The 576,716-nt window shown below is 47.1% G+C and overlaps 5 protein-coding genes and 1 long non-coding RNA gene across 20 annotated transcripts; 3 read left to right on the forward strand and 3 right to left on the reverse strand.

Annotated features, from left to right (window-relative positions):
- The first annotated feature begins 30,237 nt into the window (after positions 1-30,237).
- EMILIN3 (elastin microfibril interfacer 3) lies at positions 30,238-36,856 on the forward strand. Of its 2 annotated transcripts, XM_019458486.2 has the most exons (4): positions 30,238-30,834; positions 32,124-32,246; positions 33,405-33,628; positions 33,900-36,856. In XM_019458486.2, exons 1-4 carry the CDS (start codon positions 30,671-30,673, stop codon positions 35,651-35,653), a joined length of 2,265 nt encoding a protein of 754 aa, XP_019314031.2. In that variant the 5' UTR covers positions 30,238-30,670; the 3' UTR covers positions 35,654-36,856. The 2 variants fall into 2 exon arrangements, with proteins under 2 accessions (XP_019314031.2, XP_053746217.1); XM_053890242.1 differs by lacking the exon at positions 32,124-32,246.
- Positions 32,724-53,132, reverse strand: LPIN3 (lipin 3). Of its 4 annotated transcripts, none has more exons than XR_002082465.2 (21): positions 52,952-53,131; positions 48,929-49,374; positions 47,624-47,719; positions 46,336-46,601; positions 46,046-46,129; positions 45,581-45,704; positions 45,080-45,422; positions 44,188-44,287; positions 43,898-44,049; positions 43,396-43,489; positions 43,228-43,297; positions 41,482-41,574; positions 41,363-41,406; positions 40,501-40,639; positions 39,406-39,554; positions 39,139-39,225; positions 38,502-38,654; positions 38,229-38,343; positions 38,040-38,143; positions 37,593-37,864; positions 32,724-36,211 (listed from the first exon to the last, which is right to left on the reverse strand). XR_002082465.2 is itself a non-coding variant. In XM_019458484.2 (21 exons), exons 3-21 carry the CDS (start codon positions 49,118-49,120, stop codon positions 37,720-37,722), a joined length of 2,550 nt encoding a protein of 849 aa, XP_019314029.2. In that variant the 5' UTR covers positions 49,121-49,128; positions 49,222-49,374; positions 52,952-53,131; the 3' UTR covers positions 37,448-37,719. The 4 variants fall into 4 exon arrangements, 3 of the variants coding, with proteins under 3 accessions (XP_019314029.2, XP_019314028.2, XP_019314030.2); XM_019458484.2 differs by lacking the exon at positions 32,724-36,211 and having other exon boundaries at positions 37,448-37,864; positions 48,929-49,128; positions 49,222-49,374; XM_019458483.2 differs by lacking the exon at positions 32,724-36,211 and having other exon boundaries at positions 37,448-37,864; positions 48,929-49,147; positions 49,222-49,374.
- Positions 53,133-53,280: 148 nt separating this feature from the next.
- ZHX3 (zinc fingers and homeoboxes 3) lies at positions 53,281-176,685 on the forward strand. 10 transcript variants are annotated; one of them, XM_053890248.1, is made up of 5 exons: positions 58,951-59,057; positions 61,681-61,924; positions 114,679-114,795; positions 171,877-174,916; positions 176,314-176,685. In XM_053890248.1, exons 4-5 carry the CDS (start codon positions 172,057-172,059, stop codon positions 176,322-176,324), a joined length of 2,871 nt encoding a protein of 956 aa, XP_053746223.1. In that variant the 5' UTR covers positions 58,951-59,057; positions 61,681-61,924; positions 114,679-114,795; positions 171,877-172,056; the 3' UTR covers positions 176,325-176,685. The 10 variants fall into 10 exon arrangements, with proteins under 10 accessions (XP_053746226.1, XP_053746230.1, XP_053746227.1 ...); XM_053890246.1 differs by lacking the exons at positions 58,951-59,057; positions 61,681-61,924 and adding exons at positions 74,550-74,777; positions 156,660-156,842; XM_053890251.1 differs by lacking the exons at positions 58,951-59,057; positions 61,681-61,924 and adding an exon at positions 53,281-53,392.
- Positions 176,686-187,105: 10,420 nt separating this feature from the next.
- Positions 187,106-224,070, reverse strand: PLCG1 (phospholipase C gamma 1). 2 transcript variants are annotated; one of them, XM_053890244.1, is made up of 33 exons: positions 223,977-224,070; positions 223,168-223,516; positions 202,696-202,848; positions 202,487-202,580; positions 202,281-202,328; positions 199,697-199,781; positions 199,517-199,600; positions 199,249-199,283; positions 198,974-199,046; positions 198,769-198,870; positions 198,404-198,522; positions 198,232-198,317; positions 198,037-198,157; positions 197,126-197,294; positions 196,889-197,011; positions 196,705-196,806; positions 196,438-196,625; positions 196,001-196,201; positions 195,807-195,926; positions 195,537-195,717; positions 194,572-194,649; positions 193,692-193,795; positions 193,369-193,465; positions 193,015-193,084; positions 192,380-192,537; positions 190,941-191,037; positions 190,576-190,800; positions 190,356-190,504; positions 189,425-189,539; positions 189,177-189,338; positions 188,969-189,057; positions 188,686-188,870; positions 187,106-188,485 (listed from the first exon to the last, which is right to left on the reverse strand). In XM_053890244.1, the coding sequence occupies exons 2-33, from the start codon at positions 223,382-223,384 to the stop codon at positions 188,443-188,445; spliced, it is 3,873 nt and encodes a 1,290-aa protein (XP_053746219.1). In that variant the 5' UTR covers positions 223,385-223,516; positions 223,977-224,070; the 3' UTR covers positions 187,106-188,442. The 2 variants fall into 2 exon arrangements, with proteins under 2 accessions (XP_053746219.1, XP_053746218.1); XM_053890243.1 differs by having other exon boundaries at positions 188,686-188,873.
- Positions 224,071-224,246: 176 nt separating this feature from the next.
- On the forward strand, positions 224,247-227,972 carry LOC109272439 (uncharacterized). The gene is made up of 3 exons (XR_002082466.2): positions 224,247-225,298; positions 226,568-226,699; positions 227,146-227,972. It is a non-coding gene; the product is annotated as an uncharacterized LOC109272439 (long non-coding RNA).
- Positions 227,973-233,872: 5,900 nt separating this feature from the next.
- Positions 233,873-328,615, reverse strand: TOP1 (DNA topoisomerase I). Its single transcript, XM_019458497.2, has 21 exons — positions 328,321-328,615; positions 327,963-327,987; positions 296,809-296,911; positions 282,931-283,054; positions 281,920-281,975; positions 278,678-278,773; positions 277,590-277,665; positions 274,047-274,153; positions 265,992-266,107; positions 261,980-262,101; positions 260,944-261,066; positions 258,560-258,747; positions 258,135-258,279; positions 244,688-244,831; positions 242,923-243,108; positions 241,847-241,915; positions 241,182-241,296; positions 240,101-240,228; positions 236,542-236,636; positions 236,165-236,314; positions 233,873-235,176 (listed from the first exon to the last, which is right to left on the reverse strand). Exons 1-21 carry the CDS (start codon positions 328,351-328,353, stop codon positions 235,074-235,076), a joined length of 2,304 nt encoding a protein of 767 aa, XP_019314042.1. The 5' UTR covers positions 328,354-328,615; the 3' UTR covers positions 233,873-235,073.
- Positions 328,616-576,716: the final 248,101 nt, after the last annotated feature.

Below are 576,716 nucleotides of genomic sequence, written 5' to 3' on the forward strand. Positions count from 1 at the left end.
AAGTCAGGGTGTATTCCAGTCTTTGCAGCCCTCCAGTCCAGACGTGGGGAGCCCTCCTTCTGGGAAGAGGAATAATTTATGCAGAATAAGTAATAAATAGTCTTGGTTTCACTCTTAACCCCCGAGGCTGCCCCAGTAGAGTCTGCTTCTGTGAGGGCAGAGGAGTGCAATTAGTTTAGTACGTTGGGCTAGTGTTGCAGTGTTTTGTGTGTGTTTGCCATAAGTGACCTCATTTGTCTTCAGAGCGTCTTGGTTACTGGGTAGAGGGCGCTGGCATCCAGTGTGCCTAATGAAAGCCACTGGAAGACAGCAAAGCTGTGTCATCAATCACAGCAGAGCTGGGGCTAACCTCTCCGTCCCTCCAGCCTGCGGTTGGAACAGGCCAGCCTTTGTGATGCCAGCCTGGGACCCCCTCCGCCTCAGAGACCAGATCTGACTGAGTGACTCTCAGGAAAAATTGGCACCGAGGAAAACGGAACAGTTGTGGCCACACCCTCTGGAAAACTTTATGCTTGATTCATTTATAGTGAATTCCTTAAAATGGTTTCTTGCGAGAATTGCTGTTCATTTGTCTGGTCTGGAAACCACAGAAGGATGGTCTCTTAGGTCAGTAGTGGGGTTCACCCAGCCCAGTGACCAGCACCTTGGGTTCCAGACCGTGGCTTCTCAAAACCCAGTCTCTGAGGTACAGAAGCATGAGGGCAGGTGCTCAGGACCTTGGTGCATGCTGCCTGGGTGGCCAGCTCTGGGGCCACCCTCATGATCCAGACTCGAGGGGGTATGTGGGGTGAGCCGAGTACAGCTCCTGCGAGGAAGGTGTTCGTGGGATCAGTTTGGATGTGCCTGAAGCTAACGCTGCTGAGACAGTCCTGTTGTCGGATTTCTGGCTCTGCCCTTGCCCGAGGCCCAAGGACAAAGGAATGAACTAGGATGGAGAGAGGGGGGCAGAGGGAAGAGAGATGGGGCTTCTGGGGTCAGGGGGAGGGGCACATCCCTACCTTCTCCAAGCCTCCGTTTCCTCATCTGTAGAACAGGGCTAATTGTACCTCGCAACCTAAAGGATTGATCAAAATGACCAGTGTCGGGTGCTGAAAAGTATGCTTGCATATGAGTCATGTATCTTTACTGCTTTTGAGTAGCCGGTGAGGGGAGGAGCACCAGTCTCCTGTCCCCTGGAAGGAGGGTAATCAAATCAGGGATGAGGAAGGTCTTGCTCTAAGTCCCAAGATCCTCCTGGATCTCTGGGGCCTCCTTCAGTATAGACTTGCCAGATGGAGGGGAGAAAATGACACCCAGTTAGTTTTAATTTCAGATAAACTAATTCTCTTGGTATAAGTATATTCCAAGCAGTATTTGGTACATAATTATACAAAAAAACTTTTATATGGCATTCAACTTTAAATTTTTTTTTTTTCAACGTTTTTTATTTATTTTTGGGACAGAGAGAGACAGAGCATGAACAGGGGAGGGGCAGAGAGAGAGGGAGACACAGAATCGGAAACAGGCTCCAGGCTCCGAGCCATCAGCCCAGAGCCTGACGTGGGGCTCGAACTCACAGACCGCGAGATCGTGACCCGGCTGAAGTCGGACGCTCAACCGACTGCGCCACCCAGGTGCCCCTATGGCATTCAACTTTAACTAGGCATCCTGTATCTTCTCTGATAACCTCACTCAATGTAACAGTGCACATTTATTTAGCAGGCACCTCCTCTAGTTAGAGCTTGTTCTAAGTGCTTTATGGCCATCCCCTCCATCCCTCAGTCACTCAAAAGTCCCCATTTTACAGATGAGAGAACTGAGGCCCAGAGAGGTGAAATAACTTGTCCAGGCACCCAACCTGTAAACGACAAGAGCTGGGATTTGGGGACCCAGAAAGACAGATTGCAGAGCCATTAGCCAACCAGGGGATAAGCATGGGCATCTAGTCTGGGCATGAAGCAAACTGCCTTCTGGTGCAGCTTTGGGAAATAGGGTGATAGGAATGGTGAGCAGGGGAAGGGGCTGGGGGGCCAGCTGCCATGAGCGGGGTAACTGGTGGGGGGGTGGGGAGGTGTTTCCTTCCCATCCTGCTGTGCTAGCCTAGGGTCATTCTTGGAGTCTCATTCTTGGTGCTCAGACACACCAGGCCCAGGCCTAAGGGGCCACGCGAGAAGCAGCGTCCAGTCTTAGAAAGAAGTGGCAGGGGTCTGTGTAACTTCTCAGCCAGAAGGGCCAGAGGGAAGTTGGCCGGGACCGAGAGGAGGGGGATCTCGCAAATGACAGGGAAACCAGCCTCCCAGACAGCAGACCATCTCTAAAGGCTGGAGCCTAATTTCTGCTCCAAGGTTTGAGTAAGCAGGACCAGCAACCCAACTGGGAGAGCTTTGATCCAGCTTTCTGGTGTGCTCCCCCCTCGCCCCAGGGTGTTCAACGATCGCCCACCACTCGTGTGCTGGGTGCAGCACGAGCCGCCTGGGAAGGGGAGCAGCACCGCTCCTTCCATGCCCACCAGGCCCTGGCCGTGACCTTCCCCCCAGGGCGGCTCCGGCACGGGCCCCTGGGTGCCCATTTCCTCTGCTCTGCCCACTGTGCCAGGCCTTGACGTGCAGGAGCTCATCCCCAAACGTGTCCTCCACATGAAGACAGGGCTCAGGGAGGCTGCCACCTGCCTTCAGCTGGAATTTAGAGGTGGGTCTGATGGCAGCGTGGAGTCCACAGAGCACAGCCCCCGTCCGTTTTTGTATAGCCCACGAGCCAAGAGTGGACATTACGTTTTAAATAATGGAAAAACCAAAAGAAGAAGAATATTTCCTGACATGTGAAAATCATACCCAATCCAAATTTCAGAGACCGTAAATTAAGTTTTATTGGAGCGTAGCCACACCTGCTCCTGAACGTACCATCTGTGGCTGCTTGTGCACCACACGATCAGAGTTGAGCGCTGTCACGGGACCACGTGGTCTGCAACACCGAAAATATTTATTATCTGGCCCTTCACAGAAATAGTTCGCAGACCCCTGGCCTAGAGCATCGGTTTTATTCATAGATTCAGTGCAGAAAGGAAGTCATTTAAAGTCTTCTTATATTTATTTGACCGTGTTTTTGCACGCACATTAGAAGAGTGACACCTGTGAAGATAAACCAGAGGCTTCAAAGTAGCCCTGGACCGAGGGCCTGCCTCCTGAGGGGCCACCTCCAAACCCCCAGGGCGCACTGTCACTTTGGAGGAAAAGTTGGGACTGCCCTGCCCCCACGCTCAGGAGAGCCCGAGGACGGATTAGACGCTGTGGGAGAAGAGGCAGTGTTTACAGAGAGGACCCAGAAAAGGCAGGAGGGCACAGCCCGAGTGAAACACAGGACGTGGGTTTAAGGACCAGGAAGCAACACCGTCTGTGTCTGGGGAAGGGGCCGGCAACCCGGGTCCGGTCCGTGGCTGGTGGCGGTGCGCTGTCTACCTGCAGAGTGGCTGGAAGGGAGGCCTCCCAGGAAGACAGGCCGGGGGGTGGGGGTGGGGGTGGGGGTGGGGGTGGGGGTGGGGGTGAGCCTGCACTGGCCTCACTCCCACCCGGAGCCAGGCGACGGGAAGGCCAGACGTGGGAGCGCAGAGCGCAGGGCAGCAATAGCAGCCCTGGCAGCCGGGGTGGGGGGGGGTGGGGGGGGGGGTGGGGGGTGGGGGCCCTGGCCCAGGCTGACTGCAGCCACATCCTGGAAGCAGAGTTCAGAGGAACCCAGGAAAGAGCGGCGGAGACCCGGTCTATGCAGCTATGAGTTTCCATCCCTCCCCCTCCCACACCTGCAGCTCAGGGCAGCAGGCCCCTCCCTCCTCGGGCCCCAACCGCGGCCAGCTCCACCCTCATTTGATTGACAGCCGGTGGGCCCTCGGCCACTGCCTGGGGACTTCCAGCCTCTCCTGCTGTGCACCAAGTGAGGCTGGGCTTGGGGGGGAGGCAGATCAGACACCATTCTGCTGTTGGGGACCTCCTTTTGGGAGGACAGGACGGACTGAAGGAACAGCTACATCTGCTAGACATCTCCTGCCGGCCAGTGGTGGGATTATGCACGCACGGGAGCCAAAAGGATCTGTAATGGGATGGCCGTCGCTGCATCCCAGCAGTCGTGGGTGGCGGCAGAGGTGTGGGAGACAAGAGGGAGGAAGTGCTGACATTTTCAGGAAAGGAAGGTGGGCGATCCAGGAACTACAGCCTAGTCAATGTGACACCTATCCTAGTGGGCAAAATTATAGAAAGGATTTTTTTTTTAAGATCTTTTTTTAAGATTTGTTTATTTTTGAGAGAGAGAGGTAGAGAGCAAGTAGGGGAGGGGCAGAGAGAGACAGGGAGACAGAATCCCAAGCAGGCCCCGCACTGTCAGCCAGAGCCTAATGCAGAGCTCAAACTCACAAACCATGAGATCATGACCTGAGCCGAAACCAAGAGTCAGAAGCTTACCTGACTGAGCCACCCAGGTGCCCCTGTAGAAAGGATTTTTAAAGATGTGCCAAGGGTGCATCAAGAACAGGTCAAGCCACAGTCACCTCCATCCCCTTTGGGTGACCAGAGCAGCTCAGTGTGGTTTTCATTGTGACAGGCAAAATGCAGAGCTGCGGGCTTTGCCCCTGCCTGGACAGCCGTGCCCGAACACAACTAAACAATGGTCTGTGTCCATCTGGGGAGGCATCAGTGGCCCGTGCGCTCGCTTCTCAAAGTCTGACAGTGTTTGTAGACTCCCACACCTTCCGGGCAAGGCAGACGACACACGTGAGGGACAGGGGCCAGATATAAGGCAATAGGAAATGGAGGGGATCATGCCCGACTAAAAGGGACAGCTTCAACCGGCGACAGCCAGTGATGCCATGCGGGAAGGCGGGCTCTGTGTTCCCCCATACCCTGAGTGTTTTTTTCAATAGAAGATGGACTTTTCAACGTATGCGGTAAGTTCAGTTTTCAAAAAAACGAAATCCACTGAGCAAGTATCTGTCTGCAGATTGGATCCAGGATGCACAGAGCACATAGTTTGCTTCTTGAGTGGTTGCAGAGCCGTGGGCGTTGGCAGGTTCCTACACAACCAGCAGGTGACCTGGGAGAATACAGAATCGGGATGCGTTTTAAGGGAGGGGACTGTCCTGTCTCCCACTGGAGAGTCCCGCCGGCTCTCAGGACACAAGGAAAAGCTCGGGAGTGCAGGTCAGTGCAATCCTGGCAGCTAGCATCTCCCTCCCAGAGGGGCTCTCCACCTGTGGGGGGGGGGGGGTCCAGGGAGACGCTGCGGCCCCACATGGGGGAGGTGCTGGGCACTTGCCGGGAGCAGACAAGAGGCCGGGTTGAAGCAGCTTGGCAAAACCTCCTTAGGCAAATTATTAGGCCCCTTGACTCTGGTCTTGTGGGGTGTATGTGCCTGTTGTATCACCCACTCAAGATGACACTTGGGCCCCACGTTTCTCTATCCCCAGCACATTGGGGGTCCCCAAGAATCCTCAGGGACTTCCCAAGAGTGGGGGATACCACCAAGGGCCACCTTGCAGGTGTGAGTCGGGGGAGGCTAACAGGAAGGCGGGGGCTGGGGGGGCCCAGGTTGAGCAGGGCAGGCAGTGACTCAGGGCTGCTGAGGTGTTAAGCCTCTTTCCTGGCTCTGACCAAGAGGAGGCCAGACTAGGAAAACTCTAGACACCACTCCCACCCACCCCCCTCACTCCCATCCCCACTCCAGCTCTGATCCGGGCTTTTCCATTCACAGATCCCAAACTTTCCAGGCCAGCAAAGAGCCAGAGGGGCTGCCAAGGCCCCGGTGAATGCCTTTGGGGAGTGGCGAGGGGGCACGTGCAGTCCTGTCAGGTAGGTCACAGGGGCCTGAGGAAGGCCCTGACCCCAGCCCCCGGGGCCCCTGGGCTCCCCAGGTTGGAGGACCCTCCTACTCTGACTCAGTCCCTTGTCAAATGTCCCCATCAGGAAGCAGAGTATATGCATTTAAGGAACAAGGCCTTGACTCCAGGAGTCCTAGTGTTGGTGTGCATCTGAGAGAAACAGAGACAGAGGGGTGGAGGACAGTGACGGTGGCCCTGGAGCAGGCAGTCTTGCCGACTGAGCCCCTGCAGCCACTTCCTTCCCTTCCCCAGACGAGTAGGAGGTAGGTAGCCTCCCCTGCAGGAAGGACATGGAGAGGCAGGCCGAGCGCTCTCAGTGCACAACCCAGCACCCCAAAACAAGCCCAAGGGACAGGGGCCATGTTCCACTGCCTAGACCCCACCGACCCAGCCACCCCAGCAGGACTAAAAAGGAGCAGGTCTGAAAAGACATAAAACATCCACCCAAAGTGGTACTTCCTCTGCAGAGTCAACAGTGGGTACACAATGTTCTCAAAACCCTGACCTTGTTTTTATTAGTTACCCCTGTATCCTTGGTGCCACCCTCCCTTTGGCAATAAGCCAGTCAGCCCGTCTGTGCTCAGTTCTCAGGGACGAGACTCTGCCTGGCTTCTGAGTTCCCAAAGCAGACCCTGGCCTGGAAGAGTGACAGGTAAGAGAAGGTGGACTGCTGGGGGCTGGGGGGCGTGGGGACAGGACAAAAGGACCAGCCTCCTCAAGTGCGCCCTGTCCAACTCCAGGACCCAGGAGCCTCCTGGAGCCGAATCTACACCGCACGCTTCTGGGAGCTCTTCTGGGTGGCCCAGGCCTGCCCTTCCCCCTGTGACTATGGTCCCTCTTTCAGCACCAGCTCACGTGTCCCCTCCCCCCCATCCCCCCCAACCCCCCCAGACAGACAGGGAGAGCGGCTGCTACCTGTGTCCTAAACTTCACTGGGGATCAGATCTTACCCCATTGAGCAACCCTCCTTCCAACACCCTAGGGCCTCCAGGACCCCCGTGCTATTAGAGGGTGGTGCCCCCCATATCAGTGTAGGGAGAGCAGGGCAGAAGCTCCCACCCCTGTGCTTTGGTGGGGCTGGGAGAAACCAGCCCGAGCCAGGTGGCTGTCGGGTAAAACCCACCCTAAGACACCAGCACTGTGCAAAGACTGACTTTGTGATTGGGTCCAGAGGCTCTGTGGGCCAGGAGCAAGGGGTGGGCAGGCCTCAGACCTCCCTCTGAGGCCGCGAGAGACTGGCAGCAGCACCCACCTCCCTGAAGGCGGGCAGACCCTGGGATGCCCACAGAAGGGTCCCTAGGGACATGGCCAGCAGGATGCCTGGGAGGGGCTCAGCTCCCTAAATGGCCTGGGGCACCTCTGTGGGCCTCGCCTTCCCTGTGCCCAGTCCCTCCCTGCTCTGCCAGCCTGGGCATGGGAGCCTGAGTTGCTGTGTCCCTCCCTTGAGAGTGGAGTGTCCTCAGACCAAGCTCACCCTCAGGACCTAGGGCCCCCTCTCTAGCTGAGGCTCAGCTGACTGATGCTCCCATTTCATCTTGGGGGTAGGAGCGGGGTTCCTGAGCCCCCTCGTGAGTCCCCACCTTCCTGTTAGGCGATTCCCCGTGAGCCTTTTTATAAAGAATCGGCTGGGAGCCAGGGAACTTTTGGAAAGTGTATGGGCCAAGCCAAGCTGCACAAACCTGTCTTCCTCCCAGAGCTGAAAGGGGCCAGGTTGTTCCCAGACGAATGCAGAGGCAGGGTGGGGGCGAGGGGAGGGGAGAAGGAAGAGGGCTACCTCAGGAGGCCTCGCACACTGTGGAGCCACAGCCAGGGAAGGGGGAGGATGAGGAGGCACAGCCAGAGGCAGGGGCGGGAGGAGGTCCGGTCCCAGGTGTCTTATGTAGACTCACATGCGAGACATACACGCCCTCCAAAGTGCTTGGGTGCAGACTCGGTCACACAGATACGTGGGCATGCAAGCACGTAGAGAGGCACGTTGGCGTGCACAGGCATTTGCACAGGTACATACACCGAGGCGGTCACGCACACAGCTGCAGAGACGTGCTCAAACATGCTCACACATACGGCCCCACCCCACACGTATGAACATGGAATACACAGCGAAAGACGTGTGCAAAGGATGCGTATGGAGAAATACCAAGCCAGACCCAGGAGGCAGGGAGAGGGCTTGACCACCCTGACAACCCAGCTCCCTTGGGCCCAGCACACCCGTACACCCATGTACACACACACACACACACACACATACACACACACACACACACACACACCCTGGCCGGGAACCACTTACTTCATAGGAACTTTTGGATCCAGGGCAACACGCAATCAAGACCTTGTGCTGGGAAAGAAAGCGCCTTTGTCTGCTGGGACCGGGGCTTTGGGAGCAGCTGCAGCCTTCCCCAGGACCGGGGCCAGGCCAGTTCCTCGCTTCTGGGTAGGAAGGTCAGGCGGGGCCCGGGCTGAGGGCGAGGGCGCGGGGGCCCGGCAGGCCCTGCCATAACCCCCAGATGCTGTCTTCTGCCGGCTGCACGGAGCCCAGGAAGGCAGTGGTTCCCCGCCCTCGCCTGGGCCTGGCCCCAGGGTGACCCATGGTTCTAAGCCTGGCCCTGGTGCTACACTAACCCAGACTGAGGCCCGGCTCCGGCCCCGGGGCTCCATGGCTGCCTTGTGCCAGTGGCCTCGCTTTTTTTAGCAGAGTGAAAGAAAGGTCAGGCTCTGGAATTAGAAAGATGTGACATTAGAAAGATGGTTCTGTCGCTAGCTGGGTGGCTTTGAGAACAGACCTTCCTGAGCCCTGTGTTCATTGGAGCCCCTGTGACAGTGCTCCAAGCCCAGACGGAGGCACACCTCCTCCTGGAGTCCACAGCCGCCTCTGTTCTGCACGAGCTGTCTCTGGGCCTGGTGGAGCCGGGGGAGCACCTGCTGCTCTGGCCACAGGGAGGAGGGTGGAGCCCACACCCAATCCATCTGATGCTTCTGTGACTCCCCTCCTCCCTTTGGTCCCTTTCCTCCCTCATGGTCCTGGCCCTGCTGCCCGGTGCCCCACTCTCTCCCTCCACCTCAGAGCCACGTCTTCTGCTGGCGAACCCCCAGTGAGGACAGTCCCGTTTTCTAACTCAAGAGGATTCAGTCTAGGGACACCCTCCGGAGGTGGGTCCCGACAGTCCCAGGACCCTTCTGCTGGGGGCTCTTCCCCGCATCTGCAACCTGCAAACACTTCCTTCACGGTGTCACCACAAAGCCGGGAATGTCATTCTCGTAGCTCTTCCTCCTCCCTTGGGTATCTCAAGGCCAGGGCATGCCTGGCACCGAGCCTGGTATGAGGCCGTCGCTGTCAGACTCAGCAGTGGCTTTCAGAAGTTCAGGTGCATTCAGCTACCACTGCCCCTTGGTGGGTTTCTAGCTTTTTCTCTTACTGTAACTTGGTGCCTCTCTTCTCACATATCTCTCATAATTGCATGGCAGTCAAATACCTTGTATCCTTACTGTTAATAGAATTGTACTGTTTTAGAAAATAACGAAGTTCAGCCAGCCAAGTGTGGGGAGTGGCAGTTCAAGTGCTCTGCCCTGTCACTCGCGGTACAATTCATTTGTGCATTGTTGATGGGTTGAATGCCGGCTCCCTGCCAGACTTGGAGCGGCCCAGAGGGAGCCCACCGAGAGCCCACCGAGAGCCCTGTCTAGAAAGACCCAGAAGAAGAGCCCAGCGGGGGAAGAGGACAGGTAGGCAGAAAGTGTGGTTGGGCAGACAGAGGACTGGGCAGGCCCTGCGGGAGCCTGAGGGGGGTTCCTTGGGGCACAGGTGGCTCCAAGATGGTTTTGCAGAACAAGGGACATTTGAGCTGAGCTTTCAAAGAGCAGTTGGATTTTTTTTTTTCTGGTTAAGGATGAGAGAGGGTGAACCAGGCAGGAGACGAGCATTTACACAAGTCATGGGAATGGGAAGCGCCTGATGTGTGTGAAGGAATGGGAAGTATTGGATGCGCCGGGGGCGGGGCGTGTGTCAGGCTGGGCTGGAGAAGCTGGCACCAGATGGGCCTGTGGATGCCAGGGAGACTGGGGAACCCCTGCCACATGGAGGGCACCCAGCCCTGGCCCTGGAGCTGCCCCATGGAGCTATTCGCTCCCATTCTGAACCCTCTGGCTCAGCCCCACCCGCCCCACCTGCAGCTTGTGCTAGGAAACTCAGCTTGCACTGTGGTCAAATTCCCTTCTCTTCTTGGCTTGGAAGAAAAAAAGTTATGGGCAGGAATTTTTGTAGGAGGTCTTTATATATTGAAATTCTTGATTCTTTGTTACATAGGTATCTTGTCTGTCATTACCCTCCCTCCCTCCTTCTCTCTCTCTCTCTCTCTCTCTCTCTGCAGTTTGACCTTAATTTTATTTTGCTTTGATGGAAAGGAGCCTTATATATTTTTGTTGTCCAATCCACCAATCTGTTCATTTGACATTTTCTTAGAAAAACGTTTCTTATTGTAAAATTGTACAGGTATTAGGATTTTTATTAAGTTTATTATTTCATAGAGAGAAAGAAAGAGGGAGCACAAACAGGGGAGGGGCAGAGAGAGAGGGAGACACAGAATCCCAAACAGGCTCCAGGCTCTGAGCTGTCAGCACAGAGCCTGATGTGGGGCTTGAACCCACAAACCATGAGATCATGGCCTGAGCCAAAGTCAGACACTTAACCAATGAGCCACCAGGTGCCTCTAGGCATTAGGATTCTTTGTGGTTTAACTTCTAGCGCGTAAATCTGTAAGCCATCTAGGTTTACTCTGGTGTATGGCAGGAATCTAACTTTACTTTTTCCAAATTGTTAGCCAGTTGTCCAGTCCCATTCAGTGAGTAATCCATCATTCCTGCACTGGTTTGTTTATTTTGTTCAAAATTCCTCATCTTTTCAGTTTTTAAAGTCATACTTGCAACCTAAACAAAAAAGAGAGACAGAAAAGGAGAAGTAGGAGGGGGAAGAGGAAGAGGACAAGAAGATGAGGCGAGGAGGATGAGAAGAAGTAATCCGAAGGTCCTAGAAAGATCTGACTCAGAAGGTAAAGCCCTCTCCTGAACCCACCTCCCCGAGATAATGACCACCAGCAGCTTATTATATATCCTTTTATTGTTAGTGTGGTAACATTTATTAGGTTTCGCTTAAATACAGAGATGTACAAAGAAAAATACCGAAAGGAATCAAGAGCTCTAGAAAACACGTAACTGACATAAAAATATGTTGACCTTAAACAAAAGGTAATACACGTCTAGTGTTGGAGAAGTCACAGTCCTGAAAGAGACAACGTGAAAACCAAGCCCTTCTCTCTCACTCTCCACACTGCCCCAGGCAAGTCCTTTTCCCTGAAGAGAACCAGCCAACACTTCCCATTGGCTTTGGTTTGAAATGCGTTGTTTGGTTTTTTTTAATGTTTATCTATTTACTTTGAGAGAGAGGGTGCAAAAGAGTGGGGCAGAGAAAGAGAGGGAGAGAGAGATTCCCAAGCACGGGGCTCGAACCCACAAACTGCGAGGTCACGACCTGGGCAAAAATCAAGAGAAGGCTGCTTAACCGACTGAGCCACCCAGGCACCCCCTGAAATGCATTTTCTTCCCACATCCCACACCGTCCTCTGTGGACGGGTCTGTCTCCAGACTTCCGGTTTGGGTGTGCCATTTCTCTCTCTGCTATGCAAGTGCTGGCACCACGGGTCCCGGGGCGCAAACTGTGTGAAGCCCTGGAGTTTTACCACGTGCTTGAACAGCTGGCAGGGTCGGTGCCCCCCTTACTGGTCTTCACTGGCAGAGGTACCGCGACCGTCTCCGTTCGGCCTGCTGTAACCAAGTACCACAGACCGGATGGTGTATAAACACCAGCACTGTGTTTCTCACAGTCTGAGATCAGGATGCCAGCACGGTTGGGTTCTAGACAAGGCCCTCTTCCAGGTGGCGGACCGCCGGCTTCCCGCTGTGTCCTCACATGGCAGAAGTGGGGTGAGCGAGCTCTCTGGGTCCCTTCCACGAGGGCTCTAATCCCGTGCCAGCGGGCTCTGCCCCCGGATCCAGTCACCTCCCAAAGGCTTCCCCTCCTGATACCATCACATTGGGGGTTAGGATGCCAACATATGAATTCGGGGGACACAGACATTCAGTCCACAGCAATTATTATTCTATACTCATTTTCCATTTCTGTTCTATATTATCCCCCCCCCCGTTTGATTGGAATTTTATTGGAATCGCATTATTTGCATGGATTAATTTGGGGGTGATTGTCTTTCACTGTAGTGAGGTTTTCTGTTGTGGATAAAGGCGTGTGCGCTTCTTATGACTACATCAAGGTTCTGTGATCTTTCTTGTCAGGGGTCTGGGTCACCCCTTCTTGGGGCACTCAAACCTCAATCCCTCAAATGTTATAGCTGCAGCCACCCAAGAGCAGAAGGTTTGGGAGACAGGGTTGCTGTCTTCTGGCACTCAAGGGCCATCATGTACAGGAGGGAGTGACGGGCTCAGCAAGGCTCCAGAGGGCCAAACTTACACCTCTGGACGTCACCCCGCGGCAAAAAAAAGAATAACTGTAAGGCCATGAAACAAGCCCCGGGGCGGGGGTGGGGAGGGGGGGCGCGGTGGTGACTGCTCCACGAATGGCACTTCTCCAGCGTTCCAGGGAAAATGTCACCGGTGCCGTCCAGGGGCTTCCCGGCTTGGTGGGAAAGCCGGGGCAGGGGGACACGGGATGCTGGATTACAAGGGCCTGGTCCTTCCACTCTGAGGAAAGGCCCAAGGCTTCCCAGTATCTCCTCTGTGCCCCTCACCTCACCTTGTCCTCCCCCGTGACCCTGAGGGTGCAGTGGTGCTGACCCACTTTATGTCTGAGGACGGAGAGGCTCCGCAAAGCCAAGGGACCCAACCAGGATCACCCAGCAGCTCTGGTGCACCCCGGATCCCAAGGCACACACCCCTCAGGCTGTCTTTCCGTGATTGTCCTCCGGGAGGCCCTGTTCAGGGACAGGGCTGGACCACCCTACCCAGTCCCCCCGCGGGGGCAGCCACTGGGCAGGTGAGTGGCCCAGTAGGCGGGAAGGCACCCCCAGCTCTTCTCTCGTGCCTGGTTCTGCACGTACGTCTGCCTCTCCCCCCCTCCCCGGGCAGCTCTCAGCTTGGCCCGTGGTGTCCTCAGGGGGCCAATGGGCTTCTTGATTCCAGGCTGCACATCTGGAAGTTGACGCTATTAAAACAAACCCCATTATATAACAAATGGACATCTGGAACATGTTAGCACTGAGTTTTTAGAAAAAGAAATTGTTTTGGATGTGCTCTCTCCTAAGAATGTGGCAAAGCGCCCTCACCCAGGCTGTCCAGGAACCCAGAGACCAGGCCGCCTCTCCTGGGTCCATTTCTCGAGGTAACTCAGGCCAGGCCAGAGGTGGGCCAGGGCAGAGGCAGGGACAGACTCCCTTCCACCAGACAGGCGACTTCACTATCTCCTGAGGGCCACGTGCTTAGAAGGCTACTTTCCAATTTCATTCAGATATTTATTCAGCACTTGTGAGCCTACTGTGTGCTACCAACTCGTTATCATTCATATGCCACCCCCCCCCCCAACATCCACCACAGCTAATTACTCCATCGTGGCTTAAGAAAACAGATCATGGTCTGCCCTGGATTCTAAACAACAAAGCTTAAACAACGCTGCGCCTCAGTTTCCTCTGACACCTTAGCCAGTCCCTGGAATTTCCTAGCATCCTCAAGCTTCTCTCTGAATTGTCTTCCTCCCCTTCCCTCCAGACACCGGCATATAGGGGCTAAAAACACCAATGACCTACCAGTGACGCGGCATGGGGTTGTGGTGGTTCTCTCTATGGGTGGACTTGATCTAGCACCGAAGAGGCTTTAAGAGAAATGTCTGACTGACATTTTGCAATGGAAATGTTATTTTTAAAAATATTTCTGCCCAACGTCCTATGATGAAAAACTTCAGGCATACAGAAATGTTCAGAGAATTGTACCGTGAATACCCATATAAACCCACTGCCTAGATACTACAGTTGTTAACATGCCGCTGTATCTATCCATCTCTTCACCCATCAATCAGTTCAAAAGCAATTTGCAGACATCACTATATTTCACCCCTAAACACTGTGCATGCAAATCGCTCACTAGAGTCTGGTACTTGTTCCTGACTTTCTTCCAGGTGAAATTGACATACAATGAAATGTGGAAGTCTTAAGTGGACAGTAAGACCCCCAGACCACAGGATGTGACTGTATTTGGAGACAGGTCTTCTGAAGAGGTAATTAAGTTAAAACGCGGGCACATGGGTGGGCCCTAATCCAGTATGACTGGTGTCCTTCTAAGAAGAGATTAGGAGAGGCTCATGGGTGGCTCAGTCCATTGAACATCCGACTCTTGATTTCGGCTCAGGTCATGATCTCACAGTTTGTGAGTTCGAGCCCTGAGTCCAGCTCTGCACTGAGAGTGTGGAGCCTGCTTGGGATTCTCTCTCTCTCCCTTTCTCTCTGCCCCTACCCTGCTTGTGCTCTCTCTCTCTCTCTCTCTTTCTCTCTCTCTCATGCGTGCTGTCAATAAATAAACAAATAAACAAGCAAATAAATAAATAAACATTTTAAAATATTTTTTAAAAAGAAGAGATTAGGGCACAGATATGCACACACATGGGAGGAAAGACCATGTGAAGACACAGGGAGAAGACAGCCATCTCCAAGGGAGGGAGAGAGACCTCAGAAGAAACCAGCCCTCCCCAAAACTTGATCTCTGACTTCTGGCCTCCAGCACTGTAAGAAAGTAAGCTTCTGTTGTTTCAGCCACTTTGTGGCAGCTGCAGCAAAAGAATACACCAGGTTTACCTTTTCTAGAATTGCATGTAAATAAAAATCGTACACTATGTCCTCTTTTGTGTCTGGCTTAATTTGCCCAGCATAAGGCGTTTGGGACTCATCCATGCTGCTACACGAATCCATACTTTTCATTGTGGAGTAGTATTCCATTGTATAAATATCCCACAGTTTGTTTAGCAAAGGAAATGTATTTATTTGTTTGTTTGTTTGTTTGTTTACATTTATTGAGAGAGAGAGAGCAGGGGAGGGGCAGAAAGAGAGGAGAGAGAGAGAATCTCAAGCCGGCTCCACACTCTCAGCACAGAGCCCGATGCGGGGCTCTATCCCACGAGCCGTGAGATCATGACCTGAGCCGAAATCAGAGTCGGATGCTTTAACGGGCTGAGCCACCCAGGCGTCCTGGGAAATTTACTTTTTTTTTTTTTATTTTTTTTTTATTTTTTTTTTCAACGTTTTTTTATTTATTTTTGGGACAGAGAGAGACAGAGCATGAACGGGGGAGGGGCAGAGAGAGAGGGAGACACAGAATCGGAAACAGGCTCCAGGCTCCGAGCCATCAGCCCAGAGCCTGACGCGGGGCTCGAACTCACGGACCGCGAGATCGTGACCTGGCTGAAGTCGGACGCTTAACCGACTGCGCCACCCAGGCGCCCCGGGAAATTTACTTTTTAATGAGGAATTGTTTCATAATATTTCCCTCTCATGTTTGTCTTTTGTGTCATCCCACCAACGGAGAGGACAGTCAGCCCTACTCAGCAGGGAGCTTCAGAACTGTACTTGAATGTGTAATCATCCTAAAATGTATATAAAACACAGCATACTTCCTGAAATGGCCTAAATATGAGATTAGAGTAGTACTGCATTTTTTTTAATCCCAATGGATGCAGACAAATCCATGGTGTCCCAGGGACTTCATCCCTTTGGTTACAAATAACATAGTGATTACACTGTCTTTGGTGTCAAGGGCCCTGGATTTGAGTCTTCCTTGCTGTGTGATCTTGGGCAAGTCACTATACCTCTCTGAGCCTCGTTTTCTTCACCCAGGAAGTGAGGCTAATAATCCCTTCCCTAAGGGTTGCTTGAAGACCGAATGAGCTAATGTACTCAGGTTGTTTCCGAGGCTGGAAGTAGTGAGGACTCGGGAAACCTTTGCTGCTGTGATTTGTCCCAGTCAGCAGCCATCAAAGCCAGAACCTCTCTCCTGAGAGGGCAGAAAAAGTGGATTTCTAGGCCACTAAGAGTAGAAGATCAGCTTTCTGCACTGCCCTACATGGTAGCTGGGACCAAGGAGCAGGGCGGTCAAGACCATGTCAAATCAACAAGCCGCCAAGATCAATCAGCCCGATGCAATCCCAACAGAACGGGGGGGTTTGGAGGAATGAGGGCTCCAGGGTGCTCCCAGTCTCCACAAGCCTTGCACACGTTTGACCTTTTCTTTTTGTTATTTTGTTCCATCTGAACAGGGCAGTTCAGAAATTTGTTTCACTTTGTCATGATCGCTTCTAGGAAAGTATAAATTTAAATCGGATAAACTAGGAACCTATCCCTTAGAACAGATACTAATTTAATACTTTTCCTCTAACAAAGCCGAAGAAATGCATAATCTGAATCGCCGCCATTTACTTTATTTCAGAATTTCCTTTCTTCTGAAAGAAATACTTTTCAACTTTGAAGTCCTTAGGAATTGGTTTTTGGCATAATTTATCCACTGTGTCCCAGGCGGCTTTGAAATGTTCCTAATTTCTCTCAGATGATGATCTTTTTTTGGATTTTCAAGACAAAGAAAGAAAGCATCTATAGTTTCACTTTGAAGCTCTTCAGAAAAATATTCCTATGACACTTACCATGTGGTAAAGAAACTTAAAATGCAAGAGAAGTTCAAATTTGGACACAGGGCCGTCCATCCCACTGAATGCCGCCTTCACTACAAGGGGCCGTGGCCCAACGGCGTCTGAACCCTGCTCCTCACAGCTCCAGGCGTTTCGGAGAAATCACCTTGCCTCCCACACGCTTCATCTGCACCCCACTTCCAAAAGTTTGGGGAAATTCTTGCAGGAGATATGTTGTGTTGTGCCAAGAACATCACTGAGGGCATTTGAGGTCTTTCCTTTCCTCTCAGAACTTCATTATTACCAGAACCAAACGATGTGCAGAACTCTTCAAACTGCCTCCGTGCCACTCAGCGTTCTATACCTTCCAGATGCGTTGTCATGGATCTCGTAGCACGTTCAAGTCGATTTCACTCGGCTGCCATTTTTCTTCGCGGGTATATTTTTATAACCCTGCAAGAGATAGATGATCCACCTCGGTCACTGCGTCAACATTCATGAGACCCAAGAACCTCTCTTTTATTAAACGTCCTGGAGGAGAGCTGCCCTGCTTCCCAACCCTAAATGTGCTGCTATAGCGGGCTCCCAGGTAGCCCGCAGCCAGGCGTGGCCAATGCGCAGCGCCCTAGACTAAGGGTGCTGGGTCCCTCCAGCCGCACAGTAGGGGCCAACAGCGGAGAGCCTCTCGGGTGAGAATCAGGGCCGCCCAGTTCCAGGAGAGAGCGTGGTGCAGGGAGGTGCAAGGAGCCGCCAGAGAGCTGGGGCCAGCAGACTTGGGTGGTCTGGGAGGACCTGCAGAATCCTTCCCTGTCCCTGGGAGACGGGCACACAGGGCACACCCTCCTGGGGCACCTCCATGCACAGCCAGCCTGTCAGCTGGACCTGAGGCTTGGGGCAGTTAGAGGTACAAGAATGCACAGGGACCGATTTCCCTCTTAGCACAGATTTGCTGCATCCCGTTAAGTTTTTGGTATGTTATGTATGTTGGTCTGTTTGTATGTTTGGCATGTTGTTTTCAGTTGTCTCAGGATGTTCTTAAATTTCCCTGCTGATTTCCTGTTTCACCCGATGATTGTTCAAGAGCATACTGTTTAGTCCCCAAGTATTTGTGAATTTTCTCATTTTCTTTCTTTTTTTTTTTTTATTTAAATTCAAGTTAGTAACAGACAGTGTACTCGTGGCTTCAGGAGTAGAACCCAGTGATTCATCTCTTACATATGACACCCAGTGCTCAACCCAAAGAGTGCCCTCCTTAATGCCCGTCATCTATTTAGCCCATCCCCCCCCCACCTCCCCTCCAGCAACCCTCAGTTTGTTCTCTGTATTTAAGAGTCTCTTATGGTTTGCCTCCCTCTCTGTTTTTATCTTATTTTTCCTTCCCTTCCCCTATGTTCAACTGTTGAGTTTCTCGAATTCCACACAGGAGTGCAATCATATGATATCTGTCTTTCTCTGACTGCCTTATTTCGCTTAGCCTAATACCCCCTAGTTCCATCCGTATTGTTGCCAATGTGAATTTTCTCATTTTCTTCCTGATTTCTAGTTGCATTCCATTGTGGTTAGAAAAGCTACTTGGAATGATTTCCGTGAATGGGTAAAGAAAACATGATACACACATATACAATGGAATATTATTCAGGCACGAGAAAGAAGGAAACCTTGTCATTTGCAACAACATGGATGAGCCCAGAAAGCAATATGCTAAGTGAAATAAGCAAGACAGAGAAAGGCAATACTACACGATGTCACTTCTGCGTGGAATCTAAAAACATCAAGTTCATCAAGGCCGGGAGTAGAGTGGTGGGGGGGCCTGCAGGGGGAGAGGTTGGTCAAAGGGCACAAAGCTTTGGTTATGCAGGATGACCTGGCATGTGGCATGGTGGAAATCATTAACAAAACTGTACCGTGTATCCTGAGTGTTCTCACACACACAAAAACAAAAACAACTGTGAAGAGACAGATGTGTTAATCAGCTTGATTGTGGCTCTCACTCCACAATGCATGCTGCTACCAGATTACCACCTTGTGCACCTTAAATATATGCAATTTTTACCAGGAAAGCTGAGAAAAAGTGAACTTAATACGATTTATATTGACGTTCTGGGGGGGTGGGGAAGGCAAAGAAAAGACAGTGAACACCCAAGGGAACCAACAGTCAGGAGAAAGCCCGCGATTCACTCAGAGGCACGGGAGGAGACAGACCACAGCCTGCCCAACCATGGCACAAAGAAAACAAAACGATAAGAATATTTTTTTAAATCAATTGCAAAAGAAAATATTTTGTTTTGAACTAGGAAGCATGTTTTTAAATTTAACATGAACCGGAGGAGAGGAAATGGGACCAAGTGGAAGATATCATGCAAAACCGAAAGCAAAAATGGAAGAAGACAGAACATGTACAGAGGAAGACAAGAGCCTAGGAAGAGACAGACCCAGAGGACATAACATGTGAATAATAAAAAGCCTAGAAGGGGAGACGAATCCAGGAAATGGAGGAGAAGCAATAACTTTAAAACAAGAAAGAAAATTTTCCGTGGTGCAAAGAAAGACTTTGGTTCGAAAGGGCTTGTTGAGTTCCAGGCAGGAGCGATGGAAAAAAGCAGACATCTAGGCACGGCCTGGGAAGATTCCTGAATTCCATGATTAAAGGGAAAACTCTTACAAGCTTCCCGAATGAGGGAACAAGTTACATGGGAGGAAAAGAGCACCAGACTGAAAACGCACATCTCCTTTGCCAAGCGAGAAAAGACAAAAGCATCCTATGCCCGCCAAGGTGCCATTCGCCTACCCGGGATAGATAAGATGTCAGGCTCTGGGGAGGCTCCCTGGACAGGGGAAAACACCAGAGAAAGGAGTGGAATCAGGCAATGAACCAATCTGATTGCACACAGGGCAGATGAAGAGAAGAGGAAGCCATCCATAGGGAGCCAAGATCCTACCAATTCATGTGTAGTTAGTTCCAAGTGGGTAATGATCAGTGAGACTGAGTTTGTAATATAAGCACCAAATAAGCTTAAACAAAACAGAAGAGAAATATAATAATACCTACTGGTAGCCTGCAGCTAAAAGCACTAAATGATGCTGGTAAGGGGTGGGAGATGAACATGGGAAAGGGGCCGATGAAAGCATTGTAATACCTCTTATTGGCTGTGGGGGAAGGGAGATGGGAAGAGAAACCCTCAGTGGGAGGAATGAACTGGTACCTGGCTGACTTGTAACAGAACTTGTTTAAGTTCCAAAAACCAGAAAAGGGAAGGTCAGTGCTAGTGAAGGCAACATACCGTGGAGCTTCCAAATGGGAAGGGAAAAGAGGAGTGACCAGCATCTATGGTCGCTTGTTCCATCCTTTCCTTTTTTTTTAATTTAAAAAAAAAACACTTTTATTATGGAAACTACTAAACACACACTGCAAGAGAGGGAACACCACAAGGAATCTCTGTGGACCCAAAGCTAAGGTTCGTTACTCATTTTCCCCCCCCAAAAAAGCCAGGGAAAACTTGATGGTCTCAAAACTCTGCAACATTTCGGTTTTTACGTTTCCTAGCAATTTCTTTAGAATTTGCACACTTACATAGAACTCAGCACTTGTCCTCATTGATGAAGAGTTCTTCCCTTATTTCTTCTTCCGATATCCAACAACTCCGGAAATATGCCTTCACGAAAGGACTGACGAGGCACGCCCTTTTCCTGATAAACTTTTTAGCTTTCCCCACAGCTCACTTTTTGGTAGTCGACAAACTGGCAAAAGTCACAAGATGCGAAACCTCTCTAGTTATCAAGACTCTTAAAAATCCTGTAATTTGCACAAAACTTGTGGGGTTTTTTTTTAGTTTATTTATTTATTTTGAGAAAGAGTCAGCAAGCAAGTGGGGGAGGGGCAGAGAGAGAGAGAGGGAGATGGAGAATCCCAAGCAGGCTCCCACTGTCAGCGCAGAGACTGATGCAGGGCTCAAAGTCACAAACCGTGAGATCACGACCTGAGCTGAAAGGAAGAGTCGGACGCTTAACCAACTGAGCCACCCAGGCACCCCAAACCTTGTGTTTTTTGATGGGCTGCCTTCACTCAAGAAGTGACACCTGTCTTGGAATGGTACCACACACACTCTTTTGGTGCCAGGTATTAGTGATTCTGGAAAAGTGCATGCCATCACTTAATTCCCTGGACAGCCTCTAGATTCTTGGTGGAAAATGACAACAGGCTGCATTTAAACACTCACAATTCCTAAGAAAGAAACCACAGCCAGCTTTGGTCAAGACGTTGAAAACTGCAGCATAGGAGATGTTTGCCAGCACAGCGATAAACAGGCCAGCTGGATGGGCACACTGGTGACACAGGGCAGAAAGGGCACAGGGAAACACCAGCACCAGTCGAGTTGTTCCCACTCATGTTTTCTTCTGTTGTTGCTTTTCTTTCTCATGAAAATGGGTGGTTGCATTTTTGCTTTTTGGTTTTTTTTTTTTTACAGAATAGACCCATGTTTTATAATGTACACAACGGGGTGAGGTAGTTTTAGAAGGCATTGTCATGCTTCTACTGATCCTAAATTTTTCCCTGGGAGCCTAGATCGGGGAGCACCCAATCCCTACTCTGCCAGGGCCTCCCCTCCCTCCCCAGATGTGCACCTACAGCCCTGGAGATGCGCTACAAGCCACATTTTTGCCCCCACCTTCAAACAAGGGTGGCCCTGCCGTGCACACTGTGATGGAGCCTCTGCATTCTCCTTGGCCCCATCTATTTTTTTTTTTAATGTTTATTTATTTGTCTGAGAGAGAGAACGTGAGCGGGGCGGCAGGGTGGTGGTGGGGGGGGAGGTGGCAGGCAGAGAGAGAGGTGGACAGAGGGTTTGCACTGACAGCAGCAAGCCCGATGCGGGTCGAACTCATGAACTACAAATCATGACCTGAGCTGAAGTCTGAAATTCATCAACTGAGCCACCCAGGTGCCCCTATCCTTGGCCCCATCTAAATATCCTTCTGTCCCCACCCCAGATCTCAACCTCACCTGCTATGTAGCACAAGAAGCCAGACCATCAAGTGAAGCGCTTTCTGCTTCCTGCTCCCCACTCAGCCCCCTGTCCCTCCTGCAGGTACTCAGCTTCCCACGCCTTCCTGGCCATCTCCCTCCTCCCATCCCTCCTCCCTCTGGCCTGAGTCCCATCCCCTTAAGGCCTTGCCTCCCTCTCTCTGGCTTCTTCCCCCAGCTCTTCCCTCCCAGATCCCCAGTCCTCTTTGGAACTCATGCCTTCCCTTCCTGTGTTTTCTCCCCGCCCCCACTCCACCTTGCTTGCCCTTTTTTGGCCCAGCCTGGCCCACATAAAGGGCCTCCCACCTTCTCTCTGGGTCAGGAAAGCCAAGGTCTCACCTATGGCTTCCCTGCATCTTGTGGAAACTTCCTCTCCCTTGTCTGGACTGGCATCTCTCTCTCTCTCCCTCCCCACAGCCCTTTGGCCCAGCTGGCTTACTCCTCTGACCACATCTTTCTGTTCTCCTTCACTAACTCTTCTTCCTTCGTTTTCCCCTTAAATGTCCCAGCTTCCCTTTTACATCACACAAACTCCTTGGGATGCCTCTTTGTTCCCACGGCTTTAGCTTTTGACAATGAATTAACATCTCTCTGAAACCAGATAAATCAGATAGGGCTTTGAACCTTCCATTTATTTTCGTTAGGAAAACATTTTTTTGGTCTTTATCTCCCCCTGAATGAAGAGTCATTCAGCCCATTCTGGGGAGGGTGACCCTCCCCAGGGCAGAATGTAGACCTCTCCCACCTCTTCCTGGGAGCAAGCGAAATGTGCCTGGCCCCGGAATGTCTGAAGTCGAGCTCTCAAGGTGGGGAAAATGACTTTTTCTCTTGCTGCCAGTTTGAGCCCCAGATACATTGGGGCCATCAAGGTTCGTCCGAATTACGGGGAAAGGAGAAGAAGGAGGTTTGGGGGAGTAGAGAGGGAGGGCACCTGGGCAGGAAGCCTGGAGAATCCAGGGAGAGAGGAGGAAGGATGAGGACACACCAGGGACCCAAAGCTAAGAGTGGCGTTGGTGGTGGAGCAGTTGCCTGGGAGGTGTCAGGCCAGGCGACCAGGGGCAGCAGAGGTGCTCAGGGCCTCCGCCACCTGCCCAGACAGAACTCAGGCCTCTGGGAGGAATGAGGTGACCAGGACCACTGGTCGGGCACTTCCCTGTGGCTCCAGTAGGAACCCGAGATACCAGCAGGGTATGTGTGGGGCAGACATCCTGACCTTGCACCAGAGGGCTCGCTGAGCACCCTCCAGCCCCCCAAACTGGGAAGGGGCAGCGGACACCTGGGACGCCCCAAGTACCTGCCTATCGTGGACCTCCCTCTCCTCCTGGGTGTCTGCAGGCACCTCCAGTTCAGCATGGCTTCCCTCCAAACTTGTGCCTCCCCTCTTGCCTTGTCTCGGCAAAAGGGCCCCCACACTGGAAGCCTGGAGGCACCCTGTAGCCCCTCAGAAATCACCAGGGCTTCCTCGTTCTCCTGATGTTTCTGGACGCTTTCCACTCCCTTCTGTCCCCAACTCCACGGTAGCAGTTCTGACCCCAGGCACCAGCACAGCCTCTGAACCAGCACCAAGGCTCTTTTCCTCACCCCGCCCTCCCTACCACAGCTCTACAAGGTGGCTGAAGGCACAATGGGGCCCTTCACCAGACAGACGGAAGAGGAGGTGGGAGGGGAGGAGGACAGATGCAGTCTAGTGGCGGGGTGATAGGCACAGGGATGACACAGCGGGGGAGAGGCTGTCCTCATCCCAGTGCAGCCCTGGGGCGGGGGAGAGAAGGGAGGGATAACGCCCCACCCCCACCGTGGGAGCCTCCTGCCTGCCCTTTCCCAAAGGAACTGAGGCCAATACCAGCGTAGCCAGGAATGCGGGAGTCCCTGGCTACAAGAGGCTCAGGCTGGGGAGGACCCTGCTGGTCACATGGTAGAAGGCAAGAGCAGGTGGGTGGGCTGCTCTGGGGAGTCGCAGCCGTCAGGCTATGGCAGGGAGCCCCCTGAATAGATGCCAAATGTATGATCTAGGGCCAAGTGGGAGACGGGCGGGAGACAGGCCCAGGACGCCGCCGGGGTGTTGAGTCCATAATTGTGACCTTGGCCCTGACCCATCTTTCCAGCCAGTCCACGAAAGCCCCACGACCCTCCTCCCAGGTTCCTGCCCTCCCATCACCAGCATCTCTTGCCTTGTTTCCTGCACCAGCCTCCCCAGTGCATCCTCCTCATGGCTACAGAGGGACTGTCTACAACCTACAGTTCACCATTCCACAAACACAGACAGCAGGTGGCCCCTGCATCTGGGAACTGCCAGTCAGGAAGAGACCTCTATGCAGTAACAGTGACAGTAGCATGCAGGAATTGGCAGGTGAGTGGATTCACAGGGGCTGACGCCCAGGCATCTCTGTGCACACCTCTCCAGTCCTCAGCCTGTATACTGAAGAACCCCACAAACACCCCTCCTATGCCACCTCACTCTCATTGCCCCCTCCCCTCCCCAGACCCCTCCCCGGTCCCCTCCTGGGACTCCTACCAACTCTCAGCCACCTCTGCCCCCCCAAGTCTCAGGTGCCCTAAGCACAGCCTGGCGCCCACCTGCCTGTGCTTCTAGCATGGAGGGGATGCCCAGCAAATGTCCTGGAGAGTTAAGGAATTAAGGCAGAGCAGGTCTGAGATAAGGGCATTGTCTGGGTGGAGGTCAGGTTCTGCCCATCCAAGCATGAGTTTGCCATGGCAACGACCTGCCTCCCCCATCCTGGCCCCTGCTCCAGTGGAGGGTCACCCCCCCTTCCCCTCCCCCACCCAGGCCCCTGCCCTCAGGGGAGGGTCGCCCCCTTCCCCCCTCCCATCACATGCCTGCATCCTCTGTTACCAGCTGGTAATCCTGTGTGGTTTTTATTCCTGTGCTTATGAATAGAAGAGCTAGAGGAGAGCAGGCATGAGCCCAGGCCCTGTGCCCACCCCCACACCCCCACCACCCGCTTGCAGGGAGCAGCCCTGGGCCCTCTCCCTCCCCACCCCGGAATGCCGGCTGTGCCAGCCACGCATGTGAACACCCACCATCACTGTCAAGGCCTCCCCATCAAGGCTCCCTGGCCTGTGGCTGCCTTGCAGCAGGCGTGGGGAATGCAGACCCCTGGCCTGGACAGCTCATTAAACGCTTCCCTCTCCCCACACTTGACCACACAGGGTCACTCCCACCCCAGGCCTGACACTGTGTCTCCCCTCTGCCTGGCACCTTCCAAACCCTTCCCATACTCACAGCCCCCAGACCAGCCACCAGGGCCTGTCAGCTTTCTCTCCTGACAGCGTCTGGAATCCACCCCCTGTCATCCCCACCAGAGCCTTGTCAGCCTTGCGGCCGACTGTTGCAGCCGCTGCCTCCCTGGCACCCTGTCTCCAGCACCTGCTCTCTGTAATGGTGACCAAGGGACATTTTTCACAACTATTCTATATGTGTTGTTACCTGGGTGTTAAGTCCAGACTCTTCACTGGAGTATTCAAGGCTCCTCTTGTATGGCCCCTGCCAACCTCTTGTGGAACCTAGCCTCCCCACGCCCACCCCACCCCCCCCCCCACACACACAGAGCTCTTGGTATTCCCCAAACATACCAGGCTGTCTCCTGCCTCTGTGCCCCACACAGCCTGCGCCTATCACTTGAGATGCTTTCTCTCCACAGATGAGTTGTGGTATTGCTTGTCTGGGGAGATATCTCTGACCCTTCCTCTCCACCCCAGACACATCTCCCTGGGCCTCAAGAGCCCATGCCTCCTGAGGGTCCTTGACTGCAATGGTATCATGTGTATTGTCCTTCTCTGTTTGCAGGTCTGTCTCCTGTCTTGAATCAGGTTCCCCAGAAGCAGAGCTGGAGGCAGGGATTCAGGAACATGCAGTTTACTAGGGAGGGCTCTCAGGAGACACACGAGGGAGGGGGCGTGCAGAGCAAGAATGGGATTTCAGGTAGCCTCTAGATGTGGCCTGATCCAGAGGGCTCTAGACCCTGACTACGCTGCTGAGCTGTCCCCCTGAGGGGAGGAGACCAACCTTTTGTAACCCTGAAGCAGCCAGTCATTGGCTACAGGTGGGAGGGTTTGTAACTTCCGGGGAGAGGCTCTCATCAGCCAGGGACTGTTTGCAATAGGAGGCCATGAGTATTAACAGCCAGCACTCCCACCGTGGGGGGATGATGGGTGCACAGGCCGGGGAAAAGGGGTCTGGCAGGGTACCAACAGCATCTGCCACACCCCACAGTCAAGTGGGACCTCGGACAGATTTCTGAAGAAATGAAGGATATGTGGGTTCTGGGCCCGTCCAGCACTGGCCTTCCCTGAACCCACAGCTGTGCTGCTGCCCGTGGAGAAGGTGCTGCCCGTGGCAGTCTCCATTTCAAGGAGTGGAAAGAAGCCCAGACATCCACCCGCCTCCCAGGGAAGGGGAGACCCTCACTGAGGTCTCGTAGCTGCCTGACCTTGCAGATGGGAGCTTGAGCCAGTGTTCTCTGGCTCCCTCATTTCATAGACAGGAAGACAGAGGCTCAAAGGGGTGAAGTGACTCCATGAAGGTCAAGCAACTTGTGAAGGGAGGAGCTGGCATTCAAACCTGGATCAGAGCCACCCACCCCCGCCCTGGTTCCTTCTCCCAGGGTGTGAATGGCCCTGGAGCTAAGACCTTCCTGCCCACTGTAAGAGACTGGCAAGCCCAGGGTCATCTCTCTGCCCCACAACAAGACTCAGCTGAAGTCAGGATCCCCAGGGGCTGCATCTGGCATTCGCAAGAGTTGGGAGGCCCATGCATGTGTTTTGCATATTATTTGCATAATTATTACATCTGGTTTGCATGTGTCCACAATGAAGCCCCGTCAGTACAATTTGTAAGTTGCTTTTTAAGGAACTCTCACTCAATAGAAGTCCACCCGGGCTTTATAGAGTCCAGTTTCCATGATTTCTGGAGTCTCTCCCAGGCCCTCACCTTGCGTATGCACATCTACCCACCCTGGGGGGGGGCCTGGAGAAGCCCTGCTTCTGCCCTAGCTGGAAGGGGTCACTCCAAACCCCTGCCCCAGAAATGCATGTGGACTTGACAGTAACTGGTTTTGATGGTGTGGGTGTAATCAAAATGCTCACTGGGCTTTGAGCATGCTGATGTTTATGTTGGGGAGAGAGTGAGCCCCAGGGAAAGAGCCTTGCTACACAGAACTTCCAAAGGTGGCCCCTTTTAGGGAGGCCGAGCTGTGCACTCAGGAGAAAGGAGATGGGGCAGGGTGGTGGGCAGGGACAGAGCGCCTGTGCATTCAGCCCGTATCCTAAGGCTGGTGTCATCACTGGTTGCCTGGGGGGTGGGGGATATGCTTCCCTTGGTCGCAGGGGGCTCATCTGTATCGAGAAGGGCTTATGCCAGAGAGCTGGTCATTCCAGTGCTTTCCATTCCTTCTCTTTTCAGGGAACTACATTCCATCAAACTTGGTGAAGCTCTCAATGATCTCACATGGAAGGCCTCTATAAAGCTGGGGGAACCTCCTGGGTAAGGTGGAAGAAGCCTGGAGAGGGGGGATGCAACTCCTTGGGTTCTGAGAAATGCATGGAGGTAGGGAAGGTGGGTGGGTTGCCAAACACCAGAGTCCCTCATTAACTTACCACCAGGCAAGCCTGCCTCTCTGCAGCTTCCAGGGATCCATTCTCTCATCCTCTCTGCCCCCAGAGACCAGTTCTTTCCCTCTGCCCCAGGAAGCCCACAGAGGAGGTGGGGAAAGTGGCAGTGTCTGGCAGGGGCCCCCACTCCTGTTCCCCCACTGCGCCACTCCCTGATGGACCCGAAATGCAAGGCTACACTTCTCCCTGCCCAGGGTTATCTTGTCTTCCTGATGGCATCCTCCATTCTTCCTGAAGGGATAGGTGGCACATCTGTCACCAAGGGCTAGTAAAGGTTGGGAACGTATGCTTCTTTCTGGGTGTGTGTGTATATGGAAGTGGGGTGTGTGTGTGAGAGAGAGACAGAGACAGAGACAGAATGTGTCTGGGTATGGGCGTGCATGCCCCTGTGAACAGAAATCGTGATCCTGTCTGTGGCCCCTTAGCCTACCTCGATCCAGGTGTAGAGACTCCAGGCTGAGTGGGGGGAGGACACGACTGCCTCCCTCCCCTGCCTCTGGCTTCCCTCAATTTCCTGTCTGGCAGATGTAAAGTGTCCTCATCATCTGTGGGGGAGACCCAGACTCTGGCCGGATCCCACCAAGAACCTGAGCATCTATCTCCTCTGCCGACGTCCTCCTCTCCACCCCAGGATGGGGCCCCAGGGCTGGCTCCCGAATTGTTCCAGTTAAAGAGGGTGTTTGATGTCAGCCACCTGGGAAAAGGGGAAGTGGGGTCCAACTGTTCTTTCAGCCCCTTGTTATGTGGCCTTTTCCAAGTTCAGACAGGGTCCAGCCTCCTCCCTCTGAGTTGTGGGCCCCACATCTGGGCTGGGAAGGGAGTGAGAGGCAGGGCTGGGGCCCCTTAGTAAAGGATCACAACTTCTGTAGCATGCAGGGGTGGGGGTGGGGGAGTTCTTCCAGAGCCACCAGGGCTGTGCTGCCAGGCATCAGAACCCACTCAGGAGCCCAGCTCTGTTCATGTCCCACCCAGATGTCTCTCACTTTCTGAGAAGTGGAAATTCAGTGCTTGCAAGATCAAGAGCATGTTATGGATACCGTGTAACTTGCCCCCAGCAGATGGACATCTCTGTTAAAGAGAATATAATAGCACGTTTGGTGGATTTGGGTCAGAGGATAAAAGGCTGTCTTAGGCATCATTTGCAGGGATCAGAAACCCATTCAAGCTAGCTCAAGTGAGGTGGGTTATGGGAAGCAGACAGGGAAAGCCAGTTACCAAATGGCTCCTCCCACACCTCTCCCTGGGTGAGCACCATAGACTCGACCAACTTTCTTCATTTGTTTTTAATTTTTAAAATATTTATTTATTTTTGAGAGAGGGAGAGAAACAGTGTGAGCGGGGGAGGGGCAGAGAGCGAGGAAGACACAGAATCGGAAGCAGGCTCCAGGCTCTGAGCTGTCCGCACAGAGCCCAATGCAAGGCTTGAACTCACGAACCCTGCGATCATGACCTGAGCCAAAGTTGGACACCCAACCAACAGAGCTACCCAGGGGCCCCATCAACCTCTCTTCTGGCAAACTCTCTTCCTTAGCTTCCCTGTAAGTCCCACACAGCTATGGCCACAGCATGCCACGGGCTGTCCTTTCACCACCCCTCAGGGGCCCTGGAGTGCACTGAATAGCATTGCCCCAAATTCTTGTCTACCTTGAACCTTAGAATGCGGCCTTGCTTGGAGACAGGGTCTTTGCAGATGTAATTAGTTAAGATGAGGTCATACTGCATTAGACTGGGCCCTAAATTCAATGACCAGTGTCCTTATAAGAAGAGGAGAGGACACAGAGACACAGAGAAAAAGGCCCTGTAGAGACACATGGGAGAAGAACACATGAAGACAGCGGATGATGCAGTGAGTGATACAGCTCCAAGCCCAGGAGTGCCTGGAGCCAGTGAGGCTGGAAGAGGCAGAGAATTCCTCCCTAGAGTCTGGAGGGACTGTGGCCTTGCTACACCTGATTTCACACTTCTAGCCTTCAGGATTGTGGGGGAGTAAATTTCTGTTGTTTCAAGCCACCAAGTTTGTGGCAATTTGTTATGGCAGCCCTAGGAATCAGAGACCAGGAAACTCCCGCCTGAAGGCTGGATCCCCCTGCACCTGTGTACCAAAGCCTAGGAGAGGGGACAGTTGGCCCATTTCGGTCAGGTATCTGCTTCCCCCACCAGGGACCCACATACTATGGCTGGGAATGGGCAGAGGGCATACATGTGACTCTCAGAGCTGTCCCCATTTTGCACCCTCGTATCATCGCTTTAATCAAAGGGTGTGGATTCACATCTCAGGTTGCAGGAAGGTCTCTCCCGGGATGCCTCAGAGTTCTATGCCTGCCACACACCTATCAGCTACTTGGGTAAAGACAGAAGGCTGCAGTCACCTGTGTGGATGAGACAGGCAGGAAGAAATGCCACCCTGCTGGATGACAGAAGCAGGATTCAAGAAGCTCTTTGCAGGTTAGAAGGCCATCGAGATGATGGTGAATGAGAATGACAGTAAAGGCCAGTTCTTGAGTTCCAAGGGACCATTTCACAAGGGGAATAAGGTGGAGCAGGCCTTAACAGCAGCGAGAAGGACCCAAAGGTTTTCTTTGACCAGTTGCGAATAGTAAACCAGTGCCGGGGTCCAGCTGGTTAAGAGCTTTAGTTGCACAAAGAGAAGCAGAGCATCCACTGCTGGACTGGAGAGGCGAGGGGTGTTTGGGTCTCCTTGCACCCCATACCTAAGACAGAGGAAGCACGGACCCCACCAGGGAACCACAGGAACGACCTAGTCACCCACTGGGCTGCAGGGAGAGGTTAAGATGCCCCAGGTAGGGGCAGCACAGCTATCAGTTGTCCTGGCCACCTGGAGACGGAGACGGTGCAGAGTAGGCGCAGCTAGCCAACAGGGACCTTCTGGAACCTATTCCAAGGAGGTGGCTGCGGAGATGTTGCTGGTGCGCCCCCAGACAGGGTCATCTCCGCTCCAGAGCTGAGGCACGCAAGGGTTTTTAAGACCCGTGTGCCCCGCCGGTGGGCGCCGTTCCTGGAGGGAGGGGGCGGCCCGCGCCAGGGCGGGCCCCAGGGGTCCGGCTCTGCTTCCCTGTCTTGCACGCGGGCGACGGTGGTGGACGGGTGCGTTCGGGGGCCTCCCCAGGGCGCGACTGCCCGCGCCCCTGCCACCCCGGGGCTGCTCCCTTCTTAACCTCTCGCTTGCAGGCGGCCCCTCGGGCGTCAGCTCGGAGCCAGGGCGGGGGGCTGGCGGCGGAGAGGGGGCCGGCGGAGGCGAGCGACGCGGCCCCAAGTTTATGCTAATCTGCGCAGAGCCCGCCTCCCGCCTCCCCTCCGCGGCCCCAGCCGCGAGCAGCGCCGGCCACTCGGCGGGACGCAGCCGCTGCGCAGCGCCAGGCGGCCGGGCCAGCGAGCTCCGGGGGCCGCGGGCGGCGGCGGCGGGAGCCGGGCGGGCGGGCGAGCGGCGGGGCGGCGGGCGGACGCCGGGCGGGGGCCCCGCGCGGGGCCAGGTGGAGAGCCGCGGGCCGCGATGGGCCGCCGCCTGCCGGTGTGGCTGTGCGCCGTCGCGGCGCTGCTCTCGGGGGCGCAGGCCAAGGGCACCCCGCTCCTCGCGCGGCCCGCGCCGCCCGGTGCCCCCCGCTACAGCCTCTACACGACGGGATGGCGCCCGCGGCTGCGCCCGGGGCCGCACAAGTAAGCGCGGGCCGCGGCCGGGCGGGAAGCGGGAGGGATGGGGCCCCGGCGGCGCTCCCACCTGCCCGGACCGCGCGCGGGAGAGGGGGGCTCCGGGCTGCCGAGGCCGAGCCCCTGCCCCGGCGGGCGCCCCCACGCTCCGGGAGGCTGCGGGGCTGGCGAAGAAAAATAAGCCGAGGGGGCCTGGCGCGGCGGCTGGGACCTGGCAGTGCCCGCGGAAACCTTTCCAGCGAAGTAACATTTTCCAGCTGCGCTGTGTGCAAACTCCCGGCGCAAGCGGACCAGGTGGAGGGAGCGGAGGGAGGACGGTGGGCGCGAGGCATACGCGGGAATCCCCCACGCCCCCACCCGCGCCGCGCCCCCCTTCTCTCCCCTGCCCCGCCAGGTGGGAGATGGAGCCCAGCGCCCTGCAGCCCGCCCCCTCCGGCGGTTAGCCTGACCCCGGGCACCCCTTGGGAACCCCCAGTGTGTTTGACCACAGAACTGATGGGGGCGCGTGGGTCCCGGGCCTGTGTTGTGGCTCCAGAGGCCAATAGCAGTGCACGGGTGGTTGGCTTAGCCAGGCAGCCACTCCCCACCCCTTGTAACCTGTGAGGCTGGCTCCTGCCTCACCCCTGCCTCAGCTTCTGGTCTTCAGTAGCCAGTGGCTTGGGAACTGGCCCCAGTCAGGTGAGTTAGGGGCTCTACCTGGGATGCTGGCTGAATTGTATTGTAGGAGAGTGCTCAGCCCATAGCTCAGTGGGCCTGGCACATCAGAGCCGGCTTCCTGGAGGAGGCAGTACCAGAAGTGATCAGAGACTGAGAAACCCGGAGCAAAGGCAGGGGCTAGAAATTACGAGGTGGCATGTATTTCCCCAGGAGTCAGGGAAGGAAGGAGGAGAAGTGTGGTCTCAAAGGCACAGAGGCACTAAGTTGAGATCTCAGAAGGATGGAATGCCAAGATAAGGAGTTGAGAGCCAGTGAAGGAGTTGGAGGAGGGTGAGAATACAGCAAGGCTCTTGTTGGGGAATCCAGGTAAGGAGGGCAGAGGCCAGACCACAGGAAAGGCAGCCCCTGGTTCACTACAGTGCTTACCCCAGTGACCAACCCACTGGGAAGTCTGGGATCTGACTGACCAGCAGTGGGTCCAGACCCCAGGCCAGGGCCCTGGCCTCCAGGAACAAAGAACAGAGACAGAAGAGAGATGGGAATCTAGTCCCCTGGGGAGACCTACAGATAGGGAGGGGGGTCTAGGAGCCTCAGTGCGCCTGGCTCAGGCCAGATATTGCAAGGATGCTGTTCCCTTACAGGGCCCTCTGCGCCTACGTGGTGCACAGGAACGTGACCTGTATCCTACAGGAGGGAGCAGACAGCTATGTGAAGGCTGAGTACCGGCAGTGTGGATGGGGGCCCAAGTGCCCCGGGACAGTCATGTGAGTGCACCCCCGTGCCACCCACTCAGGACTGCTGGGCACAAGCCCCAGGCCTGCCTTCCCCCCAAGAGCAGCAGCCAGCTCCACAAGGGGCTGTACCTCCTTGGACTGCAAAGAGCCCATTACCCCAGCTCCCACACGGGCTGGCTAGGGGACGGGGGGCGGGGAGGAGACATAGGCAGGGTCAGGTTAGGGCCCACAGAGGGACCAAGGGAGGATTCCTAAAAGAGACACAGAACTAGGCAAGGAAGAAGCCGCAGAGACAAAGAGAGTTGGAGGTGAACAGAAAAGGCAGAGGCTCACACTGACAATGGTTGATGCCAAAGCGGCCCCAGGAAGACCCAGGAAGGGCCGTGGTGACTGTAGAAAAGGAAGGCCAAGGGTGAGGGGATGGAGGCCAGGTTGCCAGGGCCTGGGCCGGACAGGCGGGGTTGTGTGAGCATATGTAGGACGGTGCACAGGTGTGATGCACAGGTCTATACTTGGAGAGGTTTAAGTGCATGTCTGAAAACAAACCCACTTGCTCCAGTGTGTCAGTGGGTAGACAGGCACGTGGCTGAGCAGGCGAGGGAGGGGCCCTGGCGAGCCCTGCCCTGCACCCCTGGGCCTTCCCTTCTGTGCTCAGAATCCAAGGTGCCATCCACCAGCCTGGGTGGCCAGAGCTGAGTTCCCAGAACAGGCTACAGAGGAGCAGACAGAACTGAGGGGACAGATGGGAGCCGAGAGCTGCCCCTGCACACTGGGAAGGGCTGTGCACCCCGGCTCCAGGGCAATACCCATCCCACCCCACCCCACGGGGGAGGGGCTGAGATTGTGCCAGAATTCTTCCAGGTATCGCCAAAGCCAGAGTGGAATCTCTCATGGCAGCATGAGCTCAAGGGGATCCAAAATGGTCTTGGGGACACTGGGGCTAAGTCCCTGCTAGTGTTCTCCCCAAGCAAACAGGATGGGATGGGACTTCACCTGCACCTGCTCCTTAACCCTTCTCTGAAGCCCTGAAAGGCCCGCCTCCACCCCAACTGCCCTGTCACCGAATACACAGAAAAGGGAGGCTTTGATGGTGGTGTAGAGGTGGGGAGATAATTAGATCTTATGCCAGGAGGCAGGAGCCTCAGCCCACAGGTACAGGGCAGCGCCCTCTCCCCCTGTCTGGCCCAGGTACCGCACAGTGCTCAGACCCAGATACAAGGTCGGCTACAAGACAGTGACGGACCTCACCTGGCGGTGCTGCCCTGGCCTCACTGGAGAAGGCTGCCCCGAGCACCTCACCGACCATGGGGCCTCCCCAGCCCAGCCAGAGCCTCAGCCCCAGATTCCCTCGGGGCAGCTGGGCCCAGGGCCCCAGCCCCCTTCTTCTAGCAGAGCGGTCCCCAGCCCCTATGGTGAGTCTGCCTGGAGGAGACCCTACCAGGTGATCAGGTTTTTTTGGAGCGGTGGGGAGGGGATTGAGCCAGGTAGGCTGAGCTCTGGCAGGGCTGGGGAGGGTGCATCTCATGCTGGGCTTGAGGGAGAGCTCCCAGAGCCCCTCCCAAAGCTGAGAGAGCTATGCCCAGTGGGAAGGTGCGCTTAGAACAGAAAATCTCTCAGGTGGCCTGGCCACAGGACAAGCTGAGGGAGGCAGGCCAGCGATGCCCCTGGGGTTCTCTCTTCCAGGAAGAAAAGGTCCAGGGCTGTTTGGTGAGCGGCTAGAACGACTGGAGGGTGATGTCCAGCGCCTGGCACAAGCATATGGTACCCTCAGTGGCCTGGTGGCCAGCCATGAAGACCCCAACAGGATGACAAGTGGTCCCAGGGCTCCTGCCACCCCTGTGGGCTTCGGGATCGTCTCTGAGGGGTTTGTGAAGCCCAGAGACAGAGCTGGAGGGCCACTCACACCCCCCCTGGATGAGATCTTGAGCAAGGTGACGGAGGTGAGCAACACGCTCCGGACCAAGGTGCAGCTGCTGGACGAGGTGCATGGGCTGGCCCTGGGTCACGAGGCTCACCTACAGCGGCTGCGGGAGGCCCCTCCGTCTCCACTCACCTCCCTGACGCTTCTGGACGAGTACGTGGACCGACGGCTGCACCGACTCTGGGGGAGCCTACTGGATGGCTTCGAGCAGAAGCTGCAAGGTGTCCAGAGTTCCTGCGACCTGCGGGTGCAGGAGGTGCGGCAGCAGTGTGAGGAGGGTCAGGCAGCCAGCCAGCGGCTGCACCAGAGCCTGGATGGCCGGGAGCTGGCCCTGCGCCGGGAACTGTCACAGCTCGGGTCGAGGCTGCAGGGGCTGAGCATGGCCGGAGGGGGCGGCTGCTGCGGCCGGCTGGCTTTGATCAGTGCCCGTGTGGACAACCTCGAGAGGAACCTACAGGCTGTCACTGAGGCCCAGAGGGGCCATGGCCCCCTCACCAGGGATGAGCTGGAGCGGCTCTCTGCTGCCATGCTCGAGGGGGGTGCGGACCGGCTGCTGGAGGGCCTGGAGACCCTCAATGGGACGGAAGGCGGAGCGAGAGGCTGCTGCCTGGGGGGGGAGGAGGGGGGATGGGACGTGGGCAGCTTCAGGACCCTGCTGGAAGAGCGAGTGCAGAGCCTAGAGGAGCGCCTGGTGACGCTGGCTGGGGAGCTGAGCCATGACAGCGACCCACCGGGCAGGTCGGCCCGGCCCCGGGTGCAGACGGAGCTGGCAGTGCTGGAACAGCGGCTGGTTTCACTGGAGTCCTCGTGCACTCCCAGCACCACCTCGGCCATCCTGGACACCCTCGCGGCAGAGGTGAAGGCCTGGCAGAGCCGGAGCGAGGCCCTCCTACACCAGGTGGCCAGCCACGCAGCCCTGCTCCGGCAGCTCAACGGCACCGTGGCCGAGGTCCAGGAGCAGCTGGCAGAAGCAACGGGCAGCTCACTCCAAGGCGAGATCACCCTGCTCAAGGTCAATCTGAACTCTGTGAGCAAGTCGCTCACGGGCCTCAGCGACTCCGTCAGCCGGTACTCCGATGCCTTCCTGGAGGCCAACTCCTCCCTGGACGAGCGAGAGCGCAAGGTGGAGGCTGAGGTGCACGCCATCCAGGAACAGGTCAGCAGCCAGGGCTCTCGGCTTCAGGCCGGCCACAGGCAGGTCCTGAGCCTGCGGGGGGAGCTGGAGCGACTCAAGGCCGGCGTGGCCGATGTGGCGGGCGGGCTGAGCCGCTGCCAGCACACAGCCCAGGACCTGCGGCACGTGCTGGGCCGCTTCGACCAGAGGGTGGCGCAGGTGGAAGGTGCCTGCGGGAGGCTGGGCCTACTGGCTGCCCACAGGGAGGGCCTGTGGGGCTACGTGGACCAGCTGAATCGCACACTGGCTCAGCATGCGCAGGACATCGCCCGCCTCCGGGATGACCTCCTGTACTGCCGGGCCCAGCTGGCCGAGCAGGCGCGGCCCCGGCAAGCTGACTAGGCAGGCCAGACAGGACCCGCCCCTGGACCCCGCTGACCCTGGGGATGTCCCTCCAGAGCCCAGCCTTGCCCAGCAGTGCCTCCCAGCCCCCCCTGGCCAGCATGGATGCCACTTCAGAGGCCACAGAAGGAATAGCCTTGGTCCAGCTCCATATGACTGTCCCAGCCACCAAAATCCACACTCAGTGCTGTACCAACTGGACAATTCAACATCGTGGTCAAGGCAAGGACATCATGCCTGAAGGCCAGGGTGGACCTAATTGACCTCACAATCCAGTCTGCAAATTGTCCCTCTTCAGACACACCAGGGTCAGCACCTGTACAAAGACCCGCAGGTCTGGTCACAGACAGTGACCTGTCCACATCTCCCTTTGTCCCCAGGCCATAGCCCCCAGCCTGTGGGGGCTTCTGGTTCCCTTGTCCCCTTGGCTTTTCTCCCTTGCTGTCTGGGCTCAGTTTCTGCAGGAAGATGGTGCCCACTGGCACTGTCCTCATACCCGGCAGCTTCGTGGATACGGTTTCTGAAACCAAGGACCAGAGGTTTCCATCGGCCCTGGTCCTTCGGAGCAGAACAGAAACACAAAGACTCAGTTCTCTTTATTTCTTTTGACCCTCCCCTCAGGTGAGGGCTTAGGCAGCTGTAGATTCCCTGAGAAAAAGGACAGGGTCCAGGCTCTGTTTAGAGACCCCACCCCAATTTATCCTTTTCCTTTTCTTTCCCAAAAATGCTTCAGGGCCTCTGGTCCCCACACCCTCCCCTCCTTTCCATATGGGAGAATAACCTGCCCACCCCCCACCCGCCCAGGTTAGAGCCTCTCTTCAGAGAATAGCCCTCATATATGTCATGGCCTGAATGAGGCCAGACTCTGAACAGGAGGCCACAGGAGAGGAAGGCCTCCAAGCCCTGTTTCCAGCATCCCGGCGAAACCCCAGCCTCTCCTGGATGTTCACTAAGTGGTGAGAAATTCAGGTAGGACACCATCACGGGACAACCTGAAAACACAGTGTTCATCCAGCCTGCAGAGTTCCCAGAGACCCTGATGCCCATCTCTGCTGAGGTTCCTGGCCTCAGTTCCCCCACAGCAGCCCAGGGCTTTCTGTGCTGTGTTGCAGGTCCCTATAGCCCTGCCTTCTGGTTTCTTCCTTCCACTGTGGTGCTGTTGGGGGGGGGGGGGGACAGGCCTGGATTAAAGCTTTTAACCCATCTAAAGGTATTTTCTTCCCCAAGGACAGCAGGCTGGAAGGCTGCACTGCTGGGGAGCCAGCCCCACTTCCTAAAGTTCCTCATCCCCGTACAAGCTTGCTCGGCAGCTCTGTGGGCACTGAGTTGACCAGCAAAGTCTAGGGAGGGTTGGCAGGTCACTGCCATTGGCCCTGGCAGGTTTGGGGGCTGTGTCCTTAGGGGAGGTACTCAGGGGAACAAGGGCAGCAGCTGGGTACGGGCCAGGCCAAGTGGGAGTCACACTCCCTCAGCCCTCGAACTGCCTGGGAATCCTCGTTCCTTGATGTCTGAGCATCCTGGCTTGGGGTGTGCTGAGATATCGGCGTGCCAGGGAGAGTGGGGAGGTCTGGCTCAAGAGCTGTGGGAAGGGGCCGGGGTTATGGAGGAATCGGGCTTCAGAGGGTATGATCAATGCTGTGCAGACGGTACTCAACCCCTCCCCACTGCTGCCGCCAGCCATTTCCGTGCCTACAGGTCTCAAGCCTCCTGGGACCTCCCTCTTCTCCCTGTCCTATCAGGAGTTGGGACAACATACCAGGGTGACAGGGACAGAGATGTCAAGGGCATGGAGAATCCTGTGAGGGCCCGGGTGACAGTCATTTCATTGCTACAGGCCAGGGCTGTGCTGAGGCCTGGAGCAGCTGCCCCCCACCTCCTGCAGCTCAGCTGGCAAAGGCAGGAGACAGGATGGGGGGGGGGGGTCTCTGTGGCTACTAACCAGCCTTCAGCCCCCTCCTCCCGTTCAGTGGACTGGCCCCGTGGTACCCAGCTTCCAGTGTCCCGATCCCTGGGACACCCATTCCCTGGAACACCTGGCCAGGGAGGAGGGGGTAGCCGGGGCAGGGTCAGGCCAGGGCATCAAAGTCCACAGCAACCAGGGGCTTCCGCCAGTAGCAGAAGTTGCTGTATTCAGGGTGGGCCAGGTCTGTGCTGGGGCCACGGGCCACGGGCGGGAAGAGGAGCTCGACCACCTCGCCGAGCCGTTCGTACCTGTGGGCAGAGCAGGGTCAGTGCCGAGAGCCTGAGCTGCCACCAGGCCCCAGCCCCCATCATGTCGGGCAAACACTGCATCCTGCCTGGGAGCCCTGGGTGGAACCGGGGCCCAGGGAGAAGCTAGGGAATGGGGACTTGCGGCATGGGGGTGCATGGCAGGGTTTGGCCTCACGTGGATTTGTGGTTCTTCATGAGCTCCTGGATGAGCTCTCCCCGGGGGTTGACTGTGAAGATTCGAGATGTAGGTAGGCCCACCTGCCGGTAGGCGATGACATCCTGTGGGGGACAAAGGAGGGGCCTGTGGGCTGGGAGATAAGATAGGGAGAAGGTGGCCATGCTCCTGGGGAGATGACACACTCACGTTGGGCCTGTTCCCAAAGGCAGCATAGAAGGGCTGTCCGTGGGGCAGGAACAGCTGCTGGATATCACTCAGGCAGGCGATTTTGAACACCTCTGGTTTCTTCTCAATCACCTCCCTGGGGCAGCCAGGGCCATGAGCAGGAAGGGGAGCCAAGGCAGGGCAGCAATCGGAGGATGGCAGGGTCAGGTGCCGCGAGGTCTGACTCAACCGACACCCGAGACTGCCCCCCCCGCCGACAAGAGCCTGTGGGCTTGTGTCCTATAGGGTGGTTACCTGTGGAGGGCGGAGAAGAGGCTGCTGGGAGACAGCAGAAGGGGGCCCTCAGGGAGGCCGCAGCCCCGCTCGCTCACCCACTGCAGGTAGCCCTTGGTGAGGCCCGCCATGCCGATAGCCCGTGCCGAGCAGTACAGGAACTTGTACCCATTTCTGGGGTGGGGGACAGGAGAGGCACAGAGTCGTCAGAGACCAGCCATTCCCTGCCCCACCCTCTTGGCTTTGGCCAGCTCAGCTCAACCCTGGGGCTCTGGCCTTCAGACCCAAAGGCCTTTGTAGGGAGGGGACTTAGGAAGAACGGCTGACAGAGGTGGCCTCAGCTGCTGTCCCACATAGGAGGGGCACGGACAGCATCCTGAGGCCCAGGTGGAGTGGGATGAACAAAGGTTTGAGCAAGTCTGTAGGCTTCTCTACAGCACAAAGACCAGCAGTTAGACTCAGACGCCAGGAGACCGGTCTTTCACAGGAGAATGGGAGGCCAGCCAGTAGGTTGCTGTGCTCCAGGGACATGCCTGGGGCTTATTCCCTCATGGGCCCTCCTGGTCCCCAAGCCTGGCTTCCTGGGGCAAAGGCCATAGTGGCCTAAGACATCCTGTCATTCCCTCCCTAGGGCCCTTCCCCAGCCCAGGGCACTCACAGGTGGATTTTGTGGTAGAGACTGGTGATGCCCTGGTGTGTCCAGTCTTTGCCTAGCTGGGGCAGAATGTGACCCAGAGCGTCCGACCTAGAGCCACAGAAGAAGGGTCACTCCAAGGCAGCCCCATGTAGCCCTCGTGTGCCACAGCCCCCAGTGCCCAGGATGGTGCACTGCAGGTAGAGGGCCTTTCTTGATGTCCCCCTTCCCCCGGCACAGAGGAGGCCAGTCCCAGGCCCTCCCTCTCTCCCCTGGCCAACCAGGCCTCACTTGGTAATGGTCCCATCGATGTCCGAGATGACCACCTTGTCGTCCCATTTCCACAGGTAGATGGTGGCCCTGCAGCGGCAGGTGCCCTGGTACTGGGTGGTCACACTGAAGACCACATCATTGGCACCTTCTTGCAGGTTCAGGCGCCGCTGGGGCCGGGCAAAGGGAGGAAGCTGTGATGTGCCCCAGCCTGGTGTGTCCCCTTTCCCCACCCCAAACCGTGCCCTGTGAACCCCACAGGCCTCTCATGCTCCTCTTCCTCCCAGCTCAGAGAACCTGCCTGAATTCATCAGACACAGCCACACGCACACACGTGCACACGGGCAGAGGGTAACCTTGGGCAGTTAGGCGGTACGAGGGTGCTGGTTGGGGTCTGCACCGGCAGGCACAGGAGCCCTAACCTCCCTTCCTGCCCCTTTGGGATGAAGCTCACAGATAAAGCCTGGCCCGTGGCTCCCACCCAGGTTTCTCAGGTCGGCCCTAAGGCTGGCATTGCTCCTGGTGGGGAGATACCCCACTCCATAGAAGGGACCTCCTGGGGATCCTCACAGGTACTTGTGACATCCCCCCAAAGAGAGATCTAGCCCTGTGCTTGGTCCCCAGGGCAGCTCTCAGCCATAGCCGGTGACCAAGGCTATTGGGCCCTGGCTGACCCCAAGGTGGGTGTCACACAGGGGTACCACACAGATGGTAGCTGCTCTGTACCAGGTTGGCCCTCCTGGGCCCCTCCCTGACAGAGCCACACTCAGGGGCCAGTTACTGAGCTCAGAGGCAGGACTCAGGGGCAAGGACTGCCAAAATCTGAGGGGCTGTCATCAGCCTTCGATTCCTTCAGAGTGGCCTCTAAGAGAGACCCACAACCCACCGCAGGTAGATATTTTAAGATGACATAGAGAACACTTTTCCAATGAGGGCATCCAGCAAAGACATGGGTTGGCACATGAAGAAGTGAGCCCCCTGACCCTGAAGGTATTCAAGCAGAGGCTCTTAGGGAGGCTGCCAAGAGGATGGATTCTGGGCTTTTAAATTCCTTGGAGCCTAATTATCTCAGCCCCACCCACCCCCACCTGGACACACCAACGCGCGCCCACTCACGATCTGGCTGGAGGAGAGGCGGAGGGACTTCCTGTAGGTAGGAGGGTAGGCTGGAGGCGAGGGTGGCAGGGAAGGGACCTCGAGGATCACAGGGCTCTCTGGGGCATCATCCTCACTACTCGGCACATCAGTCTTCGCCCTGCAGGCAGCCCGGCTCTCAGGCCTCTGTCCTCCACCAAGGCCCTGCACTCCCAGCAGATGCTTACCCCTTGGCCCAGGCCACAAGGAACCTGGGGCTTGTCGCTGCCCCTCCAGAGACCACTCAGGGGATCAGAAACCTCTCCTTCTAGGTGCCACCCATTTGGAGAGGGGTAGCAGAATTAAGGGTGCAGGTCGGCAGTATATGCCCAGAAAGGGGTCAGGGCTCCTGGCCCTTAGTGCATGGCCAAGCTAGCCTTGGAGATGTTTACCTGAAAGACCCAGGTGTGCGTCTTAGAGTTTATTCCCAATCCCACCTGCTTTGGCTTCAGCAGACCCGCCCCTGGTCATCACTCATACCCAAGCTGAGGCGTTGTGGTCACTTGTGAAGAAGACAAGGTCAGCCGGCCCCTGGCAAAGAGGGGAAGGCCCCACCCCTCCCACCCTTCCTTAAGACGGTAATCCTTGTCTGGGCCAGGAGTCTGGGCACCCATTCCAGCTCCACCGGTACCCAGCTGTGGAACTTTTGGTGCAGCTCTAGGCCTCAGTTTTCCCATGTGTGAAATGGGGCTATTTCTCAAGAAAAAGAAAGGGTGTAGAAGCGACTGGGTAATGACAAACAACCATCACTGGCGGAGGGCTGCTGGCGCCACCGCTGCCCCCACAGGGATCGTCCCCAGGCTCAGCTCCAGCTGCAGAGTGCCAGCTAAGAGATCCAACTCACCCCTGCTGCTCCCTGGCTGTGCTTTTCTCCGCCTGGGCACTGCGCTGTGGGAAGAACATACATCTAGTAAACCCCGCCTCCACCCTGTGCCGACCACCCCCTTGGCCATGATCACTCACCTCCTCGGCCGGGAAGTCCCTGCGTCGCCAGGAAAACCACCACCGTCCACCTTTCCGGGGCATCTTCTCCTTCTCCAGTTTGTCCACAGTGCTCTGTGGGCAGATAAAGGCCATGGCATTTTTTTTTTCCTGCACCACCAAACCTACTTTTCATTGCCCTTGGGGCCCCCATGAACCCAGAGTCTAGGGCTGACCCTAGAGCAAGGTGCTGTCAACATCTGGAGGCTGTGGAAGCATCCTCACCTCCATCCTTGGCTTCCAAACAGTGACTCATGTACCTGAGCACAGGAGACCAAGGGCCACTCCTGCCAATCCCCACTCTACTCCAGCCCTGACCCCCTAGCTCTTGCCCAGGCTCGGCCTGGCCTCCAGATCCTATGGGCCAGTACTGCTACTAGAGTAGCTGAAGGCAGTGCTTTGACATTTCTCAGGATCTAGTACTCTCTGCATGACGCCACCAAGTGACAGCTGGAAGAACAATCCATAGCCAGTACTCCCCTCAACCTCCAAGACCAACATAGGCAACCCCAAAGGTCAGTGACTCTATCCCATGGATGGCCCCCAGCCACGATTGTCTGGTGGGAGAACATGACCTTGGGAAGATGCTCATTAGATGTGTGCTAGGTAGCCCCAGGGAGAGGCCAGGAGAGCCAGGGCCAAGACCCTCCCAGGAGACTTATCAGCTTCCTACAAACAGAATGGTGAACCCAAGTCAGGAGGACATGACCTGGAGGTGGGCCAGCCAGGGTACCCCCTTGAGCTGGAAACAGACTGGGGTTGTCTCCCAGAGGCCTCAGGTGGTGGGTCTGTCTGAGGACAGTGAGGAGAACCAAGCAGGAGAGTGGCCCTCCTCCTTCCCATAGGCTCTGGTCCTAGCTCAGACCCAGAGCCAGCCAAAGGGTGGAGCCGAGTGTCACGAAAGGGAGGCACCTGCAGTCAACATCTGGTTAGTGATGTTCTCGGGCAAGTCTAACTGATCTGGGAACCATGGGCCAGATTAGGGCAGGGCCCTGTACCACTCCCAGTGGCATAGGAGAGGCAGGGGCAGGTCAGAGAGTGGAAGTTCTGGGAGGGACTGAAGAGACTGGGTTCCTTCCCACCTCTGAGCATCACCACATGCTGTTCCCCTCCCCTCGTCTGCTTACAGATTACTCATCCTTCAGATCTCTACCCAGGAGGCACTCACTCAGCAAACTCCCACTTTAGCCTCTCAAAGCACCCCAGCCTCACTCCCAATACTCACGGTTGAATTTTACATTCATCTGGCTGAGTCTTTGACTACTGTCTTTCTGGGAGGGCATGACTGGCTCCGGCCTGTGCCTGGCACACAGTACGTGCTCAAAAAACGCGCAGAGTAGGTGCTCAACAAATGCATGCCAATAAAGCAAGCAAGTGCCCACAGTCCAGCCTGGAGACATTGCCAGGGCAAGGTAAGGAGTGGGCCCTCTGTCTGCCAAGCCTCATCTCTTATATCTAAAAGCCTCCTGTTGAAGGTTATCATCCCCCTCTGGTTTGCCCTGAGCTCTTTTGGAGTAAAGTGTCCCCTTGCCAGGATTCAGCCATGCCAGGAAGCCAGGGAAGGGTGGGGCTCTGTCCACACGTCATGAGGTGAGGCTTCGGGGAACTCGGTATCCCCTCTCAGAGTGGTCTTGTAGTCGGTCAGCCCCAGACCCATCTCTGCCCACTGTCCGCTTCTTGGCCATAACCCTCTACCCTCAGCAGGCCCGCTGGTGCCCTAACCATTACCTTGGGCAAGTTCTTCTGGAAGGCTTGCAGGGAGAGGATCATGGGGGCAGCTACAGCCCAGTTATAATGTCTGGAGAGACAGAAGGAGGAGTCAGGGCTGCAGCAGCCACAGGGTGGTGGTGGGCAGGGGGGCTCCAGGGCTGCCAGGGTCTCAGCCTTGGTACTCACTTCTCATTGATTTTCACCACCAGGTTCGGGTGCTCAAGGAGGCCAGGGTTTTGGACGAGGTCCTCGTAGGAGACTATGTGCTGGTTGAATTTCTCTGGGCACAGAGGCAGAGAGTAAGGAATGAGGCTGACACATTTGAACGGGACCATCAGGCCCCGTTCTACCATCTACACTCTACCATCAGGTCTCCTGCATTTTGGGTGTGATACTTAGCAGGGCTTCTCCCTACCTGTGGTTTTTGCATCTGCTGTGCCCACCCCAGGTATTTGCCATCCTGGATTCACAGGATAAGTCACAGCTTAGCCTTAAGTGTTTGCTTCACAGGGTCTTGGGAACGCCCTGCCCTCGCTGGCCTCATGGGGCTCCACAGGGCAGAGAACAGCAAGGCCTCAGCCTAGCCTCACACCATGGCTGCCTGCTACTCTGGGGGCCTCCCTGCCCTCCCCCATCCCCTGGGCTCAGTGCCAATCCTTGGAAGGGTTCAGGCCATGGTCAGACATACCCCGGGAGATGTCCCGGCTGTCAGCTAGTCCACCACAGAGGGAAAGCACTATCATGTCCAAAGTGGGTTCTGGCTCCTGTTCAGGGTTGGGGTCCCCCAGAGGCTTCTGGCTGTTGGGTTCACTCCACCTTCTGGGCCCCAGTCCACAGTCACTGGGGGCAAAGAAGCCAATAGTGATGTAAATACAAGGAGGCTGTGAGGAGGGGCCCACCCCTCCAGGCCCTTGCTGGCCAACCCCTGGGCTCATGGGCCCCAATCCCAAGACACCCTGGAACCCAGAACGCAGGCACCTCTGGGGGAAGTAAAGGGCTGCATTCTCAGAATCCAGAGAGGGCAAGTCGTCCAGATAGATGTCACTGGGGCCCAGGTGCTGGCTTCTCTTCACGGAGCCTGAGGGCAGAGGGGACACCTATAGACTTGACATGTGCTTAGTAGCATGAGCAATGTGTGTCCCCTGGTCTCTGAACGCCCTGAAGCAGCGCCGTCTGGTAGGACTTTTGGGGATGATAGAAATGTCTCGCGTCTACGGGTCCAATACGGTAACTGCTAGCCACATCCCTGTATTAGCACACTGAAAATGTGGTGTGACGGAGAAACGGAATTTTAAATGCGATTTAATTGTAATTAAATTTTACAGAGCCACAGATAGCCAGCAACTACTGATCTGGCGGTGAGTCCTAGTGCCTTCCCACACTTGTAGGATAAACCCCAGCTCCTGCGCCAAGGATCCAGCATCTGCTCCTTCCTTCCCCACCCCCGCCTTGCTCAAGACATACCAGCTGCCTCCGTTCCTGGCCGCACAGCCTCCCTCCCACTTCATGGCCTTGACACATGCTCTTTCCTCTGCCTAGAATTCTCTTCCCTTGATCCTTATTTGGCTGGGTCTTTATTGTTGGAGTCTCCGCTCACGCATCACCCACTCAGAGAGGCCTTCCCCAACCACATGATTTAAACAGCCTCTGTCCCAACCAATGATTCTGTCCTGCGTCACCCACGACGTGCTCTTCCTGTTCACGCATGCTTTGTCTATCTGCCTCGCTGGGCTGTGAGCCCATGAGCGCTGGTGCCAAGCACAGTGCCTGGCACACAGCAGTTGCTCAAAACATGCTTGAAGTACCAGAGTCCAGCCAGTGGGTAACATGAGGCCAGGAAAAGCCTGGGAGAGGTCCAGCCATTACTCACCTTTCCTGCTAGAGACCCCCTCGGGCTGCCTGGTGGGAAGTGGGCCCTCCAGGGCGGCCCAGCTCCATGATTTCGAGGGAGGAGGGAGGCCTGGATCCCTTCGGCTCTGAGTCTCGGTCTTCTTTCTCTCAGGGGTGGGGAGAGGGGGACCCACCAGAGCAGGAGGCTCCGTGTCAGTAGGAGGAAGGTTAGCACCAGCCCCTGTCTGCAGGATTAGGGGCCCCGAAGGGTCCACACCAGCCACAGGAGCAGAGGGGGTGCCGGGCTCTCCCTGAAGAGGTGGAGCTGCCCTGACACCACCATCAGCGATCTTCGAGCACTCGGGCCATTCTGCTTTGGCCACCTTCAATCAAACAAACGGGGGCGGGGGGTGTAAACCAGTGCAGGCCCGGCCTCCCACACCCCAAAAGGCCTTGAGGGTCCCGGGTATCAGTCACTCCACTTCTGACCCACAGGGACCGCAGAAAGGCAGGCTCAGGAGGCTGACGCGGAGGAACTCACCTTGGGCAGCCTCCCCCAGGCCCACTGTATGTGGGACTCAGCTCGCAGGGGGCTGGGCTCGGGGGTCCGCAGCTCCAGCTCTGAGTCGCTCTTTGGGGATGTCATTAGCACACCCGGCAAGAGGCTGCCAGAAACAAGAACTTAGAGACCCTCGAGCCAGCCTACCGCCCACCGCTGCCCACCCAGCCTGGGGAAAAAAAAATATTTGTGATACGTATTCATGCCTATGTTTGGATCCAGAATGTACAAATATATGAAAAACTCCTACAAACCAACAATAATGAGGCAGTCTAGTAAAAAAAAAAAAATGGGCAAAGACTTGAATAAAGGCTTAACAAAGGAGATTCAGAAATGGCTGATGAACACATTCAATGTGTTCTATATCATTCATTAGGAAAATGTAAATGAAAGCCACTCTAAGACCTTGGCCTTGAGTCCCTGCCTGCAGGCCTCCTGGACTCTCACCTGGCCTGGGGGCACCACTCGCCATCAGAGTAGGGGTAGAAGTCTTTGGCTTGCGGTGAGGACTCCCCTTCGGATTCGACACTGCTGAGGGGTCACAAGGAAATAAATGGTCACTGACAAGGACAGGGTACCCACGGAAGGGCATGGGAGCCTGGGTGTCAGGGGTTTGGGGAGGTAAAGCCCAGAGAAATCAAGGCCCTTGCCCAGGGTCACACAGCATCAGCAAAGGAAAAGGTGCCTGAACCCTGGTTGGTATCCCCACACCCTTGGCCACCCTGGTCCCCACACACCCTGGGGGCTCCGGCCTTGGCTTTTCCAGTAGAGACAGTTCACTCTCAGCGCCTGTCTCCAGCTCCTCAGAACTGGAATTGGCTGCCACCGTGTCCTCCTTCCGCCTGGGTTTCCTCCTGCGACGCCTCTTCTTCCGCCCCGTGGAGGCCACCCCCTCAATGATGGCTTCAGGCTCACTGTCTGTGCTCAGCTGGGAGTCTGAGGGGAACCCAGACAGGCCCCCACAAGGGATGGGTGATGTGCATAGGCGGGGAGGCACGTGTTCCTGTGGAGCAGACCAGGGGCTATAGCCTGGGGGGCCACCCTCACCACTCAATCATTCTGAGCCCTGCCTGACTCCCAAGGCCCTGGAGTGAGCTCATTTGGGGTCAGGAAAACAGGTATGGAGGCTGGCCAGAGGCAGCAGCAGCAAGGCCTTGCAAACACCACTGGCATCCGAGCTCCCTGACAGAGACAGAGAGCAGCCCCAATCCCAGGGGCTGCATGTACCCCAGAAGTTCATGGCGGGCCAGGTGCTACATGAACCACACTGTCCAGCTAGAAACCTGGACACTGGCTACTCATTCTCTGACCACACCTGCTTTCCCTTTAAGACTCAGCCAGGCATCACCTCCTCCAGGAAGTTTACCCTGACTACCCCCAGCCCCTGTTCCAACTCCCTTCATTATAATGACCATGTAGTTCCATCATCTGTTGTTTATACATCTGTCTCCTAGGCTAGTCTGGGAAGCTTCTTTGGAGACAGGGATCACCCCTCATCCGAGTCCACTGAACAGTGTCCGGCATAGAGTAGGGGCTCAGTTGAAGTTTGTGAAGCTCACACTGTTTAAACACCTCCGCTGGCTTGTGTTGGGCTCTGTCCCCCTTCTGCAAACACGCCTCTGCTCAGCTCTCACCCACACACTTCTATGTTCTAACTGCATCGAGCCAGCACCAGATCCAGAACCACGCATCTCATGCTCACCAGCCCCCCAGCCAGTTCCTCAGCACTCCCTTCCTTTCCAAGCTTCCCTGGGAAGCCCTCCTTTCCACCCTCCAGGGGCCCAGCTCAGGTGTCCTCTTCTGAGAAACCTCCCCCAACTTTCCCCGGGAAGGAAATCAACCCTTGCTGCCCCCCTCCCAATTCTACCCAGGCTCCAACAGCATGCCTCGAGTGCCAGCCCTAACCAGTCCCCCTGCATCAGGCTCTTGCTGCTGGGGTATTCCCAGGGGTGGGGTCGGTGACCGGTCCCAAGGGCCCAGCCAGAGGGGGCACTAGTGAAGGTGCAGGTGCCACGAGGCGCTTACATCATCGCTCTCCAGCTCCTGGACAAAGAAGGCCTCCCCGCTGTCTCCCAGCTTCATGTGCAAGTCCACGGGCTCCCCGTTGATCTCAATGTCTACCTGTAACGAGGCATGATAGCACACAGTCCCCACCATTGTCCCTTACCCCCACCTTCTAGTCTACTGTCCTGCCTGCCTCCATGGAGCACTGCACTCGCTGGAACTTCAGCCCCACCCCACCCCAAACCCTGGCTGCTCCCCACCCTGAGGGTCTCTGCTCAAGTTCCCCTTCTCAGAGAGGCTGTGCTGAACTCTCCATGCCCCTCCCCCACCATTTCCCCGTTCTCTGGGCTTTGTTGCACATATAACCGTCTCAGTATTCTTGTGTCTGCCGTGGTTTCTAACTCTTCTCTCTGCCACACCCCATTAGAACAAGACATGACCCATCCTGTCGCTGCTGCTGCTGTTTCCCCAACCCCCAGGATAGTGCCAGAGCACTTGCTGACTACATACACGTACCATAGTCCAAATGACCATTTTCTAAGCGCTGAATGGAGAGTTTTATCGGGCCTCTCCCATTTAACCTTCCAGCAACCCTGTGCAGTAGCTCCTATCACTACCCCTACATTATAGATGAGGAAACTGAGGCTCGGGGGTGTTAAGTAATATACTGGGAAGTGGCCGAGGGAGGCTGAATGTGAGCCAGGAAGGCTGAGTCCACAACCCAAGCTCTTAACCACCTCGCTACCTACTGTCCCCTATAAGCTTACACTTTTCTGTTAGGATTCTGGCAAGTCCCCAGTGGCTCCAATGCAAAAGGGATTTGGACCCCCCAAACCTCTTTTCATATTCCCGACCTCAGTGCTAACTAAAAATCTGTCATGTTCGCCAGGGCCCAGAGAAGACAGCACAGCTTTCCTAAGAGAGAGAAGCTAACCTTTGAGTGCCACCCTCGACAGTGTCATCAGCTCCTATGTCATGCTCCAAAATCACCCCTTCAGCACCAGGTAGAGCAGAGTGTGTTCATTTGCACGGGTGAAAAGACTTACCAAGAAAACCCACGTAAGTTCTCAGTGAGCTAGAGCCAGGTGTGATGCCCCCAGTACCAGGGACTGCCCCGGTGTGCTACCTCCACAGGAAAACGGGAACCCTCTTGGACCCAAATCCCCAGACTGACCCAAAACTTTCAAAGAAAATCCAAAAGAACGGAAGCTTGTCCCGTGGACAGATCCCCACCTGAGGGAGGCCTCAGTCCTCTCCTGGGGCCGCAGCGGCTGTCCTGGCTTTAAGAGCCCACCCTACAGTGGCCCCTGGCCGGCCAGCACTCACCACCTTCTCTCGTGACCGCAGGACACCCAGCTTGCCGAACCGCACGTGGAAGGGCGAACATCGGAAGGAGCCGTCCACCTGCTTCACCACCAGCACATCGATGCCACCACTCAGTGTGGCCGGGTTCAGGCCCCGGTATATCTCCTTCACTGTCCCAAACACCGTCTCTGCCAGCTGCCCCACGTAGTTCATGGCTGGTGCTGGCAAAGGGAGAGGGTGCTGGGGCAAAGGTCAGGTCCACCTCCCTCCGCAGGGAGTCTCTGCAGCCTGACCCCCCAGGTCCCCAGACTTACAGTGCGTTGCCCTTGGAGTGCCTTTGCAGATGGGCAACAGTTGTGGGACGGGAGGTATGTCTGTAAGTGTGGGCTCTAGTCCTGGCTTGCCCACCACCTGCTTGTGAGACCCTTGGGCAGCTGCCTTCCTTCTCCAAGTGCCAATCTCCACATCTGTCAAATGAGAGCACCAGGTAAGGCGATCTGGGGAGGCTTGCGTCTCGAAATGCCATGAGTAATGATAATGACCATGGTCTTCAGTGGTAGGGCTCATTTCAACTTCACAACAACCTGCGAGGCTGGCCAAGCGGGTGTCATTACTGCTGTTTACAGACAAGCCACCTGAGGCTCAGAGGTGGAGTGATTTGCCCAGGACCTCACAACTAGTAAGGAGAGGAGCCAGGACTCAAACCCAGGCCTGTTTGGCTGCAGAACCCTCAGTGTGAACCACTGGGTTGGCCCAACTGTGGGAATAGGGGGAGGCAGCCTCATGATATATCAGGCCCAGGGCCCTGCTGGGTAATGGGTGACAGCCCTAAAGACTGATATCTTCCCAGGAAGTAAGGAGGAGAGAGTCTTTGTTCTTCCATCTGGGAAATGGGTTCATCTGTCTTGCTGCCTCCTGGTCTTAGGAGTTGGAAGAGGCCTTGCTGGGCCATCAGGGCTGACTTGTGGAGAACCAGGGATTCTCCCAGGGGTATCCCTCCCAGGGGTAGGGTACAGCAGGTACCTAAGGCTCTGCCCAGCTCTATTCCTGGGGTCAGAGGCTTGAAGGAGGGCATCCCCTATAGCTGGGGGTAGAGTAAGCTCTCGGTTTATGGCCTCAAATACCAAACTCCTTCCCAGTTTCCCTGGAACGGGTCCACAGTCTGATCCCAGTGTCTCTAGGCCATAGGTATCAAGCCTGACCCCCATTTCTGAGACCCTCATTTAGCTGGTCAGGCCCTGAGACCCACATTCAGGCCTTGGGCTCGTCCCTGAACCCATCAAAGCTGCCCCTCCTTCCCCCAGCCAGACCGGTCCCTCCAGCTTTCCCACACCAGGCAGAGCTGGGTAAGCCAGAAGCAGAAGGCTGTGGCAGCCGTGGAGAAGAGCCAGGGCCATAATGAGAGCTGCTGCCAAGCTGGCATGGTGCCCGCCCTGCCAGCATCAGCTCATTGCCCCTTCCCTGCTGGCCAGGTCAGTGGCCTAGTGCCCCTCTGGCTGCCAGGATCCAGGCCATCCCACCTCCACAGGGCACTCCCATCTCTCAGACCCTGCGTCAGAACCCCTGGCGGATGACCCGCCATGCAAGACCACTCCTCAAAGAAGTTAAGTGACTTATCCAAACTCTATTCAGCTAACAGCCCATAGATGGGGGGAAGGGAGTAATGCTTTGTGTCCTGGTTTCCTGACTCCATACCATGGTTCCTTCCACTCCACAGTCCTCAAACCACAGCCACAGCTGTCTGCAGGGGGTGCAGCCCCGCCCCAGCCCACCTCTGCACAACCCTGCAATGCCTTGCCACTCAAAATGTGGCTCATGGCCCAACAGCGTCACCATCACCTGGGGGGTGGGGTGCTTGTTAGAAACACAGAGCTTCACAAACATAAGATACAATTAGAATTGCTAAAATGAAAACCTGGGACAAAATGAAGATTTTTGATCCCAAAAACGGCACTCAAATTTAATAAATATTTTATCTGCAAAGCACCTACTATGTGCTAGGTGAAAATTCCCACTTTGGTTCCTCCCTACCACATCAAATTCTGTGAATAAAAGGTCTAGGAAGACAGACAAGGACAAACATGTGATGGGCAGGGCTCTAGGCCACTGTGCCCAAGAAAAGCAGAGAGGACTTCAGAAGTTTCCAGGAATAAGGCAGCAAGCATGGGAGGGGCAGACTAGGAGTGGGGGCAAAGGTCTGCCCAGGTGGAGGCTCAGGCCTGAGCTATCTGTCCTGCTAGGGGCAAAGGAGCTGGGCTGGAGAAATAATGATAGGTCCAGCTTACCTATCACAGAGTTTCTCAACTTCAGCACGACTGCCATTAAGGGCTGAATAATTCTTTGCTTTGGGGGGATTGTAGGATGTTTAGCAACACTCCTGGTCTCTACCCACAGATACTAGTATCACCCCACCTCCAGTTGTGACAACCGAATTGTCTCCAAACATTGTCACACGTCCTCTGGGGAACAGAATTGCCCCTGGTAGAGAGACACTGATGTAGGAGAAAGAGCTTAATAGCAGAAATGGCACCCAAGGGGCACTGGGTCCTACTCTGATCCTGCCACAGGGTATCCTCACGCAAGTGACTTGCTAGCCTGTTTCCCCTTTATGAAACAAGGCCTCAATTTTTCAAACCCTTCTCAGCCAACAATTCATTCCTCCCACTGTCCACACCCCCCCCCACACACACACACAGATGCCCCCTGCATTTGTCTGCTCAGTATCTGGGGGGACTCCTGTGAGCCAAGCCCTACACCCATCTCTGAAGGCATCTCCGTTCCCCCAGGACCCAGCTCTGCCTCCTTGGTCTTCTCCATATGAAGAGCTCTGCTCAGCTCCCTTATACCTCCCTTCACCCCAAACTAGTATGTCTATAATCAAACACTTCACTTCCCCCCAGGGACCCAGGCCAGCTGAATTCCTCTCAGGACTTATGCGAGTCCGTTCCTCCCGAGCCCTCTGAATTCTATTCCCCAATCTCCTGCTCCTCCTGCTGTCCTTGGTCAAGGCTTTACTACCAGATGCCCAGATCCTGGGTGGCAACAGGACGTTGTGGGTAAGGTGCCAGACTGTTTGGGTTCTAATTCCCTCCCTGACATTTACTAGCTGCGACCTTAGGCAAATCTTCACTTCTCCGAGCTTTGGTTTCAGCCTCTGAAATGGGCATAAGGGATGTGTGAGTAATTAATGAGATAATTCAGGTAAAGCACTAGCATGCAATAAATGCCCATATGTGTCACCTATCAACAGTAGTATCTTTTCTGGCATCATGACAGCCCCAGTCACCAGGCTGGTCCTTAGGGCACACTACAGGTCAGACTCCAATGCCCTGCCCTGCTCATCCTTGAGAGGTTAGACTTCTTTGCATAGCATTCGAGGCCCTGAATGTTGGTGGCCCACCAATTGCAAAGTGAGCAGGTGGGCTCTGGGCAGTCTTCGCAGGATGCCCAAGCTTCAGAGTCCACTCTGGGAACACCCACAGGCCTCCCAGGCCAGCACACAACTCCACCACAGGGAAGCCAAAACAAACTGCCCTGGGGCTGAGCTCTCGGCCTTTCTAGACTCCCAGATTTGGGAAGGGTTGGGAGACAGTTCTTCACCCAGGACCAGAAGAAGCAGAAGGATAAGTGTTCCTATAGTCCTAGAAGGGAGAAAGCTGCACCCCTGGATCCCCAACAGCCTTCACAGCTACGCCAGCTGACTCGCCCAGTCTGCAGGCACGGGACACTCAGTACCAGAGAGGGTGGGCGATCTCCCCAAGGTCACACAGTCAGGCTGGGGTGGAGCTGCGCCAGCCTCCTCTGAGAGGTTTTGGCATCTTATCTCCTGATCCCACATTCTGGATGTCCGGGGTCCCGCAACGGCTGGGCCAGGGAGACAGACGAAGTGAGAGCGGCTCCTCCACGCCTGAGCTACCCTCTGAAGACTGGAGATGGACTCAGGCCCGCGGACAGGAAGGAACGAGGGTCAGATGGCAGGACAGAAGGGCGGGGCAGAGCAAGGGTGGGGGGGGTACTTCTTCTCAGGCCGGGGTCAGGCCCTACCTGGGGAGCTGCCCACTGGACCTCCGGGACCCCGAACCGCAGTCTCTGCCCGAGTGCACAGGGTAAGTGTCTTCGGCCCCGCACTCAGTTGGAGCTTCCGTCTCCTCTAGGACCGGGTGAGATCCCGGCTCCGCCCCTTCCACGAGCCAAGGCCAGTGTCTGCAGGCCCCAGTCCGTCCAGGCTCCACCCCGCAAAAAGACCCCGCCTCCGCCCAGTCCCCACGCCCAAGGGCGCCCTTTCACCTATAGAGGCTGGGCGGGCCGGACCTCAGGCCCCGCCCCGCGCAGGCTCCACCCCGGCCCCGCCCCGCTCCCTAAAGCGGCTGGATGGGAAGTCCCGGTGGCCCCCACCTGCCCCACCGCCAGGAGCAGCGGAAAAGCGGGGACTTTCGAATCCGGCGGACTTAGGCCCTCCTGGCTTTGCTTGGTGTATGACCTTGGGTAAGTTTTCCCCAATCTGAGCCTGTTTTCTGTTTGGCAAAGCGGATAGCCACCTCGTGTGATTTCCGAGATTACATGAAACGACTTTGTGGGGCACTTGGCCCTCACACGTTCCCTCTTCAGGGGCAGCTTTCCCTGACCGTCCCGACACATCCCGTAGACTGGACAGGAGCCTCGCATCATAAGCTCACATAGCCCACGGCTGTAACTTCATATTTGTTTGAATGACTGTTTGATTTTTGTCCGTCTCCTCATTTGAAGCTGAACTTTGTGAGAGCAGGTCGCGTTCATCCTTACACCCCAGCGCCCAGTTCAGTGCCTGACATACAGCGGGAGCTCAATAGATGCCCGCTCTCCTTCATGCCACCCATCTGACGCACCGGTGGAGCGTCAATACTGCTATCGGCCAGCAGAGGGCAGGCGGTGACCAGCCTTTTCGCCCTGCTGCCCTTCCTCTCAGCCGGCAGGCCGGGCGGGAGCGGGACAAGTGAGCCCAGGTGCGCGCACGTCTGAAGAATCGGCGGGCCCGCGAGCCACGGGCGAGGAGTCGGGCTAGGACACGGGTTTTCTTTCCCCTCGGATCTGTGGCCTGTCCTCGATCAAAGGCCTTTCTGACAACCCGTGTGGATGTACGGCTCCTGCAAAAAAGATGCGCTAGGAATCAGGAGGTGAGGGAGTTTGCTGTGAAGAGCGAGGGCACCGAGACGCTTGGAGGAGTGGGGTGCATTGTAAAGAGCCAGGCTTAGAGGGTCCCGGGTGGTGGGGAGTGAGAGGTGGCCGCCATTGTTCTGTGACCCAAGATGACGGGACCTGGGTGGGGTGACTGTCTCCAGTTGTCCTCACTATAGCAAAGCCATTTAGTGTCAGTCCTAAACCCAAACCATGTCTGGTTTGTATCTCAAAAGAGCCCTGTTGGGAGCAGAGCTATCTCAAGCTGGCCAGAGGGCAGCACTGCCTCCAACATATCTATGGAAGCATTATATATAACTATTATATTTAACAGTGAAACCGTGGAAACATAAGAATCCCACAAGGGAGCCTGGGAGGAAAGGAGAGGTCCAAGGTGATGGCTACTGATGCCATAGTTACTGTACCTCTTTGAGCCTCAATTCCTCATCTGCGAAATGGAGATAAAACCTACCTTGCAGGATTGTGTTGAGGATTAAGCAGGACGAGTTCAGCCAGTGGTTCTCAACTTTGGCTGTGCATTGAGAGCACCATACCCCGGGTAAAATACTGATGCCTGGGGTACTGGGATCACCTGGGAAATCTTCAGGTGATGGCACTGTGCAGCCAAGGCTGAGAACGCCTGAGCTTTAGCACAAAGGGCACACACTAGGTATTCAAAAATGTGTATCACGTTAAAAAAAAAAAATGGAGCACATATTGTTTTCATTATTTCTCTTTAGTGAAGAAATAAATTGACATAAAGGTTGTTGCAGTAATTGGATTTCCAACAGGCTTGTTTCCGGAACTATGAATCATCGGGATTTGGTGATTATGGGGGTGGGGGAGACAGAGGCAGCCGCTGGTAATATGACTTATCCCAACGTCCAACAGAACTGAATGAGGCAGGGACCACCCTGTTCTAGCTTGCAGTTTATAGAACTATTTCCAAGGCACACTCTGAGCATGCAAGCACCCTGGGCTCTTGTGTTTGTTCATGTCTGGGGTTGAGGATAGGGGCTGTTTTCTCCTCTCCCCGGGTACCCTCACCAGGCAGGCCTATACCAGTGGCAACTGTTTGACTTTTAAGTAACCCACAAGTGCACGTGGCACCTCCCTCTTTATGGGACTTGGTAACTTTAGGTGCTTCAATAAATTATAGACCCAATGATTATTTACTGTGCCTCACGACTTTTTTGCTGAGTGAACCCGGCGTGAAGTGGGAGGACCTGTTCACCTAGGCCTGTGGCTGTGACCACTTGTTATGGCAGCCAGACTGAGCCTGGAACAGCTCCTCAGTCACTCCTGGTGGCCTGGTGGCCTCATTGAAAATGGGGAGGGAGGCAGAGGAACGTGTGGCTGGCTCCCTCCAGCATGGAGGCCTGGGGCTTGGGGGCTAGGGAGTTGATGTCTCGCTAGGATTATTTGATTTAGCAAATAAGAATAAAGAACACCCAGTTAAATTTGAAGCTCAGATAAATAACAAAAGTTTTTTTAGTGTAAGTATGTCCCATGCAATTTGGGACATACTTATAGTAAAAAAAAAAAAGAAAAATCATTATTTATCTGAACTTCAAATTTAACTGGATAGCCTTCATTTTTATTTGCTAAATCTAGCAGCTCTATGCCTGGCCAAACAGCCAAGGAAAAGCCAGCACAGGGAATTTGCTGCTGCCCCTCCTGCTCAATGTTGCCACATTCATCTTCCACCTGTCACTGCCCTGCTCCAGAACTGTGCATGGTTCCCAGCTGCTTCCCTGCTTCCATAGCACAACCTTGACTCCCTGGCTGCTGTGCTGGGCCTTGCTCTTCTGCCAGCCCAGCTACCCTGCTTGGACCCTTACCCACCTCTTCTGCTCATGTTTCCCCTGATGGCATGTGTCCTTCCCACTCCCAGTAGCAATTGCAAACACTTAGTGACTACCTCCTGGGTACAGGTCCCATGCTTAGTTCTTCATCTGCATAATCTCATTTCGTTCTCATAAAACCTCATACGGCATATGGACAGTAGTTATCCTATTTTACTGATGAAGAAACTGATGCCCTAACAGTGATTCTTTTTTGTTTTTTAATGTTTATTTATTTTGAAAGAGAGAGAAAGAGCACATGCACACGTGCGGGGGATGGGCAGAGAGAGAGAGAGAAATCCCAAGTAGGCTCAGCCCCACATGGGGCTCAATCTCATGAACCGTAAAATCATGACCTGAGCAGAAATCAAGAGTTGGTTAAGGCAGCTTAACCAACTGAGCCACCCAGGCACCCCAGCCCTAACAGTGATTCTTAAACCTGGTTCCTGTGTCAGCAGCAGCAGCCCCTGAGAGATGTTTAGAAATGCAAACTCTCAGCCTCTGCTGCACATTTATGAATCAAAATCTCTGGGGGTGGGGCCCAGTCACCTGTATTTTAATAAGACACCCCTCCCCCGCTTCAGTGTTTCTGATTCACACTCTAGTTTGAGACCTACTGCTCTAACAGGTGAAGTGACTACAGGAGTTTGTCACCAGGCAGAGGTCTAGTGGATCGCAGAGGACTTCCAGGCAGGATGTTTATGATCTCACTGAGCACCATACCTAGGCCAGGCACTAGAGATGCTGCAGCGACCCCACAGTCTTGGGGGGGGGGGGGGCGGGGTAGAAGAGAAAGAATAGACAGGTAGTCCGGCAGAGGCAGTTGCGATTTAAGATGACCAAGCTTAGGCAGACCAAGCCCTGAAACCCATAGCAATATGGGACAGGTCAAGGAGGGCTTTGAAAAGCTTGAAAAATAAGTTGAAATTAGTTAGATGAAGTAGGGTGCGAATGTTTTGGGTGTAGGGACTAGTTAGTACAAAGGCCCTGCAGAGCTACCTGGGGGTAGTTCAGTCTTGAAGATGAAGGTGAGGAGAGCGGGGGGCCGGGGGAAGTATCAGATTGGGGGGGTGGGGGGAGGGTCCTCTGCCCCCAGAGCAAAGGAAAAAGCTTTAATGGGTGTTGAGATGGCACTAGGGAAGATGGGGGTGGGGACTGGGATGCAGGGGGTTCCAGGCCTTCCTCCGCCCCTAGGTCTGCCCCCGCCACTCCCCAAGCGGTCGCGGAGACTCGACCCCCAATGGCAGCAGCGGGCAGGTGCTCAGTTTCAGGACTAGCAGAGCCTAAGACCAGCTCCTTCCGGGACTGAGAGGCGGGACTGGGAAAGCAGGGCGGGTCACCGCTCCCCTCCGCCGGCCCCACCCATCCGCCGACCCCGCCTCTGCTTCCAGCTCCGCCCCCTGCCTCCGGCTCCGCCCTCCACCTCCGGCTGGAGGCAGCCAGGCTCTGGGCTACTGGCCTAAGTCGCTTTTGCCTCCCATGTTGCCTTTTCCTGCTGATGTGGCAACGGCCGTGGGGCTACTGGGGCCTCTTCTCTCAGCTTTTCAAGGACAGGCCCTGGATGTGGTCAGGGATTCCTGGGCTGGAGCGCAGGACACTTCCGTAGCTATCTCCTCTTTCTGCCAACGAAGCCTCTGTTGCCAGCAGAGGACTGACCCAGCCTGGCCAGGTTGCCTGGCAGTGTGGGCTGAGGCTGGGCAGTTCCCGATTCCAGCTGTCCTTCCCGGAAAAACGTCAGTTTGGCTGAACCTTAGGATCCGTTTGCGATTTCTAGCCCGGGGAGGATTACTGGAAGACCATTAACCACCGTAGGAAGCGGCACTTTCTGTGTGTCCAAAATCTCTGCAGGACTTACCAGCTGCCCCATGGGCTTGACCTTCGGCAAGGGACTTCCGTTCCTCCTCTTTTTATTTGGGTATACCTTCTGCCCCGACCTGCTGACATCCAGGACCATGTTTCACTAGGCTTTGCAATTCAAGAAGGGTCTTGCGTGGTGCCCTCCACTTAAATAGGTATTCAAAAATATTGTTTAGGGAAGATCAATTTCTTCTGGGCCCTGAATTATATATAGATGGAGTGTATATAGTAGGGCAAGGGCAGTCTAAGTGGGTGGAAGTAGTGAGTAAAGGCACAGATGATGGAGAGAGAAAGTAAGTGCCCAGGAGATGACCTGTCTGGCCTTCAGTGTTGGGCAAAACCATGGGCACTGAGGAGCCATGGATGGTTGTTGAGCAGGAGAGAGATAATATTGTTGGTCATTGTACTAGATCCTTTGTGAATGTTATTGCACTGTCTGCCCACATTGTTCTTCCCCTGCCCCCTATCTATACAGTTCATGCCAAGTCAGTTTTTAGATCCCAGATCCATTGTCACTTACTCTGGGAAACCCTCAATGGCAGACAGACTCTAAGGTGACCCCCTGTCTCCCCACCTCCTGGTGTTCATGCCTTCATGTAATCCTTTCCTCGAGTGGGGGTAGGACCTGTGACTTGCTTTTAGAATATGGCAAAGGTGATGGGGTGTCACTCCCATGATTATGTAACATAGAGTCTTGCTAACAGACTAGTTCTGACACTCTCCTTGCTGACTTGAGGAAGGGAACAGCCATATTGAGGAAGCCTGAGTGGCAAGGAGCTATGGGTGGTCCCTAGGCCATCCTGCTGACAGCCAGCAAGAAGTCAGCGTTCTCAGTCCTGCAGCCACCAGGAAATGAATCCTGCCAGCAATCTGAGGGAGCTTGAGCCCCCAAGTGAGAATGTAGTCCCACCATCACCTTGAGCACAGCCTTAGGAGTCCCCGAGTAGAAGACCCAGCTAAGCCATGCCCAGACTCCTGACTCACAGAAACTGAGATAATAAATCTCTGTTGTTGAGAATCCCTAGGTCGGTAGTGATTTATTACAGAGCAGTAACTAACTGATGCACCTTCTGGCTAGGGTAACCCCTTTACATAGGCTCTCATAGCATTATGTGCCTTTTCTTTCCTTTTTAAAGTGCTTTTTCATCCTTTTATGTGACACTTTGTATATACCATTTGATGAACGCTATGTCTTCATGAGGACACATTTGCTCATCACTTTACCCCCAGAGTCTCTCTCGGTGCCTGACACGTGGAAGAAGACCTACAATAAGTATTAGTTCATGTGTTAGTGAGTGAGTGCTCTTTTTTAATCTTGACTACAATGTGGCTAAGTGGGAACCATTGTTACATAGGAAGAATAGGAAACAAGGTATTTTTTTTCAAAGTCTACTATTTTGAGAGAGAGAGAGAGAGAGCGAGCACGTGTGTGTGGGGTAGGGGCAGAGAGAATCCCAAGCAGGATCCACACTGCCAGTGCAGAGCCCAGTGAGGGGCTCAAACCCAAGAACCACAAGACCATGACCTGAGCCGAAGTCCAATGCTCAACCGACTGAGCCACCCAAGAAACCAGTTATTAACATAAACTTAAAGGTATACTGAACAAAATCTTATTATCTTCTAAGTAAACATTTTGGTTTATATATGCCACCATATCCTAATTTTTAGTATGACTACAGAATGAATGATTTGGGAGCAGGGTATAGATTGCATGGTATGACCTCCTTCGTGGAGCATTGTATTTTCTAAAAAGTACAACCATCCAAAAATACTTTGGGGCTCCTTTGGTTTTCCCAAAGACTTACCTCTTACTTAAATCATTCTTTGGAAACTCCTCCCCTGTCACTGTCCTTTTCTGACCTGACCCAAACAGGCCCTCATCTGCTAATGCTTTGTGTGATTCCCACAGTTTGCCAACACCATTCTCATCGGCTTCATAAATTCTACATCTCTGGCAAGATTTGTAGTTTCATTTTGTACTCCATTTGCGCCATACTCCCAGAGGTCAAAGCCATCTGACTGCGGGATGCCGTTAAAACCAAACTCTGTCCTGCTTGGAGAGCCCTCCCCACCGCCCACTGCCTCCTTCCTGTCCCACTCTGCCCCCTTCACCCATTCTGCAGCGGCCATATTCATCTCCTCGTGGATCCCGATCCATGAGCACACCAGAGACACTTCCCCCTTTGCCCTGGAGGTCCCTACAGTGATTTCCCCAGACACCTTCATGGCTCACTCCCTCACCCACGCCAAGATTAGTCAGATTCAGATGTCACCTTTCTACCCTGACCACTCCCATCCAACCTTTCCTGGTTCTAATCTTTCCCAGGAACATGAACCACCTTCTCACATGCCATATGTTTTGCTTATTTATGATATTTGGCATTTGTCTCCCCCTCCACGAGAATGTAAGCCCCTGTGAGGACAAGACCTGTCTTCACTGATATATCCCAAGGGTGGCGTCTGGCACATAGTAGGTCTCCAGGAGAGGTGAGCGTCCACATCTTTGATGATCTTGCCCATGACTCAAAGTCTCCATCCTCTGCTGCTGGCCCACCTCCTTCTGGCCCCTCTCTCCGGTACTCCAGCCCCTGTCTAGGTGATATGAATTGTCAGGCAGTCATCTGCCTGACTCCAGAGGGCCTTCCTAGGGTGCGGGTGTTTTGACCTCACTGTGTCCCCCGTCACGTCTCCAGCAGGCGTGAAATACTAAATTCCTGTTTTTGTTCTGTGTAACAGCAAGAGGATTAGAGAGGAAGGAGGAAGGAGGAAGGAGATGATCGGGGAAGCAATGGCCAGAGTGGAGAGGGAGGAGAAAGAAGATGGTCACAGGTTTTCTCGGGGTCCCGACCCACTCAGCTTTCTAAGCAGCTCAGAGAAGCGGCCGGCAGTGGGTGAAGGCTGTGTGCCACATATCCTGAGCTGGGTGCCACGTGGCAGAAACAGTCCCGTTGAGTCATGGGACACACAGCCACGCTGCTTTGTAGAGTTTGGTGTGTGGAGTATTTTTGTTTTTTACAGCCCAGCTGCCTGTGTAATGACTTCCTTCCCTCGGCCTTGTTCACAGAGGTGTCCCTGAGCGACCAGCTGAGTCACCACATTCCTTGCAGCTTAAAACACTGGCCCCAGCACCAAGGCCCAGTTCCTTCATGTAGATGGGACCTTTCAAGGCGGCCAGGGAATGCCCAGAAAGACAGGCTACACAACTCCCATTTCTAACATGCACCCCTTCCCCAAAACATGATTATAAACCAAGTAAAGATGGAGAGAAATTCCATCTCCTAAGGATTAGGGAATGGCCACAGCCGTGTGCCATGGTCTGACGAATTACTTGTCAGCAACCATGAAAAGGCACCTGGGTGGCTCAGTCAGTTGAGTGCCCGACTCTTGATTTCAGCTCAGGTCATGATTCCAGGGTCATGTGATCGAGCCCCATGTGGGGCTTTGCGCTGCGTAGAACCTGCTTAAGATTCTCTCCCTCTCTCTCTCTCTCCCTCTCTCTTTCTCTCTCCCCCTCCTCTATCCCTCTCTCCCCCCCTCCTCTTTTCTCCCTCACTCCCTCCTCTGCTCCCTCTCCCCCTCTGCCCCTCTTACCCACTCTCTCCCTCTCTCTCAAAAATAATAATAAAAAAGAGGCTCTTGAAGTGGTATATAAACCAAAAGAGCCTAAAGATTTGTCAGTAACCATGAAGTCAATACTACACGAGGGAGAGGGGAGGGATGAAGAACCAACATCCATGCAGCATGAAGAGTCAGAAACCCAAGCGAAGACTGGGAACTCTCCATGGCCAGCTGGCAGGAAAGGAAACTTGCTTAGCCCTCCTGGAAAATAAGCACATAGTTCTCGGTAACATTAAGTACGCATAGGGCACAGAGGTTAGCAATTTAACACCTTGAAATGTATTTTGAAAATTTGCTCAGATACATGAGAACACAAGGAGGAGGATATTTAGAAGAGCAATGTTCATGGCATAGGTGAACGGGAGGCAAGGGAAGTGCCGAAGGAAGGAGCTAGTAAACCACGGATACCTGCCGGGAGATTCTGCACGGCATTGCGAAGAGATGGGATAGATGTACACACAGCAAAATGGATGGGGCTTACAGCGTCAGGCGGGGAAAGCGGCCGAAGAGCGTGAAGGCACAACAGTTCTCCGGTTTTACTGAGGTATGACTGATGTACAGTCACACACACTTAAGGATTTGAGTTTCAACATGTTTCATTACCCATGAAACCACCACCACAATCAAGATAATGGGTATACCCATCACCCCCAAGTAAGAAGTAGGTCTACATGTATTCAAACGGACAGATGTCTAGCACCTGTTGTTAAGTATTTTTAAAAGTTCAACAGTCTGTAATATAATCCCGTAGTTATAATAATAAAAAAAAATGTTCAGATATCCTGAAGACATCTGGAAGAACATGCACAAAACAAAATTATGTTCGCTGTTGGGAATCTTGTGAAAACTCCTTGGCCTTATTTGGCTGGTGTACCTTGCATTTCAGAAACTGCCCGTGCCGCTTGTCCCACCTCGTGGTCTCCAGTGAAGGTTAACACACTAGCAATGTGTCAGTATGGCCCCCTAACTTTGAGTGACTTTATTAAAATGTCACTGAGGTTGTCATAAGGAACTCCAACATGAGGGGTGCCTGACTGTTGTTCTCCATCCCCACGTCAGACAGCTGTGTCAACAATTTCCTTCAGCTCACCCCCAGGACCATTTTCTCTTCTCATCCCTTCCGACTGGAGACAATCTAGCAGAGGGGCAGTTGTGGCTGGGACAAAAGAGTGATTCCCCAACTTGTTTGCAAATCCATCTTTTTTTTTTTTAAAGTAATCTCTACACCCAATGTGGGGCTCGAACTCATGACCCCGAGGTCAAGAGTCGCACGCTCCTGAGCCAGCCAGGCACCCCGCAAATCCATCTTTTATTACCCTTCTTCATGTATTCGTAGGTACAGGGAGGGATGGAAGATTGTGGGGGCAGGGGCATGTTGCGTTTTGTCTGGTTATGGGCTTTATACAAAAGCAGTCCTTGTTCTCTTATGTCTGGCTTCTTTTACTCCACGTTTTTTATAACAGTTCCATGTTGCTGTGTGCAGCTGTAGTTCATTCATGTTTTGTGCAGTATAAAGCATTCCATCAAGTGAATATACCACAATTTATCTGTCCCTTCTACTGATTGACATACGGGTTGTTACCAGCCTGGGGCTATTGCAAAGAATGCTGCTGTGAACATTCTTCTACATGTCCACCTGTTCCACCTGGGCATGTATTTCTCCTAGGTATATACTCTGGAGCAGAATTGCTGGGTTATAGGTATTCCCATGCTTAACTTAAAAAAATAATGCCAAACTGTTTCCCAAAATGATTATACAAGTACACGCCCTCCAGCAATATATGAGAGTTCCCCTTGTACATTTACCAACGGTTCTTCCCAGCAACTGGTACTATCAGACTTTGTACTTTAGCCATCTGGTGGGTCTGTAGTACCTCTTCTCTCTGGTTCATTTCCCTGATTACTAATGAGGCTGCACACCTTTCATATGTTTATTGGCCATGTGGATTTTTTTGTGTGCAGACCCTGCTCTTCCCCATTTTTCCATTGCTCTATATTTTCATCATTTATAGTAGTTTTTATATATTCTGGTTATAAATCCTTTGCCACCTATGTGCATTGCAAATCTTTCTCTTCTGTGGCTAATGATGTTTCTTGATGCACGAAAGGTCTTAACTATAAAGAAGTCCAATTTATCGGTCTTTCACTTGTGGTTAGTGCTTTTACTGTCTTAAGAAAACTTTTCCTCCTTTGATGTCATAAAGATATTGTATGTTATCTTCTAAAGCTTTACTGGCTTACCTTTCATATTTTAGTCCATAATGTGTAGAAATTGGCTTTTGAGGATGGTGTGCAATGGGGTTCCAATGTCATTTTTCCCATGTGGACATTCAATCGACTTAACACTATTCAAAAGATCATTTCCCCACACTGTTCTGCAATGCTATCTCTAAAATTAATATGGTTGGGGGGGGGTCTCCTGTCCATTGGTTTTTGTAAACTCTTATAATAATACCATACTGTCTTAATTATTAGAGCTTTATGATAAGTTTTGTCAGCTGATAGACTAAATCCCCTCTACCTTGTACTTCTTCAAGTGTACCTTAGCCATTGTTGGCCTTCTGCAGTTTCATATAAACTATAAAGTTTAATGTAAGTTAATATAAATTAGAATGACCATGTCAAGTGCCATATGAAAATCAACTGGGATTGCTTTGAATCTATAGACCAATTGAAGAGAATGACAGCTTTGCAATATTGAGCCTTCTAATCTATTAACATGGTATCTCTCTCCATTATTCATTTATTCTCTAATATCTATTAAAATGTTCATGGTTTCCTCCATAGAGGTCGTACATGTCTTTTGTTAGATCCATTTGTAGGTACTTGGTATATTTTTGCTATTTCAAAACTGTTTTGACTATTTAACACTATTTTCTGACATTTGCTGGAAGACAGAAGTTGACTTTGGCATATTGATTATGCACCTGGAGAAGGACCTTCATCAGAACCTGACCATGAACCTGACCATGGTGCCACCCTGACCTCAGACTTCCAGACTCCAAAACAGGGGAAATAAGTCCTATTTTTTATAAGCTACCCAGTTTATAATACTTTGTTACAGCAGCCAGACTAAGACAATAATTTATTTGAGATTCCTTAGGATTTTCTACCTGCACAATCATGTCATTTTTTAATTTATTATTAAAAATTTTTTTAAATGTTTATTCATTTTTGAGAGAGAGCAAGCTGGGGAGGGATAGAGAGAAAGGGAGACACAGAATCCGAACCAGGTTCCAGGTTGAGCTGAGCTGGACACGGGGCTCGAACCCATGAACGGGGAGATCATGACCCAAGCTGAAGTCAGATGTTCAACCAACTGAGCCACTCAGGGGCCCCTACCATTATGTCATTTTTGAAGACAGCTTTATTTCTTTCTTTCTTAGCTTTTTAATTTTTTTTTTTTCTTTTTCCTGCCTTATTGCCCTGGCTAGGACAGCCCATAAAATGTTGATTAGAAGTGGTGATAACTGATATTCTTGTCAGTTCCTGAGCTTAGAGAGGAAAATGCTCACTATTTTACCATTAAGAATGGTGTTAGCTCTAGTTGATCCCCCCTGTATCTCCTGTATCAGAATGAGGAAACTATCTTCCATCTTTAGGTTGCTAAGAGTTTTTACTGTGAATAAGTGTTGAATTTGTCAAATGCTTTTTTTTAAGCATCTATTCAGATAGCCAAATTATTTTTCCTTTTTATTCTGTTAATGTGGTTGGTTGATTTTTTTTTTAACGTTTATTTATTTTTGAGACAGAGAGAGAGACAGAGCATGAACGGGGGAGGAGCAGAGAGAGAGGGAGACACAGAATCGGAAGCAGGCTCCAGGCTCTGAGCCATCAGCCCAGAGCCCGATGCGGGGCTCGAACTCACGGACCGCGAGATCGCGAGATCGTGACCTGAGCTGAAGTCGGAGGCTCAACTGACTGAGCCACCCAGGCGCCCCGGTTGGTTGATTTTTAAATATTAAACAAGTTTGCAATCCTGAGATAACCTCTACTTTGTTATGACTTATTATCCTTTTAATTTGCTGCTGTATTTGATTTGCTAACATTTTGTTTTGGATTTTTGTATTGATGTCATGAGAGATAGTGATATTTTCTCTTGTCATGTTCTTGCCAGGTTTTGGTAGTATGATTATGCTGACCTTATAAAATAAGTTGGTAAGTGTTCCCTCTGTTTTCTAAGGGAATTTGTTTAAAATAGGTATTCTTATTTAAAATTTTAGTGAGAATATTTTCATTATCTTTTAACCGATATGTCCTCATACTAAAGTATGTCATAAACATCATATAGTTGAATCTTATATTTTGTTTAAATTTGCCCTATTGGGGCACCTGGGTGGCTCAGTCTGTTGAGCGTCCAATTTCGGCTCAGGTCATGATCTCACAGCTCGTGAGTTCGAGCCCCGCGTCGGGCTCTGTGCTGACAGCTCGGAACCTGGAGCCTGCTTCAGATTCTGTGCCTCCCTCTCTGTCTGCCCGAACCCACTTGCATTCTGTCTCTCTCGAGAAAAAAAAAAAAAAAAAAAAAAAAAAAAAAAATTAAAAAAATTTCTAAAAATTTGCCCTGACAATATTTTTCTATTTGTTAGAATACTTAGTCCACTTATATTTGACATAATTACAGATACGGTTCCAAACCATTTACATCCATAATCTTGTCTTCTTTTTGTTCTACCTGGTTTTTGTTCCCGTTTTCCTCTTTTTCTTCCTTCTTTTGTTTCAGCCAAGCATTGTTTATTACCTGATTTTACCCTCTTCGTTAGATTTTTTAACATTGTGGTAAAAAAAACACAACATAACACCATGATAACTATTTTTAAGTGTACAGTTTACTAGTCTTAATTACATTCACATTTCTGTGCAACCAATTTCCAGAATTCTTTCACCTTGCAACACTGAAACATTTTTAAATGTTATTAAACAACAACTTTCCATCCTTTCCTCCTCCCAATCTGTGGCAATCACCATTCTGCTTTATGTCTCTATGAATTTGACTATTATAGACACCTGATATAAATAGAATCATACAGTATTTGTCCTTTTGTGACTGGCTTGTTTTGCTCAGCATCATGTCCTCAAGGTTCATCTAGGTTGTGGCATATGTCAGAATTTTCTCCTTTTTAAAGGCTGAATAATATTCTATTGTGTATAGAGACCACATTTTGTTTTTCCATTCATCTTCATTGATGGAGATTTCGGTTGCTTCCACCTTTGGGCTATTGTGAATGCTGTTGCTCTGAACAAGGGTATAGAAATGTCTGTTTGAGTTCCTGCCTTCAGTTCTTTCTGATATGTTACCTAGAAGTAGAATTTCTGGATAATATGGTAATTCTATGTTTAACTTTTTTGAGGAACCATCATACTGTTTTCCAGGGCAGCTGCACTCTTGTATGTTCCCATGAATAGCACAAAAGTGTTCCAATTTCTCTGCATCAACTACAACATCTGGTTTTTTCTTTTTCTTTTCTCTTTTGGATAATAACCATCCTAATGGTTGTGAAGTGATATCTCATGATTTTTCCTTGTCTAAGCTTGGCTTTTATCTCCATGAATATAGTGCCTTTGGCTGTTTTTTAGTCTCTGCCTGACAATTTCCTGTATATGGGGTCATCATGAGTCTGTTTCTTTGTTGCTTTACTTGTTTTCTCTTATGGTGTCTTGTCTTCTTATATGTCTGGCTGTATTTGTGCATTAGCATTGTAGTGCATGAAAAAAATTGTTAGTAGAAACTATTTTAAGGTTAGGATGATGTAAACTTCTCCCAAAGAGATTTTTTTTTCTAGCCCGTAGGAGTGCTAACAGTTTAGGATCCTTTCACTCTGTATTGAGCTTGACATTATCTAGTCCACTCAGATGACTTGAAACCAGGATACATCTGTGCAAGGAATGGATCACTTCCAGTTCACATCTTCTCTTAAATTAAAGCTCTTCAAGATCCTACATTAACGTGTGAAGAGTTTTGTTTGCTCGGAGCTTGAATGTCACACGGAAGAGTCTGGGGAAGGGATGGGCAGTTGCTAGTCAATCTACTTGGTCAGGGGGCGGCATGATGCATCTTCGTTCTGTGGTCCAGTATGAGAAAAGGAGGAAGGCAAGCTGGGCTAGACTGGGCTAGGGAAACAGAGCTATTCAGAGAGATGGTCTGTCCTGACTGAGGTGATATAAGGCATGGGGTCTACCAGGTGGAGTATATATAGCAGGAGAGAAGCCAAGACTGCAGAGGAGTTGCAACTCATAGTTCACCTGGGCTAGAAACTGGTTGTCTTCCTTGGCCCTGGGCAATCTTTCTGGCCAGCGTCTCCTCCAGGCTAGCCAATGACCACTTGTATAGTCTTGGCTGAGCCTCGATACGCTGGACAACTTCATTATTGTTCTCTCTGTGTCCATTCTAAACCCTGCCTTCTAGTCTCCACCCAGCATGTTGCCCCTATTCAGATCACTTCAGTAAAGCCTTCTTGCTCTTAGGATATGACTCAAATTATTACCATGACTTTCAAGGCTATGCATGATCTGGCCACTGTCCACCTCTCTAGCTTTATCTTCTCCAATTATCTGCCTCATTGTACAATTTTCTTCTTCCTCTTGTATCCTTGTATCCTTGACCACCGTGTATCCTTGACCACCAAAGGGCCTATGCATGTGCTGTTCCCTCTATAGGAAGTACTCTTCTTTCCGCTATTTGCCGAGTATTATGGATTAAATGCATGTATTCCCCCCCAAATTCTTATGTTGAAGCCCTAACTCCCCAGTGTGGTTATATTTGGAGTAAGGCAGTAATTAAGGTTAAATGAGGTCATAAGTGTAGGGCCCTGATCCAGTAGGATTAGTGTCCTTGTAAGAAGAGACACCAGAGAGCTTACTCCCCTTCTCTCCCTGTGCACAAATAATAAGAAAAGTTCATATGAGGACATAGCAAGAAAGCAGCCATCTCCAAGCCAGGAAGATAATTCTCACCAAAAACCAAATTGGCTGGGACTTTGATCTTGGACCTTTAACGTCAAGAACTATGAGAAAATAAATTTCTGTTATTTAAGCTACCTGGTCTATAATATTTTGTTATGGTAGCCTGAGCAGACTAATACATTTAATTTAATCCCTATTTTTCCCTTTAGATCTCACAGCAACTATTTCCCCAAACATCTTTGAGACAAAGCCACCTATTCGTGGATCTCATGGTACCGTGCACCTTGTAAGATTTATGTTTTTAATTATTTGACCAATGTACGCCTTATTTACTAGACTGTAAGCTACATGAAGGTCTCTGCTTTTATTTGGGGCTGCATTATCAAAACCTAAGTAGGTACACAGTAGGCGCACGATACCTAATTTTGGGGGAAGGAGAGTGGTTGGTGGGGACAGACAATGCCTTGAGCTGGGATGGTTTCATGGACATTCAAGCTCATCTCTGGTCCAACAGAAACTGTGTATTCATAATCAAGATGTAACTCTAGGCTCCACCCTGTGATAGGGCTCAGGATCCCGCCCATCATGTTTGGCTCAGGACCTGAGCTGGGTTGGATCAGCCAAACCCCAGTTGCAAGGGCCAGCTGAAGACCGTCTCTGACATCAGGCCTCACTATTGTATTTTTCTTATAGTGTTCTCTTGAAGATGAAGTCATGACTTGATAAATACTGTTACACACACAATTGTACTCCCTTCACCTGCCCCCACAAACCAGTCCCTTTTTAATCCCAGAAACTCATCTAATGGCGGTCAGGGCCACTGTGTATAAGATAGGGCCCACTCAGGAGACAGAAGCCACACCAGTAACTTGAACAAGAAACATTTAATATGAAGAATTATTAACCAGTGAAAGGTTGTTGGTGACTAAAAAGGTCAAAAGAGAGCTCCAAAGAATACAGGCACAGTAGCTATAGACAGCAGCTATTATCTTTAGGGCTGAGACAGAGTGGCCAAGGAGAGAACAAACTTGCAAGCACCTCTTCCCCAACCCCAGGGTGAGATTTGGGCCTTGTTGGAGAGAGCAGGAATTCAGCCCATTGCACAGTGGAGAACTTTGCTGGAAGTCCACAGGCAATAGGTCAGAAGCTGGCCATCCAGGTGGCAGAAAAGCTCACTGGAGGGTGAGCATCACCGGGTCTCCCATAGACCCCTGGCAACCATGCACTGTAGGAGCAGTAAGAGCAGACTGGAAATAGGAAGCCTCTGAATCAGGAAGCCCCTTATGCTTCCATTTTTTTTTTGCATTTTTCCAGTCCTCTCTACTGACAAAGCCTGGCAAAAGGGGAATGTTTACAGAATTCAGCTTCAGTATCACGGGGCAAGGCAAAGAAGTGTGCTTTAGAGCTGACAGGCAATAAGTTGGCACAACTGGATTCAGAACCTTTCTTAAGAAAACTGGTGGGACGGGGAGCCTGGGTGGTTCAGTTGGTTGAGCGTCCAACTTTGGCTCAGGTCATGATCTTGTGGTCTGTGAATTTGAGCCCCACGTCAGGCTCTGTGCTGTCAGCTCAGAGCCTGGCGTCTGCTTCAGATTCTGTGTGTGTCTCTCTGCCCCTCCCCTGCTCGAGCTCTGTCTCTCTCTCTCTCTCAAAAAGTAAATACACATTAAAAAAAAAAAAGCTGATGGGACATCCTTTTTAACCTTTGAATCTTTATAATGCATCATACACCATGTTAATAGTAACACGTGGAGTATCTCATTCAATTCTCTTAACTACATTAGGGCGCTAAGTTACTCAAGTTCACACAGCAAGTAAGTGGGGGAGACAGGATTCAAACCCAGGAGTTTCAAATTTAATCTTACTTCCATACTGCATTAAACTTCCTCCTGGATCCTTTCACCCCAGACTTCATAAATGCAACAGAAAGTTTCATGGAGAATGATAGAACCTTCTCTATGAAATGAACTACGTACTTCTGATCAAGCTAGGGGCTCTGTCACTATCCTAGTACTGTAGGGTTCTTCTTCGAATCCTTGGTTCTCAGCTGGTTACTGTTCCTTTTCTGTGCTCTGCCTGTGTTGTGATACCTTATTCTAGAAAAGGAGCTGGCATATAAATCACGGAATTTTCAGCTTCTCTTCCTGTGATTGTTCAAAATTCAGACATTTTGCCCCTTGAGATTCTATAGCACTGGCTACTCTTCAGAGCTATGCAGTGGATATGGTAGAATAGCCATAGTTGGAATGCTTTTGGTTTCAGATAATAGAAAACCCAACTCAAATTACAGTCAACAATACAGGGAATTTATTGACTTACATGACTTTATTGGTTCAGGCAAGCCTTGATCAGCACTCCCAACTGTTTCTTTTTTGTTCTTTCTGCTTTTCCCCGTTCCATGTGTTGGCTTCATCTTTAGGCTGGCTCTCTTTATGGTCACAAAATAGTTACCAGCCACACATGGTTCCTCACTGACATCCAGGGAAGCAATGATGACTTTATTCAGTTATTGTGAAGGGGCAAATATTAGATACTGATAGTTGTAGTCCTGGGTAATAGGTCTATTCTTGAAGCAATCAATACAAAGTAGAAGGGATTACTCCAATTGACTTAGTACAGCCGGAGTCCATACTCACATGTGGAAAATGGGGCCTATCCCAGCCGAATAGCCTCAATGTTGTGCAATGGGGAGTGGGATACACTGGATGTTAGAAGGTGCATCTGTCAGGAAAGGTTAGGTTTTGCTGTGGTGATGAACAAGCCCCAATCGTTTTATAACAGCAGGTATCTTTCTTGCTCATACTACATGTGCACGGTGAGTGCACTGGGGGGCATTATTTAATGTTTTCTCCCTTCAGGACCCAGACTGATGGAGCTATCACCATCTCAAGCACTGTCTATTGTTGTTTCTGAGGGAAAGAGAGTATACAAAATTGCCTACCAGCTCTTAAAGTTTGGACCCAGGAGTATATCCACTTACACATTATTGACCAAAGCAAGTGGCATGGACACTCCTGACTCCAAGCCGTAAGGAAGTACAACCACATCATGTGCCTGGGAAACAAACCAGAAATGTTTGGTGGCTAGCATTAATGTCAACTACCACAAGAGGCCATCAGAATACCCACAAGAGAGGGCTTACAGAGACCACCCCAGTTTTTGCCCACTTTTTGTTGGGAAAAGAATAACTTCCTGTTTTGATTGCTACATAAAAAGAGGCCTCCCTACTCTGCAGAAATCAGGAACTCAATACTCATTTTCTGTGTGACTATCAAATATCTTCCAGGTGTTTTGCCTTTAAGTGGAATCAATGGTTCTGCAAGGCACTTCTATTAAGATATCTCAACTCAAAACAACTCCCTTTTTCATGGCCTTGATCCACAGAGGTGGATTCCTGATGAACTTCCATGAACTGTAAACTGGCCATAATTGTCCTTGGGAATGGGGGCACCTGACTGAAGTTGGGTCACTTACAGCCTCTTTCCATTCCTTGATTCAGAGGCAGGTTCCTGGTGAACTACATGACCTGTATTGTTCTGGGGGAGGGGGACACCTGACTCAAGTTGAGTCAGAGCTCTTCTCTGAGATTTTGGCATTGGAATGACTAGGAATTTCTAGTCTATGTGTACCTGGTAGACATATTTCCCATTGTGTTACCTGGAAGCACAGAAAAACAAGTTTGTGGGGGGAATCTTACTGGCAAAACCTGCTCTGTTTCCAATCCATCCAGCAGTCCATCTGGGTTCTTGTTGGCCTGAGGAACCCATCCCGTTGACCACTAAAAAGCCATAAGGTAAATTCCCCTTTATTTTATGTTTTAAACTGGCTGAGGGGTTACGGGTACTTGCAGCTAGCAAACTCCTAACTGATACATATTCTTTGCCTCTGGACCCCGACCCAAAAAGGTTGTAGGTGTAGCCCGTTCCAGTAAAGTAGAGGTCAGGTGGCAATTCTACTTCATCCATTATACTTCTGGCAGTTTCTTTTCTGCTTGAGAAAGCTCATCAGAATGTGAGTGAGTTCAGGTGACATTATTATAGGGATCACCTGGAATCTGCTTAAGTTATTTTTTTTTTAAAGGAAAATAACTTGTCTCCTTGGGTAAATACTATTTTCGACCCACTTCCCAACACTGGTATTGAGTGCATGCTGTTTCCTCTGCCTGGAGTCCTCTCCTTATCAAGTCTTTAGACCCAGCTCCAATGTCACCTCCTGTGGGGAGACTTTCTACACTCTCCTATATTGTATTAATTACGTCCTTCTCGCTGCTTCCCAAAGCAGGTGGCACATATATTTTCCTCCAGAAATACTTCTTTATACGTCTGTCTCATTTGAAATTCTGAGTTCCTCAGTGGTTGGGAGAATGCCTTGTTTGCCTCCACATTCCACAGTGCCTGGACTGGAATAGATGCTCAGAAAAGTTTGTTGAGTAAATGAAGTTAAATTAGAGCAACATATCCCGTATCTACTCTTATTCAAGAAATATATAGTGGCTACCCAACCATCCCAGGCCATGTTCCAGATACTGCAGATGAGCAACACGAGTCCTTGCCCTCAGAACATTACAGATGATATTCAGGTCATAAGGGCTATAAGGAAAAGTAAAGCAGGGTTAGGGGAGAAGAGAATGATGAGGGGGGTGGGACTTGATATTTTAGTAGAGTGGTGTAGATAACTTTCTGAGGAGATGACTTTTGAAAATTTTGAAATTTGTAGTAAGAGTACATGCCTTTCTGGTATCTGGGAGGTAAGAAACACTATGTGCAAAGGTCTTGAGGTAGGAGTGAGGCTTCATGTTCCAGAAGCAGGAAGGAGGCGAGTGTGGCTGGAATGGAGTGAGGGGGCAGAGTGCAAGGAGATGCAGTTAGAAGGGGAGGCGTGTTAGGTGGGGCAGAGGGGGGCTCACACTTAGGTTCTTGGAGGTCCTTGGTGAAAAGATTTTGATCTTTGCCCTGAGTGGGATGGAAAGACATTGGAGGCTTTAGAGAAGTGGAGAAATATGTTTTGACTTAGTTTTTAATAGAATCTCTCTGGCTGCTTGAGAAGAAGCTGAGAGCAGAGTGGAATTGAGGAGAGCAGATAGGAGGTTATTGCAATATTTTAGGTAAAAGGAGGGCTCAAATAGGGGTATTTCAAAGGCATTTGCTCCTGGATTACAGGTGGGATGTGATGACAGGAAAAGAGGAGTCAAGGATGACTTCAAGGTTTGGCCACAGCCAGCAGAAGGATGGAATTCACCTTTACTGTGGTGGGGGAGACTGAAAGGAGCAAATTGAAGGGCAAGTTCCAGAGTCTGGCTTTGAATACGTCAAGCTTGACATACTGCTCAATATTTATGTATAGATATGCTGTTTTTCAGAATCTGAAGGTTAAAACACAACCTGAAGTTAAAGTCAGCTTTATTTATTGAACACCAGGCACTGTGCGGAAAGCCCCATGTGTGCTGTCATTTAAATCTTCCCATTATTTCTACTGGCTTAATTACTAATATTTTCAATGCTCTTTCATGGATTAAAGATGAAATGCCATGTCCAAAGTCACTCAGCCAATCATTAATCTGCCAATATAATGCAGGGCCGGGATTCCAACCTAGGTGTGGTCAGACTGCAGAGCTCTTGCCAGATTCTAAAGGTGGGGATCACTTTCTGAGCATATCTGCCACAGCCTTGGGCTCCATAACAAAACAGGTACCTGGGCTGTGTGATAAAAAATCAGAAAAGGGTCCAACCCCATCCTAGGTGTTACAGGTTCCACAGTAGAAGCTGTAAACAAAGGACAACATTATTGTACCTGAGGGGACTGATGCTTGCAAGTTCTCAAGTACCTGAAGATTTAATGTTAAAAAGCCATCAGAAGTTGTCGTTTAGAAATAGAAGAGGTTAAAAATTGCAGTGGAGCATTGATGGGATGAAAGAAAAAGCAACTCCCAGGCGATGCTTGCTGGAAAACACCAGGATCCCTGCCCTACATCCTTTCGAAAGGGTAGCCTAGTGTGACCTTCCTTAGGTGGTCCTCTAGAAAGACCAGGATATAGAGTACAAAAGCCGGGAACCTCTAGGGTCGCAGCATCCGCTCCCCTGTGCCCTCCTTCTCCGCCCCTTTCAGTCTCCACGCGGGGAAAAGCGGGACGACGCCTGCGCATGCGTCCGGGGCAAGGTCCGCTCCCCGCGACGTCAGGGGGCTCGCGCCCGCACTAAAGCCCCGCCCCCCGGGCGCAAGAGGCGACCTGGGCGGGGGGCCTCGGGCCCCGCCCCCAGCCGAGCCGAGCGGGGCCGAGCCGAGCCGAGCACCTCCGAGCGCGGCCGAGCCGAGCCGAGCGGCCCGGAGTCGGTTGGTGCAGCTGCGTCCCCGCCGCCCAGCAGTCCGAGGCTCCGGCGTCGCCGCCGCCTCCGCGGGGCCTGCGCCGGCCGCCCGACCGCCCGCCGGGAGGGAGGTCCGGAGCGCGGGGAGAGCGGCCCGGCCGCGGGCGCCGCCGCCACCGCCGCCGCTGCCAGGTGAGCTCCCGCCGCGGCCCGCCGGCCCCGTGTGCCCCCGCGACTGTCAGTCTCCGTGTCTGTGTGTCTCTCTGCCTGTCAGCTCCCCCGCGTCTGCGCGAGCTCCCTCCCGCCACGCCTGACCCCCGGCCCTGCCCGCGGCGGCCGCCAGCCCCTCCCGCCCGCTGCCCCGGGTCTTTCTGTCAGCAGCCAGCACCCCCATGCGCGCAGGCTCCGCCCCTTCCCCCCGAAGCCCCGCCTTCGCCCCATCTGTCAGCACCCCCCACCCAGCCCGGGCGTCCTGGGGCTCGGTTGTAGCCCCCGCGGGCCGCAGCCGCGACGCGAGCAACAGGGGGTGCGGAGGGGAGGGGGGAGCCCGCAGACGCCCGCCTGTCCCGGCGAGGGTGCGTGTCCGAGCGCGCGGGTGCGGGACCGCGTGGGCGCCCGGGAGCCGGCATGGGCACTCGGGGGGCGGCCTGACCTGCGCGGGGCGGAGATGCCGGGCGGCCCCAAGCCGGTCGCTCCGACTCGCGCGGCCCCTGCCCCTGGTGTAAAGAGCCTCCGCTCCGCCAAGGAGGCAGCCGAGCCGGGACTCCCGCCGCTTGGGGTACAGTAGAGCCCTGAACCCCGGGACCCTCGTTTGGGCCCCGGCTCCCCGGATGCCCAGAGCGGCGTGTGAGCGGAGTTTGGGGCTTGGTAATCCCAGTTTGGGATTTCCATTCAGAGAAGCCTGTCGGAAGTGCCTGAGGAGTGGGTGGGATGTGGAGCTTGGGTGGGAAGTGTTTGAGAGCTTGAGTCACTTTGAGTTGCGCGGTTGGCATTTCTGAGCAGTGATTGCCTTGGGCTCGCGCCCTGTGAGAAACTGTTATGTGATGGGGAGGGGAGGTTAGATGGAGGAGTGGGGGGCACACTCCTTTCTGTTTTCATCTGTGTCATGTGAACACGTAGTATTATTCATGAGACTCCACACAGCTTCAGTTTTAAAAAGGATTACAGTAGTTTCCATTTATACATGCTCTTGTACGTTGTGATGTTGATGTGCTTTATTTGTAGTAAACTTAGCATTGCAGTATTTCAAAACGAAGAGAAAATGCGTCCTAAAACAATTGGTATTTTGCCGGATAGTTCTCAACCACGGGGAAAGAGCCAAAAGCGCACTTCATTAGCTGGAACAACTTATTCGGGCTTAATTTGTTTCTAAGAGACATACAGTGGAAAAATCCAGAAGCAGCACAGTAGTATCAAAGACTCCTAGGAAATTAATGAAAGGGCCCTTCTCTTGCTGCCTTGGAAAGATGGTATCAAAGTTGCTGTAGAGGACCGAGCTCACATGTAATGATAAACATATTAACCAAGTTGGTTTTGTGACCTTGATACATTGAACAGCGTTTGATTTGCACAGTGCTTCGGCAACAGGTAAACATTGCACGGGGAGTGGGGTAACTTTTGGAGAAAATGTTCCCCATGTTTTGTTTTGTTTCCATATTTAAGTAAGCTTTCAGGGTAGGTGAGACTAGGGTAGTCTCACCATAGGAGTGTGTGTGTGTGTGTGTGTGTGTGTGTGTGTGTGTGTGTGTTCGTGTGTTCGCGCGCGCGTGTTTTAAGATAACATTAAAAATTACAAAAGTAGGGGCACCTGGGTGGCTCGGTTGAGCTTCCGACTCTTGATTTCGGCTTAGGGTCATGATCCCCAGGGTGGTGGGATCGAGCCCCATGTCGGGCTCCTCAGAGCCTGCTTGAGATTCTCTCTTTCTCCCTCCTTCTGCCCCTTTCCCCACACTCACGCTTTTTTCCTGCTTACAGATTATGTACAGTCTTACACGTAGATTATGTATGTATGCCTCCTACATGAAGGCATGAGAGGATGGTTGACATAGGGATTCAGTGGTGTGATTATATATAATTCTTTGCTTAATCTGATTTGCAACTTTACTCTGCAGCTGGAGGTATTGTCTCCTCTATAGGTATATTTAATCTATTCATTACCCATAATACTTTTGTATGGGTAAGAACCTGTCTTCCCTTTGTGATAGTTTTAAAAAGTAAATTGGAGCCTCTGCTTAGAGCATGCCAAAAAACTTTCCTTCTTAAAGTAAAACCTGAAGTCCTTGCTGTGGCTGAGTAGACTACCTCCCTGTCTTCACTTCCAGTTTTGCCAAACAACTTAAAAACTTCAAGCATATACTAGCCTCAGTGCCTTTGCATTTGCTGTTCCCTCTGCCTAGAACTCTGTTCTCTGGATATCATGGTTCTTGCCTCAGGTCTCTGCTCAGATGTAACCTTATCAGGCTTTCCCTGACCCCTCTGTGTAAAATACACCCCACTTTCCTGTCCTCCTTGACCCACCTTGCTTTTCTTCATAGCATTTACTACCACTTAGTAAGTGCATATTAAAATGTTGGTTTATGTCTCTTTCCCTCCATTAACCCAAGAGTGTGAGATTTTTTTCACTGATGAATCCTCGGGGCTCAGAACAGCACCTGACACATTATAGGTGCTTTATATTTGTTCAATGAATGAGTAAATGAATGTTCATTATACATCCATTCCTGTAACCTTCCTGTAGCCTCCTAGTTTTTAGATAGGTCTATTATGAATTGGGGGACCAATCCCTTAGAAGTCAGGATAAGTCCTCTCCTTTACATATCTGAGAAGAAGAATTTTCCAAGTGAGGCTTATAATCTTAGAAAGAATTACAGTCTTGATTTAACTTAAACAATTGAGGGAAGAAACATTTTTGGCAGATGTTACTGGCTTTTTTATGCATTATCCCTTGTGTCACTTTGGAAATCTTTGAAAAGTATAAAGTATCCCTGTTATGTTTACAGCTGTGATTTCAATTTGGTAGTTCTTAGTGATAGTATAAGCCTCAAGAGCATAGTGAGTTTTTTGTGTCAACAGATACCCAGAGATATAATTACAGCTTTAATGTGTTTTCATTTGAGGAGTAGCTGGTATATTTACTTATTTTCCTGGCAACTCTATCCTTTTCAGCTCCTTGCTTATCAGGTTTTGGATGGCCTCACAGGTACACTTAATTTTTTTTTTTAACATTTTAAAATAAATCCTTGATCTCTTGAGCATTTTACATCTCTTGTGTGACTCTTGAACTGTTTTGAAAGTACCAGTTTCATCTTTCAGGATGAATTGATATCTGTAGTAAAACATATAATTGCATTTTCCTTATAGGGATGGGACAAATTGTATCGTGGGGTAGAATTTTTACAGAAAGAATATAATGTGGGTGCAAGCTTTTTAAAGGTTTGGATTTCAAGTTAGAGTACTTTAAAAAAATATTTATTTATTTTTTGAGAGAAAGAGACAGAGTATGAGCTGGGGAGGGGCAGAGAGAGAGGGAGACACAGAATCCGAGGCAGATTCCAGGCTCTGAGCTGTCAGCACAGAGCCTGACATGGAGCATGAACTTGGAAACGGCAAGGTCATGACCTAGGCCAAAGTCGGACGCTTGACCGACTGAGCCACCCAGGTGCCCCCAAGTTAGAGTACTTTTTTAAAAGTTTATTTATTTTGAGAGAGAGAGGGGGCAAGAGAGAATCCCAAGCAGGCTCTGCACTGTCAGCGCAGAGCCCGATGTGGGGCTCATACTCAACAAACCTCAAGATCATGACCCAAGCCGAGACCGAGAGCCAGACGCTTAACCAACCAAGCTACCCAGGTGCCCCAGGGTACTTTTAATTTTAATGAGTTTTTGAAAAAAAATCATTTTTTCTCATAAGGAAAAGGATTCCTTTGAACACAATCCAAACAGAGACCTTCAAAAACGTTTTTTTCTTATGCCTCAAATATGCAAGAACTTAGGGGGAAAATTCTAAATGAAAATTTTCTTTTAAAGGCCTAAAGGCAATGTCTTAAGAATTTATTTTTATTCCATAGACATTTATTGAGCACATAGTTGGGGGGGGGGGGAAGTTCTGTGTGTTTTTCAACGTTTTTTTTTTTTTATTTATTTTTGGGACAGAGAGAGACAGAGCATGAACGGGGGAGGGGCAGAGAGAGAGGGAGACACAGAATCGGAAACAGGCTCCAGGCTCCGAGCCATCAGCCCAGAGCCTGACGCGGGGCTCGAACCCACGGACCGCGAGATCGTGACCTGGCTGAAGTCGGACGCTTAACCGACTGCGCCACCCAGGCACCCCTTATTTTTAAAATTTTTTTTTCAACGTTTTTTTTTTTTTTATTTATTTTTGGGACAGAGAGAGACAGAGCATGAACGGGGGAGGGGCAGAGAGAGAGGGAGACACAGAATCGGAAACAGGCAATTCTGTGTGTTTTTGCATGGGCTACATGACCATGTTCCATTTTAGATTACCAACCTGATTTCTTATTATTTCTTCTCTTTTGTCACTTGGCTGCCTCCCTTCTGTCATCATATTTTCTCCCTAAATGATCTCATCTATTCCCAGGACTTTAATACCCTTTAAATGCTGATGCCTTCCTCAGTTACATCTCCCTCCTGGACCTTTCTCTGGTTCTAGTCTTGCATTTTTACCCACCACCTTCCTGCTATCTCTACTTGCTGCCCCACTGGAATCCCAATCTTCATATGTCCAAAATAATCTCCCTCTCAGACTTCCAGATTTATGTTCCTCATTCCTGACTCCTGCCTTCACTCTCTGCCAGCTTTCCCTGGCCCCTGCCTTCCCTATCGCAGTGTCCTTAATTGTCCTCTCGTTGGTCAGGCCAAACACATGAAAGTTGTCTTTGATTCTTCCTGATTCCTCATCCCACATCCAACTCATCAGCACAGACTGTTGTCCTAGATGCCAGAATACCTCAGATCCTCCCTTCTCCATCCTCATAATCCAGCTGCCGTCCTTTCAGCTGGATGACTGTCCCAGCCTATACCTGGTCTCCCAGCTTCCAGCCTTGCCTTCTTCTAACCCACATACCCATTGCAGCCAGAGTGATGCTGCTAAAAAGCAATCCAGATTGCATCACCCCACTGCAGTGGCTTCCCACAGCACTTAGACCCAAACCCACACTTCTTAATCAGAGGTGCTCGGCCTCTGTCTCTGTCTCCAGCCTCTGACCCTTGCTCATCCATTCTTCTGTCAGGTTGGAACTGTCAGTTCCGCAAATGTGCCAGTTCTCCTCCTCTTCTGTACAGGCCCTTCTCTCTGCCTGGCACCCCTCCCCCTGCTCTCCTCATGGAAAAATCCCTCTCAGACATTTGCTCTCAGCTAAAATGTTCCTCCTCAGAGGGGCCTTTCCTGGTCACCCCGTTCCACGGTAGCTTCTTCCCCCATACCTGCGTTGTACCCCCTTAGTATATGTGCATTTCCTGCTTAGTACTTCGCCAGAATCCCAGGTGTCTCATTTATATCTTTCCTTCTTTTTTTCAAAAATTTTTTTCAAGTTTATTTATTTATTTTGAGAGAGAGAGCACATGTGCACAAGCATAGTAGGGGCAGAGAGAGAGGGAGAGAGAATCTCAAACAGGCTCCGCACTGCCAGCGCAGAGCCCGACGTGGTGCTTGACTCACAAACCGTGAGTTCATGACCTGAGCCAAAACTGAGAGTCGGATGCTCAACTGACTGAGCCACCCAGGCACCCCAAAAAACAGTAGTTCCTATCTCATAGGGTCATTGTGAGTGGCATAAGTACACAAGAACAATGACTGTGGCTATTAATATTATAAGGAGGGAAAAGAAACCTCAGGAAAAGACCTTTAGCCCCATCAACAAATTAGAGTTTGGGTACGAGTGAAAGACAATACCTAACAGTATTGTTTCATTGACTCAGGTTTTGAACTTATAAAAATGATCAGGGAATTAACTATTTGGCTTGTGATTTATAGTCATTCTGCTGATGTATGGAAACATTGTTTGGATTCAAAGTTGTAAAATGCTTGAGGTAAGACAGTTTTCTTCTTTTTAATCTCTCCATCTTAAGAAAGATTCTTAGGGTGGAGAGATCTTTTGAGAGGCTGGTCATTTTGAGTGTCTAGTTAGTTTTTTCTCTTTCATTAGAAAGGTACTCACCATTACTGTTTACTTCAGTAGTGAATATCTTACATCAAACAGCCAAGCAAACAGTAGGCCTGGTACAGGCATGGTGGGCTGGGCAGCCCTCACAATGAAATATCTCGGCATAGTTGAATTTTCTGATGGGATGGCTTATGATCAAGTGCTCGTTTGGTGACTTCCATCAACTTTATGAAGTAGAGGGTGAGGATGTTTGCTAAGACTAAGTGGGAAGAGGTCAGAGTGAAAACAAAGAGATTTGACATATAATTGAGGTCAGGAAGGGTGAACTTGGGACAACGTCCATGATTTCCTGACAGGATGCAGGACTCTGTTGAGGTAGGAGACGAGACTATGGATGGATTGGGGTATCAGTCGTGTTCAGCTTCCTGGATTTAGGAGCGTATGGTTGGATTCAGCCAGGGTTGAGGTTTGGTGGCAGGAAGACAGTGGAACAGAGGATCTGCGGGTATTGTCCAGGGAGTCATTAACATGCCAGATAAGGGTTTTTAGGCTGGATGAGGGGGAGAAAAGGAGCAGAGTTGTCGATGAAGGCAAGGACTGCATATATTGGAGTGATGGAGTAGTAGGAAGACGTGGTTAGGTAGGGGACATGTGAGTGGAAGATTTCAGAGCTGGAGCAGTTAATTACTGGACATGACAAGCTCCTGAAGTGAACCCAGTGAAGATGAATGAAGTCAAGGAGGTCAATTAACCAAGAGGCTGGAGAGTTGTTTGGGTCATTCCCGTAGTCAGAAAACCAATCACAAGGATGTCAGGATATTAGGGTGGAGAGAAGGAAGGCTGTGAAGTCTGCAGTGAATGAAGTACTAGCAAGAGAAGAGGTGTTAATGACCAGCCTGCAGGCACCTCAGAAGATCAGGGGGTTTTGCCTGAGGGCAGTGGAAGAGCAATGACCTGGAAGCTTTAGTGGTTGCAAGGTCTCTCTGGAAGGAGTTGGCCTTGGCCCAGATCCTGTATGCTTCGGAAGGAATCCCAATTGAAGTGGGCAGCATCGATGGCATGTTGTATTGTGTTTCTAAACTTGGTCATGAAAATCATCTGAGGGTGTGTGTTAAAAATACAGATTCCAGGGTCCCATTCCAGACCAACTGGATTAGGATTTATAGGAGAGGAGACTGAGAATGTACATTTTAAAATGCCCCCACCCCACCACCACACACGTACCTGGTAATTCTTTATAATTAGGCAAGTTTTGGAAATGTAGCTGTAGTGTTTAAGATCATGGGGTCTGGAAGCTGACAGCCAGGGTGTGAAAGAGGTGTGGCGGGTAGGAGTGAGCCTTAGCCTATGACTCTTAATAGCTTAGCTCTCCAGGTCTGTCTGGTAGCAGAAGCAGTGAATTAAGGGACCCTCCATTAGAGGCAAACACACTGACCACAGCAAGAAGAGACAGCCAGTGATGACAGAGATGAAAACACTGTATAAGATAATTCAAAGTCTAGCAGTTTGGAAGACATTCATTGTAGAAGAGAGTTCTGTTTGCCTCAGTAGCCCCTGAATACATTAATCGTAATTGTTGTTCTCAACAGGAATAGGTCAAGTTATGGTTTGGTTAGTTCTGGAGGCCGAGAAGGAAGTAATGCAACTTAGAAAGCTTTCTAGCATAAACTAGCATGTTTTAGTGCTTCAGTTATCCATAAAATTAACTTGTGTGATACATTTCTATCTCTGAAGATATGGAACTAAAACATTTACTCAATGACCTGCTGAAGATAAGAGCAGTATGATCCCCAAGGGGCTTTATACATGATTAGAGGCTTAATATCATGATGGCAGCGGCTCTACCACCCCATTCTCTGTATTTTGGCCAAGAAAATTCAGTTCCTTTTCATGGGAAAGAAGAGGAATCCTGCAAAAGAATAGCTACTGGGAGGAAATTTGGAGTTAGCCATTCTTGGCTGACCATTTGGAGCTCCCTATTGCTAGTAAGGAGGTTTGGGTTTGTTCAGAATATTTCAACTATACTTCCAACCCGGTTTGTCCTACCCAAACACCAAAGCTGTGGGAAAATCATGTCAGCCCTGCTAAAAGTGGTTGCTATGGACCTTGAGCCTAAAACTTTATTTGCTCTATCATGTGTTCCATTTCTTCTTTCCTTTTAGCACAGCTGGTACTGAGAAGCCTGGCTTTCAGACTGCCACACTGGGTGCCAAACATGGCATAGCATCTTGGTTATATTCCTGTCACTCACCACATCCTTCCACTTACTGCCTCATCTCCTTGGTGAACTACAGGGAGCCACTTGAATGCACATCTTGAGACCTAGAAAATGTGGCAATGGAGGTTTAGTAATGCCAACCCAACCCGAACTTTCCATTTGCAAGTTAAGATTTTTTTTAAAGTAATGCCGTTTAGAGAAAAAATGGGAATTCAGATTATTTTTCCCTTTTAGAAAAACATCTTCTAAAGCTAACAAATACTAAACAGAGGCCCATGAGTATTTTAACAGTAATAACATGCTCTTTATTATCACACTTATCTGCCCTATGGGGCCCAGGAACCCCTGAACTCTGTTGTATTCTGTATTAATGAAGGCTCTACTATATTGTGATGCTCTTATAACGTTTGAATCACTACGTGTACTCAATTTGTGAAGTGTTTCTATGCCTACTGCGAACTAGGCACCTTGGGGGTTAAAAAAGAAGGTCTTTGTTCTCAGATATTTTTAAAAGTTCGACAATGTGCATTTAAATCTCTAACCTCAAGCAGACGACCCTGTGTGCTGTGAAGGAGGTGTAATCAAAATGTAGGCTCACGGATGAAGGAGGTTATTTCTGGTGGTGGGCGGACATGGCGAGAGGGGATGGTGTGCTTTCACGGAGGGTTTGTATTCAGACAGGACCTTGAATTGGGTAGAATTTGGAACTGTTATATTTGATATTCTGTTTACTGAGGCATCATTTATTTTAGCAAGACTACAGAGATACTTTGGTGCTTAATGAATTAGCTTTCACTCATCCAGAATGCCTCACTCCTTAATTATTTTGGATAATTTTTCTTTGTAATTAAGTATGAAGTATTAAGGAATGTGTGGTGGAGAAGAGCTTTTATGGGAGCCCTTAAATAATCTTGGGATCATAGTAGATGTCTCAAATTCTAAAAGAATTGGAAATATAGTGCTATGGTAGTGAATAGAAAACCAGAGTGATAATGGAAGGTATGTGTTTGGGTATATGGTTTAGGAATTGGGGGAAGAAGGAGCTGTAAGTGAGATGGTGAGGCCTTTGTAGGAAAGAAACGTCTTCCCAGTTAGGGGACCTCTTAAATACTCACTGTCTTGTTTCTGAGTGTCTTTTCCAGGAATTGTTGGCAATGAGGGCAGGAGAGCCCTGTGGGCTGGGGCCATAATAAACTTCTCCCTTGTTCTAGTATGGCCAAGCACAGAGGGTTTTACAGAATGGGTCTACCTGCTCTAGGTCTGTGTGTGCCTTATTTCTGGGCGTGGCCTGCTTCAAAGCTATATATTTCTGACAGAGTGGATGCTTTTTGGCTGACACGTGTCCCTCTGGGTGAGTCCTCACTCCTTTGGCAGGCCCATTTCTTGCCATGGTAGGTTAGCTACAACTGGACACCATGTCATCCTTGCAGTTGGTTATTATTAGGTCTGAGACCTTGCAGCCAGTTTTTCCTTTCCCATGTAAGACTGAATTTTCACTCTTGTCCTTGCCCTGTCATTTCAACACTTAATTTTCCAGGCAGTTGAAAACATACCATTTGCTACCTTTTATGCTGAAATGGGGCCCTGGCTCAGAATTCTGATTTTTTTGGGGAATCAGCATACACGGTTTTGAAACAAATACTATTTTCCTTGTTTATTCCTGATAATGCCAATAGCATTTTAAAAGCTGAGATATTTGGTAATGCTGTCTATCCCATGTTACCATGCAGGTGACTGAAGCAACTCTTAAGAAAATGAATTCAGTCACTCACCAATAATGTACTTATTTTATATCAGTGGTGTGTCAGATGCTATGCTAGACACCAGTGGGGAACAGTCAGACATGGTCTTTCTCTGGCCTCGTGCCACTTATAGTCTGGTGGATCTATGGATCTATCCGTGATAGATTTGTAGATAACTATAGGCCTGGAGACAGAAAGGCCTGGTGCATAGTCCTGCTTTTGCCATTTACCAATTATATGACCTTAGGCATTTGACTCTGTGTTCAGAATAACACAGACTCTGTGTCAACGTGAATAAAAACCTCTTTTAACAAGGTTTATAAGAGTTTCATAATAGTTACATGACACTACATAGAAAAGAGCTTTGAGAAGGTCAAGTCACTGTATATGCAGATACAGGTGGGGGTCATCAGCCCCTGCTCTGTTTAATAGGAGTGGCTAACAGAGGGTTTCCACTAGTGTGTGGGTTCAGAGAATGCCATGTACTTCAGAGAATCCCCAAATATAATACTAGGACTAAATACTATTAATATTTCATGAATTCTAATGCTTTTAAATAATAAGAAAACCAGCTATTTTTGGTGCCTGGGGTTAATGTAGGCTACTTAGTCATCCCTAGCAAGCTGTAGATTTAATACATACTGGCATTATTTCAGCAAACAATGCTTCTGGATATTTACTCTCTAACTGGAAATTTATTACTACAAGAATGGATGTATATGATAATAGTAGCAGTCTAATACATACTTTTATTACGGAGTAGACATACACAAGTTTATCTGAAGAGTAATTATAATAAAATAAAAGGTATCCTTGGTAAGAAGTAGGAGGTATCTTTAGTTTTTTACAGATTTAGGTAGATAAGGAGTTTTGAGCTGCGAGATTCCTTTTTGGTTCTAACCTTCTTTTGTTTTTATGGTCAGTCTTCCTGCGTATCCCTGAAGGACCTTTCATGTAGATATTTTCTGTAGTAACCTAGACAAGACCCTTAGTCTTTCGGAACTTCAATGTAGTCATAAAATGTGGCCTTTGCTTTGCCATGCCTGCTTCACAGAATTGAGACATTCAGACCATACAAAGGATTGGAAAGGATGTGCTTCTATCTGTGATGGTTCTCATTAGTCCACAGGTGTAGTGGTCAGATAGTTCTGGCAAATGAATGCCTCAGAAGGGCTGTGTCTTGATTTGTAGTACAGCCTTGTTCAGGTTTCCTGATTCTTTCTCGTTAGGATTTTTTTTTTAAGTTTGTTTTATTTTGAGAGAGAGAAAGAGTGGGGCAGGGGCAGAGAGAGGGAGGGAGAGAGAGACAGAATCCCAAGCAGGCTCAGTACCATTCACGCAGAGTTTGGCGTGGAGCTCAAACTCACGATCTGTGAGATCATGACCTGAGCTGAAATCAAGAGTCAGATGCTTAACCAACTGAGCCACCCAGGTGCCCCTGATTCTTTCTCATTAAAATTCAGTGCCTTCCACATCTTTTGGTCTCATTCTCATTAAATAGCTTTTCACTTTATGCTTGGTTAGCCATTCACCAACATTTATTGAGCTTTTGCTATGTGTTAGGCATTGTGTGGGGTGCTGGGGATATAAAGGGGAGAGGGCCAGACACTCTTGGCTGTTTGGTGGGGAAGGAGCCCAAGGCTACAGCATCAATTCTTGCCTGAATTTCCAGCCTGCTGGGCTTCCCTATGTATTTCAGACTTGCCAGTTGCCACAATTGTGTGAGCCAGTTGCTTAAAATCTCTTAATGTCTGTCTGTCTGTCTGTCTCTGTGTGTGTGTTTGTGTGTGTGTGTGTGTGTGTGTGTGTACGTACTTACATATATCCTATTGGTTCTGTTTCTCTGGAGAACCCAGACTGATACATTACTTAACAAATGTTGTCATCCTCAGTGCAGAATGAGTAAGAACAAATGTAAACAAAATGCTTAGTGTGGTTTTTAGCCATGTTGAGTTTGAGGTGTCCGTGTAATCCACATGGAGATATCAGCAGACAAATGTAGTCAGGTCAAGGAGAACTCACACAAGTGGTCTGGACTGCGGATAGAGAAGTTTGGAACCCCAGGAAACACGAACATTTAGGGGAGAGGCAGAGGAAGAGGAGCCGGTAAAGGAAACCAAGAAGGAGTAGATAGAGAGGAGGAAGCGCAGGAGAGAGTGGGGTTGTGGAAATCCGGGCAGGGGAGAATTTCACGGAGGGAGTGCAGCACTGTCCAGCATCTCAAGGTCAAGAGAAATGTTGGTATATGTCCATTGAACTTAACTCCTGGGAGGTGTCATCGAGGTGACTGTTTCAGTGTCGTCATGCATTACAGTGGGTGGAACAGAGTCCATGGCGATGACATGAAGATGCGTGTTTGCTTCTCCTGTTTCCTCAAGGAGCTCACTTATGCAGTGTGAGGACAAGAAGGGGCTGTGGGAAGGGATGATCTTAGGATGGGAGGGGCTGCAGCATGTTCAGAAGTGAAGAGACGGAGCTAGAAGACAGGAAGAAGGCAGAGGTGCAAGGGAGAGAAAGGACAAAGGGTGGCTCACGTGCTCCCCGGGGTGTAAGGACCTGCACAAGGGATGGCCAGAGGTGTTGCCAGAGGCAGAATGCCTGTTTCACTTTGTATGGAAAGAGAAAAGGTATTGGGGATACAGGTAAGTTATAGATGGGAGGAGACTAGACGTTTTGCCCTCGTCAAAGCTTCTATTTTCTTTGTGAAATGGACCTTCGGCAGCAACTGATAGCCAGGGTGAGCTGGTGCAGTAAGGTCTCTGAGACAGGAGTGAAGGTATAACCTTATTGCTGCGGGGCTTGAAGTGGAGCCTGGTTATCACTCCCCATTGTCTGTTGAATGAAAGTTTTGCTCCGCAGTCTGATGTTTGTACAGTCTTCCACAGTCTCCCTTTAACTAGTTCTGCCAGGCCACCTATCTTTTCTGTTTCCTTCCAGCACCCTTGGACTTGAACTTCAGCCAGGAGTGTCTGCTGTAGCGCTGGAGTGTGGCCTGGAGAGACTGGGCGTTGTAGGGAGGATGCCATCAGACTCAGAGCCAGCAGTCCTGTGGTCCGATCTCGGCCCCTCCATTTACTAGCTATGGGCCTTGGACATAGCTTAGCTTCTCTGGGTCTGTTTCTTCATTTGTAAACTGTTAATTATAACAACAATAATGAAGGATGGTGGTGATGGTTGTGTCAGAGGAGAAAACATATTTTAAAGTACTTTGAAGAGGATAAGTAGTATATAAATGGAGCTGGTGTCATGAGGCCATGAGTAACCCTAGCTCCAGGCTTTTGTATAAATGCTCTTTACCACTAGGGCTCTCCACCTTCTCTCTGTCTAAATTCAGCCTGTATTACGTAGAGACATGCTAGCTCCTGTAACAGATGAACCCAGCCGAAATCACAGTGGCTTAAAACAGTAGACATGTTCATGCCCATTTCAAATCCAGTCACCTGTGGGGGTGAAAGGGGCCCAGACAGATGGATGTGCTGCCATCTTCAAACCGTTGTTGCCAAGATTGCTCTGGGTGTCCATGTCCTGCCAGCGGAGTGGGGGAAGAGAAAGTATGGATGACTGTCTGGGAGGCTTTTATGCACCAGGCTTAGGATGGGAGCTGGTGACCAAGGCCAAAAGAGAGATGGCTGAGGGAGGCATTTACTGGGTGGGAGGCAAATTTGGGGCATGTATGTTTTCATGTGCGCAGAATGGTGGCAGGGGCTCTGAGAAGCATCGGGCTGGCCCTGTGCATCCCTACGACAGGACAGACAGGCCACTCCTGCCTTGGCAGACAGGGCACGGGAAGGCCAAGGGGCCTGGGGCTGGTTCCTGGTGAAGGCAAGCATTGCAGTGGTGGGAGAGAAGCCCTCCAGCTCAGGGGAGAGAGGTGGATGAGAACTGGGGTATTTACACACCTTCTAAAAGCTGGGGAGGCAGACACTGTTTACCTTTCCCAAGATGAGAACACTGATGAGGTGTGGCCTTGACAAAAGCCACACAACAAATCAGAGAAATGAGCTAGGACTTGAGTCTTCTGACATCAAAGCCCCTGGAGAGGGAGCCAGGAAGTACCCCACCCAGAGAGCTGGAAGAACTGGGCTCTGAGGTTGGTTGGAGGTGAACCCCTGGGCACAGGGTAGAGGAGGACCTCCATGGTGGCTGCACCTTTTATGAGTGACTCACCTTTTGGCTGCTTCAGTTGGAGGAGGCCAGGCAGGACAGGAGCATTCCAGGCAGAGGCAAAGACCCTGAGGTTGAACTGTGCTTAGAGGGTTTGGGTACTGAAAGGGGACTGGGTTGGTCACGGTGAGCGGCAGGGGGAGGTGCATGAGAAGATGCTCGAGAGGGAGGCAGGGCCCAGATCACACAAGGGTGTAAGGCCATGGCAAGGAGCTAAGATTTTATTCGAAGGACAGTGGGAAACCATTGTACGTTTTGAGTGGAGGGTAAAGCGTAGTCCAGTTTATAGTTTAAAAAAGACAACTCTGAGGGGCGCCTGGGTGACTCAGTCAGTTAAGCAGTTGACTCTTGGTTTTGGTTCAGATCATGATCTCGCGGCCATGGGTTTGAGCCCTGCATCAGGCTCTGCAGTCATAGCATGGATCCTGCTTCAGGTCTCTGTCTCCCTCTCTCTGCCCCTCCCCTGCTCATGCGTGTGCGCGGGCTCTCTCAGTCTCTTTCTCTCTCAGTCTCTCTCTCTCTCAGTCTCTCTCTCTCTCTCAAAAATAAAAACGTTAAAAAAAAAATGGACTACTCTGGCTGTTGTGGAGAATGAGTGGAGGGGAGGCCATGGTATATATTGGACACAGTGGGGGTGGGAAAAGGAGGAATTGAGTAGAAGTGGGTCTGGAGCTCCAGGCAGAGGTTCAGGCTGGTAAAGAAAATTGGATCCTGTATTTCCTGTTAGCTCACTCCCTGTTCTTAGCCAAACTTCCTGTGAGTAGCCTTATCCACAGTATCTACTTCCTCACCTCCTCGGCTCAGCCCTTTGCGCTCTGGCCTCTGTCACTGCCGCTTTCCTGAGATGTCTTGGGGAAAGGGCACAGCCCTTTGTGGTTAGCCAAGTCTGAGTCTTTAGCTCTCGAAGGCTTGATTTGCATCCAGTAACACTGTGAGCTGTTCCTGCTTTGGAATGTTCTCACTTAGTCCCTTGTCTCTCTGGTTCCTCATCCTGTGGCCCCTTTGCTGTCTCCCAACTTCTCAGCCAGGCCCTGAAATGATAGTATTCCCCCAGCCTTCTGGCCTTGGTCCTCCTGGGTTCTCTCTGTGCCTCTTTGAACAAAAGAGTCCTCCCCACTTTCATCATGCCAATGTCTACTTGCCTTTCCAGCCTCATCTCAGGCGCCCTCTCCTCCAGGAAGCCTTCCCGACCCCTCAGGCTGGGTTAGGTGCCCCTTCTCCTTTTTCATTTCTCCTGGAGCATGAAGTGGATATGATAGCACTTAGCACCCTGCTTACTTATTTGTCTCTCCAGTCTAATAGTGCTTGAGGGATAGGATTACAACGAAAAGCCCTGTGATCTAGGACAAAGATTGCTTTCTGTAGTTTAGGTGAAAGCCACACTTTGTAATGAAGGTATCTACACCTGATTGTATGTCCTTTAGTAGAGCAGTCATTTCTCACTTGGTCTGAGGACTGGGATTCTGGTATAATGTCTTCTGTGAACAGAAGGAATTACCTCAAAAGAATTAGTAATTGTCTCCATCTTCTGAAAGGAAAAGAAATCTGAGAATTTAAGAATATGAATTGGCTTCAGAAGAGCTTCCAAAGACCTGCCATGCCTGGTAATTTCATTCTCCACACCCTTGTTCCCACTTCAAAAATGTGTTCTATGTGCCTCGTATTTTGTGATTCCACAGTTGTGGGTTCGCCGTTACAGTTGCCTCTGTGTTGATGAGCACTGAAGTTCTCCTGGACTGAATTGTGATAGCCTTTGAAGGCAGCAAACAGGGTGAATGAAAGACCAGCTTCTGCCTTTATACCCTGCCTCCTGCTAACCGGCTCACTGTGTGAGTGAAAAACTAGAGACAGCACAGTATCCTCTTAGGCATGCAAGTCACAACCCTGCACTTTCAGCAAGGTGGCCAAGGCCACTAAGCTCTCTTCTCCTTCAAATGTCTTCTTCTACCCCTTTTTTTAAAGTTTAAATTTTAGTTAACATACAGTGCAATATTGGTTTCAGGAGTAGAATTCAGTGATTCATCACTTACATTCAACACCCAGTGCTCATCACCAGTGCCCTTTTTAATGCCCATCATCCATCTAGCCCATCTCCTACCCACCTCCCTCCATCAACCCTCAGTTTGTTCTCTATTAAGAGTCTCTTGTGGTTTATTTCTCTCTCTCCTCCCCCACTTCCCATATGTTCATCTGTTTAATTTCTTAAATTCCACATGAGTGAAATCACATGGTATTTGTCTTTGATTGACTTACTTCACTTAGCATAATACATTCTAGCTCCATCCATGTAGTTGCAAAAGGCAAGATTTCATCCTTTTTGGTGACTAAGTAATATTCTTTGTATGTACACACACACACACACACACACACACACACACACACACCACACGTCATCTTTATCCATTCATCAGTTGATGGACATTTGGGCTCTCTCCATAGTTTGGCTTTTGTTGATAATGCTGCTATAAACATTGGGATGCATGTACCCCTTCAAATCTGTATTTTTGTGTCCTTTGGGTAAATACCTAACAGTGCAATTGCTGGATCATATGGTAGTTCTATTTTTAGTTTTTTGAGGAACCTCCATACTGTTCTCCAGAGTGCACGCACGAGTTTGTGTTCCCACCAACAGTGCAAGACGGTTCCCCTTTCTCCACATCCTTGCGAACACCTGTTGTTTCTTGTGTTGTTAATTTTAGCCATTCTGACAGGTGTGATGTGGTATCCCATTGTGGTTTTGACTTGTATTTCCTTGATTATGAGTGATGTTGAGCATCTTTTCATGTGTCAGCCATCTGGATGTCTTCTTTGGAAAAGTGTCTATTCACGTCTTCTGCCCATTTCGTAACTGGATTGTTTGTTTTTTGGGTGTTGAGTTTGAGAAGTTCTTCATAGATTTTGGATACTAACCTTTTATCAGATATGTCATTTTCAAATATATTCTCCCATTCTGTAGGCTGTCTTTTAGTTTTGTTGATTGTTTCCTTCACTGTGCAGAAGCTTTTTATCTTGAAGTCCCAATAGTTGACGATTGCTTTTGTTTCCCTTGCCTCTGGTGACCTGTCTAGTAAGAAGTTGCTCCCACTGAGGTCAGAGAGGTTGCTGCCTGTGTTCTCCTCTAGGACTTTGATGGTTTCCTGTCTCACATTTAGGTCTTTCATTCATTGTGAATTTATTTTTGTGTGTATGGTGTAAGAAAGTGGTCCAGTTTCATTCTTCTGCATGTTGCTGTCCAGTTTTCCCAACACCATTTGTTGGATAACAAATGGATATTCTTTCCTGCTTTGTCAAAGATAAGTTGACCATGTAGTTATGAGCCCATTTCTGGGTTTTCTGTTCCATTGATTTGTGTGTCTGTTTTTGTGCCAGTACCATACTGTCTTGATGATTACAGCTTTGTAATACAGCTTGAAATCCAGAATCATGATGCCTCCAGTTTTGTTTCTCTTTTTCAGGATTGTTTGACTATTTGGGGTCTTTTGTGGTTCCATACTTCTTCTACCCTTTTGAGTTCTTTCTGTCTTCTCCAGGTTCCAAACCCACTTTATCCTTTTTTTTTTTTTTTTTTTTTTTTTGCAGGTGGAACAAAGAAAATAAAATATTGAATCCCTTTTTCCCAGTGGCTTGAGTTTTAGAAACTTTCTTGCTTTTTTCAGTGTTCAGTGTTCTGAGCCTGACTGAGTAAAAATCAGAGATACCTTTTACTAAGTGCAACACTTAGTTTGATTACTCAAAATAATGCTACAGTTTGTCCTTGTGCCTTTTTGGTATAGTGTGGAGCTGATTATTTTTTAGGAAAAAAACACTGAGGTTGTTATTTGTTTTAACTATAGACATCTCTCAAATAAAATGAGACTGCCTGAGTATATAGAACAGTGGCCTGACTTTGAGCCCCCATCTTACTTTCTCAGGCGTTTCTTGTTATTAGGGTGAGCAGTGCTCACGCATGAGCCACTCTCTATTGATTCTGCTTACGTTTACTTCTGGTGTCCAAACAAGACATTAGGATTGCAGACTCTCAGATAGGAAGTGACATAGGGTTTTCCAGTATACCCACTGGTGAGACACCAACTCCCCTTCTCATGTGGGGGAACCTCTCTGTTAGCCCAAGAACATTCTTCCTCACAGGAACCTGTAATCTGTCTTGTGACCTTTGACCCATTTACTTTACTTAGTTTCCCCCACCATATACAACGTATACCACCCTTCAAGTACGTGAAGGCAGCTATCATCGCTTTCATCCCTCAGGCCCTTTGTTCTAGAGGATGGATAGCTGGTGTTTTCGGATGTTCCTTATTCTACATATTGCGATTCTCATAGATCATCCCAAGGTTTTGTTAACTTTTTCAGGTGGCTCAATCTCTTGTTAAATTTACTCTCAGCTGAAACCCGCCTCTGAGTGAGGTTCTAAAATGTCTATTTAATGGACTCCTTTTATCTCAGGGTCTTAAAAGTAAAGTACTTTGTTATATTTGGTAATATTATAATATGTTTCTCCTTAAAGAAAACACAGGCTTTTAAGTCCTGGGGTGCTGGTGCAATGCCAGTAAGGCCATAGAGGTTGATTGCTAGCCACAGAAGAGGTAAGCAACTTCATTTGGGTTTGATAATAAAAGCTAGCATTGACTGAGCCCTCATAGCATGACGGCCGCTGTGCCAAGGACTGTTATGCATATCATTTAGTTTAATACAGCAGTGCTGGTTAATAAAGATACCTCTAATACTGGATGCTGTTATTGACCTCATTTTGATGGTGAAGAAACTGAGACTTAGACAGGTTGAGACTTACCCAATTTTCACGTTTCAGTGTGATCCAGACCTTGAACTCTTAATACACGATTATACTGCTTCTTTAGCACCTTTTTGCTGGGTAAAGCTCTATGTACAATGCCCTTCTCTTGTGTTTCGTAGTTAGCTCTCTGATTTTCTTAAAGTGTAAATTTTGAGGGGTTCCTGGGTGGCTCAGCCGGTTAGGCATCCGACTCTTGATTTCAGCTCAGGTCATGATCTCGCAGTTCGTGGGTTCGAGCCCCGCGTCAGTCTCCGTGCTGCCAGCACAGAGCCTGCTTGGGATTCCCTCTCTTCCTTTCTCTGCCCCTCCCCCGCTCATGTGAGTATGTGCTCTCTCTAAATAAATAAACTTTAAAAATATATAAATTTTGAGGGGTGCCTGGGTGGTTCAGTCGGTTAAGCATCCAACTTCGGCTCAGGTCATGATCTTGTGGTCTGTGAGTTTGAGCCCTGTGTCAGGCTTTGTGCTGACAGCTCAGAGCGTGGAGCGTGTTTCAGATTCTGTGTCTCCCTCTCTCTCTGACCCTCCCCCGTTCATGCTCTGTCTCTCTCTGTCTCAAAAATAAATAAACGTTAAAATATATATATATATAAATTTTGAAAAGAAAGAATTAGATTGTTCTTTGCAACTCACCAGGGCACTAGAAGAGTGCCCTGCACGTGGTAGGTACTTACAGTAGAACTGAGGTCCTTCTAGGTCTCTAGACCCAATAAAAAGAGACTAAACCTCTAAGAGTTCTTTAGACTTAAGTTGTTCTCTGGTGCCCCTCCAGACCCCACATGACCATCTTAAGCCAATAAAATTCTAATGCCATCATGGTGGGCTGGGCTAAACTTTTGATTCGCCTTTGGGCAGCTTGTAGCACGGATCAAATGGGAGAGAGGGGTGGCGGTGGTAGTTAAAGTTAGACTGGCAGGCAGATAGCTGTACTCAGTCCTGGCTTTGCCGTACATACTCTCTAGGGACCTCAGTGTCCTCATTTCCTGGGAGTTGGGGGGGAGAGAGAAAGGCAGGAGGATGGGGGTGGGTGTTGGTTACTCCACATTCTTTCCCACTCTTTCAGAGGTTAAAATAGCTCTTTTGGTATTGGAGATTAAGTTTTTGTGCCCTGTTGCCCAACTCCGCACTTGAAACAGTGGCACAGTTGGAAGGATGGGTCTTTGGGAGGCTGCTCTTTCCCCCAGCCCCCAAGAGATTGGTGACTTGGATACCATTATTAACTTGGGATAAAACTGGACTCATTAACTATGCTTGGACTGAGGAATTAAAATACGGGTCTGCTTTGGGGTGCCTGGGTGGCTTAGTTGGTTAAGCGTCCGACTTTGGCTTGGGTCATGATCTCTCAGTTCATGAGTTTGAGCCTTGCATCGGGCTCTGTGCTGACAGCTCAGAACCTGGAGCCTGCTTCGGATTCTGTGTCTCCCTCTCTCTGCCCCTCCCCTGCTCTCTCTTTCTCTCTCTGTCTCTCTCTCTCTCTCTCTCTCTCTCTCCCTCCCTCTCAAACTTAAGTAAACATTAAAAATTTTTTTTTAAATACGGGTCTGCCTAGGACGTCTCCCCCAATTCACAGGGCCCCAAGGGTTTAGGGACTGACAGTCTGTAGTCTATATGTATATAGTGGAAGGTGGGGAAAAAAGTACGAGGTAGGCATTTCTTGAGCATCACCATGTGCTAGGGATTTTCTCCTGGTACAATCACCTTTTGGGGTGAATAGTAGTATTTCTGTTATATATGTGGAAAATTTGAACCCAAATCTCTTGGCCCTAAGTCAGCCCAGTCCTGGTGATCTCTGTGGTGACAGATGGTAGCCAGATATCCCTCACATCTGATTTTGTCTGCAGTCACAGAAATCCACAGTTGATGGCATTGCTGGGAGAACAGGGAAGGACTGTAAAAGAAGGGCTGTATATTTTTTTTTCCTTCACATCTGTGAACTTGAAGAGACGGGGAAAGAGGAGGAAAAAAACCCAACTTGGCATGGATGATGTTAAGTGAGATCAAATAAGGTGAAAAGCAAAATAGAATCCAGAAATTTAGTTTTGCTTTTACCCAAAGTTCACGGGCGGCTGCTGTACAAAGTCCTTTTTACTTTTCACAAATGTTAAGCACTTTTCATAACATGAATCTCATTATCTTTTACTTTGTTTATGAACTTAAATAGCTTTATAAAAGACAAAGAACCAATTCAACACAAACTGTGTGTCACCTTTGTTATTTTATTTCTTGCTAATGTACAAATTATTACACTTATGAGTTAAAATTATTTTAGCTCCTCATGCATTCATTGTGAAAGTATTTTTTGAATAGTCAACAGTGAAGTAGAAATTTTAAATAAAAAAGAATCCTAACACCCTAGAAAGTAAACTTTTAAAGTTTTTTTTCCTACTTTTGGTTGCATGCATGCATGAATTTTATATAGCTGGAAATGTACCAGTTTATATTGTGTTCTTGTCTTTATGAATGTGTTTCCATGTTGCTATCTAACCTTCATAATTAATAATTTATCACTTTACCTTAAGCATTCTCCTACTTGTTGAATATTATTACTTATTTACCTTGCTTCATGTCATGAAACAGATTGGCAGTTTTGTTGGACATTGAAGTGGTTTATTTATTATTTTTCTTTATAAACATTATTTATTTGAGTCTTTGTACACTAGTTGCCCATCCTTCCCTCGTTTGTTCTTTCTGGCAGAGGGAAAGGAATTGTTATTTTTTTAGGATAATTTCTTAGAAGTGAGATGAGCAACCTGAAGGTATATCAAAGAACATAAATATGGTAGTTTTAGGGGTTATTGAGAGAAGCAAGATAACAATTAAAGTGAGTCATTAAGCAGGGTTGTCACTTAAAATGTTAATGTGGATTTTTATTAAATCCTAGTTTTTTTATTTTATTTTATTTTTTTAATTTATATCCAAGTTAGTTAGCATATAGTGCAACAGTGATTTCAGGAATAGGTTCCTTAATGCCCCTTACCCGTTTAGCCCATCTACCCTCCCACAACCCCTCGAGTAACCCTCTGTTTGTTCTCCATATTTAAGAGTCTCTTATATTTTGTCCCCCTACCGTTTTTATATTATTTTTGCTTCCCTTCCCTTGTGTTTATCTGTTCTGTGTCTTAAAGTCCTCATATGAATGAAGTCCTATGATATTTGTCTTTCTCTGACTAATTTCGCTTAGCATAATACCCTCTAGTTCCAGCCACGTAGTTGCAAGTGGCAAGATTTCGTTCTTTTTGATTGCCGAGTAATACTCCACTTTATATGTATACCATATCTTCTTTATCCATTCATCTGTCAATGGAGATTTGGGCTCTTTCCATACTTTGGCTATTATTGATAGTGCTGCCATCAATGTTGTTGAATCCTAGTTTTAAAAATTATTACTAAAAGAGAAATTAGACATTGACATTTACATACAAAGTTTAACTGAAACTCTAAGTTGTGATTAAGCTTTAAAAATAATTTGTTTTTGGCTAAATTGAATGCAGTATAATTTGGAACAAATCTTGTATTTGATTAATAGTATTGGTCCAAGTTATCCTGCATCCCTGAAATATTAGCATTGGCCCGGCAGTCCCCTGGGCTCTTCCCTGGAAGGTGATCATCCCCTTCCTAACCCATTCTGTTCAGCCCTGGGGAGCCTGGCCACTTCTGTGTGTCCACTCCTTTTTAACCTGGGGCTCTGGCCAGAAGGGCTTCTTTGTATGGTGCCGTTGTCCTTCCACTCGCCTTCCATGGACCGTAATTCTGCTTTCTGGAGCAACAGTCATGTTTATTCCCCTGGTCAGGAAACTTGAGAAAATCAGAGATCTGTTCTGGTTTTTGCTTTCTGCGTCCTTAGCTCTTGGCACAGCTCCTGGCACTTAGGAGGTGCTCAAAAACACATTTGTAGAATGAAATTATCTTGAGACAGTCTTTCAAATATATGAATACAACCATGATGTCCCAACTTAGTCACCTCATCTTCAGGTTTAATATCCTCCAGTCCAGCTGTTCCTCATGAAAGAATTTCCAGAGCCTTCTCCCTCTTAATCAGTTTCTCACCATTGTCTGTGGCTGCCGTTGGCCGTCAGTCATTCTGTTATAATATGTGGCCAGATTGGCACCCAATTCTCCATAAGTGGTCTGATTTGCAGTCATACATTCAAGTGGGCATTACTTTCCCCCTTCCTTAGCAAATCCCTAGTTGCTTATATCTTTTCATGTGATCTGCTGTTAAGCCTGGTTTCTTCTAAGAGGTGCTTGTACTGTTGAGTGTTTTCTTCTAGATTAGTGTCACTTGGGATTTGATGAGGGCTCTTCAATATCCTCATGTGAGTCCTCAGTAAAAATGAGGAACAAGGGTGGCCCACAAAAAGCTCTGTGGAAGCCTCCCTTCAAATTGACAGTAATCCCCTAATCCCATGTTTTTCAAACTGTGGTGTGCCTACAGATTATCTGGGAATTTGGTTAAAATGAAGATTCTGGTTCAATAGGTCTGTGTGCAATGTGAGATTCCAGTTTTCTAATCAGTTCCAAGGTGATGCTGATGTTGTGGGTCTATCCAGTCATGCTTGAGTAGGGAGGCACAGTTTTTAGAGTTGTTCATGAAAACAAATCCTTTGGTGTCTGGATAGCCGTACCCGTCAGAGCCCCCAGTGAGGTGCTTGACCCCATTCCCAGAGGTTCATCTCCTTCCACACTAAGTAAATGAGGAAAACAAGAGTGGTGCTATTTCTACCATCTTCCAAATGATTGTGTATCTCTCCATGCATATTTAATTGGACCCTTTTTCCCAGCCCGGCAAGCTGTTATCAAACATATTTAGTATCTTTTCAGGTTTCTCGTTATGTGGACGTTTGATAATGTGACCAGCTATACTGAACACTTATTTTTTTATTATTAATCTAGCATACTTTTGTATACCAGAAAGTTACCCAAAGAGAAACTAAAGAGACAGTTTTTAAAAACATTGGTTAGAAAGTATAGTGTTACTGATAAAATTCTTTTATAAGAAATGCTATGGAGCATCCAATTTTTTTTTTTTTTTTTTTTTACTCAGTTGGAATTTGGAGAAAATGGATGCATTGTTGAAATTACATTCCTCAACTGAAAGATACTCCTGCAGCTGCCCGCCTTTCAGTAATAGATTAGCAAGTGAGTTTTGTAGAACTCAGGTTGGGGAGGTCATGAGCATCTGATCCCCCTTTTCTGCAAGCTTTCAATCTTTTAGCTTAGGAGACAGGTGCTTTTATACAAAGCAGATAACACTATGTCCAGGACTTTTTTAGGGTGTTTTAAAGGATGATTATTATGTCAAAATTTGACGACAAAGGCATTTACACTTATTTTGTAGAGCTCAATGTGATCTGCTTAGTAGACTGTTGTCTCTGTATTAGGGATTCCCTATCTCTTTTTTTTTTTTTTTTTTTTCAATGTTATATTGATTTATTTTATATTTTATGTTTACTTTGTATATTTTCTTTTTTTTTTATTTTTTTTAATTTTTTTTTATTTTTTAATATATGAAATTTACTGTCAAATTGGTTTCCATACAACACCCAGTGCTCATCCCAAAAGGTGCCCTCCTCAATACCCATCACCCACCCTGCCCTCCCTCCCACCCTGCCCTCCCTCCCACCCCCCATCAACCCTCAGTTTGTTCTCAGTTTTTAACAGTCTCTTATGCTTTGGTTCTCTCCCACTCTAACCTCTTTTTTTTTTTTTTTTTCCTTCCCCTCCCCCATGGGTTTCTGTTATGTTTCTCAGGATCCACATAAGAGTGAAACCATATGGTATCTGTCTTTCTCTGTATGGCTTATTTCACTTAGCATCACACTCTCCAGTTCCATCCATGTTGCTACAAAAGGCCATATTTCATTTTTTCTCATTGCCACGTAGTATTCCATTGTGTATATAAACCACAATTTCTTTATCCATTCATCAGTTGATGGACATTTAGGCTCTTTCCATAATTTGGCTATTGTTGAGAGTGCCGCTATAAACATTGGGGTACAGGTGCCCCTATGCATCAGTACTCCTGTAAGGGATTCCCTATCTCTTGGTGAGATAGGCTCTTATTTCCTCAAAGCTGTAGGATTAATAGAACAAGTATTCTGCTAAAGGTCTTAAAAGAGAAGTTTTGCTTTGAATCATTCTGTAGGTTAAGCACCTTCTGAGCTCAAAGGTTGTGCTTAGAAATTGACTAGTGTTCTCTTTTTATGAGCAGGCCTTTCGGATGTAGTGTTCTTGAGGGGAGAGGATATCAGAGTCACTTTCAAAGTGCATTCCACCCAGTGCCCTAGTCATGGCAATTTATAGCTTGATTGTTGGAATTATCACAACCTGCGTGTGTGCACACACATTCACAGAGTTATATAGTCCCTTAAATTTTGCTTGTGTAGACCTGTAGACCATCTTTTCCTTTTGTTTTGAATACAGTAGGTGTGGCCACACCCTGGAAAGTATTCTCCCCACTGAATATCAAAAAAACCCCTCCCCCTGCACTCTCAAAGCCCGTGAGCCCCAAATTCATCATTTGAGCATCTGAGGGACAGGTTGACATGTTGCTCTTGTAGTTTATGCATTAATTTCCTCCCTTTCCATGATGATGGTTTTCCATGGTCGACTAGATCTTTCGTTGTTCTTTCAGCTGCTCACGTGCAAGCACAGTTGCAGTAATAATCATGCCTTCCCTTTAACAATTTTCTTCATTATAATAATTTTCAAAAATGTATTAATAAACCTCCATGAACCCATCACATAATCTTGACAATATCGACATCTTTATGATCTAGTTTCATTTATTTTCTATTTTTCTTTATCCTTCCTACCACCACACATGGTCTTCTGCCCACCTCCCTCCCCCATCTTCTAGTCTTTTAAACCAAATTTCAGATATCTTATCATCTCATCTGTGATATTTCAGTTTGTAACCTAACAGATGAATATTTTTTGCCACCTTTTTGTTGAAGTAATATACATAGGGGGAAATGAGCATAAGTGTAGAGGCTCGTGACTTTTCACAAGCTGAATGGATCTGTATAACCAGCACCAGATCAAGAAGCACAACATTTCCAGCACTAAGCAGTGGATTTTTCTGGGTGAATTTAATGTTAATCTCCAATTTGTTCTTTACTAAATATTCTGAACCTATGCTGGTGCATAATTGAAGCTTTTATGGTATGTCCACAATTTAACTAGGCAAATGTAATTAAGTTTTCATTCCAAATACTGTATATGAAACACAGTTTGAGTCTGGCTCTGTCAAAACAAACCAAAAACCCAAGTATTGCTAGTCTCAATGAGTTGATCACTTAGGCACTGTTGATTAGTATGTTTAGATAATTATGACTCCTAAATAGTAAAGACAGCATCTTCCAAATATGTCATGAAAGTTGAGTACTGTAACTAGATGTTAAATTAGGAGAATCCCACTCAGAGGATTCTTATCTGATTGATAAGAAACTTTGACTCTGTTAGCATAGCCAAGTGGTTGAGAACAATACTCTGGGTTGAAATCCTTGCCTTGCCACTGTGTAGCCTGAGGCAGGTCCCTTTGCCTCTCTGTGTCTGATTGCTTATCAGTAACATGGAGATGAAACAAACATCTGTTTCATAGGGTATTTGTGAGGATTAGAAGAAATAAGCATGTAAGGTGCCAAGCACAGTACCTGGTACATAACCATTCAACAAAGCAAACTGTTTTTATCCTTTACTTCTTTTTAGATTTCACAGTCTTTTTTAAAGGAAGGCTGTGGAGTTTTAGTAGCTTAATAACATTCAAAGTTGTGACCACAGATTTATCAAATTTTCCAACAACCATAGCAGAACTTTGTCAAACATGAGTACTTTTCTTTCAAATCGGTCATCTTGAAACCCTCTTATTCAAATGTTGCCTTTGCTCAAAATGTATTTGGACTTCTTATTACTAGTTGTTAGTCTACAGATGTCCTTTTTGCTGAAATTACAACTAGGATAGAGGTGAATATGTGCATAATGAAATTTTGTTATTTATTTGATTCGGCAAACTTTTATTGACCACCTAGTATTTGTCAGACATACTAGGCACCAGAAATATAGCAGTGAACAGGTAAGACAGGGTCATTGCCCTATGGCATTTGCAATTTAGGGGACAAAAAGCTTTCACCAGTACCCTGGATCATGTCAACAATGTGACTACTAAATAACATTGTCAAAACTGCGGGAAGGAAAATGCAAAATTTTGGATGTTTTGTAGATATATCCAGTACTTTTATTGGTACAACAAAATCTCATCCTTGATATATTACCTGAAAGAAGACAGATAACTTCATTAATAAAATGATATGTACTGAGGCACACTCTGATCTGTAACAGTGCAATGATGTAACCAGCCCTTTAAATTCAAATTTGAAATAAAACAAGGAGCTCCTTTATTTCCTCTCTGTTTGACTGTGACTTGGGAGCCACTCACTCATGAACTTGAAATCGGAAGCACAGTTACATTAAACAACACGACTAAAACTAAATTATTCACCAATGGCCTGGTGATGATCAAAAATGGTTATACATTCAAGAACATTTGTTAGGTTCCATTATTTAGCATATCTAAAAAATGAACATGCTAACTAATTGATTTCTTCTTAAAATTTTCCAAATATTTATATCTATTCGATTTAACACCTTAATGTTAAATAATTACAAAGTGCATATAGTTAAATAAACAAAATTATAGAGTCCCAAAATTCAAAGGGGCTTTAAAGATAGTTTAGGATAGTCACCCTTTCAGTGCAAAAATGCCCTCAGCCTGTGCCCAACACCTCTGGTGATGGAGATGTTTAACTATAGACTAGAGGGTCAAGGGCATATAATATAAATGTAGCAACTTATCTGTTATAGGAGTGGGTAGTTACCTTACGGGGAACTTTTGGGCCCTCTCTGGAAGTACAGGTTGGTTGGTTGGCTGGTTGTTTTTTTCCAGGTAACATTCTGGCCAGCTGTACATTGTCTTTTGCAGTCTAGTTTCTGTCTGTGGACCTCCATTGTGTCACCTTTCCAGTAAACTTTGGCATTGGGTAGGGAAACATCCCAAGATCTTTTTAGTTTTCTAAGTTTGTAATTAATATTATAGCATACAATTTTAACCATTTATTCATTTAACAAATATTTATCATCTATTGTGTGCCGGTCACTGTTCTAGGCAGAAGGGATGATAGCACTGGGTAAAACGTCACTACCATCATGGAGATTTCAGGTTCGTGAATGAGTGGCTCTAAAGTTGCAATCAAACATGAAATAAAGGAAATGGATCAGGTCTTGAAGGAGATGATGATTCTGGTTTGGGACATGGTGAGCTTGTGAGGCAGTGGGCCATCCAAGAGCAGATATCTGGTAGGCAGCCAGCTCTGTGGTTGAGAGAAAACTGGCTTTGAGAATTCTTGGCATGTAAGGTGGGACTTGAGGCTATTGGAACAGAGGAAGTCAGCAAGGGAAGCAAGTGGTCTGAAAGTGGGAGGTAGTCTAGGATGGCATGGTGCCTTGTAAGTACCACATAGAAGTTTTTGAATTCATTTATTTGATCAACAACTGTAATCCTTTTTAAGTAATTATGTAATAAGCATTACTTATTCAGTAATTGTAACATGAAGCAAGTACAGGTTTCTCATTACTTTGGAGAAACTCTTTTCTACTACAAAAATTTGGGAAGTGGAGGTTTTGTGTAATAACCTTTCCCTTTTTTTCTTTTTAAGAATTATGTGAGTAGCACATAGCCAAACTTTTAATAGCCAAAAATATGCAAGTGTGAAGAGTAAAGTTTGCCCCTTTACCCCTCTCCTTACCCTTTTCCCACCTAAGACTTTTTTCTATGGCTTTCCACATACTGTTCCTAGAGAAGCTATGTTCTGAACAGAGTCTGTTTGGAGACTGAAGAATGTAATTCCTCATGTTTGTGTTTGATTCACAAAGACCACAGATAAGTTATATTAATTTTTCATGGTGGCCTCCCCAGGGGATGTTCTTGCCCTTGCCCTTAGTGGTGGGTAATCTTTTATAGGAAGTCCTTCAACTGCATAGTTAGTGGGTAGCTGAAGCTCCATTATGGACTTTGGGAAGCACAGCTGGACAGATGCAGGGTGAGGTGAGATCTCATTTCCAGGATACTAGAAAATTACACACACACACACACACACACACACACACACACACACACACAGATGGGACATGTAAAGAGTTCTGAAATCTCTTTTATGGTGCACTGAATTTTGGGTGTTACTTTTACCAGTCAAGAGTTGATCAAAATAATTCTCATGTGAAAAGTAGTCACAAGACATTGTACATTTTGTTAGGATTCTTGTTTCCTTAGTTTTACTGAATGTAATGGACCTAGGTTTCTAGAGTTGATGTTTGGCTGTCATTTATAGGTGGACCTCATTAAAAGCACTGAGAGCCTAATTGTGTCTAATGACTTCTGAGGCATTGATTGCACAGTATTAAAAATGCGTAACCATTTGTGCCTGAGGAAGATTGTTACTTGGTAGGGAAGAGGAGAGAGAAATTATGTGATTGCCCTTGGTGTTTGCAGCATATTATAGGATCTAGAATTTAAATGAAAAATTAGTCCAGAGCAAAAGCACTGCTTTCGTATTTGGTATTTTTTGACAACTTGCTGATCTCTGGTCTTCCCCATCTTGGTAAAATGGTACTTTCAAGAACTTAGTTGTTGAAGTCCTAAACCTGGAAGTCATCCTTAACAACTCTGTCCTGCACGTTCAGTCTACCAGAAGACCTGCGGATCCTACCTCCAACATAGAAAACCCATCTCCAGGGGTGCCTGGTTGGCTCAGTTGGTTAAGCGTCCAGCTTTTGATTTTGGTCAGGTCATGAACCCATGGTTCATGGGTTCAAGCCCCCCATTGGGCTCTGCACTGACAGTGCAGAGTCTGCTTGGGATTCTCTCTCTCTGCCCCTCTCTCTCCTGCTCACACACACACTCTCTCTTTCAAAATAAATAAAATAAATATTCATACTTTTTAACCCAGGGATTTAAAAATAGTCTATCTCAAAGAAATAATCATAGGTTAAGACACTAATTTATATAGAGATATTTATCTCCACATTATAAAGTAAGTAAACAGTAAACCAAAATGAACATGTTCAAGTGCCTGACACTGAGCAATTGTTAAATTATGTACATCTATGAAGCTAACAAAATTCTATGAACAAAATGAAGCTAACAAAAATAGACTTTAAAGACATAGGGAAAATGTTTATGTGGTTTTTAGGGATGCTAAGTGAAAAAAATATATACTCCAAAACAGATTTATCCAGAATATCAATTCTATAAGAAGGTATATGCAAAGGAAAGTAAAAATTAATAGTAATTGTTTTTATAACTTGGATTGTGTGAGGGTTTCCCCCTGTATTCATATACTCTTCTGTATTTTCTAGATTTTTACAGTAAGTATACTATAATCAGGAAAAAAAATATTTTTTAAATTGCCAAGTTGTCTCACAGAGAAATAAGAATGGCCAGTGATCACATGAAAATATTTAACTTCAGTAGTAATAAAAAATGGGAATAATGCTCAGTGAGATGGAGAATGCCTATTCCATATATTTAAGTGGGGGGAAAAAAGTAATATGTATACTGTAATCCCAGTTTGGTTAAAATTATATGTATCAACATGTTGACAGTGCTTATCTCTGGATAGTTGATATTTTTTCAGATGACTTTTAATTTTCTTCTTTATGCTTATGATTTGGATTATGTGAGTTTTCTGCCCCTGTAGTCTTATCTATTTTGTATTTTCTAGTTTTCCTATATTAAATGCATGTTGCTCTTATAATCAGGAAATTTTTTCACACATTAAAAAATATCAAATTAGCCTTTCCATCCTCTAAAGCATACTTTCTGCTCTTAAAATATGCTTAAAATATTTAACTTGGAGGGGCGCCTGGGTGGCGTAGTCGGTTAAGCGTCCGACTTCAGCCAGGTCACGATCTCGCGGTCCGTGAGTTCGAGCCCCGCGTCAGGCTCTGGGCTGATGGCTCCGAGCCTGGAGCCTGTTTCCGATTCTGTGTCTCCCTCTCTCTCTGCCCCTCCCCCGTTCATGCTCTGTCTCTCTCTGTCCCAAAAATAAATAAAAAACGTTGGAAAAAAAAATTAAAAAAAAAAAAAATTTAACTTGGATGTTAGAATGAGAGAAATTTGAGGGAACTCTTTTATGTAATTCAGTATTTTTAAAAAATGTTCATTTATTTTGAGAGAGAAGGAGAGAAAATCCCAAGCAGGCTCCACAGTGTCAGCGTGGAGCCCAGCTCGGGGCTTGATCTAACAAATAGTGAGATCATGACCTGAGCTGAAATCGAGAGTCAGATGCTTAACTGACTGAGCCAACCAGGCGCCCCTGTAATTCAGTCTTAAGAGCTAAATGTATACAATGATATAAATTTCTACATTACTTTAAAGAGATGTATCTTTGTCTAAGGTATATTTGTGTACCTCAAATTATCTCCTTATACGGTCAGCCACATAAGGGCAATATGATGGAAAACTGTCTTTTTGCCATTTTTTATGAAGACTTTTGAGCCTTTTTAAAACGTTTTTTTTAAAATGTATATTTATTTTGAGAGAGAGAGAGCATGTGAGTGCATGAGCAAATGGAGGAAGGGCAGAGAGAGAGAGGGAGAGAGGGAATCTCAGGCTCCACACTCAGTGCAAGCCCCACACAGGGCTCGATTCCATGAACAGTGAGATCATGACCTGAGTTGAAATCAAGAGTCAGATGCTTAACCAACTGAGCCACCCAGGCACCCCTGAGCCTTTTTATTTCTAAAAATTGAGATATCATTGACATACAGCACAATGTGCAGATTTTAAATGTATGGTCCAATAAGTTTTAACAAATATTTGTACCCATGTGAATACCACCCCAGTCACTATGTAGATCTTTTTTTTTTAACTACAGAAAACTTCCCTCATGCTTCCTTCTTGTCAGTCTTCACCATTCAAAGGTAATCTTTATTCTGATTTTTACCACCATAGATTAATTTCACTTTTTCCAGAACTCCATATGAACAAAATCATATAATCTCTTTTATGTCTAGCTTCTTTTGCTTAACATGATTTTGAGATTCATCCATAGTATGCATATCAGCAACCGATTCTTTCTTTTTAATTGCTGAGTAGTATTCTGTTGTGTGAATAGCAAGGTTTGTTTCCCCATCCTCATGTTGATGGACATGTAAGCTATGTCCAGGTCTGGGTTATTTTATTTTTATTTTATTTTATTTTATTTATTTAAATTTATTTATTTTGAGTGGGGGGACAGGGGCAGAGAGAGAAAGAGAGAGAGGGACAGGGGCAGAGAGAGGGAGAGAGAGAGGGACAGGGCAGAGAGAGAGGGAGAGAAAGAATCCCAAGCAGGCTCCTCATGGTCAGTGCAGAGCCTGATACAGGGCTCGAACCCACGAACTGTGAGATCATGATCTCAGCCAAAATCAGGAGTCAGACATGCAACCAGCTGAGCCACCCACATGCCCCCCAGGCTTGGGCTATTTTAAAATCAGGAATGGTTAGCTTGTAGCTGTGTTATAAAGCCCAGTGTGCACGCTGCTTCTCTTTTCCTATGTAGGCATTTGTCCTGCAGTTCAGGGCTTGTTTCTAGGAGCCTGTCACCAAGACCACCACAAAGAGAGCAGAGAATAAAACTAAAGCGGCTGGCCAAGTTCAGGGCAGATGCCTCAGGAGTTCAGTTCCTGGGCACAGAATGGCAGGCCTGAAGATGAACTGAAAGCTCCTTTCACAGAAAGAAAGAAGAAAGACAAAGCTCAGCAGCGAAAGAGCTCAGGGCATCCAGTCAGGGACCAAGACAGCCACTACCACATTGAGACCAAATCACAGCAGCTGTGTCAGGTTCCTCAGAGTGCTGAGCGTTGACCACCCGGAGAGAGGGTGGGGGGGTCCTTCCTCACCCCAGCCGGCCCTGCGGCAAGTGTTGCCTGAGTGCCCATCTGGGCTCCCTTCTGCTGGGGCTTCTGGGGTAAGGAGCTCCAGCAGGACTTGAAGCACTGGCTATGCAGCCTGTGACTGCTCTTCCGATACGAGTCAAGTGAAAAAAACCCATGACCTCTTGGAGATACACCATCTGATAACTGGAAGCAACACTTCCCCGCCCCCCAGACTCAAGTGCTTACCATACATGTGTTATTATCCATACAGTGTAAATTACTCAAGAACAGGAATTGTAAGTTCTAGATTTGAGAGGTCCAGGATGTGTATCTCTGTGACAGAACAGGACACAGCACCTCGTCACCTAGCCTCATTCCTTGTAGAGTTCGTTTCCCTCTGTGCCATCACCAACCAAGGGGAATGTGGCCTTTATCCCATCTCCTTGGGCACTGCCCCTTTATCCCATCTGTCTCCTGAATCTTGACACACAGTTCAGGTTAACTGAGTGTAAACAGAGCTGAGGAAATGGGGAGGAAGAAGTACTTACTCAGTTAGTTTGTTGAAAACACTCTTAGAGGAAGGGATACTGTGGGGGCCCTCATTAGGCAGTGGCAGGACCAAAGAAGAGGGTGCCCCCCACCTGTCATGTTATGGAAGAATTTATGGCAACACTCATCCCGTGAAGAGGGAGTTGACCATGGATATTACACTGACCAGCTTTGCTGGAAACTGCTGAAGGGATCCTTGGATGCTTGGCAGCAGACTCAGCCAGCACGGAGTTCACTCTCTGTACCCCCTAGGCAGCTTTCCCCCTCCCTGGACTGTTGTCTGTCTGCTACCTCACTGTGTCAGAATCTTATCTGATTATCTTTTTGCCCTCATTTCTTGTCCAGGTCTATTTTTTTCTTTGCCTCTTTTTTCCTTGACCTCTTCAACTTAAACTTTCTGGTTAAAAAACAAAACAAATATCAGACTTTCTAACTTTGCGTTAGCTAACATTCCCTGCCCAGGCACTGACCCTGAGCACCTGCCAAAAGATATTTTTATTGCCTTTGGTTTCATTATAGATGACAAAACACATGGAATTGAATGTCTTTTCCCCAGGATTGAGTTGCTAGTTGTTTATTTCAAAACCAGATAGTATTTTCTGATTGAAGTTATTTATAAGCAGTTTGATTCTTTTTTTTTTTTTAATTTTTGTTTAGTGTTTATTCTTGAGAGAGAGACACAGAGTGTGAGTGGGGGTGGGGGGAGCAGAGAGAGAGAGGGAGACACAGAATCTGAAACAGGCTCCGGGCTCCGAGCTGTCAGCACAGAGCCTGACGTGGGGCTCGAACCCACGAACCGTGAGATCATGACCTGAGCCGAAGTTGGACGCTTAACCGACTGAGCCACCCAGGCGCCCCAGCAGTTTGATTCTTAAAACCCTTTTTGATATTACTGGATCAGTGTGGACTATTAGTCCCATGTGACACATGTGTTGAGAGGACATATAAATTAAAGCATTGATAAGTTGACACCAAACATGGGAACTGAAGCAATCTCTGCCCATCAGATAAATAATCTACTGGTTTTAAGGTGACTTTTACTTTTGAGGGATATATAATTTCCTTGAAATTACTAGTTTTAGGAAAAGCCACAGTTATTTTTCCTGGGTTACTATGTTATTTTCAGTTATAATTTTGATACAAGAGCAAAGAGCAGATTTTGTCTAGCCCATTACCTTTTGTAACTTCAAACAATTATACTCTCTTAGACTTTAGCAAAGAAATTTTAGAGAAAAGACTTTTAAAGTCTTTCACCTCTCCCTACCAAGTACAGTTGACATTTTTAGGTCTAAATAACCAAGGATGTTTGAGCACATTCTTTAGCAAAGTAGTTAATATTTCATAATCAATTTTTTGGGATTGAACTATATGAAAGAAAATTTGTGATACCATTCTATGAAGTCTGTTAAACAACTTATTCTCATCAGTGAACATACAAGGTTCCTGTATCAATTCCTCTAGTAGGAACTGAGAATGATGAAAGTTAATTTTAAATAAGGGAAATGAACATCTTTGAGTTCTGACCTTTTCCGTAGACAAAAGCAAACAATAAGACCCTGAATAATTGACATTCCTTCTCTGGAATATGAATATTGGGTTCTCCATGGCAAGTGTAAACTTCATATTTGTAAATTACTCTAGGGTGTTAGATTATCATAGAGATAGAGACAACTAAAGGAAATCATTGCATTACCTTATCAAGGACGTTTTAAGATAAGGTAAAATTATGTCTTTGAACGGAAAGATATCCCATCTTCATGAATTGGAAGACTTGATATTATAAAGGTGGCAATACTACCCAAAGTAATCTTCAGGTTCAGTGCAATCTCTACCAAAATCCTGGAGGCCTTTTTTGCAGAAATGAAAAAGTCGATCCTAAAATTCATATGGAATTGCAAGGGACTCTGAATAGTCAAAACAATCTTGCAAAAGAAAGTAAAGTTGGAAGAATCATACTTTCCAATTTTATTTATTTATTTATTTGTTTGTTTGTTTGTTTGTTTTTATTTTAGGGCATGAGCAGGGGAGAGAGGCAGAGGGACACAGAGAGAGAATCCCAAGCAGCCTCCATGCTTAGCATGGAGCCCAGTGTGGAGCTCAGTCCCACGACACTGGGATCATGACTTGAGCTGAAATCAAGAGTTGGACACTCAACTGACTGAGCCACCCAGGCTCTTCACCCTTTCCAATTTTAGAAAAGCTACAATAATCAAAAGTGTGGTACTGGCATAAGGCTAGACATATAGATCAATGGAATGGACCTAAAAATCCAGAAATAAACCCATATATCTATAGTTATTTGAGTTTTGACAAGGGTGCAAAGACTATATAATGGTGGAAAGGACAATCTCTTCAGCAAAGGGTGCTGGGACAACTGGACATTGACATGCAAAATAATGAAGTTGAATCCCAACCTCACACTATATAATACAAGTGACTCAAAATGGCTCAAGGACCTAATTGTAAGAGCTAAAACTCTTAGAAGAAAACATAAGGGTAAATCTTCATGACCTTGGATTTGGTAATGGATTCTTAGAAATGACACCAAATGTATAAGCAGCAAAAGAAAAAAAAAAAGAGCTAAATTGGACTCCCTCAAAATTTAAAGCTCTTTGCATCAAAGGACACTATTAAGAAAGTGGCAAGGGGCGCCTGGGTGGCTCAGTCCGTTGAGTGTCCGACTTTGGCTCAGGTCATGATCTCGCGGTCCGTGGGTTCGAGCCCCGCGTCGGGCTCTGTGCTGACAGCTCAGAGCCTGGAGCCTGTTTCAGATTCTGTGTCTCCCTCTCTCTGACCCTCCCCTGTTCATGCTCTGTCTCTCTCTGTCTCAAAAATAAATAAACATTAAAAAAAAAAATTTTTTTTAAAAAGAAAGTGGCAAGAAAATCTAGAGAATTGGATAGGACATTTGCTAATTTGATAAGGGCCCTAGTGTCCACAATGTATTAAAAACTCTTAACAACTCAACAACAAAAAGACAACCCAATTAAAATATGGGCAAAGGCTTGATTGGACATTTCTCCAAAGAAGATATAAGAATGGCTAGCACACTTCTGAAAAGATGTTCAACATGCATTAGTCATTAAGGAAATGCAAATAAAAAATCATAATGAGGTACTACTTCATGCCTACAAGAATGGCTATCATCAAAGCAAACAAACAGAAAAGAAGTGTTGGTGAGGATGTGGAAAAATTGGAACTCTCCTGCTTCACTGGTGAGAATGTAAAATGATGTAGCTACTGTGAAAAACAGTTTGGTGATTCCTTAAAAAGTTGAATATAGAATTACCATATGACCCAGTGATTCTGCTTCTAGGTATATACCGCAAATAATTGAAGATATATAGTCAAACGAATACTTGTACACAAGTGTTCATCACAGCAATATTCACAGTAGGTAGAAGGTGAAAACAATTCAAATGTCCATCAATGGATGAATGAACAAAATGTGATCTATCCATACAATGGGATATTTTTCAGTCATAAAAGGAATGAAGTAATGATATTTGCTACAACATGGAAGAACCTCAAAACATCATGCTAAGTAAAAGAAGGCAGACACAAAAGGTCACATACCCAGAATAGGTAAATCCATAGAGACATAAGGCCTGTTAGTGGTTGGCCAGCCTGGAGCAGGGGGATGGTAGTGACTATTTAATGAGTACGAGGTTTCATATTGGGGTGACTAACAAGGTTTGGAACTAGGTAGAGGTGAAAGTTGCACGATATTGTGAATATACTAAATGTCACTGAATTGTACACTTTAAAATGGTTGATTTCATGTTATGTGAATTTTTAAAAATTATGTCATATAGTTTTTATGATCTCATAAATAACTGTGGCTTTGCTGTCATAGTTACCTTGTGACTGTTGGAACCCATGTGCTTTGCAGCATTTGTATGTTGGGAAAGTTCTTTCCAACTGTGGGCAAGAAAACTCAAAGATGGATGATCCCAAGTGGGTTTCTTTCTAAAATAACAATTGAGAAATATAATTTTGTTTTCAAATTTTTATTCATAGAAGGTGGTAAAACTACCTTGAATAGGCCCTGGGTTGTTTTAAAATGTGATATGAACTAATGTTTGTTAGTTTCTTTATTTAACTTAAAAAAAACTATGTTTAAAATAACTGTATATTATTTGGTTTTTTGAAAATTAAGAGTAATTTTAAAGAATCTACTATATATATATATATGTATATATATATATATACATATATATATATGCAATTGGAATTTTCTGATGGTTTGTTGTCCTGCACTGCTAGTGATTTTTGTGACAGTTTCTAAAATCATCACATGTGCTTTGTATTGTCAGCGGAATTGGTGTCAGATATAAGAAGGTTCTGTTTTCAGATCAGTCAAGGTGGGCTTGTGTGATAAAAATCTTAGTAGTTTTTTTTTTTTTTTCAAATCTTACACCTGTTTTGTTTTTGAAGGAAGGACTTTAGGTTAGATTTGGCAAAATATCTGGCATTGAAAAAGCTTCTCGTTCAGAAACGTAGAAATGCTATACCAGTGATCATAAAGCTTTTCTTTATGATGAAATTGATGCTTTTGTCTCATAGTTCTGCTTCTGGCCCTGTGTTATTTGTGGACCTGTTTCTCTAGCAGATATGTTCTAGTTGTGTTGCACACTCCTACCTAATTCCTTATAGGACTCAAAATATGCCATCCAGGCTTAGAGTTTGTAGATGTGAAGCAAACAAAGCTAACTGGTCTGCAGTGGATTGAATCCACAGCTTTTGGCATCATCATCATCATCATGTTCCAATAACTGAACTAGAGTGTAAGAGAATAAATGCCTTACTTGAGCAAAGGCTTTGCGATTTCAAACTTAGAGGGGATCTGGCAAAAGCGTAGCAAAGTGTCTGGAATAAATATTATAAGCTGAAGTTGTGCGTAAGTGTGAATAGTCAGCTTAAAATAATTGCTTCTGACTTCCACAAAATTAGGAAGATCTCCTTTTTGTTATGTTCATTGGATAATGTTTTAAAATAAGGGGTCAGTTTTTAAGTTGTGGAGAATTCAAAGTTAAGTTTTTCAATAAATTATTAATTAGGAAGAATTTCCAACAAGAGCTAGTGTAACTAGACATGGTACTGCTGAACCATGACAGCCACAGGAGAAAACAAGGTATGTAGATGAGGCTGCCACTTACTGGGGGTGTCTGTTTGCTCCAGGACCCTGCCTTTGAACAGGAGCTTAGTGCATTTCCTTGTACAGTTTACTCAAACTTTCTGTGCCTTAGTTTCCTCACCTTGGCAATTAGAATAATAGAATCCATCACATATGGGTGTTACCAAGAACGAATTAGTTAATGTAGTTAAAGCTCTTAGAACAGTGCCTGACACAGAGTAAAAGCTTGATGTGAACATTAGAGACCTAAGAATCACGGTGAAAGGTAGCTAGGAGCTACTTTGGTGAAGGGTGCTTTTATGTGTTTACATTCACAGATCCCTATAGTTCCCACCCTCTGTCATGTGCCTGTGCACCGTTCTATCTGAGGTTCTGAGGGCCTCTGGTATACTCACTTTAGGGCCATTTTATTGGTAATGGGCATCTCAACCAAAGAGAATGCTTTGGGGAAAAAAAAAAAAAACGAACTCAAAAGCAGTGGTTTTTCAGCTGCTTCCTGAGAAATTTGAAGATTGCATGAAGCGTCTCTAGTGGTTTGTTGAAAACACATAGTTACCGTCTCATTCATTTGCTGAGAGATACTGTGTGCCCATCATTGGCCCTGGGCAGAGTGGGACAACTTCGGTGTTAAGGGTCAGAGACACAGATGATGATAATATGGTTCCTTGGTCTGGAACTCACAGGGTAGACCATTTTTTGGTACCACTACAATCCATGCCAGGAAAGCCCCAGGGCTTTGAATGGCAGAGCATCAGAAAAGAGCATATCCTTAATGGTGTGCATTCTTGAAGTTGTAAGGCCCACATCCGTTGATTTTTTCCTCTCTGTTAAGCCATCTCAAACTTAACCAGAAGAGGGACAGGGAAACTCATTGGTGGAAAGAGTATTAAAATTACTGATTTTATGAATCACCTAAAATTACAGATTTTAGAAATCATCTTGTTCTGATCTATTATCAGAGAAAATTGAGTTTGTTTTATTTCCGTTTATATTTTTTTCATTTCTGCTAGAATTTTAATAGTTTTAAATTGCTAGTTTGTATTTTTTTTCTTTTTAAATTTTTTTTTTAACGTTTATTTATTTTGGGGACAGAGAGAGACAGAGCACGAACAGGGGAGGGGCAGAGAGAGAGGGAGACACAGAATCGGAAGCAGGCTCCAGGCTCTGAGCCATCAGCCCAGAGCCCGACGCGGGGCTCGAACTCACGAACCATGAGATCGTGACCTGAGCTGAAGTTGGACGCTTAACCAACTGAGCCACCCAGGCGCCCCTAGTTTGTATTTTTACAACCACATTTTACTCTCCTTCCTCCCTGCCTCCAGCCCTGGTTTTTCTGTTTGTGTATAGTTTTGATGGAAATGAATTAGGAAAGGAGATTGATGAGATTGGGTTACTCAGCTTCCTAAAAGGTACTTTATCTCTCCTCACAAAGTGATGAGATGCTGCTTTTTTCACAGGGCTGAATTGCAGCTGCCCAAGCAACAAGTGGACCTTTAAAGATGCATACAGGGCTGCAAGAGATGAAGGGAGAAAGTGGAGAGACCAATGAAGGGAGGAAAAAGCATGTTTCCTGGGTAAATAGTATGCTTCTGAATTTTAACAAGTTTCTTGCCATACTTTGTAACTCCTAAGTCTTTAAAGCTATATTTAGTCTTTGTGTTATTGTTAAACATTCTTTATTTTCTCCTCCCTTGGTTTTTATTGCTGAGCTCTTTGATCAAATGATTTTTTTTTAATTAATCTAAAAATATTTATTGAATATATAATTTAGGTGAAATCCTAGATGCCTTGATAGGAACTTCTTCTACCTTAAGCTGGTTATTGGATATAATAAAAGTTGAGCTGTGTATTGTGTCTCTCTGATGTGCAAGTTTAGTCTGAGGTCAGCTTTTAGTTTGAGTGCAAGACTTATACTTCTGCTTCATTAAATAACTGACTTGAAAAACTAGAACACTTGTTTGAATGCCACTTACCCAAACCATACTCTCAGGCTGCCCTCAGGAATAGGAAACACTTTTCAATGCTAAATATAATACTAAAGACAAAGCAGATGAGCAAACAATTAATGTAAGCCTTCATTTGCTGAAGTAGATGTGACTTACTTACGGTTTTGGGGTGGTTTTTTTTTTTTTGGTCATTTATTTATCAAGTTGTGAACTCAATTTATTCTGTTTCTAAGCCACTGACAAGCTTTAGACTTTCGCATTTTGTTGTTGTTGGCTGTTGTTGTTAAACTTATTAAATAAAGGAAATCTATTGTATTAGTCTTCATTATAAAGTTAAGAACTTCAGTGTGCTGAATAGAAGTTTTTGGAAAGAAAGGGGAGGAAATGGAGTCAGAGTCAGTGATGGTATATAATGCTGGAAGTTCTGTGTTCAGCGTCCTGACGTAGACAACTGCACAGCAACATCACTCCTCCGCAGGTTTGGGGCTACCCAGTCCATGGGAATGTTTCTACTGTTGGAGCTTCTGGAACTTCCTGCCTTATGGCGGACTGCAGCAGGACTACTGTTTAGATATAGGACACATTCCAGCTTGCTCATTCTTTAAATTTGAGGTGTAGATTGAGTAAAAACTACTTCGTGGCCTTGCATGTCAATCCTCTAAATTAAAAAGAGCATAAGATAAGTTTTTTCACATGTGAACTTTTATATACATTTTCTAATGCTCACCTTCACGCCAACTGTTCCAGTCATCCTGGTCTCCTTGCTGTCTGCAATCAATCCAGAGTCAACCCAGAAATGTTCCTGCCTCAAATCTTGTCCTTTCAGATAGCTACATGACTCCTGCCCTCTTTCACCTTCAGGTGTCTGCTGTGGGGACAGAGTTAATAGGAAAGGCAAAGCCAAAATTGGACTCATGAGGAATTCTCTGTTATTTCAGTCTGTTTACCTACTACCTGGCGACACTGAGCCATCTTGCCTCGCTCCAGCCTAGCTCATTGTCCTGCTCCACTCGTACCTATCAAGTACGATGTTTTGTTTACGCTATACATCATGCTTTTTCTATGTTCCCTTTAAGAGCTTTCAAAATTGATCTTTGACTCTTAAAGGCACATACCATTTGACCCAGCAATTGCATTTCTAGGAATTTATCTCACATTTAACCTCATGCAGGTATGCAGGTAGCCCTGTTCCCCTTCGGCCTCTGTTGAATCCTCATGCGTACTTCCTATCCCAACGGCACTTGCACCGAGACTCGTTAGCTCTTGCTACCGTTATTTTGTTGTGGCCATGTGTCATGTCCCCCTCTAATAACTTGGGCAACTGCCTGCTTATTTGCCTAAATTGCAGTGGACTGGAGACATTTGCACAGTAGCTGATTATATCCCCTTTCAGGTTTCTTCTTTTGAACTCCTGTTCCCTTACAGCAATGTTCCCTTAAAGCAATATGGCTGGAACTCCTGTTTGCTTGCAAATATCACAAACTGTTACACTTTTTGTGTTGTGTTTTTTAGATATTTAGGTAATTAAGCATATAAGCAGGTACTGGTGGTACTCTACTTGACAGCACACTAGAATCACCTCAGAAGCTTTATAAAATACCGATGCCTGGTCATTCCTCCGGAGATTCTGAGACAATTTATCTGGGATGCGGTGTAGGCATTGGCATTTTGTATTTAATTTTTTGGTAATTTTTTAAAATTCCAGTATAATTAGCACACAGTGTCATACTAGTTTCAAGTGTACGATACAGTGATTCAACACATGTATGCATTACTCACTGCTCATCATGATAAGGGTACTTGTTTCCCTTCACCTGTTTCACCCATCCCCCACCCACATCCCCTCTGGTAACCATCTGTTTGTTCTTTATAGTTAAGAGTCTGGTTTTTTGCTTGTCTCTCTTTTTCTTTGTCCATTTGTTTTGTTTCTTAAATTGCATAGATGAGTGAAATCATATGGTATTGGTCTTTCCCTAGCTTATTTCACCTAGCATCATACTCTAGATTCATCCATGTTGTTGCAAATGGCAAGATTTCATTCTTTTTCATAGCTGAGTAATATTTCTGTGTGTGTGTGTGTGTGTGTGTGTGCGCGCGCGCATGCACGCATGTGTGTGTACATACTACATCTTCTTTATTCATCTATTGATGGAAACTTGGATTGCTTCCATAATTTGTTGCTTCAATAAATGTAAGGATGCATATATCTTTTCAAATTAGTGTTTTCTATTCTTTGGGTAAATACCCAGTAGTGGAATTACTAGATCATGTGGTAATTCTATTTTTAATTATTTGAGGAACCCCCATACTGTTTTCCACAGTGGTTGCACCAGTTTGCATTCCCACCAACAGAGCACGAAGATTCCTTTTTCTCCACATCCTCACCAATACTTGTTTCTTGGTTTTGATTGTAGCCATTCTGACAGGTGTGAAGTGATATCTCACTGTGGTTTTGATTTGCATTTCCCTGATGATGAGGGATGTTGAGCATCTTTCCATGTGTCTATTGGCCATCTGTATGTCTTTGGGAAAATGTCTGTTCACGTATTCTGCCAATTTTTAATTGAATTATTTGGTGTTTTTTGGTGTTCAGTTGTATCAGCTCTTTATATGTTTTAAATACTAACCCTTTATCAGATGTGTCATTTGCAAATATCTTCTCCCATTCAGTAGGTTGTCTTTTAGTTAATTGTTTCCTTTGCTGTGCAGAAGCTTTTTATTTTGATATAGTCCCAATTGTTTTTCTTTTGTTTCCCTTGCCTCAAGAGACATCTCTAGAAAAATGTTGCTATAGACAATGTCAGAGAAATTATTGCCAATGCTCTCTTCTAGGATTTTTATGGCTTTGGGTCATTTAGATATTTAATACATTTTGAGGTTAGTTTTTGTATGATGTAAGAAAGTGGTCCAGTTTCACTCTTTCGCATGTAGCTGTCTAGTTTTCCCAACACCATTTGTTGAAGAGACGTTTTCCCTGTTGTATATTCTTGCCTCCTATGTCAAAGATTAATTGACCATATAATCATGGGTGTATTTCTGGGCTCTCTATTCTGTTCCATCAATCTATGTGTACCATACTATTTTGATTACAACAGCTTTGTAGTATGTCTTGAAATCTGAGGTTACGATACCTCCAGTTTTTTTGTTCTCTTTTTAAGATTGCTTTGGCTATTCGGGGTCTTTTGTGGTTCCATATAAATCTTGGGATTATTCTAGTTCTGTGAAAAATGTTATTGGTATTTTGTTAGGGACTGCATTATTTAATGTACCTTGTTTTGCATAGTATGAACATTTTAACAATATTTGTTCTCCCAATCCATTAGTGTGGAATATCTTTCCATTTGTTTGTGTCCTCTTCAATTTCTTTCATCCGTGTTTTATAGTTTTCAGAGTACAGGTCTCTCACCTCTTTGATTAGGTTTATTCCTAGGTATCTTATTGTTTTTGGTGTAATCGTAAATGAGATTGATTCCTTTATTTCTCTTTCTGCTGCTTCATTATTGGTGTATAGAAATGCAACAGATTTTTGTATATTGGTTTTATATCCTGTAACCTTACTGAATTCACTTATCAGGTCTAGTACTTGTTTGGTGGAGTCTTTAGGTAGGCATCAGCACTTTAAAAAACAGCCTGGGAGGTTTCCCTGTGTGATCAAGTGTGAGGACCAGAAACACTATTGATTTTTCTATATTGGTGATGACTCTGGTCATTTTAAACTCATCATAACCATGTAAAGGATTCCTTTGGGTTTATGAATATACAATGGTGTTATATATAAAAACTTTTTGCCTCTGGATTTATAGTATTTGTATTTCTTATTTGTTTTCATGTTACTTCATATTGGAAATAAGTTCTGACACTCTATTAACAGTGATGATTAAATACGTCTTCATTTTTTGCCTATTTTTAATGATTACATGGCTCATTTCTTCTTTGAAGTATAATATTGGCATTTGGTTTTAAATAGATACTCTAATAAGGGGAAGAAAGTACACCTTTATTATTCGTTTTAGAATTTTTAAATTAGGAATAGGTATTGAATTTTAACGGCTGAATTTTTGGTATCTGTTAACATGACACGGTTTTAATTTAAGCTATTCTTAGATTATGTTTACTATTATTTTCTTTTAGACTTGAGCATAAATTCTAAGTAAGCTTTGTCTATAGTTTTCTCTCTTTAGCCAGCTTTAGGACCAGGTTAGTACAATAAACTATATAATGTGTATCTTGGCCTATTTTAGGCGTAATTTCTATATTATGAATTGTTTCTGGAGAGTTTGAAAGTACTCACTAATAAACCATCAGAGGCTAGTGGCTGTGTGGGAGTGTCATTTTTTTAAAGATGTTAGTCTAGTTAGGTATTCTATTTCTGCCAGTGTTAGAATTTTACATTTTTAATAGGAAATCCATTTATTTAATTTTATCCAAACTTATTAAGCACATGACACTCCCTTACAATTTTATTGCCTTTATGTCCTGTTTTCCAACTTCATCATTTCCTTTTTTGAAAAAATTAAATTTACGTTTAGTCTGTTCACAGGAAATTTATTAGAAATAGAAAACTTTATTAGGTTGTTATTATTAATAATTATTAATTATTAGAAATGAGAAAACTTTTAACATATAAAAAGAGGCTGTGAAAAATCAGTTTCCACTCCTGCTCCTCAGGTGGGCAGTTCCCTCTCCTACGCAGCAACTCCTGCCTATTTCTTAAGGTTCCTTCCAAAGTATTTTGGGTTTTGCTTTCAAAATCTCTAACTCCTTTCTTTAAAAAAAAAAAATTTTTTTAATGTTTATTTTTGAGAGAGAGAGAGACAGAGCACACGAGTGGGGGAGGGGCAGAGAGAGGGAGAGAGACAGAATCTGAAGCACGTGCCAGGCTCTGAGCTGTCAGCACAGTGCCGGACGTGGGGCCCGAACTCACGAGCCGTCAGATCATGACGAAGTCGGACGCTTAAGTGACTAAGCCACCCAGGTGCCCCTCTAACTCCTTTCTTTAAAAAAAAAAAAAAAAGTTTCTCTAGGTTTTTTTTGTTGTTTGTGTCTCAGTATTATTAGCTGGTGTGCTTAGTTTTTTTTTTTTTTCTTAACAGTACTCAAAGCAATGTTTGTCTTATGTTTTTTTCATTGTCCATAGATACCTTGTGTAGTGATTTTGTTACATTTTCTAACTTGATTATTGTCATTTCAGAGCTTATCTCTTTCAAGCAGATTATTGTTGGGTTTTGTCTTCTGTTGAACCAGTCTTGAAGATTCTATAACTTATGTGTAAATTTATCCTCTTTAATTCATGGTTGTTATTGCATTTGTCATATTTTCTATAAATGATTTGTTTCTTGATTTTTATATTAGTTGTCTCTTTTCTGTTATACCTTCTGTTTTGGAGAATGTTTTTTTTTCTTTCCTTTTAACTTTTAAACATTTTAAAGGTGAACAATCTTTTGAGTTTTCTTAGTGCCAAAAATAACATTTGTTTCTATATTTATTTACTCTCATCAAAGCAAAGAGGAACTTTTCTTTCCTTCCATATAAGGAAACTTCACTTCTCCCTGTTTTGGCTTCCTCTCTCCTTATCTACTCCCATTATTTTCCCCTTTCACATTTTACATTTGTTCTGTGAGGTGTACTAATCTTTGGGGCTTCAACCTGGTGCTCGCAAGTATTTTGCTATTCTTGATTCGGTTAGTTAACAACCACCGAGGTCTCACTCTAAGCTGGACGGACGCTGAGGTTGGTGCAGGAGATGTAAAGATGAAAGCAGTTCGGACCCTGCCTTCAAGGTCCCCTGTCTGGTTGAGGAGGTGGCGTGCATGCAGACTAACAGTGGCAAAAGATGTGATGTGTCAGGTGTCTCGGAGACACGGAGGGAGGGAGAGAGTGAAGTTTGGTGAGTCAGCAAAGGCATCCTGGGAGCTGAGTTACATTGTACCAGTAGAGCTTTGCAAGATAGAGGATAAAACAAAAGGGCAAAAGCCTGAAGATACCCAAGTTCATCATAGCCTAAAGGTACCCAAGTGGCTGGAGATGAGACTGAACAAAGGGATGGTGGGCCAGATTGTAAAGCACCTCGAATGCCTGTCCAACAAGTTCCAGTTTGTCTTATCCTGTGGGCTGCATCACAACGGTTTTAAAGCAAGGGGGCACCATGCTCGAGTTTATATTTAGAAAGATAACTGTGGCTCTCAGGTGAAGCATGGGCTGCAGGAAGTCAGTTAAGCAGCTATGGCAGTCATCCAGGTAAGAGATGTTGGGAACTCGAACAAGGTGGTAGCAGTGGTGATGGAAAAGAGAGAATGAGGTGTTTTGAAGCAGTGTCTAAAAGCGCTAGGGTCTGACTCAGGTGAGATTGGGAATTAGTGGTTGACTGAGAGGGGTTGGTTGGTTTGTTTTAGGGAAGGCGATGACCAACAGTGGAAACATTGGCCAACTTATGGAGTGGGGTAATGGATGCAGGGGGGCTGCAGAGACTTATTTGGAGAGACAAGAGTTCATTTTAGGACTTGTCGAATTCAGGAAACCCTGAAGAGATGTAGGGAAACATATCTAGGAGCAGTTAGAAGCATGGGTCAGAAAGTCAGGTGTGTTGTGAGGGCTGGAGATAAATGGGTGGGACACACTTGCTCTGAGGATGTCAGAGTCGTGAGAATAGACATAAACCCAGAGGTAGAGCATGTAGACAGAAAATAAAAGGGTTGGGATGGCTTCTGGGCAAAGACCAGTTCTTTATGTTCAGGAAATGGAGACGTCCTGGGCACTCTGATAACATGTCCCACACAGGGTGGTGAGAGCTTTTTCACATGGCTTATTTTATCTTCTCAATAGCCCTGTGTATGGAAATTATTACTACTCTACTTTGTGGGCCAGAAAACTAAGACTCCAAGGCATTGTTACTAATCTAGTTAGTGGGACTGCAAACCAGATCAAAATGCCAAATCGATGCTAGAAGAAGAAAGAGCCGTGTGGAAGAGATGATTTCCTATAAGGGACAGTGGCCAGCAGTGGCCACCACAGGTCCAGTAGGATAAGAAGCCAAGCCACTGGTTTTCCCAGTTAGAAAACTGGTAGCGATCCCAGCCTGCCCAGTTCCCACAGAGTTCCTAAGTCAGCTCTCACTGGAGTGTGGAGAAGCTGAGGAAATGCAGGTGGCTATTGACTGCAGCTTTTGGAGACGGCTCAGTGGGAGAGGATTGACAGGATACCTTGTCTGCCGGGTGGCATCACTGTGTTTACAGATCAAGTGTTTTGAATTGCTCATCTTTTTTTTTTCTTTGAGGTCTTATGTCTTACATTGCCTTGTTTCTAGGCTTCTGCTACAAAAAAAAAAAAAATCAAAACTCTGCTGGATTTCTTTCACATAATCTGCTTGTTTAACTTGTTTTCTTGGAGTTCTTTTTTTTCTCTTCCCTTTTATACATTGCTTTTAGATATTTCCAGGCTGTGTCTTAGTGACCCTCTTTGATTGCTAATTAGGTGAGACCCTGGGAATTCCTCCTTGTTTCTTTGAGGTCTTTCCATTCTGGAAGTGGTTTTCTTCTGTCATTTCAATCTTTTGTTCAATTCAGCTTCATCCAGAATGCTAATTCATAGCCTGTGTGTGTCTTCTGGATAAGAATTTGTTCTTACACTCTGACAACAGGAGAGCCCAGTGCTGAGAGCACGTACTCTGGAACTAGGGCCTGCCTGGGTTCAAATCCTGACCCTGCTGTCTACTTGCTAGCTGAGTACCCTGGGAGTTACTTAGCCTTTTTGTGCCTTAGTTTCTGCACCTGTGGTTGGAGGCGATAATACCAAGGGTTGTGCTGAGGACTAAATGAACTGCTGCATCGCGAGCGTGCAGAATACACAGTGTCCGGTGCGTGTCATGTGTTCTGCTGTTGTTATTGCTGTTGGTGTTGTCTTGGAGGAAATAGGAGAGATTACCTTTTCTTGATTATCTTTCGGACCACACAAATTCTAAGTGATACCTTTATAGACTATTAGAGCCTTACTTGAAAAACTAGGAATAAGTAAATTCTGGGAGCCAGGTAGCATTCCTTCAGATTTTAAAGTAATTCAGCGATGAACAACTTTGACTTAGGTCCAGATGCCACATCTGGATGCCCGTTGTGTGACCTCACCCTCCCCATGGCAGTGTTTGATTGCTCTCCCTAAAATACAGGCTGTAAAATTTTTATTTCTATCTTACTGAATAGTTATTTAAAAAAACTGTTAGTTAATTTTGCTTACCCCATCTGCAAATAATAGATGCTGGCCAACCAGCGCACAGAAGTTAAGTGATTTGCTTGAAGTCCATGATGGAGTTGGATTTCAGCCCATGGTCTGTGTGTGACTCCAGTGGTATTAAAAGAGGAGAAGAAGTTCACTGGGATGTAAATACATCAAATTATCTACAATGCTGTCTTAGCTCAGGCTGCTGTAACAAAATACCACAGACTGGGTGGCTGACAAACAACAGAAATTTATTTCTCCCAGTTCTCGTAGGCAGAAGTTGAGATAAGGTACCAGCATGGTCAGGTTCTGATGAGAGCCCTCTTTTGAGTTACAGGTGGCCTTTTTCTTATTGTATCCTCCTATGGTGGGGAGGAGACAGAGCTCTCTGAGGTCCCTTCTGTGAGGGCATAATCTCATTCCTGAGAGCTCCACTGTCATGAACTAATCACCTCCCAAGGCCCTGTCTCCTAATACCATTACATGGACAGTTAGAATTTTAATGTGAATTTTGGGGTGGACACAAACATTTAGTCCATAACAAGTACCAATCCCTAAAGGTATGGTTATGAGCTCTCCACAGTGATTTTTTTTTAACAGCAAAGGTGTGCTATTTTTATAAGCAGAAGAAAAACATAATTCCTTGAACAAACAAAAGGGTAATATCTAAGTGTTTGCGTGATAGAAATAATAAGGTGAAATCATATCAACTAACCTCTTGTTTTTAAGGAAATTGAGTAGACTTATGAATGAGGGGGACAGTATTTTAAGAAATGATTGACAGAATTTTCATAGTCTCAGCTCTCAACATGTTTATTAACTATAAAGGAAAGAAAAGACAGTAACTTTGTAGCAGAGAAAGCATCTTAACCAAGTGATCAAGGTGAACTATCAACAGTTAGAAGACATACTAATATAATGACCCCTATGATATGATGTACTAAGGAGAATACATCATCTCTGTGTTATTTTTGTCAAAAATGCATAACCTCAGGAGAATGGGTTAACTAGGTGATAGGGATTAAGGAGTACACTTGTCATGATGAGGATAGAGCGTGTTGAATTACTATATTGTACACCTGAAACTAATATAACACTGTATGTTAACTAACTGGAATTAAAACTTAAAATAAAAAAAATGCATAACCTCAGTGTAGTCATGAGAAAACATCAGGCAAACCCAAATCAAGGGGCAGTCAGAAAAATAACTGATTAATACTCTTAAAAAGTGTCAAGGACACAAATGGCAAGGAAAGATCGAGGTTCTGTCACAGGCTACAGTAGACTAAGAAATAACTACATACAATAGGATTCTAGATAAGACAGAAAAAGGACATTGCCAGAGAAAAAGTTGTGCAACTTGAAAAAAATTTTTGGTTTAGTTAATAGTATTGTTCCAATGTTAACGTCCAGGTTCTGTTCGATGTGCTAGGCTTATGTAAGGTGTTAACATTACAGGAAGCTGGGCCAGGGATATATGGAAACTCTGTTATTTTTGCAACTTTTCTGTAAGTCTAAAATTAGCTGAAACTAAAAAATTTGTTTAAAAAAGAAAATTTTGATAGGAGTCATTACCAGAGTTTTCTGTTTTCTCCCTGTCTCATTTTCTTTTCAGTAAAAAGCCATCATAGGCTAGAGAAACAATTTGGTCCTGGGTAGACACTGGCTTAAGAATAGGAACAAAGCTTGGAGGTCAGTCCCCCTCTCTGAGTGGGTAAATGATAATGGTGATTTGCCACAGTGTTGCCTGTGGGCTCAGTTTTGAATATGTTAAATTTCCTAGACCTTTCTAAAGCTGTGCTGATGGGAGATTTTTCTGAAAATTTTGTGAGGCCAAGCGGGCAGAAAATTAGTGCAAGATATTGCACTTAAGGAAAAACAGAAATCCAAACCAGAACTTACACAGAGTCATGGGTCCAAAGATATCAATTAGTACCCTGGCATTCTCTTAAGATATTGCCTCACTGCTGCTGAGGCCAAAACGGGCCTTGAAATCGGTACACATCCACGCAGAGATGACCAAACCCAAGCAGTCCTCTGGAAGCATATGTAGATGAAAGTCTCTCCTTGGTCATTAGGAAGCAGCCAAGTTTTAAAGTCTTGTAAACAGAAAAATCGTAAAAATTAGAGGTTTATAACATGTTCAAATGAAGAACATTGCAAAGAGATAGCAGACTGAGAGTCTGCGTGAAGTCTAGGAGGATTTGGACTCTGTCAGAGTACAGACTGCTCTGTCCACAGGACGGAAGATGCCCCACCAGGCTGGGACTGACATTTTGGTTGCTGCAAAGTTGAGCTCACTATATAGGCATTATATATATATATATATAATATATATATATATATAATCCATATATATATATATATATGAAGGTTGAATATATATATATATATATATATATATATATATATATATATATATATATGAAGGTTGAATATCAGGTTTGTACCTGATGAGGTATAGCCTGATGAGGGATTGTTTCCCAGATGCCCTGATGTAAGGAGAGGACAGCTCTGCACAAATGGCAGGAACAGTAAGGCTCCTGGAAAGCTATACCACTTCTAAAAATGAGAGGGGAAATCTCGTGTGTCTCCATTGAGTTTGGTTGGTATTAAACCAATTCTGGCCCACCCAGTTAAGAATTTAATAATCTCACTGAACTAAAAAGACAAACAAACTTTGTGTTTCTGTACTTCCGAGCTGGAGACTCGACTGTTTTCAGTCAGCAGATATTTTGTGAGCATCCATTATGTGCCAGGCACTGTGTTAGGCCCTGAGAATAGAGCAGTGATCAAGACAGTCATGGTCCCTGCCCTCATGGAGCTCTGTTCCTCTGAGCTCTGAGGCTGAACCAGCCAGCCCACTCACTCAAAGTTGCCTCTTCTAAAATGGCTTGATTTATACCAAGATAAAAGTTTGCCCACATGTAATCCTAGAATTTAAAAACCTCTTTATACATATTTTTTTTAGTTGCCTTCCAACAATACTTAAAAGGTGTGTTTTCATGTGTATTTCATATGTTTCATATACATAATTTTGAAGTAGTATTTGGTGCCTTTAATCATAAAACCTGCCCCCCTCCTGACCATTCCCCTCAGGCACTGATGTTGAAGACACTTTGGGAAGGCTTAGTGGGCTTGCTCAGTGCTTCTGGCAATCAGACATATGTTTACCAAGGCAGAGTGAGCTTGGAGAGAGGCAGTGCGGCCAGCTGGCAGTGTCCAGAGGGAGCCACCTCTTCTCTGCTGCATAGACATTTCTCCCTTCCTGAATTTAATCTCTTGGGTCAGATTCTGAGTTAAGCCTCAAAGCGATGGACCAACTAGAGTGGTGCTAACTCACTTGATTCCACAAACTGTTAGTAATCTCTTCCTTGGCCCTCCTTCCAGAGGCTCTGGGCTTTCTTAAGTAGAGATTTGTCCTCACGCCTTGAGTTGGTAAAATACGAACGGTTATGAATTTTTAGTTACTGTATTTGAAAAGTACAGTGCATAAATGATGAGCAGCATACCTTATTTGTCAGAGGAGTCAAGGATAAGCTATTGGTTGACAATTTGGAAGACTCACCTCTAGTAACCCAGTGGAGTATATAAATGGTTGGTCATTTTTTTGAAGCACTTTTGCAGAACAAAGTCCACATTCATCAGCAGAGCTTTTCGCCATCTGATTCTGATTCCTCTCCAGCCACAAATCTTCCAACCCACCCTTACATAGCTTGTCTTATGCCCTGGTCGGCTGTGTACTGTGTACTTCTGCATTATGAGGTTTTCTCTGCCCTCAAGTCCCAGGTCATCCAGTCCCCTTCTCCCCCATCCCCCCATAAATCCACCTTTGGTCTTCCTCTGGCATTGTTATCCGTTTGATTTTCTGGTGTCCCAGGCCCGTTGTAGCACATCTCCTATGGCACACACGGGCCCCCATTCTGTGATGCTTCTGTTGACATGTCTTCCTCCTGTCCTGGATTGTCAATCAACTCCGTGAGGTGTCAGGGACTTGTGCATTCATCCACATGTTCTCTGTGTGTATCCAGCATAGTGTTTGAGTACTCATACTGTTCTAGCTACTGTCTAAGCACTTTATATATATTACCATGTTTAATTGTCACACTAACTGTATGTGTGCCACATACTTGCTCATTATTAAGCTTTCCCTGCCCTTCTCTGCCTTCAAGTCCCAGATCATACAGTTCCTGCCACCCTCTCCTCACCCCCACGTAGCTGTCTTTGGTCTTCTTCTGGCACTATAATGAGAGAGAGATATTGTCATCCTTTTCTATTTATTTAACAGATGAGGAAACTGAGGCACAGAAAGGTTAAAAATTCTGCCCAAAGCTACAAAGTGGTGGAGTTGGAATTTGACTCCAGGTGGTCAGTTAGGAGTCATGGCTTCTAACCACTGCTTGGTATGCTCCAAGCCCATACTCTTTGCTGTATGCTATACTGGCATAATAACAGCTAGCATTTATCAAACACCAGCTGCGGCAGGAACTGGGCTAATGTTGAATGTTTATTATCTTACTTAATCCTCACAGAACTCCCATGATTCAGAGGGCTTAGGGCTGAGACACTTGTAGGCAGTACTACACTGGGCGCCTCGTAAGTGTTTTCAACTAGATGAACAATCGGATGAATAACAGTAGGGACAGAATTTGGGCAGATAACTAATGTGTATTGAGTGCCTTACATTTTTTCCTGTAGGAAGGTTTTTCCCAGTATTTTATTATGAAAAATTTCAAATGTTCTGCAAAGTGGAAGAATTCCACAGTGAGCAACCATACACCCACCACCAGGTTTTGACCATTAACATTTTACTCTATCCTGTCCATTTATTTAGCCATCTATCCATATTTTTTAATGTATTTTCCCTCAGTGCTTCAGCATACGTATCAGTAAGTAGAGGTCATTATTTATAAGCTTACGTTTTTTTTTTCTTTTGAGGTAAGATTTGTACATTTCATTGCAGTTAAATTTTAACTGTACTTGTGCTGAGTTTTGACAGAGGCATACACCTATGCAGCTCAAACTCCTACCAAGATATTATCATTACCCAGAAAGTCATGTCCTGTCCCTTCCTAGTCACTGCCCACCCCTAATTCCCAGAGGAGTGTATACTATTTTTATATTGTATATTTACATGCTTTTTTTTGTTCCAAAAGAGTTTAAGGTGACTCATTCAGATCCATAAAATTCAGCAAGAAATAGGTGGAAAAAAAGAAACTAAGGAATATTAAGGTGCTCTCCTGGCTCCAGTGTGATATGCCAGGCATTTTTATAAGTAATATATTACTTAATCCTCGCAGGGGTATGCATAATTATTTCATTTTATAGATGGAGATGCTACAAACTTGTGTAGCTAATAAGTAATAGGGACTCTTTGATTCTGAAGTCCATGATTTTTCCACTGTAGCTCAAATAAAGCAAGACAACAGGTAAAATAAAAGCTTCTCTTAAAAGCAAATACGATCTCCAATAATATGTGCTCAAGTATTTGTAAAACTGTGTTACCTCTTCATGTTGGTGGATGGTGAGGTGGGGTCATTAAAATAGTCCTGCAGTATTTGCAAAGAGCCTTAAGGTCTAGGTTGGCTCTGAGTCCTGTATGGCCCTAAAGATGGGATTCCATGTCCTCAGTAGGAGAAAAAAGGCAGCTTTTCCAGAATCGGTGATAAAAATAGGAAGTCTTGGGGCACCTGGCTGGCCCAGTCAGTAGAACATATGACTCTGGGTGCCTGAGTGGCTCAGTCAGTTAAACTTCTGACTCTTGGTTTTGGCTCAGGTCATGATCTGACAGTTTCGTGAGTTCAAGTCCTGCATTGGGCTCTGTGCTGGTGGCGAGGAGCCTGCTTGGGATTCTCTCTCCCTCTTTCTTCCTCTACCCCACGTGCGCTGTCAAGGTCTCTCAAAGGAAAAAAAAAAAAAGAATATATGACTCTTGATCTTGGGGTTGTGAGTTCAAGCCCCACATTGGGTGTAGAGCCTACTTAAAAAAAAAAAAAAAAAGGAAGTCTTAAAATGGTCCCATTGATTATTAAATAGAGCCATACCAACAAAGAAGCAAGCATCTTACACATGAGTCTTGGTCAGAGCTTTCAACTTTGACTTTAATAGGGCTCATTTGTTGTGTTACAAAAGAGTAAAGGTAATATTTGGTAAAAGAATTATAAATATCTAACAGGGGGCCTTAGAAATATTTATCTCTGCTACTTTCTGCATTCTATGTTGAATCTCCTTTATAATAACAGATTGGATATAGAAGTAAAGGGTCAGGAAGAATTGAAGATTACTTTGAAGGTTTCTTACTTGAAATGTCAGAAAAAGGATCAGGCCTTTTGTGGTAGGAAGGTTATTGCAGGGCTCCTGAATAAAGTTAGGGAATGGCTTTGAAAAAGAAAGGAAAATGAGGGTGTTAACTTGGTATCAACTTGGCAATGTAAAATAGAAGAATTTCCTCTTCTGGGCTGTTCTATAATTTTCATTTGATTCCTTTTTTTATAACTTCTGTTTTCTTTGATGAATTTTCTGTTTGTTAATTTGTTTCAGAAGAATTTGTAATTGCTTATTGAAACATTTTTATGATGGCTGCTTAAAAATCCTTTGCAAGCTAATTCCAACATCAGATTCATCTTGGTATTGGTGTCATTTGGTTATGTTTTCTCGTTCAAGTTGTGATTTTCCTGGTTCTTGGTATAATGGGTGATTTTTCAGTTCTCTTCTGACATTTTGTCTGTTACGTTCGGAGACTCTGGGTCCTATTTAATCATTTCTTTTACCAGGCAGTCAACTAGTTAGGTTTAGCACACAGGTTGGGATCTACTTTTGTGGGCTATGGTTCTCTTGACAGTTTCTTTTCTGAGCCTTTGTTTTTACTATTTGGGTTTCCTTGGTTTATCTGACACAGCTGGGGCTCACACTGGTCCTTGCTGGTGCTATCTCATGGAGGGAAGGAGTTTCCTCAGGCCTTGCTGTCTGGTGATGCCTTTAGGTGGGGGTTGGGAGTCTCCATCCTGCTGGGTGAAGAGTACTTCCTGGGGCCCTGTAGGGAGGGAGAGTGGTTCCCCACACTGCTTTGTCAGTGGGCTCCTGATCCATCTTTGTTGGTGCTGCCAGCTGGCCTGGTATCACCAGCAGAACTCCCATTCTATTACAGGGAAGGATGAGCCCACCTGGATTGCCTTCTGTTGCTAGGTTGGGGCATGGGAAACATTGGATGTTGGGGGGCGTTGAGAGAGTGGAGGGGTGGGCAGCTGTCATAAGATGCTCTCCTGCTGTGTTGTTCCTCCAGTCCTGGGGCCACTAACCTGTTTGTCTTCCTTTTTCCACCTTTCAGACTTCCCCTTGGGTTGCCTCTTGTGTTATTTCCAGTGTCTGTAGTTGTACTCAGCAAGGAGGTTGAGAGAGAAGCCATTTATACCATGTTGCTTTAACTGTGACGGTGTTCTATTCAACTATTTGTCTTTTTGGATTATTCAGTTTTTGTTTTTTAATATTTTTATTATTTTTGAGACAGAGAGAGACAGGGCACGAGCAGGGGAGGGGCAGAGAGAGAGGGGCACACAGAATCTGAAGCAAGCTCCAGGCTCTGAGCTGTCATCACAGAGCCCGATGCGGGGCTCGAACTCACAAACCATGAGATCATGACCTGGGCCGAAGTCGGACACTTAACCAACTGAGCCACCCAGGCGCCCCTATTCAGTTGTTTTAAGTGAGTTCTGTAGACATCATGATGGAGCTGGTGGCTTCCAACCGTCTGGAGATCTCAAAGGCTTCCTTACTGCACAGACCTGCGGGCCTGCCCAGCACTGATGGTTCCTCAGCTGTCTTCCGCTTGCTTGGCTGCTGCTGTCAGTTCTTCACGTCTGCTCCAAAAGCAGGCATTTCTTATTGATGGTGTTCTTATGCTCACTGAATAATGCAGTAGTATGTCACATTTGTAGCGTGATTAAAACAGATAAACTGCTGCCTTTGTAGAGCCTTTTCTTAGCCTATCATTTTGGTCAATTTTCTCTCTCTTTTGGCAAAGGTTTTGTATTAAATTCAGCCATGCGAATTATATCTAATTATGATTTAACTATGAGATATTTAATTTTTATGTGAACATTTTTTGTTTCAGAGCTGTAAAACAATAGCCAATTTTTTTTTATAGATTAGTGTGAAAAAAAATTTTTGACATTTTCCACTTGTGCATGAGGAATTTGAGGTCATCTCAGTTCTTCCACAGTAAATGTGCCTTAAAAAAAATCAGAGTGGGAAATCCTTTATGTTAGAAGCCACGGGTCCCTTTGTATAGTTTACCATAATAGTTTTGCCCAAATAATTTCAGGTTAAAATTGCATACTATTTATTCCCACCCATTTCCTTTATTGGCTGTGACACACAGGAATTACGCCCATTGCTTGACTAACCTTTCTGACCTTTTGTTACTTGGCTATAAATTGACTTGGGTCTTTTGCAAAAACACTGTCAGGGGGGAAAAATCTTTTTGTTAGAACCCAGCCAATTCCTGCTTCAGTGCAGAACAGTTTGTTCTCCTGAAGAAATGAGCCAGTTCAGTGAACAGAAAAACATAGCCATAAACTGGCATCGCCAGAAACTGCAAAAGCAATTGCCCACGATCGTTCCACAGAGCAGGGAACTTTTATAAAAGTGCGACACTTTGGGGAGAAAAATACGGTTTTGCGTTCCATGGGCTCTAGGTAAACGTAACAGACTTTTTAGAATTGTAACCACATTGAAAGGGCCTTCTTTTTCTGGGCTCTGGCAGTCACCAGCACTCGAACATTTTAGATAGTAATGTTGGATTCTCCCTTTGCCTGCTCCCTGAGTCGCAGACTGCCCTTGGAGCACGTATGCCCTGCATTTGAGTTGATCTGTCCCACTAGGTGTGGGTCGAAAGCTTCTTCTGTTCAACAGCACAAACATTTCTTGAGTGACAGCTCTGTGCAACACACAGAGTCCCGGGCCCATCCCCCAAACAAGACATTTACGGCGGGCTAGCGAATTCCACGAAAATGTGAGAAGTAACTACAGCCTGGCAGCTGCAGGGACAGAAAAACTGTACAAGACACAAAGTCAGTACCTGGCCTGCTTCACTTCATTGGAGTGGTATTTGCAGGCTGTGTGGGAATTTGCCCCACAGAAGGAGAGGAGAAGGATGTAGTGGGCAGTGAGGGGTGCGGGAAGTTGACGAGGCGGTGTGGGTGTCCGCGCACTGTGAGTAGGATTGCTTGGGTGCGGAGTCTGAGGTGGGGAAGGAGTGGTGGTCAGTGCAGCTGGAGAGGGACAGGGACCAGACAGCGTGGGTCTCTGATGCCACGTGAAGCACTCTGGAGTTTATACTAGGCCGTGGGGGCTGTGTCAGGGCTTGGAGCAGGGCTGGCCCCAGGAGCTGGAGTGGGAAGATGTCGGTCCGCAAGGCAGCATGAGTGCAGGAAGGGCGGGTTGGACCAGACTGAGAACGGACCTGGACCCCAGGCTGAGTGGAGGGACCCTGTCCTGTGGGGCATCAGTGCTGATGCCACACCCCGTGTTTTGGAAAGGCAAATGTTGTGATGCAGGAGCCCACACGGGGAGACATGTGTGGGCAGGCGGCATACGTCACTGAAGTCCCCGCAGCAGTCTGCACACAAGAGGAGAGGGACTGTGCTTAGAAATCTCGCAGAGGGGCCACGGCCACCTCGGTGACCTGGGAGGGCAGGGAGTGAGGAAGGAGGCAGGAACCCCGAGACGTCTGCTTAACTCTTGAAACGCCTGGCAAGGACACCGTCACATATGCTGCCTCGTCTCGTTTTCCTAGTGAGCCTTGTGCTGTAGGCACCGATACATCCCATTTTATAAAAGAGAAAACTGAGGTTTAAGAGGTTAGATACTTCACCTCAGACGCAAGCGACCTGCACTAGAATGTTGCCGAGTCAGGGTTGAAACTCCAGTTTATCTGACTCGAACAGTAAAGACATGTCACCTCTGCTCTAACTGAGCACCCACCCTCCTGCCCTACCCTGCCCCCGCCCGGCCCTCGTGCCAGCCAAGTCTCACAATGCCTGCATCCTCTCTGTAAGAGCTGTGCCTACAAATAGACTTAGACTTTAGTATTGACAGTAATACAATTCATATTTTGAAAGCCTATTTTTCTTTTTTTCCTTAACCTGTCAACCCATGAAAATATCAGATACATGATTTTATTTCTTAAAATCTCACCATTTGGGAAGAATCGGTATGGAAGAGGTCCCAACCAAATAGGCAAAAGGTATAAATGACTCAATATTCTACAAGGAATAATGCAAGCTGGTGCAGCCACTCTGGAAAACAGTATGGAGGTTCCTCAAAAAACTAAAAATAGAACTACCCTACGACCCAGCAATTGCACTACTAGGCATTTATCCAAGGGATACAGGTGTGCTGTTTCAAAGGGACACATGCACCCCCATGTTATAGCAGCACTATCAACAACAGCCAAAGTATGGAAAGAGCGCAAATGTCCATCGATGAAGATGGATGAATGGATAAAGAAGATGTGGTGTACACACACACACACACACACACACACACACACACAATGGAGTATTACTCGGCAATCAAAAAGAATGAAATCTTGCCATTTACAACTACATGGATGGAACTAGAGTATATTATGCTGAATGAAATTAGTCAGAGACAGACAAAAATCATATGACTTCACTCATATGAGGACTTTAAGAGACAAAACAGATGAACATAAGGGAAGGGAAACAAAAAGAATATAAAAACAGGGAGGGGGACAAAGCAGAAGAGACTCATAAATATGGAGAACAAACTGAGGGTTATGGGAGGGGTTGTGGGAGGGGGGATGGGCTAAATGGGTAAGGGGCACTAAGGAATCTACTCCTGAAATCATTGTTGCACTATATGCTAACTAATTTGGATGTAAATTTAAAAAAATAAAAAATAAAACAAGTTAAAAAAATATGTGATGAAAAAAATGTAATTTTATAATGTTCAAGTAAGTATGTGTATATAACAACTCATATTAGAATAATAAACTATGGCTTTCAGTGATTAGAGAAACTTTTAGGACTAACATGAAGTTAATTTGGTAATTTTTAGTAAATGAATGCTTTTAAAGGTTGCAGAAAACATTTTTCAGGTAAGTGTACTATAGCTGATGGAGAGGTTTACTAAGTAAAAACCATCTTCAGTAAAGTCCCAGGATGAATGAATGATTCTATGAAATATTGGTTCTGTAGTCACGAGGTCCTGGATCCCAGGGTTAGGACCTAGGAGGCAGATGGGAAAGAACCAAAAGCAAACAGCCTACTCTGTATCAAAAATATAGTCTTGGTTAATGGATCAGCCCCTATTTAGTTACCAAAGGGAAATACTTTCCCATTTGGGACTGGAGCCTTGAGGTTCTAGCATCAAAGGCTATAATTATGGAATGTTGCAAGCTGTCTCTTTAGCATCTCATTTCACCCTTTTTTTTTTCTTTTGCTTCTCAAAGTGGAACCAAAAATAAAGAGTGTTTTTGCGATAGAAAAATGCTCAAAATGTGGGAAAAGTATCTAAGTCTTAAGCTAAGTCTGTATTATGATTTTGTGGGATCACTAGCAAAAGAAAATTTGCCGGATTAATATCTAATGTGACTGAGCTGCAGAACTGTAGTATGCTCCCTCGCCAAAACAGAGATTATATATAGCACAGGAAAAGCCAGCCCTTCTTTCCTCAAGTGGCTACGCAGCAGAGTGTAGCCGTGGCTGGAGAAGCACTTATGTAAGTGGGTGTGCTCATTAGCTGGGCTGTAAATTCACAGCACTGGGCCGCGCGGGTTCTTTGTCTGCCTGGCCTTAGCTCTTGCCTGCTTCCTCCGCGGGGTCTGGGGCCTGTGCCTGGCACAGAAGGAAATGCTGGAGACACAGAACCCAAAACACAGCCCCTGACAGTCTAGTGTAGTGGAGCAGACAGAGGAGTGGGCGGCCGCTGCTCACGCAAAGCAAGAGGCTGTGGGCCCCGGAGCCGAGAGAAGGAGCATCGAGGCCCCCCCCGCCCCCACCAGCCATGCCTGCAGCCTCTGCTCAAGCGGGCTGCCCTCAGTCTGTGAGCAAAGACAGGTCACTTGCCTTCCTGCACCTCACTTTCCTCCACCAAGAAAAGATTATAACACCCACCCGGTCCGCAGGTATTACACGATGCTGTGAAAATTGAATGTGGTAGCCTTACCCATGCAATGTGCCTTCCCTAGAATTGGCACAACGTGGGCTTTTGTGAATGTTCCATTCTCTGCCCCTTTCCTTCCCTAAGATCCCCAGACCAGTTCCACTCTGTTTTCTCTATACTGAGAAACATGGTCCCCCTCAGTGAACTCTGTCAGTATCTCAACCTGGAACCCCAGAATTCTCTCCTCTTCACCGCCCCCCCGCCCCCAACCTTTCCTCCCAGTCTCCCATGAGCGAGTCTCCCAGTTGCTTTGGCCTTGTCTGGGCAGCGGCAGCCCCAGGGGGAGAGTGCAGGAGGGAGGGGAGACATTGCAGTCGTGGCTGCGTCACACTCCAGCGTTTCTTCTCATCTGGGTCCCCTCAAATCTTCTCCTGGTGGGTCTTCCTCTCTTGCTTCAGGTTACTGAAAGGAGAGAAGAGAGTGAGGATTTGCTCATGCCAAGTTGCCTACATCTAGAATCCTTTCCTCCTGCAGACATTCTCCTCCCAGCCAGAGTCCTGCTGGGCATTCTTCGAAGGCACCCCACGGTGGGACCACATCTGGCTCCCATTTGTCCTAATGTTGTCGGAGTCCATACCTGGAGGAGTTGATGAGTGGACACTGGGGAGATCTGCTCCCTTTCTTGTGTGGTTCATGGCTCCCCTTCCTACTCTCCAGCCCCCACGCCCAGGCAGGCCCTTCATCTAAGGCAGTGGTTCTCAGCAGGGCACAATTGGCAATGTCTGGAGACCTTTTTGATGGACACAACAAGGAGGTGGGTGGGAGGTGCTGTAGACACCTAGTGGGTGAAGGTCAGAACATTGCTAAATATCCTACGATACCCAGGACAGCCCCCACCCCCACCCCAACAAAGAATTACCTGGTCTAAAATGTCAATACCAGGTTTGAGAAACCCTGATCTAAGAGATTTTCCACATATGTTTCTTTCCTTGTGCTTGTCTGCCTCTGTGTCTGTGCTTGGGGGCTTGTGTTAACCTCAGAAGCTCTTGCTCCCCAGTAGATGGCCGGCCTTACCTCTCTGAAGTTTTTCTTAATCCCCACCCCAGTCAGAGTTGGTGCTCACCCTCAGGTTTCCAGACTCTGTGTGTCCATTCGTGGCAACACTTACCATCCTTTGTCTTCTGATAATCCCCTTCAATGTGGCCCTTTTTTCTCTTTTGAGAGTAGAGTAAGAGCTTGGCTATAATGAGGATGACCATCCAGGGGTGCCTGGTGCTTAGTCAGTTAAGCGTCCAACTTCAGGTCAGGTCATGTTCTCACAGTTCGTGAATTCGAGTCCTGCGTTAGGGTCTGGGCTGACAGCTCAGTGCCTGGAGCCTATTTCGGACTTTTGTCTCCCTCTCTCTCTGCCCCTCCCCCCATGTGCGGCACGCTCTCTCTCTCTCTCTCTCTCTCTCTCTCTCTCTCTGTCTCTGTCTCTCTCTCTCTCCCCAAAAATGAATAAATGTTAAAAAAAAATTTTAAAAATGGGGATGACCATCCAAACTCCGGTTTCTAGAGTAATAATATTCCAAGGCCCCAAATCTTTTTCGCTAGGAGAGTCCGTGATACAACATGGAATGAACACTGGAATTGGCATTAGGAGATCCAGTCTGATAACTAACTATAACATTCCAGCACTGTGGCCCTAGAAGTAACTTCCCTGAGCTTCAGCTTCCACATAGGTAAGGTGGAGATAACGTCCATTTCCTGGGTTTGTTTGAGGCTGTGAGGAGATGTTAGCACAGAGCCTGGTACACAGTAGTCAGTCAAATGTGGGTTGAACCTGAAAAATGAATCCGATATGACCCCGAAAACGGATTTATTTCCCATTGCCTTGATAGCAGCAATCTTAATTCCAGGCGGCACCTCACCATTACACCCATCAGAATGAGGAGAAACCCTACTGACACCGGGCTGGTAGCACATCCTGTTCATTGTAGAAGTACCAGAGTGTTGAAATTTTCACCTATTCCCACTGACTCACTGGCTTCTGGCTCCCCACTGTTTTATAAGGAGACATTTCTCTTTTGAGATTTCTGGGGCCCCGGAACCATACCCTGAAGGTTGGGAGGTCACCCTGACCTGAGGTGAGGAGAAGTCAGCTGCTTTGTAAGGAGGCTGCTGAGGCATGAGAAGGACACCGCATCCATTCACTCCCACGACTTTCTGGTACATGAAGACCAGCACAGAGGAAGTAGTCTTACATTTTGTTCAGACATTATATTACATTTGCCTTTTTTTCCACACTGCTAAGTGTTTAGTGATCAGCAGATCCCATGTGCAAAGGCAGTTTTCATGTATTCCTAGCGCTAGGGTTATAAAAACCATCTCAATATCCAAACAGTGGAAATACCGTCTAACATTACCAGAGAATTTCAAACTTACTCCTTTTATATATGGCCTTATCTCTAGAACAGAGAATAAGGCTGTGCATATCAAAGGAAGAACTGATCCCACCCTTGGCAATAGCTATAAAACGTCCTCAGAAATGTCTTCGGCCGTCCATTTTTATCAGTGGCTAAATAATCAAGAGATATTACATGAGTAGGTCATGAGTCAGAGGCCAGGGGATAGATGGTGTGTGATCAGCTGGACATCAGCATCGGTAGGGCTCACACAACTAACAGCAGCTTATGATGGTTCATCATCACACCACATGCCACCTTTGGTTTCCTCCAAATCCTGGGGAACTTAACTCTACGTCCCGGGACTGAGCTTTTCACTTTAACATACTCTCTAGTACTATTCGCTCTTGCGGGATGTTCGTGTCTGTTTTCTTGCCAACCAGATGTGAGGTGGGTTAAGAGCGTAGCTTTGAGATCAGGAAGACCCGGATTTGAATCCCAGCCTTGCCTGTTGCTTGTGTGACCTGAGTGAAGTTACTTAGCTATTTAACTTTGGTTTCTCAACTTGGAAAATCGATTGATGATACTTAGCTCATAGGATTGTTGTGAGGACTAAATTAAATGGGGAAGTAAATGTGAAGCACTTGGCACAGTGCCTGACATAGAGTAATTTTTTTTCGGTCAGTGTTGGTGGTGGTAGGGGTTGTCCTTAAGCACAGAGACATTGTGGCTGTGAATTCTCCCGTTTCTACTGCATTTCTTAGCACAGAGCTGACCATCTCATAGCACTCAAATATTTTTATTTGAAATGGTGACAGGGACACACATCTGCATACAAACACATGCTCAAGAGGATAATTTGACAATGGCAATAACTTTAAAAAAAACCTCTAGAGGTCATGTTTTAAAAGTGTTTTAGCTCATTTCTAGAAATTTGATACATAAGAAGGAATCTAAGATAAGTCAGTCCCTACTCTTTGCAGTAATTTAGATCATTTGAAGAGAAGACATCTAGACCATTTCATCTCAATCCTTTGCTGAAATAACTTCACTTGGTTATGATTTACTGCCATGTCCTCTGTCTTCTGGAGGGTCAGTGTAAAGAGTGGCTGTTTGTGTTTTACCAAATTTAGCCTGCGTCCTCGCCATTACCCATTTCTCCTTACATAGAGTTCTGAGATATGTTTCTCCTTGAGTTTACCTCCAAGACACTTTGTGTAAGAGTGAATGTCCATCTTCATTCAATAATGAAGTGTCACTCAAAATGCATTTCCCTGTTTGCCCTTGATAACTAGAGATCTCCAAGTTGAATATAGTACCAGGTGAGAAGTGGAGAACATTGTAACTGTCCCCGCCGCCCCCCTGCCCCATCTCTTCTACTTCCCCACTCCCTTCCCTAGCAAACAGACAATATTTATTTTTGTCTTCCAGTAGAGAGGGATCCATCTCACTCTCAGCTCCAGGGGTGGATCTTGATTGTGTAAACCCAGTCAGGTAACCCCTCGCATGTTGCCACAGTGATTAACCCAGTGGCAGTCAGTGCCAAGGTTCAGTGCTAGGCATGTGACCCAGTTCAGGCCATCAGAATGTTTGCTGAGGATTTGGGAAGAAGGCTCCTCGGTGTTTTGAGAGTCCTCTCTGTGTCCTTCTGTGTCCTTCATGAAGCCTGGGACTGCTATAGCCATCTTGCCTTGATTAGGGAAGGTACTCCCAGGATACAGCTAACAGAGTAGAGAGAAAGAAAACAGGCCTTGCTTTTATTGTAGAGCAAAGGAATCAAACCCAACCTGTGGGTTCTTCATGACCTGTGTTAGTAAACCCCCTTTATAATATAGGTCATTTGCATTGGATTACTTGTACCTTAGAATCCAAATGGTGCTTTCTATTTTATATATATACTAGTGATTCTAATCTATGGACCAAGACTCTTACCTTGGAGGAGGGGGGAACAGGTTAGAGTGCTCCATTTTGGCAAAGCATGAGTTGCTTATGTATTTCTGCAAATTAAGGAAGTTTCTTGCCCATATATTAGTATTTTCAAATTTATCTGAAGATTTTGATTAGTGAAATAAAAATTTAGGTAAAAGTACTGAATGTATAAGTTTCTGTCATGTGTTTTCACATTGAATAGGTGTTAAAGTGTCATGTAAACTTCCATAAAAATTTTTTGTGGTAGAGAAGGCATTGCTTAAGTGTTTCCTTTTTCCTTCCACCCTCCCTTCTTCCCTTCCTTTCTCTAATTCTTTCTCTGAATCCTTTATCATCCTTTATCTCCTTCTGTTTAGCCTTGTTATCCCAACATTTGTTAGAAATAGCTGAGATATAAATTCTAATTAATTAATTTAGATGTCTACATTAAGATTCAGTTCAGCTTTCCAGATCCTGCACCTGTGAGCTATACAGACATGTGAACAAATACTGGGTATTTGAGTGCTTTTATAGCAAGAGAAGTGAAGTGAAGTTCAATCTCATGCAACACATTGGGTATTGGATGGGAATACTTGTAATTATACCCCCTTTTTATTGCTAGTAAAGCAGGACACTGCAGGTGAACTCCTGTCACTCGTGTGTTTAATAGATGCCCACTATGTACACATCATCACTGCTGAAGATGAGTGGTCCCATGCAGACCCCTTACCTCAGATCTTGTTCTTTGGAAAGACTGTAACCAGATACTATATGAACCAGAGCTATTTTTATAGAGGAATATATCAGTGGATTGTTCTGGAACCTCTTAGTACTACTGTGTCAGAAGACCAGACTGGAACCTTGCATTTTATAAATGTCAATCACTGCTATTACGAAATATGCTCTTTGCTATTTCTCAGATGCTCTTTTCTTTACCTTTTCTATTTTGCCAGATTCTTGACCAGTAATTCTTAGCTTTTTTTTTTTTTTTTGAGCCATTTACAGTGGTTTCTTGTCATAGAACCAAAATTTTGGCACCCCTTCCAGCCTTGCGCACACACACACACACACACACACACACACACACACACACATAAAATTTGTTGCAAGTAGAGCATTGCAGCAATTCATAACTATAACTCTCTCATGGAAAAGAGGCTGTTGTTGGCCCTGCATAGGTGTAAGTGAGCTAGCTGAATCCCATTCGTGTCTTTACTGGCGAATAAAGTAAAGCTGAATGCAAGGGAGATCCCTGAGACTTATCATAAGGACAACCCTGAATTGTTTCCTAATTTGTTCAGAACAAAACAAAACTTACCAAGTCCGGTATTACATGTCAGCAGTGACATAAGCTTGCTGAGCTCCCCAGTATTTGCCTGGCCCCTGTGTGCTGCTTCTAGAAGACCAGGCTGAGGCCGCCAGCTGGCTGTGGAGCCCTTATTCTAAGACTGTGCTGCCACTTTCTTGTGACACTGGAGTCAGAAGCAAAAGGGGCTTGCTGCCAGTAACCTGAAGGGCTGTCTTCAAGCACTGACCTATTTTTACCCTGTAACTGGTTCGGGTTTCTCTTTTCCCTCACAGTACTCACTCATTCTTTTGAGTACTCAAGAAGCCAGCTCCCTGGTACTTCTTTGGCTTGGTTGTTTTTCAGTTTGACATAGGTCATTCTTAACTGGGGACAGGAATATCTGCCCCCTTTCCCCAGTTGGAGGATGGGGGTTGATTGATGAGGATAAAACAAAAGGGACAGGAAAACATGAACCAAGTGAGGATGGGTAGCTGATGAGGAAGAACAGAACAAGGTGAACCAGGTAGAGGAAGGTATTTGGGATTCTAGGTCCTGGACTCTGCTCTTTACATCCTAATCATGCATATGGACTAATTAGTCTACTCCTCAAACTGTGCTTCAGCTCCATACACCTGAGCGATAGAGGCATAGTGATACAGAGATACAGCCCTCGCCTCTGCCCGCAGTCTTGTGGGGGAGGAAGCTCATTACACAGTGATGGCACATCATCACCAGGGCTGCAAGGGAGAGGCGTGCCAGCAAGGCACCTGCTTGTTCAGGTGCATTGCTCATGTCTCCTCAAGGAGACCTGTGGGGCAGAAGGGAATGCGTGATGCATGGCCCCATTCTTCCAGTGGTGACATGGCTGGGGGCCATAGGTTTTTTAGTTGTTGTTGTTCTTGTTGTTTTTAAGGCCCTAAGGCCTTTCTACCTAGAATGCTACATGCTCCTCTCCTGCCCGGACGATGCCTTCTCACCCTTTAAGATCTGCTCCCGCAGGGTGTTAAGTTCTACTCTGTCCTGGGGAACATCCGGACAGATCTTCTCTTGTGTTTCCACTGCCTTTTTCCTGTTCTCTGTTAGCACTTATAGCTTTGAGCATCAGCTTTACACCTGTATCTGTCTGTCTCCCCGACTGGGCTGTGAATCTTGGACACAGGCCTGTGTCTTGTTCACGTAGGATATACCAGCTGCCTCGTAGTGATGAGTCACATGTGTGAAGTGTCTGTGCCATATAAATGAAGTTCCTACCCAGCACCAAGATGACTGAAGATATGGAGAGGACCTCAAAACATCCTTGAGTGATTTCCAGACTTTTTGGGTTCGTAGAATATCTTTTGTACTTAAAAATAAAGGAAGGGATATGGAGAACATTTTGGACAATATAGCCTAGGAGGATGTAAAAAGTGGCCTGTTGTCATTCATGAGACAAAGAGACGTTGATAAGGAAGGGTCATGTACACCGTGACACCTCAGGGGCACCTGTTGGAAGAGTGTTCCCCAAGTTCTGTATTTAAGGTCCTCTTTGGCGCAGGGCAAAATTCAAATGATCTGGTAGAAAGCATTGCCATGCTTCAACATGAAATGTTTGTGTGCCAGCTGATTTAGAGATAGCCATGTTTAACATCTACAGAAGTTCAGGTTGACTGTGTAAGAGCCTTCTTGGTTCCCAAGGCAGAAGTGCCATAGTAAGTGCTGGATAAAGATGGAGGTAGTGATTAAATGAACACTAGGACTCGCCTGGTACGAGCTTCTCTTGATTCTTTCTTGGTTTGGACCTTATATTTTGAGAAATACTGATAAATGTCAAGAATCTTCCTCAACTGAAAGCTATGTACACCAGAGGGTGCTGTGTTTCAATTTTCATATCTTTTCTTTCTTTTCCATTCCTAAGATTGTATATTATGGGATTCGTTTGAAGATTAACCAGCTGAGGATTTGCCCTCAACAAAAGACTGTCGAAGGCCTAAACACACCCTACCCATTTACTGCTTTCTCAGCGTAATTAAAGGCATTTGGAAGTAGCTTACACCACAGACATTCCCGTCCTCTTGCTATATACTGCTAGTTCTTAGTTGTTAAGTTCTTTCTTTAAAACTAGACAACTTTTCTTATGCTGCAGCTTAAGTCCATTTCCAGTATTCTTTTTTTGGTGGAAATGGAGACCATCTGGTCACCATCGTCTATGTAATAACAATGATTGAAGATGGTTATTAAGTCACCCTTCGGCCTTTTCTCTTGTCTAGGCAAAATTGTCTCTGTTCCTGTGGCCATTCCCCATAAATCTCATTTCCAACCCTTTAATCATTTTGGTGGCTTTCTGTGGAAACTACATCAAAGGCTCAGTTTCAGTGACTCTATTCTGGTGGGATCTGGGCTGTCAGCTAATGAATTCAGAATGTGGTTGTTTTAACCATCCAGTTTCTGTAGCCAGTCCCTACATTTGCAAGCCATTCAGGATCTGCTAACCATTAGGGGGATGGTTTACTACCTCTTAATTGTGACACACTTTATAAATATGATTAACGTGCTGATTTGACTTAAAACACAAATTTTGGCTTGTGAATAATTATAGCTTTTTCTCCCCCCTCCCAGCCTGGTTTGTTGCATTTAAGATACTTTTCTGAGCTGATTATTAAGTGGATATGTTAGCTTTTTGGAGGATAGTCTGAATTTTGTTGTGTTTCCTTCATTTATTTATTCGCTCAATATCTGTGAGTGCCTACTGAGTGTCAGGATCTGTGCTAGGGATTGAGGACCCAAAGATGAAGAAGACGTCTTCCTTAAGTTCAAGGAGAGCTCACAATCTAGAAGGAAAATCAGACACATATTTTTTTTAAAGAGACAATATAAAGTATAAAGTGCTATAAAAGGTGGAAAATCAGTAGAAATTTAGAAAAGCTTCACTGAAAGGGCGTCTGGATGGCTTAGTTGGTTGACCATCTGACTCTTGGTTTCAGCTCAGGTCACGATCTCACGGTTCATGAGTTCAAGCTCCACATGGAGCTCTGCACTGACAGCATGGAGCCTGCTTGGGATTTTCTCTCCCTCTCTCTGCCCCTCCCCTCCTTGTGCTCTTGCTCTCTCTTTCTCAAAAGTAAATAAACAAACCTAAAAAAATTTTAAAAAGAAAAACTTCATTGAAGATGTCATATTTGAACTGGGTCTGAGCGTGAATTAGTCTTCAGGGATAATGGAGGTAGAGAAGGCTCTAGTGAGGGGACTCGAGTACATGTGAAGGCAAGGAGGTGTGTCACGGTGCAGTGAACCTCGGGTTGGCCAGACATGAACTTGAGTGGCTGAAGAGGCAGGCAGATGCCAGACTGAAAACTGCCCATACCAAGCCAACAGGTATCCAACAGAAATATAAGGTACACTTCACATGTCATTTTAAAATTCTCGGAGCAACATTTTAGAAGTAAAAATAAGAAACGAGCTATCAAGCCTTGGAAAGATATGGAGGAACCTTAAATGCATGTTACCAAGTAAAAAGACAGTTTTTCAAAAAGGCGAATACTGTGTGATTCCAACTATATGACATTCTGAAAAAGGAAAAACTATAGAGACAGTAAAAGGTTAGTGGTTGCCCGGGATTAGAGAGAGGGAGGGGTAAATAGAGCACAGAGGGTTTTTAGGACAATAAGACTATGCTGTAAGATACTATAATGGTAGATACATGTCATTAGAAATTTATCCAAGCACATAGAATGTATAGCATCAGGGATGGATTGTAATGCATACTGTGGACTCTGGATGATAATGATGTGTCCATGCAGGTTCATCAGTTGTAACCAATGTACCACTCTGGTGGGGGATGTTGTTAATGGGAGAGGCTAAGTATATGTGAGAGTAGGGGTGATTTGGGAAGTCTCTATACCTTCTGCTCAATCTTGCTCTGCAACTAAAACTTCTCTCTAAAAAAAATCTTTTAAAGATAAAAAGTCAAATTAACTTTAATATATTTTTATTTAACTCAGTCTATCATAATGTTAATATTTTAACATGTAATTAATATAAAGGTTACTAATGAGATACTTTACATCACTTTCTTCTGTACTCAGTCTTTGAAATTTAGTCATTATCTGATACACAGCATCTTAATTTGCACTAGCCACATTTCGAGTACTTAATAGGCATATATAGCTAGTGGCTGCTGTATTGGACAGAGCGGGTTGTGAAGACTGAAACCTGAGCTTGCCTGATTAAAAAGCCTCGATTCTCAACCACACTGCTCTCCTGCTCCATAAGCGCTGTAATGATAAATACAAGAGGAAGGGAGCTTGCAGACTATCATTTAATCCCACGGTTTCACCTGGTGCCCTCCACACTGCCGGTGGCCCCAGTTCAGAGCATCGAGAGCAGCTCTGGTCAATAGAAATATAATGGAAGCCACATTTGTGATTTAAAGTGTTTTAGGGGGGGCGCCTGGGTGGCTCAGTCAGTTGAGCGTCCAACTCTTGATTTCAGCTCAGGTCACAGTCCCCGGGGTATGGGTTCAAGCCCTGTATTGGGCTCCACGCTGGGCTTGGGGCCTGCTTGAGATTCTCTCTCTCCCTCCACCCCTCTCCCCTGCTTGCTCACTCTTAAAAAAAAAAACAAAAAAAAAAAAACAGTTGAACATAGAGCTACCATATGATCCAGCAGTTCCACTTTTGGGCATATGCCCCAAAGGATTGAAAGCAAGGACTTAAAGAGCTATTTGTGTATCTCATGTTCATGGCAGTGTTACGATAGCCAAAAGATAGAAGCAACTCAGATGTCTATTCATGGATGAATGGATAAATAAAATATGGTGTATAGATATATACAAGGGAATGTTATTCAGCCTTTTAAAGGAATTCTGACACATGGATGAACCTTGAAGACATTATGCTAAGTAAAATAAGCCAGTAACAAAAGGACACATACTGTCCTTGTATACATACATCACTTACATGAAGTACCTAGAGTAGTCAAATTCATAGAGACAGAGAGTGGGCTTCTAGGGGCTGGGAGGAGGGGATGAGGAGTTAGTGTTTAATGGGTACAGAATTTCTGTTTTGCAAGATGAAAAGAGTTCTGGAGATGGATGGTAGTGATGGTTACACAACAGTGGGAATGTACTTAATGCCACCATGCAGTGAACGATCATTAAGATGGTAAATTTCACATTATGTATATTGTACCATAATATATTTTTTAAATCCCCCTCCTTCCAAAAAAAAGATGTAATAACTTCTGAGACCATCTATGAACATTTCAAATGGGAAAAGACATGAAGGAGACATGAGTGAAGGCACTAAGAAAAATAAGCTACCAAAAACTATAAGCATACTGATTCAAAAAGGTAATTAAAGGGTGATTTAAAAGCTACTAGATAGCATTTGTTCTGTCACTACTTTAAATAAAGAACTCTGTTCTATTTTGCATTCATTTTCATATTAAGTCTTCAAATCCCATGTGTATTATTACCCTTATGATACATCTCAATTTGGACAAGCCACAACTGAAGCGCTGAGTAGCCACATGTGGCTCATGGCTACAGTATCAAACAGCGTATGTGTAGAATCTTCTGACCCTGGCAGAAACTCTTTAAACCAAACAAACAGATTTGTTTTTAAGGATGTTGACTCTGCTGGCAGTGTTAGAAGTGGACAGAAGGGGAGAAAGAACTAAGGGCTAGAAGCTTGAAGGGTTGCTTTGGACTCCAAGCCAGAGCAGACGGGGGACTGAATTACAGTAAAGCACACAAGGATGTGCCAGTAGCCCTTGTGTGTGGTGCACTTGCTTGGTGTCAGGCATAGTATTGCACCCCTTACGCCTCCACTTTATTCTTTCAGCAGCTCTGAGAGATTGAGTCTAACACCTCCACTTACAGAAGAGGAAATGCAAACACCGAAGACACAAGCACCTTGCTCAGGTTACCAGTAAAAGCTCATAGGTAGCAGAATCGGGACATAAACCAGGCCTGTCTGGCGCCAGATGTTATGCCCTTAACCATTGGACTATGTCTCTCAAGGATGTAGACAGAAGGTCCAATGTGAAACATTTATAGACTTCTAGGATTTGACAACAGCCAGATAAGGGGAAGGTGGGCGAGGGCTGCATAAAGGATGCAGGAGTGATTTGGAGATCAGACCTGTTGCTTGGAAATCTGGATGAATGGTGGGAAGTGAGATGAAGATCTAGGCAGTAGAACATGATGGCTGAGTCTTTTGCTTATTTTGTTCTGTTTCTTTTGAGGTGTGAATGCCAGGTAAGGAGAGGCAGAAACTAAGTGTGTAGCTTTTAAAGAACTACAGGGAGCAGTGGCAGTTGGAAGTGATGGATTTGGAGCTTGACAGATAGTTTAGAACTGGCAAGGACAATTTGGATGTCACTATGTCACTTGGGGACAGGAGATTGCAAGGTCCTGGGCAGGGGGAGTTTGTTGCCTTGTGAAGAGCTTGTAGAGGCGTGGGTCTTAACCTCCTTTGGGTCCTGAATGACTTTGAGACTGGCTGAGAAGTTGGAAAGAGCCACTTGACCAATGACCTCGGTGCAAGTAGTTTGGACAGACTGGGAGGAGGCAGTGGAGCCTGCAGGGTGCCAAAGACCGACTGAGCAAGGAAGTTGAATAAGCTGGATGGTGGAGGCTGGCTCTGCGGGGGAGGGGGAGGAGGGAGGATGGGAGAGAGCCAGTTAAAGGGCCGACTTCTATTCTTATGAGACTTAAGTGGCATTTTAACTAAAGTCAGATGAATTTTATCGTCCAAGATTGTCATAGAAACACCACCACCAAACCAATATGTAATGTTAAAGCTGCCCTAACAAACAGATAAACAAATACAACTTTTATCAAGTTTATGATGGCTGACACATCACATCCGTTCTCATATATGCCATCAGGAGAAGTTCTTAGAAACTTTTGATTTAGGCACTGGAAATCTCATGGAAAAAACATAAATATGCTTACTAGTTTGCATGTCCCCAAACACTCTCCTGAGCGTGGCAGTGGTGAGTGTGTGTGTGTGTGTGTGTGTGTGCGCTCGTGTATCACGGGAAGAGGGTTGAAATGGGAATGGGGGACGTGTGTACATTATTCCCAGTTTGATGATGGTTGTGGATATTTGATGATGGTTGTTGGTATTTTATATTTGTACAGTCATGGTCACTCTTGTTTTCATGATTTGTCATTGACTTTACTGTTTTATAGACTAGAGGAGGCTCAGGTGCTGAGACCTATTGCTCGTCCCTACCCCTGGGGGACCTTGGCACCTTAAGGTTGCTCGAGACGGATCCAAGAGCCCCCATGAGGCCCCAAATGCATCTTCCATCTAGCTCTCAACACCTGTGTCCTGATACCCCTCAGGACAACAACATGAAAGTGAGTGTGACCCTGAAGAGTTACAGGAAAATGTGGAACTTGTTGATCAAATCCAGTTGTCCCTTATGGTTAGACACCCTAAGATAAGGGGTGGATTTGCCTAGAACTACTCTGGTTCTAAGTCACAAGACTGATAAACCCAGTGAATATTATTTAATCCTACCTATCAAGGGAAACTGACAACTTCCTTCTGAAATACTAACAGCATTCAAAACATTACTTATAGAGTGAACATATTAAAACTGTCCTGGACCACCTGGGGTAGCACCACAGTCCCACAGTATTCTGGGGACCGGGCCTCAGGCTCCTGCAACTCCGTTCTGCTCAGGCCTGGAGGGCTGCCCTACTCTGGATAAGGGATCTGGAGATTTTCCAACAGAGAGAGTGAAGGAAAATTTTAATTAGCTTTCCTCCCTTCTTGATAAGGAAATAGATTTGAAATTTGACTTGTCAAATTAAAAATAGAGAAACCTGGAGGACATCAGAAAGGACAGGGGAATGAGCTAAAGAGGGAGATGATTTGGTGACAAAAGCTGCCAGGTGGAGGCAAGTGGGACTGCTATGACTGGGGCCGTGCTGCTGGCATCATTGGATTATGGAGAGCTTTAGAAATAGTGATATATGGGGGCCCCTGGGTGGCTCAGTTGGTTGAGCGTCTGACTTGATTTTGGCTCAGGTCATGACCCCGGGTTGTGGGATCAGGGCTCAAGTGGGGCTGTCTGCTGAGTGTGGAGCCTGCTTGAGATTCTCTCTTTCTCCCTCCCTCCCTGCCTGCCTATCTACCACTCGCGCATGCTCCATCTCATAGTAAATAAACTTTAAAAAAACAGTGATACATATATATCCAAGAGAGTTGAAACCAGGGTCTCAAAGATATTTGTACACCCATGTTCACAGCATTATTCACAACAGCCAAAAGGTAGAAGCCACCTAAATGTCCATTGACAGATGAATGGATACAGAAAATGTGGTCTCTGTATACGGTAGAATATTATTCAGCCTTAAAAAGGAAGGAAATCATGTTGCCTGGGACAACATTGATGATAAACCTTGGTGATGTTGTTACAAGTGAAATAAGCCAGTCACAGAAACACAAATACTGCGTAGTTCCACCTATATATGAGATATTAAAGTAGTCAGACTGTTAGAAACAGAAAGTGGAATGTTGGTTGCCAGGGCCTGGGGGGAGGGGGGAAAGGAAGTTGTTCAGTGGAAACAGAGTTTCAATTTTGCAAGAGGAAAAGGACTCTGAAGACTGTTGCAGGGAAGTGTGCATATAGTTGGACTATTGTGCAGTACACTTAAAAATGGTTGAGATGGTAAATTTTATGTGTTTTTTTTTTTTTACCATAATTAAAGAAAAACACAAGCAGGATAAATCAATGGATGTACCTTTTGCTGTTACACTTGATTATCATCCTCCCGTGGCTAGTGGTAGTTAGAGCAGCACGGATTGCTGCAGTGACTGTGACTTACCGCGTGCTTACTGTGTACCAGGAGGCACGCTGTATCCTTTCGTAACCCTGTCAGTTCACTGAGCACCGAGGTAGGCATCGTTATCTGCACTTATCGCTGGGGAGTCCGATCATGAGAGAGGAAGTTGTTTGCCCAGGAACACACGGGTCGTAATGAAAGGGTTTGGGGACAGACCCAGCTCTGTCTGATACTAGATTTGTAGCCCCATTCTCAGCTTCTGCTTATTCATCCGTTCATTCACTGAAAATCCTTACTATGTGCCAGGCCCTGTGCCCGCCACTGAGGATACCGTGGCTATAGGCCCTGATGTTACAGAGCTTAGAGCCTAGCTGGGGTGAGAGACAGTAAGCAGGAAAAGGTGTAAATGCAGATGCAGATGCAGTGACCAGTTTTGGTAAATGTTATGAAAGAGACAGGGTGCTGCGTGGAGGACTGGTCAGCATGGAAGTTGGGGCCTGACGCAGACATGTTTCCAGAAGAGCTCACGAGGGCTGTGATTCTCAGGAAGAGAGGCGTGCCGCCACCACCACTGCCAGGGGAGTCTGCAGGGGCCTCGCTGACCCAGATAACATGACTGAAATAAAGGACAAGAAACGAAAACATTCCCTCAAGACAAGAAGGGAGAATTCGAAGAGGCAAAGGGAAAGAAAGCCCAGAGCTCCCCTGTCAGGATTATAGACGAGTGTCTGAAAATGTGCAGCCCGGTGGCCTGTGATGAAAGAATCCCAGTCCTGCCAAATTCCAGTAGTGTTCTCTTGTTCCACTGGGCCACGTCACCCCTCTGGGCCTCAAATTCCTCATGTGCATGGGGAGAAAAAGAAAGTAAAACATCCACCTAGATAGGTTTCTGGTAGTAGTAGTAGTGATAGTATAATCATTACAGCACTGCTCCTGTGTAATTGTCTTCTGATGGGGCTGCATCTCGAATGCTTAGTCAGTTCTAATTGCCACATTTTGAGAGTGACCTGGACAGATGAGGTGTATCCAAAGAGCAGGTCACTACAGAAAGTGTGGAATGAGTTTGGGATGCTTACCCTGCAGAGGTGAGTGCTGACAGGGGAAATGGTCATCTCCAGTGTGCACAGGCTGCTATGTGGACAGAGTGGTTGACTGAAGAGTGAACAATGAAGGGTGTTCACTTGTTCTGTGTCCATTCAAAAGGCAGATCTGAAACCTGGGAATCAGGCCTGACTAAGAAAGGAACTTCGCAATAAATGGTTATAAGCGATAATGAGTTCCTGGACCACGGGGCTACTCTAACTAGAGACTGGCTAACAGGTTGCTGTAGGAGTCTTTAATTGGGAAGGATGTTGGTCTGCATATATTGTCTGATTCCTTTGTCTTAGATGTTTCTAAGTTATTTTAGAACAGTGGCTTTAAGCTTGCGGCAGATGGAGTATATTTAGATGTTGAATTATATTTAGTTGTAGATGAAGTGGCCAATGTACACCATTACAGAAGTTCAACCAAAAGCCCATCTGTATTTATTAGAAATTTGAAATGAGCGCCGCATGGCATTGACCTTCATCACAGGTTCTTGTCCTCTGCCCCAACCCCATTAGCCAGTCACCTTTTCACTTGTTGCTATCTGTATCAGCCCACACACTTTGGAAAATGTGCTAACATTTTTTCCATTTATATATTAATTCAAATTCTAATTGTTTTGAATACATGGTACATTGACATTGTTGAGAATTTTAAAGGGTTCACTGGGAAAAGCTTCCCTGACTCCCTATTCCCCTGTCCAGAGGCAACCATGGTTACTAGCTTCTCATGTATTTGTCTAGAGATATTTTAAGTGTATACATACCTAAGCACATGTGTTTTTTTCTTTCTGCACCTCGCTTTTTTAAAAAGCATCCAACTCTTGATTTTGGCTCAGATCATCATCTCACAGTTCGTAGGATCGAGCCACATGTTGGGCTCTGCGCTGGGCATGGAGCCTGCTTAAGATTTTCTCTCTCTCCCTCCCTCCTCTGCTTGTGCACATATACACACTGCCTCTCTCCCTCCCTCTCTCTTGCTCTAAAAAACTTTTTTAATTAAAATTAAAAACCTGTATCAAGATGTCTTGAAGATTAATCCATAGTAGTATAAAAAGTGCTCCCTCATTCCTTTTCACAGGTGCATATTATCCTCCTGGCCGTGTTGTGGACAAGGAGGCTGTCTCCAGTCCCGTGCTATTACAGCATGGACAGTGGATTGCCTTGCATGTCCACTACCGCACACGTGTACAAGTATATCTGCAGGCCATGTTCCTTGAGGCCGACTTGCTGACTCAAAGGGAATAAGCATTTGTAATTTTGTTAGCTATTGTTATATAGTTCTCAATAGAGGTTTTACCAGTTTTCTCTCTTGCAAGCAGTGTGAGTGCCTTACTTCCTCAAACCCTTGCCAAATCAGTATATTGTCAGACGTTCTGAGCTTTTCCAAAGTAAGCGAAAGAAAGAATCTGAGTGCTTTTAATTAGCATTTCTCTTACTGGGAGTGAAATCAGTATCCTTTCTCCTGCGTACAGTCTTGCTGGGCTTTGTAGTGAGGCCATTGAAGAAAGTCATCGGTGCAGACTGAGCCTGGAAGGAGGGGGAGGAGCATCATATCCACAGGAGAGAGCCTGAGAGTTCTTTTTTAAATGAATGTTCGTGAGAGGTTCAAGCAGGCTCAGTCTCCTTCAAGCTAGTTAGCCCGTAAACTCTCTCACCCACATTGGAAAAATTCAATTAAAACAAAACAAATGTAATTCAGAAGTAAAACCACATCCAGAACAAACCATTTATATTGCTTTTTAAAATTTTTAGTCTTAAATTTAATAAAGTGATTTACTTTTGTATTTGAAACAAAATTTAGGATGCAAGTAAACATAATATGTTTAAGTTTGCAAGGAGCTGCCCCGTGCTTCCCAGCGTGCAGGCTCTGACTGGTTGACTCTCAGGGTATCCTTTGATCCCTCAAGGTTTGCTCCCAGCCTCCTCCTGTCCCCAACTCCTCATCCCCCACCCTGCCCACCCTCTGTCCGCCTTCCCTCGGCTTTTGCAGTGAGCAGGTTTTGGCAAAGACCACAGTCTTTTCACTCGGAGCATTGGCATTGCACAGCCTCACTGCTCAGTAGCGGCCTGACCGTTAGTTCTCTAAAATGCTTCTGACCAGACCGGCCCCATCCAGTTTTTCACCTGGAAAGGAACCTTCCAGTCTTCACAGCACAGGTTTGCTTTTGAGTTTTGCAGTAAGCTTCCCAGGTTCAAACCTGTCTTGGTTGATGGCAGGGCCATCCTTCAAGTCCCTCGGATCAGAAAGCCAGGAGGTCTCCCTGACTGCTATGGATACAGTGTCCACACACTCCATCCAGTCCTTCGGGAAATCTTGTCGGCTCTACTTTGAAAACGTATTTAGAATCCAGCCACGTCTCTGCCTCCATCTGCACCATCCTGGTCCACGCTGCTGTCATCTGCTGCCCCGATAACCTCCTGACAGGTTTCCCGCTTCTCCACTTGTTTCTCCTGCTGTCTGTTCTCCACGCAGCCAGCAGAGGCGACCTGGAGACACAAGTTGGATCGGGTCAGCCCTTTCTGTTCCAAGCGCTCCCCGTGGCTCTGCCCACCTCAGGGAAACCAGGCCGTCATGTCACGTGGCTCTGCACAGTAGGCCTCCTCACCTCTCCGACCCTGTCTTCTCCCACCCTCTCGACTCCTCCCACCCATCTGTCCTGGCCTCCATGCTGGCCTTTGAACCAGCCGGGCACATTGTCACTTCAGGGTCCGTGCCAGCTTGTGTGCTCTTCCCACACATCCAGATGGCTCCCTGCCTCACCTCCAGGTCTCTGCTCCCGTGTCATGTTCTCAGGCCATTCCGGACACCACGTTTCACACTGCAGCCTCATCCCTCCCCACCCAGTGTGGACTCCTTCTCCCTTCCCTGCTTTATTTCTCTCCATTGCACTTACAGTTTGATTGATTTATTTGCTTTATGGTCTGTCTTCCAAACTAGAATGTAAACTCCAGGAAGGCAGAGAGCTTTATTTTTTTATTTTATTTTTTTTAGATCTTGCTCATACTAAAGCATCTAGAACAGTGCCTGGCACAGGGTAGGTGCTTAGCAAACAGTTGTTAAATGAACTCTCTCTCTTTTCTTTACCAAACTTGTTCCTCAGAGTCTGTCAAACCTAAACTAAAATGAACAAGTGTACTTTGGTACTGGTACTGGTGATGTGAATTAAATCCAGGAGCACTCATCCCTATTTTTTGAGGAATCTCACAGTATAAATACTCAGGCATCATTTGGGTAACAACATGGGGAGAAATCAAGTATGACACAAGAAGTGCCATTAAGGAGAATGCTAAATCCATTCAGTCTGTATCTGGAGGATTCAGTTTCGATTCAGGCGCCGCTCCTAAGAGGGCTGTAGACAAATAAGAACACGTTCAGAGAAAAGCAGTGGGGAGGCGCAGACGGTCCAACCCGTGACACGAAGTGCAGGAACAAGAATGGGGAAAAGACTCCTAGGGAATAGGATTCCTTTTTTGAAATGTTGAGAAGGTGTTCTGTGGAAGATTACTAGGTCCACAGAGAAGATCTGTAGACCTGGAATCATTTCCTTACTCCCCTCCACCCCATCCCAAGCACATCTAGCTCTTGTGCAACCTGAACGTTAGCAGAGAGGCCTTCCTAAAGAAAAAAAGTATAAAGAATATAAGTATAAATTTATAAAAAACAATAGATACAGGCCACTGAAGATGCCTGTGCAGTGAGGGTCTCCAAAGCATCAGCTTCATTTATTTCATGATAAATCCACCCCAGTCAGATTGCATATGCCAGCAAAACTGAGCTCCTTGTAATTCTCCGAACACGCCATGTTTTCTCTTCCCTCGGTGGCTTCGCATAGAGTGTTCCCTGTCTAGAACACTCTTTTCCCAACAGTATCTACTCATCCTTTAACTTCTAATTCAAAGGTTACCTGTTCTGTGAGGCCTTAGCCGAGTCCTCCGGATAACTTAGGTGGTATGGCTTTTCCCACACCCTCACTGAATCCCATGCATGCCTCCACTATGGTACCTGGCTTCTTGTTTGACTTTGGTTGATTTGTCAGGCTTCCCTTATACTGTGTATCGGTCAGGATGGGCTGGATTATGCCATAGTAACAAGCAAGTCCAAAAACCTCAGTGGCTTAAAACAGCACAGGTTATTTCTTGCTCACACTGTGTGTATACATTGTGGGTCAGCTTTTGTTCTCACTTTATGCTAACAGAGTAGGCACAATCTAGAGCACTGCCAGTTGTGGGCCAGAGAGTAAATAGTGAAGCAGAACATGTACTTTCTCTTAAAGCTTTCTCCTAGAGATGGCATACTTGTCTACATTCCATTGGTTATAACTAATTGCAGGTGGTCAGGGAAATCCAACGTGACCCGTAGGCAAGGAAGCTCCAGAATATTGGCCAGTAGCCTCACAGCCTCAACAATTAGCTTCTTGAGAACAGGGGTGGCACAATTCTAAAAATCTTTATATACCCAGTATCTAGCACATGGTACTTAGCACATAGTAAGTCTTCAACTATTTTGACTGAAAAATGTAGAGAGCGGAACCTAAAAGAAGGTAATTGCTTTCCATTTACTGCAAGGAACCATTTCCAACATCTTTTCAACCTCAATAGGTGCTGACCTTCCTGTCTCTGGAAGTATTCAAGCATAGGCTTTCCTAACTGGTTAGTGCTATTTTCAACATAATTCATGCAAAGATGAGTGGTTAGAGACTTATGTGGTCTCTAAAATCCCTTTAATTCTGGGTACTCTGTATTTATATCATAATCACCTTTCTGAGCTTGAGAAGGAATAAATTTGTGTTCATGGAAAAGGTGATAACATCTGACTGGAGCAGGCTATTTCTGTTGGTGACTTGAGAGAAACAAGAATGAGTTGAGGGGAGTAAACAAGTAGAGGGCTCTGGCCCCAAGCCCTCCACTGAAGGGTGATTACTAAATGCAAGAAGTATCGTGTCCCTTACAACCCAGAGCGTAAAAGGAGGCCAGCACTGGACTTGGCGTTGCTTTGACACTTGAGGATTCGGCTTAGAAACAGGCTTGAACTCTTTGTGATTCCTTTCTTTGTTTCAGCAAAACCTGATAATTGTAGCCAGCAGATCTGCTGGCCTGCCAAGGTTCTGCCCACACACATTCCTGAGGATGGACGGTTCCCTTGTGTTCTCTTTGTTATAGATTCCTGATGACTGACTTGGTCTAGTCACTTGGCCCCGCTGTAACAGAACTCTGTAGTCATACATAGGAGTAAATAACGTGCCCCCTCTTCTGACAGTGTAAAATGTTATACATATTAAGGATCATGGTAGCCCTGTCAAGTCATAATTAAAAAAAAAGACAACACTGGAATAATTCAGCTTCTAAAACCTTTGAGCCCTTGGTAAGTAGGCTCAAAATAATAGAATTCATAATGTAAATAATGTAAAAATAATTAAAGGTAGTGGGTTTATTATTCAGTTGGTATTCAGAGTGAATATGGTCTAAAAAACAACATGGGATTTAGTCAGAATATCAGGCTCATCCGCAGATCTGCTGTGTGACTTTGTCACGTCACCTCAATGCGAAGATGGGGGAAGGGACAATAACCACCGGCGACTTGGAAGGTTAGGGGGATGGATCAAAAGAAATGAAAGTACTTTGCAGGCTGTGAAGCACTTTGAGTGATAACATGGAAGTAAATCCAGTTTCCTAGTTGGTCATGGAAATTTCTTGGCCTTTCTTTCTAGCATAGCGGTGGCGCCATCGGTGCAAATTGATCCTCTTGTGTGTGGTGTTATCTTAGACTGCAGAAGTCTCTTCAGATGGAACCTATTGATTCAGTTCGGAGCTTCTGGCAGTGGTTCACAGCACCAGCCACTGATCCCCACTGCTGGGATCACTTGACTCATGCTGAACAGTGATCCTGAAAGGTATCCACACGTTCGATCACTTATAGCCCTGACTGAATTCATATGAGAACCTGCTGGGTTTCTTGTTTTGTTTTGTTCGCACATCTGGCTCCAATACAACTTGTTGACACGCTTCGGGTGCTTAAGGGGTTCACTGATTTTTTTGAGCTACTGTGTGCAACTCCACGCAAATATGTGATATTTAGGATGTTTGTAAGTAGGGCTCTTTTTAAGTATCAAAATTCTGCAAGGATTCTGCCTCCATTTGTGCTCTTATGGATTTCAGGGTGTCAAGCGTTCTTTGAAGTGGTCAGATTCATTGATGGATTAAGAACCGTGAGTGGTCACCATCCCTCCACCTCCCTAGTCCAGGCCACAGCAGTTATCATGTATTGTTCCAGGCAAATGACCTCCACAAGTCAGGCTTACCAAGTAAATGACAAGATAGTGATACCACTTAGGGGCTCCATGTTGACAAAGCCTGGGCACCCCTCCTGCGCAGATGGTTCATGTCACATCGAACCTCCCTGCTCTATGTGAGCGACTAACAACCGCCCCATATGCTGGCCTCTCCATTAGCAGGGTGTACTGCTCACTGGCACTATTAATTTTACCTGTTTTAATATTTACTGATATTTTTTAATTAAAAGCAATACATTGGGCACCTGGTGGCTCAGTCGGTTGAGTGACTTTAGCTCAGGTCATAATCTCACGGTTCGTGAGTTCGAGCCCCACATCAGGCTCACTGCTGTCAGCCTGTCAGCATGAAGCCTGCTTGGGATCCTCTGTTCCCCTCTCCCCCCCCCCCCCACCCCCGCCGCCACTTGCGCTCTCTCAAAAATAAATATTTAAAAAGCAACACATGACTGTAACAAATTCAAACGATATAGAAAGCACAAAGTTACAAAAAAAAGGTAAATGTTCCTGTCTGTCCTAATAAAATCCCTCACTATTCAATGGATCAGTATTTGTTCTTTTAAATTCTGTTTCTATTCAAGCAAATATAAGTCTACAAAGATTGTTCTTTAAAAAATGAAACATATTTTGCAGCACATTATATATTATTATTTAAATATGTCTTAGAGATGTATTCCCATCAGTACCCATGGGTCTTAACCTTTTTAAATGGCTGCGTTTCATTTCCTAGTGCCAGCTCTATTGTGTGTTTCATCACCACCCGACTAATGGACGTTGTTGCTACTACGAAACGATGCAGTGGATAACCTGATTGAGATCTTTGCGATCATGTGCGTGTATTTTTGTACCTCATCAGATTATGTGGGCTTTTCAGAGTGAAATGGCTAGATAAAAGGAAAGGCCTTTTCAAGTTTTGATGGCTATTGCTAAATTGACCTCCATACAAATTTCACCAATTTATACTCTCCTATTGCATGAAAATGACACAGTCTGTTTTTCTGATTTTTGTCAATCTGTGAAGAAGGAGGAAGAGCCTCATTTAAAAAAAAATTTTTTTTTAATGTTATTTTTGAGAGAGAGAGAGAGAGAGAGTGAGCGAGCACGAGAGGCTGAGGGGTAGAGGGAGAGGGAGACGCAGAATCCAAAGCAGCCTCCAGGCTCTGAGCTGTCAGCACAGAGCCCAGTGCAGGCCCAAACTTAGGAACCATGAGAACATGACCTGAGCCAAAGTCAGATGCTCAATGGAAGGAGCCACTTAGGTGCCCCGAGCCTCATTTTTAATTTAATTTTCATTTCCCTAATTACCAGTGAGGTTGAGCATCTTTTCTAGTTAATAGCTTGTGGTAATTTGCTTGTTCATTTCCTTGCCCCCTTTCTAGTATTTTTGTCATATACATTGTAAACATTATCGTCATCTTATAAATTTCCTCCCAGTGTGTCACTTATGTCTAAGCCTTATTGATGGTTTCCTTTAGTAGTCAAAATTTATCATATTTATGAAGTCAAATCAATCAACCTTTTCTTTTGCAGTTGCTAGGTTTTAAGTCTTGCACAGAAAAAATTTTCAGCACAACTTAAAAAGATTTTTACTGTATTTTTTCTAATATGTTTGTGATTTTGTTTGTTGTATTTCTCTGTTAAATTCACCTGGAAATTATTTTTCTTTAAAATATTGGTGAGGATTGAACTTAGTTGCTCTAATACTTATTAATTTGCCTCACTTTCCCAACTGATTTAAAAATAGCACTGTTTTCATACTCTGAAAATTCCATATATGCAAAGTGTATCTAGATGATCTGTTCATCCATTTATCATTTCTTATGCTGATAATACACTATTCTAATTACTCAAGCTTTAAATGTTTTTTTAATGTTTATTTTTGAGAGAGCGAGCGAGGGAGGGGCGGAGAGAGAGAGGGGGAGAGAGAGAGAAGAGAGAGAATCCCAGGCAGGCCCCGAAGTCAGTGCAGAGTCCAAGGTAGGTCTCGATCTCACGAACCATGAGATCATGACCAGAGCCAAAATTAAGAGTTGGATGCTTAACCACCCAGGCACCCCTCAAGTTTTAAATATGTTTTGATGTTGGGCACCTGGGTGGCTTAGTCGGTTGAGCAGCCAGCTTTGGCTCAGGTCATGATCTTGCGGTGTGAGCCGCACACCGGCCTCTGTGCTGTCAGAGCCTCCTTTGGATTCTGTGTCTCCATCTCTCTCTCTCTCTCTCTCTCTCTCTCTCTCTCTCTCTCCCCCTCCCCTGCTTGTGCGTGCTCTGAAAAATAAATAAATAAACATAAAAAAATATGTTTTGATGTCTTGTAAAGCAAGTTCATCTAAATAGTTTTAAAACTTAAAGCTGTTTTGTGCTTTTTGCCTTCCAGAGGAATTTCAGATTTAGCTTGTCAAATCCTATGAAGAATCTTGATGGCAATTCCTCAAACATTTTTTTAATAAAAACTTTCAGACATACAGAAAAATTGAACTAATTTTATAGTGAACACCCACATCCTCATCACCTAGACTTTAGTCCCCATTTTACAGTACTTGCATTACCTGCTGGCATTTTGATTGTGATTGTGATTGTACTGGATTTAGAGATTAATCTACAGAGGACTGACATCTACATAGTTCTGAATCTTTGCCTCCAGGAATATACTATGACTCTCCACTTATTTAGGTCTTCTTTTTTGTTCTTGTTAGAGTTTTGGAGTTATTGCCATATAGATATTGCCCGTGTTTTTACAAAGGTTTATTCTGAGATCTTTTCCAGTTTTGGTTGTTAATGTGAATGGGCTCTCCACCACCCCCTCCCATTTCCTTCTCTAATGGATTATTTTTGGCGTAGGGGAAATGTAATGATTTGTGTGTATTGCAAATGTATCTCATCATTTTTTTAAGCTTATTTATGTTTTGAGAGGGATAGCATAAGCAGAGGAGGGGCAGAGAGAGAGAATCCCAAGCAGGCTCTGCACTATCAGCACAGAGCCCAATGTGGGGCTCGATCTCATGACCATGAGATCATGACCTGAGCCGAAATCAAGAGTTGGGCGCTTAACGGACTGAGCCACCTAGGAGCCCCTATCTCATCCTCTTACCCAGTCCTCTTATTAGTTATAACAGTTTTTCAGGAGATTTTCTTACTCATGTGCAAATAACACCAGTTTGTCTCATCTTATTGTCTAGGATCCCATTACAATGTTAAATAATGATAGTGGGAATTCTTATCTTGTTCCTGAGTTGAGTGTTTCACTACTAGGTGTAATGTTTGTTGTGGTTTCTGGTAGAAATCCTTTATCTCAGGACGTTTCCCTCTTTTTTTCCTTCATTTCCTAAATCTTTTAAAAAATGAGAGTTTAGACCTAAACAATAGTAGAGACCATTTGGACCTGTGAGACACATACAGAGCCCTCCACTCAACAACAGCAGAATGTGCATGTGCCTTCTTCTCAAGTGCACCTGGAACATTCTCTGGGATGGATCATATATTAGGACGTAAAACAAAGCCCTAACAAATTTTAAAAGATTGAAATTATACCAAGTGCCTTTTCCAACCACATTTCTTTGTGGTTGGAAATGAGATGAAATGAAATGAAACAAATCACTAGCAAAAAGAAAACTGGAAAATCCACAAATATGTGGAAACTAAACAACACACTCTTGAACAACCAACGGGTCAAAGAAATCACAAGGGGAACTGGAAAATATCTTGAAACAAATGAAAACACAAACATAACATACCAAAACTTATGGATGCAGCAAAAGCAGTACTAAGAGGGTCATTTATAGTGGTAAATGCCTACATTTAAAAAAAGGAAGATCTCAAATCAACAACTCACTCTGCACCTCCAGGAACTAGGAAAAGAACAAACTAATCCCAAAGTTAGCAGAAGGAAGAGAACAATAAAGATTAAAGCAAAAATAAAACAGAATAGAAAAACAATAGAAGCCAGTGAAACAGAGTTGGTTTTTTGAAAAGATCAACAAACTTTGGCACACCCTTAAAACAAATTGGCACGCCCTTAGCCAGACTAAGAAAAAAGAGAGGAGACCCAATGACAAAAATCAGAGATGAAAGAGAAGACAGTACAACTGATGCCACAAAAATTAAAAGGATCACAGGAGACTATTAGGAACAATTATATGCCAACACATTGGGTAACCTAGAAAGAATGGATACATTCCTGGAAACACACAACCTACCAAGACTAGATGATGAGGAACTATTAAAGATCTGGTCAGACTTCTAACTAGTAAGGAGACTTGAATCAGTAATCAAAAAGCTCTCCACAAAGAAAAGCCCAGGACCAGACAGCTTCACTGGAGATTTCTACCAAGCATTTAAAAAAATGACACCAAACCTTCTCAAACTCTTCCAAAAATTGAAAAGAAGGGAACACTTCCAAACTCATTTTATGAGGTAAGCATTACCCTGATACTGAAACAAAGATATAACAAAAAAGCTACTGACCATATTTCTGATTACTGTTGATACAAAAGTGCTTAACAAAATACTAGTAAATCAAATTCAATAGCGCATTAAAAGGATTATATACCATAACCAAGTGGGCTTATTCCTGGAACCCAAGGAATGTACTACATATGAAAATTAATGTAATATACCACATTAACAGACTGAGGGACCAAAACCATAGGATTATCTCAATTGATGCAGAAAGAGCACTTGATAAGATTAGACATCTTTCATGATAACACTCCAAAAACTAGGAATGGAAGGTAATTACCTCGACATAATAAAGGCCATATATGAAAAGTCCACAGCTAACATTATGCTTAATGGTAAAAAACTGAAAGCTTTTCCTTTAAGATCAGGAGCAAGTCAAGGATGCCCACTCACACCACTTCTATTTCAACATACTACCGGAAATCTTAGCAGAGCAATTAGTCAAGAAAAATAAAGGCATCCAACTTGGAAAGGAAGAAGTCAAATTATCTCTCTTCACAGATGATATGATCATATATGTAGAAAATCCTTAAGCTTCCACAAAAATAACTGTCATAACAAAAGAATTCAGCAAAGTTGCAGGACACAAAATCAACACACAAAAATCGGTTGTGTTTCTATATACTAGAAGTGAAAAATCTAAATAGGAAAACAGACTCATTTACAGTCGCCTCAAAAGAACAAAATAACTAGAGAGCCCAAAGACTCATACACCAAACACTACAAAACAGTATCAAAAGAGACTAAAGAAGACCCAAGTAAAAAGAAGGACATCTTATGTTCATGGATTAAAAGACTTAATGTTGCTAAAATGTCCTTACTACTCAAACCAATCTACAGATTCAATGCAATTTTTATTAAAATCCTAATGGCATTTTTTTTTTGCAGAAATGGGAAAAATCCTGAAATTCATATGGAATTTCAAAGGACCCTGAATAGCCAAAACGTCTTGAGAAAAGAAAGCAAAGCTGGAGGCCTAACAAATCCTAATTTCAAAATATATTACAAAGCTACAGTAAGAAAAATGGTATGGTACTGGCATAAAGATGGACATAGACCAATGGAACAGAATAATAGCCCAGAAATAAACTCTTGCATATGTAGTTAAATGATTTCCAACAGGTGTGCCAAGGCTACTGCACAATGGAGAAAGGATAGTCCCTTCAACAAATGGTACAGGAAAAACTGGATCTCCACGTGCAAAAGAATGAAGTTGGACCGTTACCTCACACCATATACAAAAATTAACTCAAAATAGATGAAAGATCTAAACATAAAAGCTGAAACTATAAAACTTCAAGAAGAAAATATAGGGGTGAGGGCTTCATGACATTGGTTTGATAATGATTTCTTGGATATGACATGGAAAGCACAAGAATAAAAGCGAAAATAGACAATGACTATAGACAAATAGACAAATTTGACTATCAGATTTGACTATATCAAACTTAAAAATTTCTGCACCTCAAAGGAAACAATCTAACAGACTGAAAAGGTGACCTATGGAATAGGAGGAAATACTTGCAAACTGTGTTTATCTGATAAGGATTAGTGTCTAGAATATATAAAGAAATCCTATAACACAACAAATAACCTGATTGAAAAATGAACCAAGCACTTGAATAGACTTTTCTCCAAAGAAACTGTACAAATGACCAACAAGTATATGCAAAGATGTTCAGCATCACTAATCATTAGGGAAATTCAAATCAAACCAAATGAGGTATTACCTCATACACGTTAGGGTGGTCACCATTAAAACAAACAAACAAACAAAGAAACAAACAGAAAATAACAAGTGTTGGTGAGGATGTGGAGAAATTCATTGTTGGTGGGAATGTAAAATGGTGTAGCTGCTATGGAAAATATTATGAAGCTTCTTAGAAAATCAGAAATAGAATTACCATATGTCCAGCAAGCCTACTTCGGGGTATATATCCAAAAGTATCAAAAGCCGGGGTTCAGAGAGATATTTGTACACCCTTGTTCACAACAGCATTATTCACAATAGGCCAAACATGGAAGCATCCTAAATATTCTTCAAAAGATGAATGGATAAAATGTGGCATATATGTACAATGGAATGCTATTCATCCTTAAAAAGGAAGGAAATCCTGTCACATGGTATAACACGAATTAACTTTGAGGACATTATCCCAAGTGAAAGAAGCCAGTCACACAAAGACAAATACTGCATGCTTCTACTTTTATGAGGTATCTAAATTTGCTGGACTCACAGAAGCAGAAAGTAGAATGATGGTTTCCAGGGGTTAGGGAGGGGGGAAAAGGGATCCATTGTTGTTCAGTGGGTATACAGTTTCAGTTTTGCAAGATGAAGAGAGTTCTGGAGATAGGATACACGAGAATGTGCATATAGTTTACTGTGCTGGACACTTCAAAGTAGTTGAGATGGTAAATTTTATAGTGTGTGGTTTTTACCACAATAAAAAATTGAGAGAGCCTGGGTGGCTCAGTCAGTTGAGCGTCTGACTCTTGATTTTGGCTCAGGTCAGGATCCCAGGGTTGTGGGATTGAACCCATATCGGGCTCCGTGCTGAGTGTGGAGCCTGCTTAGGATTCATTCATTTATTCATTCATTCTCTCTCTCTCTCTTAAAAAAAAATTGAGAGTATAATCTTATTAAATGCTGTTTTGGTTCTTCTCCTTTAATTAATTAATGAAATTAATTTTTTGAAGAAATTTTCTAATATTTAAGACACTTTGAAATCTTGGCATAAACCACAGCTTCATTTATGACAGATTATGAGCCAATTTCCTTAATATATGGAGGACTCTCTATAATGCTAAGCAAAATAAGTCTGTCTGAGAAAGACAAATATCCTGTGATTTCACTCATATGTGGAATTTAAGAAATGGAAAAAAAATAAATAACAGACAAACCAAAAAATGGACTCTTCCCTAGAGAGAACAAACTGATGGTTACCAGAGGGCAGGTGGATGGCGGGATGGGGGAAACTATTGAAGGGGATTAAGAGTACACTTGTCGGTCATGATGAGCACTGAGTACTATATGGGATTGTTGAATCACTATGTTGTACCCCTGAAACTAATACAGCACACTATATGTTAACTATCCTGGAATAAAAAAATATATATGGAGGACTCTCAAAATCCCCTAGACCAATGGACAAAAAGAATTTGTTACAAAATGTCAATGATATGTGAGAAGGTTTTCAGCCATGCCTGTAAAGAAATGCAAGTTAAAACAATCGTGACCAGTTTTTTGTGTGTCAAATTAGCAAAGACTAGAAATAGTAACTATATGCAGTGATAGTGAGGGCACTCTAGTTCTCTGGTGGCGAGAGTGAAAATCATATCTATTTGGAGGACAACTTTGTATTTTACTAACAATATTTTACTAGTAAGAAATTCTTATAAGAAAGTCAGAATTTTAGAAATTCTCAAAAGCACAAAAATACATGCAGGGACAGTTTTTGAGCCATTGCCTCTAATAGCTTAAAAACTAGAGAAATGTGCAGATGTCTGCTAACAGCTGGATTGGTTAAGTAAATTATGATGCACCCATAATTAGAACATCATTTCAAAGAGCGAGCTGAGGGGTGCGTGGGTGGCTCAGTTAAGCATCTGACTCTTGGTTTTGGCTCGGGTCATGATCTCACTGTTCGTGGGTTCGAGCCCCACGTCGGGCTCTGTGCTGACAGTGCGGCGCCTGCTTGGGATTCTGTCTCTCTCCCTCTCTGTCTCTCTCCCCTTCCCCCACTCTTGCTGTCTCGGTCCCTCTCAAAATAAATACACGTAAAAAAAATAAAAGCATGATATAAACTGTGGACTCTGCCACTCTTCCCATTGTCACGGAAGACACCGAGGAGCAGAATGGGGTGTAAAATACAACTCCATATTTTGTTGTTTAAAAAGTGGTTATAATAATCTATGCCTAGAAAACATATTTGAAAAATGGACACCAGGTTGTTAACACCAGCTGTCTTTGGGGTGAATAGGGACGAATTTTACTTCAGTTCATTGTTTCTGAGAGAGAGAAGTTTCTACATAAAGAGCATAATTTGAAAGAGGAAGTAAAAAGGGTAAATCTCAATGTAAATCTCTATTGCTAACAATTTTTTTAAAAAAAGAGAAGGCTACCTGCAAGTTTTTGTCTTGGATAAAGTTGAGATGTACACAACGTCTGTTATACCACAGGACCGCCTTTGCGGTCTGTTCCATGGCGGTTTTTAAGAGAATGCGAAGTTGGAAGAGTGGGTATCACTGTTACAGTCGTAGGAGGCAGCCCAGTCCTTGGTGTGTCAGATGACCTCCGGGGCCCGTGCACCGAGGACCCCAACGTCTACACAGTTTCCCTACAGACACCCAAAAAAGGGGAGGGGCTTGGGGAGCCCTGCCCCGTCAGGCAGTCTCAATAAAGCATACTGTGCCCCCCGAAATAGGAAGATGATCACTGTAAAATATTCGACTATACCCATATCTGTCGAACCAGCCTCATTATAGAAGTCCGGTTCTTCCCCTGTGTGGTCCTCTGTTTGATCTTTCAAAACCACGAGCAGTATGCCACGATCTCTCCGTGAAGTTCTGTTTCTGTAACTCTGCCAGCTGCTCCCATGGTTCCCGTTCTTACTGATAAGTCGTGGGCTGTGTGTTTAGGAGGGCAGCCAGACTTGGAAGGAGTCTGCTGAGAGTCGCCTTTCGAAACGTTGAGTCCTCCTGTTGAGCTCATTGTGCTTCTAGTTCCTTCCTCAGAATTAAAACAACAAAAAAAGTTCTTATCTATAATGTAAAGTTAAACACTTTAAGAATTTGATCTATAAACATTTTTTTCAAGCCCCACATGGATATTTTGTAGTATTGAAATGTAGCGATTAATAGCTGCAACTTTGCTAATTTAGTGAATTGAGCGGCTCTGAATTCCCAAAGACAGACTTTTCAAAAAGTTATATGCTAGGGGTGCCTGGGTGGCTCAGTGGGTTAAGCATCCGACTCTCGATTTCAGTTCGGGTCATGATCTCACAGTACGTGAGTTCAAGCCCTGCATCGGGCTACATGCTGACAGCACAGAGCCTGCTTGGGATCCTCTCTTTCCCTCTCTCTCTGCCCCTCCTCCGCTCATGTTTCCTCCTCACCCGTCTCTCTACCTCTTCCTCTCCCTGCCCCTCCCCTGCTCACTTGTTCTTCTCTCTCTCTCTCTCTCTCTCAAAATAAATAAACATTAAACAAATTTTTTTTAAGTTAGATGCTTTTCTTATTAAAAAAAAATTACAAGATGAATTTTCAAGACAGAGTATAGAAAAGATTCTACAAAGAATGATGAGCATGCAGTTGTCACCTGGACCTTGTCTGTGGCTCTTTGGCAGCTTAAAACCTTGCATTTATATCCACCAGTGTCACTCAGGGCTTGAGTTAGGAGTTCCACGTGGTAATTAGAGCCTCGTTTGTCAGAGCTGGTCCATGAAAGTCTTGTGGATGAATGTTTTTTTAGATAATTGGGGCTTTACCCTTTAAGTACCTCTTTTATTGGATGCCCTGTTAAAAATGCATGACAAGTAAGCAAACTCAACTTACCTAAAGGTAAGGTAATGTTGCTAAAAACAGCCCCACGGTAAGCATCCACTTGGTGAGCACATGGGTGTTCACTGTAAAATTCCTTCAGCTTGGTTGCATGTTTAAAATTTTTCCTAATAAATATCGAGGGGGAAACAGCATTTTTGAAAGTCCTGCGCACCCCTTATTCCAACAATGTTGTGGTTACTCAATGTGTGTGTGTGGAATGGTTAAGGCTGCCGGCTCTGGAGCCAGACTGCCAGGTTCCTGGGCCGTCTCTGCTGCTTCCCAGCTGTGTGCCCTTCAGGCGGTTACTGTCTTCTCTGAGCCTTGCCTTTCTTGTCTGTAAAATGGGAATGATAGTAGTTCCTGCTCCAGGGTTTGTTGTGGGAATGGACTGAGAAGATGTGTATATACATGCCTCCCGCAGTACCGAACACTCTACACTTTGGCAAGTATGGCCACTCTACCCCCACTACCGTTACGTTGCAGGTACCTTCAGCGTTGACCCCTGGCCCACTCAGAATCGTTACTGCTCTCCTTGGTCATTGACTTGAATGACAATTTGGGGCTACTTTGAGACTTAATTTTCAATGCCATGGGTATTTGTCCCCCAGTCAAATCCATCTTTATGTTGGCCACCTCCCAGCCTAAATTGCCAGGAACGTAATTTAACTCTTCCTCAGTGAAGCCCAGCCCCATCCCAAACCTCAGTGATGGCAGTGTCTCGGGTGCCTGCGCCCTGTAGACAGAGCTGTGTGCTTTCCTGCCCCTGAATTCTGCTGGCTGCCACCTTCAGGTGAGCACATGGTCTCTTCGTTTGCCCCCGGGGCTGCTGTTCGCTGGTGGCTGTGCATTCTCTTCCTTCTCTCCCTCCTCTCCAGCCTTAGGTTCACGACCTCTGCTGTTCATCTTTACCCAGGACAGAAAAGAGGACCAAGGTAAATCAGGAAGTGTCACAGATAAATGATGTCACCTGTATAGGGACCTCATAAGTGGGAATGATGCCCTTCTTCTACAGAACTGAGTGCTAGAGCTTTCTATCCTCCACCTCTCTTGGGTTTGATGTCCTTCTCGTGGTTTTCAGCATATTCACGTTTTTTTGCAATCATCACAACTATCTCAGAACGTTTCATGTTCTTAGAACATTTCATCACCCCAAAAGAAACCTCGTACGCGTTAGCAGTCACTCCTCGTTCTCCCCTCAGCCCTTGGCAACCACCACTCTACATTCTGTCACTTTGGATTTACCTCTTCAGGGCACTTCCTACAAATGCGGTCATATAATGTGGCATTTTGGAGCTGCCTACTTGCAGTTACCATGTTTCTGTCTGTGTTGGGGCATTTTAACAGTGCTTCGTTCCTTTTTACAGCATAATAATAAGCCAGTTACATAGACGTACCAAATGTTGTTTATTCATCCATCTGTTGGTGCACATTGAGATTGTTTCCACCTTTTGGCTATTGCGATGGTGATGCCATGAGTGTTTGTGTGCGAGTGTTTGTGTGAACATATTCTTACTTCTGTGTATATACCTAGCACTGGAATTACTGGGTTTTCTGGTAACTCGGTATTTAACGTGAAGTCGAAGAACTGCCAACTAATCTACAAAGTGGCTGTGGCATCTTATGTCCTGCCAGCAATGTACGAAGGCTCTGACTTCCCCCCATCTCCACCTGTACGTGTTATTTGTCACTGTGATTGTAGCTATCCCAGTGGGGATGTGGTATCTCCTTGTGGTTTTGGTTTTTCACTTCCCTGAAGACTAATGATGTTGAGCACTTTTTAATGCTTATCGGCCATTTGTAGATCTTCTTTGGAAGAAGGTCTGTTCAAATCCTTTGCCAATTTTTAATTGGGTTGTCTTTTTATTGTTGAGTTGTAAGAGTTCTTCGTATATGCTGGATACAAGCCCCTTATCAGATGGAGGACTTGCAAATAAATTCTCCCCTTCTGTGAGTTGTCTTTGTCACTATCTTGCTGGCAGCCTTTGAAGCACAACCGGTTTGAATTTTGACGGAGTCCAGTTCACCTGGTTTTTCTTATGTAACTTGCACTTTCAGATATTCTATTTGATGTCCCCAGTGACTTCTCTGGAAATCTGATTTGCTCACTGTGTACAGAATTGCATTATGCTTAGTTTTCCTGATTTGGAATTGTAAAGCACTTGCTTTAAAATGTTTGCCAGTAATAGAGGATGTTAGAAATGTTGATACTTGTGGAGGTGATAAACCCATTTCTGTGCCTTTAGCCTCAGGATGATAGAAAAAATACATCCTATCTATGCCCAGAGGTCATTTCACTGTCAGTGACAGTGGGACACTGGAAGCCAGTTCAGTAGCAGGGAGGGTGATTAAGTTCATAGTGGGACCTTATTAGGCAACTATTGAATAATATTAGGAAGCTTAATGAAAATGTTTATGATGAAATCTTCAATTTAAAAAAAATGAAACACAGGGCACCTGGGTGGCTTAGTCAGTTGAGCGTCTGACTCTTGATTTTGGCTCAGGTCATGGTCTTGTGGTTTGTGGGTTTGAGCCCTACGTCGGGCTCTGTGCTGACAGCGTGGAGCCTGCTTGGGATTCTCTCTCACCATCTCTCTCTTCCCTTCCCCCACTGGTGCTGTCTCTGTCTCTCAAAATAAATAAGTAAACTTAAAAAAAACAAAAACGAAACACAAGTATGTGCCTTGTATGACTAAAATATGTGTTAAGACATTTGGACTAGGTTGAAGGGTATACAAAATTACAGGTAGTTTTAGTTTCATCTATTTTATTTAATACTGATATTTTATCTTAAATATCAATTTTAAGGTATTTTACCTAACAATTAAAAATTCAGTTTAAAAAAAGTGTGCATGATATTTCAAATCAGTGGGAGAAATGGCGACAAGTAGTCAGGTCTGGTGTGCTTATTCTTATCCCACCCAACTTTTTTTTTAACAGGAATTATTTTTTATCGTCATGATCATCAGGGTTAGACTTACAGAAAAATAGTTTGCTGTGAGTATTTAAGAACTTGAGTAGAGATATTTTGTCTCTTTACATTTTCATATTAAATCCAAATACTGATGATAAGGTGATTTTGGAATTAGAATTACTATTTATTTTAGTCATTACCAGTATTGCAGTTTGCTATGTTAATAATAGGGGTCCCAGAAACACTTTTCTCATGGCATCTCATGAAAGAATTATAATGATTTTATATGTAAATAAACCAATCACTCCAACATTTGAAACAAATTTCATTGAAAAAAAATTCTTTTTATTCGGATTTTGTGTCTCCCTCTCTCTGCCCCTTCCCTGCTCATGTTCTGTTTCTCAAAAGTGAATAAATGTAAAAAAAAAAAATTAAAAAAAAGAATTTTGGGGCACCTGGGTGGCTCAGTTGGTTGAGCGTCCGACTTCTGCTCAGGACGTGATCTCATAGTCTGTGAGTTTGAGCCCCACGTCAGGCTCTGTGCTGACAGCTCAGAGCCTGGAGCCTGCTTCTGATTCTGTGTCTCCCTCTCTCTCTCTGCCCCTCCCCGGCTTATGCTCTGTCTGTCTGTCTCTCTCTCTCTCTCTCTCTCTCTCTGTCAAAAATAAAAATAAACATTAAGAAAAAATAAAAAAAATAAGTTTATTTAGGGAGAGAGAGAGAGCACGCGCGCAGGGGAGGGGCAGGGAGGGGGGGGAGAGAATCCCAAGCAGGCTCTGCACTGTCAGCCTGAAGCTCGATGTGGGGCTTAAACTCACGAACCGAGCCGCGAGATCATGACCTGAGCCGAAACCAAGAGTCGGACGCTTAACCGACTGAGCCACTCAGGCGCCCTTGAAACAAATTTCAAATGATCAAAGATGTTAAAGTGTTTTGTTTGTTTCTTTTAAGGAACAATAAAGGCACCAAAGGAAATATAAAGGGAAGTAAGCACGATGCTAGGTCACGTGTATTATGCACACCCAAGGTGATGCCACAGTCTGAACTCCTGCACCGCAAAGTGGGTCCGTGGCTCCCCTGGCCCTCCGAGCTTCGGCTTCGGTCTGGGGTACAGCCAGTAACTAGGAGGTGCTCCCCCTTCCGTGGCCTGGACCGGGTGTGATAGGGCAGCCGACAGGGAAAGGCCGCAAAGGGAGGCCCGGCTCCCGTGGCAGCCAGCAGCCCCGCACCCACTTCGCACACTGAGGCTGACTTGGCCTCTGGGCCCGGCTTGGGGGAGGCAGAGGCGGTGTCTTGTTGTCATATGTGGGAAGGCTATGAAAAGAAAAACCCTTGTTGGCCCAAACATTTAAACAAGAATTACACTAGGATGTTTTGTTCTCACTCTGACATGGTCAGAATTAATTTGGGCGTCCAAAACAGGATTATTTTGTTGTTGTTGTTTGGCTTTTGAATCTGAGTAACTTAATACAAGAACACAGAGGGAAATACAAAACAAAATGCATGGCTTAAGTCTGTCAGGGCATGGAACATCCCCTGGAACACCCCCAGGGCACTCTTTGGGGCACGATTTTGTTAGTGTTTGGGGGGCTTCACATTCAAGCTGCTGGTGACCTTCTTTGGGAAAAGGCCCCAGTGATCGGAGGCAAGCAGTTGAGTGTGTGTGGGCATCTGAGAAGTGCGTGGCCAGAGCCCGAGAGGTCGTAATCACCGTTTTCTCTTCCTCCTTAGGTTTAATAGGAAAAACTTGCCTTCTGCAAACAACTGAAAAAACTGCCCTCAGAAACCGTTTCTTTGGCCCTCATGGAGCAGCCGGAACTTCCACAGTGAGGCCCTGGACAGGACAAGCTCGCTCTCCTGCCACCCGCCCCCCCCCCCCCCCGACCCCGATCAGCCAGAGCGGTGGTCGCCATGGCCAGCAAGAGGAAATCCACCACTCCGTGTATGATCCCGGTGAAGGCGGTGGTGCTGCAGGAGACCGGTGTGGAGGCCCAGCCGGCTGAGGCCTTGCCTGAGGGGCCCCAGCAAGAGCCGCCCCCTGAAGTGCCCGCCGGGGGCAGTGGGGAGGTGACCCAGACGCCCAGCAGTACCGATGGCACCACACTGGCCAATGGGCACCGGAGCACTTTAGACGGCTATTCCTATTCCTGCAGATACTGTGACTTCAGATCCCAGGACATAACCCAATTTGTGGGGCACATGAACTCAGAGCACACAGACTTTAACAAGGACCCAACTTTTGTATGCACTGAATGCAGTTTTCTGGCAAAAACTCCCGAGGGGCTTTCTCTGCACAACGCCAAGTGTCACTCGGGGGAAGCCAGCTTTGTGTGGAATGTGGCCAAGCCAGACAATCATGTAGTCGTGGAGCAGAGTGTCCCCGAGAGCACCTGCACTCCCGACGTCTCGAGTGAGCCCAACACCGAAGGGACCGACGGACAGGCCGAAATCATTATTACCAAAACCCCAATCATGAAGATAATGAAAGGCAAAGCTGAAGCCAAAAAAATTCATACGCTCAAGGAGAACATCCCCAGTCAGCCTGTCGGTGACGCGGCCTTACCAAACCCGTCGGCAGGGGAGACCGAGGCGAAGGAGGGGGACCACTCCTTTGTCGACGGGGCGGTCCCGGTCGGTCAGCCAGCCGCCGGCTCGGCGAAAGCGCCACACGTGGCCAACGGGCCCCCGATGGGAGCGGTGCCAGTCCTGCCGGCCGGCCTCGCCCAGTTCCTCCCCCTGCAGCAGCCACCCCCCGGGCGCGCCCAGCACCACCACCAGCCGCCGCCCACATCCAAGTCCCTCCCCAAGGTGATGATCCCCCTGAGCAGCATCCCCACCTACAACGCGGCCATGGACTCCAACAGCTTTCTGAAGAACTCGTTCCACAAGTTCCCCTACCCGACCAAAGCTGAGCTCTGCTATCTGACTGTGGTCACCAAGTATCCGGAGGAACAGCTCAAGATCTGGTTCACGGCCCAAAGGCTGAAGCAGGGCATCAGCTGGTCCCCTGAGGAGATCGAGGACGCCCGGAAGAAGATGTTCAATACGGTCATTCAGTCTGTGCCCCAGCCCACGATCACCGTCCTCAACACGCCCCTGGTCGCCAATGCCGGCGGCGTCCAACACCTCATCCAGGCCGCCCTCCCAGGCCACGTGGTGGGGCAGCCAGAGGGCACGGCAGGTGGCCTGCTGGTCACTCAGCCGCTGATGGCCAACGGGCTGCAGGCGCCTGGCTCGTCCCTGCCGCCGGCAGTCACGTCCGTCCCCAAGCCGCCCGCCGTGGCGCCCATCAACACGGTGTGCTCCAACACGACGTCAGCTGTGAAGGTGGTGAACGCGGCTCAGTCGCTGCTCACGGCGTGCCCCAGCATCACCTCCCAGGCCTTCCTCGACGCCAGCATCTACAAAAACAAGAAGTCTCATGAGCAGCTGTCGGCTCTGAAAGGAAGCTTCTGTCGGAACCAGTTCCCGGGCCAGAGCGAGGTGGAGCATCTGACCAAAGTGACGGGCCTCAGCACCAGAGAGGTGCGCAAGTGGTTCAGCGACCGCAGGTACCACTGCCGGAACCTGAAGGGCTCCAGGCCCGTGCTGCCCGGCGACCATGGCCCCGTCGTCCTCGAGCCCGGGCCAGACACGCCCTTCGCCCCAGCGGCCAAGGCCCCGGAGGGGCCCTGCGTCCCACCGGCGGCCACCCTGGCCGCCCCTCCTTCAGCCAGACGGCAGGCCTGGCACCAGACCCCCGACTTCACGCCGACCAGGTACAAGGAGCGAGCCCCCGAGCAGCTCCGAGCCCTGGAGAGCAGTTTTGCACAAAACCCCCTTCCTCCCGATGAGGAGCTAGACCGCCTGCGGACTGAAACCAAGATGACTCGGAGGGAGATCGACAGCTGGTTCTCGGAGAGACGCAAGAAAGTGAGCGCCGAGGACACCAAGAGGGCCGATGAGGGTGCCGCTCCGGAGGAGGCGGCGGCGGCTGCGGAGGACGAGGTGGGAGAAGAGGAGCTGGCTGGCGACCTGAGGGTCCCTGGCGGAGACGGCTCCCCAGAAGGAGCCGGTGGCCACACGCTGGCCGAGCGCAAGGTCAGCCCCATCAAGATCAACCTCAAGAACCTGCGAGTCACCGAAGCCAACGGCAAGGGCGAGCTCCCGGGGCTGGGCGCCTGCGAGCCCGGGGACGGCGGGCCCGGCGAGCCGGCCGAGCAGCCCCCGGGCAAGGCGAGCTGCAAGAAGACGGCCCAGCAGCGGCACCTGCTGCGGCAGCTCTTCGTGCAGACGCGGTGGCCCAGCAACCAGGACTACGACTCCATCATGGCACAGACCGGCCTGCCGCGGCCCGAGGTGGTGCGCTGGTTCGGAGACAGCAGGTACGCCCTGAAGAACGGCCAGCTCAAGTGGTACGAGGACTACAAGCGGGGCAACTTCCCCCCGGGGCTGCTGGCGGTCGCCCCTGGCAGCCGGGAGCTGCTGCAGGACTACTACCTGAGGCACCAGACACTGTTCGAGCGGGACCTGCAGAGCCTGTGCGACAAGACCCAGATGAGCTCCCAGCAGGTCAAGCAGTGGTTCGCTGAGAAGATGGGCGAGGAGACCCGGGCCGTGGCGGACACGGGCGGCGAGGACCAGGGCGCCGGTGAGCCCGCGGCGGCTCACAGAGGGACTGGTGACGGGTACTCGGAGGTGTCGGAGAACAGTGAGTCGTGGGAGCCCGGAGCCCCCGAGGCCAGCTCGGAGCCCTCTGACGCGCCGAGTCCCCAGGCTGCACTGGAGCTGGGTAAGGAGGCCCCTGGGAGTGCGGGGCCGTCCTCCGTGGGGAGGGTAGGAGGTCCCCGATGGCCCGGGGGTGCCTGCCATCTCTGAGGCTGCCCCACAGCAGGAGCGATCGGCACAGGATGTGACTCTGACACAGGGTGGAGAGTTGTGTTTTTATTTTGTTTCGCGTTTCTCCAAACCTGTGCAGGGGGCGGGAACACGGTGAACCTACGAGGGTGCCAGCTTTTCTAGCCATTTCTTAGCAATCGGAGAACAGGTCAAAGCGCCATCTGAGTCCGGCAGACCCACCACCCCTGCGTAGGAGAGAGCAGTGGGGCTGTTGAGGAAATTCAACTCATCTTGGCAAGCAGAAGGAAAGAGGGGCTTTAATTGTCCTCAGATACGTGAAGCGCTTTTTTTTAAATGATGAAAGTCCTATAAATTTGTATTTCTTTCTGATTTGTTGTTCTTTCTGATTTGAAGTAATAGAAAGTCATCTTCCTTCTTGTGGAATCAAAAGCCTGCATTTTGTTCCTCCGCTTCTCTGGATCATATTTCTGGGATTATTAGAACTTGAAAGAAAACTTGAGATGATTTTATTGAAGGTAGTTTTGTAGCCACAGATAAGTCACATTGTCAGTATTGGATCCTGACCCGAGTTCCCAGCCCGTCCTTTCCCTCCCCACCTTTGAGTATGTGTCTCCGTAGAGGCCTCCCTCATCACAGGATGGCCAGGAGCGATGAAACTTAGCTCTTCACAGGAGGCTGTGGAAACTGAGGAAGTATCTGGATTCTCAGATTCTCCAATCTGGGGACATTTAGAAGTTGGTTCCAGGACCTGATATTTCCAGACTTGACCTTGTTTTCTTCTGGGCCCCCATGAGTCACTGAGGTCCTTGTAGGGAGTGATGGGCCCCAGGGAACAGGAGTGGCTTCACAGGGCTGGTTGCCTCAGGCACCTTCTCCAGCCCTGGGCCTGCCCCTCGGGAATGCCCACCCTCGCTTGCTGGCAACTAGAATAAACTAATTTCATTTTTTGTTTTAAATTAAAATTTCCCTTAAGTGTATTCTTGGTTAGCTGGAAATAGGGTGGTGGTTACACAGCCCTGTGAATATATTTAAAGCCATTTAATTGTACGTTCAAAAATAGTTAAAATGGTAAGTTTTATGTTATGTATATTTTATCACAACTAAAAAAAAAAAAAAAAAATGGCCAGCCTGGAGTTGGGATGAATGGGTTTGAGTCACGGTCCCTTGGGCTGGAGAATGGAGGAGTGGCTGGCAGGAAGGCATTGCTCGTGGCATTAAGAGGTCCGTGGAGCCAGCGGTAGCACCCTGGCACGGTGAGGATCAGGCTGCTTTGGGGGCTATACGAGCAGCAGCTAATGGGGAGGTGACAGGCATGTGTTCTCTCCTCAGAAACGGACTGAATTTGAACTGATTACACTGAAGGACTGGCCAGTCTGGGATGCCGCCTGCCACGTGAAGGGGCTCCACCCGACTCTCCGCTGCCACATGCTGTTCCCACGCCCGCCGCTGGGCACACACGAGAGCTTCTGGAGGCGTCGCTGCCAGCCCGGAGCCCACTGCCACCTTGGGCCCGCCACCACCAAGAGAGCCAGCCAGCGGGGATCGCAGAGTCCTCGTCAGTTCTTCCTCCCACAATGTAGGACCTTTCCTTTGCCTTCCAGTGGATAAAATAGTTCAGATTTCATATTCATAGACACAAATCAAGTTTTTAACATATAAATCTGCCTATACACATTTAATAAAACGTCAGATTGTAAACACTTTCATTACATAGAAACTTTGGTTAGCAAGCAGTACATTGCCGTCTACGTCATCTCTGAACATGCCCCGTGTCTCTTCTCTAGAGATCCCTGGGGCCACGCGTCCCCTCGGCAGCGGGCCGGGGGCACCGCACACTCAGAGGCATACCTGTGCGCTCCTCCACGAAGGCAGGGCTTTTGAAGAGGTCTCTGCTGTCACGCCGGGCTCGCGTCGCCCTGCGGGATGATAATCTGTGCAGAAGCGCCGGTCCCTGCGGTTTGTACGTGATGGCGCGTGCTCGTCCCGCCCGAAAGTCCTTACAGCCCTTCTCCTTTTTCATGGGCGTCGGAAGCATGGACCAGAACTTTTCAGTTCTCAAATCACCTTAGAGAAACGTTTGTTGTCAAGCCTGATGTACTGACCTATGTGCCCACATTTTTGTTTTTGTTTTTGTTTTTAATCTAGATGTGTTGAGAGTGAGAGGGAAATTGAGAAAAAGGGGGCTTAAGGTGGAAGCGCGCAGCCCCGGCAGGTGGCTTTGGCCGCTGTGGTTTTCAGAGCCCTTGACCCACACTCGCTTCAAGGCTGCCTTTGGGTGGGAAGGAAGACCTGCACTCAGCCAGTAGTCCGAGTGAGAGCTGACAGGATCTGGGACTCCGGAGTTCTCAGAGCTGGGGTGGGCTTGCACGCGGGGGTTCCTGGCGGGACGCCCAGAGTACTCACGGCCCTCAAGCCAAGGGCCTGGCTGGGTGCTGGACATCACCGGACGGGTGCTTGTGAGGATTTTTCAAGTTCTGCATTTTTGTCCCCAAAACTTGGAAACAACATCTTGGTCTACTTTAGCCTAATCCTCCCATCCGTTTTTTTTGTTTTGAGAAAATCACAGGAAAAGGTGCTTTTGCAACACTGGGGAACTTGCTTACAGAGCTGTACTACATGGTAAATCCTTCTTTCCCCAAGACGGGCTGCTCTGAGAGCAGCGGATGGAGGGTGGGGCAGGCAGAAGGCCCCTCACGTGTACTTCTCACCTTCTGGGGACCACCCGCTTCCCAAAGCACCGCGACCTCATGAGCACGCTCCTCCCGGGCCCAGGCTGGGTGAGTGGCAGGGCCTTTGGGCAAGAAACCCTGGTGGTGGGCTAGGCGTCGTCCTTCTCCCCAACCCCACGCGGGAACTGAACTGCGTGGGGCACTGTGCTGGCTTGGCTCCAAGGACTGAAGGTGGTGGTGGCGCCTTCTGCCTTCCAGGAGAGGAGCTGTCTTTGCCAACCCCAAGCCCTTGAGCCCCTGTTCTTCTAAAGTGTCTTCTCTTCTCCCGGGCCCTGTAGGGACCACCTCTTAGTTGTTAACAAGTGAGTACTTGGCAAGTTTTGCACCCCATGTTTGTGTCCTTTCCATCTGAGTGTGAAGCTCTTTACTCTTTAGCCCCAAAGGCCTGTTTCCAGAATTGCCAAGAGTGGTGAGTGATTCTTCCTTCAGAGAACAGACACCTGGGATTTTTCCTTTAGTGTTTATGTACATGCAGATTAATTTATATATACACACAGATACAGGACAAATACTCACTTTGATACTTTACTCAGAAGATGTACATCTGAGGTGTGCACCTGAGGAATCTAGTGGCGTGTGGGTGCCGGGGACAGTAGCCTGTGTTGAAGGCAGTGCTGGGATCCCAGGTGCGGCTGGGGTGGCCCAGCCGGAAACCATCAGTGTCTGAGACACCACCCTGCGGGCCTCGCTCCAAGTCCTGCACATACTGGCCAGAGGGTTGTGTCTTTAGAGAGGGTTTTCTTGGTTATTTAATTTGTGTTCGTATTTCATTTACAACCCAAACAGCAAAACAAAAAACGAATTACGTGGTAGACAAGTTGGTGCAGGACATAGGGACCCCGCCTCGGCACCAGCCTGTCTTTGAAAGGTGGGAAAGCTCCGTCCGGTGCTGCCGCCTGGGCGTGTTTTCCTCACAGATGTTCGCTCTCCCGGCGCCCAGGGCCACCCCGCACATGGCAGGACCGCCCAGGTAAGGAGCCACGCAGACTGGATGGTTCCTCCCCCCACTGTGCTCTTGGACTGGATTGGGTAGTGGGGTTGGAGCCTCAGACAATGAAAGGTGAAGGCAAGAGAGACAGGTCAGCGAGCAGGTGGCCCAGGAGATGTTGCAGCAGGTGCACAGGGCTTTGGGCGCTTGAGGAATACAGCTGCCCCGGCACGCGGAAGCACGCTGGCCCAGAACCGGAACTGCACCCTGTGCGTCAGGCCCCTGTCCTGTTGTGAGACAGATCACTGCGGTTTTGCACACCGCCGGAGGGTGTCTGTGACATCGCCTCCATTAAGAAGGCAGTCTGTGGGCTGTAGAGCTGAGAGAGGTGGGACGGGGTTTCCTAAAGTGACTGGTCGTTCCCCTCTTCTCCCGACGCACTTGGACTTGTCACGGTAGTAAAAATCTTTGGTGTTTCTTGTTGCCTGTCTTGCACGTTTGGTTTATTAATATTTTTACACGGAGTTGTAGATCCAGTTTTAATAGGTGAAACTAGATCATCATTCTGATCAGAGAAATCTGAATTTATGATACATACACTTTGCATATTTAAAAAAATTTTTTTCATGTGTTTTTTTTTTTTGAGAGAGAGAAACAGAGCGCAAATTGGGACAGAGGCAGAGAGAGAGACAGACACAGAATCTGAAGCAGGCTCCAGGCTCTGAGCTGTCAGCACAGAGCCCGACACAGGGCTCAAACCCACGAACTGCCAGATCATGACCTGAGCCGAAGTTGGATGCTTAACCAACTGAGCCACCCAGGCGCCCCTACTTTGCATATTTTGATTACTTATTTTAATTCTTGACTGTTAAAGAGCTTTTTGATTTGAGAGGAGCGTTCCCATTTTCGGGAGTCGAGGGTTCCAGAGTGTTGGATGGCCTGTTGGGTGTTTGGGGTTTGGTAGCATCATGTGACTTAGAGCTCCTGGCTTGGCCAAGCTGTGTGGGTGACCAAAGCATCAGGACCTGAAGGCCTGCTTTCCGGAAGGACAGGTGCAGGAGCTGGGCAGGGTGCTGTATTGACGGTGCCGTCCGAGCTGGCCGTGGGAGGCTGACCCACCGGGAAGTTTCTGCAGGTTTTCCAGGCTGAGTTGTGGCTCTTATCCTGCACAGGTCCTGTGTCACCTCCCTCTCCCCTCTGGCTCTGGGACATCTGTGCCGGGCCGCCTTCCATGGAGGGTGGGCGTTAGCCTTTCTGGCTGGGTGCTCGCCTTGTCCGCACACCCTCCTCGGCAGCCTGCCTGTGCTGCCCGCTCTCGGCCCTGTTGCCTTGTGTCTGCCTGTTCTCTTCTTGTACCGAGATCCTTGGGTTGGAGCAGCTTTGTCAGTTTAAATGCCACAGCCCACGTGGATAAAGGCACTTTGTAGAAGAGAACCAGCCAAACCAAACCTGAAATTTGGGTTTTTTCTAATTTTCCCCCCTTTTCCTTGCTCAGAGTTTACTCAGGGCAGGTTATTGATTTGACCCACCTTTTGTATTAAGTTTACATTTTCCTTTATCTTATCAATGTGGAAGGCTCAGTTGTAAGCCGGAGAAGAAAAATCCTGTAGATGTGCTAGGGTCCACACAGCTACTTCCAGGCCAGAGCCAGCAGCTTCCTGGGGCAGGAGGCAAACAGGGCTGGGCTCTCCTCACTACTGCCTGGGGCCCAGTCTCCAGGTCTCCTGACTCCACTGCTTTGCTGAGGAGCACAGGCTCGCCCAGCCTTCTTCCTGCCCAGACCTTGGGGCGCATCTCCGCATGGCTTGGGGACCGTCTGGCACCTGAGAAAGCAGGGAGTGGGGAGCCGAGCTTTCTTTTGAATGGACCCCTCCCCAAGCCCGGCTTCGATCTGAGGTAACCATCGTGCTGTTTCTCTGGCCACTTAGAACAGCCAGGCTGTGCGACACCAGGACTGAGAAAACTAGGCAACGTCTCAGCAAAGTGATGGGTTTTGATTTGGGCCAAGTGCCTGGGTAGAGGTGACGATCATGAGTGCCACCCAGGCAAGCTCTAAGTCCCACACGGAATGGCGAGGCCTGTGTTGTGTACCTTGGCACCGGTCGTCCCAGGAAGGCAGTTCACTGAGCCACCCAGCATCTGTATGTGGGGGGTGTAAAGGAAAGGGCTCAGGGCATTTGGCCCGGGGGGTGATCCAGGGTCTGCTTTTCTGTTCTTCAGTCCTGAGCGCACTTGTGAAGACTGGCCACTAACCTGGCCTGTCCTTTGAATAGGGTCCTAGTCCTTCACCAGACTGGAGATCGGACAGCCCGGATCCAGCAGGAAGCAACCATTCTACCTGCCAAAGTCCGGAGCAGGGGCAGAAACCTGATGCCCGGCACGGCCTAGGCAGGCGCTGGTCACCCCATGGACAAGGGTGGGAGCAAGCACCTGCTGCCTTGACTTTTAAAAACGCTCTCCTTGGTTTGCAGGACCGCCAGGATCCGCAAAGAGCATATGGCTACTGCTCTGCTGTCACCAGCCCCAAGGCTTTAGCAGCCCTCAGCGCCTGGCCCTTGTGGCTGCTCAGGCTGGAGCCAGAAGGAGGGGTCTGCACAGCGAGCAGGGCGCTTCTGGCGGGGGCAGGGGTAGCTGCCTTCTCTTCTGCTGTCCGCTGGGGGCAGGTGGCAAGCCAGGGTACCGGAGAGGGGTCTGAGCGTCCACCTGCCGTTAGTGCCTCTTCTTCTGGAGCCTGGCCCTCCTCTGTGTGCACGTGCGTATCCCTGAGCACTTGAATGTTGATGAATAGCTTTTCCTGGCTAATGCTTTTATAACTGTTGTTCCTTTCCACTATAAGTGGGTGACTTAGGAGTATTTGGAAGAAGCATTCGGCTGGAGCCGAAGGTAAATTGTCCAGGGTAAAGACTGTTTGGAGTCCCTGAATATAGAAAGCTACAAGTGCGTGGTCTTTCCCAGGAGTCAAACCCCAGAGTAGATACACTGGTGGAGGGTAACAATCTACTCACGTGGTAGCTGTTCTGTCATTTGTGTTTAAAGAGAGAGATTGTCACTCATCCTTGGTTCCTGCCCCCACACAGTGACCTCATTCTTGCAGTTTGCTTGAAATGCTGGTGGGGCAGGAGTCCCAGGCTGAGTGGAGCTGGCTGGAGGGGGAGCCGGGCCGCCCTCAGTACGGACCCAGCGTGGTCCTTGGGCCAGGGGAGAAGGGGTGGCCCGTGCAGAGGCGTTCCCGCGCTGCCGCGCCATTTAGCCATGTTGGGAAAACCCGATTGTGCCATAATCGTTATTACGAAGCAAACGCCAGCCAACCTTCCCCTCTCCCCTGCCGGCCATTGTCCATTGAAAGTTAACTGAGCACAGTCTTTGTGGAAGTCAGGGAGGTTGCCAGAGCTGCGGGGTCCTGCCTGAGAGTGCTGACTCCTGGTTTTCTACCATCCATTTATTTACCTTCTGGTCTTCGGAGTGACCGGAGGCCCTGGGAATGGCTGGGGTGCAGTCAGCTTTAGTGCGCCTCCCAGAGAGATGGCTGAAAGACGTGGTCACCTTGGTGCTAAGAGACAACTGCCCTGTTTGCCCAGAGGCAATCTGCAACTTCACCAAACTATACAAGAGGGTCCCCTGGCTGCGGTGGCCAGGAATGAGACCAAACCAAGGGGGCACACTCTTGTCGGTCAGGCCAGGGTGGAATGGGAGTTCTTTATCCAGAGTACGTGTTCTTAACAGAAAGCCGTAACTCGCCTTCGGACAGTGGCTATGCTGAGGTGGGGGTGGGCTGTCCTCTCTGGGCTGCCTCCAGGCCTCACGAGGTCCCCTGTGGGGATGCTGCTATTTCTAAGATGCAAATTGCACATTTCCTAGATTTTGTATCTGTGGATTTGGAGAAGGGAGGGAGCAGGGACAAACTGCGTATACAATTTGATATGGGCCGAAATGGTACTTCAGATCTTTTGATTGTTCCTAAATAAAAACGTAAATATGTTTCACATCTGCTGACTTTATTTTGTGGGGGAGCCAGAAAAACTAGAAACGTTTCACATCTGATTTATTCAGTGGGCAAGCCAGATCTTAAGCTTGGATGGATGAGCAAGGCCGTTCCCCTCAGCCCGCTTCAGGAAAGTTCCTCTCTCCGTCTCCCACGCTGCTGTGTCCACAGGCCTGGCTTCTGTGTGACAGAACTGTGAGGTTTCTAGAATTACGCTAAACAGACAAAAGGCAGGAAGGAGTCAGACTCACAGTCATCGGGTGTCTTGTGAGAAGGTGCTGGGAAGTCCTTTTCTTGTCCCTTCCCCCATCCCCTCCCGCCCAGTGAGGAGAATGTGCTCAGAAGCAGAGCACTTTCCTCTTTGCTAAGGGGGTGCCGGTGAATCGGTTAAGGATGCGGAGGCCTTAAAAGAATAGGATTTAAAAAGCTTAATTTCTGGGGTGCCTGGCTGGCTAGGTTGGTGGAGCATGCGACTCTTAAATCTCGGGGTTTTGAGGTCAAGACCCACGTTGGGTGGTAAAATCTTTTCTAAAAGCCCAGTTTCTAAGATTCAGAGCAAGTGAATCTTGGGGTGACCCCGAGGGCCTGTGACAGGAAAAAGGGAGCCCAGACAGAAAATCACCTGGGGCAGACACACACCAAGGCCGGCCAGTGATTCTGGTCCCAGGTGGACACCAGGGCCTGTTCCCGACTTGGTCCTTCTGGAGGCCAGCTGAAGTCTTGGGAAAACAGCTTTGTGTTGAGTAAAGCAAGAGCAGCCCGGCGTGACAGCCTGAATGCCACGCAGCTGAAGCCCGGGGTGAGTGCAGACTCGGGCAGGGGCTTTCTGGGACACAACTGCGGGCAGAGTGGGCAGTGGCAGCCCGCTGTGGGTGGCTTAGCTTCCCGGGGGCACTTGCAGTGGCCTCCGGGCAGGAAACAGAACCCCTGCCTGACTCCTGGGCAGGAGTCCCCTGGGGATCATCAGAGGAAGACCCAATGAGGAGTCTCCAGCGGAGACAGGGCTTGATCTCTTTGAGATGTGAGGAGGCAGGAACTTACTCTGTTCTGTGAGCTACTTTGGTGGGATAACCAGAGTGTGCTTATGATGGTTTTTCCCTTCTAAAGAACAGAAATGGTGAGAGAGGACAGGCTCAAACTTAAAGACAAGTGAGTTTTTAAGGAGCCCCAGCCTCCAGATGATGTTCAGGATGTGTCTAGTCTGGGGGGGGGGGCGTCTTATGGCCACGCGCTTGTGGCCACAGATCCTTGTTAATGGCACTGTCCTCAACTGGAGTCAGAAACTGCTCCTGCCTTCCCCCTTTATAGAGGGGTTCTTGCCCTGACTGCTCTTTTTGCAGGGGCTTCGGAAAGCTGCTGACCTTGCAAGTAGTGCTGTGTGCACGTGTGCACGGGGTGAGAGAAGTGCAGGCCTGCAACTCTGAGCAGTTACTTGTCCCTGGTGTGCCAGCCAGCCAGCCAGGAGTGGTTCCTATTGGAGACAGCAGGAGAGGAGACTCCCCCTGCAGGGAGCCAGTCCGCTTCTCATCTTTGCCCCTGGTATCATGGACTTCCTCTTCCTGACCCTGCTTTTCTGGTTTCCTCTGCCCACACTTGAAGCGTCTCAACCCTGACCTTCCATTCAGTTCACCCGGGAAAGCTTCTGAAAAATACCTATGCTAGGGCTGTAGGCACTGGTATTTTTTAGAAGCTTCCCAGATGATGCGTCACCCAGTGGGTAGAAACTCGTGCCAATCCAAGCTGTCCCACCACAGGGACGTGGCCCACATGGATGACGAGGCAAGCAACTTACGCACCATAGGGCAAGACCTTCAGTCTCAAGTGAGGGTTTCCCCTCACCCCCATCCCTTCCCCTTTGTAGGGCCTCATGGGTCGATTAATGAGCTCAGTCAGGTCTGTCTGGAGGAAACAGGAGGTGAAACTGATCTGTGTGCTCGCAAGACTGAGACTTAGTCCTGTTTTCTACCAGGAAGAAAGATCAAGGCATTTGCAGTGAAAAGCAAAGTAGTGTATGGAGCCTGGGAGCCTGGAAGATAGGTGTGCCTCAGGTCCATGAAGCTGCCTTAGGGACGTCAGAGCGGTTCCTCTCCAAGTCATACTCCAGAAAGACACTTGTTCAGTAAATGGGGATTCATCCTGATTAAAATAAAAATGGTCAACACCAAAAAGCCAAGGATGTCCTGTGATGACAGGCAGCCCCTAACCGAGGGATCAACACAGAACTCTTCCTTCACACTGGACAAGCTCTCCTGGCCACAAGAACCTGGAGCAAGAAAACCCAGTTTCGAAGTTCAGGCCAAATTCCATCAACTCCCTTGTCGCTGGGAAAAGAACCATCCTTTTGAATAGGACAGAGAAGCTCTAGGGAGAAAGCCAAGGGGCCAGCAAGAACCTGAGCAGTGGGCGCTCTGATACTGGCTCTTATATCTAGTTCAGCGGATGAAAGGAAGTATTTTAAACTGATCCCAGTTCTCCAAGTGGGTGGTGCTCAGAGGGAACTAGAATGAACCAGGACTTGCCCTCAATCTGTCAAACTGGGAATTGTTAGGTCTTGGTCTGACTTACCATATAGGAAAGGGATGCTCCGAACCTGTAACTCTTTTTTTTGAAGAGGGCACAGTGAGCAAGGGGGCAGAGAGAGAGACGCGGGGCTCACCCAGGGCTCATGTTTTACCTGAAGCAGGGCTCGAGCTCACCCCTTTAAGTGAGCCTCAAATTCATGAACTGTGAGATCATGACCTGAGCTGAAGTCAGGGGCTTACTGGCCGAGCCACCCACATGCCCCTCAGAACCTGTAACTCCTAATCAGCCTTGGACTTGACAATCTTGCTCTCCATGCTTTGTTTGGTGCGTGAATTATCACACCAGCGATACACTAATTACCATCTTAAGAACCAACTGATTACACTTACCTGCATCTTTTCAGGATCCCTGGGCTGGCTTTTTATGCTCGTCCCATCCATCCAGCAGGCAGGCAGCTCTGTGTGTGGCATCATGTTTGACCTACACCGGCGCAGACCACCATGAAAACAGCCACAGGAAGGTAAGGGCAGTGCCTTTTCAACCACATCTGGGCAGAGATTTGGTTGCAAGCTATCGAGGCAACCAGAGTGGCACCTGGCAACCTCCTTTTGAAAGGAGAGGCTTCTGTGAACTGGGAAAGGGCTCTGGCTGCATCCCGCTCACCAGGGTTGGCAAGCTGCAGGGATTCAGGCTGCTGTCCCCGGACATCCTGTCTGCAGGGGAGCTGGAAGAGCAGGTGTTCTCACCCCACTCTGTAGCCCAGAGGAGGGAAGAGATGCTTGACCTGGGAAGTTGCCAAAAACTTCCCACCTGCCTGTACCGCACAATAACCACCTGACAAGTTGTCTCCAGACAACCGGCTTCCCAGGGCCCGTGAAAGAGCACCCAAGTTAAAAGGACACGGGGCCGATTTATGTGGCAGTCAGATCTTAAGAGGCCAGCACAACTGGCAACTGAGGCTGAATGAGGGCAGTGGGCTTGCGCGTGCCGAGTGCCAGCTGTACCGAAGGGCACCCTTGTGCCCATGGGCCTGCACCCCTTCGTGGGGCTGCCTTCCCAACCTTCCCGTCTCCTTTCCGGGGTCTTCTCACCAGCTCAATGGAAGCAGCCAGCTGCATCGTGACCGCTCCCTCACCTGCCCACACAGCCGGCCGATCCTTAACCCTTTTCTCTCCCTAAGGGAACGCACACTGCGTTGTCTTTGCCTTTGAACAAAAACCACCTGACCAGAATAGGCTTTGCTGTTTTCCTCCCACCCCGGCCCATTCCCGACAGCCTTACCATCTGTAGCACAGCTGTCCCCACGTGTCGGGTGGTCGCCGGCCCCTCCCTGTGGCTCTGCTCCAAGGTTGCCCTCCAAAGGTGAGGAGCAAGGAGAGTCACTAACTTTGTTACAATACTACTGAGAAGAAAAATAATACTGCTATTCTTTTCAAAAGGAAAGCTTTTCTAATAAAATTTACGATTTTTGTTAATATTCTGATTATAAACCAAACGTTGGCAGCCATATGTAGGTATGTTTGCTATGGACAGGATTCCGAGGTCATACTTGCAAAGACAACTTTAGAATTAGTTTAAATAAACCAATACATTTTCTCAGAAATTGTATAATTTCCTTCGGTTTACAATCCATGATCTGGGAAGTTTAATGTAATGTTAAATAATTTACTTTCTACCCTAAAAGTAAACTATAGAAAACTGAATCACTATTAGGATTGAATAACAAGGCTTTAACGGCTCAGTGGTTTTTCTTAAGAGTATATAAATATATAAATCTTGAAAAGGTAACACTGTTAGTTGAGCTGTAAAATCCATAAAAATAACAGTTCTGCCACAGTGCACAGACCAGTTCATTCGTTTTGCTTCCCCCACCCCCCAACCAAGCAGCTTTCCGGTTAGAAGTGGAAGACAGAAAATCATACATCCTATGTGAAATAATGAACATGGTAGGAAACGGTGTGCAAAAAATAACCTTTAAAATTCCATACTCCAACATCACAGATGCCCAGCAAGAGGACTTTCAACTGGTTTAATGAATATTCGGGCTGATCTCCACATCCTCCCACAGTGCTGTCCGCAGACTCAGAGCCCAGGTCTTATGCTGCAACGGGGAGAGTGGTCTTCGGTCTGGAACAGGACGGGGGTGGGGGGGAGGGGTCCCCTAGCCGACCTGCTGAAGGGTGCCTTGAAGAAGGGCCTGTCAGTTGTGTGCAGGAGCTTCCCGAAGGTACTGGGGAAAATCCCCGGCGTGGCCTGCGACCTGCTCCTCCGTTCTGGCCATGCCGGCACCCATCTCCGACAAAGGCCTCAAGTCCGGTGACCTTGCTGTTAGACCTTCCGTTGCTCGGTGGCCTCTGCGTCAAAGCGAGGCACGCCCTCCCAACGTGGCAGGAGCTGCTGTGCTCGGCCAGCACAGCCACACACTCGTCTACCCTAGTGAGCAGGTCCGGATTCCAGGCTCACATCCCGAGTGTCAACCTTGGGCTGCCTCCCGGCTTTGGGCAGCAGGCAGGTGGTGCAGCCCAAGGCACGGCAGGACATCCGGGTCCCCCTCATCCTCCCATGGTCCTGAGGGGCTGCTGTCCCCATTCCAGGCAGCGCCCTGGGCCTTGGCCTCCTCAGGCCCCTCACACAGTGGCCTGCAGGGCGACCCTCCATGGCCCACAGCAGCCTGGCTTGCCCAATGCTGCTATTTCTAACATGATCCCCTGTATCTTGGAGGCTGGGCTGTGTTCCCAGCCACGGGCAACATGCCCTTGTGCTGTGTCCTCTTCCTTGAGCAGGGGGGGACCCTCTCCAGGCAGGTCCTGTGCTCCTCTGCCCTGGCTCCAGGGCCAAACCGTGGGGGTATCTACCCCCACCCCTGCCCGGCTGGGGTTTTAAAGCTACAGGACAATGTAAACTTGGGTTTGTTTCCCTGGCCCCATGAGGCTGCTGCGGTTCCTTAGAGCCTCCTGTGCCACAGGCTGAGGCAGCCTCTCTCCAAGGGGCTGCAGCCATGGTCCTGGCCCCACAGATGGAAAGCTCCATCTCCAGAAGTCAGGACCAGAGGTGTGTGCTTAATTAATTTGAGACACAGTACAGTGTTTGCCTTCCCCCAGAGCTGGGGCACGGAGGCCCCGAACAGTAAAACAACTCATTAATGGCTTGGTTTTGTCTAGCAGTCACTGCTGGAATCCAGGCTCCAGGCTACGGGGCCAGGAAGGCTGCCACGACAGGCCACTTCTCAAGAACCCGGCTCACGGCACTCCACGAGGTGCATGGCACCCGCTGCTCTCAACGAGGCTGGCACACAACTAGAGGCGGTTGTCCCCGTTGACCCGAGTCCTTCGTGGGGCCCTGGACACAAGGAGAGAGTGTCCTTACCGGCGGTGGGGCCTCAGAGTGCAGTGGGACAGCCCAAAGCCAGACAACTGTAACTTCCACCCACCCAGGAGGCAAGAGAAGGACCCGGAGGGGCAGCAAGCACTTCTTCCCATCGCTCCCACCATCCCCCGCCTCCAAGCTGCACACTGGCCACCCATCCTCCAGCCCCTCACCTCCGTTCCCGACTGTCAAAATGGTCTGCCAGATGCTCTTGGGAGATACGAAAGTCCTCAAACGGCTGCTGGTAGCGGGCTTCAAAGGAACCTTCCCGGCCCCGGCCATGGAACAGCTGGCCCGAGGCATCGGAGCCCCGCTCCCGCAGAGACATACTACTGAAGGGACTGACGTCACCGTTCTCCTGCTTCAACAAGGGCGGTGCACGAGAGATCAGTGCCTCCCCAGGGCCTTGTGAGGCTGCTGCCTGGCTCCTCCCCAGCCCCCCTTCCTCGTGCTCACCTTGGCAGGGAAAACTTCGATCTTGATGAGCAGGGAGGCCAGCTCCAGGTCCTCACTGTAGTTGTTCTTCAAAGGCACGGCTCTGTATCCTAGGAGGAGAAGGCCTGGCCCTCAGCCCAGGAGGGAGCCAAGCAGGGGCCTGCGCCCCCCGCCCCCCACCCCGTCCCCAAGCTAGATCCCGGGCATTGTCTCTAGGAAGGATCCTCACCTGCCTTCAAGCCCTTCACTGGGAAGGTGGCCTGAGCCAGGAAGTTCTGGTCACTGAACATGTCCTCCTCATACACCACAAAGCGCAGGAAGGCGAATTCCGGGTTACTGATCTGGAAGTGGAAGGGCTTGGCGGGCCAAACAGGGTTCAGTCCGTTGTCCACTGTAAAAGTCAGGGCAGAAGGCCTCAGGCCACCACCAAGAGAGGACAGGGTCACTGGCGTGGTTGAGTGGGGAAGGCAGACCTACCCACAAATTCTGTCTTCTGTTTGATGCTGTCATACTCTGCTCCGGCCACCTCAATCTCCACAAAAGGACACACGATGCCTCGGCCATTCTTCGGCAGGTGCCGGGCCCCCAGCACCTGTAAGGCAGGGTAGAGATGGGCTGGGGGACTGTCCTTTCCACTCCCTCCAAGTCCTCGCTATGCAGTGGAGGCAGTGCGCCCTCTGCTGGGCCCCAAAGACACGGCCCACTAAGTGGCTCATGGCATCAGGGCCCTGAGCAGTGGTACTGGAAGAAGCTTCAGCCAAACTTCTCATGGGAGTTTCTGTAATCTACTTCATCAAACGCATGTCTGTTTCAATATGAAAATCTTTTAAGTTACTTCCCCACAAGGTAAAAAAAAAAAAAAAAAAAAAAAAAAATCGAAGTCTCTTCTCGGGAAAGCAGCACCCACTCACCTTGTGCTATCCTCACCTCCTTCAACACTGCTCAGCCCCACCCGCCCCGCACCCCACAGCTTCTCACCAGGGGGCATTAAGTGCTCAGGGACTGTTCTAAAAGACAGCTGGGGATGGGGGTCACTCTCCCTCAAGCCCCGTTCCAGTAAGTGCCGTCCCGCTGGCTCCTGCGGATAGCTCACCACGGGCCCTGGTTTCCTGTCCTGCCAGGCAGCGGCTACCCATGGCCTCACTGGACAGCCTGACTCTTCAGTGCCAAGAAGTGGCTACATTTAGCCCACCAGCCTCGGGCTTTCGCCACTTTGGGCCCAGCCCCACGGTGGAGACTTGCAGCTGCCTTCCTATCTCAGAGGACGGTCACACCTTCCTCACGCTCAGGAGCCAGTTCAGTGCCCCCCGCCAGTCACACAAACCGGCACCGCATCCCTGACTCCAGAAACGAGCCCCAGAAGAGCAACCCCTGCCCACCCTAAAGCCCACAGGCGAGCACCACCCACCTCAATGCAGATGGCATATGGCTCCAGGCCTCGGAGGCTGCTCTTGTCAAAGGGATCAAAGGCCTCATCCCGCATGGTGCCCGGCTGCAGCACGTAGCCACAGTGGCCACCGGCCATGAAGAGGGCCTGGTTCATCTGCATAGGCTTGTCTGAAAGAGCCGAGTTACAGTGGACTCTGGCCCGATGGCGCCCCTCCCCGCCCCACGGGGCACCTTCTCACCTGGGGTCTGGAAGTTGAGAGCCACGAGCTGACTGCCACAGATCCACATGGGCAAGGGGTCGTAATTGGAAGAGTCCAGCCGCTGGCCCTTGGGGTAGATGCGGGAGAGCTGCAGCCGGTTGTACTGGAGAAACTTCTTGCCTTTGGCCTTGTTCACGTATTTCTCAGCCTTGGTTTCCGGGAAGGACGACATGTCCCGGTAGCAGGCACGTTCTGTGCCAATCTCTGGATCAAACAGGGAGAATGCTTACAGAGCCCACCCACCCGGGCAGCTCCCCCACCCCCCATACAAAGGGACACAATGTACATCTTCCACCTGCCAGGGAGGGCGCCCAAACACACCCCCACCAGCCCTCGGCCCTTACTCTCTTCATCGAAGGGAACAGGCCGACAGTAGACAACCAGCTCGGAGAGCTCCAGGGCGATCTTCTTCCTCCGCTCCATCATCTTGCCCTCCGTGAGCTGGTGACACACACACATGGCCTGATGCCCCACCCGGAAGGATGCCCCTGCCAGCTTAGGCATACCCACAGTGCAGGTGCTCTCTGGGCCCTGCCCTGTCCCCCGAATCTCCCACACCCCTCTGGACAGTACACCCCAGAATCCTCCTTCCTTTTCTCTGCCCCCAAGGCCACACTTGCCCTCCTAAGACTCTTAGAGGCTGATATCCTCATCACCCACACCCCAGTGACAGCTCAGGGTCCTGGGGTTGGCTGCACTCTTTGGTGATGCTTCGTAACCATCGGGTACCCAGCCTCCCTTAAGCAAGGCAGCCTCCTGTGACTTCAGTGGGGACTCAGGTCTCTGGCTCGGTCTCAGGTCTCGGTGCTGAGGAGACTCCTCCCACCTTGCAGGCCTAATGGCTTCACACCCTCAGATGCCCCCCTGCCCGACACAGCCACCTACCCACCGCGGCCGCTCACAAGCGCGTCCCGTCCTGTCCTCATAGCTCCAGAGCCCCACTTTCTTCCATCAAGGGCTCCTACACGCACATTCTTACTTCCTCTTTCAGCCCAGACCCCAGAATCCATCCCAACTAGCCAGTCTGCCAATAAAATCCTCAGCACCTTCTGTTCTCTGTGCGGCTCACAGGCACCCATCCTCCAAAGCAGCCACAGACCTGCCTTGTCACCTTCCACCCACACCAACCACCCAGGGAATGGCCATCACACAGAATTCCCTTAACCCCTGTGAATACATCCTTCCCTCCGCTCCCCCAGGCTCAGCGGAAGTGGCCTCCCTCCTCTCTGCTGGCTCCTCCTACAGCCAAGCGTGAAAGCTGGCCCCAGCTCTAGCCCCGTGGAGACCTACCACCACGGTTCCTAGTAGTGACACTAGGGCCAGTTGCTGCTGCCGAAACGCCGGGCACTTTCAGGTTATCGTGCCCATTGGTACCTCTGCAGCCCTCACACATCAGATACCATCCACCCCTGGCCACCGCCAGCCTCTCGGCCCTGCCCTTCCGGGCTCCCCCTGCCACCAACACCCTCCAAAGTTAAACCCTCTCCCCACTCCACACCACCCATTCCTCCCAAGCCTCTGGGCACCCGCTCCTGCTTCCAGCACAAGACTGCTCTTGCTCGGCCCGTGTGTCCAACTGCCGACCACGCAGATCCACAGGGTGGCCCACGGCCGCTATCCATCTCTGTCCTGAACGAGCCACACGGCCTGCTGTGTGTGTGTGTGTGTGTGTGTGGTTTCCTCCAGGTCCCAGCCTAGAGGCAGGCCTAGTGCTGCAGGCCTCACCCCCAACAGGTTCACATGCTGCCCACCTGCACCCCCGCACCCCACAGATGCCCCTTACCCTGGCGTCTGCCGTCTGGGCCACTTCTCGGATCTTCTTCACCCAGTCCTGCAGCTCCTCTTGTGAGTCAGCAGCGACATCCAGGGACCAGTGCGCCACGGAAGCCATACTGATGGAGAAGACGAACAGCCGGTTGTTCTTGCCCTCGGGACGGATGGCTGGGAGAGCAAGAGAAACAGGGCTTGGAAAGACGTCCCCGTCCCCCACACTACAGCCCAGGCACTGGCTCGGAGCCCCTCACTACCTGCCCTCCACCCCACAGGGTGTGAGGGAGGTGATGCTGCGCTGCCAGGAGAGGCGACCAGGGCTCAAACCCCGGTCTCGTGCGGGTAACGTGCCCCACCCTGTCTCCAAGGTCCCGTCACACCGTGGCCCAACCAACAAGGACTGTGGAGGTCAGCTAGCCTTCCGCATCACCCAGTGCCTGGCTCAGGGTAAGCATGCAGGGGGTCAGAGCTGGAGGTGAAGAATCGAGACTGGGGTGTCAAGAGAGTATCCAAGCACGGGGAGAGCTCAGAGTGAGGACAGCCTTTGGGAGGCCAGCCACTGGCTTCTTCCCACAGAACACAAAGGGAGCCACAAAGGAGAGCCTGACCCTGAAGAACCGTGGGCTGGGGAAAGGGGTGGGGGCTCACCAATCTGACAAGCTGGCACATCCAAGACCCCCCGGAGCAAATCCCCCAAGGGGCTGTTCTCGTCCAAGTGCTGTGGAAAGCAAAGCCCATGGGTCATCAGCACATCTGCTTTATATAGATGCATGGGAGGAGATGTCTGTGTGCGTGCAACAAACACACCTTATGCACACACCCATGACAACACAAACACAGCAGGTGTATTGGAAACTGCGGACCCCACAGGGGTGTGACAGGACCGCAGGTGACTGGTGGCTGTGCATGCACAGGTACACCCGACACTGTGTGTGATGGGCATATGCACAAGAAGAGTCTGGGGACGGGGATTCTGTCGCACCAACATGGCTCTGCTCTCACCTCCCTCTCAGGCTCCAGGGCTGCGGGGCTGACCATCTCTTCCACGTAGTTTGACGGGAACCACAGCTGCTTCTTCCCACCATAGTCCCCCCGCCACCTGTGGAAGCCACAGGGTGCTGACCCCAGCAACCACTCCAAACTCCCACAAGGAGGATATCCCTTGTCAGAGTCCCTGCACCTACGCCAGGCTGCAGGAGCAGCGCTGGTGCGCAGGTATGTGGGACAGACACACCACGACAGCACAGTGGCAGGTGCACAGGGGGGCACCCGCCTCCCAGCCCGCCACACATGCCAGAGGCTTTGGCTCTGGGGACCAGGCTCACCAGCCACCTTCTTGCTTCTCCACGTTCTGGATGATGGCGCTCTTAGTGAAAGTCAGCTCATCCTCTCTCTGGGCCTTGTAGTCAAAGAGTGCTTTGACTGCACACTGAAGAGGGGGAGACACTGGTTAGAGCAGGCAGTCTATCCTCGCCACTCTGCTGATGTGGGGCAGCCCCCCCAGATAGTCCTCGCCATCAGCCCTACAGGAGGCTCCAGGACACGTGTGACCCAGGGCCTCTGCCACGGAGGCTCCTCAGGGTCCAGGTGGAACACTGCAAGCCCCTCAGCCCGGGCCACAGGGAGATTCTTGAATCTCCCCCAGAAGCCAGGGCTCACAGGCTAGGAGTGTCTGTAGGTGCCCCGGGTGCCTCCCCCAGGACCTGAAAGCCTATGGGCATGACTGGGACCCCATCATTCCTCATCTGGAAAGTAGGAGAAAAAACCTTGTCCCAGGCTCCCTGGCTGCTGAGGGACAAAGCACAACTCCTTACTCCTTAGAGAAAAAAGCAGAGAGAGAAAGGTCCTTTCCGAGGGATCTGCACGAGATAAGGGAGTGAGCAGCAAAGAACAAAGTTTCCGGCCCTTGTGGCCGACCCCCGCCCTGCTGCCACCCAGGAAGTAAATGAGACTTACCCTGAGGAGCAGTTTGGAGGGGTCAGTGTTGACCCCTAGGGACAGGGACTGGGAGGGGGTCAGCCCCAGGAGAGCTGTGGTCAGACACCAACCACACATCTCTCACAAGCTCTAAGGACTCGGAAAACCACAAACACCACTTCTCCACAACGACCACAGATGCACCCCTCCGCCCCCAGCAGAGAAATACAAGCCCAGAGCAGCCAGGAGCCTCTCTAGCTTCCTGTGCCCAGACACCCGAGGTCGTACCTTGAAAGTTGGCATAGGATTCGCCTCCACATAGAAGCCTGGGTTGCGGCCCTCATACAGGGCCCCGTAGTCTGGCTCCTGGAAACAGGACCGAATGATAGACGTTAACACCCAGAGAGAACAGGGGCTGCTGGCTTCCCTGTGCCCCTCAGTCGGTGAGGCAGGCCTCCTCCACATGGCCTTCCTCTCCAGGCCAAGTCTGCCCCCTCCCCTGGCACCTGGTTCACCGGCATCTTGGACCTTAGCAGCATGGCTTTGCCCTTCCCTCTCTCCCAAGTTCTTAACCCTTGAGGCCCACCCCATGATTCCGAAACCTCTCTGTTCCCCAAGGCCCAAGGTGCTGCCCGACATTCTTGCTTAGTGTCTCGCTCACTCCCCACTCGGCACCCCCACCCCACGCTGCCTATCCATCAGCCCAGCCCCGGGCCCCAGTGTGCACAGTCCTCTCTCTGGTCACCTGTGCTCACCAATGCCAAGTCTCAAGCAGACCTCTCGCCCTAGTCCCCATCAGTCCAAGTCCTGAGCCCTCTCTGTCCCCGTGCCGTCTGTGTAGCCTTCTACCTCACATGCCTCACCCTCATGCCTCTGCCTCCTGGAGCCAACTCCCCTGCCCTGGCGACAGTCCAGTTCACACCTCCTGAGTAAGCTTCTGGCCTTGGGCCTACCTTTCCCTGCATGAGCTCCTGGACCGCCTTCCCCACACCCCGGCTCGCGGGGGCTCTCTGCTCGAATGCCTTCACCTAATGCATGCCCATCCTCGCAGACACATTCTTGTGGCAGACATTCCCTCTGGGACACCGTCCCGGCACCCACACCATGGCCCCTAGCTGGGCAGAGTGACCCTCCCAGGAGCTCCTACAACATTCCTGGCTTCTGTGTCCCACATACCGACTGTCCTGCCACTGCCCAGCAGCTAGCCCAGGGTCACCCTGTCCACCACGCCCCCTCAAGCACTGGGCCCTCACAGCTGTGCCGATCTTCTCCAGCGCCTCCTCGTTGATGGGATAGCGCAGCTTCATCTTGCGGTACAGTGGGTGCTTCTCATAGTAGCTGATGAGGTCCACGAGGCTGTCGAACTCGGAGTTGCCCAGGACCACCGTCTGGCCCTCCTGCTGGACGCGGCAATGCTTGATCTTGCCCTCAGCCCTTAACACAACAGCCACACAGGGTCAGGGCAGCCCAGACTCAGGCATAACCCCACACCACCTACAGTACCCCGAGGCCACACCCCTCACCGGAAGGAGATGGCATAGGAGTTGGGCTCATTCCGTTTCCTCACCAGGAAGGCCCCATCCCGGGGGACGCGCATCAGCATGTGCTCAGCCTGAGCTCTGGTCAGGCTGGCATGGTACCACCTGAGGACAGGCCCAAGTCAAGCCCTGGCCATCACCTCTCAGGTCCCCCACCCAGCCCTCGGCCCCTCCCTCACTCTTTGCTCTCGTGGGCATTGGTCTGCGGGACTGGCTCTGAGAGGCGCATCTCAAATTCGTTGCAGCGTAGGGGCACCTGCTGGTAGTGTGTGATGAGGTCATAGAGCGAGTCAAAGACCAGGTTGTCTGTCAAGAAGAACTTGGGGGCCCCAGCGTCCTGCCGAGAGTGGATCCGGCAGTGCTGGACTTTCCCATTCCGCCTGAGGGAAGACAGGGAAGCAGTGAGGAGCAGGCCGGGCCCAAGCGAGGTACCTAAGTTGTTCGGGTGTGGGTGGCCCTGCAGGAGGGCTTCAAAGCACCCTGAAAAGTATATGTGTGTGCATGCATGTGATGAGATCACGTTCCATGGGAGAGCCCGTGACAGAGACCAACTACGGACCGTGGTGGTCTCTGGGAGGTGCCGCGTCAGAGTATACACGCGCCAGGAGTGGGTTACCAGAAAGAGAGGGTATAGTCGCCCACGAAGGTCTCGCTCTCTCGCACGAGGAAGGAGCCATCAGGGGCCCCGGTCTCAATGCAGTACTCGGTAAGCAGGCGCTCAGCGATGTGCCGCCCATCCCGTCCTGCCCCGAGCTTCCCGTGGAACCATTTCTCACTGGAGTGCAGCTCTGTGCTGCCACTGGCCTGTGGGGGGAGGGCAACAGCAAAGACACTCAGTGACTCTGACCCCAGCCCAGCCCCCAGCCCTGGGCTGGCCCCTCACCTCCTTGGGCTCCTCCTCATCCTCGTTGCCCTGGTCACTGCTCGTCTCCTCAGAGTAGTAGATTTTGCTGCTGGTCAGGACGAAGTAGTGGGGATACCACTCCTAGAAGACAGAAGTGGGGCCCATGAACGGAGCCCTCCTCCCGTGGTGCCCCTCCCCATGCTTGGCCTGGCCTGGCCCTCACGTGGTTCACAGGGTCCTCCAGGTAGAGGATGCCATTCTTGATGGAGTTGCTGATATCGTTCTCGGAGTACATCACTGATGTAGGCACCTCTTCATAGGCACTGCCCTCTGCCAGCTTCTTGTGCTATGGGGACAGGCCAGGACATGGCAATGCCCCCTAGTCCCAGCGTCCCTCCTCCTCACCCAGGCTGCAATGGCCTGGGAGAGGTGCTGGGAAGTGTGGGGGGCTCACCCCTACCTTGATAAGGATCTTCCTCTTGAGCTGGTTGGGTGAGGGGAGTCCATCGGCAGCGATGTCCACAGGCTTGGTAAGGAGTGTGTCCCCAAGCACCTTCTTGAAGTACTGTGCCATGTTCCTCTGCTGGGCAATGCTGCAATGGTCCTCAATGGACAGGATGACCGGGTACCTAAAGGGTAAGGAGCCAGTGCAGTGACAGAGGCCTTACAATTCTGAGGGATCAATGCTTAGTACAAACACCCCCTCAGAGAAGGAGGTGTTAGGGACCAAGGCCCTGGAGGCCCTGTCTATAAGAAAGCTACCCAGAGAAGATGCTGGCCTTGGTTGCTGGAAGGGTTAAGAAGGTTCCACAGGGGCACCAAAGGGTGCAACAGGAACAAAGGGGTGGAACCCCTGCAGACAGAGGTCCCCAGAGTTGGTCCAGCTATGGGGGCTCTCCCAGCAGTGCAAGAGACATCCCACGCCAAGAAGGTAAGGAGAGACAGGAATCACCCTCCAGTTAGCTGCCGGAGCCCCCGATGATCCCTTCAGTGAGGCATGAGAGACTAGTGAGCACAGGTAGGGGTGAACAGGAATTGCAGGACAGCAGGTAGGGATGTGGACAACTCTCTGGGCTGTGAAGGGAAAGGGGTTGGTAGGACAGTGGCCTAAAGAGACCACTGGGGTTAAGGAAGTATTTTTTGCGGATGGGTAGAGCTTTAGTTTGTTCCACAGGCTAGAGAAAAACCATTGAAGAGGGCGGACCATGGATGTAAGAAACAGGGAGAGGCTTAGGAAGAATGGGTCAAGCAAACAGCAAGAGGACGAAAGAAAAATGGGGCATGGGGACAGGGCACTGGAGGGGACCCTCTGTCACAGGACAGAGCTGGAGCCAAGCTGACCCCAGCCCTCCTCCCTTCTCTCCCACTCACTCTGAGGCCACAAAGGCGTGCTCCTTGATAGTGTGCAGGACGTCTGAGAACTTGATCTTGGTGGTAAGGGTGTGTCCATGGTAAATGACTGGCATCCCATCTGGGCCATCCCAGCAGTCCACTGGGGAGCAACATGACCACAGTCAAGAGGGCAGGCCCCCCCAACCTCCTCCCCCAGCCCTGGCCCTCACGCACACTCAATGCAGCGACAGCCCATCCGCAGGCAGCGAGCGTAGGCTTCCAGGGAGGACTCGCTGGAGAACTGGTCCCCAGTCAGGTATCTGGACAGGGAAGGAGAGGCAAGCGTGGCTGGGTGAGTGCCTCCCTCCCAAGGGTGGGCCAGGTGGGGCCCAAGGGAGGCACTCACGTGTTGTGGGAGGAGGAGATCCAGTAGTGGGAGAGGGGGTTGTTCATGGTTTCTGGGCACACTGCATCCAGCTGTGAGTTCCACACACTGTTCTCTTTGGAGAACAGGAAGGTGACAAACTGTCCAGGAATGGGCAGGAAAAGAAAGCCAGAGTGAGCCCCTACCCCAATCTGCTGGCATGGCAGTGGTGGGAAGGAGAGGATGCTCATGGTCTACTGTGGTGGGCCAGGAAACCAGTGTGTGTTGGGGGGGGGGTGGTGAGGGGAACGAGGTAGCTAGCACCCCTAAGGAGAATCTGGCTCCTGGGACCCAGGTGGGCTTCTGGTCGGCAACCCCCATTCTGGCGAGTGAAAGGCAGGGCTCACCTCATCCAGGAAGAAGTACGGCTCTTCAATCTCTCGCAAGGGGTCTCGGAGAAAGCTGAGCATAAATTCTTGCACCTGAAGCCGGTCGACGGCCCACAGCTCCTGGTGGGGGTGGGGTGGTGAGGAGCGCACGAGACGCGGCCCGTGACGAGCCCAGTCCCTACCCCCCAGCCAGGCGCCCTGGCACCGCCGAGCCCAGCCATACCCCCTGGTACTCAAGGAGGAACTGCTGGAACTCAGGAAGGGACACGCGACAGAGCTCCGGCCGCTCCACCGCCCTGTGGGGAAGAAGGGAAGTACCTGGCAGCCAGCTGGCTAGCACAGCCCACAGACAGTGAGGAGCCCCTCGGAAGGCAGAGCCCAGCTCCCGGCCAGCACAGCTGCCCCAAAGGGTCCCGCATGGCTCACCCCCTCCCAATGCCTCCCACCTATATGGGGAGGGACCAGGGGAGAACCCTACCGCCCCACTTCAAACCAAACCTCAGGGCACTGGCTTCCAAGAAGGGGAGGTCCATCTGCAGGAGACAGAACCTGGTCAGAGTGAGAGCCCCTGGGGAGGCCATGTGGGAAAAGGGCTTTCAGGAAGAAAGGCTGGGGCAACAGACAGGGGTGGGCCTCAAGAGGAGAAGAGCTGGAGAAATGGCACCCAAAAGCCCTCAAGCGGGGCAGCAGGGCTGAGGCAAGCAGGGCAGGGGCTGGGGTGGGAAAGCAGGGGCAGGGGCCATGGGAGGGCAGGTGGCTCATGCACCGTCTTCTGGGCGCTGTACATGAGGCTGCGGTACAGCTGAGCAAACTGCCCATAGGTGATGTCACTGCTGCGCTGCTCCAGGTCCTGCATGGCACAGGACAGGGCTCCGGTCAGGCCCACAGCAAGGGGCGCCCGGGCTGCCCCCACTGCCTGCCTGTGGATGGCCTGAGAATTCCCTACCGTCAGACGCTCTCGGAGGAAGCGCATGTTGGGGACCCGGTAGTTGACCTGGGACAGCATGTTCTTCAGGTCCTTGGCTGATATACTGAGGAAAGAGAGACATCCCCAGTGGCATCACCCAACCTCTCATGACCTCTGACCTATGGGCTGAGTCCACCTGGGGTTGGACAGGTAAGCACTACCCTTGGACCTATGTTTCTGATGGGGAGACTAAATCACAACCCTTGGGGTGACCAAGAGAAGTCCCCTCCTTTCTCTGGGCCTCAGTTTCCTCATCTGAGCAAAGAAAAAGGCCATGATTCTGGCAAGAAAGGAGCAAACAGGCCCAGGGAAGTGGGTCAGGATGGGGGAGGGGAGCCAATCTTTAGGTGTCAGGCACTCAAGCCTGTACCTCTAGTCCCCCAGGCTCTCCCAGAGGCTGTTGGTCCACCCAGAACACAGGGAGGCAGCCTCCCCCTGCTGAACTTCCAGGCCCCGCACAGCTTACTCACATATTCCCTGTGAGGGGCAGCTCAACAGTGATTCCTCCCCAGTCACCCTGGAATGCTGGGAGTTTGTGCCTCAATACCCAGAACTGGTGGTGGTAGCAGGGGCGGGGGAGGGCCTGCTCAGTGAACTACCACTGCTGGTGACTGGGCACTCTCCTGGGGTCCTTCGGGAAACCGTCCCTGCCCTCCGGGGCCCAGGATTTGGGGACAGGGGACACTGCTGGGCCCTGGCAGCAGAATGGAAAAGATGGGGGAAAGGGGGGCTTTCCCCTCCTCCTGCTCAGGAGCCTGACAGGCAGCAGCAAAACTTCCTTCCAGGATCCACCTCTGTACTGAGTGGTCTTAGCTGGTGCTGGCAAGTGCTGTTGAGCAAGTGCCCGCTCTCTGCAGGCACCGGCTCATCTCTGACCCCGAGTCACCAGGAGGGAGACTGTCAGGGTCCTTGCTCTGCAGGTTAGGAAACTTGCTGCATCACCAAGCTTTCCCTCTGTGGACTCTTTGCCATTAGCATTACAAGCTAAGCAAGCTATCTCTCTGACCAAAACACTTGTCTTGACCCAGCTAACCTCTCCAGCTACCACCCCCTTCTCTGCTCCCCTTCACAGCAACACCTTGAAGGAGCCATCCACACTCCCTTTCCTTCCCTGAACTCGCTTCTCCACTCCTCAAGGTCACCAACAACCTCTGTGCTGTCAAGTCCAAAGGGCACCTCTCTGTCTTCAACACACTTGACAAGGCCTGGCACAGCCAACCACTCCCTCCTCCCCAGGCTTCCAAAACTCACCACGCCCCCACCCCCCACCAGGTTTTCCTCTTACCTCACGAGTTGCTACTTCCCTTGGCCAGCACCTCTTCACCTCTCGAATCCCCAGTGTCCGAGCAGCCTGGGATCAGATGCTAGCCCTCTTCCCTTTTCAGGCTATGCTTACCCCCACCCCCCACCTCAGGTGATCTCCAGCCTCATGGCTTGTAGAAGAAACATCTCTATACTCCTGAGGTAACATCTCCTGCCCCAACTTCTCCCTTAAACTCACTCTACCCACCTGCCAACTCCATGGCTCTACCTGGACATCTAAGGGCGTCATAAAACTTAATACACCCCAAATGAACCCGTAAGCTCCCCAAATGTGCTCCTCCCATGGCCTTCCCCATTTCAGTCAATGGCAACCCCACCTTTTCAGATGCTCCAGCCAAAAAGCTTACTGTTATCCTGGACTCCTCTTTCTTTTGCATGCCAAAATCAATGGTAGGAAATTCTATTGGATTCTATCTTCAAAATACAGCAGAGCTCAGGGACGCCTGGCTGGCTCAGTCAGTTAAACATCCAACTCTTAATCTCAGCTCAGGTCATGATCTCAGGGTTTTTGAGACAGAGCCCCATGTCGGGGTCTGCGCTAACAGCGCGGAGCCTGCTTAGGATTCTCTCTCCCTCTTTCTCTCTCAAAATAAACAAACTTTAAAAAAAATAAAACAAAACATTAGAGCCCAAATCCAACCACTTCCTTCCCCCCGCCCACTCAAACTCTCATCTTCCACCTGGAATGCTGAAGGGGCTCCCTGACCAAGCTCTCCGGCTCTGCCCTGCCCTGGACTCTCCAGAGGCACCAGCATTCCTGTGCAACTCAAGTCAGGTCACCAGATGCCTCCCTTCAAAACCCTCTGTGGTTTTCCAGCTCTTTCACAGCAGCAGTCAAATGCCCTTACCATGACCTGATCTCTGTCCTCCACCTCTCCTTGGCCCCTCTGTCACAGGACAGCTTCAAAGGCACGAGCTTCAGAAGGCACCCCCTTACACACTACAGGCCCCTGACCCTCTCTGTAGGACACCCAGAGCCAGTTCTCCATGTCCTGTCTCTGTCCCCAGCGGCAGGGCACACAGCTTATAGTCCCTGGCCTCTCTCACCAGCCTGCACCAAGGCCATTAGAGGGCTTTCTGCAGGAAGTTACTTGTGCCAGAACCACTCGCCTGCCCCCCAGCTCTGCTAAAGGCAGGCCTCCCTGGGTCCTCTGGTTCTCCAGCAGCTGCTCAGAGATATGGCTACTGTTCTGGCTGCCCCAACCCACCTGCTGGGCTACAGGCACAGCTCAAAACCTACCGATCCTCACGATTCCGATCCACCGAATAGAACTGCTTCCTCAGCCACCTGGAGGAAGAGAAGCCTGAAGTGAGAACACTTCTCCAGCCAGACTAGTTCTGGGGAAGTCAGTAGGCAGTGTCCGGGCACACAAAGGCCTGTGTCCCTGCCTCTGCTCCCTAGAACCTAATGCCTCCAACCCTAACTACATCAAGGGTGGTTCTTACCTTTCAATCTGCAGAGGTGTGGCCGCCTGCAATGTATCTTCCATCAGCCAAGTTAACCCCTTGATCCACATGTTCACTTCATCCTCAGATGTAGCTGTGATCAAGGGGTAAAGAGCTGAACTGAGGACACATACTTCCTGCCGAGCCAGGAGCCAGTAGATATTCCCTCTAACTACCCCCTACACCTCCTCCAGACCCTGGACTCCTACCTTGCAGGCTCAGGGTCTTCAGGCGGAACTCCATCCCATACAGTATGACAAAGCAGTGTGACTGGTCTGTTCGGAAAGCAGGATCCTCTTGGTAGCGATCAAAATCCCGTGAGGTCTTCCCTGGGCGGATCTCCTTGATTTCTCGAATGTCAACTAGGAAGACAGAGAAGAGACCAAGATCAGGCTGGGGTCTCCAAGTCCACACCAAAATGAGGGCAGCCTGGTTTCCTCACTCATTCCCATACTCTCCCTCAGGGAAGGATGACAAAGACAGACACCCTGTCCAGGGGCAGAGCCAGGAATGCTCACAGTCCCACTAGGTGGTAAAAGAGAGTTGGGCTAAGCCTAAGGACAGGCCTCTACTAAAAGCTGAGCTGTCTGAGGGAGCAGACAGCCCCATCCTGTGTACCTTCCCTTGCTGAGAATGTAGGCAGGTCACTCTGACCTGGAAAAAAGCTGGACTCTAAGAGAGAGAGAAATGGGGACTAAGGCTGTTCTTCTGTGAGGACCATTTCCTGACACAAAACACACAAACCAAACTGTAAAGTCCCAGGGCAGGGCTAGGAAGACCCAAATTGTCTCAGGATCCATGGGAGAAATGAGGGATCAGGCCCAGGGGACTGATGTACCCCTGAAAAGACATGCCCAAGCAAGTCTCAGCAAGAGGACTGGCAGTGGGTATCTAAAGGAATGTTTCCCCATCCTGACTGTCAAAGGGCCTGGTGCTCCCCTGCCCTGACACAGTACATATCGGGGAAGCACAGGGGCCCGAATGGCAGACAACCTGCCTCAGCCACTAATAAGGGAGATGATGCCAAGTGACTCATTTAACTTCTTCCAGTCTCAGTTTTACCATATATAAGGCCAAGGGCTTGACTGAATTTCTCTAGTAAACAGGGTGGTAGAAAAACATACATGGACTCTGGGATCAGACTGCCTGGACTAGAATCCCAGCTCTACCTCCCACCAGCTGTGTGAACTCAGCACAATGACAAACGCTCTGACCCCACTGTTTCATCTGTTAACACAGGTAACAAGTAACAGTGAGGGTGCTGGTAAGATCAGAAGTCCTAAGAGCCAAAACTGCCCAGCCCTGTATGTGGCACACCGGAGCTCATTCAATGCAAGCTCCCTTCCTCTGCTCCCTCACCAAAGTATGCTTGGGGCACAGGTTCTAGTCCCAGGCCTGGAGAGGGCCCTAGCACTGCGCAGCACAGAGAAGGGCTGCCTCCCGCCACACACCCATCAGATAGCCCGGTGCCGGCTGTGACCATGGAGAGGGCAGACTTTCCAAGCCAGATAGAGACGGCTTTAAGGAAGATCTCTTCAAACAGAAGAAGCCTGGCTTACCACCAGAGAGGACTCTCCCTGAGCACTGCCCTGGCACTACAGCCCCTTCAAATGCTCTCAACCCAGACTGGCCCAGAAGATCTGGAGCCAGGAGTAGCTCTAGCACACTAGGGTCCACCCCCGTGGACCCCAGTGCCCTCCCAGCTCCAACCGTACACCATTCTGGCTGAATGCCCTAAGGGGTCCAGAACCGGGCCCTCTTCCTCTCCTTCCAGCCACAGGTGTGCCTCATCTATCCCACCTGAAATAGAGGCACTGCTTCTAGCCCCAACCCCAGCTGCTCCCATCAGAGCATTACTGGTTCTACCTGGACCTCACTCCCTGCTCCCTTGCCTTCATCAACCCCTTAGGCCTGGTCCTCCTGCTGAAACCCCTGCCCTCACCCCCAAGTCCTCTTTACCCATGAGCCACCCTTCCTAAGTTTTCTGAATCCTTAAAATAACATTGTTCTGATCCTTCCCAAAGTTGCTCATGGAGGAGAACATGCTCCTTCTCTGGACTTCAAGGCCCTTCTTGGTGGGGCCCAGTGATTTACACCCCCAGCTTCTTCCCTCCCATCTTTTCTGCTCCATCTAAACTCAGCTGGACCAAGCGCAAGAATGGCCAGTGCTTCTTATCACCCATTGCATCCCAGTCCCTAGGATGGACTGTCTACCGCCCAGGCTCTATCCTCTCCCTCCAAAGACCCAACTTGGAATCCTACAGCAATCACACCCATGACTGCTCATGGCAATACGTGTGTGTGTGTGTGTGTGTGTGTGTGTGACACAGAGAGAGAGAGAGAGAGAGAGAGAGAGGGAGGAGAGGGAGAGAGAGAACATTCCTCATCCCCCCCTAGGCCAGGTTTGCTGAAGGACTGAATGAACAAATGAAAAAAGCAGGCACACGGGTGGGGGAAGGGGCCACAAAAAGCGGGGGAGGGTTTAGAAACAAGGAGTTACACTCAGGTAGAAACAGGGAGGGTGGGGGGAACTGAGTCACAAAAACCCAGCCTGAGAAGATAGTTTCCAAGGATGGAAGGAGGAGCTGAACAGGGGAAATGCCCAGATCAGAAACTGCAGAATAACCACAAACCCTGCCCTTTGAAACAGAAACCAGCACACTTTTCCGGTGCAGAGCTGCTGTCATTCCCTCCCACACCTCTCACAAAGGCACAAAACCTCACACACACAAATGCATCTATGCCAGGGCCTGCATGCTCCACAGCCTGGGCCCTTCCTCTCAGCGGCCCGCCTATCACTAGAAGTAGTCCAGGACGTGCCTACTGCTCGGCAGGCAGCTAGAGGGTCAGTTGAAAGCTTGGGGCCAGGCCTCATGGAGCCCTGTGTGGGTGCACGAGCACATGTGCATGCACACGCAAGCACACACACACACACACACACACCCCACACACACTGCCAGCAGGCCCAGGAGAACTTCTGTCCTGTCCTGTGCTCCTGGGCACATTCCCCTGAGACTAGGCTGGAGGCAGAATGGGCTCCTGTCTAAGACAAGACTCAGGGAGGCCGAGCAGCTACAGAGTAGCTCCAGGCCAGGTGTCCAAGTCTCCCCAGCTCCCGCTTAGCCACACTTGATCCCTTATACTTCCCCCACATAAGGAAGTGCCAGCCTGGTCCTGATGCCTTCCAAGTGCATCAAGGCAACAGCAGGCTAAAAAGGATGTAACGCCTGGTGAGATGCTCTACTACGTTCTTAAAAGTCATATCCTATGTCACCTCCCAGCCCCACTTCCCATCCTCCTGCCTCCCAGACAAACACAGAAAGGGTCTCCTTTCCTAAGAGAGCCAGGACTGGTCCCCCAGGGACTGCCACCAGGCGAGGAGACTCCCTGGGACAGGCATGGCCTCTGCCTTAGTTGGGGGGAGGGGGAGGCCGAGCCACCCCAGCTGTCTGGGTCAGAACTGCAGTAGAACAGGAAGGGCAGGGACAGAGACCCTCCCAGGACCTGGGAGCTTGGAGAGGAGAGGAGAGGAGAGGAGAACTACTTGGAAGAGCAGGAGAGTAGCACCCTGTTTCCAGAGACCCACGACCCAGCACTCATCACCCACTCACAACCATGGGAAAACAATGTTCAAGGAACACTGGGGAAAAGAAAAGCCAGGGCACTGAGAGGCCCTCGGTAGGCTGGAAACGGGGAAGTGAGACAGTGAGGACGGGGGCAGGATCTCACAACCAGGGGGACTGTGGCCAGGCCACCCTGCTGCTGTGTGGCACAAGAGAGTGTAGGGCTTTCACCAATGACAAAGGCCCATCTTCCAGCTCACTCCAACCTGAGAGGGCCTGGGGTTCCATCAGCACAATGTGGCCAAGCTCAGCCTGTCCGGAGGCATGGTGTGCTGGAGGACCAGGTTCCTGAGGCCCATGCTTTAGGAATGGCATGAGTATCACCACTCCAAGCATGGCTGTGGTGGACAGTAACAAGATAAAACTATCCCGGGCATTTAATCACCCACACATCCTCACGAAGATATAGAGACTAGCCCTTCTCGAGAGAGGTTTTGGGGTAACCTGCACCTGGGCCAGGGACTGGCATCACATGCCAGCTCTGCGGGCTGAGGACCTTCTGATGGCCAGGCTGCCTGGAACTCCGGGCAGAAGCCTGGGGGTCCTGTGGCAATCTGCCTCCTCCCACTCCCTCAGGAAGCCTGCCCTGACCATCCCCTTCCTGAAGGCTTGCCCACACCTAGCAGAGGAGAACCACACAGGTCTTAAATTGCAGCCCTGGGCAGGCCCTCACTCTTTCGGCCTTGGTTTCCCCATTAGTAAACTGGCAATTCTTCTTACCTCTCAGTATTGCAGTAAGGGCCTTGCCAGGAACAAATGATCCCAGTGATGTCTGAAGGAGCTTTGACCCCTGCCTGCCTATGTGCCTAATGTGTTAACATGGAGTCCAAGGGGCCAGCAGCAGGGAAAACCAATGCAGCCATCTGCCAGGGCTTTGCTGGGAGTGAACCCAGACCTAGGAGAGGTAAAGCTAGGCTGCAGCTGCCTCGGCCAAAGGAAAAGAATACAAGCAGCCATTTCCCTAGCTCAAAAAAGGAGTTCACAGGGATGGGACACCATGGAGGAGTAGGGCTCCTGGGACCAAAGTTCAGATCAGTGCACGCAGACATGCTCTAAGCCAGGAGCTGCTTCTTGAGCCTGCAGTCCCTGCAGCCACAGCAGCCACAGCACCCCACCTGCACACTCATCAAGAGTCTGAGGCATATGCACCCTATGGTGCGGCATCAGAACGGGAGACAAACAGATCCGAAATCACAAAGATCAATTTTCAAATCCTGTTTCCAAGCGTATAGCTGGGCTTCAGTCTGCTCTCCTCTCTGGCAGACCATGGATAAAATGAAGGTTTTTGTTAGGACAGCCAATTGACCATCACATGCAAACAGACTATGACATAAAGATATTCACAGAGGAGACTCAACCTTGACCTGCCTTGACCACCCCAACCTTGGATTGATTTTTATGCAGAAGTAAACAGGCTCGTTGCCTGGTGGCAGGGGCCAGCTCTAAGCATTGAGGCAGAATGCCACAAGACTGAATCTGCAAAACCAAAGCTTGCATGACCAGACAAGGAAACCCCCGCCCTTCTCTCCTCTTTTGGCCCGGGGACAGACTCCTTGCCACAGAGACTAAAGACCAGCAGTTACTCAATGCTGAATGGCTGGGTCAGGCAGGCTTGAAGAGCAACTGCCTTCTGGACATACCAGTAATGGCAGTCACTTTCCCTTTAAGAGCCTCAGTTTCCTCATCTGAGCCCCAGAACTGATCCCATGCACTTTGAGAGGTGGGTAGCTAGACAAACAACAAGGAGTACTGTTGCTGCTCTCAGGGCCAGCTTAGAACTTGCCTTTGTGGGAAAGTAGGTCCCTAACTCTGGGACAGCACCCAATCTATTGCATGAGGAGAGCAGAGGGTGCCATGAAGGGGACAAGCTAAATGACAGGCAGCCAGTTTGCAGCCTGAGAAGGGGTTGAAGACAATGACCATAGAGGACCTGTCTATGCTAGGCTCTTCTGAGGGAAGAGCTGCTTCCGGTCTTAGAATCCTGCTCCCCAACCCCTCCCAGACATCAGGTGGAGCCACAAGTGCCCCACCAGCCCTTCTCTTGCCCAGTACAGGAACAATAGAGAAGAGAAAGGGTATGGGGGGGGGGGGGAAGGGCGGGGAGGCACCAAACCTTTATCAGGGTATCTTAATGAATATGGCTCAGGAGAACCAGCCAATCCTGATCCATAGCAGATTTCATTCTACCCATGGTAGGCCCTGGGACAGGGAGAAGGGAGCCCAGCATCAAATCCAAGATTCTAAATTAGACCTAAGATTCTTGGTCAAGAACCAGTATCCTAGCATCTCCTGCCCCCAGTGAAGCCACTTTCCAAACAGCCCTACAAAGATAGAGGTCCTCCAAACCTACTGGTCAATTAACCACCCATCGGGCAAGGAGGATGTACAGAGAAGGATCATGAACACCAAACACTGGAAAGGCAGGCAGGAGGCACAGCCCCACCTCTGGGCCTCATTTTCCTCACCTGCAAATTGGGATCACCACTACTGGCCCCTTCTTCATTGGGCTACTATGAGATGTCAATAAGAGACACCAAAGTGATCTCACCAGAAAGAGAATGACATACTGAAAATTAAACCCCCCAAATGATGAACATATGGCCAAGAACACCACCACCAGCACAACAAAAAAACAGAAGGAAGTGGCCCATATCACAAATTTCTGGATATGAAACATGCTTTCAGTGAAATATTTTTCCTTTTACAAGGCAAGCTAATTGATGAAACTGCAAAAATCATTCATACAGAAATATATTATACACACACACACACTTTGCAATTTATAAGAATTACAACTCATGGTAAGTATGAACGTTTTGTTTGTTTGTTTTTCCAAATCCAGAGAGCTTGAAAGAGGTAAGTGAATGTTATCTGGGCAGGTCTGGGGGTTTTCATTACTCCCACCTGTGGTATGTGGACTTCCAGATCTCCTCCAGGCCTGTGTGCCTAGCCTGCAGAGGGCGCTGGGGGAAGCTGGGGAAAGTCCAACCCTCCTCCAAAGGGGCCAGGTCCAATCAAAGCAGCAAACTGCAAGGACCCCGGCCCATCAGCTCTCAGCCCACACTCCTCCCTCCAAGCCTCTGCACATGCCAGGCCCACCTTCTCTCCATCAGGCCCAGTCCAGTGGCATACCCAGTGCTCTGCCACTCTTGTCACACTGTCTAGTGCTTCCAGGTACCTAGGTCACTGGCTGCGAGCTAGCTCCCAAAGAAGATACTACATTTGGCTCTTTCCATTCCCAAAACCTAGGTCCTGGGAGGACTCAAAATGTTTACAGAGTGCTAAGGAGCAAGAATTAACACATGAGTTAGACTCCAAAGCTTGTTATCTAACAAAGGCAGCAAAGACCAAAGATGCTCAAAGATGGTATCAGGGATGGCTTCCTGGAAGAGGTGGTGCAGTGGGGCAACAAAGGCAGAGGAGCTACAACCAATATGCAAATACAGAAGTTGGTGAGGTTTACTATGGGGATAGAAGAAAGAAGAAGTGGTCACAGTTGGGAAGGAGGGGGGAGACATGGCCCCTGGGGGCCAGTGCTATCTGGAAATACTGGGAAGTCCCTACACAAAGGTTGCTGCAGCTGATGGGAACCACAGGAAGCTAGTGGAGCTCTGAGGAACAGAAAAAGCAGGGCTCCCTCAGCACTCTGCCCTCCTTGGCTCTAAGCAAAGGCCACCAGGAGATTCAGAAGACCAAGTCCAGAGAGATGGACAATCTCCCCCAGTGGGGCACCTGGTTCATTCAGTACAACATGTGACCCTTGACCTCAGGGTTATAAGTTAGCACTGCACTGACTGTAGAGATTACTTAAAAATAAAATCTTTAAAAAAAAATCTTCCCCCCAAATGCTCTTCCATCATTAGCCCTTCCAAGTACAGCCTGGGGTACACAAATGGGCCATTCCCAGTTGCCCCCACCCCACCCCACCACCTCTTTCATTACCCTCTAAAGAAACTACACATGCAGGGAGAGGGAACACAGATGGAAACACAAATGGAACGGACCCTTCTCTTTCAGAGGATGCTGAGATGGAGGAAGGAAGCCACGAGGGGAAGCAACTACTCTGTGCCCAATTCCTGGCCCCCTACTTCTGTCACCCCTACACAAGTTCCCGTGCAGCTCAAGGATAGGGCAGGCACTGCAGTCCAGAGCCCCCTTCAGAGGGAACCAGAGACAAAGACACTCTGCCCCCAGGCAGCTGTAACTAGAAGATACAGCTTTCACAGCCTGCAGACCTCCGAAGGGGAAGGATGGAGGTGCCTGGAAGGGAGGCAAGGACAGAACCTAGGCACAGGTGGGAAAAACACCTGACAAAGCTGGAAGCAGGGGGCATGGAATGGGCAGTCACCACGCTGCTCAAGGCCTCTGGAAGGAGAGTTCCCCTCAGATCCCCCAATCCCCTCTGTTCTGAGACTGTGACCTTCCCCCTCTTACTTTCCAACAGAAACAGTCAGAAGCAGCTCCCAGCTCCCACCGGAGAGGAAGTCAAAAGTGGGGATGGGGTGGGGGGGTGGTAGCTATCTACCTCCATTTTACAGACAAGGTTTGAGGCTGGGAAACTTGGGGCCACAGGGTCACTCAACAAAGAAAAGGTGAGGATGGGGCTTATCTCTTCCCATTTCTGTGCAGCAGCTGCTTTCAAACCAGAGTAGCAGGGGAAAGAGGCCACAGCCCCTTCCCAGGGTGTACACAAGGAAACCCTGGCTGAATCTGGGAGTCCAGGATGTACCAGGGCAGAGTTTAGCATCTGCTTCTGGCTGGGGTTTCATCAGTCACTCCTCCCCAAACACCTGACCGAGAAGGGCAGCCAGGCCTGACTCGGTGTCTGGGCCCTCTCCCACCTTGATAAACAGGAAAAGGCCATTCAGACAGCTGGATGGAGGTCTGCAGGGTCCTCCTACATGGGACCTTGAACCCATATGTACTAACTGCTTCAGGTTACAGCTGTAAAGGATCCTTGCCAGCACATGAATCATCCAAAGTCTAGATTCTAGATGAATCTCCTCTTTGGAGCAATGAGAAAATGGAGGTTCCAAAGGGTCTTATGCTGGTCACATGGTGGTTCATGGCAGAACTAGGACCCTCTGCATGGCCCATAGCTTTCACACCACCCAGACAGGCAGCCTCTTGCCTATAATGCTAGACTAATCCCATCGATGTCAGAGATGGGAACACCATGCCTAGGCCACAAAGGAAGGAAAGGAAAGGAGGCCCCACCCAGAGAACTCAAAGCTGGGAGAGAGCTGAGCAGTTGCCTATTATGCTTATTCATTCATTCCATCATCTAATCAAACAAGTATTAGACACCTATCTACTCAGTATCAGGGCCTGGGTTGAGTCCTGGGTAAACAAAGATCAATAAGGCACTTGAGTTCCTGCCCTTCAGAAAAGCCCCTGGCTGATGGCGGAAACAGATGTGGAAGCAGATAACTGTAAGGTCGTGCAAAGATGGAACAACAGGGAGACGTCTGTGGTGTTGACAGCACAGAGAAAGTGAGCAGGGCTCTCGGGGACTTCTCAGACTGCTCTGTAGAAGGCAGGTCTGAAGGGCTGATCTGTCTGTGTCAGGCAGAGGGGATCATGGAAGCCAAGGCATCAATGAAGCAGTTCGGATGTTGGAGGTGGGGGTGGGCATTCAGTTTCGTGGAAGAGGGTAAGGGACAGCAGGCCTACACTGGCCTTCAATGCCACAACAGGGGAAAGCTGCACTATGGACAAGGGCTTGCTCCAACTTTCCTATCCAGACCTAAATAACTCCCCAGGCAGCCCATGGGTCAGCCCCCCAGGCAGAGGTCCTGTAAACTCTGACCTGTGCCACCACCACAGGCTGATGCTGTCCAAGTTTTTTTCTAGATGTCTTGTGTCTGCCAGGCCCCAGCTACAGAAGAAGCTGAGGGCCCAGCAGGGCCAGGTCCCATAACTGTCCAGCACCTCAAAAGTCCAATGAACTGTTCCCCCTCGTATGTTCAGGCCACCAGGAGAACCAGAGCACTGAGTTTAAGTCACTTTTCCATCGTCCTCTTTCCTGACCCTCAGAGCAGTCAACAAGGTTGACCACAGCCTGCCTCCTGCTTGGAGCTCTGCCCCTGGCTTCTCCCTCATAACTTCTCCTGAGTTTCCCCCTTCTTCTTGGGCTTCAGGCCTATCCGCATTAAACACTGGCCTTTCTCAAGGCTGAGGCCAAGGTCCTCTCCTCTCCCAACGTTCTACCTCTCCCCAGTTATTGATGCGCAGATTTCAGTTCCTCCTCTTACAGACACCACGATCCTCACCTCTAAGCTTCAGACCCTTCGGTCCAACTACTACTTGCCATTTCCACGTGCTCACCTCAAAAACAACTCAAAGTAAACCCCTCAAGCCCCAAAACACTCTTCAACATTTCTCTCACCAAAACCTAGGCCTCCTGTCACACCTCATGGGTCAGCTAACAGCATCACCTCCCAACAGATACAAGAACTAGAAACATTGGAACCATTCTTAGCACTTCCTTTTCTCCCAACACCTGCAACCTAATCCTTGGACAAGCCCTACTAGCTTTATTTATTATCACAACAATGTTTACCAAGCACCTAGATGAGTAGGAATCCTATGCGTGTTTTGTCTTCTCCAATGGAGTGTGAGCTCCGTGAGGGCATGGATCGTGCCTGTCAACTTTTAGTCCCCAGGGCCTAGCAGGAAATGGAATGCCTTGGAAGACAAAAAAATCTAGGCCTCCCTCCCCCAAAGAAACAACAGGGGCCTCTGACTGGGGATCCAAACCACAGGGGCTGAGGTGGGAGGGCAGATGGGAGGGGGACAGCAGTGGCCTCCTCTGCGGAGCTCCTTGCCAGCCCTGGCTCCTTGCCTCTTTGCTTTCCGTGTTACCACACAAGCCCTATTCCTTCTTGGGGGAAGCGGGGTGGGAGGGAGGTAGGGGGCCAGCCCTTAAACCCCCAGCAGAGTCAACCTTGACCAGGAGGTTGGAAATGTACTAAGTAATGAAAGAAGTCATGAAGGCAAGGCCTGCTCACCCAGACACCCTCTTCTGAGCACCCCACTAGGCTCTCCTGTTTGAGCCAGCCTCTCCTCAGCATCTGGCCACACTCCCTCTGGGCCATGCCAGACCAAGCCAAGGCACTCTTCTTGTCCTCCTTTTACTTCCTGGGCAGGCAAGGCCTTGAGGCATTTTCTAGCCTCTGACCTCACTCCAAGGTGACGGGAACTCACTGCCTCCCCAGGAAGCCCAGCTAGGGGCTGGTCAACAGGAATGGCTACCTTGGGACCTCCCCCTCCTGATTTTAATTTCCTAGTTCTACCCGCTTAAGACAGCTTCTGGCCTCACCTCCCCTAAAGGCTCCTCGCTGCCTCCCACCCCAGCCTGCAGAGTCTCATCCTCCCACTGTGGGCCAGTTCTCAGGCCAGGGACTAGGACATCCTTGTGGAAATGGTTCAGGCACCAGGCATTCTCTGGTCACTGGAGGGGATACTCTCTGTATTTCACTGCTGGTCTCAAGGGGCCCTGAGTAAAATCCTGGACAAAGTGACATGTTACCCTTTCTAACCTCCTCAGTGGATATGCTGAGAGCTTCCAAGAAAGGCCAACAGGCACATTATACTCAATTACTACTTCTCTGGGTAGAGGAAGTGACTAGGGTAGGAAGAGGAAAGTTGCCTCCCAACAGGTGGAGGAAAATTAGCTGGAATTGGGGGAAGTGGTCTGCAGAGCCTCAGAGAATCTATCACCCCCCGCGCCCTACCACTGCCAACCCCCACTGCTGACCTTCTGCCCCCAAGCAGGCTGACAAGCCTTTGGAACCTGTGGCCAGCTCCTCTTCTCCTTCCCAGGGTTAGCCACTCCATGAACTCAGACACACACTCTTGGGCCTGAGGCTAAAGTCACTCAATCCTGTGGGGTTAGAATTTACCCACCACACACCCACAGCTTCACAGCCAAAGGCCCAGTGTGGTCAATGCCCTACTCCCCCCACAGACAAGGCCAAGCCAAGGACACTGTGACCTGGGGCCATCCCTTAAACAACCACTTCCCTCAGCTCAGCCATATCCCCAGGTGTCCAAGAAAACAGGAAGCCAACCCCAAAGTGAACGGCCCACCCCTACTGAGTTAGAATTAGATCTCACACAAACAAGTGGTCAAACTTGCTGTGGCCCGGCCCCTCACCAGTCTGGTCAGTGTTCATTGCCAGGGCTTGGAGCTTCCGTCAGACCGCCCACTCTTCACCGTGCCCACGCTTTGCTCCCAGGCACCGCATAGCCTTTGTACAGATTCTCTAACCAATGCTGGCATGCCAGCCAGCAGGAGGAGGGACTCCACCAGGGCAAGATGGGCTGCTACAGAGGAAGCTGATTGTGTCTGGACCCTTGGGTTCAGCCTATAATGCCTTAGGTACAAATTGCCTCTTGCTGGCTCTGGGCTTTCACGGTTTTCTCCACGTTCTAGATTGCAAGCGTCCCAGGATCAAGGACCAAGTCACCTCCTTTACTTGCTTGCTACCCCCAGAGTCCTCTGTGCCAGGCATGGGCTCAGCAAAGGAGATGCCAGTCTTCTGCAGAAGAAAGCCCCACCCATTTATTCTGCATCCTGAGTCTTACTGAAGCCAGGGCCACCCGCCAACACCGGGAAGGGCCCGGAAGGAAGCAGCAGAGCCTATACACAAAGCCTACATGTGGCTATAAAAAGGAGCCCTCCCTGCTTCCCCCAGGATGGGCCCGGTTCCTAGGAGGTGATGAGTGGGGGAGAGAGCTAGTACTTGTGCCTGGGCACAGCCACTGCAGCCTCTTAAAGGCTAGCCAAGCACCACCTCGAAAGGAACTAGTGTTACAAGGGGGGTGGGGGGGGAATGTTAAGAGCTAAGTGAAAATGGTAAGCAGAGACTCTTAGAGTCCCATCTCCTGGGACCCCAGCCCCCTCCAAAGCAACCAACTCCATGTTCTCACTGCCTCTTCCCCCAACCCCAGAGTATTCAAGGAAGACCCATTTCCCACACTTCTTTACCGCTCCTCCTCCTCTCCCTCTCCTGAAGGCTCCCTGTGGAGGTGCCAGCATATCCAGCAAAAGGACTCTAGGAGGATCGGTGAGGAGGCAATGAGAGGCCCTACCTCCGGGAAAACAGCAGGAAGCTATGGCCACAACATCATAGGTTCAGGGGTAGCTCAAGGAGGGCACAGCAGGGAGATAACAATGAGGCAGTGGCACAGCTATGGTACCTCAACTCTGAACACAAAGGCACCTTACTACAGAGAGCACAGCCACACGGGCGGCAGTCTATCTGCCCCAACAGCAGAGCCACCTGCACCACTGCCCATGCCAAGACACAGAAATGAATTCCTCCCCAGCCTCTGGTCTCCGAAGCCCTCTCCAGCCTGGTTTGCCCAGCGTTCGGGCCCTGCACCAAGAGGCTGACCCAGAGCCACTGAGGCCATTCTCTGAGAACCAGTGGAGTGGCTTGTCATGGTCACACACATGTAGTAGAAGTGAAAAATGAGCCTCACTTGTTGTCTGCAACTGAGATCTGGGGTTACTCATTATCAGAACACACTCTCACCTCTCCTGACTGACAGAACAGCCTCTGGTTTCTTTCCTCCACAGCACTCCCCAGGTCCTGCAATTATTTTTTTCTGTCTTTCTGGCTGTACCTACCTCGAACTTTACATTTATTACTGGACCCCATGGTGCTTGGCATGTCAGCAAATGCCAGAGTCCAAAGCCAGGGAAGCACGGTGCTGCCTTGCTTGTTCAGTGTGTCACAAGAGCCCAGGAAAGCTGGGGTTTGGGGGTTTTTTATTGTTGTTTTAATAGAGTAGCTACAGAGTAGCTATAGTGATAAAACACACTGGCCTAGAGACCTACTACCACTGGGAACAAGGCAGAGTTTGCAGTTCTCACGTCTAGGTTAGCAGGCCTAACACACACCAGCTAGGCAGGCAAATGAAGGAACACCTGGGTGAATCTTTGCATTTGAGCTTGTCATCAAGGAGAGGCCCTTCTCAGAGTACCTCAAGCACAGAGCCCCAGGTCCTCATTTCCCTGCAGAGGCTGAGGTGCAGTCATCATCGTGAACCAGTAACAGCAAGTCAGAGCAGGGCTTTTTTGTCCCCCACCTCACATCACCTGCTATATTCACCCCCAGCCAAAAGTGTGGGAAAGCGTCTGCTGGAGGTGCCATGGCAAGATGAAGGTGGCAGATGATCTAGATGGAGGGTCTACGTCCAGTTTGTCCTCGGCCAGAAGCCTGGGCTGGTCCAACAGCACATCTGGCCAGAGGGCAGAGTGGATCAGATCACTCTGTCCACATTAAAAAACACGTTGGTCCTCCAGAATAGTCTATCTTTTTGTCATTTTCTCAAGAGTGGAAAAATAAACTGAATACTGTAGTGGAAATCAGAGATCCTACACTCTGGTCCCGGCACTGCCACGAACTTGCTGTGTGACCTTACCCTGGCGGCCCTGGTTTCTCATCTATGAGAGAGGGCTAACCATTCTTGCCCTCCATCGATACATGAGCTGTGGCGGCACATAAACAACACCACAGATAAGAAAATGCTCCATAAACTCACTGCACTATTCAAATACCCAATTTTCCTCATTCTCCAGTCCTCCATGCACAAACTCAGGGAAGGAACAAAGAAAACAAGCAGGAAACAGATCTGCAGCCCAGGCTTTCAGAACAGCCACCAGTGGCCATGCTTGGTGGTGGAAAGAACTTGAGCTCTGTAGCTAACTAAGGCGAAAGCATAGTAAACAAATACTTATTAAGTGCCCACAAGTGCCAAATGCTATGCAGAGCACTTTCACATAAAATCTCTTACTCTCATATGCAACTTCACTTGACTATTGCTAATATACAACTCTATGAGGAAGTGACTTTTACAGCTGAAAATCAGTTTCAGATAGGTTAAAGTAACTTACCCAAGGTCACAGGAAGAGCTGAGACTTGAACCCAAATCTGACTTGAGCCACAAATCTTCAGTCATATGGAGCCCAATTACCAACAACTGCTCAAGGCCACTCAACACCCTTGGCTCTGCCTAGAGTCTTGTCATCTGTTCCCTTATTGTTCTCAAAGAGTTCCCTCTAGGGAAGCACAGGCACCATGCTTCTCCAAACAGAGCACTCTACACGGAGCACCAGCACATTCCCTTCTTCCTTTGTCACCCCCATTTCTCCCAGGACTCTCCTCAAAGTTGTCACTGACTTCTCCAGTTCTAAAGAAATAGAGAGGGGGCAAAAAGTCTCCTATCCCCTAATATCAGACCTTTGTGACGTTAGGCCTCACTTCCTCCCTCTGACTTATTCATCTCTGACCTCTTTGAAGCCATGTAAGAGGAAAAAGCACAAAATGGGAAGAGAGGCCATGACTTAACAAAGACTGACAAGAACAGTGACAGCAGAGGCAGAGACAGGCCCTATTATATTCAGGTGGTAGCATTAAAGCACTTCCAGAAAACAGGGGTCTCCAATCAATGTGCTCAAATAGTATTTCTCTGGACTAGGCACACAGAAATAGGTCAATATGATACCAAGGCAGCTGCTTTCAGCCAACTACCCTATTGCCTTGCAAAAGCTGGCAGCAGGAAAGAGCCCTAACAACATGAGGGCTGCTGAGAGCTTGGAGAGAGAAAATGGGTAGGCCCCCTGGTCTCCAAACCAAAGGGGTTGGTGGCCAGGCACCACACCCTCAATACAATAGGTACATTTGCTGTCTTCCACTACTGGGTCCTCCTGGGGAACTTAATCCTCATCTTCCTCCTTGTCAGAACGCCCACTGTGCCACACTCCATGTGAAACACTTTATGAAGACTCTCCTCAAATGTTCACAATATCCTTACGAGACAAGTGCAGCTTATTCCTATAACCCTCTTTTGTAGACAAGGACCCCAGAGAGAAAGTCACAAGCTCAAAGTCACAGAGCAAGTTAGTTACACAACCTAAGTAGTATGAGTTCAGAACCCAAATGCTAAATTATAAACTACTATGCTCCACTAGCTCATCCCTCCAGACCCCCTCCCATCCACCACTGCTGTATCCCTGCCTTGCCTCAGCAAGGAAGTCTTGCCCCCGCTCATCAGCTCTCTCCTGAAAAGTGCAGCAGCTCCACTGGTTTCCCTCAACTTCCCCCAGATAAAATGCAAGACAGCCATGCTTCAGCCTCTACTGACAGGCACGGCCTACAGGACGGAGTGTAACCTATGAGCATGGCACCCTGTGGCTGTCCCGGAACTGCTCCCCACCACCCCCAGCCTTACCTCTACCACACTAAATGCATACCCGACCCCCACATAAGGATCCCCAGTGCCTCAGCGTGGGCACAGGCAAGTTCTTCAATCAGTCAAGGCCCAGCTCACCGGTCACCTCCTCTGGGAAGCGTTCCCTGGCTCTCTCCTCTCAACCCCAGCTCACTAAGCCGAGCTCGCTACAGAGCTCTTGGTATAGACCTTTATTATGGTACACAGGATACACGGTTATAATTACATGTTCCCAGTTCTGTCTCTTCCAAGAGTGTGGGAGTTCCTCAATGGCACAGTCCATGTGTCATTCACCTTTAGTGCCTAGCACTGGGCAAAGAGGAGTTGTTCAAACAACATTTATTGAATAAATGCTCCTCATTCTAAGAGGCTACACAAAACAAGGTTAGTGGCCAAGATCTCTAACCAGTGACTCAAGCCTATGCATCTATGTATGTACGTATGTATGTACGTACGTATACGTACGTACGTGTACACACACACACACACACACACACACAGAGTCTTAAAGTCAGATATGACTGATTCTAGCCACAAACCTCTAGTTACTGTGGCTCAATTACCATTGGCTGCTCACGGCCATTCCTTACTCTTGTCTCTGCCTAGAATCTTGTCACCTATTACTGTCCTTTTCTCAAAGATGTCCCCCCAGGGAAGCGTGGGCGCCATGTACAAAACACTCTACAAGGTGCACAAGAGCATTCCCCCTCCTCTTATCGCACCGCCACGTCTCCTAGGGCTCTCCTCAGCTGAAGGTCTTGCGGGGGTGGGGGGGCCCAATGCTGGGTATGCTCAGCTTCTCCAGTCATCTGTGAAGCAGGCCCTTTCCTACGTTCACAGGAAAGAGAGAGCCCCAGCTAAAAAGGGGGCCTGGCAGAGCTGGTCTGGAAACCCACACGTCAGGGCAAGCGTGGGGTGCTAAGGAAACACTAAGAGGTCTGACTTCCCCTGGAAAAACTACAGTCAGACAGGAAACACACAGGCAGGGATGGCTAGCTCTGGAGATCCGGACATGTGTTCTTGCCCATCTTCCACTAGGAGCAATCAGCCAGCACAAAGAAAACCCCCATGACACCCAGCCTGCCCACCTCAGGTGCCTTGGGCCCAGCCATCAGAGCAGGCCTTGTGGTCTGTCTCCTTGCCAGCCTGACAGCCACAGAGGTCAAGCCCAAGATAACTGGTCCCAATATCACCTCCTCTCTGAGCCTCACTGCCTAGTCTGGGCGGTTTACTCTCTTCTGCCACCATACTGACCCCTCCCTCCCTACCCCGGCCAACTCCCATCAAAGGTACCACTAAGAATTATCATTGTCTGTTTTAGTTTCCCTGAGAGCAAGGACCTGTTTTCATTTACCATCTAAGGGGCCTAGCATCTAGAAGGGTAGGCAAGAATCAAAGACGAAAGCCTGAGGCTCCAAAAGTTCCACAGAAGAGCATGGCTATCATTCAGAACCCTCCATGGAATCTTCACACAGGCCACTGTGCCCACAATGACCCTTGACTGAACCAGCTCACCCCAGAAAGGCACCAGAAGGAAAAATGTGAAGCCAGAACCTAGAGAGGCTGAGGCTGTCTGTAATGCAGGTCTAGGCACGAAAATCTGTCCTTAGAGGAGCAACAGAGACCACTGGGACATGGAGCCTGAGGCCCACTGTCAGCACAACCCTGGGGCTGAGTCCTCTTGGGATGGCCGGCCAGTCAGTCAATGACTGGAGAGCTGGGTCTAAGTGAGGCTGTCACAAACTAGGACTATCACTCCATGGCACAATTCACTCCCTATATTTCCATTTCCTCATCTGTAAAATGGGATAGGACTCCAGACACACACACATACCCAGGACCCTTGTGAAGATTAGCCAAGAAAATATGATGAAAAGTCTCTGTAGCACTCAGCAGGAAGTCTATAATTGCTTTGTATTCATTTATGTCAGTATCTGCAACATAAAAAACCAAACATCAACCCGGTTCCTGTCACATCACCATGACAACAGACACCAAAGCACTTCCCCACCCCTCTTTTTAGCCAAACTATCACCTTAGAAACCAGCAAGTGCCAGGTCCCATTTCATGAGTGGCAAAGTGAGAGAGCATGGAGTTGGGTCAGAATGAGGCCTGATGCATGAGCGGTGTGCATTTTCACTGAACCACAGCATCCCTCCTTCAGGTCCACAGACACCCTGAGGGTATGAGAAGTGCCTCTCTCCTTGGCCAGGCTACAAGCACTATACGGAACCCTGGCAGAGTCAGCAGGAAAAGGCCAGGTGGCAGGGATCACAGCTGGCAGCCCAAACTTCCTCAAAGCCTGCAGAGGGGGCTGCAGGGAGCAGAACTCACCAACAAGGTACCCCCATGAATGGGCAGAAGTGGGGCAGCTTCAGCAAGCGGCTCCATTTACAAAGTGTGAACTCTACACAAGCATCTACTAGCATTTTTACTCAGACTTCTTCAACCTGGGCCTCCAAAATCAAAGGGCCTAGACTCCTTCTATAGTCTTTGCCTATGCTCCCAGCTGATAAGATCACTGAATCTGTATTTCTCTAGCTTATCTACCCTTGAGGGCTGGGGCCGTGGGTCCTGTGCATTCCTGCCACCAGCCCCCAAAGACCGGAGACACCATGGACTGGATTCTTCCCTCTTCACACCCCTCCCTTCTGTTCAGGCCCCATCTTACAAATAAGAAAGTCACACCCAGGAGTCAGATGTGCAAATCTCCATAGATTTACTCCGTAAGTTTTACTCTGTCATGTACTGTTCTATACGACAGGTGGGTGGGTGAGGAGAAGAGCTGAAGCAAAACAAAACCATTTCCTCCCTTTTTCCGGGTAGTGATCTAAGTGAAATGTGAACTTGGTCCCCATCCTCCTCCCTTCCTATACTCTCACCCTCTCCTAAAGCCACGCTCCACCTCCCTCAACATTTCCAGTCCAGGGTTGAGGAGGACAGTCACAGTCTATTAATGCTATCGTTATTATTAAAACCAGCTCACACTTATTAAACGTTTACAGTGTGTCAAGCACTGTGAGATGTTTTACATCAATTTTCCTATTTAATCCCCAGAGCAACCATATAAGGTGGGTATATTACCACTCCCGTTTTACAGATAAGAAAACTAAGCTGAGAGTAGATAAACAATTGGCTAAGGGAAACACAACGAATATACAGGCTTCAAATCCAGCCTTGCCTTCAACCAGTGTGCTGCACTTACCCCTGCTGGTCACACACATGGTTTGAAGTGTTAGTTACCCAGGAAATCTCTATCGAGGAACCTCCAGCCAGTGCCACCAATTCAGCAGAGCAGAGGGAGCACCATAAAAGCAAGGAAGGGGCTGTGCCTGGAGTCTATCTCAGCTCCCTGTAGTATCTGTCCTTCCTCTACTTTGGAATCCAGTCTCTCAAATCACTACAATTTTCTCTTGATGGCTGACAGGGCTGATGGAGGCACAGAGGAAGGCAGCTGCCATTTCTAAGTTCAGCAGCTGCATCAGATCTGGAGTTTGTAGCTGAGGATGGCTGCCTCACCACAAGACTTTCCTTCCTCCCAATCTCCTCACCCATCTACACACATGTACACCATACCCAAGGAGGTCTGTAGGACGTTCCTGTGGGGGTGTCACTTCCTGACCCCCCTCCTCCACATGGACCTGGTTCTAACACCAGTCTCTGCGGGGGAGGGTCCTTGCAGGAAGCAACCTACAACCTAGGGTAGCAGCACTATCTCTCACACTTGGAGGTGGGGGAATGGAGGGTAGAGCTGGGCGCCCATCCGGCCACAGCATAGGCATGGCGCTAAGTGGAATAACACTGAAAGACCTGTGGGGTTTTTCAAAATCCCCTAACTCCCTCCTCCCAACTGAGACCTGCCCCAAAGCAGCCAAGCTCAGTCCTGAGAAGGCAAAGAGGCAGGAAACCAAAAGTAGCCGCTCCCGGCTCTCTGCAGCCATGGAATACAGGACGCAGTACACAAAGGGCTAGACCCCAAACTGGCTGCACGCTCTTGAAAAAAGTACCTGACTCCAAGGCACTGAGGTTGGCCTTTCTGGGCCAACCTCTTGAGAATGTGCTTCCAAGGGCAAGAGGAGCCTGGCCCCTTTACCAAGAGTCCTTGCCCTGGCTTTGGGTGACTGCCCACCCACGCAGACCTCTGAAATTCAGCTTCAGGACAAAAGCAGCAACAGGGGAAAAAAGCCACTGCCTTCTCTCAGGCTTTTCCAAACCAAACAGGACCACCTTCCACCCTCCCCAAGAGAGATGAGTAGAGCTGGCTCTGATCCAAAACCAACCCTACCCTAACATCTGCCTAACTTCTACTTAGGGAACCCAAAGGTTCCTTTGCAAATGGAGCCCAGCCTGGGGCCCAGAAAGTTTCACCAAGACTGTCTTTTGGGAAAAAAAGGTGGTGGGCGGTGACCGTCTGGTCTGGCCCCAGGTTCTGGGGCTGGGTGGGCTGACGCTGCCTTGGCTTCCCTCGCCTTGGCCAACACCACTCCCGAGCTAGGAAGAACCAGACCCCTGCCCCGCCGATCTTAGACCCACTAGGATTTTTAGGCCTCTGGGCCAAGCGCTTGGAACACTTCCCCCCGCCCCCCACCCCGGGCTGGGGGAGGGGGTGTCCTGTCAGGTGACTGAGGACCCGGATGCCCCCCGCCCCCAGTGACCACCCGGGCCGAGGCGGGGGCGGGGACCGGAGGGTGTGGGGGAGGGCCCGAAAGTTTATCCAAGTCACTCCAGCCGCGGGCCGCGGCGCGCGCAAGAGCCGGGCGCGGACCCCCGCGGCCCCCGCGCGCAGCGGGCCCCAGGAAGGGGGGGCGCACTTACTGGCCCCCTCGATCTTGTCGGCGCCACGGCTCCACGTGATCTGCCGCGTCTCCAGCTTGACCTGGAAGGTCTTCCGCTCCGGCCGCTGCGACTTCTTGGAGTAGAACAAAGTCATGACGGTGCCCACCTCGAGGCTGCGGCAGAGGTGCAGCACCTCGGCGTCCGAGGGCGCGCCGGGCCCGCAGCCATTGGCGCAGGGGGACGCGGCGCCCGCCATGGCTCCGGCACTGGGGGTGGTGGGGAGGGGGAAGGGGGCGGCGGCGAAGGAGGCGGCGGCGGCGCAGGCCCGGCCGGCGGGAGCAGGCGGCTCTGGCTGAGGCGGCCGGCGAGCGGGCCCCGGCGGCTGCTCCTGCGGGCGGAGACGGGGCGGAGCCTGAGCGGGGGGCGGGGCGGCCCTGCAGGCTCCGCCCTGGCCCGCGCGCCGGGAACAAAGGCGCCCGCGCGCCCGTGGAAAGGACCCTCCGCCCGCCTGCCGCGCCTGCGCCCCGCGACCCCCCAGACAGGCCCCGGGCGGGGGCGCGGGGAGCAATGGCGGCGGGAGCGCGCGCGCTGCTCGCGCTCAACCAGCTCGTCCTTCCGTCCCGCAAAGCTTCCTCACACTGCCCCCGTCGGCCCCGTCACGCGCGGCAGCCCCGCGCCGGCCCGTCAGTCAGTCGCACACGCAAAGGCGGCTGCCCAGCCCACTGTCCCGCACAGGCCCAGCTGCAGCCGTGTCCTCAACCCTGCTCCCTAAGCACTACCCGCACAGAGGCCGGAAGAAGAGGTGAGGGTGCAGAGCGCCCCCAGGACCGCCGGCCAAACCCGGTTACCTGGGCGGGCTGCCCGGCGGAGGGAGCCAGCCAGGCCGGGCCGGGCCGCCTCACACCCGCGGCGGCGGCAGCGGCGGCGGCGGCGGCGGCGGCGGCAGCGGAGGCGGGTCCTCTGCGCGCCCTCTCCGGGGCGGGGCGGGGGCGGAGCCGCCTGCTGATTGGCCGACGGTTTCTGACGGACAGAAGGCTTGTCCCGCCCCTCCCCTTCGGCCGCGCAGGGCTGGCCCGCAGGCCGCTCCTGCGACTGCCGAGACTCGTCCGCCCCGCCCCTGCGGCCAGTGTGGCTTTTGACAGTCCGGTCTTTTGGAGAAGCCCCCCAGTCCTGGGCGTCCCCTGTAGGGCCTTTAGACCCGTGGCCCCCAGTGGCCTAAACCTCGGCGCCCTCCACTCATCAGCCACTGCCCGCCCCACCTCGCGCTCTGCCTCCACGCGCCCTTGCAAACGCTCTCCGGAGCTTTGGTTATCCCAGACTAACTCCCCGCGTTTTCCTCCTTCCTTTCAGGTCGCTGCCTTTCAGCCCCAGAAATTTTTCTTCCTCTGGGCTGGGTCCTGAACCAGTTCCTAAGACGACCTGACCTTCTCCATGGCTTCACCCCCAGACCCAGGGCACCCATAGCGCCAAATCTGTATCTCCCAAGCATCCAACTGCCGGCTCCACGTCCCTCTTCAAACTGCTCTTCCTGCTGTCGTTACTTTCTCAGAACATGGCCCCAATTCTTCTAAGATGCTTGGGCCAAGACCCTTGGAAGTATCCTTGAGCCCTCAGTCGGCCTCCACCACCCAGCAATCTTGTAAGGCCTGTTTACCACGGAATATCTCCACTCCTCCCACAAACCCAACATCTGTCTTTTCTCATCCAGACTATTTACCCTCCTTGGTCTGGTCTGCGTCTATTCTTCATGCTTCAGTCTTTAAAAAGAAATTTAAATTGTGATCCCCTACCTTTGGCTTCAAACCCTCCATGACTTCCCATTGCATGTAAAATTCACACTCACCACTGTCCCAGCTGGTCCTGTGTGGTCTGGCCCCTTTCTTTCTCTCCCACTTCATCTCTCCCCACCTCCTCTTCACTCTCCATTCTCCAGCCACAAGGCCTTTAAGTGGTTATTTGAATAATTCACACTCCATCTTCCGGAAACCATTTCCCTAGACTTGCCCCTGCAATGTGGACACCCCTGTCACAGACAAACTGAAGACACCTGTGGTCACAGTGGAGCCCATCTGACAGATGTTGAGTCAGGCAGAGCAGGACAACTTCAGAGGCGAGAGGCCCAGCAGAGCACCCAGCTGGTGCCAGAGAAAGATCCAGGCTTCTGGAATTTGTGAGTATATGTGTGCTCAGACAACCTACCCAGCTGAGTGGTGACTAGTGCCTGGGGCTGCCTCTGACTTTGTCTTGGTGCAGTGGTAACTTGTGTGGGTTTGTGTTTTAATTCCCTCAAGTGTGGCTCCTAAGAAGCTGAGAATCCAGCATGAAGTTGAGACTCTTACAGGCTTCTGCCACTTGAAGGGAGGTGTAATGACTGAGATGGACTGCCACCTAGTGCCCACCCTTTAAAGTGGGAGGGAGGGCACTAAAGTTGACCTGGTACTCACCCGGTTTAGGCTTACACTTGTGGTTACACCTGATCCTCATAATCACCCTCTAATCAGGGATTATTGTCTCCAGTTTACTGATGAGGAAACTGAGATTCAGGTAAGTTCTACAACTTGCCTCAAGGCCACGTAAGAAACAAATGGGAATTTGAACCTAGGTCTGTCTGACTTAATACATTTTCTGCTTCACAAGGGAGGCTTAGTGGGTCCTGGTGGTCAGCAGTCAGTGGGCACAGAGGCTAGCTAGCCAGTCAGTACAGATGAGGGGAGGCTCTGGCCATGGTTGGTCCTGAGCACAGGGAACTTCACAGAACGTGAGTGCTCCTAGAGTATGGCTTGGGCTGACTTGGGCTTAAAGTAGTGTTCCCCCTGAGCTTCCATGTGCTGGGCCTTGGTGCCATGTGTTGGAAGAAAAAGAGAAATTCAGCACCAGCCTTCCAGGAATTCAGACATTAAACAGAGAAACGGTGTTATGTAGGGACAGTGGTGATGGCAGGTAGGGAGAAAGAGCACATAGGGTTAGGAGATAAAACACAAGGAACACTGTACTTTAGATCTCTCTTGGTAGAAATGGAAGGCGTTGCTAGGACTCAGCATAGGCCTACAGGATGTGAGTAGATGGCCAGGTGAATTATTAGGGGTGGGTTGGAGGAAAGTACTTATCAGGTGGATGTAACATCATATATAAAGGCCCTGAGGCCAGAAAGAACTTAAAGAGTGTAGGAATAGAAAGAAGGCTTGAGTTTACTAAGTGAGGGGGAGCATGGGAGGTGATGAAGCCAGGAAGATAGGCAGAGACTGGATGGGGCCTCTCCCTGCTTATCTGATCTTGTCCATATGTCCAGGACGCTCCCTCCTAAGTACTCCTGCCCCCCTCCTCCTTGTACTGACCTGGGCAGCCTGAAGGCTGTGATATACTTTTAAAATCTGTTTCTCCATTTTCCAAGAGCTTCCCAACACAGACCATGCTTCCTTGCTTTTGCTTTTGCCTCCAGGGCCAGGCCCCCAGGGGCTCCAGAAATCTCTGTCAACAGGAGCTCAAGTTTTCAGCCTGCTGCCAGGCCCTTAATCAGAAAACAAGGCCCCATTTCCTCCTGGGACTTCTGAACCAGCATCCCAAGCCTCAGGTACCTCCCTCCACCCAAAGAGACTCAGGAAAAGCAGGGCATGCAGAGGGTGTGGTTGGTTTGGGCTTCCCCCAGCTCAGCATATATATGGGTACGTGGGTGTTACTGGCAAGGCGTGCAGCTGTGTTGGCTTGGAGGGAGCAGCCCAGAACCCACACAAGGCACACGCCCTGACATCACCCAGGCTAGCCCTGCTTAGGCCTATTTGTGTCAGCACTCATGCTTCAACATGCCCAGGTCTCCACCATCCCTGTGCCTGGATTCTGGGTAAGAGTCCCGGCTTGATGCCCTTCTGGCCCTGTGGGCCTGATCTGATAGGTGTTTCTTTATCGAAACAATTAGAGCAGTGCTTGGCATATAGTAAGTCCTCTATAACTGCTTTACCCACATTGGCTCACTTATTATAGCATTATGAGATAAGTACTCTTATTATCTCTAATTTACAGATGAAAAAACTGAGGCACAGAGAGATTAAGAGACATGTTTATGGACATAGAACTGAGAGGTGATTCAGAGAGGGGATTCAAACCCAGGCATCCTGGCTGCAGAGTCAATGCTATGTTGCCTCTCATGTAGGTATGAACTATTTTGTTGTGTGTTCTCACCCTTTTCCTTAATACCCCTACCTGATGTGTTTTTTATTTTTAGTTATAGATATTCCTTGACTTACAATGGGGTTACAGCCCAATGAAACCATCGTAAGTTGAAAATACAGTAAGCCAAAAATGCATTTACTGTGCCTAACCTCCAGAACATCATAGTTTGGTCTAGCCTACCTTAAATGTGCTCAGAACACTTACACAGGCCCACAGTTGGGCAAAATCATCTAACACAAAGCCTGTCCTATACTAAAGTGTTGAATGGTTCCTGTAATTTACTGAATACTGTAGTGAAAGTGAAAAATAGAATGGTTGTGCAGGTGCAGAGTGGTTGTTGACCTTGATCACACAGCTGACTGGGAGTCGTAGCCACTGCCCAGCATCATGCGAGAGGAGCATACTGCGGATGGCTAGCCAGGAAAAGATCAAAATCCAAAATACGGTTTCTACTGAATGTATATCGCTTTTGCACCATCATTAAGATGAAAAATTGTAAGTCAGACTGTCATAAATCAGGGACCATCTATAGTTGGTTAAATGATGTCACAGGTTAGGTTCTTTGGAAGCAGACTCTGGGGCAGAGATTAGTGTGCAGAATGTTTGTTAGGGAGTGCTCTTGAGACCAACACTGTGGAAAGGAGAGAAGGAAACAGGACAGGGCACAGGGAGAAGTTCAGCTGTGATGCAGGCCTGATGACAGCTGGCTTGAAATGGCTGGGCCTTCATAGCCCCACTTCAGTCAGCCCTGGGAAGAGCACAGCCTCAGTCACATGGCTGTCTGCAGCTGAGGTGATCTTTGAGAGCTGAGAGATCCTCCAGCAGTTGGGGCAACGAGTGCTTCCCTGAAGGAGAATCTGAGTGGCACATCGCTATGCCTACCTCAAATGTATTCCTTTCCAGTCCTTTAAAAAAGTTTAGAATATTTAAAACAAAGGACAAAAATATTGCACTGTAGAAATGGAATGTGCCATTAGAAGGAGGAATATAATATGGTTAGTATGGGTTAACGTGACTGCTGTTACTGAGAATTGAATGTGGCTGAGCTTCCTGGTAGGCAAAGCAAAAACTTTTTATTCTGGTAACATTCCCTGACGGAGAAAACTTTTCTTGGGGTTAAATTCTAAAAGAAGTTTCTTGGGGTGCCTGGGTGGCTCAGTTGGTGAAGTCCAGTTTTGGCTCAGGTCATGATCTCGTGATTCATGGGTTCCAGCCCCACATTGGTCTCTGTGCTGACAGCTCAGAGCCTGGAGCCTGCTTCAGATTCTGTGTGTCCCTCTCTCTGCCCCTTGCCTGCTCTCTCTCTCTCTCTCTCTCTCTCTCTCCCTCTCTCAAAAATAAACATTAAAAAAAAATTATGAAAGAAGTTTCTCAATTGGACACTTGACTGATATAGTGTAGAATGTTCCCAGCAGATCGATAGCAAATGCTGATGCAGTTTTCATTTGTTCCTTGTAATGACATTGCATGAATATAGAAGATATAATATACCTTCTATAGCTCAGTGAAGCCCTTCCACAATTGAGAGTAGGCAGAGTTATAGACTTGCAATCTTGTTTCCTCAAATAAAACTTTATCCTTTTTCTTGAAAATTTTTGCTTGGTAGTTTCTCATGTTAGGTGTCTGATCAGCCCGTCTCTGACTCTGTAACCTGTACCTCAGTATATAGCTGGTACTCCATACTCACCTCAATGCACCCTGAGCTCCACCCCACAACTGCTTTTCAGGCTCTTGACCTCTGGCCCCAATATCCATCTATGGCTCCAACTTAGTCGTTGGATCTCACACTTCTTAGGTTATGTTCTTCTGCTTCCCTCTGTACCTGGGATGGACTCCCAGCCCCAAGAGCCTCCTGTTTTCTATCACTCCAGGTAAAACCAGGCCTACCCAAGACTTGGCTTTCACTGCAGATTCTGCTTCCCCTTCGCTGAAGGGCTCCTGAAGTAGGTCCCAGATGTTGAGGCAGGAGAGCCGGGCTCCAGATATGGATTTTTCAGAGAGGTGGCAGGGAAACCATAATTGCTTCTCTGAAGAGAAGGGGAGGGCCCTTGCCAGCCATGGCCCAGGCTGACCTCTGTTTTTCCACTTTCTCTTCCTTTCTTTAACAGACACTCCTGACGCTCCTCTATAGCAGTAAGACAGCAGAGATGAATCAGACCAAGTTCTTACTCTAGTTGTGGGTAAAGAAATGCCAACAGACATTTGTCAATAGATGACAATTCAGTGTGGTAAGGGCCCTTGGAGCACTGAGAAGGGACACTTGGTGGTGGGTGTGGGGGTAGAGCAAAGTGAGAGATAACATATATGCCTGAAGATATGGCAGCTCCAAATATAAGGCGATCAACTTGTTTATGCAATAAGGGCACTCCAGATATTTTGTATTTTTTTGCAGCTAAAATATAAACCTTCTTAGAGATGCATGATTCAAATGCCCAATATAACAGTTTAAGAAAGAGGAGGGGGAGGAGCAGGAAGGAAGAGAGTCCTAAGCAGGCTCTGCACTATCAGTGTGGAGCTTGACATGGGGTTTGAACTCATATACTGCGAGATCATGACCTCAGTTGAAATCAAGTTGGACAATTAACCTACTGAGCCACCCAGGCGCCCCTGTGTGTGTGTGTGTGTGTGTGTGTGTATATATATATACACACACATACATATATATATGTATGTATATATACATATATGTATGTATATATATGTGTGTGTGTGTATACACACATAGTATTTTAAATCATGTATTATTTAAAATAGTATATTGATGTATGAATATTGATTTTTCCCACTCTTGCCTGTCCAGTAATAAATTTATGTTCAAACTCTTTATGAATCCTTGATTTCTATGTAAGGTTCACCATTAGGGCCACTTTGACTCATCTAATATAGTTTCTGAAAGCCTATCACCTTCACTGCCTTCTCGAGTTGAGAGCATTTTTGAAAAATCAGCTTTATTGAGGAATAACTTACATACTAAAAAACGCATCCATTTTTTTAAGTGTAAAGTTTGGTGAGATTTGACGAACGGATGCCCTCCTGTAACCTCCACCTAATCAAGATCTGGAACATTTCCATCACACTGAAGTTTCTTGGTGCCTCTTTGTAGTCCATCTCCGCTGCCCCCATCTGGCAGTCACTAACCTACTTTCCATCACTAGAGTAGTGGTGCCCATTCTGGAATTTCACATACTTGGAATCAAGGAGTATGTACCCTTGGTCTCTGTTCAGCATGTTTTCGAGACTCATTCATGTTGTTGCAGAGGGAGTACTTTTCGGGTCAGTATGTTATGCTATTACTAGAAATTTCAATCTGAGCATCATTATCTTTCATATATAACATTAAAACAGGTTTCATTTCTCCCAGGGGTATATATTACTGCATAACTACTTAACTTTTATGGAAAATTTCAAATGGATCTAAGTGTAGACAGGACAGTATAGTGAGCTTCCTTGTGCCTATCAGCCACCTTCAATTATGAACTGATGGCCACTCTTGTTTCATGTCAAACTCCACCCACTAACCAACCCCTTCCATATTGACACAAATCTTAATTCTGTTACATGTATTTCAGTGGTTTTCTGAAACTGTTTCAAAAAAAAATATATATATGATCTCTACCAAACCTAAAAAAAAAATCAATACCGTATTGCTATTAAAGTGACCTTTGAGAGGCTTGTTTATACATAATACTTGGGATTGTGAGAAATAATTACTAAGTCTGTGGTAAATTTCTTTGCCTCTTTGTTTACTGATTTTGTCAGGGGACTACTTGTAATCGTCCAAAACTAGCTTGACTGAGGTCATTTCAGGGTAATGTGTTTTCTCCAAAAAGCGCTTTTTGGTTCAAAACAAGTTGAGAGCATCCCATTATATGAGGGATTCTGTAAAGACCAAAATGTAGTAAGTAAACTCTTTTCTCAGAATACATGTTTTTTTTTTTAAGTTTTCTGAGGGGGAACTACCTATGTTTGGTGTATTTAGGAGGGGATTTCAGTTGGTAATTTACCAGGTGTGGAGGTGAGAGAAAGGAGTGAAGGATGGTGGCTCCACTAGACTCTGGTTGAGGGGGCAGAGTGGATGGAGGTGCCTTTCGGTGAGATGTGAAACAGCCCAGTGGCCGTGTAGTTGGTACTGAGCCGAGTTCCAGAAATTGGTAGATCTAATAGCCTGGGGACCTGGCCCGCAGCTCCACCATGGGTCTGGAGCTCAGGAAAGGGGTCTAGGCTGGAGACAGAGGTCTGGGAGTCATCACCCTCACATGCAAATGAAATTGGCCAGGCCAAGGAGACAGTCACAGCAGCCAGGCCTGGGGGGGGGGGGGGGGGGCGGGGGGGGGCGCGGAGGCGGGGGTGGTAACCAAGATGCAGCAGACTGGCGGAGACTGGAGTAAAACCAGGAGAGGGTGCCATTGTGGAAGCCAAAGAGAAGTGCTTGGAGAGGGGAGTGGGCACGTATTGTACAATTCCATTTGTGTGTGTGATGTCCAGAAAAAGACAAAGGTATAGCGCAAGTAGATTTAGTGGAGGCTGGAGGTGGGAGTGGGGATTAACTCTTAAATGGGCAGGAGGGATCTTACTGGAGGAGAATATGCTAAAACTGACTTATGGTGACAGTAGGTAACCTTCAGTAGGTAAAAATGTTACACTTGAAACAGGTGGATGTTTATGGTACGTAAAATATATTTCAGTAGGGCTACTAAATCAAAGAATGGTCGCATGCCCAGTGCCACAAAAAGCTTAAGATACACGGTACAAGCCCATCTATCGGTCACTCACTTGTTGGCGGTTGTGGTCGGAATGGAGGGAGGAATTGGGGGCAAGGTGGGACAGAAGCTGGTTACAGTGGGTGGGGAATGATCCGGTAGTGTGGATGACTGGCTCCAGGCACTCATATGTGAAATGGAGAGAGAGAGGGTGAGGGAGAGGGAGATGGCTGGGAGCCGGGAGCTTCCTTTTTTCTTTCAAACGTGACATAAGTCCAGGGTGGATTTGATGGATGGAGGAGCTGCTGAGCAGCAAGCAAACACCCAGATACCTGGCTTGCGTTCCGCTTTGCCTACAGCTGGACTTGAGCATTCCAGAGTACCCTGACAGGAGGGGCTTTTCCAGACCTTACACTTCAGGCCTCTGCTCCTGGACAAGGCCAGAAGTGTGAGGAGGGAACCAAATCTACTGGAGGAATAAGTGAGGCGAATTCTCTCCTGACTCCAGGCTCAAGTATTTCTCAGGGCCTTTCACATCTGGCCCTCACCTACCTGTCCAGCCTCTTCCCTCATCCCCACTGGACAGTTCAGTTTCCCATACTCTGGTTTGCTCTCCCAGGCCTGCCACCACTGAGGGAGCCCTTCACAATCGTTCTTGACCAGGATTTAGTTGCCATGCACCTGCCCTCAGAAGACCTGTAGGAAGATCCCTGCTGGGAAAGGTAGGCACGAGTTGCTGCTGCCCATGAGTAAAATCATGCCTGTGAGGCCTCCTGTCCCTAATCCCTAGTTACGGACTAAGATTTGTCCCCTGGTTGTGGCAGGTCCTGCTCCAGTCCCAAACCTTGGGCCCACGTTCTCATCACTCACCCCCAAGCCATAAAGTACAGTGTACTGATCAGGTGTTGTAAGAGCCTCTGTTGCCATTTCTTATGTTCAATGCTTTAGCTACCTCTACACCACACGATTAAAAAAAATACGTGGTTGTAATCTGCTCCAAAGCACTGATGGTATATAACCTCCTTTATTCTTGGGGTGAATGCTACCTCCCTCACTGACCGATGAAATGCAGGCTGCCAAGGAGGACCTCCAGGGTTCTCTGCAGTGGGCCAACACCAGCCCAGCACCCAGCCCCAGGGAGCGGAGAGACCATCCAGGAGATGGCTCTCCTCCCAGAATATACCTGTGCATGCTAGCAAGCTAGAGGGCCCAGGGCTAAGTGGCCAATTCTGACCACTGATCTTCCTGCTCCATTTGGCCAGGAAAGCTCTCTCTTCACCCTAAATTCCAGACTTAACAGTAACCTAGTATAAAGAAAGGAACAATTTTTTAGGGACCCTACAAATGTGGATACAGGAGCCCTGGGGAGTGGCCACAGACCACGCTTTTTCAATTAACCAATCAACACGAGGAGAAGCCTACAGCTGGGTCTCTGGGATCCAGTGTCCTAACTGGCTTAGGACCCTTAATTCCTGCCATCCTGACTGTAAGCTTACCCAGACAAGCTCCCTACTGCTTCTGGCCAATATGCTCAGAAAGCCTGTCTCCCAAATACATTCACTTTATCTTGCTCAATAAACAATACCTACCCTGGGCTCCAAATTCAGTTCTTGCACCCTCCCTTACTTCCTGGGCCCGCTTTTATCTTAGGATATGGACTTTGGCTCCCCTCTGACCCACACCCAAGGCAGCAAGACAGGTGCAGCCCCTTCCAGGCCCCACCCAACCCCTGGGGAGGGAGCCTCCAGTGCCGAGCTGAGCAATGAGAGCACATCCCACACAGAGCTGAGCCCTGCCCTCTCGCACCAACGCCCCCCCACCCCAACTTTGCCCCAGTCAGGTCGGGAACCTTGTGTAACAAAGAGGCAGACACTAGGTTTCCGTTAAGTTGTAGGAATTTATTTTAAATAACCTACAGTTGATTAAAAGGGAATTCATGATAAAAATAGAAGATACTTGAGGAAAGATGTGGGAAATGGACTCTGCACACACGCTAAACTAACAATGCTTCTAAAACTAATGATTATAGCAAAAAATGTCTTCACATTAAAATTCTGCTTTTTATGGTTTTTTTTTTCCATTTTTTACACAATTACAAAAGAAAAAATAAAAGCCCTAAATTCTTGATTATTTTTCCTTTTTTTGGACCAAATACTCATTTTCCTCTAAATTATTGACTTGTGGAACTTTTTACACAATAAAATCTTTCAAGTGAAAGATTGGGTTTAAAATGAAAAAGATGGATATCTGAAGGGTACAGAGAATGCTCAGAACAAAGAATGATGGGAAAATGGTTTCAGTCACTGATTATTTCATTATCCTTAGACTCACTCACCCCCTCATCCCTCCCCAACCCCAATCTACACGATCTTTAAGATCAAGAAAAAGGTTTAAATATTTTAAAATAATTAAAAAGAAATAAAAATTCACATTTAAAAAGGAACACTCAAGTCAGGAAATATTTTCCCATCATGCTTTTCTGTGAACAGGTGTCTGAACCAAAACACTGCCGATGTCACGACTGCTTCAAGTTTAATGAAAATTGATTCCCATGACAATAGATAGTGACAATTCTCACTAACAGGTGCGCTGGGTTTTTGTTCTACTTAATTTTAAATTCCTGAAATGGGGGAGGGGGGAGGGCGTTTAGGAATTCATTTCTATTAAAATATAGAAGTTATTGCAAAACCCTAACTGTAAAAACGCACCAATATAATCGGACTTCGTATACAGTAGCTAAGAGAATCCAAATGCTTCAGTGAAACAGTGAATTTGCCTGGCAGAACTCTGACAAATTCCCATCCACTTGCTCTCTTGAAAATAAAAACAAAATTCAAAACAAATCATACAGCTAGAATTTTGATATCTGAAATATTTTTAAATAAGTTGTCCATAGGACAACTGGCTCAGCTCTCCCTTATAATATCTCCAGGTTTATCTTTTCGCAAAGATGTTCGTTTGTTAAGACTCGCCGCCTCTCTCCCTCAGCTGTGAGGGTAAGCAAGGCTCACAGTTTATCCACCTTCCCCAAACCACACTGTTCCTTTTCACAGAACCCTGCCCGCCCCTCGAGACTGGCTAGAACTCGTAGTCCTCATCAGCCATGTCGATGGCCCACGCAAACTTCTCCCGCTGGGTTTTGTTGTAAATTTTCTCAATTGGGACCCCCCACTTCTTGCACCTGTACACAAAGGAGAAAAAGGGGGATTAGTGTCTCAGGGAGCGACAGCCCAGACTCAGGGCAGGGACCTGAATATGCTTGCTTCGTGTCCATCTGCTGAGAATGAATTTTAAGAACATGCCAAACATATTCTAACAGTATCATGTGCTCGTGACCTCTAAAGTAGATGCTACTACAGATGTACTAATGAAAAAAACCTAATGCAGGGAGTAATTTGCTTACCTTGTCATGCAGCTAGTGAGATGGAGCTAAAAAGTGAACCCAAGCTGTCTGGCTCTGGGGTCCATGCTCTCAACCACAATGCATACTGCCCCTCAATCTAACTCAACCTCTAGCACCCAACAGGGCAAAAGAGCAAAAAGGGTACAAGAGCCGGGTGGAACCCCTGACCCATAGGAGCAGGTCAGGCTCAGAAAAATGCACATTAATTAATAAGCATCTTCCAAAATATAAATAAAACTCACTTATTTTGGATGTCATTTTATGACTGTGTGGGGTTAAAAGGGGACACAAGCAATAGAGAATTTATCTTTGTTATAAGCTCCCTCTAACTCTTTCTGTACATTGCTCAGATCTGCAGTCTTTTTTTTTTTCCGCTTGTTCCTTTCTTCCTTTACTTGTAAAAAAAATTTATCGAAAAGTTTTGTTCAAGTGTAGATAGATGGGCTCCTTTTAGATTTTTCCTTTAATAAGGGCCAAGAGTTCCTATTCTTGTCCTAAAGTTCCATAGGGGTAGAGGCTGCAACTGCCTTTTAAAAACAGACAAAAACACGCTCCAAGGCAGTATAACAACATTACTGACCATTTAGGGTCACTGAAGATGTTCTAGTGCAGTTGCAGTGTGCATAGTAGAAAGGCAAGGATTTCCCAAAGGACTTCCAAGTATGAGGTGAAGGGATGGCATGGGAAGGCCAACAGTGCTCTTGAACCCTCCACTACATTCTCAAGCCAGCAGCAGGAACCCAAGAAGGGCCCAAAGATTACTTACCAAGCTACTGTAATCCTTGGGTCCAGATAATTGAGTTTGGAGGTTCCCAAAGCAATTTGTTTATTTTCTTCTCGGTCTGTGGCCTGAACTTCGAGCTTCATTAACTGCTCCTCCAGTCTTTGCACAGCCTTCTTCTTTGACTCTACCACCCTGGAAGAATGGAAGTCATCAAGAACCAGGCCTAGCTTCTGGACAAAAACACTGCAACCCCACCCGGCCACGCAGGGGCAGCAAAAGCAGGAAAACCCTAAATACATCGAGATTTCCAAAAGATACAACTCAGAAACTCTAGAAAAGCTGGGGCCCCTGGGCCTCTGATATTACCCCTGCTTTTCTCTCAACCAGTCCCCAGCTCTGCATAACAACCAGGTACATACTTCTTGGTCTTTGCATCCTTTAGGACCTTGGCATCAGCCTTAGCACTTTTCAAGTCTCTCCGGGCATCTGCTAGTTGTTCCTTCTTGGCATCAATCTAGGTGGGGAAGAACAGTAAGGTTTAAAAATAAAATCAGCCCGGAGAGAAAAGAGCTCCATCAGACATGAAACCTAGAAGCTGTCTCCACCAGGCAGGCTGCCTATGTCAGTGGCATGCCACATAAACCTGCCCCCTCTCCCAGGGTGGCTTCATGAAGGCACAGATTAGATGCACAGTGACTGCTGAATGCAAATGCTATTTCGTCATTTATGTTCTTCAGTGCCCCTTCAAGAAAGCAGTGATCCTTCTATAGGCAGTGACCCAGGGCCTGTCCCCTTAATGCAAAAGCTCAGGTTACAGAACCTGCCAGGACCGGGAATGTGGGTGCCAATCTTTCGATCACGTAACGCTTTAGTTTTAGACACCTGGGAGGAGGGCTACAGATGAAAACTGTTTACTAAATGGATCCTGTGTCAGGTTATAGCATTCCTTCTACAAATACTGCAGGAGATAACTCTTTATGAAGCTGAGACAGGATCCCTGCATCTACTGAACCCAGCTCATTCCTTAGATTCTGCCAGCACTCTGGGAAGGAGCTGCCAGCTTCTCAGGAAAAAAGGATGCACTGGAGAGAATACCCAAGGGAACCCAGGAAGCTAAACAGCTCAGCCAGTCGGCTGAAACCTATATATGGCACAGCCTGGCTTTGGCCTTCTGTATTTTAAATGAAAGGGAGCGGAGACTGGAAGGAAATTAAAGCAGTTATCACTCAAAAACAGAGGTCTGAAAACATTTTTAGCTATGGAGCTCTTTTTTCCAAATAAAATCTCATGGAATCCCGGTTTATAAAGGATGAAACAAGCAATTCCAGCCTTTCTTGCTTATAGAACCCTTGGAGGGCCTCTGGAAAACCTAAGTTCTTAGTTCCTGCTTAAGGACAGCAGCAGGCAACACCAGGAAACTAGAGCCCAAACCAGGGAGCTCATGCTGCTGGGGGCAGAACCTCAGATGTGCTATTACCTTTCCTAACCTACAAGGTCAAGGGAACCTCTGCAGAGTAAATAAATACTTGCCTGATTCAACACAGTCTGGGCTGTTGCTCTCAGCCTAGAATTGTCTGTTAAATATACACATATAGCCCAAGTTTGGAAACAGAGGCCACCATTGTGAGAGAATCATTAAATGTATTTTACTATGAATGGCTTACTTCCAACATCCATGTTGTCCAAAGTCAAGCTAAAGGAACTGATTCTATACACAAAAGCATCAGACACCACTAGCTAGATTCTTCTTGGGCTAGAAATTTAACAGACCACAATCTTTTAACCATTTCCGTGGATGCTATATTGGCAGGCTGTTTCAAATTCTCTCAAAGCATCAAAGACTCCATTGATTCACTTGGCAAACAGGGGCGTGTGTTTGCTTTGTGGGCACACAGGAGAGGGTTCCTGGGCTTGGAGGGCTCGTCTGGCAGGCGGCCCTGGGCTGCCCAAACAGTGGTTCCAGAGTAAGATCAACAAAATACCTCCTCATGCTCCAGGGGGATGGGTAGCTTGAATTGGGTAAACAGCACCTGAATATTCATGCTTTTATTTCTGGCTTGGAATAACAACATGGGGAGAGTAGATGATTCCACATGACCACCATTTAACAGAGTGGCAGCGAACAGGAGCTGCTAGGATGGGTGGCCTATAGGGTTCTTTGCCTGCCAACCATATATTCTAAGGATTTGAGAGGTCTAGGGGTATATATTCATTTACTGTGCATATGTGCATCCCTCTAGCAAAACCAGATGGCACCTGTAGCATGAACTGTAGGTTGTATCTTTTGACCCAGACATACTACTACTGGGTATTTATCTTGAAGAAATTTCAACAGGAGGAAAATATATGGACCTGAAAATGTGTATGGGGCCTCACTTTATAGCAGTCATTTTTAGTTTTTATTTTAAATTTATTTATTTATTTAAGAGAGAGAGAGAAAGACAACAAGCAGGGGAGGAGCAGAGATAAGAGAGAGAGAGAGAGGATCCAAAGTGGGCTCTGTGCCGACATCAGAGAGCCCAGTGTGGGGCTCAAGCTCCCGAACCATGAGATCATAACCTGAGCCAAAGTTGGACACTTAGTCAACTGAGCCATCCAGGCACCCCTATAACAAGTCATGTTTAAACTCCACCTGTCCTAGTACAGAATTCTGTAAATGTGGATGGAAAAGAATTACATCTGTAATTTCACTAACCTCTGTTTGAAATTCATCATTTCGTCCTCAATTATGAATGTGGGCAACAAACCATAGTAGTATCAGTAGTACCTATGATATATTCGCGACCAATATAATACAGATATTTCCGGATCATTTAAATTGTTGCAGAAATCGTAAGTATTGTTTACGTATTCTTTACTACCCTTGAAATTTAGTGATTATTAGACCCACCTTCAGATCTTACTTAATAAGTTAATAAGGAAGCACATCACAGACTTTAAAATATACTTGGTAAGTGTATTTACTGGTCCTTTGTGACAACCCTATGTGTCTGTTCTAGAGTGAAATACCTGCCAGTTCTCACTGAGAGTTAGTACGTTGGAATGGATTAGTTACGTAGCCATCGCTAACACAGAAACGCTCACCACCGAAGTGTTCAGTGCCTTGTGGCTTGAAAGCGCAGCACCAGACAGAGTCAGAAGGAAGAAAAGCACATGGAAGAGGAATAGCATCTACTTGTTTGCACGTCTCTCTCCCTCTAGGGCAGCAACTCTGGCACACAGCCAGAATTCAACAGATGTTTGATGATGAGCTACATAAAAATATGAGTCATGTGGAATGTGTAAAAATAAAAATAGTTGTGCTAGGATTAGGGGGAAATAAAATATCATTGTTCATCATTTTTTTAATTTGAAGCAATCTAATTTAGAAACAGTTGTATTTCTGGACTGTGGCAAGGAATGGTGAAGACCATCTTTATATCCATTATTCTCGTGTATAATAAGGACAATAATATTTCAAAAGAGGGTACACATCAAACTCAGCTTTTCAAAATAGGAAGAGTGGCCAGTGCAGGAGTTCTGTTCACAGAATACAGACTTTATATAAAAAAAAAAAAAAAAAAAAATTTCAATGTTTATTTTTGAGAGAGAGCAGGTGAGTGTGCACGCGCACATGAGCCTAGCAGGGGAAGGGCAGAGAGGGGGGAGACACAGAATCTGAAGCAGGCTACAAGCTCTGAGCTGTCAGCACAGAGCCTGACACAGGACTCAAACCCACGAACCGCAAGATCATGACCTGAGCCGAAGTTGGAAACAGACTTTCTGAACAATGAGTACCTGATACTCAGTTATCTTCATCAGGAATAACTCCTATCATATTTCCATCTGTTGATCTTTAGCATGGACGTATCTTCCAGAACAGACCTAGAACTGGCCTTCTCATATCCCAGCCCAGAAGGCCTCTTATTTGCAAATCATCTATCCATAGCAGATGTGGCTCCCTTCATTTTGCAACCACACCATCCAGATCCACATTACCTTAGATTGCAAGTTCATCATGGACTTCTCAAAAGTTTTGGGTGGTGCCCTCTGATGGTTACAAAGAATTGCAACAGCTCGGTTGGCACGGTTGTAAGACAGGATCTTTGCTGGGATGTTCTCATCAGCTGTGAAGAAAGAAACATGACAATAAAAGAGTTTGAATATCTGAGGAGAATACACCACATGGCTTCCCCAGCACTTCCTCATGATTCTGCCAGCCCTCATCTCACTAAGATGATCAAGTTCTCCTGAGACACAAGGTCAAAACTGAGAGTCATGTCATCAGCTTGTCTGAAAGGCCACCCCCTGTCCCCCAATGTAGTCTGAAGAAAATGTAGAATTGGAACAGAAAAGGTCTCTAGAGGAGGACAAGACAAAAGGATCACAAGCTTTACGTTTTAAAATCATAAATCGGTATCTGTTTTACAAAGAAAAATTAAAAGTGTCATTGGAGGAATATTTTACTTATGTCACATGGCATACTTTGCCCCACCCCAATATACTGACCCTCAAAATACCCTCTTTGGATTTTCTGGCTTTTATATTCTAAAGCCATTTGACATAGAGGACAGAGGAAATTTAGCAGTGGCTGGGCTCTAGAAAAAGAAGTTTGTGGATGTTGGTCATACCTCCTGCACCTGGTTTTTAGGAGAATACTATCAACTCTTAAGGGGGTAAAAATGGCAGAAACTTCAGGGGAAGGATGTGCTCTCCTTTTACAAAATAACAATGACAACTTTGTTCTCTCCAATTTAACCAAACATTATCGCACTTTCATCCTATTACCTTTATTAACATACATATAAAATATAAAATGCAGGCATTTCAGAACAAATAAAAAGCTCCTGTCAGCATTCCATGAAAATAAATCTTGAAGTTGGGGTAGGAAAGGTGAAATAGCACTGACCTTCTGTTTATACAACTAAGCCTCAGCTCTCTATTAGAGATACGGAAGGAAAAGTTTCCAGTCACAAAGTTAGGGAGAAAAAGCAAAACCGATCCAGGACTTAAGCTAGCTGAGCAAGGGCAATGGACGTACAAATAAGGGTACAGGCCTGTTTGGCCAAACAATACTTACGGGCTGTGAGTTCTTTCAACTGTTGCTGTAGCGTGATGGAGGCATTATATGTACGGAACACCTTGGCTGTCAAGCCCTCCATGAGATCCTGAAGATGCTTGTTCAGAATACCAGTCTGGAGGAGACAAGGCAGAGTATATTGGGATTTAGGTAAAAGCCCTACCACTCTGCCCCTTCTGGCAAGCAAGCCCTAGGACATTTATGCCAGTGCAATCTCAACTCTGCCAAGTTTACTGCCTTGCCAGTGAGAAGTTAGAAAAAAAAAAAAGAAAAGAATTCCAAATTACAGGCTTGCATGATACCTCCCTATGAAGTACTTTAATCTTAAGCAGGCCAATAAAACAAATGTGTCCTTCCCTATTAAGACCTTCCATGATAAGCTATCAGGAAGAGGGCTTTGGTCTCCAGCAGAGGTGGCTGGGCATCCAGCAAGAGAAGACTCTGTTAAGGGCCAGAAGGGGATAAAAGGCAGGGTTTGTCTACCTATCTCAGGACTTTGGTTGTGAATTCACTATGTGCCTGAGGGAGGAAGTGTGTCTAGGATAGGATGGCACAGGACAGACTAAAGGGAGAGTCCAAGCCACCCCTGGGCAAACCTCTCCTTTAGGAGCTCGACTGGCTCTGGCTAGGCCCCTCCTTCAACCCACTGCACTTTGTCCACTCACATTGAGTCTATCAAAAAGATCATCCTCAGGCTGTTTGTTCTCCATAAATAGCTGTAAGTTCTTAAAAACCTAAAAGAAATAGAAGAACCTATTATTTGAAAAGCCTTTACTTTGGAAATAATTGCAAACGTACAAAAACTTGGAAAACAAAAAAGCACAAGGAACACTGACATCCTTTACCAGATTCACCCATTATTACCATTTTACACATCATTTGCCACTCACATAGTACACATGTCTGCCCCATTTCTATGTGTGTGTATATACATGTTCATTGTTTGTTCTGAACCATTTATGGGTACTTGTATTATAGTCCTTTACCCTTAAATACCTCAAGGTATTTCCAAGAATTTTCTAAGGATAGAGATACTGCCTTACATATGCACAGTACTCATCAACTTTATAAATCTGCATGAGGACATACTTTAGCCGTCCAGTTTGGTCAGCTGACCTAGTGATATCCTCTACCTCCCCAGTATGGAACCCAATCTAAGGTAAGGTATTATATTTGTCATGTCTCTTTAGCCTCATTTAATACGGACCACTGCCACAGCCAGCAAAGCCCCATTACCTGATTAGACATCAGGCTGTTAAAGGACTGGATTATGGGGGCCCTGCAGCACCGTCTTCAGCTGTGGGCTCAGAGGTTTGAGGATAACAGGCTACTGCTTTGCTCAGTCAGGAGTTGGGGAGAGGCTGAGCAAAGCTACAAAAGTGACAAATGTACAACATGACCAGGGGATACTAAAACATGGTTGAATCATTACAACATGGTGAGTTAAATCTTATGCTGAAATTTGTCATAAGGGCCCACTCTCTACAGCATGCTCTGTTGAATACTACTACAGGATGTGGCCCCCTAATCCCAGGAAGGTAGCATGGAGCAGAGGAGGTGAGGGACAGGGACTAAAAGGAGGTACACAGGACAACCAACAACACCTCTCCCCTCTCTTTCAAATCATTTTCTTCTAGTGCTGAGCAAAATGCAGAGCATACAAAAAGCACTCAATAACTGTTGAATGACTGAATGGAAGAAAGAAAAAACAGGCAAGGGAGCACAGGCCACAGGAACTTACTCGTTTCTCAACAGGTACTTTGTTATAATATCTGATTGAATCTTTCCCAAGGAAGTCAAACTCTACCACGTATTCCTGACCATCCAACTCTGGGTGCAGATTGATATGCTCCACACGAAGTGAACAGCAACCCACAGTGTCTGCTGTTTCTCCTTCTTCCTTCTCATTGCCTGCTCTCAGAGCAAGCTGTCCAGGGAGGAAGGAAAAATGAGAACAAATGAAAATACTTCAATCTCACAGGATCTACAAGAAACCCAAATAAGTCTCCCAATTCTCTTTGGGACAGAGCATCAGTCTGCAAGGCCTGGGAATTCTGGATTCTACACCAGTGCTGCTTCTTCAAATAAAATGAAGTACAGAGAATCAAAATAGTATGATCCTGTCTCAGAAAACCAAGCTTCTCTTTATTCTGTTCTCTCAAATGGGGATGGAGGAAAGAATTTTTCTTTCTTTCTTTCTTTCTTTCTTTCTTTCTTTCTTTCTTTCTTTCTTTCTTTCCTTTCTTTCTTTCTTTTTCTTCCTTCCTTCCTTCCCTTTTCTTTCTTTCTTTTTTTCTTTCTTTCTTTCTTTCTTTTCTTTCTCTTTCTTTCCTTTCTCCCTCCCTCCCTCCCTCCCTGTTCCTTTCTTTCTTTCTTTCTTTTTTTTTTTAACAAAGCAGGGGCGCCTGGGTGGCTCAGTCTGTTAAGTATCCAACTTCGGCTCAAGTTATAATCTCATAGTTCGTGGGTTCAAGCCCTGAGTCAGGCTCTGTGCTAACAGCTCAGAGCCTGGAGCCTGCTTCGGATTCCATGTCTCCCTCTCTGCTCCTCCCCTGCTTGTGTTCTCTCTCAAAAATAAATATTTAAAAAAGAAAAGAAAAGAAAAGAAAAAGAGTGGCTCTCTCAAGCATTTTTTACTTAAAGAGATATATTTCAGTTTATAAAAAAGCAGTAATAATAAAACAAAGCAGCAAACAAAGCAGCATTCCTATTCTGGGCAATCAGACTCAACATGCGAGTCTCTTAATTTTGCTTATTTTTTAGATAACTCAGAATTTGAGCTAATCAGCACTAAAATCTTCTAAAAGGTACTGACAAACTGACCTCCCTCACGGTCTTTCAGGGGTGCCTGGGTGGCTCGGATGGTTAAAGCGTCAGACTCTTGGGTTTCAGATCAGGTCATGATCTCATGGTTCATGAGTTCGAGCCCCATGTCGGGCTCTGCACTGACAGTGCAGAACCTATTTGGGATTCTCTCTCTCTCTCTCTCTCTCTCTCTCTCTCTCAAAATAAACAAACTTAATAAAAAAAATTTTTTTAAAACACAGTCTTTCAAACTGTAGTTGTGATACATTAGTGGTTTAACCAGTTTTAAGGGTTATAACCGCCCTTTTTAAAAACAAGAAACAGAATTTAAAATGTCAGAATTCACTCCTTGTAGAAAGCTAAACATTGTTTTGTGCAACTTTTGTTTCAGTTATACACAAACACCTATATATATATGTATACATATATGTACGTATATGTATATATCTGTGTGTTGGGTCTGTGATGTAAAATAAAATTTTTTGGTAGCTTATAGTCAAAAAGAATTTGAAAACGTCACAGTATTTCTGGCAGATTCAGATAGCAGTAGACTCTGAACGCCTCTCTCTCCACCTCTACCTTCCTTACTCAACCAGAGGTTGGTGCTTCTCTAATACTTAGTACAGGGCCTGGAGGAGTAAACAGGCTCCACATCTTTGATAAGCTGAACATGTTAAGCAATGTGACAGGACGATGCTCACCTTGTCGATGAAGTACAGGGCTACAGCTCTCTGCCGAACTTTCATCTCTTTGGACTTCCAGTCTTCTCGATACTGGTTCCGGATCTTGTCCACACACTTCTTAAGCCGCCGAGCGGTCTCATATTTCTGCCAATCTTTCTCACCCTGCAGAGACCCAACCCCAAAGGTGGATTGCTTAGGAATGGTGGAGTAAAAACAGACTTTGAACACCCAAGTTCAGAGCTCTGAACCAAAGAAAAGAAGCCTGAGCTTAAGCTAGGTAGAAAAAGAGTACTGAAGAGAAACCATAAAGCATTTAACCTGATGAGAACTCATGCTGTCCTGTTTCACTGTCAAGTACACACACGGCTGCTTTCTAATTGCTAAATTGTTTATGTTCTTGGGAAAAGCCCACATGGCACATCCCCAAAACGGACTTCTGTCAACACAAAGGGTATAAACATCCCCATTCCCACATCAGCATCATGGCTCTCTCTGCTCCTGAATCTGTGAGCCAATAGCAGTTTTCTGCTAAGACCGAATTTCATTACATTCAAGACAACCATGCACAATTTGATGGAAGTGTCAAGGAAATAGAGCCAAAGATTACAACTTGTAATTACTAAGGAACACAATGACTTCCAGGAACAGCTGTAATTATTCACCATTTTCTAACTTCTGCTTTTTTTTTCAATATATGAAATTTATTGTCAAATTGGTTTCCATACAACACCCAGTGCTCATCCCAAAAGGTGCCCTCCTCAATACCCATCACCCACCCTCCCCTCCCTCCCACCCCCCATCAACCCTAACTTCTGCTTTTAAAAGTATTCTTGATTAGATTGAGGAAAGCAATGTTACTAGGAAGACTTTTTTTTTTTTTTTTAAACATTAGAGCTTTTGATACAAGATTTTAAGATGGATTTTAAAACCAATGAAATGTTTTTGAAAGAGAGTGAAAAGATGGTCTCTACCCAACAGTGACAGGAGATTAGTCCTGCTGCCACGCTGAAAGGAAATTCACAAGCAAGGGCTGATACTAATGTCAAGTGAGAAAGGTAAGAAAGGGGGAAAAAAAAATCCAAGGACTCCCAAGAGAGTCAGGGAGTATTCTAAGGTCTAAAACAGATTATATGACATGAATACAGGGATGGAATTCAAGAACCCAAGAATCTCTGCAATTAATTCCCCCACCTACGAGAGAGAGGGACATCGTGATTTTTACCCACATATGCCTAGTTCCCGCCTATGCCATGGGACACATGGTCCTTGAAGTGTTCAGAACTGTAGTCAAAGTAACTAGCCTTCTGAGCATGCAGGGAAGTTGGCTAAGTGAAAGCAAGAAAGATCTACTTCTAGCTCCACCAGCGCCCCGAACTGCAAGCTCACCCGGCTGCACTAAGGGTTCATCACTCTGCCACAGACGTATGTGGCCAAGTTGTTGGTAAGTGAACTACTTGTTGTGGGTGGGTGATTTAGCAGTTGTTGATACAATACAGAAGAAATATAAAAGTTCTACTTCCTGACAATGGCAAGCTGAAAATTTCTCACTGGTTTTTCCAAGTATGTACTAACATTTAACAGGGTGAAGAAAAGGTATGATACAGCTGTCCTCATATACAAGTAATCCATTTTCATGACAATCATGTGAGAGAGACACACACGCACAATCTTCAACACCACAGCCTCCCGCTCAGGAGTGGGCTCTTGGCCATCACTCTAATGCATGCAGGCCTACTAAAGCCTAACTCCAAGTCTTCAAAGTCCTGTAGGGTCACATTTGCGCAATTCCTTAGTTATGCCACTGAAACAAGGTTTAGAAAAAGCCAACAAATAAGCTATTCACAGAGGATACCACAAGACCACTTTTCCTCACAGGTTGGCTTGGTTCCTGACCCAAGGATCCAGGATTCTCTCAAGTAAGGACATAAGAGGCGGGGTGGAGGGGCAGAAGCCACCTTGTCTGGGTCTGGGGGAAGGAAAGCTAGCCTCCAGGAAGTATGCTTACCCCTGCCGTCAGTTTCCTTGAACGGAATCCAGACAGTAAAATGCACTCAAACAGGCTTTCTCAGACTACTCCCAGAAAAAAAAAAATCCATTTAGGTCTTCCAGACAGGGTCCTCCTCAAAACCATCGCAGTGAAACGAGGTATCCACCACAGGGGAACTGCCTTTAACCCCCTCCTATCTTTCCCTACCCAGTCAACCCTCTGTATGGATGAGAATCTAATTTGATTACTTATAAGTGACATTCTTTGAGAGACTGTTTTTAACTAGTGGGCTCACCATATTTTCTGGTTCTATTATAACTGCTTACTCATTAAGCATACTGGATAGGGGCACCTGGATGGCTCAGTTGGTTTAAGTGTCTCTTGATCTCGGCTCAGGTCATGATCTCACACTCATGGAATTGAGCCCCACATCGGGTTCTGTGCTGACCGTGTGAGCCTGCTTGGGATTCTCTCTCCCTCTCTCTTTGCCCTTTCCCCACTGGCACACTTGCTTTCTCTCTCAAAAATAAATAAACTTAAAAAAAAAAAAGTCTAAAAAAATATACATATATACTAGGTAAATGTGGTCAGGATCTGAATTCAGGATACAAAGTGGGAAATGAGCTAAATCCTGTTCTCCAATCCTCTCTCAGAGATTTGTATTGGGGAGCAATGACATTTGCCAATATTCTTAAGTGGCTCTTCTTCTTTATTTGTGGAAAATTTTTTAATTTTTTAAGGAATCTCTACACCCAACTTTGGGCTGGAACTTACACCCCTGAGATCAAGAGTCACACACTCCACCGACTGAGCCAGTCAGGAGGCCCATAAGTGGCTCTTCTCACTTAGCTGGTGATGCACCAAAAGAGGAATGACTAGCATTCTGAATTCCAAACACCTAACATTTAAACAAAAGATACAACAAACTGGCCTCATGCATTTAATACCATGTTTAAAGATAAAATCCAACCAACTTTTCATATATGCTCATTTTTAGATGTTTGCCTTATTACTGATATGTAGAGGTCGTTATATATATTCAAATTCTTTCCCAGATACAAGTAGTGCATTTTAGTCCACTATTTCCTATTCATCTTTCATTCTGAATAAGTCTAAAAGAGATTTTATTGTTATACAATTTTAAGTGTACCATTTAATCCGTTTTGACAATTCATAACCCCTGTAACCTACATCTCATCAAGACAGAGAATATTCTCTATCATTTGAGAAAGTTTCCTCATGCCCCTTCCCAGTTAATCACCAACTAAGCAAGCACTATTCCTTTAATCTGACTTGTATCATCATAGCTTGGTTTTGCCTAACTTAGAATATTTTAAGAATGGAATGCTACAGGGGTGCCTGGGTGGCTCAGTCGGTTAAGCGTCTGACTCTTGATTTGGGCTCAGGTCATGGTCTCACAGTTTGTGGGTTCGAGCCCCATGTAGGGCTCTATGCTGACAGCGTGGAACCTGCTTGGGATATTCTTTCTTTCTCTCCCCCCCCCCCCCCCTTTCTGCTCCTAACTCATGCTCATGCATGCACTCTCAAAATGAATAAAATAAACTTAAAAAAAAAATGGAATAATACAGTATAGGTTCTTGTGTCTGGGCTTCCCAATACGTTTTTAAGATTCATCCATGTTGTTGCATTTATCAGTAGCTTGCTCCTTTTAATTGCTGGTATATAGATACAATCCAGGACTATCCCTAATGTGTTTGATGAGACCATGTGTTTATTCTGTTGATGGACCCCCCTAGGATGTTTCCATTTTGAGACTTGTACGAATACAGCGCTGCTATAAACATTCTTGTACAACTCTTTTTGTGGACATAGGTTTTCAATTTCATTTAGGGCAAAAATACCTAGAACTGAAACTGAGATCTCACTGTGGTTTAAATCTCCTAGTAATTAGTGATGTTGAGAACTCTTTCATGTGCTTATTTATTGGCCATACCTCTATCTTGTTAAGCATCTGTTCAAATCTTTTGCTTTTTATGGGAATGTTTGTCTTTTTTATTGAGTTATAGGAATTCTTTGTATATTCTCGATACAAGTTTTTTGTCAGATATACATGCTGCCAATATCTTCTCCCAGCCTGTAACATATATTTAATTAACCTTGTCCTTTGTTGAACATAAGTTTTTAATTGTAATTATTTTTTTTTACATTCACTTATTTTTGAGAGACAGAGAGAGACAGAGTACAAGTGGGGTAGGGGCAGAGAGAGAAGGAGACACAGAATCCGAAGCAGGCTCCAGGCTCTGAGCTGTCCGCACAGAGCCCGACACGGGGCTCGAACTCACAAACGGTGAGATCAGAACCTGAACCGAAGTCAGATGCTTAACTGACTGAGCCATCCAAGTGCCCCAATTTTTTTAATGTCAATTTTTGAGAGAGGAGGGAGAGAGAGAGAGAGCGAGCGAGTGAGCAGGGGAGACGCAGAGAGAGAGGGAGACACAGAATCTGAAACAGGATCTAGGCTCTGAGCTGTCAGCACAGAGCCCAATATGGGGCTCGAACTCACGAGCTGTGAGGTCATGACCTGAGCCGAAGTCGGATGCCCAACCGAGATACCCAGGTGCCCCTACAAGTTTTTAGTTTTAATGAAGTCAACTTTATCAATTGTTTCTTTTATCATTAGTGCTTATTGTGTCCTAGGAAATCTACAACAAGGTCATGTAGATGTTCTATCACGATATCATCTACAAGTTCTAGTGTTTTATTCCTTCTACTTTAGAATTCAGAATTTTATTTAAAAGATTCAGAATATAACTTTTTAAAAAATAAGCGTTATGTCTTATTTTCCTTTTCTAATAAAACTCACCAAAATCAGAGCTTCCCAAGACTAAAAAGTTTTATAAGGACATTTTCCTTCAATCCAGCTCTTTAATCCCCAGATGGTTACATTCAAAAGTTTGTAGGTATATACATCTTTGAAACCCCCCAAAATTATAAGCTCTAAAGACAGAAAAGTGTATTTCTCCCTAAGAATATTTTATTAAGATTGAATGCAATGTAATGTCAACATGGATTCTAAAGTTTGCTGTACTTAATTTAAAGAAAAAATGACAAATTTTGTTCATAAAGTTAAGACCGGTTGAAGAACCTCACTTTTACTAAGGGCTACTTTACAGGTAATGAGACTTGATCATGTTTCCAACCTTGGCAGTGGGCTGGACTTAGCAGTGAGTACCTTAATAAGCAGTCCTTTTAACCTCTGGATCTATGGTTTATCCAGGATCAGAGAGCTTTGTAGAAACCACTGGTTCCAGAAGGCTGACTGTCATTTTCCTGCTATTTCAGATTCTATGGGCACCAAAGTACAGAGTGGAAGAGGAAGGGAATGGAAACACGTGCAACAAGATGTCTATATAATGAAAATCCTGGAAGGTAAAGCAGAACTAACCAAGATGAGCACAGAAAGATGCGAATGAGCTCAGGACAGTCTTTACCTGAAACACACATTCCTGCGGCTCTCAAAAGTCCCTATTGTTTCGATGGCTTGTGAGGCTGTTTGTAGTATAAACCTGACTCTGACTGCAAGTAGGCCAATCAAAGTTTCCGGAGAGGGAGACATTAAAAAGATACACTTCAGCTGTGCTTTTTTTTTTTTTTTTTTTAACCCTTGACTGCCCAACTTTAAAAAATCGCCAAAAGTCTCTTAGGGTGTCTGGGTGGCTCAGCTGGTTAAAGCATCAGGTTCAGGTCATGATCTCACAGTTTGTGGGATCTACTGCACTGGGCTCTGGGCTGACAAGTGCAGAGCCTGCATGGGACTCTCTCTCGCCTTCTCTCTCTGCCCCTCCCCTGCGTGTGTTCTTTCTCTCTCTCAAAGTAAGTAAATAAATATTAAGAAATAAAAATAAAATTGTCAAAAATCTCTAAGTCACGTCATGCTTGAGCTAAATTTCTTAATGGAACAGAGATGGGGTAGAACAGAACAGTAACATAACACAGGGGAAGTTAATAAGTAAAATAAAGACAAGCCAAAGAATCTCGGAATAGAAAAGTCTCTGGAGGCCGAGCAGAAAGGTATATAACAAAGCCCCATCACGGTAGCCTCCCATGTTTTGGATCTAAAGTCCCTGATGAAGTACAACCATCAATTACCACTCAACACACTTCTACAAAAACTTCTTTATAGACTTTTGGGTCAGATGGGGTTAAGTGAAATCCTACTTTAATGCTCAGGTTGCTTCAAACAGCAATGAAAGTGCTCCAAGCAAGATGGCGAGACCTAAAGCCAGGGCCTGTGTTAGTTTAGGCTGAGCTGGGCTCGAAGACTGCTATGAGGAGGGAGCAGAGAAGTGGAGAGCAAAGAACAAACGAGAATGATAACATGGACAAAAACCACCTCCCAAAGTTTACAGACAGAAATTCCAGAAGACAAAAGAAAAATGACTTAGAAAAACTGCCAACAATAATTAGTACACAAATTCAGTTCAGGCAACATTTTAAAAAACAATCTAACAAAGGTTTTCTCATATATATCAATTATGAATAAAGAGAAAACAGATGTAACAGCCACAAAAAAGGACAAGAAATTATAAAACAAAACAACAGAAATGAAGTGAAATAAAATCCGGTACACATGAAATAATAATTAGAAATTCTGAAAGCAAAAATTAATAATTAAAATGAATTATAGGGGAGATACAAACTTCAGGATGCATATAATCAAAAGGAGAATTAGCAAATTGGAAGGGAGTCCTAAAGAACTTCCCCAAATGAAGACCAGAACTAGAGGTAAAGAATATGAAAATAGAGGGGCGCCTGGGTGGTGCAGTCGGTTAAACGTCCAACTTCAGCTTAGGTCATGATCTCACTGTTTGTGAGTCCGAGCCCCACATCGGGCTCTGTGCTGACAGCTCAGAGCCTGAAGCCTGCTTCAGGTTCTGTGTCTCCCTCTCTCTCTGCCCCTCTGCCACTCCCACTCTGTCTCTTTTTCTCTCAAAAAGTAAATAAACAGTAAAAAAAAAAAAAAAAAAAAAAAAAAAAAAGAATATGGAAAATAGAGCTTTAAAAAAAGTGTAGATGGAGAAGCTCCAATGTTCATCTAAGAGAATTCCAAAAGAAGCAAATGGAAGGAATGATCTAGAAGCTGTGGAAAAATGGCTGAGAGTTTTCTAGAATAAAAATACATTAGTCATCTGATTCAAAGTCTAGTCTGAGCATCTATACAAAAACAGCAAAACCTTGGTTTGTGGGCATAATTCATTCTGGAAATATGCTTGTAATCAAGCACCTGTATATCAAAACGAATTTCAAGAACCACTGGCTCAGTGGTGATCATGTGACATTTGACGCCACATACTACTACTTCTATTGCAAGACATCGCTTACTAATCAAGTTAAAATTTATTAAAGTTTGCATGTCTTGAGGAACACTCAGAACAATCCAAAGTTTTACTGTATATCCGTATTTAGATATACAATAATAAAGATACTCTTTACTGGAGAAAAGATTATAAGAATTAAAATACAGAAATTTTCAGATAAATAAATACCTAGAGAAAGGTATGGAGTGTATAAACTAATCAAATATATCTCACTGTGATAACTGCTGAATAGAGAGAGGGTTAGGATTTTATGTATGATTGTGGGTTCTTGTAAAAAAAGAAGTAAAACTTAAGCAGAGGAAGTATGCAGTGTAAGAACTGGAAATGATTAGTTTAAAATGCCCTTATTTACAGGTAATTTAATTGTCTATGTAGAAAATACAAAGGACAGATGCTTTTAGAATAAGAGCTCAGCAACGTTGTCATATATTACCACTCTAGGAAGAACAGAAATGTAGTAGAAAAAAATCACATTCAGTAGCACTAAAAACTGTAAGGTCTCTAAGAAAAAAAGGCTTTAAACATAGGAAAAATTTCTATGGAGAAGATTACAAAGCAATATTAGAGGGTATATTCAAAGACATGAATTAGTGAAGAAGTAGAACATGTTCACGGACTGGAGGACTCAAAATAATGTATCCTCCCACCCCCCCATTAATCTACACATTCAATACAATAAAAATCTCGGGACACCTTGATGGCTCAGTCGGTTAAGCATCCAACTCTTGATTTCAGCTTAGGTTATGATCTCACCAGCCGTGAGACTGAGCCCTAAGTTGCCTGTTTGGGATTCTCTCCCCCTCTCTCTGCCTCTCCCCTGGCTCATGCGCACGCACTTTCTCTCTCTCAAAATAAATAATAAACATTAAAAAAATTAAAAAATACCTCAATAGTATCCATTAGAATATGACAGATTTATCTCAAAATGAATGCAAAACATCAGAGAAGAAAGAACAGTCAAGACAATTTTGAAGAACGAGATGAAGGAAACTTGTCCTATGCAGTAAAAACTTACCAAGCTACAGTAGTTAACACAGTAAGCTACTGATGAAGAAACAAACAAACAGGACAGAGAGCCCAGAAACAGATTGACACATATGTAGAAATTTGATATATAAACAGAGAGGGTAATACAACTAAATAGTTCTGGAACAACTGGTTATTCATTTGAAAAAATGTATTAGATCTCAACTTCATACCATACACAAAAATACATCTGAATAGGGGCGCCTGGGTGGCTCAGTGGGTTAAGCGGCCGACTTCGGCTCAGGTCACGATCTCACCGTCCGTGAGTTCGAGCCCCGCGTCGGGCTTTGTGCTGACAGCTCAGAGCCTGGAGCCTGTTTCAGATTCTGTGTCTCCCTCTCTCTCTGCTCCTCCCCTGTTCATGCTCTGTCTCTCTCTGTCTCAAAAATAAACAAACGTTAAAAAAAAAAAAAAAATACATCTGAATAGATCAAAGATCCAAATGCAAAAAGCAAAACTGGAGAAATGTTGACAAGGATACATGAGACAGAAATGTGTACACGCTGTTGGGGGAATGATGGTGATGTAAACTGGTTCAGGCACTTTAGAGAACTTAAAAGTATCTAATAAAGAATCTTTAAGGAAAATTTTCATCTATACAAGGAAAATGTGTTTATTCCAGAACTATTTATAATAGCAAAGTATCATAAATAACTCTAAATGTTTCTTGACAAGGGAATTTTTTTTTTTTAACATTTATTTATTTTTGAGAGATGGAGAGAGACAGAGCAGGAGCAGGGGAAGGGCAGAGAGCGAGGGAGACACAGAATCTGAAACAGGATCCAGGCTCTGAGCCGTCAGCACAGAGCCCGATGTGGGGCCTCAACTCATGAACCATGAGATCATGACCTGAGCCGAAGTTGGACGCTTAACCGACTGAGCCACCCAGACACCCCAAGAATAATTTTTTTTATAAAATAGAATACTGCGTAGCAAATAAAACAAATAAATTAGAAGTATATGTCAAAAGAAAATCTCAATACAAAAGCTGAGAGAAGTTGCAGAATGATCTCAATAACTTACCTAGTTTAAAAGTGTGCCTTGTAAAACAATACTACATATTGTTTATGCACACAGAAATAAATTATGAAAAATAAAAATATACACAAGAATGAAAACATTAAGTTCAGTAATAGTAACCTCCAAGGAAGAAGGAGAATGGGGGGTGGGGTTCAATTGTGTTCATCAGAATACTTTTTAGGAAATGAAGTAACTGAACAAACAGGATACAATGTTAAGGTTTGACACAGCCAGATGGTGGACATAGTATTCAATACATTATCTATTCTTGTATATTTGAACTAGTTCATAAAAAATAAGACCCCTAATGCTTGTATCTATTTTTTTAATTTTAATTTTATTACTTTTTAAATTTACATCCAAGTTAGTTAGCATATAGTGCAACAATGATTTCAGTAGATTCCTTAATGCCCCTTACCCATTTAGCCCAGTCTCCCTCCAGTAACCCTCTATTTGTTCTCCATATTTAAGTCTCTTATGTTTTGTCCCCCTCCCTGTTTTTATATTATTTTTGCTTCCCTTCCCTTATGTTCATCTGTTTTGTATCTTAAAGTCCTCATGAGTGAAGTCATATATTTGTCTTTCTCGGACTGATTTTGCTTAGCATAATACCCTCTAGTTCCATCCACATAGTTGCAAATGTCTCTTTTAAATTTCTTTTTAATGTTTGTTCCTGAGAGAGAGAGAGAGAGAGAGAGAGCGAGCGAGAGCACGCATACGAGCAGGGGAGGAGCAGAGAGAGAGAGGGAGACACAGAACCCAAAGCCGACTCCAGACTCCCGAGTTGTCGGCACAGTGCCTGACTCAAGGCTCGAACTCACCAACCATGATATCATGACCTGAGCTGAAGTCAGACGTTTGACTGAGCCACCCAGGTGCCCTGGAGTTGTCTATTTTTATCTAGAGAATGCTTCTCCTACTGGCACTGCATTTAAAGACTATTCAAAACACTGTCAAACCCCAACCTCTGATGTTCTCACTGTTTTGCTGAGTGGGAAACAGCCAACAAGGATTGGCAAAAAGCTGGAGAAATCACATTTCTTTTTCCCTTCCAACTTCCCAAGGCTTTAACCATCTTCATGACTCTTAGGATCCCAACCCAGCTGAGGAGAGTCAGCCACTCTGTGAGGGGTATAAGATTCTAGGCAGGCCTACCTGTGGGTGACTTCTAGGTTCATTACCATAACCATCATTCAGAAACTTGCACAAATCCCTACAGTATATGGAGGTTATCTGGATATTGTCAGGAATTAATTGGTGGCTCTCAGCTCTGGAGGGTCTCCACCTGGCCTATCAACAATGGAGATCTCAACCGGTGAAGGCTCTCCTACAATTAACTTGAATCCTGGATATTAAGAGAACGCAGTATACATTTATCTGGAATCTGTTCACCTCTCTCCACCCACACTGGCATCATTTTGTCCAGGCCACCACTATCCATTGCCTGGAATACAAAAGCATCCGATCAATATTCGTACTTCTGGTATGCATATAATCCAATCTTCACAGAGGTTAGTGCTCAGAATGATCAGTTACGTCACAAGTTTCTAAAATACGAATCTGGTATTGTTCCTCTTGTTAAAACCCAATAGCTTCCTACTGGATTTAGGAGAATATAAACAATTTTATTTATTTATTTATTTTTTTTTTTTAACGTTTATTTATTTTTGAGACAGAGAGAGACAGAGCATGAACGGGGGAGGGGCAGAGAGAGAGGGAGACACAGGATCGGAAGCAGGCTCCAGGCTCTGAGCTGTCAGCACAGAGCCCGACGGCGGGGCTCGAACTCACGGACGGTGAGATCGTGACCTGAGCTGAAGTCGGATGCTCAACCGACTGAGCCACCCAGGCGCCCCAGGAGAATATAAACAATTTTAAGAAACAGCCTGAAAACCTGGCCTGCATCCCCCTGTAGCCTCCTCTTCCTGCCCCCTTCCTGCTCACTGTACTTCAACTACATTGACCTTCTCTCAGTCCTCAAGACCACCAAACTCTTTCTCACCTCAGGGATTTCAAAACGCAATTTTCCTTATCTGGAACATCCATTCCCTTATCCTTTCCATGGATAAATCCTATTCATCTTGTAAGTCTTATCTTAAATGTCACTTCCTCAGAAAGGCCTTCCCTCCACCCTGGTCAAATCGAATGCCCTGATACATTCTTATATGGTACCCTGTACTTTCCCTTTGCATCATTTACAAGAGCTCGTGTTTACTGGTGTGACTGTGTGTAGAGCCTCAGAATCTTGCTGAAGCAGGTCTATGTTCCAGACATGCCTCTGTTCAAAGCCCTTCAATGGGTCCTCACCAGACGCAGAGCACAGACCACTCTCTTTAGCATGGCACTTAAGGCTGGCCACAATTTGGCAGTAGGGTTATCACACGCAGGCAATCAGGAGGCTAAGGATTTAAGTCAGAGTGAGTGACTAACTACTGGATCATGAGCAAGTTTTTTGGCTTCCAAGAGACTAAATTTATTTCTCTATAAGACAGTGGCATTAGTACATGTGGTATGGTTAAGATAATCAAATATCAACTTATGTGAAAATACTTAACAGTAACCTGGTATCATTATTTTGCCTTTTTTTTTTTTTTTTTTAAGTAGGCTTCATGCCTAGTGCAGAGCCCAACACGGGGCTTGAACTCACGAACCACCCGAGATCAAGACCTGAGCTAAGACTAAGACCAAGAGTTGGATGCTTAACCAGCTGACCCCACCCAGGTGTCCCAAATTTTTATTTTTTTTCCATGTGTAAAATACACATAAAATTTAGCACATTCACAATGTTGTCCAAGAATCACCACTTGCTAATTCTTTTTGTTACTTCTTTTTAACACTTCTCACTCTCCATCTATAATGACACAATTCTGTTTGGAATAGCTCTCTTTTAACACCAACAGTAACCTAATTTCCTTCATAAAGTTGTTCCTCATCCGTAAGTGCTGGGAAATAACTGCTGCATTTCTCGAAAGCACGTAATGCTTACCTTTCTTCTAATACAGTTGAATACTTACCCAATTTGCCCACTAGCCTAGGAGTTGAGAGCTAAAACCACCATTTATCCACCTTTATTTCGGAAGAAAATAACATGCCCCTTTAGAAGACCTGACTTCTGCTCGTGAGGGTTTTCTTTCTGATTCTATACTTACTCAAAACTAGGAAAAGTGACATTTTCCAACTGAATGGCAGGAAATATCAGAGACTTTTCATATTAGAACAAAGAACTATAAGCTAGAGAGTGTGCAGTTTATAGCGCTGGCAAAACACATAGCCTTTTTAGGTGTGGCTTTCATGTCTTACCATGTTCAATAACCTATAAACCAAAATTAAGAGTGTCTTTAGTGCCAGTCCTCTGTAAGTTAACAGTCATAGTCTACAAAGAACTCATTTCTTGGCTGCCTTTTTAGAGCTCATCTCTCTTTTAGGTTGTTATGCAAAGTTCCACAGTACATCTGAGGGAGGAAGTTCTCCCAAGCAGGGTATGCCTAGCAGGCTAACAAAAACGGACTGCCCTTCCAAGACAGTTTTCCCCTTTCAATAATAGTATTAACAAATAACAACACAGGGGTATACAATGGTTTATGATGTGCTTTCATATACATAATCTCACCTGGTCCTGGTGGAACCTACCCAGATGTAACCTTAGGAAGCCGAAGTATGTAAGACTCTAGATTTTACAACTTCTGGATTCAGAGCAATTCTGCTCCCTTCTTCAGAGCCAAGAAAGGGGGGGAAGAAAGCAGCAGAAGCCAATTTACATTTACTGCATTTTTCATCACAACCCCACCACTGGATGGTAAGCAACACGAAGGTAGGGACTGCATCTGTTTTGTTTACCAACACAGTTCCTAACACCATGCATACATATGGTATGCCAGGCACATACGGGGATTTCAGTAAATATTTGTGAATAAATGAATCAGATTATAATGTGACGCAGAAGATGGATACACCTAAGGAAGGCATGAAAATACTTGCTTTATTTTGTGGAGAGTTTTTAATTTGTCACAGTGATTCTAGAGACCAGGAACACTACATTTCAACAAGAGATTATCAGCCCCACTAACTGGGGCAGCTCTTAGCTACCTCTTACCTTGATTCGTGAACTGGGGTTCAGCATGATATATTTAATGGAACCTTGGATGTTCTCTGTCCAGGAGACCAGCCAAGTAACCTTGTTATCATGTCGGACCTCTTTCCATTTATGTCCTGTAGGAGGAGAAGGAACCTTGGCATCTCTGTGGAAATAACAAAGTAGGAGGGTAGTGAATTGAGGAGAAGTGAGGGACAGTTTCACCTTTTGTGACCTAAAGTGGGTAAATCTGCTGAGCATGTACTTCCAAATTTCCTCATCACCAGTCAGTAACTGAAAAATACTAGGAGATCTATATATATGGAAACACTGTGCTGTTCCCAAACAGACTTGTGCAACCTAGGAAATACTCCCAGCAACAATATTCCCAAGAACAAATGAAGCCCCCAACTTTATTTCTGGCCCAAACAATGAGCTGTGCTCACTTGCTACAGTTGATGATTATATCCTCAGGCATGATCCGTCTCTTCAGCATGCCCATCTTGGGGTGGTTGCCACGGCCACGGAAAAGCCCAGGAGGTTCTATCTTGAAGTTGGCAATCCTCTCTCTGTGGTTATCCATAATACAGAAACCATATTCTTTCAGTAATTTTTCATTCTCCTCTTTGATTTTCTGGAACAGAGCAAAGAAGTATTCAAAAGGGATTCAAATTGCTGTTCCCTATTCCTACTATTTTAGCTCTTATTTGCGAACAGGTCAAGGTAGAGAAAAGTCTAAAAATCACTAAGAAATATGCAAATAGGGGTGCCTGGCTGGCTCAGTCAGAATAGCATGTGACTCCTGAACTTGGTTATGAGTTTGAGCCCCACGATAAGTATAGAGAATAAATAAAACGTTTTTAAAAATTAAAAAAAAAAGGAAAGAAATGCAAATAAGGATAACCTCTAACAGTTTCCAAACATAAACACAATAAAAATTCCCCAAAATATCTATGCTTGACTTCTAATTACAGATTCAAAACTGATTCTATTCTCTTAAAGGATTTATGTGTGAACATGTTACATAGGTATTTCTAAATATAACTTTAAAAACTAACGTCATTTTGTTGAGTAGTGTCAAAATGGCAGAGGGGTATGACTCTGACAGGCCTCATAAAAAACATCTCCATGTTTTCTCGTAGGTTCCAGACACATTTTAGTTGTACAGCACTTCAGATGGGTTTTCAACTCAAGCATACCTGTTACAGATTCTTTCCTAGGTATATGGGTACATACATTGTCTACTTTGTGATCCTTGCTCCAAAAAAGGAGTGTGGGTGTGGAATTTGGAGCCTCCTTACCCTCTGCTGACTCTTTCGTATTATACTTAGAAATTCAACTTAACTAAGTCCTGTTGCCTTGTAGGTAGAAACAGATTCAGAACTTGCTGGCAGCAGGTGTCCTTGGCCAGGGCTCTGACAAGGTGATACTTCTGAAACTGTCCTATCTTTGGATCACTATTTGCAAAAACAAAGCTCCAAAGTGGTTTAAGTTTTAAAACACCCCTGAAGTAAATAATAAACCAAGTTTCACTAACTGGGAATACTGAGAAGACTAAAATGGGACTGAAAAGTCTAGTGCATTTATCATTCTTACAGTAACTCGAATTTTAAACTAAAGGTCAAATAGGTACCATCAAACAATGAGTTATATAAATACAGTCGTCTAAACTGTATAAGCATGCACGTCCTTTAAAATATAGAAATTAAAAGGCTTTAAAATTCCTTACAATCCTTAATTCTGGACCTCCAATTGAAAGAAAGAAAGAAAGAAAGAAAGAAAGAAAGAAAGAAAGAAAGAAAGAAAGAGAAAGAAAGAAAGAAAGAAGGAAAGAGAAAGAAAGAAAGAAAGAAGGAAAGAGAAAGAAAGAGAAAGAAAGGAAAGAAAGAAAAAAAGAAAGAAAGAAGAAAGGGAGAGAGAATAAAAGAAAAAGAAACTTTGGCCTGAATTTCTGTAGATCAGGGTTTGGCAAACTTTCTCTAGACCGAAAATATTTTGGTCTTGAGAGCTACACGGTCTCTGCTGGACCTACTCAACTCTCTTACTGCCTCATAGAAGCAGCCACAGAGGATATCTAAACAGCTAGCTGTGGCTGTGTTCCAATAAAACTTTTTAATTAAAGCAGACAGCCTATTGTTTGCCTACTGGTACCCTAGAAGAAAATGACATCTCACTGGATACTAGAAAGATCATTCTGGAATGAAGATGGAGATGGATGAGCATGCCTAGATCCCAGGGAGATCAAGATGGGAACAATATTATCTGTTTAAAACCCTAATATCCAGAAGTCGCTGTGCAGGTCTGCCCGTCCTTAAATACTGTATTATTAGAATTACTGACTGGTTTTGGATCAAAAGAGCACCAGGTTCTTACACTAAGTCAATCAATAAAGTGCCTATTATTCACAATATTCAGTATGTAAAGCCCTTAAGAAAATTTAAACTTTACTAGGCCAAGAATCCTAAATCTTCAGTACAGAGCCATGTGAAATTACTGAAGTCAAAGTTGTGTAGGAACCAAGAAGAAAATTAGATGAACTAATCACTATTCCAAAATTCTCCAGAGGTTTAAGACATTCTATAGTACCGGGGTGCCTGGGTGGCTCAGTACGTTAAGCATCCAACTTCAGCTCAGGCCATGATCTCGCAGTTTGTGAGTTCAAGCCCCACATCGGGCTCTGGGCTGACAGCTCAGAACCTGGAGCCTGCTTCGGATTCTGTGTCTCCCTCTCTCTCTCCCTGTCCCTCCCCTGCTTGCACTCTGTCTCTGCCTCTCTCAAAAATAAATAAACATTTAAAAAAAAAATTAAAAAAAAAAAATTCTATAGTACCAGTTTCTCTTCCTTGCTCATCTGTTTGCGAGCTTCTGACTGGGCTTTGAAATACTGGCTCATCTGGGTAAAATCACATTTGCTTAAGTTGGTGATAATATTCTTCTCTTCATTAGTCATTTCCTAGTCAAAAAAGGGGGGGGGGGGGAGACAGAAGAAGAAGGTAAATACACTATTTAATACCCTAGGTTTCTTTGTGATTACAGCAAAGCACCATTTTTTTCAGCCAAAGGTGTTTGGAGAGGTAGCCAATCTAAATTTGTGAGTTTCGAAAAAAAGAAAACATAATTTTATTACTTTGTGCTATTATAAAATATTTAATAGAAAAAAGCTTTACATGATTTATCATTGAAAAAGCTCATGGAACTCTTATGTAATTTGAGCTCTTTACACCCTGCCATATCCACAGGCCTGTGTATCCCATAGTTGAGAAACATGAATACGTATCATTTCCTTTAGCAATAAGAAAAACATTTCCATACTTATTCTCTCTTAGAAACATCCCTACTCTACTCACTTAAAATGTTATTTTCAGGGCTATTCAGAAGGTAAACTTCACCTCAGCCTCTGTCCACATTATTCAAATTGAGAATAAGTAGATTGTTTAAAATCACCTAAACAGATGTCGGACATGTGATTTCAAGAGCAAAAAGTACCAAAAGCAAGGAAGTAAGAATAAAAAGGGAATGGGACATCACATTAACATCTCTCTTTGCAATAGAAGACAGAGGGGCAGGCAGTCTTGCAGAGACAAAGTTTCCTTTGCTCAACCAGAATTGAGGTTTTTTGTTTGGTCTGATAAAATCCCTCCTGCAGCCATATGAAAGTGAGAGGAAAGAAATATACATATTCTTGTTGGATAGAAAATCTATGTAACATAGTGAACAAATAGGGAAAAAGGAAAAACTTTAAATACAATAAAATTCATAAAGCTCAAATTTTACATCAGGATTTTTTGTGAAGTTACAGTTTACTATTTAGTATTTGATTAATATCTTTGCGAGGTGCTAGGATATTAATACATGAGCTACAATACCTTTCTCCAGTCTTTAAAGAAATTTTTCCTAAATATTTCTTTAGTAGTATATTCATGGTCGAGCATTTTTGCAAAGAACGTAGCTACTTCTTCTGCTTTGGGGCTCAGCTTCATGACTTTACCTAGAGGAAAAAGTGGTTCCAAAAATTGAGGTGTATAATTCATGTTTTGAGTATAAATACTGAGCTCTGGAGAAGTCTTCTAACTAATGGTTTACCTTCCCAAGGTATACAAGGTCTGGTGACACATGGTAACAACAACAACAAAGACAATACACTGATTTATATCTAGTTGTAGAAGTTCTCCTTCTCTTTAGCAGATATTTACCTGGGTCATTCTCTGGAGACTATGCCAGTAAACTGTTCCCAGGTGCCTGCTCAGGACAGGGATGAGCTGGGGGAGGCCCAGCCACTCTTCCTTTTCCTTTCAGCAAGCAGGGTCCTTTACACCTCTTCAATGGTTTTTAAAAATCAAATCCTCAGAGGGACTCCTGCCACTGCTAAGCTAAGCAGCCTCTGTTCAAGAAGGGGAGGAAGGGATAGGGCAGGGAGTGGAAGAAAGGAATTGTGGGGAAAAGAAATAGGCATCTTTCTTCTTTAAAGTTAGGTGGGTGGAATATGAATAAAATAATATATATCCACAGCAGGCAAGCCCAGATATCCCACACGAAAAATCTAAGTAAGACCTTCCTCTAGAACTCTGGTACTCAAAGTGTGGCTCACAGATCAGCAGCATTAGCATCACGTGGGAGTTCTGTTAGAAACGTAGAATCTCAAGCCCCAACCCAGATCTATAGATTCAGCAAGTGCATTTTAAGAGACCCTCAGGTGACTCGTGTGCATACTAGAGTCTGAGATGATTGCTCTGGAACACAGGCATTATGAAGTTGCCTCTTTCAGGGAAACAGACTCATCCAGAGCACAAGGGATGACTGGGATTCTTGGTAGCGTGCACGTTAGCAAAAGCTGTTCTAAAGGAATCCTGATGTTACACAATGAAAAATGCTAACTGTAACGTAAATCTGAATGAGGCCTACGGGCTTTGTGTACCTTAATTAGATAATAAAGCAATAAAGGGAAGTACTTGGGAGTTTAATCTACTTTTAGAATAGAGTATCTTTAACCGTACTCTTAGGGACAATTTCCATTTTTTCTTGAGCATCCAACTTTACAACACCATCTGGAACTAATCCACGGCATAATAATTTGACTATACCTAAAATGCGGTTAAACACCATCCCACTGTCTTGCTATTACATAGCTACTAAAATTCACCAAGGATTTTCACTTTCATTATAGAAAACTAAATCTTAACCAGAAATCCATTCATTTCAAAACTCAGAAGATAATTCATTTCATGATGGCTGGGAAATCATCATCCCTAATTGTGGGATATAGGGAATCATGGCATAAAACTGAAATTGTCAGGGTAGACAGAACTTGTGTGGAATCCGCAACTCAAAAGGCCAACAGGTGGCACCACATTCCCCATTCAAACCTCCTCCCCCTCCCCCCAACCTCCTGCCTTTGAAAGAAGTCATTTTCAGGACAACAGAGTTATTAGCTTTCAAGGCTTTCCCGCACTTCTTCAGCTCTCCCCAACTCAGGTCTGAACTAGAGTTGCCAGTAAAGCTGTAACATGTTTCTTTTTCTTTTTTAATGTTTATTTATTTTTAAGAGAGAGACAGAGCATGAGCAGGGGAGGAGCAGAGAGAGACAGAGGGAGGGAGACACAGAATCCAAAGCAGGCTCCAGGCTCCAAGCTGTCAACACAGAGGCCGATGCGGGGCTCGAACCCACAAACCACATGATCACGCCCTGAGCTGAAGTCAGATACTTAACCGACTGAGCCACCCAGGCGCCCTGTAATGTTTCTGATATAAAGGAAAATTTAAGTCACTATAAATTTAAGTCACTATATTCAAGTCACTAAAAATAAAATAAATGAAATAAAATAAATGGCAAGAAAAGAATGTAAACTGTTCTTAGGTCTGTTTGACATAAACCAATATCAATAAATATTTGAAAAACAAAAAAATGGAGACTCTTTGGGCAATTTTACTGAATTCTGTACCAACAGAGGAAGGAATTTTGATGCCTCCTGTTTTAGATGAGCTGTCAAAAGAGGAAATGACAGCTCCCCAGCAGCAGAGTGGTGGGAAGAGGACTAGAAGATTCCTGGCAATGGGAGCACTTTGTGGAAAAGCCTGAGCTCCAGGAAGAAGAAACTGCTGAGTCAGAGCTGAAAACTGGAGGTTCTCAAGAGAGGCAAATCACTGCTTCAGCAAGCGGGTGCCCTGCCTCCCTGGCAGTTCCAAAGGAGTCTGAGAACTCTTTTCCCTAGAGAGCAGGCAGGACTTACAGTATCAATTTGGACCAGTAATTCAAATACAACATCCTAACTTACTGCACATTGCGAGTTTACGTAATCAAAGGGAAGAAATACCGGTGAGAAACCCAACTGAGAAAATGATACAGCTGGAGCTCCTATAATAGAGCACTGGCCAAGAATGAAGGAAAGGACCACAGTGACCAGTGATGACTGGTTCAGGCCTTGGCTTCCCATCTTGAAAAAGAGAAACCCAGAGACTAGAGAATCTAGCTTTCCTTCAAATCATTTTGAACCTCAAAATGGGGCTTTACTAGTTGAGCTTTCTAAAGCTCTTGGTAAGTCCAGACATGAGCTACAAAATACATGGCCTTTTAGGATTGTCTTCTTCCAAGGTTCTAGGCTCTTTTTCCTCATTGGAGTTTGGCTTTGGAGTTATATTTAAGTAACCAATTATGAGAGCTAATAGAACTGTGTCCTGTGTGCTCTGGTCGACACAAGTCAGAATGTTTACATGATGCAAGTAATTGTCATTCAGGCTATAGGGTCCTGGTAGACTGCAAATATCATGCAATGAGAGCCTGGTCAATATTGTCCATTGCTGGGTCTTGGTGTCTAACACAGGCACACTGAATAAAAAATGAATTCCAGCTTGCCAAGCTTGACACGTCCCCCACTTGCAAGACCCAGTATAAACTACTACCTTTATCTATAAATACCTGTGGTCCTAAGGCCATTACTGGCGGACAAAGAGATGTACGAGAATTTTCCTGAGTGTGTTCACCACTAATGCCCTTAGGCAGTTTTCCTGCCCAGTATTTCTCAAAGTTTGGTCAGGAGACCCCTTGGTTCAGAACCACCCAATACTATTCCACATCTATTAAATGAGTCCAGATCCACCTAGCAAATCTTAAGCATGTAAGGGTCTGGGGGAAAATGCTCTAGCCATTAATGGATAGAACTCTTGGAATGAGGGAGATCAGTTGAACATTCCCATCTGCACAGTGCTACACTGCAAACAAGAAGAATGTCAAAGGTACTCTTCAATTCTTCAACCCAAGGACAGAAACACCAATGGTAGTTAATGGACAACTCTGAGTGTTCTGAGAGAAGCACGTAGGCAGGGCAGTTCTTTACAGCAGCCTATGAAATCTGACTGCACATATAGTAAAGGCATATTGTTGTGCTATGTACAGAGTGATTGACACCGACCAGCCCTACCTAGAGGCTGATGGCTGACTAATCTTCAACTGAATACTAGTACTATTTCTCATGATGAGCAGCTTATCAGCTTGCATTACATTGCTAAGGTAAAATACTACCATTCAAGTAAGGCTTTTCTAATAAATCTTGCAAAAAGTGGCTTCTCAGAAATGAAGTTCAGATAAAAAACATTTAACTGGGGGACCAAGTGCTGTAAGCTATGTGGAGGGAACTTTTGGGGACCATGTAATTAAAACATTAACAGTCCCTTTTTCTCAAGGCAGTTCCTTCATCACCAAATGAGCCTTTAAGAGGTAAGTAAACACCTGATGACCATTCCCCCAAACCACACAATGACAATAAAACAAAATGAAATAAACAAAAAGGATTATATAGCACAAGATCCCTCCACGTTTTCTATTCCTAAGTAGAAGCAGGCTCTTTTCTTGGCCAACAATTAGACAACCTTGGAATAACTCACCATCATAGTAAAACTTGACATTCTCTGGAAGAGGCTCATATGGTGGAGCAAAAACAGGGCCTTTATGTTCTAGGAATTTCCACTTGATGCCTTCAGGGTAGCGTTCCTCTTCCCACCTTTAAAAGATAAAGTATAACACCGTTCAGTGATCACCTAGTATACAAAGTGTCATTTTTAAATGCCCAAAGAATTTATCGTTCAATTGGTTGATGCTCTAAAATAACTCTGGGCGCCACATTCAAGACCTGGATCAAGAGAACCAGTATTCTTCACCTTCAAAAAGCCAACACTCACAATAAATAAAATGGAATACTCAAGTGAACACAGGAAAATACAGTTCAACAGTTCAGTTCTACGACTGGATACAAGGGATCCCAACTCAAGGACCTTGGCAATAACTGGGAGATATGGAAATGGAAGAGTTGTTTTACCACCATGGTATACATGACAGAGGTAGATGCCAGGTGAAGATGTAGGGAAAAACAACCCTATAAGAAAGCGCAAGACGGAACAGAAGACTGGGAAATAACAGTTCAGTTGGGGTACTGAGTTTAAGGTACTCATAGGTTACCTAGAGCTATCTAACAGACACTGGTAACTAACTGAATGTAAAGTTTAGTGCAAAGAGTTTTTTAAAAACCTTAAAAATGATCAGACATACAGAGAAAGACAAATACAAGGAACACCATATCCCCATCACTTGCGTTCAACAGCTGCTAATATTATGCTAAGTTTCCTATTTTTTGCCATTTCAGCAATGTATGTTGAACCATTGGTTCAACCATTGTTGAACCATTTCAGCAATGTAAACTGCAGATATGATACCTCACCTCTAAATAGTTCACCTGTAAAAATACTCTCTCACATAACTATGATACTATCATATCTAACAAAATTAGCTTCATTCTAATACCTAGACCATACTAAAAACTTCCCAATTATACTCAAAATGTATTTTATAGGCCAGGGTCCAATTAAGGATCATGAATTGAAATTGGCTGATAGGTCTCAAAGTCTTTCTTTTTCTGAATTAGACCCTCTCACCATCATTACCATTTTGTTTTTTTAAGAGTCAGTTGTCTTACAGATAGAATATTTTATTATTACTTTTTGTTTTATTTTAGAGAGAGAGAAAGAGTGCCAATGGGGGAGAGGGATGGAGGGAGGGAGTGGGACAGTGCGGGGGGGGGGGGGGGAAGAGGAGGGAGGGAGGGAGAGAGAGGGAAAGAGGGGGGGGAGGCAGGGAGAGAGGGAGAGAACCTTAAGCAAGTTCCAGGCCAAGCGCAGAGCCCAACACAAGGCTCAATCCCATGACCCTGGGATAATTACCTAAGCTGAAATCGAGGGTCAGATGCCTCAGAATAGGATATTTTAAAACTTCATAAATTTTAATCTTCACTATTTCTACTTTAAAATTAAAAAGCTCTAAAGTTCTACAGAATACTCCTAAAGGCTAACTATGCATATTATTTATCATCTTCTAACTACAATATTTTTTCCAACTCCAATATTTTATTTTTTATAATTTAAAAAAAATGTTTATATATTTTTGAGAGAGTGAGAGAGCACAAGAGGGGTAGGAGCAGAGACAGGGAGACACAGATTCCGAAGCAGGCTCCAGGCTCTGCTTGAACGCGCAACTGCAAGATCATGACCTGAACCAAAATTGGACACTTAACTGACTGAGCCACCCAGGCGCCCCTTATTTTTTTTTAAGTATTTGTTTATCTTGAGATAGCAAGCGCACCCACAAGCCAGTGAAGGGCAGGGTGTGGGAATCCCAAGCAGGCTCCGTGCCCAGCACAGAGCCTGCTGTGGTGCTCGATCTCACAACTGAGACCATCCTGAGCTGAAATTGAGAGTCAGATGCTCAACTGACTGAGCCACCCAGGTGCCCCTAACTCCAATATTTTAAACGAAGTTCAGAAACATCAAATAAAAATTACACATACCAAATTACTGTAAAAAGAGCATCACTATAAAACCAAAGTCAACGGAGATGATCAAATGATTTTTGACAAGGGTACCAAGACCATTCAATGGAGTATAAGTAGGTTTTTCAACAAATGGCGCTGGGAAAACTAGACATTCACATGCAAAAGAATGAAATTGGGTCCTTACCTTACACTATATGCAAAAATAAGCTCAAAATGGATCAGAGACACAAACAGACAGGCTAAAATTATAAAACTTGTAGAAGAAAACAGAAGGGCAAAAGCTTCATGACTCTGCATTAAGCCATGATTTCTTAGCTAAGACAACAAAAGTACAGGCCACAAAAGAAAAAGACCAACTGGACTACAAAGTTAAAAACTGCACATCAAAGGACACAATCAACAGAGTGACAAGACAACCCACAAATGAGAGAAAATATTTGCAAAGCATTATTATCTGATAAAGGATTAATATCCAAAATAAAGAACTACAACAATAAAAACAACAAACAATCCAATTAGAAAATAGGCAAAGGAGGGGCGCCTGGGTGGCTCAGTTGGTTAGGCATCCGACTTCAGCTCAGGTGATGATCTCACACTCCGTGAGTTCGAGCCCCACGTTGGGCTCTGTGCTGACAGCTCAGAGAGTGGAGCCTGCTTCCGATTCTGTGTCTCCCTCTCTCTCTGCCCCTCCCCTGCTCATGCTCTGTCTCTGTCTCAAAAATGTAAAAAAAAACACTAAAAAAATATTTTTTTTAAATAGGCAAAGGACCTGAATACACACTTCTCCAAAGATATACAAATGGCTGGTGAGCATCTGAAAAAAAATGTTCCACATCACCAGTCATTAGGAAATATAAAAGAAAACTATGAGATTTCGCTCACACCTATTAGGATGACTATCATCAAAACAAAAACAAACCAGAAAATAACAAGTGATGATGAGGATATGGAGAAATTAGAATCCTGTGCACCGTTGGTGAGAATGTAAACTGTGCAGCCACTGTGGAAAGCAGTATAGTGAATGAGTGCTTGAAAGTTAAACACAGAACTACCACATGGTCCAGCAATTCCATTCCTAGGAATATACCCAAAACAATTCAAAGCAGATATTTAAACAAATTCACAGCAACATTCCATTCCAACATTCATAGCACCACTATGCACAACTGCCAAAAGGTGGAAACAATCTAAGGATCCATCAATAGATGAATGGATAATTGAAATGTGGTCTATACATACAATGAAATATTATTCAGCCTTGGGAAAGACGGACAATCTGACACATGCCACAACACAGATGAACCTTGGAGACATTTTCTTAAGTGAAATAAGCCAGTCACAAAAGGCCATACATTGTATATTTCCACTTACATGAGGTTATGTAATCAAATTCAAAGAACAGAAAGCAGAAAGGTAGTTACCAGGAGCCAGGAGAAAGGGGAATGAGAGAGAGTTTCAGTTTTTGTAAGATGAAAACAGTCCTGGAGATAGATGGGATGGTGCTAAGGGTTACACAACAATGTGAATGTACTTAGTACCACTTAACCGCACACTTAAATGGTTAATATGGCAAGTTCTAGGTTTTTGTATTTTATAACTAAAAATTAAAAAAAAAAAAAAAAAACCTCAAAGATTTAACAGAATTTTAAATCTAGAAGGAGCACTGCATCGAAGATCCTCAATAACCAACCTACCACTTCTACATATGAAACTGGCAGAATCTCCCAACTAGACACTGGCACAGAAAGGCTTAGATGCAGGAACCCATCCAAATCCCAGAGTCTGTTACTCTCCAAATCATAAAAAAATCCACATGTACGTATATATGTATTATGTGTGTAGGCATGTATATGAAAGCAACTGCAAGAAACCTATGTGCAGCACTGCCAGAGTGACAGTGAGGAGACTGAGAACACCACGTTTTCCCTTATACTGGGACTCGGTTCCATTCTTCTCATCAACTCCAGTGGTGGTGGTTGTTGTTTGGGGGGGGAAGGGTAGAAGAGAGGGAGGGAAAGAATCCCAAGCAGGCTCTGGGCTGACAGGGGAGCTGGATCCCCCGAACCGTGAGATCAAGACCTGAGCCAAAACCAAGAGTGAGACACTTAACTGAGCCACCCAGGTACCCCAACTCCGGTGTTCTTTTTTTTTTTTTTTTTTAAAGTTCATTTATTTATTTTGAGAAAGACAGAGACAGCATGAGCAGGGGAGGGGTAGGCAGAGAGTGAGGGAGAGAGAGAGAATCCCAAGCAGGCTCCACACTGCCAGCTGTGGAGCCTGACCCTAGCCTTGATCCCATGATCTGTGAGATCATGACCTGAGATGAAACCAAGAACCGAGAGTCAGACGCTTAACCAATTGAGCCACCCACGCGCCCTCCAGTGGTTTTTAAATTAAGACTCCAAACTGTTTTTATAATTTTTCCTATTCCAGCATGTTCATCCTGAGGACTCACAATAACTTCTCTACCATTTAAGTAAAATAAGAGATTCAGTGAATCACTCAACACTAAACCTCAGTTTAAACAGAAAGAGACCATATCCTTCAACAGGCTGATATCATCGGATCAACAACTATTACTGTAAATATGAAAACAGTAGTATTGCCCTTTTAGGCCTACATCAATGGCTCACCAATAAAATTAAGAAAAACATGTACCTAGACACCAAAATGACTTCTTTATGGCAGACTTGACTTATGAATTCAAAGTAGGTACCAACGGATAGTAAAATACGCTTGAAAAGGGGAAGGTGGAAATGTGCTAGAAATGTATGTAAGACAGGAAGGTAAACATCCATGTGCTGTGTGAAATCAAGCTCCCTCGCAGTTAAGAAGCACCTCACAGTACACTGTAAATGCGTAATTTTTAAAATTTCAGAAATAAAGCTCAGTTACTACAGCTTTCTTGAAGCTAATCTCTGGAATCAAGGACAGTTTCTCTGGTTTGAGGAGAGTATCAATTCATATTCCATAAATTTAATTATCACTATTACTGATTATATTTCTGAGTCCTGGTCTTTCAACACTAATTCCTTACATTACAATCCTAAATCCTTACAGCATTTTGCCTTTGCTGAAAAAGACTGAAAACTCCATTTAAAGTCATACCTAATACAGCAAACGAACACCCCAGTTTCTAGGTCTTTTTGTGAAGAATCATGTTTAGAACAAACATGGGACTTCTGTTCCGACAGGTCAGTCCTGACAGAAAAGTGTGTTTAACTCAAGAACTGAAACCCCATACACCTACAAAGAGTAACCCTCAAAAACAGGGGGGCTCTTGGGTAAATAGGTCTTCACAGACAAGCCTGAGCATACCACAAGCACTTGTAACATGGTTTGTATGGGGGAAATGTGAAAAAATAAAACCCAGAGGGGATCTGAACCATTTTCCCCTCTCCACAATTACCAAAGTGAGGAAGATAAAGATCAAAGTTTTTCTGGTTTCTTTTCGGCAAGATTAACAAGTCTGCAGACTTTGCGGGGTGGGTAAGAGGGGTGGGGGAGAAAAAAGTTCTTCATATGTGCCTGGTGAAGTGTGTAACACTTTCAGTGGGATGCCAAGAGGAATAATAAAAATGAGAGTATCTTCCACTTAAGGTCCCTGACTATGCTGCCAGTGGCAGGCAGACACTGAGGACTAGAAAACTGACTTCAGAGTACAGTACACAACCTACCATGAAAGGAAGAACGGGCAAGCTATCAGTTAAGAGGCCAATCATTTTTGTTCTCTACTTCTAAAAACTTACAGTGTGCCAACAAGCAATGTGCTTAAGAAAGCACAAAATTTAACAATGTATGAGGATAGCATGCATTGGAGGCTATAGTAAAGACAGCTCACCCCCAAACCAACCATCTTCAGTGAAAGACTAAGCAGTCCCACTTAAACCAAAATAAGAATATAAAAATCAAAGGTCATGGTCTCTCGGGATTAATGTGTGGCAACACTGATAAGGATTTCAACCACAGAAGCAAAATTAGACTATTACACTCTTCAAGGGTTATCTAATTCCACACATACAAGGCTGGACCAGGACAAGAGAATGTCTGCTTCAGGGCCCAATAAAAGCCAAGGCTCCACAGGAAGGGGGAAGACAGCAGGGAGCTAGTGATGACCAGGAAATAAACTTGTTGGTTCAGCAAACACTTAACTGATCACTACCTCACCATTCTCGTGACTCCTAATAACAACCCCTAATTTACATAATCATTTCATTTTATCTTAAAACAGTCAACAGTCTATCTCTGAAAAACTCTGAAGAAAATAAAAACACACATCTTTTTGTTTCCTGACTCTGGCCCAGGATTCCTTTGCTCTGTGACTTTCTGTTTCTAGACTTTCCTTTTAACCCCACATATGCTCAAACCAACTATGCCAATTACATAGCTGTGTTGAGCATTTCTGCCACTTTAGCTCTGCTCCTCTCAGTCACCTCCCTGGTGACTGATCCTTCCCTTTTCCTCAGACATGCTGTGTTGGGGAGATTACTGTTCCAAATTACAAAAGCCACAGAGGAAACGCATACTAGTGGGTCTAAAACTCTACACACCAAACTATGAATGGTAGTTACTTCAGAGTTGGAAAGGAAAAACGAGAATGGGAAAAAGAACTCATTTTTTTCTAACTTGTACACCTCTGGATCATTCAAATTTTTTTCAACACAACTATAAATTATATATAATTATACAGTAGTTAAAAAGTTGTAAGAGGAGCGCCTCTTGGGTGGCTCAGTCGGTCAAGTGTCCGACTTCGGCTCGGGTCATAATCTCACAGTTTGTGAGTTCGAGCCCCGCGTCGGGCTCTGTGCTGACAGCTCAGAGCCTGGAGCCTGCTTCACATTCTGTGTCTCCCTCTCTCTCTGCCCCTTCCCTGCTCATGCTGTGTCTCTGTCTCAAAAATAAATAAACATTAAAAAAAAAAAAATTAAAAAAAGTTGTAAGAAATATCAGTATTAGGGGCACGTGGGTGGCTCAGTCAGTTGGGCGTCCGACTCTTCGTTTTGGCTCAGGCCATGATCTCATGGGAGATCAAGTTCGTGGGATCAAGCACCACGTCGGGCTCCACACTGACAAGCATGGGGTCTGCTTAGGATTTTCTCTCTGCCCTTCCCCCCATTCGTGCTCTCTCTCCCTCTCAAATAAATAGCTTAAAAAACACATCAGTATTAAAAATACTTGTTTACTTCAAAATTCTAAATAGCTAAATTTATTAAAAAATAAAATTTCCCACCTAAACACATTTCAGAAGTACCCTGTTACTACTCTACTCCTCCCACAAAGACTAAATCTTCACTCCCATTGTCGATGACACTTGTTTTCTTAATTACAACCCTAGATATTTTGATACGCATTGTTTCCTAATCTGAAAGACATTAAACAAAAAGATGTATCATTGATTATTGTTCTTGGCATCTTTCTTTTCCCCTATCCTAAGATGTTTTACTGATCACTTTTCTAAGACCGTTCCTTTCATATTTATGTTAAAAGACCTTTTTTCATATTAAGAATCTCAGTCCTCTGCAAGTATTTTCCCTTATGATTGTTTTTAATGCCATGAATTTGTCGGCCATATGCAACATTTTAGTTTCGATAGACCAATTTTATAAATCTCTTCCTTATGGCTCTGGTTATATATCCTGCTTCAAAAGGTCTTCGTTATTCTACAATTATAAAATATTCATCCAGATTTTCTTGTGGAGGTTATTTTTTAAACCTATAAATAGGCAGTTTCCTGAACCTGATTTATAGAATAATCCATCTTTTCTCTATCATTTTAAATGCAACTTTCTTCATATGCCAATTCCTCTAACACACACACACACACACACACACACACACACACTCACTCTCTCTCTCACTCTCTCTCTCTCTCCTTCTGTAGTTCATTCTGTTCCAGGGTGGGACCAAATTTTGACAACCAGTACGTTGAAACGTAGTTAATGCTTTCACTAGGATGTTTGCTAGGACCTAGAAAACTTATTTCAGCATGTTATTCTGGAAAGATTTTAAGTACTTTCCTCCTCCTCCAAATATCAGGCTATTAAATTTTAATAACACTTTTGTTCAGTTAGGCCGTGGAACCCAAGAGTGGACACTGTAACCAGGGCTGCCATGTTACCATTTCCACTTCTGTTCCTCTTCTTTCTTCGGCTTCTTTTTCTTGCTATCTGGCTCAGGAACTTTTTTATCTTTATCTTTATTCTTGGGTTTTTTCAATTTACCATCCTACAAAGAAACATGGTGAGAAAGCACTTAAGTAAGTACCAATCACATTTTTAGAAGTAGTTCTGAGGGGCCATTAGGAAGAAAAACTGGAACCACAGAATATTACAAGTGGAGAGGTTCCTAAATCCAATCCTCTCAATTTAATAAATGAATGAAAATTTACTGGTCCTTTTCTCTAGAGCAGTATTTCCCAAAATTCCCTGACAAATGATTACACCTAAGAAAGTAGTTAAAAACATTCACCATGCATGGAAGAGTCTAGGAAATTATACGTATATTTTTTAGCCTCAGAGGAATGTTTGGAAGAGCACTGCTAATAGAGAGTAATCCCAATGTATTACCCTCACTCGTTTTTAAACCTCTCCCAACACCATCAAATAATGGGTATAGGCCTTGTATTAGACACTTATATACAATTTGAAAGGAAATTCCTGATGGAGTCTAGTGGGGGAATATTAACTATCACTGTTGCTTGCATATGGAGTCACGAAGCAGTAAACAAGTATTTGAGAGGTCCTAAAATGATCACCAATTCCTAGTACAGTAATGTATTTCTCTATGGCTCTTCTTTGAACTGTGACCCTAGATGAGTTGTCATTGTGGCACAAACATAAACAAATACAACTCAGTAACACAGGAGATTAATCTCAAAACACACACATCCAGTAAAAAGTGTGTTATTCAACAGGTAGGGGTCCTGCTCCACAGGATCTAAACTCTTAAAGAATATTTTCCTTTGTCCTAACTATCCAAGATAACTTCTTATTCAGCAAGTTTTATGTAGCTCTGAAAGGTGGTTTTGAGTCCTCTTAAAATCAATTACAGAATGGCAGGGCTTGAATCAAGACCTTTATCGACAGTTTGACCTTTTCCAGTTATAATCAAGGAAAACTCCAAAACAGGGTTTGGTCACTTGTTCAAGGTCCTATATAGCTGCTATTACCAGAAAAATAATAGTGTGACTCATGGGAATGACTGGAATATATAAACATTCTAGGACTACATGACAGGATATAACAATCAGGATAAACTCAGGATTTTTTAAAAACTCTTTTTTTAATGTTCATTTGTTTTTGAGAGAGGGAGAGACAGAGAGAGAAACAAAGAGACAGAGCATGAGTGGGGGAGGGGCAGAGACAGGGGAAGACACAGAATCCGAAGTAAGCTCCAGGCTCTGAGCTGTCAGCACAGAGCCTGACGCAGGACTTGGACCCATGAACCGCGAGATCGTGACCTGAGCGGACATTTAACTGAGTCACCCAGGCGCCCCAAACTCAGGATTTTAAAGCAAATGATTTTTGGGGTAGAAGGAAGGGGAAGGACTATGATACCAAACTATTTTAAAATAGGAATGGAGAATATAAATGTATGTTTGGGAGGAGAAAGTACTAGAGGATCATATAATCCAGATAATGTTTACTATTTAGGCTGAAACACACCACAGGAAAGGGAAATGTTTTTCAGTTAAGACATTCTCCCTACAGCTTCTGAACACGCATGCAGATGGTCCCATCAAGAAACCACTGGCTACACTGTATGTTTTCAAGCCTCAAAATGGGATAATCAGTCACCAAGAGACTTCCCAACAATTCCCAGAAATGAAAAAAAACCACAGCCAGTTAGTGAGGTTTCAGGACTGCTCCTGCCATCTAGGGTACTGGCCATAATAAGACTGTGTATTAACTCTAGGTCTTTCAGCCTGTGTGGTTTTTTTCCTCCCCTGTAGGAAGAGGGTTGCTGAAAAGGACAATTAAAAATAAAGTTAAGCGTCCTTTTTTCCAAACGGTTTAAAGCAGTTATTACTACCTCCTTCTAAACTGTGAAAAAGGTATTATTTTACATTAGTGCAGCAAAGGCCTAAAGTACAGAAAGCATGGAAAAGCTAAAGTTGTGTGTATTTCTTTACCCACTAGTCTGTACTGATAATCTACACAAAAGTGGGGTGACTACCACAACCACTCAGCATTTCACTCTCGATTCCTTGAGAGGGTGCTCATAAGCTGACACTGCTAAGAACGGGCTAGCAGTCAGGAAAACCAGTTTCCTAACTTAGGACCTGATCATCTCTCTATGGCTCTCCTTCTCATTAATAATCTTAATGTGATTTCACTTCAGACTCTTCTCCCCTCCCGTGGAGTTAAAAGATCAGCAAAGACACGCAGGAGACAAGATAACATGGTAGCTAGTGTAATGGTTCTGGAATCAGAGTGCATGGGACTGAATCCTGGCTTTACTACTTAGTAGTAAGTAGGACTCAAGCAAATGATTCAGCTTCTCTATACCTCAGTCTCTGCATCTGTAAAATGGAGAGACGATAGTAGCAGTATTTACCTCTTAAAGGTGATTGTAAGGATGAAATGAAATCAATCATTCATTTAAAGCACTAATAGTGTCTGGCACACAGTAAGCATCTATTATGTTTAATTTTAATTATTATAAATTTTACTACTACTATAATAGATTACTCTTAAAACCCACTGCTCCTATTACTATCTTTACTGCTCATACTCTGATGTGCTAGTGACTTAATACCTGTGAATCCATTTTGCCCATGACCATGGCTAACCACAAACACAGCATAAGAGCCAAGAACTCATTCAACCCCTTCCGAGAATGCAAGATGTAAGACTCCTGTGATCTTCTAACATCTTTCACTTGAATTACTTGCTAATAATAATAACTCTTTAGTATAAGAAATAGGAAGTGTCAAAAGAAGGGACCATATTATTTTAAATCTACTACAAGCATAAAACCGAACCCCTAGAAAAGTACTTGTGATGAGCTGAGATGTTAAGGAAGGTGATAAGCCAGGAGAAGAAGGGAGGAAGAGCATGTGTGTTCCAGACAGAGGGAACAGCATGTGCTACACAAAGCCATGAAGCACAAAAGAATCCAGTGTGGAAAAGAAACAAAGGAGTTCAGTGTGTCTGGAACAAGCTAAATTAGAGAAGAGGCACAAGATGAAGGGAGGTACCAGATGCAGGGGCCAGATCTGGAGGAGTTGTGGTAAAGAGCTTGGATTGCATCATATGTCCAAGCGGCACCCATTAAAGACCTTTAAACACAGAGAGTTACCCTAAGTAAGTGATGAGCAAGCTTTGTTAGATATGAGAGCACTAAAAAGCATTCTTAGGGAAAACCCTTCTAGGTTGTAAGCCAAAGTATGATTTCTTGTTAACACTTCCTCTGCAGGTATGAAGATGGGTGTACTTTCTCCAAGAACATCAGCTAGCAGCAGAGCTATGGGCAGTCACCCACGAAGGCTAAGAAAGATCTTAAAACTTGCAGTGCCACAGCAACTGTTACACGTCTTTCTTAGCAGTTCCCCTACGAAAGACCAATAAATTCCTAAAACTCACCTGCCTTCAAAAGCTGTTTTATGGAAAACTCCCTATTCCAAACCCAAGCCTCCAAGGGCCACAGTCTCTTTACTAACCTCTTCTTCCTCCAGTTTTCGTTTCTTCTCTTTCTTGAGATCTTCTGTTTTAATTTTCTTAGGTTTATAATCAGCACTACAAAGGGGAACATGAATATGCAATTAACACAACTTTGACTCAGTAGTTCTCACCAACAGGATCAGGACCTCCAAACTCCTCTTGGAGGCTTCCAAAGCAGGCATGACTATTATTCTTGGCTGGGGATTGATTCCACAGTCAGAACAGGAATGGAGAAAGTCAAGAAGGCCTAACAAGGACTAACAGTTATAGTCCTACATAGAACAAAACATTTATATTATATACAAGCCTGGAAGAGATGGGGGATGGAGGGCTACCTACAGAAACAGACACCACTAGAAGATGAAAGTCTGGGGACCAAATGCCCAGCGCAACAACAGCTACCACAAAGTAATACCTACCTGGAAAGGGGAGGAAAGAAATACTATATGCATTCTAAGTGAATACAAATGAGTTCACCAAGTATTTTCCCTCCTCCCTTTCCACCCACTTTCTATCATAAATCTTTTATAGATTCCTGGAGTATAAGAAGCTATTCAAGATTGAAATTATAATGAGTAGAACTTAACCTCACTGAATCTGAGAAAGAGGTACACACAAGCCTCAAATAATTGTTTTAAGAGCAATTTTATTATCTCTATACACTGAAACTTCACTTAGAATGCATGGACAGGCACAGAACCTAGGAAAAATTGCTTTAACAGTGAAAACTTATCTGTGGTAGGAGATAATAAATTTAAAGTAACTTGAATAATTTAAATGTTCTTGATGAACTTTATATTATTTGAAATTTTTACAATAAACAGGCATTACCTTTTTAATATGAAAAAATAATAAAAAGATAAATATTTCTGCATTAAGCATCAGTCAGGTACACTACTTATTTGCTTAGCAAAGCCTACATTTATAAATCAAAGATGACTAAGCTGCCCAGACCATTAATCACAAATTCCAAATGACTAAAGTCAATCAATGCCATTTTTCTGCAAACTGGAGAGACATACATCGCATTTACTGTTTAAACAAATCCTTTTTTGTTTCCAAAAATCAAGGAATAAGAAATACTCACTCATCCTCTTCTCGAGGTCTCTTTAATGGCTTTATATCCTCTTTAGGAGGAGCAAAATAGCCATCATCTTCAGGTTCATCTTTAATTCGTGGTGGACTGAAGAGGGAAAAAAGACTAGTTAATGAGACTGGGAATGTCTATAGTTTGTTAAGTACTGCAAAGTAGGGATAAATCATCTCACTGAGAAGTAGTTAATACAAGGATAACAACATGCACTTGTACAAATTATAAAGGTTTTCACTTCCTTACACTTAATTCTCACTACTGTGAGAAGTAGAACAGAAGTATCTACTGTGAAGTAGACAGTATTGCCCGCCATTTTACAGGTGAACAGGCAATATCAAAATCTGGGATCAGGACTCCTTAATCTAAGTCAGTATTCTTTCCTACTGCATCTTCGCTGTCTTTGCCAGCATGACCCAAACCACAACATGAACATGTATCTAAACCCACCAATGATGCGAACTGATTATTCTAGTACCAAAAGCTAAATACAGCTTTTATAAGGAAGGGAATAAAAATTTATTTCTCGAACTTGTATCTTAAGATTCTAATGGAAAATAACCTTAGTTACATGGAAAAATAACTAAGCTCACATTACAACAAAAGAAGTGCATGTGCTAAATGACAACAAACTGCAGCCATTCCAAGCCAAATCTATTCATCGTTCAACTTCCTCCCAGAGTTTACTTACTTTATACACAGGAGAGTGCCTTGCCCTATTTTTGTTAAGACTTTTTGCCTTCTGAATACAAAAAGATGATTCTCTTAGACAACTATTTTGAACCAGAAAGAGGAAGGAACAAGTTAAAAAAAAAAAACAAAAACACAAAACCATGGGACCAGCAATCACCAAACCTTGGGATGTTCCCTGGCCTGGCATAAGTCAGCAAAACCTCACAGTTCACAGACAGAAGCAACAACAAAGCTAACTCAGTACAGGGAATGCCTCCCAACATGAAACCATCTGTTTCTAAGGGGTCCAAGAGATAAGTATCCAGAGTCAGCTGCCAAGAACACTCAAGATATTCACAGGGTTTCAATGCTACCACCCCACAATTCCCCAAGGATACTGGATCCGCTTGCTTGGAACAGAATCTGAATGTTTAAAGAGATCAGTTTTTCTTCCTTATACCTGCACACTCCTCAAATGCCAATCTCTATAGCTGCTTTCTCCTCACCACGGAAATTACTAACATAGTGTCAAGAGTCCAGTATCTGGATCCAAACACTTTGCACCAGAAGGAAAGAAACACTGTCATTCACCCAACTAGTTAAGTACATGCTAGATCCTGGTACTATCACAGGTGAAGTTAACAACATGTGGGAAGGGTTACTAGGCCTGAAGGAAGAACTTGTAAAACAATTTACTGTAAAACTGTGTTCCACCCAGTAAAGCATCTGGATTGGTCCACAAAAAAAACCCTGCAAGCTAGCAAGCAGTCTGGCAAAGTGAATGGAAGGCTGCCTGGAAGGCTGTGTTCCTGATCTTCTAACATGGAATTTCTGAAACTGAATCCTGGACTACACACCAAGTCCAGAGAGTCTATTTGTATCTTAGTGTTAGTTTAATGAAAGTCCTAGGTGGTCTCTTGGCAGCAAATAGCTACCCTGTACTCACTGTGAGAAATCAGAACAACTAGGGAGGCTTTCAGCTCTAATGCTTCTTGACTTGTATTATTCTGCATTCCTAGAACAGTTACAAAATGTGCCTGAAGAGGGCACCTGTTTCTCCTAGTCTATGGACTCAGAGTACACAGCAGAATTTTCAAAACTGTTCTCAAACGAAACTGAAAGTTCGAAGTTCCAAGGAGGCAAAATTCCCCAACACTGTGCTCTAGTTAATATGCAAACCCTTCCACCAACTCTCAGAAAAACCATTCTGTCATTCAATAGAACAAATGAGAATATATGACCATAAACTTTTTATTTTTTGAAACCAGAGGGGACTTTCATGTTTTTTTTAGGGAGCTAAGGTTGATGAAGAGAATCAAAATGGCAAAAACAGTACAGGAAAACCAAACTCGAGAGTGCATTTTCCTCTTCTTCGTGAAAAGAAATCATGTATCTCTACTCAAATCTACACCAATCCCTAAAACATATATCAAGTAAGCTTCTACAGATGAGCCTCAGAATACAGTAGTGCCCCCTTGTCCACAGGGGATATATTCCAAGACCCTCAGTAGATGCCTCAAACCGGAGAGTACTGAACCCTATATATGCAATGTTTATTCGTATACATACATACTTGCAATAAAATTATAAGTTAGGCACAGCAAGAGATTAATAATAATAATGAAACAGAACAATTATAAAACACTATAATAAAATTTATGTGAATGCGGTCTCTTTCTCACTAAAAATGTCTTACTGTACTATACTCATCCTTCTTGTGCTGATGTGAGATGATAAATGCCTATGTGATAGGATGAAGTGAGGTGAATGATGTCGGCACTGTGCGTAGCATTAAGGCTACTACCGCCCTTCTGACGGTATGTCAGGAGGATCATCTACTTCCTGACCGTGGCTAAATGAAACCACAGAAAGCAAAACTGTGGATAAGGGGGGATTACTGTATTACTAAGGAGGAATTCAGAGTAGAGTTTTCTTCAAGAAATCCATAATTACTACTGACTGAATATGAAGTTTCTTTTTGGGGGTGATGAAAATGCTCTGAAATTAGAAAGTGGGGTAGGGGGAGGCTGTACAACCTTGTGAATACACTAAAAACCAATAAACTGTACACTTTTTTTTTAAAGAAAATTTTTTTAATGTTTATTTTTCAGAGGTGGGGAGGGGCAGTGAGAGAGGGAGACACAGAATCTGAAGCAGGCTCCAGGCTCGGTCAGCACAGAGCCCAATGCGGGGCACAAACCCACGAACTGTGAGATCATGACCTGAGCCAAAGTCAGACGCTTAATCAACTGAGCCACCCAGGCACCCCAAACTGTACACCTTTAAAGGGTGAATTTTATGGTATGTAAATTATATCTGAATTTTTACAAATTTCTTCCTGTCAATTTTCTCCACTGAAAATAGCCTTCTGGACAATGTGCTGGTCAGTTTCACTAAATGACACTTTGGAAATGCTTAGATTGGCTTAGAGCAAGTCCTCTCACTACTGACCTCCTTGGGAACCTAGAGGTGGGTCAAGTCAGTATATTTTATTTAAGTTCAGACAACACTACAACATGCATAGCTGGCCAAGAGAAAGAACAGCCAAGGTAGCAGAGGAGTCTTACCTAGAGAAGCCATTTTCCTTCTCCTTTTTTATTTTTGCATCCCCAGAGGCTCTAACCTGAAAATAATGGTAACTGGTTAGTACCTTGACAGGACTAAATTTGAAGAAGCCTCGCTCTGATTTGAGAACATGTGGCCTCAATTCTTGATCACAGATGGACTTATTATTAGCAAAACTGAACAGGTGAACTAAAGGTCTTGACATTTTCCTAAGACTCATTTTTTACAGTTCTTCAGGGTGAATTATCCAATTTACTAAGAAATGTTTCCCTTCAAAATGACAGTTTTTTATCATTAAATGATGGCAGGTCCCCCTCCCTCAATAAATATACTCCACCTCTCAAGGATTTGCCCTTGGCAGTGTGCAGAGAAAATAAAAAACAAAACAAAAGGTAAAGATGAAGGACAATGAGCAAGAGGTGAAAGAAGGTGTAATTTTCATTACATTCTCTATTTCATATTGTCTGAATTTACCAAGTACCAACACTATTTTCTCAGAAACTAAAATAAAAATGATTTTTTTTTTTTTAATGATTTGCCACTCATTTGCAGCCAGATGAGCCTAGCCATTTTGAGAAGGCTTGTACTGGTTATGCTGGAACCAAAAGCCACAAAGGGCACCAGCATCACTAAGTTTTCACTCAGGAAGGACCTTCATTCAACAAAAGACCAACATGGCATTATGCCTTCTCCCAAAAACAGAATTATTTTCCCCACGAAAGAAAGCTGACATTTCCAGAAACTCTACATTCTTCATTTATCCATATGCCATTTAAAGTAAGATAACGATATGGATAGATTTGGTTCTGTGAAATTCAGTGGTAAAGGGCTTTGGTCTTCATTGCTTAAGACTGTGACTGATGCCAAAGTCTCCTGACAGAGACCTTTTCACTCAAAGGCCAAGGGATTTTACTATGCAATGAAGGTACTTTCATTACCTGCTTTTGTAGATAAAGAAAATGAAAAGTACATCTCACAGCTCTTCCTTCCTCATTGGAAAGAAAGTTCTGTACCTTTTCCTCCTTTCGTTTTTCCTTGTCTCTGTCTTTGTGTTTGTCTTTATGCTTTTCTGAACTTCCATCTTTGTGTTTGGTTTTCTCCTTCTCTTTGTGTTTCTTTTCAGAATCTTTATGTTCACTGTAAAAAGGAAAAAAAGGAAAAGAAAGAGTTAGCCCAGAGTAGGGACCACAAGGGTTCATTTCACAAGATCAACTCACAAGATACCCTAAGATGACATGAAACCATGGAAACTTATAATGCTTTAAACAAACAATCCTGACAGAAGGTTCAAGTAGAAGCTCTTGGCTACTGTACTTTCTTTATTCTTGTTTGATGTTTTTGTTTTCGAAGGAGCAAAGAAACCAAAGAGAAACAGTCATTCTAAACATACCAGGACTTTTTGTTAAGTGACTAATAATATACAGACTGGGCTTCTACAATATTCTACCAGCAAAAACTATGATGGAAGCTCCAAACTGAGCAATCACATCTGAGGTGAGAGGGTAGAAACAAATGACACAAAAATGCATTTGGTGACTATGTACACCCAACAACAGCCCAACAGAGTAGATGTTTCCTGCTAGCTTAACTAGGAAAGGCTCGTCCCTTCTAAAAAAATTTTTTTTAATGTGTATTTATTTTTGAGAGGGAGGGAAGGAGGGAGGGAGAAGGGGAGGGAGAGAGACAGAGCCCGTGCACATGAGCACACGCGTGCAGAGCGGGGGAAGGGCAGAGAGCGTAGGGGGCGGACAGGACAGAGGATAGGAAGCAGGCTCTGCGTTGACAGCACAGAGCCTGATGTGGGGTCCGAGCTCACGTACCATGAGATTATGACCTGAGCCGAAATCAAAGTTGGGCGCTTAACCGACTGAGTCACCCAGGTGTTCCAAGGCTGGTCCCTTCCAGAGGTGGCTTATAAACCCTGCAATAAGAAAAGACCTAGCTAAAAGCAAAGACATATCCTGTGCTAAACGTTTAAAGCCTTGCTTTTAAAGGGGTTCGTAGACGGGGAACCTCGGTGACTCAGCTGGTTAAGCGTCCAACTTCGGCTTAGGTCATCATCTAGTGGTGAGTTTGAACCCCACATCAGGATCACTGCTGTCAGTACAGAGCCCACTTCAGATCCTCTGTCCCCCTCATTCTACCCCTCCCCTGCTTGTACTCTCTCAAAAATACATAAAATATTTTTTTTAATTCATTAAAAAATTAAAGGGTTTTGTGGACATAATGGTAACCACTATAAAGGAACTGCTCCTCTGGAAAACTAAATATGACATTACAAAGCAAGAGCCATTAGAATGTTCATACCCTAGGAGCACCTGAGTGGCTCAGCTGGTTGAGCACCTGACTTCGGTTCAGGTTGTATTCTTGGGGTTCGTGAGTTCAAGCCTGATGGGACTCACTGCTGTCAATGCAGAACCCGTTTTGAATCCTCTTTCCTCCTCTCTGCCCCTCCCCCACTTGCACTCTCTCAAAAATAAAAACATTTAAAAAAATGTTCATACCCTAGGATCTAGATCCTGGAAGTTTCTCTTTGGGAAATAACATTGCATAAAGATGTTATGCAGCTATCGTGCTATATAATTTGTGAGCCCTACAGATATATACATACAATGCCTATGGCAACAGATGGAAAAAAGGAATATATAAAATGAGTGCAACTATATAAAAGCATGCATGTGGATAAAAACTAAAGAGGCAATAAGCAAAATCACATATTTAGGGTCAGAACATCAGATGACCTAGATGAGTGTTTTCTTCAGTGCGCTGGGCAGGTAGTTTATGAAACTTGTTTACTGCACCAACCAATATATTCCACAAGTTAACAAAAGGAGGGTGAACTCAAGTGCTATGCACTGGGGAGCCTACCTTAACGCAGGAAGCTGTCAGCAACCCCATCTGACAGGGACAGTCAGGCCTATAGGTAGCATCGGCTCCTGCCTATCCTGCCACCACACACTGAATTTCCCATCTGTCATATTTAGCCTCAGCCCAGAAAAAGGACATTTTACCAACAATGATCTCATTAGGCTATGTTCATCCCATGGGGTTTGTTCTAAAGAGATTTGGCCAGCACACCTGGGTACATAAAAGGCCAAAAAGGGAGAAACAAATGATGGCATCCAGTTAGGGGAGAGGCGCAGAAACTGGATCAAAAGGGCATCTTCTGTCACACACATCTCTTTGCTTGAAAGGAGCCTCAACTCGAGGTAGGCATTTGGGTGATAAATAAGCAAAAGCTTTATGAAATCTAGCCAGGAGGACAGAGGAAGTAGTAGGAACAGGACTACAGGGTTAGGAAGATCCAGGAACTGTCAGATAAAAGAAAATGATGTCAACTTCCACTTGTTTATATACTCCTCCCTCTGTTGCTCTCATTAGGTTGTTACTTAGATGTGCCACACAATGAAGTAACAAGTTTCTCCATAGGCAAACTTTCTGTTAACTCATGAAGGCTGAGCCCAGTTCAGTGTACTTGGAGGCATATGGTGACAGTGTCCCACCATGCTTCTTGTGCTCAGCATGATAACGATGTCACCTCCACTTAGTGTGTTCTCCTAACTGGTTTTTACCAAGATGCAATGTTTTACCAAAATATTATTCTTTACTTTGTGCAAAAACGGCTCCCGACTCCCTTAACACTCTTACTTCCAGTTCTCTCCCACTTTAGACTGACTAACCAAAGAGCAAAGATGCCAAGATTGCCATGAATTCTTCAGAAGCTTACATGTACGAAATCCCATTACAGCAAACCATGTGAGCTTACTATTCCATTAGACGAGCACTGTAGTTTTAGTGCTTTTTAAACATTAATTATAAGAGGAATTAATGGCCATCTACACAAGGTTTTGCCTAAGAGCAAAAAATTTGGAACAATTACATCCATAATACCTATGGATAAATACCTCCCCCCCCACCACACACAGTAAGAAAAACTCCCACTTTCCAAAGAAGCATTGTGCTTGGTATTCTCACATACATTTCATGCAATCCTCACCTGTGAGGTGGATTTTATTATCCTCTTAGACTGATGAAGGAACAGAGGAGTCAGTGTTTCAAAGTCTAATTCAAAGGTACAATGTTAGAAAGAAGGGTTGGGATTTAATTCAGTATTTCCACCTCCAGTTCAAAGTACTTTCCACTAAATCAGTACCATTACATGTCCACGAAATTGATACCTACTACTTAAAGTAGACCGGTATTAGAGAAAGATGCATGGCCAGTCTGAGATTTGAAACACAAGTCAAAACTTTATTGTACCATCAAGGAGAAACTTTCTAGAATAGACATCTTGGATACCTGAAATGATAAGACCTTTGGGATAGTTGTTCCTTATTTTGTCTTCCCATGAAACTACAAACAGTTGATTTAGGAATCTAAGTTTAGGAACGCTCCATCTTCCTTTCCACTTTCCTTTCTTTCTCAATGAAAGCAATTCCTAGAAAGAACATCAGTCTGTTTCGCTAGGAAACTGGCTTTCTGGTCTTTTGGCCATCACAGCATGGGAACCTACCTGTAAGTGTACACACAGCCCTCCAGTTTTCAGCTTTGCTGTTCATTATCATACCAGAGATCAAGGAAAAGAAGTCAGCAAACAACAAAGCAATCTGCCAGTACCCAGGCCACGCCCAGGAAAGTGAAAAAAGTCAATGATACTTCCTCTGCCTACATAACGAGAGGGAAATCTATTCAGGAAATTCAAAGTACCGGCTAGGTAATACCCCTTTGATAAGTCATAATTAAACCAAAGACCAGAATGAGATGGGAACTACTGATGTGACTTTCCAAAAGAAACTCACTTTCTTCCATTCCCAATCGTTTAGATGTAAGAGAGCCAGTAAGGATTTTTATACTAAGTGAGCTCAGATGACAATTTAGGACTGTTAAAAATTAGAGTTTATGAATCCCTGAACACAAGGCTAACAAGTCTACTTGTCAGGTGCTGTTCCTGTCCCTGTGTCCAAAAACAGAGAACAGAGTACTGGAGTCCTACCCCCTCATCCATAACTCCCATGCTGGCAGGAGTGCTGGCAACGAGCAAGACCCAGTGTCAGTCTTTCCTGGGAATCTACCTGAAGTGGCAAATGCACGTGGGGTACAAAGACCTGTGATACAGAAGCATGTCTAAGGCTGTGCCATGGAAGGTTAGAAGCAGGATTAGGTCAGTGGTAGATAAATGGAGCCAATCTGGGATCAGTTAGACTGACTCATCATCACTGAGGATTTCCTAGCATGTACCTCTTTTTCCAGAAGGCTTAAAACTAGTTTGATTTTCATGGTGGCTTAATGAGCAGCATCTTTTCCACTGATAGTGAGTTGATACAAATTCTGACCAGTGTAGAAGAGTTCATATGTTGACTGCTTGTCTTGAGAGAAATTACCTTCATCTTTATTCTGATCCTTCCAACTTTTCCACACATAATAGACACAATGTCAGGGGCACCTGGGTGGCTCACTCAGTCATAAGCATCTGCCTCTCGGTTTCGGCTCAGGTCATGATCTCGCAGTTTTGTGAATTCAAACCCTGCATCGGGGTCTGCGCTGGCAGCACGGAGCCTGCTTGGGATTCTCTCTCTTCCTCTCTGCCCCTCCCCCGCTAGCATGGTCTCTGTCTCTCTCAAAATAAATAAACTTTAAAAAAATAGACACAATACGTCAAAGTCACAAAATAGACTTTAATATACTGGCCAATTCAGAGGCAGTGAACAGATGACTGAAACACTGAAGAAATTTCAGTGGGGTGACATAAGAGACATCAACTAGGAGAAAGGCTTACTACTGATCATAGTAAGAAACCCAAATATAAGAAAAAAATGCATTTTAAGAATGAGTTTAGTCTGGAGGAGCCCGGGTGGCTCAGTCGGTTAAGTGTCTGACTTCAGCTCGGGTCATGATCTGGCGGTTTGTGGGTTTGAGCCCCACATCAGGGTCTGCACTGATAGCTCAGAGCCTGGAGCCTGCTTCGGATTCTGTGTCTCCCTCTCTCTCTGCTCCTCCCAGCTCACACTGTGTGTGTGTGTGTGTGTGTGTGTGTGTGTGTGTGTGTGTGTGTGTGTCTCTCAAAAATAAATAAATATTTAAAAAAAAAAAAAAAAAGGAAAAAATTTAAGAATGAGTTTAGTCTGGGATATACTGAAGGCCAAAATACAGACAGTAGCTAACATTCCTAGAACTTCTGTAACGGTCACATTTTTGGATGAAATATTAATTTCACCATTAGAATCCTGGGAGAGAAAGCACCAATTATTGGCTAGGTACAGAAGCTGGCTCCTTGGCTTAGGGCCCCTGTCTGTCTGGGGTTTAGATCCACCACACTAGCAGAGCCTGGACAAGCAAAAGGCAATGCCAAAGAGAACAAATGGAAAGATTCAAAGCCACATCTCCAGATTCTACCAAAAAAAGTAACCCATGCTACACTATTTTTAAAGTGACAGTGAAACCTTTGGTCTGTGACTCCTGCTGGAGCTGAGTAGACAACAGAGAAGGTTGACCAGGGTTCTAAGGCACTGAGGCAGAAGTGTGGAAGTAGGGAGATGGCAGCAAGAAGCCAGGAGGAAAAAGTATTTTCCTTTTGTCCCGGGAAGGCACTTGGTACCTCTTTAGGGGAAAAAAACAACAACAAACTTGTGTCCGACATTCTGGGAAGCTAGGACGTTGGCAATGGGAAACCATTTAAATCTGTTAAAGAAAACAGAAACTGTCCTCTATCACCAATAAAAATATTTAACAGATGGGACATCTGGGTGGCTCAGTCAGTTAAGCGTCTGACTTTGGCTCAGGTCATGATCTCATGGTCCGTGAGTTCGAGCCCCACGTCAAGCTCTGTGCTGACAGCTCAGAGCCTGGAGCCTGCTTCAGATTCTGTATCTCTCTGCCCCTCCCCCTCTCACACTGTCTCTCAAAAATAAACAAACAATAAAAAATATTAAAAAAAAAATTTAACAGCACCAGTGCCATCCCCCCTTCCAAGCAGTTTAAATCCTCATAACAAAACTCTTGAGATAAGTATTAGTATCTCCATTTTACAGATGTGGAAACTGAGACACAGAAAAGTAACTCATCAAGGAATACCTCTAATGAGAGTCATAAAGATTTAAACTCAGGCAGTCTAGCTTGAGTCAAGCACTCAATCACTGTTATGTCACCTCTCAAAACAAAAAAGAAAGACTGCTAGGGACAGAAGGAGGCTTTCTATCTTCTGAGAATAGGACTTAGCCACTAATGGCTAAGAGAACAAACTCATCCCTGCTACTGGGCCATTTCTCAAGGAAGCAGAGCACAGCCAATGGGGAATTCCTATGGGAGAGCCTAGAGAGCTTCAAAGCTATGGAAGGAGGACATTCATGGCCCCTTCAAGGAAAGCAGGCAATTATGGCTTAAGTAACGTTTGCTAAATAAAAAATTCCAGGTAAATTCAAAAGTTGTCTCTGGATAAAGAACCCAGCAGTTTCTGAAAGCTTCTAAGAAACGAAGATTTCCTCACTATTACAAGTTACTAAACAAAATCACGAGAATTATCAAAACTTTGTATTGAATGGAATTTTAGAAAGTATTTATAGACCCCTCATACCATTTGTGGCTAAGTCCTGTATCTTCCTTTCTCAAGTGTTTTCAAATGGCTTCTAGCTCCCTTCAGAATCAAGTCCCAACTTTGCAAAATAACATTTAATAGTTTTGCTTCAAGCTGTTTTTTTGAGTCCCATTTTCTATCCCACCTTCTATTAACCCGAGGCCTACCAAAATGGATTCCTTCCAGAGCAAAGCACATTACAGCCTGTCCATGTTTGTATAAAACTCTTCTCGCTGTCTCAAGTCATCTTTCTAGCCATCATCTTCCCTTGTCAAGACCTTAACAGTCTTTTTTAGTGGCTAGCTCAAATCCTCTTCCTACCATGAGATCTTTAAAAATAAATTATTACAGTTCATTATAATAGGGCTAGACAGAATTGAAAACTAGGGCTCCAAATTGGATGTTATCAATTAGCAACTACTAAACTAGATTCTAAGATTACCAAAACTGACAGCTCTGCTTTATCTGAATGACACTCTACTAGGATTTAAGGTCACCGTCACCACCACCTCAATTATTTAGTATGTTAAACTTTCCAAAGACCTTTTATCTACCTAATTCCACTGACTTCTCCCCCCAAGAAACCTGAAAGGCTTACCAGACCAATACTGCTATCAACAATTGACCAAAATGGAAAACAAGATCCAGAAAGAAATAAAATGGTTTGAATCTTGGGGCGCCTGGGTGGCGCAGTCGGTTAAGCCTCCGACTTCAGCCAGGTCACGATCTCGCGGTCCGTGAGTTCGAGCCCCGCGTCAGGCTCTGGGCCGATGGCTCGGAGCCTGGAGCCTGTTTCCGATTCTGTGTCTCCCTCTCTCTCTGCCCGTCCCCCGTTCATGCTCTGTCTCTCTCTGTCCCAAAAAAATAAATAAAAAACGTTGAAAAAAAAAATTAAAAAAAAAAAAAAATGGTTTGAATCAGGACACACAACTAGTAAATGTAGGACACACAGTACATGATAGAACCTGGACTCTCAACTTCTATTTTTTGTGTGCTTCTACTATATAACATTGACTCCCACGTGAATGGTGGTGGTACTTCAGTTTCGTTTCTCATCTACTCAACTTTACCTACCTACTTAGGTTAACTGTCCCCCCTCCCCCGCCACATGCTGATATAGGGATCTGCAGATAAGTGGCAGGGCGTTGGCAAATAGCTCACAAAAACGAAAGCAAAACGTCTTTTAAATGTGATTCCTTTAAGAAAAGGTCCCCTGAGAAATGGATACTTAATCCCAGTGTATTTTCCTAAGATCATACATTCTCTCAATTCTAATTCAGGTAGAGTTTGAAACTGAGGAAAACAGAAACCAAAAGCATCCTTATCCTCACATGTTTCTCACACTGTACAGATTAGCACTGCCAACATGGCTGGAAAAGCACTTCCCTTACTATTTCACAGCAAAGCTTTTCTATCTTCCCTGGCTTTCCACAAATTTGTCACTCCAGCCTGAGTGCCAGGCTTAAAATTGGCCAGAGACGCACAGTCAAAAACCAGCAGGGACTGGGGTGGGGGGAGGGACTCTAGCAGGAGGAATCTTGTTTTTAATGTATGATAGTCCTTTATTTCTAAAAACCAACCCCCCCCCCAACACACACAATTGCTTTTAATAATGTTGTTTACATAACAGGTCCAGTATTAAAGATAATTTATGGCTAAGATTGTAACTTTTCAAGAAAGTATCCAGTGAGATCCCACAAGCCCAGTGATTCCTCAGCATCTAGAAAGAATATTCCTTTTGTTTCTTTTGACAAGATTTATATATATATTTTTTAAAAGGACCTGAAGGGCTCAATATTAATGCTAAAAGAAAGAAGCAGTGCCAGAGATAAATAATAGAATAAATTATTTTTATTTGACTTTGATATAAACTCTGTGTTATTACAGGCCAAAAAGGCAGTAGTCAGAGATGGGGTTTTCATAGGGTCGGAACTTAATGAGATTAATACTTCTATTACCAAAACGTTCAGGGATTTGGGGCCCAAAGAGAAGAGGCAGTGCCTGAAAGGTCTGGCATTTTAAAACCTGAGCTGCCAACCACTGCATGTAAGAAAGAAGTGCTTGTGTTAACGCAGGTTCAGCTATACAACTAACCTTTCTCAGGGAGATTTTTTTCTTTTTACTAGAAGGAATAATGTAGTGGGGAAAAAACACAACTCAGAAGCCCTGGTCTCTCATCCTTGCTCTGCTACCACACCACCATGTGACTTCGGGCATGTCACCTCAGACTCTTGACCACACAAAGAGATAAGATGGAATGATCTTTCATACCCTCTCCCTTATTCTGTACCTTAAGTAAGAACAATACAGGAGAATGTATATGAATAAGATGGGATCTCCCGAGGGATGGGATGGGTCCACATCCCATCCTGTCTCAGCAGAAAGGCTGGTTTCCCTTTCTCTGGCATTCCAAGTATGCAGCACATGTTATTGTGTGGGAGAAAGAGGTCTCCTGGACCTCCTTTGGGCCCTAAGTGTAGCCTGAGAAAATAACTGATGCTAATATCTAACAGAAAAGAAAAGACACAGAAACACATTAGTGTAAAACTTGTTTCCTTATAACACCAACAAAATCATGCCAAACTGATTAGCGAATATTGGAATCAAATGAAGTTTTAAGAAAACATGTTAATAAATCTTAATTATTCTGGGCTTTTGCTACAGAAGGAAAATGAAGAAACCCAAAACTACTAGAAAGATCAGAAGTCACTTAAAAAAAAAGGAACACAGAACTGAAACAGGGGCACACAGATGGCTCACCAGGTTAAGGGTCCGACTCTTGATTTCGGCTCAGGTCATGATCTCATGGTTCATGAGTTCAAGCCCTGAGTCAGGCTCCCCACTGACAGCACAGAGCCTGCTTGGGATTCTCTCTCTCTGCCCCTCCCCTGCTCGCATGCTCTCCTCAAAACAAATAAACTTAAAAAAAAAAAAAAAAAGGAACACAGTGTACAGGATTTTAATGAAATATAAATATATAACCAATTCACTTGCTTTGTTGCAAAGAGGTAGTATGTCAGTAGAGGTCAAAACAGGAAGTATTTAGAAGTCTGCTTACAACACATCATCTGGTTAAACTGTCTTAAACTTACATGTGAATTAGAGATCCAGGGCTAGATTTAGTCATTTACCAGATTTAGTAAACAGAAACTTGGGCCAGGTTTTTCAATGCCTCCTGGCAAACACAGGCTATTATTTCTTAAGTATTTTGATAAAAATGAAGAAAATATTAAATGAATTAAATGAAATATTCAATGAATTTGCTTATGCTATAATCTTGGAAAAGTATGCTTGATAGATGTACAAAATACCACCTCCTCCTATTTGTGAAACTGTTCACAGTTAAAGAGCTGTCACAATTAAAGACTCCTCCTGACTCCTCTGAGTCCCCTCTGAAATGTGTATTGATGCACAGGAACTGAAGAGGAGTTAAGAAAGGTTAGGTGACCTAATAAGCAAGGTCATGGGAGACCTAAGCAGAGGGACCAGGATGAGGCCTTCTTCTAGACAGAGACAATTAAGCTACATTGGGCTTTCCAAGAAAAAGGACACCAAAATAATATCTTTTATTTTTAGAAAGGAAGTTTTGGTAAAACGGAGCAGGGCCAAACAGATGTCCCAAAGCTTTTTATGCCACTTCTACCTAATCTTTTCTCACACAAGGATAAATTTTGGTTGGTGAAGTCAGATGTACCAGAGAAAAAGGGATTCATCTTAAAAAGCTTGTTTTAAACATTAACCTCCGTTTCTCTTAAGATTTGTTGATGGGGGGGAGAGGGGGGACAGATTCATGCTAACATAGAAATTAGCATTCTTTAACAGCATTTTCCTCAGGATGAAGTTCTTCGTGGTCAAGGATTTCTTTTCTTTTTCTTTCTTTTTTTTTTTTGGTATTTCATATCAACCAGCAGAAGAGAAGCACAGCAGGCAGGATAAAAATACTTGTTTCACATGAGCCAGCAATTCTACTCCTAAGTATTTACCCTAAGAATTGAAAGCAGGGACTCAAATAGAGACTTGTATACCCATGTTCACAGCAGTGTTCTGCACAACTGCCAAAAGGTACTAACAACCCAAGTATCCACCAACATAGAAAGAGATTTTTTTTAAATGTGGTACAGACACACAGTGGGAGTATTTTTCAGCTATAAAAAGGAATGGAGGGGTGCCTGGGTGTCTCGGTCAGTTGGGCATACAACTCTTGATTTTGGCTCAGGTCATGATCCCAGGGTCATGAGATCGGGCTGTGTGTTGGACTCTGAGCTGAGCATGGAGCCTGCCTGGGATTCTCTTTCTTCCTCTCAAATTCTCTGTCTAAAAAAATTTAAAAAAATAAAAATAAAAAAGGGTATGGAATCCTGATATGCAACAATATGGATGAACCTTGAAAACATCAGATTAAGGGAAATAAGCCAGACACAAAAAGGATAAATATTTTGTGATTCCACTTACATTAGTACTAGAATAGGCAAATTCAGAGACAGAAAGTAGAAAAAAAGTTGCCAAGGGATGGGGGTTGGAGAATGGGAAGGAATGGTTTAGTGGGTTTGGTATAATGAAAAAGTTCTAGAGATGAACACTGGTGATGGTCGTACAATACTGTAAATACACTTAATGCCATTTTGAAAGCGCAAAACACATTATGTATATTTTACTAAAAACACAGAAAAAACGTGCTTGAAAAATGGAAGCACCAGAGGGAACTATCTCGTCGAAGATTAAGAGTATGTGAAAAGAAGAGAGAAGATGGCAACTAGTGTACCCACAGGTCATCCATGCACTGATCCAATACATGCTAAGTAAGTGCCAGCTATCCACCAGGGACTATACAAAGCCTTGAGAATGGAGAACAAAACAGACTTCAGCTCTCTTCTGAGAGACTTTAAGAGTCTAATGGGGAATACAAAGAAGTAAAGAGACAATTATAACACCAACACAACTTGGCAATTACTGTGATAGGAATCTATCCAAGAGAGCACACTGAAGTCACACTCAATGAGGGGATGGACAGAAAGGATACCTGAAAGAAGTAAAGTCTAAGTTGTAACTAAAAGAATGATATTAAGAGGGCAACAGAGTACTCCAGAAACAGTAATTGCATATTTTAAGGCATATTTTAATAGCATGTTAAATTCAAATGAGATTAGGAGCACCTAGGTGACTCAGTTGGTTAAACATCCAACTTCAGCTCAGGTCATGATTTGAGCCCCCTACCGGTAAGTTTGAGCCCCCTACCGGGCTCTGCGCTGACAGCATGGAGCCTGCCTCAGATCCTCTGTCTCCCTCTCTCTCTCTGCCCTTCCCCCACTTGCACGTGCCCATTCTCTCTCAAAAATAAACATTAAAAAAAAGTTTCACAAGACTGGATATGGAATATGAGAGAAGGGTAAATGGCAAGAGAAGTAGCAGATGGAGAGCCAGAGAATTGCTATGTGCACTGGAAGGAGAGGAGAAAGGTGGCCAGAAAGGTGGAAAAGGACAGATGCATGAAAAGCAAGGAAGCTGGTTTCAAGGAGGAGGGCTGGGCCCAGAATATGGTGTATCTCAGAAAATGCTCTAGGTGTCAAGAATCTGTATTCTGCTGTTGTTGAGTGGAATATTCTATAAATTCCAATCAAATCAAGTTAGTTTGTGATGTTCAAGTATTCTACATAATGATTTTTCTCTCTGCTTATACTATCAATTGAGAAAGACTTAGCAAAATCTGACTATAAATTGTCCATTTCTCTCTGTAGTTCCATCAGTTTTTATTTTGTGTATTTTAAGGCTCTGATATTCATACATAAACATTTATAACTGTTATGCCCTCCTAATTGGTCCCTTTTTATCTTTATGAAATGAACTTCCTTATTCTTGGCAATATTCTCTGCTCTCAAATCTACTTTGGTAGATGTTAATACGGGCTGAACAACTATAAACTGGAGAAGAAAAGATACACGTGAATGGAGACTGGATTCAACTACTGATATTAAATTCACCAGAGTAATGAAAATGGAAACTAGATGATCCAATGGTAAGAAATTAGTGAGTGGTGGGGGGAAAAAAAGACCACAGGAGTGGTAGATGATACATAAAAGCAATGTCCCCACTAGAGAAAATTTATCTGGTTATTTAAAAAAAAAGTTTTTACAAGTTTTTATTTATTTTTATGAGACAGAGAGAGAGAGAGAATGAACGAGCAGGGGAGGGGCAGAGAGAAGAGGGAGACACAGAATCCAAAGCAGGCTCTAGGGTTGGAGCTGTCAGCACAGAGCCCAATGCAGGACTCAAACTCGTGAACTGCGAGATCACAATCTGAGCTGAAGTTGGACACTAAATCGACTGAGCCACTCAGGCGGCGCCCTTAATCTGGTACTTTTAATGATTCATAGACTTATTCATAAAAGGAATTCATTAGAAATATCTTAACATTTTTTAGTGGCTCATAAAGAACAGACTTGGAAAAACAATTCTCACTTTTGACTTGTCTGTAGACAATATGCCAAGAATGATGCACTTCTAAGAAACTCTAGGCTGGAGGTACTTATTCCAACATACAATTGATCTTTACGTTCCCTTTTAACAAAACTTAGGCCACTCTGAGGATATCATATAGCACTCTTCCCCAACAACTGCCTTTAACTTAAAATGGAAGCATAAGTCCTCAACAAGGGGTCCCATATCCAAAGATATGCAAAGTCTTTGGGCTTAATCACTTGCTTCCTACATCAAAAAATGGGAGCAAAGCAAAAATGAAAACATCTTTCTGAGGCTTGAATCCCTGAGGTAGCACTACTGAGTTTCATTTATATTGGTGGTCACTGGCTTCTGTAAGAGCTGAACCCTTCTGATAATCTCATGAAACTAAAAATGCTCTCTCGAGGAAAATCTCATATATCCAACCTTTGCAAATGATTTCAGGGGCTCATAGACCATGGATGCTCAAGGTAAGAAATTTTAATTTATGCCTGTTTATAGTACAGAAAGAATATATAGAGAGTCTCCAATCCAGTCACACCTTTTTATCAAGCAAAGTTCTCTGGACCTCATGTGTTACAATGAATCCATAGCGGACTTAGTTAAAAATTGTATTTCTAATGAAATATATATTGAAAGAGGATTCACCATACTTGCTTTGTAAACCTTGATGTGAACAATAGCCTTCCCAGTAAGGCCGAATTATCAAGGCTATACTCTAGCAACTCTGGAATCAAATGCAGTCTCTGCTTACTTTGCTATCCATGCTATTTACCCATGGCTCAAGTTAAGGCCCATTCCAGGTGAGCCAAGCCACAGTCAACCCACTGCCAAATGATGAAGGACTTGCTGGTTTAACCCTTACCTGTTGCTATGCTTGGACTTTTCTCGGTCCTTCTCCTTGTCTTTCTTGTGTTCTTTGTGCCGGTGTTCTCGATCTTTATGTTTATCTTTGTGTTTATGAGAATCTGCAACCGTAAGAGATGAGTCAGTTAAGAAGAGTCATAAGCTATCTCCTGCCCACCTATCTTGACAAGTTGGTCAAGAAGCACAATGACACGATTCAAATGGAAGGTAGCCATAATAGCACACTCCACTGGAAGGAAAGATTTCACAAAGCCACCCAGACAAGGCATCCCATTACCCTGCCTCTAAAACCAAGACATGTGTTACAAACATGAAGGGGAAATGGGAATGAATTCTACTATAAAAGGAAGTAACAGTTTGGCATTCTTCTCCCTGTATCTGGTAGTATTGAGACTAAGTCATAAATGATACAAAAGGATAAATCTTGAACACTGACTCTCAAGATGAGATGGTTATCTATGTAAGTTCTGGAAAATACAAACCTTAGGAGACATGCTTTTAAATCAACTTTAATAAAGTATAATTTCTATGCAGAAAACATACACATTTTTAAAGATACAGTGTGGTAAGTCTAACAAACATATGCACAGGTGTAATCCCCATCACAATCAAGATTTAGAACAATCCCATCACCCCCAGAACGTTTCCCTTGCATCCATTCCCTGTCAATCCCCATCTTCCTCCCCAGCCCCCTCCTGCTGAAAGCAACCACTAATTTGCTAGCACTATGGATATGTCTAAAGTTTTATATAAATGAAATCATACAGGATTCACTGTTGTGTCTGACTTCTTAGCATGATACTTTTGACATTCATCCATGTTGCTGGATCTATCAGCAGCTGGTTAAGATTTTACTGCTGAGTGGAATCCCACTGTTATGGATATACTGCAATTTACTTATTCACTTGTTGATGTACATCTGAGTCGTTTCTAGGTTATCATGAATGAATCTGCTATGAACATTCGTATATAAGTCTTTTTGTAGACATGTTTGCATTTCTTTTGGGTACATACTTAGTAGTGAAATCACAGGGTTATATAACTATATGTTTAACTTAAAAAAATTTTTTTAAACATTTATTCATTCTTGAGAAAGAGACAGAGCATGAGCAGGGGAGAAGCACGGAGAGGGGGAGACACAGAATCTGAAGCAGGCTTTAGCCTCTAAGCTGTCAGCACACAGCCCAAAGTGGGGCTCGAACCCACGAACCGTGAGATCATGACTTGAGCTGAAGTCAGACACTTAACCAGCTGAGCCACCCAGGCACCCCAGTATATGTTTAACTTTATACAAAACTGCCAAACTGTTTTCCAAAGTGGTTGTACTATTATATATTCCCACCAATATGCGTTAAGAGCTCCAACTGCTATAAATTCTCTAACACTCAGTACTGTCTTTAATTTTAGCCATTCTAGCAGGTATGTAGTGGTATCTCACTGTTGTTTAAATCCAGCTTCCTAATTAAATAACAGGCATCTTTTCACATGCTTACTGGCCACTCATGTATCTTCTTTGGTGAAGTATCTCTTCGAATCCTTCCCTCATTTTAAAAACATTTGTCTTCTTGGACATCTGGGTGGCTCAGTTAAGTGTCTGACTTCAGCTCAAGTCATGATCTCACGGTTTGTGGGTTCAAGCTCTGCACTGGGCTCCACACTGACAGTGCAGAGTTTGCTTGGGATTCTCTCTCTCTCTCCTTTCCCCATGTGCACGTGTGCTCTCTCTTTCAAAATAAACTTAAAAATATATACACACACACATACGTACATACATATATACGTACATATCTGTATGTATGTATATGTATATACACACACACACACATATGTATGTATATATACATGTATGTCCTCTTATTGAGTTTTATAAGAGCTCTTTATACACTTTAGATTACAATTTTTTGGCCGGATATATGTATTGTGAACTTTTCCTAGGAATTTTACAGAGGTAAAGGATAGGGCACATTTTAAAAATTATAAAGATATCCAGTTGTTGTAGCGCCATTTCTTAAAGAGATAGCTCTTTCCTCATTGAACTGCCTTGGCCTATATGTTGAAAATGAAGTGACCACATAATCTTAAGTCTTATTTCTGGACTCTATGACACAAACACACACTATTTTGACTACTATAGTTTCACAGTAATTTTCTTTTCACAGTATGTTCTAAAATCGGGTTATAAAAGTAGTTTTGTTCTTTTTCAAAACTGTTTTGGCTACTCTACGTCTTCTGCATTTCCATGAAAGTTTTATATTCAGTTTGCCAAATTCCAAAAAGGAGAAAAAAACAGCTGAGAAGTTTGTTTTCACAGGACAATGTAGAGAAGTGACATAAAAAAATCATTAGGTCTTTTGATCTGTGAACATGGTATCTCTCTGCATATTTATGTTAGTGACTCTTAAATTTTATTGTATATGAGAATTATTCCAAGGGCCTATTAAAAATGTGGCTCACTGGGGTCAGGTCACACCAATGCTGAATATGAATCAATTGGAAGTTTATGTACCCAAAACATGTGTGGTGGTTTTTTAAAATCTGTCCAACAAATTCTTTGACACTTCTCTGTTCAAGAAGTGTAGCCTAATTTTCTTCTCCTTGAGTATAGGCTAGATCTGGTAACTCGTTCCTAAAAACCAGGATGAAATGGAAATGTCAGTATGAGACTTTTGCCACCAGGTCATGAATGGTGCTGGATCTTTCTTCTTGCGCTGGGGGGAGCCAGGTGCCATACTGTTAGGACACTCAAGCAACACTAGTGGAGAGGCCCATGCAGTGAGAAAGTGAAATTCTAAGAACAGCCATGGGAGAAAACAATCTCAGAAGTAGGTCCTCCAGTTTCAGTTACGTCTCCAGACAACTCCAATTTCGTGACAGACCCTGAGCCAAAACCACCCAGCTAAGCTGCTCCCGGATTCCAGGCCCACAGAAACTACATGAGAAAACAAGTGTTTGTTGTTTTAAGCTATAAACTTTGAGGTAACATGTTTTGTGTAACACATGTTCTGTGTAACAATAGATAACTAACAATAACGTGCAGGCAATGTGCATGCTCATCCCATTCCTGGCTCACAGCAAAAAAAGCCACATTTGGCATAATCCACTAAGCATCTATCCTGTGCCAGGCCCTAGAGAAACAAAAATTTGATGACCATATCCCTAGTATAAGAATTCTCATCCCAAAGAGATGGGAAAAATAAAATCATACGGTGTCCAAAAAAAAAAAAAAAAAAAAAAAAGAACTTAAACCCAATCTTCCACTTAGCACACAGAACCCTCTAACTTCTTGAAGTCTCAAGTCTAGAATTATAAAATGTTGACTTAATCCAATACACAAAGGTGGTGACCCCTGTTTACAACAGTAATAAATACCCACATTATGTCTGCCCCAAACTAACAACTTACGGTTAAAACCACAATAATAACAAAACATGCCACCAGCACTACAACCTGGAATGAAGTCTGTGTGTTTTGATTTTGTTTACGGGTCAGATTTAACAAATAAGAAACAGAACATTAGGATCTGCTATTATGGCCAGAGTAATGGCAAGGACACAATATTTTTTTTTTTTAATCGCTCTATGTATAAGTTAACACATACATAAACAAACAATATTAAAAAGACTAGAAGACAGACACCCAAATGTTAAAAGTATCTCTCTGTGGTTGGTAAATTTATGAGAAAACTGAGATTGTGTGCTACTTTCTTTGCCTTGTTTTCCAATTTTTGCCCATGATGAATCATTTATATAATAAAAGCTATTTTTAAAAATCACCAAGATTTGCCAAATACTCATATACACAAGGAAAAAGTAGTTTAATTCATTAAAAAGCACTAAACTTAAAAAAAAGGAAACTAAGTAAAAGATGAACTGATAGTAATTCCAGGTAGGTTTCAGGGAACTATTCTGCCAATAGCATTATCTTTTTAAGGGCACAAAACTTCAAAACTGATTTTAAAGCCAGGTCAGGTCTTTTAAAGCAATTGCTAATCTAAAAACTCATAACTAAAATGTCTGGTAAGAAACTTAAGGCTGTAGCTAATAATCCAATGATATAAATAAGACTCAGGTCAAAGATATAAAATCAAGTGCCTTAATTTCAAAAGACGTTATTACATATCTATCGTATCGATCATATGCTCAAACTGTGCTATGTGTGACATGACAGGTACCAGAAACTCTAATATATGACAACTTCAAATATGTGAATGGCTATAGTATAGATCCACATGGCAGGCTGGGTCCTCCGAGGAGAACTGACAGAGAGGTAAAATGAGACACCTGCAGAACACCAACCATGTATAAACAAACACAATTACCAACTGACAGAGAAACCATAGAGATGATCTACACCAGGTAAATTGATAAATAACCTCCACAGATGCATACAGAAGTACTTCCAGGTAAATGATATCTGGAATTTGCTTTAAAATATGCTCAAGGCAAGAAAAAAAATCAGGGGGATACGGGGAAAGATGAAACAAGATTGGCAAAAAGTTGAGTTACTGAAGTGGGGGTGTAAGATACATGGAGTTCATTATACTACTCTCTCTACTGCTGTTCATGTTTGAAAGTTTTAATAATAAAAAGCTGAACACTATCTTTAAGCTTCTTCCCTTCCAATCCCTTACTTTTTTATGACATAAGGATACAAGGAGAAGACTAGCTTAGCCCAAGAAAGGATTTGTGTTAAGGAGCAGAGAGAGAAAAGTTTAATAGATAACATTAACCCAAGAGCCAGGGTGTCCTACTCTAAGGGTGACAGGGAGCCACTTCAAACAGAAAAGGAACAAAATAAAAGCCATACTTAAAGAAGATTAATTGAAGGGCAACATGAATGGAAAGGTAAAATCAAAATAACTAGCTAATGGTTTTTTAAGCAGTCTAGGAAAAAGTGATAGCAAGGAGTGGAGAAAGAAAGGGAAAATGTAAAAGCATGCTGAAGAAAATGGAAATAGAACCCAGTTCCAGGAACTCCACAGATTGTGTATAGTAAATACATTCAGAGGAAGAGTCAAAGAGGACTCAAAGACTGGGTGTAGGTGATTAGGGGAACAAGGTGCTTTCACAGACACAGGAAAGCTGTGCAGAATGAAGATGGGGGTCAGGGGGAAGAATGGAGAAATGATAAAACTAACTCAAGTCATATTATACTTAGGGTAACAGTAGACCATCCAACTACAGATGTTGGTCAGAAGAGAAGCCAGTAAGTGAAAAAGTGAAGCCAATAAGGGCAAACTGATCTATGTCCCTCATGGTGAAAATATTTATAGAAAGCAGACTAAAGGCCTTAAAGATCACTTCAATAAGTATGTACCCCTTCCCCTTAACTGGAATTCATCTAAGAATAGATGCTGTTAAAATGTTTTAGAGAAAGGATCTTGCCACTTTAAGCATCTGTTAATGCAAAAAGAATGGTCTTGAACTTGACTGATAGATTAGAAATGTAAGATGTAAACCACTACATATAAAATCCCTAGAAAACCTCATTGGTTGTAAAGTCAGGTCACCTAATAACTTGACAAAAACTGTTCCAAAGGCTAGCATTAAAAATTTTGAGAAGACTTGGGGGGATGACCCCTGAAAGAAGGCAGCCTTGAGGAAACAGGCTAACTGCTAATTCCTTTCACTGACTTCACTGGAGTTATAAAGACAGATAAGTAAATGAACAAACAGAATAGCAATCAACATCTCTTGCCAATATTATCTAAGGTGTTCCTTAAAGTTAATAAAGATTTTAAGTAAAGACACTTCCAAATGACAAAAGAGGAAAGTACCTGTGTGTCCTCAGGACATAATTCTCAGGACAAGTTGCTGGCTAGCATAACATAAGGATTTGATGGTTCGTGTGCAAAAGAAAAGGAAATCTTTTACTACTAGATTCAGAATTATATTCTTAGGGTTAATTCAGGTACAACCATTTTTAATATATTATTAAATCCAAAGCGTCCTGCTGAAGTTTCATCAGACATGAGCTCAACCCTCAAGGAGTTTACAATCCAGTAAGATATTTAAGACACGGAGCCAAACAACCACGGCCCAAAGCAAGCAAGAAAAAAGGGGCACTAATATATGTGCCAGAACCATGCTAGAGTACTCAGAAACACAGTTTTATTCAATTTTCTTATGACTCTTCTAAGAATATATTCTCGCCGTTTCACAGAAGATAATATTAATAGCTATCTCCAATTAGGTGAGTTCTCCATGCAAGTTAGTAGGCTTCACATGTCATCTCTGGTTTTTACAACTCTGAGTGGTGCCAATTTCCTCAAATCTGAGACACATTTTTGCCTCTTTTAACATCTTAAAAGTGCACATAGTTCATTAACCTCTGTGGAGGGGGAATTTGGCAATGTCTAACAAAACTAACTTATACACAACTTCTTTTAACCCAGCAACCCATATCTAGGAATTCAGCCTGAAGACACACTCCCAAGAAAGAAAATTTATGCTGCTCCATGCATATGTGAAGGCAGAGAAAACCTTTTTAAATTTGAGACTTGCTAAAATAGATTAAATTTCGTTTCTTAACCCCAAAAATCTCAAATGTCAAATGATTAACATTAAAGCAACAGTGTCTTTATTGCATCATGATGCTCATATTCAGAAACTATGCAAACTTTTTCCCAAGTCTACACATGAAACATATGGATGTCATGACCTCCCCATCTCTTAATTGATGGCAGAATTTTCTACTTTACTGCCCTCCTGCTATCTTTCATTAAGGGTAGTAAAGCAGTAGAATTACTTAATTTATGGACATTTTGAAAAGAGTCTTAAGGGTAAAGATAATTGGGGGTGCCTGGGTGGCTCAGTTGGTTGAGTATCCAGCTCTTGGTTTCAGTTCCAGTCATGATCCTGGGGTCATGAGATGGAGCCCCAGGTCAGGCTTCATGCTGAGCATGGAGCCTGCTCGAGAATCTCCCTTCCTCCCTCTCTCTCTCTCTCTCTCTCTCTCCCCCTCTGCCCCTCCCCCCAGCTTGAACACACGTGCTATTTCTCTACTTTAAAAAAAAAAAAAAAAAAAGAGTAAAAATAACTGAAACAAGGCTTAATGACTCCTTTGTTTCCAAGTGAAAAGTAGAATGATGAGGGGAAACAACCAGAGAACAAGAAGAAATAAAGAGCCAGGGTCCAAGAGGGCAGTGAGGAGTAAACTTAGGCTCCCTGGAGGAGGCAGTGTGTGAGCTAAGTCTTACTAAAGGCAAAAGGGTTAGCAAAGTAGAAGGAGAGAGGGCATTCTTGGCAGATGAACAACTCAAGTCAACTGTCAATTATTACTGTTTGATTTTGCTGAAAAATTCATCTTCTTCATGACTGAGCAAAAATTAAGTGCAATCTACTTTCTGCCAGCTAGGAAATGACAGAGTTGATTCTTGCAAGGGGCATATTAAAAAAATAAAATTCCAGAGTTATATTTAATTTGCCTCTCGAAAGCCATGTGTTCCAAAAGCAGTGTCTTAAAAAAAGATATAGATGCACTCCTACTTCTTGTAGCTTTAGAGTCCTAATCTTCTGCTTAGATAGAAAGGAAACCACATACCTAAGAATAAGAAACTTCAGTATCAGGTAAGTCCAGCAAAATTCAATCCAACTCTTATCAAGTCCCTGAAAGCTGGTCTAATCCCAGGCTCACAATGAAGCTGCAGGTTTGGAAACCAGGTAGAGAGTCAGCTCCATGTTGTCAAATCAGTGTCAAACCAGGCATAAGGAAAGAGTTCATTCCCCATTAAGAAAACCAGATACACACACACACACACACACATTATATGAAAAACAAAACCAAAAGACTTTGGTTAAATATGTTCAAGAATGATGCAGTAAGCACAAAAAATCATGGCTAAACCCTAATGCTGATTACGGACATTACAGAGTAGCACAGAATGCTGGAAGAGACTTCTGAAGGAAGCTGGAGGAAGCCGACCAGTTTAACAGAATGAAAAATAGCTGATTCAAATTCTTGTCCACTTACTGTATGACCTGGGGTAAGTCACCTAACTAGGGGCGCCTGGGTGGCTCAGTCAGGTTAAGCGTCCAACTCTTGAGTTTGGCTCAGTTCATAATTTCACGCTTCAGGAGTTTGAAGGCTCTTGTGCTGACAGCTCAGAGCCTGTTCGGGATTCCCTCTCTCTCTCTCCCTTTCTCTATGGCCCTCCCCTGCTCACTGCTCATTCTCTCTCCCAAAATAAATAAATAAATAAATATTTTTTTTTACATCACTTGACTACTGGGTCTATAAGAAGGCAGCACAGGTCAGTGATTATTAAGAGCTTCAAATCTCTGTTGATCATCAACTCAGATACCTGTAGCCTTAGTAAATAAACTCACTTCTCTTACAGATGAAGAAACTGGGGTTCAGAATATTTAAGTGACCTTATTTTATCTCAAAAGTCAGTCAAATTCCTTGTGTATGGTTGTAATGGAATTCCTGGCTAAGTACCACAAAATTACAAACTGTTAATTATGTACAACTATTACCCCTCTTCATGATTAATTTACATAGAACTAAATCAAGCCTACTCAATCATTCCAAATAACTCAGAGTTCAGGTTCTACACATGCATTTAAGGCAGCAATCATGCCCATTCATCTTGCCCAACAAGCCAATGACAAATAAAAGCTTATCTGATTTTCTTACCTGTCTACAGATCCAGGTAAGAAAAGCATTTATGAAGAAATAACAAACCGACTTGCTCTAACAATCCTGTACCCAGAAGTCTAAAAAACCTACAAGTTTTAAGGGATGTTAACACCAGTTAACACCACCTGCATGGAAACATTTGCATTAGTTTAGCTGCAATCAGTAGGTGGCTAACAGTATTTGCCAAGCTTATTCTGCTCAGGGTCTCTAATGCAATCACTATTCAACTCAAGCATAAACATTTACACTATGAGAAAAGGCTAAGGAATTGGCAAATGTTACTGATCATTTTGTCAACTATTCCATCACCTTAAAAAGCATTTGCCACTCCACCATTCTCCTAAACTATGAGGGTAATCAGATCAGGGCAGGAGAGAAAAGTCCTCTGCTTCCTTGTAAACAAAGGCAGAGACTTTTCTGGTATAAAGAGCTCTTTGCCATGTTTTGAGCCAGACCTCATTTTCGATGACCTTTAATGACAAGTTTTGAGACTTAACAAGTTTTGAGACTGTATAATATGATGCGCTCCTCCTCCAAAGACAGTCATCAAGTGTATGAAGGATGGGGATGAGGAATAGCTATTCAACCAAAAGCTGCCCTCTTCAAGGAGGCAGTCACAATACAACTTTGCCAAAGATAACCTCATCAGAGATGATACATAAATATACAACCACTGTGTTAGGAAGGTGGGCACTGGAATCATTTGGGTGAAAGCACGGGGTGAAAAAATTAATTTTTTTAAAGTTTATTTTGAGAGAGTGCGCACGCACATGCAAGTGAGCATGAAGGAGTGGCAGAGAGAGAGACAGAGAGAGAGAGAGACACACAGAGAGAGAGAGAGAGAGAGAGAGAGAGAGAGAGAGAGAGAGAGAATCCCAAGGAGGCTCAGCACTGAACCTCAGTGCAGAGCCCAACTTGGGGCGTGAACTCACAGAACCAGTATATCATGACCTGAGCCAAAATCAAGAGTTGGATGCTTAACTGACTGAGCCACCCGGACGCCCCAAAGAAATTAATTTTCTAAAGAAGATATTCATCACCTGCTGCTCATTTATTAAATCATGTTTACTGGGATAAATCCTTGCATCTTCTCCTTGCTCCCTCACTTTCAAACCTATGGATACCACATCCCCAGAAGCTGGAGTTTAAATAAAATCAACACTTCTACTTAATACTCTATACCCATTATGTACCAGCACTTTAAAAGTTTGTCTAGGACAGATAACAAGCTGGTTTTGGTGATAAAAGACTGGTATCCGGGAGTGTGGTCAGTATCAAGGGTGTGTGAATCTCCCCAGGAACTTAATGCCAAACTAAAAGCAGGAAGGAAAAATAACTGAGGGGTGCAAGAACTCTACCCTTCCCTCCCCCCCCCAGGGTCTCTAGAGCCCCGCGTCGTGCTCTGACAGCTCAGAGCCTGGACCCTGCTTCAGATTCTATGTCTCCCTCTCTCTCTGCTCCCCCCCCCAGCTCTCTAAATTCAGACTTTACCAATGGTAATCTGGTTTCAACCTGGGAAACCTGCTCTGTGATCCATCCTAATAGTGGCCGATTTAAATCTGTAGCCCACAGAAGAGTCCTTATCACTATTTTACAGCAATTCTCAATGAGAACATTTCCAAAATTCCAGGGCATAGTTAACAGCCTTTCAAAGTAAGGAGGACAGATGGTGTTCTGGCTAAAAGCTCAAAGAACTCTGGAATTTAAAAGAAAAATGTTGGGAGAACTCAGCTCTAAAGCAAATCAAGAATGAGGGAAGGGACTAGTAACATTTCCAATTTTTAAAGTCAAATTATCATTTGTATTTGTTTTCCCCAAATGTGTACTGTATATATACAAGACCTTTTGTCACAGACTTGGGTCAAACTTAAATAAATCTTACCAAATATTTTGCAAATTGCTTGTCTCTTTCTCCTCAATATTCAATACTTGGTAATATTTCATCATCAGAAATTCAGAAGTACACTGCATTAAAAAACTCAGAGTTGGAGCGCCTGGGTGGCTCAGTCTGTTTAAGCGTCCAACATCGGCTCAGGTCACAATCTCACAGTTTGTGAGTTTAAGCCCCGCGTCGTGCTCTATGCTGACAGCTCAGAGCCTGGACCCTGCTTCAGATTCTATGTCTCCCTCTCTCTCTGCTCCTCCCCTGCTCTAGCTCTGTGTCTCTCTCTCAAAAATAAACATTAGAAAAAAAAATATTTTTAATAAAAAATAAACAAATAACTCAGAGATGCTCAAAGATAGACATCTCGTATTTTCAACTTCTTTTATGAGCAACACAACTTCAAATTTCTAAAACCTTTCACATTTCCCAAAGTATCTACATATTCAGAAGAAATGCTACACATTGACTTAAAAACCCTTAAGAGAACCTGCTGTGGTTCTTAAACATCAGCAACTCTGTTAGTGGCCAGATGTTGCCTTTAAGGAGCTTGTCAAGAAAAAGACACAAATGAAGCATCCAACTGGTTTGCTTTAGGCCTCAATCCCACACAAAAAAGGGGTTAAATGGTCAGAGGATGTTTTTCTTCCAGTCAGTCTACTTCCGCATTTAAATTTCTTGGACTCCTTTTATGCTTTTACAACACTACAATTACCTTAATCTGTCTTTTCAGACTCTTCCTGTCTATGCACCCTATTTTAACTTATTTTACAACCTTCTCTCCCATCCTACTCCTTCCTTCCATTATGCTCCTTAAATTCAAGTTCATCTTCCTCTCTTCCTCTGGTTCTCATTCCCAATTAATTACATTAAAAATTTTTTTTAAAAGAACTCAGATTTCAGCGATAGGACCACCAAATTGTCTTCAAAAAAAGTATGTTACCTAATTAACTATAAGGTCTTCTGAGCTGTGGTTTCTAGACACAATCAGGGTCCAGAACAGGCTGCTCACATATTATTATGCCGAGAACTAAATGACATATTTAAAAAGTCAATTCTTAGAGCAACTCTGAGTGTCCTTTATGCAATGTCCTAATGGGGTCCTTAATTTATTTCTCTGCTCTGGTCTGTTTCCCAATCTGTAAAATGACCTCTACTGACGCCTACACTTGCAGTCCAAAGAATTCTATGACCTTTAAAAATTGTTTTAGTTTAAACGGATTAAGGTAAAAAGAAAAAAATTGAATGCTTGAGAGCAGTGGTTCTCAAACTTTCCTAACACCTGGGACTTATATCATCCCCAGATTATGTAGAGTTTAACACAAACTCTCCAGGTGACTATCATCTACATTGTCCAGAATCCTATTTTGAAAAATTCTGCCTTGTTGTTTCTTGGTCCTTTGAGCAATAATTAATACCAAACACCAGCCACCTGCAATAATAGACATGTTACTGATTTTATTTCCAGTTTCTGTTTCAACTGGGTTTCAGTGCCTTTAAAAGGCAGGCACAGGGTGCTGAGTCAGTCCCTGGGGACTTGATTCATTCATTCATTCATTCATTCATTCACAGCTAAGAATACAGAGTCTCTACAACTGAGGAAGTAAAGAGGCTGTTTTCACCTGCTACTCTCCCAGCCCCTATTTGAGAGGAAGAAGAGCTACATAAGGGGTGACACAGCTTACATAAGGAGTAAGACAGTCAAGTTCTTTAGAACAGAAATTTTCTTTGTTGTTTAGACATCACTGGGCAGAGCCATGCTTAGAGAAACAGGTAACCTGAGTCTGGCCGGTAGGACTCTGTTGGGAAAATGAGTAAGAAAAAAATGGATTAAGACTTAAAGAAGCTGCAAGCTCACAGTAAACTTCTGACACTTGGCTTATACAGATTTCTTTGGGGGCTAGAGGCTACCAAGTAATATGGAAAGAGTCTTGTGAGCTTCCTGTGATACATACATTCAGTCAGGTAAGCATCTGAGACTACTCACCAATCCAACAATCAGCAAAGTTTTTCTTTAAAGGGATGGGTAGTAAAGTGGTTTAGGCTTTGCACCCCATTCGATTCCTGCAACAGGTACTCAACTATGCCACTGTAGCACAAAAGCAGCCACAGATTATATGTAAATGGATGAACACAGACTGCAATAAAATTTTAGCTACAGACACCGAAATATGAATTTCATACAATTTTCCTGTGTCATGAAATAACCTCTTTTTAAAAGTGAGGTATAACTGACATATACAATTAGTTTCAATAAAATAAATTGAAAATAAATTTAAAAGGGGGGGGGGGCGGCGCCTTGGTGGCTCAGCCAGTTAAGCGTCTGACTCGATTTCAGCTCAGGTCATGATCACGGTTCATGAGTTCAACTCCCACGTCAGGCTTTGTGCTGTCAGATTCTCTCCCTCTCTCTCTTTGCCCCTCCTCCCGCTCACACTCTCTCTCAGAAGAAATATATATAATAAATAAAATTAGTTTCAGGTGTATTTAATTCTTTTTGAAACTAGCTCCAACGTACCCTGTGAAGAGAGGTGCCTTTCTCAAGGTCAGTGTGTAAGTGAAGAATATCCTCCTTACCCTTACTTGCAAACTCTCTCTAATTCCTAAGCTTTCTCCTAAAGGATATCCACACTAAACCCCACTCCCACCTCTCTCCTTCCTTCAAACAGCCCATGAATGGGCTAAGAGTCACTAGCAATATGATTTAAAAGCGGTTAAAATCTACTCCCGCTCTGCATAACTAGATGAAGTGAGTTGCATGAATGAGAACACTGAAGAGGAGGCCAATGCTGAGCCCACTGCTAATCCTGTTTCTTAAACAGCAAGTTAGTTTGATTTGTTATTTATCCCCCTTGAAGTGGGAACATCTTAACTTGTTCACATATTGCTAACCAACTCTGATGAAATTCCTTTGTAAATAAGCAGACTTCAGGATCCTTCAAAAAAAAGGGGGGGGGGTGGAAGTGAGGGGTCTAGTTAATCCTTGGCTAACAAAAAGAACCTTTTTCTTTAGTACTCAGATAAAAAAGTTTTACTGATTTCTGGAATAACTGGATCCAAGTACAAACCAATCTGCTAAAAAAGAAATTACCGTGGGGTCTTTGCTGCACAGGCAGGCAGACTTTCCTTAATAGGGAAGTTCAGCAAAGCCTACTAGTCAATGATATTAGTCTGGTAAAAATCCACTGTAAATTAAGGGGAGTGCTTTGAGAGCCCACAGTCTGATACTATATGGGTAGCTCCACTACAGCCCAGAATTCCCAGCAGGCAATGGAGTCACCCACCCAGGTTCCCCTTTACTTTTTTTGTCACATTTAAGAACTCAGGTTGTGGCATCAGGTAGGCCTAAATCAGCCTCCCGGCTCTGTGGCTTTCATACAAACTACACAGCCTTGAGTCTCAGTTTCTTCAAAAGTAAAGTGGAGACAGTAAATGTTCAAATAGCTGTTATTTATTTCATCCCTAGTCCATTTCCTCTTCCCACTTCAAAAATAAGTGACCATAATTTGAAGCTAAAGCTGAAGGAAAATGGATCTGTCCCTGCTTTTTAAGCATTTTACCCAAGTTGTTCTCTGAGACTTCACATGTCCACTATTGTCAGTGGTCCTCACAGTGGCCAAGGCTACAACCCCACTCTGAGCCCTCGGACTAATATTGTCTAGCTGACTGTGGGCCAGAGTACGTATTAAGTGAGTTGCATGTCTACATTCACTATGAGCATGAAAATGAGAGGAAGACTCCCAGATAAGTTGTAGAAACTGAGTTTTGATCTGTTTTTACTATAGCCAACACCTTGAATGAGTTAACCTCTTGGTGCTAATTGTTTGCTCGTACTTTTTTTTTTTTTTTTTAAAGTAAACTCTACCCCCAGCATGAGGCTAGAACTCACGATCCTGAGATCAATAGATGAATGTTCTACTAACTGAGCCAGCCAGGCACTCCTATCTGTACAATTTTAGATTTTCCACCACTTATAGTCATTCACTTATTTAACTGACTACAATTTAACAAATTAACTTCTTGTTATAACAACATGCTAAAAGCTTGCAATTTCAAATTAAGTTGAATGCCAACCATTTTAAAGAATAATCCATAAAGGTGTATATAAAATGTAAGTTAATCTGTTTTGTTAACTACAAAAATAGACACGACTTATCTCATAAGGCTGCTGAGATAAAATGAGAATTTATTCAATCCAAAGGACCTTAAATGTTCATCTTTGTGTAGCACTAAAGGGGTCAAGTAAAATGGAAAGCTGCCTAAACTCCCAGCTGTTCTTGTAAACACAACTGTATGTACCAGTCATTAAGTCCTCTTAGGTCACCCAGGATAAGGCAATGTAGATATCCAGAAGACTTGTTACTCACACTCATCAAATTCACACCACTTTCAGATTTTTAAGTTCCAAGTGCCCCAATCACCTATATTCCAAGGAAAACCTGAATCTCTTTGCTCTTATCTAAATTTTATCTGAAGCTGCGCTGTCAAGGACACCTGGGTGGCTCAGTCAGTTTTAAGGGTCTGACTCGATTTCAGCTCAGGTCCATGGTCTCAGTTTGTGGGTTTGAACCCTGAGTCAGGCTCCAGGCTGACAGTAAGGAGTCTGTTTGGGATTTTCTCTCTTCCCCTCTGTCTGCCCCTCCCCCCTAGCACTCTCTCAAAATAAATAAACAAAAAAAATTAAGCTGTGTTGTCCAATTATGGCAGCCACTATAGTGCCACACGTAGCTATTTTAAATTTAAATAAAATAAAAAATTTTTAAGTTCTTTGGTCACACTAGCCACATTTCAAGGACTCAATAGTCTCATCTGGCTGGCAGCTACTATATGGGACAGCACAGATGCAGAACATTTCCATCATGATAGCAAGTTCTATTGGACAGTGTTGACTGAAAAGCTTGAATCCAGGTCAACACCTTCTTCCTTTTACTGGTAGGAAGAACATAAGGCACCATGTTGTGTGATTTGCTCTGGTCACACCTGACAAGGCCAGGATTAAGACTTCCTTGTCCCAACACTACCCCACCACCAAGTCCTCTGCTGGAGGCCAATCAAGGGCCTTTTCCCTACATGGCAAGGTACTATACTGTGTAGTTTTCTTAAGGCCAGCCAAAAGTTTTCCTGGCTAAACTGGCCATCTCAAAAGCAGGACACTTCTGCAGAGTCCCTGGAGAATCAGGGCCTCAATGAGTGCTGCCTAGAGAAGATTTCAACTAAGGGATCAGTCCACTGAGGTGTAAGTCAAAGCTAGATAGAGCTATTATTTTAAACATAAGGAGTATGACAAACAAATCCCATTTTACTAACTCACCTTTGTTGTCTAAATACAAGACAAAGTTAGAAAGCTTTACTCCTGCCTCTGAAAGTAATTAACCAGTTACAAGACCCTTAAAATTGGCATTTATATTTCATATACTCTTCTGCAGTGAGTCATGTTTTCACAAGGACATCCCTGCACTGAAAATGCTTCTTCTTTCCCAAGAGGCAGAACTTAAAAGGGAAAAAGGACTTGTCTAACCTGAAAATGTACCTTCTCAGGCAACTCAATTAGGACAGGCCCATTCCTGCAGGCTTGTCCTCCTTTGCTTCTATTAAGTGAGCTCTTAATGCTTGGGAAATAGTAAAAGTAACTATAAACCTCCTGTCTATGCTACATAGGAATCCACAGCTCAGCCTAAGTTGCCTTTGTTTACAACAGGCATGGGCCTCAAAATGCCCCCAAGTCCCAATCAAAAAGAATGAAATCTTGCCATTTGCAACTACGTGGATTATCCTAAGTGAAATTAGTCAGAGAAAGACAAATATATGACTTCACTCATATAAGGACTTTAAGACACAGAACAGATTAACATAGGGAAGGAAAGCAAAAATAATATAAAAACAGGGAGGGGGACAAACACGTAAGAGATTCTTAAATATGGAGAACAAACAGAGGACTACTGGAGGGGTTGTGGGAGGGGAGAAGGGATAAATGGGTAAGAGGCATTAAGAATCTACTCCTGAAATCACTGTTGCACTATATGCTAACTTGGATATAAATTAAAAAAATAAATAAAAAATTTTTAAAAAATGCACCCAAGTCCACACCTTGTGATGCACCGCTTCATGCATCCTATTACTAATTCAACCAAGAAGCACAAGTCCACACCTTGTCTACCCATAAAGGAGTCAAGGGTGTTGATGCAGTGGTTTCATGCATCTTATTACTAATTCAACTAAGGGACCCTCTTTGTCTAGAGTATCACTATTGACCACGCTTGAAATGCACAGGCCATTCTCTGGGCAATTAGCTGGAGAAAGACTAAGCCTGAATACATGTATTTCTTCTTCTGAAGAACACCTTCTAGTGCTAATCATTTAACAGGCTCCTTTTTACGCTTCAGTTATGAATTACTCCAACTTCAAAACTATAAGGAAGCACATGAATAAGTACGGAGGCCTAGCCATGGGCTTTGTAAAAAAAAAAAAAAAAAAAAAAAAGGAATACTGCTTAAGAGGATGAATTACTACACAAAACTAGTTCTAAGCTTCATATGAATGTCAAGACTAAAAGCTTATTTTGATCAACTTATCTTATTCTTGTCAATTATTTGACCTTGGGGATATAGTAGTACCAGATACTATTAAATGTCCTCTCATATGACTGAGATAGCTACTATCCCTACTGTTACAGATGAGAAACTAAGATCAGAGTTGTGACTTGCTTAAGACCACCCAGCTAACCAAGTTTATCTAACTCCAAAGTCTAGATTTCAAGCATGTAAGCATGTGGACTTTGTCAACTTTCATTCCTCCTAAAAATGTGAGGCTAAAAAATTTTTTTTTCTTTAGTTAAAAAATAAAATAAAAATGTGAGGCTCAACAGAAGGGTGAATTTTAAGTCTTACTTTATTCCACTGGTTTTGAAACTTTAGTGTATATCATATCACCTAACACTCTCAAGAATTTAGGCCAGTAGGTCTGGATGAGCCCAATAATTTACATTTCCTACAAGTTCTCAAACAATGCTGATGCTGATCAGGAAACCATGCTAGAAGAACCACTGCTCTATTCACATCCTCCCATGTCCATCAGTGCCATCAGTAGCTAAAGACCACTAAATTGTACCCATACCTCCACTTACCTTCTAAAAGTCCCTGTCTTAACCATTTTGGGGATATTAGTATGAAAACAACCTCTTGCTCTTTGTGCTTTGCTTAGTCACCCAATCCTAAAAGATGACATCAAGATCAAATGGCTTGTTAAACATGGAAGGAGGAGAAAGGATTAGGATTCTGATGAGATAAATAGGAAAACAGCTGCAAAGTCAGTTAACTATCTCTACTATTTAGGTGAATTACTCGTTGAAAGAAGGTATTTAGAGTAGGATAAATATAATCCTTTTATAAACATATACTGAAAAACACTGTTCTGGTCCTTAAAAAATCCCATAAACTGAATAGCTTAACCAATGGAGTACCCTGAACAAATGAAGCAAAAACATACATCTTACGCAAGTAAGATAGTAAAGTCCAGATAGATCAGTTTCTCCAAAGATGATCTGTGGTCTCATGTATTAATCAGAATCATCCAGGATTGTTAGATATGTATTAAAAATGCAGATTTCTCAGTCTGTGCCACTACAGAATCAACTTAAGAGGTTTAGGCCTAGAAATATGTATTTTTACCAAGTACTCCCAGGTGATTCTTAAGCATTTTAGCTCGACAACAATGAAAAGTTAGTGCAGGCGTGCTTGGCTGGTTCAGTTGGTGGAGCAGGTGACTCGATCTTGGGGTTGTGAGTTCCAGCCCCATGTTGGGTGTGGAGATTACTTAAAAATAAAATCTTTAGGGGTGGCTGGGTGGCTCAGTCAGTTAAGTGTCCGACTTTGGCTCAGGTCATAATCTCACCATTGTGTTCAAGCCCCGCGTTGGGCTCTGGGCTGACAGCCTGGAGTTTGGAGCCTGCTTCGAGTTCTGTGTCTCCCTCTCTCTCTGCCCCTCCCCCGTGCTCGCTCTCACTTTCTCTCTCAAAAATGAATGAATATTTTTAAAAATTAAAAAAATAAAATCTTTACAAAAGAAAGAAAGAAAACTTAGTGTAAAACTCTCAATTTTTCTCACTGGATTTTCAACCAGCAAATAAGCTAGGAGAGAGAGGGGTTCCCACTTCACAATTTAAACATTTGTTGAAAGCATCTGTACTGTCCACACAGGATGAGATCGTGCTCTTACACACTTCCTAGTAAATAAGCAAAACATGTAAATTTCTCCAGTCTAGAAAAAAAAAAAAAAAATTGGAAAAAGAGGACAAGAAAGGCTCAAAGCCAGAGAAAAGTGATTACTTATGGCTTGGGATTAAGTGGTGTTTGCAGACAGACTGCACTAGAAAGGAAAAGGAGTATCCAAAACTATGCCTTCAGTACTAAAATAGGCGGAGATGTTGCTAACCTTCAAGGAGTTTTTAATACTTAGTGCCTTCCCAAATAGGTAGTAAAATGGATACATACTGGGGATACTTATCCAACTATACCAAATCCTAAAGACTAAGGTATTCCAGGGTAAAAAGAAATACTTTAACAAAACAGGACTATAGACTTGTGGGAGAAGAATATACACTGAACGTAATTTTTGGGAAATAGAGTTCTTGTGGAACTTTTTTTTTTTTTTAAGGGGGAGCGAGGGGGCTGGGGGACAGAGAGAGAATCCCAAGCAGACTCCACACTTATGCAGTGCTCAATCCCATGAACCATGAGAGCCATGACCAAAGCTGAAATCAAGAGTCGGACACTCAACTAACTGAACCACCCAGGCACCCCAAATCAAGTTTTCAATAACAAAACTGCTTAACAAAATTATCTTCACCTTTGTACAATAGCACTGACTAGCATGCATATTTACATATGTGCAGTGAGTATGGATTCTGCTTAATATACTGGTAGTCTTACTGATGCAAACACTTTTACTGTTTTCAGTCTCTTATGGACCCAATTGAATCACACTGTACTGTAACTTTAAACTATTCCCCTAAAAACTGGAGCCTAGCACAAACACTATCTGACATCTAAATTCTACAGATTAGCTCCAGTCCTAAAGAAGTGCTATAGTGTTTTCAGGACCATAGGAGGAAAAATTTCAGCTTGTTTGCTCAACTATAATCTGTTTTTCTACAGTTTGCTAGCAAACAAGCATTCTCTGCTAATATACAACTCTCCTGACATTCTGAGATTAGGAAGATGCTAACATTTATAAAGGATTATAAAGTTCTGCTTAAGTGTCTATTTTTATATCACACTGCATTCAAGGGAGAAAGGAGGTGATTTGATTTTTAAGGGGAAAAGGTAATAATTATGGTCAAACCACCACCAGCTGAACTTGCATTGAGGAAGCTAACTGGAGACCTCTCAGAGCTGGGGGTCTGGCCTTGGAGAGCTTTCTGCTTGGAAGTCAAGTATAACAAGCCAGCAGTTACAAAGCCTAGACAACTTCTGTTCCTCCTCCCTGCTTTTGTTTTCTTTTCTGGTTAACTGGAACCATGAAAAATTAACAAATAGTCTCAATTCTCTGAGAGACTCTTGTTTCTTCATTTCTGTTGTTAAATAGCAAGCACTAGTGACATTGCATTCATTCTTGTGAAAACTCACTGTAAGAATAAGCATGGTCAGTCTAACATTTAGTCTCAATCACTTTTCCAGTATTCAGATCACTGGAAGTAATACCATTATGTACTCTCAACCTTCTTCTGAGGAGTTTAATGGCCTTCATACCAAGACACTTCATGGATTAGGAAGCAGTAAAAATAGTAATATATTTAAACTGCTTCGCAAAATTAGTTTCCCAGGACTAATCTCAAAGATCTTAGTTCTTCAAGTTTCCGAGGATGGTGATTTTACTCTATTTCAGGCAACTGAGTTCAAGAATTTTAACCATTTCAAGCAAATACTTGGATTGGCTATTGTCCCACGGATCTCTTGCACACAATGTGAACATTGCTAGTCACTGGTAAATCTACCAGTTTAGGGAAACCTGAAAACTACTTCTCTACAACTCATGCAACACTGTTGTCTAATAATGAGAAATCCATAAACAGAACTTTTAACTTCTTTTATTCCAGGTGAAAGGATTTAATGAGTTTACAGGTATCCTAAAAAAAACTTCAAATAGAGATGTCCCTCTTTCACTGACAGTTAAGTATTCACTGACAGAAAGTACCTTCCATCCCATTTAACCTATGTCAGGAGCCTTTATACTGTGGCCCCATGAAAAATATGGCATCTCAACAGAGGAAGTGAGTGTACAGACCTACAAGTACTCACTTCAAAATGTTCATTCTGAGAGCCATATGGATTTGTCTCGTTCATCTGTGTCTAGTCGTTACTGGTATTTACTTTCCGAATGTTTGAACAAATGAATATGGCAGCTTAAATTTTCCATTTGCAATTAAACATGAAATTTTTAGTTTTCTGAGTAGATCTATAAATATTGCACCATCCCAAGTGCAAAGGGGGAAAAGTTACTGACTGCCAAAGATTCTTAAACTGTAATTTAACTCTGAAAAACAAAGTGGTTTGTACACAAAGTCTTACTGTCCTGAGCCCATCTGTATTCACAGCAACAGTATCATATTCAAAGCTCCCTGGTGACCCTCCCCCTTGGGTACCCCAATTTAAAAATTAAAGATATTCCCTTTGCACAAAAGACTAAAATAAAGAAATCTCTGAAAAAGGTCTGGGTTTTGGATTTTTCTTTTTTAAGATGTGGCAAGGAACTAAGATTCTGTTTTAAGTGTCACCTTTTCTAAAGTGATCTTCACATGCTCTTTAATCCTCAATCTTGAGTTAAGTGTTAGACCTAGTTTACAGGTAAGGAACTAAGGCTTGGAGATTAACTTGTTCAAAAATCTCATTATTGAAGCACAAGAACTTAAATTCAAATCCCCCTTGACTCAATCTCTGTCCTTTACACTCTATCATGATTTGATGGGGACACACACACATCACACAGATAGACACAATCACCCCCCTCCCCCAACCATTTACATTCTGAATCAGGAATATATAAAAAAAAAAAAAAAAAAAAAAAGGTAAGAGAAAGAAGCCCAAGCTTTGAAGACTTTAATCCAATCTTGGACATTCTCACATACCGAGGGCAAAAGAGCCATGCAGTATTAATAAACAGTCACTTACTCTAGGATTTTTTTTCACATACTTTAGGAACCATATGTTCCTGGGGCACCTGGGTGACTCAGTCAGTGACCGACTTTAGCTCAAGTCATGATCTTGTGGTTCGTGGGTTCAGGCCCCGCATTGGGCTCTGTGCTGACAGCTCGGAGCCTGGAGCCTGCTTCAGATTCTGTGTCTTCCTCTCTCTGCCCCTCCCCTGTTCATGTACTCTCTCTCTCTCTCTCAAAAATAAACATTAAAAAACAAAACAAAACAACAACAACAACAAAAAGCCATGTTCCGGACACGTTTATCTTTTGAAAACTTTAAAAATGTTTATTTATTTGGGGGGGGGGGGGGGAGTGAGTAGGGGAGGGACAGATAGAGAAGAGGAGAGAATCCCAAGCAGGTTCCATGCTGTCAGCACAGAGCCTGACATGGGACTCAAATTCACGAACCATGAGATCACGACCTGAGCAGAAATTAAGAGTCAGACACTTAACTGACTGAACCACCCAGACATCCTGAACATTTTATCTTTGAAGACTCTTTAAATCAATACACATTTAAAAAAATAAAATAAAATAAGACCCTATTTTGTAATTTCTCTCCTATAAAATTATTTTCTCTGGCCCACGTTTAACTGAATATTAAGTCTGAAGTCTGCTCCTGTGATACTCTTTTTTTCTTAATTTTTTAAAATGTTTTTTGGGTTTTTTTTTTGTTTGTTTTTTGAGACAGAGAGAGCATGAGCAGGGGAGGGGCAGAGAGAGAGACACACACAGAATCCAAAGCTCCAGGCTCTGAGCTATCAGCACAGAGCTCAATGCAGGGCTCGAACTCACAGACTGTGAGATCATGACCTGATGCCCAACTGACTGAGCCACCCAGGCGCTCCTGTGGTACTCCTTTTTTATCAATGGTGTATCTACTAAGATCCATCTGGCTGAATCTAATGGACATTTGTAGACATATCTGCAACTGACTTTGGTTTATTTTCTTTAAGGAGAACTTTCCAAGTAACAAATTCAAGGCAATTCAATAATCAGCATTAGCTAGACTTATGAGCCATTATCGAAATTTCTGCTTACTAAATAAACTTTTTCATGGACTCTCCCAAATGCCTATACTCCTGCGTAACTGTTAACATGGAGTTTACTATTTAAGTTCTCATACTTAAGTTTTATTATTTTTTTAACGTTTTGTTTATTTATTTTTGAGACAGAGAGAGACAGAGCATGAACGGGGGAGGGGCAGAGAGAGAGGGAGACACAGAATCTGAAACAGGCTCCAGGCTCTGAGCTGTCAGCACAGAGCCTGACGCGGGGCTCGAACTCACAGACTGTGAGATCATGACCCGAGCTGAAGTCGGACGCTCAACCGACTGAGCCACCCAGGCGCCCCTTAAGTTTTATTATTTAAGGCATTCTGTTGCCAAGAATGAACTGTTTCACAGGAAGTTGAGTTGGTCACTATAAGCAGTATGTGAATAAATGAAAAATGTAGGTAACTCTTAGACACTTTCAGTCTTCTGAGTTTAAAATGTTTTGGGGCAAGAAGTAAAATAGTGGCATTTGGAAAAAAAAACATGTTGACACAAGAAATACTGAGTTTTGTTGTTAAGAAAAAAAAAATCGCAGAACACCTGGACGGCTCAGTCAGTTGAGCATCTGACTCTTGATATCAGCTCAGGTCATGATCCCGACAGGGACATGGGACCAAGCCCCTCATTGGGCTCCATGCTCAGCACGGAGCCTGCTTAAGATTCTCTCTCCCTCTGCCCCTCTCCCCTGCTCACACACTCCTTCTCTAAAATAAAAAAATAAATAAATAAAATCATCAACAATGAACTTGGCATTTCACTTATTAAATGCATCTAATAAAGATAAAACCCTGGGTACCTTTTTAAAAATTGAAATATAATTGACATATAAGCTCTGGGTATCTTTAATAGAAAATCCACAGTTCTGTTAAAGGGTTGAGAAATTAGCTACAGCAATATGTTTTTTTCATGTCTAAGCCCATCTCCCCTGAAAAAGTAGTTCTTTCAGCAATGACAACCTTGCCTTATTCTTAGAAAAGTAGGAACCAGATACACATTTGGCTCCTACTTAGCCCAAACCTACACATAGATACACCACCTTTCCTTTTATAGTGGTTGCTTAACAGTCAGAAGACATCAGTGTAGGCTGTGAAGTTCAGTTAAAGACTCAACCAACTCTAGGTATATGCTACTGTTCACTGTGTAAATGTCAGGAAGATTTAAAAGGTTATCAGGGAATACCAGTGAAGGAAGAAAGGAGTCACCAACAACAGTATGTCAAACCTAACATTCAAAATAAAGATCTATTTCATAATAGAAGCTGTCTGACCAAAGCTTAAATTGTAAAATATGGACAAAGAGGCACATTATATACTTATAAATTCTCGATAGCTTGTGAAGCATAGAAATACCATCCTTATCTACAGATAACAAAACAAAATTTGGCAGCCCAAGTTAAGTTTCATACTAAGAATAGGGACTTACTTAGATTTTTCTACTCCAATTTTCTATTTTACCACAGGTGCTCAAGAAAGTACTCCCCACAGCCTCCCTCTTCATCACTTATACCCTTCAGTAGCACTCTGGTTCCAGCCTTTACACGAAATCATCTCTTGAAGACTTAGTCCTCCAGGTGCAAGGGGTCTAAACTTTCTCTACCAGCACATAATTAAGGGAAGGCCGTGACATCTATACCAGAAGCTTACCAATTGCAGTATGGGATTTCCATAATCTAGACCAGGTAGTATGCTACCAAAAAGAGGAGTTGAGAAGGTGTAAAAAGCAAAATTTCCCTTTCTTGGTCTCAGCTTCTCCCATAAACCTATACAATCTGTACTATTCCCATTAAATTCCCATTTAATGAATACAAAAATGTGATGTCTACTAAGCTCTCAAAATGTGTTTCTTTCCTTCCACTTCCCCTTCTACTGACTAGCAAGAGCTCAGATAACGCACTACAAATGAAGAGGCTATCTTATAGGAGTTGGGTAAAGTAAAGGGTCTTAGCCAATGAGATCCCCTAATCCACTGATCTTGAAACTTCCGACGTTTAAGTTCTGCCCAGCCAGTATTCTGCTTACAAACCTTTCTAAATCTAGGCATTCGTATGGTAATAAGATTAAAATCTGGACTTTTTTACAAAATAGCAAAAGGGTACATTTCTTTTTTTTAAGTTTATTTATTTATTTAGACAGAGAGAGTGCAAGCAGGGATGGGGCAGAGAGAGGGGGAAAGAGAATCCCAAGCAGGCTTTGTGCTGTCAGCACAGAGTCCAATGCGGGGCTCCAACTCACGAACTGTGAGATCATGACCTGAGTCAAAACCAAACGTCAGATACTCAACCAACTGAGCCACCCAGGCACCCCCAAAGGGTGCATTTCTAGTGTACTCTAGTGCGGATTAACCTACAACTTAAAACTTTTCAGGGGGATGGGGGAAGGTGAATTCCAAACAGCCAAAGATATCTTCTCCAAGAAAGATCCCAGCATCTATCTTTGCTAGGCTGTGCTAAGAAAAATGCAAATATTGAGACCAAGAGTTGGCTGATTTGTTTTTGTTCTTAAAAAATAGGAAAACGTCAGATACCCAGGGATCTATTAAACCTGTTCTCAACAATATCAACAAAGACAAGAGAATTAAAGTCCCCAGTAATGCTGACTGCTTTAACACCTTTTGTTGGAGCTTCTCTAGGTATATCTCAGGAATGTCAATGAACTAGTTCTTTGGTTCCTCCAATCCACAGAAACAAAGTTAACTTCAAAGGCTCAGAGAGGAATGAACAGCCTGGTAGAATTGCACCTCTACCCTAAATCTAATGCACCTCTACCCTAAATCTACCCTAAGCCCTAAGAGGGCATGGAAGGAGATGTAAATAAAAATATCTACTATAAATTTCAGAAAAATTACCAAGAACAGTATACAAAGGTAAAGGTGGCAGTGAGATAACTTAGATATAAAAACTTAAGCCAACAAATTAAAAAGAATACCATCCAAAAAGAAATTTAACACCTAAGTTGCTTATGTCCCTTTGAATTTCTTGATTAAAATTTTAGAGACATAAATGACAAAGACATTTAATAGCTTGATACTACAATCTATATACCTGAAGATATACTTGAGATAATCAGCAAAATCACTTCTCAGTTTGAAAAATACTTAGCATCTTTCTTGAACATACAGAATAAAAATCATGTTAAATAATACCTGCTACTAAGCATACTGTCATTTCCTATAACCCTACCAAAAATAACCATTAATATCTAACATATTCTACCAGCTTTTTTCCACCTAATAATAAAGCCCAGGCTTCCATGCTACCCGTCCTCCCTCCCTCCCCCCCACAATCTTTAACCCCCTCCACAGTACCCAAGCACTGGTGCTATCAACACAGAGCATACACACAACGCACACCTAGATAGGCAGGTTGTGGGGGAAGGGCAGAGGCTGGCAAAACGCTAATTATTCCTTGCCTCTCTAGATTTCCCACTTCCATGACTGGTCTGGTGCCATAGGGATAGAAAGCTGTATCTCAAACTTGGATTTACAAGACAAGGAAATAGAGAAAAGACTTGTGCCAACTATTACTACTCAAAGTTTAATCACAATCTGAAAGCTTCCTTTAAACACAATACTTCATTCACTTCTTAAAATCCAGTTAGGAACTTCTCCCATCCCAACCTTTTTACCTTAAGAAGCCAATTCTCAATTCTCAATAGCCCAAATGCCCTTGTTATGCAAAGTTAATGGCTCTAAATATTTAAGAGGCAGATTATCTAAACCACAGGACACGGAAAAGTCACTCAACTGACTCTCCCATATACAAAAGCGATGAATTGACTACCTTTTACCTTCTTTCAAAAGGTTTTTTTTTTTTTTTTTAAACCTCAGGGTCCCATATCAAATATTCAAGCATTTCCATAGCCTCATTCAAAACTAAACAATTACACTTGAATCCTTTTTTCCAAATATAGCTAGAACTTTATTGGAGTTCAACATAGTTTCATAAGGGAAGGATGAAATCCCTCACAAAAACATACTTCTGGGGAAAGAACTTTGCATCTGATAAAAATCAGGTTTTATTTTGTACTAAAAATGTGGCTAAAGTTGTTAAAGATCCATAACATTCATATGCATTAATACCCAATTAATACAACACGCACAAATTCAGTATAATCTGAAGCCTCCTAAAATGAAATATATCCATGAAGTACAATAGAATCATTTCGCATACGCTTAGCAGAGGATAACTGTTATAACTGATACACGACACCAAGCTTTCTAAAACATAGATATTTTTGCACCCCCCCCCCCCAACACATATGCTGAAAACAAACAAAAAACCCCCAATGGCCTAATTTTGGAATAAAAGAGTTAAAACATGTGAAGAATCCCTGGCTCTTTCTTGTACATGGTATAAATGGATACCAATTCACTAGGACCCAGAACAAATTAATGAATCACTCCTTCAAACTCTCACAATTCCTCATTTTCATGCTGATGTTAAAAAAAGTCAGATAATTCTTTTTTTACTACAATTGGTAAGTGAGATTTGGGGACTAACTCTGGGTTTGTATTTTCCATTTTACCTACTTTGGTAGAAAAGAGTAGAAGCTGGTGTCATCAATATTACCTAGTTTCACCTTTCAAACTATGAGGTGTTTCTGATTCCTTTAATAACTCCTGGATTTTCTTGTTTTACCAGCAACATCGGAATCTGAAATTTGTTTGGAAGTTCTGATATGCTAGTAATCTAAAAAACACATGTTGACAAGCAACTTTGTTTCAAGTCTAAATAGTATTAAGATGCTACAGTAGTCACTAATTCTGAAAAGATGCCCCAAGGAGTCTAGCTGTAGAAAGAAAAACACTGGAGCCTGATACTTAAGTGCTCCTGGATTGAGCAAGAAGACGTGCCAGATGTCATTTGAAGGCGCCATCAGTTTGCAGTTTTAAAAATGTGATGGTAACTTTCAGATATCCACATCATCAGTCTTCCCACCCCCCACCTCAACCTGCAACTAACAGCACAGAAATACATCTGTCTGCATCAGAAACAATTCATATTTAATTCTTCCATACAATCCGAATCTATTAAGCTAAACCAGAATCAACACAAGATGATGTCAAATTATGATCCCATATAACATTGCTTAGAATAGTCAGTCACTGATGGAATCAAGCATTATACTTTGCTCATCCCAAGGAGGGAAGAACCCCACAAATGCAAAGTGGATGGGCAAAAACTTGAAACAGCAGAAGGATCACTAACCCCCAACATGATGTTACCATTTTCAACTCTGCGGATAACCTGGCAGTTACTGTAATAATGACTCAGACCCACCACACTTAGTGCTACCAACACCTAGGAAAAAGGTAGTCAAAAGATTACGGTTTCTACTACTGAAACTCCAAGCTCACCATCAATATTTTAAATATAAAAGCATTTCACAAATAACAGATTTTCCCAGCAGTTAAGCATGGGCCAGAATGTTGTGAACTTCAAATGAACAGCAACAGTGTTAACTATTGTAAAGAATGAACTCCAAAGGGCATAAAACCTTTCAGATCTTAAGGGACGAGGGCAGGTAGAATGAGGGATGTTAGTATATATGAACTTCCACAGTTAATCTGTAAGTTCAGCTAAGTCCACTTACAATCGTGCTACAGCAAACTCTTCTTAATACAAAGATCAATAATGACATGTCTGTGTACAATTAAACACTGATTTTTATTTTTTAAAAACAGTCTTTCACGGTTACATAAATCAATCACTTGTTACCAGGCTATTACTTAATAGAGCAAGCACACAGTTACTAACACTACACCTTTCTTCTGAACAATATTTACAAAGATAATTAGTCCAGTGTCAGACACTTACGGTGGTAGGGAGGCAGTTAAAATGCTTTTTCTCTTGAAGGAGTAGGTTAGTTAAAAAGTAAGCAAATGACAAACTAGCAAATCCTTCCCTCCCACATTTTTCAGCTCTGTGAGAAAATAGAGATGTTCAGCTTTTAATTTTGTCATACTACAATCACATATATAGCATACTGGCTACACCTGGGAGCTTTGGAGTGCCCCACTCCCTGCCCTTGGGAAAGCTAGTAAACATACTAAGCCTCAGTTTCCCCATCTATAAAACAGAGATAATAGTATTTAACTCATAAGGTCCTTCCAAGGACTAAATTGAATTAGATAATCCATGCAAAGAGCTGAGATTCGTGCCAGGCAGACAGTAAGTATTCAACAAATATTAACAATTACTGCAATTACAAGTGATCACATTCTAGAAGTCAATATAGTCGGTTTCAATCTCTATAGAAACAGCATTAAAGATCAACAACCCACCCAGCCCACAATCATTCACATACTCAATAGTTCCTTTGTATAATTTAAGTGAGCAACATGGAGAATAACTTATTGATGAGAAAGGACTAAACTTTCTTTCACTACTAAATACATGACCTACTCAGCCTGGTCTTAAAGTCAAAAGAACACTTTTTCTGTGTTTTGCTCCTACCTTCGCCAAAGAGGTCAAAAGGACTCTTTACAAATCCTCACCTGCCACGTCCTTTCTTTGCTCCCACATCCCTAAGAAACATCTACACTCTTTTCGGTTTTCTGAACTGCAGGGGCCTCATCTCCCTTTTAAAACCCTGATAGGTTAGCTCAACATAGTTAAGAAATACTCCAACCCCTGACACTCAGCACCTAGTCTTGCACAACACTCAGAAGTCACCTCCTCTGAGAAATTTCCCCACCCCCAGACAAAATTAAGTCCCCTAGTTTCTCAAAGCATTTTGGGTATACATATGCCTTAGCACCTACCTTATAATTAACTAATTATGTCTCTCTCGATAGACTGAATTGAGGGCAAGAGAAGCATTGTGGCCAAAGGGTCAGCTCTAGCACTATGCGCAGTGTTTGGCACATATCAGGTGTTCAAGAAATGCAACATGTGAATTTAACCAGAATCTTTCCTTTCAGAGTCCCATCTCTTGCTCGATGCCCCATTACAAAACCTGAACATAAGGCTGCTCTCAGTATACCAGGCTAACACGATGGACTGCTGATTACAACATCAGAAAACATACTCATCAGTTTCTCCCATTGGAGAGGTTCCCGGAACCCAAACTCAATTGAGCAGGATTATGTACCATCAGAATCAGTGGGAATTCCCAGCACACTACAGAGGGTACTTTTCTCCTTCAGTAAGATTGTTGAAAAGCCCTCAGGGTGAGCTTTTTATTGGGGGAACTCTTCATTGATTAAGTGAAGTGGAAATACTCAAAGATAAATAAATGCCTCGATTTGGCTGAAAAGGGGTCAAAATCATAAAGTTCTGGGAAAAGCAAGCTAGCTCTTGATTCCTGAAAAACAGAGACCTCTAAAAAAGAACAGGAAGCAGGGGTGGGTGCTGGTCACCCTTTGTTTCAATAAATAAAATCTCTTTTTCTTCCCTACAGCCCAAAAGAAAAGGCCAATACACCAAGTCCAGATGAGATGCTCAACAATCTTTCCTCCTGACAAGTACACTAAACTGAGGTTCTTTAAAAAATAAAAAAAAAGGAAGAAAGAAAAAAGGGGGGAAAAGTGCTGCCTTAGGAACCTCAGCCACAATGAAAAGTTCTAGTAATACTTTAATAAAAAAAAAAAATCTATCTCCCTGGGTCCAACATTTACATTGGACGGCCCACAGAGAACTTGCAAACTTTCTGAAGGGAGGGACTACTACCTCCGCAAAGAACACAACTTGGGAAAAACAATCTCAAAATATGAAGAACTCCACAAAGGGCAGCTTTAGTTTTAGAACCATAATTCCCATCACAAACAACTTCCACCATCACCACCCCCAACCACCACCAAATTCAACAGTTGCCGGAGGATATCTTTCATTCTGGAAACAGAAGAGGAAACAAACAAGCAGCAGAAAGGGAATAACCCCCAAAATAAAGTTCTCTTTGGAAAAAATTGTAACAATTCAGTCTCCCACCCTTCCCTCTCTGGTGAAGTCTATGATTTATACGGCTTTGCTCTGCAGAAAGCTCTTTCTGGGCAGCTCAAGGAAAGAGCCGAGGGAGGGAGAGAAAGAGACACAGGCACAGAAAGGAGAGGAGAGAGAAAAAGAAAATGGCGCAGAGACTAAGTCCCGACTGTCGACAAGGCGACTTTCCCGGGAGGAATCCGGGCCGGGAAAGGCTGCCCGAAGCCCGGCGGCGGGCGACGCCGGGTCTCCGTTGCCCCCTCTTGGGAGGGCCGTGATCTGGGGGTGCTGGGGTCCCCGGAAAGGGGGTCCAGAGGCGGCCCGATGGGAACAATGGGGCCGGTGAGCGAGGAGCCGGGACTTAGTCTCTGGGACGCCATGTCTGTCCTCTGCCCGGCTCCAGCGGGGCGCGGGGTAGGCGGCCGGCGGCGGGAGGACCTGGGGTCGGGGCGGGGGGCACACTCACCATTCAATCGGAAATCCGCTTCAATCTGGAGAAAGAAAAGGGGGGAAGATGAACAAAACAGGCACATTTAACCCCGCGGGCGGCGAGCGCGCGGAGCCGGGGGCCTAGCCCACCCTGCGCCCCAGGGAGGAAGGGACCCCCCGGGAACGGCCTTTTAAGGGGCAGCCATTCCCACCCCCGCCACCCCAATATGTAACTTAGCGGCTTTCGTCCTAGGCCTAGCGAGCCCACCTCCGCCGGCCGGCCGCCCCTGGCCTGGGGCTCCGGCCTGTCAAAGCGGCCGGGCCGGGGCCTGCGCTGGGGGTCGCGGAGAGCCGGGGTGGGGCCGGGGCGCCGAGAGGACCGTGCCGAACTGTACCTGGGAATCGTTGTGGAGATGGTCCCCGCTCATGTCGGCCGGAGCGGTGAGAGCGGCGGGCGGCGAGTGGCGCCGAGGAGACGCAGACGGTCGAGACCGGCCTATGCGGGCGGACGGGAGCTCCCGGAGGCTCCCGAAGGCGCGGGTAAGCGGCGGCGGCTGCGGGCCTGAGACTCCCGGAACCGCTAAGGCGGCGACAGCGGCGGCGACGCTGACTGACTGCCGGGCGGGCGGCGAGAGCGGACCCCAGCAGTTGTGTAACAGCCTAAGTTCGCATTTCGGCTCACTGCGCCTGCGCGGCCGCTTTTAAACGAGACGTCGCGACGTCAGAGACTCGCGGAAGGAGGCCGAGGGTTGCGGGCCCGCCCCCTCGCGCTTCCAAAGGCGGACCAGGCTTTGCATCGCAAGCCCCGCCTCCTGGCCCTTGCGCGCCGCTGTGATTTGCATAAGGAGTCGACTCCTCCCAGGGCCGCCCACCCTAAGCAACCTTCCTTTCCTTTCCCCGCGCCTTTTCTCGGAACGCCGTACTCCTCTGCGAGGCAGTGCGCAGGCGCATCCCAGACACCGCCCCCGGACCGTGGCCGGCAGCGCGGCCACGTGGTGGGCCTTTAAAGGCCGCGGCGGGACCGCGTCAGTCCCCGGCCGAGCTGCTGTCCTCGTGCTCCTTTCCGTAGCAGCGAATAACTTGGTGGCCTGGGCTCTAGCCCTTCCACCAACTCTTCTTTGCTCCCTAGCCGGGCGCCGAGGCCGCCAGGAGACAGGAGCTCCCGCCCTAGCCTTTGTCCATGCCTTTCAACCTTCTGAATTATTTCACACTATTATTAATTTTAATTTTTTAACCAACCAAAGGTCTGGTGCAGCTCCAGTTTCCAAACGAGTACATGTAGTCCTGGGTCACAAGGGCCCTAATTTATTTCGTTAATTCAACAGACATTTATTGAGCGTCTACTGTGAGTCAGGAATTGTGCTGAAAAGGGGTGGTGGTGCAGGGGGCCAAGGGAATGGGACCTCAGGGTAAACACGACCTGGCTCTGTCCATCGTTGCATCCCTAGCACACTATAGGGCAGAAGTGAGATGCACAGGATAAAGAACTGCCATTTAGGGACCACCTACTTTGTTCTCTGCTCTGAATCCAACACGACAGCTCTGTGGGGCTATTTTATCAAACTGTGTCAGAGATAAGTGACCTACAACCTTCTACGTGACATCTACATTTGGATAACCTCACAAGCTTCTCCAGGGCCGAACTCAACATCTTCCTCCACCCAGCTAGAAAAGCTCCATCCTGGACAACTTCCTCCTTCCTTTCTCATTAGTCCAACCGGTTGCTTCTCTTCAACCCATCTACCTCTTCTGCCCACACATCTGTCGAAGTCTGCACTATCTCTTGCTTGCATTATCACAATACACTCCTAACAAGGGTCTCAGCCTCCATTCTGGCCCTCTCACAAGCTGATAGCCAACAAGAGCCAAAGTGAACTTTTCAACACACGGGTCTACCTTACCCCTTTCCCACAATACTTCCCATCACTCTTGGCATAAAGCTCAAATTTCCTAAAGTAGCTCCCAGCTTTTTGAATTAAGCCACATAGCCTGCTTAATTCAAGTGTGACCTCTGTGAATTTTGCCATATCTACTTACCACTTCCACTATTTTACTTACTATTTTAATCGATCCCCTTCTTTACTTAGCTTCCTCCTAAATAATAATATCTATGAAATAATAATGTCTATGAAGTCATTTACAAATAAATACAAAAAGTGTCCATCCATGGACCACTGAAATATCTCTATCACATCTAGTGGTAAACACTTTGGGATTAATTCTTGTGAATGCTCCAAAGCTCAACATTAATATCACTTTTTCAATGTGATCCCCTTCCCCCACATTCTCTCACTCTCTCTTTCCTCACTGGGATCAAGTGCCCTTCATAGAGTGTCTTTTCCTTTGTAACACTTATCACAATTGTTATTAAGTTGCTAAGGAGGGCAATAAGTGATTTTATGTCTGTCTCCCCTATTGAACCCAAGGTCTATCTTTGTTGAAACTTGATCCCCAACACCTAGCAACAGATCCTACCAAAGAGGCATACAATAAATGAATGAAAGCAGGGTAATACAATGGTTAGGAGTGCACACATGGAAGTCAAACCAATCTAGGTGTGAGTTCTGCTCTGCTGTTAATTAGCTGTGTAACCTCAGACAAGTTGCTTAAGTTCTCTGAGCCCTAGTTTCCTCATCTGGACAATGACAATAATGGTAGAATTTTATTAGACTATAAAAAAAAAGTTTCTTGAGAACAGACAGCTCGTAAGTACTGAATTTTGGGTTTAAACTCTGATATGCCTGACTCCAAAGCTATGCTCTTTCTCTCAGGCAAACTGCCAGAACCAGTTTCGCCTTGTTAATGGTGTCTTTCAATAGACTTCCCATCTCAGAATCAATCCTAGACCACCAAGTGAGACATTTCAATATTATCTGTTTGCTGCAGGTAGGCCAAGATAATTCAAGGACCGCCTTAAGGAATAACAGAGTCTCTTACTACTACTCTACTGCCAACCCCCAAAGCCAAAGGAGACTCTGCATTTGATTTCCAGGTCCCTCCAAAGAAGATCTGGGTAGGCATAAAAACAGATCACAGACTCCAAAATCGCACAGTAAGCATGGTCCCGTGCACAAACCTGCAGGTGTGCAGGCATTTTGTCACATAGCCACCCTGACTCTTGACACCTTAAATCAGTGTCTCTGCAATGTGGTCCATCCACCCCTAGTACTTGAGAATATTATAGATAATGCATGGACAAACACTTTTACTGTAATTGTTAAGGATGTATTTCCATGTGTATGGGGGGAAAATATTTAACCACCACATCAAATCCATGATTTTAAGGATATAACTGTTTTGGATCAGGCTTTTAAAAAGTTTGTTGATTGGGGAGCCTGGGTGGCTCAGTCAGTTGGGCATCTGACTTTGGCTCAGGTCATGATCTTGCAGTTCAGGAGTTTGAACCCCGCATTGGGCTCTGTGCTGACAGGTTAGGGCCTGGAGCCTGTTCCGGTTTCTGTGTCTCCCTTTCTGCCCTCTCCCACTCATGCTCTCTCTCTCAAAAATAAATAAACATGCAAAAAAAATTGTACCTCTAAAAAGTTGGTCAGTTGATTTAGATAAAAATATCAAATAAGGGGCACCTGGGTGGCTCAGTTGGTTAAGTGTCTGACTCTTGATTTTGGCTCAGGTCATGATCTCATGGATCATGTGATCAAGCCCCGCAACGGTCTCTGCACTGACAACACAGAGCCTGCTTGGGATTCTCTTTCCCTCTGTCTTTGACCCTCCCCCACTCACATGTGTTTGCGCTCTCTCTCTCTCTCTCTCTCTCTCTCTGTCTCTCAAAAATAAATAAGCGTTAAAAATACATATATCAAATAATAACAAGAGGGAACATATAAGACAAACTCCAGTGAGGTCATAGGCAAATAAATGTGGCTTGGGAAACACTGCTTTAAATCAAGGCCCATGGACCATCCCAATCCCTATAAAAATAACTAGCAGATGACAGCTGATGTTATGGGCCTGTTTCCAAAGTATGCACTGTGAAAGGTGGACGATTTATAGATATCCCAGTAAAAGAAGGGCTGCATACACGTTGTTATGATTTAAAGTGAAACAGGTCTTTTCTCACAGGACTTCTCAGATTTATCAATATTCTAATACATACGCAAATCTTAAATAGAAGGAAATGAAGTGCAGTATCTCCAAAATGTATGTAAGCCCAGAAACCTTTTTTTCCACACTGCCTTTTGAGACTGGGCTCTTTGGAATGATCAGACCTTGGGCTACCTGATCTAGGTTGTCACCCAAGATCCAGCCTGTACTTATTTGCTTCTCAGTCTCTTGGGATTCTTCTTATCACCTTGGCCCAACTCTTGGCTTCCAGAACTGAACACCTATGCGGTTGTCTTGAACAACCTCTGCTTTTCAGGGACCTGTTCTTCTGCACAATGTACACATGTATACAACAAATATGCTGCTGTCCCTCTGGCTATGGTTGTTTGACCCAGGCTGACTCAAGATGAGTCACTCAGATCGACTTCCTTGAGACTTTGGAACTGGGAAGGAGAGAGTGGTCTCTCTTCTTGTGGATGGATCTATAGGATGTACACTGGGGAGTTGCCCTGGTGGTATTTTCTGTCAAGAGGGCCCAAGAAAGCTGGGAAAGGGGGAGAGAAGGAGGAGGAGAAGAGAAGGCCCTGAATTCCATCAGCCCTTATTTCACTTCTGTTCCTGTACCTTTGAATAAATTCCCCCCTTTTGTTCAATTGAGCTCCAATGGGTCACTTAAGACCAAGAGTTCTGAATAGTCCTCAGTCCTAATCTACGTTTGACTCCTGGGCACTCTCAAACCCTCTGTCACCCTTTGGACCTGGCTCTGGACCCCTCGTGTTATGGCACCTGGATACACCTGCCAGCATTTTGACCATGGATGCTGACACAGTCTCGACTCTGCCAATTCTTGGGCAGCGGTATCTTCTGGAAGTCCCCCCTGCCTGTGGCACCTTGTCTAAGGACCCGCTGCCCTGTTGAGATTTGGACACCCTCAGAAAAGAGTCTACTTGACACACAGGAAGGAGACTCAGACTAGCAACCCCAGTAACAACCAGAAACACCCTTTTGCCTACGGGTAACTAAACATCTCAGCAAAGGTTGAAATTTGTGGAATAAAAAGAAAAGAACTAACAGGAAAACTGGCAACTCTTGAGTCATGGAAGGATAGGATAGCGACAGGGATGGAGGAGCCTGGCTATGTGTCTCAGGGCAAGGAGGAGAGTTCACTTTCACATGCCTCCTTTATCTTACTGCCAGAAGACATCCATTCTGTAATGAGGACATTTATGCATTCAACCAATGGCCACTGAGGAATGAAGGAGGACTATGTGGTAGATAGGAACTAGTTATTCCTTGGGAATATAGACATTAATAAGACCTAATCCTCATTTTGGAGGAATTCCTAATCTGAGAACGAGACAGACATTCCCCAACTGTTACCATTAGGTACAAGGAATAACAGAGAAGAAGGGGCCAGCCACCAGTTGCTATGGGAATGCTGGGGGTGGGGGAAGCACATCCAACTCACCAGTGATTGTAGTAGGGGCAATGTTGGGAAAGGCTTCCAGATGAATGCCATTCTTGAAAGATGAGGAGGGGCTGGCCTGTGGAAAAAAGGGAGGGCATTGCAGCAAGAAGAGCACTTTATGAAGAGGTGGAGAGTCACAGGCATGAGAGTAGGTTTGGTCAGAATGAAGCAAAGGGTACATGTGAAATACACCAGAGAAGGAGGCTGGGAGGGTGGGGAGGCCTCTCCCATGACCGTGGCACTACTTCAGGGTGAGAAATGACAGGGTTTGGAGCAGGGGTGAGAACAACCATGCGCAGCAGAGTGGGGACAGTTTGGCAGAGCTGACCCGGGAGATAGGCAAGTTCATCAGTGGGCCCGTGGAAACCCTTGCAAGTGCTTCCGAAGTGTCATTAACCATGGCAGGTCACATGGAATCAGGGTGAAGGTGCAGACTGTTAAAAGAGGGCAACCCACGGGGAAGTTGTGAAAGTGCTCTCTCTCTCTCTCTGACACTCCCTCTCACAGTGTATGCCTGCTGGGGACATCTTGGGGCTGCTCAGGTCCAGCTGCCTCCAACTCAAGAACAGCAGGTAGGGGGAGGCAAAGAGGCAGAAACCCGGGGCTCCAGGACATTCTGGAAAATTCTGGGAGTGAGAGACACCCCAGGCTGACTCAGCATGACTCTCTAAGAAAATGGAACAAAAGCAGCAGCCTCCCTTAACAACCAGCAGGTGACAGCTTAACCCAAATCAGGTTTTGACAAGATCTACCTCCCTGTGCTCCCTAGCAAGTCCTCCAAATACGAAGTCCAAATACTCAATGCCAACACTGCCACCCCGCCGCCCCTGCCGCCAGAGTCTGGCTCACTCCATCATTTTCTCTCCCCCTCACACAGCAACTTTTCCACTTCTTCTCCTTTCCCATTCCCCCCCCCCCCCCCCGACCCCAACTACCACCTTGTTAAAGACAACGTGTTACATCAATTGGCAAGTTACTTGCTCTGCTAAGTGCTTCACTTACATTATCTCAGTTCTTAGGTCGCTGTTCCCCTCGCCTGAGTTGACATGTTTGGAAAGGCTAGTCCACATTTGCTGCCTTGTCTGTCTTATTTCCCATCCCTCAAACACTGCTGATCTGGCTTCCATTTTAATCAGAGACTTCCTAGTTTCCAAATAATTTAGCCATGTTCTCCTCTACCTTCTTGTAGCACTCAGTGATGTGGATGGGCACATTCTCTGGGCCCATTCCATTTGGCTCCAATGACCGTGAATTCTCTTGATTTCCCTCCTACCTCTGCAAATGCCATTTTCCTGCCTCCTCCTCATCTCCCAGCACATTGTAAGCATCCCCAAGGCTTCTGCCATCAACCTCTCTTCTCTCTCTACACCCTCCTCCTGGAAGCTTTATGGATTCTATATTGACTTCTGTAGAGAGCCTTTCAGATGGGTGTCTCTTGTCTTGACTTCTTTTTGGAGTTACAAAAATATCTACCCATCTGTCTATTGGTATGTGTGTTTCATAGCCCCCACAGTCCCCTGCTCCTGAATTCAACTTTTCCGTGAGCCTACCTTTCCCTTCTATGGTCACTGCTTGGTGAATAGCTCCATATGCTCCCAGTTGTTCAGGCTCAAACCATGGGAGCCTCTTGAATTGATCCTGTCCTCCACATCCCATTAATGGCTATAATCTCTGAGAGTCAGCCAAGCCCTATAATAATTTGTCCCTCATTCTCCAGTGTTCTTATGGCATCTGCCCCTTCACTGCATCTCTCTCTCTCTCTCTCTCTCTCTCTCTCTCTCTCACACACACACACACACACACACACACACACACACACACACCATGAGCCAGGTACCATGCCTAGTGCTAGGGATTCAGCTGTGAACTAGACAGATATGGTTCCTACCCTCAGGGGCCTTGTAAGTGGGACAGACAAGAGGACAAGTAATTGCCATCTACTATGATAAATGCTTTGGGGATAAAGTACAGTATGTTTGCTGTAGGAGCCCTTTAAAGGATCTTCCAGGCTAGAATTGAGGAGACAAGGCTTCTCAGTGGAAACGACATTTAAACTGAGGCCTAAAGGTGGAAACAGAAGTTGGCTAGGTGAAGGTTAGGGAGGATAAAGAAGACAACTGGAGATGAGCACTGGAGGTGAAGGAACAGATGGGCAAAGACTTGGAAACTGGGCAGAGAATGGTTCACTGGGGGAGCTTTGGATGACTCAGGATGGCTGAGGGGTAGAGTATAGCAGGGTGTTAAGAGATGAGGCTGGAGGGCTAGGCAAGGCTCAACTCATGCAGGGTCTTTTGTGTTGGTGAAGGAATTTGGAATTTATCCTGAGAGCAATGGGGAACCACTGATGAGTTTTAAGCAATGGAAGAATGTAATTAATATGCATTTTAGGAAATACTACTACGATATAGATTTGAGGTAGTCAATGGATTGAAGTAGTCGAGATTGGATGCTTGTTAAACCACAGATAAGGTTGATGTTGTCATGTAGGCAAAAATGATGGTGATGACAGTTCTGATCCAAAAAGCGATGAGGACAAAGAGAAGTGCACGCATCTGAGGGACATTCATGACATAGCAGTGATGTATGAACAATTGACTATATATGTCAGACAAAGGGAGAGGGGCAGATCAAGGATATGGATGGAGATGTCATTCACAAAGGCAAGGAACATTTAGGGGTGACCTGGTTTGGGGGAAAAATAATGAGTTCAGCTCTGTACGTTAATTCTGAGGTTAACCAAGTCAAGATGTCTACTATGTGGTTGGATATGTGGGTTTGGAGTTCAGGAGAGTGTCAGCATAATGGCAGTAGCTGAAGTGATTGGACTAGATGAAATCATCTGGCAGGACCTGGGAGGAAAGCCTTACTTTAGGGATGAGTCTGAGTTAGGAAGTGAATAAAAAGTGAGGAAGTTGAGGATAGCAAGTTTAGACAAGTTGTTCAAGAGGTTTAGCTATAAACAGGAGGGGGAACATACAGTAATTAGAATAATCTAGGGTTAAGAGGCTTTTTGTTTTATGATGGGCAAAACATACTCATATCTAATAAGAACGAGAAAAAAATTATTTCTAGTTCAGGGTCTTTTGAACCATCCCAATCCTTTTGACAAAATGCTAGCACAATTGAGCCTATATGCTTCCTTATCTTTCTGCGTGAGATAAGGAGGCAGGTCCCTTTGGAGGAGACACTTCTTTTTGCCTCTCAGAAGCCACAGGCTGCTTCAAATATTCTGGGCCCTTTCCCACCAGAACTCACTCAAGGGTTGACTCAGAGAACTCATTTTTCAGGATGGCTCATCCAGGTGTCTGGGGATATTCTCCTCCCAAAGGGCAGAGTCCAGCGGTGCGTAATCTGTCTCTACCTTTTCAGGACTTAGCAGGTGCTAAGGAAAGGGTTCGCCAGAACAAATACCAGCTCTGGTGATGGAGCTAGAGAAAGATACCCACAATTTGGAGGATAGATGTTCCTCCTCAGGTTTTGCAATGATGTTGTTAAGTCCACTAACATTTCCAGATGCCTGTTTGGTGCCAGCCCCTGGTAGTGCTGTGATGGACTAGAGGAACCACAGTCCAGAAGAGGAGATATATAAGTAAAGCATCAATTACAAGACAGTGTTCTTAGAGCTTCATGAGACAGTCCTTGGGGCTGGGAAGCCAGGAAGACTCTTCTACAGGAGCCCAGCCTCAAAAGTTTGATGGCAGAAAGTAGAAAACTCTAAATGCCTCTACCAACCCAGAGCCTGGCTGTCCTATTATTTGTGAGGTGGGGGGGGGGGGGGATGGCAACACAATCTATTTCAAATTGATTTTTTTTTTTTCCTCTGCAGACTTTTCCTTTCTGGTGAGTAAGTGTATTCAGGACTGGGAGACAGAACATTGGGAAAACATTTGCACAAAACCTTATAGAATGTCCAAGTCTAGCCTTGGAACCTCCAAATTCAAAGCAGGTGAGGCCACCATTGCTGGATATTGGAAAGCCCCTGAGCTCAATCCTCATACTTCATTCCCTCATTCACTATCTCACCCTCTCCTGGTGGCTTTAAGTAGCAATTACATATGGAGAAGTCCTAAGTTCACATCTGTAATCAAGACCTTGCCCCCTGCCTTGTACTTGTATACCCAGCAGCGTGCCCAGCATCACTATTTGGGTTTCCAGTGGGCTTTTTTTCCCCAATGGGCTTCTTAAACACACACCTCCAACCACACTTCTTTCTTCCCAAACCTGCCCCTCCCTAGTTTGCCCCCGTCACAGTTAATGGTCCCCCATCTCCAATCTGTCATCAAATCTAGTGGACACCCCCTTCAAATATCCAGATGCTAAATATCTCTCCCTTTTCCCTCTGCTTCCGCTTAGCCGGAGCCTTCATCATCTCCACCTGCTTTAGCGCAGGGGCCTCCTAACTGGTATCCTTGCCCCCCTATTGTCTTTCCATGGAACATCCTCAGAACAACTGACTCTTCGAAAATGTCAGATCTCATCACCCCATAGCTCAAACGTTCCCAGTGGCTCCCATCTCATTCAAGGTAGAATTCAAAAAACTTACAATGGCCCTTGAGGCCCCTCTCCTCTGCTAGTGCCCTTCACCTTGACCACCCCTATCCAGCCACACTGGCCTTCTGACATTGCTTGTCATACACCACTCACCCTCCCACCTCAGCACCTTTGCATCTGAGAGCTTTTCTGCCTGGAACATCCTTCCCCCAGACATCTCCACGGCCTACTTCCCACCTCTCTCAGATCCTTGCTAAAATATCTCCTTTCCAGTGAGACTTTTCTGACTACTCTGTTTAAAGTCACAACCCCCTCCCCTCATCACTTCCCCACCTTTAATCTAGGCTTTATTTGTCACCAAGGCACTTGTCACCATCGAACCTACTAAATATTTTACTTATTTGCTTATTGTTGATTTTCCTTCTCCGAGAATATAATCTTGACGAAGGTAGGGATTTTTGTTTGCTTCATTTAATGCTGAGTTTCTAGCATCTACAGCAGTGCCTGGCACATATAGGGTACTCAATTAATATTTGTGGAATAAATTAATTAATCCCAGGTTGCAATGAGCTCCTGACATGTGTCAAACAGGGGCCTGGAATGTGCCAGAAAACCCCTTATAGTGAGCAACACAGTTCTCATTTAGCAGATAAGGAGACAGAAGCATGGAGGGTATGAGTGCCCTGCCTCTCTGTTCCCATAGCAACCTGCGCATGTCCCCAGTACCTATCGTTCTGCACTGTCATGGTCCATTTGCCAGACAGCTGTAAGATTTTTGAAGTCAAGGACCATCTCTTAATCATTGTTGCATCTCCAGTACCTAGTAGAGCACTGGGCACATAGTAGATGCTTAAGAAATGTTTGTTTCATGCATGCATGAATGAAATCGGGACAGAAACCCATAACTGTCAGGTAGACAGGTCTCTGCTCACCCACTCTGCCCTGGGGTGTCCCTAAGACAGCTACAGAACAGCTAAGTTCCCTTCCCCTGGCAGAGTGCCTGTCTTACACATCCTCACCCACAGAAACAGAAGTATTTCAGATGGAGAACTGGCTGACAGTTTTTTCCCATCACACTAGGCAAATGGAAAGAATTTCTCCAGTCAATCCCTATGCAGTTCCCCAGACACACAGGCAAGGTCTCTTTGTTCCACTCCCCACCCCCCACATCTGCAGCCTGCCCTACTATTTTCCCCAACTTCAGCTGCTGGGTTGGGCTGCCTGCCCATCCATCCACTCATCCAGCCTTCAGCCAACAGCCTCCGCAAACCTTCTCCAGGCTACGGTTGGGGGGGGGGGGGCGCGGATCTAAGCCAACCCCCTACCTGCCCTTACCTCACTCCTCCCTGCCCCCCACTGTGTGTTCAGTAGGTTCTCCAAGTCTCTCCTTTGCCTCTTCTTTCTAGATTCTCCTCCAACCCCCAAACCCACGTCTTGGCTTCATGGTGATGGCTTGCTCCATCCCGTGGATGATTGTGGGCCTCTTTTCCCATCTGTTTCCCCTTCTCTAGATCAGTAATTCTTTTTTTTTTTTTTAATTTTTTTAAAGTTTATTTATTTTGAGAGAGAGAGAGAAACAGAGCACATGAGCAAGGGAGGGGCAGAGAGAGGGAGAGAGAAAATCCCAAGCAGGCTCTGCACTGTCCGAACGTAGCCCCATGTGGGAATCAAACTCATGAACCATGAGATCATGACCTAAGCTGAAGTCAAGAGCCAGATGCTTAACTGACTGAGCCACCCAGGTGTTCCATCTAGAGCAGTAATTCTTAAACGACTGTGGGGGAGGGGTCATAGACCCTTTTGAGAAACTGGTGTGGGCTATGGACCTTCTTCCTCCAAAAACCCATGTACATTTTTTTTTTTTTACATTTATTTATTTTTTGAGAGACAGAGACAGAGCATGAGCAGGGGAGGGGCAGAGAGAGAGGGAGACACAGAATCCGAAACAGGCTCCAGGCTCTGAGCTGTCAGCACAGAGCCCGACGCGGGACTCAAACCCACGAACCATGAGATCATGACCTGAGTCGAAGTTGGACGTTTAACGGACTGAGCCACCCAGGTGCCCCCAAAACCCATGTACTCTTTTTTTTTTTTTTAATTTTTTTTTTAACGTTTTATTTATTTTTGAGACAGAGAGAGACAGAGCATGAATGGGGGAGGGGCAGAGAGAGAGGGAGGCACAGAATCGGAGGCAGGCTCCAGGCTCTGAGCCATCAGCCCAGAGCCCGACACGGGGCTCGAACTCACGGACCGCGAGATCGTGACCTGAGCTGAAGTCGGCCGCTTAACCGACTGAGCCACCCAGGCGCCCCAAAACCCATGTACTCTTAAATGCAGCATTTTGCATAGATGTTCAAGTGCAGCCCGGTTAAGAACTCCTCCTGTAGATGGTCTCTCTTCTCCTTCTCCCCTCCCCTCTAGATTTCTGGTTGTCATTGGCTTCCACATCAATCTCCCCAGTCTCCTTCAGAAGCAGAATCTTCTCCCTACCATATTATTACCAATGCTGTTATTGTTATTAACAGCAGCTACGAGGTTTGAACATTTGTCACGCATCATCTGATTTCATCCTCTCGACAACCCCAAGAGGAAGCAACTATTATTGTCCCATTTTTACAGATGACAGAACTCTTGGTCACGTCGTTTGCCAATCCCACAGAGCTCTCAGTCCACGGTGTCTTTCCTCCGCCCCACGGTGTGTTGCCTCTTTGTTATAAACTGCTGTTTGCTTTGACCTTCCCCCTTCTACCACGTGAAGCTGGCCTCCACCGCCCCACCCCATGGTGTGTTGCCTGTTATTCTTAACTACTGAGTTTTTTTTAAACCTCCTGTCTTTACCACCTGAAATGCACCCTTTTCGTCACCTCCCCCACTCCTCCGAAGCTCCCTCTTTCTCCCCCATCCACCACTTCAAGTGACCACAGGTGGCTTCTTTGCAGTTGCTTGAGCACATGTGAGCCATGAAAGAGGTTTCGTTTCCCTTCCCACTCTCAGCCCAGCTGTGGCAGCCTCTGTGACCCTTGCCGGCCCTAAATGGAGCACTTACAGCCGCTTCTGACAGAAGGCCTTGTCACTTCTGGGACTGGCAAAACTGACATCCAGGTAAGAGGAAGGGAGAGGACATCTAGTTGATAACTCTCCTGTACCAGGCCTGTGCTTGGCATGGGGACACAGAAGCCGCGCTATAAAGGCCCTAGCTTCTGGGTGTTTCCAGGCGTCCTATTGATGGACACTTGGAGGCTCTACGATGATTGGCCTCAATCCATCTACTGCCTGTCTCTGGATGGTCAGGGGTCCCTCTGCAGCATGACCAGCATCCAGCTGCCAGCTGAGCCAGCAAAAACACTGCTCAGACCCTACCCGAGAAACAGCTGGCTGCTGTATCTTTCTCCTCAGTTCAAATCTCAGAGCAGCCTGATAATTTTAGTTGTATTAATCATAGTCATACTTTTGTTCTTAGCATGATAAAGGAGTATACCATCACAAAAGCAATTTCTAAAACTGTGACTTCAAGTGCAATATACATACAGAAAGGTGCACATATCAAAACTGTGCGGCTTGAGGAATTTTCTTGTTTGTGTAACCTGCACCTAGTCAAGAAACAATTTGTCAGCACCCCCAAACCGCCCTAGTGCTTCCTTCCTGCCATTACCCCAGGGTAACCACTATCCTGATGACTTCCAACAGCACACGTTGGTCTTGCCTTTTTTGTGGACAAAAGCAATGTTAAAAGAAACAGACCATCCTCTCGTCCACCCTCCTGGCACACATTTTGATTGACTGAGGATTCATGGATTCAATTAGTGATTGACCAGAAGTTGACTGTATGCAAAACGGACCAAGAATCTTATGAATTGAGGGGCGCCTGGGTGGCTCAGTCTATTAAGCATCCAACTTTGGCTCAGGTCATGATCTCGTGGTTCGTGAGTTTGATCCCCGTGTCGGGCTCCGTGCTGACAGCTCAGAGCCTGGAGCCTGCTTCTGATTCTGTGTCTCCCTCGCTCTCTGCCCCTCCCCCCACTCACGCTCTGCTTTTCTCTCTCAAAAATAAACTTTGAAAAAAAGTAAAGCAAACAAACAAACAAACAAACAAACAAACAAACAAAAAAACCAAGAATCTTTTGAATTGAACCAAGGGACTGTAGCCTCCAAGGGACTTTAACTGTAAACTGACCCTCTGCTGGGGCTCCAGAATCTCAAAGTATGTTCTCAACAAAGGGCCCGGCACCTGTCTGCATGCACACCTGATCACTTCCTCTACAGTTCAAGTTCTCATGCTCACTGCTGCTGGTTTTCTTTTTCCTTTTTCTTTTTAGTTCTGAAATAAGGATATTAGAGACTCTAGAAAGCACTGTCCTCCAGAACTCTGGCCTGATCACTCCTAGTGATGGAGAAATCATGATCTCATGAGCTTACCTATTCCAGGCAGATCTGACAAGTAAGTTTCAAACTGTTTAAACACACACACACGCCTCTGGAAAACTTTATTGTTTGAGCTCAAATATACTGCAATTTTTGCTCGTGGATTCTAGTCCTGCCTTCTGCAGTGCCCCAGAACTAGTCAATTTAGTAATCAGATTTGGGTGCTTTCTCTGTGCCAGGCTCAGAGGCATGTGAGGCTCCCTGAACCCCAAATCCTTTCTGTGGAGATCCTGGGATTTACTGAGTCAGGGATGTGGCTAAACTAGCATTTACCAAAGAACATTCTAGTGGATGCTAATCCCCAGAAATACTTTATGAAAATAGAGCTCTGAGCTCAAGTGAGTTGGGTAAGAGCTCCACACTCTCTGGTCTGTTTCTAGTGTCACAACCTACATGAGCTCAGATAAGACTCTGGGAGATCTTGAAGCATAGAAACACTGTCTCACTTTGTCAGTGTTTTCAAGACTTACTTGACTTAGAATCCTTTTCTATAGAGTGCCTATGCATATTTCTCAGAATGAGTGTCCCTCAGAACAGGACCTAGGCCAGCTAGCTTTAAGCCTTCTCCAGAACTGCACTGTCCAATCTGGTAGCCGCTGGCACATGGGGATATCGAACACTTGAAATGTGACTTCAAACTGAGATGCGCCGTGAGTGTAAAATATACACCAGGTTTCGAAGTCTTAGTACAAAAAGAACACAAAATGTCAATAATTTTGTGTTGACTCTGTGTGGGAATAAAATGCTGTTTTTGAAATATCAGGTTGAAATATATTATTAAAATGAATTTCTTTTTACTCTCGAAAATGTGACTGCTGGGAAGTGTATGGTTATCCATGCAGCGTGCGTTATATTTCCGCTGGAAAGTGCTGCCCTAGCCTTCCCTGCCGGTCATGAAGGCTTAGTTGGCACATGGAGCGGGGGAGGGGTTGGTAGCGTCATGGAGGAAGTTCAGGGGAACTGCGGGAATTCATTGAAGGGACAGCTCACAAAGCTTACGGGGCGGGGGGGTGGGGGGTGGTCAGGAAGTGGTGACAAAGCTGAGACCTGAAAGATGAGAAGGAGTTAGCCTGAGGAAGGCAGTGAAAATAGCATGTGCCTAGTCCTTGAAGTGAAAGAGGAACTGTGGGTATTCCAGGAGGGCTGAGGCATGGGAGTAGAGAACAGAGAGGGCAGCATGGGCCAAGATTTGGGGGGCCTGGGAAGCTGTAGTAAGGGGTCTGTCTTGAGGACATTGGGAAGGCACTGAAGGCTTTTCAGTTGGGTGAGACGAGGCAGATTTGCATTTTAGAAAGATCTCCCTGATATTTGGATGAAACATAGATGGGGGTAAGGACAGACTGAAGGCAGAATGGCTGATTCTGAAGCTGTTGGAGTCATCTAGGAGGGAGGTGATGAAGGTCTGGACTATACCACAAACCATGGAATTAAGGAAACCCAGTGTCTGGGAAATAGGGTCAGAGCTAGGACCACTGGTCCAGGCTGCTACTTGGAGATGAGACCAGGGGAGGGGTGGAGTCCAGGTTGATATCCTAGTTTCTGAGTCGTGAGGTGGTGATGGGACCACAGGAGGCTGTGGGAAGGGAAGATGGTGAGTTTAGGATCGTTCCAGTTGAGTAGGGGAAGTGTGGGGGTGTACAGATGGGGATGCCCGAGGCGAAGTGGATATCGAGGTCTGAGCTCAGAAGGGAGTTCCATGGTGAAGGAGAGTTGACACGAAACAGCTACCCTATGAGTCTGAGTTCCTCATTGCAAGGTGGGGACATGATCTACTTCCCAGAATTAGTGTGATGATCAGATGATGTAACATGTTGAATGTGCCTGGCATTGCACAGGCACACAGAAGGTGCTAGGGGAATAGAGTGGTTCTTTGTTTCAGAGGGTCTATCATCCCTGTTTCCTACAGGGTCAAACCCACCATGATCTTTGCAGCTGCCATTTTGTCCTTCACTACCCATGGGCCCACAACTGTGTTTTTGAAGTTTCCAATGCAGCGATGGAGAGATGTTGCCAGAAAAAGTTGGGGGAAAGGGGAGTGAAGGCAGCTCCCCCTTCCTGGGTGGCCCTAGAGTTAGAAGGGAGTGAGCAGTCGGTACTACAAAATGAAGACTGCACTGGCTGCTGTCTCCCACCCTGCCTAGCAAAGCAATAAACCTTGCCCTATTCTAAGCCTCAGTTTCTTCACGGGCTCAAGGAGAGGCCTGTTAGCTGGACCCTCCCTGGTCCTGTCCCTGCCTTCTTCTTGCTCCCAGAAAGCCTCTTTCCTTCTCTTGACCCACAGAAGACATCACTTCCTTGAAGACTTGGCTCACTGCGGGCCTCCTGGCGGCTCCTTCCTGGGGCAAAGGGCCAAAATCCTGACAAGATTAAGAGGCTTTGGGACTGTGCCAGGCTGGGAAAACAGGAAGGATGACGAAGTAACCCCCCCTTCTTCTGGGGCTTGTTTACTTCAGCTTCTCCTCAGCTGAGTTTTCTGGATACACAGTAACCCCTGACATTTTCATCCCATGTCCAGCCTCTGGCCCCACAGCACTTAATGCACCCGTTGGTCATGGAGTTCATGGGACAGGCTTGCTCCTGTGTCCACTTGGCCAACTGCAACGAACTCCTGGAAAGCAGGAAGAACATAGATACATCCTAACCAGATACCTACCATGTTCCACGGAAGGAACTGTCCTCTCAGCTCCCCAGGATAAGCAATGTTCCTACATTTCCAGCTGTGGAAACTGAGTCTCAGGGAGGTGACCCATGTCACCCAACAGGTTTGTATTGGACCCAGAAATAGGGAAAAGTGGAAGGGAGAAGGACCTCTTAGCAATTAAGAGCATATCTTTCTGGGCACCTGGCTGGCTCAGTTCGAGGAGTGAGCCACTCTTGATCTCGGGGTCATGGGTTCGAGCCCCATGTTGGGGGTAGAGATTACGTTAATAAATAAATACACTTAAAAAAACAAAACAGAGAGCATATCTTTTGGAAGCTGACCGAGCCTTGATTGATTCTTCCACTTCCTGCCTATGGAATTCGGGCAGATTCCTAGTGGGAGGCTGTGTGGGGTAGTGGTTCCAGAGCACAGGCTCTGGAATCAAATGTCGGTTCCCCCATCGGCTCGTTATGTGACCCTGGGAGAGTTTCTTCGCCCCTCTGCACTTCAGTTTCCACAGCTGTAAGACAGGTTAATAATAGCTCCTAACCACATTGACTTGTTATGCGGATTAAATGTGATAATCCACGTGGAACACTTAGCACAGTGTCTGGCCCATGGGCCAGCTCCATCAGTGTAGCTACGATAGGCATGGACACAGAGCTAGCTGACTCTAGCTGCCACCTGTCCCCCAGCCTGTCACCAGTCACCCTGGGGGCTCACTCAGTTCTTCCCGTATGGTAGGCGCTCACTGGCATGCCGACAGAAGGACGGGTTGGGAATTGACTCAGTGTTTCTGAAAACAGGCTTCTGACGATATGTGGGAATAGGATTCTGAAGGAAGACGGTTTTCAGGAGTTTCCCAACCAACCAGCAAGTGACAGCTTTTTGCACGCTAGTATGAACTTAAAATATTTCCAGACTCCTTTTTTTCTCTCTGATTGCAGGAGCAACTTATCCTCATTGTGCCCTGTTCAGATGTTACATAAAGATATAAAGCAGGAAAGTTAAAGTCCTAAGGAATCCTGCTTTGAAAGAGATGCACACTGTTAATCTGAGGTGGGTCCTTCCAGACTTTTCCTATGCCTACGCCTAGTTTTTGAGCTCTGTTGTGTGGCCCACTCTGTGTCAGACATTGTGGGGAGGCCCCCGCAGAGTAGAGATGACTGTCTGTACCTCAGGGGCAGGCACAGTTGGGGCGGGACACAGAATTTCACAGAACACTTCATCAGCAATTAAAGCCACCATTGTACTGATGACTCATTCTCTCACCACACACTTATCATTCAGGGATCTGGGACCCGGAAATGACGAATCAAGGTCCTACTTGGCTTCAGAGAAAGAATTGAGATTGAATTAGCAAGACCCTCTGGTGTACTTGTCCCCTGTCAAGCGAGAGGGCGGAGTGGGTAATACCACGCCCGCTCCAGAGAATAGCTCCCTCCCTTTGTGTAGGGAACTGTGTCTTAAGGAGCCAGGCAGTCTGGGCTTACCACAGGCGGTTTCTGTGACCTTGGGCAAATCACTTCCCTCATCTGAGCCTCAGGTTCCTCACTGAGTGAGGACAATCTTCCTGCCTTGAAAGGTACATTTCCTCATTCATTCATTCATTCATTCATTCATACACACTCTTATTTCCTAGGAGTATGGGGGGATTACTCATAAACATGGCCATCTAGGGGGAAAACAAGTGGGGTCCTGTGTAATTTGTGTTATTGTTGAGCAAATATTTACTTCCTCCAGCCCTCCTCAGTGTGGAAAGAATATACTTCCGCCCTCTGTTGATATTGGACTTAGCCATGTGACTTATTTTGGCTAAAAGAATGTGTGTGGAAGTGACAGAGGCCAGCCCCAAGACACCGAGTATTCCACTCACCCATCTTGAGCAACTGTCCTCAGCCATGAGAACCATGAGTCCCAGGCAGCAGGGGCTCCTTCAGTCCGGACCCAGAGTGACAAGACCGGCGAGGCAGCCCAGCTCAGCTGGGGGAGCCCCGAGGAGCCCTGGCCACCCCACAGACCCCTGGGTGAGAAATGAATGTTTTCCCAAAAAGCATGGAGTTTCTGGAAGCTGTTTTTTTATGGAGCATTGTTGCAGCAAAACCTGATCCTTAGTGTGGATCCCTAGCTCACTCCTTACGTTGATGTCAGCTTGGATCTGAGGAAAGATTCTCTGATTTGGTGATACTTGACCTGAGATGGGAATGTTAAGAAGGAGCTAGTTGTGGAGCCGTCTCAGGGGAAGTGTTCCAGGCAGAGGGAACAGCAGCACCATAGTCCTGAGGCTGGAGGAAACTGGGCCTCTTCAGGAATAGAATTAAGGCCAGTTGGCTGGATTGTCTGCTAAGGGAGAGTACAGAGGTCTGAGCCCTAGACCTGTATGTTCAATGGGGCACTTCATGTTTCTACTCAGACATCTATCAGATGCTTCAAACTCAAAACATTGGCTCCAGAGCTGAGCTTGCGGTTTTCCCCCAAATCTGTCCTTCCTTTTTCATTTCCCCATCTCAGTCAGTGACACCACCACCTTCCTAGCCAGTCACCCAAGCTGGAAGGCTGGACCTCATCCTTAACTCCTCCCTCTCCCTAACCCACCTAATCTGTCCTCAAATCCTGCCCGTTCTACCCTGTTCATTCTCTCCTATCTGTCCACTGCTCTCCACTTCCATAGAGACTACCCCAGTTGAAGCTGCTTAGACGACAGCATTAGCCACTTCCCAGCTTCCCCGCCTCCCTGCTTAGCCCTCCTCCAGCTGATCCTCCACATGGCAGCCAGTGGTCTTATTTAAAAACAAACCATCTATAAGCAGCCGACTTCGGCTCAGGTCATGATCTCGCGGTCCGTGAGTTCGAGCCCCGCATCGGGCTCTGTGCTGACCGCTCAGAGCCTGGAGTCTGTTTCAGATTCTGTGTCTCCCTCTCTCTGACCCTCCCCTGTTCATGCTCTGTCTCCCTCTGTCTCAAAAATAAAATAAAAAAATGTTAAAAAAAAAAAAAGTCTCTCCATAAGCGAGTGGCTAGCACTACAGATAGCACAGCCATGCAATGGAATATTATTCAGCAATAAAAAGGAGTGAGCTAAGTTCTGGAGATGGACGGTGGTAGTGGCTGCACGACGTGTGAATGTACCGAATTCCGCTGGACTGTGCACCCAGAAATGGTTAAAATGATAAACTTTATGTGAGGAAAAAAGCCACAGAAGAACCTTGCATGCGTGTTGCCAAATGAAAGAGACCAGTCTGAAGAGATTATGTACCATCTGATTCCAACTCTACGACATTCTGGAAGAGGTGAGAGAAACTCTGGGGACAGTGGAAAGACCTGCTGGGAGGGACAAGGGAAGGATAACTAGGTCAAGCACAGGGTATTGTTAGGGCAGTAAAGCTGTTCTGTATGACATGTAGTGGCGAACTCATGTCGTTATGCGTTTGCCAAAACTCATGACCCCCAACATCAAGAGTCGCATGCTCTTCCTACTAAGCCAGCCAGGCGCCCCTGAACTGAATATTTTTAAAATGGTTCATTTTATGTCAGGTGAACTCCATCTCAATTTAAAAAAATGTTTGGAGTATTAGCCCATGTCTGTCTTTCTTTCTTTCTTTCTTTCTTTCTTTCTTTCTTTCTTTCTTTCTTTCTTTCTTTCTTTCTACAAAGTCTCTTATTCCTTTACCGTTCTCGGGTTTACACTAGTACCTTTGGCCTCAGAGGTAGTTTTGACAGAAGAAATGCACAAGGAATAAAAATAAGTTAATGTTACTTTTTTTTCCTTAAAACTTTATTATAGGAAATTTTAAGTGTACGCAACAGTAGGGAAAATAATATAATGAAATGTACCAATCACCCAGCTTCAACAGTTATAAACCCAGGGATGAACTTATTATACACCCATCTGTTCCTCTGCTTTCTTGGGTTATTTGGATGCAGGTATCAGACATCATATAATTTCATCTATAAACATTTCCTTATGTCTCTAAAAGAGAAGAACTTGAGGGGCGCCTGGGTGGCTCCGTTGGTTAAGCGTCCAACTTCGGCTCAGGTCATGATCTCACGGCCTGTGAGTTCGAGTCCCGCGTCGGGCTCTGTGCTGGCAGCTCAGAACCTGGAGCCTGCTTCGGATTCTGTGTCTCTTTCTCTCTCTGCTCCCCACCCCCCTCATGCTGGCTCTCTCTGTCTTTCAATAATAAATGTTAAAAAAATTTTTTTAAATAAAATAGATAAAAGAACTTGAAACATGTAAACACAAAATCATTATCACCTGAAAAATCAACAACAAATTCTTAATATTATCAAACATGCAGTCAGTGTAGAAATATACGCAGTTGTTGCCTAAGTTTAAAACATAGGATGCGTTGCAATATATACATTGCATTGTTTGATATGTCTCTTAAGTCTCTTTCAACCTATAGGTTTTCCCTCCCCTTCTCTCTTTTTATTTTATTTTATTTTTTTAACGTTTATTTATTTATTTTGAGAGAGAGAAAGACAGAGGGAGGAGAGGGAGAGAGAGAGAGAATCCCAAGCAGGCTCCAAGCTGTCAGTGCAGAGCTTGGCCCAGGGTTCGAACTCACTAACTGTGAGATCATGACCTGAGCCAAAATCAAGAGCCTTTCACTTAACGGACTGAGCCACCCAGGTGCCCCAAACACTCTCTCTTTATAAAGTGGAATGTGTGGGAGTGGAATAGACAGGAATTGGAGATATTTTCCCTTCCTTTGTCTTCAATTTATTTTGTGAAGGAATGAGGTATTTGTCCTGTGGAGTTTCCCACATTCTGGATTTTGCTAATTGTATCCCTGTGGTATCACTTAATATACTCCCTAACCCCTTTATTCCACGTGACTAGACTCTTGCTAGGGTCAGGTTAAGTGTTTTTTCAGCAAAAATACCTCACAGGTGACGTTGTATACCTGTATCAGGAGACACATCACATATTTATCTTTCTTTCTGTGAAACTCCTAGCGACTGATAAGCGTGGCCCAAATCCAATGTTTTGTTAAAGTTTGCAAAATACAAAATGCAAAATTCTAATTTTTAAAATTTTGTTTTCATTTATTAGCAGAAGCACTTTGATCAGGGAACTTTTCTCTAACCAATTATTTGATTACAATGAGATTCAGTTACAGTGAAATTTAGTTCATATAGGAAAAGTAGGAAAATGCTTGATTCTTTCATTGACCAATTTTCAAATGATGAGTAGGTTTCCTAACATGTTCAAGGGAAATCCAATGAGGTTTTTTTTCTCTCTCTCTTTCTTTCCCTTTTTCTTTTTCCTTCCTTCCTCCCTTCCTCCTTTCCTCCCCCCTTCCTTTCTTTCTTTCTTTCTTTCTTTCTTTCTTTCTTTCTTTCTTTCTTTCTCTCTTTCATATGAATTCATGGATTTTAAACTGGTTTGATTTTAAACCATATTGTTGCTTAAATAGTCTCACCTTTGGCCAGATAGAGCTTCTTCACATTGGCTTCTGAGCTCTTTTGACATGACCTTATAGCTTCCTTGCTTTCTGGAATGACAAGATGTTCCAGGTTTATCTTGTACATTTTTTTGCCCCAGACCTCGAGGCAGCCATTTCTCCAAGGAGCCCTGGTTCTTTTATGGGAAATGGTATTTTGACCTTTCACACTTTTTTACCTAGGGTTGCTCATAGCTACTATATTGGTAATTGTTTCTAGGCCTTTTCAGTGGATACAGAATTATTTATTTATTTATTTATTTATTTATTTATTTATTTATTTATTTATTTTGAGAGAGCATGAGAGTGTGAGAGCGGGAGCAAGGGGAGAGGGGTAGAGGGAGAAAGAGAGAGAGAATCTCAGGCAGTTTCTACACGCAGCATGGGGCTCTATCCCACTACCCTAGGATCATGACCTGAGCTGAAACCCTAGGATCATGACCTGAGCTGAAATCAAGAGTCGGATGCTCATCAGACTGAGCCACCCAGGTGCCCCCAGAATTTTTTTTTTTTTTTTAATTTTTTTTTTCAACGTTTTTTTATTTATTTTTGGGACAGAGAGAGACAGAGCATGAATGGGGGAGGGGCAGAGAGAGAGGGAGACACAGAATCGGAAACAGGCTCCAGGCTCTGAGCCATCAGCCCAGAGCCTGACGCGGGGCTCGAACTCACGGACCGCGAGATCGTGACCTGGCTGAAGTCGGACGCTTAACCGACTGCGCCACCCAGGCGCCCCGCCCCCAGAATTTTTTAAAAAGAGATCTTGAGTTCACACTGATAGTTCCTTTTCAGAGTTTTTACTAAATTTCTTCCTTTTTATATTTCTTTTCTCTTAGCCCAAGAGTTTTGGTTTCTTTTTTCTTTCTTTTTATAAATGTTTTTATTTATTTTTGAAGGAGAGAGAGAGACAGAGCATAAGCAGGGGAGGAGCAGAGACACAGAATCCGAAGCAGGCTCCAGGCTCTGAGCTGTCAGCACAGAGCCCGACGTGGGGCTCAAACCCACAAACTGTGAGATCATGATCTGAGCTGAAGTCAGATGCTTACCTGACTGAGCCACCCAGGCACCCCCAGGAGTTTTGGTTTCTAAAGTCAACAAACATTAGATTTATTTGCTTTAGCCTCTGATGTATAAAAATAACAATTTTATTAACAATATGATAACTGGAAACATTTTAATATTAAAAACCTTTCTTTCTTTTTCTTTTTCTTTTTTTGCTCTTCTTCATGTCCTTTGACTATATTCTGATAGGAATAGACAATCAAATTATTGTGTCTAAAGCTACTCAAAATAATTCTTTTCTAAGTGGTTACACTACCGGACGCCTTGGGTGGCTCAGTCGTTTGAGTGTCCGACTTCGGCTCAGGTCATGATCTCGCGGTTCGTGAGTTCGAGCCCCGCGTCGGGCTCTGTGCTGACAGCTCGGAGCCTGGAGCCTGCTTTAGATTCTGTGTCTCCCTTTCTCTCTGCCCCTCCCCTGCTTATGCTCTCTCTCTGTTTCAAAAATAAATAAATGTAAAAAAAATTTTTAAGTGGTTATACTACCAATTTAATTCATAGTTTGATACATCTGTTTCATTTTGCTTTTAAGTTTTAGGGATTACTTTACTTAAAATTCAATTTTGCTTTAATAATTATGTAGAACATTTATACCATTCCATAGCCAAATCTTCAAAATAAGGTATATTCAGGTAAGTGTAGCTTCTATACCTGTTCCCTCCCCTCCAGGTCTTCCTCTCCCATTGGTAATCATTTTGTTTTAAGTTTTTTGTTGTTGTTGTTGGGGCACCTGGGTGGTTCAGTTGGTTAAGCGTCCAACACTTGATCTCAGCTCAGGTCATGATCTCAGGGTTGTGAGTTCAGGCCTCATGTTGGGCTCTGTGGTGGGTGTGAAGGCTATTTAAAAAAAAGGTGTTTTTTTTTCTGTAATTAAAAAATCTATAAGTTTTTATGTATATATGTATATTTATATCCCTCCTTTCTTACATAAATTATAACATATCATATATACTTTTATTTAACAATGTATTCTGGGGGCACCTGGGTGGCTCGGTTGGTTAAGTGTCTGACTTCATCTTGGGTCATGATCTCACAGTCTGTGAGTTTGAGCCCCGCGTCGGGCTCTGGGCGGACAGCTCAGAGCCTGGAGCCTGCTTCGGATTCCGTGTCTCCCTCTCTCTCTGCCCCTCCCCTGCTCATGCTCTCTCTCTGTCTCAAAAATAAGTAAAAACATTAAAAAAAAATAAAAGAAAACAATGTATTCTGAAGATTGCTCTATGACAGTGTATAGAGATAGCTCTCATTCCTTTTCACAGCCATAAAGTATTTCTTGTGTAGATGCACCACTATTTATTTGCCTACTCCTCTGTTGATGAACATGTGGGTAGTTCCTAAACATTTGCTATTACTACGAGTGCTATAACAAGCTATATCTTGTCCATAGCTTTTGGGATCAACTCCCAGAAGTAGTGTTTTTGGGTAAGTTTATCCGGAATTTATTTTGAAGTCCTGGCCCTTCAATGCTTTCTGCGTGAGCTTTTTCACATTTCCTATCTGTACCTCAGTTTCTCACCTGCAAAATGGGTATGATAACAGTAATTACCTTCGAGAGTGGCTGGGAAGATGCTTTGTAGTGCTTAGAATGTGCCAGGTACATAGGGGGTATTCAATCACCCTTAACAAGGGATAGGAAGTACCAGAGTGTGTGGGCAGGTGGGAACAATTGGGTTCAATGCTGGGATGCATTGCAAGAAGGGATTCTGTGCCTGTCCCTCCTGCCCCTGCAGGAATGGTAGAGATGATAGAACCCAGAGATGAAGTTTGGAGATTAAAGAAGAGATTGAATGAATGAGACATGGACTTATAGTAGCTGGATGCCAGCATGGACAATGGCCCCCACAGGCTCCAAATGTTGCCCCCCTTCTAGGGCTTGGGGCCCACCTATACACTCTGTCCTGCCCTGAGACTGAGAGGTACTCTGAGAGAAAAGAGGGAGGAAACGCTCACTTGATTGCATTTAGCCTGAATGGATACTTGGGATAGATATTACCTTCAATTATAGAAAAATAAAGAATTTTATATATTCATTTTTGTTCATGGCCTGTGAAATTCAAACCCATTACAACATGGTTATTGACTGAGAGCTTGAGGGATAAGAGGAAGAATTGAACGTGAGTGTGGGAAGAGGGAGAAGGAGAAAAGATGACTTTGCTCATCCTACGCTGAGTCTAGAGCTATGCTGGCCAGTATAGTAGCTACTGGTCTGTGTGGCTAGTGGCTATCATGCTGGAGGGCCTAGCTGGAGAACATCTCCATCATTGCAGGAAGTTCCATTGGACCATGCTGGCCCACTCTAACCCCCGTGGAGCAGCATGTGCAGATGTGGTTGGATAGGCGTGGGGCAGCAGAATGAAGACCCCAATGCTGGAGGCCCCATGCTAACACCCCCATCCCTGGTGCCCAAGGAAACAGGCCCAAACTGGTCATCTGAAGGTCCAGGGTAGCTGCCCGCATCCATGTGGCCATCCAAGCCTGTGTCTCAGGCTCTCACTCCCTCCTCCCTCTTCTAGGTAGCACCTGCCTACAGCTCCAGCTCTTCACCCCCTTCCCTCCGGCCTGTTTCCCCCGAAGTCATGATCTGCCTCATTCCCCAGGTCTTTCCCCCGAGGTCCTAGCAGGCCCCAATCCAGCTGGTCCATCTGCCCTTTATCACCTGCCAAGCTTGGATCCACGTGGCTTGTAGGCTGCTGAGAGGCTGAGGAAGGCAGGGCACCCCCAGCTGGCTCCTACTTAATCTCTGCTGGCTCATATTTCCTGTTCCTGCAGCCTGGTCTCTGGCCCATCAGGGGGTGGTGCGGAAGCCTGCCCCTTCCCTCCCCCACCATGTTTACTTTTGAAAAAGGGGAAGTGGAACTGCCCTAGGGTCTGTGAGCCAGGCTGACAGCACTGTTCTTCTGTGGCCTGGAAACCTCCAGCTCTCAGTCTTATTCAGGCACTCACACCCACCCCGTGAACCGTCCTGTCAGAGGCTTCCTTCAGAATCACAAGATTTGGGGAGCCTGGTGCCCCAGACCAGAAGATGCCCCCTGCTCTCTTCTGCTTGGTTGCACAGGAAACCATTTGAACCATTTCCATCCAACAAATATTTATTGGTCATCTACTCCAGGCCAGACCCTGAGAACACCAGGGTCTACAAGGCAGATGAGGCCGCTGCCCTTTGGACATGTATCCTAATGGGAAAGACACACATATCCTAATGGGAGAGGTGGTTTGAACTGAGAAGCTTGTTGGCAGGTGGATGCTAATACTAGGAGTTCTTCTGGGTTTGGAGAGCAGTGTGGACGCTGGGCAGGGAGATGTGTTCAGAGAGACCAGGAAAGGATAGAGGAGGTGTGAGTATCACGTGAGCTCTGTGATGACAGGGACTGTGGCCCATTTGCTCTCCTTGAATCCTCAATGCTGGGCCCAGAGCAGGGGCTCAATAATAGTTGAACGAATGAATGAATGAGTGAGTGAATGAGTGAATGAAATAACGTTGACTGAGGTAGGGGACAAAGCTAGGGCTTGTGAACAGGCCTTGCCTCTGTGTTCTCCTCTACTGCTGCCCACTGTTCCACGTGGCCTGGACCTCAGCCCCAGACTGGCCAGCTCTGCTCTAGTTGGATTAATTCTCTGGTGTTTCCCAGGCATGCTCTGTGCTGTGGCCTCCAACCTCGCCCAGCTCAGGGCCATTATGGGTCCAGGCAGCTCTATCCAAGCTGGTCCCCTCCTTCAGCAGTTTGTTGAGTGGAGACATCAAGTGGTCAGACCTGGGAATGGCAGCGGTCAAGCTGATGTCAGGGAGACAGGAGCCCTCATGCTAGGGTGAGCCCTGATCCAGCCACAGGTGGGTCTTCACCCTGGGTCCACCCTAAACCTTATCTCAGCTGAGCCTAGACTTCAGCCCTAGAATGATCTCTAAACTTGATCACAGTCTGAGGCCTTGTCTCCCCAAACACCACCCCTAATGTTAAATTTGTGCTATAATGACTTGAGAGCACTTTAAAAAACCTTTTATGGAAGTGGTATATAACATACATCGAGAGAAGTGCCCGTATCACAAGAATTTTCACAAACTAAGCATGTCCGTGTATCAAACACCTACTCTCAGCATCCCAGAAGCTTTCACACTCCCCCTGGTCACTATTTCCCAAGGTTATCCACTATTCTGACTGCTAAAAGGGTATTTTAGTTGTCTCAGCTTTTATACTTCTAAGTACTTGAAATCATACAGTATATACATTTTGGTGTCTGGTTTCTTTCTTTCTTTCAAAAAAATTTTTTTTAAATGTTTATTCATTTTTGAGCGACAGAGAGAGACAGAGCATGAGCAGGGGAGGGGCAGAGAGAGAGGGAAACACAGAATCTGAAGCAGGCTCCAGGCTCTGAGTGTCAGCACAGAGCCCGAGGCAGGGCTCAAACCCATGAACCATGAGATCATGACCTGAGCTGAAGTCGGACGCTCAACCTACTGAGCCACCCAGGTGCCCCTAGTTTCTTTTGATCAACATTATGTGGGTGAACTTCATCCATATTTCTGTGTGGTTGTTGATAGTTCATACCCATCCGTGTCTGTTTCACAAGCCCACTGAGAATGTAGCCAAGAGGATTGAACCCAACTCTAATCAAGCATCTGGAACCAGCTTCCAACTTGCAGGAAGCATGGAGACAAACATTTATGCATCTGCCAAACTCATAAACTCATAAAGGACCATTTCTATCACTTAACTGCTTATTCTTAGCAACCCTTATCTGAACAGGTGTTTCATAGCACTCAATCTTGGAGGATGGACCAGGAAGTAACTGTTTTTCACTAAATGAGCCTTCAACTTTATACTGTGGACCTTCATCAGGAGGAGTTATAAATCTGAGGTGCCTGGGTGGCTCAGTGGTTAAGCATCCTACTTTGGCTCGGGTCATGATCTCACTGTTGGTGGGTTTGAGCCCCACGCTGGGCTCTGTGCTGACAGCTCAGAGCCTGGAGCCTGCTTCAGATTCTGTGTCTTCCTCTCTCTGCCCACCCCCCCCCCCATTTGTGCATACACACACTCTCTCTCAAAAAATAAAAAAAATAATAATAAAAAAAAGAAGAAGAGTTATAAATAACAACTCTAGGAAACCGGCTTCTGGATTTACAGTCAGGATCTTGCTGAGGTTAGTGTTCATTTTGTCTACAGTGGCCTCTTCATGAGAACTCCAGAACAAATTTCTTCCACATTTTAATAATGGGAAAAGGCATTTTCATCAGGGGGAAATGGTTTTGCTTTTAGCTGACAGACCTTATGAATCATGTGTTTCCCTTTTCACAATGGTTTCTAGGAAGCTCAGAGTCCAGATTTGTGGCCCATGCTTTCTAAGTGCCTAGGATGCTAAGCTGTGTTGTCTGTACTAACCTCACCTTTGGTTGCTCTTACTTTTCCTGTTCCCATTTCCCCTTTGTCCCTATTTCTTCACCTTCCTAATTTTTTTTTTTTTTTTTTTTTTTTTTTTTTTTTACTCTTGAATTGTTGGTTCTTGAGGGACACGGTGAAGTGGGCATCTCAAGAACATGGAAGTGAGAGTAACAAGATTGCCTCTGAGAGTTAAATGGAGGGGTCAGCCCAGTCTGTTTGGAGCAGACACGACAGTTTCTGGGTGTCAAACCTGGGTTTGAGTCCCTAGAAGGGTCTCCACTCCACAGCATGGCCTTCTCTCCACACTCCTGACCAGTGATTAATAGGTTTGGTTTTGATCTTGGTATTTGACCAACTTTCTCCTTCAGACCGTGAAGCTTGATCTTCCTATAGATGTGTCTCCTGCGAGCAAGGCAACAATCAACCTGTCACTTAAACAAGAGGAGATTTATGGCTTGCAACTCAAAGAACCGTTTTTACGAGAGGGATATTTGATTGGTTCCCAGCGGTGGTGGCTTTCACAGACTGGGGGCTGGAGGGTCTCCTGAGCCCCTCTGCCTCACTGGTCCTTCACTGTGACGTGAAGTCCAGACCCAGAGCCAGCAAGTAAGACAAAATGGGACACAGGACATGCATCAGGGACCCTATGCACTCGACACCTTTGTTTGTTTGGGTCTGGTTTATACTTTTTGCAGAGCTGGAAAGCAGCCTCTCAGAATGACTCACAGGCCATTGTTCCTTTGGGCCATCTCGGTTGGTAAAGAACTGATGTTTTTAATCATAAGTGAGCAAAGAGGTATGGCCAAGTCTTTCACAGCGCCTGGACTTCCCCCAGCAGGTGAAAACTGATACCGGATTGCTGTCATTTACCCTCGCCTCTGGGCTGGTATCACAGGTGAATGTTGCGACCACAGGGAGTGGGTGTAATATTTTGTCCAAACTCTAGAAGGATCCAAATAGGTGATTCACCCCTTCTCGCTTTTTTAAAATCTTCTCATGTGGCATTTTACCGAAATTTCTTTGAATTGAGAGGCAGGGCTTGTTTTGTTCCAAAGTTTCCCCTCTCGATAGAGCAGAGAGCAGGGGATTTACAACATCCTAGGAACTTTTAACACTAGGCTCCTGTGCTAGGCAGAATAATGTCCCTGCCAAAGATGTCCCTGTCCTCATCCCCAGAACCTATGGATATGTTTCCTCATGCAAAAGGAACTTTTGTGATTAAGGATTTTGAAATGGAAAGCGTATCCTGGATTATCCAGGTGGGCCCAATGTAATCGCAAGGCTATGATAAGAGGGAGACAGGGTCAAAGTCAGAGGAGGAGATGTGAAGACAGGAAACAGAATCATGTTATGGGACGCCTGGGTGGCTCAGCTGGTTAAGCGTTGGACCCTTGCTTTTGGCTCAGGTCGTCATGTCACTGTTCTTGGGATTGAGTCCCGTATGGAGCTCACATTGGTAGCGTGGAGCTTGCTTGGGATTCTCTCTCCTTTTTCTCTCTGCCTGTCCCCCCCACCCCCCCACATGCACGTTCTCTCTCAAAATAAATAAATCAACTAAAAAAAGAAAGAGAGAATCATGTGTTGTGATTGCAGGCTTAAAGATGCAGGAGGGCCACGAGCCATGGAATGCAGGCAGCTGCTAGAAGCAAGGAAAAGATTCTCCCCTCCAGCCTCCAGACAGTTCTGCTGACACCTTGAGTTGAGCTCAGGTCCGACTTGCAGATACTATGCGTTGTTTAAGTGATTCGGTTGTTACAATACACACAGAAAGCTAATACAACCCCAAACACACCCATGCATGGTCATTGTGGATCATGTCTTGTGGACTTTTCCTCATCTGGCCGAATACATTCAGCAGTATGAAGAAAAAGAGGCACCCTGAGGGCTGAGGTCAGTCTGGCAGGGTCCATCCGGGCACCTTCTAAGGAGAGGGGGTTGGAGCCAGCGGGCTTCTGTTATCCCTGGAGCTGCTGGTCAGGGCAGCTTTGATGGAGTGGATGTGGCCATCCCAGCCTGATGTGGTTGGACATCTTCTGGCTCTGATTTGGGGGTGGGGGCTGCTCATGGGGGAAAGATGTGCTGGTTTGGCCAGTGAGAACATGCCAGTCCACATTGCTCGTTGCCCCTTCCAAACAGGCCCTCGGGTCCACCTCAGCCCTGTGTTCTGACCACACTAGCAAACATTTATTGAGAACTTGCTCTGTGCCAGGATGTTGCATGGGTTAACTCAGAGGATTCTCACCAGAACCCTGAGAGGCAGGCTCTGCCCAACCCGGGGCTGTCAGTGGAGTGTAGACCTCGGAGTCGCCAGAGGGTCCTGGGATTTGGTTATGCAGTCGTGGCTATCTGCTGAAAGGGCCCTCGGTGGCAGCATGGATGCCCCAGCCCAGGATCATATTCACAACCATCTCTCTTCCCTGACTTCTGCAGTCCATATTCCTTAAAGTTGTCTTAAGTCCTTCTGGAACAATGTGGGGAGAAATAAACAAATAGATGGCTAATTAAAAAATCTGCTGGGGTGCCTGGGTGGCTCAGTCACTTGAGCATCGGACTTCGGCTCAGGTCATGATCTCACAGTTCGTGGGTTCAAGCCCCGCGTCAGGATCTGGGCTGACAGCTTGGAGCCTGCTTTGGATTCTTTGTATCCCTCTCTCTTTGCCCCTCCCCCAGTTGTGTGTGCTCTCTCTCAAAAATAAATAAACATTAAAAGTATGTGCTCACTGGCCACAAACTGGTCCTTTTTAAAAAAAATTTTTTTTTAACGTTTATTTATTTTTGAGACAGAGGGAGACAGAGCATGAATGGGGGAGGGTCAGAGAGAGGGAGACACAGAATCTGAAACAGGCTCCAGGCTCTGAGCTGTCAGCACAGAGCCCGACGCGGGGCCGCTTAACCGACTGAGCCACCCAGGTGCCCCATGGTCCTTTAATCCTGACTACTTTGTCCTAAACTAGTTCTCTCCACCTCCTGACCTCTGACCCTGGCCCCATACTGACCACTAATCCCACACTGACTGTGTCCTAACTTTAAACAAACTTCTCTCATTTTACAGGAGTAACTTATTGAAGACTCAGTATGTGCCAGATACTAGTCTAAGGGTTTTATGTTCATTTACGGATTCAATCTTCTCGATGACCCTAGGGGGAGGCATTAGCATAACTCCAATTTTTAAGTGAAAGATGATGTATCTTTTGACAAATTTTTTAATGTTTATTTATTTTTGAGAGACAGACACAGTGTGAGCTGGGGAGGGGCAGAGAGAGGGGGAGACACAGAATCCAAAGCAAGCTCAGAGCCCGATGTGGGGCTCGAACTCATGAACCGCGAGATCGTGACCTGAGCCGAAGTCTGACACTTGATCGACTGAGCCACCCAGGCACCCCAAGATGATGTATTTTTAGAGTATTAGTTGAACCTTGGACTCTGTGAAATAAAGAAAAAATGATATGTCAAATTCATGCATTCATTCAACAAACATGTGCTCCTGCTTTTTTTTTTTTTTTTTTTTTTAATATATGAAATTTACTGTCAAATTGGTTTCCATACAACACCCAGTGCTCATCCCAAAAGGTGCCCTCCTCAATACCCATCACCCACCCTGCCCTCCCTCCCACCCCCCATCAACCCTCAGTTTGTTCTCAGTTTTTAACAGTCTCTTATGCTTTGGTTCTCTCCCACTCTAACCTCTTTTTTTTTTTTTTTTTTTCCTTCCCCTCCCCCATGGGTTTCTGTTATGTTTCTCAGGATCCACATAAGAGTGAAACCATATGGTATCTGTCTTTCTCTGTATGGCTTATTTCACTTAGCATCACACTCTCCAGTTCCATCCATGTTGCTACAAAAGGCCATATTTCATTCTTTCTCATTGCCACGTAGTATTCCATTGTGTATATAAACCACAATTTCTTTATCCATTCATCAGTTGATGGACATTTAGGCTCTTTCCATAATTTGGCTATTGTTGAGAGTGCCGCTATAAACATTGGGGTACGGGTGCCCCTATGCATCAGTACTCCTGTACATGTGCTCCTGCTTTTTAAAAAAAAAATTATTTGAGAGAGAGAGAGAGAGAGAGGGAGTATGTGCACGAGCTCTCGGGAGGGGGAGGGGTAGAGAGAGAGGGAAGGAGAATCCCGAGCAGGTTCTGTGCTGTCAGTGCAGAGCCCGACTTGGGGCTCAAACCCACAAACCGTGAGATCAAGACCTGAGGTGAAATCAAAAGCTGGTTGCCACCCAGGCGCCCCTGTGCTCCTGCCCTCTATGACACCGAGTGTTAAATGCCTGGGGTACTAGAAACCAAGGCAGATAAGGAAGGGGCTCCAGCTTGCAGGGCTGAAGGCACAGTTTCATCTTCTGCCCACTTGCCCCAACTCACTGATGGACCCCTCCCCAGCCAGATGAAGTATCAGGAGGGGTCAAGCTGACCTCTTAGTTTCAGGCCAGGATCTTTCCCAGACCCTCCCTTCTCTCCGGAGGACAGAACAATCTGGGAGGTGTTGAGAAACAGAAGTGAAATTTCATCAGATACACGGTCAGGTGAAGTCCAAGAGAAGTCAGAGAGCGGAGTGAGTGGGTGTGGGCCCTGCACAAGAGAGGGGCCCTGGGGCATGCTACGGCTCCACCCAGCCAGGCTCCAAGACCAGCATTGTTCCCTACAACCGCCCCCCCCTCCACTCCCTTGCAGCACGGGGAACCTCAAGTCTGGCTATTGTCACTCAGCTGTCTGCAGTCAACTCAGCAGGTGTCTGCAACTGTTTGTCAATGCACAGATGAAACTCTGGGGTTTGGAGCCCAGCTGGGAAGCTCAGCAGCTGTGGGGCCTTTGGCAAACTGCTTTCCTCTCTGATTTTTCCTGTTGTCATCCATCAAAAGAGAACAGTGAGACCTTCTAGGGCTCTTCATTCAGTCATTTCAGTCTTGTTTTCTTTTTTGTTCTTTTGAAATTCTTTGTTGTAAAATAAACATGGATACAGAAAATCACACAAAACAAATGTATGGTTTAATGAGCTATCTCATGACAAACATCTTTGTAACCGCGACCAAAGTCGAGAAATAGATCTTTGCAAGCACTCCCCTCCCCAACTCCTTCCAGGTGCCCCTTCTCCATCTGAGCTGTCTCATCACCCCCCCCCCCCCCCACCAAATTAACTACTAGCCTGAGTTTGTAATGATTTTCTTGCAGTACTTTATCACCTAAGTGTTATCTGTAGATACTATTGCTTAGACTTACCATTAAGAAAAGAAAATGATACATCTTTAAGGTCTCTTTTGATCCACAGGTCACCATCTACCTACCCCCTATCCCCACCCTTACAAGCTATTTGTTGAAGGATTTCTATCTGACTTGTAGAGTTTCCCACAGTCAGGATTTTGCTGACTCTGTCCTCATCATGCAGATCAACGTGCTCCTGGATCCTCTGTGCTTTCTGCAAGTTGGCAGCCGGACCCAGAGGCTTGATCAGATGTAATATTCAATCCCTTTGGCTAGATTCTCGGTGTCCTTGTGTTCTTTCGTCTGACAGCACGTGATGCTGGGTGGTCCCTCTTTCTTATTTGGCAAGTATTGATGCTGATTATCAGTGAGTCCATTAATTCACTGAGGGTTGCAAGTGGTAACATTCCAATCTTATCCATTTTTCCCATTTATCAGCGGGAAAGAGACTTTTGGAAAAGAGACACTTGCCCTCATTTACTCTTTGTTACTCAATGGTACAGCTCATAGAACACATGAAGCAGGGCACATGCTTCATTCTTTCTCTTTATTTACCAGTTTTCAAAAGAACAAATTGGTTTTTTATCATCCTCTGAAGGAGACCAATTGATTTCTTTTCAATATCATTTCGAACGCTAGGATTTAAACACACTTGATGCTAATAATCAGTTGTAAGTATTATTCTTCTTGAAGCTCAAACGATCCCATTCCATTGTACCATGCCAGCGAGAGCCTCATCAAGTTGGCTCTTGAGTCCTTTCAATATAACCCTAATCATCTCTGAGAGGTGCCTTGCTTTCTGTGTGACAGGAAGGACCAGACTCATACTGCACATTTTCTGCTCCAGACCTGGAATCAGCCTTTTCTCCAAGAAGGTCTTTTATTGTGGGGCGCCTGGGTGGCTCAGTCGGTTGAGCGTCCGACTTCGGCTCAGGTCATGATCTCACAGTCCGTGGGTTCGAGCCCCGCGTCGGGCTCTGTGCTGACCGCTCAGAGCCTGGAGCCTGTTTCAGATTCTGTGTCTCCCTCTCTCTCTGCCCCTCCCCCACTTGCACTCTGTCTCTCTCTGTCTCAAAAATAAATAAACATTTAAAAAAAAAAAAAAGAAGGTCTTTTATTGTTATTTGAAAAATGGAAAACGATATTTCAAAACCACGGTCTGGGTGCTAGAGATGTACATTGCTAACAGTTTGGTTATGAAGAAATAGATACATACAAACAAATTTTATATAAAGTTTATTTATTTTGAGAGATAGAGAGGGCATGTGCACATGAGCAGCACAGAGGGAGGGAGAGAGAGAGAGAGAGAGAGAGAGAGAGAGAGAGAATCCCAAGCAGGCTCTGCACTGTCATCGTGGAGCCTGATGCAGGGTTCGATACCACGAACCACGAGATCATGACCTGAGCTGAAACTAAGAGTTGAACGCTCAACCGACTGAGCCACCCAGGTGCCCCATGAAGAAATATATTTTATCACCTCAGCCAGAAACCAAGAGGACAGAACCCTGCGTGCATACTGATAATTTCAATTTGCATTTAAGATTTTTACTTGATTTCTTTCGTATGACATCTCTCTTTTCTCTCTTGTGTGTTACGGCTACATTACAGCTCTCCTTTCTCCTACCCTGAGAATTGGGCTCTCAAGGGTACGGGGGATAATAGAATTAGAATCTCTCATAATCACTTATCTACTTTATCCTACATTACACACATGATAGTCTCAAAATTACAAGAGTAATACCACCAGCAATACAATTACTGAGAACATTTAAAAACATTTTTTTCTTGGCATATGAGCTTTCTGTATTTTAATCGTGGTCTTGCAGCTACGTGTCAGACCACCCTCATCATTACCTCCTTTTGATCCCAGGCTAGCTTTGGTTTTACCAGTAACTGTACATTTCCTGTTCATTGACTCTCTCTCGCTCTCTCTTTTAGGCTTTCTGGTCATTTAGGCAGAAGCTTGTTCTCTAGCAGGCTCTTCAAGAAAGGCTCATGAGAACAACATTCCTTGAGTCAGTAACCATTTGTCTGAGTCCATTATACTTACAACGGACATTTTCTGATGGACAGAAAACGACCCACTTACATTTTCCTGTTTTGAATATCTTAAATATGTTACTTCATTTTTCTCTTGGCATAAAGCATGACTCTTGAACAATCTATTTTATTTTCCTTATCAGTCAGTTATTTATTGGTAGTATTATTTTTGCCTAGATGACTGAAGGATTTTTTTTCCTCTTTCCTCAAAGTGTCGTAATTTTATTAAAATGTCTCGAATATGTCTGATTATTTTGGGTTGAGATTTTCAGGTACTGCAGTGTGTTCTTTCAATATGTAATTTCAATTTTTAAACATGTCAGTAGGCTTTCTTGAATGGTACTTTTTAGTATTTGTTCTGTCCTCTGGCTCTGATGTTCTTTTCAGGGGCTCATTATTTGTGTGTTGGAACTTCTTTGCCTGATTTCAATATCTGTCCCTTCCTCACAAATATTTTAAAATATCTCTTCCTTCATTTCTTGTTGATTCAAAATATTTCCCCCCTTTTTGCCTTTGTGAACAGCATCATCTTAAGGTTGAGTTAATGTGCTCTTGTGTTTTTTCCCATTTTAGACTTTCTAGAAATATTTCTTTTCATGTATTTCTAAGTCTTCCTTGACTTTTGCCACTTCATAAGACTGTTTTAATTCTGATTAATGTTGTTCTTTCATCTAGGGTTGGATCATTAAAAAATGCCTTTTGGGTCGTTTTGAAATAAAAGGTTATGGTTTCGATCTGTTCTGAAGCAATGTCTTTCTGGAATATGTTTACTCTTCAGAGAGATGCCATTTTGCTCCTGACTCTTCTTTTGCTCAAACTCAGTTTGTGTGGGATCTGACCTCAACACTTTTCTGTTGTTCGCCCTTGTGTGAAATTAGTCTTCCTAAACCTAAGGATGTTCAGGTCAGCATTTCTAACCTCCTGAGCTCCCTCTCTTGTTTTAACACGGTGTATGCACATTTGGTGGCTGGTGTCCTGAAGTTCCCAGCTCAATCTCCTTCTGCCAATTTATCTGGATCTTCTCCTTCCTTCCTCTTGATGGTTTTGATCAGTCCTCCTCCATTCTGATCCTGCTCCAAGCAATTTCCCCTCAGTATGGGAGCCTGTCCTGGGAGGGAACCCAAGTGGGTCAGCTTCAAGGGTTGAAGCGCTCTGGCCCATCAGTCCTTCCTCTTGATCTCACCGACTATGGGAAGGGGCAAGACCCCTCTTAGTCCCATGTGCTTTTCTCAGATCAGCCCTCCCTGTTCTTCTCAGGTCCATCAGATACCCTCTTACTTCCCTGTGCTGGCCATCAGACAGGGTGCCAAAGGCCAGAGGCCAAGCCAGGAATGGCACACCATCTCCCCCCAACCCCCCAGGGCATCTTGATAACATACAGGTGGCTACCGGTGATTGTGCTCCCCCACTCATCTTTTGGTGCTCATGGGGACACCTTTGCCATCTAATTTTGAAGCAGATGCTATCTGTGGGCTTTGCTTTTCCTAATTTGCCCTGCTTCTTTTTTTCTTTAAGTAGGATTCACACCTAGTGTGGGACTTGAACTCATGGCTCCAGGACCAAGAGTCGCATGCTCCACTGACTGAGCCAGCCAGGTGCCCCTACCTTGCTTATTTTTATGTGGGAATTTGGAGAGATTCAAAAAAGTTGTTGGCATTGCTACTATCTCCCCAGCCAGTTCATGATTTTTTTTTTTAATTAAAAAAAAAAATTTTTTTTTTTTAACGTTTATTTGTTTTTGAGACAGAGAGAGACAGAGCATGAACGGGGGAGGGTCAGAGAGAGAGGGAGACACAGAATCTGAAACAGGCTGCAGGCTCTGAGCAGTCAGCACAGAGCCGGACGCGGGGCTCGAACTCACGTCCTGTGAGATCATGACCTGAGCCGAAGTCGGACACTTAACCGACTGAGCCACTCAGGCGCTCCACCAGTTCATGATTTTTAATGTGGGTCCTGTGCTGGGACCACAGGGAAGATGAAATGAAATAATAAATGTGCATATGAGTATGTAAGATACCTGGCTATCTGAAGCATGCTGTAAACTAGCTACGCCTCCCTTCTGCTGCCCTGACCAAGCCATTCAACTTGTGGAGACTTGATCTCTGGTCTTTGTGCCTGGTTTGGGGCATGGGGCATGAAGTAGTGCAGGCCCCCAAACTGGCTTCCCTGAGGTTGGGTGACTCTCTGGACTTTGTGCCTTTGCTCTACCCTGCTGGGACTCCTCTGGATATTTTCCCCTAGAGTGGGTTTTGGAGAAAAGAAGAGAAAGACCTCTACACCTGATATCCTTGCACCCCATAAGAGGGATGGGACAGGGGACTGAGAAGTCTGCTGTGGGCCTGCCCCGCCATCTGCTGGCCATTTGTTTAATTGCAGAGAAAAGCCTCATTAAGTTCAGTGGCGGAGCGTCATGCCCAACCCCCAACCCTAGCCAATAAGGTGGGTTAATCCTTTCTTTCCCTAGATGAAAAAGAAATGTTTATGTCAACACAAAGACAATAAAGGGAAATAAAATGAAAGTTTTGCACGTGTTCCCACTGCCTAGACAAGCATGAATTAAAAAAAAAAGCCCATAAATGGAAGTATGTATTTGTTCTAAGGGGCTGGGCTGATATGTCTTGCCCTTCTGGTTCCTGAAAAGGGGTCTAGAGACCCTAGGTGGTTACATAGAAAGGCAACAAGGGGAGAAGGAGCTCAGATTCTGCAGCCTGAAAGACTTGGGTTTGACCCCTACTTCGCCAGTCACAAGCAGGGAGGGTGGGGCAAGTTAATTCACCTGTGTTTTTGAATCTGCGTGTGCTAGGGGGATAACAACTCTGCCCCCACACCTCCCAAACAGATGTCCATGTCCTAATCCCTGGAACCTGTGAAAGTTATCTCACATGGAAAAAAGAACTTTGCAGTTGTGCTTAAGGTTGCAGATCTTGAGATTGGGAGATGAGCCCACATTATACAGGGCCCAATCTAATTGCACGAGCCTTGAAAAGCAGAGAACCTTTCCTGGCTTCATTGAGGGCAATGGGACATTGCTGGCTTTGGAGAGGGAGGAAAGGGGCCAAGAGCCAATGCATGTGGGCAGCCTCTAGAAGCCGGAAGAGGCACAGAAATGAGTTCTCCCCTGGAGCCTCCAGAAGGAACACAGCCCTGCCGACAGCTCGATTTCAGCCCTCGGGACCTGTGTTGGACTTCTGACCTCCCAAACTGTGAGACCATAAGGCTGTGTTGTTTTGGCCACTAAGTTTATGGCTGTTCCTGCAGTAATAGGGAATGAATATGCTGTAATGTGGGGGTGGTGACAGAAGCTACCCAGTAGGTTGGCGGGGAGGATGAGGTGGAATCACTGTGGGAACTACTTCTTCTGGGAGGATATCCATTTATTCTTTTATTATTCCACAGTTACTTTCTGAGCACCCACTATGTGCCAGGCCCTGTCCTCAGTGCAGGGATTATATGGGTGAACATGGCCCCTCCTTTTATGGAGCTTACAGGTTAGAAGGGCACAGGACATTAAAAGGTCACCCAGGCACGCGTGTCATGGAGTTACGATCACCATGCTCGTGATGAAGGGATTGTGTAGGCAGCTGTGAGTGTGGAGCTGGGAACCTGCCCGATCTTAGGCTTCAGACCTTGGGCTGCGGGCCAGCCCTCCAGGCTGTGGCCAGTCCTTGTCCACCTTCCCATCCAGGCTGTTCTGCCTGACTGGAGAGTGGGGGGCTAGGGGCTGGAAGCCAGGCCAGGGACAGCCTCTCAGGGGCCATCGGATGAGTCTGTGCTGGTTCAGAGATCCAGGGCCACACGTGAGGCCCGCCTGTGTTAATGCATAGGGTGTAGGGGTCTGAGGCCGGTGAGGTCAGGGCTGCCTGGAATGGTGGGTAGAGAAGAAGGCAGGGCTTGGAACGTGACCACAGACCACTGATCCCTGGGCTTGTATCTATCTATCTCCCTAGGTGAGGCTGGGCTCAAGACTACCCTGTTTGTGAGAGTGAAGCTAAGCCAGGGTCAAGGCCCTATGGCCACAGGTGAAGGGACAGAACTTGGGGCAGGGAGAGAGATATGTTATTGGGCTCTGGAAGTCCTCTCTCTGTTTCATGCTGGTGCGAGCCTCCTCATGTGGCCTCCTGGGTTTTCCTGGGCTGTCTGGTAGCCCCGCCCTATGCATCCAGAATGATGGAACAGAACAGGCTCCTTTGCAACAGACCCTCAGGGGCACAGGAGATTCTCTGTGCCTCAGCTGACTGCGCTGTCTTATCCAGCTAAAGGGGTTCTGTGATGGGGCCAGCGGGGCCAGAATGAATCACACAGCTGAGACAGGCGGTGGAACCACAAGGCAGGGTCTGGGTGCCGATCTGAGAGTCCCAGTGGACCCCCAGCCAGTGAGGGACCTGGGCCAGGAACGGTGCTTCCACCTGGTGGCAAGTTTTGAAACTGCTTCTGGATCAGATGCCAGGTCTCCTGGAAAGGGGCTGTCACCCCTCATCCCCTCCCCCGCCCACAGACCAGCATGGACTTCAAGATCTCCCTCAGACCTGGCACTCTAGAACCCTCCAATATGGAGTGTGCACATACACCTGGAGCCACGTACAGGGGCCGTGACTCATGATAGGGATCGACAGGAAGTATGGTGCTGGTTAACTCAGGTTATCCTATGCGGCTCCTCACAGACTGGGCACCGTGCAAACTGGTCCAACATGCAAATGCACAAGCCCCTTCCCCAGGCACCACCGATCTCTAGGTACTAGACCATGGTCATGTGGTATAGCCACAGCAGAGGGTTGGAGGTGGGGGCACGAGGAGTGTGTAGGGGGTGGGGGTGGGGGCGGTCACCAACCTTGAGACCAGACAACCTGAAAGCCAGAGTACTCAGTGAAATCCTGAACTCAGGCTTGCAAAGTTTATTCTGTTTAACGAAACAAGTGACCTAAAAAAAAAAAAATTCTTTGAAACCCATTACGTATGTCTCCCAAGCAGTTGTCTGTCTTGGACAAGTTCTAGAAGGAAAGGAAAGAAAGAACAAGATCTACAGAAACACTGGTAACATTGTGGCCAATGTTTTCCAGAACCTTAACTTGGCTTCAGCCAGGGTAAATGAAGTAGTAAATGAATTTGTTTTTGTATACATTTTTCATTAATAGAAACATGTGCTCTCCTTACTCCCATCAAAATGATGGTGAAATGTCTTTGAAAGAATGCAGTCGCATACCTCAGGGGAGCTCGAACATGCATCACTTTGAGATGCATATGCACCGGGAAGGTTATGGCTGTTTGTAGGAGTGAAACTTTGGAAACCACACGAGTGTCATCCGTAGAGCTTGGGTAAATAAACTGTGTGTGGCCAGTGTCAATGGTATGATGGCCTCCTTAGTTAAAGCAAATGGCTCCATGTATCGACGGGCAAAAATCTGAAGAGGGATATGGAGTTGGAGTGTTGCAAAAGCATATATCCAGCATACTGGATATGGGTTTATCTATGTGTAGTAAAAAGTGAAACCCTGGCCGTGTGACACATCCATTTGCTGGTGAACACATAAGCGTCTGTTTGCCTGGTTAAGGCCTGGTCACCTTTGGGATCCCAGCTTAATACATCACTTTTCCAGGAAAGACTCCCCGGACCCCCAGGCCAGGTAAGCACCCTGATATCTGGTCTCAGAACCCATTCCTATCCAATGACATCTTTTGTCACTGCTGTGTATTTATCCGTGTGATCCTTTGACTCCTGTCCCTCTTCCCCGCAAACTTCATTCAGTTAGGGACCCTGGCCGCCTTCTTCCTAGCCCAGCATCGAGTGCCCAGAGATCACCTAAAAAATACATTTGTGATTCCTGTTCCCCAGTGAGAATGGAAGCTTCATGAGACGAGGGAGAGGGTCTGTTTTCTTTCTCACCGGATCCCCTGAGGCTTAGCGATTGGGAGGGAAGGCTGTGGCACCAAGGCTCAAATCCTGGCTCTGCCACTTGCTAGCTGTGTGTCTGTGGGCAAGTGACTTTGTGTCTCTGGGCCCTAGTGCCTTCATCTGTAAAAAGGATGACAATCCCTTCTTTGGAGTGTTGTTAGAATTCAATGATATGAAAACAACTCATTGAAGTGTGGGGATGGGGTGGGGTGGGGGTGGGGGTGGCCTGGACACTCTCTGCCCTCTGGGGCCTGCTGGGCCATCTCCCATACTACCACCAGGTGGCGCTGTGATCATTCACAAAGGTGATGCTCAGCCCGTCAGCTCGCAAAGCTTCAGAGCGGTTTCCAGCCTCCCTCCCAGTGGGAATCCTATTTGTGGGTCTTCAAGTGGCCATCCCGCCTTTGCCGTAACCTCTCAGTGATGGGGAGCTCACTGTTCCCAGGCTGGAGACCCTTGTGGGGTTGGTTTCTGAAAGCCCCTGTCCTCTGGGTGGGAGCAGCCAGACCCTAGGGGACTGGGGAGCTCAGATGCAAAGTAGCTGGCAGATGTGGGTGGGGCCAGGGTGAGGCAGATGAGACACGCAGGGTGCAAAGCTTAAGGAGGCTTGTGCATGTGTGGAATCTGACCACTGCTGGTGGCCTCAGCAGGACGCCTTGGGCCGTGCTGTGGGCCAGTCCAAAGCTTTAGCCTGCCCTCCACTCACCCACACTGGCCTAGAGCGCTCACGAGGTGCCACGCTGCACAGTGAATCACTTGCTTCTCTGAAGAGCCTTAACTGGTAATAGCTATTATTATTTGTCATTTTCGGGTAAGAAAATTGACACAGAGACAGGTTAAGCTTGCACCTAAAAAGTGACAAAGCTGGGGTCTGAACCCCGAGCCAACCCTGGCAGTTTGGCTCTGGACGCCTGCCTCTTGACCATATCCTCCACTGCTGTGCTAACCTGTCATCCTTCTCTCCTGTGACTGGGTCCCCTTTCTGCCCATCATGTATTTATTGATCCGTCTCTGCGTCCCAGCGCTGTGTCAGTGGGGCCCAGTGGGGAACAGGGCCAGACCCTGCCCTGCCCTGGGGAGTTTATAGGCTGTCTCCTTCAGTCCCTTTTTCCTACGACATCCCTAGACCTTTGAGTATGGGTGTCACAGCCCTGGCCTCCGGGGTTTTGGGGAGGATGGTGCGATTCACATCTGGGGAGCTGCAGCCTGGCATCCAGGGAGGGGCGGGGGAGTGCCCCCACAGTGAAGCTCCCTCCAGCCCGCGTGACCCGATCCCTGGAGCTGGGTGCCTGGCTGCCGAGTGGAGAGTGGAAGAAGCAGTTCAGACCCTGCCGCTACTGGCCTTGAATCTTGCTTTGGCACTGTGACCGTCCTGGACACGGGATTTCGAGCAAGCCTTTCCGAGTTCTCCCTCTGTAAAACAGGAATGACTAATACCATTCCTGGGGGGTCCTTGGGGCTGCCATGTGAAGGAACAAGGTTGAGCACTTGGCACATGAGAGGGGCCTTTGTCAAATCTCGTTTCCCGTCCTCAAGAGGAATCGAAGTCCACACAGACCCAGGGATCAGCACCTCTGGAGGTCTGGCCTCTTGCCTTCTCCCAAGGAGGGCATGGACCCAGGAGGTTACTTCTTTTGGTTCCTTTCTTTGTTCCTTGAGCGAGAGGGGTGCGTTTCCCAGCCTCCGGGCAGCGGCCTCCATGTTGGATGTCCTGGTGCCCCACAGAGGGCTATGTCTGGTCTCTCGTCACCCAGGTGTGGGGTCCCTGAGCTTCCTCTCTGTGCCTGAGGCCTCCCCAGAAACCAGAGGCCCAGCGGGGAGCTGAGGGCTGAGTGGCTGCCAATCGCTGGGAAGCCGTGTCTGACCCAGCCCCCTCCAAGGTCTGGGGATGTCCTGGCTCCCCCTCTGTCCCCTCCCCTCCCCTGCTGCTCCTGCCCACAGACCAGAAGTGAGGGCAGAGGTGTGGCCCTGCCCTGGGCTGTTGGGACTGGGTGAGGCAGGCAGTGTGTGGTGCCCAGGGACCAGCATGAGGGCAGCTGGACAGTGAGAAGCGGCTGCTCAGGACTCTGACCTAGCAGGTGACATCACCCCTCTCCCATAACTCCCCCACAAGGTCGTGGTGCCCGGGGCCTCATATCGGTCAGCCAATGCTTATGCTTCTCCACTGGGTGCTTGCATTGCACATTGTTACCGACACCGTGGTCACTCCTGCCCCTCCATTTCGGAGATGGGGAAACTGAGTCTCAGCAGCAATGAGACGTGACCGAACCAAGGTCTTGCAGCAAGGAGGTGTCTGAGCCCGGCGGAGATTTCTGCCCAGCTCCGCCTGCCCATCCCCCTTCTACCCTTCCTTCCCCCTCCTTGTCCCCTGTCCCCCTCCTCCTGCACTTAATTTTAATGGCCCTTTGATTGCATGCTTCTTCTCGAGGAGAGACTAATCATTATTAATGAATTTGGGCTGCTCCAGTGTAAATGAGCCAATGGGGCTGGGGGCAGATGGCGTGAGGAGCAAGGGACAGGCAGTGGGCATCTCCCTTTGGGCCAGAGAACCCAACAGAGTAGCCTGTCTTTAGCCATTTACTTCTCTTCCCAGTTAAACCAGACCCTTGGCTAGAAAGGGTGCTTTGTCTGCCCCCCGCCTGCTGGTGGAGAGGGGGTGGCTCATGGAGCACGGGGAGGACCCAGCCTGAGAACAGAGGCCCCAGAACGGGCTGGGTCCCCCCCCCCCCCCCCCATCCAGCAGCCCTCCTTTCAGCCTGGGGGGGGGGCGCGTGGGCAGCTGCAGTGGGGTTCCACTTCTCACCCCACACACTGAGCCGGTCTCTTGGCAGCAGCAGATTTTAGGAAGGCTCACATGACTCCCATGGTTTGGGATTTGTTTTCCAAAATCAAGAGGAGAAATAATCCCAGTGGGGAAACAAAACAAAACAATGGCAAATAAAACCCAAACCTCTCTTAGGATCTTTGAGTCCCCAGCCCTAGCCTGGCTCTGTGTGGACTTCCTGGCGTGTGACCTCCTTCGGCACCAGCCCCCTGGGTCACGCAGAGCAGGACTTGCCCCCACTCTAGGGATGGGCTTGTAGCCAGCCCCAGACCTCTCTGTGCCTCGGTTTCCCCAGCCTTGTGTCAAACGGGGATCACGCTGTGCATACACCCGGGTTTGGGAGGCAATCGACCAGATGGGGGGGATGGATGCATTTTGCAAACGAGGTCTTCTGATGATAATTTTATCATAGGCAAGAGACAGACACGCTCACTCACACACCCCCACATCACTAATGGGGCCTCCCTCGGAAGGTGCTCCTCGATTCTTGAGACGGCGTGATTACTTGCTGGGTTCTGTGCAATTATTTAATCAAGCCCGACCAAGTCCTCAGTGTGGAGCTGGGCGGTTGACCAGACCCCGTCCTCCCCGCCTCCCCCAGGAGGTGCAATCAGTTCGAGCCGCTGAGAGGGAGCCAGACCTCAGGCTTCTTTTGTGAAACTGCCGGGGTGAGGGAGGGAGGGGTCTGGGTCACCTTGGGCTTGCTGGCTGAAGAAGGCCAGGGGGCTCCTGCACCCCTCGTTTCACTTTGAGGACGCTGAGGACCAGAGACGACAAGTAGCACAGGACTCCCCCAGCCCCTCGGCCAGACTCGGCTTCTGGGGCTCTTCCCCCCACTTCGCTCCCTCCTCCTTCTTTCCCTCCTACCTTCTCCCCTTCCTTCCTTCCTTCCTTCCTTCCTTCCTTCCTTCCTTCCTTCTCCCTTCCCTCTCTCCTTATTCCTCCCTTCCTTATTTCTTCCTTCTCCCCTCTCTTTTCTGCCCCCTTCCTTCCCTCTCTCCTCCCTCCCTGCCTTCCTTCCTTCCTCTCCTCCTTCCCCTTCTTCTCTCTTCCCCTCCCTTCCTCTCCCCTTCCCTCTCCTCTTCCTTTCCTTTCCTGTCACTGGCAAGCAAACAGATAAAACACATCAGGCGACAGTCCCCCTTGACCCTCCTCTCCCCTCCACTCTCCAGAGGCAACCCCAGCTCCCTGTCTAGAGGGAGCCATCCAGCCAGTCCAAGGTGCCATCTTGCCAACCAGACTTTTCTCTGTGCACTCAGAGCCTTAGAAATAGTTTTGGTGCTTGCTTTGTTCACATACACACTCCTGATGCTGTCTAGACCAGTGGTTTTCATGTGGCGGGGTGGGGGCGCTTTACCGCCCCCCCCCCCTCCCAGGGGACATTTGGCAATGCCTAGAGACATCTTTTCGTCATCGCGACTTATAGGGCAGCTGCTACAGGCATCCAGTGGGTGGAGAAAAGGGGCCATGCTAACATCTGCAGTGCCCAGGGAATGATCTGGCCCCAAAGTGTCAGCAGTGCCGAGGTTGAGAATTCCCTGCTCTAGAATGTTCCTTCTAAAAAGCATTGTATCGTGCACATCTTGGCGGGTGAGTAGGTATCTCTCCCTCATTCTTTGTACCTCAGCAGAGTCTGAGCCTCACTGTCCACTTACCTAATTCTGTCTTGACAACTTTCAGAGTGCCTCTGATGTTTTTGGATTAATGGAACACCTTGCTCACACAGAGTGTGTGAGTGGAAGGGTTCCCGCTCTGGACGCTGGAGAGGGTGATGGCTTGGCCAAAGAGCTGGTTGTTGGTTGATAGACTCCCAAGTACTCACCTGGAACTTCTGCATGCCAGAAGCGGCTTGTGCTTATTTCAATTTCAATTTTTATTTTCGATTTTAACACTACCCCGTGCTCTCCCACAAAGGCTGTGCCAGCTTAGCTTCTGACTTTCTCTACCACAAACCCAAAGCTCAGGACAGAAAATAATAATAAAAAAAGAAGTTGGCAGTTATAGCTGTTATTTCCCCAAGAGGACTAAAAGGAAACCTATCTTTTCAGGGTGGGTGGGAGCCACAGCCCTGTGACAGTCCCATCCCTGCCATGGACCCCCCCATACAGTCATCGTTCAGACTCATCCCCCCCCCCCCCCAGCTCTGCATAGCCCCTGGGGAAGGACAGGGGCAGGGTAAGGGTCCCCATTTTGCAGATAAGGTTTGACGAGATTGAGTGGTTTGCCCACCAGCTCTGGAAAGTCACGGCCTCCTGGAGCCCCCAGGGGGAGGCCCTCAGGACCCAGGGACATCTAGCAGGTGGAGAACAGGTGGGCAGAGTGAGGCTGGCCATGGTTGTGGACCCTGGGAGTTCCTGTAAGTCTAGTCTGTTGGACACCCTACGAGCTCCCTCACAGCCCTGGGGGTTGGGGTGCCAGATTTTGCAGGACATCTGTGCAATATTTGGGACGTTCTTGCACTGAAAAATTATTCATTGTTTTCTGAGATTCAGACTTGTATTTTACCTGCAACTCTACCTGGGGCTGCAAGGAAGGGGAAGGAGGGCCCTCTGGCCCTTCTCACTAGCCTGAGATCTCCTCACTAGCCTCACTAGCCTCACTAGCAGGTTCTCACTAGCCTGAGATCTCCTCCTTGGGCTGTTGCTGCTGGCTTTTCATCTTTCCTCTCCCGGAGCCATCAGCACCCCCGGGATCTTGCCTTAAGGCTCCCTTTCCCTCCAGAGAACCAGGAAGAAGATGGGGAAGCAGATGTACTTGGTGCACTGTCTTCTCTGGGGACAAGGAGTGAATGGCTGGGACCAGGCAGCCCCTCCATTTCTCCCCTGTCCCCTTCTTCTCCTCTCCCTTCTCTCAGAGCCCCAGGAGCCACATCTGAGAGCTCGGGCTTGCCCGTGGATGAGCGGCGAGGCTGGAAGCAGAGGGTGGTGGGCAGCCCCGATGGCCACACTGACCCCACCTCCCCACATCGTCCATACTTAGAGCCAGCGGCCACTGCAAGTGTAATTAGTTAATAAATCACCCCGAGTGATAAATAGAATGATAGATGCAGGTTTCACTTGATCACTTTTTTATTAAGGAGAAATAAATCAGCACCACATTGTTGCTATAAACCTTTCAAACTGGTCAGATCCTGGCTGGTAGGAGCTGATTAACATGGCCACATGTAGGGACCATTTATAGCTGATCATTGAGATCAATCAATCCCTGTCATTTTCCCTCCTTGGAGGAGGTGGCAGAAGACAGATGCTGTTGCATCGTTCACTGTTCCCCCAGCTTCCTGCTGCATGGCGGTGAAAGGAGAGCGTGTGAGCCTTGGTGATGGACAGCCCAGGTCCAAATTCCAGCTGTGCCACTGACCAGCTGGGTGAGCCCAGGTGGCTATGGCCTTGTGTTTGAGCTGCAAGATCCTTCTCCCTAACAGGCGGTCGACCGCAATAGTTCCAGTTCTGATCGTGGGTCGAGATCACTGCCCTGGGCGTCCGATAGAGCAGTGGATCTTACTTCATGGTCTTATGACCCCTTTCCACACTTAAAAATGATTGAGGACCCCAAAGAGCTTTTGTTCACGTGGTCTACATCTATCCCTATTTACTGTATTAGAAATTAAAACAGAAAGTTAAAAGAATGTTTTTCGAATGCATTTATGGTAACAAGAACCAACCCGTTACATGTCCGTATAAATCACATTTTCAACAGAAAATATCTGTATTTTCCCAAACAAGGAAAGTGCGAGAAGAGTGGCATTGTTTTACGTTTTTGCAAATTAAAAAACAATTCTGGCTTAGGGGCGCCTGGCTGGCTCAGTGGGTTAAGCGTCTGACTCTTTGGTTTCAGCTCAGGTCACGATCTCAAGGTTGGTGAGTTTGAGCCCCGTTGTCGGACTCTGTGCTGACAGCAGGGAGGCTGCTTGGGCTTTTCTCTCTCCCTCTCTCTCCACCCCTTCCCTGCTCTCCCTCTCTCTCAAAAATGAATAAATAAACATGAAAACATTTTTTCTGGCTTAGGGGTACCTGAGTGGCTCAGTCGGTTGAGCGTCTGACTTCAGCTCAGGTCATGATCTCACGGTTTGTGGGTCTGAGCCCTGCATTGGGCTCACTGCTCTCAGTGCAGAACCTGCTTCAGATCCTCTCTCTCTCTCTCTCTCTCTCTCTGTCTCTCTCTCTCTCTGTCTCTCTCTCTCTCTGTCTCTCTTATTCTCTCTCTCTCTCTTTCCCCCTCCCCTACTCACACTCTCTCTCTCAAAAATAAATAAACATTTAAAAAAATTTAAAAGATTTCTGGTTTATGGTGAGATCACGACCGGAGCCAAAATCAAGAGTCAGACACTTAACCGACTGAGCCACCCAGGCGCCCGGGGATAAGTTGTTTTGGTTCAAATGTATGAAGGATGCCTCTCTCAAATACACAGCTGGATAAGGGAGGAGTATTTTAGTAAACTTTTCAGGGGATTGTGGCTTCCTCACATAAGTACCCTTTGGAAATTCCCACCGTATATACTTGGGAGTGAAGGAAAGTAAAAAGGCAAATAACATCTTAGCATTATTACGAAAATAGGCTTGACCTTGTGGATCTCCTGAACCAATCCCAGGGATCCCTAGGGGTCCTCAGACCGTACTCATCTCAGAACCACTGGGATGAGGCCGGATGGAGAAGGGGTTGGGTTGTGGAGGTCGTAGTCCTGTCTCCGGTGGATGTCATGGCAGGTCTCACAGAGTTCTGCCTCCTCTCCTGCAGCCCACCTAGCCTCTGTGGACGTGGTGCTGGACATCTCCCAGTGCCCCCGGATTCCCTGGCTACTTTCTCCCCTGCTCAAACCCTGCGCACTGACCCATTAGGGACCGTGTCACGGAGTTCCTTGCCATCCGCTCTCTGGAGGGGTTCAACCAATGAGAAGTTCTGGCTGGAGACTGTAGTGGGGAGGAGCGGGAGGCTGGGGCATTTATTTCTCCCACGTCTCCCCTGCATCGTCCCTACCGGGGCAGGGACGGGAGCCACGTCTGTCATCAGTTTCCCCTTTTCCCTTTCTATCTCAGTAACCGTTTCCCTTCTCTTCTCGTCCCTTGGGTCTCCTCACTGCTGCTATCCTTGGGGGCATGTCACCACGGTTGGTTTTTCTACATCCTGCTCACTTAAAAAAATTATACTCCCCTTGATTACCATCTATTTCCTGTAGCATACCCATTAATGCACAGTTTTCTGGGAAAATTCCCTTTTCTGGATAAAACTGAAGGAAACGCACTGGGAGAAGAAGAGAATACTCCCCCTCCCCCCATCCGAGTACCTGGGCTTTCTAGTTCACGACGCGCCTCCCCAGATGTCATTTCATGAGCTCCTTGCCGCTGAGAAGCCAAGCTGTGCAGGAAACAGGCTCACCTAGGACGGATCTGCCTGAGGCCACACAGCAGGGGGAAATGGTCTTGTGTTGGGGTCCCGTATCCACCTTGTGACCCGCCTCAATTCCAGGAGTTGTGTGAGCCCAGTGCAGGGGCTGTGCTTCCTCCCCGTCCCTGCGGCCCTGACAGCACCAGTCGTGAAGTCCCCGTCCAAGCCCCTCACCTTGTCTTCTGCAGCCAGAGCAGGAGCACCTCCTTCCAGCTGGGTGCTCCCTAGCTGGGTGCTCCATCTTTAGCTCTGCCCCCTTGCGCGTCCCAGGGGAGCCTGAAGCTCCCTGCTTTTGACCAAACACCCTCTCTTTTCACGACTTCATGCTTTTGCCCATTTCCTTCCTTCTATCTGGTGGACTTCTCCCACCTGCTTTCCCTGGACAAACACGTGCTCATTTTTTCCTCTTTCCAAAAGCTTCCTCTGACAGCGGCTCTTTTTATTTTCCTGCAGAAGTTAAGTCCTCCCTCCTGTGTGTTCCCATTGCTCTGTGCATATCTTGGGTCTGTCAGCACCGCACGTGTTATAGCAGCCCCCACCTCATGATGCCCAATTCCCTTGCCTACCAAGTGTGTATATCAGCAAGCTACGGCTGTGTAACAAATTAATCCAAAACGTAGTGGGTTAAAACAACAACTATTTATCAAACTCATAATTCTGCAGGTCAGCTGATGGTTTGCTGAGCAGTTCTACACCTTTCAACTGGGGCCCTTCCATGTCAGTTGATTATTGACTAAATTTAATAATGGCCTTGGTCGGGATGACTCATTTTTGTCTCTGTGGTCTCTCATCCTCCAGCAGGTGAGGCCAAACTTGTTTTAATGGTGTCTGAGCAGTGCTCTAAGGGAACAGACAGAAGCATGCAATGCTGCCTGAGGCCTGACTCAGAACTGGCATGATGTCACTTCCAGCACATTCTGTTGGGCAAAGCAAGTCACAAGGCCAGCTCAGATTCAAGGAGTGGAGAAGTGGACTTCATCCCTTGTTGGGAGTAGCTATTAAGTCACATTGTGAGGGATGTGGATATAAGGAGGGGGAAAATTGGGACCACATTTGCAATGAATCTATCACAACTTTGATTATCCATACAATGTTTGTTCTTAGCACTATAAAGCGATCCCTATATGATACAGAGAAGCAACATCACTGTATGAAATTCACACTGTGTACTGTTTTTTAAAAAATGTGTCTTCATTTGACAGAGAGAGAGAGAGGGTGAGCAGGGGAGGGGCAGAGAGAGGGGGACAGAGGATATGAAGCACACTCTGTGCTGACAGCAGAAAGCCTGATGCAGGGCTTGAACTCATGAACCACAGGATCATGACTGGAGCCGAAGTCAGAAGCTTAACGGACTGAGCCACCCAGGCACCCCTGAAGTAAATATCTCATACAAACATGAATAAAATAAAAAATTGAGGGAAAAATTGCAACAAATGAGAAATAATGCTTTTACGATTCTAGTGCACATGGGTAATTTTTATAGTCCAAACTCTTGACCAAGGCCTACAAGGGTCTACATGGACTGGACCTGCCAGCTTCTTTTTCAGTTTTCACCGTTCTAGCCACATTGGCCTTTTGTTCAGTACCTTGCCATTAAAATGCTTCCTCCAGCCACAGGGCCTTTGCACATGATGCTTTCCTGTGCCAAGACCACTCTTTGCTGGTGTTTCTGTTAACTAATGTCTCCCCTTTCTTCACATTTTAACTCAACCTCTTCTCCTCTTGCCTGACTAGACTGACTTCTCCTATTAATAGGCTTTCAGGGTACCCCATTCTTCTTCTTACAGTTGTAATTTTGAATTTGTATTTATTTAACAAACACTTACATGGAGCTTACCAGGCACTGTTCCAAGTGTGCTATAAATGTTAAATCCTTAACACCACCATAAGGTAAGTACTGGCATTCTCTCCACCTTACAGATGATGAAGCTGTGGCACCAAGAGGTCCAGGGCCTTAGTCATGGTCACGCAGCTTTGACATGCTGGAGCATGGATGGGTGTAGACTCAGGAAGCCTGGCTCCACTACCCCTCCTGCCCCGGTCACCATTCTGTGACTATTTTGGTGTAAATCTGTTTCTCCAAGCACAGTGTGAACCCGAGGCAGGCAGGGACCACAGTTGTCTGATACTATTTTGCAGCCTCTGGGTCGAGCACCATGTTCGGCACACTAGATGCTCAGGAAATATTTGTGGAAGCAAAGAACGGGAGACATTAGCTGCTTGAAGCCACAGCTGAGAGGAATTTTCTGGAGCACCTCTGAACTGCAAGGCTGGGATGTTTCTCTGCCACCGATCTCTCCCTTGAGGGGGTCCTTTCCACGCCCTGGGGACCCTCCCGCAGCCCCCAGCCTCCACTTTGCAGAACCCCTGGGCCCCGGGAATCTCCTTTTCCACGTGCATCTCTGGCAGCTGTTTTCTCTGCAGGGGCCCTGAGGACATATCCACGGTGCCAATTCCCACTGGCTTTCCAGCCATCCCTGAATGAATGACCCTGCTAAGGGTGCAGTTTTCTCTCCCCCTTGCCCTAACTTTGATTTGATCAGGCCAAATCTGAAATGATGTGTGAAAGTAATGATATTTTGTAATTAAATCTCTGGTGACGGCCGCCGCAATTTGTGCTACATGCATTGTTCATAAGGAAAAAACGCATCAATTCATTTTCTGACTGGCTACTCCAGGGACTGGCAATTAGAAGCAGCTCATCTCTGGTTGCCTCGCATATTAAAGAGCTACTGAGACGCAAAGAGAATTTGGGAGGGTTTTTTTTTTCTCTCTCAACCTTCTAATAATGTTAGCTTAATTAGGGAGGCTCAGTGATAAAGGGAAAGTTTTGGATGATTTGAGCATATTGTGGTGGATGGAAAAAGAGCAAATAAAGAGAAATGAAGGTGTCGTGCAGAGACCGAGGGCTAGAAAATCGGGACCGTCCATCCCGAAGGGCTTGATTTTGCTGGACCAGGGCTGGCTATATGGCTAAGTACGAGGGCACCCGGGAGGGCTGGGCCCGTGGATTTAAGCCAAGTGCTTTTGCCTTCCCCTTCTGGTTGGATCTTTTCCCTCTGTGTTCTTAGTTTTGCAATTATGAGTCAGAATGTGTCTTTTTCATTTGTGGTCCTTCCTCCCCTCCTGACATGATGACTCTTCCTTAAGAAAATTTTTTTTAACATTTATTTATTTATTTATTTATTTATTTATTTATTTATTTAAACGTTTATTTATTTTTGAGACAGAGAGAGACAGAGCATGAACAGGGGAGGGTCAGAGAGAGGGGGACACAGAATCTGAAACAGGCTCCAGGCTCTGAGCTGCCAGCACAGAGCCCGACGCGGGGCTCGAACTCATGGACCGCGAGATCATGACCTGAGCTGAAGTCGGACGCTTAACCAACTGAGTCACCCAGGCGCCCCTACATTTATTTATTTTTGAGAGACAGAGCACAAGTCGGGGAGGGGCAGAGAGAGAGGGAGACACAGAATCGGAAGCAGGCTCTAGGCTCTGAGCTGTCAGCACAGAGACTGATGCGGGGCTCAAACCCACGAACCGTAAGATCATGACCTGAGCTGGAGCCAGATGCTTAACTGACTGAGCCACCCAGGCACTCCTTTGATGGATCTTCTAATATGGTTACTGTTGTTGGCATTTGCTCTGGACCAAGGTACTGAAAGACTGTTCTTTTTCTTTTCTTTCTTTTCTTTTCTTTCTTTTTTTTTTCTTTTCTTTTCTTTTCTTTTCTTTTCTTTTCTTTTCTTTTCTTTTCTTTCTTTTCTTTTCTGTTTTTTCTTTTCTCTTTTCTTTTTTTCCCTTTCCTTTTCTCTTTTCTTTCTTTTCTTTTCTATAGACTTTACTTTGTAGAGCAGTGTTAGGCTCACAGAAAAACAGAGAGGAATATACAGAGTTCCCACATTCCCTGCTACAAGGAAGCCTCTCTTGATATCAACATCCCTTCCCAGAGTGGTAGGTTTGTTACAATTGGCGAACCCACCTGGACAGTCAGCATCACCCAAAGTCCATAGGTGATTTTAGGGTTCACTCTCATGTTGTACATGCTGTGAGTTTGGACAAGTGTATCATGCCATATGTCCATCATTATAGTGTTAAACATTTTTTTCAATATTTATTCATTTTTGACAGAAAGAGACAGACAGAGCATGAGTGGGGCAGGGGCAGAGACACAGAATCTGAAGCAGGCTCCAGGCTCTGAGGTGTCAGCACAGAGCCTGACAAGGGGCTCGAACCCACGAACCATGAGATCATGACCTGAGCTGAAGTTGGACGCTTAACCGACTGAGCCACCCAGGCGCCCCGTCCCCATCATTATAGTATTATACAGAATAGTTTCACTGCCCCCAAAATCTCTATGCTCCCTCTGTTCCTCCCTCCTTCCCACCAAACCCCTGACAACTCCTGATCTTTTTACTTTTTCTACATTTTGCCTTTACCAGAATGTCATACAGTTGGAATCATACAGTGTGTAGTCCCCTCAGATGGACCAATAATTCACTTAGTAATATGCATTTAAGGCCATCCCTTTTTTAAGGCTTATCTCAGACCCCAGGAGAGCCATTCTCCATGACACCCCACCTGCCATGCTTTGGAGCCTTTGGTTCAGTCTGTGCAGGCCCCAGGGACTGTTCGATGGTGTGGGCAGAGAGGTGTGTGTGAGAGAGACAGATGATGGGGGATGGACTGGGAGGAAGGTGCAGCTAAGGCCCAAAGATCGAAGAGGAAGAAAGGCAAAACTAAATGCTGAAGTAGATTCGGTCAACATTATTTGTGCCCCTAGGGTCTGCCAGACAAGGTGCTGGGCTAGGTGGTTTCATATATAACTTTTAAGTTGCCCCTTGGGATAACCCCTCTGCCCAGAGAGTGAGATGGCTAATAGAGCTCATTTTACAGAAGGAGAAACTGAAGCTCAGAGAGGTCAGGTGTCCTGTCCAAATCTTACAAAGGCCGTGCCATGTCTAAGCCCGGGTTTATCTGACTCTGGGTCAGTGTTGAATTTCCTGTAATGACAGGAATGTTCTACATCTGTGCTGCCCAGGGTGGTCATGGCTTAGCCTGTTTGGGCTGCTTTCACAAAATACCAGCATCTATTTATAAACAACAGAACCTTATTTCTCACAGGGAGGTCCAGGATCAAGGTGTTGGCCTTATGTGATGAGGGCCCGCATCTTGGTTCACAGATGGCCATCTTCTCACTGTGTCCTCACTTGGCAGAATGGGCAAAGGAGCTCACTGAGGTCTCTTTAATAAAACCACTGACTCCATTCATGGGGTCTCCACCCTTATGACTAATCACCTCCCGAACACCCCATTCCGAATACCACCACATTGGGAATAGGTTTCCCCGTATGAAATGTTTTTTTTTTTTTGGGGGGGGGGACACAAACATTCAGCCTATAGCAGTGACTCGTAAGCACTTGAAATGTGGCTAGTGTGACCGAGGAGCTGAATTTTAATTGTATTTAATTTTAATTAACATTTAGATAACCACATATGATTACCGGCTTTCATAGTGGACAGCCCCTCAGCTGCCACCAGCCCACTGGTTTCCCAGTGTGGTGAATGGCAACACCATGACTGAGTTGTCTTCTTAACTCTTCTTTCCCCAGGAGCAACTCTGCCTCCGTACTGTGTCATTCTCTGAGCGCGTCCTGGAATAAGTCTTCCACCAAAAGTTGTGGGGTAAATACCTGCTTATGCCAAGGGCTTAACCTGCATGGAATCATGACTCTTTTCAACAACCATGTGCAGTGGCTTCATTATTATTCCCCTTTTACAGTAAAGAAAAGAAAGGCTCGGCAAGGCTGACGGCTCCTGAGTCACACAGCTGGTAAATGTCTGGGCCCGACTTGGAGCACAGGCATGTGTGTTCCAAAAGCCCATACGTTTTCCTGTGCAGCATGTTCAGGGCCAGTTTGGGTGGATCTCCATTACAACTGCTAATCTGCTGACCCCAAAGATGCTGTTCTTACTCTGTCTCATAGACATGGATTCAAATGCACGTAGATGAACTTGGGAGGTGAAGACACTATAGGGGGCGAGGAAGTGAGATAGGTAGGGGGAGACGGCCAGTGAAGGGTGCATGATCATGCCGGTTCCCAGCCAGTGAGACTGTAGGAAGCTGCATAGCATACCACAGGCTTATCCGGAGGGAGCTGGGGGTATTTATCAATCTACTCAAACTGCTCCTTGGTTGAGAGCTGTCCTCGGTGTGTGGGTGTCACCTCCGTCCTGTCACACAATGGACAAAGTGGATGCAATGGCCAGAGGAAAGTCCTCAGGCAAAGAAGTGGCAAAAACAGAATACCGTGGAAGTCCCTTACACCTGCAGAGATCCTGGGGTCACTGTGTCTCTGGGGTCCCAGTTCATCAGAAGGTGAGGTGGTGCTTCTCCTGGTTCCAAAGGTCTCTACTAAACTTAGAGAACAGAGTTGCCTTTTAAGGGGTTTAGCCATTAACAAAGCAGATGGGTGCTTTGCCGGTGATCTTTGAAAATTGGAATCTATTTGCAATTCAGAAAGCAGGGTGGGGGGGGTGGGGGGGGGTGGGGGTGGTAGCGATCTTTGCATATGTATAAAGGATGTGTTTTCTAAGAATCTTAATGGTGTAAATAAGGTTTAGGTGCATCTTTAAACCTACTTTGTGAGCATTCCCAAGGTCTTTAGAATTGCTTGTCAGCATATAAACAACTCGTGGATTACAAATTAGTCTTCTATTTCACTAAAGCATGCCCCCTAATCACTGATCACAGGCAACCCTTAGCTCAGTTTGAGTAACTGCAAAGCCCTTGAAAAAAATGTGGTTTTTGTGTATATTCAATAAAGCAGATTTGGTTCTAAACCCAGCATGACCTCTGCATTCTGAGTTCAAGTTGGAACACAGCCCTTTCAACCAGAGCATCTTCACTGTTAAATTGTTCAGATTTAGTTTTCTCCACAGATTTTAACAGAGTAGAAGCTATGGTTAAGACTTGCTAGACATTTCATCTCGGGTTCTTACTGCTTGCTGCCCTCCATTTGGAAACTAGCGTTTGTTTAGCATCTATTCGGTGCCCGGCTCTCAATGAGTCTCTCTTAGCCCCTTCCATCCTGGATATTTGCACTGCTGTTTTGCAGTGAGCCCTCCTGCCACGGGGAAATGGACAGGAAGACTCCAGGGAATGTCCACGGGGTAAAATGTGCTACAGAACTGGGGGCTACTCCACTGGTTCTCAATTCTGGACAGTTTAAAAAGAAACTGATGCCCAGGCTACTCCCCAGACCAACGAAGTCAGCGTGTCTGGAAGTGGAACCTGGGGCAGGTCTTTCAAAGCCGAGAATCACAACATCTGAGAGCACAGGGCCTCTTTTTCAATGCTGAGTCCTAGCAGCCAATGTAGAGGAATCAACAAGGACACCAGAGCCAGGTGGAGCTAGGGTGGAGTCTTGGCTCTGTTGCCTGTTAGTTGTGATATCGGACAAGGTATCTTGTCACCGGGAATCCTCTTTTTGAATGGATGATGATAATGCTCCTAATAATAACTAATACTAAGACTTGACTTGCAGGGTTATCCTGAGGACTAACTGGGACACTCAGGCATTCGAGATGCCTGAACAGTGATGCCCCCATTAAGTGTCACAGCCCCAACCTCTTGCAGCCCCATCTGACGTGGCCCGGCTCTCACCCTGCATGGAAGCCCCTGGCTGACCCCAAGTCCCAGTGCTGGCCACCACTTTGGAAGCCGCCCCATGTGCTGGTGCCCGAGCCGTGCTCAGCCGGGCCCATCTTCTCCCGAGGAGGATGGCATCGACATCTCAAAACAGTTTAATTATTCTGCGGCTGCCTGGCTATTAGCTGCGACAAGAGAGCTCAGGGCTATTTTTCAGCATTAATTTTCCATTTGAAATGAATTCCTTTTGGTTACACTTTTTAAATGTTTCTTTTAATTAGACGCAATTACTTCAGAAGAATTGCTTTTATTCCTCAGCCTGAGATCCCAGTGATAAAGTCGCTATCTGGCCCCACCGAACGGCCGGGACGGCTCATTTAGTTGCCGCACTAAAGTATATTGAACTAGGAAATTATACAGCGAATCAACTATTAATTCCTTTTATGATCGCTCACTCTAACATCTTGAATGAGATCTTCAGGGGGAAATTTAGTCACAATAGAGATCATTGTTCTCCACCTCCAGCCGCCGGCCCAGTGCGAGGGGGGGGCTGGCAGCTGGGGGGCTGCCCTGGTACTGGGGGACAGGATAGCACAAGGGCTTCTGGCTTTCCTGAGGTTTGGGGGCTGGGGCTGGTGTGGGACCAGGGCAGCTAAAGCCCCTTGGCCAGACTGGAGGGGGTGTCCCTTGGCCCCATGCAAGGGGAGGGGGCTGTGGCTATGCAAAGGGACAGTACAGACAAGGGCTCACATTGAAGGGTGCATATTTTAAGGATCGCTTTGGTTCGTTGTTCAGTGTTCCTGGAGGGAGTCTGGGAGTCAGTAGGTGGCACTGTTCCCTCTGTGTTGGTAACTAGGAAGGCCCTGGAAGAGCTTGCGCGGCCAGAGTCAGAGAAGCCTTTCTTTAGAGGCTTTAGTCCAACCCACTCTTAACAGATGAGGAAACTGAGGCACAGAGGGGTACACAGTCACATGCAGACCAAGGCTGAACCAGGTCTCTTGATCCCTGGCCAGGTCTCCAAACATGGCCCCTGGGATTCTCTTGGTGTGGCAAGCCTCCCCCACGGTGCTGGTTGGCTGATGGCTTCTCCTGGAATGGATGTTGGTGAAGGCTACAGGTTCACTCATCTAGGGCTAGTCGGCCACCTGTGCACCTGGAGATATTGCACTCGCAGCTGGCCAGATGAGGTAGGGGTGGGCAGGACCACAGGGTGCCCCTCTGCACTTGGAAACCACGGGGCTGCAGGGGCTGGGGTTGGGGTGGGCAGAGGAGGGCCCGGATGATGCCAGTGACCACAGGGCAGTCATCCCTGCCTCCACCAACACTATTGGACACCAGCTGGAAGCTAGGCACTGGGATGGTGGTTGGAGGGATGGGACAACAGAAATACTGCTCCTGACCTCTAGAACACACCCCAAATCACAACATGGTGAACGTGTGGTATTGCTCCTACAGGAGCTGGGCTTTGAAGGATGGCTAGGAGTTTGCAGGGGAAAGGGCATTCTGGGTAGGAGGTGCTGCAAGGTGTTGGGGGAGGGTCCTGGCCCTAATACCCTGGGCTTCTGAGCTGGCAGGGCTACCCTGCAGCACGTAGGGCTGCTGGCCTGACCCAGGCCATGGTCACCTCAAGAGCAGGGGCACAGAAGCCCAGACAATGAGCTGAGGAGATCATCCTGGTAGGTGCTTAGGGGGCTCTACAGACTGTGTGAGTGCTCCGTAAATGCTAGCTGTTTTTAAGCACTTCCTGCCTGCTGTGACCCCGGCCTGCTCAGAACTGGTCCATCGTCCTTCCCCTCCATCTTTTTTTTCCCCTGTGCAGCCCTCCCCTCCCCCATTGTTGTGTGGCCTTGGTTTTCGCATCTACCAAGTGGGAAGAATAATCATCCCCACCTCAAAGAAGGGAGGTGAGCAGTAAAAGGAACAAGGCACATAAAACGCTTTGGACATAGTAAGTGCTCAATAAGCGGTCATTAGTATTATCCTTCAGGGCACCAGGCAGTGGGAGGGGCTGAAGGAGGAAGGGGGAGAAGTGTGTCACATCTGCCCTCCGCCATCAAAAGCACAAGATGTGTCCTTCCTCGAAACCAGCACCAACTTCTCCATTAGGCTCAGGAGCACCATGCTAATACCTTAGGGGCCAAAAATGTTTTAATTTCTTTTTATCTTATTATTATTTTTTTTACTGTGGTCATAACACTAACATGAGATCTACCCTCAACAAATTTTTGAGTGTGCAATACATTGTTGACAACAGGCACAATGTTGAACAGTAGAGTTCTAGAGATTATTCATCTTAACTGAAACTTTTTGTTGAAATATATTGGATATATAACATTGCATAAATTTAAGGTGTACTTACCTAAAACGTTGTGCCAGTTAAATAGTAACTCCTCCTTTCTCCCTCCCCACCCCGCCCCTGGCAAACACCATTCCATTCTTTGATTCAATGTATTTGACTACTTTAGATACCTTTTATTAAATGGAATCATGCAATATTTGTCTTCCTGTGACTGGTCTATCTCACTTAGCATAATGTCCCCAAGGGTCATCATGTTGACATACGGTAGGATTTTCATATTTTTAAATTTCTTTTAAAATCAGAAAAAAATTAACTTTTAGAGAAAACAAAAACATTTCACTTTTTTTCTCTTATCAGAAACAAGATTTGGGGGCACTTGGGTGGCTCAGTCGGTTGAGCACCCGACTCTTGGTTTTGGCTCAGGTCATGATCCCAGGGTCTCAACCCAGGGTCTTGAGGTCGAGCCCCGCATCAGGCTCTGAGCTGACAGCACAGAGCCTGCTTGGGATTCTCTCTCTCCCTCTCTCTCTGCCCCTCCCCCACCTTGTCTTTCTCTCTCAAAATAAATAACCTTAAAAAAAAAAAGAAACACGATTTTTAGGACCCATGAAAATATCTATTATTGGGGGAGGGGCCGAGAAAAGCAAAAGTGTCTCGGGTCCACAGAAGTCATAAGGCAGCCCTACTGGAAACTTCACCTGGGCCTGCCTTTCTGCATCTCCCCCCTCCCCCCCCCAGTTCTTTCCTAATGCAGGCTGTGTTTGCCTCTCTCCTGGACAGTGGGGAGGGGCTCCCAGTGGGTGTCCCAACCTGTCCTCTCAAATCCTCATGCATATGCTTCACAGTCTGTCCAGATCACAAATCTGACTATAAGCTGACTATGTCTCCTCCCTGCTGGAAATCCTCCGTGGCTCCCCACTGCCCTCAGGACCGAGTCCGAACTCCCAGGGCAGGGCACACAAACCCCAGGTGGGCAGTCCCGTGCACACCTCCTGCCACTCCCCTCTGCAAACCCAACCTCCATGGCCTGAGGGAAGACATACCCCTTTTGCAAGCAGCCGTTCAACACTGGTCCTGGCCAGGATATTGTGTCCCATGGGGAGCCATGGGCCATCTCTCAGAGCCCTAGAACCAGGCCTGAGGCTGGCTGAAGCGAAGCCTCTTACTCCTTCCCATGCACAGTGAGGCGAGCCAGGCATGGTGTCATGAGGGCAACTGTTTCCTGGGATGCAAAATTTCCTGTGCTAACATCAGGACAGTCCCGGGCAGGGACGGCTTGTCACCCTAGGCTGCCTGTGTGTGATCAGAACACAGACACATCAATCATTTCTCCTGCTAAAGACACCAGCTAGTTATCACCCTGCCTTTGAATAATCTTCGTCCTGTAGCACATTTCTGGGGGGAGCCAAGTTTTGACCAGTTCAGCCACCTGGGACTCCTGGGGTGACTGGATGATTAAAACACCTTTAGCTGTGAGTCCCAGGCTTCCAGGTGAACTGAGTTCCACAAGGTCCACAGAAGGACAATGCGTAACATGTTAGGGTCATCGACAGATAATTTTAAGCAGCTCAAAAACTGAAGCTCAAGTTTTTTTTTTTTTAAATGTTATTATTTTTTTTTCAAACGAATGCTAGCTTCAGAAAGCGAATATCTGGGTAGGAAAAAGGGATGAGATGTTAAAATCTTACACAATGGAGGTGTCAACACAAGCGTGGGCAGTTATTCTTTGGGAAAGGCAAGGTGAGGTGGGAAAGAGCCCTACCCACCTGGGTTTGCCATTTAACAGGTGGGCAGAAATCCTCAACCTCTCTGCCTTTTAGCTTCCTTATCCATAAAGTAGATTAAACGAGTATTGGGTTGTTCTGATCATTGAACAAGATCAGTAATGTGAGGTTCCTGGCACCTAGGAAGCTAATTATTATTATTATTATTGTTATTATTATTATTATTTTAAAGTTTATTTATTTATTTTGAGAGAGAGAGAAAGCGTGAGTGGAGGAGGCACAGGCAGAGGGAGAGAGGGAGAATCCCAAGCAGGCTTCATACTGTCAGTGTGGAGCCCGATGCGGGGTTCAAACTCACAAACCATGAGAACACGACCCAAGCCAAGGTTGGTCGCTTAACCGACTGAGCCACCCCGGTGCCCCTGCATCTGCTCTATTTTTTAAATGAAAAAAAAAAAAAACAAACAAACAAATGATCAGAGTCAGTAGGGTCCTGAATAGTTCAAATAGTCAACTGACACACTTTCTCTAAGCCAGTGGTTTGAAAATTCACGAGTTCGCTAGAGACTCTTGGGTGGCTTGTTTGTACACAGATGCCTGAGGTCCAGTTCCAGAGGATTCTGGTTCAGCAGGCCTGGGAACCTGCACTTCTAACACGTTCCCAGGTGATGTGCATTCTGAGAGCCACTGCTGTGCTACAAACTTGGTAAACAAGGGACAGAGATTGCCTGTTCTGAAGCACCTCGGTCATCAGACACCCACCCAGCAGTTACAGTAGGAACCTGTATGATGGAGGTATGAGCTTCCTGGACCTCTACCTCTAGAAAAGGGCAGCTGGACGCTGTTTTCTTCTTTGGCCTGGGAGAAAGAAGCAGAGTTTGATTAAAGAGAATTTGTGAACAGCGAGGTTTAATGAGGAGGAGAAGTACACAGCCACTTGAATTTGGTAAACCTCGCTCTAATTCAGTGGTTCTCACAGAGGGGTTCCCAGACCAGCAGCATCAGCATCACCTTGTGGTGAGTTCATCTCATTTAAACAGAGAATTTATAAAAGGCACAATGGGTTGATCATACCATCAAAACCCTGTAGGGAAGGTAACCCCTGATGGCAGCCGCGCAGGTACGGGTCTCATCCCTGCCTGCACATTAGCATCACCTGGGGAATTAAAAAAAAAATACTGCTGCCCAGGCTCTACCCGCAGATTCTGCTTGAATGTGTCTGGGGTGAGACCTGAGTGTTGTACTTTTTTTAATGTTTATTTATTTTGGGGAGAGAGACAGAGGGCAAGCAGAGGAGGGGCAGAGAGAGAGGGAGACACAGAATTGGAAGCAGGCTCCAGGCTCTGAGCTGTCAGCACAGAGCCTGACGCGGGGCTCAACTCACATACCCTAAGATCATGACCTGAGTCAAAGTCAGACGCTTAACCAACTGAGCCACCCATGTGCCCCGAGCATTATACTTTCAAAAGCTACCCTGGTGATTCTCATGGACTGAGAACCACTGTTCTGTGTAATCATGGATCTGTTTAATGTCTGTCTGTCCCAAAGGGCTGGAAGCCACACAATGACAAGGACCGTAAATATTTATTGAATCAAAAATGATTGAATGGAAGGTATTGTAGGCAAGCATTGCATATGGCGCTGGGGTGGGGAGGTGACTGGAATCTGCTGGCCTCTCCTGTACCCCTGACTGATGGAGCTGGCCTTCCCAGTGTAGGAAATGGCACTTATGGGGGAGGGGGAGGCTGAAGCATGTTCATGGAAAATCAATCAGCCCAGGCTGATAAACGCAGGTCAAGGGAGCAATGAACAACTCTGGAGAGCAGCCTTGAATGCCAGGTTAGGGAGTTTGGGCCTCTTCCTCTGGTTACCTTTTCTGGGATCACTGCTTCTGTTTTCTCACTTCTCCCCTCTTGGAGCTTAGCTTCAGGGTAGAGGAGGATTCGGGGGCAGGGTCTCCTATTGGTGCCTGCCCCATGTCCACTGAAGCCGGGGCAGAAAAGAAACCCAAGCTCCAGCGGGACTCCTGAGAACATATGGGCCTTGGAAATCATAATAAGAGTAAACCATCTTCTTCATTAATTGATTAATGTAATTAAAGAAAGATCAGTACATCGATGCCGACCACATTAGAGTTAATTTGTACAGGCAATTAGCTGTACTCCCTCCTTCATGCTAACTGTTTCAGACGGGCTTGTGGCCTGGGGGACGTTAGTGGTTGCTCAGTTCAAACCCAGCCCTGGTGACCCTTATTCTGGGCATCTTGCTGCTCAAAAGGAGTGCCTGATCCCCCAGATGTGGGTTAAATGCAAGCTCTGTGACATTGAGAGACGTCTTCTGACTTCTCTGACACTCAGTTTTCTTGTCTGTCCAATGGGGATAATTACACCTATCTCATGAGGGGGCTGTGAGCATTCAATGTGGAGATACATGTCCCAGGTCCTGGGAGATTAGGACATCCCCTTCCTTCCAGTTTCCTTCTAAGGGTATCTCCTTTTTTAGGCTTGGGGACCAGCCCTGGGCGCTGCCTGCTTTGGATTGTTGGCCTGAGATGCTCCTGTAAGGCCTTTGGGGACTGGGTCTGGTTCTTACACCCCTACCCACCCCAGCGCCCCCCCCCCCCCGCCCCCGCCCTGAATGTATCTCCAGCCTCACTTGCACTCTGGGGTTTCTGCTTCTCCACCCCATCTCTTCACTCCCAGGGAAGCTCTAAATGCCTCTTTCCAGCCCAGACCTCTCCTCGCTCATCCAGATCCAAGAATCCAGCTGCCTGTGGAATGTCTCCACCCGATGCCACAGCCTCCAAACTGACTCCCCCATTTGTCCTGTCCCAACACCCAAATAGGTCCCCTTTCTGGGGCTCCTAATTTCTGGCATCCTCTCTGCCTTGACTGTGAATCCAGCAGGTCCCACAGAGGCCGCTGGGTGCCTCTCTCTCAGCTCACCCTCCCACTGGCCCTGCAGAAAGTCCCCCACTTAAGGTGACTTCTGCCTTGTTTCCTCCACCTGCCTACCCACTTCTGTCCACCCACCCGCATCCTCTCCCACCTCGGGTTCCTGTCTCAGGCCATTTTCTCCTGCCTGTTTCCATCCTCCACACCTTAGCTTACTTTTCTTTCCACATGGAGTGCCTTGTCCCTGTTCTCGAGCCGTGACCTCTCCCTTCAATTACAGACTTATGTGCACAACCAACTTCTTTACATTTCCATGGGACGTCGACCGTAACATGTCTTAACCCGAGTTCTTGACCTCTCTCCCTCCTGCCTGCCTACAGTGGCCCCTCCTACCTTTGCCAGTCATCTTCTTTCTTAGGTATTCCTGTGTCAGGACATGGCAACTACACCCACCAGTGGCTGAAGCCAGAGACTTGGGGGTTACACCTGACATTTCTCTTCCCCTCACCAGCACATCCAATCCATCAATAAGTCCTCCTAATTTTTTATGAGGTATACCTTTATTGAGGTATAATTGGCATACAATAGATTGCATGTATATAAAGTGTACAATTTGAAAAGTTTTCACATATTTATACACCTGGAAAACCATCGCCACATTCAAGACCATGAACACTCCTATCGCTCCCAAAAGTTTCCTCAGTCTCTTTTGAAATACTCCCTCCTCTCCCTCCCAGTCTCTCTCCTCCTATCCCCAGTCAACCACTGACCTGCTTTTTGTCACTATAGTTTGCTTTTCCTAGAATTTCATATAAATGGAAATATACATTATGCGCTCTTTCTTTTTCTCTCAGCACAATTATTCTGAGATACATCCATGTTGTTGTGTGTGTCTAGAGTTCATTCCTTCTTATTTTTGAATAGTATTCTGTTGTATAAATATGCTACAAATCTGTTTCTCCATTCACCTGTTGATGGGCATTTGGATTATTTCCAGTTTTTGGCTATCACAACTAATGTTGCTATGCACATTCCTGCACAAGTGTTTGCATGAACATATGTTTTTGTTTCTTTTAGGTAAATACGTAGGAGTGAGATGTCTGGATTGCTTATTGGTATATGTTTAACTTTTTAAGAGAACTGCTAACCTTTTTCCAAAATGGTAGTACCATTTTATAGTCTTCCCAGCATTGTATGAGAGTCCGGTTCCACTCTTGTAATCCATTATCCATTCAACAGGCCAGAGGGAATTTTTATCAGGTCACTGCCATGCTCAACACCCTTTGATAGCTTCCCACAGTCTTTAAATGAAACAAATGAATGGGAACAACCTAAATGTCCAAGACCAAGCTTGTATGCAAACGATTATAGCAGCACTATTCATAATAGACAAAACATAGGAGCAACACAAATGTCCATCAACTGATGAGTAGATAAACACAATGTACTCTATCCATAGAATGGAATATTAGTCAGCAACAAAAAAGAATGAAGTACTGATACATGCTACAACCTGGATGGACCTTGAAAACATGATGCTAATTGAGAGAAGCCAGACACAGGAGACCACATATGCTATGACTCCATTTATACGAAATTTCTGGAAGGGGCAAATCCGTAGAGACAGAAAGGATATCAGTGGTTTTCAAGGGCTGGGGAAAGAGGAGAATAGGAAGTGACTGCTAATGTGTGTGTGAGGTTTCGTTTTGGGGTGATGGGAACGTTCTGGAATTAGAGAGTAGCAGTGATTGTACAGCCCCAAATTTACTAAAACCCACAAAATTGTTAAACAATTAAAGTGGGTGAATTGTATTGTGTGTGAATTTTCAGTAAAAATCATAGCACTACATGTAAAACCTAGAACCAAGAGGTCTGCATGTTCTTTTTTAATTCTTTTTCTCAACTTCCTTTCTGATCTGATCTCCTGACAGATCCTGACAAATCCCCTTGATTTCCAGTCTTTTTTGACTTCTTGGAGTGTATTCTGCTCTTTTTCACCAGAGGGCCTTTGCATATGCTTTTCCCTCTGGTTTTAAAGCTCTCCTCACCACTTCTGTACTCTTGTGTCTAGGAGTTACTCATTTTTCTGTTTAAATTTTTCTTTTCCAGGGAGTTTGATTCTCTTATCTGCATCTAGTCTTTCTTTATATCCTATCTTCCTGTCTTGTTATCTATCATCACATTCTGCATTGGTCAGCTGTTGTTGTGTAACAAAAAAAAAAAGGCACAGAATTTCAGTGGTATTCCATAATAAATATTTGTCTCAATCATGAGAGCTGGGGCTCTCCTTTCATCCATCTCCTGGGATCAGCAGGCTAGCTAGGGTATGTCCTCACGGCTATGGCTGAAGTATAAGAGGACAAGCCTCATTGGGCAAGCACATTCCAAATTCCTGCTTATGTCATGACTACTCACATTCCACTGGTCAAAATATTGCCCCAAATGCATGGATGCCCCAATGTTGTATGGTAAAGTCTTGACATAAAGAAGAGTGGAGACTTGTGGCCAATCATTCAACCTACTCCATATCCTTCACCTGATCACATTGAATACTTGATGATTTATTTCATTATTTGATTATTTGTTAATTGCTTGTTTCCCCCCAGACTGCATGCTTTGTGTGGTCAGGGTACACCTGGCCCATTTACAATTGTATTCCTCAGTGCTTAGCACCATACCTGGCCCATATTATATGATCAATATTAAAGTAATTGGTTGAGTGAATGAATGAATGAATGAATGAAGTAACTTCATTTCTTGTAGTTTCTTTTCCTTATCTATAAAATGGGAATTATAATCTTCAGATCATTGAGTTGTTTGGGAGGGTTCCATTTAAGTGAGGCTTTCCTCTCTGGAAGGCCCCTAGTTCAAGGTCCAGCTCAAACTGAAGGTCCCATCCTGACCCAGGGAACTTTACTGTCTAAGGGCCCAGCGCATCCTTCCTCCCCATTCACCAGGGAGCACACCTTGTGCTCCTTCTGCAGCTCAGTGAATTGCATCCAGGCTCCTGGAATTCTGAGCACTCCCAGGTCCTCCTGGAGCTGGGATGCCGTGATCCCGATATGGAGCATGTGCTTATGTGGCCAACTACCACATCCCAGGGGGTCCCGCCCTGCTCCCTCTGCAGATATACCTGGTGGGGGTGTGAAAAATGTTCTTCTCAGTATCACTGAACAGAGGGCATCTTTAAAGGACGGGACACATCACACCTACAAGAATGTCTTCCGATATTTCCCCAGTATAACCTAGTGAGCTGCACAAGAAGACTTCTCTGCAGTAGAAGCAAGAGCTGAGGTAGGAGCCGTGCTGGGCTGGGGGCTTACTTGCCCAAGCCCTTCCTCCTTCTCTTGCTCACCTGGGAGCAGCCACTCTTTCCCGCTGGGTAAGGTCAAAGACCTCTCTGACCAAGCCAGCTTATTCATAACCCCGCCATCTGGGCTTTAACATCTCATCTTCTCTGGCTTTTACATCACTGATGGTCTTTTTTCTTACCTGTAGCTTGAAAATCATCATCAAAACTAACTTTCCTTGGCAGTTTGTGGTGCTTTCAATCCTCATTCAATCCTCCCAACAACCTCAGGAGGTAGATACCATTATTATCTTCACTATACAGATGAAGAGACTGAGGTTCAGAGAGGTTATGTCGCTTGTTTGAGGTTGTGTGGTTCTATGTTCCTTCCCATGGAAATGTGTGTGTTTGGAGATTAGAGCTCTCTCACCACACCAGCGGCTGGTTCCACTGAATCCTTGCCCTTCTGGGCTTGCCATCACTCCACAGGGCACGAGACAAGATGGTCCTGTGGCATGGTTTTCCAGAATTCCAGGGCTTTGCTAGCTACAGGGGAAGAAGAGGCAGCCCACCTCCAGGGACTGTTTCTAGGCAATGAACTTGAACTTACTTTATTCAAATGTCACAGAGGCCAAGACCCCAATAGGCTGACACACCGAGTCTGGGCTCTGGATCTCTCAGAAGCACTCAGCACCTCTGTTGCTATAAAACTCATGTTTTTAGAGGATTTTTGAAAAAAAAAATCCTAATGTGAAAGAAAAAAAGCTACGTGATAAAAAAAACCATCTGAGAGGCAGCCGCTACCATCTGCTGTGTGTGCAGCTGCTTTTCAATTGCAGACCCCCCCCCCCCCCCCCCCCCGCCACTTCTCCTGATTAGCCTGGGGAGGGCTCCAGGCCCAAGACTGGTGTGTTGGACTGGACCCAACACTTCTGAGCAGGAAGCCTGAGGCACCAATACAAAGTGCTCCGAGAACCCCCCTCCTGAGCCCAGCCTACCTCTCAGTTCCATAACCGCATGCTCTTGACTTAACAGAGTCAAGCTGTAATTCTTCCATCTGTAAAATGGCATAATATTTGTGCCATTGGCATAGAGAACTCACACACAGGGACCAGGGCTTGCTTTTGATTATAAAGCAAAACCTCCACCTGCCTTCAGGTCTCTGAACCACAAGGGTCCATCATTCATTCCCCTAATGTAAGCTACGGAGAGAGGGGAGATACATTTTCACCATTGCCATTTGGAAGCTTCCTGCTAGAGGAAGAGGAGGCTGTGGTGAGTGAAAATGGTTTTTCCTGGCTGGATCTCCTCCATCTGGAGGGGGTCTTGATGGAGCATTCAGTTGCAGACGTGTACCTAGTGGGCGAGTTCAAGCAGAATAAAGAGTACTTTTTGAACTGGGGGCTTTCAGGAGATCCAGAATATAGGCCCAGACCATCAGCACATAATCTCTGTGGCATATGGTTCCAATGAAGTCAAGCCCCCTTTAGCTGGCCTCTGTATTCCTTCCTCAGGTTCTTGGTGGCAGGTGTCATGACAGCTTGTGCCACATAGATGTGAGAGTTGACCATGGCAGTGAGGCAGTGAGGATGTCTCCAGAGTGCAGGAGCGGGATGGGATCTGACCACAGAACAGAAGTCTCCTTCTTCTTCTTCCTCCCCCTCCTCCTCCTTCTCTCCCTCTTCTCCTTCTTTTCCTCCTCCTCCCCCTTCTTCTCCTCATCTTCCTCATCCTCCTTGTCCTCCTTGTCCTCCTCCTCCCTTACTCCTCTTCCTCCTTCTTCTCCTTCTTCTTCCTCCTCTTCCTCCTCCCTTCCTCCTCCTCCTCCTCTTCCTTCTTCTTCTTCTTCTTCTTCTTCTTCTTCTTCTTCTTCTTCTTCTTCTTTTCAATTTTATTTTTTTGGTTTACATCCAAATTAGTTAGCATATAGTGCAACAATGATTTCAGGAGTAGATTCCTTAAGGCCCCTTACCCATTTAGCCTATCCACCCCCACATCCCCTCCAGTAACCCTCTGTTTGTTTTCCATATTTGAGTCTCTTATGTTTTGTCCCCTTCCCTGTTTTTATATTATTTTTGCTTCTCTTCCCTTATGTTCATCTGTTCTGTGTTGTAAAGTCCTCATACGAGTGAAGTCATATGATTTTTGTCTTTCTCTGACTAATTTTGCTTAGCATAATACCCTCTAGTTCCATCCACGTAGTTGCAAGTGGCAAGATTTCATTCTTTTTGATTGCCAAGTAATACTCCATTGTGTGTGTGTATATGTGTGTATACATATATATATATGTGTGTGTGTGTGTATATATATATATATATATATATATATATATATATACCACCTCTTCTTTATCCATTCATCCATCGATGGACATTTGGGCTCTTTCCATACTTTGGCTATTGTTGATAGTGCTGCTATAAACATGGGGGTGCATGTGCCCCTTCGAAACAGCACACTGGTATCCCTTGGATAAATGCCTAGTAGTGCAATTGCTGGGTCATGGGGTAGTTCTATTTTTAATTTTTTGAGGAACCTCCATACTGTTTCCAGAGTGGCGGCACCAGTTTGCATTCCCACCAACAATGCAAAAGAGATCCTCTTTCTCTGCATCCTCGCCAACATCTGTTGTTGCCTGAGTTGTTCATGTTAGCATTCTGACAGGTGTCAGGTGGTATCTCATTGTGGTTTTGATTTGTATTTCCCTGATGATGAGTGATGTTGAGCATTTTTTCATGTGTCGGTTGGCCATCTGGATGTCTTCTTTGGAGAAGTGTCTATTCATGTCTTTTGTGCATTTCTTCACTGGATTATTTATTTTTTGGGTGTTGAGTTTGATAAGTTCTTTCTAGATTTTGGATACTAACCCTTTATCTGATATGTCGTTTGCAAATATCTTCTCCCATTCTGTCAGTGCCTTTTAGTTTTGCTGGTTCTTTCCTTCGCTGTGCAGAAGCTTTTTATTTTGATGAGGTCCCAATAGTTCATTTTTGCTTTTGTTTCCCCTGCCTCCGGAGATATGTCTAGTAACAAGTTGCTGTGGCCAAGGTCAAAGAGGTTTTTACCTGCTTTCTCCTCTAGGATTTTTATGGCTTCCTGTCTTACATTGAGGACTTTCATCCATTTTGAGTTTATTTTTGTGTATGGTGTAAAAAAGTGGTCCAGGTTCATTCTTCTGCATGTCACTGTCCAGTTTTCCCAGCACCACTTGCTGAAGAGACTGTCTTTATTCCATTGGATATTCTTTCCTGCTTTGTCAAAGATTAGTTGGCCATACGTTTGTGGGTCCATTTCTGGGTTCTCTATTCTGTTCCATTGATCTGAGTGTCTGTTTTTGTGCCAGTACCATACTGTCTTGATGATTACAGCTTTGTAGTATAGCTTGAAGTCCGGGATTGTGATGCCTCCTGCTTTGGTTTTCTTTTTCAAGATTGCTTTGGCTATTTGGGGTCTTTTCTGGTTCCATACAAATTTTAGGATTACTTGTTCTAGCTCTGTGAAGAATGCTGGTGTTATTTTGATAGGGATTGCATTGAATATGTAGATTGCTTTGGGTAGTATCGACATTTTAACAATATTTTTTCTTCCTATCCAAGAGCACAGAATCTTTTTCCATTTTTTGTGTCTTCTTCAATTTCTTTCATAAGATTTCTATAGTTTTCAGTGTATAGATTTTCTACCTCTTTGGTTAGATTTATTCCTAGGTATTTTATGGTTTTTGGTGCAATTGTAAATGGGATCGATTCCTTGATTTCTCTTTCTGTTGCTTCATTGTTGGTGTATAGGAATGCAACTGATTTCTGTGCATTGATTTTATATCCTGCAACTTTGCTGAATTCATGAATCAGTTCTAGCAGTTTTTTTGGTGGAATCTTTTGGGTTTTCCATTTAGAGTATCATGTCATCTGCAAAGAGTGAAAGTTTGCATCCTCCTGGCCTATTTGGATGCCTTTTATTTCTTTGTGTTGTCCGATTGCAGAGGCTAAGACTTCCAATACTATGTTGAATAACGGTGGTGAGAGTGGACATCCCTGTCTTGTTCCTGACCTTAGGGGAAAGCTCTCAGCTCTTCCCCATTGAGGATGATATTAGTGTTGGGTCTTTTGTATATGGCTTTTATGATCTTGAGGTATGATCCTTCTATCCCTACTTTCTTGAGGTTTTTTTTTTTTAATCAAGAATGGATGCTATATTTTGTCAAATGCTTTCTCCACATCTATTGAGAGGATCATATGGTTCTTGTCCTTTCTTTTATTGATGTGATGAATCACATTGATTGTTTTGTGGCTATTGAACCAGCCCTGCATCCCAGGTATAAATCCCACTTGGTTGTGGTGAATAACTTTTTTAATGTATTGTTGGATCCGGTTGGCTAATGTCTTGTTGAGGATTTTTGCATCCATGTTCATCAGGGAAATTGGTCTGTAGTTCTTTTCAGTGGGGTCTCTGTCTGGTTTTGGAATCAAGGTAATGTTGGCTTCATAGAAAGTATTTGGAAGTTTTCTTTCCATTTCTATTTTTTGGAACAGCTTCAAGAGAACAGGTATTAATTTTTACTTAAATGTTTGGCAGAACTCCCCTGGAAAGCCATCTGGCCCTGGACTCTTGTTTTTTGGGAGATTTTTGATTACTAATTCAATTTCTTTACTGGTTATGGGTCTGTTCAAATTTTCTATTTCTTCCTGTTTCAGTTTTGGTAGTGTATATGTTTCTAGGAATTTGTCCATTTCTTCCGGATTGCCCATTTTATTGGCATATAATTGCTCATAATATTCTCTTATTATTGTTTTTATTTCTGCTGTGTTGGTTGTGATCTCTCCTCTTTCATTCTTGATTTTATTTATTTGGGTCCTTTCCTTTTTCTTTTTGATCAAATTGGCTAGTGGTTTATCAATTTTGTTAATTCTTTCAAAGAACCATCTTCTGGTTTCATTGATATGTTCTACTGTTGTTTTGGTTTTGATACATTAATTTCTGCTCTAATCTTTATTATTTCCTGTCTTCTGCTGGTTTTGGGTTTTATTTGCTATTCTTTTTCCAGCTCTTTAAGGCGTAAGGTTAGGTTGTGTATCTGAGATCTTTCTTCCTTCCTTAGGAAGGATTGCTATATACTTTCCTCTTATGACCGCCTTTGCTGCGTCCCAGAGGTTTTGGGTTGTGGTGTTATCATTTTCATTGACTTCCATATACTTTCTAATTTCCTCTTTAACTGCTTGGTTAGCCCATTCATTCTTTAGTAGGATTTCTTCAGTCCCCAAGTAGTTGCTACCTTTCCAAATTTTTTCTTGTGGTTGATTTCGAGTTTCATAGCGTTGTGGTCTGAAAATATGCACGGTATGATCTCGATCTTTTTGTACTTACTTGGGGCTGATTTGTGTCCCAGTATATGGTCTATTCTGGAGAATGTTCCATGTGCACTGGAGAAGAATGTATATTCCAGTGCTTTAGGATGAAATGTTCTGAATATATCTGTTAAGTCCATCTGGTCCAGTGTGTCATTCAAAGCCATTGTTTCCTTGATGATTTTTTGATTAGATGATCTGTCCATTGTTGTGAGTGGGGTGTTGAAGTCTCCTACTATTATGGTATTACTGTCAATGAGTTTCTTGATGTTTGTGATTCATTGTTTTATATATTTGGGTGCTTCCACATTTGGCGCATAAATGTTTACAATTGTTAGGTCTTCTTGGTGGATAGACCCCTTGATTATGGTATAATTCCCTTCTGCATCTCTCAATACAGTCTTTATTTTAAAGTCTAGATTGTCTGATGTAAGTATGGCTACTCTGGCTTGCTTTTGTTGACCATTAGCATGATAGAGAGTTCTCCATCTCCTTATTTTCAATCTGAAGGGGTCTTTAGGTCTAAAGTGGGTCTCTTGTAAACAGCATATAGATGGATCTTGTTTTCTTATCCATTCTGTTACCCTATGTCTTTTGACTGGAGCATTGAGTCCATTGACATTTAGAGTGAGTACTTAAAGATATGAATTTATTGCCATTGTTGTCTGTAGAGTTAGAGTTTCTGGTGGTGTTCTCTGGTCCTTTCTAGTCTTTGTTGCTTTTGGTCTTTATTCATTTTTTTTTCATCTTTTCTCCCCTCAGAGAGTCGCCCTTAAAATTTCTTGCAGGGCTGGTTTAGTGGTCACAAACTCCTTTAATTTTTGTTTGTCTGGGAAATTTTATCTCTCCTTCTATTTTGAATGACAGCCTTGCTGGATAAAGAATTCTTGGCTACATATTTTTCTGATTCAGCACATTGAATATATCCTGCCACTCCTTTCTGGCCTGCCAAGTTTCTGTGGATAGGTCTGCTGCAGACCTGATCTGTCATCCCTTGTAGGTTAAGGACTTTTTTCCCTTGTTGCTTTAATGATTCTCTCCTTGCCTGAGTATTTTGTGAATTTGACTATGATATGCCTTGTTGATGGTCAGTTTTTCTTGAATCTAATGGGAGTCCTCTGTGCTTCCTGAATTTTGATGTCTGTGTCTTTCCCCAGGTCAGGAAAGTTTTCCACTATGATTTTCTCACATAACCCTTCTACCCCTATTTCTCTCTCTTGCTCTTCCGGGACCCCTATGATTCTGATGTTGTTCCTTTTTAATGAGTCACTGATTTCTCTAAATCATGCTCTTTTGCCTTAATCTCCCTCTTTTTTTCTGCTTCATTATTCTTCATAAGTTTGTCCTCTATATCGCTGATTCTCTGTTCTGCCTCATCCATCCTTGCCACCGTGGCATCTATTTGAGATTGTAGCTCAGTTATAGCATTTTTTATTTCATCCTGACTAGCTTTTATTTCTTTTATCTCTGCAGAAAGGGATTCTAATCTATTTTCAACTCCAGCTAGTATTCTTATTATTGTGATTCTAAATTCTGGTTCAGACATCTTGCTTGTATCTGTGTTGGTTAAGTTCCTGGCTGTCATTTTTTCGTGCTCTTTCTTTTGGGGTGAATTCCTTCACTTCATCATTTTGAAGGGAGAAAAGGAATTAATGAGGTCAAAAAAATTAAAATTAAAAAAATTAAAAACAAACACACACACACACAAACACAAAATCGAATAAATGATGCTAGATCCTAGGTGTGTTTTGGTCTGGGTGTTGAAAGAGTCTTGATAAATTAGAGGAAAAAGGGGAAAGAAAAAAAAGAGGAAATCATTTGAAAATTTGAAAAAATGAATGCACTGAAGTGGACTAAAATGAAATGATGGAAGTAAAATAGAATTTGAAGAAATTTCACCAAAGTAAAAAATATAGTAGAAAAAAATTAAAAAAATATTTTTATTAGAAATTGAAAATAAAAATGAATTTTTTCTCTTCCTGTATTCAAGAAAAAGAAAAGAAATGAAAAAGAGAAACAAAGAAAAAAGAAAAAAAAAGAAGAAAATTGAATAGATGGACCAGTGAACAGACTGAAATATGACTGAAATTGCTTTGTTTTCCCCTAGAAGTCAAACTATGAAGCGCTTTGTAGTCCATAAACTAAGCATGCGGAGACTTGTGTTCCTGAAGAGCGAGGTTGGCCCAGTTGGGAGGGGCTTAGTGCAATGGCTCCGTTCTCCACTAGATGGCGCTGCTTAGCTTACGGGGGTAGATTGTTGTGGCGCTTGTAGGTGCGTATGCGCATGCGCGGTAGCGGTGAAAATGGCGTCACTCAGCTTCCCCAGCTCTCCTATCAGAACTCTGTTCTTTTTGATCAGCAATCCCGCACCTGTCCTTGTCTTGGGCTTTCATCCACTCCCCGCTTTTACACAGTCTGTGACCAAGCCCCAGGCAGCACCTCCTTTCCGAGTTTTGTCTCAGATGCGGTTGTGTTTCCAGACCCCTTACTTCTGAGGGACTGCGGCTTGGACCCGTTCTGCCCCTCTGTGGAGGGTCTCACGGAGCAGCGGCCGGTGCCGGCCGCACCCAGGAACGTTGGCGGGACCGTGCTGTTGCCGAAGCCCAGAGACCACGGCCGGGTGCCAGCCCGCCCCAGAAAGAGTTCACGTGATCGTGTAGCAGCAGCGCTTCAGGGATTATGGAAAAACACAACACGCGTCTGGCACCAGGCTTCACCCCCAGCGACCTTGTTCCAGCACCAGCGAATGTGGTTGTTCTCCCGGGTCCACTGGGGCCTTGCCTTTGGGGGACCCACTCAGCCTCTACCAGGTGTCCTGCCAGCAGGGGAACTGCCTCTTTCCGTGTGGCCTGACGACCCCCGGACTCCACTCTGCTCCTGGGGATTCGCCCTTCCCACCAGAGCACCACCAGGTATCGAGCTGCAGAGCTGCAGACTCTGTGCTCCCCCTGTTTATAGTCTTCATGGAATTTAAACCCTCTCCTTCCTCCTTTCTCCCTTTTTAGTTCAGCCCTGCGGCTGTTTCCACTTTGCCACTCTCTCTCCCGCTGCTTTGGGGGGGGGTGCTTTTCCTGTCTTCCTCCTCCCCCCATCGTCTCTCCACATGCAAAAGTGGCTCCCTGCCCTCTGCAGCTTTTCTCTCCCCAAGTTCACCTCTCCGCGCCACGTACCTGCCGAGTTCTGTGGTTTAGGTTGTGCAGATTGTTGCGTTAATCTTCAGATCAGTTTTCTAGGTGTGCAGGATGGTTTAGTGTTGGTCTGGCTGTATTTACTTCGTGGCCGTGAGACACACAAAAAACTTCCATGCTGTTCTTCCATCTTGGCTCCTCCTCCTGTATGATTCCATTTATACGAAATGTCCATAATGGGAAAATCCATAGAGACGGAAAGTAGATCGGTGGTTTGCAGGCTGTGTGTGTGAGATGGCTGGGGACTGATGGCTAAGGGGTGAGGGGTTTCTTTGGGGTGTGATTAAAATGCTCTAAACTTGATTGTGGTCATGGTGGCACAACTCTGTGAATATTCTAAAAACCATTAAATGGGTGAATAGTATGGTATAAAGCTGTTAAAAACAAAGCAAAATAAAACAGTAAAGGGAAACGCCATTTAATGGCTTAAAACTAGAGGAATGGCCTGATGGTCTTATGTTTTGAAGCACTCTGACAGCTGTGTGGACCGGGGGCAGGGATGGAATCAGGAAGCGGTTTGGGAAAATGTTACCAGGTACAGCACAAGGTCTTGGACTAGGCCGTGGTGGTGAAGAAGGGGAGACGTGTCTGAGTCTCATTTGCAGGGCTGGGATGAACGGTCTAGGGAGTCTGCACTGAGGTGCAGGGTTTCTGGAGGGCTGGGCCAGGTGGGGCCTTCCCCAGAGATATTAAAAAGGTGGTTCACTGAGAGAGTTGGGAAAGAAGGCCAAACGTTAGTTCTAAGGAGCATGGCGGGACCACAACCAGGATAGTCAGGATGTCACCAGCTCTTGTGTGCTGTCTATCATGGATGCCAGGGTGGGATCTTGTGTCCCTTGTTGGGTGTCCCAGCCCACCTGTTGCATAGAGCAGTCCCTGTGTGGTATCGGGGATTTGACTCCCGGTGCAGAAGATTTTCAGACTCAGACGCAATTGTTCGTTGTTCCCACTCGTCTTCACCACTATCTCTGCGGCTCCTGTTATTTCTACCCTCAACGGGAAAAGAATCTAGAGGAACCTTTTTTTTCCCATGAGATGGCGGGCAGGACCTGCCTCTGGTTATTTCCACTCAAGAGTGAGGTCTCTCTCCCTCCTTCCCTCTGATCTGTTCCGTGTGTCTGCCTGCTGAGTTGTCACCAAGGGAAAGGGTTTGATGATGCCCCCAATGTTTTAGTGGGAAGATGGACCTCCAGGCTGGATCCAACTTGAAGCGGTTTCCCCACTGTGCAGAAGGCATGGACCTTTGGTGCATTGTGAGTCCTCACTGCATATGCGCTTCTGACCTTGGCCTCTGTCATGACCATTCACCTTAACCACACACGCCCTTCTTCCACTGCCACCACATCTCTTGAGGTGTTTAAGGGAAACAGATTCTGCGTTTAAAAAGCGAGAGATACACTGGCTAAACAGACTTAACAGGTTTTTTCTTTGCAGGACTCCTCGGAACTTTAAATGTGTTAATGTGCATTGAGGTCTCCACTTCTGGGTCCACAGGATCTTTCGTCCTGGACTGGGCTATGCAGCTCTCTTATTTTGGTCACTCTTTGAGGAGGTGGACGTTCACATTGACTGGACTGATGCTGGCAGATGCTGGCACCCAGTAGGGACAAAATCAGAAGCCTTTTTTTTTTTTTTTTTTAAATGGGCCACGTGACTTTTGTCCAGGTGCAATCCCAGTTATACTGGGTTGGAGGCCTGTCCAGGATGCCATGAGAAGGCAGAGAAGGGGGATTAATTCTCCTTGGGGAGGTCAGAGAAGGCTACACTCTGGGAGTCATGTTTGTTCTGGGTCTTGGAAGATGAGTAAGCCTGTGTAGGGCAAATGAAAGTGAGGGAGGCATTCCAGGCACAGAAAACAGTAAGTGCAAAGGTCCTGAGGTATGAAAAAGCATGGTGCATTTGGGAGAAGTGAGAATTCAGTATGTTTACAGAGGAGTGTTCTAAGGGTGGTGTGTCAGGGTACCAAGGAGAATAGGCTAAAATCAAACCCAAAAGAGGTCTGAGTGTTAGGCCAAGAGGTCTGATTCTTGGATAAGAGAAACTAACAGAGGCTTTAGAAATTATTACTAACCAGTTAGAATTGATTATACACCCACATGGTAAACAGTGAACAATGAGCCTCCCTCCCTCTTTGCTCCCAGCCCCCAGAACCTTTTTCCCTCTACAGAACCAAACATTGCAAAGACTGTCATCTTTCCAGAGGGGTGCTCTGCATCTCTAACTGTAGATGTGTACGTGTCTATATCCTTAAAAAACCCTCACAAATAGCAACATTCTAATCACACTGTTCAGCACTTTGCTTTTTCTCACTTAACAATATATCTTGGAGATGGTTTCATATCCGTACATAAAGAGCTGCCTCATTCTTTTTTAACAGCCGTAAAGATTTCCATTGTATGGATGTATGGCAATTTATTTAAGCAGTCCCCAGTTGATGGACATTCAGGCTGTCTCCAATCTTCAGTTATTATAAACCATGCTGCAGTGAATAGCCTTGTACATCCAACTTTGCATACATATATGCAAGTATGGCTGTGGAATACATTCTAGAAATGTAGAATTTATGGGTCAATGGGTATGTGCGTCACACATTTTGACAGAGAATGCTGAATTGCCATCTACTTCTCTCAAAGGCTGGTGGTTTCTCCACACTCTGGCCAGTTCAGTGTGTGATCAAACACCTTGATCTTTGTTAATTCAATAAATAAAAAATGGCATCTCCCTGTGGTTTTCATTTGTATTTCCTTTTTTTTAAAGCCCAAGGTTAAGCATCTTTTTGTATGTTTAGAGGCTACATAAGCTTCCTAATCTGAGAACTGCTTGTTCACATCCTTTGCCCATTTTTTATCAAACTGTTGGCCTTTTTTTCTTGTTGGATTGTTAGCACACTGGTAGAGTGGTGTAACTCTTGCCTGTTGGTAAACTTCCTCCAGCCCATGACCCATTCCCATGGTGATGCCTGTGCGTACAAATATCCCTCCTCTGAGCTGAAGCAACAGTGGCAGTGGCCAGGAACGATGGAGGCTGGGAGAGAGTGGGGATTCTGGTTAGTTCCCCCATGGAGATGTGACTAATGGGTTTGAGCAACAGTACTCCTTGGCAGGGGAGCAGACCCTCCAGAAGCCTCTGACTGGGGCAGCGCCCCCTTCTTCTGCTCCCCACCAGCTCTCTTCTTTTCTCTCTGGTCCGACCAATCCCACTTTCCCTCCCCATGCCCCAGGAGTCCTCTCTGCTCAGCTTCCTCTTTCCAAATATTAGCACAGGCACAGCCCTGCCCCCCTGTCACAGCCAGTGATTATATAGCAAATTAACCACAAGCTGTTCGGTCCTCGTCCGGTGGCAGTTGGGGAGATGCTACTCTGAGTAATGACTTGTGTAGTCGATGCTCTCATCTGTAATTTGCGTGTGCAATAAATGCAGAAATAAAAACCCAATCCATATGAAAAAGGGACCAAGTAGAAGGAGCGGGGGTGGGGGAAGAAATCATGAATTTTGTGGACTGCATCTTACAGTCTGGCTTCAATTTCCTCTTGAGTAATGCAGTCATTGCCTACATTTGATTGATGGCTGTATTTGCCTAACGGATGGAGGCAGGCAGAGGGAGAGCCAGGGAGCAGAGCTTGCATCCTGAATTCTCAAAGTGTATCTTTGAGAACAGGATAGTTATTCTCTGAGCCTCAGTTTCTTCATCTATAAAATGGGGATAATAATAATATGTATCTCCAGCCAGGTGTTAAAGAGCCTGGATTCTACAACAAGGCAAATCCATAGCAAATGTTACTTTTCTTCCTTTCCTCTGTCTTTCTCCCTCTTTCCCTCCCTCCCTCACTCCCTCCTTTCCTTCCACCATTCCTTCCACCATATCAGGTAGAGGGTTTTAAAATTAAACTTTTTTTTTTGTCTTAAGTTAATTGTTGATTCATATGCAGTTGTAAGAAATAACACAGAGAGATCTTATGTACCCTTTACCCATATTCCTGTAGTGGTAACATCTCCTAAAATTGTAGTACAATATTACAACTAGGATATTGACATTGATACAATTTATAGATCTTACTAATGTTTCCCCACTTTTACTTGTACTTATGTGTGTGTGTATGTATTTAGTTCTGTACATTTTTTTTATTTGAGAAGGGTAGGGAGGGGGAAGAGAGAGAGAGAGAGAGAGTGAGAGAGAGAGTGAGAGAATCTCAAGCAGGCTCCGCATTCAGCTTGAAGCCCGATGTGGGGCTTGATCCCATGACCCTGGGATCATGACCTGAGCTGAAATCAAGTCAGACTCAACCGACTGGGCCACCCTTTAGTTCTCTACAATTTTAATACATGGGTAGGTTAAGGTATCCACCACCACAGTCAAGATAGATGGATTACTGTAAGGATCCCTAATGTTGCCCTTAAATAATCATCCCCACCTCCCTCCTACTCCCCAGCCCCCAGTTTACAACTCCTGGCAATCTCTAATCCATTCTTCATTTCTAAGCTTCCCCTATCCCCAAATCTTACATAAATGGAATAATACAGTATGCAGCCTTTTGGGAAGCTTTTGAAAACTCAGCATACTTCCCTGGAGATTCATCCAGGTTGTGTCTATCAACAATTCATTCCTTTTTCTTGCTAAGTAGTATTCCATGCTATGGGTGTACCAGAGTTTACTCATCCATTGAAAGCTATGTGGGTTATTTCCAGTTTTGCACTATTACTAATAAAGCTATCGCAGCCTTCATGTATAGGGTTTCATACAGTTTCACCTATGTGTGAAAGTAAAATTTCATTTCTTAGGGATAATTACCCAAGAATAAAATTGCTAGGTCATACGATAATTGTATGCTTAATTTTTTATAACAAACTGCCAAATGGTTTTCCAGGATGATTTTTTTTATCATTTTACAGTCCCACTAGCAATGTAAGGGTGTTCCAGTTTCTCTGCATCCTTGTCAGCATTTGGTGTTGTTACTACTTTTTATTTTTGTCATCCTAATGGGTTCCATTGTGGTTTTAATTTACATTTTCCTAATGGCTAATGATGTTGAACATCTTTTCATGTGCTTCTCTGCCACCTGTATATCATCTTCTGCGAAATGTCTCTTTATAGCTTTTGCCCATTTTCTAATTGGATTGTTTGCTTTCTTACTGTTTGTTTTGACCTCTTTTTTTTAAAAAAAAAACAACCAGCTTTATTGAGATATAATTCACATATCATAACATTCATTCTTTTAAAGGGTACAATTGAGTAATTTTTGGTATATTAGCAAAGTTGTACACTGAGCATCACTATCTAATTTCAGAACATTTCATCAACTCAGAATGAAACCCCATGCCCGTTCAGTCACTTTCTATTCCCCTTTCCCCAGTCCCTGGCAAACACTATATGAATTTTATAATATATGACTTTTGGTATTTGACTTCTTTCACTTTTTATAATGTTTTCAAGTTTCATCCATGTTGAAGCATGTTTCAGAACTTCACCCATTTTCATTTTATTATTTATTTATTTATTTATTTATGAAATTTATTGTCACATTGGTTTCCATACAACACCCAGTGCTCATCCCAACAGGTGTCCTCCTCAATGCCCATTAAATGTTTATTTATTTATTTTTTAGAGACAGAGAAGGGGAGAGAGAGAGAGAGGAGGCAGAGAGGGAATTCTAAGCAGGCTCTGTGCCATCAGCACGGAGACTGATGTGGGCTTGATCCCATGAACCATGAGATCGTGACCCGAGCCGAAATCAAGAGTTGGATGCTCCAATGACTGAGTCACCTAGGCACCCCAGAACTTTATCCGTTTTTATAGGTGAATAATATTCCACTAAGTGGGTCTATCACATTTTGTTTATCCATTCAACAGTGGATAGACATTTGTGTTGTTTCCATTTTTGGGCTCTGATGAATATCTGTGTACAAATTTTTGTCCCAGCATGTTTTCATTTCTCTTGTGTATACGTGTAGGAATGGAATTGCTGGGTTTTATGAAAACTCCATGTTTTGAGGAAATGCCAAGCTGTTTTCCAGAGTGGATGCACCATTTTATCTTCTTGCCAGCAAAGTATGAGGCCTCAATCCCTCCACATCCTCCCTAACATTTGTTGTTCCATATTTTTGATTATGGCCACCCCAGTGGGCATGAAGTGGCATCTCATCGTAGTTTTGATTTCCATTTCCCTAATGACTAATAATGTTCAGCATCTTTGCATGTGCTAATTGGCAATCTGTATAAATTATTTGGAGAAATGTCTATTCCACATCCTTAAACTGGGTTGTTTCTCTTTTTTGTTGTCATTGAGTTGTAGAGTTCTTTATATACTCTAAACACAAGTCTCTTGTCAAATATATGATTTGCAGATATTTTCTCCCATTCTGTGGATTGCCTTTTTACTTTCTTGATAGTGTCTCTTGATGCATAAAAGTTCTTAATGTTGATGAAATCTAATGTATCTATTTTTCTTCTTTGGTTGTTTGTGCTTGTGGTGTCATATCGAAGAAACCATTACCCAGTCCAAGGACATGAAGATTTACTCCTGTGTTTTCTCTCAGGACTGTTAGAGACTTAGCTCTTACATTTGGGTCACTGATCAATTTTGAGTTAATTTTCATAGAATGTGTGGTAGGGGCCCAACTTCATTCTTTTGCATGTGGATACCCAGTTGTCTCAGTATCACTTTCTGAAAAGGCCATTCTTTCTCTATTGAATTTTCTTGGCATCATTCTTGAAAATAAATTGACCATAAGTGTAAGGGTTTATTTTTGGATTTTGAATTCTAGTTCATTGATCTAGACTTCTATCGTTGTACTAGTACCACAGTGTCCTGATTACTGTAGCTATAGCGTAAGGTTTCAAATTGGGAAGTGTGAGTCCTTCAATCTTGTTCTTTTCCAAGATGATTTTGTCTCTTCTGTCCATTGTTTTTGTCTTTTCTTGCACTTCCATATATATTTTTAGGGTCAGCTTGTGAATTTCTGCAAAAAAAAAAAAAGCAACTGAAAGTTTTGGCGGGGATCCTATTGGTCTATCTGAGGAGTATTTGCCATTTTAACATTAAATCTTACAATACATTGACATTAGCTATCTTTCTATTTATTTAGGTCTTCAGTTTTTTTCAATGATACCTTTATAGTTTCAGCATAGGAGTCTTACACTTCTTTTGCTAGATTTATTCTTGAGTATTTTATTCTTTTTGATGCTATTGTAAATAAAATTGTTTTCTCAATTTCATTTTTGGATTGTTCATTGCAAGTGTATAGAAACACAGTCTATTTTTGTATATTGATCTTGTATCCTGTAAGATTGCTGAACTTGTTACTCTTTCTAACACATTTTTAGTGAACTCCTTAGGATTTTCTGCATGTAAGATCATGTCATCTGTGCATAGAGATAATTTTACTTCTTGTTTCCCAATCTGGAAAATATGGCTTTTGTTTCTGTCTTCCTTTTATTTCTTTTTCTTGTTTAATGATCCTGGCTAGAACTTCTAGTACAATGCTGAAGAGAATTGGCAAGAGCAGACATCCTTGTCTTGTTCCTGATCTCAGAAGGAAAACACCTAGTTTGTCACCGTTAAGTATAATGGTAGCTGTTTTTTTTCTTTCTTCTAGATGGTCATTATTAGGTTGAGAAGTTTCAGTTATATTACTGGTTTGTTAAGTATATTTTTAGTTTGTTAATAAATGGATATTGGATTTTTCAAATGCTTTTTGTGTGTCTGTTGAGATGATCATATGGTTTTTGTCTTTGTCTTTTATTCTATTAATATGATATTGCATTGGTTGATTTTTGTAAGTTCAGCCAAACTTGCGCTCTGGGATAAGTGCCATTTGGTCAATGTTGCTGTAACATTTTTATTTTCTTGGTGTTTTTTTGTGTCTCACTCTTGAATTTTGAGAGTTCTTTTTATATTGTAGATACTGGCCCTTTTAGGTAGGGTCACTAAATTGAGCAAACTCTGGCTAACCCAAGCAAAACTAGGAATTTTATGGTACAGGTAAAGTCAATAGGTTCAGCCCTGAGGAGTTATCAGGAGAGTCCAGTTATCAGGAATCAAAGATGAGTTGGATCAAGGGGCCTCTGTCCTTTCTGTGCTTGTATCACCCACTTGAAATTCCAAGTCCTGGAAATGAGCATGATTGACTTGGCTGGGGTCCCCTGACCAGGAAAGGTGGGATACCTTGTGTGATAGCCCCAGAGATGCTGCCTGCAATGAGGTTCAGGTGTCTCCCAAGGCAATATTCAGTCGCTGCTGTCAGAAGAAGAAATGAATACTTGGGTGGATTTGCCCAGGAGAAAGACTCTCTGATTCTGAGTTGCATATCGGGAAAGAGTTCAGCATTTCATAGTAGTTGAGATTATGGTCTTTGAAATCACTGAACTAATTCTGAGACCTCATGCTACCATTATTGTTTGCAAGATCCCGAGTAAGTAACTGGGTTCCTCAGTGCCTCAGTTTGCTCAACTCTATGATTTTTTTTTTTAACATTTATTCATTTTTGAGAGACAGAGAGAGACAGAGCACAAGCAGGGGAGGGGCAGAGAGAGAGGGAGACACAGAAACTGAAGCAGGCTCCAGGCTCTGAGCTGTCAGCACAGAGCCCGATGTGGGGGTCCAACTCACAAACCATGAGATCATGACCTGAGTCAAAGTTGGATGCTTAACCGACTGAGCCACCCAGGTGCCCCTCAACTCTATGATTTATAGAGGCTTTGTCATAGGGTTGTTGTGAAGATTGAGTGACTGAATGGGTGTAATAGGTTTAGCAGAAAGTATGGGACAGAATGGCAGGTGTTGTTAATAAATTTAAAATACTTTTACAGTTCAGTAGCTAACTGGAGACTGGAGAGAGGTGTCCACACCGTGTCCTAAGAAAGCAGAGGAGGTGGTATCAGGGAAGGCTGCCTAGATGTGGTGGGCTTTGAAGGCTTGATGGATTTAGAGGAGCTGCTATAGCTTTCTGCTGGAAATAGAGGTAGTGGTTTTAGCCAAAAACATGTGGGGGAAGAGTTACAGGTGATATCAAGGGGACAGAACATCTGTCTTCCTTTTCCCATGGGAAACGTGACTCCCATGGGACTGAGACATGGCCTCTAATTGGGATGACTGAGTCTTTCACCCAAGATTAGGCTGGCCCCCTAACAATCCCCCACTAGAACTCAGTCTTTTTATTTAATAAAGGCAGACCCTAAGCCCCATGGAGTGTCTAGGAACTTGGTATCCATCTAAGTGGAAATGAATTTCTTTTTCATACAATGTTAGTGGGCCAGTGGAAATTTATGTTTTTTCATATAACATTTAATGCCTTTTTATTATAAAATTAATATTTCTTCATAGGAAATGTGGAATATATAGAAAGTATGAAGTTTAGCATGAAGTTAGCAGTATGAAGTATGAAGTATGGAGTTAGCATGGCTGCTAACATGTGGGGAATACCCTTTCAATCTCATAAACATTTCTGTGTGTGTGTGTGTGTGTGTGTGTGTGTGTGTGTGTGTGTGTGTTTGAAAAAAATCAGGATCATACCACACATACTATTTTGTACCTGATTTTTTTTTCCCACAATATCTCATGATCGTTTTCTCACCTCTTAAGTCATTCTTTATTTTTTAAAGTTTATTTTATTTTATTTTTATTTGAGAGAGAGAGAGCGTTGGTGGGGGAGAGGGACAGAGGGAGAGGGAGAGAGAATCCCAAGCAGTCTCCACACCCAGAACAGAGCTTAATGTGGAGCTTGATCTCATGACCTTGAGATCATGACCTGAGCTGAAACAAGAGTCAGATGTTTAACGGACTGAGCCGCCCAGGCGCCCCATTAAGTCATTCTTTATGAATGTGATTTTCGATGGTTGAAAATAGTCTACTGCATGGATATATTAGAATTTATTTAAATCCATCTTCTATAATTAGGTATTTCTGATTTTTCACTATTAGAAATAAAATTATAATAAATATTTTGGAGCATAAATTTTAGCACCTGTCTCCAGTTAATTCCACAGAATAAATTTCTTTAAGTGCAATTGGGTATTTTTTATTAAAAATTTTTTAAGTATTTCATTTTGAAAAGTTACATGCACATGATAAAAAAAAATCTAACCAGTTCAAAAGAGTATTCATTAAAAAGTAAGTCTTGTTTTCATCTTTCATTCCATGTCTTTATAGTCACTTCCCAGAGAAAATCTGCGTAACCAGGTTTGTGTGCATAGCTCCGCAAAATAGGATATGGACATGAAAGGCATATTTGTATATCTCTGTTTCCTTAGTATCCTCTACACATCTTTGTTTTTTTTCACTTATCTTGGAGATCATTCCTTACCACTGCATTTTCAACAGCCATCCCTTATTTCTTAACTGCCGCCTAGCATTTCTTTTCATGGATGTATCATTATCTGTGTAAGAAGTTTGTAGCGGTGGACATCCGGCTTGTTCACAAACTTTTCTATAAACAGAATGCTTTCATGAACAGTCTTGTTGATGTATCTTTGTGCCCATAGATGAGAATATCTGTGGAATAAATACCCAGCGTGGACTTCCATATTTAAAATCTGAATACATACTGCCAAAATGCCTTCCAAGGGTGAACACCAGTGCACCTGTTTCTAACAGCACTATCTGTGTCTATTTCCTCCAGCTTTTACCAACAGCACATTGTTAAACATTTTGATCTTTGCCCACCTGATAGATAAAACAGGTTTAAAACTGTGGTTTTGGGGTGCCTGGGTAGCTCAATTGATTAAGCGTCCGACTTTGGCTCGGGTCATGATTTCATGGTTCACGAGTTCGAGCCCCGTGTTGGGCTCTGTGCTGACAGCTCAGAGCCTGGAGCCTGCTTCAGATTCTGTGTCTCCCTCTCTCTCTCTCTCTCTCTCTGCCCCTCCCCTGCTCATGCTCTGTCTCTCTCCCTCTCGAAAATAAATAAACATTAAAAAAAAGTTTTAGAATTAAAATGGAAGAAACTCTCAATGGAAGAATCGAGTCCTCTGAAGAACTGGACTTTTTCATTTTTTTATTAAGGACAGTAAGACCTAAGTAAACTGATTTTATTCCCCTTTTCTCTTTGACTCTCAGGAAACTCAGACCGGATTGTGGGAACTTACTTGACTGCATACATATTTTACTTCTTCATTTTGGACTTGCTGTTCTGGGCTGATTTGCATTCCCCTGGTCCTCATTCTTGTTCTCTATTCATTTTTTATTTTATCTTTTTACTGTTTCCTGTTAATCATCCAAATCCCTCATGGGGTAAGGTGTGACACACACATGCACAGATAGACACGTTCAGATACATATTTGAACACGGAGCTTACCGGACATTTGACGAGGGCCTGCCCAGTCCCTTCCCCACCCTCTTGTCGGTCTCAGGCCCAGGGCTTAGAACACCTGTGGGACTTGCCCTCCCAAACCAGAGCTGCCGTGAGACTGAACCTCAGGGAACGGGAGAGTGGACACTGGCTTCCTCCAGCTTGATCTTGGGAGGCAAGGGAGGTCCTTCCTGCTGCCCGCAAAGTGAGGGGCCCTGGGCAGAGGCCCTGCGACGGCCCACGCAGACACACACACACTGGGAACGAGATTGCATCTTCCCCCAGACCAGCGAGATTCTATAAACATAATCAAAATGTAATAGAAACTTTTTGGAAATGCTGTTATGAGGAGAAAGCATCAATCTTGATGGAACTCCGCTCAACAGGCTTTGCGGAGCTAATCAATCATGGTCAGGACTCGGCCTCCCCATCTGTCTGCGCCGGGGACCGCGCCGAGCTCGCTCACTCCCCGGCTGGGGCTGCGTCCCCTCACCAGGCAATCCATCATGCGGCAGGGGGACGGCGGGAGGGGAATAATAGCACGCTAATAAACTAGGGGCTTTTTTCATTCCCAACTAATTTTTAGTAAATGAGCCCAATCCAGGCAGAGCAGGAAAAAGAGCCCGAGGACATGGTGCGTCTGAGATGCGCCTTGCCTCGCTGGCCGGGGACAATGGCTCCTGGGCTCGAGGGGAAGTGAAGAGACAGCCCAGACCAGGGATAAGTGTCTTGGTTCAGCTGGGGCGGCAAGCAGTCCGTGGAGGTGCCGGGAAGAATGGGGCCCGAGCGACTTCCAGACTGGTGGCCTAGACTTACAGCGCTGGCTCACGGTGGTGCTGCCGTACCTGACTCTTCCCCCCTACGGGGGGAAGCCAGAGGTCAGAGAGCTAGGTCCAAGCAATGGGGCAGAGGGCGGCCCTTTACAAGAAATGACCCCAGGGATGAAGAGCAGAGAGCAAGGTGGGCTTAGTCAGAGGCTGTGAATGATCAAAGCTGCCTGGGGACCCAGTACCAGCCTGCGGGGTGTACCTTCCTGGTTACAGAGCAGGACAGGGCCCAGAATGGGATATTCTCATAGAGGTCTGCAAATTGGGGGACCATGTCTATTTTTACTTATCCTTCTGTCTCTACCACTTTGCTTAGTGCATGGCACATGGTGGGCACTCATAAATATTTGTTAAATGAATACATGAATGAGAATTGTCCCTGAGATAGCAGATTTTGAAGATCTGGTCTGATAATTTCCTTGAAGTTCTTATCCTAAAATACATCACAAGTTCAGTCCCTGGTTGCCTTCTACCCAGGATTCGGTTTTGGACAAGACAGTTTGGTGAAGGCACCCGTCTTTATAATCTGTTGCTATGTAACACATGACCCCCAAACTAAGTGGCTTTAAACACCAATAAACATATGTTATCTCTCACAGTTGCCATGGGTCAGGGATTCAGGAGTTGCTTTCCCTGGACCGGTCCCAGTCCTGGTAAGTCTTTCTGGAGGTGTGGTCATCGGTTCTGCACCAGGAATTTATGAATGGCTGCGATTATTTTGACATTCACCTCATCAAGAGATGGAGTCTATTTTTTCTCCCCTTGGATCTGGGCTGGCTTGTGACTGATTTGACCAAAAATGTGTATGGAGGAAGTGCTGCCATGCCAGTTCTCAGTCTAGTTTTTAAAAGGACTGGCAACATTCAGCTTGGTCTCCTGGAGCCTGAGCTGCTGTTGAAGTCTGACCACACTTCTGGACACACTTCATGGACAGGCTTTGAGTCTACACAGAGAAGGGGAGGTGCTCAGCTGAGTCTAGCCTTCTAGTCCTTGCCAATGTCCAGATCTGTGAGTGATGTCATCTTGGATCCTCCAGCCCAGCCCAGATGACTGAATACCAACCACCAAGTGCCCACAGTCAGTGCCACAGAGAGCAGAAAAATGGTCCAGGTGAACCTTGCCACCAAATCATGAAACATAATTAAATGGCTGTTGTTGTAAGCCACTAAGTTATCAGGGTACTTTGTTGCATCAAGAGATAATTAGAACACCCATAATCCAAGGAAAGATCATAGACTGTAGCTTGTCTGACTACACATTCTATGTTTGAATGATTTCTGTTTTTTTTTTTTTTTTTTTTTTTTTTTCTGAGACATCATTCAGTCTTTTGCTTAAATACCTAGAGGGGCAGGACAATGATCACTTCTGGGGTTAGTTCCTTCTATAGCATGATGGTTATAGCTCTCCTCCCTTCATCCTTCTCTCCCTCTATATTCCCTTCCCTTTGCCATCCTCCTTCCTTTATTTTCTCCCCAAATATTTACTGGTTCCCAGAGGAGGTGTGTTAGTTTGGGTTTTCCAAAAAAACAGAACCTATAGGATGGATGGGTGGATGGATGGATAGATAGATGGATGGGTAGACAGACAGATAGATGGATGGATAGATAGGTAGATAGGTAGATGATAGATAGATAGGTAGATAGATAGATAGATATGAGACATTTATTAAAGGAATTGACTTACATGGTTATAGAGGCTGAAAAGTCCCCCTATCTGCTGCCAGTTGGGATACCCGGAGATCTAGCAGTATAATTCAGTCTCAGGCCACAGGCCTGAGAACTGAGGAGCTGTTGGTATAAGTCTTAGAGTCCTAAGGCCTGAGAATCGGAAGCTCCAATGTGTGAGGTAGGAAAAGATGGATGTCCCAAGAAGAGGGAGAGAGCAAGAGTGAGAGAGACAGCGAGAGAGAGAGAGATCAGTCTTCCCTTCCTTCATCTTTTTGTTTCATTTATGTCCCCAGTGGATTGGCTGAGGCCTGCACACATTCGTGGAGGCAGATCTCTTTACTTAGCCTACTGAATCAAATACTAATGTCTTCCAGAAACACCCTCACAGATACACCCAGATACAATGTTTTACCAGCTCTCTGGGCTATACATGATTGACCCAGGCACCTTCCATCTGTTGGACCCCCTTGCTCAAACCTCAACTCTGGTCCTCTGAACCATACATCAGCAGGGCAGGCTGAAGTGACAGAGAAGGAGATAGGACATATTAGTAGTCAAGTTGCCTCATAAAACTAGCCATCACAGGGGGTGATTCCTGAGATGGTTCTGGATTGGAGTGTAGGAGTTGAGCAGGCACTCAGGAAGTAGCTCATTCTAGGCAGGGCTGGAATTGAGAGTGCATGGTGTAGGGATGGTAACAGTGGGACACAGAGAGAGGAGAGGTAGTTGTGGCCATAACACAATAGGCCTTAATGCCACTTGGCAGTTCAGACTCTATGGCTGGGCGGAGCAGGAAGAGAGTTCCCTTTCAGATGGGACTCTGGTTGCCGTGTGGGTGGTCAGTGTGGCAGTGGGGACACCAGTTACAGGTGGATTGGGTGAAAGATGGCAGCAGCTTGGACTGAGGTGGAGGTGATGGAGTGGCAGGAATGTGGGTGGTTTGGAAAATGTAACATGTGTTTACTGTATTCCTTGAGAATATGTAATTCTTCCAACAAGATAAAGAAAAACAAATAAGATGGATGAACCTTCTCCAAAGTGTTTGGTGTAGATAGTACATAAGCTTCTAGCTTATGCAACAGAGGCAAAACTTGGAGGATGTGTTAAGTACACACAATGAGTAAGCTTCTGAGACTCCGGCAGAATTCATAAGATGTGTTGAATATAGATAGTAAGAATGTTAGCAATCCGCTTGTCAGAGATGGATTCAATGGTTTCTATGGTAAAACAAACAAGAGTACTATTAATAGAAATGGGTGGAAAGATCAAGTCATGATTGTACCATTTCCAACAGGTCCTCCCTAAATTGTTCACCCATTGGTGTTACCAATCCTGGTCTTGTTCTGTCCCCACCTATGCTCTGTCCAAGAAATAAGAATAAAACCCAGCGATGTTCAGAAGTGAGTGGTAAGACTGCGGCAGTGGCCAGGCATACGCTCTTGCCTTGTGTCTTCCATAGAGTCTATGTATGATTGACCCAGGCACCTTCCATCTGTTGGACACCCCATGCTCAAACCTGAACTCTGGTCCTCTGAACCACACATCAGCGGGGCAGGCTGATGTGATAGAGAAGGACATAGGACATATGAACATTACATACTCCTATCTCAAATGTGTCAACTAACCTCGTGTCTTATTTTTGATTTTTTTGCTCTGTGTCTTATTTGGTTTAGCGAATAGCATGGTTTGAGCATCTCAATTTGGTCTGTGAGCCTTCCTGTTCTGTGGCCTGTGAGTTCATTGCCTGGTGGTATTCTTGTGATGGGAGAAGGCAGACCTTTGGCTGGGATAAGATGGGTTATCAAGAGCTCTCTTAAGCTAAGAGCCTCCATCTTAAATGGGAAGAACACATTTAATGCATCTAGAGAGGGCTCTGGGCAGGGATGGGATTGCGGGGGAATAATCATCAGATTCCCCTCCTCAGCTCTGTGGGTCTGGAGCACAGGAAGCCAAGGCAAGCTATGCAAGCATATATAAAGATCCTGCATGCGTCCCATCCTTCTGCTAACATTTCATTGGCCAAAGCAAGTCACATGGCTAAGCCCAACACCAATAGGAGTATTATTCAGCCATAAAAAGGAAGGAGATTCTGACACATCCTACAGCACGAGAGCACCTTGAGGACATGATTCTGAGTGAAATAGGCCAGACACAAAAGGACAAATACTGGATGATTCCACTTATATGAAGTACGTACAGTGGTCAAGTTCATAGAGATAGAAAGTAGAATGGTGGTTTCCAGGGGCTGAGAGGAGGGAGGAATGGGGAGTGGTTGGTTGCTTGATGTCGTTTCAGTTTTGCAAGAGGAAAGCTTCTGGAGTTTTGCTGTACAACAACATGAATGTACTGGGGTGCCTGGGTGGCTCAGTCGGTTAAGCATCCGGCTTCGGCTCAGGTCATGATCTCATGGTTCGTGGGTTCGAGCCCCGCGTTGGGCTCTGTGCTGACAGCTCAGAGCGTGGAGCCTGCTTCTGATTCTGTCTCTCTCTGTCTCTGCCTCTCCCTTACTCACGCTCTCTGTCTCTCAAAAATAAATAAATGTAAAAAAAAAAAATTAAAAAAACAACAACAACATGAATGTACTTAATACTAATGGACTGAACAGTTAAAAATGGTTAAGTTGGTAATTTTGTTGTTTTGACTTAAATAACTTTAATTCAAATAAAAAAGAAAATTCAATTTAAATATTAGATGGTATAAAATAAGTGCAAAGACAAAAATAATATATTGTCCACAAGCCCACCACACAAGGATAGACACTGTTAACCACTGCAGTCCCCCCTGGACATTTCTCTGTACCTGAATACCCATGTACTAATTTTCTTTAACAGAAAGAACACTGCTGTTCATACATTATTGTGACCGATTCTTCTTAAGCAACACTGCTTTGAGTAAGTCATTGTTCTGGAGGCGATACACAGAGTCCCATCATCATTTTTAATGGCTGGATGGTATTCCACCTGTTACGTGCTCTAATTGTATCAGTTATTAATGCCATGTAACAAAACGCCTCAAAACTCAGTGGCTTAAAACAACCACCATTTATTACGCTCATGAGGATTATTGGGAACATGTTTTACTGTTTACTTCTCCACTTTCAGGAGAAGGGAAGCTAAGGAAACACAATAAAACAGAGGAAGAAAGTTAAGTCAGGACGTCGTGTTGGCTGGAGAGAGGCTTCAGCTGGTTCGGTGGAGAGTTTTGGAGCAAAACGTGTACCTCTGCTTTGGATCCACCTTAATCCCCTTTGATACACCCCTCCCTTGTCAATCAATCACTGGCTACAAGCTGACAGATCCCGTTTAGCCAATGACAATTCTCCAGAGCAGGGTGGAGGTGAAATCTATTAGCAGTCAATATTGATAGCAGCCAATACCAAGAGAAGATGGTAAATTTTATGTGTATTTAACTACAATTAAAGAAATGAAAAATATCAGAGGGGTGGGGAAGTACACTCCATCTACAGTAGGAGGCCCTGCAAAGTTACAAGGTGAAGGATATGGATGTATAATCCTGATGTAGTAGAGGAATAACTGGGACCAGTGATCTAGTTCACTAAATGCTCAGATTTGCATGGCGGGAACACTTCTCTGGCAATCCCAGTGGGGGATGGGCTGGCTCTTAGTGAAGAGGCAACAGTCCAGGTGAGGGGGAGTGGGCCTGTAGATGGAAATGGAGTAAGAGATGTACTAAGAGCCCTGTTTGTTGATGACTTGATATCTGAAGTACTGTGCCCAAGACCATGCATTTATCATCTCCCTTAAGCTTTCAACCACGGCATGACTTAAGTCTACTGTGAATCCCATTTTATAGATGAAGAAACCGAGGTAGTGAGACGGGAAGTGTCTTGCCTAAGGATGCGCAGCTGGGAGGAACTCAACCTGGCCATGAAACCCACATCGGCCTGCCTCCAGGGCCTAAGTCTTTAACCACCATGCCCAGCACCTTGGTTGAGGGAGCGAGGCAGGCGATTTGACCTTCAAGTTTGGGTGACAGGTGGATGGAGATCCCGTCAACTAAGGCTGAGTCCTGCACTTTTGAGATCAACTGGGTGGGGGATGGTCATGTGCGAAAGAAAAGTGGCAGGAGACTGATTTCGAAAGGAAAAGGAACCGCTCGACTCCAAAATGGCAGCGCCTTCCTTTGGTCTTGCTTTTCTCCACTTGTTTACCTGCAACTTCTCCTGACTCCGGCTGCAGGGGACAGAGAGAAGGGGAGGACGGGAATCCTCCAGGGGCTCAGGCGCTGCTCAGCTCGCAATGTAGCCTGACAAATCAAGTGGGTAAAACCCATTAATTAGCAGTTTTGGAAACAGTTGCAAAGTTAATTATTCCGTTTTCTGATGAAAGAAAGCTAATTTTTGGCATTTACACCGACAGTGACATGAACTAACATTTTTCGAGTTGACATGCCTCAAGATAAATGATGCTGTGAGGCATTTGTGCAAACATCCTGACCCACAGTCCTCCAATGAAGATTGTCTGCAATGGGTGCCTTCGCCACAGTTTTTGCCTGGCAAGTTTGGAGGGGTGGGTGAACCAAGAAAGAGAGTTTATCTGGTGGGGGCAGTGAAGAGGAGAGAGCTGGTGACATACAGAGAAGACTCAAAGCCAGAGAGAAGATTTGCATATTCAGAAGGCTTTGCTGTAATGGAGAGAGCAGAGGAGTGCGGTTAATGGCTCTGTTTGTCTGTCTGGTGAGATTCATACACAGAAGGGGGACCTAGTTTTTCCAAATGTTTGCTTCCAAATTTAGGTGTTCTCCTCAGACTTTGCTTCTGAATATTCTAGGCTGGTGTATCCAATTGTCTGTTTGACGTCTTGACTTGGCATCTCGGAGGCGTCTCAAACTCACTTTGTCCCAGAGGAACTCACTGCTCCTCCCGTTGTCTTCCCTCCTCATCCAAGGAAATGACACCACCGTCCATCCAAGTGCTCAGACCAGACCCACAGCCATCATCTCTGATATCCCCCTTTCCCTTGCTCCTTCCCGACATCCAGTTTATCAGCGAGACCTGCCAATACTACCTCTGACCCACACCTCAGACACGGCTTCTCCTTTCTCATTTACCGCTGCTAACGACCCTAGTCTAACCACCATCGCTTCTAACTCACCGCCAGCCTGTAGAGCCATAGTGAGAGCCACACCTGAGAGGTCGTATTTCCTTGCTGCCACATTAAAATAAGTGAACAGAAACAGGTGAATTTAATGTTTTAAAAAATTTTTATGTTTATTTTTGAGAGAGAGATAGACAGTGGGGTAGGGGCAGAGAGAGAGGGAGACAGGATCGGAAGCGGGCTCCTTATTGAGGGCAGTGAAACCAACGAGGGGCTCGAACTCATGAACTGTGAGATCATGACCTGAGCTAAAGTCGGACGCTTAACCAACTGAGCCACCCAGGTGCCCATGGTTTTTAAATGTTTTTGGATTAATAGATTTTATCTTGTAGAGCAGTTTTAGGTTTTACAACACTGAATGCAAAGTAGAGGTTTCCCACACACCCTTGTCCCCACGCAGGCACAATCCCCCCCCCCCCCCAGTGGCACATTTGTTACAGTTGATGAACTTGAAGTGACACATCATTGCCCGACATCCGTAATTTACATTAGGGCTCTCTCTCGGTGTTGTACGTTCTATGGGTCTGGATGAACATATAGTGACACGGGTCCATCCTTACAGTGTCATAGAGAGTAGTTCAATTGCCCTAAAAATCCTCTGTGCTCCACCTGTTTCTCTCCTCCTCCCCCCGAACCCTGGGCACTGCTGGTCTTTTTACTGTCTCCACAGTTTTGCCTTTTCCAGTGTCATTTGAAACGATGTTCCCCTTCTACTCTTGGCTCTGTCCAACCCGTTCTCCATGGAGAGGCCGGATCTCTTAAATATGCAAACTGGACCATCTCAGTTCCCACCAGACCTAGAAAAAAAAATGGGAGTCCTCCTTTCAGCCTATAAGACTTTGCGAGATCTGGCCCCTGCCTACCTGCCCACCCACCTCATGCCAGTCTCCGCTCAGTATATCTGAGACCTTGGCTTTGCTTTTAGTTCTTCAAACTCATCATGCCCCTTATGGCTGAAGTGTAAATTGCAGAGAGAGGAGTGGAGCTCATCCTCAGGCACCTCGCAGGCCAGGTGTTCCTGGGGGTATGTGGGAGCCCCTGTGTGAGTGGGAGGGAGCCAGTGCACTGGCTTTGCATTAAGTCTTTAAGGCTGCCTCCCTCTGCCTCTCGAACTGAGCTTGAATCCTGTGCTCCGGGCAGCATCCCTCTTAACACGGGCAGATTAATTGGAAACAGATGTCAAGTGGTGGGATTTAAATACAGACATCTCACCAAATGTCAGCCCTTCCCCTGGGCTACGATGGAGTTCTCACTTCTCATCTTCACCGGGGAACTGGGAACAAGCCTCTTAGATGTGCTGGTGGCATGCTTGACCCAGGCAGTCTTTCAGGCAAAAACTTCTCAAAAACTCAAGGCAAATTATGACTCTGAAAATCTGAATCTACGTGATGAATTTACTTCTACCGGATGCACAGAAACGAAAGGTACTCTCAGAACAGCTGACTCTTACAATAACCGCAGAGCCCTCAGATTATAAGGACGGGAGGGTAATAGTCTCATTTCCCCACTCAGAGGGCTGAAACTGAGGCCCAGAGCATGGAAGGGACTTAGTGTCAAAGCTGGGGCTGGAACGCATAGCCGAAACTATTTTCTTTTTTAAATGTTTATTATTTTAGGAGGGGGGGGGGAGAGAGAGAGAGAGAGAGAGAGAGAGAGAGAGAGAGAGAGAGAGAGAGAGAAAGAATATGAACTAGTAGGGGAGGGACAGAGAAAGAAAATCCCAAGCAGGCTCCGTGCTGTCAGTGCAGAGCCTGATGTGGGGCTTGAACTCACACACTGTGAGATCGTGACCTGAGCCGAAATCAAGAGTCGGACACTTAACCTACTGAGCCACCCAGGCGCCCTGAGACTATTTTCTAAGGTGCAAACTGGGTACTGCCTCCCTCCACGCTGCTCTGTTGCCTGGAGAATAAACCCAGACTCCTTGGCAGGGCCCGGGGGGTCCTTTACCACCACCCTCCTTCCCAGCCTTGTCTCCTCGCTCTCCCAGGGTAAGGGACCTCCCTGCATTCCTGAGCATATGCCTCTGCTGCTTGCCTCAGGATGTTTCCTCTGTCTCTCTACCTATCTAGTAAACTCCTATTCACTCATCACAACCCAAATCACATGTGCCCTGCTCTCACAAGAACCCTCAACTCCCCAGCTAGAGTTCCTCTGCTCCTCTTGTAGGATCCCATAGCATCGTACTCATATCACTGTAATCATTTTAATATTTCTCTGCTCCCCAACCCCTCTCCTTAAACCCCTGTGTTTTATTTTATCTCCTTCCCTGGAACTTGGCACAGAACTTGGTCCACAGTAGGCACTTAATAACTGTGACTTTGACATTGTCAAAGACAAGGAACCCCTTTCTTACTCAGTTTTTCTGTACTATCTGACACTACTGAGCTTTGTCTTCCTGAGATGCCCCCTGCCTCATCATGCATACTTCCCTCCGGCCTGGTTTTCCCTCCCAGCTTTCTGTTCTGTTTCTGTCTCCTTTCTGGACATTCCCTCCTCTGCCTGTCTCTTCTAGTCTGGTATTCCAGGATTTGTCCTGGCCATCTCCTCTCCTCTCTGGAAAGCCTTTTCTGGCTGGGTAAAGTGTCACAGGATTCAAGGCCTCTGTCCATGCCCTTCCATCTCCCTGGGACACTCTTCCCTTCATTTCTGGCATTACCAGCTTCTTCTCTTCTCAACTTTCAGGTTTCACCCTCTCAGAGAGCTCTTCCCTGACCACCTGAGCACCCATCCTGGGGTTGGGCCCAGAGCATATGGCAGGATGGACTGATGGAAGAAGGAATGGTGGGCTGGGCCGAGGCAGAGCAGAGCAAGGGGGAAGGGGGACGCATGCGTCCATGGCACGAGTGCTCATAGCACCTCTGACATCACCAGCTGGGTGTTCCACTGCTCCTCAATCCGGAGACGGGCAGGCCACAGTGTTTTTGGGTTATTAACTCTCCTCAGTAAACTTCTAGTGAGTGTGATAAAACACTCAGCAGAAAGTAGCAAGAGCTCATAAAAGCAGGATTTAGTGCCATTTTATAGATGTCAGGGCTGACTTCCACACTCAAGCTAGTGTATATTTAAAATTCATGCCTGACTCACCACTTCGGAGAAGAGGCCCAAGGCCTGGGGGGAAGGAGATGACCTGGCTCCCTGCTGATCCCCCAGGTCTAGCACACCTGGAGTGGACACTGGTGTGTGAGGCCTCCCAGTAGGGATTGGACCAAGATGAACTGGGCTTCCTGCTGGCCATGAGGATGGGCTTTGGTGTCAGACAGACCTGTGCTTGAGTTCTGGGTGGTGACCCGTTGTGCAGGATGGATGTGGGACTTTTGGTGCTGAACCCGGGAAAGTCCCAGCAAACCTGGAGCTATGGTCATCTTAGACCCGGCTCTACCATTTCCTTGCTTTGTAAACTTGGGAGGATCACTTCCCTCTTGGAACCTCATTTTTCTCAGCTGTCACAAAGGAGCAATTGTCCAAGGCCAGTGGTGTGGAATAAGCTGTAGGACTGTGTGGACGTAAGGCTATTGTCCAGTTCGGGGGTAATGCATAGTTGGGTCTATACTGGGTGAGCTCTCACTGAATTGTAACCTCCCCAAAAGTGGATAAAGCCAGTTATCTGGGCTGGAAAGAGGTGGACAATTATATACAAGGAACAATTAAACCTAATTTGTTAATCCCGCTAATTAATGCAAGAGGGCATGACAAACACTCCCCAGATCTCTGTGGCTTGAACACCACGCAAGTAATTTCTTGCTTCAGTTGCAGTACAATTCGGATTAGGTGGCCCCCTCACATCAGTGACTCGGGGAGCTAGGTTCTTCCATTTTGCAGCTCTGTCATCCCCTCCTCAGGGTTCTCTGCTGGATCCTCTGTATTAAGCCAGCCAAGGATGAGGATTTAGTGGGATGTTTTAGAACAGAGGTTGGTAAACTACACCCATGAGCCAAATGTAGTCTCTGACTGGTTTTGTAAATACAGTTTTATTGGAACAGGCATACCCATTAGGTTACTTTTTGTCAATGGTTGCTTTTGCTCTGCAGTGGCAGAGTTGAGTCAGTTGTTGACAGACCATAGAGTCTGCAAAGCCTCACATATTTACTACCTGGCCCTTTGCAGAAAGTGTTTGCAGACCTTGGCTTTAGGACTTAAGCCACGGAGTGGTATCCATCCCATCTGCCTATAGTCCACTGGCTACAGCTCAGGCTGATGACCTCAGACTAGCTGCTGGGGAGGAAGTATAGAGGAACACATGGGTATCGGCATTGGTGATGGTCCCCCCCCCACCCATACCTACCTCTCAGGGTCATTAAGAAGATGTAATATAATAATGCCTACAGAGTGTTTCTTAGAAGGGCTGGCACATGGAAAGTCTTCCGTAATGATAACCATAGCTCCTTAGTTCTCGGTAATATACCAAGTGTCTGGGATGCAGGATTTTGTGGGAGGACCCTCTCTCTACCCTTGAGAAGAAAGAACAGGGTTGCTCTTGTCTCTTGGTAACTAGGACATACACTGATTGCCTGGTTCCCTTTGATCTGGATTTGGGGTTATTTCCATGTGACCAGCTGGGGCAGGTATTGAGAAGAACTCAGGGGTGCTGATTTGGGCCCTGGCCCTAACATGCCCCAGCCAGATGTTTTTCTTTTCTTTTTTTTTTTTTAATTTTAGAGAAAGAGAGCATGAGTGGGGGAGGGGCAGAAGGGGAGAGAGACACAGAGAATGAGAGAGACAGAGAGAGAGAGAGAGGGAGGGAGGGAGAGGGAGAGGGAGAGAGAGAAAGAATCTCAAGCAGGCTCCATGCTTAGAATGGAGCCTGACACAGGGTTCGATTCTATGACTCTGGGATCATGACCTGAGCCAAAATCGAGAGTCAGATGCTCAATCAACTGAGCCACCCAGGTGCCCCCAGATGTTTTTCTGATGGACAGTGTAGCTACCGTGTGTTCACCAGGCCTAGCCCTCAGGACATTGCCCAGTGTCAGTGTGACCTGGCTGGACATCCATGATCTGACTTCTGCTCTTCCCCACCATCCCCACCCTTAATATCATTTTAAAACAGCGAGTTTGGAAAATTAAAGAAATACTTTCTATTAGTCACAGTATATGGAAGATGACAACATGGAACATGTTGTGTTATTAATGATATTTTTACTTTGTAAAGTAACTACAATAAAATTTATTTAAAGCATCGATTGAAGGTTAATTAGGAGTTAAGCTTGATATTTTAAAGTTAGTTCACTAATGTGAGGGTGATTATTCATTAATGATAATGAAGCGATTCTCACTTTAGGTTCAAGTTTGCTAAGTTTTCTTATTTTTGTATTTGATTTTAATAAGGGTTGAGATGCCTAATGCAGAGAAATGAGATACTGAAATCACATAGCAGAATTGTCAAGGCTTTTTTTCTTTTAACAGTGGGAGATTTCTTTCTTTCTTTTTTTTTCTTTTAGAGAGAGAGAGAGATTGCGTGTGTGCATGCTTGTGCATGTATGAGAGGAGGAGGAGAGGGAGAGAAAGAATCTTAAGCAGGCTCCATGCTCAGTGCAGAGCCTGACGTGGGGCTTGATCCCATGACTGTGAGATCATGACCTGAGCTGAAATCAAGAGTTGGATGCTCAACTGGCTGAGCCACCAGGCACCCATGGAGATTTCTTTTTGTAACAGAAATCCAGAACTACTCATCAAGAGAGATGCCTGAATGTTTTATCTTAAGTATGTAGCCTAGAAATAGACGTTAATTCTTATAAAATTTAAATCAAAATAAAAAACAAAACCAAAAACCAAAATCAGCAATACCAGCACCCCAATCATGACTGTAATTCAGGAATCACCTGTCTTGGTCCTCCCCAAGCCCTGTGAGCCGATTTTTTCTTCTGCTGTCTCAGTGAAAAACTGTGTGAATACTTTGATTATGACACTTACCACATTGCATCAAAATTGCTTAAGAATCTGTATCTGTCAGAATGCCTTTGGCTGCAAGTAGCATGTAATCAAATTCAAACTGGCTTAGTCAATGGGGGAATTAATTATGTCAAGGAACACAAAGACTAAAGGAGCTGGACTCCATCTCTGGGGCTGAGTGAGTGTCAAGGGAGAGAGAGGAACTCTGAATGGAAAGGTGTTGGCCTTCCTCTCTTTAAAAGGTGGGGTCTAATCCTTCTATACTTGAATGAATGTTCCTAACTACTGGAACATGGTGGAGGCAGTGGTGTGACTTCTGAGGCTGGGTCATAAAGGTCATGTCAGCTGTCCTTGGTTTCTTGGATGGCTCACTTTGGAAAGCCAAGAGCCATGCTGTGAGAACACTCAGTCAGCTCTGTGCGGGGGCCCATTAGGAACTGAAGCTTCCCACCAACAGCCTGTACCACCTTGTTAGGCATGTGAGTGAGCCTCCTTGGAAGCAGATCTTCCAGCTCCAGTCAAGCTTTCAGATGATAACAGCCTCAGTTGATATCAGACTTCAACCTCATGAGACACCCTGAGCTGGAACGTCTCAATCAGGCCACTTGTAAATTCCTGACTTGGAGAAATCTTGAGGCATAATATATGGTTGTTGCTGTTTTAAACCACTAAGTTTTGGGATAGTTTGTTACACAGCATTAGATAGCTCATACAGAGGGAAAAAGGGATTGGGCCAACCTTTGTCATGTGCCCATCATCCCTGGACCCATAATAGTTGGCAGGAGAATGCCAGGTGTTAACTGGCTCAGGCTACTCAGCGTCTGGTTCTGGAACTTGCAGTGGGTGAAAACCTTGAGAGTTGTTTGCTGTAGGGCCTCAGAGATTGGGCTCAGGCCAGCTCCTGCCCCTTGATGTTCACCTCTTGCCCTGAGTCTGACCTCCTCACATCTTCTCTGCTTCTTTTGAAGTGGATAAGAGAGGCTGGTCTATGTTTGGCTACCCTCAGGCCTGATCAGGAGGTGAAATAAACCAATGCATGAAATACATCACAATTCAGGCAAACCTCCAGATTGCAGCAACTAGAAAGATGCTTGGAAGCAGATACTGTTGATGAGACTATTCACAAGCAAGACTCCTTGGGGGAGATCATGTCAGTATTCAGAACCCACTGTGGCGTTCTTCCTGTCTTTCATCCTTTCTCATTTCCTGACATTGAGCAGGTTCTATATCAAGTCCAGAAAATGCTACTTTCTTTCCTTGCTTCTGATGGGGATGGTGTCTATTTTCTGTAAGCTCATTTCTCACATTGCCTCAAAAGTCAGATGGTCAGGTAGCCCATTTAGTAGTCAGACAAATCCCAGCTCTGCTAGGTACTGGCTGTAGAAACTTGAGACAATTCACTCAACTTTCTAGAGCTTCATGACCTTGATCTGTCTAATGGGATAATAATTACACTCACCTAGAGTAATTATTGGTATAGAGTGAGATCACATAGGCAATGTGCCTTGTATGTTTCTAGGAATGTTGATGGGCATTCTACATAAGAAAGAGCTCAGCTGTCTGTCAAGTAAGTTTGGGAAGCCCTGGGTTTATCAAGTTTGTTTACTGTAGGATTCCTCAGAGCCCAGAATAAGCTGATCTTCATTGTGGCCCTCTAAGAAAGGAGTTTTAACAAGCTGTGCTTCCCTAATGTATTTGACCATAGAATTCTATTTTGGAGGGCATTCCATGGGACTATGTCCATTGTCTCACCTCGGTATTTGGGAAGCCACCAGTGGCCACCCATGTTCTGTGGTAGGCCCACATGTGGCTCTTCTTCTGTCTTAGAGGTGGCTCCCTATTTGAAGTGGGGGTGCAGAGTGAGGGAAGCCCCTCCATTTCTCCTGCATTGTGTGAATTCTGGGGAACAGTAGACTTAGCAATGCCTCATGTGTGCCTTCACATATCTCCCACAATACACAGGGGTTCATAACATGCAAAGAGTCTCAAGATAGCCCCTGGGATTCTGGTCCCCGGGCAGGTGTGGAAATGCAGCTGGAAGGTGGTCTCGAGGGGCTCTGGCACACATGAGGTCACCGTGCTCTTCTCACATCCCTTGCCTTGCAGCTCGTCTGTCACTAAACCAAAAACCTCTTGAAGGTCACCTCAGTGATGAAATGAGTAGCACTTTTCTGAATGAAAGCCATCTTACTATTGAACATGCCGATGAGGCAGCTTACGGAGCAGCCCCCACCGCGTGGAGCCCATCTTCAGCTTCCTCAGCTGCCGGGCTGAAGAGGGCTCTGACAAAGACAGGACAGCACGTGGCCGTGTCCTGCTCCCAAAGGAAACAGCATTTCCCCCGGAGTCGGGAATGCCAATGGAGCATTCCTTTCTGAGGGGGTTCTGGCTCCTGCTATCGTTGGCTGTCCCCGTGTGGCTCCCTCTTACGCGGTTGGTGACGGAGGCGACCCACTTGGATGGAGGCCTCCGACACGGGCGTGGTCTGTCTCAGTAGCGTGGCTTTGATACCGCAGTGTGGAGCTAGTTTGGGATTTCCGGTGCTGCTGGGCCCTCTTGGGATGAGCAGAGCCTCTGAGCAGCACTTTTTGGTCCATTTTGGGGAATCTGATGGACTCTTTGTTCTTCTCCTCAGAGAAACACAGCCCAGACTCAGCCGAATACAAAATAGCCTGGCATTTGCAGTAAAAACTCTTGTTTTTGCCATGCGTATGCTCTCTTCTCATTTACTTTTTGGGGTTCCTGTTTGGTTTTGCCTTCCTTCCCTTTAGGACTGCCTACACGGTGCCGGTGGGACACAGTGATGGCAAGTTCCCATACCTGGGGTCGACTGTGCTGGGGGTGACAGTGTGGATGATGGGGGCAAGGAGTGTGAGCTTCCTCTGCCCAGGGACTGGGATGGGGTGAGTCAGGGCTGGAGGAGGGGATGGGGGAGGGGAGGGGAGGAGGGAGTGGGGGAGAGGAAGGGTGGGCAGGTGGGAGGCAGGGGGCAGCAGGAGCAAGGGTCTCTGACTGGGGGGCATTCAGGAGAAGGGGACACGTGAGTGACACTCAGTGGCTTAAGAGAGAAGAAGTTGGCGGCCTGAAAGGGAGGGAGACAGAAAGCAGGGCTCTTCAATATGGGCATTCATGTTGTGCTGACAGTAGTCATTTATCATGCCCTGAATGGGAGCCCAGGGCCCAGTGCACCGCCAAAGGCCTCTGGTTAAAGTTTTACCTGAGTGTGAAAGGGGCTGGGGCTTTCCTAGGCTGCGGGGGCGGCCCCTGGGGGCCCATCTGTTTGGAGCAGAGAGACTCTGACACCAGAGGAGGGGACACAGGACAGGACGTTTCCGGGTGCGGGGACCCCTCCGGGCATCCCAGGCGGGCAGGGGAAGGGGGTCTGCCTCATACAGGGGCCTGGAGAGGCCTGCTCCAGTCACCGAATTAGGAGCCTAGCCCCAAATCAATCTGTGAGCCTCCCATGGGGTGTGCTCTGGGCAAGTCCGGGCAGGGGCATGTTTGGGCAAGTGATGTCACTGGTGCCCAGCACAGGCTTAAAAAAAAAAATTATTTAGCACTTATCATATGTCAGGCACCTTGTACATAAATGTACATGTATATCTAGTTAGGGTGACCACCCCTATTTGTTGTCCAGGGGGTGAGCGGTTCGTGGGGTGCAGGACTTTCAGTGCTAATCTGGGAATAGTCCCAAGCAAAACAGGACAGATGGGTATTAACCCGAATATTAATTCAAACATTAATTCTTTTGATCTCACAGCAGCTCTTGGGAAAGAGGCATTGCATTTACCTCCATTTATGAGTGAGAGGGAAGCAATGTGCTAAGGCCACAAAGCTGGGGGTGGGGGTGGGGCAAGAGAGCTTGGATCTGGAGCTATGTAGTCTGGTTTCCAGGTCTGAGCTCTCAGCCCTGCACCGCGCTGCCTGGGGCCTGGAAGAGACGCCAGTGTGGCGAGTGGGTTTTCTGAACTGAAAACCAGGATGATGAAGTCTGACATGTTCACTGTTCAACATGGTGGTCTTCAGGGCCATGTGTTTAAGATGGGGCCTGTCCCGGACCTCTTGGTCTGTCTGGTCCACAGAGGGGCTGGCAACAAGGAGCCAGTCTGTCCTTAAGGTGGGCAGTGCTTCTGGTGTGTGGGGCCCTGCTGTTTGTCCAGGAACATAGCTAATGACCCCTGAGGTACTTGCCAAGATTCCCAGGCCAGTGAGGACCAGAGTGGGAGGTCAGGGAGGGAGGCTATACAGTTTGGAACTTGCAGCCCAGGATGCTTTGCCAAGCGGCCCCGCACCACAGCCACAAGCAGGCACCTGGGTGATGGCAGAGGAGTAAGGACCAGAGATAAGGCTGAGTTCCCGGGCAGGAACCACTTTGGTCTATTTTCCATCGCGGGTTGTGGGACAGCTCGATCATCTGCAAGTGCCAGGCTCCTTGCAGAGAAAGGATGCACATCCAGATTCTAGGAGTCAAATCTGCTGCTATGAGACCATTTGGGAGAGAAATGAAATCTGCCCAAATTCTCTCCTTTGGGAGCCCCGTGGGCTGTGCTGACGAAGGCTTTTAGTGCAAATATTTTCTGGATACAGCACTGTGGACTGAGGTCTTGGTCCTGGGAAAATGAGTGTGTGTGTGTGTGTGTGTGTGTGTGTGTGTGTGTGTGTACACGTATGTGTGTACGTGTATGTGTGTGTGGTGGGGGTGGAGGGGCACAAGGACACTGGAGGATCTCTCGTTTCTGTTAAGAGAATGCAGAGCTAAGAGCACGGGACCATTAGCCGCTCTCTCTTGGCCCATCCCAAAAGCCCAGCCACTGAGGGCTGCTGGCCTGGGCTTCCACCCCAAGCTGTGACTCTGTCTCCTGCAACGCCATCTCAGCTCCTACCGGAAGCCTTGCTCACTGACCCATTCCAGCCCCAACCAGACGCCTTGGTTCTCCGCACGGTGGTGGGACCTTCCTGGGTGTGGCAATCACACTTGGAGAGGCCGCACTGTAACGTCCCAGAGCTGGCTGAGGGCGTATAAGTGATGGGAATGCAGAGGTCTCGGGTGGCAGAGAGAAAGGCCACTAGCAGGAGGTGTGAATCTCCTCAAGGGCCAGGTGGTGGGGTATCCAGGGAAACGTGTGATGGAGGAGGCTGGAGGGTGGGGGGGTTGAGCCGGAATGTGGGGCCACCTCTGCTTAGCACCCTTCTCTCCTCTGGAGCCATCCATCCATTCGACATATGTGAAGCGCTTTCACTGATGCCTACTGTGTGCTTGTTCTGTGTTAGGCTCGGGGTACGCAGGAGAAAATTGGACACGGTCCCTGCCCCATAGAGTTTGGGAATAGAAGTAAGTTACGTATTATGGCTGTGAAGTAGATACGTGGGGAGCTGGGAGAGTGAGTGGTGGGGGGGAGGCCTATCTGAGGAGGTGATGTGTGAATGAAGCCTGAGGATGGATGGGAGATAGCCACGGAGGAGCTGGGACAGTGTCCAGGCAGAGGGAAAACATGAGCCAAGCCCCTGAGCTTGTGAGGTTAGAGCCCAGTGCGTGGCCTGTGGCCTGGGATGGAAGTGCAGATGGGGACCAGGTCCCTCAGGGCCAGAGGGCTGTGAGGAGCAGGTGGGTTGAGTGGGTGGGTTGTTTTATTAGAACAGGGTTGTGAATCTATTCCAGATCTCAGTGTTAACATAAAACAGTAGGTGCCCAATAGATGTGTGTTGGAGAACGAGGGGGGGCATCAGGGGAAGCTGGGTCAGGGCTGAGGGACAGTGGGATGTGAAAATGGCCATCTTGGTGGGGGAAGGGCCAGGGGCTGTCCTCGAGCCAGCTCTGTCCCCTCAGGACTGGCCCCTGCCTTTCCCCCCCTCCCTCCTTGTCCCTCTGGCTTATTTTAATTGCCTTGGGGGAGCTGAACGGAGAGCCCATGAGGGGTCTGCATTTGTGCCTTGCACAGGGGACATTAAGCGAACAGAGTCCCTCTCGGTTTTTCATGTCATTAATTGGTGATCTTCAGACTCTGAAATAGCATTTTCCCTCTCCCATCCCTTATTTCATTATCCTCAGCTCAATACACATCAGTGCCGCACGGGCAGCCGGCTTGGATATATTAGGAATTATTTAAATGAGATGGGGATGTATGGGTAGTTAAAAATGCAGTCTTCTATTCTGCCCTAATTATGTATCAAATTACGTTACAATTATTCCCAAATATAAACTTGCTGAGAACCTCCAAAGGGGAGGAGAGCATCAGAAGGAAAGTGAAATAGAGCACAGTGGGCACGATGGCTCTTGGCCCCAAATGGGCACTGGAACCCAGGCAGCGTGTGTGTGTGTGTGTGTGTGTGTGTGTGTGTGTGTGTGTGTGTGGTCAACTCCACTGCCATGCTGTGTCCATTTGAGGTGTTCCTGGCTCAGCAGCCAGCAATGAGCAGAAAGAAATCTTGTGCAGCCTCTGTGTCAGGTGATGTACTAGGACTCCACGATGCCTCAGCTTGTGAGGCCCTGACTCAGGGCTCAGGCTCCAGCAAGCCTCCAGCCTCAGGCCTTCCCTGGGAGACTCAGCAAACACAGAGCGGCCATCTGCACGGGCACCTCGCCTCTCATGCAGGGCTCACTCGATCCTGGGAGGACAGTTTGGGTCTGCTCAAGGTGTCTCCGCCAAAAAGTGACAGTGTGGGATTCACGCCCAGGTCTGCTTCTGAGGCCGTGTGCCCCAGGAGGCGATACGGGGGCACTCGGTCCCCGGGCTAGTGGGCAGGTTTCTTCTGAGCTGTTTTTATCCGTTTGTTTCATGCGAGGAGCCAGCCTCCTCTGCAGCTCTTAAGAGGGATCCAGATTAATCTTTATTAATAACTTAATAATTATTAATCATCATGAGGCTACTGATGTTGGAGGGCTCCAGTTTGGCTGCTCCCATTCCTCTTCTCACACACCTGTCTCCCACAGCCACTCCTTCCAGGCCTGGGGAGGGGACGTGGGGCGTTCCTGTCAGAAGAGCTTGCTCTCTTCTCTCTGGCTGGTGGGCAGGTGGGAAGAGCCCAGGGCTGTCAAGACCTCAGAGCAGGCTGGGACCCTGTTTTGGGTTGAATTGTGCCCTCCTTGCCCATCCCTGAATGTTGAAGTCCCATCCACAGTACTGTGAATGTGACCTTATTTAGACATAGGGGCTTGGCAGATAATCAAGTTAAAACGAGGTGATTAGGGTGGGCCCCAATCCAATACGACTGTGTCCTTACAAAGAGGGAATCTGGATGCAGAGACACGCACAGAGGGAAGATGGTGTGAAAGGAAGTAGGGAGAATGCCAAGGGAAGCTGATGGGTTGGCATCTACAAGCCAAGGAACACCAAGATTGCCAGCACATGACCGGAAGCTGGGAGAGAGAGACAGGCCTGGACCACATTCTCCCTCCCAACTCTCAAGAGGCGTCAGCCCTGCTGAGATCATGGGTTCTGAAACAGTGAAACAGTCAGTTTGTGTTGTTTAAGCCTCTCTGTTTGTAACAGTTTTAGGTAATGAATGCAGAACTCAGCCATGGGGGGCAGGCAGGGTGGAGGAGTAGATGGTGATCAGGAGCTTCATCCTGACCTGCCTTCCCAGGCAGGTGGCTACCTGAGGAGTTGTTGGAGTCTGGACCAGGAATCCAGCCAATGGATGATGGGGGGAGGGGGCCAACTTCAGTCAATGGGGGGGGCGGACTTCCTGTGCTGAGATTTGGGGCAGACATGTCAGGGGCTCACCATTGTCTGTCTCTTGTGCATATCAAGAACGTTCCTTGGGGCGCCTCGGTGGCTCAGTTGGTTAAGTGTCTGACTTTGGCTCAGGTCATGATCTTATGGTTTGTGGGTTCAAACTCCACGTGGGGCTCTGTGCTGACAGCTCAGAGCCTGGAGTCTGCTTCGGTTTCTATGTCTCCCTCTCTCTGTGCCCCTCCTCTGCTTGTGCTCCCTCTCTCCTACAAATAAACAAACATTAAAAAAATTTAAAAAAAAGAATGTTTCAAGGCTCACTGGGAATGTTCTAGCTCTGTTCTCTCTGCCATTTGGTTCTGACTACTTGTTGACAGTGGAATATTGGAGAAGGGATGGGAACCACCTCTGAGTTGAGGTTGTTAAGTGGGGGTGTGCATTCTGTACACGCCCTCTCCTTTCCTGTCTGCTGCCTGAATGAGGGGACTCAGGGTGGAGCCTTGGCATAAAAGGCGTCTGGGCCCTGAAGTCTTTGCTTGGAGAACAACTGCCCTGGAGAAGGCCCTGAAGAAGACCACATTATCTATGTGGAGGTGTTTAACCCAGTGCATGGTGCCTGACATAAAGGATATGCCTGGTCACTATTTATGTTTCTTTTCCTTCTGGGGTACAACTCCCCAACACTAGAAGCGAGGTCGTCTTGGGTGACCTTCTCTTTCCCACATAGGAAACCTTTTCCCAATGAGATCTCTCTTCCAAGCACCTCCTGGATTCCCCAAGAGAGGCTGGGGTCCCTAAGCGTGACCTTGGAGTCCCTTCGATTTGCAAGATTGCTGATTTCCATTTTAAAGGAAGCATTTCTAATTAAGGCAGCCAAAACCCACGTGCTATTTTTGGATGTAACTTTTTTTCCTTTTTTTGGTAAGACAATTTGTGCTAATTAGATGTAAAAATCATTCCTGGGAAAATTATATAATTTACACGCAATTTACAAAATAGGCCTTTGATATTATTTGTGCTGCTACTTTGCTGTGAAGTTAGTAAACAGCATAAACACTGGACCTGGGTGAAGACGCTCCAAGGGAAAGAGACCCAGCGGCTCCTGATCTGAGGTGTGGCTCGCCAGATGACAGATACATCAGGTTCTCCCCTTGGAGGCCAATTCTCCCCAGAGGCAACCCAAGCTGTGCCGGCTGACACCGGCCATGCCCCACTTGTGCTGGATTACAGTTTCAGGATGATTCACATGTGGCTTTCCATGTGCCTCAGCTCTGATGTGATTTGTGAGGACCCAGGTGAGAGTGAGGCCTGTTGGAAGGTGCTTTGGGGGAGGCGGGAAGGGAGGGAGCTCTCCAGTGCTGCCCAGAGGTCTCCACCCTGGGTGGTGTTTTGATTAATGACTTAGATGAGGGCTCTAGGTCATTTGAGCACACTGGCAGATGGCACGGAACTGGGAGGGATAGTAAATGGGTTGAAGACAGGATCCAACAGTCTCTAGACAGGTGGGAGCTAGGTTCCAAACTTACAGGAGGGAATCTAACAGTTGCATCTAGAAAATCACCCATTAGGTACACAGTGGGGGAAGGTGACACTTAGCAGGAGTCCATCAGTCGGGTCCAATCAGGAGGTGGAAACCACGGCAGGTATTTTCACAGGAAGTGTTTCATACAAAGGACAGCTGGTCATCAGCAAACGTAAAAGGTAAAAAGTGAACACTGAGGCATCACAGGGGGTGGGGGTGGAGGGGGTGCCCCGGAAGTTAGAAGCTGGGAGGGGGAGCCTCAAGGAGATGGGACTCAGACCACCCCCAGGAGGAAATGCCAGCTGGCAAGGGCAGCAAGGGGACACGAAGACCCGTTCTGTAAGTGTTGAAAAAACCCCCACAAACTGGATTCAGTTTTTGTGACTGGGATGCAACACTTGTTGCTGGGGTGAAGCAGTGTGCTGGGCAACACTACCAGACAAGAATTCAAGTCATTGGGGCAGTTAGTGCCATCTTCACTCCCCTCAGGCTGCGGGTGAGACACACAACCAACTTGCTCTGGATGGTTCCAGGTGGGTAACAATCGGGGATGGCTCCAGAAAGGCAGGTTCCAGGTTGGGATCAAGAAGGCTTTGTTTTCCTTAACAAAGAAAAATAAAACTTTCATTTTCTTTCTGACTTTAGAAATAATACCTGTTATTGTGGAACACTTGGAACATACAGGGTCCTGAGGTGTTGGCAGGGGTGCAGGGAGAGATATCGCCTCTCAGAGTTCCAGGTGGAAGGAGCTAGCCGCTCCGTCCCCAAAGCAGGGGGCACACAAAACTCTTGCCTGGAGTTCTGGGTGTTCCCCTCTGGTGTACATTCTCCAAGCCTCCCCCACTTCTTAGACCCAGCCCACGTTGCCCTGAGATGTGGCTGGGCTGGCCTCACTTTCCCCTGGGGCCAGGCCCTCAAGGATTCAGTTTCTAGCCCAGGTAGGTATCAAGGTGTTTCTCCAAAGGCAGATTCTTTCCAAGAGGAATTTTGGCAGCAGCTCTTAAGATAATTGCATTTTTTTCCACCTTCTTGCATGTAGAACAGTTTAAAGAAGCAAATAAAAATCATTTGTAATTATACCTTCTGAAGATGACCACTGTTAACATTTTGGCCTTTTCCCCCCTGTGTAAATGGATTCATTTTTAAGATAATTGGGATCATAGTGAATATTATAATTTTGTATCTTGCTTCCCCTTCCCCCATCACTTAATATATGAACATTTTCCAAAGGCCAATATGTGTGTGTGTGTGTGTTTTTTTTTTAATATCTTTTTACAACAGTGGCCCAATATATTCTCTGGCTGTTTCACAACTTGTGATGTGATATTTGGCTTTAATGGATTTTTTTTTTTCCTTTTGTGACCAGTTTTCTTGTAGATATCTTTGTGTATAAATCTTTGTGCACATTTTTGAAAATGTCATTGGGACAGATATATTAAAAACGCCTTTTATTATGGAGGGGAGCCGGGGTGGCTCAGTCGGTTAAGCATCTGACTTAGTCTCGGCTCAGGTCATGATCTCCTGGTTCATGAGTTCAAGCCCTGCATCAGCTCTCTGATGACAGCATGGAGCCTGGTTTGGATTCTTTATCTCCCTCTCTTTCTCTATCCCTCCCCACTCGTATTCTCTCTCTCTCTCTCTCTCTCCCTCAAAAATAAAAAAAAAGTAAAATAAAAACACGTTTTATTATGGAAAAATTTCAAATACATGTAGGAGGGAATAATGAACTGGACACCCTGCGTTATCACTCAGCTTTCAAGATGGCTGACATTCTTTTTTTTTTTTTTTTTTTTTTTTTTTTTTTTTTCAACGTTTTTTATTTATTTTTGGGACAGAGAGAGACAGAGCATGAACGGGGAGGGGCAGAGAGAGAGGGAGACACAGAATCGGAAACAGGCTCCAGGCTCCGAGCCATCAGCCCGGAGCCCGACGCGAGGCTCGAACTCACGGACCGCGAGATTGTGACCTGGCTGAAGTCGGACGCTTAACCGACTGCGCCACCCAGGCGCCCCAAGATGGCTGACATTCTGACAGTTTTATCTAACCCTCCTTATTTTTTTGTTGGAATAATTAATTGACTAACTACTTAATTTATCTGAGATTTTATTTTTAAATAATCTCTACACCCAGTGTGGGGTTCGAACTCACAATCCTGAGATCAAGAGTTGCATACTCTTCCAGCTGAACCAACCAGGCGCCCCATTGGTGGAATGTTTTAAAGCAAGACCTCGGTGTTGTAGCACTTCCCCTGTAATAGTTAAGTTTTGCATCTCAAAGTGGTATAGTAACTTCTTACGGCGTAACCAGAATGCCATTTGCACACCTAAAAAAATGAACGGTAATTCCTAAGTATCGTCATATCTGGCCAGGTCGGGTTGTCTTCAATTGTCTCAAAAATGTCTTCCCACAGGCAACTTGTTTCAATTGGAATCCAAACAAAAGTCCATGCTCTGCCTTTGGTTGATAAGTCTTGGTAAGTCTCTCACCACACTACCTCTCTCTTTTTGCAGCCTGGCTCTTTGTGTGTTGAGGAAGCAGGTATACAAAGTTTTACAGTTCTCAATCCATGTTAGAAAACCGATTTCCAGGAAGGTTGTAACAATTTGCGCCCGTCTGCCAGCAACGTGAGGGAGCGCACATCTCATGCACAGCATTGAATAGCATTACGTGGTTTAAGAATCAGTTTGATAGGTGAGAGCTGACACCTTATGGCTGCTCTAACTTGCATTACTGTGATTATGAACGTGATCGGACATTCCCACCCCTCCCCCCCCCCCCCGGCCCATGCATATTAGCTATTTGTATTTCTTCTTTTGTGAATTCTCTCCTTTGACATTTGCCCCCTTTAAAAAGGGGTATATTTATTATTATGCTTGAGTCTATAACATAGAGAAATGTAAAATTTTTATGCAGTCGTATTCATTGTCTCTTCCTTGGTAAACCTTCTATTGCTTTTATGCTTAGAAAATCCTTTCCCAAATTCCATTCACCCATGTGTTTTGTCTTGTTTGGTTTTTACTGAGTTTCTAAGTCCGTTTTGCGATCTCATATAGTTAGATCATTGATCTAGGACTGTGGGTTGAATAATCCTTTATCCTTTGTCTCTTTGCTAGTTTGTGATATGCCTTTAGCATGCTCTTAGTTCATTTTCACACCCACACTGGTCTGTTCAAGAAGAATTTGTGCAGTCATAGCCATGAGTTTTCTGGGTGCTTTGAGAGGTGGTGAGTGCCCTGTGATGGGAGATATGTAAGTGGGTAAAGCACCACCTCAGGCTGGGATCGTCTGCCCCTGACAGTCTGGAGGTTTCTGATTTGCCTGCCCTGGAAGGCCTTTGCACCCCCCCTTCAGCTCCGGGGAGCAATGATAAGTCCCTTTCCTTCCCCTCCTTCTCCTGCTCTTTCTACCTCCAGGAAGGACCTTCAGACTCCTGTTTCTGTGGGGGCTCATGGTGGGGTGTGTGCAGCCAGGACTTTACCAGAGAGACTGGACCCGAAGGCCTCTCAGTCGGCCACCTACTGCTCACACTGCCGACCTGCACGGTGACCGGGGGCTAGGATCATCTCTGAGGAGAAGTGAGTTTTGTCTTCTTTCCCGGATATTCTTTGTTCTTATAGCATTTCCCCCAGTTTACAATCACAGCCAATTTTGTTATTTGCTTCTCCACTGGACCGTTAGCTCCCAAAGACAGAGGACTTGTATTTCCATGTCTGGCGCATGGCAGGTACCTGGGGGTTGAAAGTATGGATGACCGTCCTTTGGAACTGGAGGGTGACTTCATAATCTAAGCAAAAATGAGAGACTATCCTCTGACCAGAACAAATGCTCTTGTGGGGACAAAAGGACAGCATATCTGAAATTGAGGTCCGTCTCAGAAAATCCAGAACAGCTGGTTGTCACAGAGAGGGCCTGAGTCTCCTGAATCTTGGGAGCTGTGTGGAGCCGTGAAAGTCACCCATTTTGACTCTGACCTGACATCTGACCTCCAGAGCTGATTATTTCTCCTCTCTGTGAGCACATTCCTGACAAAATGGGGTCGGGAGACATTTGCATCCAAACCACCAAGCTCTTTCAGTGCAGGGGCCCGGAGGCCCGATGGGTTTATTAGATTATCATTGCGGAAGTTAATAAAGAATTAATTTCTCTTCATGTGACATCCAAAGGCAGTTATTTCAGGAGCCTGTCCATTTGCACAAAGCCAAGTATTTGTCAAGTGTCAGAGGCAATTCCCAGGTCCCAGCCCCCCCTCAATAATTCTGGATTAGGGACAGCCTGAAATGACATTACACAAATTTTCTTTCAAGATGCATTGAGCTCTGGGGACCACTCAGGAATTTCAGGTTCCTGAAGGTTATACTGTCAGCAAAAGGGCTTGGGGGTGGGGGGGCATGGGGGGGAGAGCTGGAGCTTTCCAGCTGGGCCAGCTCTGGAAGGGGGAGGCCTAGGGAGGGGGAGGGAGGAAGCCATGGACACCCATTAGTCTATGGGGGCCCGTTTGCGGCCTCCTGAAAACAACTTACTTACTGTCATTTGTATGGCAAACCTCGTGCTCAGCTTGATGGTTTTTCCTTGTTCTTTGCTCAGGGCCAGGGAGGGGCTGTGGCTGGCCGGGGACTGCAGGACTGGCCCGCGTCACATTGTGGCAATATATTAGGGAAGGTCACGGCGTCATCAATACCTGTCTTGAGTTAAGTGCTGGGAAGGCGGGGGGCACTGCAGGGGACGGACTCACTACTAGAGCCTAAAAGCAAGTTGTCCAGCAGCCGGGTGCCCCTCAGAGCCATGGGGCAGAAGTCTCCGGGGCTGGGCTGGTGGGAGGGGAACCCGAGTCTGGTCTGTGCCAGGCTGCTGGAGGGGCGTCTGGAGGCTGGTGTGGAATAGCCCAGACCTCTTGCCAGGCCTCTTTGCTTCCCCATGAATGTCAACAGGCCCTTCAGACTCTGCAGGTCCCAAAGGGAACCCCACACCTCTGGATCCCCTTCCCTCAAACATACCTGCTGCTCTAGCCGGTGGGGCTTCTTCATCTTCCTCCAGGTGCATCGGGCTCCTCAGACTTCTATGCCATCCTCTTTCCTCGGAATGGCTTCCTCTTTCCTTCCCCGTTTGCTGTTTACGAGCTGGCTCAGGTATCTCTGACTCTGTGAAGCCCTTCCTGACTACTTCAGGAAGACTCAAAGTCTCCTGCCAGGGCCACAGTTACAGGTGCAAATTAAAGACCCCCACCCAGTTCCCCTCGGTCACATCTTTTGGCAAATGGAAAGTGCCTGTGTATATTCGAATTAGAAAAAGGTGTCTTTCTACCCCCTCCCGCACCCCCACAGCCATAGTCCTCACAAGGGCTCATGGTTAGGTAAGAGGCCTATGGGTCAAATTTCAGCCCAATGACCTTCCTCGTTAACTATTTTTGAGTAGCGCGTGACATGGACAACCATACATGGCAGCCCTCCTCCTTCCTCTGAGATTCTCCATGCCCCTCTGCATAACTGTGTGACTGTTTGTATTAGTTCCCGTTGCTGCTGTAACAAACTACCACAAACTAAGTGGCTCAATATAACACAAGTTTCTTCTCTTATGGTTCTGGAGGTCAGAAATATGAAGTGGGTCTTACTGGGCTGAAATTCTGGTGTTTGCAGGGGTGCGTTCCTTCTGGAGGGTCTAGGGGAATTTCCTTGCCTTTTCTGGCTTCTAGAGGCCACTTGCATTCCTTGGGTGGTGGCTCTTTCTTCCACCTTGAAAGCCAGTGTTGTAGATCTTCATCACTCCCTGACTCTGACTGCTCCTTCTGTCATCACACCTCCTTTTTTTTCCACTCCCCTCTTTTGACTCCGACTCACCTGCTTCCCTCTTTCATTTATAAGGAGGCTTGTGATTACATTGGACCCACTTGGATAATCCAGGGCAACCTCTTTAGCTCAGAACCATTGATTTAATCACATTTGCAAAGCTCCCCCTCTTGCCATGTGGGGTAACATATCCACAGGTTCTCGGGATTAGGTTGTGGGCATCTTTGGGGGCCGTTACCCTGCCCACCATCCCATGTGATCCCATATATCAACATGGTTCCTCCTGCTGACTGTAAAATCCCTGAGAGCAGAGTCACTGTTCTGCTCAGTCTGGCACAGACTAAGTGTTCAGAGGATGTCTGTGGGTCAGGTGCATGGGGGCCATGGGCACAAAGGACCTCCTCTGGGAGATAAGACACAATTCCTCTCCTTGCACACAGCTTTCCTGAAAGGGTTGGTTACAGACCTGTGTGGTTGCCTTAGCAGTTTTGCCCTGCGGGGAACACTCGGCAATGTCTGGAGACAGTTTTGGCTCCCAGAGATGGCACTAAACATCCTACAATGCATGTGGGCATTAAAGACATAGCCAGCTCTGAGATGCCCAGGTGGCTCAATCGGTTGAGTGTCCGACTTCCGCTCAGGTCGTGATCTCGCAGTTCATGGGTTGGAGCCCTGCTTTGGGTTCTCTGCTGACAGTGTGGAGCGTGGAGCCTGTTTCGGATTCTGTGTTTCTCCCTCTCTATCCCTCCCCCACTCAGACTCTGTCTGTCTGTCTCTCTCTCTCAAAAATAAATAAACGTTAAAAATAATAATAAAAAAGACTTACCTAGCTCCTAAAATCTACAGGGCTGAGGGTGAGAAATCCTGATATACACCAGGACTGTGTGGCCGGAGAGCCCCAGAGGGAGCTGTGGGCTGGGGCCTGTGCTGGAGATCTCAACGTGTCTATGAATACATGCCGTATTCTTCAACAGGCTTATCCAGTTCCGATTTGCAGATGGCAAAAGAGAGCACTGGAGATGCAGTCATTTGCCCAGGTTTTACAGCCAGTCCCTGATAGGGTTGGACATTGAAAACAGGTCCCCTGACCCACACAGTGGGCAGATACAAGAATGACCCGAGTGCCTCCCTCCTAGAGCACTGGGGCTGCTGGCTTTCCTCCAACTTCTCAGGTCATTCCTTCTCTGCTTTCCTGATCATGTTGCTCTACTGAATCCCACTTCCCTGGGCTACAGGAGTCCCCAGAATGAGTGTCATTTCCCCCTTTTCTGCTCTCCCCCAGTGACCTTGATTGCCCTTCCTGTGGGGCGGCTCTTGAACTTTTGTGTTAGCAAAGTCCCCTTTCCTGACTTCTGGTCTTGCATTTTGCACTGTCGTGTGGATGCACCTGCTCTGCCTATCAGTGTTCAAAAACCTTCGGTGACGCCCAAGCCCAGCATTCAAGCCCTGCTCTGTCTGAACCGAAATGCTCACTGTTCTCCAAACCCACTTTGCACATCCTCACTGTCTTGTCTTTGCCCAAGCTCTTCCCGCCGACCCCGAACACCATCCCTCTTGTTCTTCATCTTTATCCCCCTTGGTGCCCTCGGGAATGGCATAGACTTGCCCCAAGCCCGCAGGTCAGCTTGTGGCTTTGGGAGAAGTAGGAGGTTGATTAAATAATCAATTATTTTGTTTATTTATTTGGCCAATGTTTACCGTCCACTGCCATGTCATGGGCATGGACTTGGATTTGGGGCATGTGGAAGTGGATGGGAAAACTGTGTCTGTTGTCAGAAAGCTTGTGGCCTCCAGGAGACACGGACACAGAACAGCTAATTTTGCAATCCATTATTTAGTTTCAGTTGTGCTTAGGGTGCCGAGGAGAGGTTTGGGGTCAGGGGTGCCGGGGGAGTCTGGTCAGCAAGGTTTCGCCAAGGAGGTGACAGTTGGGCCCAGGACCTGCTGATGGCCATCTGGACAGAGCGCCTCTTGAGCCGCAAACGCCTGGAGCACCGAAGGAGGGGCTCTCCACGGTGGAGGGGGGCGGTGCGGCCGGGACGGTGTAAATCAGGAAGACCTCTGCCAGGCCCCCTGAGCTCTGTGGAAAGGTTACCCTGAGCTGTGCTTCCTGGCCAGGCTTGCTCAGACGCTATTAATCTGGCTTCCGGGAAAGGCATCAGGCTGGGAGGATGCTAGGGGCCAGAAGGACAGGAGGATGTGGGGGTGGGGGTCAGCTGGACTGAACAAGAGCCCAGGGAAGCCAGGCCCGAGACTCAGCTCTACTGCTTACCTGCAGCGTGACCTGGTGACCTGCGTCTCTAGCTGCCCACCCCTGGGCTTCAAGGCACCCACCAGAGATCGCAACTGCACATTTACTTGTGTGACTGACCCGTGCCTACCTCCCTGCCACCTATGAGCCCAACGGGGCACCCTCCAGATCTTCACTGTGCACCAGCACCTCCTGCAGGGCCCGGTGGCGACGCCATACACATCTGTATCCCCAAATGAGGCGGGATCACTGGGCCTCACCTCTCCTGTGGCCCCAAGTGGGACTACTGTGGGCCAAATTATGTACCGCCCCCACCCCCATTCATATGTTGAAGACTTATTCCCCAGTAACTGAGAATGTGACTGCATTTGGAGAGGATGTCTCCATACAGGTGATTCAGTTCAAGTAGGCGATTTGGGTCATGACAGTGGGACCTAATCCAATACGACTGGGGCCCTTATAAAAAAGGACATTTGGACACAGACACACACATATGCAATGCCACGTGAAGATTGGAATTACGCCCTTCAGCCGCCAAGGAACTACTGGAGGCTGGGGACAGAGGCCCGGGACAGACCCTTTCTGAGGACCTTCAAAGGGATCTTGGTCTTGCTGACACCCTGATCATGGACTTCTAGCCTCCAGAACTGTGAGACAATGAAGATTTGTTGCTTAAGCTGCTCAGTTTGTGGTACTTCCTTACCGCAACCCTGGCAAACTCCTACAGTGAGCTGGCCCTCTGGCGATCCTGCTTCCGGGTTGTGGCCTCTGCTGGCCCAGGGTGGCAAGCGCTAGATGTGTGAGGAAGGCTGAGCGCCAGCCCTGGGGAGGCGGAAAGGTCTCATTCCTTCTGCCAAGCTCCCACCAGGCTGGGGGTCCCGGCAGGGCAGGATAAGGCAGTATTAAAGTGCCCTCTCATTCCTAGAATCTGGATTTGCAAATCAAAGGGTCTATTCCAGGCAAGTCCCTGAGCCACAGGGGTCTCAAGTGACAGTGTCATTCTCCAGGCCCTTGTAGGCCTTGCTTGGATGGATTTTGGGGGTCAGGGAAGCGGCCGGAAGGGAACCTCTGACGGGAGCCAGGTGCATTTCAAAGGGGCTTCCCCGGGGCCCTTCATTCCCTGCATGGTGGCTGCGGCCCCCACAGACAGACATCCTGGACCAGGTTAACCTTTAACCAGGCGGCTCCAGGCCTCAGCTGCTGGGCCTGGGGATCCTGCCGGCCGCGAGCAGGTCTGCTTTTCTGCTCTTGTCTCCAGCGAACCTGAGTCCCTGATGAATTGCCCACACTCCCCCGCCCTGAGCCCTGCCACCATGTTGAGTGCTGGTGTCCCCAGCAAAGATGAATGGGCCCCACTAATGAGCTGGAGGCGGCGGCACTGTGACCCCTGACCCTGCGCACACGGAGCCAGCGGCCTGGGGAATGGCTGCCCCAAGCCTGCTTAATGTGTCGGGCTGGCCTCTGAAAGGAAAACACATTTATTGCTACTTAGAGAAAATTGATCTAATTGGGCTGGAAGCATTCTGCTGATGGAACATGGAATTTTTATTAGGAGGATGACTCAAGTTCAGCCAAGGTATCCCAGCTGGGAGGAGGCAAGAGTGTGTTTCTAGGGATTTTACCCAAAAAGCTTTCTCTGGCTGATACTGAATATCTGGGGAGATCTGGGTTTGCATCCCGGCTGTGCTGCTTCTACAGCCTGTGCCCTGGAAACCCTTGGCAGCTTCTCTCAGGCCTGAGGCCTTAACTGCAAAACAAGAATAGTTCTCGCGTTGTCATAGTCTTGTGCACTGGAGAGGAGCTCATAGGCATCAGGGCTGTGGCATCGCCCTTAGCAGGAGACCAGGTCCAACAGGACCTGCTCGAGCCAAGACTACGTGTGGTTTCAGCTTCTTTGGCCAACCCCCCCTGCGGTTCGGAAACAAACCAGCCAAATCCTTGTTGGCTCCGACTGAGGTGACTCATTTGAGAGCTATTTTTAGACGGAGCTCCGGTCCCTGGAATGTGGGGGCCATGCTCCCCAACAGCCTCTGCACCTCTCCTGCTAGCTTCTTCTCCTCCATGTCTGACTGCGACAGAGTCTGTTCAAGATCTCGTACATTTTCCTAAACTTCCCTTGATCCCACTACTGTTGTTCTGGCCTCAATACAGGCTGTCATGATCACTGACCACTCTGACCAGGGGACTGTCCCCAGGTCCTCCTTGGTTTCTCATCTTGTTCTACTCTGGTCAAGCCTCCACCCTCACTCCAAACCAGTCCACCTTCCATAGCAGTTCACCCTGCACACCAGTGCATTCTCTGCAAACGGATCTTTCCAAAACACAGTTGGGATCAGGTCACTCCCCAGCTTAAACCCTTCCATGGCTCCCCATTGCCTCTAGGGTAGGAGACGATTGCATCTAGGACAAACAGTAAATCGCATGGCATGCGTGGGTAATAGGCGTAAATCATACTGTCCTGGGCAAACGGGGATGTATGCGTGCTCTGTCCATCCTGACCTGGCCTCTGACGCGTCTTTAGGCATGCACTGTGGTGCCTCTTGAGGTGCTGCCAGCAAAGCCCGAAAATACCAGCTCACTGCACTCACCCATGCCTTAGCACATGCTGTTCCCTCTACCTGGAATGAATGCCCTCTCTCCCCATTTTGGCTTGTGTTTCTCAAGCCGTGGCATCTGTCATGTGCAGCTCCTCCTGACTCTTATCAATGGTGAAAGCTGTTTCTCTGTATTAGTCATCTGTTGCTGCTGCATAATGAATACCCCCAAACGTAGTTGCTTAAAGCCACAAACACTTATTATCCAACAGTTTAGTAAAATTGGCAAGCAACTTAACTGGGTGGCTGTGGCTCAGGATCTCTCAGGAGGTTGTATCAAGATGTCACTAGAGGCTGGTGCGTCCAATTTCAAGATGGCTGACTCGCGTGGTGGTGCTGACTGTTGTCAGGAAGCCTCAGCTCCTCTCACAGGTTGGCCTCAGGGTCCCCACGGCACAGCCACTGGTCTCCCCAGCAAGGAGTGACCTGAGAGAGAGAGCAAAGGAGGAAGCTGCAGTTCTCTCAGGGCCAGCATGCTGCTTCTTGTACCCCAGCCGGCTAATGGGCTAGCGCTTGTCCTGCCCTTTCCTCTTGGGAGCCACACATCTCACCCCATCCCTTCTGCTTTATTCTGTTTGTTAGAAGCACGTCACTAAATGCATCCCCTTCTCAAGGAAAGTGGGTTTAACTTCCATCTTTTAAAGGAGGGTATGTTGCAGAATTTGTGCACATTTTATTTTGCTTTCTAAATTTTTTAAGAGTTTATTTATTTTAAGAGAAAGAGAGAGAGAGAGAGAGTGAACAGCATGAGTGAGGGAGGGGCAGAGAGAGGAGAGACAATCCCAAGCAGGGTCCATACTGACAGCACAGAGCCTGACACAGGACTTGACCTCATGAACCGTGAGAGCATGAGCTGAACCAAAATCAAGATGCTTAACTGACTGAGCCACCCAGGCGTCCCCTGTGGACACATTTTAAAACCACCACACTTTGTTTACAACCAGAGTCCCTCAGAGGACTGTCCTTAGGATACCCACATCTGAATCGCCTGCAACATGAAAAAAATGTAGGTTCCTGTGTCCCACCTCGGCTGACTGAACTGGAATCTGAGGGTGGCGGGGAGTGCAGTGAATGAGGTCAAGAATCTGTGTTTCGGTGCAAATCCCCCTAAGATTTAGAAGCCACTGCTGCAGAGACCAGCGGTTGGAAAGATGAATCCAATTCTCTGCGTGTGGATTCTAGCTCAGCCACTTGCTAGATGTTGTGACTTGACACAGGTTACTTAAGCTCTCTGTAGCTTCATCTGGAAAATGGGGCTAATGATGGTACCTTTCGCACTGTTGTTCCAAGTTCTAAATAAATTACATCTGTATAGTGCTTAGAGCATTGCCCGACAACTGGCAAGTAATAGAAATGTGTGTTAAGTTAAAAACATTGATAAAAACCAACACCTGGAAGATAGTTCATTTTAATAATCCACGTACCTTCCTATTTCCCATATTAGGTAGAAGCTTCCAGAAGGCATATCCCTGGTCCTCAACCAGTGCTCCATCTGTGTTTGTGGATCAAATATCAGTGGTTCTCAACTATGGCTGCCTGTTCTTTTCACAAATCAGAGTATCAAAACTCAGCCCTACCGCAGGCCAACAGAATCACAGTTTTTGGATGTGGGCATTCCAGGAGATTCTCAAGTGCAGCCAGGGTCGAGAATGATGAGAATGAGCAAGTGAAATAGGGTTCCCTTGAACTTAAAATAAAGCTCTGGTTTCGATGAGGCTCTTCTGGAACACAGCAATTGGGTGCAGGGCTGCTGGGCAATATGGTAGGTGCTAAGGACTGTCCCAAGCCCATCCTAGGAATCAGTGGCCAGTGAAGGATTTCTGCCGATGTTCCCAGAGTTAACTGGGTGTTGGAGTGGCGAGCTTTTTACAGGGAGTATGGAAATGCTTATTACAAGCAGAGACCGTGGGGCGTGGTGGGAATTGGGACCTGTAGTTTTAATTGTGTTCATATGGCCTGGCATGGAGTCCTTGTGTCTGCCACGGTGGGGCCCCCACCTGTGGCTGAGGGTATCACACCCATCCCAAGGGGTTGGTGAAGAAGTCGTGACAGTACTGCCCTTGGAAACTCTCTGTAAAGGGAGCCATGAAGGCAAAGAGTGATATCGTTATTATTACCATTAGTGAAGATGAAAATAACTGGTGACCAATAACTAGGATATGCTGGGCTCTGCACACTGGGCTGTGTGACACCAGCTTCTTCGTCTGGGCTTACAGAGAGAGTGTGGGCGGTGCAGGGTGCAGGGCTGCCCCCTGCGTCGCTGCGTGGCTCTCTCCTTGGAGGTCTGCAGCTGGCCTCGATCCGCAGGGCACCCAAGGACTACATGCGTGCATGGCCGTCGCTGTTTCCTCTCCCTGCAGCAGAGCCCACAGTTTCGGGTGTGGGCTCTCCAGGAGATTCTCCTAGCCCATGACCGCTCTGGCTGGAGTGGAGTAGTGGAAGGAGGCCTGGCCTAGGACGGAAGAGGTAGAAAGAGAAGAAGCTGGATTTGAGGTGGGTCCTGGAGTGAGTGCAGAGGGGACCTGAGGACAAGAAGGGACGGGGTCACAGAGAGAGGAGTCAGGAAGGACTCCCTGGTGTTTGGTTCCAGTTGCGGGGTGAGGGGGTGTGCTGCTTACTGAGAGAGGAAACACAGAGAACATTGGTTCATTTTGGCCACGGTGAGTTCGGCCTGTGGAAGTCCAGGTAAAGATGGAGTCTTGGAGTGAGCGGGGAAGCTGGGGTTGGACATGAAAATATTAGAAGTTGTCAGCATCGTGATGATATTTGAACCCTGGGAATGGATGAGATAATTTAAGGAGAGAACTGTGGGAAGAGAGAGAGAGAGAGAGAGAGAGAGAGAGATTGATTGAGAGCCCAAGATGGAGCCCTTGGGGCGCTCTGACACTTTAAAGGTGTGGGGTGACAGGGACCTCACAGAAACAGAGGGGTGGGAGGAGCACAAGGGGAGTGTGATGTCGTGGAAATCAAGAAAAGAAGATTCTACGAGGTGATGTGGCCAGCTGGGCAAAATGTGGCACAGGACACATGAGAGCTGAGTGTCCCATGGAGGGGACAGACGAGGCATGTAGGGAAAGTCTGTACACACACAGTGTGTTCTGTTTGGAGGACTGGAAATGTTTCCCAGAGCAGGAGAGGTGGGACAGATGAGGGAAGAAGAGGACCAGGTTCTGGAGACAAAGGGCTGCCCCGACTCAGGCTCTGGGTCACATGCTCATGCAGGAGATTCCTGGCAGTGGGGTTCCTCTTCTGCTGGGGCCCCTTGGGGATGCTAATCTGAGCCAGCTGGAGCTGGGGGTGAGGGAGGAAGAGGAAATTCCCAATTTTAATAAACTCACATGATTTCATTTCAAATCTGTTATTTTTAATGACTTTTATGAATGTCCTTCAGGGACTCAGTACCAGAAGTGGCTTCACTAGCAATTCCTCTGGGATAGATGCACTGTTAACTATCAGGAGCCTGGACCAGCTCAGCCTCATGGTTCATAGCTCTAAATGAGCTTATCCAGCTGGGGGCTCTGGACATCCAGCTGGATAAGCAGGATCCCAGACCCTGGAAGAGCCCTTACTTGGGACCCTTGGTCCCCAAGAAGCTTGAGCCTATTTTCTTAGACATCCTCATCCCTGTTCTGTGATGCTGTGTTATGGTGGAAAAGGGTGTGGAGGGCTGACTTTGTTTGTTCTGTGATTGGCTACATTTCTTGAGTGATAGGACCCTTTTGGTCGTTAGGTCAATTATTGACCTAATATATGATTAGAGGACAGAGTTAGTACCTATCTTAGATTCCTAGACATGGACCATTTCTCCCTTCTTCTCTCTTTCTCCTCTTTATTCTATCCGTCCATCCTATCCATCCATCCATCCATCCATCCATCCATATCCATCTACATCCATCTATATCCATCCAACAATCCATCCATCCATCCATTCATCCATCCATCCAACAAACATTTGATCAAATATACGATTTCCTTTCCTGCAACTCTTCCCCCCTCCTCACTCTAGTCCATCTACATTGACCAGTATTCTTCCTTGAACTACTAAGCATATTCCTGCCTTAGAGTCTTTGCATTGGCTATGCCCTCTGCCTAGAGTGTTCTTTCCCTAGAATCTCATATGGCTAATTCCTTCAAACCACTTTCTTGAAACCTTGTTGAAATGGCACCTGTCGACAAGGCCTTCTTGACCACCTAAGTTAATTTTTCAGTTTGTACTCTTTTATGCCAGTGCTCAATATCCCTTATCCTGCCCTGCCCCTTGCCCTGACCTCATCATCTTCTAACATCCTGTTTACTTATTTATTATGGTCCTTATTGAATGTGGAATGTGAACTCCATAAAGAGAAGACTGTTTATTTTGTTCACTTAGAGCAAGATCAGCACATCATAGGCATCCATTAAATCTTTGTCAATAAGTGAACACTTATTTAGCACCTACTATGTACCAGGCCCCATAGGTACTGGGGCAGATACCAGGAATATAGTAAAGAACAAGGCAGGCAAGTCCTCCGCCCTCACTGGGCTCCTAGTCTAGCAAGTGACATGGGAAATGAACACAACACGTAAGGATAATTGTACTTTGTTATTAGTGGCATGAAGGAGGGAGAAGGGAAGATGTGTGATAGAGGAGACAAAGGAGATTTACCTTAGGAAAGGGTTTATTAACTTCCTAGAGCCGCTTCACCAGAGACCATGTGACTTAAAACAACAGAAGTTTATTTTCTCCCTGGTCTAGAAGCTCGAAGTCTGAAATCAAGGTATTGCATGCTCTCTGCAAAGGCTCTGGGGGAGAACCTTCCTTGTCTCTTGCAGCTTTTGGTGGCCCTAGGCCTTCCTTGGCTTGTGGCCCCAAACTTCTGTCTTCACATGGCACACTCTCCTCTCTGGGTCCAAATTTCTCTCTTGTTACTGTGAGGGAGAAGTCACCGGATGGGTGCCCACCCCAATCCGCTTGGGTTGGTTACACCTGTAAAGATCCTATTTACAATAAAGTCACATTCATGAGTACAGAGAGTTAGGACTTGAACCTGTCTTTTGGGGGGATACAATTCAACCCAGAGTAAGAGGTCAGGGAAGCACTTTCTGGGGAGATGACAGGCTGATACTGAACCTGGAGAATGCACTGGCCACAGGAAAAGGAAGCCAAGAGTGGAGATGGAGAAGGGCTTAGGCAGGAGCCCCTGCAGGAGCCAAGCCCTGCCTCAGGAAGAGGGAAGCAGGGCCCTAGTCCCAGACCATAGCACCAGCATGTGGTTGTCGTGAGGAGTAGAGGAGGTCATGGAGGTAGAAGCCCAAGCCTGGCACTCAGTGGGCCTGCAGTCTGGTTGACTTCCTGTGCTCCTCCTGAACGACAGGCCTTCCCCTTCCCTCCAGGCCACCCTGCCCTGCGTGCAAGGCCGGATGCTGGGAACATGCCTTTGCCCAGTGCTCTGGGGATGGAGAATCCAGACGTCTGTCCCTTCCCTCACGCATGGATGTTTGTCAAATGCCTTTAGCTTCTCCCACAGCCTCTCCTCTCAAATGGGATTATACTGTGCCAACGCCCAAATATCACACAGATGGCTAAAAGTCACCAGGGAAAGAAAGAGACCAAGAAAACCTGGAAAATCAATATGAACGTGACTGACAAGATCCCTTTCATTGGGCTGTGTTCACTGAGGGGCTCCACGTTTGCACCAGGGAGGGAGCTGAGGCCACAGGGTGACTCTGTCTGCAGGAGGGCACCACTTGGGCTGGTTTGACGGAAGTGAGAGCTGGTTACATTGCACTGTGGTTAGTGTCTTGTGACTGTGCCCCATGTGGTCTGGGAGCTCTTGGGGGTCCAGGAGTCAGATCTTGGGGGTCCTTTCTGGACCCCCAGTCTGGATCCCCAGTCCCGTAGCACAGGGCTTCGCCCTGAGCGGGTCAGTGCTCGGTGGGAGACGAGGCTTGTGTCTTGTGTGCTCTGATAGTCCCCCACCTGGCCGTGGCATTACCTTAGTTCATGTCCCTGCAGAAGCAGCCCCGAGACCACGATGGGAATGCAGGCGGTTTGGTTGGGGGATAATCCCAGCCTGGGCTAGCAGGGGAGAGGGGACATGAGAGCAGAGAGGGAAAGGAAGCCCACCCATAAAGGCTGTGGGCAGCAGGAGCCCAGTCCCACTGGGGACCTCTGGGGCCAGTGTGGAACACATACCCCTGAGCCATCCAACACATGGGGCAAGGAAGCTGGGGCTGTTACGCATCAAGTCACAGCCCATCGTTGATGGAGATTTGCTTCAGGGGCATTTGCTCCCTGCCACTTCCAGCTCCCCGAGTGTGGACGGGACAGGAGCCTCTGCAGAGGGGCAGGTGGTGCGGGAGGCAGTGGCGGGGGTGTGGAGGAGGGACAGGCTGGGTGTGGTGAAGGCTCCCAGGCTCCAGTGGCCAGTGACTCAGAAGACTTTGGGTGATGGAGGACACCTCCCCAGGACCCACCTGGGCCTCGGCCCCAAGAGTCCCTGACGGGGGTCCTTGTTGCTTTCCCCGGCCCGGTCTGGCCCGGTGCCCTGTAGGGGAGGAGGGAAGGCACTAGGATGCCAGGCCTCGGACTTTGGCGCTCCCCCAGCCCAGAGCCAACTTGAGAGCTGAAGAGGGGATGACAAACGAGCAGCCTCGTGCGCATTAAATATTTAATATTCTCTCCCGGGGAGGCGTCAGGGAAAGGACCCTGTAATAAATACCGCGCAGGACAATTCCATCACAGAGCTCGTCTGTTAATGGCCTCGTTTGCTCTGACAGGAACATTACAGACGCTGGGTCTGTGCTGTGTTTCGGCTGTGTGCCTCCCTCGAGCCTTGGACCCACGGGGCCCGGGACAGGCTGGAGAAGAGGGTCCTCCGGGCTGCCAGGTTTTACTCGAATGCTTAGAGAATTAGTGGAGTGAGCGCTGTGCGGAACAGAGATCGTCTGACAAACACGTGACACTCGGTACCGGCCAGGCCGTGTTGTGCGCGTCCACGGACACCGATAACTCAGTCCTCCGTGCTGCTATGTTGTGGTTATGATTTCCATTTTATAGGTGGGGAAACTGAGGCTGAACAACTCATCCAAAGTCCCAGTGCTGGTAAGTGGAAAAGGCAGGGTTTGAAGCCAGGCAGGCTGGCTCCCCCATCTGTGCCGTGCCGCCGGGGCTCTGGAGCCAGACCGCTGCGGGTTGGGATCCCAGCTCCATCACTTACCAGCTGTGTGACCATGGCCATTGTGGCTCAGCCTCTCTGAGCTTCAGTTGTTGTGTGTATGCAATTGGGATGATACTGGTTCCATCTCATGAAAGTCCTGAGAATTGTCCGAGGAATCATTTAGAAAGCTTTAATTGCCACATGGATAAAGTTGGCTCTTGTCTCTGCTTAAAACCCGACCTTGTCGTTTATTAGCTGTGTGACCTTGTGACAAGGGACTTGGCCTCTCTGAGCATCAGTTTCCCTCCCTGTAAGTGGGCTTAAAAGTTCCTATCTCCCAGGGATACTGGGAGTGCCCTTTGACCTCTGAACTTTGGGCTAAGCAGCAAATGTTCTGCTTGGTCCTGAGAATGTCCCAGCATGCCTTATGGGCCAGGCCTGGGTCAGGTGGTCCCAGCATGTCCCAGTGGGCCAGGCCTGGGTTAGGTGGCCTCAGTGTGCCTAAGTGGGCCATCCTGAGTTAGGACACCTGTGGTCACCCATAGTCTCATCCGAGGCCCATTTGCTGGTACCGAACTGCCCTGTGCTACCTGATGGGCGGCTTTATATTCCTTGAATTATAACTGCACCGATGCAGTGGAGGAAAGGCCAGCCTGACTCAGACCCCTTGTAGGGACAGAATTCACAACTTGTGTGTTCAAACAAACATGCCAGTGCCCCGGGCAGCCTACAGTCCTAAGCAACATTCTGGTGGTTCTGGGTGGTTCTGGTTGCCAGGCATTGTTCTGTTTGTGGCCTTGGCTGTGGGCACAGACATGCAATCCTGCCGCTTCTGTGGTCCCGGGGGACAGTGTGAGATGGGGGAGGCAGGGGTCTGGCCTGTGGCTGAGCTCAAGACACCCTCTGCTCCTAACGGCAGCGATTCTCTGGGCAGCAGTCTCCCAAAGGTTATTCCAAAGGTCACAGGCTCTGGGGGGCTTCCCCTGTTTTACACCTGTTTTACACCTCCAGAGCCGGATCCCGTAGTGGGGGCAGGGAGGGAGGCGGGGAGGAGTGCATGGTCAGCAGCAGTGTTATGGATGGCTGTGTGAATGTGAGGTGAAAGAAACCTCCATGCTGGCCCCGGCAGCCCCCTGCTCTGCCTGACTGGGAGCAGCCAAGATGTGCTCAACTAATTTATATTAATTCAAGACCATTAATGATGAGCTATTGTCTCTCTTTTCTCTCTCCTCTCCCTCTCCTCGCGAAAAGACAGTGCTGAGATTCAAGTGCCAAGTTTTGCTGGCCCCCAATTCCTTGTGTAATAAGCCAAGGATAGGAGTCCGAATCAGGCAGCTCCAGCACCTGACTCCCACCCAGTCCCTCATCTTTATCTCAAGAAACAAGTCCTTAGTCTCTTTTCTTCTCTAAATTCGACCAGCTATTCTCCTAATGAAGAAAAGAGCTGTCAAAGTGTCATGAAAAGTCCTGCACTGATGTGGGCTGTGCAGGACCTCCAAGGTGCATTTGCAACAACCATGCAGGTCAGCCTTCAAAACAGCCTCATTCCTTCTTCCTGCTTGTGCCTTACTTCTGGAGGGGCGAGCAGGCCTCCTGTTGCCCTGTTCTGAAGACTCCCTGCCCACAGCTTTTGTTCCTGATCTGACTGAAATTTTACAGCAGGCCTAGGAAGCAGAGACAGGGATGATGGAATGGTCCTCATTTTATAGAGGAAGGAAGTGAGGCCCACGGGAAAAAGACCAAGCTGAGCCCAGGACCTGGGACTCCTGAATCCAGGCATACTGCCTCTTGTAGCCGTAGAGAGAGCTTTCCTATGATTATCCGGACACAACTGTTCAGTTCCTATGGGGCCTGGGACAATGCCTGGTCATAGAGATGCCTGGCCTCAGGTCAGATATGACAGACACCTCATTTTTAGGGTGTCCACAGAGGCTATGCATAGAGGTAAATACAGCCACCCAGGTGCAGTCTTCAGAGAGCGCAGCAGGTGCCGGGGCAAGCAGGGGCTATTGGGAGAAGGCCGGTGGGTAGGACATGGTCTGGAGGAGAGCAGGGGTGCAGATGAGTCAGGAAGCCTGACCAGTGCAGCCCTTTGGGCAGTGCCCTTCCCCTTGCAGGCCTCAGTTTTCCCATCTGGACACTGGGAACCGTCTGGGGGACATCTGTGAGCAACAGCCTGCAGACTCCTGAGGAAAGACCTTAAGGAAGGAAAGGAAGATCCCTCTAACACTGCTGGGGGATCCAGGTCGGGGGGCTCTGCTGCTGTCTGAGTCTCAGACCCCAGACCCGGCTGGCTGAGACTGCTAGGGCAGGGCCGGGGTGGTTTACAGACTCCCTCCAGCCCTCCAGCTCTCCTTTGCCTCCCCTGAACAGTGGCAGCTTAATTCCAATGCTTTTGCTTTTTTGCTCCCGGTTGACGATGTTAAACTGTGGGGCTGTGGAAACACTCACACGCAAACCCACACAAATGATTTCTCCCAGCATTAACATATTTCCCTTTGAAACCCGGTGAGGCTTTTCTCCAAAGTAATGGATTTTTTCCCCCACCCCCTTGTCTGGGCCAAATGTATTCAAATCTGGTCCGAAGATTCCTATCAGCTCAGCAGGGCTTCCCTCCTGTTTCCTGGCAAATCAGCATCCTTTTTATTCCCCCCTCAGATCTCTGTGCAAAAGGGAGGCTTTCTATGCAAAAGTTTTACCGGGATGGACAGACAGACTCAGTGTTGCTGGGGCCTTTGATAGCCAAGAACACAAGATCTGACTTCAGGGAGCTCAGAAACTTCATCAGCCGAGAAGGAGGATCAGGAGAACAGGATCCTGCTGAAACAGCCCTTTGAAATCCCCCAAATGATGTTTGATGTACCGGTGCCTTTCAGCCTAAGCCATACCTTTGGCATCAAAAGCACCTTTTGAAAAAAAATTAGCTATTTTTTAAGGCACAGAAGGAGTAAATTTAATATTAAGTCCTAATGGCTGAAGTCTTTGAAAAGACATTTCTGGACTTGGGATCATTTAATACTCCCCTGATCTAGCAGCACAAGCCTTCCCCCTCCCCCCTTTCTTTTCTTTCTTTCTTTCTTTTTTTTTTTTTTTTTTCCCTCTTCTTTAATTCTTAATCCTCCTCTTTCCAAATCCTGTGCCTCTGTGATGGCAGGTCAGAGCCTGGCATCCCCTAGGGGTGCAGTGACTTCTGGCAAACAGAGCAAGAGTTTCTTCCCTTTGGCTGCCCAGATCCCCCAGCTTTTAAAAGACTAGCCAACCCCTGAGACTTTCTGCCGGCTTTTCAAGGGATAGTTATGCCTGGAGAGGAGTGGATGAAAGGTTTTTTAGTGCCGGAAGCTGGAGCCACAGCCTGGCTCCCCATGGTGAGAACGCTGACCACCCAAGGTGTCCTCCAGCCTGGATGGACTGGTGTGGGAGATGGAGAACAAGCCTTCGATGGGTCCTGGACCATTCCAGCCCCAGGGACTCACCCAGCTCAGCCCAGCCCAGCTCTGCAGGAAGTGACTTGCCATGCCTTGATGCTGGAGGTGAACGCCCTTGACCTTCCCTGGACCCTCCTCTTCCCTGGACCAATGCTGCCAGGATCAGCGACAGCTCTGGGTGTGTCCAGGTCTGGTGCAGGGGACACTTGGCATCCCGGCTGCCCTCTCAGAGTGGTAAGGGGGTCTTTTGGACTAAAAGCGAGTTTAAGTTAAGTTTTTGGGGATGGGACATCATGTCTTTCCACACAGGGTCCAGGTAGAAGGTGAATGATGGAATCCCAGGGATTGTGAGGAATGGAGAAGAAAAGTGTGCAGGACTCCTGGTTTTCCTGCCTGGTGATAGAGGGACACTATTGATGGGAACAAGGAGGTTGGGGGTGTGTTCAGTGTGGGTAGAGGGCAGTTGGAGGGATTCCTGGAGGAACGGGGCTGTGTGGTGAGACCACCGTGGCCACCACTGTACCTCACCTGAGTCCTTTCAACTGTCCCATCTCCACCAACCCAACTTTCCTGGGTGTGATTTTCCTCGTATCAATCCTCTGCTTAAGACCTTCCATGGCTCCCCATTTCTCTTAGAGAAAAGGACAATCTCCTCAGCTTGGCAAGTGGGACCTTTGAAGATGAGGCTAAGCCCACCTGTTCCGTTCCATTTCCCGACTCCATTTCCAGCTGTGCACCTTGCGTGTGTCCATCCTTGTCATCCCCCACGCCTCTGTCCTTGTAGTCCCCTCCGCCCGGACATCCTCTCTTCTCTTCCTCACCTGGAAAATACTTGCTCTCTGGTCAAGACTCAGCTCAAGAGTCACCGCCCTGGCGAGGGCCCCTGTGATCCTTCAGGCACGGTTTCCAGCGCTGGGTTCAGACATCTCTAACAACACTAGCGTCTTGCATTGTGGCTGTTTCACCTACTTTTCTCCAGTGCCTCTGAGTTCTTTCAAGATGGAGGCTGAATCTTATTACTCTTTGCAACCTTGCCACCCAGAGATCCAACCCAGCCTCCTTGCCCCGAGGGTCAATACATGCTATCATCTCCAATTTACATATGGAGAAGCTAAAGCTCAGAGACCTGAAGTAACTTGCACAGCATCACACCTAATAAGTTGAATACCCCCAAGAGAAAGAGGAGATCTGAAGTAGAAGAGGGGTTTCTTGCAGCTCAAAGACGATTTTTAAAGCAAGAGCTTTCAGAGATGGTCAGGTGGAAGCCCTTTCCAGCAGAGCCTTCCTTACTTTGGACATTTTCTCCAACAGGGCGAGTAGCCCCAACAGCCTGAGTGGGACCACCTGGGTCCGGGGTGTCCCAGGCGCCTGGCTGGTGGAGTTGGACAAACCGAGACCTGGGAGGGAGAGACACCTACAGATAGCAGAAATGGGGAAGTGCATTCAGCATTTTCTGGGGCTTGAAAACACAGCCCATGACTAGCTCTGAGAAGGTGTGGAAGCTCCAGGCCATGGCTCTCACTGATTCATGTCGCCACTCGCTACCCCCCAAAGCATTAGCCCTTTATGACTTCATATTAATCTGCAGGCACTTATTGCTCTGCAAGGCTGTTTTGACAAAAGTTCATTATCAAGACTGCTAAATGCTTTTAAAGCATTGATTGGGCGAATTATTACATCACTGGGGTAGACACTATGTTTGAAGATGGATGGTGTTGCTCAGACCATCTGAAATTTTCCTTCTTTTAATTGGATCGATCCCCAGAATAAACGAAGTTTAATTGAATTTTGAGGAAAATTGAGCAGTTGTTTGTGAGTCTCTGTCGATAGGCATTATTTCAATTACATGGTGATAAGTGAGCGGGGGCGGGGACAGGGCTGAGCCGGACTGGATTAAAATTTCCCTGAAGTGAATCCCACTTCTGGTTCCACTCATTCAGTAAATATTTACTGAACGTCTGCTTTGTGTCCCAGCCCAGTGTCGGGCCAATTCCCTCCTGGTGGCTGAACTCATTCAGCTCACATCGTGTGTGGCCAGGAGCACAGGCTCTGGAACCCCATGTTCCTGGATCCAAATTCTGACTCCACTGCTCCCTAGTGATATAGCTTGGGGCAAGTTACACACATTTTCTAAGCCTCACCTTCCCCACATGTTACATAGGAATATGGTGGCTCCTATCCGTTGGGATCAATATAAACATGGAATAAGATTATGCAGATGGTACCCCTCACTTATATCTAGAAGGTTCTGCAAGTCTAGTTTTACGCTAGAAGGAAAGCAGTTGAGAGCATACATACATATTCATGAGAAAAACCTAACTTATTGCATTGTCTTTTAATCTTCACATTTAAAAAAGTTTACTGTGGAATTCTTTCCCTCTTTCTCTGTCTTCTTGTCTCTATCTCTCTTTCTTTCTTGGACATACTCTCTCAGGCTTACTTCTTTTTCTCTTTATCAACCTTTCCCTCTGTCTTTTTCCCCCCTACAGTACTTTTTAAATTGTGAATAGCATGGGCTTCTGTGAAGTGAACACCACGAGAGGCTAAAAGTCCAGGCATCAGAGGAGTGAGCAGGGTGAGTGTACTAGCTGTGTGTATGTGTGTGTGTGTGTGTGTGTTTATGGGTGTATGTGTCTGTGCTTATGTGTATGTGTATATATGGGGGGGGGTGAGAATGTTCTAGGCAGAGGTAACATCATGTGCAAAGGCCTTGAGGTTAAATGTAGGCTATATGAAAAGCTGCCAGCAGACCAAAGTGGCTCAAGCATAGTAAGGAAAGGAGTGTCCACCTCGGTGAAGGACAGACCACACCTGGCAAAGTGAAGAGCCTGGGTTTAAACCCAGGTCCTTAGAACTATAAATCCATTCTCATGCTATTAGTCCATGCCGTCTAGTCAGCTCTCCTTCAGGCTTTTTTGAAGTCCCAGACAGATCAAAGCTAAGGGACTCTGTGCTCCCTGCCCCCACCCAGGTCCATGGGAGGGCAGTGGTGGCTTTGTTGAGGTAAGCTGAGGATCTTTAGATTCTTCAGAATGGAACATTTCTGAGCCATCAAACCTTTGTCTCACACACCTTGGACTCCTTCTCCATCTTGCCAAGATTTGGAACTGATAATCAAAGTCTAGGCCAGATGGGTCCAAACTGGGGGTGATTTGTCCTCATGGGAACATTTGGCAATGTCTGGAGCTGTTTTTTTAAATATTTTTTTATGAGAGAGAGAGAGAGAGAGAGAGAGAGAGGAGAGAGAGAGAGAATATGAATGAGCAGGGGAGGGGAAGAGAGAGAGGGAGATATAGAATCCCAAAGCAAGCTCCAGGTTCTGAGCTGTCAGCACAGAGCCTGATGCAGGGCTTGAACTCATGAACCGTGAGATCATGACCTGAGCCAAAGTTAGACGCTTAATCAATCGACTGAGCCACCCAGGCGCCCCTGGAGCTATTTTTTGATTGTAATACCTGGGGGTGGGGTGCCACTGGCATCTAGTGGGTAGAAGCCAAGGATGTTGCTAAACATCCTTTAATGCTGTACTGTGCATTATCCAACCCAAGGATTATCCAACTCAAAATGTCAGTAGTGCTGAGGTTGAGGAACCCCACCTTGGGTGACACTGGACAGTAACCACTGGCCCTTTTACCATTCATGGCCAGTGAGCAGAGAAGTCAGGGGCCTCTCTTTTGCCAGCCACAGAAGATTTTGCTTGGCGAGGGCCTGGGCTCCCTAGATACCCAGTTTGTCCTGTCCCTGGAGAGAATTTCCTTCAGAGATGTTCTCTACATCCCAGCAGCCAGCTGTTCTTTTTTACTTTAAACAATGCCTCCTCTCTTGTTAGGAGCTTGAAGACACCATGTCTTCAGCTTACTTTCTGGGATTCAGGTTCTTCATGGCTGCGTCCCCCAGCCCCCATCCTCCCATCAGAACGATGCACTTGGATAATACACACTCTGTGCGATATGGCACGATCTGAATATTTCCCTCACTTGTCACTAATTGCAAACAATAAAATAAAACATCAGATTGCTACCAAGACTGCATTGCCGTTCAAATCAAGTCCATTTTCATTTAAGCACGTTTGTGAAACATGCTCACTGGAGACAAATGTGTTCCTTGCATATGAATTCAGATGATGAAAGATGGTTTTTTTATTTTTCCAGAGTGCATCTCTTTCTTCACTGGTCACTGCAAACTTTGAGTGACCTCTGAAGTCTGCTGGAGCCTCGATTCCATTTTGCCTGGTCTCTTTGCTGGGGGTGGAATTCAGAAGAGGGAAGATGGCGTTAGGGGTTGCAGCTTCTCTAGCAGGATGGTTGAGTGAACGACACCATGGGTGTGTCACTCCTGTGCTCCTAAGGCTCTCTGTTGACCACAGGATAAAGGCCAAGCTTCTCCTAATGGCGTTTGAGGACTTTCTCCAGGTGGCTCCTGTCCATCCATTGAGCTTTGTGGTGTCTTCTTTACCCCACCACAACTTTCACATTTCCCTGAACGCGCTGTGTCTTTGCAGATATTATTTATTCTATCAGAAATGCCCTTGCAATTCATGCCTGTAAGGTGATTATGTCCTTCTGGATCCAACTCAAACATTACCTCCTTTGAGGAAAGCCTTCTTTCCTCTTCTGGGATGCCTTGTTCTTTATATTCTCAAGGGACTGTGTCCACACCTCTATTGGAGCATGTTTCCCCGGGTATACCAAATTGTATTCACTCGTGGAACCAGGATAAAACCAAAGCTTCATGTGGTCCAGTCTCAGCATGGAATTGCATTCAAAGAATCACATGTAACAAAAGATTTTAAAGCAATTTCAATATTTTATTGGTATCTTTCAGAGTGTCAAAGAGGATCCAAATCATAAATCAAAGCAGTACTTAAAATTCTCTTTCCTCATTCTTCTGGCTTTTAATGTCCCCTTTCCTCCACAGGTGCCTTCTTAATTATTATTATTATTATTTTTTAATGTTTTATTTATTTTTGAGACAGGGAGAGACAGAGCATGAACAGGGGAGGGTCAGAGAGAGGGAGACACAGAATCTGAAACAGGCTCCAGGCTCTGAGCTGTCAGCCCGGAGCCCGACGCGGGGCTCGAACTCACAGACCGCGAGATCATGACCTGAGCCGAAGTCGGCCACTTAACCGACTGAGCCACCCAGGCGCCCCTGTGTCTTCTTAATTAACTCTAACTAAAGTAACTCTAACTCTCTAATCCAACCCATTCATGGCTCTTGATTTTCTGGTTACTCCTTTTCCTTTTTCAAGTCCTTCTTTTCTATTAAGTGTTTTTGCCTTACAATTTTCCAAATAGAAGAGAAAAAAAAAATTCCAGGGAAATTATTGGCAGACTCAAGATCTCCCTGAGAGAGGGGAAGAGAAAGAAGTTCAGAATGGCCAAAGATTAACTTCTTTTTAGCAATCTGGGAGGTGGGGAGGTTGCAAACACTTACAATTTAATATGTCTTTTCACTCTGGTGCTTGTCTGTCTGTCTGTCCTGCTAGACTTCAAGGCTGGATCTGCATCCTGTTCATCTGAGTCATGAGTCCCATGCAAAGGGCTTTTCACCAAATATTCACTCAGTGTTTGTCCCCACAACGCCTCTCACACACAGCATCTGAAGCATTGAATTGGCCAGCTTGAAAAGGCTTCAGGCTTTTCTGGGCTTGGCGCAGACCCTTTGGATCCCACATCAGGGCACGGGGGCATGTTGCGCTACGACACATACTCTAGTCAACCATCCATTGGGGTCTGCATCCTGAAGGAGCTTGCTTTCTTTTCTTTTCTTTTTCCCATGGCTCACACTTACTTGTTTTTGTTTTTCATCTGCGAATGGATAAATTATTTTTACATGTTCTCTGCATTTTGAAACAGATTTTTAATTATACATTTTCAACTGTTTTAATGTGAACATATGAGCAGCTACTGAAAGTGCAGATAAATGCACCACATTTCCAATTGTTTGTCACAATATTTGCTTTTTGCCAAAACATTCTGTGGATGTGGTCTCCTACATTCTCATTTTGTAGGCTGTTTTGGAGTTTCTGCCAATGGCATGGCCAGTGTTGTGAAAGCTGGGAAAGAGAGGGTCTGTAGCTTGTAACAGTCATTGTTTGGGTGGGTGGGTTCTGGAGTCTGATATGATATTCCTGGCCAAGCTGTGTATACAGCAGGAATGGAGGTGGGATTGAGCTTAGGTAGAGGACATCCAATAGGCCAATGGATGGTGTCCAAGGGGTGGGCAGAAGATTCATTCATTCTATAAATGATTCTTGCACATCTACTATGTGCAGCTGAGGCTCAGCTGAGGCCTATGATTTTATGTAGTGACTATCTAAGCTTGGAAACAAGTACAGATGGGGGGCTTTGGAACACAGCCAACCTGAGTCACCATGGGAGTCAGGTGGTGTGCAGAAAGTTTAGCATGTACACAGAATGGAGGTTTGTGGCCTAAACTTATTCACAGAATGAGGGGAGGTCCCTAGACCTTTTTTTCTATCCCGAGAAGAGAGGAATACTCTACTATACCCAGACAGAGTTTTAAGGTATGTGATGAATTACTTGGTGGTCAGATAAATATTTCCTCTTTCCCATGTCCGTGGAAGGAGCATAGTGATCTGCTCTATTGAATTGGGATTTGCAATATGCCCTGTTTCAGACTCATGATGGGTAGAACACACTTCTTTATTTCCTGACTTGGGGCTTGGCTGTTTGGCTTGCTTTGGTCAATGGAATGTCAGAAGAGCCCAACCTCTGGCCTAGAGCCTAGCCCAGGAATTTTAGCCTAGAGCAGTCAAATCCCAGATGATCTTCAGACCCACAATTGAAAAGTAAGTGATTATTCTTGTATATATTGAGATTTTGAGGTTCCTTGTTACACAGCAGTAGCTGGCTGATGCACAGTCTGGCAGACACACAAGGCTCCTTGAAGGCTATACCAAAGGGCCACACAATCATTTTAAACCCAGGCTTCTTTGACAAATACTCAAATCTCTTACACCCCTCACCCTAGCTCAGAGATGATGACATATCCTCAAGGAACTGTGTCCTCTTCCTCCCTATGATCATTACTGTCTTCTGGACATCTTCACTGGCTGGGATGTTTTTATCAAGCTTTACTTCCTATAGTTTGTGCTATGAAATGAATAGCTGGGATTTTATGTTTCTAAGAGATCAAATCATGTTAGGAGTTTGAGGATACTTCCAAAACTAGGCAAGTTCCCTGATATGATCTCCTTGAAGGCAAGCTGAGCCCAGGGATGGGCTGGAGGGAAGCTCTAACTAAGGTGACCACCTTAGTTGTGGTCCAGATGTTGTGGTTCAGGGTAGGGACTCTACCTTTCCAGCTAGAACCTGTGCCCAGATGTTGTGGTTCAGGGTAGGGACTCTACCTTTCCAGCTAGAACCTGTGCATTAAGGGTTAGGGCCCCCACACAAAGTCTGGCCTGATATTTGGAGTCAAATAAGGGTCCAACATCCAAGGGATAGGCTCACCCTTAAACAGATCAAGGTCATACTTGATCATTCCATTTCCTATTTGACAACCTGTGGCCAGTGTCTGTCTACCTTCCCAGAACCCACCATATGGGCATTTGTAGGCCTGGACAGAGTTCCTCTTAGATTCCTCAGAGGCCTGAGCATAACCCCAGAGGTATAGGCAGAGTCTTTCCTCCCACAGCTTAGAAGAGTCCATGCTCTTACGGTCCCAGAGAACCAAATGTGCTGAAATATTTCAAGTCAGAAATATTTCAAGTCAGCTTATTCCAGGAAGCCTTCCTTGACCTCCCTGGATATATCTCTCCATTTTGTACTTCTTAGTATCTCTCAATCACACCGCTTGTTTGGGAGATTATTTAACATAAATATAATATAACATACCACATAATTATAATATTATAATATATAGTAGAATCTAATTATACAATCTGGTCCATCTCCCCTGCCATATTATAAACTCCAGAAGGTAGGTGCTGGATCTCATTTTTGCTTGCTATTTTATTCACTGTACCTGACATAGTAGTTTGCATACAGAAGTGATTAATAAATATCTGATGATTATATCAGTCTTTAATTTGGCTATATGCATCTTTTAAAAAATGTTTATTTATTTTGAAAGAGAGAGAATCCCAAGCAGTCTCCATGCTCAGCACAGAGCTGGACGTGGGGCTCATTCTCATGAACTGTGAGATTATGACCTGAGCCAAAAGCAAGAGTCAGATGCTTAACAAACTGGGCCACCCAGGTGCTCTGGCTATATGTATCTTCTTATCAATTTTATTTTACTGGAAAGGTCTCAGGATCAGCATCAAGGGACAACAATGGCAACCACAGCCACAACACTAAGTGCTATTTACTGAGCCCTTATTATGCACTGAGCACTTTTCAGGCATTTGCTTATTTAATACTCACAAGAACCCCGTGAAGTAGGTTCTATTTTAGAGCTGCCTATTTTAGAGGTGAAGAAATTGAGGTTGAGAGAAGTTCAGTGACTTATCCAAAGTCACACAGTGGGATGTAGTGAGGTCCAGGTGGGAACGCTGGGGACTCTATTAGTTTCCTACTGTAGCTGTAACAGATTACTTCGTGGCTTAAAGCAGCATAGATTTATTATTTTACAGTCCTGGAGGTCAAAGTCTGAAGGCTAATATCAGGTGTCGGCATCGTTGCCTTCCTTTGGAGGCTTTATGAGAGGATCCATTTCCTTGCCTTTTCTACATTTTAGAGGTTGCCTGTATCCCTGACTTGTGGCCCTTCTTCCATCTTCAAAGCCAGGGGTGTAATATCTTCAAATCTCTTTCTTTCTCTCTGACCCTCTTGCCTCCCTCTTATAAGGACATTGTGATCACTTTGGGCCCACGTGTAAAATTCAGGATAATCTCTCCATCTCAAGATCCTTAACCATAACTGCAAAGGCCCTCTTGTCATGTAAAGTTTTGGGGATTAGGATGTGGACATCTTTGGGGGCCCATTATTCTGCTGACCACAGACTTTGCTGTGTTGCCTTCCACTTGGAGACTTTTTTTTTTTTTTAGCGTTTATTTATTTTGAGAGAGAGAGAGAGCATGCATGAGTCGGGGAGGACATAGAGGGAGGGAGAGAGAATCCCAAGCAGGCTCTGTGCTGTCAGAGCAGAGCCCCACGTGGGGCTCGAACTCACAAACTGTGAGATCATGACCTCAGCCGAAATCAAGAGTCAGACACCTAACCAACTGAGCCACCCAGAAGCCCCTATTTGGAGTTTTCTTTGAGGGCCTCAACCAAACCCCAAAGGGCCCTCCCTCTCTCTGTCTGGATCCATAAGGCTTAAATCTCAGAAAAGAAGTCCTCAAAAGGGCTGATAGGATGGGTCAGAAGTCACAGGCAGCCCTTACTCCTTCCTTGGGAGCCTGGAGCCTGTGACAGGAACCAAAAGTCAGTGAGCCCCTTCCTTCTGTGCCAGCACCATGCTGAGTCTCAGCCCTGGAACCACAGTTTCCTTACTAGGCCCAGCTGATCTTCAAGGTAATGTCTGATATTTGCTGGCTGGCCCTGCTGGGCTATAAGTCGCCCAGTGTAATTTGGGACAATTAAAATGGAGTGTTAGCAAGCAGTGTGTTTCCTTGCAATGATGAGCCTCTAGAATGGTGTAGAGCTGAGCAGCTGGGTCCCTTGATCCATCAGAGGCAGCCGATGCCAGCATCCAACCTCGTGGCTGATCTCCCACGTGGAATGAATTAACACGGCAGATATAATTTCCCTGGGTCAGTGTGCTTCACCCTGAAGATCTGTCTCTGTACAAGCTTGGGGATGGCTGGCTGCAGCCACCTGCTTGCCTGGCCTTGGAGGCCTTGCCTGGGCCTGTCTGACCCCACCCCCAGCTGCTGCTTTTAGCAGAGAATCCCCCTCTCCAGTCTAATCACCAGGGGGAGGGGAACACAATCAACTTGGGCGTAAAATTCTAAAGTCCTTTGAAAAAATGCAATTGGAACATAATCCTGCCTGTTAACATTTCCCAGTTAATTATCATCGGCTGTATTTTTGGCATCAGGGCTGAGCTGGTGGTGGGGGCCTGAAGGGGGGAGCATCTTCGTTACAATACCAGTTTTAGGGCTCGTTTATCTTGTCTTTTAGACTAATTATCCCAAACTCACCACTAGGCTGTCACACTTACATGCTCCAATAAATGTAGTTTTAAATCAGCCGCTGACTTTGCGGCAGGGGTAGCGCGTCCCTGGCTCGTGTCTAACTAGGGCCATCCATCTGTAATCATGGCACTGAGGGGAGGCGGCACCATTCAGGCCGCCATGAATGATCATGCTTATTTATATGCAAATATGTTTGACAAATCAATAATGTATGATTTAGCTGTACTCTGGCTAGCAATCGCAGGTGGGGGTTCTGCAGAGGGTCTGTTTTGGCCCCTGCCCCATCCCGCCAGGCCTTTGCTTGTAGCTGCCCTTTCCCACTGCCACCAACTTCTAAGGTCTCCAAGTTCAAGGTTTCTTTGTTCAGATCAAGGAACTAGCTTGTGTGAGGGTCCTCAACGCTCTCTCAGGCTCTGCCCCAATTAGGACTCTGTCCCTTTCGTAAGCTCAGCTCATTGTTAATTCATCAAATATTTATTGAGCACCTACTATTATGTGTATCTCTCTCTATGTCTACACCTCACTGTATCTGTATATCAAACAAGCCCTTGTATAGCACTTACTATGCTCCAGCACTGTTCTTGAGGACTTTACATATAATACCATTTAATCCTCCCAATGAGATAGGTGCTATTATTGACCCCAATTTACAGAGGGAAAAACTGAGATGCTCTATTGCCCAAAGCTATACAGCTAGAGAGTACCAGTCCTGGAATTCAAACCCTGGCAGCCTGGTACAGACTCTCCACTTCTATCTGCCAGGTTTTGTTGTTGACAGGTGCTGTGTTAGCACTGGGGCTACAGGAGTAAGCAAGGCAGGTGGTCCCTGACTTCATGGAGCTTTCATTCTGGTTGATAGACTGAGCAAGAACAAAATAAAAATAATGCAAAACAACCACAAAGCCCATACAAGTGCACAACTAACTACAAATTCATAAGGTGTGATAATTGCTATGAAGGAAAATGTTAGAATGAAGAGAACAATGGAGTCAGGAAACTCACCTAGCTGAGCACAGAGCTGTTAGAGTATGGTCAGTCCCAAAGAAAGGTGTTAGTCTGGCCTTGCCCACTTCGGGGGACTTCCGATCTGGTGGGGGAGCATGGCAGTAAGACTCTCAGGAGCAGAATATTAGGTAGTGCTTGGAAGTTGGGGAGGAGGTAGTGGAGGGGAAAGGTGGAGGGTTCTAGGTCCCAGAGAGAAGAACTTCGACATAGGTGAAGGCCTCCTTCATGCCCCAAGAATTTACTGAGTGGATCCTATGTGCCAGATGCCTCATCTTAATCAACATCCCCAACTTTGTAAAGCAGGTGCTACTATTATCCCTACTTTATAGATGAGAAAACCGAGGCCCAGTGGGGGTAAGTGACTTGCCAGGATCCCAGAGCAGCGAGTGTGGCGTGCTGGCATTTGAGACAGAACCTCCGTCCAGTTCTGTAGTTCTAACTGTATGTCTAACTTATCTCTAACCCTAACCTGAGTCCTATCGATTATGCTACAGCTTGGGGCTGACTCAGGGTTCAGTCTCCATTTCTCCAGTGCATCTTCTCAAACTCACCCAGACTCACCTACCACTACTTGGGTGCAGCAAACTTGGTGCCCACCATACCCCCAGGGGAGTCTCAAACCCTCCAGAGTCTCTCCCCAAACCCCTCACAATGGAGTCAGTCATTTAATGCCCTCTCTGAGCTCCAGCCAAACTGAACTTTGTGTTTTAGTTTCCTGGGTTCTCCGTACCCTTGGCTCTGGGCTGTTGTGTGTTGGGTGTTCCCTCTGCTGCCCTCTTTTCCCCCTTCCTCTTTGCCCAGATGACTTTGTCTTTTAGGTCTCTAACCACATGTCATTTTCTCTAGGAAGCCTTATGAGATTCCCTTATACCAGACCAGCTGCCTTTCTTTGTGCAACCACTTACTCCACATGGTCACCATCCTCCAAGATGACCCCCAACAATCCCTGTCTCCTAGTATCCATGCCTTGTGTAGTGCCCCCCTACATTGTTTATCTGTGTGACCGGTAGAATATGGTAGAATGATGGTTTGCAACTTCTGAGGGTGGGCTGTAAGAGACATTGCTGCTTCTAGCTCGCTCTCTTGGATCACTCAACCTGGAAAAAGCCAGCTTCCATGCTGCGAGGCCACTCAAGCAGCCGCCATGTTGGGAGCACACTCAAGTAGACTTATGGAGAGGTCAGTATTGTGAGGCACTAAGGACTCTCGGTAATAGCTGGCACCTTCTTTCTCCATATGTGAATGAGTTGCCTTGGAATCAGATCCTTTAGCCTTCATCAGAATTTCAAATGACCACAGCCCTGGTTAATATCTTGACTACAATCTCATAAGAGGTTCTGAGCCAAAACCACTCAGTTAAACCGCTTGCAAATTCCTGACCTACAGAAGCCAGGAGGGATAATGAATGCTTATTGTTTTAGGTCATTAAGTTTTTGGGGTAGTTTGTTAAGCAGTAATAGACAGCTGATACATCCAGCCAATATAATTTCTCATTTTGTTTTCTGTCTTCTGCACTTGACTGTGAGCTCTATGAGGGCAGAGACTGTTTTCTTCACAGTTGTGTCTGCAGCGCGTAGCAAGGCGCCTGGCACATACACAGTGGAGGACCGTGTGATAATCGGTGAGTGAAGGATTGTAGGGGTGGGAGATCCCAGAGGCGTTTCAGAGGGAAGATGCTGAGCTGGGCCCCCTGACTCATCTTCCAGCATACCCTCAGAAACAGCGAGGGCCTCCCTGGGGGAACACGCCATTTTCCACACTCTGCTTACTTCTGCTTCATCCACGTGGCTTGAGAAGTCAGAATGTGATGGCTTGAACAAAGTCCCTTCTCTGTGGAAGTTTCCAGGAACCACAAGGTAGAGGCAGGAAGCAGATATTTTGCTGACTTGAAAAAGCACGGCGGGCTGTGTCCAGATGATAGGGGGCTCATCAATTCCGGTTAGCGGCTCCCCTCCTGGCTCGGGAGATTGTTCTTGCCTCATCTCCCAGACTATTAATGCCAGCTCTCCCTAGCACACGCGGCCAGGCCTAGCTCTGGGCTGGGGACGTTCACTTCCTGCAGGGCTCACGGCCATGAAATATTCAGTGCCAGCGACTTCTCCTCTCATATTTCTTCATATTCAGAGTGGCCACTCAATTGATATGTAAATAAAGTGCACCAGCACTGAGCTTGTCCCGCACTGCATTATTTAAGCCACAAAACAATGCATCATCCGTCATGGGGCCCATTGGCGGGACCCTGCTGGGCGCCGGGCAATAAAGCCCGCAAGAGCCTCATCAGAAGCAGCGGGTGGCCTCGCGGAAGTTCATTTATGCATGAAATATTCAGCCAGCAACAGTGCCAGCCTTAAACATCAGTAATTGGGGGGTTTCTATTGCTCCTAACTAGTGCCTCTAAATTATTGCAAAAGACTGGCCAATTTTCAAATTACATATGTTTGTCATGCTCTTGTACCTTTCCTGAACTAACTGAAATGGCCCCTGTGTTGTGGCTGCTTGCACACTCACCACGGTGAGCCATGTGCAGTAGAGCTGGGACCCTCTGCAGAGGAGACTGAGTAGAGGCCGGGCCGCATCAGCCCAGTGCTGCCTGTCAGCCTCACTCCCCTAACTGTTGGCAGTGCTCCTCACTCTGGTCCCCTTAGTGGAGCATTCTCCATGCCTGGGCCAGGTGTCTGAGGCCCCTGGAGGCCAAATATCCCCCAGGGCTCTCTCCTGGGAAAGGCTGGGTCCAATGTCTGCCCTTGTGGGGACTTGCCTAGCTCTGCGAGCTCAGTCTCTCATTCAGCATTTATTGAGCACCTGCTCTGTCCCAGGCACTGTGTGAGATGTTGGGGATACAACCATGAGCTAAAAGACGGGTTGCCCCAGTCTTTGAGGGGCTTACAAGTTTAGTAGCCCGCAATTCCATTTAGATCACTAAGTAATCCTTGAATACTGTGGTAGGTTGGCCTCCCCTGAGGTGGGCCCTGACACTAGAGTAGGAATGCAGATGATTTACTCGGGAGGCGATCCCAGCAAACAGTAGTGGGAGCAGGAAGGTGACACAGGGGAGGGAAGGAAGTAAATACAGGAAGCGTTCGTGAGCTGAGAAACCAGGGTTCAGTGCCATGCGGACTTCTGAGAGATAGTATGATTCTACCTGAGGGGTGAAGGAGCAGGGGTATTTATCCAACAACTCCTGTTAGTCCCTTTGAGGGACATTTCAGAGAGGTTGCCCTGCCTGTGGCGTGGGAGGGGTGCAGGTAAAGGCAGTTAGCTTAGCATCCTCCCCAGCGGGAACTGCCAGCATCTTAAAACCATATGGTGGGGCGCCTGGGTGGCTTGATTGGTTAAGCGTCCGACTTCGGCTCAGGTCATGATCTCACGGTCTGTGAGTTCGAGCCCCGTGTCGGGCTCTGTGCTGACAGCTCAGAGCCTGGAGCCTGTTTCAGATTCTGTGTCTCCCTCTCTCTCTGCCCCTCTCCTGTTCATGCTCTGTCTCTCTCTGTCTCAAAAATAAATAAACATTAAAAAAAATTAAAAAAAAAACCCCAACCATATGGTAAGGGAGTTTCTCGTTCTCCCCACTGATTTCTGGCACAGCTCCTGTGTGTGTAGGGACAGAAGTTGGGGAGGTCCCTAGGAAGGGCCCAGCCCAAGCTGCCCAGAGGGCTGCTGACCTTTTGGACAATGTGGCTTTGCCCTTTTGTTAAATGGCCACCTGCCTTGGCCAAGGTGGAAGGAAGGAGGAAGGAAGAAAGAGGCACTAATCATCTCAAGACTATTTCTTGATCACCTCTAATGATCTCAAGAATGCCTTTTCACCTGGCTGGTATCCCTCCCCCTTCAGGTCTTCGTAAAGTGCTATCTGTTCAGAAAAGCCTTCCCTGATCACCTCTCCAAGTAGATCACCATCCTCTTATTCTTTGACAGTCTGCCATTGGTTCATCCTTAGCACTTTTCATTTCTATAGGATCTCAGTTACTTATCTGCTTGCTTGCTTGCTTGCTGTCAGTCTCCTCACATAAGGTGATAAATTCCAGAAGGGAGCGATCACATCTTCTCAACTTACTCTTCTATTCCCAGTGACTCGCTCAGCATCTGGCTCACAGAGGGTCCTTAGAAAATGCCATTGAAGGAATGAATGAGTACATGAAAGCTGTGATACAGATATTATGAGTCCTCCTGTTACAGATGGGGAAAATGAGGCCAAGAGAGTCTGAAGGAATTGTCTAAGCAGTGGAGTCTGTGCTGGAACCAGGCTTGATCCCCGATACCCTCCAGTATTGGGGTATCCCCAATGCCCCTTTTCCAAACCCTTGGCATTCTGCCAACTTTCAGCATTACATCCGCTTGAACCATACCTGGGGGACCTTGAGGCCAAATTCAGCCTTGAGATTCACACAAGACAAGATTCCAAGAGCTGAATTGCTCATGCATGGGGCAGGTAGGAAAGGGTAGGTTGAAATTCTATCCTCCCAGTGGCTAAACCTGGCAAGCACAGGATGAAACCAGCAGGTCTGCAAGCTCTGCTTCTTGGCTTTGTAGGGCCATGATGTTGGGCATTGATTCTCAAGGTTCAGCCACCAAAGAAATTTAAGATCCTGAGGGGAAGAAAATATTCAAATATCCAAGAAACCCTTCAGGGCCAAGACTCTTTTCTGATAGTTTCCTCAAAGACATTTCCCATGCCAATAATAATCCTTTCTTTGTTGCTCTTTGCAATGGAGTGGGATTTTTTTTATTCCTCTTTTGAAAAAGTGAGACAAACGAATCTCCATGGGATTAGGTGATTTTAGAAAACTTTTAAGATTCTAAAATAATCTCAGGTTTACAGGAAATTTACAAAAATAATTCAAATAATTGACATACATCTTTTACCTAAATTCTCACGTACTTAGTATTTTACCACATTTATTTTATCGGTGTGTGTGTGTGCACGCACACAAATACATATAACATTTCTCTTGAACTGTTTTATAGTAAGTTGTAAACATAATGTCCCTTTGCTTTTAACATATCAATGTGTATTTTCTAAAAACCAGGAAATTCTCATGTGACCATAATTGCAGCTGAATTTTCAAAATCAGGAAATTAGTATGATATACTATCATCTAACCAAAAACCTTATCCAAATCCTCACCAATTGTCCAGTTACGTGGATAAAGTGCTCTTGAATGAGCAGCATGGGGCTGGATCTGGGGTTAAGGAACCTGGTTCCAATCCTGGATCTTTCCCTTTTTAGTCTGGGGACCTTGGATAAATAATATATTCCACCCAAACTTTGGCTTCTTCCTCTATGGAATGGGAATGATAATGGGACCTTCTTTTTATTATTATTATTATTATTATTATTTATTTATTTACTTGAGAGAGAGAGAGAGAGAAGAGAGAGAGCGAAGAGGTGGGAGAGGGGTAGAGAGAGAGAGAGAGAGAAAGAGAGAGAGAATCTCAAGCAGGCTCCATGCTCAGTGCATAACCCAATGAGGGGCTTGATTCCACAATCATGGGATCATGATGTGAGCCAACGTCAAGAGTCAGACGCTTAATCACCTGAGCCACCCAGGTGCCCCTAATGGGACCTTCTTCTTAAGGCTGTTTCAGGATTAAATGAGATACATATGGAAAGAATTTATCCCTGCATCTGTCAGCCAATACACGTGCAATAAATTGTAGCTCTTATAATTAATGGCAAAGAGATGCCTTTTTAAAAAAAGTAATCTCCACACCCAACATGGGGCTTGAACTCAAAACCCTGAGATCAAGAGTCATATGCTCCAACCAGCCAGGCACCCCAGGAAGGCCTTATTGTAGAGTGCCATGTATTGCATTGAGGGCATTTGACCCTGCTTCTGCCTTCTCCAGGTTTGGGATGGTGAATAAGTCACCTGGCTCTGCCTCTGGATCAACTCCTGACTTGTCTGCTTCCTCTGCCTGTGGACGCATCCCTTTGTCCCTTCTCTCACTTCAGCTGTATTTGCAGTGGGGGGTTCCCAGGCACACGTACAAAGTTCCATTTTGTGTCCTCACTGTGTGTCTCAGCTCCCTTGTTTCAGGCCTTTCTCCAAAGCCTGGGGGGGGGGGGGAGGGAATCTCCTTATTTCCTGCCCAGGTACAGTCGGGGGTGGGGAGCAGCCTGTAGTACTAGGTCAATGCCCAGCTTCCTATTCTCTCGAGAGACAACTCTGAGAGGCATTCTCACAATTCCCCAGAAAGCTCCCAGTGGGAATGAGCTTCATTTGTCCATAGTGGTAACCAGCTCAGCCAAACCCACATAGTACTGGCTGTCCATCCTTCTGTGGCTCACTCTCCTTATTCCTCATTTCAAGGGTCAGCTCCTACGTAAACTACCTGCATCTAAGTTCTTAAATTCTGCTTTGGGGGAACTCAGACTAAGGCAATAGCCCATTGGAGCTTTGAAAATGTTTGCTATGTCCCTTGTTTCTTCAACCACTCCTCTGAGGATCCAGCTTCCAGCCCCAGGCTCATTGACTTTGCCCCTTGCCTCCTCCTTCCTTCCTGTCTTTCCTCATCCTCCAGATGCCTGGTGGTCAGAGAGGAGTGTCACAACCAGGTGGGGCCAGACCCTTGGCGCTCACTTCAGAATACCACTAGACTTCACCTCTCCCCTCTAGCTTAGCGGCCACTGCCCTAGCTCAGGCCTCATCCTCTCCCAAGAGGACTGCTGAATGTATCCCACCTGCCTCCTGTCCTAAACTTCTCCCCTTAAATCTATTTTGTACATGGCTTCTCATCATGCAATTTTATTTTTATGTTTCTAATCTGCCCGAAGCACTTTTTGACCTATAGGATGAAGCCTCATTCTGCAGCCTGGCACACAAGGTTCTGATCGACTGCTTCAGTCTCTCCCACCTCTTTGCCAGTTTTGTGTCTTCCAGGACTCCCAGGTTCCCGCAGTTCCCAAACACAGCATCCTGTCTCATGTTCCGTGCCTCTCCGTGTGTCACTCTCTTTGCTAGGGAAGTACATCTACTCCAGTGGGCCCAGAAGATGCTTATTGGTTGACTTTCACATTTCATCTCAAACATCACTGTTTCTTAAAAGCTCCTGACCGTGTCCTCCCTGGCTTGTTTCTAGCATAGCATTTATATGTGTCTTCATTTGCCTAGACTGGAGTTCCTAAAGGGCAGGCCTGGTCTTTTTCACACGGCATCCCTCAAACCTATCACAGTGCTTGGCTCAGAGAGCACCTGGGAAGTGTTTATGGTGTGAATTTGAATGACAGTCTTTTTGATCCAGCTCAAAGATCTGGACTCCTTTCATTTAAACATACATCCCCAAGTTTTATGCTTGTTGGTTTGCTAAGAGGTCTTGGGGCTAGAGGGGCTTTTTAGGGTGAAGGGGAAACTCAGTCACATTGGTCTGATTTGTACAGAACCATTAGTTGTAAATTTCCTCCTCCCATATTTCCCCAGTGTTCACACATGCTCCCTTTTCGACTGTCCTGGCCCCCATCACAGATGTCTGCCTCCCCTTGATTCCTGAGCTTCCCAAACAAACTTCCCATTAATGCTGGCCTGATGCAAATGTTGAATGGTCCTATGTGGATGCTATTAAAATAATGAATGCAGAAGGGGATAGATGAACAAGGCTGGGAATCGATCTTGGACCCCTGATGAGATCATTAAGAAGTGGGGGAAGGGGTAGAAGCATCACTCTCACAGGTTGAGATTTTCACCAGTGCCTCTTCCCCCCTCCATCAACTCCTTTCCCCCTTCCCATCTCCCCTTTGATTTATGAGCCAGAAGCCTACCCCTCCCCCATCCATTACCCTCAATACAGAGCTAGCTCACCATAGAAAATCTATTTGAGTCAAATGGAATTTTTATCTTTGCCCGGGAATTAATGCATTTTGTAAAAGATATTTTAATCATGCTTTCCTTATGGCAAGAATTTTTTGCATAAAAATATCTGCCTCAAAGAAGCAGGCAGGTGCCGTGTAGAAGATATACCTCGGCTCCTTGATAGGAAACACATAGCAAGGAGTCTAGACTGGCCATACCTGAGGACTAGACATTGTGGGGGGGAAGAAGAAACTGCACGGAGGGGGTTTTGGCTGGGTGATGGAGAAGAGCATGGAATTGTCCTTAAACTCTTAAGAGCAATTGCCTCTCTTATTATTGTCAATATATTCTTCTTAGAATCATGTTCTCACGTTCTTATAAAAATAAAGACGATTTTAATTCTGGTGATTTGATTCAGTTCAAAAGAGGCTGAGGAGGGAGCCCACTGTGGAAATAAGAACTGCACCTGCACAGGTCCGAATCCCAGCGGTACCACTTTCTAGATGTGTAGAGATGACTCCCTTAGCTGGAGGAAAACAGGAATGACTTGGGGCACCTGGGTGGCGCAGTCGGTTAAGCGTCCGACTTCAGCCAGGTCACGATCTCACGGTCCGTGAGTTCGAGCCCCGCGTCGGGCTCTGGGCTGATGGCTCGGAGCCTGGAGCCTGTTTCCGATTCTGTGTCTCCCTCTCTCTCTGTCCCTCCCCCGTTCATGCTCTGTCTCTCTCTGTCCCAAAAAAAATAAAATAAACGTTGAAAAAAAAAAAAATTAAAAAAAAAAAAAAAAAGAAAACAGGAATGACTTTAGTTATTACTTCTGTAACACATGAGAGTTGAGTGAAAAAGTATGCACAAAATATCATGGCTCATGTCTGGCACATAGTAAGTCCTCAGTAAATGCTTGTTTTCCTTTGCTTCTTTCCTTCCTCATTTGAAGCTAGAGTCATTAGGTCAAGTTTTAATGTTGCCGCTTTATAGCAGCCAGGAACCTGGTAGGTGCTCTGTAAACACATGTTGAGTGGGAGAATAATTTACGTTTGAATCACTGACAAACTCAGCTCTCTCTTTGGCTTATGGAGATAAAAATTTTGCCAAACAGAGCTCTCTAGGAGGGCTATGGATTTGCTATTTTCTCTGCAACCTCCTCAGATTTTATTTTTCTGTTCAGTCACTCTCTATTATGTCACCTTATTTAAATTCTTTCAAGGGCACCTGGGTGGCTCAATTGGTTAAGTACCAGACTTCAACTCAGGTCATGATCTCACGGTTCGTGGGTTTGAGCCCCGCATCAGGCTCTGTGCTGACAGCTCAGAGCCTGGAGTCTGCTTCCGATGCTGTATCTCCCTCTCTGTCTGCCCCTCCCCTGCTCATGCTGTGTCTCTTCCTTTCTCTCAAAGATAAAAATAAACATTAACAAAATTTAAGAAAATAAATTTTCTTATTTCTCATTGCCTGCCTTTGTATTGTATTATAAGCTTCATGATCTTTCTCACAACCCATTGTATCTTTAGGACTTGGCACATAGTAGGTGCTTAATAAAATATTTGTTGAATATATTCATAAATGAGTAGGTGGAATAAATAAAATTGCTTTTTTCTTTGTTGATCCCTGCTTGATTGTGTAAGTGCCAGGAAAGCATACTGGGCCAGTCCGTTTCCAGAATAGCTTGTACAAAGGACTTAAAACGTATAGCCATAAGAATGGAAGTGACGTAGGACCTCTGTGAAGGAAACTTTTTTTTTTTTGAGTTTACTATGGTTTATTATAGTTTATTTATCTATTTTTTTCAATATATGAAATTTATTGTCAAATTGGTTTCCATACAACACCCAGTGCTCATCCCAAAAGGTGCCCTCCTCAATACCCATCACCCACCCTCCCCTCCCTCCCACCCCCCATCAACCCTCAGTTTGTTCTCAGTTTTTAACAGTCTCTTATGCTTTGGCTCTCTCCCACTCTAACCTCTTTTTTTTTTTTCCTTCCCCTCCTCCATGGGTTTCTGTTAAGTTTCTCAGGATCCACATAAGAGTGAAACCATATGGTATCTGTCTTTCTCTGTATGGCTTATTTCACTTAGCATCACACTCTCCAGTTCCATCCACGTTGCTACAAAAGGCCATATTTCATTCTTTCTCATTGCCACGTAGTATTCCATTGTGTATATAAACCACAATTTCTTTATCCATTCATCAGTTGATGGACATTTAGGCTCTTTCCATAATTTGGCTATTGTTGAGAGTGCTGCTATAAACATTGGGGTACAAGTGCCCCTATGCATCAGTACTCCTGTATCCCTTGGGTAAATTCCTCGCAGTGCTATTGCTGGGTCATAGGGTAGGTCTATTTTTAATTTTCTGAGGAACCTCCACACTGCTTTCCAGAGCGGCTGCACCAATTTGCATTCCCACCAACAGTGCAAGAGGGTTCCCGTTTCTCCACATCCTCTCCAGCATCTATAGTCTCCTGATTTGTTCATTTTGGCCACTCTGATTGGCGTGAGGTGATATCTGAGTGTGGTTTTGATTTGTATTTCCCTGATAAGGAGCGACGTTGAACATCTTTTCATGTGTCTGTTGGCCATCCGGATGTCTTCTTTAGAGAAGTGTCTATTCATGTTTTCTGCCCATTCCTTCACTGGGTTATTTGTTTTCGGGTGTGGAGTTTGGTGAGCTCTTTATAGATTTTGGATACTAGCCCTTTGTCTGATATGTCATTTGCAAATATCTTTTCCCATTCCATTGATTGCCTTTTAGTTTTGTTGGTTGTTTGAAGGAAACTCTTTAAATGCAATTTTTAAAAAAAGTTTATTTATTTTGAGAGAAAGAGAGAGAGCACACGCGGGGCGGGGGGGGGGGGGGGGAGAGAATCCCAAGCAGGCTCTGCATTGTAAGTGCAGAGAGCAATGTGGGGGTCGAACTCACAGTGAGATCATGACTTGAAATCCAGAGTCGGATGCTTAACCGACTGAGCCACCCAGGCACGCCTAAAGAAAACTCTTAATAAGGGAAATTAAAGAAAAGTAGAAGATGTGGACGGAGACACTCTGTTTTTTTGCATGAAGAGACATTGTTCACTAAATTCTCCCCCACATTATGAATTTAATAAAATCCAAAACAGTGTCTTCATGTATTTGCTTATACGTATGTTTGGATTTTAAACTACATTTTGAAAAAAAAAAAAAGAATGGAAGTGGCTATGGGGGACTCTAGTGAGAAGAGGTGCCCAATGGTCCAGTGTACAATCTCTGAATGTTGCAAAAAATTGCTCTCCTCCTCTCTACTTTGATCTAGGAAGAGAGGAGGGTGGTTTGGATTCTAAAGACCAGCTTCTTGCTGGGACTGGGAGAAGGGGAGAGGGTGACCCTGGTAGCAAGGTAGGAGAGGGTGTGGCAGAGGTCTCCTTGAGACCACACAGGCTCCATACCAGCTTAGAGAGAATAAGAAAACATGCATGCTTGCCCTGCATAAGCCCCTGGTTTGGTGGTTGAAGGGGAGGAAGCTTCCCTCCTTCTGTTGCGTGAGTTCCTCTCCCTCTGCCTCCTGGTGCTGGCAGAATGGGGTGGCTGCCACAATTAAGAAGGAGGTGTGGCAGGGAACCCACTCGTGGATGGGCATAACTTCCGGAATTACAAAAGCTCGTGTCGGAGGCTCTCACTGGCTCACAGGGGGTCAGGTTCTCATGGCTGATAGGCTCAAGAGTGAAGCGTCAACTGCTCTGACTTCATCCCTCTGCTGTGAATTACTTTGGAGACTAGTTCCGTCCTAGCTGTTTGGGGAGTGGGAGTAAAAGGGCTGCAGGAGGAGTGAATGGGGTGCATTCATTTATTCACCCATTCAACCGTTCAATTTTATGAATTCACTCCATGAATTTTTTGAACACCTTCTTATGTGTGAGGCACTATGTCAGGTTAAGGAATTCAGTAATGTAAAAGATACTCATGGTAGCCACCAACATGAAACTTATAGTCTAATCGAGGAAAAGCTCTTAGAAGATAACTACACTAATGAACTTATAATCACAGTTGTGATCTGCTAGGAAGGGAGATTTCAGATATGTATCAGTTCTCAATCGTCACAAAGTGCTGCATAACAAACCAGCCCAAAACATGATGCCTTAAAAAACAAGCATTTACTTAACTCATGAGTCTGTAGGCTAGCACTTCAGGCTGAGCTTAAAGTTTGGTCGTTCTACTGGTCGTGGCTCGGCCACTTGTATAACAGGCAGTTGGTAGTGGGTTGGCTGATCTGGATGGCTTCTGCTGGGATGACCAAGGTAGGGGGACTCATTTCTGTTCATATATCTCATCACCAGCCAGCCTGGGCATATTGTCATGATGAAGGTAGTTGAGCAAGAGGGTAGGTGAATCTGTGCAATGCTTCTTGAGACCTAAGCTTCGTACCAGCACACCATCACTTCTACTTCATTCTATTGGCCAAGGCAAGTCCCAAGGTCAGCCTAGATTTTAGTGGTGGAGAAATGACTTCACCTCCTTAGGGAGAGAGGCTGCAAAGTTGTAGGCAAAGACTGTGGGTGAAGGGAGAGAAGGGGTGGCAAAGTACTGGGGCACTGATGCAATCAGTCTATTGCAGCATATCCTGTTCATGTAGAAGAGAGCACTTAATTTAAATCCAGGGGTCATGGGAGGCCCATCTGAGGACGTGACATACTAGCTGAGCTATGCAGGATAAGTAGGAGTTGGCCAAGTCAAGACAGCATGTGCTCTCTGAGCTCTGAGGTGGGAGTGAATTGGATAGAATCAAGAAGCCAGCAGCAGAGTGACATGACTGGAACATGGTGAGAGAGGCTTCGGGAAGACGTGAGGTCAAAGGTGAAGGCAGAGGCCAGCTCAAGCTTGTTCTGGAGCTGCTCTGCCAGGGGCAGAGGATTATTTGAAAGAGTAATCATAATAGTGAATCATAAGAGCTCTAATGTATTGAGGATCTAGTATGAGCTTAGCCTGGGGAGGTGGATGGAGGACGAGACACTGTCCTTGTCTGTGAAGGACTCAAAGAAAAGTGGGGAGTGCCTGGTCACATGAGCAAGTGACCATGCATTCTGAGGGGTATGATGAATGGAGGTGCAAAGCACTATGGAATCCTGCAGAAAGAGTGGCTCCCTTAGTGGGTGGGGAGCCAGGGGAGGAGATCTGGGTCAGAAAGATGAACGGGAGCTTCAGGTGCCGAAGAAGGAGAAGGGCCTTCTGAGTGGAGGGGAGGGTCTGGGTGGCCGACGTGTGTGTGCGAAGTGGCCGAGGGTCAGTGTGGTTGGCATGCAGTGGGTTGTTAAGGCAGGAGTCAGGGCTTAAAAGAGAGCAGGTCAGGTCTTTGGAGGGTGTTGGCTGGCTGAAGGGTTTGGGCTTTCTGCTGTCTCTGGGGGTGGGGCAGGATGGAGTTTGGGTTTCTGGAAAGACCACTCTGGTGGGGCCTGCGTATGTGGAGGGGGATGGGGTGGGGGAGCCAGAGCTGCCACAGCAATCCAGACAAGGGTGGGAAAGAACCAGGCAGCAACTTTGGCATGAGAGGTGCAACCAGGGAGGGGAGGTGGAAGTTCACTCAGATCCCGAGGGAGCCGCTGAGGAGGTCGTGCCTGGGGCAATGGGACAACGGTGAAGGCTGGAGGGGTTCCTGGAGGGCCCCTGGAGAAAAAGGAGTGGGCAGAACCTTTCTCACTCTCGATCTGTCCTTTCTGGCCTCAGCCTCAGGGAGCTGAAGGCCCCAGCAGCTAACAGGCTTCTGGTCTGCTCCGTGATAGATTCAGAGGGAGGAGGAGGCTGGAAGACCAGAGTGGGGAGGAGGATGGGAGGATGGGAGGATGGGTGGGACCATGGAAACGGCCCCCCAAGGATGGTCCTTTCTGCACAGTGTGAGGGGCAGAGAGGGGCTGGAGGAGGTCAGTGGATCTGGGTTCAAATCCCACTTTATTCAAAAGCTGTGGGTAGAGGTCATTGGAATGCTTAGCACAGAGTTGGGTCTGTGGATGCATCACACAACTGCAGGGGCATCTTTTACATGGAAGACAAGGTGGCTGCTGCCCTCTGAGTTATGTAATAAAGGCAGTAAGGATGGGTGACAATGACAGCTGGTGGTCTTCAGGATCAGGTGCATTGGTGGCACTCAGCCTCAAGGGGGTGGGCCTGGAAGGAGGCCTGGCATTTGGAGGGATGCCCGTCCATCCCTAGGCCGCTCTCTTATTCTCTAAGGAGCGGCCATCCGTCAGGGGCTCAGGCTGTCAGGCCAGCCGCTGAGGGGGCCCTCGGGCGAGGGATGCATCCCCTGACAGGGGAGTCCTTCACTGTCAGCAGCTTCACCTCAGTGGGTTAATAAAGCCATCCATCACCCTTCTCCACGCCAGGTATCTAAATGCCTGCTTAATACCACCCTGGGGTGGGGGGTGGAGCCTGCAACGGGGATGCTCACCTGGGACCAGGGGGCGGGACAGGAAGAACCCGCCCAGTGGTTTGGCACCTTGCGGTAGCCCAGATGCAAACCCAGTCTAGGCCTCCCTCCACTTGGCTGGCTTGGGCCTCTGTAAGATCACCCAGCTCACGGGCCAGGAAGCTGTGGTCTGACAAATAGCATTGAGACGCATTTGGAGCAGTCACGCTGAACTTCCTGTTGGTCATCTTCCTGCATGCAGAGGACAAATGTTGGGGTGGGAACAGGTGTCTGGTACCCAGAGCTGCCCACATTGCTCTGCGCCACACGTCTGCTGCCGACACAGCGTCAGGGATGTGCGGGTTTCTTGGGAGCATCCGTGGGTACTCACGTCTGGCTTTTCAGAGGAAGGCACTTGAGGGATACCAGTCCAGTGGTGCTTTGATGGTTGCGGGCATTGAACAAGTTTGGGCTTGAGCAGGAAAGTGGAGGGAACTTGGGTTGATGAGCTGCAATCCAATCACAGGCTCTTGTTTGCTGAGCACATACTATGTACACTTGACTTGCATTATGCCAGGACCAGGTGCCATTATCATCCATGTTACACAGATGGGAAATAGGTCTAGAGAAGTGAGTTGTGTGTGTTGCACAGCCAGAAAGCCCAGAGCTGGAATTTGAACCTGAGTCCACCTGACTCAGGAGCCTCACTTTTAATCGCAGCGCTTGGCAGGCTTCTGGGTGGGGTGCTTGCATGGTGCTAAAATCCCCCCCTGACAACTCTTTGAGCCAGTATTATTCCTCCTGTTTTATCCCTGCAGAGAAGCTCGGAGAGGTGATGTGAGCGGTAAAAGCTCACACAGCCAGGAAGCTCAGAGCTAGGATCCAACCTAGGTCTGCGTGACTCCAAACCAGTGTATTTTTCCCTCCTTCGGATCAGTGCATTCTCAAACCTTTGCAGCCACAGATTCTTCTTTAGCTAAAAAAGAGAAATCAGATGTGGGATCCTGACAGGAAGAGTAGTTGAAAGAGGGTGCCACTCTGGTGAGGTCGGGGCCCGTTCCAGTTATCTGCTGCCATGTAACAAATCATCCAAAGCTTGTTGGCTTAGAACACGGCGATCGTTTATTATCTCTCAGTTTTTGTGAGTCAGGAATTCAGACAGGGCACAGTGAGGATGGATTGCCTCGGCTCCATGATATCTGTCAGAGGCCTCGCCGGCTGGGACAGGAATCACTCTCCTCCATGTCTGGCAACTGATGCTGGCTTTTGGTTAGGGGCCTCTGTTCCTCCCTGTGCCATCTCTCTGTGTGAACTACCTTGGGCTTTCTCGCAGCATGGAGGTTGGGTTCAAATGGCAGACACCCACAGGGAGCAAGGCAGGCAGAAGCTACGTTCTCCTTTATGGCCTAGCTCGGGAAGTCATGCAGCACCCCTCCTGTCAGGTTCAAGGGGAGGGGAATGTGTGGATTGGAAATGTTGCTGAGGCTGATTTTGGAAAATACCATCTGCCACAGGGCCTGAACCAGGAGCTGGGTACCCCCTTCTTTCCTCCCTAGCTCCTGAACAACCTGTGGGTCCAAAGAATAACAGGAAAACTGCCCCATAGCTTATGGCCTGACACATAGGTGGCATTTTGAAGACCAATCAATTTATGCATCGACAGTCACATCACTGCGTTCCTTTTCTAACTTCTCTGGCCTCTGTCAAAGTGGGATTCAGCCCCATCAACCTCTCCGGGCAGGTTCACTCTTCATTCATTCATGGTCAAAGTGGGCGCTGAGTCACAGCCATCAGGGAACTGTGCTCAGGTGGGAGACATATGTGTGACACATCATCTTACGCAATATGTGAGATAACTTACAGACGCCCAGTCAATGCAGCGTGAGTAGGAATGATCATTCCGGAGGGCCCTAGGGATACCGAAGACTTTCTCCTATGGTTCGATCCCCCTAGACTTCTGGACCTCCTGATTTCCGTCTCTGTGACCACTAGGATCTTTCCACTGTCCCCTGCATTGTTGTGGGGTGGTGGCTTCTGCTCCTGCCTGCCCCCTTCCCCCCTCTGGTAATGCCCCTTCCTGGACAACTCAAAAATAGCCCCTGTCTCTAATTCTCCTGGGGGGACCTCCTGGCCCAAGCCATCTACCTCCTGCTCACTGGCTTTTTGACCAGCGGCTGTATTAGTTGAGATAATTCTGTCAATGCATGCCTTTTGTACCCAGAACGTGCCTGGTAAATTTGTTAAAGAATACCCCAGGCTAACACATCATTACACTCTCAAACTCATCTATCTTTACTTTGGATTAATTCTTTTTTTCCCTCTCTCTTCACCTCCTCCATAAATCCTGGTGCACTTAATTAATTTCAGTTCCACTGTAAGGTCCATAATACAGAATTGTTCAAGCAAACACAAAATTAATTATTCTATTTACAGCCTTCTCATTGAGAGGAGCATTTCATCTTTCATAATTACATTTTGGAACATCCAATTATGAATTCAGGCGCCTGCTGCTTTGCATATGGGGACGGTCCCTGAGTGTCCTCAAGGTAGGGGAGCTGGGCTGGTGGCCTCTTGTGCCTTTCACCACTGACCCAGGTACTGCTGGTTGAGTCCCTGAAGGACTTTTCTAGGAGACACTGAGGCAGGGGAAGGATGGCAAGGTTGGAAGGGAGTAGTATTCAGAGATGGTAGTGAAGGGAAGGAGTAGGACGGGTGGAGGATGTGCCAACTTCATTGGGATCTCATCATATGAGCAAGAGCCTTCAAAAGGGAGGAAACAGACCTCTTCATCTTGCCAGGTTAGCAGGGAAGGTTCTTGGCTTTTCTGCAAGTCACTGAGCCAGACACATGAGGCTCATCTTATGTCCAGCCTTTGCTCTGCTCTCAGACATGAACCCTGGAGGCCTGCTTACCTCCTTCTCTCTGCTCTTGGCCACAGAGGACCACTTGGTGGCATGAATCTCACCAAGCCACCAGGCTCTTGGTCAGGACACTTCCAGAAAAGTAGGTAGGAGAGTCACTCTGTCTGCTTCCCAGGAGAGACTTTCCGCCTCTCAAAGGTTACATGTGGACAAGCAGTGTCTCTTGCATGGGGTCGGAAGTATACCTGTTCAGGGCCCTGCTCTGAACACCTGAGGGCTGGCACCAAAGGCAGTCACTTGGCTGCACCACTGTGCTTGGCCTTCTGGAGTTTTAAGGTACTGCCAGAGCCCTGTTTAGAGGTTTTTAAAAAAGATCAGTTTCCATCTAACACACATTTAGGTGAAATTAAGCATATCTGTTTAGAAACAAATCGAATTATTCCTTAAAATATTTTTATTAAAAAGTAAAATCCAGTTTTTGCAGTGGTTGTGTTGTGCTGGCTCTCACTAGGAAATAGTGAAGGAATGGGTTTCCTGCCTTCCATACCATCGTCCACACCTAACTTCACAGAAAATGGGCCTCTGCTCTAACATGAGCAGATATGTTTTTCTTTTCTGGAAAAAAAAATCTATTGAGTTTCTGTTAAACGCTAGGCATTGTGATGTGCACTGTTGTGGGTACTTTGTATCTGTTGCTTATTTAACCCTCCACGGCCATACTGTGGGCTTCAGGGGTGAATTCCTGACACATGGAGCCTCTTCTTGGACATATAGATGCAGGTGGCCATGAAGAGACTTCGGTCCTAGGCATGGGTATGCTGTGAAATCTCAGGGAAATAATTTACACCACAAAGGCAGTAAGGTGTTGGGCTCAGAACTGGACTGTGGACTCAGAGTTTGAAGTGTTTGAAGCCTAGCTCCCAGTACATCCTAACTTCTTTGACAACTGACCTTCTCTGTGTCTCCACTTCCTCATATGTTAAATTGGGATAATACTACCTGCCTCACTGGGCTGCTGTGAGGTTTCCATGAGCCTATGCATGGAAAGCCCTGGCTTATATCAGGAAGTCACTCACCATGTCTCAATTTCTCCGTCTGTGGAATAAGTAACTTTAGGGTAGGAGTTGACGGTGATGCCTTTTGGAAACTGTCATAGTTTACAAAGGCCCATACCTGGGGCGTGTTTAAGACTTTTGGGGTAAGGGCACAAGTTAACATGTGACATGAGGGATGTGAAATGCCCTGAGTCCACACACCCTAATTCTAATTCTGTCTTGTTACTCCATGATTAATTCCTCTAACAGTTTCCCAGATTTTTATAATAAAAACATCCCTTTTATGGTGGCCTGTAAAGATCCTGTCTGCCCACTCTCCAAACTTACCTACTTCCCACTTTCTTCTTCACTCTTTATGCACCAGTCCCAGCCATCTTCCTTCAGTTCCTTGAATCGCCACCATCTTTCCCACCTTTGCACTAGCCAGTCTAGCCCTTGGCACACGTGTTCCTCCTCTGCTCTTAGCATGAGTGGCTCTGTTCAACTGTAATCTCTTCAGAAAAACTTCTTGATCATGCTACCTATAAAGTAGTCCCTAGCCTGATGCTCCTCATCACATCACTTATTAATTGCCTTTATGGCTCTTATCACTACCTGAAAAGATCTTACTTGTTTTCTTGTCTATTGTCTGTCTCCAAACCTCTAGGATATAAAGATGCATGAGAGCAGGACTCATGTCTGTTTTGCTCTATTCTCTATCTCTTGATTCATGGTAGGTGCACAATAAATATTTTTGAAGTGAACACTTTAAAAAAATTGTTTTTAAAAAATCTTTATTTATTTTTGAGAGACAGAGTGTGAGTTGGGGAGGAGCAGAGAGAGGGAGACACAGAATCCGAAGCAGGCTCCAGGCCCTGAGCTGTCAGCACAGAGCCCGACGTGAGGCTCGAACTCATGAACTGTAAGATCATGACCTGAGCCGAAGTTGGATGCTCAACTGACTGAGCCACTCAGGCACCCCTGAAGTGAACACTTTAACTTCATCCCCAATGTGACTAGAAGAAGCCTGGAAAAACAAAGACTTTGGGACATCTTGGTTTGTGGCTAGCTGTAGAGAAAACGGGCAAGGCTTCATTTTTCCTTTAAATCAGTTTTCTTATCTTGAGGAGGCTTCCTCCATCTAATAGACCCTCAAGATGGGGGAGAGCCACTGATTTATCTCATAAATGATATTTTTTTCCAGACGTGACCATACCGAATAATTACTTGCTTTTGTGGGCTGAGAATGTCTTTCTGCTGTTCCACCTGACAGGTTTGTTTTGTTTGTTAATTAGCTGTTAATTGCAAGGGCTCCTGGGGGGACTGGAGGTGGAAGGGAGGCCCAGAGATGGGCCAGGGGGTGTGGGGCAAACGAGGATCCCAGACTGGAATGAGGATGACCTCACTGGGCACCGGACTAATTTATTTCGAATGTTGTCATGTCCAGATAGTCAATGAGTTCCTGGGATGATGAGTGATTTTGTTAATTGAGTCCCATAAACACTACAGCTTAATTTCCAGCCGTGGGGCTGCAGCTGGTGGGTGGGAGCTGCCGGCAGCTGCGACAGAGGTTGTCCTTGAAGGAATAGGCCATGGGCGGTGGGAGGCTGGGAGGGCAGGAAGGGTGTTCAAGGGCAGGAACCTTATCCTGCGGGTATTTTTTTCTCCCCCCCCCCCTTTGTCCCTTGCTATTTCTCTAGGCTGGGAATTGCCCATGGGAATGGCTCAGTTTGGCAAAAAGGATAATGCCCGTAAGTTATTTGAGGGGAATTTCAGGGTGAGCACCCCACAAAGGCCTAAGCTGGAAACTTCCATCATGGTTTTTCATCTTCCTCTACTCACCTCCCCCAAGAACCCATTTCTACCATCTCTTCTACCTCGGAGGCCTACAGTGTGTCTCCAAAGCATACTATGTATTGCCCTTGCCTGTGTCTCTCCAGCCCCTCCAGCAGCCCTGCTCCAACCCATACCGCCTCTCTCCTAGAAGATCTTGACAACCATCTTGTGGGTCTCCTTGCTGCCACTCTTGGCCCTACAGTCCTTCCTCCTCAAAGTGTCCTGTATAATCTTCCTGGAATTTACACCTGACTGTCATTCCCCTGCTTAAAATTCTCTCATGGCTTTCCACTCCCTTTAGATAAAGGCAAAAGTCCTTTCCAAAGTCTATGAGCCCCGCTGAGCCCTGTGACCATTTCTTACTACTCTCAATGGCACATTTGGGGACCACTTTCTTCTTCACTTTATCTTTTGGACCCAATCAGATTTCTTTACTAAAAAATGTGAGGTCTTTGAACGAGACACCCTTCCACCTGGAACCCTTTACATGTTCCCCATCACTGCTCTCTCCCTCTGCTTGGCCCACTGCCCATCCTTTGGCCTCAGAATCTCCTTCCTCAGATCAGGGAAGCCTCCCTGGTGACTGCAGGCATGTTAGGTCCCCTCACGTGGCTGACAGCATGCTCACACTGAGTATAATGATATATTTATTGTCGGACTCCTCCTTGAGGGCACTAGGGCCATGACTGGCTGGCTCACTCAGTACTCCAGCCTGGTGCCCAGCCTGGTGCCTGCCACCTAGCTGATGCTCAACATGTATGTGTTGAATTGCCTGAATTCAACGTGGAATTGCTATGAGGAACAGAGGGCAGTGGAGTGCATAGGGGGGTGAGGTTGTTTCCATGGAGGCTATGAAGAAGGGCTTCAGACATAATGTGCTCCAGAGATTCTGGCAGTGTTAAAAAGTGGTCATATTCTTGGGTCTGAAGTTTGTTTGGGTTCCATCTTGGTTGTGTAATGACCCTTATGTCCTTGGATGGCTCACTGAACCTCCTTATGCTTCTGTTTCCTCATCTGTAAAATAGGTATAATAATAACACCTGCCTTATAGGGTTTCTGTAGGATTACATGAGGTATTGGGGGGTATTGGGGGGGATTACATGGGTATTGTAGGATTACATGGGGGTATTGCCAATACCCCCACCTCCAACATCATCATCACTATTTTCCTCTTCCCCTCCCCTCCTCCTCCTCATTCCTGTCTTTCCTCCCCTCCTCCTCTTCCTCCTTCTTCTCCTTCTTCATTTCTCCCAACTGCGTAAAGAGAAAGAAAGGAAACTGGTATTTATTGAGAACATCTTGTATGCTAGATGCTTTCATGTATGTTCCCTCATTTGATCCTTTTCACATAGATACTTGTATTCTCTCTCCCTCCCTCTCTCCCTCTCTCTCTCTTTATCCCTCTCTGTATATTTTTATAGGGCTGCCTAAACCTAAAAATACACAAATACACAGACAGTTAGTGGCCAAGCCATGCTATCAATCCATCTGTCTTACTCTCAAAGCCTGGCTGATGGAGGGGGGAAATGAGGAAGTATTATCTTGCATTCCTGAGTTGGATTTCCTGTTTTCTGAATCTTATCTTCCTCTTGCTTGGTTTACATACTCATTTTGGTAGAGCACTTTGTCTAGTTGTGTCTTAAAGAGATACATGAGTAAACAACTAAAGACATTTCATGTCTGAAAGTATCCTTATTTTATTCTCACACTTGTATATTGGGCTGGGAGTACATTTTTGTTGTTGTTTAGAATTCATTTCCTTCACAATTTTGAAGCCAATCTTTGGCAACCAAGTTCCAATATAGCCCATGATAATTCTCATCTCTTGGTATTTATGTATAGTCCCCTATTAATAGAAATGACCTGTGTAACCAGTGGGGTACTAGAGTAATGGTGGCCATAAAGACATGTGGCTTCTGCCTTGCTTTCTTGGGATTACTCTTCCTGGGGGAAGTGAGCTGCCGTGAGGACACTCAAGCAGACTTTGGAGAGGTTCACATGATGAGAAACTGAGACCTCCCACCAATAGCCAATGCAGCTTGTGAGCCATGTGAGTGAGGCATCTTGGTGGATCCACCAGCCCCAGTCAAGCCTTCAGATGACTGCAATTCTGGCCAACATTTTGACTATGACATTTTGACCTTGAGCCAGAACTACCCAGATAATCCACTCCTGAATTCCTGATTTCCAGAAACCATGTGATATAAATGTTTATTGTTGCTTTAAGCTGCTAGGTTTTGGGTTGATTTGTTATGCACGATAGATGACTAATATATACTGTTCCATTGTCTTCTAGTTGTTGAGACATCTGAAGCATTTCTGAATTTCTGATCCTTTGTTTGACCTGTGTTGTTTTTTTTCCCTCTGGAAGCTTAGAGGTTCTTCTCTTTGTATCCAAGATCTTGACGTTTTCCTAACATTTCACTATGATATGTCTAGTGAGACTATTTTCATTCTCTCTGTAAATCCTTTCAACGGAAATTCATATTCTTTAGTTCTCGGAAATTCTCTTAAATAGTTTCAGTAACTTTCTTCCTTTTTTGTCTCTGCTCTCTTTTTCTAGACTTCTCATAATTTGGATTCTGGACATCTTGAATTATTTAACTTTCTCTTCTTTTCTGTCTTCTTTTCTGCTTTGTTTTTTATGCTCTATATTCTGGGGAATACCTCCCCCCTTTATATTCTAAGTCTTTTTAATGTTTTTATTTAAACTCTGCTACAATATAAATTTCTTTTTTTAAAAAATTTTTTGATGTTTATTTATTTTTGAGAGAGAGACAGAAAAAGAGAGAGAGAGAGAGAGAGACAGACAGACAGACAGAATCTGAAGCAGGCTCCAGGCTCTGAGCTGTCAGCACAGAGCCTGACAAGGTTCTAGAACCCATGAACCGTGAGATTGTGACCTGAGCTGAAGTCGGACACCCAACTGACTGAGCCACCCACGCACCCCTCCAATGTAAATTTCTCAGGCCCCCTTTTTATGTGTTTGGAATATTCCTTTTTATATTATTCTACATTTATTTCATGCAGCCTCTTTTCTAATTTCTCTGAAAATACTATGTATATACTATAAAGTATATTATAATATGATGTAGAATATTAGATGTATATATATTTTTGGTAACAGCCTTATTGAAATATAATTCATACAATTTACCCATGTAAATGTAAAATACAATGGTTTTTAGTATATTCACAGAATTGTGCAATCATCACCACAATCAATCAATTTAAGAATATTTTCATCACCCCCAAAAGGAACTTTGTACCCTTTACTTATCACTCCTCAATCCTCTCATCCATATCCAGACCTAGGCAATCACTAATCTACTTTATGTCTCTCTGTATTTGTCTATTCCGGACACTTCATATAAATAACATATATATATATATTTTTTGGATAGTGTTGCTCCTGCTTTCTTCTACTTGCTTCTTGTCCTGAATTTATTTGCTTTGGTCTTTATCTTCCATGTCAGGGCCCTTTCTCAGATGTCTGTTGGCCACTGGCTGTCTCTTCTCATTGAAGAAGGGGGCACTAACCAGCTGACTGGATACTTTGGGTGCATGAGTGGGACTTGGTGGCTCCAAGCTTCCCCACTGGATGGCCTATAGCTTATTTGGTGGAACAATCTCAGAAGTCATCATTTTAAGCAACCTCTTTTTGGGATGGCAAGATTCCTAGAGGAGATTCTTTTAGTCTCCCTCCTACTTGGAGGTAAAACTTTGGCTGTCAGTATCCCTAGATCCAAGGAGACCAGCAAGAGGAAATCTCAACATCCAAAGTACATATTTCACTTGATTCTCCTATTTTTAGTTGGGAACCCTGCCCTCAATGGTTGCTGACACCCTTATTCTAGAGATCCTCTGTCTTATAATCTCTGGAGAAAGATTCTCCACTCATCTGCTGATATAGGGCAGAAACAATTGCTTCTCTATGGAAGAGTAGCGAGAAGGTCTAGGGCTCTGACTGCTTCTTAAAAATACTTTTAATCAATTTTATTTATTTTTATTCAAAACACATTTATCCAACTACTACCATTCCAGGTACTTTTAAATTTTCCAGTTTTTAAAATCTTATTGTGGTAAGAGAACTTAACATGAGATCTATCTTCTTAACAGATTGTTATCTGTTATCTCAATACAGCATGTTATCTCAACATTTGCCCATGGTCAGGTCAGGTCCGTCACACCCCTCCCCTATTCCTTGTACTTCTGGCTCTCAGCTCTGGGTAGTTCCATGTGATTGGAGTGAAGAGTGCAAGGAATAGGGGAGAGATATGGTGGACTGGACCTGACCTGACTATAGGCACAATGTTGTACATTGGATCTCTAGAACCTATTCATCTTGCATAAATGAAGTTTTATAACCATTGCTTAACAACTCCCTATTTCTCTCCCACCTCTAGTCCCTGGCAACCACAGTTCTATTCTTTGCTTCATTGAATTTGACTATTGTAGAGACTTCATATACGTGGAATCATACAGAATTTGTCTTTCAAAAAAATTTTTTTTAACATTTATTTATTTTTGAGACAGAAAGAGACAGAGCATGAATGGGGGAGGGTCAGAGAGAGGGAGACACAGAATCTGAAACAGGCTCCAGGCTCTGAGCTGTCAGCACAGAGCCCGACGCGGGGCTCGAACTCACAGACCGCGATATGACCTGAGCCGAAGTTGGCCGCTCAACCAACTGAGCCACCCAGGTGCCCCCAGAATTTGTCTTTCAGTGATTGGCTTATTTCACTTAGCATAATGTTCTTAGGGTTCATCCTTGTTGTCACATATTGCAGGAATTTCCTCTCTTTTTAGGGCTGAATAATATTTCATTATATATTTATACCACATCTTTTTTATCCATTCATCTGTCAATGGGCATTTAGGTTGTTTCCTTATCTTGGCTATTGTGAACACTGTTGGAATGAACATGGGATGCTACTCTCTCTTTGAGACCCTGATTTCAGTTATTTTGGAAGAATACCCAGAAGTGGGATCACTGGATCATATCATTGCTCTATGTTTAATTTTTTGAGGCACCTCCATACCATTTTCCACTGTGGCCGCACCATTTTGCATTTCCAGCCAGTTATTTTCTAAGCTTTTTACAGATTCTCCTATGTTTAAATCTTCTCTCACTCCCCATGTACAGTGGTACTTGATACTTTCAGTGCCTAAATCTTTCAGAAATTCCAAGGTGAATCAGATTGGTTCTCAGCTCTCCCTACTGCTGGCTTAGGATCCAGTTTTCTTGGGTGTGATAGTTTGAGTCCTTCAAGAAGTAGACACCAAGATGAGATTAAAGATGCAAGAGATTTGGGGCACTTGTGTGGCTCGGACAGTTAAGCATCCGACTTCAGCTCAGGTCATGATCTCACAGTCCATGAGTTGGAGCCCCACATCAGGTCCTGTGCTGACAACTCAGAGCCTGTAGCCTGCTTCGGCTTCTGTGTCTCCCTCTCCTTCTACACCTCCCCTGCTCGCATTCTGTCTCTCTCTTAAAAAGTAAACAAACATTAAACAAAATTAAAAAAAAAAAAGGTGCAAGAGATTTATTGGGGAAGACACCCATGAGGGAAGAATGGGGAGGAACCTGGAGGAGGCTGGGAGAGCTGTCAGCTTCCTGATGCATGTTTAACCACTTTGAAGGAGAGAGGGAAGGAAGGAAGTTTGGGTAGAGTAAAGCAGTAGAAGGCTGTGCAGTTCCAAGAAAGTTTCGGCAAAGCTGGTGGGGGACTTCTTGAGCCTGAATCAACTATCAGAGGAGTCTCATGTCTTCCAGAATTGGCTAGGAGTGACTGTGGTGACCAATTCAGAGCATAGCAGCTGAGGCAGTTGACCCATTACTGTGAAGTCGGAGGGAGAACACATTCTCACGGCTGCCACATAGTCACAGCAGGTGTGCTAATTCAGTCCCAAGCCCCCAGTAAAACAATTGCAAAGGGATTTACTTAAAAGGCATAACCCACAAAGATGGAGTGAATAGGAAAGGCAATAGCAATATAGTTTTGGAAGCTGGATGTGTGTTTTTCATCTGTTGTATTTACCCAGAAGTCCTTCAAGATAATTTGTTTCCATGTTCTCTCATAGGTGCGATCAAGACTACAAATGTCCCCCCCCCCCCCCCACAGTCTTGCCTTGGCTCCTTACTCCTGATGGTTAATATGTAATTTTTTTATTTTATGACGAATATAGCTAGTTATTGACAGTGGTATATAAGCCTACATAATTCAATGTTTTTATACCTGATTATGGTGTTGTAGAAATGTAATCTTCATGACAAGAGCTATAATACACTTGCACAGAATGGCTGACCAGAATCGGTGTATCATTTCAGTTCAGTTCAACAAATGCCTGCCATGTTTTACCAAGTGCCTATCTTGTGTTAAGAACTGGGACTATAGAGCGAACCAGAGATGTGTGTCTTGATTATGATAACAGTACAGTAAGTGCTATGAGAAGGTGGCACAGGGTACTGTTGCAGAATAAATGATGGGCACCTAACAGCCTCTGGAGTTCGTGGAAAACTTGGAGGAGATGGTTGAGTCTTCAAAGACCAGTAGGGATAGTTCAGGAGATGCAAGGAAGGGTATTTCAAATAAAGGGAACAAGTGAAAATGCATGATGCGAAGTGTCAGAGTGCATTCTGGAAGCTCCAGGTAGCTTGGTATTATTGGAACACAGAGGGCAAGGAAGAGGGGAGATATGTGGTGGACCTGACCCTAAGGATTGTGGAGGTATTAGGGAGTTGGGGGCTTATCCTGAAGGTGATGATTATCCCGTCATTTCTGGTCGTTTGGGTAGTTCCCAGAGGCTGTCATTATCCCTCTCCCAGGATCCCAGGTCTTTCTGGGCATCCTTCTAGGTGCTTGGATAGTGCAGAGGTTGGCTGACTATGAATATCTTCCCATGATGGTGCTGTCCTAACATTTCATTTTGTTTGAGGAAGCTTGTGCCACTTTGTTCTTCCTCCTTCCCTAACTTGATAGCCCAGAAATACTAGCCTTTTGCAGGCATCATCTCTCTCAGAGGCTCCTCATCTGAGCCTGCTAAGTTGTTTTCCACACTCATTGCAGGAAGCAGGAGCCTGGGACCCCCTGCAGACCCTAGACTCTGCAGTCTGGCTTTGAGGAGAGAATGTCTGCGCAGATTTTCCCAAGTACTCCAGGAGCCACCTGCTTACAGGCGGGGTGTTGAGAAGGGAGGTGCTATGCGAGTCAGACAGATCTGTTGCTAATCCTGGCTAAAGTGCTCACCTGCTGGGTGACCTTGGGCAAATTCTTTCTTTAGTGAGCAAGCATTGGCTAATGTCCTCTCTGTGCACAGATATATGCTGGGTTCTGGGAAAGCAAGACATTGTAGGAGAGACAGACAGGCAGACAAGGAGAGGACTGAGGTGTCGAGTGAGCCCAGGAAGACTCAAACTCTCACCTTACTTGAGAAGGAGAGCATTGTCATGACTCTACAGTTGGGGAAATTGGGACTTGAAAAGATCACATGATGCATCTGAAGTCTCTGTAGCTCTATTCTCCTGTACATCATTCACTGTCCTCAAAGTCTGCCCAATAATGTCACAGCAGCAGCAGCAGCAGCAGCAGCAGCAGCAGAAGCCCACAGATCTTCTCCTACTTCCTCCTGCCTGTGGAAGCGCTGGAAGTTTCAGTGAGCCCAGAGGGATGGAGAATGCCTCAGACCTTCAGAGGGACCCACTCGGAATGGGCAGGGAGGCTTTGCTGGTGGCCTCAGATAATTTCAAGTTTTCTTTCTTCACCTGCAGGACCATAGCTCCCATGTCCCTGGGCCCTAGGTGGAGTGCTATCCACAGGTAAGGTCTTTGGGGGAACCATTAGGGCTTCTCTCCTTGGCGTATCTGACCCGCGGCGCTGGGCGTGTGCGCTGGGCTGTCAGGAAGAGTTATCTCCAGACGTCCCCTTGGCCTGCCTGTTTTCTCCTCCGCGGTCCCCTCCTAATTCATTTTCTGCCTTTAATGTACTGTTGTGGAGCTTCCTCTCCCATTAGGGCCTGTAATGTGCACCGATTCCCTTCAGCTTGACTGCCCTTAATAGGCAGCGTAAATAGAATTTAGTGTGGCATGCACTAACATCTCTATCCATTGTCCAGAGATTAAATACTTGCCGCCGATGGTTCATGCATCATCAGCCTCGGGCCCGGTTTCATAGCTCCCAACCAAAGGAGGATATTAAATTAATTTGCAGGTTGCTTTAGCAAAACCTAACAAAAAAAAATCCTTTGCGGGAGACGAAGTGGGGGCATGATGCGTCTGCCCACCATCAATCACGGGGTGCGAGGGTGGGAGTCGGTTAGCAAACAGAGATGGTGCTTTAGTCCATCTGGGGCTGGGTCCCTCAGGGGGCCACACTGCTTGGCTGTCCACCTCCATCTGAGTCCTCAGGCCTTGGTCCACGGTCAGCCCTTCTTTTGGCTCTGGTATCTGGTCTAATGAGTGGAGTGAGGATGGAGAAGGGAAAGTGGGAATGTGGGCCCAGAGTCCAGAATGCAGAGGCTACTTTCTCCTTCTTAGGGGCACAGCCAAAGGACAACTTGTGAAATGGCCACGTGGTCCTGGCCAGAGCCTTGCAATCTCCTTTTGGACCTTTTGGGTTCCTTTGGCATCCCCTTCTTGTTGGGGGTCCTGCTCGGCTGACTGTGCAAGTCTGGGATGCGGAAGGCAGAACATGACATCAGAGTGCAGGGGTGAGGCTTAGCACAGGGCCTGCCTCTGGGGTCCACAGGCCTTTCTGCATTGGATAGTAGCTTGTGTCATTGGCTCCAGTCATGTAGGGGAGAGGGACCACAAACAGATCATGATAATCAATGTACGAGAGGCTTATACCGCCTTAGAAGATTCCAGTGGGAACTGGAGAGCAGGTAACCTCTAGGTTGGACCTCCGTGGATAAGCAGGAGTTATCTGGCAGGGTGGGGGCAAAAGGAAAGTTCCAAGCACACAGTTTGGGGTGTCACCATGCATGATAATGTCAGAGAATGGCAGGGAGTTTGGAATGGCTGGAGAGTCTGGTGAGCAGAGGTGAGGCTGGGAGGTGTGTGTTATGTGGGGGCAATGGGAGCCATGGAGGTGTCATCAGCAGGAGAGAAACATGGTCAGAACTGTGCTTTGTGGAGATCATTCTAAGATAGTGAGAGAGTAGGGGCACCTGGGTGGCTCAGTCAGTTGGGCGTCCGACTTCGGCTCAGGTCACGATCTCGCAGTCCGTGAGTTCGAGCCCCGCATCGGGCTCTGGGCTGATGGCTCAGAGCCTGGATCCTGCCTCTGATTCTGTGTCTCCCTCTCTCTCTGCCCCTCCCCCGTTCATGCTCTGTCTCTCTCTGTCTCAAAAATAAATAAACGTTAAAAAAAAAAAAGATAGTGAGAGAGTAGCTTTCAGTGGGGTGAGGCTGGAGGTAGAGAAACCTGGGGAAGCCTTGCATGAGTCCAGGGCTGACAGGGTTGGGACTGTGACACCAGTGGGGACCAGAAGGGTGAGTCCTAATTCTGGACTGAAAGTCTCTGGGACAGAGGAAACAAAGGTCCCCTCCTCCTGCTCCTCTCTCTTGGTTCTGGCATGGCTGGGAACAACAAAAGCGAGTCCCTGTGCTCAGCTGGGCACTGGGAAGAAATGCTGGGTCCTGGTCCTTGTTCTGCCAGAAACAAGGCACAGGGCGAGAGGAGTCAGGAAGGAGGGCTTTGGCTCACTTGGGCATGGTTGGAATGAAAGCCCCCTCTAGCCAGTGGATGGACCAAAGGGGTAGCCATTCTCCCAACAGGAATGGCGGATCCATGGTAGCAATATGCCACCGCCCTCTTTGCCATTGCATGGGCAGATATCACTCATCAGCTTAGCCACTTTTCCCAGTGGAGGACAAAAGGATCCTTTTCAGCACAGAACACCAAAGCAGCCACCACTAACAGATTGCAGCTGGCACAGGAGAGTTTGACCTGACTGTTGAGTTGGACACAATCGTGTCTAACCTGGGGCATCCCTGACATGACCATGAAGGATGACCTGAGCTTGGCCCATGTGGCCATTTTTCCCAACAAGAACTGATAGTACCAGGCATTTATTTGTTTAACTCCAAACCTGGCTCTTGTTTCTTCCCCAGTCTGAGCAGGTGCCATGGGTGTGAGAGCCTTTCCTTTCCTTGGATGTTCGTTGCTTCCAGTCCACTGTCCCACCCTTCCCTGCATGGCCCGAACATGGTGGCTCCCTGGGGCTTTGGAGGTGAGGCGAGGAGGGGTCCTTAGCAGCTGCACAAAACTCCGCTGTGGGCTGCCAAGTGCTCCCCGCTGAACCCTTCTACCAGTGGCCTCCACTCACAGTGGCTTATTAATAGCTTTTAACATGATCATTTGGACTAATTGAAAATGGGAGTGATGTTAATATGCCCCTTACATTTCATTCCTTTTTTTTTTTCATTTAAAAAAGATGCTAAAAGCATTTATCGAGTAGTTTCTGGGGAAAAGAAATAAAAAGGTCTCCCCTCTGGCCATTGCAATGGTGTGGTCTCCTGCCAGCACCCTACGCGGGGTTCTTGCAGTTCATTAGTGTGATTTAAGGTGTCCAGGTGACCCTGTTATAAAGCCATCAGCAGGAGCTGCTCAGAGATATCCTTTTCTCACCAGTAAGTTCTGGCTGACTAGTCCTGAAGGTGGAGATGAGTGGGACAGGACGAGGGCTCTTTGGCTGATGTCCCTTCACTGCAGCAACTCTGTGTGGTCTGGGTATGATGGTGGTACAGGCACTGTTATGGGAATGAATGGATTTTTCTTCCATCTCTCTGGTTGGGGTTTAGAGTCCTGGGAGAGCAAGGTCTGATCAGTCTAGTTTAGGGTTAGTGCCCATGTCTTGGTCAAAGAGGACAGGTGCAACAGTTATTCTCTATTCACCCTCCTCCTCTTCCCCATTCATTTCTCTGCCCTTCTCTGGGCCCCCGAAAGAACTTGCTTGCAGGCTTCCCATTGGGTTTTGCCAGTGGGAGGTACTAGCAGCAGATCAAAGGGTGGAAGAAGAGAGAGGCCTTACTCTGGACCATAGGCTGAGCCATGGATCTGACTTCTCCTTGGGTGTGTGGTTTTGGGGCTGGCCTCTGGCTCATTCTGCCTCTGGCCATCGAGGTGATGCTCTGCTCAACCAAATCCTCATCCCATTCCTGGTTGTCCTGTCCTGGATCACGTACCCATGGTCCCAGCTGGGGATGGCCCTGACTCCCCATCAGTCACCTCCAGAACCACTTCACAAAACCTTCACCTCCATATGTGGCTCCCTCTGAGAACTCTCCTGGGATGGCCTGATCCAGTATGTTCTCCCACTGAGCACACCTGAATAAGTCGTGGCCAGGAGCTGTTTCCAAAATCACTTTTACCTTTGAAGGATCAAAGTTTGCCCTTGACAAGGTTGTCCATAGAGTTCTGAAGACCACTGGCAACACTGTCGGAATAAGTGCAGGGCTCTCCAAGGGATCCCTTTGAGGCCAACATGGCGGTGTGGATGAGCTGGTGTCTATTCACGTAGTCACAGCTCAGGCTGTAGAGTGTGTGCATATGTGCCTGAAGGCGTGTGTGTGCATGTGTGCAAGTGGGCCTCCTTGACAAGAGCCTTTGTGGGGAGGGAAGAACTCCAAAGGAAAGCCCTCTGGACTCATCTTCCAGGGGAAGGAAGCCCCCGGGACCCACTGTCCCAGATATCCCCTCATCTTGGCAGGGAAAGGCAGCTGAGAACAAGCTGAGAACCCTCTTGGAGCAGCGAGAAGCTGGGTCAGGTTAACAAGCATCCATCCCATGCTGTGCAAGGTACTGTGCTAGACTTTAGAGGTCAAATGTTGATTTGGACTTGGATACTGGCTATTCCTAATTCGACAGTGACTTGAGATATTCTTAGTTCTTAGTATCTTTATCTGCAGTAGGACCAATGCCCTCTGAGAGTCTTGAGATTCTGTGGTCCTCTGAGTGGGGAAACCTAAGTTTGTCATCTTTGACACTATTGCCATTCTGGGATGGAGAATTCTTTGTTGTAGGCCGTCCTGTGCATTGTGGGATGTTTAGCAGGATCACTGGCCTTTACCTGCTAGATGCCAGAGTTTCCCACCCCCAGTTTTGATAGCTGAATATGTCTCTAGACCTTGGCCGAGTGTCTCTCAGAGGGCAAAGTGCCCTGGCTGAGAAACCCTAGTTTAGAACAATGATGGAAGCTCACCATGTGCCTGGCCAGGCGTTTCCCCACACCCGTCTCAGTGAATAGATTTGGACTTGGTCATAGGTCTTATGATCCTAATTCTGAGGTGCGGGACCTGGGACTGCAGGCTTCATGAGGCTTCATGAGTGGAATCCTCCTCCACGCCTTCCCTGTTCTAGGGATTGAGGACTCATTTATTCAATGATCAGATGAGGTCTGAACCTGACATCTGGAAACCCAGCCCTGTGGGGTGAGAGAGGGACCCAAGGAGGGGGAGTGAACAAGGCCTGTGTGTGGAGGGTCCCAAGAGGTGTGGGGGGAAGGAGCTGTACCTGTGGCAACCAGGAGTAGTCACTGCTTGGTGTTCCCTCGGGCAAGTTACTAATCTCTTTGTGCCTCGGTTTTCTCATCTTCAAAATGGCAATGACAATGGTAACCTACTTCATGGGATTCTTAGATCAGTCAGGATTCTGGAAGGACATAAATGGCACACTCAAAAGGCTTCCTCAAAAGGACGTCCTGAAGGGACAGTCTACATGGTGTGAGCAGGTTTAAGGAAACATAAGGGATGGTGAGGCCATATGGTTATCAAACGGGGACCCCTCCCCCCCTCACCAGGCTGAAGGGGCAAGGGAAAGGAAGGTGTTTCCAGAGGCTCATGAGGGCCAGTGTCTTGAACTCCTCTTCCTTGCCCCACCTGATCCATATCCATGGCTAGAATCCTAGAAGGTCCACTTATCTCTTCCAGGTGCTTCCCATTGGCAGAAACCTCCCCAAGGCTGGAGGACAAGGGCAGCACAGCAGGAGGAGGTCAGCTTCCTGGGGCACTGAGCTTGGCGGAGAAGGTTGGAGATTGGATGAAGGCAGTGGGTGGGGGCAGTGAGCAAACAGCAGGTGTTAGGAAAGTGAGTGCGTGGATATTTGCTAAGCATTTTGAACGGTGCCCAATATGCAGGACATGCTCATTATGTGAAACCCTGTGCTAGACTCTGGGGGTACCACCCAAACTAAACAAACCTCTAGCCCCAGGGTAGGGCTTCCCTCTGGGAAGGTCTCAGGCTCTCCGGTTTGGAGTTGTGGCTGGCCCACAGGGCCAGGCTGGCTGTGGGCTGGTGCCCCTTGGGAGACTTCACCCCGGGCTGGCCCCCACTCTCACCTCAGGCATATTGGGGGAGGCTCACCCTGGGCCTTTCCACCCTTGCCTGACCCAGAATCCCTTGTGTATTTGTCAGCCCTGTTTCATGTCCCCTGCCTCCCTGGTTCCCTTGGGCTCTGCCCCTACAAGTGGGCCAGAAGGGGCAGGGAGGCCTCAAGGGTTCTGTCTGGGGAGAAGGTGGCCCAGCCTCTGTTTTGCCCTGAGTCCCCTTAGCACTGGACTTTTCATGACACACTGAAGAGATTTTCCTTTGCTTTTGTGACCCCTTTTGTGCAGGCCTGCAGATATGGGATGGTGAGCTCCTGAGGGGCTCCTGTGGGACCTGTGCTCCTAGCTGTCTAGAGGGGTGCCCCATTAAGGGACCCAGGGCCAAAGGGGTGCCCTGGAAGGAGGGAGAGACAGAAGGAGACAAGGAGGCAGCATTTCATGAACTTTCATGCTTTGCCCATCATATGGCTCTGACTGCGGGTTGTCCTGAAGGTGGAAGGTGGGCTCCCCCAGGTCCAGGGCCTGTCCACCTGAAGGGATCTGGGGCCAGAATCCTTTTTAACTCAGCTCTGAGAGAGGCATGGTGGGGAGTGGGCCTGGGCTCAGCTCCTGGGGTGGCACAGGGAGGTTAAGTTTCCTAGCCTCTCTTTGCCCCACCCCTACCCCCACCACAGCTGGTTACCTATGTCTTGTGGGCTCAGGGGAGCCTGGGGCACTCTCCCAGCTCCAGTTTATTCTGACTCTCCACTTAGGGTTGCCAGATAAGATTAAGGATGCTCAGTTACATTTGGATTTCAGATAAACATTGAATCATTGTTTGGCATCAGTATATCCCAAATGTTGCATGGAACATACTTATGCTTAATGACTTGTTATTTATCTGAAATCCAAATTTAAGTGGGCATCCTGGTTATTTATTATTTATTTTTATTTTATATTATTTATTTTGGTTTGTTTTTTTTAAATTATTTTAATGTTTATTTTTGAGAGAGAGACAGAGCATGAACAGGGGAGGGGCAGAGAGAGGGAGACACAGAATCCGAAGCAGGCTCCAGGCTCTGAGCTGTCAGCACAGAACCAGATGCAGGGCTTTGAACTCACGAACCATGAGACTGTGACCTGAGCCGAAGTCGGACGCTTAACCGACTGAGCCACCCAAGTGCCCCTGGTTTGTTTTCTTTTATGCAACACCTGAGAGCCCTGTCCCCACACAATCTCTGGCCTTCCCTCCTTCCCTCCACTGGCCCCCAAAGTAGGGCCTTCAGTGAATCCTGCCCTTCCTCCAAAATTCCTTCACAAGTGAAGCCTAGGGTCCAAGCTTAAAGAGTTCTGAACGGGGCTGTTTCAGAGCCACAGTCCCCAGGGGCCAGTGGGCTGAGCCCTGGCTCCTGTTGGCTTTTGCAGGGGTAGGGTGATGGAGGTGTGGGCAGGGGGGTGCACACTCTGCATGCAGGGGAGCTATGGCATCTCAGCTGTTCCCTGCCCTGCAGCCAGCACTGGAGGTCTGAGCATGTGTGGACCTGGTACTCGGCAGTGGACTTGCCTTATTTCATTTCATCCTCCCACAGGTCTGTGAAGCTGGTGCTGCTGGCATTTTTGCGTGTAAATTACAAAATCAAGGCGCAGAGAAGTTGGGGGCTGGCCCGAGGTCACACAGCTCACATGGCAGAGCTAGGGTCTGAATTCTGATCTGACTCCAGGGTTGGGGCCTTGGTTCCTGGACCGTACAGCCTCCTCTTCCAGGTCCCGGCCTTGCTGCTTCCCAGGGTGTCATCACGGCTGGGGTGGCTGCAGCTCAGGAGGGAGGCGGGCTTGGGAACTATTCCACACGCCCCCCCCGCCCCGTGCAGCTGTGTAATGAGCCCACATCTGTTACCACCACATGTTGCTCGGCGTTACGCAGATGTAAAGTCTCAATTTTTCTAATTAGCAGCAACACGAAGTCTATCTTAATTTTCTCCTCCCCTCCCTCTAATAAACGTGATATTAACAAGGTTACACGTCTGGGTTTTTGCTGGGTGTAATTGAATCAGGTCACAGATTTGATTAGTGGGTGTGGGGCGCTGGGGTCTGGTCAGGCTGAGAGGCTGGGGGAAGGAAGGGGCTGGGTCCCAGCCATGGATGGGACTGGGGATGGAGAGAAAGAAGAAGGCGAGGGGGGAGGAGAGGGGAGGAGAAAGATGAGTGGGGGAAGAAGTAAGGCCAGAGTGGGAGAGCCACAAAGAATGGAGAGACAGAGAGGCACAGATGAGTGGTGGGTAGAGACGGAGAGAGGGACAGAATAATAGGGAGAGAAGAAGAGGGAAAGAGAGAGAGCAAGAGAAGGGGTGGAGGGGGAGAGAGAATGAGATGGGGGGTGTGGGGACAGACAGAGGGAGAGGGAGAAAGACACACACACACACAGAGCACGTGAGAGATCAGAAACAAAGAGGAGGAAGACAGAGAGGAATGGCTGTCTCTGCCTGTCCCTGGCTCCCTGCTTTCTGCAGAGCCCTCCCTTGGGGCTCAGGGAGGGCCTGGGTTCAGGTAGGACAGGCAGCCACAGGTCCCTGCCCCTCATAGCCTGCACGGCCTCTCCGGAGTCTGTCTGCTGCCCGCCTGAGGCCTGGCTCTGGGTGACTAAGGGTAGGTCAGCTCCCCGCTCTGGGCCTCAGTTTCTCCATCTGCTGAAAGTGCCTGTAAGTCCTGCCCCCTGTCCTGGAAGTCTAAGATTCTCTGGGTCCCTGCCCCCCACGCCCCCCACTTCCAGCAGGGAACCCTGGCTGGGGGGGGTGGTGGTAAGTGGCAGAGGTTTGGCCATGAACGAAAGCCTCAGGCTTCCTGACTCCAGCTGAGATGAATTCTAGAAGCAGCTCCCGCCAGCAGGCACCCTTGGACAGAATGGGGGGGGTGGGGGGTGGGATGGTAAACCAGTGCCTAGAATGGGGCCCTGGCCTCCAGACTGCATCCCCCTGGACACCCCACACTTGCAGTGGCTCCCCACGGGGGGGAACCCCTATCTCCAGGTCATCCGGTCTCTGCTTTCTGTTCCTTCCTCCCATGCATCTGTCCCCTGCGTCACTGACGGTCCCCAGCACCGCATGCTCTCTCATAGCTCTGCACTTCTGCGCCTGCAGTTTCCTCAGCCTGGGATGCCCTTCCCTACCTTCCCTGCCTTGTCCTCTGTCAAATCTTAATGCAAATGTCATTTCCTCCCTGGGCCCTGCTCTGAAGACCCAAGGAACTGGCTTCTTGCTCTGTGTGCCCACATTCTTCTTTCCATTATCGGGGTGTCAGATGTGTATCTAAGCATTAATGTGATCATCTCTGCACACTGTTTCTACCGCTGTACCTGGCTGGCACCTCGTGGGTGCTGTGTGTGTGTGTGTGTGTGTGTGTGTGTGAGAGACAGTGTGATGGAGTGTGTGTGCGCCCAGGTGACGGTGCATGCGGGAGGAGGGCTGCAGTGGCTGCAGCAGCCGGGGCAATGCCACATTCCTGCTGTGACAATTTCTCCCGCTGATGACTCAGTCCCCAGGGCCTTGGGAGGCGCTGAGAAGCTTCTGTCAAGGGGCAGTGGCTTTTCCCCCCTCACTTAAATGAGATATGAATAATTGATTTGGCTCCTGAATAATTAATCAGATATTCAATAAGGAAAGTAATTGTTTGGCACATCCCCCATAGATGGCCTGGCCCAGCCACCGCCCCACTCGGGCTGGGAAGCGGGCGGGGCTGACGGGCCCATGAGGAACCCCGTGCCAGCTGGGGGAGGTCACCTTGTCCTGTGCTGCTGGCACTCCTGTCCAGCTCACCGTCCCCTGGGAGGCCACCGCCTGCCTCCATATGCCAACCAGGACTTGGGTCTTTCAGTCTTCTTACCCAAGTGGACGTTCCTCTAGGCTCCTTCCCTGCCCCACCTCCCAGTGCTGCAGGCCACCCTACCCCCTAGCCCCTCCTGAGGATGCTCTGGTGCAGGGGCCAGCAGAGGGGGCTGTGGGCAGGCCTCACCTCCCAGTTGTCTCCCCTCCTCTGCCCTCTTGCTGGTTCCAACCCAGGGGACACACGCCTGCTTGCTGTGCTTCAGGGTCAGGCTTCTTAAAAGACCTAAATGAGCGGGGCACGTGGGTACCGAGCCCGGGAAAACCCCGGAGGAGTACCTCTGAGTGGGGGTCCCTTGTGGGCCTCCTCGGGCTTGCCCCCTCTTCAGAGACCGTTTTCTTCTAGGTCCTCCGTATGACCCCCCTCCCCCGCCTATAGGACCCACCCCTTCCCTCACACTGGAGTGTGAGTTTCAGGGAACACTGTGCCTCGTAGCTTCTGCCCGCAGTGACAGGCTTGGATGGGCCCGTTCCCACTGAACAGTTTGGGGTGCCCTGGAGCCCGGTTCTGTCCTGAGCAGGGTGGGCTGCCTTCGCGGGGCCCCCTTTGTGATTCTCTTTAGGCATCACGGGTGCTTCTGTATGTTGAACCAAACACACGCCATACACACACACACACACACACACACACACACACAGACACGTAGATACATATATCATGTACACCATACAAACATGCACAGAAACCATGCAAGTGCACGTGTCAGACATAGAACCACACATGCACACACCCAATCGTGCTGCACAAATGAACACACGTACGATGGACACTATACGCACACACCACAGTTACACCCATGCACACCACAGCAGCACAGGTCCACACATATGTCACACACACCGGGCATTCATCACATAGACACCTCCCCCATCCACACAAACACCTATTCGCCCCCACCCCTCTTCCGGAAGTCTACCGGAATCCTCAGAGACGGAGCACCAGAGTCTGAAGGAGGAAGAGGTTTTCTTTCCCACCTCCAAGGGGCTCTCACTCAATCTCAGGACGTGCGGGGCCGTTTCCTTCTTGCCCTTCATCCCCTCCTCGTGGAACGTTCCGGTCTGCTTGGGGTGAGGACGGGCTCCTTTCTGGGGGTCTCACCTCCTGGGGTAGGGGGGCGGGTGTTGGGATGGCCGCTTTGGGAAGGGCCTGAGAGCACGAGCTCTCTGAGATGAGGGACGGAGGCCCCGGCCCTGCAGACACAGGTGGGCCCAGTGTGCCCGGTGCGGCTCAGCTCAGCTCAGCTAAGGAGGGAATGAGCTGTAGGTGAGTAGAGACGGAAGCATCCGATGGGTTTCTGTGTGTGTGTGCACACGTGTGTGTGTGTGCACACGTGTGCGTGCTGAGCCCCTCGGGTGTGGAAACAGTTCGGAGGCCCCACTTCGCCTCTCATGGGCCTTGTCTGTTCTCTGGCTGTGTGTCTCCTTCAGGGCATGGAGGCAAAGGCCACCGGCGTCCCCTGTGAGTCCCGCTTCGTGCCGGTTCCCCCAGCCTCACTGGGCAGACACTCAGACAGCTGCATCAGGAGGTGAATGGCTGGGGCATTGGATTCAGGCTGCGGGCGGAGGGGCATCTGGGCTGGGCAGCTTGGAATCTGCGTGGAGGCACCCAGGCTCCCCTCTGGGTCCCAAATGGAAGTGGCCAGCAGGTTCTGCATTTATTTATCTGCCAAGTGCCCCTGGAGCACCTTCCGTGTGTCAGAGACTGTTCAGAGGACTAGAGAAAGAGGAGCTCCCAGCTCCTGTCTTGGTGGAGACAGACCGTGAATGAAAGACAAATGTATGGTATGTTGGACAGTGGTCATTCTAAAGAGAACAAATAAAGCAGGGAGGGGGATAGGAAATGAAGATAGGGGTCTGCACCAGCCAGGGGTCACACAGAAGAATAAAAATCATATTAGCAATCACCAACACTCTGGTTCAAAACCCCTTTAGGGAGTTTAAGGGCTGAGACACTCAACAGGGAATGTGAGGCCGTCTGGAGATTAGTGACAGAGGGAAACCACCACCACCCCAGGCCTGGAGGGATAGGTCTTGGGTGACAGCCATCCCTGGGGGTGGCTGTCATCGATCCAGCTTTGCAAGTGGCCTTTGTCCTGGGGGAAGCTTTAGGGTGCCACCAGCTTCTGACTGAAGGCTCCTGGGATGTGTCCTGGCAAAAATCACTTGGGGCATTGCAGGTGCTTACGAACACGTGGATGCTGATGCTAAGGTCGCGAGATGGTTGTGAAACGAAAATGGCGCCATGGGGTAAAGTTCTGCACACACAAGTAGCTGTTTATCCTCTGTGTCTGCCCCCGAGAATGCCGTGGAGTAAAAATAAAGGCTAACCTTCAAGGTAGCCCCACTTAAGTATGGGAGGCATCCTAGCCTCAAAGGAATATCCCCAAACCTACCACTATGGGACAGTCCTGGATAAAAGATCTTCCTTGGCATAAGCTTGGTGGAAAGTCCTCAAGGAACACTCAGCGGTAAGTCTGGGTTCTCCCGGCTCTTTCCACGGGAGGCGGTAGCCAGTCTGTCTGAACAGTGCAGTGGTGTTCTGAGGCCCTTGGCTTTTCTACAGGAGAGGAATGGGGGCGGGTAGCCAGGCAGTCCTGGTGGATGCTGAAGTTGGATCCTGTAGAAGATGCTACTGAGGTCCTGTCCCACACCTCCGGGCCCACCTGCAGCTGCGGCCAATTTCCTTGGTCTCTTAAGCCCTCTGTCCCTCTTTCTCCAGGCCTGAGAGCTCTCACTGGTACCAAAGGACCAAAGGAACCTGCTCAACCTGCTTTCTTGGTTCACCTCCCTGATAAACAACCTCTTTCCAAGTCCCTGTCTTAGAGACTCCATTTAGGGGAACCCCGGCTGAGACAGGGCTTATCTGCTCCAGGTCTCAGGGCAGGGGGGCGGGTGAGGAGCTTGCCCGGTCCTTGACTCCAGCTCTTTGTGTTACTTTTGAGACTCAGAGGCCAAGTGCTCTGCTTCTGACCTCAGGAACAATCTCAGTGCCAGAGAGAGGAGAGCCTTTCTGCACCCAGGCTTTTGTCTCCATCCATAGAGCAAAAACCTCTTGTTAGAACTTGAGTCTCCTTGGGGCACCTGGGTGGCTCAGTCGGTTGAACGTCTGACTCCGGCTCAGGTAGAGATCTCGCAGTCCGTGAGTTGGAGCCCCACATCGGGCTCCGTGCCCGTAGCTTGGAGCCTGTTTTGGATTCTGTCTGCCGCTCTCTCTGACCCTCTCCTGTTGATTCTCTGTGTCAAAAAAAGTAAATAAAGGTTAAAAAAATAATTAACAACAACAAAAGAACTTGAGTCTCCATGCTTGGTTTGAAGGAATATGGTCAGCATAGCTCACACGAAGCCTTCATTCCCTGAGGTGGCTGTTCTCATGGTCTGATTCTCATTCAAGTGTCAGCAAAACATGCCCCTTCTCAATGGCCCAAGTTCTTAAGGTCCTTTAAAACCCTTGCAATTGTTTAGACGACCCATGCCTGGTGGCCTAGTTGTCCTTTTTGATTCCAGTTGGAATCTACAGGGAAGGCTGCCAGTATCCAGTTCTGTGGGTGGCTGCTACCTTCCACTGGCCACACTGGCACTGCCTCTTTGTTAGGACTGCTGCATGTGCTTGTGAAGTTTGCCTGCTGCACCATTCCAGAGATCACCATATACACATATTATGATGTGCATGGCATCCCTAGACTTGTGCAGTGTACAGCCTCAACAACTGTCCACAGCAGCCCTGCCTTTGAAAAAAGCAGGCCGCCTTACTGTCCTCTCTGGCCACTGTTTCTGCCTGCTCTTGGATTCCTGTTCTGCCATGGCTCCTGGTGATAGAGTAGGCCAACAACCTACATTCTGATGAATGGACTAGTGAAAAGTTCTCCCACCGACCTTAGGGTCTAAAGCAATTGCTGTTAGTAAGTATAGGAGGCAGGAGGATCAGAAGCAGCAGAGACTGGTGAGTGATTGGAAGGACACAAGGAGGCATCCCCAACCTTTAGACCCTGAGTTCAGGGAGTGCCTCTTTTAGGACTGACCTTTCAGAGGCCTGCCACCGGGTAGAGTGCAGCCTTAGACCCTGGGCCCCCTTTCTGGGGTCTGGGCTCATTTCTGGTTCTCTGACTCTGCTTGGATCCCAGAGGCTCCTGGGGCAGACCTGCTGCCTCGCCTTTTTCGTCTTTTGCAAGGGCCAGACCAAGAGGCCCTTAGAAAGATTTAGGGACACCTGGCTCCTGGAACATTCCAGAAGTGAAGGATTTGGGGAAAGGAGGGAGGGAGGGAGGGAGGAACTGCCAGCCAGAACCTAAGCTCTGGGTTATTTATGCACGCTCAGAAATGGCTTCATGCATCCAGGCGCAATCCAATGATTTGTCAATGAAGGCCTCCTCGCGCCCCCTGCCCCCGCCCCTGCCTCTGATAACATTTACAGTAAATCTATTGCACTGACCATTAAATCCGAGGCCGCCTCGAGCGATCGCTTCAATGGGGTGCTGACAGGCCGAGAGTTAATAATGACGCAGACGCTAACCTGTTTATTGATTTGCTTTTTGTTCCTTTCATCCTCGCTCACTCCTTCTCCCTCTCAGAGGAGAAATCTTGGAATTAGTAATCAGGTGACAGCCTCGCCCCGCTCCTGTTCCCAGCCATGTCATCCTGCTTAAACTCTCCGAGATAAATTACCCCTACCTCCCTGGCCCCTGCCAGCCACTCACTCTCCAGTTACTCAGCGCAAGATGCTGCATCTGTCACTGGAGCCAGAAGACAGAAAAAACATTAACGCAGACATGAAAGGCTTTTAACTTTGACGAGGGGAGCACAGCAAAGTTTTATATTTAGCCCCTCCAGCAAAGGCCATGGTCAATGCATTGGGGTGGCTTGTCAGACTTGGTTGAGGAGGGAGAAGGCTGGGACCACCGAGCTGGGAGGCCCTCGGGGTGGGGGCAAGGGCCCAGGATGGCCACTGCCCTCTCCTCTTCCCACAGCTGGACAGTTAAGCCATCAGGGGCTGAGGAAAGGACCCGGATGGGGGGACCTCTGTCTCTGGGTTAAAATAGAAATTTTTAGCCTTCACTTTAAGGTTTTAAGACATGGTTCAGCATAAAGCTGACCCGTTTTGTGGCCTTGGTGTTGCCAATATCCACAAATAACAGGAATCTTTTTATGGAAGCCTGAAAAAAAAAATAACAAAGAAAGGTTTGCTTCACAGGACACAAAACTTAAAATGGAAAAAAAAAGGAAGAATTATTTGTTTCCTCCCCAGTGGTCAATCATTTCAGGCAGAGAGTACGCCCTGCTTTCTCCTCTTCCTCCTGTCCTTTGTGTTCTCCTCTCCCCTCCTCTCTTCTCTCTTTTCTCCCCCTCCCCCCTTCCTCTACTTCTCTTGCTATCCCCCCCCCCCCCCCCCCCCCCCCCGCCAAGCCCTCTCTCTAACTGAGCCCTTGCTGGCTCCTGCCCCTTCTCTCCCCACCCCCTGAATCTATCCTTTTCTCTAATTCAAGAAAGGATTTCAAAGATAGAGAAATCTGTTTCTCAGTATGTTTTGGTCCTCCACCCCGTGCCCTTTCTTCAGTTTACACAGCAAGGGTTCAAGGGCTCAGTCTGTAACCGAGTTCCCCTCAGAAGGCAGGGAAGGAGGAGAGGCGATGCGTGCACACGTATGAATACATACAGACACCTGCATTACGCCCCCAGGACCGCTGTGGCTGGAATGGCTTCGTGGGAGAGACAGAACTCAAATTTGTCTTGGAAGAAATAAAGAATTCTTTGGGGGCAGCATCAGGGAATGGCGGGGGGGAGGGTTGGGACGGAGGCTCCAGGTTGGATCCATAGTCTGGGCCAAGGCGCCGTGTGCTGGAGGAGGAGGAGGGAGCCAGCTTGGGCAGAGGGCTTCTGGGAGGCCAAGCAGGAACTCGTGGGTGGAGACCAGGATGTGGGGAAGCCTTTGAATGCCGCTTTAGGCTGGAGTCCTCTCAAAGCTGCCCTTGAGATAAGGATTCGGCTGTAAGAGGTTGCCTTGGGAGGTGATCCCAGGAAGCACTGGTGGGGGTTGTGTGTGAACAAGGGGAAGGGAAGCTGATACGGGGTGCACTGATGAGCACGTTGTTGCTTTGGGCAACTGGGGCACGACCCTGCTGGGGCCTCTGGGAGACCACCTCCACATTGCCCCACCACCCCGGAAAGGGGAGGGAACTCTCCTCCATCACTGCTGAGGGCTGGTCTGAGTGGGAGGGCATTCATTCCCCCAGTGCTTCCGGCCTGCCCTACCTGGGGTGGGGGTGTCAGCGGGTGCTGCAGCCAGGGGATCTCAGTTAGCTCTTGGGGCCAGAGAAGATGCTCCGGGAGGGCCTCTCAGTACTTGCAGTAGGAAACCTTCGATGTTTGCAGACCTGACTGGTGTACCAACAATACCTGCTACCAACTCCCAATTGTCCGAAAATGTATTGTCGATTCACCTGCCAAATGGACACACCACGGTTTGGGAACAGGTGGTCTTTCCTCTCAGTATTTCTTGGGATCTATTTCTCAGAGTGAGAAATTGCCCGTTGACGTCGCTTTTTCCCTTTTAGGGATTTGGTCATATTCTTTATGCGCCGTATATATTTTATAAGGTCTGGCCCATAGTAGGTGCTCAAAAAACGGTGAATACCACCTTCTCATTGTCATTATTAAAAAAATTTTTAATGTTAATTTTGTTCTTAAGAGAGATTGAAGTGGGGGCCAGAGAGAGAAGGAGACAGAATCGGAAACAGGCTCCAGGCTCTGAGCTGTCAGCACAGAGCCCGACACCGGGCGTGAACCCACAAACCGTGAGAGCGTGACCGGAGCCGAAGTGGGACGCTTAACTGACTGAGCCCCCCCAGGCGCCCTTGTCATTATTTTAATTCTTATCTCCTTTCTCTATGAATTCAAGAGCTTGTGGAGGGCAGAGAAGGGGTGCTGGGCAGTTTTTAGCTCCAGAGCTGAGCACAGGATTGTGTACAAATTAGGTGTTTAGGGAGGGTTTGTTTAAGGAATGAATGAAGGAAAAACATCCAGGACTTTCCAAGAGACTTGGTAAGTGGGTTAAGCAGACAGACCCTGTAGATCCTTGCCTGGAGGTATAAAAAAGAGGATGTCTCAGCTGCTGGTGAGCTGTGGGACAGGACACTGGGGTGAAGTGGAAGGGCAGATTATGGGAATGGGTGGGGGGCAAGGCATACGTGAGCCAGACACAAGAGGTGCACTGTTCAAGGGTGCCTGACAGTAGGAAGGTGAGCTGTTCAGGGGGCCTGACAATAGGAAGGTGCACAGCTCAAGAGGCCTGACAGTAGGAAGGTGCACTGCTCAAGGGGCCCGACAGTAGGAAGGTGGGCTGTTCAGGGGGCCTGTCAGTAGGAAGCAGAAGCCCAGTCCCGGGCTGAGATGGAGTCCTGGGGGCAGGGGATCATTGCTGGACGGATGGCATCCAGTGACAGGCATCTCCTCCTGCCTGTCTCCCTCTTTCTTATTCCCTTTCACCTTGCGTCAGGGTCCCAACCAGGGCTGGGGGGATCCAGGAGGTTCTGGGCCAGTCAGAGGACTGGAGCCACACATCTCAAGCACTGGCACAGAATTCCTAGTTTGGAGAAGGGGCCTCCCTCCCTAAGGCAGCCTGCGCCCTCCCTCTCAGCAGCTGTTCAAACTTCCCAGGGGCTCCCAGGATCGAGGAGGGAACCCAGAGAAGCCAGAGGAAAAGGCCCCCCCGCCCCTTCTCAAAGCCCGGGCCAGGGGCACCTGGGTGGCACAGTTGGTTACGCGTTGGACTATCGATCTCGGCTCAGGTCATGGTCTCAGGGTTCGAGACTTCAAGTCCCGCATCGGGCTCTGTGCTGACGGTGCAGATCCTGCTTGGGATTCTGCCTTTCCTTTTCTCTGGCCCTCCCCACCCTCCCTCAAAATAAATAAGTAATCTTAAAAAAAAAAAAAAAAAAGCACAGGCCAGTGGCGGGGGGGTGGGGCGGCTTCAGTCTCTGGAACCCCTCGGCCCCCATTACAGCCTTCCCTGCGGGGTCCAAACCTTGCTTGGTTTCTGGAGGGGTCTTCATTCTCTGGGAGCCGTGGGCGGCAAGGACGGGGTCTGTCCGGGTTTTCCTGGGGCAGGGCGGTGAGGGTCCCAGCAATGTGAGTGTTGGGGAAGGAGGCGTCTGGCGACCTGGAGGCCAGGGTATCATTTCACCAGCGCCAGACGAGGTGAGTCCTTGGCCGCCGGACAGGGCGTAATAGCTCTTGCTCTTTGTATGGCGATAAAGGCCGAGAGAAATCAAGCCGGTGCAGATCTGTGTCTCCTGTAGCAGCCACAGCTGCTGAATCTGCTGTTTCTGAGAACGTGAAATTTCAGTCTGTCCTCTCCCCGTTCCCGGGCTGCTGGGGCTCACGGACAGGCATCAGCCAACCTCCCGAGCCTCTTGGGAGAAAACGGACATTCTTGTGGAGGCGAAGCCCGTAACTCGGCTGCCTCGGCCAGTCGGCTGATGTGATCTAGACACTTCTGGACCCTGGTGTGAGGGAAGTGGCAGACAACGTCCCCGTGGGTACAGCCCCCCGCCTGGTGGCCTTGCAGCGTGCGGGCCAGAGGGGCCAGAGTCCAGGCTTTGCCCTCCGAGAAAATGATGCCACTGCCTCATCCCCGCCCTTCGCCCTTGATTCTAAGATCAGACCAGTTTTGTATGGGGAAGGGACAAAACGCAGAGAAAAATGGGCCAGAGGCCCGAAGAGACAGGGGCAGGGAGACTCAGGCGACAGGTTGAGTTGGTGTTTGGTGAATTTGAGAGAGCCCGGTGTGGATGGGGGACTTCTGGGCCTTGCCAGTGCCCGCCCTGTGTCCCCCCATTTCCTTTCTGTCCTGGGCTCACCCCTTTCTTGTGGCCAGCGGCCATTGTCGCACTCAGGCTGAGGGAATCCCCGGGGCGGGCAGTGATGCTCGCTGCTCAGGGCCCCAAATCTCTCCCTGTCTGTCTTCATCTGTGGGCTGGGTGGGGGGCGCTCTGAGAATCTAGGCCAGAGACACAGAAGGAGGACTCCCCGCCCCGTGTCATGGCCTGGAGAGCAGTTAAACCAGGACCCCTCACACCCTCTGCTGCTGTTGGTTCATTCGCTCTGCCATCCACCCAGTCACCCGGCCTTACCGAGCGCCTCCTCTGTGTGCCGGCCACTGGGGCCACGGTCCTGCCCTCAGATGTGTGCGTTTGTGCAGACAAAGACGAGCAGGGTGGAGTCTTGGGGGTGTGGGAAGGAGCCTTGGAGGGTGAGGAGTTTGGGTTTTATCCTGAACCACAGTGTGATCTTAACTGAGAATTTAGGCAGAAAAGTGAAGTGTTCAGACCTGCATTTTGGGAAGAGCCTCTGGCTGCTCTGTGGCAGGAATGTCGGAGTGAGGGGTGAGGGGTGAGGGGTGAGGGGGGCGGGGCGGGGGGCACCGGCTGGAAGGGCTCTTGCTGCCTCTGTTTGTGTTCATGCCGCTTTTCTCTCCCCTCCATTGCAAGCACAGAGCTGATCTCTGAGCTCCCTTTTCTCAGGGGAGGGTGGAGATTGGGCTGATGTGAGACAGAAGCTGCTGGAAAACAGAGAAACATCTCGGTGCATGTTCCTCAAACCCAGTCACCAAACTCTTCTTGCCTACAGTTTCCAGAATCCATACTTACCCTGGGGGTGGTGATATTCATGCTCCAGACTTCTGGAGCCCCTCACATTCCTCTGTATTCCTTGGAGATGAGGGAGAGGGGTCCTTCACGGAAGGTGGAGTAAAGAAAGAACACACTTTGGAGGCAGATAGACTTGGATTTGAATCCTGCTCCATCAACTTCCAAGCTTTGTGACTGGGCTTTCCTGAGTTGCTTTTTTAATTTTGATTTTGTTTTTTTATTTTTTTAACGTTTATTTACTTAATTTTGAGAGCAAGTGAGAGAGAGAGAGCAGAAGCAGGGTAGGGGCAGACAGAGAGGAGAAAGAGGATCCCAAGCAGGCTCCACACCATCAGCACAGAGCCTGATGTGGGGCTCGAACTCATGAACTGTGAGATCACGACCTGAGCGGAAATCCAGAGGTGGATGCTCAACCAACTGAGCCACCCAGGCACCCTGCTGAGCTGCTTAATTTAAAAATGGGTTGTCGCAAGGATCGTGTGAGTGAGGGTATGCGAAAGCTGTCAGCTCCCAGGGAGCCCTAACACAGAGTGATTTGCTCTCTCCTTTCTTCAGCCGTCAGGGTGCCTGGATCTGGAGGCATGAGATTTGGAGCCTGCTGTCAGCTCCTCACCTATCGCTTGGTCACCTCACCTGGATCAGGCCAGGAGGATTTACCTGCAGGCTTTGGCTTGTACCCGTGGGGTCAGGACATCCTGTCAGCAGGGATGGTTCGATTTGCCATCAGCTAATAGCCCAGCTTCAGGAGTCTTGGGCCTCCTCCCCGATGGCATCTCTGCTTTGCTCTGTGGAAGCACGTCTCTGCCTGACCACACAGCCACACGGAGGGCCTTGACTTTTGGCATCCATGGATTCCACTAGGGATGGTGTGTGCCAGGAAGCCCCAGGAGGGTCCGTGAGGCCAGTGAACAAAGAGCCTGCAATCTGCCATTCTTTTGGTCTAGCTTGGAAGGCCTGGATGGTTCCATTATGGCCTCATTTGGGAGGAGAGGGTGGAGAGGGTGGAAAACAGATAGGGAGTTGTAGTGGGCATCTCTCTGGTCGAGAGAGGGCACTGACCAGAAAGACGGCCCATTCCTGAGCACAGGTGGCGAAAGTGCTTTGCAGAGGGTATCTTTGTTATGGGCTGAGCTGTGACCCCTCCAAATTCCTATATTGAAGTCCTACCCCCAGTACCTTAGAGGGTGACCATCTTTGGAGGTAGGGGCTTTCGAGAGGCAATTAAGTTAAAATGAGGTTAACACCCGTCAGTTCATGGGAAGAACCGGATTTCAAGAAAAAGGAAGTTCGCCCTAGGGCAAAGCAGTCGACAATCACGCAAGTCTATCGAATATTTGGCCCCCTGCATTGTGGGAGAGTGAAGACGTCAACACATGCCATCAGTGCTTTGGGGCGGGCATGTGGGAGCAAAGAAGTCATGGCTAAGGCTTTGGCCCTAGAAAGATTTGAGTTCCAATAGTACCTGGGAACTTATGTGCTATGTGCCCCAGGGAGGTTTAGCAACCTCTTCGAGCCTTGAAGTTCTGGCCTGCAAAACGGGGATGAGACTGTTGCAGGGACTGAAGGAGTTAACCCATGTGACCAGGATGGTGGGTCCCCAACATATGATAATGGCCAAGTCCTTGTTCATTCCCCTTGACTTACTTCCTCAGATGAAGAGACTACTAGAAACATGTGTGAGGATGAAAGGAAATGAACAAACCGCAGATGTGGCCTCTAGGATTCTGGCTTTCTTTGAATGAATTAATTAGTTTTACTTAGAGAGAGAGAGAGATTGAGTCCCAGGCAGACTCTATGCTCAGTGCAGAGCCTGATGCTGGGCTTGATCCCACGACCCTGGGATCATGCCCTGAGTCGAAATCAAGAGTCAGATGCTCAACTCAAGTCAGACGCTAAAATCAAGAGCCATCCAGGTGACTGACTTCTAATGTTTTTTAATTTAATTTTATTTTTGAGAGAGAGAGATAGAGTGCTTGAGTGAGGAGGGGAGGGCAGAGAGAGAGGGAGAGAGAGGATCCCAAGCAGGCTCTGCTCTGTCAGCATAGAGCTGGACATGGGGCTCAAACTCACAAAATGTGAGATCACAACCTGAGCTGAAACCAAGAATCAGATGCTTAACCAACTGAACCACCCAGGCGCCCCCCGACTTTATTTCTTAATAAGATGTTGGAGCTTCCATGAAGGCACTCCATTCTCGGTGTGCCATCTGGAAGAGTGAGAGAGATGTGGTGGGGGAGGCAGGTCCTTGGGGTCCCGCTTGCTGTGTCATAGGGAGGCACTTGCAGGTGGGACACTGGAATGCACCTCAGAGATGTCCTATGGATCTCATCTGAGGTCCATGTTTTAGTGCTGCCCTCCTTCCTGACTTTTACCCTCTTGCGCATGCCTGGGGGACATCTCCACTTCGATGTCCCCCAGATAGCCAAGCTCAGGCTGGTGGCACCTTTCCTCTAAACCTGCCTCTCTGCCTCCATTCATCTCATAGCCAATAGCCAATGGACAGGCTGATTTCCTAAATCTCTCTTGTATCTGTTACCTCTGGTTTACCCCACTGGCCCTGCCTTAGTTCATTTTCTCCAACATCTCTTCCTTGGATAATTGTTTCAGCCTTCAGATCAGCCCACCCCAACTCCATCTCTATCATGATGTGTTTCTTTTGTTTTATAAATTTTTAAAATGTTTATTATTTTTGAGAAAGGGTGGGAAGGAGCAGAGAGAGAGAGAGAGAGAGAGAGAGAGAGAGAGAGAGGAAAGAAAGGGAAACACAGAATCCAAAGCAGGCTCCAGGCTCTGAGCTGTCAGCACAGAGCCTGACGTGGGGGCTTGAACTCATGGATTGTGAAATCATGACCTGAGCCAAAGTCGGACACTTAACCAACTGAGCCACCCAGGCACCCCATATCATGATGTGTTTCTAAAATACAAATCTAATCGTGTGTCTCTCCTGCCTAAAGCATTTGATGACTTTCCATCCCTTCAGGGTCAAATGCAAGCTTCTTAGCAATGCAGTATTCAGGATCTGACTTCCACCCCTCTCTGCCCCATTGCACGCCTCTCCCCTATATGCATCCGCGGCGAAACTGTGATGCTGGTATATTACTTGTCCTCTCAATATTGGGAGTTGTCAATTGAGTTCCGTCAATGCCTCTGTCTCCCTCTTCCTGTCCACTTGGTGAACTCCTCACGCTTAAAAATACAGCTCAAGAGTCACCTCCTCTATGAAGCCTTTCTGATCTCCCTCCTGCCAGGTAGAAAGAAAATTCTCTTCCCTTTGCATTTCCACAATAGAGTGAGTTTTGTGGCAAGCCGAGGTTCAAATTTAGCTCCATCACTCGCTAGGACTGAGCGGGTTGAGCAAATTATTTAACTGTTCTGAATCTTGGTTTCTTCAGGTGGAAAATGAAGAGTGTCAATCTAGAGAGCTGTTGTGGGGACTTACACGGTGTCTTCTACAAAGAGTATGCTCTCCATACATATTAGCTAGTATAATATTATAGTATAATTGTTTAGGCGTCATCCACCTTTCCCCTCTCCCCTGTGCTCCCAGCTCTGACCTCCTTATGGGCCGGGCCCTGATGTGTTTGTTTTTGTGCCCTGTATCCAAGCAGCCAGCACAGGGTCTGTTATAAAATAGGTGCTCAGATTCATAATTTTTATTCATTTCTTTATCCTTCGGCATCATCTAAATGTTTGTGCTTCCCTCCCCCACCCCCGCAGCCAGTTCATATGTCGAAATCTTCACTCCTAAAGATCATGGTGTTAGGAGAGGAGACCTTTGGGAGGTGCTTAGACCCTGAGAGCAGATGAATGCCTTCCCAGAGAACTCCTGAGCCCTTTCTATCATGTGAAGTCACAGAGAGAAGGCAGCGGCTATGAACCAGGACGAGGGCCCTTATCAGAGAATGCAACCATGCTGGCACCTTGATCTTGGGCTTTCCAGACCCCAGAATGGGGAGAAATACATTTCTCTTGTTTTCAAGCCACCTGGGCTGCGGTAGTCTATTAAAATAACCTGAATGGACTAAGACATCCTCTGCTTTGTTTCAAAAGTGTTGTGGAGAAGGTAAAATAGGAAGATGAGGGAGAAGGCTGGTAGAAATGGGGAGAAGCAGGCTGATTTTCAGAAACTTGAAAAAGGTACTCACTGGTTGGGGAGACCCACCTGGAGGGAACAGAGGAGCACAGATGGGCAGGGAGGCAAGGGCACAGGCATCGGAGGAGGGGCAATGATGTGAAATCCCCTCTGGGATCCTATGGGAGGGGAGGGCATCTGGGGGCTCAGCTCCCATGAGCTGGAGTGGAGGGTTGGACGGTGTTAAAGAGAATGCCCTCTTGGGTCCTAGTTTTTCTCTGGCTTGTATCCCGGCGAGGGGGCAGGACTGCTGGCTCTCCTTCATCCCCACATCTAGGGTGACCACTTATCCTGGTTTGCTTGGGACTTCCCTAGTTTTAGCACCAAATGTCCCCATCTCAGGCACACTGGAATGGCCAGTCACCTTATATACAGCTGGGTGTGGGATCAGGAGGGAAGAGACACCATTTTTCACCAGGAATCTGGGAGATAGAGCACAGATTTCCTTAATCTTCGCAGGAAGCCAGATGGACAGAGGACAGAAGACTCATGGTGTGGTCTTCTGAAGTACAGACACTTATGCTTTCCAGAGCATTCTCTTGTACCTCGTTTCATTCCAACAGGTTTTTAATGGTAAAGTTCTCTTGTATGGATACGTAAATATTTATGTAAACACGTGTAAACGTCGTGTGTGCTTACGGACTATCGGAGTATATATGAATGCATGCGGAATTACTTAGAAATTCATATTTACATTTCTTTTCCCACCACCACACCAACACGGCTGCCACAAAATTGGTATATACGTGTCTGAATCTGGTAAGGAAAAGTGGTTTTGACTTCGAAGCTGGCTGGGGCACCTGAGTGGCTTAGTCGGTTAAGTCCGACTTTGGCTCAGGTCATGATCTCATGGTTGGTGAGTTTGAGCCCCGTGTTGGGCTCTGTGCTGACAGCTCAGAGCCTGGAATCTGCTTTGGATTCTGTGTCTCCCTCTCTCTCTCTGCCTGTCCCCCGCCCCCACTCGAGCTCTCTCTGTCTCTCTGTCTCTCTCAAAAATAAATAAACATTAACTTCCAAGCCGGCCATGACCAGGTGGTGGAGAGATGGTTTGCAGAGCCGTGGGCTCCGTGATGCGAGAGCTGTGGTTGGTAAGTGATATGTGTCCTGGCTATGGGAGGAAGAAATGGCAGTAAGTTTGCCATGTATTTGGTATTCCTGGTCTAATGTTCTCTGCTGTCTGTCATCTCCTTAACCAGGTCTTTCCACAATGCACTGTGCTTTCTGGTCAGGTCTCACGATCGTTGGTCTCTAGAAGCATGGGTTTCTATCTTTCCTGATGGACTTTATCCCAAGGTCACAATTCTCTCATCTTTTCCTTATGACCTTGGCTGATCAGCTTCAGCAGGCTTGGCTGTGCGTGTGCGCACACACACACACACACACACACACACAGGAACTCCCCAGGGACTGTATGTGGCTGTTTCCTTTCCACCCTATTCTAGGCAGGGCTGTTTCTCCCAATAAAAAATTTAAATTGACTTTAGTCAGTGGCTGTTCCTTTTGATCCAACAGATGTTTATTGACCACATATTTTGTGCTCTTTGCATGTAATCTCCACTTCGTCCCCTTTTCCTTGTTTTCTGTAGCTTTAAAACATCCTTCTGGCGATTTTTGCTTCTGGTCATGATCTGACTGAATTCACCCTCTTGCCTTAAATAATGAAACATCCAAATAAATGAAAAGTGTCCAGACTTCGCATGGCAGAGGGTACATGGTTTTCCCTTAGAAAAGAGAAGCAAACCAGGTGAGCCGTATGATGGCTTCTGCTCACTTGCTGGAGAGAGTTCCGGGTTAGTGGAGAGAGGCAAAACCCACATGGAGCCCACTTGTCTCACTGAGTGGACAGGACAGGGTTTGCAGTTCAGGGAGACCAAGCTTGCTAGAATTTTCAGGGAAAAAACTACTGGAGAAGAGAGAGCAAGCATGGAAGCAAAAGTGAGAGAGAGAGAGAGAGAGAGAGAGAGAGACAGAGAGAGAGAGACAGAGAGAGAGAGACAGAGAGAGAGAGAGAGATCTTGGCTGCAGAAGGGTCCCCTTGAATCTCTGACTGAGTAATGAATGATCTGTAAACAGGTGTGCAGAAACGACCCATGGCCGGGGAAAGGATCAGTGGAAAGGGGCAGGCATTATAATCCTCACAGCTTATACAGAGTTGGGAAAGGTTCTTGCTGCCACTGGCCATAGTGGAAAGAGCTCCCTTGACACAGGGCAGTGAGGAGAACCTTCAAAAAGGCACTGCCCCATTTGAGGTTTTCGTGTTGATCTGGCATCTGGAGGAAGTTTCTTGAAACAAGGACTAAAGCTATGTAATTTATTAAAAACTCACTACGGATCGGTGCTGAGTTTACACATACTTACTGAATGCCATTTTCTCCTCTTTCACATGACAATTTCAATTTGGAGGGTTTTTTTTTTTTAATTTAAATTTTGAGTGTTTTATAAACCACTTCTCTTCCCAGGAGCTGCCCTTTTACCAGTACCTATTCACGGGCAGGTAGGATTAGAAGATTCTCCCTTAATCATTGCCAACATTTGCTTCTTATCCTTGAAACACTAAATAAAAAATTACAGCCTAGGGGCACCTGACTGGCTCAGTCGGTGGAGCATGTGACTCTTGATCTCAGGGTTGTGAGTTCGAGCCCCACGTTGGGTGTAGAGCCTACTTAAATAAAAATTACAGCCTAAGCGTAGGTCATCGATGTTGCGCACTCACAAAGTGGCAGGTACGGTGGTAAGCACTTTACCTACAGCACCTGGCCCAGTTGTCATTCCTGATGGGGAAGCTGAGGTTTTGAGAGGTGAAATGTTTGCCAGGACCATCTTCCGGCAAATAGCAAAGCTGGGACTCAAACTCAGGTATGTCGCACTCCAGACTGCCTTTTACCCCAAAAGTCTTGGCCCAGGAATGTCCTCCATGGCCTTTGACTTTGTCCTCACCTTTTCCCATGCCCCCACATCATGCGCAACACAAGTCTTCCAGGATCTGTCAGTGCTCACCTCCAGTGGTGTGCTGGGAAAAAAAACCAACCCTGATTTATAGCATTTGCCAATTTCCGTGGTGTAACTCTTCCTGACACAGTTGACTCCAAGTTACCAACATGATACACAGAGAGAAATTGGAAAGAACACACATAATTGGTTCAATGGCACCAGCTGGCACCAACCGGCTCACCACTGTTTTGTCCCCTTGAAAGGTTTCTGTGCATTCTGTAGGATCAGTGTCTTTGTCATCTGCTCTGGGAAGCCTTCCCTAATCCCTTCTGGCTGGCTTGGAACAGGCTTTAATCAGTCCTTAACACTAAGTCCTCCAGCGATGCTTTCTTTCCGGCTCAGCCTTGCCCCCTGGCCCGGAAGCTCTTCAGCGGTGGCTCTAAGCACCTAGCACAGAGCACGCATCAGCCAATATTTACTGAGTGAAACAACGAACCAGGAATTTGAATCCAAACCTTTGTTCTGACCTGTCTAATGGGGCTCAGCTCATGAACTCAAAGCTGCTAACCACGTTGCTTCAGCTTTTACATTATTTGCTCATTGGATATTGAGTAGATGGAAGTCAGTCCATCTTTTTCCCTCAAAAGCTATCTTCCTCCTTTTAAAGATATAGCATTTGATGCACACAGATAAATATATATTATACCCAAGCTATACAGAGTGCTGAAACAAACATCTGCGACCTCAACACCCAACTCAAAAACTGGACGTGAAGATCTTCATCTATTCTCTAAGGCCTAGAAGGAGAAGCAGGCCTGCCCCAATGTGGTCAATTTCTTTTGCCCTATACTTTTTTTTCTGCATCCCTTGTAGGTCTTTGAAGCCCACACCCCCCAACACCACCATTTTTGGTATTTGAGTTCAACTGCTAACAAGGTATGGTTAGAAAGGGGGGCATCTTCTATTTTATGTGTGACAATTGCTTTTGGGCTTACTCTATTCCAGCTCTGCTTAGTGATTCCAGTGGCTTGGGTTGGGCAGGGGTTCCATCCACCCAGGTGATTTCATCCTGGTGCTGGGTGCTTCCTGTCTGCTTGTCTTTTCCTGGATGGAGCAAACTGTCTCAACTAAAGTCAGAAGACCAAAGGAGCAGTGGGGGGTGGCGGTGGTGGTGGTGAGGGGGATAGTGTCACATGATGAAAGGCTGTCTTTGGGGCTTTTGTGCTAAACAGTACGAAAGGGAGGCAGGTGGGTGTAGACCTTATATCATGTCCTATTGCCTTTCTCTTCAAAACATGCTCCGGGTCCATCAACTTCTTTCCACCACCTGTGGCCAAGCTAACATCATCTCTTGTCCCAGTGACTGCAATGTCCTCTCAATGAACCATTTACTACATAAAAGTCAGAGTGATCTCTTTAAAAAGTAAATCAGATCTTGACACTCTCCTGCTCAAATCCCTCCCATGGCTCCCTATTGCCCTTAGCACAAAATCCAACCTCTTTTCCTGGATAAGGCTTTGCAGGATCGGGCCTCTGCCTCTCTCTCCAGCCTTAGCCCAACCTTCCCTTCCCTTCCTTCACTCACTCCTGCCTCTCTGGTTACATTTCAGATCCAGACACACTGAGTTCTTTAGTGACTTGACAACTTCACAGATCTCGTCTGCGGGCCTAGGGTGCTGTGTGCTTAGGATCCTTTCCACCAGCTTCCACAGATGGTTCCTTTGCATCCTGCAGGTCTGACCCTATTATTTTCTCCAGAACCCCAGCTAAGTGGTTCACCCTTCCTACCGTCACAGTGCTGTGTTAATCCCCACCACACCTTCCTCATTTGTAATTACTTATGCACTTGTCTCTCTCTTGTGTGTTAGTTGTCTTTCCCACCAGACTACAAGCTCCATGAGGGAGAGAGTATGTTTGCTTCCATAATTCCTTGCTCCTAGCAGTGACCTCAGTAAGAGTCTGTCAGCAGAATAATGTGTATATTTGAAAGGTCAGTCTGGTTTCCAAGGTTGATGAACAGGCATATGCATTGGGAAGGAAAGTTATCCATTCATACACTCAAATATTTTTGCTTGCTGTTGTGCTGGGGTCTAAGCTGCATGCTTAGGGCACAGAAGAAAATTAAATATTGTGTCCCTGTCCTTCAGAGACTCACAGCAATGCAATAAGGGCTTCATGGAGGAATATAAAAGGTGCATGGGCAGCACTGGAGGAGGAGAACGTAAGTCTACTGGGGGAGTTAAGAGAGGCTTCACAGGGTTCATTCTGGAGTTGGGTTTTGAGGAATGAATAGGAGTTTGCTGTTTGGGTAGGTTGAGAGGAACTGTTCTATGTAGGCTGGTGTGCAAAATGTGGTGGTGTGAGAAAACCGGGTGTCTTGGGCAAGTCAGAGTGGCTCAGGACTCTCTGGGTATAACATGTGAAGGAAGTGGTGGGAGGTGAAGCTAGAGAGAGAAGCAGGGATGGGTCATGAAGGGCTTTGCATTTTGTCCTACTGGTGCATCAAAGGGTGTTGAATTGGGGGATCACTGTGATCATATCTGTGTGTTAGGAAGGTCACTTTGGCAGCTTTATTGAGGCGGTAAGTTGCAGGAGGCAAGGAGAAAGCAGAGATTGGAGGTTAGGAGACCATGGAAGAGGCTTTCACAGGCTTCTCTGCCAAGTTGCTTTCCTGCCTACAGCAGACCTTACTAACAGACTACTGCATTCTTTTCTACAGCCTAGTTCCTACCTCAGAATCTTAACACAGTGCTTTGGGCAGGAACAACCAATCAGTAGGACTTGATTCACTAGATGTATTCTGCATGCTGTTCTTGGACTAGATAATCCCAGAGGGCTCTTTCTAGCTCTGATATTATGAGAGAGAGAGAGAGAGAGGGAGAGGGAGAGAGAGAGGCAGCTGGGAGGGGCAGAGGGAGAGAGAGAAAGAGAGAGAATCTTAAGCAGGCTCCACACCCAACTCAGAACCTGATGCAGGGCTCGATCTCATGACTGACTGTGAGATCGTGACCTGAACCGAAATCAAGAGTTGGACACTCAGCCAGATGTGAGCTCAACCAGGAGTATTTTCATTTTGACACAGGATGATGCCTTCATTCAAGAATGTGTAGCTCTAATGGTAAATTTTCTGGCACTTGAAACACCGAAAGGAGGCACTTCTAAGGAGCCTGCTAGCTCCTTATCAAAATGCATACTTTTCATGATGTGTTGGCTTCCTTTGTGCAGAAAGAATATTGTTCCTTTGCCTCATGTATACGCAGGAGGTCCAACGACCCCACTTCCTTAAGGAAACTGGTTTCAGGGAAATTGATAAGGAGGCAATTTCTCCAGGAGAGAAAGTTTGGGTGTTAGTGTCGGCCAGACTTGGCTTCAGATCCCTGACCTCTGCAAGAAAGCGGACATCTTCTGAGCACCAACTGCATGCCAGTCCTGGGCTAAGTACTTTCGGATAAATTTTATGGACAGGGAAACTGAGGCTCAGAGAAATTTGACACTTCCCAGCTGCAAGGCTTTGAATGGATTTCTCACACTCTCTAAATTTCCATTTGCTCATTTCCAAAAGGTGGCAGATGATGCCTACCTCCTGGGGTGGTTCCAGGGATGGAAAGAGACTATAACCAGGAAAGCACCCAGTCGCTGGTGGGTGCCCCCCCAACCATCTCCTGCCTCCCCTCCTTTGGCAGAAAGGCTGGCTGCACCTTCAGCAAAGAGAGCCTCAGGTTCATGTCCTTAGGGAGAAACCCATCTTTGCTCCGGGCTTTGAAATCCCTGGTGCCCACAACTTAATAGACTCACAGTTGGTTAATTTTCTCCTGACATTGATCAGCAAAGGGTCGTGTCCAGCATGCACCATGAGACGCCAGGCCTGGCCTCCCTAACCAGAAATTCAATAACTTTTTCATATAAATTGTCTGTAAGAGAAAACTTCTTGTTTTCGGCAGCTGCCGCTGCTTCAGCATTTTTGTGTACAAGATGAAAAACTTTTGCATTGAGCAAAATACAGATTTATGGTCAATAAAGCGAAGTTTAACAGTTTATAGGGGCCATACTTTCTTTCTTAAAAACTGATATTAAAAGCCATTTTTCCCAGTCTTTGTAAAAATGGCTCTTCTATCAATCAGGATCCCAGTTTGTTTAAGTGACAGGAGAATTAGGAAAAATTCTCATCGTAGGGCCTCTTGACACGTGCCCATCGTCCCCTCCTGGCCTGGAGCTCTGGAGACAGCAGGGGCTGCTTCTGGAAAGTGCAGATGGTCAAGCTGGAAATCGGCAGTTCCTTGGAGCTAGGAGGGAGCCAAACTTCAGACGGGCCTGAAGACAGGGCACGTGTAGGATGCTTCTCTCGTATCCGAGATCTGTCTGGTACCACTCATTTACCCAGCAAACATTCACGGAGCAGCTACTGTGAGTTAGAGCCTGAGCTGGGCACTGGATGATAAGGATAAATCACATCAGCTTCCTGCCCTTCCTGCCATGTCCACGGCTGAGGAATTGAGTCAAACAGGCAGACGGCGACCATGGAGTCGGGAATGGGGCCGATGGGAACATTGAGGATGGATGCCTCACCCAGGATGAGGGCACCTGTGAAGACTTCCTGGAGGAGGTGATGCCTGGACTCAGATCCAAAGATGAGTGAGGTGGCAGCAGCCAGGGGGGGACGCGAAGCCCAGAAAGAAGGGGCAGCGGGATGGGGTAAGAGCGAGTCTCCCTTCCAGGACCATCTTCCTCCAAAGAGGACTGGGGAAGTGGGGGGTTGTCTCACAGCTGCTCCTGAACCTCTTCACCACTTTTCAGCTCCTTGCTCAGTGCTCCTCCTGGCTGCTCCCCATGCCCCCGTGGACACCTGCTCATTCCCGGAGCCCTGGGAGGCCTGCCCCATCAGTGTGAGGCTGCCCCTCGGAAGTAGCATGAGGGGGAGACCATACTTCCCTCTCCTGCCTCCGCCCCCCCCCCTCGGTTCCTGCCGTGCAAGGCTGTTCGCATGAGGTAGACATTATTGCAGTGTGGATGGTAATTGATAGGAAACATTCAGAACTCCATGGCGTATGGCTGTTCAGGGAGCCCCAGAAAGAATAGCAACAATAAAACAGGTGCTCAGAGGGGGTTGTGAACCTCGCTCCCTTTCTTAAGGTCCGTTCTTCCTTCTGCCTTGGAGAAAGAGCCATTCTGTTTAGTCCTCTCTGGAGCCCAGTAACAGCTACTCCCCATGTTGGGGTGACCCCATCCCTCTGACCTGTGGGGGTAGATCCCTTCCCCACCATGCTATCCGAACCCACACCGTGTGGCACTCACTGATCTGGAACAGTGGCTCTCAGAGTCAGACTGGCTGGTTTTTCGTCTCACAGCAGGGGATAGTCCTTGGCGCTTGTGTGCAGAACCCTGGTTCTTCTGTGGTTGGTCTTCCCAGGGCTTACTGGTACCTGAGAGATGCCACCCGCCCCCCCCCCCCCCCCACTGACACCTGCCCAGGGCTTACCGGTACCCGAGAGAGGGGGACCCCCCTGCTGACTACCACTTTAAGACAGAGGCTGAGACTCTGACTGACAGTTTCCTTTGCTTTAGGTCAGTTGAATTGTGTAGACGGGACATGTTCTCTGCCTCCTGAGCTGAGAAAAGTCCTAGGAATTGGAGGATGGGAGGGTGTTCCTTCCATCCCCAAGGGGCTCGTGCAGCCCTGTCTCACGGAAACAGAAGGCAGACCATGTGTGTGACTTAAAAGTTTCTAGCAGCCACATTTACAAAGTGAAAAGAAACAGGTAAAACCAATTAATTAACCAAATATTAATGCTAATTAACCCAAATATTAGCACATCTCAATTTGGGTTAGGCACATTCGAAAGTGCCCAATAGCTCTGTGTGACTAATGACTCTGCACTGAGCAGCACCAGTGTGGAGTGTAACTGTAGGTATAGGGGTGTGTGTGCAGGTGAGAAGGAGAGAGAGAGAGAGAGAGAGAGGAAGATGGGGAGAGAGAGAAAGAGGAGAGAGGGAGAGAAGAGAGGGGGAGAGAGAGGGAGATATGGGGAAAGAGGGAGGGCTGGGGAGAGGGAGAGAGAGAGAGAGAGAGAGGAAGATGGGGAGAGAGAGAAAGAGGAGAGAGGGAGGGAAGAGAGGGGGAGAGAGAGGGAGATATGGGGAAAGAGGGAGGGCTGGGGAGAGGGAGAGAGAAAGGGAAAGTGAAGGAGAGAAGAGGGAGAGAGGGAGAGAGAGAATATCTAGAGATGGGACTTCATATAGACATGGGAGCCACAAAAAAGATCAGAAAGAGTTGTTTTTTGTTTTTTTGTTTTTTTTTAAATTGAGACAGAGAGAGACAGAGCATGAACGGGGGAGGGTCAGAGAGAGAGGGAGACACAAAATCTGAAACAGGCTCCAGGCTCTGAGCTGTCAGCACAGAGCCTGACGCGGGGCTCGAACTCTCTAACTGTGAGATCATGACCTGAGCCGAAGTCGGATGCTTAGCCGACTGAGCCACCCAGGCGCCCCGGGAAGAGTTTTTGATGTGCAAAGCCATGCAGACTTTATCTCGAAGGCAGTGGGGCAGATGGAGAAGGGTTTTAAGCGAAGGAGAGTTGTGATCACGGTCACGTTTTAGGAAGATCCTCTGGATGTACAAAGAGGAGGTATTGGGAGGCGGGCAAGTTTGGGGGCAGGAAGATTTAACTGGGAGAATTGCTTCCTGGAGACAAGGGGGGCTTACAGAGGGTAGAGTGACGGGCAGGGAGGGATGTGGGTTCTGGACTTGGAAAGGAGGTAGACCCCACAGGACCCGTTGGACGTGGGATGTGAGGGGCGCCAGGAGTCAGATATGATGTGCTCTGCCCTGTCCAAATGGGTGGATGTCACGCCATTTACTGAAATCCGGAACAGAAGACAGCACCCAGGTTTGAGGGCAGGAGACGAGGGTGACGTAGGACACGTGAGTCTGGGTGTCCTGTGGACATCCGAGCAGAGGTGTTTATGGGGGAACGAGTGCATGGATGTGGCACTCAGGAGAGAGGTGTGGGTTGGAGGTAGAGGATGAGGACTCACTGGCTACGGGGAAACCCAGCCTTGCCTCTGACTCCAGTGATCTTTGTGGGGTTGCTTACGAGCCTTTTTTTAAATGTTTATTTTTAAGAGAGAGAGAGAGAGATCATGAGCAGGGGAGGGGCAGAGAGAGAGGGAGACACAGAATCTGAAGCAGGCTCCAGGCTCTGCCAGACACGGCCTCAAACTCAGGAACCACAAGATCATGACCTGAGCCGAAGTCGGACGCTTAACTGACTGAGCCACCCGGGTGCCCCGCTCCTAAGCCTGTCTTCAAGGCTGGTTAGGACAGCATACCTTGGGTGCTCTGCAAACATCAGCTGCCAGATGATCATGGTGGTCGTGTCGTGGGAGGGGCGTGCTCCTCAGGTGCCTGCCCTTCTAGACTTTTGCTTCCACCCGCTTGGCCATTTGCAAAGGTCTAAGATAGGTGGTGGCTTGGGGGGGAGTCGGAGCTTGAAATTGGGGGACCGCAGGTGAGCCTGCGTCTGTCCTGGAAGCAGCAAGCAGCTCATTGGCTCACACTTCGTTAATTAACACCTGTGCCCTGGCCCACACCTGATTCTTTGTCACCTCAGGACAGTCTCTGGCTTCCGCCTGGCTTTAGTTCGTAATACTCTCAGACTCCTTACTTGGTGTTGGCCCCTCGTCCGGGGCCGAAGGCTCTATTCCTCCCGCCACCGGGGAGGTTGGCAGCTGGTAGCTCTCCACTGTCAGCCGTCTTCAGGAATTTCCCTGGCTGGTCACGTGTCCCTCCTGGAGCCACCCGCATGGGGGGGGGGGTGCTGGTCAGTGCAGGGTGTTAAGGCCTGGCCCCTGTGCCCCAGCTTAGTACAACGCTGAAGGGGGATCCTGGCCTCGGAGCTCTCCCCCGAGGCCAGCTGAGGGCGTGTGGTTGGGACTCATCACCACCCATCTCTCCCTGTGCCCACCTGCCCTTCCCCACGGGCATTGGCCCCAGGCACGCTCATCCCCCCTCCACCCTGCCCTGAGAGACCTCCTGCGTGATGGTCTGCACCTCTGCGTCCGCTCCCCAGGGACCTCAGCCAGCCTGCACACTTGGCTTTGCTGTTTGTTCCTGTCATGACATTAAAGCCCTGGGTCAGATACTGTCGTTCAGCACCCCCACCCCCACCTCTTAGGCACTCACTTGGCCCCCGGGGTTCGTCTTCTGACACCCCTTCCTGCTGCTTTTTTCTTTAACCCATCTCGGTGCGCCCTTGCTCCCATCCCATCTCCTTCTCTCTGTCTCGTCCTCCTGGCTCGTGAGGAGGCCTTGACCCAACACAGAACAACTCCTGACCTCCAGGCTTTTTCCTTCCCCTGGATTCTGTGTCCCCGGAGGATGGGGTCAGAGACAGAGGAGACACCTGGAGATCCCCAACATTGGTCTCCGCATTGCTTTGTCACCGCTCGCTCTAGGCCCCCTGAGCCGGTGAGGTGGAGAGGGCATTTGAGGGCTGTGTCCCTGCAGTCCCTCGAGCTGGGCCCCCGGGGGGCTGGGCTAAGATTTCTGCAAGGATCTCGAATCGGAAGAGCCTAAGTCGTAGCTCACGTCCCCACTGAACAATGAGGCTTGATGAACGGGGTTTAATGTGCAATTGCTGATGAATATCCAGCTGATTCCCTGTGACTCTCAATGTGGTGCATGTGTGAGAGCAAAGCTGTGTTGTCCCGGGAGGGCTCCAGAGGGGCTCCAAGTTTCCCAACTTCCTGGCCTCAAAATCAACGTGTACAAAGGGAACAAGAGAAGAAGCTAAACCCGCAGAGCAATATTTCCCAAGACGAAGCCTGACATTAGGACTGTCTCTTTAAGCTCTTGCATGGCATGCGAGTGCCCCCCCCACACACACACATATTTTCTTTTCTCAACTGCATCTTCTGACTGACAAAGCTCTTTCTTGCCAAAAGCAACCGTTATAAAATTATGACTTGCGCATATATAATGTTTGCGTTCAACAAGAAAACAGAAATGCCACCTTATTTTGTGGTTACAGCTGCACAATTCACATCCGGCAGGATTGATCATATTAAGGTTATGCAATCATCTAATTGCAGAGACAAGCCTTGAGTAACAACTCCAAATGCCCACACTTCCATCGGCACAGCAGCGTCGTTGCCGAGTCCTGATTAGCGCCTGGCAGCGTGCGGGCACCATTATCCGCTCTGGCATTGTCTAAATCTCCATTTCCAGCTGAAGCAATCTACCCACTAACTGATCTATGACAAACAGACCCATAACAGCAAAGCTGTTTGGGTTGCAGATACATACACGGCTCTTTGGGCTGTTTCCAGCTCTTTGCGGCAAAGTTTCTCCTCTTCCCGGGGGAAAGCAGCCGCCACTCACTTCCCTTCCTTCTCCTTGTTGTCAGGAGGCTGTAGATGACTGGACAAGGACTTGGCATAGTCGTCACCAAAGGAACTCCTGCTCAGATCTCAGACCAAGGCTCCCAGGTCACCTTCTGAGAGGGGCTGCCTCTCTGGAATCACCGCTGATACCCTCCTCCCTGTAATCTTTTTCTGTAGCTGAGGACCGTTTGCCTACCAATCCTGTGGGCTCTAGCCTCAAGCCCTGTCCAGAATGCAGTCACTTTCCCCACGTCCATCACCTGGGCTCCAGCCACCGCCCCTGGCTACCCCCCTCCGCCGCTGAATTTCTGCCTCAGTCTCCCTGTGCATCTCCTAGCTCCTGCTCTCTTGTCTCTTCCCCAGATCTGTCCTTAACTTAGCAGAGTGCTTTTTAAAAATGTCAGATGGTATCTTCCTTCTACTCAAAATCCTCCAGTGGTTCCCTGTCTCACTCAGAGTACAAGTCAGTGTCCTTTAATGGCTTTGTAAGAACCCACGTGATCTTTCAGAATCCCTCATTGATCTCCTCTATTTCTTTCTAACCTTCTCAGTCTACTCCAGCCAGATTGGCCTCCTTGCTCTTCCTTGAACTCACGAGGCATACGCTGACCTCAGGGCCTTTGCATTTGCTTTCCCCTTTGACCAGAATACTCTTCTCTCAGATAATCTACATGGTTTGTTTCTTCTCTTCCTATGCGCTGAAGTTAAAATATCATTTTATTGGGGCACCTGGATGGCTCAGTCGGTTACGCGTTCAATTCTTGATCTCGGCTCAGGTCATGATTTCACAGTTTGTAGGATTGAGCCCTGCATCGGGCTCTGCGCTGACAGCATGAGTCCATGGAGTCTGCTTGGAGAGTCTCTCTCTTTCTCTCTCTCTTTCTGAACACCCCCCTCCCACTGGCTCTCTCTCTCTCTCTCTTCACAAAATAAATAAACTTAAAAAAAAAAAGAGACACCTTCCTTGACTATCTTATCCAAATGACAAACCCTTCCCACTCCGAAATTCCCTAGCCCTCTTACTGGGCCTTATCTTTTTCTATGGCTTGTATCACTCTGTAACATACTGTATAATTGACTTACTTATTTCGTGGATTGCCTTTTTGTCTTCCCTGTGGTCTAGGGCGACACCATCTAATAGAACTTTCTGCATTGGTGGAGATGTTCTGTATTTGTGCTGTTCAACCTGGTCATCACTAGCACATGTGATTATCGAGCTAGTGAGGCTGAGGACTTTGTAACTCGATGTAATTTTAATTAATTTAAGTGTAAGTAGTCACGTATGGCCTGTGGTGCTACACTGGCCAGCACAGGCCTGGCCTATCTTCTCCATGGGGACGGAAGTCCTCTAAAGAGCCACTTCGAGGCAAGTGCCATAAGCCCTAGAAATATTCATCTCCTTTGACCTAGGAATCTTGCCTTCGGAAATGCACCCTAAGGAATAGTTGTTTGTAGAAGAAGGTCTGTGGCACTGTTGCAGACCGTAGTGAAAAACTGGAAATAATCAAAATGTCCAGCAAATAGGGGATTGAACCAATCAGATAATATTGAAACATGCAACTCTTAATATGTTAGTCACGACAGATACAATGTTTGTGATATATTGTTCAGTGGCAAAAGCAGCCAGTAAAACTGTGTCTGTGTCCTACTCCCAGTTCTAGAAAAACACGGTTATGTGATATGCAGTGGCTGGAAAAAGCATAGAAGAAAATCTACGGAGGGAATTACACGTGATTTTTATTTTCTTCGCTGTGTTTTCAGTATATTCCAAATCTTCTACAATGAAAAGTCATCACCTGATTGGTGGAAAAATAAAGCGAATGTATTATTATATTTTACTTTGTTTCTCCCCGTGCTTTTGATTTGTCTTTGCTATTTGTAGATACAGCATTGGGAGCAAAGCTACACTGGGTCCTTTGCCTTTGTTTCCAGTGATGTAGGGTCCTCCCTGGGGTTCTGGCAGAGAGCAGATTTCCTCCTTTAGGAGATTCTGTTTCACGGGCTCTAATGTTTCATTGGTCCTTAGTTCCTGTTTCTTTGAGCCCTGGGTGACTAGGAAATGGTTCTAATTCTTCCCCTCACCTCCGAGAACATGGCCTGTGGGAGGTTTGTCCTCCCCAGTGTCCTTGCAGTGGTCAGTGATCGCAGGACCTTGCAGCTTTGGTCTTATCACCTGCCCATAATGCACTGCCTCTCTCCTGAGCTTTGGTAATGGCTCTGGCCAGAAGCATCCTCTCCCATCCTAAGTCCTAATGGCTTATCTGGGCCTATTGGCGCTTTTGGAACAAAGTCCTTCTCTGTGCACATTATGGCAATGCTATTCCTCTGCCTGGAAATCCGCATGGTCTGGCCTCTGCTCACTTCTCGGTGAGTGTATACTTCTCACTCACATATACACAATTATTTGGGGTTCCCTCAAAACCTGCCTTTGTAGAGCTGGTTCCCTCCACCTGGAAGGTTCTTTCTGCATTGATTTACTTCCTGTCTCTTCCTCGTACCTTCAGATCTAGAGAAACTCTTCCTCTGGTATGAACACTGAGGACAATTTTGTTTCTCGAGTTACTTGGTGGTTTAATGCAATTCAGTAAAGCGTTTATATGTCTCACACACACGGCCCGCTTTTGGTGATATGAGGTCGGAGGGAGCTTGGAGGAGAGGGAACAAGCCTTTGCCAGACCTGTCATATGCTGGGTACTTTACATATGGCTCTCAGTGCGTCAGAGGACACGGATGGGTGGAGGGTCGTTACAACGCAGCTTGACGAGTGTCCTAAGTGAAGTGCAGATGCGAAGCCGTGGGAACCGGGATTTCCACGGGGACGGGGTTGGCAGTCACGAGTTTTAGGGAGTAGGTGTGTGCAAGCTGGGACTCAGAAGATAAGTAACTTTTATTTCACAGCAGCTGCCCAGCTATGTGAGGCTGGACTGAGCTCTTGGCCTCTCTGAGCCTCTGTGACCTTACTTCTGAAATGAACATAGTAACTCGTGTTATAATAACTGGCCATCGCCCCAGGCCCTTTTATAGATTGCTTGAGGGTGGGTCAGAGAGATCTGGAACTAATGCCCTCAGACAGTTCCTTGGGTGGAATAACTTAGAATTGCATGTTCTTGAGCGGCCCCCCAAGTTCCCTGGGCACTAACTTTCTTGACCATGCACCCTTCCTTGCCTCCCCTCCCTTCCCGGGCTCACTTTCCCTCCCTGGCTCATACTTCCTAAATACCCCATGTACCCTGGAATCTTTGTGTCAGGGTCTGCTTCCAGGGGGCCTAAACCATGACATCTGGTTTCTTACGGAGGTGCCAGGCACTGTTCGCTGGTGTTTCCCTCTGACACTGCCCCTCGCACACTCCTTCCCTCTTGCCCAACCGTATGGCGTTTTCATGCAGGCTTTGGCTCCTGATACTGATGCAAAACAGCTTCTGGAGCATAAAACGCACAGACAATAGGAACCCGGAGAACACCTAGGCTCAGCAAAATGCAGAGAAAGGGTGGGTTTTCTTTTACGGTGTGTGTGGGAGCAGTTCTCAAGGGGCTGCCTCCGAATGCCAACCCATCACCTTTGTGAGCTCTCCAGCCCCAAGGGTGTGGGGGTGGCTGCAATGAGGGCAGGGCGCAGGGTGGGGGAGATGGTGGGGCCAGGTCTGTGGCTCTGCTGTCCCTTCCTCCGGTCGCTTTGAACTGGGAGGAAAGGAAGGCCTGCGCTTCTGGTCCTGCCCTTCCCAGCACACTGCTCCCTCCCCGGCCAGGGTCCCCCTTCTGGGTGGGGCCTTCAGGAGAAGGGGCCCAATCTGTGGCTGTCACTCTTTTTATTTTTTAATTTTAATATTTATTTATTTTTGAGAGAGAGAGAGAGAGAGAGAGAGAGAGAGAGAGAGAGTGAGTGAGCTGGGGAGGGGCAGAGAGAGAGGGAGACACAGAATCTGAAGCAGGCCCTAGGCTCCGAGCTATAAGCACAGAGCCCGACGCGGGGCTCGAACTCACAAACAGTGAGATCATGACCTGAGCCAAAGTGAGGCACTTAACCGACTGAGCCACCCAGACGCCCCCGTGGCTCTCACTCTTTGGCATGGGAAATTGCCTGCTCAGCTGCCGGTTCAGCCCCTCCTGTGTCGCGCTTTTCCAGCCAACAATTCCCCACCCGGTCCCTGGGCCTGGAGTTTTGGAATCCATTAAAACCAACAACCAGGCCCTGAGCATCTCCACGGCACCCAGCCCCCAGCCAGGAGCACTGGCGTGCATCATCCTCAGATGAGGAAACTGAGGTCGGGAAAGAGGCTTGAGAGGTGCTGGCTGGCAAAGTGAGCCCCCGGAAGGAGCGTCTCTGGGCCAGGGAGGCCAAACCCGGCATCCCCTTCCAGTGCCAGCTCATTGGAACCTCACGTGCCAGGGGGCAGCGGAGCGTGTGGTGTTCCCACCAGCGCCAACATCTGGGGCAGGGGGTGGGGTGGGGTCTTCATTAAAATGCAGTGACTCCATTGGCACCAAAATAAACGTGACATTTATCAGAACCTGCTAAATCTATTCAGCGCTTGCTTCCTTTGGAAGTGCAGGGTTTGTGCCGTGGGCCTGGAGAGAAAAGGTCTTTGCTGGTGAGAAAAATGGGGCGGCAAGACGGGAAGGAGGAAGCAGAGAGGGAAGCCTGGGAAGGCAGGCCAAGAGGGGGTGAGTCGTGACACCAGCCCACTCTCTCCAATGCCTGGACATCCTCTGCCAAGGGAAGGTATCGATTCTAAGGCAAAGGTGGATCGCATTGAAGTGGTTCTCCAGCAAGGAGTGGGGCGCAGTCACCTGATTTGGAAATCACACAACAATAATCCTCCCCCCGACCCCCACAAAACCTAAGTCAGATTAGACTAAACTTTATGGGGGGCCCAGAACATTGCCGGTGTTTTTTAAGTAGTGCTATTTCTCACAGTAAACTGGCAAGTTACTTTTCATCCCCATTCTACAGATAGGGAAACTGAGGCACAGAGAGGCTAAGGAAGCCCCTCAAGCTCACTCATCTGGTGCATGGTGGCTTGTGACTTGAGCTCTGCCAGACTGCAGTGGAGGGACAAAGATCTCGTTCATGAGCTTTAGAGCCGAGTGCTTGAAGACCAGAGACTGTGGTTGGAGTCTCGGAGGAACTTTTGGCTTTGTTTCTTCTTGGGCCTCATTTCTCCATCTGCAAAATGTAGTTCTTAAGATTCCCCTGGTTCTGATCACCTTGCACACACGAGTATTTGTGTGCTTCTGGCCATCCACCATGGAAAATCCCAAGCCACTATTCCTAGAACTCTTGCCTGGGCTCAGGTCCCTGGAGTGTAATAGAAGCCGATGAATGGACACTTACCAGGTAGAAGCAGCACAGGGTGGTGGTGCTCTGGCTTCCTGGGTTCAAATCCCACCTTGGTTGCTTTGCCAGCTGTGTGTCCTCAGGCAGGTTACTTACCCTCTCTGAGCCTTTACTTGCAAATGATCTCTGTTGTTGTGAGAATTATGAATAATAATTACAGCAAAATTATTGGATGATTATTAAGTGTCGGGTGCAAATGAGAGAGTTACTTTCATTCTCCTATTTTAGAGATGAGACAACTCTCTAAAACGAGGCTGAGAAGCTGTAATCTTCGATGTGATATAGCATGATTCCTGGAGAACAGGAGAACCTCGAGAGTTTTATTTCTTGCTCCTTACTGCTCTCTGAGTTGCTAATTCCTAAGGACTCCTCAAACAGTCTGAACCAGGAGAGTAGCCAGGAAATGTGAATAGAGAAAATAAAATAACTTCGTCTCAGGGAGGAAGTTATTTATTTTTCTTTTTAAAGAATGACACACTGCCAGACCCAGAGTTAGCTAAAGCTGTTATTTTGGAGAGACTCTTTCTCAGATGTTCCTGGCATCTTTTGGAAACCTCTTTTCCCAAGGCAAACTGGGAGGGGGGTGGTCTTTAGGTCTTTAGGTGGGTAGATGTGCCTACAGTTTGCCCAAAGAAGTTACTGGGTCCCGTGAGCCTTGTTGTAAAGGCATCAGAGAGGAGTTTGTGATTCCTGTTAGAACCTGAACCACCAATGTGTATGGGCTGCTGGATGCCTGGCACTGTTCTGGAAGCCTTAGCTTAGGTGCTCTCATTCTCTTCTGAGCAATGGGCACTCCAATCCTCATTTTTTCAGAGGAGAAGACTGAGGCTTGATCACACCATCAGCAGTGAGCTGAGAGGCAAGAATTTAATCGATGATCTGGTCCTCCACATCCTGCTCTCTTTCCTCTGGGCACAGACGGCTTCCTTTCTTCCTCTGAGTGGTTAACAGTGAGGCGATTAAAAAGAAGTGCTCAGTGCAATTATCACAGAATGGTTAATGCATAATTGCATATTTTTTGCAAACAAGTTTAGGGGCTTTTTCGGTGACCTCTCTGTGGCTTTGCAGTTTTGCAGATAAATTCTCTTCCCTTTTCAACTCTGATTTTAATTGGGATCCACAGTTCTGCTACCATTGCTCTCATAGCCCCCAGCACTGTTCCTGTGTGTGTGTGTGTGTGTGTGTGTGTGTGTGTGTCCCCTGCACACACGCACCTGGACATATCGTGTGTGTGTGTGTGTGTGTGTGTGTGTGTGTGTGTGTACCCGTGTGCCTCTCTGTGACCATGACAGAATCAATGACACTGCAAACTCATGGCATATTTTGCTGAGAAGTCCTGGATGAGGAATCTGGAGTTTCCAGACCCTGAAAGGACTATGAAGAGCTTCCTGGGGATCATTCATTCATTCATTCATTCCACAAATATTTATTGAGGCCCTTCATGTGCCAGCTTCCCTGGAAAAATAGGCCTCAACAAGCCAGACCCAGTCCCAGAACAGCCAGGAAGTGTTCTCAAACTATATTTAATATTTCGACGAGCTGCCACGAGGCCACCCAAGTTACCTATAACACTGAGCTTTGCCCTGGGCAGGAATTATGCCTGTTTGATGGGGTCATCTTACTGGCCAGAGAATTTCTGGATGGTTATGTCTGGAAATGAACAGATTATTACTTAAACTGTTTAGGGTGTTGTTAGACAGACTCTTTTGAAATATGGGTACCTTGGGGGGGCCTGTAGTGGGTCCAGTTGTTAGTGCAGGGGGTCCTGGTTTCTACCACCTCCCTCCTCCCCCGTCTCCCCACCACAGGCTTCCATGCAGGCCTCTGGAGGGCGCCCCAGATGTTGGCAGTGGGCAGTGAGGGGCAGGGGACTTGGCCCAAACTACCCCCTTTCAGAGGCCAGTACCACCATCAAATTCTACTGCTGGCTCTGGCACCTTTGCTGCCCCCTGTACTCCTGTACCCCCGCTTCCCTGCACCCCTGCTTTCCCGCTTCCCTGCACCCCTTCATCCCGCTTCCCTGCAACCCTGCTCTCCTGTTTCCCTGCACCCCTGCATCCTTCACCCTGCTTCCCTGCACCCCTGCTTTCCTGTTTCCCTGCACCCCTCACCCCGCTTCCCTGCACCCCAGCACCCCACTTCTGTGCACCCCTGTACCCCTGCTTTCCAGCTTCCCTGCACCCTGCACCCCTTCACCCCACTTCCATACGCCCCTGCTTCCCTGCACCCTTCACCCCACTTCCCTGCATACCTGCTTTCCTGCTTTCCTGCCTACTTCCCTGCAGCCCTTCACCCCACTTCCCTGCACCTCTGCACCCCTGCTTCCCTGCTTTCCTGCTTACCTGGCTCTGTCCTCCTAGGTTGCTCGGCCCTGGATCCAGGCCATACTGAGCACTGTGTTTCCTCCTGCACTTGCAACCGAGGCCTTTGCCATGTTGCAAAAGAGATCCTTAGTTGGAAGCTCGGGGGCATGGGCACCTCTTCTGCAGCTCCTCTCCTGCCAGCCCTGACCATCCTCCTAACAGCTTTGCAGACTCCTTAGGCCCTGTGGCAAGTAGAGGCCACTGGAGGAGCAATGTTCTCCCAGCCCTGCCTCTAATTTGCTGAATGCTGAGCCAAGCAGAAACCCGCTCCAGGAGACCAAGGATACGGTGTGCTGGGTGCCTGCTGGGCGCCGGGCGGGTGAAAGATCGAAGGCCCGGGTGGTGGAGCTTGGGCCAGGTGTCTCAAGTATTAAGAGATCAGGTTGGGGCTGGGTTCCATGGCTGCCAGCTGTGTCCTCCAAGGCTGAGGACATTCCTGGACTCGACACAAGACCCGTCCCAGGAGAGGGAGCAGCAAAGCCTGGGCGTGGATGCTGGCTCTGGGATCTACAGAGTCCCAGCTCTGATGCCCACGGGTCCTCACACATCAGCTAGCTCTTCTGCAAGAGGTACCTACCTCACAGGGGCATGGATGTGACCTTTGGGAGTAAATAGGAGAGCTCTGGGGTTAAATTTCCTGAGTTCAAATCCTGGTTCCGTCACTATCCTGCTGTGTGACTATGGGCAAGTGACTTAACTTCTCTGTGCCTCCATTTCTCACCTGTAAAATAGGGATAATAATAGTTTCTAATTCATAGGGTAGTCGTGCGGATGAAAAGGCTTGAGAAGACTCATATAAAGTGCTTAACACAGTGCTTGGCACATAGTAAGTACTTAATAAACAATGATGGTGGTGGGGACAGTGGAGGTGATAAGAGGGGCAGTGTGTAGAGCTGACATTGTCTTCATTCGTGCTGAATGAGTCTTAACCATTCCAAATCTCCTCCTTGGGTCTTTGACCTTTATGTGGCTCTGAGCAGATGCCAAGTCTTTGCCCACGGGGTGGGGGGTGCCAGGTGGGCTCCAGCCGGGAAGCTAGGGGAAGAGCACGTCCCGGTGGGGTCTGTCCTCCTGGGTTCCCTTGTAAGGGCTGTGGTGCGTGCTGTGCCCGTGACCTGTGTCAGGAGCCTCAGATGGGTCTTTCCGCCTTTCAGAATGGGCAAAAAGCCCCAGCACAGTTGCCAGGCTGGGTGATTGGGATGTTGCAGAGCCAAAAGGGAAGAAATAGACACAGCAGAGAATTCTTCTGCCTGCTCGACATAAACAGCAGATCTGGGCTGACAGCTGGGAAGCATGCAGAGTGCTTCTGGGTACGAAGTGCTTTAAGTGACAGGAACAAGAGCCTCTGGGTCCACAAAGCCGACAGTCTGGGGTGTGCCCTGGCAGCCCTGGGGCCTCATTTCCTGAGGAAGTGCCCCCAAAGCTCTGCCTCTGGCCGGAGGGTGGCAGCCAGATTCCCAGGCCAGGGTGGTGTGGGTGAGACAGAAGGTAGGGGCTGAATGGGGGTCCTGGAGGGAGGAGGGTGGGACAGCCTTGGGGTCCTGGGGCCACTGGAGCTGACTGCCTGTGTTCGGGCCCAGCTCTTGTTCTGGATGGGCTGCCCAGGGCATCTCATCAATCCCTTAGCCACTCACTAAAACAAGGACATTAAAGAGGGCCTCAGCTCACCTGCGTTGAGAGCTTGGTACGCACTTAGTAGGCATTCAGCAGGTACTTGGTAGGTACTTAGTGTCCCAGGTTCTACAAATATCATCAGTGAATGGACACGTGGCTCATCCACAACCTCTTGCCAGTTTGGCTAGGGTCACCAGCATGTATTGATCGCTCTGGGGTGGGGAGCACCTGCTGAGTGGGGGCTTGGCTGGGACCAGAACAGCCAGCCTCGTAAGTCCCTCTGCCTTCACCCCGTGTGCCTGCGACTTTCCATCCTGACCTCTCTTCTCCGTGAAGTCTTTCTCAGCCTCTGTCTCTCCCCTCCCGATGTCTCTCCCTGTCTCCCTCTTTGCCCTCTGCTGTCTCTGACTTCTCTGGGCAGGCTGCCAGCCCTCTTTCTCCAGCCGTCGGTCCCTGGGTTCTCTGTGGGGACAGGAGGCACTTGGTCTGCTGGGATCAGCAGAAGCCTCGTACTCTGCCCACAAGACACCAGCTGTGGTTCTTCTCTCCCCCCTCGGAGGCCTCCGGTTGTGTCTCGTGCCAGTTCCTGAGTCCTCGGCCGTCCAGGTTTCCTGAGAAAGTTGGTGTGGAGGTGGTCCTGGCTGGTGGGGCAGGCAGTGGCTGGGCTGGATTCCCATGGGAAAACTTGTGCATGTGTGTGTGTGTGTTCTCAGCCTGTGGTGACACAGCCCCCCCCCCCCCCCACATCGCGTGGGCCCCTCTGCTGGCTCAGCCTCTCCAGCCACAGACCACCTGGGTTGCCCCACGTGGAGCAGAGAAGTAGGAACTTCGCAGCAAAGGGAGGGTGGCTGTGGTCCGTGGCAGGGCATGGGGGCGAAAACCACGCATTTCCGGGTGTGTCCTTTCCCGGGCTCCCAGCTTGGCCCAGGGCTCAGGGAGGGGATGGGAATCAGCGAGCCCCGGCTCCTCCACGGGCAGGCGGGGCAGGACGCAGGACATGGTGTTGGATGGGTGCCTCGGCTGGGTGTCCTTGGGCCAGCTACCTCCCCTCCTGAGGCTGTAACAGTGATGGTAAAAATACCAGAAAAGTGAGTCTTTCTCTGCGCTGTGGGGGTGCAAGGTGTGGCCACAGGTGCGTGTGCTAGAAGGGAGCCTCCCCAGCTCTTCTCCTAACCTCCTTTCTGCCACCAGATCATGACTGCGAACCTCCAGATCCCGAGCCTCCCCTGCCATACGCCGCCACACGGGGGAACCGCACATGTCTGTCTTTGAGGGGATCTCAGTGAATATAATACAACAGGAAAAAAATGCTGAATCTCGGGCCTCACCCTAGATTTGCTGAACCAGAACCTACCTTTAAACAAGCTTCCTGGGTGATTCAAATGCACAATAAAGAACTGGTCTAGGGGACTAGTTCCAGTCCTGGGTTCCACCTGGCTCTGCCCCTTACCAGCCGGATTCGGAGCACATTGATTAACTTCTCTGGGTCTCAATTTCCTAATCTGTAAAATGAGGAGAATAATGGAAATTTACCCCCTGGGGTTGTTGTGACATGGGGTAAGACAGCGTGTGGGAGCGCATGCCCGGCGGGCCCCCAAGGCACCCGGCCAATGGGAATGTGACTGGGTGGTAGCTTCCTGCATCTCTCCATCTTCTGGCTGCTTGGATTTGTTCTGATATTTGAATCAGGAAGGCTGAGTCCTCTGCTCCCACACAGCAGAGGTCCTAGAAGGAGTGAAGTTCACGGGTCCCAGAGACAGACACCCCGGCTTCAAATCCAGTCCCTGCCTTTTGTGAACGGGGAGACCTCAGGCAGGTAACTTCTCGGAGCCTTTGCCCACCTGTGAAATGGGGCTATTGTGAGGGTTAACTGGGCCAGTATAGGTCCTGAGAGGGCTGACACCAGCTAGCGCTTGGTAATGGATATTTCTAACAGTGTCACTTCCACAAAAGACAAGTCTCAAGACCGGTCCAGATTGAAGGGGGAGGAAAAGTGGACTCCCCTTGTAGTTGTGGGGAGCGGGGTCTAGGGTTGGGAGGAATCGCTGGCGGCCGTGTTGGCAGACAAACCACCACGGAGGAATTCTGCCACCAGCTTCTGAACTAAAAGTCCGTCTTCTTCGAGAGTAAGCGTTGGTATTGGCAGTGGGATGAGTTGTTGTGTCTAGGTTGTAAGAGAAGGCGGAGAATGCTCTCTCTATCCGGGACAGTACGGGGACAATGAGAAGTGAATGTACAAGAAGTGGGGAACAGAATCCAGGCAGAAGGATCAGCAAGACGGAAGGCCTGGAGGCGTGAAATTATCCACATCTAAAGGAATAAAAAGGCCACCGCATAGGGACCTGTCAGTCTTCCCAGTGTCTGTAGGCAGACCTGAATTTCCAAGGGTGACCGGGGTGGAGGCAGGCCTGTAGGAGCGTGGGGTGTACCCACCCCATTACCGCACCCAGAGCAGGCAGGGAGAGAGAGGCTTGAGCCACCCCCTACCCTCCCACTCCCCAGGGGAACCCAGTGGGTGGGGGTCTCAGGGGGGATGGGGGCGGCAGACCAATGTGGGGAGCACGTCTGAGCCATCACTCTCCAACCATTCAAGGGCAAGGCAGCCTCGTTCTCCCCACTTTCATTTGAGAGACCAATTACAGAGCGTTTTGCACCACAATTACTGGCGTTAAAACCTCTCTTGGTTCCATTTGATGAATTTTAGTAGTAATTGAACAGAGGAAGCCATCACACAGGAGATTGTCCAATTGAATCTGCCCACGCACTCAGCTGTGAATTCCAGCCCTCCCCAAGCAGCCACAGCCACGGCCACGGCCACGGGCGCCCAGGTGGGGGCTGCCTGCTTCCCTCCTGCAGGGACCTTATTCCGGCCCACATGAATGAGTGACCTGAAGTGATGGGGCTGCCTCCAGTGAGGGACCCCTGGCTATTAGCGTCTAGCATGGAGATGGGGTTGGGGAGGGGCTTTCAGGTCTGGGAACCTGTCCTCGCTGATGTTTGAGAGCTGAGAGCCGGGCTGCATTCATGCTTTCATTTATTATTTATTGAACAAACACTTCTGTGGCATTTATAGTACAATGGCCGCTATTCTAAGCGCATTACAAATATTAACTTCTTTAATCCTCCCAGCAACTGCAGAGGTAGGCATATTATTATTCCCATTTGATGGATGCAGAAACTGAGGCTCAGAGAGGCTAATTAAATTGGTCAAGGTCACACACTAAGTAAGTGGTCGAGCCTTACTCCAGAGTGCCTCTTCGTGTTTTCTTGTTCTCTTGTGGTGTCCTCTCTTGGTGTTTAGGAAAGCCTTGTAAGGATTCCTAAGTATGCTGGGGGCTGAAGGGAGGGCCTGGCTGCTCCTAGACTGGAGTAACAAAGAAGAGTGGGACCCAGGGCCGGAAACTTGCTTGCCAGTGGGAGGAGGAAATCAAATAGAATGCCTACAGAGGGTGAGACTCAGGACAGGGTCAGGGCTGTGTGGTCCAGAGCCACTCCTCATGGGAGGCTCTGTTTCCACACCTCAACCACAGAGCTCAGGTTCTGTTTTGAGCAGGAGAGGCCGCATCACCTTGTGCCATATCTGGTTGCCCATCCCTGGCTTCGGACGTTTGATTCCTTTGTTAGAGTTAGAGTCAGATCAACCCTACACCAACTCTGTGCCTTGTTCATTTGCAGGAAACTGAGGCTCAACAAGAAACACCATCTACCCAAGATGGCGTGACCAATGTGTGGCTGAGTCGGGCTTCAAACTCAGCTTCATTTGACTCCCCAGTCCTGCTCTATCCATTGCACCGCACTGCCTGTCCATCAGGACAAAAGTAAACCATTCACAAAGGGCTGGAGATGGGCCCCGAGACATGGTCTGTGAGCGCCTCACTAACCTGCTAATGGGACTTGTCTGTCTGTCTGACTGTTGTCAGACTGCTTGATTGTTAGGGTCTGGACTGAGTCTGAATTATTTTAAGTCCACCTCAGGATTTGGTCCCCTGGCAGCTTTTGGTATTGGTGGGTCAGTGGGATGGGGGATTGAAAACAGGGATGCACTAGCATCTGAAAATCATTACTGGAGGCAACTCCCTTTCTTTGAATTTGGGAATTTCTGCTTAAACCGAGGGGCCTCTTGAGCAGCCCATAGGTGGTTGTCCACCTCCCATGGTGCCTTCTGGGCATCTGAGGTCAGTGGAGTGGCAGCTGAGTTGGTTTGGCTGGGAAGAAACACTGGGGTTCTTTCCAGCAAAATCATTGGGTTCAGTCTTGCCTATCGCTTGGAGATGGCAATCCCACAGTCCCATTCGCGTCACCCATAAAGTTTACCTAAACAGAAATTGCAGGGCTCTACCCTCGGAGATTCTCATTCAGGGGGTCCGGGGTGGGGTGGGTGGGATGGCGGTGGCTGAGAATTTACATTTCTAACAGGCACCCAGGTGATATTGACACTGCTGGCTCAGGGACTAGACTTTTTACTTTGACCAGAATAATGACTTTGGATGTTTATCTCTTGATTCTTCTCTAGGAGGATGTTCCTGATGGCACTGAGCAGTGCTCCTACCCACCCCCCCTCCCCCCCCCGCCTCCCAGCATGGTGTTCAAGGGGTGTGGGGTGACAGCCAGGGCTAGGTCCTCTCAGGCAGGAGCTCTGCAGACAGGGCTCTGGGGCAGTGCATGGGTGGCCATGGGAGGCAGCCTGGTGGTCATCACTGAGAAGTGGCTGAATCAAGATGGACCCCAGAGAGTTCTAGAAAACCCTATTGATGCAAAGCTCAGAGGCTGTGTGGAGCAGGGGAAAAGCACAAAGTTGGAAGGCTCTGCCTCATTCTGGCTCTGTGTGTGTGTGTGTGTGTGTGTGTGTGTGTGTGTGTGTGTGATTTTGAGCAAAGTACTTTCCTCTGTGCCTCAGTTTCTTCACCAGTGGGTGAAGAAGTGGGGTAATAATACTAATCCATGGTTGGCATCAGGATATAATTGAGATTATAAATGAGGGAGTGTGTGTAGGTTCCCTGTCCCTTCTCTTTCCCCATTCCAGAGATTTCATTACCCTGCATCACCTTGGCCCCTCTCTCTGTTCCAGCTTCTGCCTGTCCTCTCCAGCCACTGGACCATCAGCCTCCATTATCATAAAAAAGAGGCTGGATTTTAATTTGTGGAATGTTTCTTTCTTCTTCTTCCTTTTTTTTTTTTTTTTTTTAAAAGAAAAGCCTAATTAGGAAGCCCGTTAAATGCCTGCAATTCCAATATAATTCTATTAAATTCTCCCTGTAAAGTTAATGTTACAGACTTTTTAACAGATGTTTTAATTAGGCATTGTTATTAAAGAGAATACTGTAGAAATTAAAACCAGACCCTAAATGGGGGAAGAAAGGCAGTTTTCTTGTGCTGGGTAAATGGTGGCAGCCGCCCAGCAAAGAGCTGTTGGCAGCAGGTCATGAAAAACACACACAAAAGGAGAAGAAACGCTTGGTGCGATCCGTAACGCTCAGCAAGAGAGAAATGCCCGCGCCTGGTCCAGCCAGCCAGCACCACCTCTGGCCCAGCCAGTGCGGATGACGGGAGGGGAGCGGGACGGGCAGAGCTTGCCGGCCAGGACTGACAGGTTTTGGGGGCTCCTCGCTATCGAGGTCGTCCCATTTGGTGTCGCTTATCTGACCTCTGTGGCAGCCATGACTCTTACCTATTTTACCGATAGGGAAACTGAGGCTCAGAGACATCTGGTCATGTGTGCAGGTGGACACAGGAGGGAGCTTGGGTCTCCTGCTGGGTGGGGTTTCTAGAAGAGGAACCCAGGTTTTCTGCTGTATGCTGCTGGCTCATCTCTGCAACAGTGGTATAATCCTGTGGCTATTTTTAGCATGGGCTTGGGAGACAGAAAGACCTAAGTTTAGGTCTGCTCCTCACTGGCTGTGTGTCTTCGGCAATTTGCTTCATCTCTCTGAACCTCCATTCCCTCGTGTGCAAAATGGAGAAGATGATAGGACCTATTAATTCATGGGGTTAAAACGAGATCCTGCAAATAAGGAACTAGGCCCAGGGCCCGGCAGATGGCCAGTGCTCGGAGAGTGACAATAGACATAAGGGCCTTCAGCTGGCAAGGGACAGGGCTGGGGCTCCCGTCTACATGGCCCAGAGTCTGTCCTCTTCCTGGCACCGTGCTACCTCATGCCCATTGGCCGCCATTGCTGTGCTCGCTTATCTGGAAAGTAATCTTACCTTTGATGCCAGCCAAGCAACGGGTTGGCCAGAGAGTGTGGCTGGCTCAGGTAAACCATCCTGCCGCTGGGGTTCGGAGTCTCACTGGTTGCCGTGGAGACCCTGAATGAGCCATCCAGCTGCCTCAGAGATGTGCCACCCATGTGCCACATGCTCCTCTAAGGTGAGAGGGGGAGTGAGGTTGGGGAGACCTGGATTCAAGTCCTGCCTCTTTTCGGTGGCAGTGGTGAAGCCACCGTGGCTCCACTCTGTGGCAGCCTGTGGCTCCACTCATCTGAGTGCGTCTTGCTATTTCCTTCTCCTGGGCATCCAGCCGAGGGCTTGGGGTGAGCGAGAGTGCCCCCAGGAGGCACGGAGGTGACTGACACACGCTCTAGATGCATCTAGTGACGTGCTCAGATTTACGTTTCCAGGGGGTAATTTTCCTGTCCATCCTCCAAGGCTGCCAGCCCGAGATTATTCAAATAATGTTTATTTCGGTCCTGTGACCCAGATAGATCTGCCACGAGCATTTTCTAGAGAGTTTGAAAAGAAGAAATAACTGAAAGGGAGATCCCACACAGGTCATGTCCCTGAGGCCTCCCCACTCCAAGGACGCTCTGCTGGTTCTTACTCGTGTCCACTGGAGCTGACACGTATGTCCCTCCCCTCCCGCTGCCTCTGTCACTACCAGTCAAGTCATGCTTCGGGTCCTGAGGGAGGCCCCGGGGGTGACTCTTCATCAGGATGGCCTTTCTTAGGGGTGTCACTGCCAGAGACCTAAGATGTCAAGGACACGCTGCCTGGCATTAGGTGCCTAATGTCTGCTGAGCTTGAAAGATGGCTTTGTCCTCCCAACTCTGGACCTCCTGGGCCTTTTGTTTGAGGACACAGGGCAGTTCTTCATGGTCACTTCTCTTTGTAGGTGGATATGTGTGGCCTGAAGTCAGCTGGCCTGGGTTTGATTCCGGTCCTGCCCCTTACTAGCTGTGTGAGCCAGGGCCAGTGGCATAGCCTCTCTGAGCCTCAGTTTCTTCATTTGTAAAGTGCGGATGGTAAGAATATGTCCAGGTCCCAGGAGGCTTATGAGGATGACACGGAACAGTGCTCCTGAAAGCGTCTGATGCGTAGAGTGTAGTTGTAAAAGGGGACGGGCAGAGCAGTTATCAGGTACATACACACACACACACACACACACACACAGTGCCTAGAAAATGTACATAACGACCCCCAAACTGGTCACGTGAGTTCTCTCTAGAGAGTAGATGTGGAGGCTTCTACTTTCCTGTACAGTTTGAATTGTTTAGCCATGAGCCTGTATTATTTTTTCATTGATAAAAGAAAATCAGCAGCCAACTCAGCCCAGAAACCTGAGATGGTTTGGAGGAGTCTGGATGGTCGGTTGACTCATGAGCCGCAGGGGGGTCATTTAGCCCACAGGTGGCTGGCTAGGCCACCCCTCCAGTCTGGGCAGTTGACCCAGCTGTGGGCCCCGAGCAGCCTGCATTTGAACTCTGGCTCTGTGACTTTTCAGTCACACGACTTCAGGTGAGATCCTTGGGCCTCAGTTTCCTGGTCTTTAGAATGGGAATAACCAAATCTACTTGCAGGGCTGTTTTGGGAAGTGACCGTGGGCGTGAGGCATCGGGACATGTGTACGTGCCAGACAAGCAGCCGTTTGGATGGCTGTTGGGTTTTCATGTTGCTGCCTCTGCCCCAGGAGTCTGGACTTGCCCCCTGAAGGCCCCAGAAGGGACTCTGGGTCGCTAAATCCTGTGGGCATCAGGTGGTCTCCATCTTTCTGGATGTCTTGGTGGCACCCACCTTGCTGATCTCTCTGCTCCTGGAGACACCCTCAGCTTCCCTCAGCTTTGAGGCCCCGTACTCTCCATGGGAAGAGAAAAAGGTGGGGGCCAGGCTGGCCTATGTGGACCCCATGGGGCTGGACTGGGGTGTGGGAACTTGCCTCTCCTCGAGAACCTGCAAGTGTAAATCACCTGGAACCATCTGCATGTTCATCAGAAAGGATCTGGTTGAATGAGTCATCCAACCCCAGAACCCCGGGCAGCTGTTATGAGTGAGTTAGACCGTGTCTTCCAGACAGGTGAGCAGGTCCCTCCCAGACTAAGTAGAAAATAAGATTAGAACATAAAGTTGATAGCACTGCCTCATTTTTATGAAGAAACAAGATTTAAAAAAATCCTTGGAGGAGTAGAGATTAAGAACTTTTTTCTTTTCTCTTTTTTAATGTTTATTCATTTTTGAGAGAGAGAAAGAGAGACAGAGCACGAGTGGGGATGCAGAGAGAGAGAGGGAGACGCAGAATCCGAAGGAGGCTGCAGGCTCTGAGCTGTCAGCACAGAGCAGGACGCGGGGCTGGAACCCACGAACTGGGAGATCATGACCTGAGCCCAAGTCAGATGCTTAATCGACTGAACCACCCAGGAGCCCCAAGAACTTTTCTCTTAGTCTGTATCCTTAACTAGCATGAATGGCAATAACAAGAAAGGCAACAGTGATAATTAAGATTAAAAAAAACCTATGAAGAGACCTTGCACACAGAGTGGGGTGAGCCAGGACACCTGGCAGCCTGGTCCAACTGGGGGGCGGATCAGGAGCCAGACACTGAGGCTTACTGGTGAGCCTGGGACACATGAGCACAGAGCCGAGCATGAGGTGACAGAGGATTCTTCTAATGGCCCCAAAGACAGAGCTGTGATCTGTGGTGAGACTATTCCTCACCACAGATCAGTCTCTATTCTATTCTGTCTATTCTCTGCCTTCCCCTCCCCTGCCCATCATCATGGGGAGGTGAATGGGGGCTTGTGGGTGTAGGATGGTGCTGCCCACCCCTGCTGCCCGGTCCCCTAAGATACCCACGTTTTGACCCCGAGTACCTGTGAATGTTAGGTCAAGTAACAAAGGGGAAGTAAGGATGCAGATGGAATTAAGGTTGCCAATGAAAGTGACCTTGAAATAGGGAGTTCATCCTGAATTATTTGGTGGGCCCACTGAATTCTTCAGAGCCCTTGAAAGATGAAAGAAGAAAAGTCAGTGTGGGAGTGATTCCGTGGGAGGACTCAACCTGCCACTTCCGGCTTTGAAGATGGTGGGGGATCGTGGACCGCAGCATGCAGGTGGCCTCCGTCAGCCAGAAAAGGCCAGGAAGCGGATCCTTCCGTGGAGCCTCCAGAAAAGATCATAGCCCCTGTGGCACCTTGGTTTTAGCCCAGTGAGACCCATTTTGGAATTCTGACCACAGAACTGTAACAGAGTAAATTTGTGTTGCTTTAAATCACTAAGTTGAGTGGTAATTTGTTACAGCAGCCATAGAAAACGAAGACAGTATTGACCTCTCTTTAAAGGGTTAAGGTTTTAAGGGTCAGGAGTGAATTTCATCCAGACCCATCATGCCTTCGCGTGGTATCAAGCCTCAGTTCCAACCCATGTCAGGGTCTGTGTGACCCCCAAACACGCCTCTGTTCAAACCTGGAGTCTAGAGATCAAGCGGCTGGCTGCCTGAGGGACGAAGGTTCAGATTTCCAGCCTGTTGAGCGGGCATGTTGGAGGGTCACAGAACAGCTTCTCTCTTTCTCCCCCAGTGTATTCCTTGTAGCTGCCTAGGAAGGTACCACTTAAGATGTGGATGTGAGTCCCAGCCACACCACCTCCTCTGTGTGACACTGAATGAGAGATCTCCTCTCTTTGAGCCTTGAAGTCTCAACCTATCAACTGAGCAACCTATCAACTGTCCTCCAGAGTTGATGTGAGTCGGGTGAGGCCCTCACGAGGCCTGCCATCCCAGGAGCCCCTGCAAAGTCTCCCCAGATATTCTGCAGGCACAATCCAAGGCTTGCCTGCTTGATGGACATATGCCCTACACTCGGCTCTGCCCGTTATCCTGTTGACAGACATGTCAAAGAAATCCCTTTTCCATTCCAAAGCACCCTGACACGGTGTTTCCTGTAGCATGGGGGCCTATTGTTTCACAGGGAGGCATAATTAGGCATTTCTAATGCCTTTTTTGCCAGGCCCCAGGAAAAAATTCCAGAGTGCTGCCCGTGAATTGCATTTGAACTAACCAAGGGACAAAAGCACAAACTCTCAGCTTCTATTGGGCCCAAGAGACTCAGGCTGGCCTCATGCAGTTGAGGTCAGGAGGGGAGGTCGTATAAGATGGAGACCCTGGGCCTCACCTCAAAGCGGTTCCAGTTCTGGACGTCTGGGATAGTCTGGGAATCTGCCTCCTAGAGCAGATCCCCAGGAGATTCAGAGGCAGGTGTCCGTGTGCCGTTCTTCCAGGGATGCTAGTATAGTGGACATTGCGAGAGCTCGGCGCAGGCAGATCTGGACCCAAATCCCACTGTAGCAGCTGTGTGACCTCAGCTGTGTTCCTTCACCTTGCTAGGCTCCGCCTTTCCCGTCTGTAAACTGTCCTTGGTTTCAACCAACAAGACAGTGTTTTCCAAGTGCCAGATATAGTGCTAGCCCTTTGTATCGGCTTCTTTGGTCTTTGCAACAGCTCTCAAGGTAGGAGCTATTCTTTCCTAACTCTGGAAGCCTCACTTGAGACCACCTCCTCCCCTTGTAAATCACTGTGGTGCTGAGTCGCAGTGAAGTGAGCTATCTGTGGAGTACGTAGCACAGTGCTGGGTTCATGGCAGGTGGTTGACACAGACTCACTGCCCATGCCCCGGCCTGGTGCCCCAGCACTGGGTGGGTTTGGAGCTGTTGAGGATCTGGGAGTGGGGCTTGCAGGGCATGGAGGGCTCAGAGGCCAGGGGTGAACATTATTAGTCTATCGGTGGGAATTCACCGAGACTTCCTAACATAGGTGGAGGTGAACTTGGAGAAGGGAACACGGCATGCATCCTGTGCTGGCTTTGTGGGGATAATTACCCTAGAGGAGGAGCCTTCCAGACAGGAAGCCATACAAGGGAAGCGTCTGCAGGGAGCTGGGACGATTCTACTAGAGTGGGGACCGCCAGGGTGGGTGATTCTCGTGGGCTTTTCAGAGGCCATCCCCGCCCCTGTGGAGCCCAGCTTAGTCCAATTAAGCCTCTGCCAGGGAAATACTGCGTCGGCATTGTGGATAAATGGAGCTAGCGGACGGACACAAATAAAAAGTAATTTACTTTATCAACAAGAAAGCAAACCATGCCAAAGGAAGCAACTGAAAATGAGGGCAAATGAATGAATAAGTGAGGGTCATTGCTTTACGCGATCATCTTATAACAAGTTAGGCTTTGCTTTTCTCCCCCACAGCCTTTCCCAGCTGGGTTTAAATCATCGGAGTCCCATGATCTGCTGTGCTAAATACCCTCTGTGATTCTCATAAGAACTTCAAGGTCAAAAGTCCAGCATCGGCTTTTCTCTGAGCTGTTAGAATGTAGTTTCATTCATCCAACAAATATTTACGGAGCGTTTGCTGTGAGTGAGGCAATGTTTCGGGCACTGGAGATACATCAGGGAACACAATAGATAAAGACCCCTGCTCTCGTGGGGATTACATTCTAAAGAGGGAAGAGAGAAAGAACCCAAAACAAAAATGAACCAGAGCAAACATTAGGGGGAAACTGGGTTAAGCATATATGAGAGCTTTCTCTATTATCTGTGCTGTTTTCCTGTGCATCTAAAATTAATACTTAAAGAACAAAAAAGTGTATGTGTGTATACATACATATGTGTGTGCTATATACACACATATATAAGTACTTGTGTATACACACACACACCCACACACACAAAATGAAGAATAACTCAGGAAATAAAGAAATCAGGGAAATGCTCTGAGGCAGGAGGAAGTGTTGTAGTTTTTAAAAGTCTGGTCTTTTTGAAAAAATGGTATTTAAGCAAAGGTTTGATGGAAGAAGAAGGGCAAGCCATGGGCCAGAGGGATATCTGGGGAGAGAATACACCAGTTAAGGAAAGTAAGTACAAGGTCTCAGTGGTGGCTGGCCCTCAAGAGGGCCCTCAATGACCCCGGTGTTCAGACCCTCCTGTAGCCCCCTTCCCACACTGAATGGGGCTGACCTGTGTAATAAGACTTTGAGGAAATCGGACTTCCACGGCTAGGTCACAAGAGACATTACGGGTTTGGCCTCGCTCTTAACTTGGATCGCTCTTCCCACAGGAAGCCAGCTGCCATATTGTGAGGACGCTCATGCCGCCCTACAGAGAGGTCCACGTGGGGAGGGAGTAAGACTCCTGCCAACAGCCAGCACTAACTTGCCAGGCTGTGAGTAAGTCACTTCGGAGGAAGATCCTCTAGCCTGTAGGTAACTGGACCCATTAACATCCTGACTATAATCTTGTGATGGACTCTGAGGTGGGACCACCTAGCCAAAGCCAGTCCCAGATTCCTGACCCCACAGAAGCCCTGTGAGATCAAAAGAGGAAAAAAAAGTGTATTGTTGTGAACAGCTACAGATTGGATTAATTTGTTATGCAGCAATAAACAACCACTCCACGTCTTTAGGTGGGAACATGCTTTGTTGATCGTGGAACAGCAGAGACACCATGTAGCTGGAGTAGCAGGTGTAAGGAGGAAAACAGGAAGAGATGTGGGTCGAGGGCCTGAGTCAGTCTTCCTCCTGAAGAAAAGACTTCCTCTCTGTGGGTATTATTATTATTTTTTTTAGCAATTGGCCTCTCCTGAGTTTTTCTCAGGCCAGACCTTGGGAATGAGTAGTGATGCCCATTTTCTTCGCTCCTCTGGTCTTCTGAGATGGATTTAAATCTTCTCTTCCCAGGAAATCTGTGGTGTTGTCATCCTTCCTGAAGTGGTTTCAATGAGACCTCATGTTGAAACTGGGCCAATGCCTCCTTGGGTATTTTTTTTTTTTAAGGCCAGATTATTTTGGTAGAGAACTAACATAGATTTGAATAACAACGAGAGAGAGAGACAGACAGAGAGAGAGAGAGAGAGAGAGAAAGAATTTGATTAATTAGAAACAAGTTGTGGCTCTGAGAGGAGTGAGAGGTGGGGGAGGCTGAAAAGAGCAGGTGGCTAAGACGGTGGGTGAGGACAGTGGGATCAGGAATGGCAGAGATGAGGGCGAATGAGGAGGGTCTCTGCGTTCTGGGACTTTGACATCATTGGTGTGGTGGCTGGGAAGATGGCAGGGAAATAGGTGAGAGGTGCGCAGGACTCTTGAGTCTGAATTCCATCCTCCAGGCCAGACGTTCTCCCTCCTGGTAGCTTCCAATCCTTCAGAGGTGAGCTCCAAATGGTGGCCCTTTAGTCCTGGTCAGTCATAAAATCCACTCAAAGTTGGAGTTAGGATGAAAGGGAATTTACTGATTTACATAAAGGAAAAGACCATGGTCTGATTTAATCATTGTCCATCTATTCACTCTCTTTTGTTCTGTCTTCTGCCATATTGGCAACACCCTCTCTTAGGCTCTCCCCTTGTGGTTGCTGGCCTCTTTCTAGGGTTGAATCCAGGAGAAGAAAGTACTTGTGTTTGTCCCGGTGGAGCCAGACACAGTCTTGATACTTACTGGATGGATGAGTCAACTCATGTAGATCATGTGCCTCCTTCTAGGCCAATCACTGCCATTGGTGGGTGTAGAACTTTGGCCAGGCTTAGAACCCCTAGACTTAGAATCAGGATGGGATGGATGCTCAGATGGAAATCAGAGGCTGACACCACCAGCAGGTAGATGGGTCATGTGACAAGATGCAAATTGGGCATATTTAGTAGGATAGTCAAGAAGGTTGCCTCATGAGTATGTAAGAGAGCATGGTCGGGGCACCCAATCTATTCACACTGACCTGTGGTACCGAAAGGTCTCCCACTGAATCATTAGACAGTGGTAGGTGCCCTTATAGATTCTATGAGGTATTGTTACACTGTAGCCATGATCACATTGTCATTATTATTGATTTGTTTCACGCCATTTTGAGTATTTTAACCCCCTTTTATTAGTTAGGGTAATTCCAGTTGCTATAAGAGATAAATTCTGCAATATTATCGGCTTAAAGAAATTTTCTCTCTGGGCAACTGGGTGGCTCAATCAGTTAAGTGTCCCAACTCTTGATTTCAGCTCAGGTCACGATCTCACAGTGGTGAGACTGAGCCCTGTGTCAGGCTTGGTGCTGGGTATGGAGCCTGCTTAAGATTGTCTTTCTCCCTCTCCCTCTGGCCCTCGACCCCAACACATGCTCTCTTTCTCTCAAAACCAAACCAAACAAAAAACCCCCACAAATAAATGATTTTCCCTCAGGTGTAGTCCAAAATACGAATTATTGATTGGCGGTACTGGGGCTCTGCTCTACAGAGGCATTCAGGGATTGAAGTAGCTTCCATTCCGTGGCTCCACCATCTCCTGTGTCTTAGTCTTTTCCTGCAGCTGGCAGTTGGGAAAAGAGAAGTGAAGGAGCGGTGCCTGCTTCCTAAACATCTCTGCCCGGAGGGGAGGTGCATGTCACTTTCATTCCTATTCCACTGGTTCCATCTAGGCGGAAGGGGAACTGGAACTTGTGGTCCTGGCTGAACAACGATGGTCCAACAGCTCCATGCTGTGGAACGGGAGCGTGCATCTTGGTGGGCAGCTAGCTAACTTGCCACCCCCACCAAGCTGCCCCAAACTATAGGTATTAGAGTTATAGCCTAAAAATATAGCAAAGAGTTATTGTCAAAGGCGACTGTGGGGCTGCTGAAGCGTTTTAGGCAGGAGAGTTACACATCTGGTCATTCTGTGCTCCAGTGACACGAAGGGGATTGTGGCAGTGGAATGGAAAGGAAGGAGGAGCCTTCTGAAAACCTCAGTCAGTGAGGTCCATGTTGTCCCCTTCTCCCCCAGTTCTGAATGGTACAATACCTTGGCATGCTTCACGTTTATATTCCTACCACGTACCAAGGGTCCACCATGTGCCTTTTTTGAAATAGTATCTATTGATAGCTTAGCAATGTTATGAGGTAGGTGTTATTACCTGCAATTTAAAAAACAAGTAAATTGAAGTTTATGGAAGAGAAGTGACTTGTCCAAGGTGTGTTGGCCCTTCAGTGGTTGTCACTGAAGCTGTTGATCTGTGTTTGGAAATTTTGGGGGACTCTACAGTGCCAAGTATGCATTTACCCTGTGACGTGTTGTCTTCTTGCTTAGGGAACAAAGGGGTCTGAGTATCCAGTGGTGGTGGGGCCTGGCTGGCAGGTGGACTAGATAGCCCTTCGTACCTGCACCTCCCCCAGGGACAAAGCTTGAAGCACTGCTCTCCCTGCCCCTGCCCATCCCGTTGAGTCACTTCCAAGTTCCTAACAAAGATACTCTGTGAGTCCTCTCACTGGCTCTCAGGAATCTGTTCTCTGGCTCCTGGACCTGGTAGGGAGGGGGACCATAGCCATACTCCCCAGGCTAGAGGAGTCAGTTCTGCTGACTGGGCAGATGGGGCCCACGCACCGGGACCTGGGGAGATTGAGAGGAGAAAGTGGCTGAGCGCAGCTCTGCGAGGCCTAGTGATTTATGAGGAGCAGCTTCCGCGGGCCATCTGGACCAGGAACTTCAGGAAGCACATCCTGTGTGGAGGCACAGGCAGCGTGGGAGCCCTGCCAGGGAGGAGGGAGGGGTTGGGGGAGCAGGGATGGGGCAGAGCCAACAAGGAAAGAGCCCCGGCAGCGAAACGAGACAGATTCGGGTTCTTCCACTTGCAGAAACTTTGGGCAAGACCCTAACAGCTCGGGGCCTCACTCTCATCAACTTTAAAATGGAAGGATAATCATACCTGCTGTGCTGTTGAGAAGTTTAGATAGACTGTGGCTTCTAAAAGCACCCAACCCATTGGAGGAAAGCTGATATTACTGAACATTGACCATGAGCTACGCATGCAGTTGAGGGTTGGCAACATAAAGATTTCCGGTTTGCAGTTGAGTGGGGGAGGCAGACTATTTTGTATCGTGTGGGACATTTACTACAAACTCTGGGAGCACAGAAGTAAGAACAAGTAACTGGAGGTGAAGGAGAAGTTTGGGGCCTTAAAGGAGAAATAGAAGCTTAGTGACCTACGGAGAGGTAGCTAAGGGAACAGTTTGAGCACAGATACGCCACACTAAGGTCAAATGTTGGTGCATTCATTTGCAGCTCCAGCCCTGAGCAATCTACTGGGTTCCAAACCCATGTATCCAACTGCCTACTTATATCACTACTTGAATGTCTAATGGACACTCAAACTTAGAACGACTGAAACAGAGCTACTGGTCCACCTGCCCTCCCCCCCTCCCCCCACATCAGACTTCTTCCTCCTAGGTCATCCCTATCTTGGCCTGTCTACTCAGTCACATAAGCCAAAAACCTAGAAGACATTTATCTCTGCTTTCTCTATTTCCTTCACTATGTTGCAAGGTACCTTGTTGCACCACTGCATATATATGGTTCCTCCCGGAATTATGCGATGTGGTCTTGACCTCATCTCCCCAAATGTATCCATCAGCAAGTTCTGTCAGTTCTGATCTCCCAAGTACCTCCAGAATCCGTGTCATTCTCTTCATCTCCACCACTGCCATCGCAATCTTACCCAGGAAACTGCAACACAATTCTGTGTTTGTTTCCACATCTGTCTTTCACAATCTCATCTCTTCATGGCTACCAGAGCGGTCTTTACAAAACCAAAATAAAATCAAACACTCCCCTGCTACAAAGCCTTTATCTGACAGCCGTTTTCAAGGTAATTCTGTGTAATAATTCACCCTAAAACTCAGTGCTACACAGTAATAGACATTTTTTCTTGCTCGTATGTCCAAGGGTTGGCTGAGGCTCTGCTGATCTGGGCTGAGTTTGGCTGCAGACTGTAGGTTGGGCCCAGGGTTGCTCTCTATGTCTGTCTTTCTCTTTGGTCCAGTGGCTACTCAAGGCATATTCTCCTCCTGGAGAAAAACAGGGACACTAGAGGGCAAGTTTGCCTGACAAGAACATTTCAAGTTTCATTCCCAACACATCCAACACCATCTGATTGCTCAAAGCAAATCATGGGGCCAAGTCCAAGGGTCAAGGAGAAAGGAAGTACACTCCACCATAACTCCATAAGGAAGGTGTGGATATATAATTAGTTATGGTGAGATAAAGAATTAGGACCAATAATTCAATCTTCAACAAAAGCTTTTAGTGGCTTTCCATTAAACTTAGAATAAGGTCTAAACTTCAACCCCCTCAGGCTCTAGCCCCAGGCTAGCCCCTCTAAAACTTCAACTTTTGCCACTTTTTCCCTCACCCATTTCTAGCCATACTGCCTTTGTGGCTGTTCCTCGAACTTTCCAAACTCTTTTTCTACCTCAGGACGTTTGCATTTGCCATCCTCTCTCTGTCTGGATCACACTGCTCCTAGAGCTTCACATGACTGGCTCCTTCCCGCCACCAGGTCTGAGATGCAATGCTACCTATACCTGGGGGTGTGTTAGAGATGCAGGTGCCTGGGCTCCACCCCCAGAGATTCTGAAATGGCAGGTGTAGGGGTGTGTCTCAGGGGTCTGTTGCTAACAAGATACCCACTGTTGATGCCAGTGCCGGTGTTCCATGGAACATTCTGAGAAAGGCTGCTGTGAGAGGGAAGCATGCCCCAGGGGTACCGGGGAGGATGTGCAGGGCCTGAGTCTGTTGGGATTCAAGGAAGTCTTGCAGAAGGCGTAGCAGCTGAGCCGAGGCTTGAGGGATGTAGAGGAGTGGTCAGGCCGACAAGACTATGTTTTAGGGTCATCCCACAACTCTGTGTGCTTCTTGGGTGTGAGCTTCCAGGTAACTTTTCCTGAACCCCTCACCCCATCCAGCCCAGGCCCTGCTGGAACAGCCTCCCGTTGGGAACTAGAACTGATGACATTATATACGACCACCATCCGAGCTTCTTGAGACAACCAATCCCACAGGAAGTCTTAGAAAGCTTTTTTTCCCTCTAAATGATCTTTTTTAGTGTCTGTCACCCAGAGTTGTAGAGATTTTATATCATCTATGAAATCCTATTAAGATTTTATTTCCTTATTTTCCTTTTATGATGACTGGGATTTCCTTCCTGAGAGAAGGCTTCAGGAAGTGGCCGTGCCTTGGCAGGAGCCAGGCCCTGGGGAGGGTGTGTTGCTGAGGCAGCCGCAGCCTCCGTGGCAGAGTTGCTGACAGGCATTCAGAGCTGGCAGCATCCTTCAAGGTCCTGTGGCCCATTTTCCCCCTGAAGGTATCCTCTCTAGAGCTTTGAGCATCCCATGACCCAAGAGAGGCAGTGATGGAGCTTTGGAGTCAGGTGAGATGGTCTAAGAGTCAGAGGGTCTGGGCTGAGACCTAGAACTTCTTGGAGGGCTGGCCTTTTGGGATGCTACCTATTTGGGTGACTTCAGACAGTTGTTTACCTGCTCTAAACCTTATCTATACATGCATGCACCCATGTTATGGTGAAGATAAGATGTGATAAGTGCTTTGTAGGCAGGGACCATAGAAGGACTGCTACTCTCTCCTTGAACAGATCCAGTATGGGCAACCCGCTACTTTGAAAAGTAGAGTGTTGAGATCCGGTTGGATCCAGATGCCATCAGTGAGTCCATTGGCGATCTTTTCTGACTTCAGGTCCTCTTACACATGAACCATAAACCTGGAAAGCCTCATCAAGGCCACTGACTTAATATTGACCAAGAAGGAATCAGAGAGATTCCTCGTGGCCTCTTCTGGTCCTCTTAGGCCACTGCTCCTCAGCCATGGCTGCTTATGAGAATCACTTGGGATGATAGGAACCCTAGTTAAGGCTCAGGTCTCCTCTCATATTTATTAAATAAAAACCATCAAGGGTAGAGATAGGCATCAGTGTTGTCTAAAAGTTCTACAGGTGACTCTAATTATTCAACCAGGTGACAGTCTCCTTTTAGATACATTCAATCAGTCGTGGATCCACCTTGGAGCACTAGCACCAACTCACAGAAAGGCATCTCGAAACCACCTGTTACATGGCTGCCTGCTTCATTCCAGACACAAGATGCAGAACCCAAATTTATCCAGGTTACCACGTTGGAGTTAAACCTGAGACCACGTTAATAAACCTCCATCTGTTTTACTCGCTCTGGCCCTGCCTAGATGGGCCTCTGAACAGTCCTCCCAGTCTTGTTGGGGAGTCCCTTGTGTGCTTAGGAGTGTCTCCTTCCCCACATAATGGAGTTGGCCAAGTTCTTTCTCTCCAGCTCCTCCTTTCCTGCTGACACTCGCAGTCCATGCACCGTGGAGAAGGACCTCACTACTCTGCCTGCTGCTGGGATGGCCCACAAGAATGCAATTCCCATGTTCAATGTGCATTAGCCCAGACATTGGTACCAGTCCTTGGTATCCCGTTGATTAAACTGCATTTAATCTGGTGCAGAAGTGAGAAGTGTAGTCTTCCTTTCTTGGGGTCACATGCTGTCGTGTGGGTCCGTCAGGAGGACGGCTGGAGCACTAGCTCTCAGCAACTCCAGCCTCTTCCTGAAGCTTCTTCTTAGAGGACCACGGGGCATGAGGGCTTGGTTCAGGTCCTGGACCTGAATAAGTCCATCATGGCCTCTGTAGTGTATGTCTTTGCTCCTTTCACTCCGAACTTAAGAGATGTGACTGATTCCAATCTAAATTGACTTGTACAAATCACCTCCCAGCCAGTCTACCCAAAAGTTTGCCTTAAGAGCCCAATATAGTCAGCAGTCTGTCTTAGAAACCCAAGTCCAAATGAACCCCAGGTATGGACTCAACTTAGGTCAAAGCTAGGACTGCAGATTCCAAATCGGTTTCATTCTTCTGGTCTCTCAATTCAGCCCCACCATCTGAGGAAATAATGTTAATAGCTGCTGTTTATTAAGTGCTTAGTCTGGGCTGGCATGATACTAAATGCTTCATGTGGTTTACTTCATTTAATTTTACAAAAGTCTTACAGAGTGGGGGTTATTATGACCTATCTTACAGATGAGGTAATAGAAGGTCAGAAAGGACCTTGTCATTTAGCATGTAGGTGGTGGAGCTGGGATTTGAATCCATATCTGTGTAACTCAGATGCCCCAACTAATGGTCTGAGTTGTTTCTATAGCACTCATGTAGAGTCCTGATACTTTCCTCTCAAGGGCTCATGGGTCATTCAGAAAATAAGCACGTCTTCAGACTTAGCAGGAGTCCAGGATCATTGATCACAGTTTCATGTTTTCTATTGTAAAATTCAATGGCATTTGCCCATCTGTTTCTTTTTTTTTCTTCCAAGATTTTATTTAAATTCAAGTTAGTTAACATATGGTGTAGTATTGGTTTCAGGAGTAGAATTTAGTGACTCATCACTTACATATAACATCCAGTGCTCAACCCAACAAGTGCCCTCCTTTGTACCCATTGCCCATCTAGCCCGTCCCCTTACCCACCTCCCGTCCATCAACCCTCATTTTGTTCTCTATAGTTAAAAATCACTTACGGTTTGTCTCCCTCTATGTTTTTATCTTATTTTTCCTTCCCTTCCCCCATGTTCATCTGTTTTGTTTCTTAAATTCCATGTACGAGTGAAATGATATGGTATTTGTCTTTCTCTGACTGACTTATTTGGCTTAGCATTATACTCTCTAGCTCCATCCATGTCTTTGCAAATGGCAGGATATCATTCTTTTTGATGGCTAAGTAATACTCCATTGTGTATATAAACCACATCCTATCCATTCATCAGTTGATGGGTTGTTTCCATATTTGGCTGTTGTTGATAGCGCTGCTATGAACATTAAGGGGGCTCACACTTGTCAGAATGGCTAAAATTAACAACTCAGGAAACAACAGATGTTGGCAAGGATGTGGATAAAGGGGAACCCTCTTGCATTGCTGGTGGGAATGCAAACTGGTGCAGCCGCCCTGGAAAACAGTATGGAGGTTCCTCAAAAAGTTAAAAGTGAAACTACCCTATGACCCAGCAATTGTCCATCTGTTTCCTATATTTCTCCACACTCCTTCAAGAGTCCATTTAGACCAAGAGCTCAGGGTTGAATGTCAGTGTCAAAGACAGCAGCACCTTAGTCACAGACCACCAAGTCCAACCCCCCCCCCCCCCCACACACACCCTGGTCACCAGAGAGGGGAAATAGATTGGTCTAAAGTCACACAATGAGTCCTCAACAAGTCAGTCTAGGACCCAGGGTCCTTTTCCCAGAGCCTTGGACTCACGGTGTGACCTTGCATAAGTAACTATTCTCCAAAGAATGCAACAGGCAGATAGGTAACCATGGAAGCAGTCTCTGCCTTAAGCTAAGCTTTTAGAGAGGCGGAACCTGGACAGGACTCCTGAAGTGGAGACTCTACTCTAACAGCTGAAGCTGAGGTGAATCAGGGGTGTGGACCTGAAAGGTCTGTTCCTCCCCTTGTCACTTTCCCTGCCTATCCTTGGGCATTTCTGGGAATGCTAGATACTTGCTGATGCTAGTTAGAAAGTCTGGGGCTTGAGTAGTTTGGGGACCTTGAAAGAGAACTGGACAGAGTGACTCTAGCCCTTCTGCTGACTGATCTCAGGTGAAGAGTCCTCCCACCAAAGGTTTTAGTACCTGCTGAACAACCTGCTCTCTGAAGAAGGGGAGAAAAGCCCATTCCCTCCATGTAAATATTCCTTTGATGTGGTCACTTTCAAGTTACCAACATATTAACTAACTTGCAAATTTCCTGAAAACTTGACATTTGGCTCTGTGAGGCACAGGTTGAGTCCAGCACACCATTGCTTCCAAATCTTCAAACGCTTCGCTAGATTGGGATGGTGAAATTGTAGTGGGCTCCCATCCTCATGGGTGTATGATGATACGTTGGTGGGTGAGGGTGCACAGATAATTGGATGCCTCATTGATAAGTCTTTTCTTGTGATGTCACTACCTCTGTTTCCTCTCTTGATGGAAACGTTGCCATTCCTACCCTGTTACAGAACAAATAGATGTGTGACATGCGGGTCCCAATCCCTGGTGCTGATTTCATATGCTTTTGACAGTTTCATCACATTTCTCACAGTTGTGATTTTTTTTTCTTTCCCCTCCTGGGATGGCAGAGTGGCATGTTGGGATACCATGCTGGGAACTGTTTCCCTCTGATCCTTTCTGTAAGGCTGGCTTTCCCTCTTTCCAAGCTTATACTTGCCTAAGTTCAAGGCTTTGCCACATGCACCTTGTAAATTTTCCCTGGCCCCAGACTGGTGCATCTGGAAGGGAGAGATGAGACTTTGTGGTTCTAAATCTCTCCTTGGCACATGTTCTCAGGCATGAATGAAAAATCAGTGATTTGGTTTGAACAGAGAAACTGCAGACAGACGTCCTGTTTTTCACATCTGGCTACTTGGAGGCACAGCTGTATGTGGCCACCCACTCTTTTTTGCACGTGTGGGGGAAGGGATTGGTTCCTTCATGGGGCTTCATGGCGAGGGGATGCTCAGGTCACAATCCGAGGTGCCAGGCTGAGTCTGGGGGCGGGGCGGATATTTTCTTAAATCTGGGTGGTCTGGCAGACAGGTAGAAGGGTTGAGGGTAGGAGACATCCTTGAGTCCTCAGTCAACTCCTCATACTGGCTGTCAGTTTGTGAAAGCACAACCCTCTTTTTCTCCGGGTGACTCCAATCGAAACTCTGGGGGGGTGGTTATGTAAACCCATTCTCTAGATGGCACTGAGCCAGAAAATTAGCAATGATCAATGAAAGGGGAAGGATGATGAAATAAAAGTGGAGTCTCAATTATGCTCTAAATGAGCAAGGCGATGTTAAGTCTTTAACAGAGGAGGGGCCAGAGACGGGAGGAAGGGAAAAACGATTACTTGGAAGAATTCTGCGCCCTAGTCTGGACTTAGCCATTGATTTCCTATTGCAGTTCCACAGATGGACCATCAAGGCCTTGTAGAGTGCATGTCTCCCCGCTATATTTCTCCACAATCTGCATAAAGGAAGTGTAAGTTCCTCTGCCCTGCTTTTCTGTCCACCAACATTGGATCCTGGGTGGGTCGAAGGGAACAAACTTCTGTGGGCATTATGTTGGGGATTCACGTTTACCAGCTGCCGGGAAGTTGGATTTGTGGTTTCAGGGTACAGGATGTTTCTGTGCGAACCATGGTGAAAGTTGCTTTTGTGAAATTATGAAAGTAATTTGTTGTTGTTTGTACGACATGGGAAGCTGAAATGTTTTTAGGAAATTTTGGTGATTTAAACAACAACAACTTTTTTTTTTCTCTTAAGCTCTGCTAAAAGGCAGAGTAATTGATGTTGAATTTGGTGACCTGCCCTGAAAAATGCAGTCATTGGGACAGCCTGGATCAGTCGTTTAGAATGGAAACCAAATGTTTTCTTCCATATATATCTATAACGTAAGACTTATCCCCCATCTGGCAAAACCTCTTTCTGTTGAAATGTTCAGAGTGGAATTGCATTAATAAGGAGACATCAAGCGAAATTTACTACATGCACGTTCAATGGTCTCTGTAAACCGAGTTGCACGTAGGGCTTGTATCAATAAACATCTCTACCTGCGGGTTTTCAAGACAGATTAACTGAGAAGAGCCATTATGGGATAAAAGAAAAGGGCATGCTGGGAGAAAAATGAAATCAAACATTCACCCGTGCAAACACTTCCTTCCTGGATACTGTTCGGATTTTAATTTCTTTCTTTTTTTTTTTTAATATAAAATAAAATACAAGATGTTGGTGCTGTTTGGAGATAGCCCACATCTGTACGGTAATGAGACAATTCTCCCAAGTGCGGTTCTCAGTGGGATATTTATTTAATCCGTATTGGTTTTGGACCACGGCCTGTAATGAGGAAAGACACGGGCAGAGGCAGGAGACAGCAGTTGGAAGTCTGTACCTTTTTGAACATGAAAGTACAGAAGGGTCGTGCATGTATTTAGGTTTTAGTGAAAATTCAATAACTTTAGCTGCAGACGCTTTGCTCCGGAACACTAATAAAAATGGGAATGGTAATAAAGGGGCCGAATTCGAGCTTCTTGGAGATGAAGGCTGGAGCAGTGCCAGATGCAGCTGTTCTGATGCTAAAGAATGTTCTGGTGTATTTTCCAGGAGGACTCATGGGCCAGTGGAGGACTAGGTTGATTTTAAGGCATCTTGTGACAGCACATGAGCCCCAGGGACCCACAGACATCAAATAGGCCTGGTTGAAAAGGAATCCTTGAAGGCGGCTTCAGGAATGCTCGAATTCCCTGTCAGCAAATGTCCTGACCAACAGACACATCAGAGTTAAAAACTGGAAGGTCCTTCCTCAAACCAGTCAGCCTTTGCTAGATCTTTTGGTCTCTTGAAATGGCAGTGGTGTGAGAATCTCATGGATGAAGTGGAGTTTGAGTCAAAAGGCCTCAAGGAAAGAGCCACCAACTAGCAACAAGCTGTAGTTTTGGCCTTTGGAAGAGTAAGGACTTTTGTCCCTGAATTATCTAACTTCATCCTCATCACCACCAGCCACTGTCACTTTCTCCCATTTTTGGATGCTTGCTTGTCCACCATCACGCCTTTGCAAGTGGTAGATTCAGGACCTGAACCCGGGCCCAAATTATAGAAGGCATTGTCTTAGCCTCGCCAAGCTCTCTGGGGACTCTGATCCCCCAGTCTAGGAGGAGATCAGCTCTGCAAAGAGAAATCAGGGATAAGGTCCGACCTCATGACTTGCTTTGGTCCTGGGTTTGACCATATTTGTCGAGATTTGTTTGAGAACCATCTTTTTTTGTTTTGTTTTGTTTTTCAAGTTGTATTTACTTTTTAAGGAATCTCTACACCCATCATGGGACTCGAACTCATGACCTCGAGATCAGGAGTTGCATGCTCTTCTGATTGAGGCAGCCAAGCACCCCGAGAACCGTCTTGAAATCCCACCTCGGCCTTCTCTGCTGCAGGCTGGATGCCCTCAGCTTACACAAGGGTTGATACTGTGTTGATGGGTTTGCCTACATCGGCAGAAGGCTGCCTAAGAACCATCTGTCTGAGATTCTAGCCTTCTTGTCAGGCTGGAGATTCTCAACCTGTGCTGGCTTTGCCTGCGATCTGGAAGCTCCAGCACGCTGGTAGTACTGATTATTGCTACACTGCCATGCGTGGGACATGGCTCATCACATCCTGGGTGACTAGCTGTGATAGCCCCGGGAGCTTAATGTATCATTTTTTTTCTCATTTTGTCCCTGAAGGAATGATTGGATTCTGGGTCTCTCTCAATTCTGAGCTGACCAGGGAGGTTGTGGGGTGGGTCCCTTCTGGAGGGTGCTCTTGACATTTTGTCAGACTCCTTGCTGTGAGCTGAGATACACACGGGTGGGGTGGTGAAGCCTGTTCCCAGGAGGTATTATCTACACCTGGCTCTTCTTCCCAGCCCACTCTGGAGTCCCCAGGCTCTGCTCTGGGTCCTTTCTGTCTGCTCCAGCTGCCTTTCCCTTCCCTGTGGAGACCTGGTGCCTCTCACCCAGCAGGGCTGACCTGCCAATGATAAATACCATTTAATTACAGAACAGGCTTTTCTGCTGTGTCTCTCAGCACGGCTTCTATTGCTGAAGATTAAACTTCATTCCAATACCACTGAATTACCTTTTTAAACCTATTATTTCAATGTGATTAACTTCACTTCTTTTCATTTAGCTGTAAGCAAAATCTTGTTTACAAGGCAAAAAAAGTCTTTGCCTTAATATCGGCAATAATAATACAAACGAACATTGCAAGAAAATAATTTATGTGAAAAACAGGAAGAAATGGCATTGATACATGAGGCTCCTCTTCAATTAATAAAAAGGAGGAAATATTTAAAAACAATTTATCAAAGAAATATATACAGTTCATACATCATGCATTTGCAAAGAATGTACTAATATCCATTCCACAAATAGCTGCGTGACCCCGGGATTCTAATTTGTGTGTGTGTGTGACGGAATCTGGGTTGTGGTTAAAATCCAGAGCTGGGTTCGGTGAACGAAGAGCCATGGGAGGACACCTGTCATGCATTCTCATTATACCGCGTTCTCCCTTTGAATGTGGCCAAAACGCATTTGAAGTTTTTAGAGAAGGTGGGTGTTGACTGCAAGCCTGGGGGAACAAACGCAAACCCTAGGATACTTTCTAAGGCGCCAGTTACAGAAGGCGCACCCCCAGCCTTCCGTTTGTGCCTCTTCTTTTCAGGACTGAAATCTAAAGCACTTAAAAAACATTTGTATTAAGAATTGCAGCAGCGTTTGTGTGGCTCCCGTCGGTTAAGCGTCCGACTTTGAATCAGGTCGTGATCTCACGGTTTGTGAGTTTGAGCCCCGTGTTGAGCCCCGTGTCGGGCTCTGTGCTGACGGTCTGGAGCCTTCTTCAGATTCTGTGTCTCCCTCTCACTCTGCCCCTCCCCTGCTTGCGCTCTGTCTCTCTCTCTCAAAAATAAATACACATTAAAAAAAAAAGAAGAAGAATTGCAAAAGGAAGAAATGCTTGGCGATTAAAAAAAAATGTTTTTGTTTGAAGCAAATCCTGGCAGACTGCTTCCCGAAAGTTGTCAAGGCCGGGTGGCCGCTGGGAAGTGGTGGCATCTGTCGCTGCAGTTATGCAAATCCTCTCTTGTTGAGGCCAGAGCGTGGAGAGGGACTCACAGCTGCGTGTTGGCAAAACACACACCGTATGCTACCACCCGCGTTCCTCCCTAATTTATTTTGACCATTTTCTTTTATGGCCCTTCCCCGAGATGCACTTCACAGGGCGTTCCTTTACGGGGCGATGCAGAGAAATTAGCATTTACATCATATTTAACAGTTTACAATGAGTTCTTCTGCCCACACATAAAACAACGTGCTTTTATAAGGAGAACATGGGTATCAGAATGAGTATTTCCACATATGGTACTGTGTTTAGCTGACGTGCAAACTCCTTGATGGTTCAAGAAGAAACATGGAGAGTTAGCCAAAGGCACTGAGCTCTACCCAGCGTGCCCAGCCCACTGTGCCAAGCCACCCAATTGCCCCCTGGGAGGAGGAGGCCGAGGGAATGCACAGACCTAGGGCTGGGGTAGCAGGTACAATTATTCTGTGCCTCATCTTCCCCCTCAACTGCTGTCTCCTTGTGGCTCTCCCTTGCCCCTGACCAAATGTTCTTCACTTTTCTCTCTTCGTCCCTCCCTTCTCCCTGCCTTTCCTTCACCTGTTTGATTAGGCATAGTAACCGAGCACCCGTGCCAGGCTGGCCGTGATCTGGGGGTTGGAGTGGTTGGAGGAGAATCAGACAGCTTTAGGCTGTCTAGTCCCGGAAGATTTTTTGACATATAAAATACACCCAGATATGCACAACCAGGCTGACCAACTTTCCCTACAATGTACATTGTGCTGAGATCATCTAGGAACTTCCGATGATGGTGACTCGAACTGGCCAGGAGAGGGGGCAACGGACCCCAACCTGGAGAGAAGCCCTGATCTCACTGTGGCTCACGGAGCTTCTGTTAACGCTCTGTCTTGTTCTACCCAGAAGCTGATGAATGCTGACTGTCAGATCTTTATTTGCGTATTCTCATCTCATCTTCAATACAACTTGTATTTTAGAAGAGAAAATGGAGGCAGAAAAGGTGTGGCCTCTGGCCACGCAGGTGCCAGCCCTGCTCCATGTTGGGATTTGCAGGACTGAAACACACGCAGCCCCTTCCGAGAGTTGTTCGCTGTGTCTGTGACCCTCTAGGGTCTGCACCCCACTCGCCACCTCAGAGGGGGCTTGTTGGAGCAGTGGGCACCAGCAAAGCAGCAGAGCAGACTGAGGAATCTGTACCCTAGAGAGGGGGACCGCCCTCTGTGGCAGCCAACTCTAAAGGTGCCCCCGGATGCCCTCCGACGGGGTGGGGATGGGGGTGGGGGTGGGGCAGGAACTGTTAAGCCCTGTGAGCGTGACTTCTTCCAGGATGGGCGACACAGTATCTGAAAGGCTGGGGGATGTGCCAGAAACCATCAGGGCAGGTTGACAGATGTGTTTCCAGCATCTGCCTCGCTCCTGGTGCTTGGCAGATGGGCTGCAGGGACCAGGCCGCTGAAAACCTGGATTGGTTTCAAACAGCCCCATTTCCCAGGCTGAAAGCAGAGAATTTCCGGAGGGCAGCCACGGAGGCTGCAGCTCCAGGGTGCCCCCAGCCAGAAAAGTTCCGCTGGAACCCTGCAAAAGCCTGGTTCTGTTGGCTCAGGGAATCTCGGGTCTGAGTGAGCACTTTCTGGCACTCCCTGAAATCCCTTATCTCTGCACCTCCTTTGCAGGTCTGCATCTTACTTCTGGTGCCTTCAGACGCCTGATAACCTTGAGATAGCCCACTTTCCAGATAGGACTGTCAAGCTGGAGCCTGGCTTGACCTTCTAGAGCTATGTTATCCCATATGTAGTAGCCGCCAGCCAGAGGAGGCTGCTGACCCCTTAAAATACGGCTAGCCCAAAACGAGCCACCCGGTGAGTGTAGTCGCACATTCACCACATTTCAAAAAAGAGCACAAAATATCTTAACATTTTTTTTAATTTTGCTTACACGTCGAAATGTTAGTATTTTAGATATATCTGGGTTAAATAGGATATATCACTTTTCACTTTATAAAAAAATGTGTCTACTGACACATTTAAACCTGGCATATGGGGCTTGCATTCTGTTTTTTCAGACAGTACTGTCCTAGGGGGCCGATCTGGTAGCATCCTTCTCAATGATGTTGTACTTGCGTCCTCAGCAAAATTTTCCCAGTAACCCCTATTGCTGAAGATGGCCAGGTTGGAGGCATGAGCCATCCCTTCCTCTCTTGACCAGACTGTGAGTCCAATTAGATCCTCTGGGACCCGGGCCAGCTGTTTCCAAAGAACAGTGGCTGTAGGTGCTGTTTTGCTTCCTCTGAGAAGTTTCTGCTGATCAGGTACCAGCAGTATCTAGACACAGCCTCTGTGCTAGGCCCCAGGGCTCATGGTTTCTCCCTCTGGATCCAAAGACAGGCTCCAGAGGGGCCTTGTGGGACCTCTCTTCCTGCTTCCCATGGTGGCTGGCCTTGTCCCTGGCTGACCCACAAGACCAGGCTGCTGAGCCTTTTTTGCTTCATACCTTTTCTACCTTGACAGGCTGCCAGGTTCCAAGCAGGGGCTCCAGCAAGCTTGAGCAATCTTGGGAAGCAGGCAGGAGGGAGCGTCTTGCTGTAGACATCCCTGGGTGACCCCTGCCCCTATCCCTACGTGGGGCATTCTTTTGGCTGGGGACAATTGGAGACACTCATCCTTAGGGATGGGGGCCAGCAGGGACAGGGTGCTATCTCTTTGCTCTCTGTGCTCTGTGTCAGCCAAGCTGACCCCCCGAAGAGGGATTCTTCTGCTCAGAGGTGCATCCTCTTTGGACTCCCCAAGGGCAGCCAGAATTCCCCATCTACCGAGGCGGACTCTCTTTGGGGTGGGTGGGCAGGGATGTGCTTCGTTGTTATGTCTCCTTCATTGAGCAGGTGTTTATTGAGCACCTGCCCCGCATACGGAGCTCTGGCAATATCACAGCAAACAGGGCCCGCAGTAGCCTGGCCTCTCGGAGCTCACTCTAATGGGGGAGGCACATGCTCGTCAAGAAATCGCACCGACGATATCTCGTCACAAACTGTCAGAGCTAGCCAACTGTCAGTTGGCCGAGGATGCTGGAAATGGATTTGGTCTTTGGTGGAGGCGGCTGGGGTGAGGGGAGGCTTCTCTGAAGATGGGATATTGGAGCTGAAATTGTATTTTGGAAGCTTTGCTTTTGTCCCCCTCCAGCTACTAGGAGGGTGTCCTGAGGATCAGGTGAGACTGGAAAATGTTCACTAGCATGGTGGGAGACAGGAGTGTCCGGAAGGAAAATTTTAATGAGAATAGAGAAGCAATCCAGAAAATCAGCACATCCTGGCACTGAGTCTTGAGGAGGAGCCGGTGGTGAGTGGGAGAGGGAGATTAGGCTGGATCTCCTGGTGGGGTGAGGCAAGAAGTTCAAGGCTAGGGTGATGAAGGGTCACAGGGTGAATGCCTCCCTCCTGCTTAAGAGCCCACTGCTGTGCAGCAATGCCTTAACGAGTATGTGCAGGCCGCGTGTTGAGTAGTTGGTGTTTCGATGGGCCTTGTGTTTTACTGGACCTCAGAAAAACATCCAACGATAGAGTGTGCCTGATGGGGCACCCCATGTTGGAAAGAGGCTTGAACCAGGAGACCTGGTTCTGGCCCTGATTTTGTCCCCCGACCCACCGTCTGACCTTGGATGAGCCCCTTGCCCTCTCTGGGATATAGCCTCCTCATCTGTAAAATGAGGGGGCTGGACTGAATGACCTCCAGGCCCACATGCACATCTCAGGTTCCAGGGCCCCGGGAGTCAATGACGTGCTTGACTGAGCCGTTCCCAGCTGTAGCCGAGAGGTCGGGGTTCAAGCCTGTTATGAAGCTGCCACTCAGACTCTGCCATGTCTGATATTAATTTCCTCTCTCCCCATGAGGCACGGAGGGCTTTGCAAAAGACTCCAAGAATTGCCTCCGGCTTTGAGGACGGAAGCTGGCCCTGAAAGCTAATGGTGCTGAAGTCCTAGAGCACCCCCACCCCAGGCTCCCTGTGAATTGACCCAAATCAACTCTTCAACGAGCAAGCTGTATGTAGTTGCGTTCCTGAGATCGGGGAGCAGGTGACCAACTTTGGTTCTGATTGTCCTCCGAGCCGGGCTCAGCTCCGTTGGAACCCTGAATGAGCAGGCTTTCAGAGCGGAGAGAGCCCCGACTTCATCAGAAGTGCAAAGTCATGGGTGTAGGGCTGCTCAGTTGCGACTTAAAACCCTGTAACTAGTTGAGTAACTGCAGGTATCTCCCGTGAGCCCGTTTCTTCCTCCACAAAATGGGGACAACAAAGTCACCCACCCTCACCGTATAATGAGGAGGATTAAAATGAGCTCACGTCACCTTACAAGACATGTAAGCACCTGGTAAAATGTAAAGTGGCCTGTCGATTATTATTATAAAACAATAACAATACTAAAGTTATATATCTCTCCCTGATGAAAAAAAATAGAGCTTAGAGATGTTATTGCTAATAAATATACCCTTCACTTAGGCACAGTCTTCTAAAATGTCACTGTCTTCATTACCTCATTTTATTCTCACCGGGACTTGTGAGGCAGGTATCATTCCCCCTGTATTTCAGCTATGGAAGGCCCAAGGTCACAGCTACTGGACAGGCATAAACCCCTGATTGCCTCTAAGGGGGGCATTTCCCCAGCATCGTATGCTGCTTGGACTGGACCCACAGCTCTTGGACTCATTTTCCTCTGCAGTTCTTGGGACGGCCACTGTTTCTTTACTGGAAGGTCTTGGTCACTCAGAGCCTTTGAGAGTGGGCATGCACATCTCTCCTTTTACGTGGTCAGCGCGGGGCTATGGGCTTAGCCCAGTTCTGCGAAAGCTCCCTCGGCCAGATAGCCAGACCTTCTCCCACCATCCCAGCTTCACTCAATCTCAGGTGAATGGTGACTGCATCTGGGGTGAATTTGCCTGTGTCCTGGGCTGATGGGTGGGCCTGGACAGGGGTTGGCAAAGGTGAAGAACTCTAGGGAAGGAGGTCATGATATCATTGCCTGGTGTTTCTGTGAATGGAAGCCCCTCCCACCCCCACAGGCCCACCGTACCCTGCATGTACTTGTGGGTCCCCCAGGCCAGGGACCCTACACTAGCTCATGCCACACCTTCATTCCTACCCTTGAGACGCTCGCAGTCACTAACGAGAAAAGCTGTTTGGGTGGCCACCAGACACAACCGGCATGAAATTTTCTGATTCCTTTCCAGCTAAAAACAAAAATGTCTTCTCAGGGGGAAAAAAAATAAATAAATAAATTGAAAAAGCCCCCGGAAACAACACCTTATCAGAATAATAAAATTAAATTATAACAGGGCTGTCAGTGACACAATATCTGAGGGTGACAAGATGTAATCTCAGTAAAAACATCGGATCTGTCTGTTTATAGATCTAATAAATTATGTTAGAATTGTGCTCTTATAAATCCAGGCTGTCGAGGAAACCCAACAACTAATTCATCAGTTGCTCTGAGGAGAGGTCTGCTTCTCCGTTCCGATCGCTCACCATGTAGATAACGAGGAACCTTACAGACCGGCTGGTTAAATGTCATTTGTTTCAGAGCTGGAACACGCCACGGATCATTGCTCACACATAGTCACCCAATTATATTAACCTGTGCAGCAATACGGTGTAATGACATGACATTAAGGCAGCTACTTCAGAGGGGCGCCAGCTTCCCTCCTGGCAGAGGACAGCCCAGCCAAGGGCTTCTCCCAGGCAGCAATCTTGTCATTTAAATGCAAAACAAAAGCTCTGGGATGCAAGGAGCAGAGTCACTTCTCTCTGGCAGCCTCTGAAATCTGAAATATTCTAGGCTATATCCTCTCTCAGCTCTGAGGGGCTGCCGGCCAAGTTTTATTATTTTTTTTGTAATCCAGTGACTCAGTTTTCCCAAAGGACAAGATGCTCCCCTTCTCTCTCTCTGAAATTCACAATGTCTTGTCTTGGAGCGCAGCTGTGAGGTTGTCCCAAAGATATGGGACAAGGGGATGAACGGAAGGGAGCACGGAGAGAGCCCTGTCCACCACGGTCAGTTCTGTCAGTTCGAGGCCCAGAGCTCTTCTGGAGGATTATGGCACAGGGGGTGGGGTTCTAGTTTTCTTTGTTTTGTCAGAGGTAAAAGGGGAAGGGGGACTGATCTAGCCGAATCCAAAGCTTTGTGTTTCTTACTCTCGGCACTACTGTTACGAGGATGGGTAATTCTTTGTTGCGGGGCTTCTGCCCTGTTGGATGTTTAGCAGCGTCCTGCCCCCGACCCCCTAGATGCCGATAGTATCCCCCCTCCCGTTGTGACAACCAACAATGCCTCCAGACATTGCCCAAATCGCCCCCAGTTGAGAATGCCTGATCTAGGGCAAGGCTCTCACTCTACAGACATTGGGCAGATATTGATAGTGCACCAGATCTGTGCTGGATTGGGGCCCTTTACGTTGCTCTGGAACTTTCTTAAAGGAGTGGCCTGTCTCTGAACTCCCAGAGTCTCTCTTTTCTTCAAAGAGAGAAGTGGCTCTGCACTTCAGTCTTTTCAGGTTTGAATCCCAGCTCCTCTGCTTACTGGCAGCGAAACCTCTAGGTCTTTGTTGCTTCGTCTGTTTGGTGGGGAGGATAATAGCACCAATCCCTTTGAGCTGATGTGAGGGTTACCTGATT

The sequence above is a fragment of the Panthera pardus genome, unplaced genomic scaffold (genome assembly GCF_024362965.1).
Source record: "Panthera pardus isolate Hobbes unplaced genomic scaffold, ASM2436296v1 HiC_scaffold_25, whole genome shotgun sequence".
Taxonomy (NCBI): Eukaryota; Metazoa; Chordata; class Mammalia; order Carnivora; family Felidae; genus Panthera; species Panthera pardus.

Coding starts and splice junctions, on each gene's coding strand:
- TOP1 (XM_019458497.2), bottom strand. CDS start 328,353: ATGAGCGGGGACCATCTCCACAACGATTCCCAG. Junction 296,912..327,962: donor AGCGGATTTCCGATTGAATG/GTGAGTGTGCCC, acceptor TTACGGTTGCAG/ATTCTCATAAACACAAAGAT. Junction 243,109..244,687: donor CCCTGTACTTCATCGACAAG/GTGAGCATCGTC, acceptor CTCCCTGGACAG/CTTGCTCTGAGAGCAGGCAA.
- ZHX3 (XM_053890251.1), top strand. CDS start 172,057: ATGGCCAGCAAGAGGAAATCCACCACTCCGTGTATGATCCCGGTGAAG.
- EMILIN3 (XM_019458486.2), top strand. CDS start 30,671: ATGGGCCGCCGCCTGCCGGTGTGGCTGTGCGCCGTCGCGGCGCTGCTC. Junction 30,835..32,123: donor CTGCGCCCGGGGCCGCACAA/GTAAGCGCGGGC, acceptor GTTCCCTTACAG/GGCCCTCTGCGCCTACGTGG. Junction 33,629..33,899: donor AGCGGTCCCCAGCCCCTATG/GTGAGTCTGCCT, acceptor TCTCTCTTCCAG/GAAGAAAAGGTCCAGGGCTG.
- LPIN3 (XM_019458484.2), bottom strand. CDS start 49,120: ATGAACTACGTGGGGCAGCTGGCAGAGACGGTGTTTGGGACAGTGAAG. Junction 45,705..46,045: donor GAGTGGTGCCCCCAGGCCAG/GTGAGAGTCCAG, acceptor TGTTTCTGGCAG/CCTCTTGCCGGGTGTGCTAA. Junction 38,344..38,501: donor CTCTTCTCCGCCCTCCACAG/GTAACCACCCTA, acceptor TGGCTGCCCCAG/GGAGGTGATTGAGAAGAAAC.
- PLCG1 (XM_053890243.1), bottom strand. CDS start 223,384: ATGGCGGGCGCCGCGTCCCCCTGCGCCAATGGCTGCGGGCCCGGCGCG. Junction 202,849..223,167: donor CGACAAGATCGAGGGGGCCA/GTAAGTGCGCCC, acceptor CTGTCTTCCTAG/TTGACATTCGAGAAATCAAG. Junction 194,650..195,536: donor TGGAGAAGATCGGCACAGCT/GTGAGGGCCCAG, acceptor TCCTGTTTCCAG/GAGCCAGACTACGGGGCCCT.